General features: G+C 40.3%; 1 protein-coding gene across 11 annotated transcripts; it reads right to left on the bottom strand.

The window, feature by feature from the left end:
* Positions 1 to 79,430: 79,430 nt before the first annotated feature.
* LOC124799256 (cap-specific mRNA (nucleoside-2'-O-)-methyltransferase 2) lies at positions 79,431 to 407,090 on the bottom strand. 11 transcript variants are annotated; one of them, XM_047262805.1, is made up of 16 exons: positions 406,672 to 407,090; positions 399,457 to 399,560; positions 372,063 to 372,209; positions 331,885 to 332,182; positions 289,673 to 289,834; positions 281,541 to 281,696; positions 269,271 to 269,465; positions 252,820 to 252,931; positions 240,540 to 240,746; positions 239,184 to 239,284; positions 218,832 to 218,990; positions 203,324 to 203,494; positions 179,005 to 179,112; positions 165,849 to 166,163; positions 116,701 to 116,875; positions 79,431 to 79,713 (listed from the first exon to the last, which is right to left on the bottom strand). In XM_047262805.1, exons 4-16 carry the CDS (start codon positions 332,176 to 332,178, stop codon positions 79,544 to 79,546), a joined length of 2,325 nt encoding a protein of 774 aa, XP_047118761.1. In that variant the 5' UTR covers positions 332,179 to 332,182; positions 372,063 to 372,209; positions 399,457 to 399,560; positions 406,672 to 407,090; the 3' UTR covers positions 79,431 to 79,543. The 11 variants fall into 11 exon arrangements, with proteins under 11 accessions (XP_047118761.1, XP_047118763.1, XP_047118759.1 ...); XM_047262807.1 differs by having other exon boundaries at positions 406,906 to 407,090; XM_047262803.1 differs by lacking the exon at positions 372,063 to 372,209.
* Positions 407,091 to 432,889: the final 25,799 nt, after the last annotated feature.

Here is a 432,889-nt window from a genome sequence, read left to right as displayed (position 1 = left end):
TTTCTGCGTTAGACACTGATAATTTTGATCTAATTTTTAATTGTTCTGCAGCACTAGGCATTTCTTATGTTTTTCACAGCACACTTTTGTGTACACCACTATATGCTGTTTGTTTTTGTACTTATAAGTATGTAATGTGGTTTCTTAGAAGTACAAAAACAAACAGAGGGGGTCGGGTTTATTTGGTGGAAGAGACCAAACAGCGAGGTCATCGGTCTCACTGGATTAGGGAAGAATGGAGAAGGACGTCGGTCGTGCCCTTCCAAAGGAACCACTGGCATTTACCAGAAGCGATTTAGGGAAAACAAGGAAAACCTAAATCAGGATGGCCGGACGCAGGATTGAACCGTCGTCCTCCCGAATGCGAGTCCAGTGTGCTAGAACTCAGGGATGCGATGAGCAGGGGAAGAGGAGGAGGTAGTGACACACAAGCACCCTCATGGCTACTGATTTTTTCTCAAACCATTCCGAAGGAATCCAGAAGTGGTACGCTCATGCATTTTCTTGTTAAGGTATATGTTAGTTGAAGTGTGCTACGTGAACAAAACGGATGTTGATGGTCACACATTAGGTTTCTGTGTCATTCATGGTGCGAGACAATAACAGATGTATCTGGGGCCCCATTTCGTCCCATGTAAATATCCCCACATGAGAATACCTCCACGACATTCCTGAACAGCGAGCCGTTGACAAGTGGGATACACCTACAGTCTCCAGTGGTGGTCTGTTACATGTGATGAACAGAGGCACAAATGTGGAGCAGAAGGTTCTTTGACCCATAGCGAGATTGTTTTGGATGGAATATCGTGACTTCAGCTTTTTGGTCCATCTATTTGCTGTTGCAAGCTGTGCTAGTAGATGATAACTCCTGTAAACAGCAGTGGACGGTACACTCCTGATAAGGTCGTAGGTGAAAAGCTCAGTGCCTGGCCTATTCAGTTTCAAATGTCACATAGACAGTCAGTACAATGTGTGAATATACAGCATAGAAGATACAGTATAGTATAGTAGGGACAGTATAGTAGAAAGACATTTAGTACACAGAACTGCCACCTCTTGTAGCAGCAGTGGTTCTAGAACAGCTGCGCATCGAATCAAACTGAACTTGCATGGTAGACTGGGTACATCCTGCCATGCTGCTTTAACTCAATGCTAGAGTTCAGCAATTGTAGTGTCTGACAAGTGGTGGTATGTCAGTTTTTCATTATATCGCCAGATGTCTTCAGTGGGTGAAAGCTCTGGCAAATAGGGCTCGCCAGGACAAAAGTAGAGCACACTGTTTCGAAGTAGGTCAGAAAACATGATGTCTTGCATAATGTTGTTGAAAGATAACATTATGGTGACCTTCAAGAAATATGTGCTGTCCAAGTTATGAGCTATGTGAACCAGAAGTGATCACATCGTGTACCTAGTGTCCATTATCACGCTGCATGCACAACTTGCACTCGACCAGAGAGCCGACGTAGAGCCCCTTCAGTGCTTCGCTGTCGTTGGACGTGCTACTACCGAGCTCCTCATTCCGATGCCACGTTAAAGGGAACCGTGTTCCAGATGTCTTTGCACTGGCCTTGTGAACACTTAGCTTGGTGCAACCAAGCCCATCACGCGACTGAAAGTACGTGACTTTGCTGTACAATCATGCAAGACATGAACCCATCTATTCCATATTCACGTAACAGTAATGGGATCCTGACCATTGGGCTCAGCAGTATATCAAAGCGATACATCGCATGTCTGATAGGCCACTAACCTCCTGCTGTGTAAATCCAACAAATGCTAGTACACGTTTCTCCTACTTACAAAAGGCATAACACTCTCTTATGCTATATATTCACACCTTGTACTGACTGTCTATGTGACATTTGAAACTGGTACTTTTTGCCGATGATACAAGTATAGCTATCACACCCGACAGACAAGAATTAACTGATGAAATTTTAAACGATGTTTTTCAGAAAATAATTAAGTGGTGCTCTGCAAATGGGCTCTCATTAAGCTTTGACAAAACACAGTATATACAGTTCCACACAGTAAATGGAATGACCCCATTAATAAATATAGACTTCGATCAGAAATCGGTAGCTAAGGTAGAATATTCAAAATTTCTAGGTGTGTGCATTGATGAGGGGTTGAACTGGAAAAAACACACTGAGGATCTGCTGAAACGTTTGAGTTCAGCTACTTATGCTATTAGGGTCATTGCAAATTTTGGCGATATATATCTGAGTAAATAAGCTTACCACGCCTACTTTCGTTCTCTGCTTTCGTATGGCATCATGTTCTGCGGTAACTCATCATTGAGTAAAAGAATGTCCATTGCACAAAAGCGTGTAATCAGAATAATTGCTGGAGCTCATCCAAGATCATCCTGCAGACACTTATTTAAAGAGCTAGAAATCTTCACTGTAGCCTCACAATATATATATTCACTTATGAAATTTGTTATTAACAATCCGAACGAATTCAAATGTAATAGCAGTGTACATGACTACAACATTAAGAGAAAGGATGATCTTCACTACTCAAGGTTAAATCTAACTTTGGCTCAGAAGCGTGTAAATTATGCTGCCACAAAAGTCTTTGGTCACTTACCAAATAGCATCAAAAGTCTGACAGATAGCCATATAGCATTTAAAACGAAATTAAAAGAATTTCTTAATGGCAATTCCTTCTACTCATTAGATGAATTTTTGGATATAGGAAGTGGGTAATTTCCCAACCTCCACAAAAAAAAAAAAATTTAGTGTCATGTAACGTTTTGTCTAATGTAATATCTTGTATAGACACCTTTTATTAACCTGACACGTTCCACATCATTACGAAGTGAAACGTTGTTGTGATGCCTCGTGTGAGGAGGAGAAATGCGTACCATCAAGTTTACGACTTTGATAAAGGTCAGATTATAGCCTATCGCCATTGCGGTTTATCGTATCGCGACATTGCTGCTCGCGTAGGTCGAGATCCAATGACTGTTAGCAGAATATGGAATCGGTGGGTTCAGGAGGGTAATACGGAACGGCCTCGTATCACTAGGAGTCGAGATGACAGCATCTTATCCGCATGGCTGTAACGGATCGTGCAGCCACATCTCGATCCCTGAGTCAACAGATGGGGACGTTTGCAAGACAACAACCATCTGCACGAACAGTTCGACGACGTATGCAGCAGCACGGACTATCAGCTCGGAGACCATGGCTGTGGTTACCCTTGACGCTGCATCACAGCCTGCGATGGTGTACTCAACGACGAACCTGGGTGCATTTTTTCGGACGAATCCAGGTTCTGTTTGCAGCATCATGATGGTCGCATGCGTGTTTGACGACATAGCGGTGAACGCACATTGGAAGCGTGTATTCGTCATCGCCATACTGGCGTATCATCCGGCGTGATGGTATGGGGTGGCATTGGTTACACGTCTCGGTCACCTCTTGTTCGCATTGACGGCACTTTGAACAGTGGGCGTTACATTTCAGATGTGTTACGACCTGTGGCTCTACGCTTCATTCGATCCCTGCGAAACCCTACATTTCAGCAGGATAATGCACGACCTGTACGGGCCTTTCTGGATACAGAAAATGTTCAACTGCTGCCCTGGCCAGCACATTCTCCAGATCTCTCACCAAATGAAAACGTCTGGTCAATGGTGGCCGATCAACTGGCACGTCACATACGCCAGACACTACTCTTGATGAACAGTGGTACCGTGTTGAAGCTGCATGGGCAGCTGTACCTGTACACGCCATCCTAGCTCTGTTTGACTCAATGCCCAGGCGTATCAACGCCGTTATTACGGCCAGAGGTGGTTGTTCTGGGTACTGATTTCTCAGGACCTATGCACCCAAATTGCGTGAAAATGTAATCACATGTCAGTTCTAGTATAATATATTTGTCCAATGAATACCCGTTTATCATCTACATTTCTTCTTGGTGTAGCAATTTTAATGGCCAGTAGTGTAAGATACACCGAAGAAAGGTAAATCTGCTTTCACAGCCTTTGCAGATTTAGAGAAAGCTTTTAACTACATTAACTAGAATACGCTCTTTGAAATTTGAATGTATCAGGATTGAAAAACTGAGAAGGAAATGTACACAATACTTGTACACAATACAGATTACAAAGAGGTGAAGGACATGAAAGCGAGGGAAGCGAGACATAGTTGTACACTATTCCACACGTTGTTCAGTATGTAGATCATCCAATTCCCCATGTTGTTAAATCAGTGCACTGAACAAGCAGTAAAGGAAACCAAGGAGAACTTTAGAAAGGAGATTGAAGTTCAAGGAGACGAAATAAATCTTCAAGGTTTGACAATGTACTTCTATCACAAATGGCAAACAACTTGGAAGATCAGTTAAACTAACAGACTGTGTCTTGAAAAGTTGTAACAGGAATGTCAACAAAAGTAAAACAAGGGTAATGGAATTTAATCGAATCAAGTCAGGTGATGCTGATCAAGCTACATTAAGAAACGAGACACTGAAAGTGGTAGACAAGGTTTGCTATTTCGATAGCAAGATAAGTGATGATGGCTGAAATAGAGAGGATACGGTACGCAGACTGGCAATAGCAAGAAAAGCATACATTAAACAGAGAATTTTTTTACATCAGATGCGAGATCTGTTCAAAAAATTCAGGAACATCCGTAATTTCGTGCCAGTAGTGTGTTGGAGTGTAACGCGATTGGCATCCCTGCACACTCCTATGCTTAATGTGTAACTGCCGGAAGCTTCATTGTTGTCTATCTGTTAGTTATTGTTCAGTACTGTATTGAGCAGAACGCTGAATTTTGAGATGGCAGAGGAGCAACGCATCTGCATTAAATTTTGCTTGAAACTCAAGAAAACCTTTACAGAGACAGGTTCTCCAAGACCAAAAAAAGCTCGCAAGTTAGGCCAAATGTCAAAGCCATGCTGATAGTTTTCTTTGACTTTGAAGGATTAGTTCATCACGAATTCATGACACAGGGACAAATTGTTAGTTGATGATACTATCGCGATGTGTTGCGACGCCTCGATAGCGTATTCGCACATGCATCCCTGTTGGTGCGTGACTATTGCACTGTGCTGTCTCATCCAGGCGTGGCCCTTGCGGATTTTTTTTTTTTAATTTTCAAAGTTGAAAACTCCATTGAAAGGACAAAGACTTACAACAACAGACGAGATAAAAGAAAATTCACAGCCGGCGCTTCCTGCGATCTAGCGAGAGGCGTACCAAGACTGCTTCCGAAAGAGGAAACGGTGTTGGGAGCGGTTTATTGATTACCGGTACTGAGGAGAGTATTTTCAAGGAGACCGTGCACAATAAGTTAAAGCTAAGTGTAGAAGTTCCGGAATTTTTTGAACAGACGTCGTGTAACAGCTAATATAAATTTATCTGTTAGGAAGTGTTCTGTGGAAGTACAGTTTGGATTGAAGCCTTAATGGAAGAGAAATGTTTGTGATGAGTAATGTAGGCAAGAAGATAATAGAAACTCTTGTAATGCAAGCACAATCCGTCTTTGAGACGTGCAAAGTTTCTTCACTGCATTTACAATTGCCATCACATATCTCCAAAGATAAAATGTAACATGGTTAACTTGGTGGCAGTCCACTGCACCTCAGCGACATACCCATCTCCAGTGAAATTGGATATCCAAGCATTCCCCCCCAAAATGTGCTGAGAGAAATTTGGAAATGCCCCATCTTCAGACAGTAACGACGACAGCTTATCTAAGTCTACCAACTGCAGAGAATGGTTGCTGTTAGTGTTGTCTGACTGGTGATGGGCCCAACCATGTGAGAACTCCACAGGCCGTGCAAAATCAACAGTTTCCATGCACCAGCTACCATTGACGGATCCATAGAATGGGGGTTGACATCTGAACAGTATCTGTGATTCTGTTAATTGTCTCTCTGTCTATATAGAAATTTGCTTCCTCCATAAACAATGGCTCATTGGGGAAAAACAGTTTTCATCCAGGTTGCAAACAAACTGACGATCTAGATAATCTTCAGTGAAATGTTGTAACATTTGCAATCTGTAAGAGTGCCATTTATATGTGGCCAAAATTCTCATTATTGATGTATGGCTGACCATAGTATCCTGCCAGATGCAGAGTACTATGCTCTGGTCTCTTACCGAACGATGCCTGTATAGCAGTTGATGTTGCTTCATCTGTAGCCATTTTCGATCATCCAGCTTTCAGTTCGACTGGAACAGAACCAGTTTCACGTAATTTCATGAGACGTTTCATCACCACACAGTGGTTAATGGATGGTGCGTCTTGGCGTTGGTCGAAATCCTTTGCAATAACAAGAGTGCTCCTCTCCTCAGATCATGGCAACCTCCATGTGTTTGGTTCTGTTAACGCCATCAGCTTCCAAGTCAACAGTGAGGAAGAAAAATAAACTATAACTCGAGAATGAATAAAGATAAGCGCAAATGAAAGGCACTACAGGTTTTTTCGTGTAACTCCCTGTTTGCTTAATATGTCACATAACCTCTTTCGATTTGAAAATTAGGAGCTGCATCCAAGACAGTGGCTTTCAAAATGGCCATCATGTTGGTAAAATAACCTCACAGGTTTTCCCCATTCCCATCTCATGCTATTTTACTTTAAATATGTACCGCTACAAAAATTTAAATAAAAACGTGATATAGATTGTTTTGTCAATGTCACCACCACCTCCTGCGACATAATGCTGTCTTCCTACAAATACCGCTTTTCCATCTTCTCAACTTGACAGATGAATCATATGTTCACCATTATGGCAAAGAAAAAACGGAAGGGGAAAGCATCATAAATGTGCAGTGCCATCTTCTTCAAAGGAGGCAAAAACATACCCTTAGCCTAGAATAGTCACACCCAGTTCCTTTTATGTCCATCTGAGGGATATTTTAAGCATAACATCTGAGGTGTCCCACTACAATGGAAAATATATTTTTTTTCTCCCTTGTATCTAGCCGTGAACAATATTCATAGGAGGTGAGTGCATAGTGTGGTGAGGAAATGTGCAATGTGGAATGGTGTCATAGACATTGGTAATAGTTTATAGCTCCCAGCAGCTTACATCCTCTGTTCATTACGCAACAAAATGAGCTGACTGCCTCCATATGCACCTCGTACAAGCCCCCAGTGTTTCAGGAGTAAAATTTCAACCATGATTGTGGTGATGGGAGACTTTATGCTTATAAATCGACTGTTATTATTATTATTATTATTCAATTCTACCAAATTTTTATTCCAGAGAATGACTGGAATGGGAGTAAAGTTGTAATCTACAGACTGTTCGCCTGGCAGACCTGCAACCCCTCTCGTGGTATGCGAGCTGCCTAATCCAGAAGGGGTTACAACAGAAGATGACAGTACTTCAATCACGCATGCTTACTAAACCAGCAGGCGGTAGTGCGAGCACTGCTAGAGGTCACTGGCCCCACCGACCCGTTTGCTTCCATAGGCCATGTGACCACATATATTTCCTCTAATACCTCTATGCAGCCTGGGTATTTAGGGCATCGCAACACTGCTCCAAGCTAGTCTTCCGTCGAGTTCTAGTCATGCACTGACTGCACCCTCAGTTCTTCAGCAGAGTCTCGTTTGGAATCTTTGCTATGTATGATGCCATGCCATTTGCCGGCCACCGACAACTGAGAGGCAGAGCCACCAGTGTCTATCACCATCACCACTTGCACTTAGCCTCTGCATCGGCAACAAACAGGACAAGGGTATCAGCCGCTGATCTTGTCTTAATATAACGATCTTCTACCAAGTGAACATTAGACTTTACCTTTGCCTGCGACCAAATGAAAACTTTGTTGTTTCGTCATTAGGGCTTTCAAGTTAAGTTCAAACTTGTGTATACTCAGTGTTAAGCACAAACCTTCGGAAACTATTGTTCCTCCAAAGAGGAACTTTTGGTTGATGCATATATTAATAAAACTATTCTAAACTGTCTACCTGGGCTCTGTTTTCATTGCACCATGACTGGAGCAGGACATATCAATTGGCAATGATGATATTTTGGGCCCCACTGCCTCCGTCAGCTCCAGTGCCACCTCCAAATTTTGTTCCATAACATATCAACTGTGAGCGAGGATTTTCAGGCCCCAGCACCTCGATTGGCTTCAGTGTCCCCTCCAAGTTTCATTCCATATCAACTGGTGACAAGGATTTTTGGGATCCATGCACTTCCAGTGTCATGTTTCGTCCCATAGCAAGTGGCGACGAAATATTTTTCTGTGAACTTCAACTTTCACACATATTCTACGTCCCAGACTTCTATTTGTGAAGACTTTAACCGTGACTTTCTGCAGCAACGTATCTAGTTCCCAGTTGTTACCTTAACATAGAAGAGACACCTCAAGTCTTATCTTTGCTCACGAGCATACAGCAAGTGATTTATGATACAGCTCAGTGGCGTCTTCACAACAGAGGTACCAAACCACCCTCCCAAATGCTTCTCCAGCATCAACCACCTCCGGACATATACGCCACAGCCTCCCTGACACTTCTTCAGGGTCAGTTGCCACTGCAAAGCTCTGCAGCAGTTTTCTCATTTTACAGCACCTGAACCTGAATCCACATCTGCCCTCATGCTGTCCTTCCATCATCTCTTACCAGCACGTCTCTGTTGCTGTGATGATTTCCTCTCTCCTGGCCCATCCTGTACCTCATTCACTTCTGAAACGTCTGATGTAGTCTTTAGGGTCTAATCTCAGCACACGATTTTTTACTTTCCTGTCCAGGCACGACCGTAGCACCCATGTTCCTATTTTTCCAGTATCCTGCAACACTATTCCCTCTGGACACACTCCTGAGGGTTTCCACAACCATCTACACTCTTGAGACATAATACCCTTCAATTTCAAGTGCTCCCATACCCACCTCTGCCCTCCTGACACACTCTTCTGCTCTCCAGACACAAAATTTTACATACCAAGTACTAGTACACCCACTTCCACCCTCCCAACACTATGATATCATTTTCTATTTCCCATGTGTCTGCATTCATTTATTGCCTCCCAGTCCAACAGGTTAACTTTTCTCATGTTCCTGCACTCACTTCTGCCCTCTGGACACCACAGTTTTCCTTTACAAGTTCTCATGCCCTCGCATCTGCCCTCTGGGCACAATTTCTCCATGTACTGTTTGAAGTGCTTTTGCACCACTCACAGCCATCAACATTCCATGTGTCCACTGCTGTGTTTGGTCTCCTTACAGATGCACTCCAGACAGCTCACTCCTCAGCTGCAGTCATTCTTGCCAGCCATCTATCACCTCATGTTCACGCATGCCAGCCTCACTGTGGAGCCAGGATCCCAGCCTGGGGACATGGCCACTGGAAGTCATGAATCCCTCTGTTCCTCGACACTGCTAGCACTGGATGCCAGATGTGATCACCCTGCTTTTGGGTCTAGTGATTGGAGAAGTGCCAGATCCACATGCCTCCAACCAGGTCAACCTGATGTACCTCTGGCAAACGCTGATGCCTCCTTCAAGGGGATTTTCATGGGCTTTTGTTCCAGTATCGGACTTCCTCCCTGCCAATGCCAGGGAAAACATCAAACTACAACCGCCTCAATGGGATTTCCTCCATCTTCGTGTCAGGGAAAATGTCAAACTGTCACTGCCTCAAAGGGACTGTAGCCCCCCCAACCTCTAGTGATGTCAGCCTGTCTCTACCCCCAGCTTCCAAGACAATGGATGTCACCCTCAGTCTCCTGGGTCACCAGTTAGTTCCATGGGTGGGTGCATGCTTCCTGAATCTTCACGATGGTCCCCATTCTCTCATCTTTCAAAAGGGGGGGGGGGGAGGGGGGAGTGGAAAGATGTGGTGTATGAGCTGCTCGCCAAACACAAAATGTCTCACCCCTGTGATATGCGAGCAGTCTAGCCCAGAAAGGGTTACATCAGCAGATGACAGAACCTCAATCATGCATGCTGACTAGGTCAGCAGGTGGCAATGTGAGCAACACTAGAGATCACTGACCCTTCAGATCTGTTTGCTTCCACGAGCCACATGAAATGAAATGAAATGTTGTGTGGCTAGGGCCTCCTGTCAGGTAGACTGTTTGCCTGGTGCAAGTCTTTTGAGTTGACGTCACTTTGGTGACTTGCATGTCGATGAGGATGAGATGATGATGATTAGGACAACACAACACTCAGTCCCTAAGCGGAGAAAATCTCAGAACCAGCCGGGAATTGAACCCGTGCCCCTTGGTATGACATTCCGTCGCGCTGACCACTCAGCTATCGGGGCGGACACAAGCCACAAGGTCACAAATAGTTCCTCTAGTACCTCTACGTGTCCTGGGTATTTAGGATGGTGCAACTCTGCTCCAAGCCAGTCTTTGATCGAGCTCTGGGCCAGTCACTGACTGCACCCTCAGTTCTCCAGCCATAGTTTTTATCAGAATCTTTGCTTCATGTGATGCTGTGCCATTTGCCAATCACTGCCAACAAAGGGATCCACCAGGACTTGGCCTCTGCATTTGGAATGACCGGGACTTAGGTATCAGCTATTACACTTATCTTCATATATTGTTCTTCTAGCAAATGAACCTAGACAGTTATTTTGTTCTGTTACCAAGTGAATATCAGACCTTGAAAGTTTGATCATTAGGCCTTCAACCTAAGTTCAAATGAGTAAATATTCAGTGCCAATAACAAACCATCACAAAGAATTGTGGTCATTAACTTTTCTCCAAAGAAGAATTTTTGGTTGATGCATTTATCAGTAAAATTGTTCTACATTGTTTACCTGAGCTGTGTTCTCATCGCACCTCAATTGGCACAAGCAATATCAAAAGTAGTTAAGGTTTTAAACTTATATTGAGACTGAGGTAACAGATATGATGTACATGCTCCGACTGGACAAGGATAGGGAATCAAACCAGTGGTGTCCTTTTCAAGCAACCGTCCATAAATTAGTCTTGAGCATTTCAGAGAAACAACCGAAGACTAAATCTGGATGGATAGATGGACAGATGGGGGTATGAACACTTCTACTAGATGTGGATCCAGTATCGGTGCATCAATGACTGTACAACTTCATGCAGTAGTTGGGAGTGTATACATAGTTTGCTGTAGACGCATATTAATGTAGACTTTTGTGGTAGGTCAACAGACTGGTTTCATAACATGTTTGTAATATTACATCAACACAGCATAGTCAATAATTACCATATTTATTTTTATATACTTTCTGTCCTTCCTTAGTCCCTTCTTTTACACTACTGGCCATTAAAATTGCTACACCGCAAAGATAACATGCTTCAGACACGAAATTTAACTGACAGGAAGAAGATGCTGTGATATGCAAATGGTTAGCTTTTCAGAGCATTCACACGAGGTTGGCGCCGGTGGCGACACCTACAACGTGCTGACATAAGGAAAGTTTCCAAACGATTTCTCATACACAAACAGCAGTTGACCGGTGTTGCCTGGTAAAACATTGTTGTGATGCCATGTAAGGAGGAGAAATGCGTACCATCACTTTTCCGACTTTGATAAAGGTCGGATTGTAGCCTATCGCGATTGCGGTTTATCGTATCGCAACATTGCTGCTCGCGTTGGTCGAGATCCAATGACTGCTGGCAGAATATGGAATCGGTGGGTTCAGGAGTGTAATACACAACGCCGTGCTGGATCCCAATGGCCTCGTATCACTAGCAATCAATATGACAGGCATCTTATCCGCTTGGCTGTAACGGATCTGAATCAACAGATGGGGACGTTTGCAAGACAACAACCATCTGCGCAAACAGTTCGATGACGTTTGCAGCAGCATGGACTATCAGCTCGGAGACCATGGCTGTGGTTACCCTTGAGGCTGCATCACAGACATGAGCGCCTGCGATGATGTACTCAACAACGAACCTGGGTGCACGAATGACAAAATGTAATTTTTTTGCATGAATCCAGGTTCTGTTTACAGTGTCATGATGGTCGCATCCGTTCTGTCTTCATCCTGTCTAACTGAAAAAATGGTCTTCCATCATGAAATACATGGAAAGTATACAATGAAATGGCATCCTCACAATAGGGTATAATCACTACAGGTGACCACAGGTAGCGATGTTGGGTCTAGAAGCAGAAATAGTTCTCTCTGCTGGCAATGCAAGTTTTGTAACCTAATGCAGTATTGTCAACTCCTGAAAATGTAAATAATATAAGGGACAGTCAAATGAAAACAAGACAGAAGAAAAAAGTAAGTAAACTATTTCTTATTTCAAAAGTAATCACCATAACTGTTAATACATGTATCCCATTGTGAGACAAGATGGTCACTGTCTTCATGAAAAAATGTATGTGGTTGCCTGTACAACAATGATTGTACCCAGTTATGCATCTCTTTGCCTGAACCAAACCGATGGCCACAAATGTCTTTCTTCAGGGCTCCAAAAACATTGAAATAGCAAGGGGGTAGATCAGGACTGTATGGAGCATGTGTGAGAGCTTGTTTCTAGTATGTTGCAGAAGGTTTGCTGGGAGGCCCTCACACATCCTCCAAGCCCGGTGCACCAGACTCCTCAGGCACTCTAATTTTTATGGGACTTACGGATTCCCTCACTGTCAACTGTGTCTCTATCTTGTACTGTTTATTACATCATTCGGAAGTGAATTAAAAGTTGGTTTGGGGAACTCTTATTATTGTGTTTGGGCAATGTTACAATATTTCTGGCGACGAGTGTGGTATTCTGCTCAGTGTGTTTCATTTCCCAACTCACTATGACCAATGTGTCAGTAGAAGAAATTCTTCAAGCCCTTGTGGATCAGCAGTAGACTTTATCTGTTGCACTAAACAATCTAGTGGCATTGCTGACGTCCCAGAGTTCACCAATGTTGACACAAACCCCACTGTTTCCTCTATATGATGATACTGCAGAAGATTGGGATGCTTATGAAAAATGTCTTCAGCAACACTTCCAAACTTTTGGTGTCTCCAACCCAGGAATGTTTGAGGCTTTCTTTCTGTCTTGGATTTCTCCTCGTGTTTATCACCTTTTGTGTTAGCTTGCCCCTCTTCAGCATCCTGCCTGTCTCTCTTTTCATGAAATGTGCCAGTTGATCTCTAATTATCACAGCAAAAGTACTCATGTTATAGGTGCTTGTGTAGAGTTCTATCACTGTCAAAAATGGCCACAACAGTCATACAGAGTATGGGCAGCAGAACTTCATGGGCTTATCCATCATTGCTGGTTTGTTACTATTACAGGGACTCAAATGCTGATTCAGTGGTTCCAGATGTTATAATATTCTTGTCACTTGATAGAGTGAACATGTCTTACAATATAAAAGTAACCTCTCTCATAGAGATTTTGAACATTGTCCAGTCTTTTGAAGTAGTTAGGGAAGCAGGAAATCACACAGAAGCTTGGTGTGAAGTAGCTGGCGTTGTTTCTTCTTCGCATCTGCTGTTGGTTTGCTCCAAGGAGAAGGGGGGGAAGGGAGGGGGGATATTATGTCACAGCCTTGTAACAGTGGCCTCTGTGCCGCATGTGCCAGCACCATGATAAACAGCATTCAGTGTCACATTGGCGGCCGTGTGCACCTCTCCCATTCTGTCCTTATTGCTTTGTTCAACATGAGTGGGCCATGGGCAACTCTCAATCTCATTCATCAGATATGAACACGTACATGAACAGCTTTCCCAAGTGATGGAAGCCCAAAACAAACTTTATATTGAAATATGTGTTATTGGCAAAATGTTAAAAATGAAAGTGGACACACGTGCAGCAATGACTTCGTTAAATTCTCAGACCCATAGGGACCTTGGATCACCGACATTGCCCCTGTCTCTTATTGTTTGGTAAGCTACAAAAATCAACAAATACCCATATTGGGACAGTTCTCTACTCCCATAGTGTATAAAGCAGTTGTTTGACCTTTGATGTTTCTAGTGGTAGATGATGCCAACACTGAAAATTTATTTGGATGAGATGCCTTTAAAATTTTTGGGTTCTCTATTTGTGATTATGTGCATCTGGTATCGGAGTAAGTTCCATATCAACAATTGGACTTGCTCTGCTTGAAATTTTCCTCACTGTTCTTGGAAGGTTTATGGTGTGCTACCAATTTCAAGGCTCATATCGCAATGAAACCAACAACATGGCTCCATTTTTTTCATGCTCATCCAACCCCAATTGTGTTACGGGAGCAAGTCAAAGTTTGAACTCGATCAACTTACACCCTTGAGTCTTGTCATGCCTGTCTCCTCTAGTGAATGGTCTGCCCCATTTGTAATTGTTGCAAAAACCTAATGGCAACCTTAAAAAGCTATAAATTTGCAGTCTATTATTGATACCCATCATTTGCTCTGTCAGGATGAACTCTTAGCTTGACTTTCCAGGGGCCAATATTTTTCCAAAATAGACTTGTCTGAAGCCTACCAGGACAGTGATTCCAAATGTATCCTAGTAGTGAATATCCCCTTCAAGTTATACCAATACCAGTGCCTGCCATTCAACACAGCTAGTGTCCCTGTTATTTTTGAATGATTTTTGAAGCAAGTCATGGCTTCTGTGTCAGGCTGCATTAACTACCTAGATGATATTGTGGTCTCTGGTTACTCAAGAGAAGAACACTTGTGGAACCTTTGTGCCTTTTTCAAGGCACTACAGGTCGCCGGTTTGAAATGTAACTTGGACAAATCACAGATTTTCAGCTGTCTATTGTCTATCTCAGATTTGAAATCTCACATGCTGGTCTCAAGTCTTTACACCAGGATGTTGATACCATTACATCTCTGCTGCACCCTGCCAGTGTCAAGTAGTTGCAGATCTTTCTTGGAAAGATTACTTCCGGATGCGGCCACAGTGGTTCAGCCATTTCGTGCTCTCTTACGTAAAGGTGTTCTTTTTCACTGGTAGCCCACCTGTGATCATGCTTTTACCCCATTGAAGTTAAAATTGCACTTGGCACCTTGCCTGATTACCTTCCAACCAGGCCAACATCCCATTTTGGCCATGGATGCATCCCAGTATAGCATTGGGGCCATTCTTGCATGCAAATATGCAGTAGTTCTAAATGCCCTATTCCATATGCTGCCAAAGCTCTGAATCACATGCAACAGCACTACCCACAGGTAGTGAAAGAAGCACTGGCTGTTGCGCGTGCACTATAAAAATTTTATGTTTTCCTTTGCGGTTCTAAATTTCATTTGATTACAGATCGTAAACCACTGGTTTCTCTTTTCCCTCCTTCAGTATCTTTAACAGACTAAGTGGCCCATTTCCTGCAATACTGGGCTCTGTTTCTGTCGTGCTGTAATTACAAATTCATACCCAACCCATAGCTCAACATGCTAATGCAAAAGCTCTTTCTCAATTCCCATTTGGCCTCTATCCAGCATCTGATCAGGATGAACTGTTGAGTTTCCATTTAGATGTTGAAAACTGTTGGCTACTGAAGAGTCGGCCCCACAGTTTCAGAGGGACATCATGTGCCTTCTCAACGTGGACTGCTAGGGTGTTTCTCATACAAAATTGCTAGCCCGCTGCCATGTGTTTTGATTTGATATTGACAATGAGATCACATGTGTTGTTCTGCCTGCCCACAATGAGGCACTATGCCTCTCATAAAGCAGCACCACGTGGTCCACTCTCCTGTGCCCCTGGGAGTCTATTCATGCCGGTTTTGAAGGTCCTTAACTCCTTTTGGCTTGTGGTAGTAGGCGCTTTTTCAAAATTTCCTTATGTGGTTCATTGCCTGTCCACTTATACAGTAGCAATGGTCAAGACCCTCACAAAAATCTTTTTCTTGGAAGGATTACTATATATGCTTGTGATAGGCAATGGCCTACAATTTGTCACTCAAGATTTTGAAGATTTTTGTAAAAATAGTGGCATTTCATTCACAGTCAAATGGCAAAGTGGAGTGGCTGTTCTGTACTTTCAAAACTCTGATGAAACCTGGCAGAGCTGCTTAACGGCCACCAGCCCCCATACACTGCTTTATCTCCTCCGGCCAATGCCTCCCCACCTCCTGGTGCCCACCTTGCTATGGTTCCATCCGGGTTCTGCTGTCTTGGCCCGTAAGTTTGGCCAGTGCCCTAACTGGATACCTGCAATCGTCCATCACTGTCACGGCTGCCTGCTCTGTGTCATGCTCACATCAGATGGCTTGGTGTCACAACACTATGACCAGCTCCGTCCTTGCATGACTGATCAAGCACCAGAGACTCCACTACCCCTGTGGCTACTTCCGCTGCCCACACTGGCACCCAAGGTGCAGTCTGTACCCCTCTGGTCCGTGTGCTGTGAAGTGGTTAGTGCCAGGCCGCCTCCATTTCCACAGCCTTTGTCATCTCTGCTGTCTCTGTCGCTGGGTACCTGCCTGGAAGTGGACATGGATGGTGCTTCCATCACCAGTGCTCTGTTAAGGTCTCTCGCAGGGGAATGGGCGAACTGTGCCTGTGTACACCTGCACCATTTCTCCTGTGACAGCACGGTATCTTCTCCAGCATTTGTCTTCTTCTGATGACAAAATAGACATCTCCGTGGTGAACAATTTTCCCCAAGGGGGAAGAAATGACGTAACCTTGTACAGCATGCGCATCCACAGCTGGCCTAAAGAGGCTGTCTCACATTGGCACAGACCATGCAGCAAGCACTGCTGTGTGCAAAGCAGCTGTAAGTAAGGCAGCATGCTAGGCCCCTTAGCCACTCTATAATGTTTACGGGGCTTATGGATTATTTCACAGTCAGGCTGTGTCTTTATGTTGTATGCTTGGCTGCTTATTACATCATTCACTGTATCAAAATTTTCTTGTACGTGAAAGTGAATTAAAAGTGGATTGGTGGGAATTCCGTTACTGTATTTGTGCAAAGTTACAATATTACCCTAATCCTCTTCAAAGTACTCTCCTTGGTTTTGCTACATTCTGCTACTGCATCTGTGCAACATTACATTGTAAACATAATACTCTTCAAAGTAGCCTCCTTAGTTTTGCTACACTTATCACTTCGGAAATGCAGCTTTTGGAATGATGGTCAGCCAGGATGTCACATTCTGCATGATGTCTAGGGGCATTTTCAACTGGGGAAATACCCAGAAGTCATGCAGAGCTGCGATGAGGGAGTAGGGAGCCTGACTAACCAAGGGAATGTTGTGTTTGGTGAGAAAAGTCTGAATCAGAATGAGGAGGGTATATTATTATGAAGGAGCCACTAAGTTTTTGCTGCCCGATGTCTATTTGCTTGCACTGCACAGAATTATGAAGGAAATGAAGGATGTTCTGATAGCATTTCTTTGTGATGGTTTGGATTTATGATGTGTACAGATGACGCATCCCATGATAATCGAAGAAAAGAATCAATAGGAGCTTGACACTGCTGCAGACCTGTCATCCCTCTTATGGCCTTGGGGGTGTTGGACGTTTCCATTGTGATGACCACATCTCCATTTCAGCACTGTACTCATAAATGCATTCTCACTACTTATGATCATGGTTATCAGATAGTTGGGGGTACTGTCTGCATTGTCCAACATGTCCTGTGCGATTTTCAGATGGTGGTGCTTCTACTCTGTTGTCAGCAGCTTCCACATCCATTACACAAACATTTACCCCATGCTTAAATTGTCAGACAAAGTTTGATGCAGCAGTCCAATGCTCACACCCCACTTGGTTCACAAGTTCTCATGCTGTGATACAGCAGTTTTTCATGACCAAAGTCCACAACTGGTCAACGACATTGTCATTTTGGCTTGTTGAGAGAGTGCCTGACTGTTATTCACTGTTCACTATGTGAGACCATGTCTGAACTGGTTGTATCACTTCTTTATCCACGAGTTGCTCTCTGCTTCATTCCTGAAAGCCTGTTGAATCTTGAGTATCACTAAACTTTTGGAAAAATTTGATCCAATATCACTGTTCAATTTGTTCCATCATTTTACAACTTACTGAAATCCATAAAGCACTCACTACACACCTTTACAAACAGGCAAACTGCCAGTGACTGACATTTTCTGCAGATGGAACAAAATTCAGGACTGTACATGAATTTCCCCCACCACATCTCCTCTGAAGAAAGTCTCCCACACTTCACTGGTTTACATGAAAAAGAAGAGGGTTCAATACTTTTTCAACACATCTCATATAATTCTAGAAGGAGTAATGGTTTACAGTGTCTATTTCTCAGACTTAGAGTGGCCCAAAGGGAGAGAGGTATTCAGCCTTAGAAATCTTCGACCACCCACTAAAGATGTGAAGCATTTAATGGATACTAAAATTAATTTCCATTGTAAACTGGGATCGTACCTGTCTAACAAGCCCTCCTATTCAAGAGTTTCTGAAAATGCAGTAGTATGATTCACGTAGAGGGTATTGGCATATTTTGCAGAGAGAAGAAATAGTATAACTATAAAACTGACTCTTACATATCATAGTGAGAGGTCATAATTATGACACACAGAATATGCGAAGAACTAATAAGCTCTAAGGCTAAGGCCTGAGTACAGGACTGTGGGGAGCAGGCAGAACACTTGAGGAAATCAGCACATGAGCCAACACTACAGTGTCCTGGGTAGCAGTTCGTTGTTCAGTGGTGTGTTGTAGCAATCTGCACAGATCAAACACAACAATGGAGTTTGATGTGTTGCTATCCAGTTTAATACTGGAATGGAATACATTTCTAAAAGTAGATTTATTTAGTGGAAGCCATGGTTCAAGTACTCTAGTGAAACAGAGAGAATTGTTAGGGAAGTTTAATACGTTGAATGGGACCTTACCTGATCAGATAATGATAAAGTCCATGAATACACAAGAATGCCTGCGTCTACATTTGATTATATTTCAAAAAAGACTGATGTATGCCTGAGAGTACCCTACACCAATTTTTATTCAACTGTATCACCAGAGGAAAAACTTTTAGTTACCTTGAGGTAAGTAAACCTTAATTCAATAACTTTTTTAAAATTTTATTTTAAACACAAATAGTATAATGTTATTTAAACATTTAGATTTAACGTGTAATAACTTTAAAGTTGACACAACAAATGTAATTTGAATGTACATTACCAAGAATCATTTGATTGATATTGGTATTGTCCTGATAGAGAAGAATAATTAGCCTGATTCTCAGTTACAGCTTCAATCAAGCACTCACAGATTTTTCCCCAAAAACGTAATATCTGTATGGCAGGCAATTTCTTCATAGCAGGCAAAATACACATGAAAAATATGTTATCTTCATCTTATTTTAATTTCTCATTTGCTTCATTATCATCATATAGTTTCTCCACCAGCAAAAGTTTTTGTTTTTTCAATGCCCGCATGTCTATGGCTGTGGCTAAGCCATGTCTCCACAATATACTTTCTTCCAGGAGTGCTAATTCTGCAAGGTTCACAGAAGGGCTTCCGTGAAGTTTGGAAGGTAGGAGACGAGGTACTGGCAGAGTTAAGGCTGTGAGGACAGGTTGTGAGTTGTGCTTTGGTAGCTCAATTGATAGAGCATTTGCCTGTGAAAGGAAAAGGTCCCGAGTTCGAGTCTTGGGCCGGCAAACAGTTTTAATCTGCCAGGAAGTTTCATATCAGCTCACACTCCACTGCAGAGTGAAAATCTCATTCTGGAATGCTATCATCTTGGATCAGCATTCTTAAAAATTGTAAAATTGTTTTCTGTAAATCAGTTTAAATGTTTGCAGTACACCCTGCTCCATCAGCTGTAGGAGTGGTGTAACATTCGGTGGCAAAAAGTTCACCACAATTTCTCCATCACATAATTCCTCAGTGCTGGGATGAGATGGTGCATTATCAGTCAAAAGGATTGCATGGGGAGACAAATGATTTTCCTTTGAAAACCATCACACAGAGCGAACAAACTGGCCATGAAACCTTTCTGTGAACAGCTTACCATCCAACCATACTTTTTTCTGGTTGCGATAATATACAAGCAGGGACTACATGCTGCAGTTTTTAAAAGCTCTGTGTATGTGTGTCTACTACTGACAAAGGCCTTAATTGCTGAAAGCTATAATTGTGTGAATCTTTTTATTGTGCCTATCGCGACTCAGCATCTCTGCTATATGGTGAGTAGCAACTTTCCTTCTCTGGTATTGTTACATTCCATCCTGGATGTTCCATTATTTGATAAAAATTAATTGGTTTTTGTAAAATATCATGCTTAAATGTTTGTATGTACTCTGCAGCGAATAGGTACTGATAATTGTCACGGACACACACTGTGACTATGCACAATTCATTTTTCATTTGCCTTGTGACCTTTGTATAAATATCCTTATAACTAAATTGTTTGCTCGAGGTGCGGCCCGTTTCTTCATTTGGTACCTGCTACTCTCGATGTACTTCTCTTCTTCTGCGCCGTCACGAGGCACTGGTCGCTGAAATAAAAAAACTTAAAACTTACAAGTAATGGCATTATGTAGCTCGGTGGCCACTGATACATTTGGTCATTCCATACATTTGCAGATATTTCCATACATTGTGTAAATTCATATGTATTCGTTTATTCTGTTACTCATTCTGATCATTTACTCTACAAAGAAAATTATTTGACATTTCCCACGGTATTTTGTCATTAGCTTACATGTCTCGTATAGTTTTTCATAATGCTTCCTTTTGGTTGTAAATATGTTGAATATAGCTTAGTATTTAATTAAATCTCTGTGTACATATATCAATAGGTTCCTTAGTTCTTAGATAACAGGTGTATTTGCGAAGTATTTCTGTTTACTTTGTATTTAAGTTAGGTACATATTGCACTCCTATTTTGGTTGCACCTTCTGCCAGTCTGTCACACATGCACACATGTCAATGTCTCCTCTCCTGCTACTGAAGTCAGAGCATATTGTTGAGTCATATTGTTGAGTGCGCAATTGATTGATTGATTGAATGATTTCATTTAGTATTCCATAGGTCCAACTGTGTTGGGTTCACAAGGATGTGGAACATGTCAGTTTTTCACAAATACAATTTGATAATCTTATAACATATACAGACATTTGAGTACATAATTATATAAAAATTTGTACAGTAAATTCTTTGAGCAGCAATACAGAAAAAAAAGACTATACTTATTTTCTTAGAATTATTGAAGCACCATGGAAAAAAACAGATACAGAGCACAAACGGGTACAGAGCTCAAGCTAAATAACATTCTTACTGGCACCATTATTATTTTACAATTTACTTGCTCAAAAATTCATCTAGACTGTAAAAAGCAATTTCTAGCATAAAAAATTTTGTGCTTTCTTAAACTTACTCTTGTTATGAATCTATCTTTATTTCCGGAGGAAGAGCTTGAAGAGTTTTATTCCAGTGTAGTAGACACCCTTTTGCATCAATCCCAAATTCCTATGCATGCTGTGTATGTCATTCTTCCTCCGTGTATTATGCTCATGATAATTACTGTTTGCTTGAAATATCTCTATATTTTTACAGACGAAACACATTAGAGAAAAAAATATATTGGCATGTAGTTGTGGATATTTTAAGTTTTCGAAAGCTATTTCTACAAGAGTCTCTTGGGCGCAATTCACATATAACTCTTAAGGCTCGCTTCTGAGCAATAAACACTTTCCTTGCTAGTGGCTGGTTGCCCCAAAAAATAGTGCTGTATTCAATGAGTGAGTGAAAATAGCATACTATTCCACTTTTGCAGTGTTAGGTTCAACATATGTAGTGAAACCCGTAAAGCATACATAGCAGAGCTAAGCCTCTTGCAGAGATCTATAGTATGCGAAGACCAGTTCATTTTTCCTGTCAGTGTGCACTCCAAGAAATTTGTTGTTTCCATTCTTCCTATTGGCTGATTACCACATGTCACACTTATCTCTCTCTCTTTTTCTGTTTTTGTATGGAACTGAATAAACCTGGTCTTACTGGAATTTAATGAGAGACCATTCACCTTGAACCAATTAACCACATCTGAGAGTATGTGATTAGTGGATTCCTCAAGATTACTATCTGTTCTACTGCTCATAAAAATTGTGGTATCAGCAAAAGATGTGAATTTACATGACATGCTTGTACGCAATGGTAGATAATTTATAAAGATCAGGAATTGAGCCCTTAGGCACTCCACATGTAATGGAACTCCATTCAGAATGTGAGGAAACATCATATACTCCACCTGAGCTATTCAAGACAACTTTCTGTTTTCTGTCTTGGAGATATGACTGAGCCATATGCTAAATTCGTTTATAATTTCGCTTTGCATGAAGCGGTGTGTTACTTCTCATTGCTGTTAATTTTTATGCCTACATGTACAAATCAAAAGAATTACTTATACCTATACACATTAATTTATCCTAAAATAGACTCCACAAGAAAAATTACACTTAGAATTATGTACACTACGTAAAATTATCTAGCGACTAAAAAAAAAAAAAAAAAAAAAAAAATGAAATGTTACCATGCCTCGTCATTCTATAAAGGCTTTTATATCTTTGTCAGGGTGGAGACCCTTGTCTCTTCCCGTTTCCTCATAAACTAACCTGTATGTCCAGGATATCTTATTTTGGAAACTACATATGGTCCTGAATAGAGTAATTGCCACTTCTCATAAAGTTTGCCAAGTTTTTTCTATTTAGGGTGCGTCCATAAGAGGACTAGTTGCCCTTCATAAAATTGTGTAACATATTTCAGTTTCTTGTTATAAATTTTCATTCTATACTCAGTCCTGTTTTCTAATGTGGCTATAGCTTGTTTGATTTCATCTTGTAGTGTCATTTCTGTAGTGGGTACCTTTGGCATGGGTGACTCCCACTTATTCATTTGTTTTGTCTATAACATCAATTCATTAGGTGTGAAATCTGTTGACGAATGTGCAAGGTTATTGACCACTTGCATGAAAGGAGTTACGTACTCTACCCATCGGGTGTGTTTGTGAGGGGTATATGTCCTAATAAACTGGTTAAATTCTTTAAAGATCATTCTACTGGGCTTGCTTCTGGGTGAAAAAGGCTTACTAGTATGTGATGTTATAAATTGTTTCCACTTTGCCCAACAAAACATGAAGCATTGTCAGTTAGTAGTACCTTTGGTTTGCCTACTCTTCTCAAATAGTAATTCCTTTTCTGATATTTATGGCTGTTGCATTTTTCATGGCATACATTTTGATATGTTTTGAGAAAATATCATATAGTGATACTACATATCTTATTCCTCCTTTACTTCTTGGATATGGACCAGCAATGTCCAGGGATACTATATCTAGAGGGTTTTTTGTGAGTATTGGGTGTAGCTCAGTATATTTTGACTCACTGGACTGTTTGTATTTTTGACATTTTGCACAGTTGAAACTTCCTGGCAGATTAAAACTGTGTGCTGGACCGAGACTTGAACACGGGACCTTTGCCTTTCGCGGGCAAGTGCTCTACCAACTGAGCTACCCAAGCACGACTCACGCCCCATCCTCACAGCTTTACTTCTGCCAGTACCTCGTCTCCTATCTTCCAAACTTTACAGAAGCTTCCTGGAAGGTAGGAGACGAGGTACTGGCAGAAGTAAAGCTGTGAGGATGGGGTCCTTTGAGATGAGGCATCTGTGCATAGACAAAAATCCTTGGACATGTCATTGTGGCTAAGAATGTTTGCATTGAGTAATGTCTGCTTAATGTTATTAAAGTCCTCTTGACACTTATCATCCCACAACCAAAGCCGGCCGGAGTGGCCGTGCGGTTCTAGGCGCTACCGTCTGGAGCCGAGCAACCGCTACGGTCGCAGGTTCGAATCCTGCCTCGGGCATGGATGTGTGTGATGTCCTTAGGTTTAATTAGTTCTAAGTTCTAGGCGACTGATGACCTCAGAAGTTAAGTCGCATAGTGCTGAGAGCCATTTGAACCATAACCAAAGCCTATTTTTTGGTAACAAGTTGAACAATGCATCACTGTTCATCAGTTGTTGTGTACGAACTTATGAGAAAACGAAAGTAGTCCTAAAAAGGTCTTTAGTTGCTTTTTATTTCTTGGAGCTGGACAATTGCGTATGGCATCAAGTTTCTTCGGATCAGGTAATATACCTTGTTCTGACACAACATGTCCTAAAAGTTTGACTTGCTCCTTACCAAAACTGGACTTTTTAAATTGGCTGTTATTCCCTAATCTGCAAATCATTGAAGCACCTACTCAATGAGCCTGATATCTTGTAACCAAGTGGGTGTGGCTATTAGCACGTCGTCTACATAAACAGTGACTTTGCTGAACAATTATGGCTCTAAAACCTTGTCCAATGCAGATATAAACACTCCTGCGCTAATGTTCAGTTCAAAAGGTAGAACACGGAATTCATAACTTCTGCCACCACAAACAAATGCTGTATATTTTCGACTTCCTTTGTGGAGCTTTATTTGCCCGTAGGACATCTTGAGATTGAGTATACTGAAATATTTTATATTGTAAAATTTTAGAAGCTGTTTATCCAGGTTGTCTGGTCTTACGTGTACTGGTACTATAACCTTACTGATACCTCTAGCATCAAGAACTAATCCTACAGACCATCTGGTTTGCTTACTGGTAATATTGCACTACAATAGGGTGAAAATGAAGTTTGTGTAATTCCCCATTTAATCATATGATTGATCTCTTTCTTTACTGCCTCTTGTTTTGCCCATGGAATAGGATACGAAATTACACAAAATGTTTCATGTGTATAGACTTCAACTTTATATTCATAGTCTTAGATTACTCCTGGTTCCTTACTGAAAACACTTGCATACGTAAATAACAAATTAGAAAGTTCTTGTCATTGTATCTCACTTAGTACCTGTGATTCACTTAGTTTCTGTTCTACCATTTTGTAACTAACCTCAGTGTTTGCTCCTTGTTCAGTATCAAATTTGTTTGTGAAATATAAAACGGAAAAGGAATATTGTACCACAACATTTGACTCTGGTTTGTTTTTGTTACTTTCATCAGGTCTTCTGACTAAATTGATAGATAAGATCTGGTCCTTTACAAAAAAGGGGCATTTACAATTACCTATGTCAATCTGCGTTTTGTATGTTCTAAATGTGTCCACCTACCCCCATGAACCATGGACCTTGCCATTGGTGGGGAGGCTTGCATGCCTCAGCAATACAGATGGCCGTACCGTAGGTGTAACCACAACGGAGGGGTATCTGTTGAGAGGCCAGACAAACGTGTGGTTCCTGAAGAGGGGCAGCAGCCTTTTCAGTAGTTGCAGGGGCAACAGTCTGGATGATTGCCTGATCTGGCCTTGCAACACTAACCAAAACGACCTTGCTGTGCTGGTACTGCGAACGGCTGAAAGCAAGGGGAAACTACAGCCGTAATTTTTTCCGAGAGCATGCAGCTTTACTGTATGGTTAAATGATGATGGCGTCCTCTTGGGTAAAATATTCCGGAGGTAAAATAGTCCCCCAATCGGATCTCCGGGCGGGGACTACTCAAGAGGACGTCATTATCAGGAGAAAGAAAACTGGCGTTCTACGGATCGGAGTGTGGAATGTCAGATCCCTTAATCAGGCAGAAAGGTTAGAAAATTTAAAAAGGGAAATGGATAGGTTGAACTTAGATATAGTGGGAATTAGTGAAGTTCGGTGGCAGGAGGAACAAGACCTTTGGTCAGATGAATACAGGGTTATAAATACAAAAACAAATAGAGGTAATGCAGGAGTAGGTTTAATAATGAATAAAAAAAATAGGAGTGCGGGTAAGCTACTGCCAACAGCATAGTGAACGCATTATTGTGGCCAAGATAGACATGAAGCCCATGCCTACTACAGTAGTACAAATTTATATGCCAACTAGCTCTGCAGATGATGAAGAAATTGATGAAATGTATAATGAGATAAAAGAAATTATTCAGGTAGTGAAGGGAGACGAAAATTTAATAGTCATGGGTGAGTGGAATTCGAGAGTAGGAAAAGGGAGAGAAGGAAACATAGTGGGTGAATATGGATTGGGGGAGAGAAATGAAAGAGGAAGCCGTCTGGTAGAATTTTGCACAGAGCATAACTTAATCATAGCTAACACTTGGTTCAAGAATCATAAAAGAAGGTTGTATACATGGAAGAATCCTGGAGATACTAGAAGGTATCAGATAGATTATATAATGGTAAGACAGAGAGTTAGGAACCAGGTTTTAAATTGTAAGACATTTCCAGGGGCAGATGTGGACTCTGACCACAATCTATTGGTTATGAACTGTAGATTAAAACTGAAGAAACCGCAAAAAGGTGGGAATTTAAGGAGATGGGACCTGGATAAACTGACTAAACCAGAGGTTGTACAAAGTTTGAGAGAGAGCACAAGGGAACAATTGACAGGAATGGGGGAAAGAAATACAGTAGGAGAAGAAAGAGTAGCTCTGTGGGATGAAGTAGTGAAGGCAGCAGAGGATCAAGTAGGTAAAAAGAGGGCTAGTAGAAATCCTTGGGTAACAGGAGAAGTATTGAACTTAATTGATGAAAGGAGAAAATATAAAAATGCAGTAAATGAAGCAGGCAAAAGGGAATACAAACGTCTCAAAAATGAGATCGACAGGAAGTGCAAAATGGCTAAACAGGTATGGCTAGAGGACAAATGTAAGGATGTAGAGGCTTATCTCATTAGGGGTAAGATAGATACTGCCTACAGGTAAATTAAAGAGACCTTTGGAGAAAAGAGAGCCACTTGTATGAATATCAAAAGCTCAGATGGAAACCCAGTTCCAAGCAGAGAAGGGAAAGCAGAAAGGTGGAAGGAGTATCTAGAGGGTCTATACAAGGGTGATGTACTTGAGGACAATATTATGGAAATGGAAGAGGATGTAGATGAAGATGAAATGGGAGATACGAAACTGCGTGAAGAGTTTGACAGAGCACTGCAAGACCTGGGTTGAAACAAGGCCCCGGGAGTAGACAACATTCCATTGGAATTACTGACGGTCTTGGGAGAGCCAGCCCTTACAAAACTCTACCATCTGGTGAGCAAGATGTATGAGATAGGTGAAATACCCTCAGACTTCAAGAAGAATATAATAATTCCAATCCCAAAGAAAGTAGGCGTTGACAGATGTGAAAATTACCAAACTATCAGTTTAATAAGTCACAGCTGCAAAATACTAACGCGAATTCTTTATCTACATCTACATCTACATTTATACTCCACAAGCCACCCAACGGTGTGTGGCGGACGGCACTTTACGAGCCACTGTCATTACCTCCCTTTCCTGTTCCGGTCGCGTATGGTTCGCGGGAAGAACGACTGTCTGAAAGCCTCCGTGCGCGCTCTAATCTCTCTAATTTTACATTCGTGATCTCCTCGGGAGGTATAAGTAGGGGGAAGCAATATATTCGATACCTCATCCAGAAACGCACCCTCTCGAAACCTGGCGAGCAAGCTACACCGCGGTGCAGAGCGCCTCTCTTGCAGAGTCTGCCACTTGAGTTTGCTAAACATCTCCGTAACGCTATCACGGTTACCAAATAACCCTGTGACGAAACGCGCCGCTCTTCTTTGGATCTTCTCTATCTCCTCCGTCAGACCGATCTGGTACGGATCCCACACTGATGAGCAATACTCAAGTATAGGTCGAACGAGTGTTTTGTAAGCCACCTCCTTTGTTGATGGACTACATTTTCTAAGCACTCTCCCAATGAATCTCAACCTGGTACCCGCCTTACCAACAATTAATTTTATATGATCATTCCACTTCAAATCGTTCCACACGCATACTCCCAGATATTTTACAGAAGTAACTGCTACCAGTGTTTGTTCCGCTATCATATAATCATACAATAAAGGATTATAAAGGCACATTTGCATGCCGAGCGTGAGTTTCCTCGGAAACGCGAGATATTAATTAAATAAATAATCAGTGACAAATAAATAAAGCCTATGGCACACAACTGTAGCGCTGTGTCGCTGATAAAACAAAAGCACAATTACGTTACTCGTATGTTTGATTAAGAAAGGGGAGCTCTGGTTGAAGTGGTGCGAGAAGCACGTATCTTAGTTTATTGTCTGGCACACCGCCATATTTCATGTTATAGAAAATTACTGCGAGTTGCAACCATACTAGGCACTCCATTCTGAAAAGAATTTATATTTATAAAAGTAAGTAGGATTATGAACTGTAGGCTTATTCATTGAATATATCTGATTTAACTAACTGTGTAACTTTTTTATGTTTAGTACACAATCACCTCTGTACGACGTTTTGGCATGGCTGGCAAATTATTGTAATATTGAGATTTAGTTTATGAGTCCGCACCTACCGCAGCAGTCTTTGGAAACGATTTAATTACGAAGTCCGATTATTTCAGTTTTATTTCACGGTCAACTACGAGTAACATTGCCTTTACGAAAAAGCCATTGTCAAGCGTCTGATACCGAATAATTAAAACCTGACGACTCATAGGAGAGACAATCATACAGATAAAATAATTAATATTTTATTTTATTTTATTTTATTTTATTTATTTTATAGGATCCTTCTATCTATGTATTCGCAATACATTACATTTGTCTATGTTAAGGGTCAGTTGCCACTCCCTGCACCAAGTGCCTATCCGCTGCAGATCTTCCTGCATTTCGCTACAATTTTCTAATGCTGCAACTTCTCTGTATACTACAGCATCATCCGCGAAAAGCCGCATGGAACTTCCGACACCATCTACTAGGTCATTTATATATATTGTGAAAAGCAATGGTCCCATAACACTCCCCTGTGGCACCCCAGAGGTTACTTTAACGTCTGTAGACGTCTCTCCATTGATAACAACATGCTGTGTTCTGTTTGCTAAAAACTCTTCAATCCAGCTACACAGCTGGTCTGATATTCCGTAGGCTCTTACTTTGTTTATCAGGCGACAGTGCGGAACTGTATCGAACGCCTTCCGGAAGTCAAGAAAAATAGCATCTACCTGGGAGCCTGTATCTAATATTTTCTGGGTCTCATGAACAAATAAAGCGAGTTGGGTCTCACACGATCGCTGTTTCCGGAATCCATGTTGATTCCTACATAGTAGATTCTGGGTTTCCAAAAACGACATGATACTCGAGCAAAAAACATGTTCTAAAATTCTACAACAGATCGACGTCAGAGATATAGGTCTATAGTTTTGCGCATCTGCTCGACGACCCTTCTTGAAGACTGGGACTATCTGTGCTCTTTTCCAATCATTTGGAACCCTCCGTTCCTCTAGAGACTTGCGGTGCACGGCTGTTAGAAGGGGGGTAAGTTCCTTCGCATACTCTGTGTAGAATCGAATTGGTATATCGTCAGGTCCAGTGGACTTTCCTCTATTGAGTGATTCCAGTTGCTTTTCTATTCCTTGGACACTTATTTCGATGTCAGCCATTTTTTCATTTGTGCGAGGATTTAGAGAAGGAACTGCAGTGCGGTCTTCCTCTGTGAAACAGCTTTGGAAAAAAGTGTTTAGTATTTCAGCTTTACGCGTGTCATCCTCTGTTTCAATGCCATCATCATCCCGTAGTGTCTGGATATGCTGTTTCGAGCCACTTACTGATTTAACGTAAGTCCAGAACTTCCTAGGATTTTCTGTCAAGTCGGTACATAGAATTTTACTTTCGAATTCACTGAACGCTTCAAGCATAGCCCTCCTTACGCTAACTTTGACATCTTTTACCTTCTGTTTGTCTGAGAGGTTTTGGCTGCGTTTAAACTTGGAGTGGAGCTCTCTTTGCTTTCGCAGTAGTTTCCTAACTTTGTTGTTGTACCACGGTGGGTTTTTCCCGTCCCTCACAGTTTTACTCGGCACATACCTGTCTAAAACGCATTTTACGATTGCCTTGAACTTTTTCCATAAACACTCAACATTGTCAGTGTTGGAACAGAAATTTTCGTTTTGATCTGTTAGGTAGTCTGAAATCTGCCTTCTATTACTCTTGCTAAACAGATAAACCTTCCTCCCTTTTTTTATATTCCTATTAACTTCCATATTCAGGGATGCTGCAACGGCCTTATGATCACTGATTCCCTGTTCTGTACATACAGAGTCGAAAAGTTCGGGTCTGTTTGTTATCAGTAGGTCCAAGATGTTATCTCCACGAGTCGGTTCTCTGTTTAATTGCTCGAGGTAATTTTCGGATAGTGCACTCAGTATAATGTCACTCGATGCTCTGCCCCTACCACCCGTCCTAAACATCTGAGTGTCCCAGTCTATATCTGGTAAATTGAAATCTCCACCTAAGACTATAACATGCTGAGAAAATTTATGTGAAATGTATTCCAAATTTTCTCTCAATTGTTCTGCCACTAATGCTGCTGAGTCGGGAGGTCGGTAAAAGGAGCCAATTATTAACCTAATTCGGTTGTTGAGTGTAACCTCCACCCATAATAATTCACAGGAACTATCCACTTCTACTTCACTACAGGATAAACTACTACTAACAGCGACGAACACTCCTCCACCGGTTGCATGCAATCTATCCTTTCTAAACACTGTCTGTACCTTTGTAAAAATTTCGGCAGAATTTATCTCTGGCTTAAGCCAGCTTTCTGTACCTATAACGATTTCAGCTTCGGTGCTTTCTATCAGCGCTTGAAGTTCTGGTACTTTACCAACGCAGCTTCGACAGTTGACAATTACAATACCGATTGCTGCTTGGTCCCCGCATGTCCTGACTTTGCCCCGCACCCGTTGAGGCTGTTGCCCTTTCTGTACTTGCCCAAGGCCATCTAACCTAAAAAACCGCCCAGCCCACGCCACACAAACCCTGCTACCCGTGTAGCCGCTTGTTGCGTGTAGTGGACTCCTGACCTATCCAGCGGAACCCGAAACCCCACCACCCTATGGCGCAAGTCGAAGAATCTGCAGCCCACACGGTCGCAGAACCGTCTCAGCCTCTGATTCAGACCCTCCACACGGCTCTGTACCAAAGGTCCGCAGTCAGTCCTGTCGACGATGCTGCAGATGGTGAGCTCTGCTTTCATCCCGCTAGTGAGACTGGCAGTCTTCACCAAATCAGATAGCCGCCGGAAGCCAGAGAGGATTTCCTCCGATCCATAGCGACACACATCATTGGTGCCGACATGAGCGACCACCTGCAGATGGGTGCACCCTGTACCCTTCATGGCATCCGGAAGGACCCTTTCCACATCTGGAATGACTCCCCCCGGTATGCACACGGAGTGCACATTGGTTTTCTTCCCCTCTCTTGCTGCCATTTTCCTAAGGGGCCCCATTACGCGCCTGACGTTGGAGCTCCCAACTACCAGTAAGCCCACCCTCTGCGACTGCCCGGATCTTGCAGACTGAGGGGCAACCTCTGGAACAGGACAAGCAGCCATGTCAGGCCGAAGATCAGTATCAGCCTGAGACAGAGCCTGAAACCGGTTCGTCAGACAAACTGTAGAGGCTTTCCGTTCAGCCCTCCGGAATGTCTTTCACCCCCTGCCACACCTTGAGATGACCTCCCACTCTACCACAGGTGAGGGATCAGCCTCAATGCGGGCAGTATCCCGGGCAACCACAGTCGTTGTCCGATCAGGGGATGCGTGGGACGAGCTGGCCGTCCCCGACAAACCCCCATCCGGACCCCCACAGTGATGCCCATTGGCAACAGCCTCAAGCTGTGTGACCGAAGCCAACACTGCCTGAAGCTGGGAGCGAAGGGATGCCAACTCAGCCTGCATCCAAACACAGCAGTTGCAGTCCCTATCCATGCTAAAAACTGTTTTGCAAAGAACGTCTGAACTAATCTACAGAGAGTGCAAACAAATCAACAAAATTTAAACGGTTATTAAAATACAAGATTGCCTAGTAAATGCAGTAATGCTGCTACTTGCGCACTGCTGACACTGCTCGGCGGCGGAAGGAGACTACGCGAATTTACACTATTCAGGTACTAAAACGCGATGCTACACTCTCAAATACTATAATACACCCAAAATTTATGAATTAAACAATGCAAGTACCAAAAACACGCAAAGAAATTAAGAATTAAACTATGTAACAAATGAGTGAGCTAGGAGTATACGACTTGCTGCTCAGCTGCTTATCCAACGGCGGCAGGGAGCACACTTTTTATAGACGAATGGAAAAACTGGTAGAAGCCGACCTCGGCGAAGATCAGTTTGGATTCTGTAGAAATGTTGGAACACGTGAGGCAATACTGACCCTACGACTTATCTTAGAAAATAGATTAAGGAAAGGCAAACCTACATGTCTAACATATGTAGACTTAGAGAAAGCTTTTGACAATGTTGACTGGAATACTCTCTTTCAAATTCTAAAGGTGGTAGGGTAAAATACAGGGAGCGAAAGGCTATTTACAATTTGTACAGAAACCAGATGGCAGTTATAAGAGTCGAGGGGCATGAAAGGGAAGCAGCGGTTGGGAAGGGAGTGAGACAGGGTTGTAGCCTGTCCCCAATGTTATTCAATCTGTATGTTGAGCAAGCAGAAAGGAAACAAAAGAAAAATCCGGAGTAGGTATTAAAGTCCATAGAGAAGAAATAAAAACATTGAGGTTCACCGATGAGATTGTAATTCTGTCATAGACAGCAAAGGACTTGGAAGAGCAGTTGAACGGAACGGACAGTGTCTTGACAGGAGGGTATAAGATGAACATCAACAAAAGCAAAAGGAGGATAATGGAATGTAGTCGAATTAAGTCGGGTGATGCTGAGGGAATTAGATTAGGAAATGAGATACTTAAAGTAGTAAAGGAGTTTTGCTATTTGGGGAGCAAAATAACTGATGATGGTCAAAGTAGAGAGGATATTAAATGTAGACTGGCAATGGCAAGGAAAGCATTTCTGAAGAAGAGAAATTTGTTAACATTGAGTATAGATTTAAGTGTCAGGAAGTCCTTTCTGAAAGTATTTGTATGGTGTGTAGCCATGTATGGAAGAGAAACATGGACGATAAACAGTTTGGACAAGAAGAGAGTAGAAGCTTTCGAAATGTGGTGCTACAGAAGAATGCTGAAGATTAGATGGGTAGATCACGTAACTAATGACGAAGTATTGAATAGAATTGGGGAGAAGAGGAGTTTGTGGCACAACTTGACAATAAGAAGGGACCGGTTGGTAGGACATGTTCTGAGGCATCAAGGGATCACAAATTTAGCATTGGAGGGCAGTGTGGAGGGTAAAAATCATAGAGAGAGACCAAGAGATGAATACACTAAGCAGATTCAGAAGGATGTAGGTTGCAGTAAGTACTGGGAGATGAAGAAGCTTGCACAGGATAGAGTAGCATGGAGAGCTGCATCAAGCCAGTCTCAGGACTGAAGACAACAACAACAACAACAAATGTGTCCATGCAAATAAGACAATTGACTATAAGTTTGTCGATTATAAGAAAGTTGCACTTCACCGTAAAATGTTCAATTTGTAACGGAATAAGTGCCTGATGTTTAACCATTTAGTCTTACTGCCTGTAGCAGTTTGCACCTTGCAACTTTGGCAGGAAATTTTGGGAACTTGCCTCTCTTCATAAATTCACAAAAAAATCATTTGACATTAGGTTAGTAGTTGAACCCGTATCTAAAATTAACTGTGCGTCAATGTTAAATATTTTCACCTTAATGCTTGCTTGTATTTGATCTTCCTTGACTTTATCTACTATATCTAGTTCATGCTGATACAAATCATCCTTAATGTCACCTTGTTTGTCGAACCTTATAAAACATGTTTGTAGTTCTGCCTTGCCCCCACTCCCTGAGAGGCCAATAGCCTGGGGCTTAACTATGACTGTTTGGTGTTTACCGATGGCATAGTGTGACTTAATTCGATACCTGGAGAAATTTCAGTTAGTTGCACTGTGTGGATACTTCGCCACTTTGTGTCATTAGCTGCTGTGCAGTTTTTGCTGCCCACAGCTTGGCATTGTTGCCGCACGTTGGCCACTGCTGTGGCTGACTGTTTCTATTCATGTTTGGCATTGAGCCTTGTGATGGTGAATTGTAATTCACTCATGCGTTGAAATTACCTGTGTTGTTTTGGAAATTTCTTTTAAATCTTTTTTTTTTCGCTCCCATTACTGTACTCATTATCTCTGGGTATGTAATTTTGCTGTTGTGTGTACCATCCTTGCTGTGTGCTCAGATCATGTTTTACTAACTGATTTACATAACTATGTTGTTGTTGGTGTGCCTGATTTTATGTTGCTCTATTGGGTACAGGTCTTTCCTCATAGATTAAGTAGATAGAATCAAGCACTGATAGAAAATATTCAGTGTCATGTTCTGGCGTTGTGACTAATTTTTCTCTAATGTGTGATGGTAAATGACTTTTCACAAATTTTAACACGTCTGTCTTGATATTGGATTCGTCCACTAGCGTGTCTTGTTCAGGTATTTTTCAAAGTATCCACGTAGACAACCCTATTTACTATTTAATGGTGCAGGGTTGAAAACCTCATGTCTGATCCTTTTTTGCACTGCCACAGACCAGTATTTGTAGAGGAAAGCTCGTTCACATTGGATATAAGAGCTCTAACGTTTGGCCACTTCAGTTTCCCGTAAAAGCACATCACCTCATGTATATCACACGACAAATCTGATTTTCTGTGCTTCCATCCAGTTGCGTGGAAATACATGATGCAAAGCACTGATGAATACTATTCGTTCTTTTACCTTTGGTAGTGAATGTAATGAAACTTGCGGTGGGGCAGGGTCGGTCGGTCATTCTTTCATCTCCTTACTCTCTCTTAAGTCACTTTCATCGAACAGTTCACCTACTTCTATATTTCTTTCTTCCGATGTCTCTTCACTCTAAAGTAGTAGATACACAATAGGCGTGTAAAGCAGCATTGATGAAACCACTACCTAATACCTACCAAGAGGCCGCTTAACTCAAGTTGCAAATCAGTTCCTGTAATTTCATTTTCACAAATTTCAGGTGGTAGGAGAATGCAGTTTAATTGCAATAAGCATTTGAAAATTCTATTAATATCTTTATATTCACAAGGAAGCACATGAAATGGCTATCAAGTCCGCATTTAATAATGCAAATGCTTTACCAGTCAAAGTTCACTGTTTATCCAACATATTTCACACATAAAATCAGCCAGAATTCCTGCAAGCCCGAACCCAATTAATTTTTGCGATCTAACGGTCACTGACCCACCATTATTAGCCAGTTGGACATTAAGTCATTTCAATGGTGTTCTATGTCCGAAGTGCTTGCCAAAGTATTCCATACAGAACACAGAATATGCCACGTGGAATTGTCACTATGGCTGAAAATTTTATACGCTCATAAAACTTCAATTAATTAATTCAGAAATATCACCATTTGATCAAAATGTTCGTAACTTAAGCCGTTACAGTCATGACACATTATAAACCCAATGAACTCCCTAGTTCTTCATTTTACATGCTATTTTCACTGGGACCTCTACCATGGTGTTACTCGGAAGCAGGTTAGCCAACGACTATCTCAATGCTCCTCTCCTCTCTGCCTATCTAACTATCTGCATGACGGAAGTGATTGGCTATTGATCTGAATGACCAATCAGAATGATCCTTCAAGATCATTCTCATGGCAAAACTTGCCTTATCCAACCACTAATCAGATAGTGCTTTACGTCATTACAATTTCAATTTCTAATATATTGTTTAATAAAATAGAACTAAATGCAAAATATTTTTTAAATTAATATAGAAACTTTTCTGCTCCAGGCTTTTATTCTGGTTGCTCTCTTACAAAAGCAAGCAATTGACACCTGTCATCAGCATCGTGGTTGCAACACAATTTTCCCAGGTTCAGGTTTATAAGGTTTTACCTAAAATGACATTAAGTTTTAACGTATGTCCCACGTGAACTCTCTCATTCATTCCCATGTATTCACACAACAAAATGATAAGCAAATAATAATTTTGAATGATTTTTATATTACATAATGTAGAGTAATTAGAGTTTTGAAAAGAAAATTCCAATTAAGTGATTTTATAAACTGTGAGCTTTGTTATGATTTCAGATGATAATAAAAGACATTTGGTTTCTGTTCCTAACTGAGTTTTTAAACGTAAGAGTCAGTTTTAGGACATTTAAGTAATTTTCTCAATCTCCGCAACTATAATAGATAAAAATCTGAAATTTTGACAGGATCCCTTCCTTAATAACAAAAGACTGCATACCAAATTTTAGCAAAACCATGTGATAGTTACTATGGTTTCTTTACATTCGTAGGGTTTATAAATTTGCATACCAACTGAATGTTACTTGAGACTGTTCTCATGGCTAGTAACGTCAGCTGCGCTGTGAGTCAAAGTGAAGAAAAACCGTAGCCATCCTGAAGCCACCGTGCTACACGGCTGCTTGCCTTACTGCATCGAATGTTATATCGTAATAACTTGCTATGTTACACACCCTCTAAGAACCTAAAATTACTCCTGAGTGCATTTGAGGTTCTTACAACAGCAATGTTATTACTGAACTCTTTAACTACACCAACACATTTAACTATGGGGCTTCTAATCAAAGTTGTTTCTACTTTAAAATTTTTTTTCAAATGAACACAATATCAAAAATACATTACAATTTTCTACACTGTTACATCCGATTTCAAAGGCTTGGACTTGATAGCGAATAACAAATTTAATTTACAAAATTTCCTTCTTTCTCTCAGAATTCATATCTTTTGTACAAAATTCCTCCTTTTAACATTTTAAAGAAATATTTATCAAACCATTTACATCAGCAAATATTCAAATTTTCTTTGAAATTAAATTTTCGTATGAAGAATTATTTTACACATTTCTAAATTGTTTCGAACAGAATCAAACATTTTACAAGTCGCTATGATAGCGTTTATAAAACATAATGTATTATTTTAATCGCTTTGGAGAGCCTCCTTTTAGTAGATGAGAACACAGAGGGTATGTCCTTTATATATAAAAAAACAAAACACTGACTTTTGGTAGCAGCACATATGGGGGATAACAATTTTCTTTTTCACACTTACACTTTGGTTGCTTTATAGGCACATCACTGAGATATAGCGTCCAGCCTTCAGTCCTAAATCGGACTTTTTCGAGTCTCATATCGGGTTTTTCAAATTTTCATACCTGCAAAATAGAGTATGTCTACGTCTCCTTTCTTAATATCTGCATCCTAACTTTACACATATATATTTATCATAGTCCATAATTTTTATTCTCAAATTCAAAGGCAAAACTTTACTAGGAACCTTCCAAATTTTTTTGTATTCAAAAATTATTGATTTTTTTTTTTTTTTTTTTTTTTTTACAAAACTTTTTCCCAAGACAACTCCATATTCATTGCAAGCCAACATCTTGTATACCATAGTCTCATGCAGTACTAATTATTATCAGAAAAAATGAATTAACCATTATTCAAAAACACCAACAGTACCCAAATTGGCACTACTACTTTACTCTTCTTCTTCTTCTTCTTTTTTTATCGACCAATGATTTTATGCCCTTCTTAGTGAGAGATTGCTTAAGCAAGTTCCTACTGAAAGTAATACTTATTCCACAAAATTTACAAACATTTCTTCTATTTACTATTTAAATTTCATGATTTTACAGAAAATAAACTACTACACAAAGAGAATGCAAAATTATTGAAAATACTGAAAATCACTTATGCCAATTTCTGTGGCTCTCAAACACACATTATGTATGCACGAGTGGGGACCCAAAAATAACCGGAATTTCTTTCCAGAAAGCATATACTTAATTGTTTTCAAATACAGCCTTAATCTCCTTCGAAGTACTCTCCATTAGCATTAATACACTTGTCCAAACGTTCATTCCAGTGTTCGAAGCACCTTTTAAATCCCTCCTCTTTGATACCCGCTAGCACTTTCATGACATTGCGTTTTACGTCTTCCACATCCGCAAAACGCTTCCCTCTCAAGTCTCTTCTCATCCCCGGGAATAGGAAGAAGTTCAAGGGTGCTAAATCCGGTGAATAGGGCGTGTGGGTCAAGGTAGTCGTCTTCATTGAGGCCAAAAACTGGCGAATGCTGAGAGCCATGTACGCGGGAGCATTGTCGTGATGCAGGAACCACATGCCAGAATCCCACAAAGCCGGACACTTTCGCAACAAACTTCTGCGAAGCCGTTTCATAACCTCCAAATAGAATTGTTGGTTTACTGTTTGGTTTTCAGGGACAAATTCAGAGTGTACAATCCCTCTGATGTCAAAAAAACAGGTCAACATCGTTTTCACATTCGATTTCACTTGTCGAGCTTTTTATGGTCGAGGTGAGCCAGGTGACTTCCATTGTGATGACTGTTGTCAAAAAAACAGGTCAACATCGTTTTCACATTCGATTTCACTTGTCGAGCTTTTTATGGTCGAGGTGAGCCAGGTGACTTCCATTGTGATGACTGTTGTTTACTTTCTCAATCGTACCCATAGCACCATGACTGATCACCTTTAATGATTTTGTTGAAAAAATGTGGATCATCTTTGAACGTGTCCTTCATTTCAAGACAGGCTTGAACGCGATGATCCCTTTGATCTCCGGTACGAAGCTTCGGCATGAATTTTGCTGCCACTCTTTGCATCCCAAAATTGATAGTCAAGATGTGTTGATTTGAGCTCCAGGACAACCTGGACGAGTTCTCGACTTGGTCGATTGTCCTGCGTCGATCTTCACTGATGAGATCACGGATTTTGTCAATGTTGTCTTCGCTTCGAGCAGTTGAAGGTCGACCGGAATGGGGCCGATCTTCAACCACCATTTCTCCCTTTTTAAACCAAGAAAACCATTCATACACGTGCGGTTTACTAAGAGCATGGTCTTTGTAGGCTGTCTGAATCATCACAACAGTTTCTGCTGCGTTCTTGCTGAGCAAGAAACAAAAATTCACTGCCGCACGTTGTTCGTAAGAACTAGCCACTTCCTCGTCTGCACTGTACGCACACTCAAAGAACTGCCAAAGAAACCACACTTCTCACTGATGGGTGACGCCACATGGCAGAATGACTCAGCAGAGCTCCTACTACAACCCTCTGGCGGCGCAACCTGCTACTACAAGTACACGATGTGCAGCATTATGATTCCGGTTACTTTTGGGTACCCCCTTGTATAAAATTTATTTACTTATTTCTAATAAGCACATACCTTATGCATTTACTACAAACATCTTCCAACAACATTTATATATGTTTCAAAAAATTGCTTAGTCATCACTTATTACATAGACACATTACTTTATTCCTTTCATTATTCCTTTTTTTCATTACTTTCTTTCCACATCCACACGTTAGTATTTTAGCCATCTACTTCCAAACCTGTCTTTTACTCAATCTCTTATTTTCTGATGGCCCTATTCTCTTTATCTACATTTTATCTCCATTGTTCACTATTATAGGGAAGAAGGAAAGAAGATAACAAAAGTTCTGAATGATGAAGAGTTATGTTGACAATATGAAACAAAAATGAAATAATATTGCCAACAACTCGGGACGCCTGGTGTTCGTAAAACACCTGATGCAAAGAACGCACACCCCTGAGGCTTGTTAGTTACTACTGCCCTCATCATCCTTCTATTTGTCTGTCAAATTCGATAATCCCTGTATTTTTTCGTCAGTTAGCCTCCTGGTATTGTCTATCTCAGAAGGATCTACTTCCTTCCTTTCACCATATTCATTACATCCCTCATTATACTCTTTCATTCTGCAATACTGTATAGGAATGTCATTTTGCTCGTTGGGTACATATAGTCATTTTCCAGAGAAAGGGATAACTATTGTTCTTCTATTTACTACAGTGACCACTTCACTATTTCCAATATCTACTTTTCCTTGGTATCTTTGTAAGAAATTTGCACCTACCAGCATTTCAACACCTAATCCATTTATTATTAAAAAGTTCTGTTCAAATTCTACCTCACCGATCCTGACAGATAGCATAATTTCATGTTTGACTACTTTTTTACTTTTCCCTGTGGCTACAATAATATTTAAGCCACTCACTGGCATTATAACCACGTCCTTACTAGCAGGGAGAGCATTTACAAAACACTGTGACACTGCACATACATTGGAAACATTACTCAATAAACAAGGAACTTTTCCATTAAAAATAGTAACTTCAATGATAGGCCCTTCTAACAAATCCTGTGTTACCTTCTAACAAATCCTGCACTAGATCATGTCTATTGAAACCTACACCTCCTGTGGAAATTACGCACATGCTCACGGGGGGCTTCTTCTTCTTCTTCTTCTTCTTTAGCTGTGACAGCTTTCATTAGTACGTCCACTATTAATAAATCAAAACACTTCTTTCAGTACTCCCCTTCCTTAATAATATCACCAGATTCCCTTCCTTAATAATATCACCAGATTCTGCAACCCTTCCCTTGGTGTTGTCAGAATTTTCAAAATTACCCCCTGCTTCCTCCTCTTCTGTTTCTTCTTCATCACTATCCGAAACTACTCCATTTGATCTATACAAAACTTCCTCTGCCCTATTATACTCTTCCTCCGGTACTTCCAATACCATCTCCCCTATTATTGCGCTAATTCCACAGTGTACAGTAAGCCCCTCATCTGTCTTGCAGTGCTCATTTACCTTCACATCCTGTTCTGAATAGTCACTTTCTACCAACTGTTCCTCATTAACCTGGTTTCTTGAATCACTGTTTTGATGTTTCCTCTCACAAAATTTGAATACATTTCCCCAAAAAACACAATTTCTTACAGTGGCCCTCTCCTCTGCAATAATTATCTCTACCACATCCCCCCTAAACTGTTCAGCTGGTGTTTTTCTTACAAAAGGTTTTGCTAGTGGGTTTAAATTATGCTGCTTGTCTGCAAATGCTAGTACCATTATAGACTGCCATTAGTTTTCCTCCTTTTCTATGCAGTCATTGCCCCTGACATTCCTTTTGACTGGCAGTCTGCACCACTCTGCCCTGTCAGCTGATTGCTGCTGTCTGTATTCGATGTTTTGGTCCCTGTCATTATATCTGTTTCCAACAGGACCCCGTCGCCCTCAGTACTTGCCTATGTAATTATTAGATCTTTGTACTCTAATTATAATTACTTTTACCTCGGCTCTGTTTTCAGTTTGCCTAACAGGAGGCCTATAATCCCTTCTAGCACTCTCCTCCTCTTTTAAAATATTCTCTACCCTTTCAAGATAAGGGATAAATTTGTCAATATCATCTCTAGGTGCTGATATTATTTTATTCCACCAGTATACGGGCAACTTATTCTCTATTCCCATAATAACCTGTTCTGAAACTTCCTGGGAGATTAAAACTGTGTGCCGGACCGAGACTCGAACTCTGGACCTTTGCCTTTCGCGGGCAAGTGCTTTGCCGATTGAAGTACCCAGGCACAACTCACACCCCATCCACACAGCTTTAATTCTGCCAGTACCTCGTCTCCTACCTTCATTCTGGAAACCTGTTCTGTTACCACTTTCGAGCTCAAATACAATCAAGTTGTTACCCATGTTTTCACAAATCCTTTAATACTCTCTTTCTTTGGATCATATTTTTCCCCTGACGAAAATTCGTTCAGAATTTCCATCTGCTTTCTCTTGCCCCAATATTCCTCAAAAAAGGCCTGCTTAAACTCCTCTAATTTGTCTTATTTATCTGATACCCCATTTCTCCAAATTCTAGCTTCCCCCATCAAATTTGATGTAATGAAACCAATTTTTTGTTTGTCATTCCAAGACTTGGGCAAGACGTCTTCAAAATCACTCCAAAATTCTTTTGGATGTGTATTTTTACTCGGATCGAATCGCAAAAACTGCCGGTGTTTCTGACGCTTCTCCACACAATTAGACATTACACAATCACTACTGTTAGTAACCCTTTGCTCTACTCTTTTTAGTCTGTCATCATAGTTATGCAGTTGATCATCTACTTCTGTACTAAACTGACTTATGTTAGCTTCTAGGTTAGTAATTTTAGTAGCTACTTGCACTCCAAATTTTGCACACACATTTTCCTTCCTTAATTTGATTTTTCCATTATAATGTGACTATCCTCACATTGTTTTCCCAACATTATTGACTTCTTCATGGATTTTATCTAACTCTATATTTACTTGTTCCTTTTACTGTTTGTTACCATCAGTAACTTGCTTAATCTGAGAAGTTAATTCAGTTTTTACTGTTACAACAGCATGATTACACTCTTGTTTTACCTTACTAATCTCATTTTTTACACTGTATCTAAACAGTCATATTTTTCAATGAATCTCTCAATTTAGAAATTTTATTTTCCATTCTGGATTCCGTTTCAACTGACAAGTTAGTAAACCCTGAATTAACTTCAGAATGTAATTTATTCACTTTAATGTCAATATCAGAACCCATTTCCTTCATATTGATATTCATATCACCCATATGTTTTAAAACATTTGCTAACACATCTGAAACACTATCCTTCTGCTCGCAAGCAACTGACATTGGTTTGTTCTTTATTTTTGTAACAGTAACAGATATAAACAGGACATCAGTTTCCACCATGTTTTGTTCAAGATCGGTCCCATAATTAACATACACTGAATCTGGCAAACCACTGTCATTTGCTTGAGACACATCAAAACTAAAATCACTAGTCACTGTATTATCTTCATATTTTACTCTACACCAATTCACCCCCACTTTCTCATCTACTATCTCATGGTTATTATTTTCCGCCATGTTGACAAGTTTCTTTGCACACACACACACACACACACACACACACACACACACACACACACACACACACACACACACACACACACACACACACACACACCCCAAACGAAGTAGAATACTACTTAGCTTTTCTCTACCATCGTCAGCATGGCTAGATATTCCAGTGGGTCTGTTTGCCAAGCTCTGCCCCCGCAGGTGTAGTGTCTGGGCCCACACTCCAGCCACTGCTGCCAACTGCCGCAGACTCCTGGCTGCTGTTTCTCGTTGCCTCACGTTGTTCAGCTGCTGCTGACACCATCAGCCGCTTTCTACACCAGTTGTTCTCGCCACTGTATCTCCACTTCGCTACTGCTATCCTATTAAAGTTCCTTTATACATTTGTGTGTCTTTCATTTATAGGGTTAGTTACACTGCTGCTTTTGAAGTTCGTATACACTCGAACTTATCATTTCCCGGATGCTAAATGCACCAATTGCGCCGAGACGGGGTTGGTTGGTCGTTCTTTCATCTCTTTACTCCCTCTTAGTCACTTTCATCGAACAGATCACCTACCTTTGTATTTCTTCCTTCCGATTTCTCTTCACTCTGCAGTAGTAGATATAAGCTAGGTGGCGTAAAGCGGCATTGATGAAACCACTACCTAATACCTACCACACAGAGGCTGTGTAACTCAAGTTGCAAATCACAAATTTCAGGCGGTAGGAGAATGCAGTTTAATTGCTACAAGCATTTGAAAATTCTATTAATGTCTTTTTATTCATAAGGAAGCACATGAAATGGTTATCAAGTCCGCATTCAATAATGCAAATGCTTTATCATTCCAAGTTCCCTGTTTATCCAACACATTTCACACGTAAAAGGAGCCAGAATTCCTGCAAGCCCATACCGATTAATTTTTTGTGATCAAACAGTCACTGAGCCACCACTATTAGCGAGTTGAACATTCCGTCATTTCAATGGTCTTCTATGTCAGAAGTGCTAGCCAAAGTATTCCATAAAGAACACGGAATATGCCATGTGGAATTGTCACTATGACCGAAAATTACACGTGCTCGTGAAACTTCGATTAATTAATTCAGAAATATCACACTTTCATCAAAATGTTCGTAACTTAAGCCATTATAGTCACGACACATCCTAAACACAACGAACTCTCTAGTTGTTAATTTTACATGCTATTTTCATGGAGACATCTACCATGATGTTACCCGGAAGCAGGTTAGCGAGTGACTATCTCAGTGCTCCTCTCCTCTCTGCCTATCTAACTATATGCATGCGGGAATCACTTAATTCTGATTGGCTATTGATCTGAATGACCAATCTGAATGACCAATCAGAATGATCCTTCCAGATCATTCTCGTGGCAAAACTTGCCTTAGCCAACCACTAATCAGATAGTCACTTACGTCATTACAATTTCAATTTCTAATATATTGTTTAATAAAGTAGAACTAAATGCAAAATATTCTTTAAATTAATATAGAAACTTTTTCCGCTTCACACTTTTATTCTCGCTGCTCTCTTACAAAAACAAGCACACATCGACACATGTCATCAGCATCATGGTTGCAACACAATTTTCCCAGGGTTCCATTTTATAACATTTTACATAAAATGACGTTAAGTTTTAACGTGTGTCCCACATGCACACTCTCATCCATTCCCATGTATTCACACAAGGCCAGCCGGGGTGGCCAAGCGGTTGTGGGTGCTACAGTCTGTTGGTCATTGCTCCTAATTGAGTTTTGAAACATAGGTGTCAGTTTTAGGACATTTAAGTAATTTTCTCAGTCTCCGTAACTATAATAGATAATCTGAAATTTTGGTAGGGTCCCTTCCTTAATAACAAAACATTGTGTACCAAAATCGGATGATAATTACTACGGTTCATTTAGATTCGTAGGGGGTATGAATTCGCGTACCGAAGGAATGTTACTTGAGACCGTTCTCATGGCTGGTAAACGTCAACTGTGCTGTGAGTCAGAGCGAAGAAAAAATGTAACCGTCCTGAAGCCACCGTGCTACACGGCTGCTTGCCTCACTGCATCGAATGTTATCTCGTAATAACTTGCTACGTTAAGAACTGACAATGTCTCAGCAAACCTTCGTTTGCAAAAATAGTTGATAGACACATGACATTTTCGGTCATATTTGGGTGGTTATTGTTAAAGTAAATAAATCAGAACTGTTTCTCCTCTCCTCTGCTACGGTGGTGCTTGGTTCTGTGTTGTGAATTTCTTTGCTCCTAAGAGTTTCTTTTGTTTTCCATGTTTTTACTCTTTGAAGTTTTTGTTGTTGCTGTGTCATCTTGTAGTAGAGGAAGAAGATCACTGTTCCTAAAAGTGTTGTGTTCTTGCTATAAAATTATATCCTAAGTTCATCCACAACAGGTTATGTGCACATGTTTGAATGGTCCAGGCTCTGAGAATTGTAGTATTCGCTCGTGAGACTATTTTTCCGTTTACTACTCCAAAATTTTTGGAATGGCAGACAGTGCATCAGTTGAGTGATGATATTAGTCGTACAAACATTCACAAACTGTTAAGTGAAGATCAGTGGGAAACATGGAAACGGCAGATTCAGCTTTGCGTAAAGGAACGTTCTCTTTATTCAATTGTAGATGGTACATGTCAGAGTCTGCCATTAGCAGAAGGATCTAAGAAAGAAGACTGACGCAAAAGAAATTTGGGATACCCTTATTTCAGTATATGAACAATCTTCATTGCAGCGACTATATATGTTGTTCAATTGTTTCTTTGAAAGTCAAAAACTGACGTTAAGTCTAGCTTATAACAAAACACACATCGCTACTTGCGAACATTTTCCAAGACTTATGCAGTAAACTGAACAAAATTAATCCAAATGCAGCTTTGTCCCTTTCGCTGCTCCACGACTGTATTTTCAAAACATTAGGACCTGAATATCAGTTTTACAGGTCGATCTGGTACTGTGTTCCTGAACCCGAGCAGACGACACTGCTTCTAATACAGAATTTGCATTCGATTGAGAATTCGCTAGCTACACAGGCAGCTGGTGCTTTCTACGCAAAATCGAATGGGAAAATCAAACACAGAAGAAATTTACAACAGAGGGGAGTTAGTCAAAGAAGAAGGAAAATTGTACGTGTCTGTATAGCAAGAAAGCTGGGCATATTATCACAAACCGTCGAAAGCACATGGCTGCAGAAGGAGCAAAAGCTGACAGCTAACAACAATAATAATTCGAGTTCCAGTTTAAAAGTGAGCAACAAACCAAATACATTTCTAGCCACTAGCTTGTTGCCTCATGTTAATTTTGATTTTGCAGATTCTTGGATTTCGGACTCTGGCACGACACATCATATTTCACCAAATAAATGGCATTTCGCTACAGTCAAAAAGTTTTCGATTCCACAATGTGTGCAGATAGCTGGCTGTATTCACACTTAAATATTCATAAAGAAATGGTGGTCACCTGCTTTGCTTGAAAATGTCTGATATGTACCTGATATCAGACACCAACTTTTCTCTGTCCGCCAAGGTACACAACGTGGATATAATGTGACTCATGATAACAAAGGTGTTATCATTCAGTAACGTAGTGAAATAGTTGCAACAGAAAGACTAGTTGGTTCAGTATACATTATGAACACGCGAGTTTGTCCTCTGGATTCACTAGTAATGGTTAACTTAGCAACTTCAGAAACACAACTACAATTTTGGCATGAGAGACTCGGTCATCAAGTTAAACGTCATGTATGAGACATCCTCTCTCGTTTCGGTATGTCAGTTAAGTGCCCTGATACCACATCGTTTTGTGACGGATGTGTTCTTGGCAAATCCCTCCGTAAACCATTTAGCCATTGCAGAGATTGTCCACAAACTGTTGGTGAATTGATCGATGCAGAAGTTAATGGACCCATGTCTATTGACTCTATAATTGATTTTCGCTACTATGTGATTTTCAAAGATGATTTTTCTCATTTCGTTCGGATATACAAAAATAAATCTGAAGCGGCTAACAATTTGAAAACCTTTTTGATGGAGTGTGATGCTATTGGTCATAAGCTAAAAGTATTTCAGTCTGATGGTGGAGGAGAGTTTAACTGTAACGTGATAGCTGCTGTTCTACAAGACCATGATACTGAGTTTCGTCTTACGTGTCCAGACACTCCTGAGCAAAATGGTGTTGCTGAACAAGCAAATAGACATATAGTTGAATTAGCTAGCTCAGTGTTAAACATCTAGCAAGTTACCTCATGTATGTGACATATCCGTTTTTCTACTCAATCGTACTTGGAAGTCAAGTGATGAACGTAAAACACCTTTCGAATTGTGGACTGGCAAAGTGTTTACCTGTTTTAATTATCTACGAATTTTTTGATCACAATGCTATGTTTATTTGCCAAAGAAATTTCGTTCTAAGTTCGATGAAAAGGCTATACTGGTCATTTCATTGGCTACGTGAATGAAAAGATGGTTACAAAGTGTGGATTCCATCACAACATTGTGTGATGAAACCATGCAGTGTTGATTTTTGACCAGAAAAGCTACACTACTGGTCATTAAAACTGCTACACCAAGACGAAATGCAGATGTTAAATGGGTATCCATTGGACAAATATATTATACTAGAACTGACATGTGATAACATTTTCACGCAGTTTGGGTCCATAGATCCTGAGAAAACAGTACCCAGAACAACCACCTCTCGCCATAATGACGGCCTTGATATGCCTGGGCATTGAGTCAAACAGAGCTTGGATGGCGTGTACAGGTACAGCTGCCCATGCAGCTTCAACGCGATACCACAATTCATCAAGAGTAGTGACTGACGTATTGTGATGAGCCAGTAGCTCGGCCACCATTGACCAGACATTTTCAACTGGTGAGAGATCTGGAGAATGTGTTGGCCAGGGCAGCAGTTAAACATTTTCTGTATCCAGAAAGGCCCGTACAGGACCTGCAACATGCGGTTGTGCATTATCCTGCTGAAATGCAGGATTTCGCAGGGATCGAATGAAGGGTAGAGCTACAGGTCGTAACACACTGAAATGTAACGTCCACTGTTCAAAGTGCCGTCAATGCGAACAAGAGGTGACCAAGACGTGTAACCAATGGCACCCCATACCATCACGCCGGGTGATACACCAGTATGGCAATGACGAATACACACTTCCAATGTGCGTTCACCGCGATGTCACCAAACACACATGCGACCATCATGATGCTGTAAACAGAACCTGGATTCATCCGAAAAAATGACGTTTTGACATTCGTGCACCCAGGTTCGTCATTGACTACACCAGGCTGTTCCAACTGAGCTCCAGGGAGCCGGAGCGCTCACTGAGGCAGCTCGGAGCCCGCGTGGAGGGGGAAAGCGAACTCACTGCCCCCTGCCTCATGCACCCACAACTGACGCAATAATCCGTGTTCAATGACAGCTATGACTAGCCGCAAGAGCCCTGTACTCTATTGGAGGATATCTTTCTATTCATTGAGAGGGATGGTGGTCCGCAGTGTCTTGTATGTCATAAAGTACACTCCTGGAAATTGAAATAAGAACACCGTGGATTCATTGTCCCAGGAAGGGGAAACTTTATTGACACATTCCTGGGGTCAGATACATCACATGATCACACTGACAGAACCACAGGCACATAGACACAGGCAACAGAGCATGCACAATGTCGGCACTAGTACAGTGTATATCCACCTTTCGCAGCAATGCAGGCTGCTATTCTCCCATGGAGACGATCGTAGAGATGCTGGATGTAGTCCTGTGGAACGGCTTGCCATGCCATTTCCACCTGGCGCCTCAGTTGGACCAGCGTTCGTGCTGGACGCGCAGACCGCGTGAGACGACGCTTCATCCAGTCCCAAACATGCTCAATGGGGGACAGATCCGGAGATCTTGCTGGCCAGGGTAGTTGACTTACACCTTCTAGAGCACGTTGGGTGGCACGGGATACATGCGGACGTGCATTGTCCTGTTGGAACAGCAAGTTCCCTTGCCGGTCTAGGAATGGTAGAACGATGGGTTCGATGACGGTTTGGATGTACCGTGCACTATTCAGTGTCCCCTCGACGATCACCAGTGGTGTACGGCCAGTGTAGGAGATCGCTCCCCACACCATGATGCCGGGTGTTGGCCCTGTGTGCCTCGGTCGTATGCAGTCCTGATTGTGGCGCTCACCTGCACGGCGCCAAACACGCATACGACCATCATTGGCACCAAGGAAGAAGCGACTCTCATCGCTGAAGACGACACGTCTCCATTCGTCCCTCCATTCACGCCTGTCGCGACACCACTGGAGGCGGGCTGCACGATGTTGGGGCGTGAGCGGAAGACGGCCTAACGGTGTGCGGGACCGTAGCCCAGCTTCATGGAGACGGTTGCGAATGGCCCTCGCCGATACCCCAGGAGCAACAGTGTCCCTAATTTGCTGGGAAGTGGCGGTGCGGTCCCCTACGGCACTGCGTAGGATCCTACGGTCTTGGCGTGCATCCGTGCGTCGCTGCGGTCCGGTCCCAGGTCGACGGGCACGTGCACCTTCCGCCGACCACTGGCGACAACATCGATGTACTGTGGAGACCTCACGCCCCACGTGTTGAGCAATTCGGCGGTACGTCCACCCGGCCTCCCGCATGCCCACTATACGCCCTCGCTCAAAGTCCGTCAACTGCACATACGGTTCACGTCCACGCTGTCGCGGCATGCTACCAGTGTTAAAGACTGCGATGGAGCTCCGTATGCCACGGCAAACTGGCTGACACTGACGGCGGCGGTGCACAAATGCTGCGCAGCTAGCGCCATTCGACGGCCAACGCCGCGGTTCCTGGTGTGTCCGCTGTGCCGTGCGTGTGATCATTGCTTGTACAGCCCTCTCGCAGTGTCCGGAGCAAGTGTGGTGGGTCTGACACACCGGTGTCAATGTGTTCTTTTTTCCATTTCCAGGAGTGTATTTAATTCTGCGAAGAGGTACAATACACAATGATATTATACACCTCTTCACGCAGAGCACTACGGTCAGGTAGAAGGCGTTGCACGCAGAGAACTGGTAGCCAGGCTTAAGAATGACATACCAGGAGACGTAAGTTTAAAAACTGTTTCGTAATACATAGGGTATCAAAACATGCAACATAGTTCGTATTCTGTAATGCGTTTATAATTTTCAAGTGGATGAGAGCGGAGAAAACAGTACTGAATCTGCAATTCGAGCAAGCTACATCATTGCGACGAGTGGCAAGCCGTTTTCGGTGGGACCACTCGTAAAATCATGCAGGGTAGCAGTTGCAGAATGTTTGTTTCCAAGGGAGGTGCAGGCAATTGAAGGGTTTGCCTGTCGAAGCAAACAATGTCTCGTCGAATCCTGGACATGGCAGCGGATTTAGAGACACAGCTCAGGAAAAAGGCGGAGAGCTTTGTTGCATTTTCGCTAGCGCTTGACAAAACCACCGACATATCAGACTGTGCTCAGCTTGCAGTCTTTGTGCGTGGTGTCGACATGGAGCTGCAAGTAATTGAAGAACTCTTGGATGTGGTACGACTCGATTACATCGCAACAGGACGTGTCATTTTTGAAGCTGTTTGTGAATCAGTGGACAATATGAATTTGCCGTGGGATAAGCTCCATTCTGTAGCGACAGACGGTGCACCACAAATGATGGGGTGTCACCAAGGTTTTGCTTCTCGTTTGAAAAATAAACTCAGGGACGAATTCGGGAAAGACTTTTTGACTCTTCTTTGTTTTATTCACCAAGAGGCACTGTGTGCTGAAACAGTAGAGCTAGGTGGCGTAATGAAAGATGTCGTGCGGCGTCACGGTATGAATCATCACCAATTCAAAGGTTTCCTGAAAGATATGGAAGCGGAATATGGGGATATACCTTACCACAGTACAGTTTGTTGGCTGAGTCGGGGAAAAGTTCTTGATGCTTTCTTTGCCATTCGTGAGGAAATATCCCTTTTTCTCGAAATGAAAGGGGAAGAAATGTGTTGTCTGACAGATATAAAATGGATATAAGACCTGGCGTTCTTAGCTGATATGACTATGCATCTGAATAATTTAAATCTGTCATTGCAGGGCAAAGGGCAGCTAATTGTTGAGAAGCACGACCAGATCAAAGTGTTCATGGAAAAGTTACGTTTATTTGAGAGGCCGATGAGTAATGGACATATAACGTTCTTCAGTCGTCTTGCTTCTTTAAAACTACCCGATGGTACGACTTTTGGCGATTACCAAGCAAAGTTAAAGCAGCTCATCACGTCGTTTGAAACACGAGTCCGAGACCCCACTAGTTTGGAAATGGAACTTAAGGTGTTCAGCACTCCTTTTTCAGTTTCCCCCGAATACTTGTCATCGCCACTTCAATTGGAGTTTATTGATTTGTAAAATTCAATTTTGTTGAAAGAGAGGTACTACAACACGTTGGATTTGTCACGATGGTATCGTTCATTACAGCAAAAAAGATTTCCCAAGCTTCACGACAATGTCGCTCAGATCATGTGCAGTTTGGATCTACGTATTTTTGTGAGCAGCATTTCTCAGCAATGAAAAGAGTAAAAAGTAAGGAACACTTGTTTCTTCAGGATGCAACAATGTAGGCCATCCTCCGCATTAACGCTGTGAACACTTTGACGCCTGATATTTCCGATCTTGTAAAGAAAAGAAAATGTCAAGCTACAGAGGCCCAACAAATTTAGTACGCAATTTCTTGTAAAAACAGTTGTTTCTTATTTATTTCCTGAACATCGTATTTTGTGGTGTAGCATGTCACCACGTCTTAGCAGCTAAGAGTATGAGGTTGTCGAACTTGTAAGACACAGCTGGCACATCAAAACGCTTGTCTTGCCGCCTAACACAGCCAGCCGTGCCACGCGCCGGTCCACTTGAATGGTCACAGCGAGCGACACGGCTCCCTGGAGCTTGGAGCGCTCCGCGGCACACAACGGAGCCGACGAGCTGGAACAGCCTGGACTAGACCATCGCAGGCGCTCCTGTCTGTGATGCAGCGTCAAGGGTAACTGCAGCCACGGTCTCTGAGCTGATAGTCCATGATGCTGCAAATGTCGTGTAACTGTTCGTGCAGATAGTTGTTGTCTTGCAAACGTACGCATCTGTTGACTCAGGGATCGAGACGTGGCTGCACGATCCGTTACAGCCATGCAGATAAGATGCCTGCCATCTCAACTGCTAGTGATACGAGGCTGCTGGGATCCAGCACAGCGTTCCATATTACCCTCCTGAACCCACCGATTCCATATTCTGCTAACAGTCATTGGATCTCGACCAACGCGAGCAGCAATGTAGCGATATGTTAAAGGGCTATCGCAATAGGCTACAATCTGACCTTTATCAAAGTCAGAAACATGATGGTACGCATTTCTCCTCCTTACACGAGGCATCACAACAATGTTTCACCAGGCAACACTGGTCAACTGCTGTTTGTGTATGAGAAATCGGTTGAAAACTTTCCTGATGTCAGCAAACTGTAGGCATCGCCACCGGCGCCAACCTTGTGTGAATGCTCTGAAAGGCTAATCATTTGCATATCACAGCATCTTCTCCCTGTCGGTTGAATTTCGCATCTGTAGCATGTCATCTTCGTGGTGTAGCAATTTTAATGGCCAGTAGTGTATGTACAACTGGAAATTCGATCGAATTGGTATTTAATTTCATACCTGAAGAAATGGGAGAAAAGTGAATCTATTGGTAATCAGATTGAAACTATTGATCAAGAATATTTGAATGAGTTACCAAATTGATGTCCAGTTCGTGAAATACGTCCCCCTCCCTCCCCAGTAAAATTTAGTGACTACGAATTAGGATACCAGCCTCACCACTCTCAAAAGCAATCCATGAAGAGCTTGCACCAACAAACTTAAACTTAGCTATGGAAAGAAGTAATTCCAATGAATGGTTTAATGCGATGAAAGAAGAAATGAAGGAATCTGAAGAAAGTGATACCTGGGACTTGGTAGAACTGCCTAAAGGAAAACGTGTTATCGATAATCAATGGGTGCTTTGTAATAAATATAAGCCTGATGGATCGATACTGTGCTTGCTTTGTTGTGTGCGGTATGTTTCAATGTGCCGGACTATATTATGGTGAAACGTTTAGTCCTGTTGCTCGTTATGATGCTATTCGTGCTGTAATAGCTCAGTTTGATAGAACTGCATTTTTATATGGTTACTTGGACACAGAAATATACCTAGCTCAACCAAAAGGTTTCGACGACAGGTCAGGTCATGTTTGTTGACTCAAGAAATCATTGTATGGACTTAAGTTATCACCTCATTGCTGTAATAACTCATTGCTGTAATAATGAGTTGAATTCATTCATGAGAAAAAATGGCTTTATTAGTTCAACAGCAGATCCTTGCATTTACATTAGACAAAGCAAAACAGAAAAATTGCTGATCGCTGTTTATGTCAATGATGGACTTATCGCAGGAACAACTGAAAGTGCGCTGAATTCATTTTTAGATATGTTAAAGTCTGGATTCAAAACAATAGTGGGATCCTTAGACTCATTTTTAGGTATGCAATAGAGAAACGAGAGTCTGGTTTGTTTATTTCACAGCGAGCATACACAGAGAAGATTCTGCATCGTTTTAAAATGGCTGTTTCAAAACCATTAAAAACTCCATGTGATAATGAACAATTAAACTGTGAATATAGCAATACTCTTGACAACAACATTCCTTATTGTTCGGCTGTGGGATCATTATTGTACCTGGAATGCTCTACTCGTCCAAATCTCGCTTATGCTGTTTCAGAAGTTGCTCGATCTATGGCTAAACCCACTTCTGATTGGTACGCTGTAAAACATATTCTCAGATAAGTACTTCAGACTTAGGTCTCTTCTATACTTCATCTGGCATTAAACTTGGTGCCTATGCTGATGCTGACTTTCTGGTAACACTGAAACAAGGAAATCAACAAATGGTTTTGTTTCAATGATTGGTGATACCACTGTAACGTGGACATCTCAACTGCAGGAGTCAAGGAGTTAGTATGACTCAACAGACTGCTGTCGGAGATCAGTGGAAAAAGAAACACGCCCGTATTGTTCATTGACAATGCAAGTGCCATTAAAAGTACAGAGTTCCACAAACTTTCTAAGCACATCGAAGTATGATTTCAATGTAGAATACGTATGTTCTGAAAATCAACTTGGTGACATGTTTACAAAATCTTTAAAATCAAACAAATTTAAAGCAACATGTACCAAGAGAGGACTTCGTAACTAATGTGGGGTCACCAGAAGCGTCCGATCCCACGCGTCGGCTTTGACCCGTTACGTAAGGGTGTTCTCATGTGTGACGTCATGACGGCGCGGAGTTTGGTTTGAGTGTGGCTGTCTCCAGTTCTGTTTTATCTTATTTTATTTACTTTTCTGATCTGTTCGTTCTATCTCGTGAGTTTTTTTTAAATTTATAAACACTTATTACTTATTTTAATTATCTGTTTCCTCGAATTTCTGTTTTAGTTTATTATATTTATCTTTCTGATCTGTTCGTTCTATCCCGTGAGATTTTTTCTTTTAAAAAGACAAAAAACACTAATCAGCTACTGAAGCATCTTTATCTTCTATGGGTTGCAGGGGTTACGACCCCTGGGGAGGTGGGTGCGTATTCATGCATGGCTGTCTTGCAGCTACGCAAGGCGTCTAAATTTGTTTATATTTAGTTTGCCCCCCACCCAAAACACCCCATTTCCCGCGCTTGTCCCGTTAGTGTCATTAGGCTTCTTGTGGAGGAGGATGCTAAGTTCACCCAACCTGGATATGATGTGACGTCATTATGACGTGTATACGCTTTATTCGATTAACACACCTATCGACTTTTACGAACGTTCGAGATACTAAACTGTCGTCTGCTAGCGTTCTGAAAACAGCTCAGTGTGGCAGCGTATATGTATTTCGCCAAAATAAAAGAGCTGGATATTAGTAGAAATATTCATGAACGTGGCCTTGAAAACACCACGGACAACACGTTTCGTAAAAAAGTGAAGTCTTCTTATGTCCCGACCAGATTAGATTGTGTGATTGTTGTATTGAATGCTTACGCCGAAAATAATATTTATTTACTATCTACATTTTAGTGTGGTTTCATACAATTGGTCTTGTCAGTACATATTAGATTGTAGCAGCATACTCTTGCTGACTTTTTTTCTTAATTTATATTGCTGAAAGAGAACTCGTGCACGTTTGTTACCTAAGTAATTTAGATGTCCATCCCAAGATAGTCTTTTATCAACCATAATTCCAAGTAATTTTACACTCGGACCGCTGAGACAGGTACCTTAGCGTCCAGTAATGACTGGTGTGTAGAATGATGAATTTCGAACTTAAAAAGAAAAATATGAGGCATTGTTGAAGAAAAATCGTCGACCGGAGATGAAATACGAGGGGAAGTGGATTTCTCAATGTAATCTTAACCAAAGGTTAGTGTCTAGTACTGATTGACGTATGAAATAATTGAATGCAGTGTCAAAGCATTCCACGGTGGTATGATAAACCAGACGTACTGTTTATTATGTCATGTATACAACCACAATAGTTTTAGCATGTACCTGGCCATGTCAGTGTGGTTTATGTCAGCAGTATAATTTGCTAAGACAAGATTATGCAAAATACGAATTGCATCACAACATGAGCGGATACCTTGAACTATGCAGAAGTCTCGTTACTTTTGCTGGATGCAGCTTGCAGAAGATGGCAGCAGTAAAGGTCTCTTACTCGGAGAAGCAATGTGTTAGGTCGTCATATACTCAGTTCAGCTTTAGAGTCTACTGTTCACAAACGAATGGCGCAGAGCACAGCGCTACCCTGTCACAACCTCTCGAAAGTTCAGAAAAGTCGAATAGTTGATATACGGTTTCTATCGTTTTCGATGTAGCGTGTATACGTCATAATGACGTCACATCGTATCCAAGTCCGGTGAACTTAGCATCCTCCTCTTGTGGAAAGTGTGTGTGTTTGTTTTTGTTTCCGCCATATTTGTGACGTCATGGGTCAAAGCAGACGGGTGGGATCGGACGCTTCCGTATTTCCCTAATGTGTTTTGACCTCTTATTTTTTATTTAAAAGTTGTTCAGTGCACCACAGTTTGATTTGGGGAAAGTGTTAAAGTAAATAAATCAGAACTGTGTCTCCTCTCCTCTGCTACAGGGGTGTTTGGTTCTGTGTTATGAATTTCTTTGCTCCTAAGAGTTTCTTTTGTTTTCCATGTTTTTACTCTTTGAAGTTTTTGTTGTTGCTTTGAGTCATCTTTTAGATAGTAAAAGAAGAAGATTGCAATTCTTAAAGTGTTGTGTTCTTGCTATAAAATTATATTCTAAGTTCATCATTGTAGTTATCTGTAATTCTGGCTGGTAATTGTTCAGGTATTGGAGTTGTGGGTATGTTTACACTTTGCAATCTACAGCTGTCACTGGTATCTGCTGTGGGACTCGCGCCAATTAGTGGATTAATACCAACAGGTTTTGATTTGCTCACTGTAGCCTGTGCATTATTTACATGCATATTTCGAGATCCGGTAATATTTTCTTCTAAAAGATTGTGGACCCTATTTTCCGCGGATAGTGGATTAATGTTTACCTTGTTCACTATTTCATAATGTTTTCCTTGTTCATTATTTCATTTTCTTTTTTCTGAATAGCTTTTTGTACTACATCTGTGTACAACTTACAGTCTGTTACTAACTTCTCTGCAATGGTATTACCATTACCTAACTTACCTGCTTCAGCTTGACTAATGATATAACTCAAATTTTCATTGTTCTTCTCTCTCCTCCTTAGGGCATGCTGTTACCCTTAAAGTAAGCTCTTCTACAGCTAAAGGTACTCCTTCGTTGTCTTTATTTACTTTGTTAACGACATTGGTTACCTTTTTTACTGTCAAACACAACTCGTTTTGTGTGGCTTCAATGTTTGTGTTTGTGTCTGTGATTTTATCTATTGTTCTACTAGATCACTATGGTTGTTAAAAAAATCTACCTTCTGTTTTAACTCTGTAATGTTACTGTTAAATCACAGAGCGCTTCATGCTTTACCTGTGTTTTCATTGCGAAAATTTTTGGCTAAGTCATTGAATTTTTGTGAGACCATGTCTTGCAAATCTTTGAATACTTGTTTTTGTTCTTGCTTAATTGTATTTAGATCTTGTGTGATAATGTTCACATTGTATGTCAAACTATCAATTTTGGTATTCACATCTTGTTTCATATCACTGAAATTGGTGTTCATATTGTGTTTATATCATCAAATTTCATGTTTATGTTAGATAATAACTGCCATAGTAGTGCTTCAGTTGTACCACTGTGGTCGCTATCAGCTGTACTTTCCAAGTTAATGTTTGTGTTGTGACGAGGTGCTGTTTGTAACATGTTGTCAAAATTCATATTGTAATCACTCTCCAATGTTTCATTCATGTGCAGTATGTCACTCTGGGAGATGCGTGACATTGTCTTGTCAGCTGTAAACATTGTGTCATCAAGGTTATTCCGCTGTGGAGCGTTGCCGTCATTTGTCACTCCTGCGACACTCATCTCTGATCTACTTAAACTTTCTGCAGTAGGCATACATGGCGCCTGAACTTAAGTTGTTCGATCTCGCAATTCTCTGCCATCTTGGCTAATTGCGTTTTCGCTATTGTTATCTACAATGGGCATATATTTTTCGGGCATGTTGTATCAATAAGCAAAAAATAAAATTCTCACGAAAATGTTAAAAATTTCGTATGCTAACCAATACACTTGACAAATGCATTCATGTGATGTCAAAGCCTGTTTTATGTCTATTATGATGCACAAATTTCTGTAAATTTTTCGCAAGTAAAATTCAAGGAAGGGAAAAAGAGGTGCTCCCAAGCATAACCATGAAAGCAACTTCCGTAGCTGTCCTACCTTTGCTGCGCCGAACCAAACAGCTTACTAATGAAAATATTTACGTAACCTGCGTCCAATTCTTATTCATTTCCAAAATTTCTCCTCAATTTTTGAATTTCTGTTTTACTTGCTCCCTGTCATGATACATGAAAACAGAAAATAAAGGCAATTAGTTTTTATGATTCATAACCATGTCATAGAAATTTCCAACTATAACAATAGTTAACAAAAACTACTCACAACTGGCGCCCTACAGTCCTGGCAAACAGGTCGACAGTTGTAATAAAGGAAAGGATAAATAAATTAATAAAAATTACTAAATGTTATTGAATATGCGTATGAAAACACACTTTAGTAGGATATAATACGATTGCGTTATAGTTCTGTGCTTATTTGCATCTTTTGGCCCTCGGACTTCGCTCATTGTAGCTGCATGCGGCGGACTCCAGGAAAACTGGCGCTTGTCGTTATCAAGAAAATCCTCTTTATATGTTTTTTCACTTACTTCAATAAATAAAAAAAGAGTTGTTACTGTTCAATATATTATTATTCACGTGCACATATGATACATAGAACATGCAATACTTCATATCTAACATCGCACATCTTCATCGTCCTTCTACATACGAGAGAGTGTGTAAAAAAAAAATAAAAAAAAAAGTTGAGTTGAATGTTTTTCTTCCTTCATTTGTCTGCACTTCACCGCGCATTCATAATTAATGTCTTTGCCAAGTCTCTAGTCGCTCAGTGTTTAATTTTTGTATTTTAATAAATCTTAATTTTACGGCATCCTGGAGGCCTTTCATCATGCACCTACACAAATCTTGTCATCTATAACAATCTAACACCACTTACTTAGTCTCATTTGCTTGAAAAATGACAAAACGACGTCTATGGCATTTTCATCAACAGATAACAATATACGTAAAAGTTGTTTTCTGGAAAATCATTTTAATGTTTCAGTTACACTTTGATCCATTGGTTGTAGCAAGGATGTCACATTAGGAGGCAAAATTTTTACTGTAAACATTCTATTTTCTTTTTTCAGGAAAATATCATACCAGTCCATGAGTATTTTGGTGTTCATCAATGTGCTTTTTTGGATCTTATAATTTAAGAGAATCCTGATATTTTTAGGCATCTGAGGTTTTTCGAATTTCTGAGGAGGCACAGTGGCATTTTATGAGTGTAAAAAAAAAAAGGTTCAATTGACTCTGAGCACTATGGCACTTAACATCTGAGGTCATCAGTCCTCTAGAAGTCAGAACTACTTAAACCTAGTTAATCTAAGGACATCCATGCCCGAGGCAGGATTCGAACCTGCGACCGTAACAGCTGCGTGTTTCCGGACTGAAGCGCCTAGAAACGCTCTGACACCGCAGTTGGCTTATGAGTGTCAGCAGCATATGCACAAACTAATATTGTTACTTACTCTTTACTAGTTTTATATCCTGGAGCTGAAACATTTTTTCAAATAGTGAAACTGAAGCGCACGACAGCGAAAATTCCTTTGATTACTTGCTCACGACATCGTGAATGCAAGAACAGGAAACAGTTTGTAAAGAATGTAAATACTAGTGAGACAATTTGATACAACTCATGCAACAAATAACACAACAGATTACAAAACAACAGGCAACAGGAATTTCTGGAAAGTGTAACACAACATAAGGGTATAGGTTATAGGACAACAGTTTACACAGCAATATCAGGCGTTTAATGGTTTCAAGAGTAATATTAGCCAACAGTTCAGTGCGGTGAGCGAGAGTATATGCACTGAATTATCTGACGAACTATCCGGGAAGGTAACAGAGCTAGGTAAACAACTAAAACAAGAAATAATTACTCACATATACTGCAATATAAATAAGTTAATGGAAAGAGTATCATCTGTAGACAATAAGCAGGAACAATTAGCAGGTGAGTTACAAAACCTCAGCGAGGCATATTCCCAAATTCAGGAGAAGCAATCCCAAGTGGATGCGTCGGTAAAAAATGTGACGAACGCAGTCAGCAAGCTGCAAGATGTGTGCAAAAACTTCCCTACAGAAATACAAAAGTTAAGTCAAAGAGTAGACACGGTAAGTTTAGAGTCAAACTTTCCCAAAGGGGTCATTTCATGTAAATGAAGAATCATTATTAAAAAAATAATTGTACTGTGGGTATATTTTCCCCTGTTACTCATGTAGGTTGGGCATTGAATTTTGTTGGAAAGATTGATTTTTCCCTCCAAAACCTACTGTTTACTTGTGGGAGCCATTGTTTTGTTTTGAAGATTATATTGTTGAGTTTGTTCATGCAAAAGATTTGATCAATTTCTTGGTAAGGAAAAAATCATGAAATTTATAATAATTCTTTATGGTTTATACATCACTTTAAAGCTCATAACTTCTTCTTTTTTGGTATATTTTTAGAAGCAAAAAATTTAAGCATGATAAGTAGAAAAATATTTATATAACCTAACTCAAAATGTGTAACATGAGTTACCAAATGCCAATTTTTTTAAGATTTTTCACAAAATACATTAAAGTACACACTTTTATGCCATGCTGTTCTTCACATAAGTGTACCTGATAATTTGGTGTCTCAAATAAATTTCCTCCTGGAAGCCTTCTCCTGGTATAGGATATTTAATTCATGTAATGTGAGTTACCTTTATTTATGTAATGTGAGTTACCATAATTTTTGTAGGATTAGTTATAATTTTGAGCAGTCACATTGCTTCTGAATTACATACAACACAACTAACGATATATTTCAACAAATTTAATGTATATTTATCTCCATATGCCACATATAATCCCGTAGGGCATAGCTATTCCTACTTTACAACAATTTGCAATTTTTGCAGAATGCCTTTAAGTGCAGCTGAAAAGATGAGAAAAAGAAGGCAGAAATTGTAAGATGAAGGCAGATTTGAAGAGTGTAAAATCAAACACAAGGAAACTATGAAAAAATTCAGAAAAAAGAAGCAGGAACAGGAAAAATGTTTGAGTAAAAGAGAACAAGAAAGGATTGGTGTACAGGAAGTGGCTAAAGGAAGCATCTTCAGCTACACCAAGTAGTTCTGCCTCTCCACCATACACAAATAGGTCTTCATTGGGAAAAGCCATATCAAAAATGAAACGCACACTTCCAGCATCACCCATAAAACAAAAATGTGTTATTAGAAAGTTGTATCATACATATGTTGAATCTGTAGAAGTAGAAACAGTTTCTAAACAAAAAATAACTGATGAAATAATAAATGTAGTGAGCAAATTCTATGAAAGGGATGACATTAGCAGACAGGCCCCTGGACACAAAGATGTTGTGACTGTAAAAGATAAAGGTAAGAGTAAGTTGCAAGTACGACACTTGATGTTTTCTTTGAAAGAAGCCCATGCAATATTTTGTGAAGAAATTGGCTAAGTGATTGGTAAAAGCAAATTTGCAGAATTAAGACCCAAACATGTCATGCTTGCCAATAAACTTCCACACAACGTGTGTCTCTGCAGATACCATGAGAATTTCATCTGTGCTATTAACACTCTTCATAACATAGTACCTCAGATATCTAAGTACACCAGTAACTGGTCAGAATTTTTTCTATGTGCAGAGCCTACAACCAATTGTTGGTTGCAAAAGTGCATGAAATGTAAAGATTTATTGGCAGTTAAACTTCTTGATTTATGTACTGGTGTACAAGAGTATGGCGTGAAATGGTATGTGTGGCAGGAGAGTGATGGCAGAATTTTGAAAGCAGAAGAAGAAGGTACATCACAGAATCTTATTGATCATATTCTTACCATAGGACCTAAATTTTTAGAGCACTTCTACTTTAAGAGAGAACAATTACAGAACTATCAGAGTGATAAAGAATCACTATCTTCTGTGATGCCAACTGCCATGATGCAAATCGATTTTTCTGAAAATTTTACATGTGTAAGTCAAGATGAAATTCAAAGTGCAGATTGGCAGCAGAATCAAATTATTATTTTTACTGCCGTGATTTGGCATTCAGGTACTTCTCAACGCTACATGTTGGTATCTGATAATCTGGACCACACAAAAAACACTGTCGTTCCCTATGTTGATTGACTTCTTGAAGAACTACCAAAAAACATTGGAGAAGTTACAATCTGGTCAGATGGTCCTGCTTCTCAGTTTAAAAACAGATATACTGCAGAGGCTATAAAAGTTCTAAGTAAGAGTCATGCTAAAAGAATTACATGGAAGTACTTTGGAACATTTCATGGGAAGGGGCCAGTGGATGGAATTGGTGGGGCTGTCAAACTCCAAGTTTGGTCTCTTGTGAAAAGCCGGAAATGTGTTGTAAACACTCTCGGCCTTAGAACTGCAAGCCTTTCTTGAACATTTCTAAAATTCATCACTTGGAACTCTATAATAATGAAGTTGTGGGACACATCACTTCATCAGCTGCAGAGGAAAACACCAACAGAACAGAAAAATCACTAGATATACAAGTATATGACTTGGTAGTGGTAAAAAATGACAATTCATATTTTCCTGGTAATGTTACAAAAATTGAAACTGGCGAATTTAAAGTTGATGTTATGATGAAAGATGGGAAGTTTTGGAAGTGAAATTAAAAATGAGATATACTACATTAAAGACAAGCTTGTCAGAAAAGTGAACCCTCCATGTGTTGTAAATTCCCGTGGTTATTTCAAGTTTGACTGTGATCTGTGACAATGTAACGTGAGTTACCGTATGTTGTAACGTGAGTTACTTGTTCATTATGTTTTAATATTTTTTTTGGGGAGATTAAATGTTTGGAACTTTGTTAAAATACTTATTAGATCTTTTGGTATCGTGTGTAAAACTTATAAGAAATGTTCACAAAAAACAGAGCAGATTTTTGCATTTTCTTTATCATATGCAAAAGCCATTTCTTGGAAATGTAATGTGAGTTACCAAGAATAATTATAAGATTTGGTTTTATAAATATAGTAATGTAACAATTATTGTGAAACAGCATTCTATATAAGCTATGTTTCGAGGTATAAAAAAATATTTAATAGAAACATTTCCTTCTGTTAATTGCCTGAACTTATAATATAAACATCACTTTGTAACGTGAGTTACCATGGAATGACCCAAAGACAGAGGCATATGCCAAATAACGCACACAAGCAAAGAGAGTTTCAGTCAAGAGCCTCACAGGATACTAATTGGGGTAATCAAACACCAACAATCCATATAGGATAATTTACACGTAACCCACGGACCGATGCCATCGGAAAACTTGAACCAGTCACGATAGGGCCCCATTCTGTGACCTGGGAGGAAAGTGGGGGCACGAGCTTGATTGACACTTGCTTTGTCAGATATGATCACAAGGTTGTTGTTGTTGTTGTTGTTGTGGTCTTCAGTCCAGAGACGAAGTTTGATGCAGCTCTCCGTGCTACTCTATCCTGTGCAAGCTTCTTCATCTTCGAGTAACTACTGCAACCTACATCCTTCTGAATCTGCTTAGTGTATTCATCTCTTGGTTTCCCTCTATGATTTTTATCCTCCACGCTTCCCTCCAACACTAAATTTATGATCCCTTGATCACTCAAAACATGTCCTATCAACCGATCCCTTCTTCTAGTCAAGTTGTGTCACGAATTCCTCTTCTCCCCCATTCAATTCAGTACCTCCTCTTTAGTTACATGGTCTACCAATCTAATATTCAGCATTCTTCTGTAGCACCACATTTCGAAAGCTTCTATTCTCTTCTTGTCTATACTATTTATTGTCCATGTTTCACTTCCATGCATGGCTACATTCCATACAAATGCTTTCATTAAAGACTTCGTGACACCTAAATCTATACACAAAGTTAACAAGTTTCTCTTCTTCAGCTTTCATTGCCATAGCCAGTCTACATTTTATATCCTCTCTACTGGTCTACATTTTATATCCTCTGTACTTTGATCATCATCAGTTATTTTTCTCCCCAAATAGCAAAAACTCGTCTACTACTATAAGCGTCTCATTTCCTAATATAATTCTCTCAGCAACACATGATTTAATTCGACATCCCATTATCCTTGTTTTGCTTTTGTAGGATGTTCATCTTATATTCTTCTTTCAAGACACGTTCATTCCACTCAGCTGCTCTTCCATGTCCTTTGCTGTCTCTAACAGAATTACAATGTCATCGTCAAACCTCAAAGTTTTTGTTTCTTCTCCATGGATTTTAATTCCTACTCCAAATTTTTCGTTTGTTTCCTTTACTGCTTGCTCAATATACAGACTGAATAACATTGGGGATAGGCTACAACCCTGTCTTACTCACTTCCCAACCACTGCTTCCCTTTCATGCCCTTTGACTCTTAGAACTGCCATTTGGTTTCTGTAGAAATTGTAAATAGTCTTACGCTCCCTGTATTTTACCCCTGCCACTTTCAGAATTTTAAAGAGAGCACTCCAATCAACATTGTCAAAAGCTTTTTCTAATTCTACAAGTGCTAGAAAAGTAGGTTTGCCTTTCCTTACTCTATCTTCGAAGATAAGTCGTAGGGTCAGTATTGCCTCGCATGTTCCAGCATTTCTACGGAATCCAAACTGATCTTCCCTAAGGTCGGCTTCTATCAGTTTTTCCATTCGCCAGTAAACAATTTGTGTTAATATTTTGCAACTGTGACTTATTAAACTGATAGATCAGTAATTTTCACACCTGTCAACACCTGCTTTCTTTGGGATTGGAATTATTATATTCTTCTTGAAGTCTGAGGGTATTTCGCCTTCCTATACATCTTGCTCACCAGATAGAAGAGTTTTGTCAGGGCTGGCTCTCCCAAGGCTATCAGCAGTTCTAATGGTATGTTGTCTGCTCCCGGAGCCATTTTTTAACTTACGTCTTTCCGGTGCTCTGTTAAATTCTTCACGCAGTATCATATCTCCCATTCCATCTTCATCTACGTCCTTTTTCAGTACCATAATGTTGCCTGCAAGTACATCGCTCTTGTGTAGACCCTCTATATACTCCTTCCACTTTTCCGCTGTCTCTTCTTTGCTTAGGACTGGTTTTCCATCTGAGCTCTTGACATTCATACAGGTGGTTCTCGCTTTAATTTTCCTGTAGGCAGTATCTATCTTACCCCTAGTGATATATCCCTCTAAATCCTTACATTTGTCCTCTAGCCATCCCTGCTTAGCCATTTTGCACTTCCTGTCGATCTCATTTTGGAGACATTTGTATTCCTTTTCACCTGCTTCATTAACTGCATTTTTATATTTTCTCTTTTCATCAATTAAAATTCAATATCTCTTCTGTTCCCTAAGGATTTCTGCTAGCCCCTGTCTTTTTACCTACTTGATCCTCTGCTGCCGTCACTATTCCATCCTCAAAGCTACCCATTCTTCTTCTACTGTATTTCTTTCCCCTGTATTCATCAGTAGTTCCCCAATTCTCTCTCTGAAACTCTCTACAACCTCTGGTTCTTTCATTTTATCCAGGTCCCATCTTCTTAAATCTCTACCTTTTCGCAGTTTTAATCTACAGTTCATAACCAATGAATTGTGGTCAGAGTCCACATCTGTCCCTGGAAATGTCTTACAATTTAAAACCTGGTTCCTAAATCTCCGTCTTACCATTATATAATCTATCTGAATTCTTCCGGTCTCTTCCACGTATACAACCTCCTTTCATTATTCATAAACCAACTGTTACCAATGATTAAGTTATGCTCTGCACAAAACTCTACCAGATGGCTTCCTCTTTTATTTCTTACCCCCAGTCCATATTAACCCACTACTTTTCCATCTTTTCCGTCTTACCATTATATAATCTATCTGAATTCTTCCGGTCTCTTCCACGTATACAACCTCCTTTCATTATTCATAAACCAACTGTTACCAATGATTAAGTTATGCTCTGCACAAAACTCTACCAGATGGCTTCCTCTTTTATTTCTTACCCCCAGTCCATATTAACCCACTACTTTTCCATCTTTTCGTTTCCCAACTATCAATCCCCCCCCAATGAATATTAAATTTTCATCTCCATTAACTATCTGAATAATTTCTTTTATCGCATCATACATTTCTTCAATCTCTTCATCACATGCAGAGCTAGTTGGCATATAAACTTGTACTACTGTTAGTGTCTGTGAGCTTTGTGTGTGTCTTGGCTACAATAATGTGATCACTATGGTGTTCGTAGTGGCTTATTTGCACTCCTATTTTTTATTCATTATTAAACCAACTCCGGCATTACCTCTATTTGATTTTGTATTTATAGCCCTGTATTCACCTGACCGGAAGTCTTGTACCTCTTGGCACCGAACTTCACTAATTCCCACTATATCTAACTTTAATCTATCCATTTTCGTTTTTAAATTTTCTATCTACCCACCCAATTAAGGGATCTGACATTCCATGCTCTGATCCGTAGAATGCCAGTTTTGTTTGTCTTGATAATGACGTCCTCCTGAGCAGTCCCCACCTGGAGATCCACTTGGTGGACTATTTTACCACCAGAATATTTTACCTGAGAGAAAAGCTGCATGTCCTCGGGAAGAATTATGGTTGTAGTTTCCCCTTCCTTTCAGCCATTCACAGTGCCAGCACAGCAAGGCTGTTTTGGTTAATGTTACAAGGCCATATCAGTCAGTTATCCAGAGTATTGCCCCTGCAACTACTGAAAAGGCTGCTGCCCCTCTTCAGGAAGCACACATTTGTCTGGTCTCTCAACAGATACCCCTCTGTTGCAGTTGCACCGATGGTACGGCTATCTGTATTGCTGAGGCATGCGAGCCTCCCCATCAATCATCAAGGTAGTGATGTGAAAGATGATCTGTATCAAAGTAACAAGGGTACAGAGGAAAACTTGAAAGAGGGGAAGGTACAAGCTACTATTAAAGCCAAAATATTTGACCTTGATGTACCCACTGTGTTTGACACTGGTGCTAAGACTAATCTGATGTCACAGGGATTCTTTCAAGAACTGAAGAAACATAGGCGTATATCCATACTGCAGTGCAGAATTGCAAGGTACAAACTGCTACTGGCCAAAAATCGAAAGGAGTCAAAATACAAGCCTTAATTCCTGTCCAGTTAGGACAGTTTTCGGTACGCTGCAATTCTGATAGTAGAGAAATTAATAGTTTATTGTTTAATCAATACGGAAACATTTGGGACATACCAAGTCCAAATTGATATAGGCAAGGGCCAAATCATTTCACCGTAAATAACCAATTATTTGCAACAGACCTAATGAGGGGAAGTACTGACAGATGTAAAGCTTAAGTTACTCATGACTCTGAGGTTCAGTTGGTAAATCCCATAGTCACATTCGTCAATAAATACAACAACGAACAGTGAATCAAAGTGCTTGTCTCAAGAACAGCAAGTGGAACTCAGGGAACTGATACCTGCTTATATACAAGCATTTGATGGTGGTGGTGATAAGTTCCTATGGGACCAAACTGCTGAGGTCATCGGTCCCTAGGCTTCCACACTACTTAATCTAACTAACTTACGCTAAGGACAATACGCATACCCATGCCCAAAAGAGGACTCGGGAACCTCCAACAGTGGGAGTCGCTACAAGTATTTGAAAAAGACCAGGTATTGTTAAGGATTTTGTGTACAAAATGGAAGTATATTCTCATGAAACTTTTTGTTCTACTTCATATCCTGTATCATGGACAAACAGGAAAGCACTAAGAAGAGAGACTAGCAGGATGCTTGAATGGGGCACAATACAACCGTCATTTTCCCCTTATTGTAGTCCTATTTTGTCCTTGAGTAAGCCAGATAGCGGTGCGCTTGGTCCTCGACGCAAGTAACATTAATAAGATTATTGTACCAGTTCACACATGTCCAGACAATTTAGAGGAACAGCTTATGAAATTCCACGATGCTAAATTTCTTACTATAATCGATTTCCAGTCCTCAAATTGTCAAATAAAACTACATGAAGAAAGTCAGAAGTGTACTGTCTTCATATGTGCAGGTAGAAGCTTCGAATTTAAATTATTACTGTATGGCTTGAATGTAAATGGAGGTATAATTATCTCTGCTCTGGACAAAGTGCTAGGGCCCGAACTTTTGAGTAAGATAACACTATAAATGGATGACCTTTTAGTGGCCACACCCATTTAGGTAGAACACTTAAGATCAAATGAGCAACTAAAGAACTGCTTTTCCAAATTGGAGCAACAACAAATATCAATAAATCTAATTTCGGACACGAAAAGGTAAAATTTTTAGAACACATAATCTCTTCAGAAGGCATACTGGCAGATCCTAAAAAACTTGATGCCATTAAGAACTGCTCTGTTCCTCAGAACAAGGGACAATTAAAGGCATACTTAGGCCTAGTCTCGTTTTTCAGGAAATTCATCCCTAACCAACTTAAGAAAAGTGATGCTTCACGCAATCTTCTCTGGAAAAACAGGCCTTGGTTAAGGGACAAGCAATGCCAAACTGATTCTGAGATCATCAAGCAAGCCTTATTAAATGCTAATATTTTATCTCAACCAGACATGAAAAATACGATACTGCAGTGCCAGTGTTATTCTGATGACAATGCAATGCAGTGACCGCAGCTGTTATAAAACACATCAGATGAATTTGCAATTGCGAATAACGACTACCATCAGCTGTAGAATGGAATGATGACAAGGAAAATTTGTGCCGGACTGGGTCACGAACCAGGATTTCGTGCGTATCATGACCTGTCGCCTCACCATTTGGCTATCCATACATGACTCGGGGCCAGACCCAAACTTCCATATCTCGTCAACCATACGTCTACTATCTGTATTTGCACATCTAGTATGTGTATTCCCGTACAGATCAGACACTGTACTTGAAAGTCGCATGCCTGGTATTGGCACCAGTTGTAACAGCTGTGGTCGCGTAGTCATTATTCGCAATTGCAAATTCATCTGATGGGTTTTATAACAGCTGTGGTCGCCGCATTGCATTGTCATCAGAATAACACAGATACTGCAATATCGTAATTATCTGACGATACCAGGCATGCGACTTTCAAGCACAACACCTGATCTGTACAGGAATACACATAATGGATGTGTGAGTACAGATTGTAGATGTATGGTTGACAACATATGGAAGTTTGGGTCTGGCTGTGAGTCATGGACAGATAGCCAAATGGTAAGGTGACCCCTCACGATAAGCAGGAAATCCAGGTTCGAGTCCCAGTCTAGCACAAGCATTCATTCTCGTCATTCCATTCTACAGCTGATGGTAGTCATTATTCACTATTGCAAATTCATCTGATGTGTTTCATAATAGCTGCGGTCGCTGCAGTGCATTTTCATCAGAATAACACCAGCAATGCAATATCGAATATATCTGCCGACATAGGGCATGTGACTTTCGAGCGTAACGTCTGACTTGTACAGGAATACACATAGCGGATTTGAGAGTACAGATCGTAGACGTATGGTTGACAACATAAGGAAGTTTGGGTCTGGCTGTGAGTCATGCATGGATAGCCAACTGGTAAGGCGACCACTCACGATACGCGGGTTCGTGTCCCGGTCCGGCACAAATATTCATTGTCGTCATTTCATGCTACAGCTGATGGTAGTCATTATTCACAATTGCAAATCATCTGATGTGAGACATGAAGAAAGATTTTTGTTTATGCACCAAATGTCTTCTCAAGGTCTGGGTGCACGCCTTTTTCAAATGGTAGAAGAGGGAAAACTGATCCCTAAAGTAATTAACTTCACTAGCTGCATCTTATCTGAAGCTGAATGTTCATAATCAGTTACGGAGTTGGAGGGTTTGGCTGTAATTTGGTCCTTTAAAAAGTTTGAATATTTCCTTTGGGGTAAACACGCAAAACTATAGTCTGACCATCAGTCCCTATCGTTTTCAGTAGGTTTTAAATTGTTATACCGACAGATAGCGAGGTGGTGTATGTTATCTTCAAGAATTCGATTTTGAAATAGGGTACATAAAAGGAAACCAGGACATAGTAGCGGATACTCTTTCTATATTACTATAAGGCTTAGAGGAATTTAACGATATTTTAGAGCAGGAAGATGAAATAAGAGCTATGTTGATGGAAGACAAAACACTCCGACCATACTATGTCCACATATGTAAACACATGGAGCAATTACAGCAGGAAGACAAACTCTGGAGTAAGGTACGAGTGAAACTTAACGCAAAACAATGATGAAAAGTTAAAAAAGAATTTTACTATTCACAAAGGTGTTCTATTACAAAGAAACCATCCTGAACAAGAACAATGGCACGTGTGTTTGCCAGAGGAATCTGTGGATGATTTTATCTTATACACACACTATACTTGGGGTCTTATGGCACTGCAAAATGCACTGACAAAATAGGTAAATATTGTTACTTTCCCAATCTCAGACAAAGAATACTACAGGGGGTAAGAAAGTGTATTACCTGCAAGAAAACAAAACATTCTAACATCTCCAAAAAGATCGCACTGCATCCTGCATCCCACTGTGGCTAAAAAACCTCTAGAAAAGATATCGTTGGATGTGGCTGGGCCCTGCCCCAGAGGTAATGGGGGAGTAAAGAATATAGTAGGTCTGTATGATATTTTCACCAAATACTTAAAGCTGTATGCTGTACCAAACATTACAGCCAGTTTAATTATAAGACGAATCAAAGAGGATTATTTTGCAAGAGTAAGAAAACCAGAAGTCATGTTAACAGATAATGCCTCATATTTTGTTGGGTGTAAATGGAAACAGTTTGTAGATTCCAACCAAATCAAACACATTTTAGTATCCAAATTTTATCCCGAAGCATCCCCCACAGAAAAGGTGTTTAAGGAATTCTACAGGTTTGTGAGGACCTATATACCTAGTAAACATACGAAGCAGATTGAATATGTCACTCCCTTCTTACAAGTTGTTGACAACCTTCCCCTTACAGCAACTGGATTAACACCAAATGAGCTGATTTTCAATTGCAAACGAGTAGACAAGTGGGAGAAACCTCTGCCTAAGATACCGAAACAGGAATTATCACAGGATGATAAAGTACAACAAGCAGCAATCAACCTTGAATCCTGAGCTGAATACAAGAAAGGAATTTATGACAGAAGGCTGAAATGTACAACACAATTTTATATAGGAAGAAAGGTGTTACTTATAAAAACATCCCAAATTCACAAAAATTGGAAAGCTGAACCATAAGTGGCAACTGCTATACAAAGGACCATACATATTTACTAAAATCCCCTATACAGAAGTATACAGATTAGTACACATGAACATGGGTAAAGACATGGGCTTTTACCCACACAAAGACTTGAGAATGTTTATATATTGAAGAAGGGCTGTATACCTCTAAGTTGTATATATTTATAATAATATTAGATTTGGGATGCTGGAAAGTCACATTCCAGAATTTAAGTTGTTAATTGTTAAGGAAAATTTTTGTTTGTGTTTCTTTCTTATATGTTTAGAGATGCCGATACTCTAAATACAATTCTTCGCCTTACTCATAGTCCAGTTATAAACAAATAAATAAACTTGTGAAATGCATGTTAGCGCGCATTACAATACACAACTCACCTCGACACAAGTGGTATCACAGTGACGCAGCACATGTGCATTTGGGAGCAAGCTTGTAACAAACCACAAGCGTGTGTGTGCCAGACAGGCACAGCTGGAGGTATTGGAGCACCCAAAATGAACAAACCTGGTGAGCTACAGCCCACACTAACATTTGTAAAGCCTACTGAATAAACAGGGACATAGAAAATTAAGCTAGAGTCTATACTACAACTACGACTATTTAAACAATAAACACACACAAAGATAAGTTAGGGGATTACATACACAAGAAAGGGACGCTAAACTACGAGATATTTACATAAGCTATGCTGCTATATACTTTATATCTATATATGCACAATAAGTATTGAAGTGGCATGCACTAATTATACTTGATGGACAAGAAAAGGCTTGTTGCATGTAAGAAGCAAGTACAGTACAAAAGGCAAACAGAATAAGAGGTCACACCACGCCTTTAAAACACTTTATCCTTCTGATTTATAAGGTAAGTAGAGACGAACACATGACATTAAATAAGTTTTGTGATAGCACGACTGCGCACTTAAGTGAATGAATGCATGGTTGAATATATGAAAAAAGTATTAGTAGCCTTCGACCACTATACACTTATCTATGAAGATTTAGTTTTAAGTTAGTATTAAGTTTTTTCTTCCAGGGAACTATGCTTCAACACATCCTTAAGTAAAGAAAGATAAATGCTTGTAGAGTGTTAAGTACCATACAAGCATAAGAAAGGAATGCACCACAAGTAAATATAGTTGTAAGTTTATGACGCATATGAATGTGATAGAGATAGTGTGAAAGTATGTGAAGAAGGAAACAGTGAGTGTCGACTACCCATGAAAGCGTCAAACACCTGAATTACATTGAAATTTTTATGCACATTTGTTACTGTATGTAACATATTGTATTGATGATACAACTCTGTAAAGCTCAGCACATGAAATGGTTGTCCTTTATACAATGAACATAACAAGTAAATATTGAGCTGCACTTTTGAACACTGGTAAGTATTTGATACGATTGGTATCATCAGATTTGAGTTGAGCTTGTAAACAATGAACTATTTTGTTCTTGGGATCACAGTTAAATCTATAAATGCGACATAACTGAGCACATAAATGCCTTTCCGTGGAATTTCTTCAACCCTGTAGTGTGTAGATCCTTCCTGGAGAATGCTAAAGAGGTGAGGCCATGCATAATTACCTGAGCGGCACGTAGTATCTATTGTACTGACTATTGTTTACTGCTTTGATTCTTTTGAATTGATAAATATGCTCCCACAAGAAATCATTGTGAACTGAAATGAAACGTATATCAATTTATGCCATAAAAGAAAACAGAATATGTTACTGTATGAATGTTAATCAAAAAAATGAGAGTAAAATGTGTACTCATATAATTGGAATCGAATAATGTAACAAAAATAAAAACAAAATGACAAGCAATGACACTATGTATAAAAAGGGGAGAGAATATGTGCAGACTATAATGTATATAAGTAACGATAATGGCATGTCAGCAAATGAATAGGTTAAGTGTATTTTGTAATTTTATTTGTATTTTATTATGTTATGTGTACAGTATGTGGAAAGGACACTACACTACAGAAGCTTTATATAATGCAATTGTAAGAAAGACGCTCAAAAACAAAGGGCAAAAATATATGAAACCTGGCTGCCAAGAATTAAGTGTACGTGTTAAAAGAATAAGCGAGTGCCCCCATGGTAAACAAAAATCGCAAAAGCAGCAAGAAACTTACCTCGTCCACAGCTGTCAGATGTACAGCCAGTTTCACCACTGAATAAGTGAGGGTGCCGAGGTGAAAAAGTTCCTCGGGCCGCCGATATGGAAACCAGTTGTTACCGCATCAAAGATTTCACAAAGGATCACACTGCTGAACACAAGCTGCATGAATTAGTGCAGTGAAAGCTACTGTAACTGCATGACACAGACACTCTGGCCTCGTACTGAACATGTAAGTGTGAACCGGGACAATAACGGATGTTGCACTGCGTGCACATGCTTCGCAAGCTAAACACTACAGATGCTGACTGACAACAATGGGACTATGCAGTTACAGCAAGCTCCTTGTTAAGAGAAAAACAAAGATGATGTGACTTATCAAACGAAAGTGCTGGCAGGTCGATAGACACACAAACAAACACAAACATACACACAAAATTCAAGCTTTCGCAACCAACGGTTGCTTCGTCAGGAAAGAGGGAAGGAGAGGGAAAGACGAAAGGATGTGGGTTTTAAGGGAGAGGGTAAGGAGTCATTCCAATCCCGGGAGCAGAAAGACTTACCTTAGGGGGAAAAAAGGACAGGTATACACTCGCACACACACACACATATCCATCCACACATACACAGACACGAGCAGACATTTGTAAAGGCAAAGAGTTTGGGCATAGATGTCAGTCGAGGCGGAAGTACAGAGGCAAAGATGTTGTTGAAAGACAGGTGAGGTATGAGTGGCGGCAAATTGAAATTAGAAATTAGTGGAGATTGAGGCCTGGCAGATAACTAGAAGAGAGGATATGCTGAAGGGCAAGTTCCCATCTCCGGAGTTCTGACAGGTTGATGTTAGTGGGAAGTCTCCAGATAACCCGGACGGTGTAACACTGTGCCAAGATGTGCTGGCCGTGCACCAAGGCATGTTTAGCCACTGGGTGATCCTCATTACCAACAAACACTTTCTGCCTGTGTCCATTCATGCGTATGGACAGTTTGTTGCTGGTCATTCCCACATAGAAAGCTTCACACTGTAGGCAGGTCAGTTGGTAAATCACGTGGGTGCCTTTGATCGTGTACACCTTCCGGGTTACAGGACTGGAGTAGGTGGTGGGTGGGAGGGTGCATGGGACAGGTTTTACACCGGGGGTGGTTACAAGGGTAGGAGCCAGAGGGTAGGGAAGGAGGTTTGGGGATTTCATAGGGATGAACTAAGAGGGTACGAAGGTTAGGTGGACGGCGGAAAGACACTCTTAGTGGAGTGGGGAGGATTTCATGGAGGATGGATCTCATTTCAAGGCAGGATTTGAGGAAGTTGTATCCCTACTGGAGAGCCACATTCAGAGTCTGATCCAGTCCCGGAAAGTATCCTGTCACAAGTGGGGCACTTTTGGGGGTCTTGTGTGGGAAGTTCTGGGTTTGAGGAGATGAGGAAGTGGCTCTGGTTATTTGCTTCTGTACCAGGTCGGGAGGGTAGTTGCGGGATGCGAAAGCTGTTTTCAGATTGTTAGTGTAATGGTTCAGGGATTCTGGAGTGGAGCAGATTCGTTTGCCACGAAGACCTAGGCTGTAGGGAAGGGACCGTTTGATGTGGAATGGGTGGCAGCTGTCATAATGGAGATACAGTTGCTTGTTGGTGGGTTTGATGTGGACGGACGTGTGAAACTGGCCATTGGACACGTGGAGGTCAACGTCAAGGTAAGTGGCATGGGATTTGGAGTAGGACCAGGTGAATCTGATGGAACCAAAGGAGTTGAGGTTGGAGAGGAAATTCTGGAGTTCTGTGAGTCCAGATCACGAAAATGTCATCAATAAATCTGTACCAAACTTTGGGTTGGCAGGTCTGGGTAACCTTGAAGGCTTCCTCTACCCATGAATAGGTTGGCGTACGAGGGGGCCATCCTGGTACCCATGGCTGTTCCCTTTAATTGTTGGTATGTCTGTCCTTCGAAAGTGAAGAAGTTGTGGGTCAGGATGAAACTGGCTAAGGTAATGAGGAAAGAGGTTTTAGGTAGGGTGGCAGGTGATCGGCGTGAAAGGAAGTGCTCCATCGCAGCGAGGCCCTGGACGTGCGGAATATTTGTGTATAAGGAAGTGGCATCAATGGTTACAAGGATGGTTTCTGGGGGTAACAGACTGGGTAAGGATTCCAGGCATTCGAGAAAGTGGTTGGTGTCTTTGATGAAGGATGGGAGACTGCATGTAATGGGTTGAAGGTGTTGATCGACATAGGCAGAGATGCGTTCTGTGGGGGCTTGGCAACCAGCTACAATGGGACGGCCGGGATGATTGGGTTTGTGAATTTTAGGACGAAGGTAGAAGGTAGGGGTGCGGGGTGTCGGTGGGGTCAGGAGGTTGATGGAGTCAGGTGAAAGGTTTTGTAGGGCGCCTAAGGTTCTGAGGATTCCTTGAAGCTCTGCCTGGACATCAGGAATGGGATTACCTTGGCAAACTTTGTATCTGGTGTTGTTTGAAAGCTGATGCAGTCCCTCAGCCACATACTCCTGACGATCAAGTACCATGGTCGTGGAACCCTTGTTCGCTGGAACAATGATTATGGATCGGTCAGCCTTCAGATCACGGATAGCCTGGGCTTCAGCAGTGGTGATGTTGGGAGTAGGATTAAGGTTTTTTAAGAAGGATTGAGAGGCAAGGCTGGAAGTCAGAAATTCCTGGAAAGATTGGAGAGGGTGATTTTGAGGAAGAGGAGGTGGGTCCCGCTGTGACGGAGGACGGAACTGTTCCAGACAGGGTTCAATTTGGATAGTGTATTGGGGAGTTGGATCATTAGGAGTAGGATTAGGATAATTTTTCTTCGTGGCAAAGTGATATTTCCAGCAGAGAGTACGGGTGTAGGACAGTAAATCTTTGACAAGGGCTGTTTGGTTAAATCTGGGAGTGGGGCTGAAGGTGAGGCCTTTGGATAGGACAGAGGTTTCGGATTGGGAGAGAGGTTTGTCTTTCACTTTCGAAGGACAGACATACCAGCAATTAAAGGGAACAGCCATGGGTACCAGGATGGCCCCCTCGTATGCCAACCTATTCATGGGTCGCTTAGAGGAAGCCTTCTTGGTTACCCAGGCCTGCCAACCCAAAGTTTGGTACAGATTTATTGATGATATTTTCATGATCTGGACTCACATTGAAGAAGAACTCCAGAATTTCCTCTCCAACCTCAACTCCTTTGGTTCCATCAGATTCACCTGGTCCTACTCCAAATCCCATGCCACTTTCCTTGACGTTGACCTCCACCTGTCCAATGGCCAGCTTCACACGTCCGTCCACATCAAGCCCACCAACAAGCAACAGTACCTCCATTATGTCAGCTGCCACCCATTCCACATCAAACGGTCCCTTCCCTACAGCCTAGGTCTTTGTGGCAAATGAATCTGCTCCAGTCCGGAATCCCTGAACCATTACACCAACAACCTGAAAACAGCTTTCGCATCCCGCAACTACCCTTTCGACCTGGTACAGAAGCAAATAACCAGAGCCACTTCCTCATCTTCTCAAACCCACAACCTCCCACAGCAGAACCCCAAAAATGCCCCACTTGTGACAGGATACTTTCCAGGACTGGATCAGACTCTGAATGTGGCTCTCCAGCAGGGATACGACTTCCTCAAATCCTGCCCTGAAATGAGAACCATCCTTCATGAAATCCTCCCCACTCCACCAAGAGTGTCTTTCCACCGTCCACCTAACCTTTGTAACCTCTTAGTTCATCCCTATGAAATCACCAAACCACCTTCCCTACCCTCTGGCTCCTACCCTTGTAACCACCCCCGGTGTAAAACCTGTCCCATGCACCCTCCCACCACCACCTACTTCAGTCCTGTAACCCGGAAGGTGTACACGATCAAAGGCAGAGCCACGTGTGAAAGCACCCACGTGATTTACCAACTGACCTGCCTACACTGTGAAGCTTTCTATGTGGGAATGACCAGCAACAAACGGTCCATTCTCATGAATGGACACAGGCAGAAAGTGTTTGTTGGTAATGAGGATCACCCAGTGGCTAAACATGCCTTGGTGCACGGCCAGCACATCTTGGCACAGTGTTACACCGTCTGGGTTATCTGGATACTTCCCACTAACACAAACCTGTCAGAACTCCGGAGATGGGAACTTGCCCTTCAGCATATCCTCTCTTCTCATTAGCCGCCAGGCCTCAATCTCCGCTAATTTCTAATTTCAATTTGCCGCCGCTCATACCTCCCCTGTCTTTCAACAACATCTTTGCCTCTGTACTTTCGCCTCGACTGACATCTCTGCCCAAACTCTTTGCCTTTACAAATGTCTGCTGGTGTCTGTGTATGTGCAGATGGATATGTGTGTGTGTGTGAGTGTATACCTGTCTTTTTTTCCCGCAAAGGTAAGTCTTTCTGCTCCCGGGATTGGAATGACTCCTTACCCTCTCCCTTAAAACCCACATCCTTTCGTCTTTCCCTCTCCTTCGCTCTTTCCTGACGAAGCAACCGTTGGTTGCGAAAGCTTGAATTTTGTGTGTATGTTTGTGTTTGTTTGTGTGTCTATCGACCTGCCAGCACTTTCGTTTGGTAAGTCACATCATCTTTGTTTTTAGATATATTTTTACCACGTGGAATGTTTCCCGTGTGTGTGTGTGTGTGTGTGTGTGTGTGTGTTAAAAGAAGCTGACATTGCCATATAAATTGATAACCATTCAGGATAATTCCAGTGGGAAAATAAAAAGGCTATGCCAATACTGGCCAGGATTATCAACTCTCAAAAAGGGAAATAAGCTCAGATACTATGCACCTCTTTGTAATGTCAGTGCACAGTGGTGGGCAATTGTGTTGAATCACAGTATTTTTTTCGTTCTTTTCTTGTATGTAAGATTATGTAATCTGAATGGGTTACAAACACAAACAATAAATTTATGAGTTGTTTTGTGGCAGGCATAATGTTTTGATACACCTGCATGAAACAAAATAAGAAATATGCTCTTCAATTTATTAATTCCTGTATCTTCATCCTTAAAAAAAAAGTGGTAACATGCAGACATATGCTTGGATCCATTGTACCAGCATTGTTAAAAAATGTGTATTTCAGCCATACATTAAAAGTGTTATAACAAATTATTATAAAGGCAAAGTTTATTCAAACATTTAAGATGTCCATCCCTGTCTGTTCATCATTTTATCCACTGCTGAGAACCTGCATCAAGAGGTTCGGAGCAGACAAGATGAATTTAAGTGAACAACGGGGGAGTGATCCTCCATCGACACTGACATAATCAAGACTACACATAATGGTATTTGACGTGAAGCAGTACATAATGTGAATTATGAATATTGACCTTGAATGTATTGATATTGAAGGTCTTTTGATATTGGTATCAATTAAAGTTCACCCAGGATTGTGTACAGATTCATAAATTACCTTCCAATTTCTTTCAACTTTCTTTCCAATCAATTTTTCGAATTATTCAAGCAATTGTAGTCTCCAATTTCCATTATTTCCCCACACACATATACCTATTCCAAATCTGCCCCGAGTGGATGACCGAACTCCACAGCCTCCTCCCACACCTTCAAGATCATCTGCTCTTCCCACTTCTGGTTCTCTTTCCTCATATGATATTATGCCTTGCTCACCCTACTCCTTTCTCATTTCCAGTCCTCTGCCAGTTCATCAGCGCTCAGTTGTTGAACAGCCATACACAGCAGACAGAGGCGGCACCGCAAGGAAGTAGGTGCCTCTTTACCCAGGCCCATCTACCTGCGTCAATGCCACCTGTGGCCAGTCTCCCACCTCCAGCAATGACATCACTCTCTGGGTAACTTTTGTCCTATTCTGTAGTGTAGCCCAACAGGGAGCTGTGTGTGGCACAGGGGCCATCTACCAGTGGCACCATAGAAGACATGGATGTTGCCTTCCCAGGTGCTGAGCACCATCCCATGCACTGAGGGAGGGAAGCTGGTTTGGTACTGACTTTCAGGTGCCCTGACAAAAGGAGAAGACTATGGTAGTCTGTGGTTACCACCTCAGTTGTACCGGCAACTCATGTCTGTTGAAATTCATCAGGGAGTGAGGTGCCAGCTTGTCACAGGTTATTCAATCAGTCTACGCTGGAGCATGGCAGCACTTTCGGACAACAATGACAGCCATGCATGAAGAGTGACACGTGCAGCCACCATCCAGTGTCGCCACATGGAAACATCTAATATTTTTCTACTTAACCCCAGAGCAGCGAGACCAGAATCTCATTGTGTTTGATTTCATGCACTAGCCAACTTTACTCTGCTCACAGATCTGTTGTCCAACTGGCAGCGATCGGGCAACATAAAGGACAAGGTACTGATCATCTAAATGATTTCGCCATTCACTTTCTTAGGTGGGTGTGTTGCACAAGGGTACCAGCAGTGTGGCTTGCCAGCTGCTAGGGGTACCAGCAGACACTAAGCTGGACCGGCAGTAGAAGATGACTGTGTCAAGCTGTGCCTCAGTGCATCCACACATCGGTCGCTAAGGCTACCATTACTTCACATTCTGTAGACATAATCCCAAATAAATGTTTGAAAATATTTCAATTATTCAAGTTTTTTGATCATTCATGCATCTCGTTCCAGAGTACACTGGACTTCTCTTACCTGAGCATGAAATACAGCACTAACTTCTTTAAATTTTTTAATGTGCATTTTTATTAAGTTCCTGATTGGTGTGGAATGTTCTCAGAAAATAAATTCCAAATGAAACAGTTTTTTTTTTTTCATCTCATACAAATGTGAAAAATTGTGGTGATAATTACAAAAATGTCTTACTTCATTCATACTGATAGTTTCTTCTTTACTTAATTATTTACAAGAACTATTTACATCAGTCCCTATTCAGTAAAAGATAAATGTCTTGGCAGCAATAAATCAAGACACTATCATCACAATACCGCATTGACAACATGTATAATGCGTTCCTTGACACACAGATTATTTATGTGTGTTACACATCTATGAAAATCTATGTCGACATTTATTTTTTCTTTATTCTGATCTTCCTGTCTCGCATCGCTTCCAGGTTGTGTTTCATCAATTTCTTCCTGTTCATATCCTAGAAACAGAAAATCAAGAGTGCTGTTTAACTATCAAAAATAAAATTACATACATGGAGCATTTCTCAGATATATGCATTTTCCCTCACACATATACAACACAACAGGCAACATGAATCTGAGATGTTACAAAAACCACACTGGTTTTTAATTTGGCGGTAATGGAGAGAACCATTTTTAGTCTTGCAGCATTTTGTCAGTCACACATGTTAACAGGTACAAAGTAATAATAATAATGAGCGTATGGCATTGGTGGCCGGGAGACCCCTCGCGGGGCAGTTCGGCTGCCGCTCCACAAGTTCTTTAACGCCACTACGGTAACTTGCGAGAGAATGAGGATGAAATGATGATGAAAGACACACAACACCCAGTCATCTCGAAGCAGAGAAAATCCCTGACCCCGCCGTGAATCGAACCCGGGACCCCGTGCACAGGAAGCGAGAACGCTACCGCAAGACCACGAGCTGCGGACATGCTAAAGGTAAAGATGATATTGTAGATACAGAATTTCACTACTGTCTACAAAAATTTGTTTCACACTCACAGTGATGCTTACACTATTAACTTCTGAGAATTATTTTTTCGGTATGGTGGTAAACAATTAGTCAAAATTTGTGAATGAAAGCAGGGAATATGCTTAATTTAAAAGGATCAACATAAAGTGTTCACTTAACCATTCACTGTATTGAAACTGCCAATACAACATTCTGCATAGCTTATGAACAGAAAAAAATGATGAATATCTCTTGAACATATGGTAGCATATTAAGTTTTTCATAGTTGTCTCTGTCTTGATGAAATGAATCTGGAGAATATCTGCTCCACCCCAGCACAATTCCACAGGAAACGTCTACTACTGTGCCCATATACCCACTGTTCAAACTGATAAAAACAACAAAACAAAAACTGCTCAACCACAGACTCCCATCATTACACTTTAGTCTACAAATCATGCAGAATTACTGAAAAATACACCCCGCCTTTACAACTTCTCCATCAGATGTAAAAGTTCAATTTGCATGCTGACCTCATCCCCAGTACCACATTCCACAATAATACTTCCCCTGGATGCAATATTTCTGCACGGAATATTCCCTCTCTTAGAACCTGCAGCAAACTGTTGATCTCATTCATCACAATTAACTAATTTATTTTCACCAAGCACTTGTAATGTAGCACATCTAGCCATTCAGCAGCATAACACTATTGCCCATGAATATTCCTAAGGCTGAAAGTATAGTTATGTTAAGGCTACAACAGAGATTATGCAGTATATCTGGCATATGTGTCACAACATAAAATGACATAATGTTACCAACAAAAGAGAAACCATGCTATTATCTACTTTCCTTTTAAAACTGCTAGTTTGGGATTCCAGCCTACAATAAATCCTTTGCTATAACATGGTTACTGTCAAATGTACACATGCTTCTGATTACATCGAGCTTCTTGTGAGGGCAGTAGCCTCTAGTGGGTTTTAGAATAGCCCATCCTCGAGTTGGAGGTCTTAAAGCATAGATCTGTATTGAAGCAAACTGTGTGTGTAATTATGAGAAAAATGTTGGTGAATGAAACTGCTAAACTGCTTGCAATTTCACAAATCAAAAAACAAGCATAAGGAAACATATAACAAATTAGATAATAGGTAAGGTTTGCGCACTGAAAACAGCTATAAATAATAATAATAATAATAATCTGCGGAAATTCAAAGTAAAATTTCCTTTGCTACATGAGGTAAAAACAAAAAAAGAATGAGTTATAAAACTGAACAATCCAGCTTGTTATCTAATTTGAATAATAATTTGCCTATTGGTTTGTGTGTGTGTGTTCCTCCATGCATATGCATGTTTTGTGTTGACTATGAACTAATCATTTTGTGTTTTATATACAGTGCTTAGCTACCACTTCTGATGCAAAAAGTATGCAATTTTTAATGGTCTTTGACAATGACAAGCAAGCAATCATACACTGAGAATTGTGATAACTGATATTTCAATGAAAATGCCCATTCAGCTCTGATATTTGGCTGAACTTCAACTATGGAATCTGGATCAAGTTGAGCGAAGCACGTATTTTAAATATTGAAATTTTACGTAATACTGTTCATGGTGTGGGTTCCTGTAGTCATGTCCTAGTTCATGAACCACAGGCAACGTATGAGTGGCCAAGTAAATGGTCCCGACAGTCGGGATACCAGTTACTTTGGAATAAGGCTGGGCATCTCGGACATATTCTGAGTCGTGGTCACCTTTGTACTCATACGGCAAAGACTACCAAATCCACCGGTTAGTCCCTCAGCCGTTAGGGGTAAAACCCAATGGGACTCGGGGCAAGTAAGGCTAGCAACCTGCTTCCCTGGTACTTTAAATATGATGCTGGCAACAATCAGAGCAAAATGCCTCGGACCTTTGGAGGTGATGGAGTCCCACCTCTAACTGACAAATAGGGACTCCTAAGATACGACTTGGCAAACAAATGGTAATGAGATGGGGAGCTATTAATATCAATGGGGGCTACTCTTGGAAGAAGGTAGAGCTGGCAGAGGCTGCAAGTAAGATGGGGCTGGACGTTTTAGCTGTTAGTGACATTCGGGTAAGGGGTGAGGAAGAAGAGGTAGTGAGGGAATACAAGGTCTACTTGTCAGGAGTCAAAGCAGGAATAGCACAATGGGGTGTAGGGCTTTACATCAGGGAAGAAATGGAACCCAGCGTAGTTGCAATAAGGTATGTAAACGAACGACTGATGTGGATAGATTTGACAGTGTCTAGCAAGAAAATTAGGATTGTGTCAGTATATTCGCATTGTGAAGGGACTGATCAAGATAAGATGGATAGTTTTTATGAGGCACTCAGTGATGTAGTTGTTAGAGTAAAGGACAAGGACAGTGTTCTGCTCATAGGTGATTTTAACGCCAGGATTGGAAATCGAACAGAAAGGGTATGAAAAGGTTATGGGTAAATTTGGAGAGGATATGGAGGCCAACAGGAACGGGCAGCAACTCTTGGATTTCTGTGCCAGTATGGGCTTAGTAATCACAAACTCCTTTTTTAAACATAAGAACATTCACCGGTATACTTGGGAAAGCAGGGGACCAGATCTGTCATTGACTATATAATAACAGATCAGGAATTCAGGAAGGCTGTGAGGGACACACGTGTATTCAGGGGATTCTTTGATGACACTGATCATTATTTAATCTGCAGTGAAATTGGGATTGCAAGGCCGAAAGTGCAGGAGGTCAGGTCCATATGTAGGAGGATAAGAGTGGAGAAACTTCAGGATAAGGAAATCAGGCACAAGTACATAACAGCGATCTCAGAAAGGTACCAGTTAGTTGAATGTAGTCAATTACAGTCATTGGAAAAGGAATGGACAAGGTACAGGGACACAGTACTAGAAGTGGCTAAAGAATGTCTTGGAACAGTAGTGTGTAAAAGTAGGAGGAAGCAAACAGCTTGGTGGAATGACAAGCCTGCAAAATGAAAAAGAAGGCATATCAAAAATGCCTACATACTAGAATTCAGGTAGACAGAGAAAGTTATGTTGAAGAAAGAAACAGAGCCAAACAGATAATTGCAGCATCCAAGAAGAAATCTTGGGAAGACTTTGGAAACGGGTTGGAGACATTGGGTCAAGCTGCTGGAAAACCATTCTGGAGTGTAATTAGCAGTCTTCGAAAGGGAGGTAAGAAGGAAATGACAAGTATTTTGGACAGGTCAGGAAAACTGCTGGTGAATCCTGTGGATGCCTTGGGCAGATGGAGGGAATTTTGTGAAGAGTTGCTCAATGTAGGTGAAAATACGATCAGTAATGTTTCAGATTTCGAGGTAGAATGGGATAGGAATGATGATGGAAATAGGATCACGTTTGAGGAAGTGGAGAAAATGGTCAATAGATTGCAGTGCAATAAAGCAGCTGGGTGGATGAAATGAAGTCGGAACTCATCAAGTACAGTGGAATGTCAGGTCTTAAATGGCTACACAGGATAAAATCTTCTCAGGTATTGTTGAAAGGAAAGTGCGAGTATTAGTTGAGGAGCAATTGAATGAAAATCAGTGTGGGTTTAGGCCTCTTAGAGGTTGTCAGGACCAGATCTTTAGCTTACGACAAATAATGGAGAAGTGTTATGAGTGGAACAGGGAATTGTATCTATGCTTTATAGATCTAGAAAAGGCATATGACCAAGGTCCTAGGAGGAAGTTATTGTCTGTTCTACGAGATTATGGAATAGGAGGCAAACTTTTGCAAGCAATTAAAGGTCTTTACATGGATAGTCAGGCAGCAGTTAGAGTTGACGGTAAACTGAGTTCATGGTTCAGAGTAGTTTCAGGGGTAAGACAAGGCTGCAACCTGTCTCCACTGTTGTTCATATTATTTATGGATCATATGTTGAAAACAATAGACTGGCTGGGTGAGATTAAGATATGTGAACACAAAATAAGCAGTCTTGCATATGCGGATGACTTAGTTGTGATGGCAGATTCGATTGAAAGTTTGCAGAGTAATATTTCAGAGCTAGATCAGAAATGTAAGGACTATGGTATGAAGATTAGCATCTCCAAAACGAAAGTAATGTCAGTGGGAAAGAAATATAAACGGATTGAGTGCCAAATAGGAGGAACAAAGTTAGAACTGGTGGACGGTTTCAAGTACTTAGGATGCGTATTCTCACAGGATGGCAACATAGTGAAAGAACTGGAAGCGAGGTGTAGCAAGGCTAATGCAGTGAGCGCTCAGCTACGATCTACTCTCTTCTGCAAGAAGGAAGTCAGTACCAAGACTAAGTTATCTGTGCACCGTTCAATCTTTCGACCAACTTTGTTGTATGGGAGCGAAAGCTGGGTGGATTCAGATTACCTTATCAATAAGGTTGAGGTTACGGATATGAAAGTAGCTAGGATGATTGCAGGTACTGGTAGAGGGGAACAATGGCAGGAGGGTGTCCACAATGAGGAAATCAAAGAAAAACTGGGAATGAACTCTATAGATGTAGCAGTCAGAGCGAACAGGCTTAGATGGTGGGGTCAGGTTACACGCATGGGAGAAGCAAGGTTACCCAAGAGACTCATGGGTTCAGCAGTAGAGGGTAGGAGGAGTCGGGGCAGACCAAGGAGAAGGTACCTGGATTCGGTTAAGAATGATTTTGAAGTAATAGGTTTAACATCAGAAGAGGCACCAATGTTAGCACTGAATAGGGGATCATGGAGGAATTTTATAAGGGGGGCTATGCTCCAGACTGAACGCTGAAAGGCATAATCAGTCTTAAATGATGATGATGATGATGATGATGATGATGATGAAACAATACCACATAAGTAGCAAAACATGAAATTTGCATTGTTGCACTACAGTGATGTTCTGGATCATAAAAAAATTGAAACAAAGAAAATACTCTTTCAGAAAGCTTAATTACTGCAGATATGTGGAATTATCTCAGTATTTACGGATGAGGAATGTTATTTACGCACTATTTGTCTATCTCCTGTGTGACCTACTACTTTTACGTTGTTGTTGGTACTGAATAAAGTAATAAAATCGCTTTGGAAAGATTTTATTGAATGGCTTCACAAAGACAACTTCAGATATATACACAGTTCACACGGATCTGATTATATACGTTGGTTTTTTCAAGAAAAACTGCCGAACAAAGAACTGCACCACAGTGTCGCTCTTAAAACAATAAAGACCAAGATGATAATTTTTAAGGAATATTGTCATAATAGTAAATGACAATCCTTAGGAACAATGGTCTTAAGTTGTAAATGATACCATTTGGCTTTCTTGACACTCAGTCTTTCTTTATACAGTTTCTGGAAGAAACCTTCTCCAGAAATTTTTCTCTGGCATCCTGGTTTCTTCTTGCCACACTTCGTTGAAAGTGCACCTGTAGTAAATAATACTGTTTGGCTAGTACTGTATCACCCTCAGGTCCATATTGTTGGCTCATTCTTTGCAGCTCTTCCAGGCCTAATTGAATCATACAGCCATACACTTTTCTCTGCATAGTTAGTGAAAAAGGCGTAACCTGGGTAGTAGACTTTTTAAGGTCATGGCTTTCTTCTCCCCTCTGGATATCAAGGCTAGGAAGTCTTCACGTCTTTTGAGCTTGCACTTGATGGAACTGTGAACTGAGTCACACTCCATCTGAGTATAACTTTTCCCCACGAACTTTTGCGTAATAAATACTCCTGAACAAAATCTTAACCAAACACTTGATAATATCACATTTCTATTCTGATATGTGCACCCATCAGAACACAAAATGACAGGGACAGGATTATCCTTAATTGTTTTGGATAGTGTGTCCATGATACAAGAGGCAAAACTTGCAATCAAATTGCCTTGCATTTCACTGAACCAGTAACACACTGCATCATGACTTTGCAAATTATACACTGTAAAGTTATGGACAGCCAACTTTGTTTTATAATAAACTGCACTTGCCTCTAAAAGTGGTGCCACTTTCATGGCCTGTTAAGTCCATGGTGTGTAGACTGTGCAGAGCTTCCACTGGATGTCTTCACTCAAGTTTACGAGCCTGTAACTATAACACAAGTCGCACTGGTCTTTCTTGGGAGGAAAATAAACTACAGTTACCCTCTTCGAAAATGAAGTTAAAGGGGGCCCAATTTAATGGTGAAATCTGTTCCTTACTTTATTTTTCAGTGTAGAGTTCATACAGCTGTTGTTTGCTTTGTACAATATGCTCAAGATACAGCTTGGAGGGGGATTTCCTGCAGTAATGTGATGGCAGTTTCGAAAGACAGCCCAGGAATTCTTTTACGAAGTTTTTGTTAGCTTTTTTTTCATTTACTTTATTCAGGAATGCAATGATTCATAATCAGGGCTCATCTCATGTGTAATTAACTCACTGTCCATTCATTTATGTCAACAAGTATTGACAAACACTTTTTTGTGTTCTTGATGTTTTCCCATGTTATTTCTCAGATAATAAAGCAGCATGCCTTTTCTCCTTGGTTCACCAGTGTTCTTTCCTGGATGTTTGGTTGAAATTATGTTCACAAGATTGATTACATAAATCTCCATCTGATTCCATGGCACTGTTTCCCAGAAAGTGTTAAAAATTGCCTGCCTGTCACCAGTAGAAATTTGATGACACTTCTTTTGAACAGAGTTCACACACATCTTTGAAGTACACGTTGGACCTAATATTCATGCCTCTCTTGGACTATTACGAGTATTTTTTTCCATTTTGACTTCCCTTATATCCAATATACACTTGTCTGTGCAGTCTCAGAATTTTGTTCACTAGCCGTCCGTTGTGGCCAAGAAGTTCTAGGCACTTCAGTCCAGAACCACGTAGCTGCTACAGTCGCAGGTTCGAATCCTGCCTCGGGCATGGATGTATGTGATGTCCTTAGGTTAATTACATTTAAGTAGTTCTAAGTCGAGGGGACTGATGACCTCATACGTTAAGTCCCATAGCGCTTAGAGCCATTTGAACCATTTTTGTTGTTTTTTTTTCCAGTCTTCTGGGCAGGTCTTAGATTTCTTTTTCCTGTCACTACTTAAGGTACCACAAAATTCTTAGCCCCCACTTTCAGCTTCCTTGCTTCCGTCAACTTCTGACAAATTATCCATTGCATGGATACATGTAAACAGTTCAGCTCGCTGAGCTTGTTTTGAGTCTGTAAGAGCTTTCTGAGTCATTAGAGCCTCTGATGAAGTCTCCAGTGGCAGAAGATGAAACATTAAGCAGAAACTTATGCCTTGGAATATGGCCTTATGCCCATGAATAAAATATCAGGATTATCGCAAATACCAGCCATGAAAGACTACACTGTATGATTTGAACACAATGTTTGTTTTCAAAACATTACTTGCACCTTAATCATGTGAATCATCATGAAGCAATTTAATAGAGCTGTTACCAATAGCTCACAGTTATAAATTTCATATATTTAGCTGCAAGAGGTCTTCTGCACTCAGTTGCCTGACTACATGGTTCTTTCTGTGAGAGCTGGCTTATACAGGGTGCAGTGTGTGAACTACCTTATTTGAAACATGCACTATAAAGCCACCGTTACTCACTGCTGCATGGGGTTGAGCACTTTTGAAAGGACAGAACCTAATTATTATCATTTTTTATTAAGGCTAGTTTAATAGTGACCATGCAGTAGTTGAAAGAGGAGTGCTGGTTTATTGTGACAACACAGTGTTCCAATGGCCATTTGGTCATTGCAAACCAGTGTGCATTTAGTGAACAGTTTATTATCATCTTCCTGCAGGTGTGTTCCTGATTAAAAATCGATTGTTGTGTGGGTGGACACCTTTCTGGATACTGGTAGTGCGCAGAAAAAGAAACTAGGACCTTCAAGGACCACTGGGACACCAGAAAACATCAAGAAAGTAAAGCTGGTACTTATGAATTTCCCCAAGCAATCTGCACATGACCATGCAGATGCTCTTGCAAACTCCAATCACACAGTGATACAAATTTTTCTGAAGACCTGAAATTTCATCCATACAAACTGGCAGCAGTGCACACACTTAATCCAAGTGATTTTGTTTCATGGAACAATGCATGTGAAGCCTTGAGAAATTCACAACATCCTTGTGTTCTTCACCTATGAGACACATTTTCATTTGTCTGGATGTGTGAATGACCAGCCTCTTCCTACAGAACTGTGACTGGAGTGCACTATTTAAAATTGGCATTATTGGCCCATGGTTTGTCGATGATAACAATTGGGCAGTTATGGTCACTTCTGATCATCATGTCTACATGACTGAGGAGTTTTTCTTCTTGAAATTGAATAAATGGATGTGGGGGATGTCTTGTTCCAACAATACCATACTATGGCTCACACAGAATGAACATAAATGACAATCTTGTCTGAACAGTTCCCTGACCATCTCATCTCTCTGAGAGGCAATATTCAGTGGCCTGCATGCTCGCCAGATTTGGCCCCTTTTTGGTGCTATCTTAAATCCTTGGTGTATACCAATTGTCCACAGACCCTGGGTGAGCTGTGGAACAGTATTTGTGCTGCTATTGCCAACATAGATGGAGACTTGCTGGACAAAGTCAACCAAAACTTGTGATTTTGATTCTCCACGTGTATTGGCCAGAATGGAGCCAATCTTAAAGATATAATTTCAAAACCTAATCACTTAGGTACCTCTACGTAAAAAAAAGAGAATTAAATTGATATCTCCACTACTCCAAGTTATATTATTATTTTTATAATTATTATTAAACAAGGGGGGTTCCTGTATGGAATGAGAGATTCAGTCTTTAAACTTTAACTATTATAGTACAGTTATCTTACTTTATATACTAGACAAAGTCTTCCAAGGTCATGTATGAAATAAATCCAACTTATTACTACACTCATCTCCTGTACAAAACAAATTAGGAAATTATAACTCAGATGTGCTTGACTAAAATTCTTACATTACATCTTATTTCTGCAGTATATATTTTCAGAATGATTTGCTTACTTGGCACTCTGCATGTACAGGAAGCAGTTGAAAGAATCAATCTGGAGCCAAATTCATTGTGACGAAGCAATTTTTACCCTTGATAACACTTTTGTAATGTGTGAAATGACATCCTGCACAATGAATCAACAACTACATTTACATTCAACTGGATGTGATCTCCAATTAGCAATGAATGTAAACACTTGTGTGTGTCTGCTGTTGCAAAAGTTCAAATAGTGGTTTAAAGCTGCTGTTGCAGTTTATGAACTTTATTGTGTTAGTAAAGTCACAAGAGTCACTGTTGTCTAATTCGTTTTAGCATAGAGAGTACAGCTCCTGTCTAACTGAGATAAAAATGGCAACTTCTTTGACAAGGCAAGCTCCTTAAACAGTTTCAGTGCAGCACTACAGTCATTTGCCAACACCAAAGCTACCAATGTGCATGGAAATGGGCTCACTATGAAACTTCCACAATTGAATCTTCCCAACAAACACCAGCTGCTTTAGCAAAACAGTAATCATCTGTTTCTAATAATGTGGCCTCACTTGAAATAGCTGTCATCATCGGCAATGTTCCCAATATCATAATAGATGACTATGTGAAATTGGTAACTGACATAATTTCTGGCATCAATATTATGCACTGCTCTCATATCGGGAGGCAACATTTGTATTTTTAAAAGAAATGTTGAAAATACAGATTGATAAGTAGAAGAGAATAATTTGTGTGTTATAGAGATAATGACACCAGTGAAGCATTTTAAAAGTACCAGCACACGAGTTATCTTTTCTAACGTATTTCCATTTATTAGTAATGCTGTAATAGTTAAAAAATGTCTAAATGGGACATATACTACCAGCTTATCAGAGATATTCCAACCTGCTCCAGGGTTCAGGGAAGCTCTTGAATGAAATCATTTTGTTGCACTGCTCAATGCATATTTGACGATTTAAGCAAAGTACCATTCATGATACAGATCCCCTATCAAGGAAATTATTTCTATGTGTAAATTACCATGGACCACGTTGTGTGTCATCATTGCAAGACATTGATTTGATTTTGATATTAATAAAGATACTGTCTACAGTTCAGTCATCACTAATAACAATATTTTTTCCAATGAACACCAGATTTAAAAAATCTGTCAAACGAAACTGTCAATGTGTTTCCTATGGAAACTAAAGACTTATGTGAATTTAGCATGACTGACAAACCTAATTCTACAGCTCATATAGTGTGAAGTGCAGCACCTACTACTGACGCACTACCTGCATCTGGCACTACACAACAAAATGATGACATGATGGATACAGATTCTGAATGTGGTTCATCAGTATCATATTCCCCAATGAGAGGTGCACCACTGGTGGAAAATATCCATAAAGATTACCTCCTGTCTTCAAAAGAATTCAAAAGATTACCTCATGTCTTCAAAAGAATTCCAAACCTTTTTGAAAACATCAGAAAATAATATATAAGTCACGTGCATACAGATAAATCTACAGCACTCCATAGAAACATCTTACCTAATGCAGTTTAATGTGAAATATCAGACTGATATTGCTTTCATACAAGAACTGTATCATTATCAACAAAATGTAGACGGAATCACTAGAGCCTACAAGATATTTAGTGCAAATGACAAGAGAAAGGGCAGCCATACTGATAACCAATAAAAATATTGATTACGTAATAATCAGATGCAGTATTTGTAGCAATAGTACACTGAAGTGCCAAAAAAAACTGGCATAGGCATGCATATTCAAATACAAAAATATGTAAACAGGCAGAATATGGCGCTGCGGTCGGAAACGCCTGAGTAGGACAACAAGTGTCTGGTGCAGCTGTTAGATCAATTATTGCTGCTATAATGGCAGATTGTGAAGATGACAGGGACTTTGAGCTTGGTGTTATAGTCGGTGCACGAGCGATGGAACACAGCATCTCTGAGGCAGCGATGAAGTGGGTATTTTCCCATAAGACCATTTCATGAGTGTACCATGACTATTAGGAATACGGTAAAACATCAAATCTCTGACATCGCTGCGGCCGTACCATGATCTGGCAAGAACGGGACCAACAACGACTGAAGAGAATCATTCAACGTGACAGAAGTGCAACCCTTCTGCAAACTGCTGTAGATTTCAATGCTGGGCCATCAAAAAGCATCAAAGTGTGAACCATTCAATGAAACATCATCAATATGGGCTTTCGGAGTTGATGGTCCAGTCATTTACCCTTGATGACTGCATGACACAAAGCTTTATGCCTTGCCTGGGCCCGTCAACACTGACATTGGTCTGCTGATGACTGGAAACATGTTGCCTGGTCAGACAAGTCTCATTTCAAATTGTATCCAGCAGGTATGTAGACAACCTCATGAATCCATGGAATGTGCATGTCAGTAGGAGACCGTTCAAGCTGGTGGAGGCTCCGCAATGGTGTGGGGCATGTGCCACTGGTGTGACATGGGACCCCTGATACATCTAGATACAACTCTGACAGGTGACATGTACATAAGCATCCTGTCTGATCACATTCATCTATTCGTCTCTATTGTGCATTCCAACGGACTTAGGCAATTCCAGCAGTGCAATGCAACACCCCACACATCCGTAACTGCTACAGAGTGGCCCCAGGAACATTCTTCTGAATTTAAACACTTCTGCTGGCTGCCAAACCCCCCAGACATGAACATTATTGAGCATATCTGGGATGCCTTGCAACGTGCTGTTCAGAAGAGATCTCCACCCCTTGTACTCTTACAGATTAATGGATAGCCCTGCAGGATTCATGGTGTCAATTCCCTCCAGCACTACTTCAGACATTAGTTGAGTCCATGCTACGTCATGTTGCGGCACTTCTGCATGCTTGCGGAGGCCCTACACGGGCCCTACTCAATATAAGGTAGGTGTACAAGTTTCTTTGGTTCTTCAGTGTAAAAGCAAATATATGATTTTTCATGTCTAGCATGTACTTAGATATCACAAAACACAATGAAGATGACCTGAGAAAAATTGATGACACAATAACCTACAATAAAGGAGATGGTTTAGTAACTTATATGGATAGCACTGTGAGATCTAGCATGTGGCATGATACAGCCACGAACTCCAGAGGAAAAGACATGGAAGAATTTCTGGCTTCCACTAATCTATACCTACTGAATGGGGGGAATCTTGGACTAATTAGTAAAGGACAGAGCAATACTGATTTAACTATGGTCATCTCTGATCTACTGCCGACACTAAGCCAATGGAAGCGTGGTGAAGAAGATAGTTGCTCCGACTGTAACTTTATTACTTTTAGCTTAGTATCATGCCCAACGGCACATGCTGGTAGCATAATTCAAACTGAAGTATTTACTGTCAAACCTGAGAGACCTTGATGGGTACTTGTTGGAAGAACTTACAAATATTTACCAAACACAGACTTACACAACTTAAAAGAAATAGACCAGAATTAGGCAGCAAAAGCTCAAGCGGAAACAAATGCTGAAACTGTAATCACAGAATTTGAAGAAGTTCTAGATGCCTCATGAAGTAAAGCATTCAAGATACAAAATCAGTTGAATCACAGAACTTGGAGCAAATCTGTCCCCTGGTGGACATTTGAATTAACTGCAATGCGAAGGGGGGAAAACATGTGAAGGTGAATTTATGAAAGGACAAAGGATAGCAAACATATGAGGCAGCTACAAAGGCAACAATATCATAAAGAGAAGAAGGATACAGCACAGCTACACAAAGAAAACCAGTTCTGAAAGCAATACTGCATTTGACCACAAAAAATTACCCTTGGAATGCAGTCTATCGAATCATATCAGGAAAAAGCAGAAATAATACTCCAATGACAACACCCATGAAAAGTGATAACATAACAGCAATGGATTTGACCAAAACTGCCACCTATATGCTCGAATATTTTGTGTCTGGGGACGATCAAACTCAAGACACGGAACACCATAAACTAATAAGATCTCAAACACTACGACCCAACAGAATGGTACATGATGTAGGTTTCACACACAGAAATAGAGGAAATATAACAAACTTGCCTCAAAACAACACTTCTCGTGAAAATGGTGTTACTAATAAGATCCTTCATCGACTGTATAGCTTTTTTCCCAACTATCTTACTGCTTTATATAACAGTTGACTAATGAACAGATGCTTTCTGAGACTGTGGATAAGAGCTAAAATAGAACACAATCTCAAAATTTGTAAAGAAAACAGCATGAAAGTGTCCAAATTATGTCCCATCAGCCTTCTGTATACAGAGAGAAAAATATTGGAAAAGCTATTCATTAACAGAATTATGCACCATGTCTTTTCTAAGGATCTCCTAAGCAACAATTAGTATGGATTTACTCCACACAAAGGGACAGTTGATGCATTTTTGGCTGTTAAGAACTTCATAGAGTAGAGCATATCACAAGGACAGTATATAAAATGGTCAGTTTTGATGTTCAGGAAGCTTTTGCTGCAGCTTAGTGGCCCATCACCATTCAAGCACTACTAAAATTTGAATGTTCTAGGAACTTGCGTAACCTAGCAAAAAACTATTTCAGTGATAGAACAGCAGTGTTGGCGTTTAACAGCATCAAACTACGAAAGAAGGCAACAATAGGGTGACTGCAGAGGTCTCTCGCTGTGGCCCTGGTTTTTTGAATACACAGTATAATTCTCTGCTTAATTTGGATTACAAAGCAAATACAAAAACAACAGCATCTGCAGATGACTTAATTATGTTGACCAAAGCAGATACCGTCATTACAGCTGAGAAGCTCCGCAATAAAGTAATGGAAAAAAAATCACAGTTTGGACCCTAAACAACAAAATCCATTTTAATGAGCAAAAATCGAAAGTAATGCTAATAACAAGGAGAAGGCATAAAGATAAAGTACCAGTTAGTATCGTTCTAAGCAATGATGTTTTGCAACAAGTTAAACAATTGAAATACTTGCGTGTAAATACCGAGTCTAAATTTATGCTTAATGAACATATACAGTACATGACTGAAAATTGCACGAAACTTATACATTTTTTGTCTAAATGAGAAAGGCTCACCTGGGGGTTTGGTTCAGGAGCAATGAAAATAATTTACAAAGGCACTATACTATCAATACTGGCATATGCAGCTCCTGTTTGGATTCACGCACTAAGAAGAAAATATAACTGTGTGAATATTCATAGATTCTAGTGCCCGATCAACATATATATACAGAAAAAATAGTAGACTATGTCAAGATGTGACAGTCTTTGGGCAATATAATATTCAAGTAAGCTTATCAGAATGAAGTGTATAGCACAGGATGGCACATACTTACATAAACTAGAGACAGTAACTTTTGGCAATATGTTCATTGCTGTTTTTAATATTACTCAGCAAGAGTGCGTGCATATGCGCGCGCGCGCGCGCACACACACACACACACACACACACACACACACACACACACACACACAAAGGGAGGGAGAGGGAGCGCCACATATGGTCTTAGAGGTTGTGTTGGGTAGGGTGGATAGAGGGAGAAAGGAGTGGGAAGTAGAAGGGGGGTTGGGGAATGGTAACTGACAGCTCTGAGAGAGGCAGTAAGTGTGTGGGATAGAAATATGGGAGACGCAGCAGGTGTCCAGGATAGGAATGTGACACATGGATACAGGAGGCACAGAGTTCGTGCCGTTCATGAAGATGTGGAGTGGATTGATTGAGAAATGGTGACATGACAGAGGAAGGGGAGACTGTCAGGCAGTGGGTATAAGTGCATTCTGTTAGTGGAAATTGAGGCTAGGAGGATTACACAACCAAAGGATATGTGGCAAGGATAACTCCCTTCTGCACAGTTCAGAAAAGCCGATGCTGCAGGAAGGATCCAGATGGCATATGTTCACCTCAAGCGCACTGTGTCTGCTCAGCATTGTGTTCTGCCATTGGGTAACCAATTCTGCTCTTGGCCATAGTTTGGTGGTGGGCATTCATTCTGTTGGACAACTGGTTGGTGGTAATGACCACATAAAATTATGTGCAGAAATTACAAAAGCACTGATATATGACATGGCTGCTTTTACAGGTAGCTGTGCCTCTGTCAATGACTCAATGGCTCTAATACAGTGTGCGGCAGCATTCATAGCATAATTTGACTTGTGTAGAACAATGACATACTGCAGGAATGCGCACCAGCTCGTGCTGCATTGGTATACTAATAAGCTGCCATTTCGAGTGTGACAGTGATATGGAGCAGTGGAGTGCACAGCACCATGCCTTTGCTGTTGAAAGTTATTTCAAGAATAATGACTCTGTTATTGCTACCCAGTGTTTATTTTGGCAACACTTCAACTTGGGACATCATGGGAAAGTTCCAGATGGACGGACCATTCTGAGGTGGATACACGCATTTCTGTTTGCAATGGCAAACTGGGAAGAAGTGAAAGAACTGTGCGGACACCACAAGCCATGGAAAATATTCATGCTGCACTATTGTGTAGCCCAAAAAGATCTGATTGTCTTCATTCACAAACTGTGCATATGTCCGATCACTCATTCAGGAGAATATTGCACAAAGATCTCCATTTTCACTTATATAAAATGCATATTGTTCAGGAAACTACCGTATTTACTCGAATCTAAGCCGCACTTTTTTTCCGGTTGTTGTAATCCAAAAAACCGCCTGCGGCTTAGAATCGAGTGCAAAGTAAGTGGAAGTTCTGAAAAATGTTGGTAGGTGCCGCCACACCTAACTACTGTCGTCGAATATATGTAGCGCTACGCAGTCATGCTTCGCAGGCACAAAGACAAATACTGGCACCTCTGCGTCAGTAAATAAATAAAAAAAAAGGTGGAAGACGAACTTTTTTTCTCCGCCCCCAGTTTCGACCACTGCATTTTCATACATTATCCAACGAAGTAAATACAAATTCCGTATTGTTCCTCTTCGAACGTAGCAGCATTTCAATGTACTACGAAAATCCGACTGGCACGACTGTTTGGGATATTTGTCAATATGGCCAACTCTGCTTTCTGAATTTTTTCCTAACTGTGAGAAGAAATGGTTGCTAATAGGAACTTTTATGAATTGTGAATCACATACAGTATTCTCTTCACCATAAGAATAATACGAATATAAACATTTTGCCATGTATTCTTTCGTGTTTGCTGCTATCTCATTTAAATCCTGTCCGCCTAATAAACTACGAAACTAGTGAGACAACAGCAGACGCGGAAGAATATACATACCATGTCTTGTTTATATTCGTATTATTCTTATGCCTAATAGTGATACAGTCAGAAATGAAGCACGGCAATTGACTAGATTTTTAAATCTAAGATGACTCTAATTTCTGTGCATAATGTAATGTACTAAAGAGGCGTCTGCAAAGATTTTCAAACAGAAAAAATTTTCGCTAAATTCTCGTTCAGAACATCTTCTATCATACGCAGTCTATTATTTGGTTCTTGTTGATCATTATCAAAGAAAGCAGCAGTGTAAGTAGCAACGAACAGCAGTTTCTTGCCATTGTTTCGCTAATGAGACAATTCCTCTCTTTGTTTTTTTTTTTTAAATTGTAAGCGGCGGTAGCGTACGGCGACAGACCGTAAACCCTCATTTTCAGAATGCGACAAACAATGCATGACACAGTACAGTAATGCATTTTCAGCTTTGAGTGACGGAAACACCTATAACAAAGAGAACTGCACTTGTCAGATCAAAGAAAAATAAGCAATCAATTCAAACCAGACGAAGCACGTGAAAAAGGAAGGGTACCCGAATAAATACGGACGGAACGCCTGACGCATAACAACGGCTACCTGGTAAAGCTTAACTGCTAAGCTTACGACTCGAACCAAAACACTACAGCTGTATCGTCATTCATTCAACCTAAATTGTGTCTCATATTACAATGGACCAACTTTGTTTCGATCTGGAAGTGCGGCCTAAAACTTTTCTCTCCCCTTGAATTTCGAGTCTTAGATTTCAGGTGCGGCTTAGATTCGGGAAAATTTTTTTTCCTCGATTTCGAGTGTCATTTTTCAGGTGCGGCTTAGATTCGAGTGCGGCTTAAATTCGAGTAAATACGGTAAGCCTCGCGATTGCATTTCACGTGAAACACTCTGTTTAACCATGGGATTTCCTTCGCCAAAATCCACAAATGTTGCACAAAATCCTGATGTCAGATGAAGCTCATTTCAGTGAGTCAACAGAATAAGCATTATTGGAGTGATGTAAACCCACACGAACTGCAAATCAAGCTCTTGCACAGTTCTCGTGTAACAGTGTGGTGTGGAGTTGCTTCCCTTGGGATTATTGGCCCTTACTTCTTTGAGGATGACAGTGGTGTGGCTGTAACTGTCACCAGTGAACGCCACCTAAAGATGCTGCAAGACTTCATTCTTTTCCAATTAGGTAGAGTCGATGTGGATGTGGAACAATTATGGTTTCTACAAGGCGGGGCAATCTCGCATACAGCCACAATTTTCATGGATTTCTTGTGACAGACATTTCCCAGTAGAGTAATTTCCCGTTTTGGAGACATTTCCTGGCTGCCTCGCTCACCTGGCTTTTCATGTGCAGACTTTTTCCTTTGGGGCTACCTGAAGCAAGAAGTGCTCTGAACACATTGTGCCACCATTCCTGGGTTGAAGGATTGCTTCAGAAGTGTCTTCACCAATGTTCCAGAGAATATGTTACGCCGAGTTGTGGAAAGCATCCAACGCTGCCTAGATGAATGTGTTGTGCAGAGGAGGCATCAGTTGACAGGAGTCATATTCAAAAACTAATCCATGCAATGGACAATGACTTACACATTAGTAAATGGGATACCTTTAACTATTAATTGACATAAGAGGTAATAAATAAATTACAGTTACTGCCTGTTTTGTTTTTAATATCTTACTATGAATGCTGCCGCACCCTGAATTTGGTGAGTTGGCTCCTAATCTTGTTAAAGGATCTGAAAGCTAGCAAAATTTTTACTCTTTTTTGTTGCCTGTCAATGTCTAAATGCTTATACTTTTTGGTGAGTTGTTTCCTCTACTTCAAAATTATTTACAGTACACCAGAATTTTGTGAAAATATGTTAGATACAAAGTAAGAGCCACCTGTCCGGCTTTGAATGAAAAACTTGTATTTGAAAGCTGTTGTATAGATTAAGAGTAAACTGTTGTAATTAACTCTATACATACACGATTCCAGTTGCTGAAATAATCAAATTACTTTTAGCCAAACTGCAATGACTTTCTGAGAAAAATAAAAAAAAGAGAAAAGCAACTTCCTTTGCTGCTGATTTCAACACAGATAAAGCCACAGACTCAAACACATCAACATGGTTTACTGATCCAATTCGAGAACCTGGCTTCAGCCTGCATTTTCAGTGAAAGGGCAAATAGAACATTAACAATGCATGTAGACTACGAATTCTATATTTCACAATACCACTGAAAAATTCTGCTTGAACCCATGTACTTCAGAACACACTGCTCTACTGACTGAACTGCCAAAAATAAATGAACAAAATATTAGGAAAGTCTTCATCGGAGAAAAATTCCTGAAGAAAAGATAAATTTGTTCTATTGTAGATTAAATAGTCCATCTCTGTAGCTGAGTGGTCAGTTAATCTGCCTTTCATGCAGAGGACCTGTGTTCAATCCGTGGTCATCCCATGGATTTTTTCTTGGTAGGAGAACTGAAACAGGGCGCAGTCTAGCCTTTTGATGCCCACTGTGGAGCCACTTGAGTGAGAATTAGCAACACTAAAGACTGAAAATGACAATTGCTAGGAGAGTGGTGTGCTGACACCAACAATCCTTGTCCACACAGAGCATATCTCTAGGAACTGTCTGGGAACTGTCTAGGAACTGTCTGTGGCCAACAAGATCCCCATACCTTCCCCCAACAGAACATGTGTAGGGTCACCTTTGAAGTTAACTCTGCCCCAGGATATCAAGTATCTGTTACAACAGTTTTGGGCCAGCCTGCCCTAGGCAAGGATATAAGGGCTTTATGATCCCCTCCACAATAGAATCAGTGCATGCATCCAGGTCAAAGGGGGTGTAACGTCATATGATAAGTGGGCTCATATAGCTAAGTTCTTTGTAAACTTGACTTTATTTTATAACCACTGAAATAACAACATATACCCTCTCAATCTGTGAATTTTAATTTCTTTTGCTCCTGTTCCTCTGGGAGCTTTAGTTTTTTTGTCAGATGGTGTAAAATATGATGTCAATGTGCATCATTATCTAGAAAATAAACAGTTATGTGAGAATTTTTTTACAAAATTTGATAAACTGACAGAGGTGGCAAAAACAATATTGCACTTTTAAATATAAAGCTTTCAGGGAGGGGATGGTTCTCAAAGCAGATTCCAATATAGCACATGCCAATTTATCCATGATAAAAAATCTATCACTTGAAGAGGGATATTTTACAGATATGCTGATATATGCTAAATCAAATGCTTATTAAAAAAAAATAAAAAAAAAGACTACAATAAAAACATGGAAAATTACCTTCCTACCTCTCTTCTTTGAAAGTTTTCTAAAATATCTGAAAAGCTTGTTGCTGCACAGGTAGGAAACATGATTAAACAATGCTGACTCAGAAACTTTATTTGGTTTCCAAAAGGGCAAAAGTGCAATTGATACTATTAATGATTTTGTAGAAAGAACTGGTTCATGTGCAGACACATCTCAGAAAACTGAAGAAGTTTTCTGTGACTTAATATAGAAACCAAAGGATTGTCATTACATCAGGCAACACAATATATTCCTCAGAATGGAAAACTATTTTTAATGGAATTCCTCATGGCTCTGCATAAGGCCCAATCTTATTCCGTTTTAATGTAAATGATCTAACATTCAACACAAATTCCCATTAAGTACTACAGGGGTTGGACTAAAATATGGAAACAACACGAGAAATGCATGCTTGAACACACACGCAGATGCTAGCCAACCTGCACTTGCACTGTTGTATTTGACCATAAATGGCGACCAGCCAGGTTAGCCTAGAGCGCTAATGCGCTGCTACCTGGACTTGGGTAGGCGCGCCAGCCCTGGATCAAATCCGCCCGGCGGATTAACGATGAGGGCTGGTGTGCCGATCAGCCTGGATGTGGTTTTTAGGCAGTTTTCCACATCCCACTAGGTGAATACCGGACTGGTCCCCACATCCCGCCTTAGTTACATGACTCACAGATATTTGATACATGCACTATTTCATGATTTACAACAGAGACAGACAGCTGGGGTAAACTGATTCCATCCCAGGGAGTACGGGGTGGTGGCAGGAAGGGCGTCTGGTCACCCCTTCAGATTAAGCATGCCAGATCTGATTGTAACAATGCCAACACTGCGGAAACTGCAGGACAAAGGCACAAGCGAATGAACGATTTGATCATAAATGATACATGTGCAATGTCCTCAATACATTGCAAGTGTTCGCCATTGACAGAACAGTTTTTTGTGTAGTTGTGAGTGCTAAATAAATTTGAATGTTGACACACTGTTGGTGCTCATATGATGGGTGCTTCCATAACCAAGGCAGCCAAAGTGTTTGGTGTTTCAAGAGACACCATACCAAAGATTTATATCACATACAGCGAAAGCAGAAACTTAAGTCATAACATGGTTGAAAGTGTACGTTAAGTAATCATGACATGTAGTCATTGAAGAGGATTGTGACGAAAGTTGGAGGAGGACAGCTACAAAAGTCAATGCAGAACTCAGTGTTGCAGTTGCAAACCTAGTCAGCACCAAAACAACACGAAGAGAGCTCCAGAAGCAGGGCATTGCAGTGTGAGCTGGAATATCAGAAACACTCATCAGCAATGCAACTGTGAGTAACAGGATAATGTGAAGCAAAAGCCATAAAACCTGGATTATGGAACAATGAAAGAATGTCATTTGGTCAGATGAGTCTTGTTTCACGCCGTTTCTAACTTCTGGCAGAGTTCACATCCCAAGAGTGTATAACATGGCAGGATTTCGATGATTATTTGGGCAGCCATACTGTGGAGTACCACGGAATCTATGGTTACTCTACAAGGTGGCATTACTGCCAACGATTATGTGACAATTTTTGCCAGTCAGGTACATCCCATGGTACAATGTCTGTTTCTCCAATGGTGATGCTGTGTTTCAAGACAACAGAGCCCATGTTCACACAGCTTGCATCATCTAGAACTGTTTTTGCAACCGCTAGTATGAATCGTTGTATCTTCCCAGGCCACCAAATTCATCAGGTCTTAACATTATTGAGCTTTCGTGATCTACTTCAGAGAGACGGGTGTGTGATCGCTGTCCACTTCCATCATTGTCACCAGAAGCCACCACTGCGGAAACAATGGTATAAGATTCCCTTGAAAACCATGCAGAACCTGTATTTATCCTTCTTGAGATGACTGGAAGCTGTTTTGAATAAAGAAGATTTTCCTACACATTAGTAATGGTAATGTGGTTATGCTAGTGGTGTTTCCATATTTTTGTCCACCCTCTGTATTTGCAGATGATGCATCACGCTGACTGAATGTAGTAATGCAGATAAAATTTCAAAAAACCCTGCCGTGAACTGTGTAGCATGCACAGTGGCGTAGCAGTTAGTGTCGCTGGCTGGCACGCACGAGTCCCCAGTTCAAATCCACCTCTCAGCAGTTATTTGTTCCTTAGTTTAATCATTTCATGAAGTTTCTCAAACTTTCTTACATTTTTGAGTTTGTATATTCTGGAATATTTAATACACATATACTTAGCAGCCTTCTCTGTCTAGAAGTTCAGTTCTGTTCAGGTTGTACTGTGGTGTTAGAAATTGCCATGCTTTTAGTGGTAAGTATTGTACTTTCATTAAGAGCCTTGGTTTTGGATTTGGACTGGAGTGTGTCTAACAATGAGACATTGTTTGGTAGAGGCAATAGGTACTTCAAAGCATCTACATTACAATGCCTCCAATTAGGCAATGTAAAAGCAATTGCCTAGACAGACAGGAACCATAATAGAAGAAGTACATTATTACAAGGTCCATGACCATTCAGGATATCAACGGATTCCAGAACAGCACCAAGTCAGCTGCATATTAGGCATCCAAAGACGCTAGTCACGATGTGTCAAAATGGTCGAAAGGATTTGATTGATTTGCCAAATATGGTAGGTGAGATGATGTGATGTGTTTAGCAACTGTGAATTTTTACAGATGGCACAACCCAGCAGTGGTTTGAGAACTATGAATAGAAGCCCGATAGCTGGGACAAAGTCCTGCCTGACCTGGGCAGATGAAAAAAGTAACAATCAACAGCAAATTCACTTAGGAGAACAACAATTGAGGAACAGGGCCCAACATCCTGGGAAATGATGCAGCCTTACATACAGAATGTACTGACCCTATGCCGCATTGTGAATTCGAATGCAATAGAAGTTGACAAAAGCTCATACTTGATGAAGGGTGTCACAGAAGACATGTACCAAACAACGGAAAATCCAGGGTGGAATAATGAAATTATTATGAAATGGATAGATTGCTGCTCACCATATAGTGGAGTTGTCGAGTCGCAGACGGGCACAACAAAAAGAGTACCAAACAAGGAAGAATCTGGCCAAAAGGCCTTCTCCTTAATTAGAAAACACACACACACACACACACACACACACACAGTCTCTGGCTGTTCTGTTTCAGCTTCTTTAACAAGATGTGTCCCTTGTCAAATGTTCCTGGAAAATGTGCAAGAAAGATCTTCCTTTGAGCTTAAGGAGGTGCTAGCCTCTTCTCCATTTCTAGCACTGTATGATGGGAACGGGGAGACAGAACTTTACACATATACAATGTGGTTATAAGACAGGTGCAGTTCTAGTGCAAATAAAGGAAGGCACTGAAAAAGTAACAGCTTATGCTTCCAGAGTACCCTCCATGACTAAAATAAACTACTTTACAGTGAGAAAGGGTGCCTTGTGGTGGTCTGGGCCATCGATAAGTTTGTGTCCAATTTATTTGGAAAACCAGTCACCATCGTGACGGACCACCATTCTCTATGCTAGGTGACTAGCCTGAAGTATCTGTAGGGGTTGAGTGGCAAGACATGCACAGAGGCTTCAGGAGTATGATGTCTCAGTGGTATACAAAAGTGGATGCAAACACAGGGACATTGACTGCCATTCAAGGAGTCTTTTGGCACAAAACAGCAGTGTGGATGAAATCTCACTCATCATTGCACTAAAATGATTTTGCTGCTGAACACAAGGAAGATCGAGCAGTGCAGAAAACTACAGAAGCCTTGAGAAAGGACGACTCAGCCAAAGGAGAATTTCAATTATTAAACAGAACATTGTATAACAGGAAATACGATCCAATGCTCGAAAATCATGAAGCTTTGATGGGAGGGGCTATCTCTAATGCTTATCACAGCGAAGAGGGTATGATAATATGACTAGAATGTGAGTATGCAAGTATTGTGGCATAATGGTTAGTGTTGCTGGCTGGCACGCTGTGGGTCACCAGTTAAAACACAACCACCAGCAGTTACTTGTTATTTAGTATTTATTATTCCCGGAAAGTTCCTGAATTTTCTTATGCTTGCATATTCTAGAATATTCTATGTATGTATAAATAGCAGCCTCTCTTTTCATGAGTTAAGTTATGTTCCAGATGTGTGCTGGTGTTTGTAATAAAGAAGTTTTCAGTGCTAAGTGTTATATTTCATTAACAAGCTTGCTTTCAGATTTGTCTGAGACATGACATTGTCATACGTGGCATAGAAAAATTAGATACCTGGTTCTACCTACAGTGATCAAATTTAAATAATTTAAATATTTAAAAAGCCCAACTGATGTAATTTAAAACCAAACAATTAAAAAATAATTCAGATATTCCACAACGATCAGAAACTATAGGAAGTAGACTGTAAAATTCTTGGGAGTGTATCTGGATGGAAACCTGTCAAGGTTACCACATATTGCACACTTGGCAAATAAATTAAACAGCCTGGCATTTGCTATGGCAATCTTAGTCAACACAACTAATGTGCGCACAAGAAAATGGTATATCGGTGGTGAGTTACGGCTTTATCTTTCCAGTAAACACAGGATACATTAATAGCGTACTGATCTTGGGGAAAAAATTCAGCAATAAGTGCAAAGAAAGATCAAGAGTGCCTTGTTATCCACTATTAAGTGATCTAAACACATTAAGTGTCGTGTTCCTTTACATATATAAACTAGTTCTTTTCACACACAACAATCCTGATCTACTTTTATTAAATAACTTCTGGAATATATTCAATACTGGGAATAAAGAGAAACTCGTGCTTTGTATCGACAGCCTACAGATCACTGGAATGACAATTTGTAACAAATTAAAAGCTAAAAATATAAGTGAAGATCAAAAATAATGTGTCAAAGAGAAAACTGTACAGCGAGCTATTCCAAAACTGCTATTTCTCAGTAGAGGAATTCAGAATGATATTATGATTATTTGAACAAGAGACAATAAAACTCACTGGAAAACATAAACCTATAAAGAATTTTTTTTACAATGATCAGTACTCATGTAGCGTCCAATATTAAATGAGACCAAAATACCCTAAAACTAGAATTTAGTTAAGTATAATTTTGGCAAGTCTCCCATATAATAAATCACTCATTTACTTCATATGTTGGCAGACAATAAGCATCTGAACCAGATTCTTTCTCGAGGAGGGAAAAGTCGGGGAAAGTTTAAAAGAAAGGACAGATCGCTCAGGTTCCAGGATGAGAGGGAGAAAGACAAAGACTTACCATCCGATTCGATTTATCAGGTTCCATTGACCCTACCAAGAATGAGACTTTCAGAGTTATGGACTAAGTTAATATATGGATAAACAATAAGACAAGAAAATCACAGAAACATAATCTGTACACTGCAGTAACAACAACCTGTCACTACATTGTTTAATAAAATAAAAACTAGTAAATTAGAAAAAAAATTGCTGGATTCTCAGTTTTAACAAACAGCTGTTGTTTATGTCTTACTGGCAACTTAAAATTACATGGGCAAATGCCTATTTACAGTGCTGCGCTACTTGTCATGCATCTCTACAATGAACACTTCAACTTGATAAAAGAAAAACTGTGGCCGAAATAAACCTCAAGTCTATGATAGCTTTGTTACAGGAAACTGAAAATAAAGTCTGACAGTAACATCACAGAGGCATGCACTCTAAGAAATCTTGGCAGGCTTATAAACTGTAATGCAACACTGAAGTCACATTTTAGATGGTATAGAAAAATCTATAGAAAGGTTATACATAAAGCAAAAGAGCTGAATAATGACTTAATTATCAGAAAAGGCAGCAATAAAACTAAATCCATTTGGAATGTCATAAACTAAAACATAGGTAAATACAAAGTGACAAACAAAAGTCCCATTATAAAAAAGGAATGAAAAGTTGTTGAAGACCCTCAAGATGTTGTTAATATCCTTAATGACTACTATATTAACATTGCTCAAAATCTTACCAAGAGCTTGGGAAACTCAAAGTAACAAACATAAAAGTTCCCGTAGATGAAAGAACAATCTTTTTGTACCTAGTTACACATTCAGAAGTAAGAAATGCAATTAATAAGCTGAAAAATAAAATGGCTTGTGGATGTGATGGTATTCCTGATAGGGTCATAAAACATAGTTCAGACAAAATAATAACTGAACTAACTGATATTAATAATATATCATTTAAAACTGGTGAATTCTCTTCTGCACTTAAAAAATCAACAATAAAGCCACTTTGTAAAAAAGATGTACATATAACATACAAAATTACAGACCACTGTCACAACTATCAGGTTTTGCTAAAGTTATTGAGAGGACAATGTATGAGACACTGTTGAGTTTCCTGAACAAATGTGAAATTCTTACTAATGCACAGAATGGTTTAAGGAAAAACCGGTCTACTGATACAACTGTGTATCACTTTGTAGAACAGGTTTTAATTGCAGCAGATAATGATGAATTAAACTGCGGAATATTTTTAGATCTATCCACGGCATTTGACCTCATTAACCATGACCTACTGCTAGAGAAGCTGTATTGTTATGGAGTCTGTGGGAAAGCATACAATTGGTTTAAATCACATCTATCTGACAAATATAAATGTGTTGAAATAACTCAAAATGGAAGAAAGTATTACTCAACATACAAGTAAGTTAACTGTGGTGTACCTCAAGGTTCTGTTTTAAGCCCCCTGCTGGCTTTTATTAATGATTTTCCAAACTTCTAACAAGAGCTGAATCAGTACTTTTTGCAGATGATACAACCCTGTTTATCAAAGGACGGAGTGAAGCTGACACTCCAGAAAAAATAGCTGCGAATACAAGTGAGGCAGCAGAATGGTTCAGGGACAACTGTTTAATTACAAACAACAAAAACCAAATGGATGTATTTTACGCACATAAGAAACAAAGTAAAAAATAAGATACAAGTAAAGATAGGAAATTGTATAATAGAATAAGCATCTTCCACAAAATTTTTGGGTCTATGATTGCACGACAATTTAAGTTGGGGAAAACTTGTTGAATTATTGAATAAAAAACTTAGTACTTGCTGTTGTACATTAAGAAAACTTAAAAGATACTGCAATTTTGAAACAGTATTATGTGCCTACTACTCTTTTATACATAGCTTTATGTGGTAAGATAGATACTGCCTACAGGAAAATTAAAGAGACCTTTGGAGATAAGAGAACGACTTGTATGAATATCAAGAGCTCAGATGGAAACCCAGAAGCAAAGAAGGGAAAGCAGAAAGGTGGAAGGAGTATATAGAGGGTCTATACAAGGGCAATGTACTTGAGGACAATATTATGGAAATGGAAGAGGATGTAGATGAAGATGAAATGGGAGATATGATACTGCGTGAAGAGTTTGACAGAGCACTGAAAGACCTGAGTCGAAACAAGGCCCCCGGAGTAGACAACATTCCATTGAAACTACTGACGGCCTTGGGAGAGCCAGTCCTGACAAAACTCTACCATCTGGTGAGCAAGATGTATGAAACAGGCGAAATACCCTCAGACTTCAAGAAGAATATAATAATTCCAATCCCAAAGAAAGCAGGTGTTGACGGATGTGAGAATTAACGAACTATCAGTTTAATAAGTCACAGCTGCAAAATACTAACACGAATTCTTTACAGACGAATGGAAAAACAAGTAGAAGCCAACCTCGGGGAAGATCAGTTTGGATTCCGTAGAAACACTGGAACACGTGAGGCAATACTGACCTTACGTCTTATCTTAGAAGAAAGATTAAGGAAAGGCAAACCTACGTTTCTAGCATTTGTAGACTTAGAGAAAGCTTTTGACAATGTTGACTGGAATACTCTCTTTCAAATTCTGAAGGTGGCAGGGGTAAAATACAGGGAGCGAAAGGCTATTTACAATTTGTACAGAAACCAGATGGCAGTTATAAGAGTCGAGGGACATGAAAGGGAAGCAGTCGTTGGGAAGGGAGTAAGACAGGGTTGTAGCCTCTCCCCGATGTTGTTCAATCTGTATATTGAGCAAGCAATAAAGGAAACAAAAGAAAAATTCGGAGTAGGTATTAAAATTCATGGAGAAGAAATAAAAACTTTGAGGTTCGCCGATGACATTGTAATTCTGTCAGAGACAGCAAAGGACTTGGAAGAGCAGTTGAATGGCATGGACAGTGTCTTGAAAGGAGGATATAAGATGAACATCAACAAAAGCAAAACAAGGATAATGGAATATAGTCTAATTAAGTCGGGTGATGCTGAGGGAATTAGATTAGGAAATGAGACACTTAAAGTAGTAAAGGAGTTTTGCTATTTGGGGAGCAAAATAACTGATGATGGTCGAAGAAGAGAGGATATAAAATGTAGACTGGCAATGGCAAGGAAAGCGTTTCTGAAGAAGAGAAATTTGTTAACATCGAGTATAGATTTAAGTGTCAGGAAGTCCTTTCTGAAAGTATTTGTATGGAGTGTAGCCATGTATGGAAGTGAAACGTGGACGATAAATAGTTTGGACAAGAAGAGAATAGAAGCTTTCGAAATGTGGTGCTACAGAAGAATGCTGAAGATTAGATGGGTAGATCACATAACTAATGAGGAAGTATTGAATAGGATTGGGGAGAAGAGAAGTTTGTGGCACAACTTGACCAGAAGAAGGGATCGGTTGGTAGGACATGTTCTGAGGCATCAAGGGATCACCAATTTAGTATTGGAGGACAGCGTGGAGGGTAAAAATCGTAGAGGGAGACCAAGAGATGAATACACTAAGCAGATTCAGAAGGATGTAGGTTGCAGCAGGTACTGGGAGATGAAAAAGCTTGCACAGGATAGAGTAGCATGGAGAGCTGCATCAAACCAGTCTCAGGACTGAAGACCACAACAACAACAACATATGGTATGGTATTCTATTCTGGGAGAATAAGGCATTTACAAAACACTATTTCAGGCTCCAAAAGAGAGTGTTGCACACAGAGAGATATGTAGAGAACTATTTAAGGAATTAAAAATTTTCACCCTCACTGGTTTACTCACTTATGAATCTATTTATTCTTTTTAAGTCACTTCAAGAATCCTCTACTCCAAACAGTGAAGTACATACATATGAAACCAGAAACAGGCAGACATTCATTCAAAATCCCTGTATCAAAATAGCGTTATGTATCTTATAAAAAGTTCAATGCCTTGCATATACAAATTAAAAAACTACAAAGCTTACATAAATTTAAGAAAAGAATTAAATAAACCATTATTAAGCAAAAGTTACTAGAGTGTTGATGAATTTCTTTGACATCAAAAGAGAGAGGCCTTATCATTTGATTTATTCCTATGAACTATTGCTATTCAATCTATATGCATAAGGAAGACACCAAATTTGAGTAATCGGAAACAAAAAAAAAAAGGTTATTTCCTTTAATTGTTAGAAATATAAACTGCTCTCTCATATATATATAAAGTGCTGGCAGGTCGATAGACACACAAACAAACATGAACATACACACAAAATTCTAGCTTTCGCAACCAACGGTTGCTTCGTCAGGAAAGAGGGAAGGAGAGGGAAAGACGAAAGGATGTGGGTTTTAAGGGAGAGGGTAAGGAGTCATCCCAATCCCGGGAGCGGAAAGACTTACCTTAGGGGGAAAAAAGGACGGGTATACACTCACGCACACACACCCATATCCAACCGCACATACACAGACACAAGCAGACATTTGTAAAGGCAAAGAGTTTCGGCAGAGATGTCAGTCGAGGCAGAAGTACAAAGGCAAAGGGTGATCCTCATTACCAACAAACACTGTCTGCCTGTGTCCATTCATGCGAATGGACAGTTTGTTGCTGGTCATTCCCACATAGAAAGCTTCACAGTGTAGGCAGGTCAGTTGGTAAATCATGTGGGTGCTTTCACACGTGGCTCTGCCTTTGATCGTGTACACCTTACAGGTTACAGGACTGGAGTAGGTGGTGATGGGAGGGTGCAAGGGACAGGTTTTACACAGGGAGCAGTTACAAGGGTAGGAGCCAGAGGGTAGGGAAGGTGGTTTGGGGATTTCATAGGGATGAACTAAGAGGTTACGAAGGTTAGGTGGACGGCGGAAAGACACTCTTGGTGGAGTGGGGAGGATTTCATGAAGGATGGATCTCATTTCAGGGCAGGATTTGAGGAAGTCGTATCCCTGCTGGAGAGCCACATTCAGAGTCTGATCCAGTCCCGGAAAGTATCCTGTCACAAGTGGGGCACTTTTGTGGTTCTTCTGTGGGAGGTTCTGGGTTTGAGGGGATGAGGAAGTGGCTATGGTTATTTGCTTCTGTACCAGGTCAGGAGGGTAGTTGCGGGATGTGAAAGCTGTTTTCAGATTGTTGGTGTAATGGTTCGAGGATTCCAGACTGGAGCAAATTTGTTTGCCACAAAGACCTAGGCTGTAGGGAAGGGACCGTTTGATGTGGAATGGGTGGCAGCTGTCATAATGGAGGTACTTTTGCTTGTTGGTGGGTTTGATGTGGACGGACGTGTGAAGCTGGCCATTGGACAATTGGAGGTCAACGTCAAGGAAAGTGGCATGGGATCTGGAGTAGGACCAGGTGAATCTGATGGAACCAAAGGAGTTGAGGTTGGAGAGGAAATTCTGGAGTTCTTCTTCACTGTGAGTCCAGATCATGAAGATGTCGTCAATAAATCTGTACAAAACTTTAGGTTGGCAGGCCTGGGTAACCAAGAAGGCTTCCTCTAAGCGACCCATGAATAGGTTGGCGTACGAGGGGGCCATCCTGGTACCCATGGCTGTTCCCTTTAACTGTTGGTATGTTTGGACTTCCAAAGTGGTGAAGTCGTGGGTCAGGATGAAGCTGGCTAAGGTAATGAGGAAGAGGTTTTAGGTAGGGTGGCAGGTGATTGGCGTGAAAGGAAGTGCTCCATCGCAGCGAGGCCCTGGACTTGCACAATATTTGTGTATAAGGAAGTGGCATCAATGGTTACAAGGATGGTTTCCAGAGGTAACAGATTGGGTAAGGATTCCAGGCGTTCGAGAAAGTGGTTGGTGTCTTTGATGAAGGATGGGGGACTGCATGTAATGGGTTGAAGGTGTTGATCTACGTAGGCAGAGATACATTCTGTGGCGGCTTGGTAACCAGCAACAATGGGATGGCCAGGATGATTGGGTTTTTGAATTTTAGGAAGGTAGAAGGTAGGGGTGCGGGGTGTAGGTGGGGTCAGGAGGTTGATGAAGTCAGGTGAAAGGTTTTGTAGGGGGCCTAAGGTTCTGAGGATTCCTTGAAGCTCCGGATGGACATCAGGAATGGGATTACCTTGGCAAACTTTGTATGTGGTGTTGTCTGAAAGCTGACGCAGTCCCTCAGCCACATACTCCCGATGATCAAGTACCATGGTCGTGGAACCCTTGTCCGCCGGAAGAATGACGATGGATCGGTCAGCCTTCAGATCACGGATAGCCTGGGCTTCAGCAGTGGTGATGTTGGGAGTAGGATTAAGGTTTTTTAAGAAGGATTGAGCGGCAAGGCTGGAAGTCAGAAATTCCTGGAAGGTTTGGAGAGGGTGATTTTGAGGAAGAGGAGGTGGGTCCCGCTGTGATGGAGGACGGAACTGTTCCAAGCAAGGTTCAATTTGGATAGTGTCTTGGGGATTTGGATCATCAGGACTAGGATTAGGATCATTTTTCTTCGTGCCAAAGTTTTTTTTCCAGCAGAGAGTACGAGTGTAGGACAGTAAATCTTTGACAAGGGGTGTTTGGTTGAATCTGGGAGTGGGGCTGAAGGTGAGGCCTTTGGATAGGACAGAGGTTAAGATTGGAAGAGAGGTTTGGAGGAAAGGTTAACTACTGAATTAGGGTGTTGTGGTTCCAGATTGTGTTGATTCGAATTTTGAGGTTTTGGTCGGAGTGGAGCTGGAAGTGGGAGATTGAGTAAATGGGAGAGACTGGGTCTGTGTGCAATGAGAGGAGGTTGAGGTTTGCTGGAAAGGTTGTGAAGGGTGAGTGAGCTGCCTTTCCGGAGGTGGGAAACCAGGAAATTGGATAGTTTTTTGAGGTGGAAGGTGGCATGCTGTTCTAATTTGCGGTTGGCCTGTAGGAGGATGCTCTGAACGTCCGGTGTGGATGTGGGAGAGGAAAGACTGAGGACTTTTATTAAGGATAGGAGTTGACGGGTGTGTTCATTGGCTGAGTTGATGTGTAGGTCAAGGATTAGGTGGGTAAGGGCAATGGATTGTTCAGTTTGGAACTGGTATAGGGACTGATGGAAAGAAGGGTTGCAGCCAGAGATGGGAACTGTAAGTGTGAGGCCTTTGAGGGTAATGACAAATGTCAGACAAGCCTGAGAAAATAGAATATGGGAGCGTAATCCGGCTAGGGCGAAGGCATGTTTGCGGAGGGAATGTAAATAAAACTTAATGGGGTCGTTGTGGGGGTGTTGTGAGGGTGACATGGTATTAGAAGGTGGAAAGTGTAACATGAGGTGAAATGAAAATGAAAATATATGGGGAGAGATAAAGGTGAACTGGAAAGCAACTGGAGATCTGGTGTGAAAAAAGGCGAAAAAGTGTTGGTTAAAGCTGGGCTACGTTGATGCTGTGGTGAACTTGGGTTGGTAGACAACGATGTGCACAAAGTTTAGGTGGTTGTGTTGCCGCCAAAACACGTTAAAGGGTGGAGAAATTTGGGAAAATTTCGAAAAAACTGCGTGTAAATGTATAAAAGGAGTGGTTTTGTGGTGGCAGATTATGAAAATGAGGCTAACAATTGTCTGACGAGGAAATAATAACGTTAAAATCTGTGGGAAGCGGCTAAAAATGATCAGCATGGGGGAAAAACGGAAATAGAAATAAAGCAAAAGTTATTAGAACTAGCCGAAATGGTTGTTTAATAGCTGAAAGGAACTGTTTGTGAACTGGAAACGGTGGATTTTATTGCAGCAGTAGTGTTGAAGGGGGGAAAAAATATTTTTTGGTTATGGTTTGGAAGTGGGTTACGTATTATTGAGTATCTATAGGCGGGATAATATTGTATAGTAGATTACGGTAAAAAGGAGAAGGTGAATACAAAGTGAAACTAGTGGCAAAAACAGAGAGAGAAAATAAGCCGACAGAAGACTTCGAAATGCAACAGTGACAATAACAAACGTAATTGTTGGGTTCAAATTAATGATATGGATATAATAGAGGGAAACATTCCACATGGGAAAAATATATCTAAAAACAAAGATGATGTGACTTATCAATCGAAAGTGCTGGCAGGTCGATAGACACACAAACAAACACAAACATACACACAAAATTCAAGCTTTCGCAACCAACGGTTGCTTCATCAGGAAAGAGGGAAGGAGAGAGGAAGACGAAAGGATGTGGGTTTTAAGGGAGAGGGTAGGGAGTCATTCCAATCCTGGGAGTGGAAAGACTTACCTTAGGCGGAAAAAAGGACAGGTATACACTCGCACACACACGCATATCCAAGCACACATACAAAGACACAAGCAGACATTTGTAACGGCAAAGAGTTTCGGCAGAGATGTCAGTCGAGGCAGAAGTACAGAGGCAAAGATGTTGAAAGACAGGTGAGGTATGAGCGGCAGCAACTTGAAATTAGCGGAGGTTGAGGCCTGGCGGATAACGAGAAGAGAGGACATACTGAAGGGCAAGTTTCCATCTCCGGAGTTCTGACAGGTTGGTGTTAGTGGGAAGTATCCAGATAACCCGGACGATGTAACACTGTGCCAAGATGTTCCCATCTCTGGCTGCAACCCTTCTTTCCATCAGTCCCTATACCAATTCCAAACTGAACAATCCATTGCCCTCACCCACCTAATCCTTCACCTACACATCAACTCTGCCAATGAACACACCCGTCAACTCCTATCCTTAATAAAAGTCCTCAGTCTTTCCTCTCCCACATCCAACCCGGCTGTTCAGAGCATCATCCTACAGGCCAACCACAAATTAGAACAGCGTAGCCACCCTCCACCTCAAAAAACTATCCAATCTCCTGGTTTCCCACCTCCGGAAAGGCAACTCACTCACCCTTCACAAGCTTTCCAACAAACCTCAACCTCCTCTCATTGCACACAAACCCAGTCTCTCCCATCTACTCAATCTCTCACTTCCAGCTCCACTCCCTCCAAAACCTCAAAATTCCAATCAACACAATCAGGAACCACAACACCCTAATTCAGTAGTTAACCTTTCCTCCAAACCTCTCTCCCAATCCGAAACCTCCGTCCTATCCAAAGGCCTCACCTTCAGCCCCACTCCCAGATTCAACCAAACACCCCTTGTCAAAGATTTACTGTCCTACACTCGTACTCTCTGCTGGAAATATCACTTTGCCACGAAGAAAAATGACCCTAATCCTACTCCTAATGATCCAAATCCCCAAGACACTAACCAAACTGAATCCTGCCTGGAACAGTTCCGTCCTCCGTCACAGCGGGACCCACCTCCTCTTCCTCAAAATCACCCTCTCCAAACCTTCCAGGAATTTCTGACTTCCAGCCTTGCCTCTCAATCCTTCTTAAAAAACCTTAATCCTACTCCCAACATCACCACTGCTGAAGCCCAGGCTATCCGTGATCTGAAGGCTGACCGATCCATCATCATTCTTGCGGCGGACAAGGGTTCCACGACTGTGGTACTTGATCGTCGGGAGTATGTGGCTGAGGGACTGCATCAGCTTTCAGACAACACCACATACAAAGTTTGCCAAGATAATCCCATTCCTAATGTCCAGGCGGAGCTTCAAGGAATCCTCAGAACCTTAGGCCCCCTACAAAACCTTTCACCTGACTCCATCAACCTCCTGACCCCACCGACACCCCGCACCACTACCTTCTACCTTCTTCCTAAAATTCACAAACCCAACCATCCCGGCCGCACCATTGTAGCTGGTTACCAAGCCCCCACAGAACGTATCTCTGCCTACGTAGATCAACACCTTCAACCCATTACATGCAGTCCCCCATCCTTCATCAAAGACACCAACCACCTTCTCGAACGCCTGGAATCCTTACCCAATCCGTTACCCCCGGAAACATCCTTGTAATCATTGATGCCACTTCCTTATACACAAATATTCCGCACGTCCAGGGCCTCGCTGCGATGGAGCACTTCCTTTCACGCCAATCACCTGCCACCCTACCTAAAACCTCTTTCCTCATTACCTTAGCCAGCTTCATCCTGACCCACAACTTCTTCACTTTTGAAGGCCAGACATACCAACAATTAAAGGGAACAGCCATGGGTACCAGAATGGCCCCCTCGTACGCCAACCTATTCATGGGTTGCTTAGAGGAAGCCTTCTTGGTTACCCAGGCCTGCCAACCCAAAGCTTGGTACAGATTTATTGATGACATCTTCATGATCTGGACTCACAGTGAAGAAGAACCCCAGAATTTCCTCTCCAACCTCAACTCCTTTGGTTCCATCAGATTCACCTGGTCCTACTCCATATCCCATGCCACTTTCCTCGACGTTGACCTCCATCTGTCCAATGGCCAGCTTCACACATCCGTCCACATCAAACCCACCAACAAACAACAGTACCTCCATTATGACAGCTGCCACCCATTCCACATCAAACAGTCCCTTCCCTACAGCCTAGGTCTTTGTGGCAAACTAATCTGCTCCAGTCCGCAATCCCTGAACCATTACACCAACAATCTGAAAACAGCTTTCACATCCCGCAACTACCCTCCCGACCTGGTACAGAAGCAAATAACCAGAGCCACTTCCTCATCCCCTCAAACCCAGAACCTCCCACTTGTGAAAGGATACTTTCCGCGACTGGATGAGACTCTGAATGTGGCTCTCCAGCAGGGATACAACTTCCTCAAATCCTGCCCTGAAATGAGATCCATCCTTCATGAAATCCTCCCCACTCCACCAACAGTGTCTTTCCGCCGTCCACCTAACCTTCGTAACCTCTTAGTTCATCCCTATGAAATCCCCAAACCACCTTCACTACCCTCTGGCTCCTACCCTTGTAACCGCCCCCAGTGTAAAACCTGTCCCATGCACCCTCCCACCACCACCTACTCCAGTCCTGTAACCCGGAACGTGTACATGATCAAAGGCAGAGCCACGTATGAAAGCACCCACATGATTTACCAACTGATCTGCCTACACTGTGAAGCTTTCTATGTGGGAATGACCAGCAACAAACTGTCCATTTGCATGAATGGACACAGGCAGACAGTGTTTGTTGGTAATGAGGATCACCCGGTGGCTAAACATGTCTTGGTGCACGGCCAGCACATCTTGGCACAGTGTTACACTGTCCGGGTTATCTGGATACTTCCCACTAACACCAACCTGTCAGAACTCCGGAGATGGGAACTTGCCCTTCCGTATATCCTCTCTTCTCATTATCCGCCAGGCCTCAACCTCCACTAATTTCTAGTTGCCGCCGCTCATACCTCACCTGTCTTTCAGCAACATCTTTGCCTCTGTACTTCTGCCTCGACTGACTTCTCTGCTGAAACTCTTTGCCTTTACAAATGTCTGCTTGTGTCTGTGTATGTGCGGTTGGATATGGGTGTGCGCGCGCGAGTGTATACCTGTCCTTTTTTCCCCCTAAGGTAAGTCTTTCCGCTCCCGGGATTGGAATGACTCCTTACCCCCTCCCTTGAAACCCACATCCTTTCGTCTTTCCCTCTCCTTCCCTCTTTCCTGATGAAGCAACCGTTGGTTGCGAAAGCTTGAATTTTGTGTGTACGTTTGCGTGTCTATCGACCTGCCAGGGCTTTCGGTTGGTAAGTCCCACGTTGATAAAATGGTTGATAATAAATTTAACGTAATTGAATTGAATAGAGGAACAAACTACTTCTGACCCCATTCTATCACAATTTACACAGACATTCTCTAACATGAGACATTTCATAGAGACATGAATCAGGACTTATGTTGTGCATTTCTCTAACATGAGACATTTCATAGAGACATGAATCAGGAATTATGTTGTGCACTTTACATGTATAAATGTATCAATACATTTATCTCAAAACGTATCAACAACATAGTATCACCATAAATAGTTCACATACAGTTATACTTACCACAAAGAACACTAATAGGTACAAGGGCAAGAACAGCTTGCTTTAAACCTTCTTTATCTAAGCGACCCATTTCATTTGCAATGTCTTCAATACAGGAAACCAGAGTGTGACTGCCAGAGCGATAGCCACAAAATATAACTGCACAATCCTGTTTGTGAGGTTTAATAAATCCAACCTGAAAAAAGGGAAAAATTAAAATTTCATATCAAGCACTTCCTTGGTGTATGGATTACAAAAATATCAGTCATAAATAAATAGTGACTGAAATTCCATATTTCCACTTAAATATGAAACAAACATTTATTCACATAAACCTAGAATTAAATATTAAACTGCCAATGAGTACATATGATGTCTATAATCGAAGTATTTAATTGCTCACAGTTTGGTCACAAACAGACAAAAATGACACTGCACTCCAGTCTATAACATATCAATATATATGCCCTGTTTCAAGATAGGAGTCTACCAAAAAGATAATATCTTTCATGAAAGAAATATGCTCTGTATAAAATAGAAAACTACCAAATAGATAACATCTTTCATGAAAGAAATGTTCACTTACACATGAATCAAAAGTAAAAGAATAACTGAAAAACTAGTACTTCAGAACATACCGGAAACAAATTGATGCGATTCTCAGAAAAAAACATGGGGCTATATAAAAAGTGAAAAACAATGACTGTCAGAATACTTTAATTTCCTCCTGGCAGACAGCACTTGTTCAAGTTAGTAGTTGGAGAGTGGTGTAGTAGTGTTCGCAGCTATGTACATTTCCATCTCCATTAACTGAGAAGTTCATCTCATCTGCATACTGGGCATTTAACAGACAATCAGTAACATTTTACATTAATAATAGCCAACAAATCTATTTAAATATCTATGATTAACAATTTCACAACTACTTCAGTGGCAAAAGTCGGTGTAAAATGTTGCTATTGTGACAAACTTAAACTTATATTGAAATAGTTGCAAAAATTTGAGGAATTTAAATCTCATTACTGGAAATAAATTCCAAAATACTGACTTCCCACTCTCTCTTTTTATCTTGGATCACCCAATACTCATCAGCTGTATGAGACAGCGAGCAATTAAGACAGTTAATACAATGATCTGGCATGAAACACCAACTGCAAAAGAAAAAATCCTCCCCCCCCCCCCCCCCCCCCCAACACAATAGATCTGAAATGTTTTAACTCAAAGATGAAACAATGCATAATCCACACTGTTTTGTCTTCAGGGCCTAATAAAAGACTTACTTAAAGTAATCATAGGTGGTGAGCTATTTTCCCCCTGTGAGCAAGTGGCCTTTTTAAGCCATCCTGTAGCTAGATAAACTTCTTTATGGGGGAAGATCCAATGACACCCATTTTACTACGTTTCTGAATTTTAAAGATGGATGATGAGAAAATCTGCAAAAACCTAGCAGTGAATATAAGTGAAGGATCAGCAGTAGATGTTACCTGCAACAACACTATTACCAATGCTTTTGTGAAGATACTTAACTACAGAGTACTTTCATCAGCAAAATGTAGGAATGTAGAGTAAATAAAACATAACAAGTGGCAAATTTTAACTACAACATTACTAAAAGGATAAATTGCTACTCACTACATGGAGGAGGCATTACGTCACAGGCAACCACAATGGAAAGATTGCTAAGAATTTAACCATTCAGACAAGAAACTCTTTTGGACATAGCTGGGGCACAGCGGCAGGAGGTAGTGGCTAATGTGTGCTTTTTTTGTCCACCTCTATGTGGTGAGTAGCAAACTATTCTTTTCATAATACTGCTGTTATTCCATTCTGGACCTTATGCTGTTTGAAGCCACATTTTTAGCTAAGGTTCAATTTATGTAGTGATGTCAAAAGGTTGTCTGATGAATTGAAGATCAGCATACCGACGCATCCAAATAATTTCAGGTTGCTGGTCACTGCATATCTTTTTTTGCTGCCGACTATCTTCTTAAGACTTAGTGTTAGCATCTATTATAAGTACTGAGATGTACAAGATGGTGCCCACTGAAAAATGCTGTGACACGATGCTTGTAAACAGGCAAAAGTAAATAGTTCATCATGTAAAAACTGTCAGAAATGGGTTCTAAATAGAGTTCTATATGTGAAGTGCAAATTTTGGCTTCATGAAACGTGTGAGAAAATTTGCTTAAAATTTATTAGCGACAATATTCACTGGTCATGGTTTGAAAGTCTGCAGGACAAAAACACAAAACTAGCTTCCACAGTGAGTTGGGAGGAAAAAATTATTAAAGTGCTTTGTAGTGACATTGAACTTTTAAAAGCAGAATTAACAGTGCATAAGCAAGGCATGAAACATGGCAAAAGTGTTTTTCCAAAACAGCTGAGGCGATAGACATAAATAACAGCAAAAATGGACGGAATGATACAGTCATTATGTCAAACAATGAGGCTGGTGCATCTTTGGAAGAAACTCATGTGAAAGTCTCAATACCTAAAAATGTGGACAAGTGTAATGTACAGTAAAAAGAATTCGAAATGTCTCAGTAATGAAAAACAGAGCAAAAAAATGAATTCCTTGTCATAGGTGACCTCTGTTGAAAAATGTGGTAGCGCAGGAATTAAGACCACCAGTTGAAGAAACACTTTAGCAACATATATAGCTCACAGGATAGTTAAGCAAAAGCATCTCAGAAGAATTACAAAGGAGGCGTCTTCATCTACATAGGTACAAATTTTCTTAGAAGTAATACTGAAGAAGAAATTACAAGTGAAATAAGAAATTTAATTTGATCTGCCAGTAACCTGTACAAAAGTCTAGAATCGTGGTGAGCAGTATTAACTACAAAAGATCAGTCAGTGACCAATATATAGACAGAATATATCATGATCTACATGAAAACTGTAATGGTCTAAGAGTTGTGCTTACAAATCCGAAAATGGTTTTAAGTGATAAATGTTCTTCATTTAAATAGGTTAGTAAAACGTTCACTGATACACAAAAAATTCTGAAAAACAGGAAGAACTTATAGGAAACTATGTGGATAAGAAACATATTTGGTAACAAAAATGGCAAGATTGAAACTGTACCTAAGAAAGAGTATGCTTGGACCATAAATGGACGAATTACAAATTATTGTAACTGAACATAGAAATACCAAAGATATATGCCTCAAAGAATGTAGGCTTAAATTCTTAGTAAAATTGAAAATTTCGAATAAGTCAACAGCTTTTGTAGATTTGAGAAATCACATGGAGGCTCTTGAATACTTGCTCATTCTGATATAAAATATCAAATAAGAAATGATTTTATTCATTTGAATGAAGAGAGTATATCTGAAAGCTAGTGTTATCAAGTTGAGGACCCTAACTGTCACAGAAGTTTCAATTTATAGAGAACCAGAAAAAGCTACAATTGAAGCTTTTCTGGTGAAATTTCACTGCCTGCTTGAAAACAAACCTCAGTAAAGAAAAAGGAAAAAAAAAAAAAAAATGATAGCAATAACTGCCGACTTCAATATTAATATCATAGTTGCAAGCAATGACATGTAAAAATTCACTGACTTAATGAAAAACTTTGGCTCCAAAGTAAACTTCATTTAAAACACTAGAGTAAATGCACAGTCATAGACCTGTACTGATAATATTCCAACTAATTATATATTGAAGATGTTTAAATTTCATAGATCTCTGACCACTGTGCATTATTCATTGAACTACCAAAAATTAATAAAGAAATTTCATGTAACAAAAGGCATATAGAAAGGAACTTCAATGAAAAATTTCTGTTATATTTAGAAATATGTTCAGATAGGCTGAATTGCCTTACAACAGCTGTAGTTCGAGTAATAGTAACTTTAACATGTTTTTAAATAACCGCCCTGAAATGTTTAATGAAACTTTTCCACTTAGTACAACATGTGACAAAGTAACTAATAAACTTAAATGGTAAACTCAGTGTATAAAACTTTCTAGCGCCAGGAAGAGGAAACTCCACAATGAACTGAAATATAATTAAAACAGACTTTTACTGAGTAAGTTCATCTTTATAAAGCCACATTTAAAAATACTGTGAAAGCAGCCAAACAAATGGCAAACAATAAGTTGATTGTGCAACATAAAAGTAAGATAAAACCAGTGTGGTCTGTTGTCAAATCAGGGTTAGGTGTTAAAGTTAGCAGTAATGAAGTATTTAGGATTAAAGTAGATGATAGCTTTATGTTACACCAGCTCAAATATCAGAGTGTTTAAATGAATTTTTCATAAATGTGGCAACATTATAAAAAGTAAAGTTGCTACTCACAATATAGCTGAGATGCTGAGTCACAGACAGGCACAACAGAAAGACTGGGACAGGCTTTTTGTTGTGCCTATCAGTGACTCAGCATCTCCGCTATATGGCGAGTGGCAATTTTCCTTTTGATAATATTGTTACATTCCATCCTGGATTTTCCATTGTTTGACTTCATAAATGTGGCACATTCCATCCTGGATTTTCCATTGTTTGACTTCATAAATGTGGCAAAGTCAGATGTTGATGCAGCAGAGTATCAGAGCAAAGTTAATCCCTTTAGACTGCACCAAAAAGCTGACTATCTTAAGAATTTTAAAAAGTCACAATAAAAGATGTAGAAAATGTTATACTATCACTCAAAAATAAAAACTATACCCACTAAAGTGATTAAAACAGTGTGTAACACAACAGCACCTCCCCTAACTCAAATATTCAACCAAACTTCTCACAGGGATGTTTTCCTGATGTTTCGAAGTAGGCCAAAGTCAGACCTCCGTTCAAGAAAGAGTGAAGGGAAGACATGGGAAACTATCATCCTACATCTAGTCAAAAGTGTTAGAAAAAGTAACTGCAAACTAGATCAAAAATTTTATTGTAAAAAATGATATTATTAAAAGTAACCAATTTGGATTTTCTTCTTCTTCTGTAGTGGTCAATCCAAGGATTGGTTTGCAACACCTAGAATGGCAGCTTGTCTCCATTCTGTGCGTCTTTCAGCTTTTCTCTTCATTTCTTTATAAGTGTTACATCCCACGTCTTTCACAATTTGATCCATGTACCTCAGCTGTGGTCTTCCTCTTGGTCTTTTTCCCTCAACATATCCCTCTATGATTGTGTTCAGAAGTCCTTTATGTCTTAATAGATGGCCTGTAAATTGCACTCTTCTTTTAACAATGAAACTCCAGAAGCTTCTCTTCTCACCTGCTCTTTCCAGAACCACTTCGTTTGTGACCTTGTCGATACATTTGATTTTGAGCATGCGTCTATAGCACTACATTTCAAAAGAATTTAGCTTCTGGTCTTCCTCTGTCTCGAGGGTCCATGTTTCACACCCATAGCATGCCACACTCCACACATATGATTTCAAAAATCTTTTCCTGATTTCAAGGCTGATGCTCTCAGATGTTAACATATTTTTCTTCTTGTTAAAAGCAGCCTTTGCTTGAGCAATTCTACTTCTCACTTCTGCCTTGCTCCTTCCATCCCTGGTAATATTACTGCCCAGATAAGTAAATTTATCAACTTGTTCAAGAAGTTCATTGCCTACATGAACTTGGACTTTCACTTGATTTTTTTTTGTTGCATGCCATTACTTTTGTTTTATTAATTCTCATACTATATTCTTCCCCCATAACTTTATCCATTCTATTCAGTAGGACTACAAGATCTTCTTCACCTTCAGCTAGGACAGCTATTTGGATTTTAACCAGGAAATGAATTCTCTGGATGCAGTGAATAACTTTATTGAAAAGATACACAAATCATTGGATCAGAGCAGTAAAGTTGCAGGTATCTTTTGTGACCTCATAAAAGCATTTGACTCTGTGAACCATGGCTTGCTTATCTACAAATTAGGCACATACATGTTACGGACATTGCTCTGAACTGGCTCACATCATACAAACACAACAGAAAACAAATGGTAACTATCATTTCTGATGCAGTGAATTATTACTCTAAATGGAGTACAGTGTCACAAGACATGCATTAAGGCTCTATTTTGGGGCCAATCCTGTTCCTATTCTATGTAAATGACTTACCCATAAATATAAATTCCCCATCAGTTCTGTTTGCAGACAATACTTCTGTTTTAATTGAAGATGGTAACACAGAAAAAATTCTAAGCTCCATCATAAGCAAATTGGATACCTTAGTAAACTGGTTCCAGTTGAATGGATTGAAGCTGAACATTGCGAAAACCCATATGGTACATTTCAAAATTAAACATTCCAAATGTGTGGAAGTTAAAATACAACTTAACAATTAACTTAAAAAAGAAGTTGACACAGGTGAATTCCTAGGACTAAATGTGGACAAGAACTTAAACTGGAATATCATATTGACTTCCTATCAAATAAACTATGCAGTTTTACATTTGCAATGCAAATACCAGCAAATTCCACTGACTTGAGTGCATGAAAAATTGCTTATCATAATTATTTTTAATCTGTTATTAGATATGGTATACTTTTCTGGGGAAGTTCAAGTAGTGTATCTCAAATACTGAAACTTCCAAAGAAAACTGTCAAATACATGTGTACTGCACAGCAAACGGAATCTTGCTGCCCATTATTTTGGAAACTACTAATCCTAACTGTTCCCTCGTCTACGAAATTATAATCTTTTTACACAGCAAACAAAAGTTATTTGAGGAGATTCATTTTAACCATACATATAACATGAGAAATAAAAATAATTTTATGCTAACTATATACCAGCTGAAATTATAAGCATGGAATCTACCGTATATGGGGATGACAATACATAACAAATTAATAGGCAAAAACATATTTAATATGAAGACACAAATTTTAAAAGCAAGGCTACAACAGATTCTGTGAGAGGTCTGCTACTATTCAATAGAAGAATTCATAGAAGTTGAAAAGATAATTTGAGCAAGGGGTAATTAAGTGTTAGATTTTATTTCATATATATATATATATATATATATATATATATATATATATATATATATATATATATATATATATATATATATATATATATATATATATATATATATATATATATAAGGAAACATTCCACGTGGGAAAAATTATATATAAAAACAAAGATGAGGTGACTTACCGAACGAAAGCGCTGGCAGGTCGATAGACACACAAACAAACACAAACATACACACAAAATTCAAGCTTTCGCAACAAACTGTTGCCTCATCAGGAAAGAGGGAAGGAGAGGGGAAGACGAAAGGAAGTGGGTTTTAAGGGAGAGGGTAAGGAGTCATTCCAATCCCGGGAGCGGAAAGACTTACCTTAGGGGGAAAAAAGGACAGGTATACACTCGCACACACGCACATATCCATCCACACATACAGACACAAGCAGACATATTTAAAGACAAAGAGTTTGGGCAGAGATGTCAGTCGAGGCAGAAGTGTAGAGGCAAAGAAGTTGTTGAAAGACAGGTGAGGTATGAGTGGCGGCAACTTGAAATTAGCGGAGATTGAGGCCTGGCGGATGACGAGAAGAGAGGATATACTGAAGGGCAAGTTCCCATCTCCGGAGTTCGGATAGGTTGGTGTTGGTGGGAAGTATCCAGATAACCCGGACGGTGTAACACTGTGCCAAGATGTGCTGGCTGTGCACCAAGGCATGTTTAGCCACAGGGTGATCCTCATTACCAACAAACACTGTCTGCCTGTGTCCATTCATGCGAATGGACAGTTTGTTGCTGGTCATTCCCACATAGAATGCATCACAGTGTAGGCAGGTCAGTTGGTAAATCACGTGGGTGCTTTCACACGTGGCTCTGCCTTTGATCGTGTACACCTTCCGGCTTACAGGACTGGAGTAGGTGGTGGTGGGAGGGTGCATGGGACAGGTTTTGCATCGGGGGCAGTTACAAGGAAAGGAGCCAGAGGGTAGGGAAGGTGGTTTGGGGATTTCATAGGGATGAACTAACAGGTTACGAAGGTTAGGTGGACGGCGGAAAGACACTGTTGGCGGAGTGAGGAGGATTTCATGAAGGATGGATCTCATTTCAGGGCAGGATTTCAGGAAGTCGTATCCCTGCTGGAGAGCCACATTCAGAGTCTGGTCCAGTCCCGGAAAGTATCCTGTCACAAGTGGGGCACTTTTGTGGTTCTCCTGTGGGGGATTCTGGGTTTGAGGGGACGAGGAAGTGGCTCTGGTTATTTGCTTCTGTACCAGGTCAGGAGGGTAGTTGTGGGATGCGAAAGCTGTTTTCAGGTTGTTGGTGTAATGATTCAGGGATTCTGGACTGGAGCAGATTCGTTTGCCACGAAGACCTACGCTGTAGGGAATGGACCGTTTGATGTGGAATGGGTGGCAGCTGTCATAATGGAGGTACTGTTGCTTGTTGGTGGGTTTGATGTGGACGGACGTGTGAAGTTGGCCATTGGACAGGTGGAGGTCAACGTCAAGGAAAGTGGCATGGGATTTGGAGTAGGTCCAGGTGAATCTGATGGAACCAAAGGAGTTGAGGTTGGAGAGGAAATTCTGGAGTTCTTCATAATGTAGGTACTGCTGCTTGTTGGTGGGTTTGATGTGGACTCATAATGGAGGTACTGTTACGCAGTTTTTTCGAAATTTTCCCGAATTTCTCCGTCCTTTAACGTGTTTTGGCGGCAACACAACCACCTAACCTTTATGCACATCGTTGTCTACCAACCCAAGTCCAACATAGCCCAGCTGTAACCACACCTTTTCGCCTTTTTTCATTCCAGATCTCCAGTTACTTTCCGGTTCACCTTTATTTCTCCCCATATATTTTTATCCTGGATAGCCACATTCAGAGTCTGATCCAGTCCCAGAAAGTATCCTGTCATAAGTGGAGCACTTTTGGAGTTCTTCTGTGGGAGGTTCTGGGTTTGAGGGGATGAGGAAGTGGCTCTGGTTATTTGCTTCTGTACCAGGTCAGGAGGGTAGTTGCGGGATGCGAAAGCTGTTTTCAGGTTGTTGGTGTAATGGTTCAGGGATTCCGGACTGGAGCAGATTCGTTTGCCACAAAGACCTAGGCTGTAGGGAAGGGACCGTTTGATGTGGAATGGGTAGCAGCTGTCATAATGGAGGTACTGTTGCTTGTTGGTGGGTTTGATGTGGACGGACGTGTGAAGCTGGCCATTGGACAGATGGAGGTCAACGTCAAGGAAAGTGGCATTGGATTTGGAGTAGGACCAGGTGAATCTGATGGAACCAAAGGAGTTGAGGTTGGAGAGGAAATTCTGGAGTTCTTCTTCACTGTGAGTCTAGATCATGAAGATGTCATCAATAAATCTGTAATAAAAACTTTGGGTTGGCAGGCCTGGGTAATCAAGAAGGCTTCCTCTAAGTGACCCATAAATAGGTTGGCGTACGAGGGGGCCATCCTGGTACCCATGAGTGTTCCCTTTAATTGTTGGTATGTCTGGCCATCAAAAGTGAAGAAGTTGTGGGTCAGGATGAAGCTGGCTAAGGTAATGAGGTAAGAGGTTTTAGGTAGGGTGGCAGGTGATCGGCGTGAAAGGAAGTGCTCCATCGCAGCGAGGCCCTGGACGTGCGGAATATTTGTGTATTAGGAAGTGGCATCAACGGCTGCAAGGATGGTTTCCGGGGGTAACAGATTGGGTAAGGATTCCAGGCATTCCAGAAAGTGGTTGGTGTCTTTGATGAAGGATGGGAGACTGCATGTAATGGGTTGAAGGTGTTGATCTACGTAGGCAGAGATACGTACTGTGGGGGCTTCGTAACCAGCTACAATGGGGCGGCCGGGATGTTTGGGTTTGTGAATTTTAGGAAGAAGGAAGAAGGTAGGGGTGCCACGTGTGAAAGCACCCACGTGATTTACCAACTGACCTGCCTACACTGTGAAGCTTTCTATGTGGGAATGACCAGCAACAAACTGTCCATTTGCATGAATGGACACAAGCAGACAGTGTTTGTTGGTAATGAGGATCACCCTGTGGCTAAACATGCCTTGGTGCAGCACGGCCAGCACATCTTGGCACAGTGTTACACCGTTCGGGTTATCTGGATACTTCCCACTAACACCAACCTGTCAGAACTCCGGAGATGGGAACTTGCCCTTCAGTATATCTTCTCTTCTTGTTACCTGCCAGGCCTCAATCTCCACTATTTTCAATTTTCCGCCGCTCATACCTCACCTGTCTTTCAACAACATCTTTGCCTCTGTACTTCAACCTCGACTGACATCTCTGCCGAAACTCTTTGCCTTTACAAATGTCTGCTTGTGTCTGTGTACATGCGGATGGGTATCTGTGTGTGTGCGAGTGTATACCTGTCCTTTTTCCCCCTAAGGTAAGTCTTTCCGCTCCCGGGATTGGAATGACTCTTTACCCTCTCCCTTAAAACCCATATCCTTTTGTCTTTCCTTCTCCTTCCCTCTTTCCTGACGAGGCAACCATTGGTTGCGAAAGCTAGAATTTTGTGTGTATGTTTGTGTTTGTTTGTGTGTCTATCGACCTGCCAGCGCTTTTGTTTGGTAAGTTTCATCATCTTTCTTTTTAGATATATTTTTCCCACGTGGAATGTTTCCCTCTATTATATTCATATCATTAATTTGAAGCCAACAATCACGTTTGTTATTGTTATCGTTATTGTTATTGTCACTGTTACATTTCGAAGTCTTTTCTGTCGTCTTATTTCCTCCTTCTGTTTTTGCCATCACTTTCTATTCACCTTCTCCTTTTTTACCGTAATCCAGTATACAATTTTATCCCGTCGATATACACTCAATAATACGTAATAATACGTAAATCACTTCCAAACCATAACCAAAAAAATTTTTTTTTCCGCTTTGCTGCTATAAAATCCACCGTTTCCAGTCCACAAACAGTTCCTTTCAGCTATTAAACAACCCTTTCGGCAGTTTTAATAACTTTTGCTTTATTTCCATTTCCGTTTTTCTCACATCACCGATCATTTTTAGCCGCTTCCCACAGGTTTTAACGTCATTATTTCTTCATCAAACAATTGTTAGCTTCATTTCCATAATCTGTCACCACCAAACCACTCCTTTTAATACATCCTCACGTAGTTTTTTCGAAATTTTCCCGAATTTCCCCACCCTTTAACGTGTTTTGGCGGCAACACAACCACCTAACCTTTATGCACATCATTGTCTACCTACACAAGTTCACCACAGGATCAACATAGCCCAGCCCTAACCAACCCTTTTTCGCCTTTTTTCACACCAGATCTCCATTTGCTTTCTAATTTTACCTTTATCTCTCCCCATATATTTTTTCATATTTATTCTCATTTTCATTTCAGCCTCGTGTTCCACTTTCCACCTTCTAGTACCATGTCACCCTCACAACACCTTCACAACGACCCCATTAAGTTTTATTTACATTCCCTCCGGAAAATGTCTGCTTGTGTCTGTGTATGTGTGGATGGATATGTGTGTGTGTGTGCGAGTGTATACCTGTCCTTTTTTCCCCCTAAGGTAAGTCTTTCCGCTCCCGGGATTGGAATGACTCCTTACCCTCTCCCTTAAAACCCATATCCTTTTGTCTTTCCTTCTCCTTCCCTCTTTCCTGACGAGGCAACCATTGGTTGCGAAAGCTAGAATTTTGTGTGTACGTTTGTGTGTCTATCGACCTGCCAGCGCTTTTGTTTGGTAAGTTTCATCATCTTTCTTTTTAGATATATTTTTCCCACGTGGAATGTTTCCCTCTATTATATTCATATCATATATATATATATATCTTTTTTTTTTTTTTTTTTTTTTTAAAAGTTTGCAAAGTAATATTTCAGAGCTAGATCACAAATGTAAGGACTATGGTATGAAGATTAGCATCTCCAAAACGAAAGTAATGTCAGTGGGAAAGAAATATAAACGGATTGAGTGCCAAATAGGAGGAACAAAGTTAGAACAGGTGGACGGTTTCAAGTACTTAGGATGCATATTCTCACAGGATGGCAACATAATGAAGGAACTGGAAGCGAGGTGTAGCAAAGCTAATGCAGTGAGCGCTCAGCTACGATCTCCTCTCTTCTGCAAGAAGGAAGTCAGTACCAAGACTAAGTTATCTGTGCACCGTTCAATCTTTCGACCAACTTTGTTGTATGGGAGCGAAAGCTGGGTGGATTCAGGTTACCTTATCAACAAGGTTGAGGTTACGGATATGAAAGTAGCTAGGATGATTGCAGGTACTAGTAGATGGGAACAATGGCAGGAGGGTGTCCACAATAAGGAAACCAAAGAAAAACTGGGAATGAACTCTATAGGTGTAGCAGTCAGGGCGAACAGGCTTAGATGGTGGGGTCATGTTACACGCATGGGAGAAGCAAGGTTACCCAAGAGACTCATGGATTCAGCAGTAGAGGGTAAGAGGAGTCGGGGCAGACCGAGGAGAAGGTACCTGGATTCGGTTAAGAATGATTATGAAGTAATAGGTTTAACATCAGAAGAGACACCAATGTTAGCACTGAATAGGGGATCATAGAAGAACTGTATAAGGGGGCTATGCTCCAGACTGAACGCTGAAAGGCATAATCAGTCTTCAATGATGATATATATATATATAATATGGTCTATCGACCTGCCAGCACTTTCGTTCGGTAAGTCACATCATCTGAGTTTTTAGATATATTTTTCCCACGTGGAATGTTTCCCTCTATATATATACAGAGGGAAACATTCCACGTAGGAAAAATATATCTAAAAACAAAGATGATGTGACTTACCAAATGAAAGTGCTGGCAGGTCGACAGACACACAAACAAACACAAACATACACACAAAATTCAAGCTTTCGCAACAAACTGTTGCCTCATCAGGAAAGAGGGAAGGAGAGGGAAAGACGAAAGGATGTGGGTTTTAAGGGAGAGGGAAAGGAGTCATTCCAATCCCGGGAGCGGAAAGACTTACCTTAGGGGGAAAAAAGGACGGGTATACACTCGCACACACACACATATCCATCCACACATATACAGACACAAGCAGACATATATTTGTTTGTGTGTCTGTCGACCTGCCAGCACTTTCATTTGGTAAGTCACATCATCATCATCTTTGTTTTTATATATATATATATAGAAGTAAACATTCCACGTGGGGTCTGTGTATGTGCGGATGGATGTGTGTGTGTGCGCGAGTGTATACCCCTTTTTTCCCCCAAGGTAAGTCTTTCCGCTCCCGGGATTGGAATGACTCCTTACCCTCTCCCTTAAAACCCACATCCTTTCGTCTTTCCCTCTCCTTCTGTCTTTCCTGATGAGGCAACAGTTTGTTGCGAAAGCTTGAATTTCATGAGTATGTTTGTGTTTGTTTGTGTGCCTATAGACCTGCCAGCACTTTTGTTCGGTAAGTCACATCATATATATATTTTGTATTATTATTACGATAGAGGTTGTATTATTATTACGATGCCGTATATTATTATTACGATGCCGTTTGTTAATGTTAGCTGTTCTATGTTTATGGTGAAATTTTGCCGCAATTTGGATGTGTCTCCCATACCTGAATCAGATGATTTAGATTATGTATGTTATGAGACAAATAAACCACAATTCACAATATTTTCATTAGTTTTGCACATTCTAATGGTCTTTTACAAGCCAGCATAAAACACTTTCAGTGCCTATTGCAGGTGTGCTGTGTCAGCTGACATCACCCATATTACAATTGCCTTGTAGCAAACGAACTTGCATTAGCAGTAGCAACACAAACTGTAACCAAAGTCGCTGAACAATGGTGATTAAAACCAACAGATATATTGTAATCCAACGTCATTTATTCAATACACGCTACCAGTTTCGAAGTCAAAAAGTATCATCTTCAGGTTCCAACTGCAATATGGCATAGAAACTGGTAGTATGTTTTGAGTAAAAGATGTTGGATTACAATATAGCTGCTAGTTTTACCCATCATTATTCAAGTACCATATTTACCAGATTATAAGATGAGGTTTTTTCCCAATTTGCCATCTGAAAAATATAGTGTTATCTTGTATTTGTGGCTTAAAACTATGGCTGCTAAGATTACAATTTTTATATTGTTTAGTAGAGTCTGTAGGGATTGTCTTACATTCACATGTGAAACTTTGGCTATTGAGGTCACATGCAGATTTATTTTGAAGAATTCAAAAGAGCAGGTCTGAGCAAATGAACTCAATTTTGAACAGGCTCAAGATTTTTCAATACACTGAAGGGTTCAATAAAGCATTGATGTTGCTCAAACAATTACATGACATTTGATTCATATGGCGGTAGTGCAAGGCATACATGAGAAATTATAAATTTGTAAATACAACAATCCACTGCTCTGCTTAAAATTTGACAATTTTGTGACAGAAAGAAAATAGCATCAAATTCTAACATCTCACAAACTCTTGTTATATTTGAATAGGTTTGCAATAAAAGTTCTTATAGATGTATCAATACCGTGTAAAAACATAATGCAGCTTTTTAAGTTAAGGTAACATTTAAAAACGGTATGTTGTCCTTCAAAAACCATTACTTACTGCTGAATTCAGATTAATATTTTATTTGATTATGAGAGTCTGTAATGATTTACTAAGTGGGTTGTAAATGAGAAATTCAGTCACTGTTTTCATATTAGAATACCACGTAAAAACACTGCCAGCTTTTAGTCAGTTTTAGAATATGATGCTGACATTCAGATGTAACAAGAAGGAAAATTTATCGAGGACAGGTCTAACAAATGAAATAAATCATACAAAACTAACTGTAATTATTGATGCGAGAATAAATTACAGTGTCCTGTAATGGAGGTAGTACCAACAGATGTCAGTAGATAGCAGGACGAGCACAAGTTCGAAAACTGGATTGAATGGTGATTCGATGTTTTATTTATGATTAGTTGCTGTTGTTAATATGTGTTTTGTGCTGCAGTGTTGTCAATACTTATTGTAACACACGATGAAAGTAAGATGGGAGTAAAAGGGAGTGTGTCAGCTGCTGGTTCTATGCAGCCAATTAGAGATGTATTCAGACAAAAAATGCTGTTTTCTCAGGTCCCGCAGTAATCACAACCTCAGAAATCATAGGAGAAACAACCTAATATTAGTGACAATGAAGATATAAATCTCACAACTGTGCTGTGAGAATAATGATGATTAAAAATAATGATACTACAGATGACGAAATAGTAAGTGAAAAATGTAGAAAAGAAAATGGTCTGCAAATTAATGCAAACCATTTGTTTTCATTTATTTTATTTTCCCTTTTATAATCAAAATGCAGACAATCAATAAGTGGCATAAATTTAGAATAGATAGAATGGTAACTTCTTGGGCTGATACTTTATGTCAATAAAACAGCTTGTAATTTTGATTAGTCAGAATACGTTAAAAACAAATTTTTCTCAAGAAGCCTCTTGGAAAAGAAGGGGTCATCTTAATAATCGAGGTTGTCTTGTACTCCGGTAAATTTGGCACTTCTTGTACAGATGCTGTCCCACTGTCCTCGATGGATTACAAGAGAGCTGTAACCAAGGTGCTATTCATATGAGCCCAACCAACCAAGGACACAGAGCCAGCAGCCACTGTAATCAGATGAATGTTGTACTATCCGTGGAACTGATTTCTTGGTTCGGCAGCAGCTATGATATTGTACTTCACATGGATTTTATGAATAAACATCACTCTAAAGTTAGTCTGACATGGTGTGTGGTAGAGATGGACCGTACATCATTCTGTTTAGGTACCACTGCCACAAGGCACACTTCTGGGCGAGTGAACACCATCTAAAGTGTTCTTAGAAATGACTTACGAGATACAATATTACAAGAAACAGGAAAAAAATAGTCTGGTTTTACATAAGAGCAGATTTGCCAGTCAGTAGTCTGTAAGTAGTGTAATCAATAAGGGAGACTGCGGAACTGGATAAGGCACAATGGCTGTTGCAGGGTTCAAGTTTTTCTTCCTTCAGTAGGTCAGAAGGTCCAACTCATGATCAGTGAATCACTGAATTACAAGGTTTAACTAGACACTGCAAATTTTTGTGTTGTTGTGGACAACCATACAGTGATGTCATGTTGCGTGACACTACATCTCAAAATACTTGCGACGATAGAATTCATGTAACTATTTTAAAACAACCTGATCGTCCTTCAGATACAGTGTTACAGTTGACTGAGGATCACGACACTTAAGATGTAATTGAGTGTGAGATGCAAATGTCAAACATTAAAGAACTGCACAGTAACAGTGTTAGTAATGCTGTAGGAGGTAAGGAATCCTGTGCTCATCCAGCCCGTGTGACACAGAGTGTGACATCAAGTACAGATATAAACAGTGCCATGCCACACTGGCAGAATGCTGCTAGACAGAACAACACAGCAAAGTGTTGCCCAAAGTGCTTTAGTTGCCATAACCGTGCTCAGTGCCTAAGTCACAACACTATTTGTTATTTTTGCAACAAAAAAGGACAAGTTCAGCCAGTATGAATGAAAAAGCTACTTGGACAGAAAATTCCCAAGCAACATGCCACTAAAACAGTTCACAGCATTATTGTTGTCACGACACAGCCATCTACAGAACAGTGCGACCCAGCGGCTGTAGTAAGTGCTGTGAAAGTTCGCTAAGAAAGATGTAAAATTCCAACTGTACACTGGTGCCTCAGCTACACTTGTGAACAAACTCACTTATTAATTATTAGGTTCACCAATACTGAGTCAAACTAGTTTTCAAGGTGTAACAATGACAGTTGTATTCAAAGTGCTTTCCACCAAATCTTCGCAGAATATTTTTGGCTTAGATTCTTTTGACATTTCTGGATTGTCAACACACAAGTCAGCGCTGCAAATTTCAACAGATGCGTCTATAGACAAGTTTCAAGCAATGTGTGACAAATTTAGGGAACTTTTCAGCAACAGTCTCAGTTGTGCAAACAGTGACATCTACATCTACAACTGCACTCTGCAAACCACCGTGAGGTGCACAGCAGAGCATATGTCCTATTGTATCAATTATTAGGGTCTCTTCCCATTCCATTCATGTATGGAGTGCAGGAAGAATTATTGTTTGAATGCCTCTGTGAGTGCAATAATTATTCTGATCTCAGCCTCATAATCCCAATATGGGCCATACATAGGGGATTGTGGTATATTTTTAACATCCATCTTCAAAGAGTCTTTCAGTTCAGTTCCTTCAGTATTTCTGCGACGCTCTCCCATGGGTAATACCTGTGATCATTTGTGCTATCCTTCCATGTATACATTCAATGTCCCCTGTCAGTCCTATCTAGTACTGGTCCCAGACACTTGAGCAATAATCTAGAACCAGTCGCATGAGTGATTTGTAAGCAATCTTCTTTGTAGATTGATAGCACTTCCCCAGTATTCTACCAATAAACCAGAGTCTACCGCCTGCTTTACCCATGGCTCAACCTATGTGATCATTCCATTTCATATGCCTAGAAAGTGTTACACCCAGGTATTTGTATAAGTTGGCCATTCCAACAGTGACTCATTGATATTATAGTCACAGGACACTACAAGTTTTTCATTTCGTAAAGTGCAAAATCCCCCCCACGAACCATGGATCTTGCCGTTGGTGTTGAGGCTTACGTGCCTCAACAATACAGATAGCCGTACTGTAGGTGCAACCACAATGGAGGGGTATCTGTTGAGAGGCCAGACAAACGTGTGGTTCCTGAAGAGGGGCAGCAGCCTTTTCAATAGTTGCAGGGGCAACAGTCTGGATGACTGACTGATCTGGCCTTGTAACGCTAACCAAAACGGCCTTTCTGTTGTGGTACTGCGAACGGCTGAAAGCAAGGGGAAACTACAGCCGTAATTTTTCCCGAGGGCATGCAGCTGTACTGTATGATTAAATGATGATGGTATCCTCTTGGGTAAAATATTCCGGAGGTAAAATAGTCCCACATTCGGATCTCCGGGCAGGGATTACTCAAGAGGATGTCGTTATCAAGAGAAAGAAAACTGGCATTCTACGGATTGGAGTGTGGAATGTCAGATCCCTTAATCGGGCAGGTAGGTTAGAGGATTTAAAAAGGGAAATGGATAGGTTAAGGTTAGATATAATGGGAATTAGTGAAGTACAGTGGTAGGAGGAACAAGACTTTTGGTCAGGTGAATACAGGGTTATAAATACAAAATCAAATAGGGGTAATGCAGGAGTTGGTTTAATAATAAATAAAAAATAGGAGTGCAAATAAGCTACTACGAACAGCATAGTGAATGCATTATTGTAGCCAAGACAGACACAAAGTTTATATGCCAACTAGCTCTGCAGATGATGAAGAAATTGATGAAATCTATGAGATAAAAGAAATTATTCAGGTAGTGAAGGGAGACAAAAATTTAATAGTCATAAGGAAAAGGAAGAGAAGGAAACATAGTAGGTGAATATGGATTAGGGCTAAGAAATGAAAGAGGAAGCCGCCTGGTAGAATTTTACTAGAAGGTTTCAGATAGATTATATAATGGTAAGACAGAGATTTAGGAACCAGGTTTTAAACTGTAAGACATTTCCAGGGGCAGATGTGGACTCTGACCACAATCTATTGGTTATGAACTGTAGATTAAAACTGAAGAAACAGCAAAAAAGGTGGGAATTTAAGAAGATGGGACCCAGATAAACTGAAAGAACCAGACATTGTATAGAGTTTCAGGGAGAGCATAAGGGAACAACTGCCAGGAATGGGGGAAAGAAGTACAGTAGAAGAAGAATGGGTAGCTTTGAGGGATGAAGTAGTGAAGGCAGCAGACGATCAAGTAGGTAAAAAGACGAGGGCTAGTAGAAATCCTTGGGAAACAGAAGAGATACTGAATTTAATTGATGAAAGGAGAAAATACAAAAATGCAGTAAATCAAGCAGGCAAAAAGGAATACAACGTCTCAAAAATGAGTTCGACAGGAAGTGCAAAATAACTAAGCAGGGATGGCTAGAGGACAAATGTAAAGATGTAGAGGCTTATCTCACGAGGGGTAAGACAGATACTGCCTACAGGAAAATTACAGAGACCTTTGGAGAAAAGAGAACCACTTGCATGAATATAAAGAGCTCAGATGGAAACTCAGTTCTAAGTAAAGAAGGTAAAGCAGAAAGGTGGAAGGAGTATATAGAGGGTCTATACAGGGGCGATGTTCTTGAGAACAATATTATGGAAATGGAAGAGGATGTACATGAAGATGAAATGGGAAATATGATACTGAAGAGTTTGACAGAGCACTGAAAGACTTAAGTCGAAACAAGGCCCCTGGAGTAGACAACATTCCATTAGAACTACTTACAGCCTTGGGAGAGCCAGTCCTGACAAAACTCTACCATCTGGTGAGCAAGATGTATGAGACAGGCGAAATTCCCTCAGACTTCAAGAAGAATATAATAAGTCCAATCCCAAAGAAAGCAGGTGTTGACAAATGTGAAAATTATTGAACTATCAGTTTAATACATCACAGCTGCAAAATACTAATGCGAATTCTTTACAGACGAATGGAAAAAATGGTAGAAGCTGACCTCGGGGAAGATCAGTTTGGATTCCGTAGAAATGTTGGAACACGTGAGGCGATACTGACCCTACGGCTTATCTTAGAAGAAAGACTAAGGAAAGGCAAACCTATGTTTCTAGCATTTGTAGACTTAAAGAAAGCTTTTCACAATGTTGACTGGAATACTCTCTTTCAAATTCTGAAGGTGGCAGGGGTAAAATGCAGGGAGCGAAAGGCTATTTACAATTTGTACAGAAACCAGATGGCAGTTATAAGAGTCGAGGGGCATGAAAGGGAAGTAGTGGTTGGGAAGGGAGTGAGACAGGGTTGTAGCCTCTCCCAGATGTTATTCAATCTGTATATTGAGCAAGCAGTAAAGGAAACAAAAGAAAAATTCGGATTAGGTATTAAAATCCATGGAGAAGAAATAAAAAATTTGAGGTTCGCCGATGACATTGTAATTCTATCAGAGACAGCAAAGGACTTGGAAGAGCAGTTGAATGGAATGGACAGTGTCTTGAAAGGGGGGTATAAGATGAACATCAACAAAAGCAAAATGAGGATAATGGAATATAGTCTAATTAAGTCGGGTGATGCTGAGGGAATTAGATTAGGAAATGAGATTCTTAAAGTAGTAAAGGAGTTTTGCTATTTGGGGAGCAAAATAACTGATGATGGTTGAAGTAGAGAGTATATAAAATGTAGACCTACAATGGCAAGGAAAGTGTTTCTGAGGAAGAGTAATTTGTTAACATCGAGTATTGATTTAAGTGTCAGGAAGTGGTTTCTGAAAGTATTTGTATGGAGTGTAACCTTGTACAGAAGTGAAACATGGACGATAGATAGTTTAGACAAGAAGAGAATATAAGCTTTCGAAATGTGGTGTTACAGAAGAATGAAGAAGATTAGATGTGTAGATCACATCACTAATGAGGAGGTATTGAACAGAATTGGGGAGAAGAGGAATTTGTGGCACAACTTGACTAGAAGAAGGGATCGGTTGCTTGGACAGGTTCTGAGGCAACAAGGGATCATCAATTTAGTACTGGGGGGCAGTGTGGAGGGTACAAATTGTAGAGGGAGACCAAGAGATGAATACACTAAGCAGATTTAGAAAGATTTAGGGTGCAGTAGGTACTGGGAGATGAAGAAGCTTGCACAGGATAGGGTAGCATGGAGAGCTGCATCAAACCAGCCTCAGGACTGGAAGACAACAACAACAACAACAACAACAACAACAACAACAAAGTGCAAAATTTTACATTTCTGAACCTTTAGAGGAAGTTGTCTATCTCTGCACAACTGATGTTTTGTTGAGCTACGCAACTGCCCATGGCCATTAGGAACAGGTCACTGAACAACTACGACAACGGCAATCTGATGGGGTCATCAAGTCAATCAGTGTTAAGTCAGTGGTCCTCCCCATTAGTCATCCTTCGCAAACCTTTGGATGTCTTCAACTGCATGTAGTCAACTGTGAACTCCCAGATAGTGATAGATAAATACCTTTTGCCCTGTCCCAAGGAACAGATGGGCAGATTAGGCGAGCGTCATTATTTTTCCAAGATAAACTTGGTGGCTGCTTACTATAAATGCCTTTGGATGATTATTCAAATAAATTTTTTGCTAGCAATACTCAACTCGGGTTATTTAAATTTCAATGCCTGCCCTTTGGTAGTGCCTCAGCACCAACAATCTTTCAACACTTTTCCGAACAAGTTGCAGAACATTTAGCCAATCTAGAGTGCCTTTTTCAAGTACTGTTATCAGCAGGCCTCAAGTGTTGCAAAAAGACAAGTGCTCTTTTTTCCAGACAGGAATTGAATATTTGGGATGTGTCGTTAATGTGCAGGTTATTCACCCCACCCAGACCCATTTGCAAGCCATCAAAGATTTGCCAGCTCCCAAAATTCTAAAGGAACTGCAACAGTGTTAGGCAAACTGAACTACTACTTCAAATTCATTCCTAACACCTCCTGGATTGCAGCTCCACTTCTCAAGTTATGGCATACAGATGATCCTTTTCCATGGACCAAGGAGTGTCACTTCGCTTTTGATCAACTGAAATGGCGCGCTACATAGTCACATGTGCCTCATACATTTTGATCTGGGTAAATCAGTGGTGTTAGCAGTTGATGCTTCTTCTCTTGGCCTAGGTGCTGTTTTGTCACATCATGTCAGATCAATGGATTGTCCAATAGCATCTGCCTCCAAATTTCTGACTAAGGCTCAGGCAAATTCCAGTCAGACTGAAAAAGAAGCACTGGCTATTATTTATGGTGTAACCAAGTTTCATCATTACGTCTATGGAAGGAAGTTCTACTTGGTCATGGATCACTAGCCACTCACTTCACTCTTCCACCCAACCAAGCTTGTTCCGCAACACATGGCACACACATTGCAATGATGGGCTTTATTACTGTCAAACTACAACTATGAACTCTTGTACCACCAATGTGTTGCAAAGGTTACTGGTTGACCAGGATGATCAGTTCGATTCCTCTGACACATTGTGTTATCAGACTGATGCTCTGGACACTTCCACAGTTCACAATTTTCCCACAGACTTTCGTTGCTTAGCACAGGGGACAGCTGCAGATGCATATTTAACCATTGTGCTGAATTACATGTGCACAGGGTGGCTAAGGAGAGTGAAAGACATTCTTTGGCCAGAAGTACATCAACAATTCACTCGTCAAAAAGCCTTGTCAGTACAGCATCAAGTTTCACTGTTACACACTGAGAATGACCAGGCCCGGGTCATCATCCATGTACTTTTCAGCAATATGTTTTAAAGTTGTTGCATCAGGGACACTGGGGTACCGTGAGGACAAAGCTGCTTGCTTGAAGCCATTGTTCTTGGCCAGGGATGGATGCCTAAACTGAAGACATGACAACACGCTGCGCAACTTGCATAGAGCAACAGGCGGTTCCACCTCCAGTGCTTATCTGACTGGATATGCCCCAACAGTCCATGGAAATGCACCCACATTGATTTTTCTGGACTTTTCTGGAACACACAATGTGTTATTGTAGTGGATGCCTCCAGTCATTTCTTTCTTTGTAGTTCCGATGAACTCTATTGCATCGACCAGTACAATCAGAACACTTACTTAAATTTTTGCACCAAGGGCTTGCCACAAAGTGTTAGTGTCTGATAATGAACCACAGTTCACCTCAAACGAATTTGAACTATTTTGCAAGGCCAATGGTACTGAACACATGATCACAATGCCGTTCAACCAAAAATCAAATGGTGAAGCTGAATTTTTCATGTGAACATTCAAGGTGAAGGTGAGTAGAGTCTATGAAACACCCACGGGAGTAGGCATTGCAATTGTTCTTGTCCACCTACCGCGTAATGCCTCAAGATGGAACTTCCCCAGCTGCACTCCTGCACGGCCGCCAGCATCGCATCCTGCTTCATCTGCTACACCAACCAATGAGGAGTGCCAGTCAGTACAAGGATTCTCATTTTCAAACCCAAGACTTTCCAGTCCGAACAGTGATGGTAACAGGGGACCATTTTAAGTGTCCTTGGACATAACATGTTTTCGGTTACTTCACCTATAGGGTCGCTGCTCAAAAGACACCAGAACTAGATTTGTTCTCTATGATTCTGTGATCTTGCCAATGCATTTCATTTTTCAGAACACATCTAGGAGCCAGGGTCATGGCCGCCCACCACAGACCAGATGGTGCCTCAGCCCGAGGCGCTTCCCATGGAAGTGGAAGTGCCCTCACCCCTGATGCCATCATCATGGTAGCCCATGTCACCACAGCCAATGCTTAGGTGCCCTGCCATCTCCCTCTCCGAGGGGGGGTCCTCCAGTGTTCGAGACTCCAGTCCTGGATATAAGTGTGTGACCTCCCAGCACTCTGCCAGGTTTACCCATAGGGGCTCAGGTTGAATGCTGAGTCATGGACAGGAGCCTGTCACTGGCATCAGTCCCAGTTCCTGATCCATCTACTGTGCCTGCACTCAGACCTCCCCCTCGCTGCTGATTTGCACCGCAACCATATGCTACCATGGCCAGGAAATTTGGGGTGGGGAGGGCAGCGAAGAGGGGCAAGTGTTGTGTGCTATGCACAGCACGCACAACCAGGCAGCATAACAGTGTTGATAGGTCAAACAACACACACCAGAGACAGAGTATAGCCCAGCGATTGCAGCAACAAGAAGTCACAGCATTGGCGCCACCACAGAAGTGATATGCGCCAGTGCCACAGCAGAGTGGGCAGTTCCAAGTCAGCTCAATTACCAAGAAGACTGCCTTCTACTTGTGTACTTCACACCACATTGTCTACTTCTAGTGAGTCAATACCGCCTGTCTTCAGTGAACACTCTCGTGGAACAAGAACTCTTTACAATGCAGCCTTAGCTTCAGGAACAGTAGATGTATTTTAGGATCTGCTGCCTGAACCGATCTGTATAAAGTTGAGTATTCATCAATAAATCTGTGTATTCCTGTCACTAATCATTATTATTGTTTCAGTGTTCTCCTCTCATAGTGGTTTTCTCAGTACACTATAAACAGTCGAGGGTGATGCTGAGTAAAATCTCCTGTGGTTGTATCAACAGTACGATTCAACACAACTTACAGGTACTGGACAAGGAAGATTTGGAATAGGAAGTATTCTAAGCCAGTTGCCACAGAGGAAAGAAGCCATAAAGACTTCTGCATCACCTTCAACAGGTGATGGAAAACTTTATAACCATCAGTGCCATGATAAGATTACAGAAGTAAAACCGTGGGAAGTCTGGTACTGAGCGCCGCAGGTTTCTAATCTGTGCCAGACAGCATGGAACTTGATGACCCCTAGAGTTCTCTGCAGCAGTCACGCCGTAAGCCGTGGCTGCATGTGCTCCTGGCCCCATAGTCTAATGTAAGGGCGCCACTGTGGAGCACAAGGTCCCAGCGGCCAATAGCGTGTATTAGGTGGCAGCCTCTCACACAGCGAAGCAATCTGGTATTCGCGTTGAGTCGGTTGATATCTCGCTTACAGACATCATGTTTATGTTGCGTATGCTTACATCCTGTTTATGAGTGGACGTTGTTTTGCATGGAGGCTAAGATGGTCTGTCTTCTGGAACAACAGCAGCTGCTATGCATCAGCAGCAGCTCCAGTTAGACATCTTACAAAAGTCAATGCGGTTGTTAATGGCCAAAGCTGATGCCCGGGATGCATTACCACAAAAGCTTCCAAGTCATCAGGTGTCCGATGTTTTCCCACGTCCGCTGTCATTCCCACCATTTAATGACACTGAACAAGACTGGGAAACAAACTTACATTGGCTGAAACAACATTTCATGAATTTTCAAGTCATGGATGACCCCTTGCAGCGGTCGTTGTTTTTGTCTTGGGCCTCCCCAGACACATTCTTTCTTCTCCGCAAGTTGTCACCCTTGTCCGATCCTGTTGCTCTCTCTTTCCAGGAGATATGCTTTTCGCTGACAAACTATTATTCACAGCACTTCCATCAGTGCCATAAACAGCCTGGTCAATCCTATTGTTCCTGGGTCACGGCCTTGCAGGTTCTCAGCTGTCGATGCGATTTTACATGCACCAATCAGCAGTGTAAGGCTTCATTTACGGACTCCCTGATCCAGGATGTGGTGGTTCAGCTGGCTCCCGATCCTGAGGTCCGCACTGTGGCACTGAAACTCGATAATCCCTCACTGGAAGAGATTCTCCGCATTGCCCACTCATTTGGAATTGCTCAGGCGGCTAACGAGTGTCTCATCACGTGGCCACAAGTGGCAGCGATCGATTCGTCTCTGTGGGTTCCACCCTCACGACGTAGACGTAGCCCAGCCAACTGAGGCAAGCGCTGCTGGGACTCCTCTTTGTCCGACATCTCTATGGCTTCAGAGCCTCCGGTTGCCCCTCATGGCTGCTTGCACAGCCCGCTCCCATCTTGCCCACAGTGCTTTACCACACACTCTCGAGCTGAAAACGTGCACACTGTGTGAGGAGGAGGGCCACATCTGATCTGTCTGTTGTAGTTGCTTGACTAGCTCCCGTCCTGCCTCAGGATACAGTACATGCTCTGCAATCGGTCGTCCCGCTGGAGGACCCATCAGCATGGAAGCTATTTCTCACACTCCGCCTTTTTACTGAGGATGTCAGTTTTCAGGTGGACACTGGGGCCACGGTTTTCCTGATTAATATTGTGACATATACCCGCCTGGGCTCCCCTGTGTTGTCACCCCCCTCTCGGCATTTTGTTGCCTACGGTGACGGTTCCATTCCCCTTCGTGGGAATCATCATCCAGGCGACATACAAACATGTTCCCCGGCTCCTTACTGTATTTGTCATCGATCATCTGTCAGCTTTGAATATTTTGGGCCTGGATGCGCTTCAACTGTTTGGCTTTTCAATTTCCTGAAGCTAGGGTCATTTCCTTGGCTGTTCCTTTTCAGGACGTAGACGATCTGTGCTTGGCTTTTGCATCATTGTTTGCAGTGGATCACGGGTGTGCTTCACGTTTTCAGGTGCACATCTCACTTCGGCCGGATGCGCAGCCTCACTTTTTCTGGGCCAGACCCATTTGTGGCCTTATGGCCAGCAGTCAAACAGGAACTGGATTGGCTCCAGGCTGTTGGCGTCCTAGAGCCTGTGACATACAGTGCTTGGGCGACACCATTGGTGGTCATACAGAAACCCAATGGGTCCCTTCAACTGTGTGGGGACTTCGGCAGTACTGTCAATGCTCAGTCCTTAGTAGACACTTACCCCAACCCCCTACAGGAAGAACTTTTCACCAAGCTTGCGGGTGGTAAGTACTTTTCTAAGATCGACCTGGCTGAGGCACACCAGTGTAATGAGTGTCTCATGGCACGGCCGCAAGTGGCAGCAATCGATGCGTCACTGCGGGTTCCGCCCTTAGATGCTGATTTCCAGAACATCATGGTTATCACACACCTTTCTGATTATACAAGTGCCTTCCATTTGGCGTCTCTTAGGTGCCAGCAATTTTCCAGCGGTTCCTGGAGCAGCTTACGCAGCCTATCCCAGCCTGCATGAATTATCTGGATGACATCTTGGTCACTGGGTGTTCCTGCCAAGGACATTTGGACAACCTCAGCGCCTTATTTCACATCTTGGTCACTGGGTGTTCCTGCCAAGGACATTTGGACAACCTCAGCGCCTTATTTCACTCTGTGGAATCTGCATGTTTATGCTGTCGGCTGGACAAGTGTTGATTTTTTCAACCGGAAGTGGAATACTCAGGCCACTGGCTTATCAAAGATGGCATTCGACCTTCAGATCGCAATGTCGTGGCCATTGAGGCCCTTCCTCGACCAGGACTTATCTGAACTCGAGGTGTTTTTGGGCAAGGTTACTTATTACTTAAAGTTGTTAACCCAAGCTGCCTCCATTGCTCAACCCCTCAATCACCTGTGTCACAAAGGGGTGCCTTTTGATTGGACTCCTGTCTGTGACCAGGCTTTTCTCCGTTTAAAGATGATGCTAAAGTCTGCCCCTTGCCTTACTCCCTTCTCTCCGGACCGTCCCCGGGTTGTGGTGGCTGATGTGTCAGCATACGACATTGGGGCAGACCTCGCACATTGGAATACCGATGGCTCAGAACAGCCCATCGCTTATGCATCTAAAACGTTAACCCCAGCACAACGGAACTACTCCCAGATTGAAAAGAAGGCCCTGGCGATAGTGTTCGCTGTCCCAAAATTTCACATCTATCTCTTTCGGGCCAAGTTCACCCTCCTGACGGACCATAAACCCTTAGTAACAGTTTTCAGACCCCACTTTCACCTTCTGGAGTGGACTGCTCAATGCCTCCAGTACTGGGCGTTATTTTTATGGAATTACACTTACACCATCCGGTATAAGCCCACCACCCACCATGCTAACACAGACGCTTTGTCATGTTTCCCAGCAGGCCCCAATCCTGTGTTTGACCAACAGGAGGTCCTCTGCTTTCACATTGATTCCGCTCCTCGATATGCGCCAGACGGTCTACCTCTTGTGGTTGCTCACACTGTCACGGCTACACACCGAGACCCTCTCTTGCGGCAGGTTCTCTGCTATCTTTTCCACAGTTGGTCCTCCTATATCACTCGTCAGATGCAGTCCGACTTCAGCCCCTGGTGCCACCTGTCCCACAGGCTCTCTGTGGACGATGATGTCCTGTTGGCCACGGAGTCTGGATGCCCATCGGTTGGTCATCACTCCAGATTTTCGACATCACATGCTCAGTTTGTTACACCACGGGCACTGGGTATGTCCCGCATGAAAGTTCTGTCTGTCTTGCTGGCATGTGTATTGGCCCAGCATTGATGGCGATATTGACTGCCTGGTCTGCGGGTGCACTGTGTGTGCGCGTCACCAGGCAAGGCCCCCCCCCCCCCCCAGTCATTTGCACCCTGGCCTGTGCCTCCCCGGCCCTGGGATCGCATCCATCTTGATTCTGCAGGCCCGTTTTTGGGGTCCATGTGGTTACTTATTGTTGATGCCTACTCCAAATACTCATATGTCATCCGCACAGCATCCACCACCAACAGAGGCCACACTCATGGCCCTGGCCAAGGTTCTCACCATTGAGGACCTGCCTCACACATTGGTCTCCGATAATGGCCCCCAATTCATGGCATCCCCCTTCCATGACTTCTGTCAGGCCAACGGTATCAAACCTACCCGTAGCCGATAGCCCACCTTTCCACCCTTCCTCCAATGGCACAGTGGAGAGGCTTGTCTGCACATTTAAACAACAGCTGACAAAGGCAGTCGAAACATCTCCAACCACATCAGCCCTCACCCTGTTCTTGAGTGTATATCGCACCACGCCAATTGATGGACTTAGTCCGGTGGAGCTCCTCCGTGGGCGACAGCCGCGGACCCTGCTCCATTTGCTGATGCCGTCACCCTCCTATCCCCGCTCCCGGCCGTCTCAGTGTTACACCCCCCAGGGCACCTGTGTGGGCCTGCATGTACAGGAGCAAGGTGGGTTGCATGCCGCCCATGGTCGTTGCGGCCCATGGGCAGTGTGCGGCATCAGTGCAGATGTCGAAAGGGTTGGAGTGCCAATATCATAATCAGCTCACCCGCGTACCCCCACGGGTCTCCCGCTGCCACCTCCTCCTACACTACCTCCTTCGGGTACAGACGTGGTCCTCGAGTCGTCGCCGCCACTGCCCCCAGTTGCTGCCTCCCTGCGAGTCTGCCGCCGGCCCTCCCCGCCCCCAGGTGGATCGGAGGCTCCCTCCGACGCCCTGGCCTCTGGGTCGGTTGCCATGAACATCTCAGACGTCCCTTCCTCCCTGACAACAGCAGTTGCCGAGCCTGGGTCTTCTACCACTGCAGCACCATCCGGTCGATTTCACCCCTACGCGCAAGTTTCAGGGAGGATGGATCTGGTACCAAGCACTACAAGTTTCAAAACCGCACCAGACGACATGGAACTCTATGACCACTAGAGGTCTCTGCAGCAGCCACGCCATAAGCCATGGCTGCACGTGTTCCTGGCCCCGAGTCTAATGTGAGGGCGCCACCGTGGAGCATGTGGTCCCAGCAGCCAATAGCAACATACCCTGTCGTGTATTTAGGTGGCAGCCTCTCACTCGGCAAGGCGGTCTGGTATTCGTGTTCAGTTGGTTGATATCTCACTTACAGACGTCGTGTTTGTGTTGCGTGTGCTTACGTCCCGTTTACAAGTGGACAGTGTTTTGCTTTCGTGAGGTTATCTCTTGTGACCCTGTTGCTTAATACTTTGTTGTTGATCTTTGGGTCTTGCTCTGTTGTCTGTCGTCATGCTGCTTGTCCTTCCATTCTCATTTGCCCATCTTGTTTGTTCGCAGGCCGCTCCTGTTCGGTCACGCTGCGTTTTCGTTAGCAGCCACCCCATGACCATTCCTGTCGCGGTTACAACAGGAAGCACCAGCAGTAATTGTACCCAAGAAAAGTGCAGGCAGGAGAAAGGCACACTGTTTTTGTTGTGATCATATATTATTAACTTAGCACACAGTCATGGATGCTTACACAATGCCGAATGTTCCAGAAACTTTGGATAACCCAGGGTAATGTTAATATTTTAAACTATGAATTTGAGAAGCGGGTACCAGTAGTTGGAAATAGCAATGAAGGATTGTCCCAAGACCCTGTTTACAGTTCCTTCTTGTCATTAACAATACTGCCAAATGCCATTTGGAATGAAGAAAGCATCAGTGCATTCCAGCAATTGTTAGATATTTTCATGTTTTCCCAGGACATACAGCAGAATCTAATGTGGTCACAGGAAGTCTTTAGCTGAGTAAGAGCAGCACAGTTAACGCTGAGTTGGGAGATATGAAATTTCGTCCTTAAGGAAGTGCTTTATTTAGGTCACTGTTGTGACTCGCCGATCATTCAAAGTGCCGCCGCGCAATTACGCGCGTCCTCTACGTGCGGCACTGTCTACCAGCCATGCAGCAGCTGCGCCACCTAAGCGGCAGCTGAGCAGCGGCCGCTAGACTGGGACTCGGTGCTCATTCGAATGCTAACGTGTACACATGTCTTACTTGTCAACTTACTCTGTGACTTATATGTGTTGTTGTGTCGTTCCGAAATATATGTGTTAAACATGAAGTTCTAACAATTGGCGACGAGGTAGTGGATTTTTCCTTTTCACCGTTGACTCACAGGGTTCCATGGCTACTGTCGAGCAACTATTGCAACATCTCCTTGAACAGCAAACGCTTCTAACAGCGGCGATTCGCGATTTCGTCGCGGTGTCAAATGCGGGGCGTTTCTCATCATTGGCTATACCTCCTTTTCCTCCTTACGACGAGACGGCGGAAGACTGGTCTGATTATGAAAAACGTCTTTGACAGCACTTCTTGGCATTTCATGTCACGGACGAACAACCATGTAAGTCTCTGTTCCTTTCCTGGATTTCACCTCAAATGTATCGGTTGTTGTTGCAATTGGCTCCTTTGAAGGATCCTGCGTCTTTGTCCTTTGCTGAAATGTGCTATTTTCAAAAGCAAACGCATGTGGTAGCCTCTCGTGTTGCCTTTTATCGTTGTCAAAAACAACCAAATCAATCCTATCGCGCTTGGGCTGCTGAACTTCACGGCCTCAGTCGAAAGTGTCAAATTGTTACTGACGTCCACAAAGAATCCTATGCCGATTCCATGGTACGGGATGCTATTATCCGGTTGGCGCCCGACAAAGAAGTTCGGCAACGTGCCCTTCAGTTGGCGAATCCGACTTTAGATGAAGTTCTCTCCATTGCGCAGTCTTTTGAAATTTCTCGCGCCGCTGGGGCGCAAATAGAGGCGTGGGGTGATGTCAGGGAAATACAACCTCTGTGCGCTGTTGATGACGCGTGCGGCGCGTCCCCGCCGGCCGACGTGGGCGCAGTGCGCTCCCACGCGCAGCCTCGTCCTAGCTGTAAACAACCCGCTAAGAAACTGCAGCAAAACCCTCGGCAACTTCCTTCATGTCCGCGGTGTTCTACGAAACATTCACGCGAGGAATGTCCCCAACGTTGGGCTGTGTGTCACAATTGCAAAAAGAAAGGTCATGTGTCTTCCGTTTGCAAATCCGACTGCATACATGATGTTCATGAACATGACGCTGATTCTGATTCTGTGTTGTCTATCAATTGCACTTCTTCCCTTTCAGGGAAGTTATTCCTCACTGTCCAAATCGTTGGTCGAGATGTTCGCATGCAAGTGGATACTGGTTCTGCTGCCACTATAATTAATTCTCAGACGTATCTTCAGCTGGGTTCTCCACTCCTGTCCCATGTCACTTGGCAATTACGGACGTACAATAAACAGAAGATTTCTCTCTTGGGACAGTTTAATGCTGAGGTATCTTACAAATCCGTCGTCCACACTGTTCCCATATTTGTGGTCGACCAGAGCAACGCAGAAAATCTTTTTGGTTTTGTTGCCCTTCGCGTTTTTGGGTTCTCCATATATGACTCTGTCAATATTGTCTCTGATGCTATTCCTTACGCTCAACTGGATTCCTTGTCGACGACATTTTCGTCCCTTTTTTCTCCTGGGTTAGGCCATGCAAACGACTTTGAAGCTCATATCACGCTCAAACCCACTGCTCGGCCTAAGTTTTTTCGGACTCGGCCCATTCCTATGGCCCTTCGTGATCGGGTAACACGGGAGTTGGATTGTCTCACTGCTTCAGGGGTCTTGCTTCCTGTCACTTCCAGTGAGTGGTCCTCTCCTGTCGTCGTAGTTGCTAAGCCAAATGGTGATATTCGTCTCTGTGGCGATTTCAATCAGAAATCTCTATTTTTTCACGCATCTATCACGTACTTGGGGTTTCAACTCTCTCAGGATGGTATTTGTCCGCTTCAACAAACTGTCGCTGCTATCGATGCTCTTCCTCGCCCTACATCTGTTAAGGAACTGCAGGCCTTCTTGGGGAAAATAGCATACTATCACAAGCTTTTACCGTCTGCGGCTTCGGTGGCTCAGCCGTTGTATCGCCTGTTGCATAAAAACGTGCCTTTTCACTGGTTCGCGTCATGTGAAGCGGCTTTCCAGAAGTTGAAGACTATACTGAAACAGGCCCCGTGCCTGGCTACTTATCGACCTGGCCAACACCTTGTTCTTGCCACACACGCCTCTCAATACGGGGTCGATGCAGTCCTTGCACAACGTTTTTCTGACGGTTCGGAACAACCCATTGCTTATGCCTCCAAAACGCTCACGGATGCCCAACAAAAGTATTCTCAAATTCAGAAAGAAGCTTTGGCCATAATTTATACTCTTCATAAGTTCGGTGTTTTTCTCTATGGCTCAAAATTTCATCTTGTTACGGATCACAAACCACTTGTTTTCTTGTTTCATCCATCAATGTCACTTCCCGACAAGGCTGCACACCGCCTCCAGCGTTGGGCTCTTTACTTGTCCCATTTCAATTATGAGATTCATTTCCGGCCAACGGCTCAACATGCGAATGCTGATGCTCTGTCTCGCCTTCCCATGGGTTCTGATCAGGCATTCAATAGGGATGAACTTTTGTGCTTCCACCTGGATGTTGCCGAGCAGCGGGTTGTGGATGGGTTCCCCATCACTGGGGACAGGCTGGTGGCTGCTACGGGTTCTGACCCTACCCTCTCCTGGGTTTTACGCTGTATTCAGAAGGGTTGGCCAGATCACCCGTCCGCTAAGACTTCTGATCCGATGCGGAACTACTACACTTTGCGCTACTGCCTCACGGCTAGGGATGGTGTTATCCTCCTCTCCACTGACAATGCTTCGCCGCGTGTTGTGGTACCTGCGTCTTTGCGTGCTTCGGTCTTGCGCCTCCATCACCAAGGGCACTGGGATGCGTCTCGCACAAAATCTCTGGCGCGCCGTCATGTGTACTGGCCTGGCATCGACTCTGAAATAGCACACATGGTCGCTGCCTGCGGCCCTTGTGCGTCACAGGCCGCTGCCCCGAAGTCATCTTTGTCACCGTGGCCTTCGCCTGAGAAGCCCTGGGAATGCATTCATGCTGACTTCGCGGGACCCTTTTTAGGTACTTATTGGCTCCTCATAATTGACGCCTACTCTAACTTTCCTTTCATTGTCCGTTGCACGTCGCCTACCACCGCGGCAACCACCAGTGCTCTCGCCCTCATTTTTTCTTTGGAAGGCCTCCCCTCTACTCTTGTTACTGATAATGGTCCGCAATTTGCCTCTTCTGAATTTGCGGATTTTTGTGCTTGTCACGGCGTTACGCATGTCACAGCCCCGCCGTTCCATCCACAATCCAACGGTGAGGCTGAACGACTGGTCCGTACATTTAAGGCACCGATGCGAAAACTTCTGACTTCTTCTGCTGCTGCTAATGCGCTTCTCCAGTTTCTGGCGTCTTACCGTTTTACCCCCATGGGCGACCACAGCCTCGACGACCTCGTCTGGGTACGGGGATATGGCAGGCGGCCAAAATGGAGCCCGGGCCGCATCTTAAGACACCGTGGCAGACGCCTGTATGAAATCCAGACGGACACGGGTGTTGCAGTGCATCATTCGGACCAGCTTCGGCCTCGGGTGCCAGCAACACCTGTTCCGAATGCCGCCACACCACCTTTGGCTCTACCTGACGCTCAGGATCTTGGCATCTCTCAATACTCACAACGCAGCCCTCTCACCGTCATCGCGATGCCAGCACCAGAACGGACGCCACAAGGAGACGTGCCCATGCAGGAACCGGAGGACCATCCTCTGTCAGAGCAAATCTACTCGCCTCCTCCTCCAACGGACGCCGACACATCGCCCATGTCTCCTGTCATATCAACTGGACTTGCCGCAACGGGCAGATTGGTGCATGGGGCCCCAGCAGATTCGACCCCTATGTCTCCTGTCATCTCGACCCGTTATCATCGGGGACACTTCTGTCCGTACGGGACGCCTCCTCCTCAAGACTTTACGGCGAGTCAAACAACGCCTATGGACGTTAGCCATCTCCAGGACGCCTCCATCAAGACCAGTGCAACAATTTCAAAGGGGGGAAAAGTGTTGTGACTCGCCGATCATTCAAAGTGCCGCCGTGCAATTACGCGCGTCCTCTACGTGCGGCGCTGTCTGCCAGCCATGCAGCAGCTGCGCCATCTAAGTGGCCAGCCGAGCAGCGGCCGCTAGACTGGGACCCAGTGCTCATTCGAATGCTAACGTGTACACATGTCTTACTTGTCAACTTACTCTGTGACTTATATGTGTTGTTGTGTCGTTCCGAAATATATGTGTTAAACATGAAGTTCTAACAGTCACATTATTAGCCAGGATGGTGAATGAACAGATCTCTGTCCCATACAACTTGTGGAGTACACCTAATATGAAGAAGGGGCTGCAGTTCTTTTTAGGTTTGAGTAACTATTATCAAACATTTATGCCAAAATATTAAGACGTATCCACCTCCTCTGAAGAAGATTCACTGGGCATCGAATTGTGAAGAAGAGCCTTTGTGTGGTTGAAGGAATTATGGCCTACTGACCTCATCCTTGCTTTTCCAGAATACAACAATTCAGATTGTCATGCAAAGCTAGCAACCAAGCATTAGGGTGCATATTAAGTCAAGAAGTATTTGGAACAAAGCAGCTGTTAACCCATGCTTCTAGGCCATCAAACATGCCACAGAGAAACTATTACTACAGAAAAAAAGAGGTACTGAGCCTCATTTAAGGCATCACGTATTTCAGTTGCTACTTGTATGGCAGACTTTTCAAACTAGTGACTAAACACACAGCATTAAAATGGCTATGAGCCTGAAGCATCTGACTAGTCATCTGACTTCATGGGCATTGTCTTAGTGGATTTGTGTTTGAAGTTGTACAATGTCCCAGGAAAACTCACAATAATGGTGAGAGCCTGAGCCGTAAAAGTGTGTCCAATAGTGTGTGGTAGTATTTCTCAGATGAATGGCAAAAAGCACAGATGCTGACCCAGGCTGTCAGAAATTCACAAAGCCGATACAGTTCTTCACTGCCAACCAGTGGGTTTATGCACCGAAGTTCTGAGATAAACTCATGATTCTTAGCAGAACTTCGAGGATAGCAGGCTGTGGTATGGTTGAACACTGGACCTGAGAGTGAGATGTAGAGTACTACTTGCCAATCTGCGAATCTTGCATCCAAAGAAAAAAACTTAGTCATTAGTGAGTACCCTTGCATAACCTACCAGACACTAGTCAACCTTCCAAATGATTGACATGGGTATTCTGGACCCTTTGGGCAAAACCCAGTGGAAAATCATTGGCTTGACCATTATTGATAATTTTCTATCAATGATTGCTATCCTGGACCAGCGTGCCATAATAGTGGCACAAGTCACAGTTAACATTTGGGCATTAAAATTCAGGGCCCCAAGAGTATCTAGACATTAATTTCATGTCGGAACTAATGAAGCAGTTGTGCTACCTCCTGTGAATCTGGAAGTTAAGAAAAACTTTATTACATCCACCAGCCAATAGAAGAACAGAGTGGGTGCATTGAAAAATAATTGAGATGCCACATCATTATACCAACAGCCATCACAATGACTGAGATGCCTTGTTGCCAGTACTTGCATACAACTCCAAGATGCATGAAAGCATGTGGCTTTCGTCCTTTGAGGTCATATAAGTGCAAAAAATACCTTTGCTTATGAGTTAATCAAACCACATCCTGGGGACGATATGTCTGCTGTCAATTTATTCGCAAAGAGGTTAAAAGCTGTGTGGTGCTAGGTTCAGAAGGCAATCACTAAAGGACTAGAACATAAGAAAGGGTTGCTGCAAATAAAAGTCACAATAACAAATTTTCAAGTACACTATTTGATCTAAAGTATATGGACATCTATTACTGGACATTAATATGGGGCATGTCCACCCTTCACCTTTATCACAGCTTGAACTCTGCTGGGAACACTTTCAATGAGGTATCTGAAAGTCCATGGAAGAATGGTAGTCCATTCTTACTGAATAGCTGACACCAGAAAAGGTAATTATGTTGGACGCTGGGGTCTACAGCAAAGTCAACGTTCTAATTCATCCCAGAAGTGCTCCATTGGGTTCAGATTGGGACTCAGGCAAGTTCACTTCAAGAATGTTATTGTCCATAAACCATTGCCCCACAGCACGTGCTGCTTTACAATAAGGTGCATCGTCATGCTGGTACAAACAATCCTTTCACAGATTCACTACTGCAACACACTCATTTACAATCATCCATTATCTGGTAGCATTGCTCCTTACAGACCTTCAAGTGTCACACAGCACTGACGAGAAATTTTTGGATTCTGAGGAGCTGCTTGGTGATTGTACCTTGTGCTTTTTAACTCCCTGTGCACAGTAATTGTGCTAACTGTATTGTTGGCAGCACTCTGGAACTCTTGAGAGATTCCTTCCACTGATTTCGTGCAATTTTTTATAATCCCTCTTCACAATGCTCGACGATCCTCGTTTATCACTATATGAGGTATGTGTGGTCTTGGTTTAGATGCGGTTATTCCTTCATACTTCCAGTTCATGATCACATCACCAATAGTCAACACAGTTTTAGAAGGGCAGAAATGTCCATGATGGATTCATTACTCATGTGACATCCAATGATTAGTCCACATTCGAAGTCCTGAGCCATATACTGACTGACCCATCCTGCTGTTACAGCTTCTTTACTAACAACACAATACTGCCCACCTCCTTTTCTACTTGTCATTGCATCTCTCATGACATTTAGTAGTCAATTATGAATTAAATATGCATGTCTGGATACTTTTGATCAGATAGAATAGGTCATACACACCTAGAAGGGAAATTTCATGTGACATCTTGGTTTCTAGAAGTTACCGAAAGTGGTATTTCCGGTTAGTATAAAACCAGAGCTTTCACTTGGAACCAACCTGGTACATGTGGCATCTATTCAACCTCTTAGAGATGTCTTGGAAGCTCTGTTGTCACTCCCAGCAGCCGCAATGGAAGGGAGGAGTGCAGTGGAAAGAGAGGAAGAATGGCATGCCAAATTAAGCAGTCTCCCTGCAGCTACACATGCCCCTCCATATGCACTGAGTTCACAAGGCAGGCTACTATAGATGTGAGAAGATACTAACAGCAAATTTTGGCCATAATAGGGGACCATTACACTGAACATCACATACTCCCTACTCTAGCTGCCTGATCTTTCCTTTTAAATCTTGCCCACCAAAAACCTGACCTCTCTACCTGTAAATATCACCCTAGATTCTACTTTTCTTGTTTCCCTGGAACAATAAATTGTTTCTTAGAGTAACCAAACCAGCATGGAACAATTATTTCACCATATGCACCTATATTTCAAGAACTACTAGCACCAAAAAATCATGCTGGGAAGTTCTTTGTCAACTATCTCCTGAGACCTACTCATTGCAGGTGCAGCTTACTTCTGCCATAAACAGAAGTCATCTGTACCTCATTCTCACCCTCCTTTTGCTTACAGGGCTAAAGCAACATCAGCACTCATAAAAGTATCGGTACGAATGAATAAAGCAATGAGTGGACTATACAGGGTGATTTTTTCCACCGTGGTCAAACTCTAGGGATTGATGGATAGGAGGACACAGAACAAAAAAAGATCTAATGAACTTATGCCCGGAAATGCATGCTACACACAATTTATTCAATCATATATTGTTACAGAGACTGCAGTCTAATAAGTGCTGTACCACACAGCCACAGTTACAGTATGCATGGTTTCCACCTAGAGCATCACACTGTTCCTTATACGTCATGCCCTAGTGCCCTCTCCTGCCATAATAACTGGTAATGTTGTGTCCGATTCATTTGTCTTGCTGACTCACCTTGTAGTGGAAGTAATACAGTATTGTACACAATGGCTCCATATTTGAATTGAGAGCTTGCCAACATGGTATTCCTTATGGAAAGGCAAATGGCAACGAGTGGCAGGCAGCAACGTTGTATCAGGAGATCTAGCCCCATCAACAACAACTGCAGCATTGAATGTTTGCAATAATGTTTCGCTATTTGTCTGAGATAGGGTCATTTCACGAAACAGGAAATCAAGAAGAATGTACCTGAAATGTTCAGACATCAACACTTGGAGGAAAGTGTGATTAACACTGTGGAAGGTGACCACCGTGTCAGTACCAGGCAGTTGGCCCACCAGTACAAAGTAAGCGAGACAACTGTGTGGAACTTTCTCCATGACAGTTTTTGCTACCCTTGTCGCTTACAGTGTGTGCAGGGCTTACTAGTGACAGACTTTCCACATTGGAAGCAGTTTTGTCACTGGTTTCTTCACAAGTCAACCACGATTCTGGGACATGTTTCATCCAGCCTATTCATAGATGAGGCCCTCTTTATGCATAGTGGTTATCTTCAATTTCCACAACAGTTACCTATGGGATAGTATGCAGAACCCCTGTGTTAAGGTGACAGCGAATCATCAGCATCGGTGCAGCTGGAATGTGTGGCCTAGAATAATTAGCAACCATATTTTGGGACCAGTTTTTCTTCCATGTCACCTAACAGGCATAACTATCAGCGTTTCTTGTGGGTGATTTTGCCTCTCCTGCTGGAAGAAGTGCCATTGATGATTCGAAGGGTTATGTGGCTGCTACACAATGATGCTCCAGCCCACTTTGCCATTAATGTCTGCACAGGTCTCAATTGTGTCTTCCCTAGTTGATGGATTGGATGAGAGGGTCCAGTTGTATGGCCTTCTCTTTCATGAGATCTCAACTTGTGTGATTTCTGGTAATGGGGCCATCTCAAAAGTATCATGTCTGCAGAGCCCATTCCAAATGTGGAGACACTGGAGCTGCACATTCATGCTGCCTCAGACACTGTATGGATGCAGCCTGGCCAAAGTGAATGTGTGAGACAGAGCATGCTATGGCGCATACACGTGTGCGCTGAGGCACAGGGAAACCAGTTTCAACAAACACTGGAACTGTGGCTGCATGGTACAGGGCATATTAGATCACAGTCTCTGTAACAATGTATGATTGAATAAATGGTCTCTAGCATGGAAACCATGCATTTCCAGACATAAGTTCATTAGAACTTTTTGTTCCATATCCTCTCATTGATCAGTCCCTACAGTTTGTATACAGTGGAAAAAAACACCTTGTAAATCAATGTAAATATTCCATGTAAATAACTGCAATAGATATAAGATGTTTGGACAATAATAAAATCTGGCGCCAAAGTATATAAATGTAACAACTAACCTAGTCTCTGCTCACAGCACATGTAAACAGTCTTTGGGACAAGCCAGGATGCAGAGGATGGAGAGTTATGGCATGACACACTTTCAGTGCCAGTTATGGGTGTTTCTTCACAGCTAATGACATCACTAGAGCACTGGCCATTATCCGTATTATGATGGCCTTGAAACAACCCAATATGCAGGGCATCAAGCCAGCATTGTATAAACCTCGCTATGTGATGCTGCTGTCGGCAGCAGCCAAACAGTCACAGAGGTACTTTTTATATGAGCCCAATCAGGCACCACAGCATCATGCTGGCAAGCACTGTAACTAGACAGCCATTGTGCAGTCCACAGAAGCACTGACTGAGCCAGTGACTCTTGTAATTGGGCAGCCATTGTGTGGCCAAATCCTCAATTGATTTAGCATCAACTGGGCAGCCACAGTTCATTTCCAACCACAATAATAGGTTGAGTACTACTCAACTGTTAGCATCTTGCTGTTGGCTTCCTGTCCTCCATGACAGCTGTTCAGGGCCAGAGCACGTGTGTGAGATGCATCCACACCATCTTGATAACAGAACACCAACTCCATACCATTAAAGCAGCAGTCATTCAAAAACCAGTCTGTATTCTCATAATGCTATTATCTTTCAGTTCCATTCTCCTCATTTTTTGACCTCCTCTCTAACACCTACACAAATAAATAAGTTTTTCTACCGTTGTCTCAAATTTTTCATTTCTTTAGCCACATCCATAACTGAATTGTTTCTTTATTATTTTTCTGCTTATGAAATGTTCCATTACAACAGTGAACCATCAACATCTAGGTTTGGAAAATCAATTTTTTACATTTCAATACATCTCCTTAGATACTCTAAACACACACACACACACACACACACACACACACACACACACACACACACACAATTTATCAACTTGATTTAAACCTTAGAAAAAAAAAGCCTCTCATTCCTGTAAGTTGTTCTTTTCCCATTTTCCAAATTTATTCAGAAGATCCTGTCAGCAGCATCTCAGTAGCGATACCATTAGAGTCTTGATGACAATGACATCTTCCATGCGTTTATATCTTTGTTTTGGGTGTGTAATCAGCATTGTGATACACACATTTCTGCAATCCCAAATTTTTAAACAGCCCACCAGGTACCACAAACACTGAAGGAGGAAATTAAAGGGGAGTTTAAAGCTTTATGGATGATCAGACCCATCACTTCTAGCATTTGGGAGAGAGTAACATTAATAATCAATCACACATATGGGTCTCTGTGAAGATATAAAATCTATTCTCAACACATGATATATCATTGATCAATATCCTATTCAGAGGCCAAAAGTTGCTTGCAAAATTGAATGGACTTGGCCTTCTCCACAACTGACTTTGCAGCTTGGAGTTAACCACCCAATGAATTACGCTGGTGTCCAAAATTAAAGCAGCAAACTGCTATTTCTGCAGCCCATGTCTCAATCACAATACAATCATACAAATTGTCAATGGATATCATTATGATCGTGTTCTGCATGGAAGACAGCACTCCAATCAACGGACAACCATGCCAGCAATGGGTCAGGGCACCTATCAAGCAGGATTGTGTTTGCAGGGTAGCCCTCATCCACAACTGCTGTGTAGTACATAGTCACAGATGATGCAGTATGACACAGAGAAGATGCCTACCAACACTCTGCCGTGGAGAGCCATAGCAAGAATGGAAGCAGGAGAGTCACAAACTGATGTGGCCAGATGGCTTAATGTGAATTGTTATGTTGTTTCTTGGGTGAGGTGGCAGTTTATAGAGACCGAAACTATATCTCAGAGACCAGGACAGGGCCGACCACATCTTACATCAGAAAGAGTGGACTGTTATTTGGATGTAAGGACATGACACTACTGCCTTACTACTGCAATGCAACTGGCATCTGACCAGTGGCATCCACAGGATGTGTTATATTGGGGCAAACAGTGTACAGAAGGCTTCAGCGGAGTGGCGTTTATTGTTGGAGACCTGCTGTCTGTTTACCTCTGGCACATCTTCAGAAAAGGGAATGTCTAGAGTGGAGCTGTCAACATGCCACCTGGATGGTCGAACGGTGCGCCAACGCTCTTCTCACAGATGTATCTTGATTTGGTCTGGAGAGTGATTCTCGACAGATTCATATCTGGAGGGCATGAGGAACACGATTTTGAGACCAAAACATTGCGGAAAGAGACTGATATTGAGGAGGATCCCTAATGGTGTGGGCAGGGATTGTGTAGACAACTTGAACACCTCTTTATGAAACTGTACAGGTGAATCAGTAAGATTTAACTGCTGTCAGGTACTGTGAGATCTTGGGACCTCATGCACAGTTGTTGCCAGGTGATGTGGGCCAAAACATCGTATTGATGGACGATAATGCTCGACTTCATAGAGCATGGGTGGTTGATGCTTTCCTGGAAATGGAAGATATTGTAGCACGACATGGCCTGTTCACTCTCCTGATATGAATTCCCATAGACCATGTCTGGGATGCTGTAGGGAGATGGGTTGCATCATGTCAGCATCCACCAACCACTCTCCAAGACTTGAGAGCATTTGTCATGCCTGTATTGGTGCCAGATGTGGTCACACCCCATACTGAGCACATTAACCAGTTGTCAGAATGTGTGTGCAAATCTATCAAGTTGGAAAACAACAAAGAACATCTTTGTCTACTGTTACATGTGTTGCAGTTGATTATGTTCCGTTTTCTTTATACTGTTTCTATTTTATATCACCTGTTTATAATGTTTTGTGGCAAAATGAATGCAACCTTGCAAAATTTTCGTTTGCTGCTTTAATTTTGGAAACCAGTGTATATTATAAACATTATTTTTGGTTTGTGAGAAGTTCATGCAATAAGAACACCTACAAAATTTACATTCATTATTCCAGCATTTTCAAGATACAAATCTAAAGCATAATCTGCAGAAATGCACATTTTTTAAAGAAGTCATAGAGTACTTACCTTGCATTCTTAACTAAATGAACAAAACGGCCACTCAGTAGCATTCAACTGTAATCAGTAGTTTGCTGCACACAAAAAAATTGACGGAGTTTCAGTTGTTACTGGGCGAAGTTATTTCATTCCATAGAGCTAAAATAATGTTTCCCCTTAAATAACCCCTCACACTAAAACATACAACTGGTCTTCCAAGAGAAAGAAAGCTTTTCAGATCTACAAACAGAAATCCCATATCTCATTCGGAGATTAACTATGAAAATGACAGCAATAGCAGTGTCATAATGCCCACATATAAAGCTTTTTAAGAAGCCCGTTGTCCATAAATGGGCTACAGAACATGATCAAGAAATTTAAAGAAACAAGTGAATTAGCTGGGGCAGCAGGACAGGGAGGCAGCCCATTCCCATGGCAGTTGATAAAGTTGCTGTAGCTACAGTTGATCATGCAGCAGATGACTCAAATTCTGCAACCAGTGCTTGAGCTATGTCACAGGAGTTCTCTCCCTCCTAGTCAATAGTTCTAGATGTTTTATCATGCATTTTACACTGGTATTCCTATGAGATTCAAAATTTGCAACAAATGAAGCCCCAAGATTGGCTACAACACCATGACTTTGCCCGCTGCTTTTTGGCACATATGGAAACAGATGACATGTGACCAAGGCATATTCTCTGGACAGAAGAGGCACATTTTACTCGTTGCATATGTGATTCTACTCCACTACCTGTTGTGCAGGAACATCCACTGCACTCAGCCTATATGACTGTATAGTGTGGTTTCATAAGCTCCTTCATTCTCAGTCTGTTTTTCTCGAAGTAGATAACACCTCCTGTGCCTGTTTGGTGCACAGTGAAATTTGCATGTTACAAGGACCTCCCTGTGCAACATGTGATTCCAGTTTTGGAGGAACCCAACTGTGTCTACATCACTATTGTCATGCAAGATGGGGTGAAGCTACGTGTCGCTTGACAGGTGAAAGATTTGCTTCGAGAAACCTTCAGTAATGATCGCAACATCAATAGGCAATTTCAAGATGCATGGCCTTCCAAAACCTCCAGGCCTAAATCCATGTAACCTCTGGTTGTGGGGAAATTTGAAAGATTGTATCTATCAGGACTGTATCTAAACTCTTCCTGATCTGAAGAATAGCATACTATGACATATCACTCTTATTATGGCAGATATACTGCAAGCAACTGTAGACAATGCCATGTTGCAGATGCAGCAGGTTGCTGAGTCAGAGAGACCATACTGAATACATGGTCTAGCTCATAACCATACCCTAATAAAAATGCCAGATTGACCATTATTATATGTTTGATATTCCTTCCCTTTTCCTGCACCCACACCACATTCTGACACTGACAGCATCATATTTTCACCTGTTGACAGAAAGTGGAACTTCTTTTTTTACCAGTCAGCTCCATGAGCGCACTGAGTAATGAACATACCTAAGCTGTTTCACTGTCCTGTGATATATGCAGCCCACACGGCAACACTTGGAAGATCAACAGTTGAATTATAAACGCCCAGTACCCACCAGAAAAGTGCCACCTGCTTTCTACAAGTTGAATGACAACAACTGGCACATATTCCACAATGACTTTTTCTTGTACGGGGACATTTTGCCATACTACTATATTCATCTGCTATGTTCTGAAATGGACTTCCATTTACTGTTGTTGACAGTATTGTCTTATTTTTCCACAGGCCCCCTAATAAGACTAGTGAAGTAGTTGCAAACAGAGGCAGCAGTCTGATTTCCTGTGTAAATGATGCAACAACACACCTCCTGTTGGAAGCTGAAAGCCGAACGTTCATAGCAGTGCATACATGGCATATCAAGCCCTAGCTGGGAAATATTTTGAAATATAGTGGTTTGTCCAGCAGACAATAATTGCTTCAGCCAGACTTTTTAACATTTGCAAGACAGTAATTAAGACAGGTGTTGCTTGTTGTTTAGAAGGAGGGAGGGAGGGGGGAGGGGGAGGGAGGGGGGAGAGGGGGGGGGGGGGGAGAGAGAGAGAGAGAGAGAGAGAGAGAGAGAGAGAGAGATGGCGTGACAGCACTAGGCTTGGTGACTTTGACTAGAGTACTGCCTCAGATTGTATTTACTTGCCTTTGCCTTGCTGTTTGTCTCGTCTGCTGTTTGTTTGTTGCCAAGCCTGATTGTCAGAACGACTATTCGGGTATAGCTGAATGCAGCAGTAGGTATTTTAGGCTCTGACATTATGTAACAAATAGATTGTATGGAAAGGGTATCATACACAAATCTGTAACTGTGCCAATGTTTTATTATAGCTATGTAAATCATTTTAAATGGGAAGAATGTCTTCTGTAAAAATACACTGAAGTACCAAAGAAACTGGTATAGGCATGCATATTCAAATACAGAGATATGTAAACAGACAGAATACAGCGCTGTGGTTGTCAATGCCTGTATAAGACAATAAGTGTCTGGCACAATTGTTAGATCGGTTACTGCTGCTACAATGGCAGTTTATCAAGATTTAAGTGAGTCTGAACGTGGTGTTATAGTTGGTGCACAAGTGATGGGACACAGCATCTCTGAGGTAGTGATGAAGTCGGGATTTTCCCGTAAGACCATTTCACAAGTGTACCAGGAATATTAGGAATAAAGTAAAACATCAAATCTCTGACATCACTGCGGCCAGAAAAAGATCCTGCAAGAATGGGACCAACGATGACTGAAGAGAATCATTCAATGTGACAGAAGTGCAACCCTTCCGCAGATTGCTACAGATTTCAATGCTAGGCCATCAACAAGTATTAGCGTGTGAACCATTCAATGAAACATCACTGATATGGGCTTTCTGAGCCAAAAGCCCACTCATGTACCCTTGACGACTGGCCCACTCATGTACCCTTGACAACTACGTAACACAGAGCTTTATGCCTCACCTGGGCCCTTTGACACTGACATTGGACTGTTGATGACTGGAAACCTGTTGCCTGGTCGGACAAATCTCATTTAAAATTGTATTGAGTGAATGGTTATGTAAAGGTATGGAGATAACCTCATGATTCCATGGACCCTGCATGTCAGCAGGAGATTATTCAAGCTGGTGGAGGTTCTGTAATGGTGTGGAACATGTGCAGTAGGAGTGATATGGGATTCCTGATATGTCTAGATAAGACTCTGACAGGTGGCACACATCCTGTCTGATCACCTGCATCCATTAATGTCCATTGTGCATTCCGAAGGACTTGGGCAATTCCAGCAGGGCAATGTGACACCCCATACACCAGAATCGGTACAGAGTGCTTCAGGAACACTCATCTGAGTTTAAACACTTCCCCTGGCCACCAAACTCCTCAGACATGAACATTATTGAGCATATCTGGGATGCCTTGGAATGTGCTGTTGAGAAGAGATCTGCACCCTCCCATACTCTTACACATTTATGGACAGCCCTGCAGGATTGATGGTGTCATTTCTCTCCAGCACTACTTCAGACATTAGTCGAGTCCTTGCTATGTTGTGTTGTGGCAATTCTGCATGCTCGCGGGGGCCTACACAATATAAGGTAGAGGTACCAGTTTCTTTGGCTCTTCAGTGTAGATCCATACAGTGAACAATAATTCTCCAAATCACCCCTCTGAAACTATCAATAACTTCTGATTATTTAAACTTATCAAGATCCTGTATTCTTAATTTCCAACTTTTTATAATTTCTGCAGTTTTAATTTGCAGCTCACAATCACAGTGTCCACAGCTCTCAATCAGTGTCCAAATCTGCCCTCGTCAATGTTTTGCAGCTTAAAATCTGTCTTAACATTATATAATCTATTTGTAACATTACAATATTTCCAGGTCTCTTCCACATACAGAACTTCCTTTAATAGATTTTAAAAAGAGTGTTTGCAATGATTAAATTGTGCCCTGTGCGAAATTCTACCATGTGGGTTTCCCTTTCATTTCTTTCTCCCTGTCTATGTTCTCTTACTATTTTTGCTTCTCTTCCTTTTCCTACTATTGAATTCCAGTCCACCAACTACACACAAATTTTCATCTCCCTTAATGAAACAATTAGATTTCTTTTACCTTAAAATATTTCCCTTTAGTCTCTTCATTACTAGGGATATAAACTTGTACTATTGTGGTGGGTGTTGGCTTTGTTTCTGTGTTGGCTACAATAATGTGTGATCACTCTGCTGTTCTTAGCAGTTTGCCCACATTCCTATTTTCTTATTCATTATTAGATCTACTCCAGCATTACCCCTATTTGATTGTCTGTAGATAATCCTGTGCTCACCAGATCTGAAATCTTGTTCTTACTGCCACCACACTGCACTAAATCCTACTATATATCTAACTTCAATCTATCATTTATACTTCTAAATTCATTAACATATCTGTCCAAATAACAGATTGTTATTCAATGCTCTGACGTGTAGAATGCTAAATTCGTTTCTGTGATGACAATATCCTCCTCAGCAGTTCTCACCTGGACATCTGAATGGGAAGCCATCTTCTGTCAGGAATATTCAACCTAAGCAGGTGCCATAATCACTAACCATACAGTAGCGCTGTATGTTCCTGCAAAATATAGTGGCTGTAGTTACCCGTGATTTCAGCTGTTTGTAGTACCAACACAAAATGGACACATTGGCTAGTGTTACTAAACTGGATCAGCCAATCATTCAGACTGCTGCCCCTGCAACTACTGAAAAGAATGCTGCCCTTCTTCAGGAAGTACATAATTGTTTACCCTGTGATGTAATGCTCTACAGGAGGCCTGTGACCCTCACATAAACAACTGAACACACCTTTATCATCACTTTACATAGCTTATAACAGGAGTCTACTTGTTAAAAATTTTTATTTGTGTGTATTGGGCATGGCACGTCATCAGAACATCAGGGAATAACTTAGTACCAAGTATCATATCAAGTGGTATCTATGGTAACTTTGGAACAACAGCCACTTCATCATGCTGAATGAGGCCCCAAGGCATACATATTGTGTGCACAAGATGATCCTTCCTATACCTTGCTATTATTTCCCTAACTAACTCTGTCTGAAATGCCTCAGAAGGACCAACAGTACCGACCGATTGCCATGTCATTGCCAGCCAATAGGCATCATGGGATGCAGACATGGAGAGGCATGTGCTAGGCACACTGCTCCCATGCCCATTGTCAGTTTTTGTGATTGGAGCTGCCACTTCTGTACCAAACAGCTTTTCAATTGGCCTCACAAAGGCTGAGTGCATCCCGCTTGTCAACAGCGCTCAACAGACCCACACAGTGATCCATCCAACTGACAGCCAAGCCCGACAGTGCTTAACTTCAGTGAACTGAGGGGAACCTGAGTTACCACTGCAGCAGGGCCATTGACATCATTTCCCTTAGGGGCACCATTATTCATCATATATTTGAACCGCTGCCCATTAACAAGAACATTCATTCACAGAGGGCTGCATAATGGTGGTGCAATGTTTTTTTTTCTTTTCTGAAAAGTAAATAAGTAGGACCCAACTTTACATTAAGCCCAATTATTTTCTTTTTATTTCAAGATCTTTAATGCTATGAGGATGACAGGTCCTGTTCAAGAACTGAAATGCCCAGGAAAGAGGTAAGCGTTATTACAAGAGAAAAACCCTAGGATAAAATTTACTTACTTCCTGAAATAGTCTCAACTTTGTGTCCCATACTTTTGTTTTGTCAAGGTTATATTCACTAACACACTCTTGTAGCTTATTAAAAAATAGCAGAAGTGAACCACAAATGCAGAAAATATATACCGCATTTGAAACAGGACACCTACTAGAACTGATGTGACAGTTATTCATAGAACACAATCTTACACAGCTACACTGTACTTCATATGAGGCCTGTTTACATCGTGATTATAAACTATCGAACCCTTCCACAGAACAAATTGGTCAACATACAAAAAAAGAAAAGATGGAAGTGTTACAATAATTACATGAGGTAGCTACGCTGAAATTAAGCAGAAAATGATTTTTCAAACAAGACATCGCTGCCAAAGTTTACATAACAAAAATGTAATGTTCATAACCATCTATTTGTTACAAAAAATTTTATGGATGACGATCATAAGCTTCTAAAAATTCACAAAAATAAAACTCTAATTAGAGGGATAATGACTGTCCAAATGAAGATGACTGTCTAAATGCAGGTACTACTGACAAATTTTGTACAAAGCACAAATGTAGACAGCAACTGAGGTTATGGTACAGATATTGCACAACACTCACAGACATTGGAAAACACACAATGTATCACAATACTCAATAGTTTCAATCCAATCAATGAAAGATAATGAGGAAAAGACACAAACAGCACATTCAGTTTGTATGTAGAACATAAAAACTAGAATCCTGATGCAAATTTATCTGACACATTGTCTCATTTATACGCACATTATTCTATCCACCACCACCGCCCTCGAAACTGAATAACAGGAAACTATGATATGACAACTAGAGGAACTATATGATTCCAACCATTGATGGGGCCTCAAAATCCTTCATGAACTCCCACTGAACCAGTTTAAGTCCACGAATCCAGTAAGTCCTGGAGTCAAATATGGTAGGGTACGAGAAAGAATTTCAACAATGATGAAGCACTGCACCCAACACAAATCAATTTATCAATAAAATTTCACAGATTTCTCAGCTAAACTAAAGGGTTTTGAGAACTAGGCAGAACTGATGAAAAGGGCAGGTCGTTCCACATGCAAGGACTCAAACTATGAAAATGGACTTTGCAATTCTCTCACTTGGTAGAGATCATGAACTGACTGTGGAATATTTAATGAAAGAATGTCCACAACTGAAATGTTCTAGAATGTCTCATGATTTTATGGATGCTACACCTTTGCCACATAGCTAGAAATATTTTCTGGATGCAGGGATCCCACTGCAGCTTATTGTTATGCTACATGCATAATGCCCCCCCCCCCCCCTCTCTCTCTCTCTCTCTCTCTCTCTCCACCCCCCTCCCCTTCCCCCTCTAGGAGTTGTAATTGATATTGTAATAAATACAGAACATCCAGCAGAATTATCAAAAAGAACACAATTACTTGTTTGGTTTTTGAAGTAATATTTAACAAAACTCACCATATCAAAAATACGACTGAGAAGGTAAACTACTCCTACATTCAACTGAGTTAGCATAGGATAGCCTTGAAGAAGCAATGTATCTCCACGCCACAGCTCTTCTACAGTGTCTGCAATTTCATATAATGCATCTATGTTGGCCTCTGTGTTTTCTCCTCTTGCCATTGCTATCCACAGTCTTTGTCCAAAATTTATTATTTTATTATATTTCTTGGGTAATTCACGATATTTACTAAGAAGTTCACTTCTGACCTGTCCTCCATTCTTTTTTTCATCCATGGAGTAGCCGAACTTTTCAAAAGCAATATTCAATGCCTGTAAACACAACAAAACAAAATTTAATGCTAAGACGTGTCAGGTATCAGCATAATTACTAAAGCGGACATTTAATTGTCAAACTGCCATATTAACATCATCAAAAGACTAACTTATATTCTTTAATATGCTATAGTTGGGGTTATGAACAATAGAAGTTGTTTATAGGTTTGTTCAGTGCATCTACATCACGCATCCTCCAACAGCCAATGAGCATTCATAAGTGTTCTGAGCACTTCGCTGTGAATGCCATAGCTAATGCAAGCATTATGTTATAGCAAGTTACTGAATTTCTATTCTATTTGTTGTGAGTTGTCATCAGTGATGGAGGTGCTACTTGACACGTTCTGCATAAGCAAACTTGAGATATAATTCGCAGGATGTAAGATTTCTTTAAGCAGAAAGCACCGTGCACGTACCGTAACTATCACTTGGAATCATCAACAACACAATCCCTGTTCGTGCCTTGACATGCACAAACCGCAATCATTTGTGGAATGTTAACAGTAATATGTGTTCTTTAGCATGGGTGACAACAAATGCCTGCAATAGCATAAAATTTATTGTTATTCATACACACAAAAAGCAAAATAAAGTGAGACAGAGAGAACAGAAGGTATGCCACTTGGATGGTCTAAAGTGCGAGGAACTGCTCACAAGAAGCAGATTTACATCTTAAACTTGCACAAATTTTCAACTGTCTCTTCAGATACATAATTATTTACTGACCTCACATTTCCTATTTGAAGACAATGCATTCCAATTTAGCAACACACACTGAAAAATCATACTTAATGTACAAATCACAATGAAGGTAATAATAATATCAACAAGCAGAGATTGGCATTCAACACTTCAGAAACAAAGACACTTTTCCTTGGGTGTTAAGGGAAAGATGTATCAAGATTCTGAAAAATATTGTCCTACTTAAAGACACATAAATGTCAAAATTTAAATTATTTCAATGGAACACAACAAAGACTCATGATGGACACAGATGTATTTATGTGAAGCAAAACATGTGTTACAAATCATTACAGAACAGCGATGTGTAGTCCTACATCTGCCTAGCCAGCAAGAGATTCTTGTGAATTATAAAACAATGTAACATTGTAAAATATGTAAGAGAGCATGTTGTTTAGGCAACAGACATTTCATACTCCTTGTGTAGTACAAGGAAAGATGATCGTGACAGAGTATTAATAAGTAGGGAGTAAGTTGCGGAACATATACTGTTTGTGGGTGTTTGTTTTCATATGTGCAGGCATTAAATGGGAGGTGTGGGATATGAGAAAACGGCAATAGGTAGCGACAAATAAAGGCTTCCCTGCTGTGTGCAAGGCCTTTTACATTTTGGCATCATGGCTTTGCCGGTGGCTTGACCATCAAAGAACAACCACACTTCTCAAGAATGAAAACAAAAGACAATACGATTTTGCGACAAATGAAATATATAGTAATCTGGTTTGTCATGTTAAGCCTTCGAGGCATATGTAAAGTTGTGTTCTACTCAAATTCACAAGTCACACTGACTATCGGTATAGGAAATATATGTTTGTAAAAGTGCTGGATGTGTATTTTCGTGATATGAGTAGATGTTATCTTCTTTTGCTCCAACAACAGCTGCAGAACACAAAGAAGTCAAAGCCTTTTCTTTGCTATACATGGGATTTCAGAGGCGCTGATTAGCAGAACCTCTACTTCAAGAGAACAACTACGGTGACAAGAATTCATGAAGTGTTCTTACTCCATGAAGTGTTCTTACTCAGCTTCGACCACAAGGAGCACGCCAAAAACTACATAAAACATCTCAAGCACAACTTTTATGACTGCTTTTGGTATACAGGATGTCTATAATTTAAGTTATAGTTGAAAAATGCTATAGAAAGTGATCCACTGCACAGAACAATGTCAAATGTGAACAGCATATTATTGATACAGAGGAAACATCATGCAACAAACAAAAATTCAGAAATTTACCAAAGATGGCGCTGTAAGCATCTTACCATAAATGGCATCAGTTACAAACGACAGATGAATCGCAATGTGATGGCTATGACTTGAGTTGCACATTACACCGTCTGCACTGTTCACTGTGCATGACTGCTCAAGTTCCATAGTCAATAGTTGTGGCACTGTTAGTTAGGTAACCCCATTCATCACAGCAAGTTCATACCATACTGGATGGAAAAAATTGGATTTTAATTGCACTCAGGCCAAAAACCACATAAAAAGCAAAAGACATTACTTTTTAATTGTTCTGGGACCAAAAATTGCATAAAAAGCAAAATGACATCCGTTTTTAATTGTCCTAGGTCCAAAAACTACATAAAAAGCAACACTTGTTTCTAATTGTCATGAGACTAGCACAAGATATGTTCAATACGCTGCCCATCATTTTTTGCCACAAGCTCAAATCATGAAACAGCATTTTCCGCATTAGATCAGAGTGTCTCAGGTGCACTGAACACATCATCTTTCAGATGACCCCACTGTCAGAAGTCACACGGATTATGATCTGGTGATACGAATGGCATGGCCGATAATTCTAGAATTTCTGAAATGCCTCTGCAAGCAACCACTTCACTGGCTGCACAATGTGCAGAAGACAGTCATATTGCCTAAGAATGATCCCATACACACATCCATGCTGCTGAAGGGTTGGAATGATGGTGCGCAAATTACTCATAGTGATTATCAGGAACAGGTCTTACCACCCCCCCCTCTTTTTTTTTTTAAAAAAAAAAGAAAAACCTCCCTATGATAAACACTGCCTTCAACCTGCACTACAGTGTCGCCCTGGAAGATTGAAGTGGAACTAGTTGATGCGCACGTGAACATTCTTCCGCTCATATTCTCCAATTCTGCTTATTGACATGTCCTTGGCTATGAAAATGGGCTTTGTCTGCTCACAGAATTTTCCATGGCCATTAATTATCCACTTTGAGCAAGAGCTTCGAGTGAACATCTGACTTGCTGGCAGGTCAGCAGCAAGCAATTCCAGAACAAGGGAGATTTTTATTATTTGTCATATACAGCTGATGGTCTTGAGACATACTGAGTTTCACCTTTATCTGCGATAATACTGCAGAGTCTTGGTAATACTGATGCAAGTTTAGAAGAAGGACATTAATGGGCTCAAGCATGAGATGGACTTTGTATCAGAGAGACAAAAGTACTAGGGCATTTCATGCAGCTACGGTAGCCGCAGTGCCATTGTGGCATAACAGTTAGTATATCTGTCCAGTAAGCTGGAGACCTGGGTCGGAATTCTGGCACTGGTACATACTTTAATTCACTGCTTTGGTCTAAATCAGTACCACAGATAAAGATGATTTTGTATGGATAACAATGTAGGACGTTTTGTAGGATTTTGTGCAGTGTACTCACAGGCATGCCCAATTTTTGGGCAACTCCCCATGCACTGCATGTTTGCACAACATTCCTCAATCCCTCCTGAAATGCAGTCGCCTCATCTTCGGCAAATGACACACCAACTGCATTCCTTCCTCTGCCAAAATGCACTCAAAAGAACCTGTCGTATCAAATTTTGTAATCATTTTCTCCTACGAGCAGACATCAGGCCAATGCCTTTTTTCATGTCCTTGAGTGTCCAAAACTACCGCAGGGCTACTGGCACACAGTCACCATTTTTGTAAAAGAGCTTTTCTTGCAGTGTGCAGTGCACAATCCTTCATGAAGACAATCATGCTGGGTGATATGCTGCATGTCTGTTGGTGTACATCTCCTGATGCTCACTGTGACATCTGTTGGTCAAATTTTCATTAATTTTGTTTGTTTGTTCTATGACGGTTCCCCCTACATCAACAATATTTTTTTCAAATTTGATGTCATTCTCAGTAGTGGTTCTCTTTCTACAGTGTTCTGAAACTGGAACTTCAATGATGAACAATCTGCATATTTCCATGTGTCAAGTAATCTGGTGGAGCTATGCATGTTTTCAAAATGGTACGATGATTGCATTAACAAAGCAATTGGCAATAACTGCAGGGGAGTGTTTGCACATACTCCATGAATCACTGCCCCAGGTCGGAGAATCACATAGCTCCTGGGGCAAGAGCCACAACTAACAACAGGGAAAATTACTAAAGTCAACAAATGACTCTGAAATATGTAGTTGTTCTGCTGACGTATTTCAATCTGTGAACTTGACATTTACACTGAGATTGAAAACAAAGCAATTATTGTAAAGTTCCATGAAGAAAAATATTTAATATGAAGAGTCACTGTATTTGAGGGCAAGAATGCATGGCACATAGATCTGAGAAGTGTCGTATTTATTTATGCAATTGGTTCTTGTGCTAAATTCTTGGCTTCTCGGGTTTGCTACCAAATCTGAAAACAAAGTCCAAGTTTTATCCACAGCTGAGACTAAAGGTGAGCTAAAGTAATAATCAGCAATCACCACTCAAGAGAAATGCCAGACTTTTAGTATCAGGAACATTACACCATATAGTTACCTCAAATTAAATTTGAATGTTTTTAAGACTACAGCCATTATGAATATGATTGTAAACAAACACCCATCACACTCAATGATGAGAGGACAGCCAATCTTTCTTTCATCCTATATGTTTTTCACTGATTTGTCATGATATTAATGCATTGGTTTCTGGGATGCTACAGGGATTCTTCCTTTTTTTAAACTGAGTACCTTTCCAGACTGCAAAATTTTGTGACTACTGCTTTACTCACGAGAGAAACTCCCCATCGCATCCTCCCTCAGATTTAGTGGTAAGATGGCCCAGTGGATAGCCCGTCATAAACTGAACACGGATCAAGAATGAAAACTGGAAGATGGTGTACTGGACTGTGGGGGAAAAAAGCAAAATAGAAACAGTGAACAGTCCAAGAACAAAAATTGCAATAAATGGCAGCCTAAAACAGTAATGGTGTTATGGATAATGGTAATGGTATTGGCCTGTCAAGTGGGCAAACCGTGTTCTAAACTCCCTCGTGCCTTTCTGCCCCCACAACATTATGAACTGTCTGTCAGTTATTGAAATGTTTGTTCTCTTTCTGCAGTCTTGGCAGTTGTCATGTTATACTTTGGCTATAGAATATGTGTCATTTGGTAAGAATATGATACCGTCACAAGTAAATGGGTTGAATAGTGAGAGCAGGCGAGATACCACATAGACACCTCACAGAAATAAACAGGTGTGAACTACGTTACAACAAAAGAATTCAAGAGTCAAGACTTTCAAAAAAGAACGCAACTTCAAAACCATATGTTTTGACAGAGCACAGAGAATCTGTGTAATTGTGAAACTGTTGCATTCATTTGTTGCAGTTTAAGAGACAAACTACTATGTTTTCATCATTTCCTTGAGAGTCATCACATTCACCTTCATACGAACACCTATTTCGGGCAAGGTGGCGTATCTAACTCACTTACCGGTCATGCAAATTAGATATGTCAATAAGAGATTCCTATCATATGACACACGTACTGTCACTAGTGCTCTGTATGACACACCAGATGCATTTTCCTGTAGAGGATTATGTTGACTTGGCTTCTTGTCATCAAATGTTTGCGGTTCCCATTCGAAACTCACTTTCTTTTGGATGCTAATAGAGTAGTTGTGCAGAATCAACTGTCATTATAAGTCCCACTCTTACACCTCGCTGTTGCAAACAGACATTATACCACAACACAGACACAAATTTGAATAAAGCAAACAGCGAGGAAGAGGGAGGGGGGAGTGGATAGGGGGGAGAGGGGTGGTGATGGTGAAGAATTTGACACAACAGAAGTTCGCCCACTTGGCAGTCCAACATCATAACCACTTACATCATCTGTGGCAATATTTTGTAATAGCATTCAGTTGTCTAAAATAAAGAATTATGCTTCACTGTCTCAAGTTTCTGCATTGATATTATAAAATCAGAAATATTATAAAATCAGAACTACTTTACCGAGTATAACACAACCCCAAATATAAGAAGATCCCCTATTTTTAGTGAGGTTCTTTGAGAAAAGAGCCTGTGTGTTTCTATATACATGGAACAATGAAATTTATAATCTCAGTTGTCACAAATATTTTCCTACAATTTCTGACATTGTGGTTATTCTGGGACCTGAGAACACAGCTGCCCCTCCCCAATACATAGTGGATTTTGTATATACTGACACGAGAATGTGACTATACTTTTCTTTGTCTCTTGCTTCAAAACACTTTATCTACTCGTTACTCACTGACTGGCTATGTAGACCAGCAGCTGACACAACCCCTTTGGTTCTCACCATACCATCACTCCAAGTGTTGACAACACTGCTGCACAAAACACATAAGTATGACACTGGCCCCTATGTAGAATTTTACTATCTCCAGCAGAAATGCCTACTACTGTTGAGTAAATTTCCAATTTTAAAATCAATTCCATTACAACTGCGTATGAAAAGACAGCTAAATCAAAAAAATATTTACACTATCCACTCACATTATGTGACCAATTGTCAAAAGCCTGAATAGCAACCTTTTGCAGTGTGGACTGTTGGAAGTGTGTCAGTGAGGTTCTGGAAAGTACTGAAAGGGATGTGCAGCCACACCAACTCCAGCATCATTGCCAGCTGCACTCGGTTTCTTGCTTGAGGATCCATGGCGCAGGCAGCACAATCAAGATGGTGCCATGGATTCTCCATTTAGTTTAAATCCAGGGAGTTTCGTGGCCAAGACAGTATGGTAAATTCATCCTGGCATTCTTTGAACCATATGCGCGCACTGCTAGCTGGGTGACACATGGCATTGTCCTGCTGGTAGATGCCTTCGTGCCAACGAAAAACAGTGTGCGTGTAGGGGTGGACCTGGTACCCAAGGATAGATGCATACTTGTGTTGATTCACTGTGCCTTCTAGAATGACAAAGTCATCTAGGAAATGCATCCACCCTGGGCCCTTCCGATGAATGTTGCACAGTGTTTGCTTTCAGATGCTTAATGCCATACATGCCAATGGTTATCAATGGAGCATAAAATGTGATTCATCCCAAAAGGCCACCTGTCATCACTCAGTGGGTGTTCAGCTGTGGTACTGGCAATCAAATTCTAGCCTTCATTCCTAATCAACAGCAGTCAGTCAGTATGGGTGCATGAACCAGGAGCCTACTGCAGAGGCCCATACCCACTGAATAGTTGTTGAGAGGGCAGTGCTGGTAGCCACTTCGTTCATCTTGGTTGTCAGTTGCTCAATAGTCGCATGCCTACTCACCCATATACGTCTCTGCAACCACTGTTCACTCCTGTCATCAATGGCCCATGGTGCCTCACAGATGCTTTGGTGCTGGTTTTGAATAGCACAATATGCAATGCATGGTATACATCACACATGGCGGTATATTAACAGTTTCCAAATTTAGCGTTTTGGAAATGCTTCCACCCCTGGCCCAAAGCTAATGGTCATTCCCTTTTGGACATCAGATAAATCACACTGTTTCTGCATTAAGATGACTGCACTGTCGTCTGCATCCTCACGACCTGCTTTATATACCCTTCACTGGTAGTGCTGCCACCTGGCATCTGTGGGTGTCAATGCACGGTGACGTTGAACATAGGCAGTGGTCATATTAATGCGACTGGACCATGCAGTTTTGATTTAGTTTTCATTGCTACTACAAAAATAGTTAAGTCTTTTCTTTCACTGTAGTTGTTGTTGTGGTCTTCAGTCCTGAGACTGGTTTGATGCAGCTCTCCATGCTACTCTATCCTGTGCAAGCTTTTTCATCTCCCAGTACCTACTGCAACCTACATCCTTCTGAATCTGCTTAGTGTATTCATCTCTTGGTCTCCCTCTACGATTTTTACCCTCCACGCTGCCCTCCAATACTAAATTGGTGATCCCTTGATGCCTCAGAACATATCCTACCAACCGATCCCTTCTTCTGGTCAAGTTGTGCCACAAACTTCTCTTCTCCCCAATCCTATTCAATACTTCCTCATTAGTTATGTGATCTACCCATCTAATCTTCAGCATTCTTCTGTAGCACCACATTTCGAAAGCTTCTATTCTCTTCTTGTCCAAACTGGTTATCGTCCATGTTTCACTTCCATACATGGCTACACTCCATACGAATACTTTCAGAAATGACTTCCTGACACTTAAATCAATACTCGATGTTAACAAATTTCTCTTCTTCAGAAACGCTTTCCTTGCCATTGCCAGCCTACATTTTATATCCTCTCTACTTCGACCATCATCAGTTATTTTGCTCCCCAAATAGCAAAACTCCTTTACTACTTTAAGTGCCTCATTTCCTAATCTAATTCCCTCAGCATCACCCGACTTAAATAGACTACATTCCATTATCCTTGTTTTGCATTTGTTGATGTTCATCTTATATCCTCCTTTCAAGACACTGTCCATTCCATTCAACTGCTCTTCCAAGTCCTTTGCTGTCTCTGACAGAATTACAATGTCATCGGCGAACCTCAAAGTTTTTATTTCTTCTCCATGAATTTTAATACCTACTCTGAATTTTTCTTTTGTTTCCTTTACTGCTTGCTCAATATACAGATTGAACAACATCGGGGAGAGGCTACAACCCTGTCTTACTCCCTTCCCAACCACTGCTTCCCTTTCATGTCCCTCGACTCTTATAACTGCCATCTGGTTTCTGTACAAATTGTAAATAGCCTTTCGCTCCCTGTCTTTTACCCCTGCCACCTTTAGAATTTGAAAGAGAGTATTCCAGTCAACATTGTCAAAAGCTTTCTCTAAGTCTACAAATGCTAGAAACGTAGGTTTGCCTTTCCTTAATCTTTCTTCTAAGATAAGTCGTAAGGTCAGTATTGCCTCACGTGTTCCAGTGTTTCTACGGAATCCAAACTGATCTTCCCCGAGGTTGGCTTCTACTAGTTTTTCCATTCGTCTGTAAAGAATTCGTGTTAGTATTTTGCAGCTGTGACTTATTAAGCTGATAGTTCGGTAATTTTCACATCTGTCAACACCTGCTTTCTTTGGGATTGGAATTATTATATTCTTCTTGAAGTCTGAGGGTATTTCGCCTGTTTCATACATCTTGCTCACCAGATGGTAGAGTTTTGTCAGGACTGGCTCTCCCACGGCCGTCAGTAGTTCCAATGGAATATTGTCTACTCCGGGGGCCTTGTTTCGACTCAGGTCTTTCAGTGCTCTGTCAAACTCTTCACGCAGTATCATATCTCCCATTTCATCTTCATCTACATCCTCTTCCATTTCCATAATATTGTCCTCAAGTACATCGCCCTTGTATAGACCCTCTATATACTCCTTCCACCTTTCTGCTTTCCCTTCTTTGTTTAGAACTGGGTTTCCATCTGAGCTCTTGATATTCATACAAGTTGTTCTCTTATCTCCAAAGGTCTCTTTAATTTTCCTGTAGGCGGTATCTATCTTACCCCTAGTGAGATAGGCTTCTACATCCTTACATTTGTCCTCTAGCCATCCCTGCTTAGCCATTTTGCACTTCCTGTCGATCTCATTTTTGAGACATTTGTATTCCTTTTTGCCTGTTTCACTTACTGCATTTTTATATTTTCTCCTTTCATCAATTAAATTCAATATTTCTTCTGTTACCCAAGGATTTCTACTAGCCCTCGTCTTTTTACCTACTTGATCCTCTGCTGCCTTCACTACTTCATCCCTCAAAGCTACCCATTCTTCTTCTACTGTATTTATTTCCCCCATTCCTGTCAATTGCTCCCTTATGCTCTCCCTAAATCTCTGTACAATCTCTGGTTCTTTTAGTTTATCCAGGTCCCATCTCCTTAAATTCCCACCTTTTTGCAGTTTCTTCAGTTTTAATCTACAGGTCATAACCAATAGATTGTGGTCAGAGTCCACATCTGCCCCTGGAAATGTCTTACAATTTAAAACCTGGTTCCTAAATCTCTGTCTTACCATCATACAATCTATCTGATACCTTTTAGTATCACTAATGTATAATATATTTTGGTGAAATCAACGCTAACATTTTGCTCAACACAGCTAACGAACAAGTACAACTACCTTTCCGTTAACTTTCTCCAATAAATCCAGAAAATCAATTAACATTAACTTATTGTTAAAGAAGGAACAGGGTCTATGTGGTGCTATAAGGTTCTTGTCCTTGATATGGCATCATGGAACTCTCAACATATTTGGCATGCACAACACTGGCCAGCCTATGTTACGCGATCTGCTGGCCACTAATTTATCTCACATGAAGTAAGAGGGGTGCGGGCAAGATTAGTGGAAAAAAGAATTAAAAACTTTAAATAATAGTCCATTAAAACAAATTGCATTCTAATTAGATACTGCCATTGTTGCACCAGCAGCAAGCGTATGAACATTAGTGCCAGCAATTTTGTGACACTACCCAACCTTTCCCCCCATGAACCATGGACCCTGCCGTTGGTGAGGAGGCTTGCGTGCCTCAGCGATACAGATGGCCATACCGTAGGTGCAACCACAATGGAGGGGTATCTGTTGGCAGGCCAGACAAACATGTGGTTCCTGAAGAGGGGCAGCAGCCTTTTCAGTAGTTGCAGGGGCAACAGTCTGGATGATTGACTGATCTGGCCTTGTAACATTAACCAAAACGGCCTTGCTGTGCGGCCTTGCTGTGCTGGTACTGCGAATGGCTGAAAGCAAGGGGAAACTACAGCCGTAATTTTTCCCGAGGACATGCAGCTTTAATGTATGATTAAATGATGATGGCGTCCTCTTGGGTAAAATATTCCGGAGGTAAAATAGTCCCCCATTCAGATCTCTGGGCGGGGACTATTCAGGAGGACGTCGTTATCAGGAGAAAGAAAACTGGCGTTCTACGGATCGGAGCGTGGAATGTCAGATCCCTTAATTGGGCAGGTAGGTTAGAAAATTTAAAAAGGGAAATGGATAGGTTAAAGTTAGATATAGTGGGAATTAGTGAAGTTCGGTGGCAGGAGGAACAAGACTTTTGGTCTGGTGATTACAGGGTTATAAATACAAAATCAAATATGGGTAATGCAGGAGTAGGTTTAATAATGAATAAAAAAATAGGAGTGCGGGTTAGCTACTACAAACAGCATAGTGAACGCATCATTGTGGCAAAGATAGACACAAAGCCCATGCCTACTACAGTAGTACAAGTTTATATGCCAACTAGCTGTGCAGATGATGAAGAAATGGATGAAATGTATGACGAGATAAAAGAAATTATTCAGGTAGTGAAGGGAGACGAAAATTTAATAGTCATGGGTGACTGGAATTCGTCAGTAGGGAAAGGGAGAGAAGGAAACATAGTAGGTGAATATGGATTGGGGGGAAGAAATGAAAGAGGAAGCCACCTTGTAGAATTTTGTACAGAGCATAACTTAATCATAACTAACACTTGGTTCAAGAATCATAAAAGAAGGTTGTATACCTGGAAGAATCCTGGAGATACTAAAAGGTATCAGATAGATTATATAATGGTAAGACAGAGGTTTAGGAACCAGGTTTTAAATTGTAAGACATTTCCAGGGGCAGATGTGGATTCTGACCACAATCTATTGGTTATGAACTGCAGATTGAAACTGAAGAAACTGCAAAAATGTGGGAATTTAAGGAGATGGGACCTGGATAAACTGAAAGAACCAGAGGTTGTAGAGAGTTTCAGGGAGAGCATAAGGGAACAATTGACAGGAATGGTGGAAAGAAATACAGTAGAAGAAGAATGGGTAGCTCTGAGGGATGAAGTAGTGAAGGCAGCAGACGATCAAGTAGGTAAAAAGACGAGGGCTAATAGAAATCCTTGGGTAACAGAAGAAATATTGAATTTAATTGATGAAAGGAGAAAATATAAAAATGCAGTAAATGAAGCAGGCAAAAAGGAATACAAACATCTCAAAAATGAGATCGACAGGAAGTGCAAAATGGCTAAGCAGGGATGGCTAGAGGACAAATGTAAGGATGTAGAGGCTTGTCTCACTAGGGGTAAGATAGATACTGCCTACAGGAAAATTAGAGACCTTTGGAGAGAAGAGGACCACTTGTATGAATATCAAGAGCTCAGATGGCAACCCAGTTCTAAGCAAAGAAGGGAAGGCAGAAAGGTGGAAGGAGTATATAGAGTGTTTATACAAGGGCAATGTACTTGAGGACAATATTATGGAAATGGAAGAGGATGTAGATGAAGACGAAATGGGAGATACGATACTGCGTGAAGAGTTTGACAGAGCACTGAAAGACCTGAGTCGAAACAAGGCCCCGGGAGTAGACAACTACTGATGGCCTTGGGAGAGCCAGTCATGACAAAACTCTACCATCTGGTGAGCAAGATGTATGAGACAGGCGAAATACCCTCAGACTTCAAGAAGAATATAATAATTCCAATCCCAAAGAAAGCAGGTGTTGACAGATGTGAAAGTTACTGAACTATCAGTTTAATAAGTCACAGCTGCAAAATACTAACGCGAATGCTTTACAGATGAATGGAAAAACTGGTAGAAGCGGACCTCGGGGAAGATCAGTTTGGATTCCGTAGAAATGTTGGAACATGTGAGGCAATACTAACCTTACGACTTATCTTAGAAGAAAGATTAAGAAAAGGCAAACCTACGTTTCTGCATCAAACCAGTCTCAGGACTGAAGACCACAACAACAACAACCCAACCTTTCTTCAAATTAAATCTTCATGTATCTTCAGTTGCCAAAGCTTCTTCTGTAAATGTACGACAATCCCTATATTAATCTATTACACAATGTAAAAATGCTGGTCTCAGCAGTTCAATCTGCAAATGTAAGAAGACACTGTATTTTTCGAAGAACGAATCTGGGAAAAAACCTTATCTTATAATTGGGCAAATAAAATAAGAGAAGTTACTTAAATTTTATTATTACCTGGTTATGCATCCCTAATAATGGTCCCATGCAAAATTTTGAGCTTTCAACTGTGTGAATAGGTTTTCCTATTCGTATGGAAAACTTTTTGAGCAGCTTCTGTTGGAACTGTAACAATGTAAAACACTATAAAATCTACAGCCTATTTCAGAAAATTAGTTGAAAACTTCCATACAATACAACACTGTACTAAAAGATTATTTTAAAACATCCCATTGTGTCTAGCAAAGTGGTTTGCATCTAATTATCATGCTAAAAACTGAGCTATAAATGTAGCATCAGAACATTACCTTATTTAAAACTGTTTCCTGTATTGTCTGCAGGTAATGCTACAGCTTTATGTCACATTCAGAACGTTTGCAACTGCACATATAAATCTTGTATTGGAAATGGTTTAATGTTAAAACATCAGAGAGAGATAAAACTGCTAGAGGGGGAACCCCCCCCCCTCTCTCTCTCTCACTGTGTGTGTGTGTGTGTGTGTGTGTGTGTGTGTGTGTGTGTGTGTGTGTGTGTGTGTAGGGGGGGGGGGGTGTGGAGGGGCACATGCATGTGCAAGACTGTGCGTGCACAGTTGTGTTTGTGCATGGCACATGATATTGTTAGTCTGGGTTCAATGTCTTGCTTCTACAAGATGACCTGCCACTTTTTCAATTTTCTCGATATTCATAATCAGGCTTGAAGCACAAAGACAATGAGCTAACTGTAATTGTACTGACTGTCTCCTAGAACGAACTGCAACACTATTAACATAAACTCATTGTTTAAAATAACTGCAAATTGCAACTGTTTGCTTGCTGAAAATTCAACATATTCTCTCTCAAAGAGCAGCAAATTTTTTTTTTTTTTTTTTTTTTTTTTTTTTTTTTTTTTTTTTTTTTTTTTTTTTTTTTTTTTTTTTACATCCAGCTGCAACGAAGTACACAGCTGTAATACAAAAATGAGTGAAATACTATATTACTGTATGGGCCAGTACTTACCTCCAGGAGGTGAAATGTGTAGTACTGCTGATAAACATAAATTGAAAGCAACATAGTATCATAGGTTTCAGAACTAAAAGTACCTTCCTCATAGAGGAGAGATGGCTAGGTCCCGGAAGGTTAAAAAGGAAAGGCAGATCATTCAGACAACAAGATGAAAGAGATCCATCTGCAGTCAGACAAAGGACATGTGTAGAATATGATGAAGGAGAAGGTCTTGGACAGAGAATATCAGGAATTGTACACTGATAAGCGCTGAGCCAACTTTAGTCTAGAAATGATAAAATCAGAATGAGAAGTAACAACAAATTAGGACGAAGCAAAGTGAACAGTGCAATCATGAATTCAGGACAGCTAAGAAGAAAAGAAAATATCAACAAATTAATAAATTAATTATTCTGTTTGTGTGTGTGTGTGTGTGTGTGTGTGTGCGCGCGCGCGCGCGCGCGCGCGTGTGCGTGCATGCGTGTGCACATGCTTCATATCAGGACGTGTAGTTGAAAATAAAATAAATGTACAAAGTTTAAATTTTTCATGTTAATTTCATTTTCATATTAACACCATCAAATTATTATATTAGCTTCTACATCAGCAACCAAGACTGATTTCAATATAACACATTACGAGTTGCAGTAAACACTAACTCAGTATTAGAGAACTCATTAATAGAAATCATTTACGTAAAATCGGTAAGCGGGTTGAAGCCTTCCATCCAGTCACTCACTGATCAGTCTGGCCTGGCAACAGAAGACAGCAAAACAAAAGCTGAAATTTTAAATTTAGCTTTTGAAAAATCTTTCACGCAGGAGGATCGTACAAACATACCGCCGTTTGAGTCTCATATAGATTCCTGTAGGGAGGACATAGTGACAGACATCCCTGGGGTTGTGAAGCAGCTGAATGGGTTGAAAATAAATAAATCACCAGGTCCTGATGGGATTCCAATTCGGTTTTACAGAGAGTACTCTACTGCATTGGCTCCTTACTTAGCTTGCATTTATCGCGAATCTCTTGCCCAACGTAAAGTCCCGAGGGAATGGAAAAAAGCGCAGGTGACACCTGTATATAAGAAGGGTAGAACAACGGATCCTCAAAATTACAGACCAATATCCTTAACATCGGTTTGTTGCAGGATTCTCGAACATATTCTCAGTTAGAATATAATGAATTTCCTTGAGATGGAGAAGTTGCTCTCCATGCATCATCACGGCTTTAGAAAGCATCGGTCCTGCGAAACGCAACTCGCCCTTTTTTCACATGATATCTTGCGAATCTTGGATGAAGGGTATCAGACGGATGCCATATTCCTTGACTTCCGGAAGGTGTTTGACTCGGTGCCCCACAGCAGACTCCTAACTAAGGTACGAGCATATGGGATTGGTTCCCAAATATGTGACTTCTTAAGTAATAGAACCCAGTATGTTGTCCTCGATGGTGAGTGTTCATCGGAGGTGAGGGTATAATCTGGGGTGCCCCAGGGAAGTGTGGTAGGTCTGCTGTTGTTTTCTATCTACATAAATGATCTTTTGGATAGGGTGGATAGCAATGTGCAGCTGTTTGCTGATGATGCTGTGGTGTACGGGAAGGTGTCGTCGTTGAGTGACTGTAGGAGGATACAAAATGACTTAGACAGGATTTGTGATTGGTGTAAAGAATGGCAGATAACTCTAAATATAGATAAATGTAAATTAATGCAGATGAATGTTTGAATACTCCATTAGTAGCGTAGCGCTTGACACAGTCACGTCAATTAAATATTTGGGCATAAGTAATGGCAGTTGTGGGGAAGGTGGATAGTTGTCTTCGGTTCATTGGTAGAATTTTGGGAAGATGTGGTTCATCTGTAAAGGAGACTGCTTATAAAACACTAATACGACCTATTCTTGAGTACTGCTCGAGCGTTTGGGAGCCCTATCAGGTCGGATTGAGGGAGGACATAGAAGCATTTCAGAGGTGGGCTGCTAGATTTGTTACTGGTAGGTTTGATCATCACACGAGTGTTACGAAAATGCTTCAGGAACTTAGAGAACCAGCATTTGAGGCTGACTGCAGTACAATTTTACTGCCGCCAACTTATGTTTCGTGGAAAGACCACAAAGATAAGACAAGACAGATTAGGGTTCGTACACAGGCATATAGGCAATCATTTTTCCCTCGTTCTGTTTGGGAGTGGAACAGGGAGAGTAGATGCTAGTTGTGGTACGAGGTACCCTCCGCCACGCACCATATGGTGTATTGCAGAGTATGTATGTAGATGTAGATTTAGATGTAGCAGCTAACTACCAAAGTACTCACAGATACCACAAACCTCAGTAAAGAAACAAAGCAGGAAAGATGTTCCTAAACAGCAGTTTGGTAAAGTCAAACTTGCCACATACCCATTAACTGACAGGGCACAGTACTGTGTAAGACAATTTTGCTAATTTTTACACTCAGCAGATTGATCACTTTCTCACATTTCCTTTAACAAGAGACCAACATGGGACTGTCACTAACAACTTAATTTTCTCTGGATCAATTCCTGTGCCACACACTTTCAAACCTCTACAATCTAACACAAAACTAATAAAAATAAAAATGTGATTGATCTTGATTTAGCTATAACAAACTTTCCTCTTCACATAAACACAATCTTCCAGTAGGAGTAGCTGCTGATCATCAGCAACTGCTTACAAGGGAAAAGAAGGAGGAGGGATGCCTTCCATTCATGGATATTTTTGTTCGCCGCAAAGATGAAGTCACCTTGGGATATAGAGCATATTGGAAACTGATGGATACATGTTTATATTTATGTGCAGATAGCTGCCAACAGATGATAAGTTTCCTCAGACCTTCCATGCACAGAGCTCACATCATTGCTGATGAGAACAGTCTGCAGGACGGGCTCCTACACGTGCAGAGAGTTTCTGAAGCCAACGGGTATTCTACACAGCAGATACATAAGGTGCAATAAATGAAACTAAGGGTGGCAAAAAGCAATGCAGAAGAACACACAGATAAGGTTTAAACCCATGGCTTTCCTGCGATATGTGGGAAGCCTGTCATCAAAAACAGCATGGATCCTAAGCAAGCACACAGTAAAAGTGATTTTTTGTCCTCTACTTAAAACAGCAGCACTCTTGGGTTCTGTTAAAGATGATATCACGCTCTGGAAACCTGATGATCATAACACCCCCTGAGAATGTGGCCTCTCATACATTGGACACGAGTCATATCCATATTTTAAGGACTATAAGATGCACTTTTTCCTTCCAAAAATTGCCTCCAAAATTGTGGTGCTTCTTATATTTGAAATTAATATAAAAATGTCTAGTGTTTGATTTAAAGTTCCCACCAGTCTTAAAAACAGCCATATATTCGATACTGCGGGAAACCTATCTTTCTCTGGCAACATGGGAGCAGCAGTGCACCAATGCGATAAGTGTGAGTTGCGAGGATTCACAAGCTTACTAACACTGTCTCCCTCCTGTCCCACCATCGCAAATCCAGAACATTGTCTAACCTATGATGCATCATTGCAGTCTATGGTGGCTGTGAACTTGAACTGAAAGTGATTTGAGTCATCGGCAACAGTAAAATATTTTTGTTAGTAGCAAGTTTCATAAAAGAAAAAAAAGAAAAGATACTCATATGATGCGGGCTATAAATTGGAAAGAGAGCAGAGGAGAGGCATTTCGGCCCTTCCCCAACAGAAAAAACCATTAATGATTAATGGGCTGCTAAAGAAGAACTAAAAAAAATGAGAAAGACTAAATGTGCAAATAGAGGACTGAATGCAAACTGGCCAAAACTAGAAGATGGCATATTGAAATGAATTCAAGGCCACCATCAAAATGGCACTGGAATTAATACAAAAATGATTAAAATACACGCTCATAAGCTAGAGCTAAGGTGGAACTTAACAGACGTTAAGGGTGGAGTTGGCTGGTGCTAAAGATTTATCAAGCATCATCGACTTAGCATGTGAACCAAAAAAATCTCAGAAAATGCCAAAGAGAATGAAGAGAAAATACTATCTTTCCATCAATTCATTATTCAACATTGAAAGAAAACAAATGCGGAACTAAGCAAAATAGCAAATATGGACAAAACTCCTCTGACATTTGATGTGCCAAGGAATAGAACTGTTGCCATGAAAGGTGCTAAAACTGCAACTATAAAAACATGTGGACAAGAAAAAATGCACTACACTGTTGTCCTTTATTGCTGTTCTGGCAGTACTGAACATAATGATTATTTTCAAACGCAAAATAATGCCAAAACCTTCTGAAATACTGCCAGCTGTCACTGTTCAAGTACATGACAATGACTGGATGGACAAGGCTGGTATGAAATTACGGGTTAACAGAGTAAGGGAGGGAAGGAAAGGCACTTTATTGAAGAAGAGTTCTCTTTCTTGTGCTGATCTGTTTAGAAGTCATTTGAAAAATTATGCGAAAGAGAAATTGAGATAGGGAAATACAGAGTTTGCTGATATTTCAGGAGGACTTACTTCACAATTACAACATCGATATCTCGATCAATAAACCATTTAAAGAGTATATAAGGGAGGAACGGAAGAAATGGATGATGGATGAAACCTGACACGAATTCAGGTGAAGGGAGTTTTAAAATGACCTACAATCATACAGGAGGGGCAGGGGATAAAACAGCCTTAGTCTAGAGTGAAGACCGTCTTATATATGGAGAGGACAATGATGAAAGAGGAAGAGGAAGAAGAAGAAGAAGAAGAAGAAGAAGAAGAAGAAAATTTAGATGACTACTTTCTGGAATTTTAAAGGTTAGTACGGTTTCACAAGCAAAGAATTTTTTTTTTTAGTTTGGCCTTGCAACCTAATAATAAAAATGGTAAAAATGTTATTTAAAAAAAAGTGCTTAAAAATTACGGTGTGTCGTATAGTCATTAATGTGTCACAGTCCATAAAATATGGTAGTCCATGAAAGAACGGAACACCACAGGTATACCCGCATCTTACAGCCAAATAAATCAGCTGTGGCAGAACACTGTATTGATACTGCTCAGTCAATGATGTGGGAAAACGTCCAAATTTTAGGATCTACATCATTTTTCAGGCTCTCGGTGGTGAAAAAGGCAATTGAAATTTGCCTGGTGGCAATTTAATTAATAGAGATAGTGGCTTCAGCTTAGGTAAGTTACAGAATCTGATGCTTTTTGTAATAAACTTGCAAAATGGCATTCGCCATGTTACAGCCTCTCCATTTCATCCTCAGTCAAACAGGGAGGCAGAGCGGCTGGTCCGTACTTTAAAAACTCAAATGAAAAACCACATCACACAATCCTTTCCCAAGGAAGCCCTCAATAGGTTCTTTAGCTCTTATACGGTCACTCCTGCTGGTGACCGTAGCCCAGAAGAGTTGCTTCACAGTCGCCAGACACATATGCTACTTCCTGCTCCAGCCAATACCCAACTACCCACTGGTGTTTGCCTCTCAGTGGTTCCATGTTGGCTCAGCTGCCTGGGACTGTAGCTTTGGTTGGTGCCTTAGGTGGATACCAGTGGCCGTTCATCATTGCTGAAACTGCTGTCTCTGCATTGTGTGCATCTTCATCACTTGGTGTCTCGAAAATATGACCAGCACCATCAATGCGTGACCAGCAACGCACCAGAGACCTCGCTGCATCTGCAGCTGCCTCCACTGTACGTGCTGGCCCATATCCCCTCCAATTCCTGTGCCATCTTTGTTCTGGGCATTGCCGACAGCAGGTGGAGTAGTTAGTACCAGGCCATCTCCATCTCCTCAGCTCCTGCCACCTGGCCACCACCTGGATCTACTCTTCTGCCACTGTTGCCGAGAGCCTGTCTGAAGGTGGACATGGATATGGCATTTCCGTCACCAGTGCTCCATTATAGTCTTTCATGTGTTAGTGGAAACCGTGCCTGTTCAGACCATGTTCTCCTGTGATGGCACAACACCTGCTCCAACAGTGGTCCCTTTCCACAGAAGATTTGGACATCTCCACATTGAACACTTTTTCCCATGGGAGAAAGAGTATCGTAATCCTATAAAGTGTGTGCACATAATTAAATAGCATACACCTCCATGGCCAGCCTCAAGAGGCCATCTCACATCAGCACAGATGGCACAGCAAGTGTTGCAACATGTGCAAACAGCTATATATAAGCCAGTGCGCCAGGCCCTCAGCAATCTACTGTTTTTGAGACTACAGAACATTTAATGTTAGACTGTGCATTAATGAATCTTCTGATTTCATATGTTGTACTTATTTTTGTGACATTCAGTGTGTGTATTTTCCATTATATGGATATGAATTGAAAGTTGATTGGTGAGAAATTTAATATCATATTTATGCAATGTTACAACAGTATGGATTTGTTGGAGGATGTGAAGCTTTTCACCATTGAGCATCTTGTGGTGCAATGCTGCCCAATTAGCAGCTGGCCACAAAAGCCAGATGGATTCATCATGAATGACATATTTACAACTATCCACCTCCTACACACACATTTAAGTGGTTTATCTAATAGTTTACTATCTTTAACATCAGTCAGTACCATAACAATATGCACTCTTGTATTAATTCAAATGTGAGGACACCTTATCATGTAAAAGCTATTGAGCTGCTCAGCAATTAGCTGTCACTATGCTTACTAATCAGCTTTAGTTGAATTTTGTTCCATTATTTGTTAGACTGGAAATAATGAACTTTAAATCAAGATGCATTTGTTATCTGCCATTTATTTTAGTACTGGTAGTGATGCGAAATTATGGACTTTACAATAACTAAAAGGCTGACTAGTTCAAATAAGCACCACTAGGTGCCCAAATGGTGTGTCTATAATTGTGGTTTTAATATAATCCTCTTTTAACTGCTGTTGTTAAGTTCTATAGAAACCAATGGATGCATGATTCTTCTAGATACATTTATACACAACATTCTTCTTTGATAAAATATGAAGAGCAATTACATACATATCAATAGCCACCTACACAAAGTAGTTCATACTACTACCACTTTGATTAGAAAGAATTTGTACAGGTTTAATACCGCTCACCATCGTTGTCAATTTTATTGTATAGCAACAAAATATATTTCCTTCAAATGGCTATTATTGTAATAATACAAATAAACAAATACATACATACATGACACATGTATAGAGGGCACCATGGTCGTGTATGATGTACACTGAGGCCACATGCGAGATAACTGTAAACAGCAGCCTCAGTGCAGTTTGAATTCTTGATGTGTATAGTCCCAGAGGAAATATGCCAAATAACAGGATGTAACTTGTTAACTTTATCTGCTGGTATGTACCATCAACTTATAAAGTGAAATCTGCATAATTGCACTTTGGTCCCAACATGTACATGATTGTATCCACATGGGTTGCTGTATAACCTCTAGCATTGAAGATGGTCACTCAGTGATCAAAATTTAGATGGGTTACAAATAAACACAAACTGCGACTGTTTGGTGTTCCTTCTTCCACCAAACAAAATAAGTAGAGTCACTGAGCACTTCCAGGTTCCAGATTTTTTTAAAAAAGCGAAAGTTGCTCATGAATGTATCCTACTGGTGATGAGAAAATAGGTACCTTTCTTTAAACTGCGTGCACCTTATTATTAAACAAAATAAATTTTAAATAAAACAACAATCTTATGGGAAAGAAAGGTAGAGAGACTCATTTTACCACTGTTCCAGAAAGAATGGAATATACAGCTCACACCATAGCAAGGAGATGAAGACAATGATAGTTATGTTGTTTTAGCAGTAGCTATCTATAAATTTGATTTTGGTTTTATTTTTACTAATCCCCATAATCCTGTTGCATGCTGCTAGACATGGATATGGGACAAGTCACAATTACAGTTTGTATAAATATAATAAACTTGTAATAAGAAAAACAACAGTTCCATACACAGAATCAAACAAATCAGCTAAAGCTTATGGTATTTAAGAAAATATTTCATGAACACCTGCATCAAGGATTGGGCCTTTAGCTCTGTTCTTTCTCTTTCAAAATTGGTCAAGCCATCTCTTCATTGGTTTTCCTGAAGATCTTTTGCCTCTCGGTTTACACTGTTTTACGGCTTTGGTGATTCTTGCATCTGGCATACAGTCTGTGTGTTCTTCCCATCTTAAACGACGATGCTTTATTATGTCAATTACATTTCACTTATTCAGATAAGCTAAGGTGTCATCATTTCTCTTTTATCAGTCAAAGTATACGCAGCCATATATCTAAGGAAAACCATTCCATAAGCTTCTATTCTCTTTTCATCTCTCCTCTTAAGAGCCCAGTTTTCGCTTCTATAGAACAGTGCTGGTATAACTATATAGCTATTACTTTACAGAAGTAGAGTATTTCTGTGGACTTCCTTTTCTGATGTTCTGGGTAAAATTCCATAGAAACAATTAGAGAGGACTAACTTAGTTTGTATTTCAATGTTTGCCCTGTACGTAATAATGCATCATGAACATTTAAATGTATTAACTTGCTCTATAATCTGCTTGTCAATTTCAATCTTAGCTCACTTGGGCTGGTGTCCAAAAACTGTTACTGATTTTGTCTTTGTGATGGAGATATTCTCTGGATATTTTGCTTAATTTAAAGACAGCTTCTTGTAAGTCATTTTCATTCTAACAATTACTTTCTTGTCAGCAAAAATTAGTGTACTAACAGCCACATCATTAATTTTAAAAAAGAAAATATTTCACTTGGTTATTTTAGACTCATAATACACCTGTAAAATGAACTATATCAGCTATAAACTTATGGTATGTACGATATTAAATTCACTTATTTTAAACTGGCATTTTTCAATTAATCTACTGTATAGAAGCAGTTCTCCTGAAGTAACGTTTTTATTTTTACTCTGAATCCTTGTCTATTCAACTTCACTCTTTCAGGTAGATTGTTGTACAGAAGAATTCACATGTTCCTCACAATGCTGCACCCATTACATAGCCACTGACTAACTTTAAATACACCCCAGGAATTATGTGTTTAATGATGGTGAGTGTCTTATTTTTAGTAAAACATACTGTTTTGTTAATATTAATACAAGGCACTGGTAGGATATAGCACTCCAGAAATAGATGTTCAGTGTTGGAGGAGAAAGGCACTTTTCTCATAATCACTATTCTTCTGCATAATACCTATCTCTCTGTGCGAGACACCACGAAATACAATGCAGTGTGTGAGTACTGAGTGTACTTGTGCAAAGTTTGTTCATTTTAGTGTTCTAGTGTCACAGACTTTACTAAGGACATTAGATGAATCGTACAACCTGCCCAGTCTATTTACTAAGCTTTTTTAAATGTATGTCCCACCGCAGAGTGTGATCTATCCACATTCCGAGGAATTTGTTGGTTAACTCTTGGTTTATGGGCACATTTCAAAGATTACATGATCTACCTTTGATAAAACTATATGTGATGGGCAAAATTTTATGTATACAGTTTCGTCTATATTGAGTTAACAGCTTGTTTATATTTAATCAGTTAACCAGCTTGGAGCTTATATCACAAATCATGTTACAGAGTTCGTTAGCGCATTGATTTGGATATAGTACACTGGTGTCACCAGCAAATATTACTGGTAGACCTTTCTCAATTTCTGAGGCAATTGTTGATAAGTATAATAAACAGAAATGGACGAGGGGTGGAACCTTGAGGAATTGCTTTGTGTTACAACTTGCTCCTTTAATCGTATGCTTCCAAAATTTTTTGAGGCGATTACAAATGTTTGTATTCTGTTTCAATGATAGTATGATCTAAATCAATCATTGCACTTTCCCCTAATTCCATATTATTACAGCTTTTTCATGAGTAATTCATGGTTGGTGAGACTGAAGCACTTTGTGAAATCAAGGAATAATTCTGCTGCATACTTTCTGCAGTGAGAGTATTATAAATTTCATTTAGAAATGAATATAGGGCCCCTATTTATAGAGCTCCCTTTTTGAAAGTCAAACTGATGAGGACTTAATAAACAGTTCCTTCCTAGGAACTTAATGTTACCGTCATATACTGCTTTCTCCAGAATTTCATAGGATCGAGATGGATCTGTACTTATTAACATCGCTCTTTTCACTTTTTTTAAGGAGAGGCATCACTTTCACTACTTTGAAAATTTTAAGGAATTGGCCCAACAGCAATTAGCAGTTTATTATATCTGGCAAGGGATGAGACAGTAATCAGATATCCCATCAAAAACATATTGGTGTGAGTTTGCTTCCTGCATTACAATACTGCAGCTTCAACAAAGCCAAGACTACTAAAGAAACTGTATTTAGTGTTTTCCACGAGATCTCATAAATAAAAAGGACAAACTTGTTATATACATTAAGAAAAATGGAAGTATGGATGGAATTTCAGCAGAACTGTTGTGCATATCGGAGCATCACCTGGAGATAATTTAAGACTGTACCGAGTCATCTTCATAGGTGCAGTACTACTGTAGAACCATGAAGAAAAAGGGAGTAGCTACATGCAAAAAGAAGGAGTTAAGACCCCAGCCCTCATGATTAATGAATGCTGTGCCACTACGGTGTTATCAGGAAACACAAACTTTTAGTACTGACAGTTTACAAACCACTGGCAGGAGGCATCTTAACCTTCAGAAAACAGCTAGAAACAATGTTAGTAAAATTATGCAGACTTAAGTGGAGAACCACTGTGTGTGTGTGTGTGTGTGTGTGTGTGTGTGTGGAGGCTTTAATGTCAATTTACTGCCAGAATCTTACTGACTGAGGAGATCTAGAGCTGTTGATGTCAAGCTTTGGTTTGTTTTCCACACTACAATTCCCAATGATGATTGAATGACAAAGTGTACCATTTGAATAATTCACATGAAAGCATTGTAACTAACAAAAAAGACAATTTTACACATTAACAAAAGAAAATGCTTTGTGATTATCTATTTGGTCTTTCCTAAGGCAAGCAGTGTTTATGAGGTAAAATGCCATTCTGCATATTTTTTAACAGTTATTACACAATTACCCTTTGAAAAATAGCACTATTTTAATTTTCATGGACAAACAATGTTGTACCTGCACAGTTACAGTGTTATAGCTGTGCAGTTACAACACTGTACTGCTGAAACAAACTGTTTTTTTCTGTGTTGCTTATTACAGATATACAATGGTGCGCAAAACTTATGGCCAACAGTAAGTTTTACATGATGTGTCACTGCCAGGTAATATAGCTCAATGAAACTTGAACCATACATGGAAAGAACTTCTAGAGAAAGCAGCTGAAAGAAATGCATAATGAAACTAACAGAAATGACACTTTTATTCAAGGATAAATAAAGTTTCACAAAGCATTGAGCAGCAAGTGTATCATGTTGAAAGATTTGGATGTCAGTATGACCACGCAACATTGTGACTCCCCACACCATAACAGTTGGCCTGCCGAAACAACCAGGTTCGACAATGTTCTTGGGTGAATTACATGTTCCCACTACTCACCATGTAAGGCTAAGTCCAGCATTGTCAAACATGATCATTTTTGTAGTCCACTGACCTCCAAATCTTTGAACATGATGCATTCACCAGTCAACATTATTGTGACATTGTACTCTTTACCTGTTTATCTTTTCAGGTGAGCATTTTTATGGATGACAATGCACAACAGCACTAAACAGTGCAGATGGAAGAGCTTTCAGAATGAGTAGATGTTCGGTGAATGGACTATCCTGCCTGTTATCCCAACTCAATTTCTATCAAGCATTTGTGGGATGCGTTTGGAAGACGTATTCCTGGATGCCCACTTACACCAACGACTATCCAGCAGCAATCAATTGCACTGGTGAAGAAATGGAACAACCTACCACAAAAATTCCCTACCAACCTTGTGGCCTACATGGGAGCACATTGCAGAGCACTAACTACCATCTGTGGTGATCACACACCTCATTAAGAACGAAGTTCTGCCTTTTGTGATGTCCAGGGGACCAGCATAAATCACAGGGCTTAAGTGTAATTATTGTCTTTAAATAAAAGTATTTCATTCAATTACTTTCTGTATTATACTTCAGCAGTTATTTCTATATATAGTCCAAGTTTCAGTGAGCTACATTACTTTCCAGTGACACATCATGTCAGAGTTACTTTCTTCCTTATGTTCTGTTCACCAGTGCAGTAAGCTTATTTGAGAAAATACAGATATAAACACTTAATTTTTGCTGCAATACAAATCTGCACAAGCAGCAGCAGAAGAAAATGAAAAACTTAAAACTATTCCTGTTGTAGATACACTAAACATGTACATTCAGCATTACATCTTCAGTCCTCAAACAACAGGTTCTGGCAGACAGATGCACAAATCCAGTCGTCACTTGGTAGTTAATAACAGAAACTTTGTTTTTCAGCTGGAATATACTGACATAAGTCAATTATTTCTTTCTTCTTGTCACTGGTAAAAGTTTATCATACAAGATAGGAAAAACTGAAATGTTAGTTGGTGGTAGATCTCTTTCTCAGTACATCTCAAATTCTTTGAAATGCTTTGACAACCCCATGGTTGGAGGATGCTGTAACATTTTCTTCCCGTTAGTGTATCTGGATCACCAGATAAAATTCGTGGTTGCACATACTCAGTTATTTTAAATGAGTTTCTATGCAACCTGTGGTCCAGTGCAGTTAGGTCCCTGAAATACTCTGGTTCCATCTTGCAGACAAGGAATCCATTATCCTGGTCATTGGCAATGACTGAAACCCAATCATCTGGGTGATAAACATGAAAGAATATTTTATTCCCCTCTTTAAGTCCAAAATTCCTAACAGTGGGTGGGGAACACTGCCCTGTAATGAGGAAATTCTGGTCCACAGCAGTGAAATATTTACAAATTACCATATTTTGGAAACGGGAAATCATTCACAACCTGTTCTGTCCAATGGAACAAACAGACCACATTATGAGATGTGTTCAATAAATAATGCAAGAATTATTTCTTCATGGCCAATTTTGGTTTCAAAATTTGTAATTCTGTTTGCGATACTCTCAAATATTCTCATGTCATTTCATATGCTCCCAGTAATTCCCGATAGATTGCAGCACTATAAGCAGTTTCAAAAATGTGTCCTCCCTACCAAAAAGTCCTCAAATCTAGTCATAAATTTCACTTGATATCCCTTATGATCATACTTTTGACAATAAACATAGGAGTAGTACAGGGTCAAATGCTTCTTGGTAATCAAGAAATACTGCATCTACCTGACTTCCTTGATTCAAAGCTTTCAGTATGTCATGTGAGAGAAGTGTGAGTTGGGTTTCACATGATCGATGTTTCCGAAATCAATGGTGACTGGCATTGAGGAGGTCATTCTGTTCAAGATACCTCATTATGTTTAGCTTAGAATATGTTCTAAGATTCCACAGCACAACGATGTCAAGGATATTGGATGGTAGTATTGTGGATCACTTCTATTACCCTTCTTGTAGAAAGATGTGACCTATGCTTTTTTCCAAGAACTGGACACGGTCTAAGATAGATCATAGTTAGAAGCGGGGTTAATTCAGCCTCAAATTCATTACAGAATCTGATAGAGATTCCATCAGGCCTTTGAGCTCTCTTCAATTTTAATGATTTCAGATGTTTCTCAATCCCACTGAAACTAATATTTATTTCATTCATATTTTCAGAGGTACAAGGATTAAATTGGGGCAATTCTCCAGCATTTTCCTATGTAAATGAATATTTGATAATGGAGTTAAGCTTTTCAGCTTTTGCTTTGCTACCCTCAATTTCAGTTCCTGTCTCATTTGCTAGGACTGGACACTAACTTTGGTGCCACTAACATCTTTTACGTATCTAGACTTTCTTTAGATTTTGTGAAAGGTCATTTGACAATATTCTGCTACGGTAGTCACTGAAGGCTTCACACAGTGCTTTCTTGACAGACAAACACATTTCATTCAATATCTCTCTATCTATAGCCCTACATTTTGTATTATATCTGTTGTGCAGTAATCTCTGTTTCTTTAGAGTGACTGTATACGATGGACAGTCCCTCCCTTTTTGAACTGTTCTACTGGATACATTTCTATTCAGTACATGGTCAACTATTCTTTTAAAATTGAGCCGTAGTGGCTCTACACCCTCCTGCACTGTGCTGAAAGTTTCAAGTTCCTCATTGAGGTATGATACTATTGATTTTTATCTACTTTACTGAACATATATATCTTTCTTATTGTTTTAGTTGTCCTTTGTACTTTGGTAATCACTGTTGGCACAACTGTGTCATGTTCACTGATACTAGTTTCAATGTGGACATCCTCACAAATCCAATATATTTTCATAACAAGTGGAGTTCCTAACTACTTGTTCTACTTTGTTTGCAGAGAAGGCATTTAGTAATGTTTCACAGGATGTCAAACCCATTAAAGGATGGACTCTGTGGGAAGTGTGCCATCAATGATGGGAAAGTTATTGATGTAGCAAGAACTTGGTTGAGATGCAGATCAGTTGAGCGGTATTATGATGGCATGCAGTCTACATATTAAGGTGGCATAAAGACATGGAACTGGATGGAGATTATGTTCATAGCTAACACTTGAGGAACAATATGGTGTATTTAAATCTTGAATGAAACCATTCCACTTTGAGAAAAAAAATACGTTGCATTACTCATTGAATGACCCTCATATCAGGTTCCGAACATCACCGTCACTAAGTAGATAGAAATGTGTAAGAACATACTTTGGAATACGTAAAGATATCTCTGTTGTACTTCACCTGGCCACTGAATGCTACCTGCACTGACCAATCTGGAGCCCTGTTTGGCTTCTGTTATCACAGTCCACAATTCAGAAACTACACAGAATGCTAATTAACTCATGAGAAAAAAAAACAGCATGTCACATACCCATCATATGCTATGCAAATTTCCTCCAATGTTTATGAACAAACTATATAGCAAAAAAATTTGATTCTCCCACTCTCAAAGCCTGATCTGTCAGGTTCATCTTGAATTGCCTATCAGTTTTGATATTAAGTAACATAATGCAAAAAATTCAATTACGAATTTAGCACTGTAAAATAGCAGTCACTATGTTCGGTTGTTAAAAATTGGGTCACACTCTGCTGCATACAAAATGTAGGTGACATATGAAAAGATACAGAGAGAATGAAATATTAAAACAGCCAATGTATCACAAAAAAGTCTGAGATTGAGAGAGAGTAGGTATTTTGAAGTTTTAGTCTGGGAAGTCTTCATGAATACTTTCAGTGTAGATAAAATTCGCCGAGAAAGCCTGCATTCTCATATACTGTCAGTGTTGATTCTTAACATAAAACACGATATTGATTTTGTATATCAATATTTTATTTATGTAATGTGTGCTAGGTTATGATTCTGCTGGTATTTTACAATTTCTGTTTGGGGTATCCATTGGGTTTTGTGCACAACTGAGGGTGTAGCAACTGATTGTCTGATCAGCACAGGTGTAGCAGACAGACCTCAACATCGCATATGGCTCCAAAGGATATTTAGAGCAGAAGCCTTCCTTGGATCAACATTAACAATGATGTATAAAAAGAATATCAATTGGATAATAAAGATAGTCAGTCATTTGACACGCATTACTTTGGAAAGGTTTATTGTATCAATGCATGTTAATAAACCAAACCTGTCCCTTTCAAATCTAGACTTTCTCAATTATGCTTAAACAATATATGAGGGTAATCCCAAAAGTAAGGTCTCCTATTTTTTTTTTTTTATAAGTTCATAGACCTGTTTATTTCTACAATGGTTTAAATCAGTTTACAGCTTGAACATTTAGCTATTTTTCCACATAATCACCATTTCTGTCGATGCATTGTGTAGCAGTTTTTGTAAGCCCATGTCATACCAGCTCGCCGCCATGCTGTTCAGAAAGTTATGAACCTCTTCTTTCACCTTGTTGTCGGAGCTGAATCACTTTCCAGCCAAATGTTCTTTTAACCTAGGGAACAGGTGATAGTCACTGGTTGCCAAGTCAGGACAATAGGGTGTGTGTGTGATTATGTTCCACTGAAACTGTTGCAGGAGAGCAACCATTTGCCGAGTGATGTGCGGGCGAATGTTATCATGGAGAATGAGTACGCCCTTGCTCAACATTCCTCTTCTCCGGTTCTGAATTGCCCGTTTGAGTTTTTTCAGAGTCTCACAGTACCTGTCAGCGTTAATTGTGGTCCGAGCGATTCAGTTCCGACGATGAGTTGAAAGAAGAGGTTCATTACTTTCTGAACAGCATGGCGGCGAGCTAGTATGACATGGGCATACAAAAACTGCCACAGCGTCTACAAAAATGCATTGACAGAAATGGTGATTATGTCAAAAAATAGCTAAATGTTCAAGCTGTAAACTGATGTAAACCATTGTAAAAATAAACAGGTCTATGTACCTATAAAAAAATAGGATACCTTAATTTTGGAATTACCCTCATATGTATAGTGGTGTTCTGAAGAATGAGGAGGATTTGAGTCCTGCAGAGTTAACTAAATTTATCCTGTGGAACCCTTGCAATAGAAAAATGAGATTCTGACAAATGACAGCATGCAAAGAGGACAGTATTTTGCCTTATGGTTAATATGTTGAACTTCCTTATCTACCACGATATACAAATAACAACAGACTTTTTTTTTAATAATGTAATTTTTTAAATACAAATAATAGCATATGAGACAAGAATTGCTGGGAAGTTTGCAACAGCAAAAATGAAGAAATTACACTTATTTTTATATCCAGCAGGTGCTTTTTCGTAAACTACTGACCTGTCTTGCCTTCAGCTGTTTCAGGTGTCTTAATCCACCATGGGTCACAACATACTTATTTTAGAAGCTCACTTTCATGTCAGATGCGAAATGGGATTTCAAAGCATGAATGTGCCGGATTGTATTGCTCTAATTGAACCCTTAGGCTCAAGTACTCATCGCAGTGAAAGTGACATGCAAACACAGGTACATGTAGACAAATGTACGATGGAAACCAATAATCTTAATCAAGAGGTAAGTAAAGGAAAGCTTTTCCAAGTCCTTCTTAGTGCATGAAGTTAATTGAGTTGATGCTCACTTACAAAGTATCTGCTGTAGGCTCGTTCATCCAAGGCTGATGTCATTCAGTGAACTCCAAACTCTAGCAGGTTTGGCATTTGAGGGCCTCTATAAAGGGCATTTGGAGTTGTTTGCTTGTAGATGACACATGACTGCACCACTTTTCACTTTCAATTCTCAATCAGTGAGCGTGAAATCAGTGGTTTCCTGATTCATGTGACCCCTTAATGGACTGACAAAAGAAGCTTGCAATGTTAAGTCTCTACTTTTGTTACAAGGCTAAAATATGCCGTCTACGATTATGTTTTTTCTTCTTTTTTTTTCCTGGCAACCCTTCATGATTGTCATTACATCTCTCTTACATACATATATACATACATAAATATATGACTTTTTTCCTTTTTACATTTAACCGTATATACACAGATTCTACCACTGATACAATAAATACATCCCTTTGACAGAAGTATCTTCATCTGCCATATGTGCATCCAGTGACTTTGGGGATGCACTTCTTGTGAGATTTTTTCATGAGCTAGGTCACCATTCATATGCAAATGGTTGTAACATTTCTCTTCTTTCCACATTCTACATTGCATACTGCATTTGAGACGTAAGCACCACTCCTCTGGTTATGAGGGTCATGGCTGTCAGCAACATAAACGGAAATGCGTGTTTTCCAATTGGATCTTGTTTCCACTGCTCTTTTATGTAATCCTAACTTATTTTCCATTTCATGCACATGCTACCCATCTGTCCTGTTTGCTACTGTTGCCAAGGTTAGGCTAATAAAGGCAAAGTGACCAGGGAGTCGGCCTGTCTCCGAGGACCAATCACAGTGTCACCCTCAGCTATACCTTTAGAATTCCTATACATATATCCCTCTTTAATCAATTTTAAGGTAGAGTTTAACCTATACTTCCTCCTTTATATTTCAGATCAAACAAATCTGATTTTACCACAACCTCACATCCAAAGTTAAATTAACTGCTTTAATCTCTTTGCATGTACTCTTATGAACTTATTATTCATTAACTGGAGTACTACATTTGATCCACGAGTCCTTACAACATGAAAAGCTCCTCTTCATGGGCTTGATAACTTCTTTGACTGCTTTCTTCTCACTTTCATTATGTAATAATCCCTAGTCTCCTGCTTTGAATTCCTTGGGGCTTTGAGTGTGATCATAATATTCCCTATTCTTCTCCGTACATTCCTTATTAAAACTCTTGGCATCTGATGCATCTACAGCATCCTTTCCATTATTTCTTTCATGTAATTCTCGTAGTTGTATTGTACTTTAGCTGGATACTGCAGTTGGTTCCCGTGAATGCTGCACATTCGGGTTGCTGCATATTTGGTAATTTTATAGTTTAAGGTCGCTGCACGACTTGGGAACCACATGGAGCCCACCATTCATAAGTCAGAAAGCTGTCTGATTCATATCTGATAAAAAAAAAAAAAAAAAAAAAAAAAAAAAAAAAAAAAAAAAAAAAAAAAAAAAAAAATCATTAACGCGAAATGTCATTTATAAATATCTGAGGTGGTTATGCAGCACATTCTTGAGGGAGAGGGAGAATTAAGATTTCTTTGATTTAGAAAAATCACTGAAGGTAAATCCTACATAGTTTCTTTGAAAGAGCATGGATAAATTCCTTCCCTTCTCTGAGCTTGTGTTCCATCTCACAAAAACTCATCATTGATCACTGATGGTATGTAAAACCCTAAAAGCCTCCTCTTCCTTTGATCCCCCCCTCCTCGCCACCATTTGTGAAGACTTTCAACCCTCTCCCTCTTTCTTTGTAAGCTAGAAGCATTAACAACAGTGGCGTGTTGCAGGGCGAGTCTTCCTTGTCTCAATAATCTTAATTTATCCAGACACAATATTCCATTGCAATATGGGGATCATTTCAGTGATAATGCTTTCTTTTGCCTTTTGGTTTATCTTGAGCTAAGAAGTGAATAGCAATTGGGAGTTATGATGAAAGTATTGTTGGTTTCCTTACAGAAACATCAAACTCCATATGTTCTGTTGACAGAGTATAATCTTAAATATCAGAGCCAAGTCAACATAGTCTGAAGGTTTCAGCCCAGTTTTCCTGGTCCTACATTGGTAGCTAAGCTGCCTGAGATCTAACTGTTTGTTTTCCTTACCTGACTGTGCAGAAAACATGGCAGTCTATCACTTATTGCTCCACTATGCATCTGCTAATGACCACTATTGACTTTACTGCAAATGTTACGTTGCAGGAGTACTGGCACATACAGGTGTTTGTTCTAGCTTCCTAAGAATAGGTCTGTGTTAAGATTACTTTAGTATCCATGATCTTTTTAGTCACACTGGTAAATTAAATTGCATGTACTGATAGTTTAATAACCTGTTAGGCGTTTTTGACACCAGCATAAGAATTCAGTATTTAATCATGTTTCCTAGACTTTCTTTCCTTTGGTGGATGTTGAGCATTTGCGATTCCAGACTGCAAAACTCCCACTGCAGTTTACATGTATAACAGAGATGAAGAAAACAGTGTTTCAAATTCATATGTGGCTTTGCCTTGAGTTACTTGACATTTCAAATTTATGGTAATTTGTGTCTAATATTGGCATTTAAAATACCTCATTGGGTAGGGTGCACAGAATCACACTTCAAACTGAGTTAAACCAATGTTAACATATTCTGTTATTACAGGTGTGTGAAGGTGAGTATAAATGGGGCTGTTCATTCATCTTTACCATTTACCATTACACTGAACTTCTTAGGACAGTAACACCTACTCCTTCCTATTAATTTTCTTAAGTCTTGGTTATCTACACCCATTAGGTCTGCATGAAAACATCCTCACAGAAATTCAGGATATTGTGGAATTATGTGTGTTCTGTATTCAACAAGATATGCTGCCATTTGTAACTGTGTTGTTTGCAGGCATGTAGATTTTTCTGTAAGAACTCTTCTGTTTCTAAGTCACTTTTCTATGAAGGTTGTTCAATAAACAATGGCCCAAACCTTTGTTCCTAAAAGTTAGAATTTGGTGACAATACCCATCACATCCTGTGGCATTACACCAGCACTGTTGGGACATTTATTGCCTGTTAGTTAAAGCTATTGTCCTGTGCCGGAAGGTATGTTTTCACTGTGTTAGTTAAGCTCTTATGACCTGTAAAGTGTGTCCCACACAGAGAATCTGTAAGTGACCCAAACAGATGGAAGTTCGAGGTCTGTACTATAGGTAGGATGAGGCAATGATGATGTCCAACACAATTTTGCGATGTGCTCCCAGGTTCTGAGATGTATGTGCAGGCATGCATTGCCGTGCTGGTGCAATATTTTTTTGCATTCTTGTTGGCAGACCAAACACATTGGAAATGGTTCTGAGTTTGTTCCGAGTCTTTAGACACACCATTGAAATAATAGTTGACTCATTTCACAACACATCCATGAGGATGACTCCATCACTATCCCAACAAAACTGTCACCATGAGCTTTCCAACAGAGGGAGCTGCCTTAAATTTCTTCTTTTTTTTGTGATGAGTGGTGTCATTCTAGTGACTGCAGTCCCCCCCCCCCCCCTCCAGCTCAAATAGACGCACCTAGGATTCGTCACCTGTAATGATCTATCACAGAGAAAGGACACACTACTGGCCTCACACTGTTCAGATGAAATGGATTTTCTTTGACTCACGAGGTCTGCTGTTAGTATTAGTGAAACTCATCTTCAGCACATCCTTGAATACCAAAGAGTCACTCAATCACTGCACACACATTTCCAATGCTCATCGATTGCTGTACAGCCAACTGTCGAGTTGTGAGGATTAGCACAAGTAATAGCATCTGTGTGATTCTCCATGTCGGGACCAGTGGTTGTGACAGGACGTCCAGAACATTACCGGTCACTGAGATCAGTTTCTGCACTTCTGATGTTATAACTCTCTTTACCTGTTGCTCAAAAGTACTCCTACCACACCATACAGTGCACACGAAAGTATATGGATATTCACCTGAATTTCTTTTTCTGCAACCATGAATCCAACTGCAGAATGTTGCTAGTAATGAGCGTCTTGCATAGGTGCCATTTAGACTGTTGACTATAGCTCTGTCGAAAATTTTGCACACTTGCAGAAGAAACAGCAAAACTGAAGCACTTGAAAGGACGTTTCCCTACTTATATTAATGGCTGTAAAAAAATTTGAAGCACATTATTCACTGAATCACCTCCATATCGTTTCTGTGTCATGGTGGCAAACACCATGGTAGGTGGAAACAAGATGGACACTTAAGTTGATTGCGATAAACACCATAAAGTCCATGACTGTGAGTAACGTGAGCTCGAAACAGTACTAGTTCCAAATCAAAGTAGATCCAGAAAAACAAGGGAACCACTGTATTCATGAATTAATGTAACAAAAGTTTCAAAGAAGCGATACAGCTGCCAATCAACACACCAGTTTATTTGCTGTAGTAGACCAATAATGATCCCCAAGGGATGCGTTTGACATGCCCTCCTGTATCACAGCAGCTAAAAGCAGAACCATTTGCCACACAAATAATAGTGACGCCACTCTCGAAGTTTGTCTCACCATCACTGGTGTGGCACGATTTTAGAGGTTCCTGCTACACAGCAAGAATATTAAATATAAAAAGGATCCTTTACAATGTTAAAATACAAGAAAAAAATTCTGGAACACTGTATAGGCTCAGTTTCAATTAACTAATTTTGTTACCACTTTCATTCTTGGAATGTTAGTTTGTGAGATAAGAACCATTGAAATATAACATGCAGCTAAGGGTGGCAGCAGAAATACTGGTGGACTAAGCCAGTCCCATATACTTCAGCAAGCCATTAAAACTGAGATGTGACAGAAGCCTAGAGATTCCCTCTAATGATTGGTTTGCCTTAACATCTGTGCCAATTCTCTGTAATATACAATGTTCCACCATGCTGCACATAGTGGTCATTGAAGCATGCACAACGCTTAAAGTTACAGAAAGCTGACAGGGTTCACTCAGCAGAGCATTGGGTTCGTCTAGAAGGTTCACAACCAAAACTGGAGTTGCTTGCCAATTCACGAGCCAAATGTGGTTTATTAGATGTAATAAACATGACAACCATTAAAATCAACTGACGTCAACTAACAGTCCTCAACCCCCCCACCCCTGGCCTATTAGATTGGATTGGATCTTGCAGAATACAAAATTGGTACGAATGCAACTGTAATGTTTGCAAGCATGTTACACAAGTAGTTACTTGTGGGATTCATTAATCTGACTCGCCATCCTCCAATTATTCACAATCTGATTATGCTTATAGCAGATCTCACACTTTTCTCGTTTTTTATTCCCTCATCACTCATTACTTTCTCTGTACCTATGAGTCTTTTATCACTGTCATGAAAATTTAGTATTTTCACTGATTTTGCAAAATGGAAACGTTACTTAAGTCCAATGGATTTTGCCTCTATATAATTTTGTATTTTATACTTGATTTGCAAAGGTTATCTTGAGGCAATCAAGTAAATGTGTAAGTGTGGCGTTACAAGTTCTCCATATGTAACTACTCTTACATTAATCAAACTGAATATAAAAAAAATTGTCATGAAGTCAAAACAGTTGATGTTTCAGAAGTTATTCCTACACAATGTGGAATAATTAATCTACCACTTGAACAGTCTATTTCTTCTTTTTCTTCTTCTTCTTCTTGAAAAGAGGATAATTTATGACACATACAAAATTAGGCATTTTTTACTTCCATATAGTAGAAAAACTTTATCTTTCATTGTACTATTGAATTACACTTACCTTTTGAACTCGAACCCTACTACAGCGTGTGAGTGTGAGTTATGTATGTGTGTGTGTGTGTGTGTGTGTGTGTGTGAGAGAGAGAGAGAGAGAGAGAGAGAGAGAGAGAGAGAGAGAGAGAGAGATGGACAGGGAGGGAGGGCAGGGGGGGAGAGGGCGCACTACATTCTCCTGAAGCAATAAATTACTTCACTGGCCTGTCTCAATGTTGTGATCATGTAAAGCTTGCACTCTCTCTGTCTTATTCTTTTCTTCTACCTATCTGTTGTATTCATCTGCATGTTGAGTGCTTCCTCTTACTCATACTACTCCTAAAATTCCACTCAATATTTTCTATTATTGTAATAAAGGATGAAATCAGTGTAATGGTAGTTCTCTTACACTTATCCATTGTTTATAATGGTATGCAAGCACATTTTTAATCACAAAGCTTGAAATGTTAAACTATGACTTCAAATAAATGAAGTAGTAACATGTAAAGTTGCTACTACAATGATAAGATTGGAAGAAATACTTACTGTAAGCCATTTTATATCTTCATCCTCAAAAGGCCACTTAATCTCTAGGTTCGTAACCTCATCTTGTAGCACCCTAAGCTGTTCAGAAGGGTCCAACTTTCGCTTTTTACATCGGTCATTAAATGATCCTTCTTCATTTTTTGGTCCAACATTCAGTGCTACTGTTTCCATCTGTGATAAAATGGAAAAGGAATATTACATTACATTTATCCAGAATTTCTTTACTTTCAAATATTAATAAATTGAGATAACATTATTACTTGCAACGTAGTTACCTGCATTCTTTGACCTGGTCCCCAGCATACACTTCTTCCCAAGCAAATAAAATCATTTGAAATGAAATATGTCTCTTACATGTTACACATACAAAGTAATTAGTATTTGTCTCTTGCGAAAAGCCTCCTTGCTTTTCTACACTGACTGACATGAATTAATACAATTTTGTACATTTGTCAAATATTTTAAAACATTATCTTTTGTTACAGTGAACAAAATAAGACTCCATTCACTGCAAGTTGCCCTGTATTATCCTCTGGGTTATAACTAAACATTTCTCGCAAATTAAAAATGTAAACTAAAATAGCTTTTAAGTTTTCAGAAAGAATGATAGACACTGAATGAATCTGTCACTCTAGAGCTAAATGGACAGTGTATTCAAGCTTCCTGGCATTGTATAATGTTGTACTATGCTGGGACTCAAATTTGGACCCTTGTCTTTCACAAGTAATGTAGGTTTGTGTATCACTCTGGCAAGCAGTTTTAATCAATCAGAAGTTTCAGTGGTACAGACAGCCCAACAAAAAGCACTAGAGCTCAATCTCTACCAGGATAATGAGTATGCCTAGGTCACAATGCAGGCATGTAATCTGATAAGGAAGTTATATATGAGACGCAGCTGATGCATGCAAACCAGTAGTTCACTTTCATCTGCAGAGAGGATGGGGATTCAGATGCCCACAATGTATCAAATAATGTAGGTGTCTGAGCTTACCAGTTTTGTGAAGAAAAGTGTATAAAAACATATTGAGTGTAACAGAGTTCAATAACAATGCCTAGAAAGGAAGAAGTGTTCTGAAGCATACTGAAAGAAATGAGAATGTCAGCAGATAACGTGCCTACATCCACATCAATATGACATCACTATCATACAATAATGTAACATATTTATTATTATTATTACTATTATTATTATTATTTATTTCTTTTCTTTTCTTTTCTCCCTTCTTCTTTTCTTTATGTATCTTCAAGAACTCCACTTTGAAGTAGTATACGTAAAAGGAAATCAAAACATAATAGCTGATGCTCTTTCCCAACTACTGCAAGGTTTAGAGGAATTCAATGGTCTTTTAGAGCAGGAAGGTGAAATAATAGCTATGTTGATGGAGGAAAAAACACTCTGACCATACTATGTCCACAGGTGTAAACATTTGGATCAATTACAGCAGGAAGACACACGCTGGAGTAAGGTAAGAACAAAACTTACACTTAACGGCAGTAAAAAATTAAAAAGGCTTTTTACTATTCACAAAGGTGTTCCGTTCCACACAAACTCTCCCGATCTAGAACAATGGTGCATGTGTTTGCCACAGGAATATGTGGATGATTTTATCTTATACACACCCACTACTTGGGGGCCATTATGGCACTGCAAAATGCACTAACAATATAGTTGAATATTGTTATTTCCCCAACCTTAGACAAAGAGTACTACAGGTGGTAAGAAAGTGTATTGTTTGCCAGAAAGCAAAACATTCTAACATCTCCAAACAGATAGAACTACATCCCATTGTAGCTAAGAAACCTCTAGAAAAGGTAACATTAGATATGGCTGAACCATATCCCAGAGGTAAAGGGGGAGTAAAATATTTAGTAGGTCTGTACGATATTTTCATTAAATACAAAAAACTATATGCTATACAGAAAGTTACAGTCAGTTCAATAATAAGACGAGTTAAAGAGGATTATTTTGCAAGAGAAGGGAAACAGTTTGTAGATTCCAAACGAATCAAACACATTTTAGTATCCAAATTTCATCCCGAAGCATTCCCCTTAGAAAGGGTGTTTAAGGAATTAAACAGGTTTGTGAGAACCTATATACCTCGTAAACATACTAAGTAGATTGAATATGTCACTCCTTTCCTACAAGTTGTTAACAACCTTCCCCATACATCAAATGCAGATGTTCAATTGCAAACAGATAGATGAATGGGAAAAACCTTAACCCAAGAAACCAATAACGGAATTATCACTGGATGATAAAATACGACAAGCAGTGATCAACCTTGAAACCTGGGCTAAATATACGAAAGGAATTTATGACAGAAAGCTGAAACGTACAACACAGATTTACATAGGACAAAAGGTGTTACTTAGAACACATCCCAAATCCCCAAAAAACTGGAAAACTGAACCGTAAGTGGCAATTACTATACACTGGACCACACATAATGTATGCTCCCTACCTGGAAGCATACTGATTGGCATACGCAAACCTGGGTAAAGACAAGGGCCTTTACCCTCACAAAGACTTGAGAACGTTTACATATTGAAGAAGAGGGTATGCAGCCATTTATACACCTCTACGTTGTATATATGTATAGTAATATTAAATTTAGGATGCTGGAAACTCAAGATTCCTGAATTTATGTTGTTAGTTGATAAGGAAAATTTTTGTTCAGGTTTTTTCTTATATGACAAATTTGTAAATTATAAGGTGAGTGTATGTAACAAGGAAGAATTTTTCTTTTATGTGTCTACAGGTGACGATACTTTGCACACAATGCTTCACCTTCCACATAGCCCCATGGTAAATGAATAAACAAACTTATGAAACACATGGTAGCGCGCATTACAATACACAACTCGCCGCGACGTTAGTAGTAACAGATAAATGCAGCGCATGCGCACTTGGGAGAAAGTTAATCAACAAACCGCAAGCACTTGCGTACCAGACAGATGCAGCTGAAAGTATTGGAGCACCCAAAACAAACAAACCCTATGACCTACGTCCTGCACTAGCACTTCTAGAGCCTATTGCATAAACTGGGACAAAGAAAATTAATGGAGAGTCTATACTACAACTACCACTATCTATTCAACACACACAAAAAAGGTTATGCTAAGGGATTATATACACGGAAAGGGAACCAGTTATGTTACTATTACATTGCATCTATATAGTTACAAATTGAAGTATTGAAAGTACACGCACTAATTACAATTAAGGGACCAAAAAGCCTTTGCTGCAGGTAAATAAGACAGTACAATATGAGTGGCAAACTGAATAAGAGGTCACATCATGTGTATGATACACTTTACCTTTCAGATTTACAAGGTAAGTAGAGGCGCACACATGATGTGAAATGAGTTTGTAATAGCACTACTGCACACTGAAATAAATTAATACACAATGGAATATATGAAAGAGCTGTTAGTGAACACTGAGCCACTGTACACTTGTCTATGAAGATTTAGTTTTAAGTTAGTATTAAGTTTTTCTTCCAGGGAACGATGTATCGACACACCCTAAAAGGTGAAGAAAGATAAATACTTGTCACGTTAGGTACCATATAAACATAAGAAAGGGCCGCACCACAAGTAAATATAGTTTGAAGTTTATGATATGTATGAATGTGATAGTGTGAAAATATGTGTAGAATAATACTGTTGCAGTACGTCGCATAACACGAGGCTGAACTAAGGTGGAGCACTACCAAATAATCAAGGAATGACATTACAATGACATGCAGACCTTTAGCTGATTACAGGCATTGATAAATATCAACGGGGACAGTTGAAAATGTATGCCCCAACTGGGACTCAAACCCAGGATCTCCTGTTTACATGGCAGATGCACTATCTGTCTGAGCCACCGAGGACACAGAGCTTAGTGTGACCGCAGGGACTAACCTCTGGCACACTCCCCGTAAGACCCACATTACCAACTTACTGTCCTGTACACACTCTACATTTGTAGTGCCCCTGCCCACTATACTCATTACTCGCGGCAGTCAATCTACTGAGTCCTGTAAGAGTTTGGGCATGAGTGCATCCACAATGAAGAAGATCATTGGCCAGTAGGCCATATCTATATGAAGATTGTATCTGTTCTTTTGGACGTGTCCAAAAGAACAGATACCATTGGTGATCTTGCAGCTCTTGAAGAAAGAAAGTACAATGAAATCCAGACCTTTAGTTGGGAATGTGGGTCTTACGGGGAGTGTGCCAGAGATCAGTCCCTAAAGTCGCACTATCGTCTGTGTCCTCGGTGGCTCAGACGGATAGTGCGTCTGCCGTGTAAGCAGGAGATCCTGGGTTTGAGTCCCAGTTGGGGCACACATTTTCAACTGTCCCCGTTGATATTTATCAAAGCGTGTAAGCAGCTACAGGTATGGATTTCATAGTAATTTCATTCTTCAAGAGCTGTAAGATCACCAATGGCATCTGTTCTTTCAGACGTGTCCGAAAGAACAGATACAATCTTCATATAAATAATCAAGGGGTCAAAACCTAATGCTGAACTTTTTTTGCATGTTTGTTACTTATATAAACACTATTTTACGCTCATTGTACATGACATATAGTACTGATGATGCAACTCTGTATACTCAACATATGAAATGGTTATCCTTTATACGATGAACATAACAAATAACTACTGAGAGCACTTTAAACACTGAATAAGTATTCAATATGATTGGTATCGTCAGGTTTGTATTGTGTTTATAAATAACAAACTATTTTGTTCTTGTGAACACAGTTAAGACCAGCAATGAGACATAACTCAGCACATAAATGCCTTTCTGTGAAATTTCCTCAACTCTGTAGTGTGTAGATCCTTCCTTGAGAATGCTAGAGAGGCGAGGCCACACGTAGTTATTTAAGCAGCATGTAGAATCTGTTGTAATGACTATTGCTTACTTCTTTAATTCTGTGAACTTGATAAATATGCTCCAACAAGAAGTCACAGTAAAATGAAATGAAATGTATGTCAGTTTATGCCATAAAGGAAAAACAAATCTATTGTTGTATGAATGTAATGTAATGAACATAGAATCAAAAGAGAGTAAAAAGTGTACTCATATAATTGGAATTGAACAATGTAATGAAATTATAATTTAACAAAATTTACTAAACAAAGTGACAATCAGACTGTAGGCAACGATAATGACACATCAGTAAATGAATAGGATAAGTTTATTTTTGTAGTTGTACTTTTTTTTGTTATGTGTATGCGGAAAGGACACTATAAAAACTTTGTGTAATGCAACAGTATGAGAGACGCTCAAAAACATATGAAACCTGCCTGCAAAGCGTTAAATGTGCGTGTGAGATATGTGGGTGTGCACTAGACGAACTAAAAAAATGACAATACTTTGTGTAACATGAATTTCCTGTAGTCAACAATGTCGTAAAAACATGAATTTTCTGTGCTCGACAACATAGTAAAAACATGAATTTTCAGTGCTCGACAACGTCATAGAAGCAGCAAGAAACTTACCTTGTCGGTGGATGTCAGATGTACAACTGGTATCCCCACTGAATAAGTATGTGCAACGAGGTGAAATACTTTCCTCGGGCCACTGATATGGGAACCAGTCATCGCCACATTGAAGATTTCACAAAACATCATGCCGCTGAACATGAGCTTCACGAATTTGTGCAGTGAAGACTATGTGGACACACAACACGAGCACTCTGACTTTGTATTAAACATGTGAAACTGAGCTAGAACGGTAATGGATGTCAAGCTGTACGCGCATGCTTCACAAGCTAAACACTGGGCAGGTACTGACTGACACCGAGCAGGAACGGTAATGGACATCGAGCTGTGCGCACATGCTTCGCAAGCTAAACACAGGGCAAATATTGAATGACAATAATGGTACTATGCGCTTACAGCAAGCACTTTGTTGGGAAGGAGAACTTATGTATGTATGTGTTAAGGGAGCTGACATGCCTATATGTACTGGTAACCATAGAGGACAACTCCAATGGTGGAAAAATAAAGGCTATGCCCATATGGCCAGGATTATCAACCCAGAAGAAGAGAAATAAACTCAGACATTGTGCACCTCTATACGACATCAGTGTACAATGAGGGGCAATTATAATGTAACATATTATTATTATTCTTATTATTATTATTTCTTTTCTTTTCTCCCTCATTCTTTTCTATCTATATATAGATAACACTGACATACAAAACAAAAGAGGTAAAGAGATGCTCTTCAATTTTTTTATTGCTTTAGATTCATCTGTCTGTGTCCATACGTGATAGCGGGTGGATGTATTATGTGCTCAGCCGAGTTAATATTGTTAAAAAGTCTGGTCATCTCAGTAAGTGATAGCGGGCAGACGTATGCGAGTTCTGCCAAGTTGATATTGTTAAAAAATATGTATTCCAATTGTACATTAAAAAGTGTTATCAAGATAGCACAGTTTATTCATATTTTCACGGCGATGATACCCGTCTGTTCATCTCTCCGCGACGCGCCGAGAATCCTGCATCAAGAGGATCGAAGCTAACAAGAAGAATTCGCGTGAGCACAGGAGGGGCAATTCGGAACCAGTATTGTTGTACCAATCTCCATGCACAATAGTGGTAACAAGAAAAGGATGTACCTTATAACCAAATGCAGATCATTCATCCTATGTTCTACCTCCATTTTTATTTTCTCCATCACATAGTGTACTTCACAAATTGTCAGTTCATTTTTCTCTGAGTTGAGTGCACCCTTCGAAAAAATGTCAGTTAAGTTCAAGGAAAACTGTAGATATAATTCCACTAAAATAAGTTGTTTTCCTGAACCAGACACATCTATCAAGTTGTTTTAATGAAGCTGGGGAAATCATCTACACTAGAAAAGTATTATATATCTGCAGGAAGATTTTTCAACAATCTTTTATGGCAGGCTTTAGGATTAACCACCTTTTAGGTGGTCTCAACAAAGACTCACATTCTACACCAACAAATTGAGAGAAATCTTTCAATTAAGATACCCTTTTAGCTTAATATGAGAAATAGTTGGAAAGTCTTAATAACTAACATTTCAATATCTATTGACATAGCATTCATACCAGATTTACAGCAATTACAGACTACATGTGCACAGCAATTTGATTTCACTATACCACGATTTTCCTTTTTTAAGTGAACGTAAACAGTTTTTCTCCTCATAGTATACATTTGTACTGTCTGCAGTAAAACTTGAAACCTGGGACAAATTCAACTCTGTGCTTTGAAATCCTTTTCAAGATCTGCTCAGACATTGCAGATGCAGATTCACCAGAGTCCAGAGTCCCCATAGAAATCTAGAATTCTGTGGGACATGCCTGGCCTGCCAGCACAGCAAATGAACTTACACAAATAGGATAACACTTTTGATTACCTTTGTTGGAAGTGTCAAACCACAGACCAAAAAACTTCTTATCCATCAACTTCTGAGTTAAATTATTGACACTATTTAGTCCAAAAACACCAGTAATTAATGCCTCACATTTTGTTTTACCACACATGATTTTATCTGCAATTGTAGAATCAGGGAATACCTGAGAAGATATTTTAACATTGCAGTAGAAGATATTTTTACAATGCAGTCAGTGCTGGCACAACTCAGATGATGTTTAACTGTGTGAAACACGAATGTAAGCTCAGATGTTATTATCTGAAAATGAATAAAGAAGCACTAATAATAGCATCTTTTTTAAACAGGTCTATTATTACCTTGAAAATTAGAAATGTTGAAATTAGCAAGCACCTACTACATTCCTTGTCTGCTTCAACAGAGTCCACTTTGTAGAGACTTTTCATCAGTGTGATTTGTACCAATGTTAAGCATCTGCATTTGTAGTTGACACTGTTAAAATGATGCCTAACATTAGTTACACCGTCTGTGAAATTGAAAATCATTCTCCAGCTTTTCCAACACATAACGTACACCTTGTTTTTTATACATTTCCTGGAATTGGCTGCAATTCTGGAAATTCTTTCTCCCAAACCGAACGATACACTTGCAGTCTTCTGTTCTGGTGTGTGCTGGTTTGAATATCTAATTTTATTTTCATGGGATTTGTCACAGTCCCAACAATTTTGAACACACTACTTCCACAAAGAAAAAAGTTCTAAAATGTAAAACATACGATGGCTTGTGATACAGTGTTGAACCTGCTCCTGAAATGAACAAAACAATGTGCCTTGTTGAATGGAGTGGAAGTACAGCCTGTTCACAAAAAGAAGAAAATTCTGAGGGGGTGGTGTGTTGGAAGAACAAGCCGCACTTCCGTCATGCAGTGCTAGTACTACACTTGCACTTACATACTGGTGTCAATTTATGCCCAAGAAGGGCTCCAATCAGAATTCATAGTTTCATACTGAATGAAGGTACTTTCTTGCTCCTAATGCCATATCGTGGACAATTTGAAGCTGAAAAGAGCCAGTAATAAAACTTACATTTTTGCAATAAAAAGAACACACCACAACAATCACTTCACAATGGCTGCAACGCAACATTGTGTGTTGGATCGCTGAGGTTTGCAGCGGTCAACACAACACACGAGCAGGCTGAAGTCGATCGACTTTTGCTGAGCCAGAACTAGGCAGGCCTCGTTCATCTCTTTGTGAACAGACTTCACACAATGCAGTTCTGCTTCTGACGTCATATCCGTCTCACCCTCATTCTCAACTGCCATCACATGCATGTCTTAGCATGAGAAATGTAATCTGCATCATACAATTTGGTACTGGAAGGTTAAAAAATATAAGTCATGTTAAAATTGGAACATTTGGCATATGGTTAAAGGTCTGCACCACACCCGGAACAAAACAGGAAAATTCCTTGTTGTTCTGGCTAAAATTGTACGTCTGACAACTCTACCTCCATGCCACCAGGAGGTCAGTTCATAGGTCCACCCAATGATAACAAGATTGCTCACTAAAGTATTGTCTCCTTAGGACACCTAGAAATAGCAGTTCAGACATGAACTGTTCCCACTGCCTAGGAAATCAACAAATGGAGGATATCAGAAGGGTCTTCTAGCAACTGAGAAATTTGATCACAATTCAGCAATTATTTTACCACAATTTCTGAGTATGCCTATTAGTTCCAAGTTGAAGAGACTCTCTTCACAAAGATCAGGAACACATCTTTTACACTGAAAGTAGTTCATTTATCCTGCATTCTCCCAAAAGTACACGATTTTAAACTGTGTATCATTAATTAAAATATCCCTCTTCTTATTGTTAGCTTCCACAGTACAAGTGTACAAACAATTCTCCAAGGGCAACTTTCCCCAATAAAATTAATTAAAGTACCAATTTTGTGAGTTAATATATCCCTCACCCTCAGTAAACTACAAAATAATGAGGAAACAGATATTATAATTTGGGTACGCTACTAGTTCTATTATTCAATATAATCGCAAAGGAGGCATAGGTTACTCAACACTGAGATAAAAGAAGATTGTACTGACACTGCACCATAAGGAAAATATTAAACTCAAAAAAATTATGCTAACAATTTGCAGAATTTTGCATTGCCTGTTATAACATTTTTTATCAATTTCCTAAAAGAATCATTCATCACCCATTATGATTCCTTCTGATTTTTTAAATGAAAAGCAAAATGCATTTACTCATCCCATTCTGTACACAAATACTACAAAGAATGTCAGCTCATGTGAGGTTTTTCAAATGTAAAGTTATTAGTGGTCTTCATATTTGGCATAATTTTATACTGTTGTAGTCATTCTGAATGACTGAAATACATTAACAAGTGAGACGCCATAATCTTCTCACTATCACAAGTCAAAATGTACTGAGCTACTATGACTTCACTACCAGAACTATGTCACTTCCACAATTTTTTGCCAAGAATACTTCTGGTTAGTTACTGTATGCAGTCTCCACAGCTGTATTTTTCTAAGTGTGTTATCCTCTAGGTTACGTTGAAAGGGATGAGTGTAGGTTAGGAAAGCATAAGCTCAAGGTCTTTCAACTATCTTTTATGGTGTTGTGCCACCACCACAGTGGAAGTGTGTCATTACTAGTGGTCACGTATTGGGGTTATTAGGCAGGTGATAAGGGCATAAAAGAGAAGTTGGACATTATTTAGTTATGACAGGTTTTTCTTCATTGTATGCACATTGCAACCAGATTTGAAAGATGGGTAGAACTTCAAAATCTGAGCTACAATGTTCACCTATTTTATGCACCTATCAGCAGCCCATTGTCTCACTAAGTGGCTTGTTCCATCCAACGCACTACACATATTCCACATAGGATTTTTCACTGCTGTTTCATGTTGTCCCCCCCCTGAATTGGCCTTCTTAATTAGTCCCTGTGAAATTGTGTTTCCTTCACATGTTTCTTCACTTTTGGCACATGAAGAAACCTCTAGTTCTGAAAACTTGTGAATTGTTGCTCATCTATGGTTGCTGTCACTTTGTAAGAATAAAATTTTTCGAAATCTGTGATGCAATGTCATATTAATGTTGAAGGCGTTTCCGATATACACATAACAAACTGTTTCTTCTCCTATTTGCTCCCATCTCTACAGTGAAGATGACTTGAATACAACTGAGATAAAACAGAAAGAATAATTAGAATGAATTTAATGTTTACAACAGTTTATTGCCTTTTCTTCTTTTTTTCTTCCTTTCAGTTGTATCTTGATACAAAGACAGATCTCATCCATATTTTTATCTAATTTCCTATAACACCTCAAAGCTACTCGCACACCACCTAGGGCACTACCTGTGCAACCATGTTGACAAAAATTCAAAGAATCATTAGAAAGGTTAGAATTCTACAAATATAGATCTTACTCATGCTCCATTAACCTTCCTGATTTAAAGAATTTTGTGAGACATGTAAATAGTGCTTAATTGTGCCAGATTATCCTGACAGCAAGCTAAACCTATGCCTGAATGCTTCTCAGTCTCAGAGCCTGGGATCAACACAAATAGTATTTGCCCTTTTATTTTCTACCAATACGCAATTTTCTTATATATTATTTATTCATCTCACTATATACAATTTTCAAACAATGGAAAATCCAGGGTGGAATAACAACAATATTGTGAAAGGGATAGTTGCTACACACCATAAAAGAGGAGATGCTGAGTTGCACATAGGCACAACAAAACGACTGTCAAACAAAGCTTTCAGCCAAACAGGTCTTCATCAGAACACACACACACACACACACACACACACACACAAAAGAACTCACACACACGATAACAGCCTCTGGCAGCCAAGGCCAACCCACGAATGGCAGCGCATGATGGGACAAGCAAATAGTTGGTGGAGGTAAGGAGAAGGCTGGAGTGGGAAGGGGGAGGGACAGCAGAGTAGGTGTGGGAGACGGTAAAGTGCTGCTTATGGGAGCAGACAGGGGCAAGGTGGGAAGACGATATGGCAGCTAGATGCAGTCAGGGGATTAGATGGAGAGTGGGGTTGGGAGGGGGAGGTGCAACAGAAAAGGGTAGAAGCAAAAAGACTGTGGGTGCATGGGTAGAAGAGAGAGCTGTGTAGTTCTGGATTGAGAAAAGGGAAGGAGACAGGCAGGTAGCAACAATGACTAATGAAGGTTGATGGCACGAGGGTTACGGGAACAACCGATATATCCAGAATGAGATTTTCACTCTGCAGAGGAGTGTGCACTGATATGAAACTTCCTGGCAGATTAAAACTGTGTGCCGGGCCGAGACTCGAACTCGGGACCTTTGCCTTTTGCAGGCAAGTGCTGTACCAACTGAGCTACCCAAGCACGACTCACGCCCTGTCCTCACAGCTTTACTTCTGCCAGTACCTTGTCTCCTACCTTCCAAACTGGAAACATCCCCAAGGCTGTGGCTAAGCCATGTCTCCGCAATATCCTTTCTTTCAGGAGTGCTAGTTCTGCATGGTTTGCAGGAGAGCTTCTGTAAAGTTTGGAAGGCAGGAGACAAGGTACTGGCAGAAGTAAAGCTGTGAGGTCGGGGTGTGAATCGTGCTTGGGTAGCTCAGTTGGTAGAGCACTTGTCCGCGAAAGGCAAAGGTCCCAAGTTTGAGTCTTGGCCCTGCACACAGTTTTAATCTGCCAGGAAGTTTCAACCGATATATTGTAGGGAGAGTTCCCATCTGCTCAGTTCAGAGAACTTGGATGTTGGTGGGAAGGATCCATATGGCACAGGCTATCAAACAGTCACTCCAAAACGTCATGTTGGGCAGTGAGGTTAGCAACTGGGTAGTCCAGCTGTTTCCCAGACACAGTTTGTCTGTGGCCCTTCATGCAAATAGAAAATTTGTTGGTTGTCATGACCACGTAGAATGTGGCACAGTGGTCACAGCTTAGCTTGTAGTTCACGTGACTGGTTTCAGAGGTAGCCCTACTTCTGATGGGATAGGTGATGCTTGTGACTGGACTGGAGCAGATTTTGGTGAGAGGGTATATGGGATAGGTTTTGAATCTAGGTCTATCACAGGCATGTGAGTCATGAGGCAAGGAGTTGGGAGCATGGGTTGAGTAGGGAAGTACAAGAATATTGTGTAGGTTCAGTGGGTGCCAAAATATCACTGTGAGAGGGGGAGGGGAGAGGATAGTGGGTAGGACATTCCTCATCTCAGAACATGACAAAAGGTAGTCAAAACCCTGGTGGAGAATGAGATTCAATTGCTCCTGTCCTGGGTGGTACTCAGTCACAAGGGGAATGCTCCTCTGTGGCCAGGTAGTGACACTTTGGGAGGTGGTGGGTGACTAGAGAGATAAGGCACGAGAGATCAGTGTTGTACAAGGTTGGGAGGATAATTATGATCTGTGAAGGCCTCAGTGAGACCCTTGATGCATTTTGAGAGGGACTGCTCATCACTACTGATGCAACGGCCACAGGTGGATAGGCTGTATGGAAGGGACTTTTTAGTACGGAATGGGTGGCAGCTGCCAAAGTGCAGGTATTCGACAGCTGCCACCCAATCCACATCAAGAAGTCCCTTCCATATAACACAGCCAAACTGTGGCTCTCACATCTATAATGACAAATAGTCCCTATCGAAATACATCAAGGGTCTCACTAAGGCCTTCATAGGCCATAATTATCCTCCCAACCTTGTACAAAAACAGATCTCACTTGCCTATCTCTCTTGTCACCTACTACCTTCCAAAGTCCCAACATCTGGTCACAGAGTAGCATTCCCCTCATGACTCAGTACTACCCAGGACTGGAGCAACTGAATCCCATTCTCCACCAGGGTTTCGACTACCTCTCATCGTGACTTAAGATGAGGAGTGTCCTAACCACTATCCTTCCCACTCCTCCCACAGTAGTATTCTGCCGCCCACCGAATCTACACACTATCCTTGTATGCCTCTACACAAGACCTACTCCAACCTCTTGCCTCAGGGCTCTCATATCCCTGCAGTAGACCTAGATGCAAGGCCTGCCCCATACATCCTCCCACTGCCTCCAGTCCAGTCATAGGCATCAACTCTCCCATCAAAGGCAGTCATGAGATCTACAAGCTAAGTCGCAACCACCGTCCCACATTCTATGTGGGCATGCAACCAATAAGCCATCTGTCCACATGAATGATCAGGGATTAACTTGTGGCCAAGAAATAGCTGGACTATCCAGTTGCTGAGCATGCTGCCCAACATGATGTTCCTCATTTCAATGTGTGCTTCACAGACTGTGCCATCTGGATCCATCCCACCAATGTCAGCTTTTCTGAATTGTGCCGAAGGGAACTCTCCCTGCAATATATTCTATGTTCCTGTAACCCTCCTGGCCTCAGTCTTTGTCACTCATTGTCCTTACACACCCGTCCCCTTCCCTGTTCCCATTCCTGCACTACACATATCTCTATTCCACCAACACACTCATAGTCTTTTTACTTCTCTCCTTTTCCACAGCTGCCCCCCTCCCCTCGCCCTCTGTCTAATCTCCCATCTGCACCTAGCTGCCATAGCCTCTCCCCACCTTGTCCTAGTATGCTCCCACGAGCAGCACTTTACTGTCCCCCACCCCTACCCTGCTATCCTTCCCCCCTCCCCACTCCAGCCTCTTCCTTACTCCCACCCACTTAGTTGCTTCTCCCATCATGCACTGCTGCTCACAGTCTGGCCTTGGCAGCCAGAGACTGTGTGTGTGTGTGTGTGTGTGTGTGTGTGTGTTCTGATGAACACCTGTTTGGCCGTAAGCTTTGTTTGACAGTCTATTTTGTGCCTACCTGCAACTCAGCATATCCACCATAAGGTGAGTAGCAACTATCCTTTTCCTAATATTGTTATTTGATTTGGTTTGTTGCAGAGTGATTACATCAAGATTTACAACAACAACTTTTTTAAAGAGAAATACAAAAAGTTTTACATTACTTTTATGTACATTACTACGATACACCTATAAAATGCTCACTTTTTCTATAAACTCTCTTGTTCAAACTGTGAAACAATAACCCACAAATTCTTCAATAGAATAGTAGCACTTTCCCCACTAGAAGAGCGAACAGCAATCTTGTCAATGAATAAAGCTCCTCATTTTATGTAAATTTTTAACATCCATTACTCCGGTATTTGAACATTTAGAGTTTTATTTTAAACAGTTTATTGTATGTTTGAAATTTATTCTGCGGCAAGTCCTGTAGTTCTGCTGGAAAAAAATTCATGTGTACGTTGCTTTTTATATAAGAAAATCAAAACCTCACATATGTACAGCAAAGGAATGGATAGGATTTTTAAATTTTTTAAGAGTGGATGACAAGACCACCTTTGTTTGGTGATACGCATATTCCAAACTATTTTCTTTCGAAATGCTAGGAGCCTTGTGACATTTGTTGGTTTCGTACTTGCATAACATATGTTTAATACATATTCATGCCTGTCTGAATCAATTTTTCAGTTTTCTACTTAATTGTCCCTCAGATTATCATCTGTAATCCACACCAATTTCAATTCTAATCGCTCCTGCAACCCCAAACAACGGTCAACAGGTGAGTCATTGCTATTCTATACAACAAAACTATCAATGGAGGGGGAAAATGATAAACAAAAAAAATTAAAAAGTAATTATCAATTAGCCATTTTGTGTTCTCTGATCATAAACTGACTGAAAACTGGTACATCAATAATGTGGTGACACAAACCAGTCTTCCATAAAGGTTCTGTTGTATCACATACTAACTTTAAGCTTCTTCATATTTGTGCATGCCTCATGAACTGCATTGCAGTTGCAATGTCATAATCTCCCACCTAATGCAAGAGTCCTAGGTCAAGTTAACAGTCCTGCACAGAGTTTTAATTTGTCAGAGCTTAATACTAGTGCACAATCTGCTGCAGACTGGGAAATTCATTCTGGACATGATCCTTAGATTGAAAATTATGGTTGCGCTTCAAGTTCCAGTCCAGGAAATTGTGTTAATCCAATATCAAATTTCATATCAGTGCACTTTTTCTGCAGCAGAGTGAAAGACTGGTTGTGAAAATGAATTTTTGACACCATTAACAGTAGTAAATAAAAGATATGATCTTACCAACTTATGCTTTCCAACAATATAGTCATCATCCTTTAATTTGGTCAACTTGCAGTGCTCAATATAGTGCTCTGTTACCATATCTCGTAGTTTCCAATTGAATTCAAAGGGCTGATCAATGCCTTCAAACACGGCTATGTTCCTTTCAATAACTGCCACCTAAAACATTTATCATTTGTAAACAATAAAAGAAATTATGTGACTGAATCACTGAAACAAGAAACCATCACACCAGCACAAAATAGAGGTGAGTTAGGAATAATCTTACATACGCACTTTTACTGGAGTATCTGTGCTAAATACATAACCTTAACCCATTGACTTATCAATACTTTTCCCCATAGTCAACCCTATAATTATTACTTAAATTTATGAAAATCAGAATATGTTTTCTGTTACACTTTCTCAAAATTATAATTTTTTTTGATAGGAATTCTTTATAAATCTACCCTTACTATTTGTTGAAGTGATGAGGAGTGAAGATAACACTGTTTAAGAAGGTTTTGTTGGTGTGGTATACCTGAAAAAATATAGGCATATGCAATGCTACTAAACATTTTTCAGTTTTCTTCCTTCTTGTTTAACACACTATTCAATTTCTGGAGGGTGTTTTCGTGATGGGACTGAGGGGATATATTTAACACAATATGAAAATGATTGCTTGTACCTCGCAAAAGCAGTCGAGTGTGTGGTATGCCACTAAATCGAACAGTTGCTCAGCTTCCCAACTGTATGTAAAATGTCATGCTATTTACTAACAGAGAAGAAGAAACACTAAGAATAAGCTATAGCTCCTCAGTCTGTCTCACAGCCGCCAATGTAATAATGGACTTGAAACTTGTAACTGACTGTGAGCCAGCTGTATATGCCAATGTATTAATTACTGCAAATGTTACTTTTCTTAATACATTCCAAGAATCTATGTATCTCCTACACTGATTACCACATACAATGATAACATATGAAACCAACATCACTGAACGGAAGAGAGCATACAACTTCTGTATATTTCTGACTCTACCACTGACAAACCCATTGGGGAGCAATATTTTTGAATCATTAACACTAAAATCTTCATGCTCTTATAAAAATCAAACAATGGAAAATCGAGAATTGAATGTAACAATAATATGAAAAGGAAAGTTGCTATTCACCATATAGTGGAGATGTTGAGTCACAGATAGGCCCAACAAAAAGACTTTCACAAATAAAGCTTTCAGCCATTAAGGCCTTTATCAACAATGGATGACAACCCCCCCCCCCCCCCCCAACAAACACACACAAACGCAACTCACACACATCTGCAGTCTCAGGCAACTGAAACCACACTCAGTGTAATTTCAGTTGCCTAAGACTGCAGTTTCCATTTCATAATATTGCTCTTACAAAATAAAAAGCATCTTAATTGGAGTCACACAGATACTACAATACAAAAAGATACCACAGAAAATAACAAATAGCATTATGCAACATCCTGTAGCTTTTACCAGCATATCCCAACATTCAGCTTCATTCTGACAGTGAAATGTGAAATTAAAAATAAATATACCATCATGCAGTAGAGAGTTTCTTTTAATAAAAAAAATGATGGCCTGAAACTTGGTCTTAAGTATATGCTTAATAAGCATGAGAAGCAAGCAAATTAAGGAAGTAAAATAATGATGGAAAGGAAGAATGAAACTATAAACAGGGAATTAGTAGTGCCATGTAAGATAAAAAACCTGAACTGAAAGCTGATAGGAAAAAACTAATGATAATGGGTAGGTAATAGCAACAATCAAACATAAATTTGTAAATAAATATGAGGAATGACAACAACCTATCTATCACTGATGAGTGTGTAGAACCTAGAAACATGGTAACAGCCAGAGATTTAACTAACTTTAGGGCTTCAACTCTCTTTCCAGTGTCAGAACACACATTTTTAAACTCAACCACACAGACATCTACATACACACCGACAACCACAGTGATACTGTCTGTTTATGAATGGTTTGTCACACTGACACAAACAGGGGGATGAGGGGGTGTGGGGGAGGGACACAAATTGATAACTAGAAATAGATAAGATGTACAGTGTGGCTAGAAAATGAGCAGTAGCTAAGATGTTAGTTACAAGTGTATTCTCCACACATACGCCAGCTACAGGTGAATATATAACATAGTGATACCCAATATTGACACATTTGTTGCAGTAACAGTAGTGCCATCAGCTGGCAGCTCTTGTACCTTCCATCTTGTTCATAGTATTTAACTGTAAAACATCCTAAGAGATATTCCATCATGTTTCAGGAATGCATCCAGGACAGAATTATTATTTCAAACTGACAGGAAAACTAAATAAACACACAATAAGAAACATAAATACTGTGTAATGCCTAGTCATTCAAATTGTTGGTTACTAAATCAGGCACTAAACTGAGTGGTAAGTCTAAACTTTGCTAAACACGGTGGTTCAGTCAAATTGTCAGGTAGGCATTCACACTGAAAAAATTGATTGAATACTCAAAGTGAGTTGGTCACAAAACACCACATAATACAATCTTCTTCTATATTTGAAATTGAAAGGATGTGTATAGCATGATGGACAGGGGTTAGTGGTGAAAAATTAAAGTTTTTCAAGAACCTGATGAGTAATATTGGAGTAATCACAAAGAACAGTGCAGATTACATGAGCATGGTTTTGCTCAAGAAAAAATAGGAGGGACGCCAACTTAAGGCTGCATCATCGTGTAAGGCAAAACATCAATTTCTACGGCGACCTAGCTCAGAGCTGTAAAAGCCTTACCAATTGAGTAAATGTACTTCAAAATTTTCTGTAAGAACATATGCATAGAACAAAACATTCCCAGTTTTCAATATAATCAGCTGCAATAAAATTCTCAAAATTTCAACGTTCACCACCATCATCCTCTGGAGGTATGACTGTCCAGATAGGCAACATGTTTACTGTATATACCATAATGTTGCTGGGCTCAATTACCATACAAGCAGGAAGTACAAAGTACAATTAAAATAAGCTGAAGTATAATATGTCCAGTAAATTAGATAAAGAGGCAGTAGCGTTGTATCTCAGTACAGAAATCAGAACTTTTAGCTCTGGAGAAGAGCATGTGCACGAACTGTGGCTCAGGGTTAAAGGAACAGTTGACCATGCACTTGATAGATACGTACTAAGTAGAACAGTTCATGATGGGAATGACCCTTCACAGTATACAACTTGTGTAAAGAATTTTCTAAAGAAACAGAGATTGCTGCATAGTAAAAAAATGCAGGGCTATAAACAGTGATGCTGAATGAAGCACATTTGGCTGTCAACCAGGCAATGCATGAGCTTTCGATGACTACCACAGCAAAGTATTACTAAAAGATCTCTCACAAAACTCAGACAAATTCTAGCTGTTTATACAGGCTGTAAGTAGTACCGAAGTTAGAGTCCATAACCTCACAGGAACAGAAACTGAGGTTAGCAAAGCAAAAACTGGAATGATGAGCTTCATTTTCAAATGTTTCTTTACAAATTATTGTCAAACCATTGCAAAGATGAGTGAAATAGATGTTAGTGTAAGTGGTGTTGAGAAATAGCATAAATCACTAAAACTGAATAAAGTCCAGGTTCTAATGATATCAACATCAGAATTCATACCAACTTTGTGGCTGAATTAGCGCATCTTAACAATAATATAACATAGATCTCTTGAACACAAAACTGTGCACAGTGGTTAGAAGAGAGCACAGATCACATCCGTCTACAAAAAGGGTAACAGAAGTGATCCACAAAACTACTATCTATTTGTTGCACAATCTTAGAGCACAATCTGAGCTCATATGTAATGAAGAATCTCAGACAACAGGGCCTTTTCCATGCCAATCAGCATGGACTCCTGAAAATGTCAATGATATGAAACTCAATGTGCACTTTTCTCACATGATATCGTGAAAGTTGTGGATCGAGGCACAGTCAGGTCAGTGCAGTATTTCCTGATATCCAAAAACATTTGGTGCACTACCACAGCTAAGCTCATTATCCAAAATATGATAATATGGGATATCAAGCAACTTGAAAAAGATTTGATGATTTCTTAGTAGGTAGGATAGAGCATTTCATCTTGGATGGAGAGTCATCAGCACATGTATAATTAATTTCAGGTGTGTGCTACGAAAATGTGTTGACACTTGCAGTTCACGTTGTATTTTAATGATCTTCGAAGTTCATGTTGTACTTTAATGATCTTGCAGACAATATTAACAGTAACCAGATTTTTCACAGATTATGCAATTATCTCCAACGAAATACTGTCTGAAAGAAACTACACAAATATTCAGTCAGACCTGGATAAGATTTCTAAGTGATGCAAAAATTGCTGAGTTTCCTCCTTAAATACTGAGAAATCTAAAAGTATGCGCGTCATGTGGACGCGCACCCGCCTCTCACATGCACAGGCTCACACACATACTGTATCCTACGACTTCAATATCAATGAGTCACAACTGTACGACTTCAATATCAGTGAGTCACAATTCGAATTGTTCAACTCATACAGATATTTTGGTGCAACAGTTTACTGAGATATGAAATGGAACCATCAAATCGGCTCAGTCATGCATGAAGCAGGTGACAAGACTTCAGTTAATTGGTACAATACTAGGAAAATGCAGTCAGTCTACAATGGAGGTTGCTTGCAAAAACACATGGCACCCAACACAGAATATTGCTCTAGTATGTGGGGCCCATACCGAATGGGTCTAACAGGGCTTATTGAACATATACAAATTGGGGCAGGTTCATTTGAGATGTGGAGAGTGTCATGGAGATGCTGAAGAAACTGAACTGGCTTATACTTGAAGAATAGGTGGAAGCTATTCTGAGAAATTCTACACCTAACTGGTGGCAGCCCACTTTGACAACAGTTTCAATATTAGCCACTTCATTGCCGAGGCATCCTAGCCTATTCATTAGTACTCTCTACATAGCATAGACTTTTGTTTGTCTATTCTGAAGAAGACTGATTATTTTGAATATCACCCTTTGCTTGTGACACTTCTATCAAAGTTAAGTATTGTAACTGTATTTTTGGAATAAAACTCATTAGTACGAGTTGTTTGATTGCTTCTCTAGCGAACTGAGTATGCAGGATTCCTAGACACAACATACGCTCTGTCATGCACTTCACAATGGTTTGCAGAGTGTGAATGCAGATGCAGTTGTAGATGTAAAAGGTGAACTAAGCAGCCTTCCACAGCATCTGTCCATCATGGGTGTAACAATGCAGCAGGCACAATGGGTTGGTCCCATATTCGCAAGTGCCAATCCTGCCGACTTGTTACGGACAAATGTTTTTGCCTACCTATTTGGTGTCCAAGGCCAACCTCCATGTACTACTAACAGTGTATCCCCATCCTTTACCGAAGATTTAAATCACGTTAACTGAGATAAACCAAGGCGGCTTCAAACAAGGAACATTTCATCACGTTATGCCCCTCCGAAAGACACAGAGTAACTTTCTTCTACAGGGAGGACATAATATGCAGTGTGCAGCAGACAGAGAAACTGTGCAACAAGCATTAACAGCTGCCGATTTCTTTTATATTTTTACAATGCTGCCAGGACTGCTCTGATACAGTCAAGTGCCATATTTAAACTGTTGCAGTCAAGCACTATAGTTAAACTGTTGCAGTCAAGCACCATATTTAAACTGTTGCAGTGAATAGAAGTTTAATGAAGGCTAGTCACATTATCACAAAATAGAGCATGTGGAAAACATAGTATGAACTTGATGCAACTGCAAAATGCCCGATATTTTTATCTTCAAGCTAATCATTTGACTGGGAATAGGAAGGTGCTGCAACAGAACACCAGTAAGCACAGGGTGAGTTTCAAATGCTGATAAGGCTCACAGAACCATGGCTAATATTTTACTAAGGAGCTTGATGACAGCTCTGTTTCACAACTGTCCAAAGGACTCAACTTCCATCCTTATCCGTGGCAGCTGCTGATATTACATATCATTAGTGAAAAAGAACAGCCTACAAGGCATCACTTCTATGGTAAGGCAAAGAAGGGAAGTCAGTTGTTAGCCACAGTCTAAAAAAAAGAAAAGTTAAATGATTAATGGAAAATCTCATATAAAGATGTGAAACAAATACTAACAAAGAGATAGAGGGGCTGGCCAGTACTTACCTCAGCTCAGTACAGCCGATAGATACACATAAAACAGAACTGAAAATTTACGTTCCTAGCTTTCGGAACAAATGTTCCTTCATTGGGGAGGAGAGAGGGGAAAGAAAGGGAAGAAGGGAAAGGAGATTCAGTTACTCACAACCCAGGTTATGAAGCAACAGGAAAAGGAAAATAGGGAGGGTAGCAAGGATGGAGGCATGGTTGTCAGAGGGAAGCCAAAGATATTCTACTGTAAGTACTGTGCCAGCTTCAAACCAAAGAGGATGCATACAGAAGTAAAGAGGTATATAGTATAAAGATAAACACAACTATGTAGGATGAAAAGATGTGTCAATGGCTAAAGAGGAAAGGGAAAGAGGAGAAGACTGAAGAGTGAATGGGAGTGAGGTTGTTTAACGTAGGTTCAGTCCAGGGGGAAGGCGGGATGAAAGGATGTGTTGGAGTGCAAGTTTCCATCTCCGCAGTTCAGAGGGACTGGTGTTGGGTGGGAGAAGCCAAATGGCACATACGGTGTAGCAGGTTCCTAGGTCCCTAGAATTATGCTGGCGGGCATGCTCCACTACTGGGTATTGGGCATCTCCTAGGCGGACAGTTCGTCTGTGTCGGTTCATGCGCTCAGCCAGTTTAGTTGTTGTCATGCCGATGTAAAAGGCTGTGCAGTGCAGGCATGTCAGTTGATAAATGACATGTGTAGTTTCACACGTAGCCCTGCCTTGAATTGTGTATGTTTTACCAGTAGCGGGGCTGGAGTAGGTGGTTGTGGGGGGGTGCATGGGACAGGTTTTGCAGCGGGGTCGGTTACAGGGGTAGGAACCGCTGGGTAGAGAAGGTAGTCTGGCAATATTGTAGGGTTTAAAAAGGATGTTACGGAGGTTAGGGGGGTGATGAAAGGCAACTCTGGGTGGTGTGGGGAGAATTTTGTCAAGGGATGATCTCATTTCAGGGGTTGACTTGAGAAAGTCATATCCCTGGTGGAGTAATTTGTTGATGTTTTTGAGGCCAGGATAATATTGGGTGACAAGGGGGATGCTTCTGTGTGGTCTGGGGGTAGGAACATTGTTGTTGGATGGGGAGGAATGTATTGCTCGGGAAATCTGTTTGTGGACAAGGTCTGCAGGATAGTTGCGAGAGAGGAAAGCACTGGTTAGGTTATTGGTGTAATTGTTGAGGGATTCGTCTCTGGAGCAGATACGTTTGCCACGAATACCTAGGCTGTAGGGAAGGGAGCGTTTGATGTGGAAAGGATGGCAGCTATCAAAGTGAAGGTACTGTTGTTTGTTTGTGGGTTTGATATGGACAGAGGTGTGGATGTGAGCTTCAACAAGATGAAGGTCAACATCCAGGAAGGTGGCTTGGGTTTTGGAGAAGGACCAGGTGAAATTCAGATTTGAAAAGGAGTTGAGGTTATGGAGGAAATTAAGGAGTGTTTCTTCACCATGAGTCCAGACCACAAAGATGTCATCTATAAAGCTATACCAGGCCAGGGGAAGCAGCTGTTGGGTCTTCAGGAAAGCCTCCTCCATGCGGCCCATGAAGAGGTTGGCATAGGACGGAGCCATCCTGGTTCCCATGGCCGTTCCCCTGATTTGTTTGTACATCTGGCCTTCAAAAGTGAAGTAATTGTGGGTGAGGATGAAGTTAGTAAGTGTGATAAGGAACAAGGTTTTTGGAAGATCTTCGGGTGGGCGTTAGGAGAAGTAGTGCTCAAGGGCAGAGAGACCATGGGTATGTGGGATGTTTGTGTAAAGGGATGTAGCATGTATGGTGACAAGAAAGGTTTCAGGTGGGAGAGGAGTGGGAATGGATTTGAGGCGTTCTAGGAAGTGGTTTGTGTCTTTGATGTAGGATGGGAGTCTGCGGGTGATAGGTTGTAGGTGCTGGTATACCAGAGCTGAGATACGTTCGATTGGGGCTTTGAAGCCTGCTACAATGGGGCAGCCAGGATGGTTCTCTTTGTGTATTTTGGGTAATAGGTAGAAGGTAGGGGTACGTGGCTCAGGTGGAGTGAGTAAGTCTATGGAAGCCGTTGTGAGGCCTTGTGAGGAACCTTGGATGTTTAGGATTTTTTGCAGCTCAGTCTGGATGGAGGGAATGGGGTCCTGGGTAACAGCTTTGTAGGTTGAGGTGTCAGAGAGTTGACGCAGTCCTTCTGCAACATACTCCAAACGGTCAAGTACGACAGTTGTGGAGCCTTTATCCGCCGGGAGGATGACAATAGAGCGGTCTATTTTAAGCTCCTTAATGGCACGGGATTCAGCTGGGGTGATGTTGGGGGTTGTCAGGATGTTCTTCAAGAAGGACTGGGAGGCAACACTGGATGTGAGGAATTCCTGAAATGTCTGCTAGGGATGGTTTTGGGGGAGGGGAGGAGGATCCCTTTGAGAAGGCAGTCGGAAGTGTTCTAGACAGGGTTCAACACTGGGTCTAGTATTTGGGGGCTGTGTTTGGGTAGTGACGTGATATTTCCAGTTGAGGTTCCGGGTGAATGAGAGGAGATCTTTAACCAGGGCAGTGTGGTTGAATTTAGGTGTGGGGCTAAAGGTTAAGCCTTTTGATAGAACAGATGTCTCTGGAGGAGAGAGGGATCTGGATGAGAGGTTTAGGACTGAATTGGGACTGGTGATATGTGGCATTTGACTGTGGTTATAGTTGAGATTTGGTCAGTGTGGGGTATGTGCTGGGATGGGGAGATTGAGTAGGGTGGCTAGGATAGGTTTGTTGGCTATGAGGGGGGTTTGTTGAAGGTTCTGTTGTGGTTGGTGTTTGCGAGGGACAGGGAGAGGGACCCCACTTCTTAGGTGTTGCACTAGCACTGTGGATAGTTTTTTCAGGTGGTGTGTGGCATGGAACTCAAGTTTGCAGCTGGCTTCTAGGATGATGTTCCTGAGTGTGTTCTCCAAGCAAGGGTTTGAGAGGTGGAGGACTTTGAAGAGAGATAGGAGCTGTTGGGAGTGGTTGTTACATGAAGTAGTGTAGAGATTCAGGACAAGTTGGGTAAGGGCTAAGGATTGAAGGTTCTGGAAGTCCAGGAGAGACTGGTGGAAGGAGGAATTGCACCCGGAGATGGGAACTTTTAAGGTGAGCCCTTTAGGGGTAATTCCAAAGGTTAAGCAGGACCGGAGGAAAAGTATGTTGGATTGCAGTTTGGCTACGGTGAATGCATGTTTCTGGAATGAATGTAAATAATGTGGTATAGGATTAGGGTACATAGTGGGTAACTGGTGGGTAGGGAAATTAAATAACTAAAGTTGAAATAGTAATCATAATAAGGAATAAAACACGGAGGGAAAGACGAGAAGGAAACAAATTGCGTTGGTAATGTTCAATACCAAAGGAAGACCACTAAATAAGAAAAATACGGAAAAAGTTGACCAGATCAAGCAAGTATGTCCAGATCAGGGGGAAAGAACACACGTTTCTCAAAAACAGAGATAGCGAGTGGCGAAAAAGGATCGCGCGTGCCGCAAAAGCGATCGCGCGTGCCGCAAAAAAGATCGCGCGTGCCGCAAAAAAGATCGCGCGTGCCGCAAAAAGATCGCGGGTGGCGCAGTAATGTCCCAAAAAAATTTTCTTGTGGCAGAGAAAGATAGCCAATGGCACAAAAATGTCGCCAGCAACAAGAAATCGACGGAAATGGATGATACTGGTAGGTGTGAAAGAGATTGTTGGCAGTGATTGTTGGCTGGGAAACAGCGAATAACGAACGTTAAAACTATGGAATGTTGAATAAATAAATCAATAAATAAAAAAGAGAAGAGGACTATAAACGGAACAAGATAATAGAAGGCAGATGAAACTAGCACAGTTGCTGACGAAAATATTTATTTATGTATATATAAAACACTGAACAAGAGAAAGTGTTAAGATGACAGATGTAAGTGATAGCTAACAAAAGGGACAAAACAATGAAGGATGTGGACCATATAGGTGATCTAAATGATTAATGGAAAATCTCATATAAAGATGTGAAACAAATACTAACAAAGAGATAGAGCGGCTGGCCTGTACTTACCTCAGCTCAGTACAGCTGATAGATACACATAAAACAGAACTGAAAATTTACGTTCCTAGCTTTCGGAACAAAAGTTCCTTCATTGGGGAGGAGAGAGGGGAAAGAAAGGGAAGAAGGGAAAGGAGATTCAGTTACTCACAACCCAGGTTATGAAGCAACAGGGAAAGGAAAATAGGGAGGGTAGCAAGGATGGAGGCATGGTTGTCAGAGGGAAGCCAAAGATATTCTACTGTAAGTACTGTGCCAGCTTCAAATCAAAGAGGATGCATACAGAAGTAAAGAGGTATATAGTATAAAGATAAACACAACTATGTAGGATGAAAAGATGCGTCAATGGCTAAAGAGGAAAGGGAAAGAGGAGAAGACTGAAGAGTGAATGGGAGTGAGGTTGTTTAACGTAGGTTCAGTCCAGGGGGAAGGCGGGATGAAAGGATGTGTTGGAGTCCAAGTTCCCATCTCCGCAGTTCAGAGGGACTGGTGTTGGGTGGGAGAAGCCAAATGGCACATACGGTGTAGCAGGTTCCTAGGTCCCTAGAATTATGCTGGAGGGCATGCTCCGCTACTGGGTATTGGGCATCTCCTAGGCGGACAGTTCGTCTGTGTCCGTTCATGCGATCAGCCACTTTAGTTGTTGTCACGCCGATGTAAAAGGCTGTGCAGTGCACGCATGTCAGTTGATAAATGACATGTGTAGTTTCACACGTAGCCCTGCCTTGAATTGTGTATGTTTTACCAGTAGCGGGGCTGGAGTAGGTGGTTGTGGGGGGATGCATGGGGCAGGTTTTGCAGCGGGGTCGGTTACAGGGGTAGGAACCGCTGGGTAGAGAAGGTAGTCTGGCAATATTGTAGGGTTTAACAAGAATGTTACGGAGGTTAGGGGGGCGACGAAAGGCAACTCTGGGTGGTGTGGGGAGAATTTTGTCAAGGGATGATCTCATTTCAGGGGTTGACTTGAGAAAGTCATATCCCTGGTGGAGTAATTTGTTGATGTTTTCGAGGCCAGGATAATATTGGGTGACAAGGGGGATGCTTCTGTGTGGTCTGGGGGTAGGAACATTGTTGTTGGACGGGGAGGAATGTATTGCTCGGGAAATCTGTTTGTGGACAAGGTCTGCAGGATAGTTGCGGGAGAGGAAAGCACTGGTCAGGTTATTGGTGTAATTGTTGAGGGATTCGTCACTGGAGGAGATACGTTTGCCACGAATACCTAGGCTGTAGGGAAGGGAGCGTTTGATGTGGAAAGGATGGCAGCTATCAAAGTGAAGGTACTGTTGTTTGTTTGTGGGTTTGATATGGACAGAGGTGTGGATGTGAGCTTCAACAAGATGAAGGTCAACATCCAGGAAGGTGGCTTGGGTTTTGGAGAAGGACCAGGTGAAATTCAGATTCGAAAAGGAGTTGAGGTTATGGAGGAAATTAAGGAGTGTTTCTTCACCATGAGTCCAGACCACAAAGATGTCATCTATAAAGATATACCAGGCCAGGGGAAGCAGCTGTTGGGTCTTCAGGAAAGCCTCCTCCATGCGGCCCATGAAGAGGTTGGCATAGGACGGAGCCATCCTGGTTCCCATGGCCGTTCCCCTGATTTGTTTGTACATCTGGCCTTCAAAAGTGAAGTAATTGTGGGTGAGGATGAAGTTAGTAAGTGTGATAAGGAACAAGGTTTTTGGAAGATCTTCGGGTGGGCGTTGGGAGAAGTAGTGCTCAAGGGCAGAGAGACCATGGGTATGTGGGATGTTTGTGTAAAGGGATGTAGCATCTATGGTGACAAGAAAGGTTTCAGGTGGGAGAGGAGTGGGAATGGATTTGAGGCGTTCTAGGAAGTGGTTTGTGTCTTTGATGTAGGATGGGAGTCTGCGGGTGATAGGTTGTAGGTGCTGGTATACCAGAGCTGAGATACGTTCGGTTGGGGCTTTGAAGCCTGCTACAATGGGACGGCCAGGATGGTTCTCTTTGTGGATTTTGGGTAATAGGTAGAAGGTAGGGGTACGTGGCTCAGGTGGAGTGAGTAAGTCTATGGAAGCCGTTGTGAGGCCTTGTGAGGGACCTTGGATGTTTAGGATTTTTTGCAGCTCAGTCTGGATGGAGGGAATGGGGTCCTGGGTAACAGCTTTGTAGGTTGAGGTGTCAGAGTTGACGCAGTCCTTCTGCCACATACTCCACACGGTCAAGTACGACAGTTGTGGAGCCTTTATCCGCCGGGAGGATGACAATAGAGCGGTCTATTTTAAGCTCCTTAATGGCACGGGATTCAGCTGGGGTGATGTTGGGGGTTGTCGGGATGTTCTTCAAGAAGGACTGGGAGGCAACACTGGATGTGAGGAATTCCTGAAATGTCTGCTAGGGATGGTTTTGGGGGAGGGGAGGAGGATCCCTTTGAGAAGGCAGTCGGAAGTGTTCTAGACAGGGTTCAACACTGGGTCTAGTATTTGGGGGCTGTGTTTGGGTAGTGACGTGATATTTCCAGTTGAGGTTCCGGGTGAATGAGAGGAGATCTTTAACCAGGGCAGTGTGGTTGAATTTAGGTGTAGGGCTAAAGGTTAAGCCTTTTGATAGAACAGATGTCTCTGGAGGAGAGAGGGATCTGGATGAGAGGTTTAGGACTGAATTGGGACTGGTGATATGTGGCATTTGACTGTGGTTATAGTTGAGATTTGGTCAGTGTGGGGTATGTGCTGGGATGGGGAGATTGAGTAGGGTGGCTAGGCTAGGTTTGTTGGCTATGAGGGGGGTTTGTTGAAGGTTCTGTTGTGGTTGGTGTTTGTGAGGGATAGGGAGAGGGACCCCACTTCTTAGGCGTTGCACTAGCACTGTGGATAGTTTTTTCAAGTGGTGTGTGGCATGGAACTCAAGTTTGCAGCTGGCTTCTAGGATGATGTTCCTGAGTGTGTTCTCCAAGCAAGGGTTTGAGAGGTGGAGAACTTTGAAGAGAGATAGGAGCTGTTGGGAGTGGTGGTTACATGAAGTAGTGTAGAGATTCAGGACAAGTTGGGTAAGGGCTAAGGATTGAAGGTTCTGGAAGTCCAGGAGAGACTGGTGGAAGGAGGAATTGCACCCGGAGATGGGAACTTTTAAGGTAAGCCCTTTAGGGGTAATTCCAAAGGTTAAGCAGGACCGGAGGAAAAGTATCTGGGATTGCAGTTTGGCTACGGTGAATGCATGTTTCCGGAATCAATGTAAATAATGTGGTATAGGATTAGACCACACAGAAGCATCCCCCTTGTCACCCAATATTATCCTGGCCTCGAAAACATCAACGAATTACTCCGCCAGGGATATGACTTTCTCAAGTCAACCCCTGAAATGAGATCATCCCTTGACAAAATTCTCCCCACACCACCCAGAGTTGCCTTTCGTCGCCCCCCTAACCTCCGTAACATCCTTGTTAAACCCTACAATATTGCCAGACTATCTTCTCTACCCAGCGGTTCCTACCCCTGTAACTGACCCCGCTGCAAAACCTGCCCCATGCATCCCCCCACAACCACCTACTCCAGCCCCGCTACTGGTAAAACATACACAATTCAAGGCATGGCTACGTGTGAAACTACACATGTCATTTATCAACTGACATGCCTGCACTGCACAGCCTTTTACATCGGTGTGACAACAACTAAACTGGCTGATCGCATGAACGGACACAGACGAACTGTCCGCCTAGAAGATGCCCAATACCCAGTAGCGGAGCATGCCCTCCAGCATAATTCTAGGGACCTAGGAACCTGCTACACCGTATGTGCCATTTGGCTTCTCCCACCCAACACCAGTCCCTCTGAACTGCGGAGATGGGAACTTGCACTCCAACACATCCTTTCATCCCGCCTTCCCCCTGGACTGAACCTACGTTAAACAACCTCACTCCCATTCACTCTTCAGTCTTCTCCTCTTTCCCTTTCCTCTTTAGCCATTGACGCATCTTTTCATCCTACATAGTTGTGTTTATCTTTATACTATATACCTCTTTACTTCTGTATGCATCCTCTTTGGTTTGAAGCTGGCACAGTACTTACAGTAGAATATCTTTGGCTTCCCTCTGACAACCATGCCTCCATCCTTGCTACCCTCCCTATTTTCCTTTCCCTGTTGCTTCATAACCTGGGTTGTGAGTAACTGAATCTCCTTTCCCTTCTTCCCTTTCTTTCCCCTCTCTCCTCCCCGATGAAGGAACTTTTGTTCCGAAAGCTAGGAACGTAAATTTTCAGTTCTGTTTTATGTGTATCTATCAGCTGTACTGAGCTGAGGTAAGTACTGGCCAGCCCCTCTATCTCTTTGTTAAAAAGAAAAGTTAAACTACCAAAATCTAACATTAGATTAGACAAACTATAGTGTCTGTGCTTATTGCGTGAGGATGAGGACTTGGTTGTCTTGAAACCCAATGAAGGAAATGCTATTGTTGTACTTAATGTTGAAGATTAGCAATATAAACTGTCACTACTATCGGGTTATATGATGTGCTAAAAACTATATTATGATCATACTCAGAATATCATCAGAAAGACGGGGAGTCTGTATATGAAAGATGAAGTGATTAAGAAATTAATACCATGTGGCAGCCAACTTCCCAGCACAGGCTGTAATAATGAAAAGTGTGAGGTCATCCACATGAGTGCTAAAAGGAATCCGTTGAACCTCAGTTACACGGTAAATCAGTCTAATCCAAGGCCGTATATGCAACTAAATACCAAGGAATTACAATTATGAACAATGTAAATTGGAAATAAGACATAGAAAATGTTATGGGGAAGCCAAACAAAAGATTGCACTTTCTTGGCAGAACACTTAGAAAATGTAACAGATCTACTAAAGAGGCTGCCAAAACTACACTTGTCCGTCCTCTTTTAGAATACGGCTGTGTGGTGTGGGATCCTTACCAGATAGGATTGATGGAGTACATCGAAAAAGTTCAAAGAAGGGTACCATCTTTTGTATCACAGCGAAATATGGGAGAGAGTGTCACTGAAATGTTACAAGCTTTTGGGGGGGGATATCATTAAAACAAAGGTGTTTATCATTGCAGCAGGATCTTCTCACAAAGTTTCAACCAGCAACTTTCTCCACCGAATGCAAAAATATTTTGTTGACACCGAACTACATAAGGAGAAATGATCACTATGATCAAATAAGAGAAATCAAAGCTCGTACAGAAAGATATATGTGTTTGTTTTTTCCATTGTGCCAAATTCTTTATTTGTGGGGCCATAATGCCTGTGGCTGCTTTATAATTCCTTTCGACGCTATACGAGATTGGAATAATAGAGAATTGTGAAGGTGGTTCCATAAACCCTCTACCAGGCACTTAAATGTGATTTACAGAGTATTGATGTAGATGTAGATGCAACTTACGGTAAAAGTATACTATTTACAAGTACAAAAAGAAACAGAAAACAGTGATGTGTGAAAAACTGTGCTGTGTAAAACATGAGAAATGTGTAATTCTGCAAGAGCAACTAAAAATTAAACTATAAGCATCAGCGTCTAACAAAGAAAAACTCCAACGATGTGCTAGCCAACAACATTTCCTGATGTAGGTGGGAAACCAAGAGGAAATTACCATAAGTAAAAAAAGCAACATATTGTTAATGAATTTTTCGATCTTAAAAAAAATCAGATTATAAATCTGTAATTACAGACCACTGATGATGCTTTACTTTAATAAAGTGAAATGTGTCTAGTGCAAAAAACACACATTTTCTTGTAGCAACAATGACAGAACGAAAATACACTCAGAAATTGTTAAGTAGCCACGGGGCCACACAAATGAAGAATTTGTCACAAATGGATGACAGATTTCAAGAAAAATACGAAATGAATTATATTATTCTTGAATATGATCTAGGGGGATGCAAAAACAATACAGGTGGTATACAATACAGAAGTTGGACAACAATGGGAGTAATTGTAGAGCCAAGTGTGTCAACAGATAACCTGTGCCCACATCTTTTCGTGCCTTGAAAATAAAATGGAATCAGGGCAAAAGGAATAGTAAAACCGTCAAACAAAAATTGGGGTAAAATTTTAGAAAAATAACTAGGAAAAAATTGTAGTAGTAGTTGTTGTTGTTGTGGTCTTCAGTCCAGAGAATGGTTTGATGCAGCTCTCCATGCTACTCTATCCTGTGCAAGCTTCTTCATTTCCAAGTAACTACTGTACCCTACATCCTCCTGAATCTGCTTGATGTATTCATCTCTTGGTCTCCCTCTACAATTTTTACCCTCCACGCTGCCCTCCAATACTAAATTGGTGATCCCTTGATGCCTCAGAACATGTCCTACCAACCGGTCTCTTCTTCTTGTCAAGTTGTGCCACAAACTCCTCTTCTCCCCAATTCTGTTCAATACCTCCTCATTAGTTATGTGATCTACTCATCTAATCTTCAGCATTCTTCTGTAGCACCTAATTTCAAAAGCTTCTATTCTCTTCTTGTCCAAACTACTTATCATCCATGTTTCACATCCATACATGACTACACTCTATACGAATACTTTCAGATAAGACTTCCTGACACATAAATCTATACTTGATGTTAACAAATATCTCTTCTTCAGAAACGCTTTCCTTGCCATTGCCAGTCTACATTTTATATCCTCTCTACTTTGGCCATCATCTGTTATTTTGCTTCCCAAATAGCAAAACTCCTTTACTACTTTAAGAATCTCATTTCCTAATCTAATTCCCTCAGCATCACCCGACTTAATTCGACTATATTCCATTATCCTCGTTTTGCTTTTGTTGATGTTCATCTTATAGCCTCCTTTCAAGACACTGTCCATTCCATTCCTCTTCCAGGTCCTTTGCTGTCTCTGACAGAATTACAATATCATCGGCATACCTCAAAGTTTTTATTTCTTCTCCATGGATTTTAATTCCTACTCTGAATTTTTCTTTTTGTTTCCTTTACTGCTTGAATATACAGATTGAATAACATCAGGGATAGGCTACAACCCTGTCTCACTCCCTTCCCAACCACTGCTTCCTTCTCATGCCCTCGATTCATATAACTGCCATCACGTTTCTGTTCAAATTGCAAATAGCCTTTCGTGCCCTGCATTTGACCCTTGTCACCTTAAGAATTTGAAGTACAGTATTCCAGTCAACATTGTCAAAAGCTCTCTCTAAGTCTACAAATGCTAGAAATGTAGGATTTCCTTTCCTTAATCTATCTTCTAAGATTAGTCGTAGGGTAAGTATTGCGTCACATGCTCCAACATTTCTACAGAATCCAAACTGATCTTCCCCAAGGTCGGATTCAATCAGTTTTTCGATTTGTCTGTAAAGAATTTGTGTCACAATATGATAGAAGGAAAGTTGCTACTCACCATACAGGGAGATGCTGAGTCGCGATAGGCACAATAAAAAGATTCACACAATCATAGCTTTCGGCCATTAAGGCCTTTGTCAGCAGTAGACACACACACACACACACACACACACACACACACACACACACACACACACATATATTCAAGCACAAACTTGCACACGTGTGCAGTCTCAGAAGGCTGAAACTACACTCTGAGACTGCAGATGTGTGTGCAAGTTGCACTTGCTTGTGTGTGTGTGTGTGTGTGTGTGTGTGTGTGTGTGTGTGTGTGTGAGCGTGTGTGTGAGCGTGTGCGTGTGCGTGTGTGTTTGTGTGTCTACTGTTGACAAAGGCCTTAATGGCTGAAAGCTACGATTGTGTGAATCTTTTTATTGTGCCTATCGCGACTCAGCATCTCCGTTATATGGTGAGTAGCAAATTTCCTTCTATCGTATTAGTTACATTCCAGTTTGGATTTTCCATTGTTTGAAGAATTTGTGTCAGTATTTTTCAGCCATGACTTATTAAATTGATAGTTTGGTAATTTTCACACCTGTCAACATCAGCTTTCTTTGAGATTGGAATTATTATATTCTTCTTGAAATCTGAGGGTATTACGCCTGTCTCATACATCTTGCTCACCAGATGGTCGAGTTTTGTCAGGGCTGGCTCTCCCAAGGCTCTCCTGTTCTTGTCAATCATTCCCTAATGCTCTCTCTGAAACTCTCTACAACCTCTGGTTCTTTCAGTTTATCCATATATGTATAAATATTTCAAAAATAATAGGTGGGGTAAAATACACTTTGAAATAGTTCAACAAGTTAATATGAAAATATTCAAGACTTTAGCGTAAGCAGTTTGGGCTAAAAGCAGCAGTGAATTAAAAATTAGAAAGCTTGGATAACATTATCAAAACCCAAGAATATGCACTCCAGAAAGGAAAAGACGAATTGAACAGTACTGTGTCATCTACTCCTTGAGCACACAAATAATCTACATTTACATCTACACTCTGCATATCACTGTGAATGCATGGCAGAAGTTACATCAAGAACAACTGTTTGAATGCCTCTGTGCATACCATAATTACTCTGATCTTATCCTCACAATCCGTATGTGAGCAATACGATGGGGGCTGTAGTGTATTCCTAAAAGTCATCATTTAAAGCCAGTTCTCGAAACTTTGTTAATATACTTTCTCAGGATAGGTTACGTCTATCTTCAAGCATCTTCCAGATCAGTTCCTTCAGTATCTCTGTAACAATAGATCAAACAAACCTGTGGCCACTCGTGCTGCCCTTCTCTGTATACATTCAATATCCTCTCTCAGTCCTATTTGGTACAGGTCTTACACACTTCAGCAATATGTTAGAACTGGTCACATGATGATTTGTAAGAAATCTTCATTGAAACTGGTTGCACTTCCCCAGTATTCTACCAATAAACTGATGTACAACCTGCTTTACCCACAGCTGAACCTATGTGATCATTATATTTCATATCCCTACAAAGTGTCACACCCAGGTATTTGTATGGGTGACTCATTGATGTTACAATCATAGGATACTATGATTTTTTCATTTTGTGGAGTGCAGAATTTTACATTTCTGAACATTTAGAGCAAGTTGCCAGTCTCTGCACCATCTTGAAATCTTATCAAGATCTGACTGAATATTATGCAGCTTCTTTCAGATAGTATTTCATTATATATAATTGCATCATCTGCAAAAAGCCTGAGGTTATCATAATATTGTCTGCATGACAGACAACACAAACAGCAAGAGCCCCAAGACACTTCTCTAGGACACACCCGAAGTTACTTCTACATCTGACAATGTCTCTCTATCCAAGATAATATGCTGTGTCCCCCTACCAAAAAACCCTCAATTCGATGACAATCTTTACCTGATACCTCATATGATTGTGCTTTAAACAGTAAGCATTGACAGGGTCATGGAATTATACTGGAAAAATGTGAAAGAATACTCTTCTGAAGTAGTGACACATGCAGATAGTTTGGGAAAAAAGGTGCAGTCAAATGGAACAGTAACAAGACCACAAAAAATAGCCAGAACAGACGGTAACTTTACTAACTTTGGATCTGATCCAAAATGCATCAGATGTACAGCATCTTTCACATTTAGTCTGAGACATAGGTTTATGGAGGAATGACGTGAAAATGACACAACATTTTTGTTAAAGGAAGATATTCTGCAATGGGTTCCTGATGTAGCTAGGAATTATGAGAGCCCCCAAGGTACAAGAAAGGGATATTTCGTGAAGTATTAGTCACAAAGAAGGCAAAAGATGTGAGAAAGTCATTTATGTGGGTACCTTGTTACATTACCTGATGAGGAAAGCATTTCAAAAATATTAAAACAATAGATACCTTAACAGATTACAAAAACAAACAAGATCAATCCAGAGGGAATATTGAAAGAGAGAAACCTATAATTCATGCAATAGTTGAACACTGTATCAAATGGCAGGCTTCAAGTGATAACCGGCAAGTAGCAGTGACAAAGCGCATACTGAAGTGCAGAGCTCCACCAGTGAGTACAAACTGTGTACATATGTCATAAACACTGGACAACTAATAAGTTTCATGACAAAGGTAATGAGAAGGGACTGCACTTAAATCAAATACACAAAGAGAGATTAAGAAAGAAACATAACAAAACAATGTGTAAGACACAAACACTATAAAGACAGCCATCACCAAATTTTGCTTCCAGATGTCAGTTACACAAGACTATGACAAAACAACGAGTACAATAAATAATAACAATCACAATAATCCATTATAGTCACAATAATTTTAAACTTCTGCAAAAACTTCAGAATTATTTTGGAACAAACCTGCAAATTTTTAAACTTTTCTGCACATTCAAAGACTCGCTGAATGAAGGAGTCTGGAATTAATTGGCGTGGGAACATTGCTTTCTGTTGCTTCTCTTCACCTGGAACACATTTAAAATGTTGGCATTTCATATTATAGTTACACAAAGCAATTATTTCTAAGGACTCTACTAACTGTCAAATCAACAATGAGATTATATGTAATTCCTTTCATCTCTGGCAATGATTTGCACAATGAAAATATGCCAGGTTGCACAATGATAGATTCCACAATAAACTGCACATCACAGTACAATAGGTTGGCAAACCAGTTTGAAGGTCAAAGGAAAGCAAGAATACACTGAATCCATTACAAACACGTGTAGTGACCTACTGTGGTGTTCAAACTAATCATTAGGCAGTAGACAGCTGACCTCTTTCTGGAAACAAAAAAAAATTTATTCAATTATATTTCTTTGTTAAAAAGGGCATGGCTACAGCCTTCCATCACAATTGTTTGCCTACTACCCGATATGAAATGTAATTTAGCATTGTGAAGCAGCACTCACAGAATTTTAAATGCTTTGGGGCTGCTAAATAATTCATTTCTTTATTGCTAACTTGGGTATAAAAGCTTAAAATAAACACTTTGAAGAATTTCTTTACGTACATAGATAGCACCTCTGCATTTAGATTTTACCATGAGACTGATACACAAAGAATTTACTGAGCCTATAGGCAGTGGTCCGACAGGTGTGCATCTCATTTGTGACATTTTGACAGGATCTGAACCTACCATCTTCAAAGGTCTGGTGATCCTCCAAAGCCAGTTGATATTTGGCATCACTACAAAGGCACCTTTCTATCTCACAGTCACAGTTCATTCCTGACTGTTTAGGGCTCCCCTGTCATCCTCCAACTGTACCTCAATTTAAGTTAGGTTGTAATTTACATAAAACATACACAAGATGCAGACCTATTTGACCATGCCCTACTAACTTAAGTGAACTCTTAATATTTCTTTGACAATAGCAGAGAAAGCCTTCACACAAATAAAGTAATGTGATTGCTACAAAGATATGGATATGTTGGCAAGAACTTAGGAAAATGTTAAATATCCGCTTCATAGTCCATTATCACAAGTAGTTTGCTTTCAGGCATCAACCAAGGAGAACTGACTGCAAATTTGGATGATTTTTCAATTTTTTTGGTTTCTTTTTATTATTTAACAGTGATTCCTTAATCAAAGAAAACAGCAGAGCTTATTTAAACAAAAGAAAACTTAATTTAATAGTTGTCATATGGATAAATCAACTTTTTTTTCCAAAAGATAAACTAATTAGATAAAACTTCTTTGTAGCCCTGTAATGAACTCACCATAATGTTGCCGCAATATTTTCAACCATGGTTCCATCAATTCACTACCAATGTACTCAAGGCACACAACATACACCTCTGAATTGCCTTCCTTGCTTGTTGCAGGTTTATATATATTCACATGTTTGAAAGCACAACACAGGAGGTATAATAGACAGATAGTGTCATGTTCATATATTGTAAATATCTTCAGTAAGAAACTTCCACCTATCAACAAAACACATTTTAAGCAAATAATTTACATATACATATAAATACTTGGTCTGTAACCTTAGTAAGAAGTAACATCTTCAAGAGTATGTTATGAATCATTACACAGTGCTGACACATGAAGCTAACATGAAGTCAAGAAGGGCTATCAAAATGGGTGAAAAGTGGAATGGAAGAAATAAATATGCCGCATCTCTCTCTCTCTCTCTCTCTCTCTCTCTCTCTGTGTGTGTGTGTGTGTGTGTGTGTGTGTGTGTGTGTGATCATTCAAATATGTCCCATCAAGTCTGTAAATCTACATCTACATCTGCATCTACACCCATCTCTCTTAAATATACTGCAAGCCACATATGGTGCACAGTGGAGGGTACCTTGTACCACTGCTCGTCATTTCCTTTGGTGTTCCACTTCCAAATGGAGGGAGAGAAAAAAAGGGTGCCTATATGGATCCATATGAGCTCTAATTTCTCTTATCTTGTACTTGAAACGTACCATGGCGACAGTAAAATTGTTCTGCAGTCAGCTTCAACTGCTGGTTCTCTAAATTTTCTCAATAGCGTTTCACAAAAATAACACCTTCTTCCACCCAAGGATTCCCATTTGAGCTCACGAAGCATCTCCATAATACATGCATGTAGATCGAACCTACCAACAACAAATCTAGCAGACCACCTCTGAATTGCTTCAATGTCTTCTTTCAATTTGACCTGGCCGAGATCCCAAACACTCAAACAGTACTTTAAAATGGATTGCACTATTCAGTATGTGGGCTCCTTTACAGACAAACGACACTTTCCTAAAACTCTCTCAGTAAACTGAAGTCAACTGTTCGCCTTTCCCACTCAAGTCCTTACATGCTCATTTCATTTCATATTTCTTTGTAGCGTTATGCCTGGATCCTCCCCCCATGAAACATGGACCTTGCTGTTGGTGGGGAAGCTTACGTGCCTCAGCGATACAGATGGCCGTACCATAGGTGCAACCACAATGGAGGGGTATCTGTTGAGAGGCCAGACAAACGTGTGGTTCCTGAAGAGGGGCAGCAGCCTTTTCAGTAGTTGCAGGGGCAACAGTCTGGATGATTGACTGATCTGGCCTTGTAACACTAACCAAAACAGCTTTGCTGTGCTGGTACTGTGAACGGCTGAAAGCAAGGAGAAACTACAGCCGTAACTTTTCCCAAGGGCATGCAGCTTTACTGTATGATTAAATGATGATGGCATCCTCTTGGGTAAAATATTCCGGAGGTAAAATAGTCCCCCATTCAGATCTCTGGGCGGGGACTACTCAAGAGGACGTTGTTATCAGGAGAAAGAAAACTGGCGTTCTACGGATCGGAGCGTGGAAGGTCAGATCCCTTAATCGGGCAAGTAAGTTAGAAAATTTAAAAAGGGAAAGGGAAATGGATAGGTTAAAGTTAGATATAGTGGGAATAAGTGAAGTTCGGTGGCAGCAGGAACAAGACTTTTGGTCAAGTGAATACAGAGTTATAAATACAAAATCAAATAGGGGTAATGCAGGAGTAGGTTTAATAATGAATAAAAAAAATAGGAGTACAGGTAAGCTACTACAAACAGCATAGTGAACGCATTATTGTGGCCAAGATAGACATGAAGCCCACGCCTACTACAGTAGTACAAGGTTATATGCCAACTAGCTCTGCAGATGATGAAGAAATTGATGAAATGTATGATGAGATAAAAGAAATTATTCAGGTAGTGAAGGGAGATGAAAATTTAATAGTCATGAGTGACTGGAATTCGAGAGTAGGAAAAGGGAGAGAAGGAAACATAGTGGGTGAATGTGGATTGGGGGAGAGAAATGAAAGAGGAAGCCGCCTGGTAGAATTTTGCACAAGGCATAACTTAATCATGGCTAACACTGGGTTCAAGAATCATGAAAGAAGGTTGTATACATGGAAGAATCCTGGAGATACTAGAAGGTATCAGATAGATTATATAATGGTAAGACAGAGGTTTTAAATTGTAAAATATTTCCAGGGGCAGATGTGAACTCTGACCACGATCTATTGGTTATGACCTGTAGATTAAAACTGAAGAAACTGCACAAAAGGTGGGAATTTAAGGAGATGGGAACTGGATAAACTGACTAAACCAGAGGTTGTGCAGAGTTTCAGGGAGAGCATAAGGGAACAATTGACAGGAATGGGGGAAAGAAATACGGTAGAAGAAGAATGGGTAGCTCTGAGGGATGAAGTAGTGAAGGCAGCAGAGGATCAAGTAGGTAAAAAGACGAGGGATAGTAGAAATCCTTGGGTAACAGAAGAAATATTGAATTTCATTGATGAAAGGAGAAAATACAAAAAGGCAGAAAATGAAGCAGGTAAAAAGGAATACAAAAGTCTCAAAAATAAGATCGACAGGAAGTGCAAAATGGCTAAGCAGGGATGGCTAGAGGAGAAATGTAAGGATGTACAGGCTTATCTCACTAGGGGTAAGATAAATATTGCCTACAGGAAAATTAAAGAGACCTTAGGAGAAAAGAGCACCACTTGTATGAATATCAAGAGCTCAGATGGAAACCCAGTTCTAAGCAAAGAAGGGAAAGAAGAAAGGTGGAAGGAGTATATAGAGGGTCTATACAAGGGTAATGTACTTGAGGACAATATTATGGAAATGGAAGAGAATGTAGATGAAGATGAAAGGGGAGATACAATACTGCGTGAAGAGTTTGACAGCACTGAAAGACCTTAGTCGAAGCAAGGCCCCGGGAGTAGACAACATTCCATTAGAACTACTGATGGCCTTGGGAGAGCCAGTCCTGACAAAACTCTACCATCTGGTGAGCAAGATGATGAGGTAGGCGAAATACCCTCAGACTTCAAGAAGAATATAATAATTCCAATTCCAAAGAAAGCAGGTGTTGACAGATGTGAAAATCACCTAACTATCTGGTGGGCAAGATGATGAGACAGGTGAAATACCCTCAGACTTCAAGATAAGTATAATAATTCCAATTCCAAAGAAAGCAGGTGTTGACAGATGTCAAAATTACCGAACTATCAGTTTAATAAGTCACAGCTGCAAAATACTAACACGAAATATTTACAGACGAATGGAAAAACTGGTAGAAGCCAACCTTGGGGAAGATCTGTTTGGATTCCATAGAAATACTGGAACACGTGAGGCAATACTGACCTTACGACTTATCTTAGAAGAAAGATTAAGGAAAGGCAAACCTACGTTTCTAGCATTCGTAGACTTAGAGAAAGCTTTTGACAATGTTGACTGGAATACTCTCTTTCAAATTCTAAAGGTGGCAGGGGTAAAATACAGGGAGCGAAAGGCTATTTACAATTTGTACACAAACCAGATGGCAGTTATAAGAGTCGAGGGGCATGAAAGGGAAGCAGTGGTTGGGAAGGGAGTGAGACAGGGTTGTAGCCTCTCCCTGATGTTATTCAATCTGTATATCGAGCAAGCAGTAAAGGAAACAAAAGAAAAATTTGGAGTAGGTATTAAAATCCACGGAGAAGAAATAAAAACTTTGAGGTTCGTCGATGACGTAATTCTGTCAGAGACAGCAAAGGACTTGGAACAGCAGTTAAAACTGAATGGACAGTGTCTTGAAAGGAGGATATAAGATGAACACCAACAAAAGCAATATGAGGATAACGGAATGTAGTCGAATTAAGTCGGGTGATGCTGAGGGAATTAGATTAGGAAGTGAGACACTTAAAGTAGTAAAGGAGTTTTGCTATTTGGGGAGCAAAATAACTGATGATGGTCGAAGTAGAGAAGATATAAAATGTAGACTGGCAATGGCAAGGAAAGCTTTTCTGAAGAAGAGAAATTTGTTAACATCGAGTATAGATTTAAGTGTCAGGAAGTTGTTTCTAAAAGTATTTGTATGGAGTGTAGCCATGTATGGAAGTGAAACGTGGATGATAAATAGTTTGGACAAGAAGAGAATAGAAGCGTTTGAAATGAGGTGCTACAGAAGAACGCTGAAGATTAGATGGGTAGATCACATAACTAATGAGGTATTGAACAGAGTTGGGGAGAAGAGGAGTTTGTGGCACAACTTGACAAGATGAAGGAACCGGTTGGTAGGACATGTTCTGAAGCATCAAGGGATCGCAAATTTAGCATTGGAGGGCAGCGTGGAGGGTAAAAATCATAGAGGGAGACCAAGAGATGAATACACTAAGGAGATTCAGAAGGATGTAGGTTGCAGTAAGTACTGGGAGATGAAGAAGCTTGCACAGGGTAGAATAGCATGGAGAGCTGCATCAAACCAGTCTCAGGACTGAAGACCACAACAACAACAACAACACGCCTAGATATTTAATCGACTTGATTATCTGTTTTAGAATATTATGGGATTATTTTACCTACTCACCTGCATTAACTTATGTTTTTCTACATTTACAGCATGCTGCCATTCATCACACCAACTAGAAATTCTGTCTAAATCACCTTTTGTCCTCCAACAGTTACACAATGACAACAGCTTCCCGTACACCACACATCATCAGTAAATGGCCGCAGATTGCTGCTCACCCTTTCAGTCAGATGATTTATACACTGAGAAGAAAAGCAGTCCTATCACATTTTCTTGGGGTATTCCTGATGATACCTTTGTCTCTGATGAACACTCACTATCAAGGATGACATATTGTTTACTGTTACATAAGAAGTCTTCAAGCCACTCAAATACCTGGGAACCTAAACTGTATGTTCAGACTTTCGTAAACAGTTTATATTTGGAACACCGTGTCAAATGCTTTCCAGAAACCTAGGAATATGGAAACAATCTGTTGTCCTTTACCCATGGTTCACAAGATATCAAGCAAGGAAAGGACAAAAGTTTGGCACAATCATTGTTTCCTAAATCCATTCTGATTTGTCGACATAAGCATTTCTGTCTCAAGGAAATGCATTACGAGGTCTGTTCAAAAAATTACTCAACATTCATAATTTCATGCCAATGGTGTGTTGCAGAGAAATGTCTTTGGCATCCCTACACACACCTGTGTTTAATGTGTAAATGCACAGATTCATTACTGTATGTCTGTTAGTTACTGTTCATTGCTGCATTGAGAAGAATGTTGTGCCACACAGTTTGCGAATTTTCAGATGGTAGAGTTAGAGGAGTACTGCATCTGCATTAAATCTTGCATGAAACTAAAAGCCATACTCAGTGTTAGGAATGGTTCACTTGGTTTAAAAATGGCCACACAGACATTAAAGATGACCCTCATTCAGGTTGCCCATCGACATCTACCGACAATGCTTATGTAAGGAACGTCAACAAAATTGTGGGTGCTAATTGAAGACTCGATGACAGAGTTTGCAGAAGACTGTAACATTTCAGATGGATCATGTCATGAAATCCTGACACAGCATCTAGGAATATACCGTGCTGCCGCCAAGTTTGTCCCACGGCTCACGAGTCAAGACCAGAAAGACCTTCACCTCACAATCTGAAAAGAGCTTTTGGATCACGCAAATGAGAATGAGATGTTCCTTAAGAGAATCATAACAGCTGATGAGACGTGGGTCTGCAATTATGATGTTGAGATCAAGGTTCAATCTTCACAATGGGTCAGAAAACATTCTCCAAGATCAAAAGAAGCTTGTCAGGTCAGGTCAAATGTCAAAGTCATGCTGATACTTTTCTTTCACTTTGAAGGACTAGTTCATCATGAATTCATGCCACAGAGACAAACTGTTAATCAATGATACTATCGCGACATGTTACGAAGCTTCAGGAAAATGTAAGAAGGTAATGGCCTGAAATGTGGCGAGGCAATTCATGGCTTTTCATCATGATAATGCACCTGCAAATTCATCCCTGTTGGTGTGTGACTATCAGACAAGAAATGAAAACATTGGGCTGCCTCATCCTCCATATTCTGCAGACCTGGCAACAATAGATTTGCAACAATAGAGGAGATAAACGAAAATTCACAGACAAAGCTTCGCGTGATCCAGCAAGATGCGTACCAACACTGCTTCTGAAAGTGGAAACAGTGTTGGGAGTGGTGTATCAATTGTGGAAGAGATTATTTGGAAGGAGACAACGCATAATAAGTAAAATGTAAGGGCAGAAAAACTTTGTGTATGAAGTTCTGGAATTTTTTTGAACAGACCCCATACATTCAATCTCAGAATATGTTGAAGAATTCTACAGAAAAATGATGTTAAGGGTATTGGCCTGTAATTTTGAGGGTATATTTGTATTCCCTTCTTATATATAAGAGTCATCCTCACTTTTTTCATTTCGCTTGGGTCTTTATGATGGATGAGAAATTTGTGATAAATGCAAGATAACTAAGGGGCCAATGCCACAGTGTACTCTCTGTAAAATTGAACTGGGATTCCATCTGGACCTGGCAACTTACTTGTATTCATCTCTTTCAATTGCTTCACTATGATAAAGGTAGTCGTCAATGGGCAATTCAGGATGCAATAACGTAGAGTGTGAAGGAAGGAATCATTAAAGTGCCTGATTCATTGAGACAAAAAGCACCAGCTATTATGAGCAAAATGTATCATAACCACACCCATGTTTCTGTGAGAATGCTGCAGCTGAAGAATCTGTTGCTAGTTGTTTACGATGACAGTTTGACTAGTTGCTTGTGACCACAGATAGCAAATCTGTGCAACAAAGGACACAAAAATTGGCCTCTTGTTACAAAAGGGTATCAATAATAGACAAAACAGTACTGAAAAGATGTGAGTGATACATTCCTTGATGTAGAGTATTATTGATGATTGTGTTTTTCTCTTTTTATAATAGCTTAATTTACTCTCTAAATGACTACATCTGTAAGTCAAGAAGCAGAGACTGCGCATACTGTCCATTACAAGTACCTCTATCACAATTCCAATATATTATCAATGTTCCAAAGACAAAGTAAAATCTTTATACATAGATAGATGCTACTCTATCCTGTGCAAGCCTCTTCAGCTCTGAATAACTACCACAACCTACATCCTTCTGAATTTGCTTAGTGTATTAATCTCTTGATCTTCCTCCACAATTTTTACCTTCCACACTTCCCTCCTATACTAAATTGGCAATCCTTGATGTCTCAGAATGTGTCCTATCAACCGATCCCTTCTTTCAGTCAAACTGTGCCACAAATTTCTTGTCTCCTCAATTGTATTCAGTACCATCTCATCAGTTATGTGCTCAACCAATCTAATCTGCATCATTCTTCTGTAGCAACTCATTTCAAAAGCTTCTATTCTCTTCTTGTGTAAACTGTTTATTGTCCATGTTTTACTTCCATACATGGCTGCACTCCATACAAATACTTTCCGAAAAGACTTTGTGCCTCTTAAGTCTATATTCAATGTTAACAAATTTCTCTTCTTCAGGAATACTTTTCTTGCCATCGCCAGTCTACTTTTTACATCCTTTCTACTGTGGCTATCATCAGTTATATTGGTGCCCAAATAACAAAACCTATCTACTACTTTAAGTGTTTCTTTTCCTAATCTAATTCCCTCAGAATCACCTGATTTAATTTGACTACATTCTGTTATCCTTGTGTTGCTTTTGTTGATGTTCATCTTGATTTGAAATGATACGGAATTCTTAAATTTCTATCACAGATACACAAAGGTCTATAGGAAGATGCTGATTGCTGCAAAAAAGGCATTTAATGACAAAATAATATATAATACAGAGAATAAAAAAGGAAACGGGGAGAGGCAAACAACGCAGAATAACATACTGCTAAAGGAGGGGGATAAGGTAATAAATGATTGACAACACTTAGCAAGCTATGTAAATGAGCATTTTTCAAGTATTGCAGAGAAGTTACAGCAAAAATTCCGCAAAACAAATATAACACCTGTAAATAATATTGCACTAAATACAATGATGTTACTTCCAACCACAATGAATGAAGTCAATAAAACTGTTCAAAAACTAAAAAATAAAAAGTCAGTAGGCTTAGATGAAGTACCAATGTGTGTACTGAAACAATGCATAGGGATTACACAAGGCCCCTTAACAAATATAATAACTGAATCCTTCACATCAAGGACATTTCCAGAGCAGTTAAAACAGGCAAGAGTTGTACCTTTGCTTAAGAAAAGTAATGCAAAAGCCATAGAAAATTTGAAAAAATACAATCTTTTAAGTGAATCACAGTTTGGTTTCTGAATACGGAGTCAGCCAAAGTAGAATTCACAAAAGTTGTACTAGATGCTCTTAATAAAGATGAGTGTGTTACAGGCATATTTTTAGATCTTTCTAAGGCATTTGATACAGCCGACCACAAGATTCTATTAAATAAATTAGAAGCATTAGGAATAAGAGGGGTAGCTAATGACTGGTTTCGATCATCCCTAACAGATAGGGTACAAAGAGTAGAGATAACAAATACTTCAAATAGATCTAAACATTTAGTAAAACATTTTAACATTTAGTAAAATAAATTAAAATAGGGGTTCCACATGGTAGCATATTAGGACCAATACTATTCCTGATATACACCAAACACTTTCCCATTAGTGTTCCTCACAGCGAAAAAATTCTCTTCGCTGATGACAGTAATATAATAGTCACTGAGAAAACAAGAGAACTCCTTGCTGAGAAAGCAAATGAAACTATCAAGGAAGTTTATGATTGGTCAATAAGCAATAAAGTGACATTGAACATAAAGAAAACTAATGCCATTAGTTTCAGTTTGAAGAGGAAAAATGACAATGTTAAATTAAATGTATGTGGCACCTATATAGACTGTGTAACAAATGCAAAATTTCTAGGAATAAATATTGATTCTCAGTTGAAGTGGTGTGAACACATAAAGGTACTTGCAAATAGAATGTCATCAACATGTTATGCCCTTAGAATCTTGTCATCACTGTGTAACATGCAGTGTCTTTTAGTTACATATTATTCATATGTACATTCAGTTCTTAGCTACGGCATTCTTTTTTTGGGGAAAAAACGCACAAAATATGAACACATTTTTCAAACTCCAGAAAAGAGCCATAAGAATAATAACCAAAAATACTAGTTGAGCTCATTGTAAAGATCTGTTGAAAGCACTGGGAATTTTAACTGCTCCATGTGAATACATTAACCAGTCAGTTACACACATCAAAAATAACATTGGTAATTACTGCACAAACAGCTCTGTCCATGACCATGAAACAGGAGATAGATTCAACTTATATTTACCAAGAAAAAATAAACATAAAACTCAAAACAACATTTTCTAGCAAGGAATAAAACTGTACACTAAATTACCAACAGAGATTAAAGAAATTGCAAAAATACACTTATTTAAAAAGGCAGCTAAAAAGTACCTGTTATGCAATACATTTTATACACTGAAGGATTACTTATATAAAACAGAGTAAGGGGTTTGATAAAAAATGTTGTACAGATAAATAATAATAATAATAATAATGATTATCAAATATCCAACATTCCATATAACACCTTCACCTTATTTTTTTCCTTCTTTTTTTTCCTTTCTAGAAATACTTACTCCTATGCTATGCATAGCACAATACTAACACCTCTTCCTGTTTCTGAGCTCAACATCTCACACATTATGGAGGGATGCTGACTCAGTCTTTTAGGATAGCAAATGGGAAGTTGTGGTACAGAAAATGGCCCAGAGATCACCTGTGTGTGTGTGTGTGTGTGTGTGTGTGTGTGTGTGTGTGTGTGTGTGTGTGTAGTGAGTGAGGTGTTATGAAACAATGTGTGTATAGTGTGCGCAGTGACTGATAGTGAGACATGAGTGAATGGTGTGGCATTACATTATTTAATAAGTTATTTGTAAAAAAAAGTGTTGTATACCAGGAGTAAATGATTGTGTCTAACTAGAAGTCTGTAAATGTACACTACTGGCCATTAAAATTGCTACACCACGAAGATGACGTGCTACAGATGCGAAATTTAACTGACAGGAAGAAGATGCTGTGATACGCAGATGATTAGCTTTTCAGAGCATTCACACAAGGTTGGTGCCGGTGGCGACACCTACAATGTGCTGACATGACAAAAGTTTCCAACCGATTTCTCATACACAAACAGTAGTTTACTGGCGTTGCCTGGTGAAACGTAGTTGTGATGCCTCATGTAAGGAGGAGAAATGCATACCATCATGTTTTCAACTTTGATAAAGGTCAGATTGTAGCCTATCACAATTGCGGTTTATCATATCGTGACATTGCTGCTTGTGTTGGTCAAGATCCAATGACTGTTAGCAGAATATGGAATCGGTGGGTTCAGGAAGGTAATAAGGAACACCGTGCTGGATCCCAATGGCCTCGTATCACTAGCAGTCGAGATGACAGGCATCTTATCCGCATGGCTGTAACGGATCGTGCAGCTACGTTTCCTGTACTTTAACCCTGCTACCTTCAGAACTTTGAAGAGAGTATTCCAGCCAACACTGTCAAAAGCTTTCTCTAAGTCTACAAATGCTATTAACATAGGTTTGCCTTTCCTTAACTTATCTTCTAAGATAAGTCGTAGAGGTAATATTGCTTTGGGTATTCCTACATTTCTCCAAAAATCCTTAATGATCTTCCCCAAGTTTGCTCCCACCAGTTTTTCTATTCTTCTGTATAGAACCAGTTTTTCTATTCTTCTGTATAGAATTCATGTTAGTATTTTGCAACCATGACTTATTAAACTGATAATTCAATAATTTTCACACCTGTCAGTAACTGCTTTCTTTGGAATTGGAATTATTACATTATTCTTGAGGTCTGAGGGTATTTCACCTTCTTTGCTTAGTACTGGTTTGCCATTTGTGCTCTTGATATTCATGTAGCTACTTCTCTTTTTTCCAGAAGTCTCTGATTTTCCTGTAGGTGGTACCTATTTTTCCCCTGCTGAAATATGCTTCTAAACCCTTACACTTGTCTTCTCGGCATTTCTGCTTAGCCATTTTGCACTTCCTGTCAATCTAATTTTTTAGACATGTTTTCCCATTTGCTTACTTTCTAATTCATTTGCTGCATTTTTATACTTTGTCCTTTCAGCATTTAAATTCAGTATCTCCTGTGTTATCCAAGGATTTCTACTAAGCTTTCTCTTTTTACCTATTTGATCCTCTGCTGCCTTCTCTATTTCATATCTTAAAGCTACACATTTGTCTTCTACTGCATTCTTTTCCCCTGTTCTAGTCAGCCATTGTTTAATGCTGTCTGAAACTCTCTTCAACCCCTGATTCTTTCAACTTATCTAGGTCCCATCGCCTTAATTTCCTACGTTTTTGCAATTTCTTCGGTTTTATAACATAAATAAAATAAAATTGAGTATGGATAGTGTGAGTCAGTGGCATGACCTCATATAGTGCAAGGAGTAATTAGTCTGGGTAGTGATTGTGAGAGCCGGTTACGCATGAGAAGAAGGAAATGCACTGGGAGACATTACAGCCTGAACTGCCATTGATGTAATGGTTTCCTCTACACTTTACAGTGACTTGACAAACTCTGTACATCAGTTAGGCCCTTGTCTAATAATTACAGTAAACACAGTTCTTCCAATTGGGTGACAGTTGATAAACTGAACAAAGAATCAGCAATTGCAAAAACGATTTTTTCAGGAACTTCCTGTAGTCAGCTACAAAATTTGAGTGTCAGAAAATTGACAAAGTTATTACATTTACGGTAAGAAACATTTCATTTTCTCAACATTGTAATTAAACTGGTATTGCACTAATGAATTTTGCTTAATGCAATTTCCAAACTAAGATCTGTTGATGCAAGATATGGCAACATATTAAATGATCATTTGTAAGTATTTTCCGTGGCCCTCATTTTGGTCATAAGTATAGGAAAAAGAATTAAATACACAATTCTATAACACTTTAATCTATAAGGTAAATCACACAATCATTTATTTGTTCCACACTTAGCTCCAAAGATATTGATGCTGATGTCTATGCAGCAAATGTAAAGTTTCTAACTCAATTTGATCCAGTGTACAAAAAATGAATCACAACAGTTCTCTAGACATGGCTGTAGATGCAGTCTATAGTCTATTGGCTTCAGTTAATCTGATACACGTGAAAGAAGAACTACATAAAATATGTTAACATAGTAGTTTTGTAAACTTTAACCTGCTGCAAGTGCATGAAGTGCTGTAACTGCCTCACAATAATGAAGTGCTGACACAATGTACTCTTGTTCACCAGGATTCTCTTGACAGTCAATGCTTCCATCAGCTGTTACCTGTCAACACATCATGTCTTTAATTATATGGAGCACTCACTGCGGGTCAGTAATATCTGGAGTGACAATTAACTTATGGCAACACAATGAATTAATCTATCAAAAAAAATACCAATTCTGTTATAACAAGCATGTGGAAATCTGATGAAACATTGACAGAAATAAATTTTACAACTGAAGTTTTGAGTTTAACATCACATCAAATCAGACATGGCAAACATTCATAATGGGTTAGGATGTAGGTCGAAATCAGCTGCAATCTCTTTTACATACTCATCTAACACTCACCTCAAGTGATTTATCGAAATTAAAGTACGCTTTTAATCTCACTCCTCTCAAACACAATTAGTGTCTGAACCACTATGTTATGCCTTTTGTTGAAAGATACACTCTGTTCTATGTTAACAGTGAACACTGTTTAGATGCAATGAAAGATAATCCCACAAGGTAGTGTGAGGCAGCAGGCATTTAGAATCTGAATCAAAATACTGCCATCAATGTAGCAAGATATGTGCACTTATTAGTACAAAACTACACTTACATAAAGCAAACTGCAAATGACAGTGCTGTTATTCTACTGGCTGAGGAAAGCCCAAGAAAAAGTGAGACCTGTTTTTCTAGGTAAAATATATAATTTGTTTCATTATAATAACCATGAAGAATTGCCATAGTTGCGTAGATAATGGTGTGAATGTTTAAACAAAACATTGCATATCACAGCTGTAAACTTGTCTGATCACTGAAAATAATTAGACATAATGAGCCGCACATCAAGCAATTAACATAATGAACAATAATAAGTTTCTCACCGAAGTGCAACTGCTTGCTGGAATAGGACAGGGAGCTGTATAGAGATCTCTTGAATAGGCATGTGGACAAGAAAAATATTGTTACAAATAGATATATCAATGTTAAGCAGAGATTTTTTTAAACATACTTCCATCGAGTTGAGCTGCAGAAGCTAAGTGGAATAAATAACACTGTTTCAGTGCACAAACTGATAAGTCTGAAATTCTCTCCACTTATTTCTCACTTGCATTCTCTCTTCCCCAACCGTCTTCATCTACTTACTAACTTACTTCGCCCTAACTTTCGTCTGAAAAAACTATTCCCATGTGAATTTAGCTCAAATCCCCTGATTTGTAATACCATATTTTCATTGATATTCTCCTTTTTTTCTTCCTTATTCATGTCCATTTTTTTTACTTCTTTGTCTTTTGTGATCCCCCTGCTCCCCTTTCTCACCTGTACTTGACATCGTACTTACGTCCTTTCTTCACCTGCATCAGAATATTATAGTATCTGAAAGCATTCCCTGTTATTTCTCCTTGTGATACTAGGTCTCCTCAACTCCATGGCATTAATAATCATTTCTTCTGTTTAGCTAATATTAAAATACAGAATCTACCAGAATACAGAGTAGTACCACAAAGGAACAAAATTATGTATTGTTGTGATTTGCGCGGCAGTGTAGTCCACTGTTTTCTCAACAGATCTCAGTGCTCATTTTCCAGCAGATGACAGTGCAGCAATGAATGAAGTAAGACTGTCGTCTGAGTAATTCAAGGCCATATTGAAATGGTACTGAAAGTACGAAAACATGATGGAGGTACAACAGCAATGGCATAATGTGTTTGGGAGTCACCCACCAACTAGTACAACAATTCATCATAATCAGGATAAATCTGAAGCCAACAGTATCATTGGATAAATCTGAAGCCAACAGTATCATTCAGGATGTGCAGAAGGAAGGTCTGGCTGACCAAAAACATCAACAAGTCCAGCTTCTCCAGTGCTGCTGCGTTGCAACATTATACTAGGTCATCTCAAAAATAAGTGAAGCAGGGTGCAAGTGAAAGCCAGGTACACCAATCAAGTGTTCAATACATTCTGAAGGCTGCAAAGTGGAAAGTGTACATGTCACGATCATTACACACTATGAGCAAGAAAGACTCAGATCGATGGAGTGAGTACTCAAGTAGTTTGAAGGCATGCTTTGCAAGGATGAACAGTTTGCAGGGATGGTTATCTGGTCTGCTAAGATGCAATTCAAACTGAACAGTGCTGTTAACTGCCACAACTGCATGTACTGGGCTCCTAAAAATCCTCACATTCACGTGGACACACATGTTAATCTACTGGGTGTTTATGTGCGGTGTGGTCTGTCATAACATGGTTTAATTGGCCCATTCTTCTTTGAAGGTACCGTAATTGGTGAGGTGATCTTTATATGCTACAAACATTGATTTTAGCTGTCATTTCGGAGTTGTTTGGATATGAAAGCTTTTACCTACATCAAGATGGCACTCCGCCTCACTACCACAAAGATGTCAAAGCCTACTTGGATAAAAATCTACCTGGATGATGGGTAGGTAGAAGAGCAGCTGCTGAGTGCCCACCACAGACTCCAGACGTTACACCACTTGCCTTACACCTATTGGGGACCTTGAAAAATGAAGTTTATCAACAGAAGCCAGCTACACTAAACAAGCTACAAGAAACAATCGAGGCATCCTCTGCAGCTATTGCACTGGCAACACTGGTTTGGTGCCATTTCTCTGTCAGTAGATAATCTCTTATCCTTCCAATTAATATCCTTTATGGAAAGTGCATTTCTAAAGAAAAGATGAAAATTTGTATAAGTCATCAAATTCTATAAGACTGTGTCAGATAATAATCAGGTTTATTAGGGTGTACAGAGGTAGATCTACTTTAATTGAAACATACCGATACTGACAAAACAGGAATTTCGGGAAAGTATAACAACTTAAGGAAAATGTAGGACAACAGTTTACAAGGCAAAATCAGGCATTTAACAATTTTAAGAGTAGTATTAGTCAATAGTTCAGTGAGGTGAGCAAAACTATATTCACTGAATTACCTGACAAATTAACCGGGAAGTTGACAGAGCTAGATAAACAACTAAAACAAGAACTAAGTGCCGACATGTCCCACAATATAAATACGTTGATGGAAAAAGTATCATCCGTAGATGATAAACAGGAACAACTTGCAGGTGAGTTACAAAACCTTAGTGAAGCATATTCTCAAATTCAGGAGACACAATACCAAGTGGATGCGTCGGTAAAAATTGTGGCAAATGCAGTCAGCGAGCTGCAAGACGTATGTAAAAATTTAACTACAGAAGTAAACACGTTAAATCTAAAAGTAGACCAGTGAAGTTTAAGAGTCAAAATTTGCCAAAGAACAGAAAGATGTAAAGGAAATAACTGAAAAAGTTGAAGCCAGGATGCTGGATAAGGGTAGCACCCTTGCTGAAAAGGTAGTGTCAGAGTGCAAAATTTATGTAGATACAGTAAAAGAAACTCTGAAAGACAAAGAAAGTCAACTTCTAGCCAAAATAGATTTAGATTTAAATGAAGCAGAGGAAAGGTTACAAGGCAGTATTGCTAAAACTACTGACATTCCAAAATAACATTTCACAGAAAACAAACCCATGCTTTTAGAGAAGTTAGATACTTTCACTGGTTACCCACAATACATGGCTAGCCCACTGAAGGAATATAGTGAAGGTTGCAGAATGCAACAACACTTGCCAGGAGCTGTACCCATCGAGCAAGCGCAGTTGCCATGCGCTACACCACAAACGAACAGAAACACACCTGTCGCTGACAGTGCGGCATGTTTATCAACATTACTTGCAGATAAGGGATTACTTAGGCAATGACAGTTTCCGGTATTTACCTCTGAAGGAGAAAGAACAAATGTCGTGATCTTTATCAGAACATTTTGAAATGTTTTACCTCGTACCTGGATCGAAGCCCAGAAAATTAGATTTGCTGTTAGATACACACAGGGTGACATTCTGCTATGGGCTACGGACATGGCGGAACGTTACCACTACTATGAATAGTTTGAGAGAGCCATTATGGATAAATATGGGTCTCACGCCATACAAGAGAGGCTCAGATGTGAAGTATTCAACCCAGCTCCGTTCAATAGCACACATGAAAGCTTAAGGGGGCTACTTTTAAAAACATTTGAATAAGGAACAAGATACCGAATACTTTCTATCTGTACTGGACTCAATAGATTTGGTATATGAAGAGAGACCAGTGCAACCCATGCCTGTTGATATGCAGATAATGCCACAGAGATTTACGGACCAACAAGTGAACAATGGATTCGTAGTACAACAAGGGTGGCAACCGTACCTTACACAGACCTATAGTAAAAGTAATGGTAATCACAACAGCAATGGAGAAAAAAGAAATGGGCAAAAGTTAAACAAAACCAACAATGGGCATGTAACATATGACCAGCTACTGGCAATAATCAGCCAATTGCTTGGCAAACACAAAACAGTACCATACAGCTGAATAATCCACAGACAGCAGAATTCAGTCAACAAAGTAATACACACATTTTGAATAATGCACAAAGGCAAAGAGAATTTCAGTCAGGAGCCTCACAGGATACTGACTGGCGTAATCAAACACCAACATTCCATATAGTGGAAGTTACGCCTAACGCAGAGACCAATGCCATCCATGACATCGGAAAACTTGATCCGGTCACGGTAGGCCCCCATTCTGTGAACTTGGAGGGGAGGGGTGGAGACGAGCTTGATCGACACTTGCTTTATCAGATACGATCACGGTAGTGATGTGAAAGATGATCTGTATCAAAGTAATGAGGGTACACAGAAAAATTTGACAGAGAGCAAGGTACAAGCAACTACTAATGCCTAAATATTTGACCTTGATGTATCCACTGTGCTTGACACAAGTGTTATGACTAATTTGATGTCACAGGGATTCTTTCAAGAACTGAAGAAACATGGGCGTATACCCACACTGCCAGTGCAAAACTGCGAGGTACAAACAGTTACTGGGCAGCAATGGAAAGGAGTCCAAATGCAAGCCTTAATTCCCATACAATTAGGACAATTTTGTGTATGATGCAATTTTTTGATAGTAGAGAAATTAAAAGTTGATTGTTTAATAGGTCCGGATACATTTAGGACATAGCAAGTACAAACTGATATAGGAAAGGTCAATGTCATTTCACTGTAAACAACAAATTATTTGTAATAGACCTAATCAGACGAAGTACTAATAGACATAAAACTGAAGTTACTCACGATTTTGAGGTTCAATTGTTATGTTTGTCAACACATACAATAATGAACAGTCAGCGGCAGAAGGGGTAAATAAACACAAACGTAAGTGAATCAAAGTGCTTGTCTCAAGAACAGCAAGCAAAACTTAAAGAACTGATACTTGCTTATATACATGTATTTGAAAAAAGACCAGGTATTATTAAGGATTTTGTGTACAAATTGGAAGTATGTCCTCATGACACTTTTTGTTCTACTTCATACCCTATACCATGGACAAACAGGGAAGCAGTAGAAAAGAGATTAACAGGATGCTTGAATGGGGTGTAATACAATCATCATTCTCCCCTTATTGTAGTCCTATTTTGGCTGTGAGTAAGCCAGATGGCAAGGTGTGCTTGGTCCTCGACGCACGTAACATTAATAAGATTATTGTACCAGCTTGAACACGTCAAGACAATTTAAAGGAACAGCTTATGAAATTCCATGATGCTAATTTTCTTACTATAATTGATCTCCAGCTTCATATTGGCAAATAAAACTACTTCGAATGTGGGGGCAGGAGCTTCAAATTTCAAGTATTACCATTTGGAGTGAACGTAAGTGTAGGTGTATTTATCTCTGCACTGGACAAAGTGGTAGGGTATGAACTTTTGAGTAAGGTAACAGTATAAGTGGACAACCTTTAAGTCGCTACATCCACTTGGGTCGAATACTTAAAATTAATTGAACAAGTATTGAGACACTTTTCCAAATATGGAATAACAGCAAATCTCAAGAAATCTAATTTTGGACAAGAAAAGATAAAATTTTTAGGACACATAATCTCTTCGGAAGGCATACTGCCAGATCCTAAAAAACTTGATGTCATTAGGAACTGCCCTGTTCGTCAAAACAAGAGGCAATTAAAGACTTGCTAAGGCCTAGTCTCATTTTTCAGGAAATTCATAAATAACCAAATTATGAACAGCAATACTTCACTCATTCTTCTACGGAAAAACAGAACTTGGTTATGGGATGAGCAATGTCAGTTTCAAGATCATCAAGAGGGCTTTCTTAAACACTAATATTTTATTCCAATCAGACACGAAGAAGGATTCTTGTTTATGCACTGACGCGTCTTCCCAAAGTCTGGGTGCATGCCTTTTTCAAATGGTAGAAGAAGAGGGAAATCTCATCCCTAAATTAATTAGGTTCGCCAGCTGCACCTTATCCAAAGCTGAACGTACATATTCAGTTATAAAGTTAGAGGGTTTGGCTCTAATTCGGTGCTTTCCTTTGGGGTAAACATACAAAAGTATACAGTGACAATCAAACCTATCATTATTGTTAATTTGTACACTGCTACACTGACGGATAGCGAGGCGATGTATGTATCGTCACGAATTCAATTTTGAAATAGCACACATAAAATGAAACCAAAACATAATAGCTGATGCTCTTTCTCGATTACCACAAGGCTTAGAGGGATTCAACAATCTTTTAGAGCAGGAAGGTGAAATAAGAGCTATGTTTATGGAAGACAAAACACCCTGACCATACTATGCCCACATGTGTAAACACATGGAGCAATTACAGCAGGAATACAAAAGCTGGAGTAAGGTAAAAGTGAAACTTACACAAAATGGTCATGAAAAGTTAAAAAGGTTTTCCACTATCCACAAATTTGTTCTGTTCCATAGGAACCATCCTGAACAAGAACAATGGCATTTGTGTTTGCCAGAGGAATAGGTAGATGATTTCTTCTTATACACACACAATACTTGGGGCCATTATAACACTGCAAAATGCACTGACGAAATAGGTAAATATTGTCATTTCCCCAACCTTATATGAAGAATACTACAGGTGGTACAAAAGCGTATTGTTTGCCAGAAAGCAAAACATTCTAACATCTCCAAGCAGATAGAACTACATCACACTGTGGCTAAAAAAAAAAAAAGTCTAAAAAGGTATTGTTAGATGTGGTTGGACCCTATCCTAGGAGTAAGGGGGGGAGTAAAATGTATAGTAGATCTGTATGATATTTTCACCAAATACATAAGACTGTATGTGGTACAGAACATTACAGCCAGATCAATTATAAGACGAATCAAATAAGATTTTTTGCAAGAGTAGGAAAACCAGAAGTCATGTTAACAGATAATGTCTCAAATTTTGTTGGATGTAAATGGAAACAGTTTGTAGATTCCAACCAAATCAAACACATTTTAGTGTCCAAATTTCATCCTGAAGCATCTCCCATATAAAGGGTTTTTAAGGAATTCAACAGGTTTTTGAGGACATTTATAACTCATAAACATACCAAGTGGATTGAATATGTCACTCCCTTCTTACAAGTTGTTAACAACTTTCCAAATACATCAACTTGATTTATATAAAATGAGCTGATATTCAATTGCAAACAAGCAGATGAGTGGGAGAAACCTCTGACCAAGATACCAATACAGAAATTATCACTGCATGATAAAGTACAGTAGGGAAGCAGCCTACTCACGCCATACAGAATTCATATGCTTTCCATTGTGTGCCAGCCTAGTCCGCTCTAACTATCTATGACATCACGAACATTGTGCAATACCTTAAAAGTAAAGTAAATGATCTGAAAAGTTAATAGCATGTCAGAAGTGATGCTAAAATAATAATGCGTTAAGTTTCAGTTTAGTAACTTTAACAGCTTTCGAAAGTTGGACGTTTTACGTAAAATTCATCGGCGCAACAGGAAGGAGCTAAAACTTCAAAATTTATATTCGGATTCCTTTTTCATTGTAATTTAATGAAAACAGCATGCTGGATCTCACAAAGTAATATTTTGGTTGAAATTCATGATTTTCTGTTTTTGTGTCCTAAAAGTACGGAAGCAAGGTAGATTAAGAAGTGATTAGATAAAGCTAGGATGTTTAGATTTAGGTAGAATGGAGACACACTATAACAACAAAGATGTGAGTAGTTTCCAAAAGGTGGCTATAAAACTATAGCTGTAGCGTCTCTCCAAAGGGCAAGTTCAGAGCTCTTCTATTACATGCAGTGCAACTAAAATAACTCTCTCGGCAAATGTATTTAACCTAGCCACATCAGAATTTTATTACAGATACTTACCTGTATGCTGACAGCACAATTAAATTGAGAGCTTCATTGGCCTTCAAAAAATGAAGCAATTAATTATTTAGTAACTTAAAGTGGTGTTCTGATAGCCCCAGTGGTTAGCCAGGAAGGCAAATGTTGTCGGCTGCGCCTTCGGTGGTCCCCACTGCGGCTATATAAATAAGAGCGCTGCGAGCTAGAGTCAGGCCCCAGTTCTCTTCTAGATTCGTATTTGCGCACACTCCGTGTTAGAATCCGCATTGCGTCTATGTAGTTGCAAGGAACAGCCTTGGATGCCATATTATATAACTCGGTATGCATGTAACAATGAGTTGACTGACTATGTGCAGTACAATGAGTTCACATTGTGGTAAAGTGTTAATTGCGGAACGACTTCAGTGATTTATTCTCAGTTTGCGTATGTCGTATTTTCACGTGTCGCCACAGGACAGACCTTCTACCATTACTGGTGTGGCATTTGATGAGTATTAACATCAAATTTTGGTGAGCATTCATTTTGAACATTTACATCGAAAACAGTTATTGATCAGTTTCGTTACCTAGGGATAATAGGATCCACGCAACAGACTCTGAAGAGCTCTGATAGTACAATAGCTGATAGTAGCATTGCTTGGCTAAACATTTGTCTAGAACTTTGCGCTTTATCGTTTTCAGAGTATAGTGAAAACCGTTATAGTAAACTGCATTTTCTATGAATTCCAAACATCATCCTAAATCCTCAGCGTAATGAACTTCAATGATCAATAACTTTATTTCTCCATCAGAGTGGGCACAGTGAACTTTAATTACAGGCATCATGTTTTTGCTAATCACTTTCTGGATGTCAACATTGAAGTTAGAGAGCCTGTGTTGAGAACGGCAATCAACCTTAAAACCTGGGCTGAATATAGGAAAGGAATTTATGACAGAAAGATGAAACGTACAACACATTTTTTTATGTAGGATAAAAGGTATTACTTAGAAAACATCCCAAATCCACAAAAATTGGAAAACTGAACTGTAAGTGGCAAATGCTATACAATGGTCCATAGATAATTACTAAAATCCCCTATACAGGAGCATACAGATTAGTACACACAAATACGGGTAAAGACAAAGGCCTTTACCCACACAAAGAGTTCAGAATGTTTATATATTGAAGAAGGGCTGTATACCCTCTAAGTTGTATATAAGCATAATAATATTAGATTTAGGATGCTGTAAACTCACATTCCAGAATTTATGTTGTTAGTTGATAAGGAAAATTTTTGTTTGTATTTTTTTCTTCTATGTCAAACTTGTAAACGATGAGTTGTTGCAACAAGGTAGAATTTTACTTTTATGTGTCTAGAGATCATGATACTCTAAATACAATGCTCCACCTTGCATGTAGCCCAGTTGTAAACAAATATATGAAATTGTGAAATGCGCAGTAGCATGCAATGCAATACGTAACTCACAACGAGTTAAGTGGTACCAAAGCGGCGCAGCACATGCACATTAGGGAGCAATCTAGTCAACACAACGCAGGCGTGTGCACACCAGACAGGCACAAACCCAATGAGTTACAGCCTGCACTAGCATTTGTAAAACCTACTGCATAAACAGGGACATAGAAGATTAAGGGAGGGTCTGTGAACAACGATGACTATCTACATAATTGTGAGCATACAAGCTGTGGAGAGAGATTAGAGTGGCAGCTTTCCACCACAGATCATGTGGCTGGCGGTTGCTACAGGGCTGTGGCGAGCGACTAGCGATTATGCGGCCTTGGAAAAACCTGAGCAGAATCTTGGCAGGGGAGCATATGGCCGTGTTTGCACTTGGAGGGATTTATATGCCAGAGAAAAATTGATAAAAACAGAACTAAGAGTGATACGGAAGTGAGATTTGGCACTCATGGACAGAAAAATATGTGCAGCTAAATAATCTAGATGTGCCACAAAAATATATAATAGTTTAAAAGTTATTGTTGTCATAAAAATTGTAAATTTATGAAAGTTCAAGAGCTATCACCTCAGCAATGCTTAGGGTGATTAACATGAACAAAATATGTACAGATGTGCCTAGTAGAGCTGCATCGAGCAATCATAGCCGATTTAGCGTGATATGTACCATTTTTGAATGAGAGGTCAGAATATGGGATCTGACTGAGAGAAACTGTGTTTTTGGTAATAAATAAGTTTAAAGAGGCGAAACTAGCAGCAGCGTTCTAAAGTTTAAAGACATACGTGAGTAATTACGTATGAATTTTTATTTGTTTATTTGTGTTTAGTTTCAAAAAACCGGGAAAACCAAAACCACGCCACAAGAACGTTATTTTAAAAAAAAACTGGACTTTACATTGTTATTGCCCAGAAAATTTCCATATTTTTCAATGTATCACATGTGTTTTTGTGTTTAGTTTTAGAATATTCATAATTTTTTTGTCACACATTGTTTTGAGTGACGCAATTGTTTCAAGGGTGTATAGGGTGGCCATCTTTAGGCAGTGGAGTTGGAGCGACGCTAAGAGTCGGACGTGCTACCCATCCGTGAGTAGTATTGGGTTGGTATCTACGATCGGAGACAGGTGTGTATATAGCGACGTTCGAAAATGGTCAAGTTCAGTGCAATACAGTGGTTTAGGACAGCAGACAACAGTGTAGTTTGTGAACTGTGAACAGACTGTCGAGCATCATGATCGTGACATATGAATTTTATAGGTAAATGTTGTAGCATCAGTTATTAACGGCCGTGCTTACGTAAAAGCCTCTCAGACTGCATTTTAGGTGTTTAATCAATATACTGAAGACTATTCATGGAAACATATAAATAAACTACTTCAAATTGTAAACCAACGTGAGTGACTCAATATTTTAAATTTCACCGCAATACCTGCCTTCATTGCCTTTTTTTTTATACTTTATTTCAGCTTGAAAACTAAGTTTACAACACGTGTGAGCTGACATCCTATGACGAAAAATGTAGCCAAATACTGAGACCAGCCACATCTCTGGGGCCACTCAATTAAGCCGAGTGTAGAATGTAAGAAATATATGTATTTTCGTGCCATAGCACATGGGGTCTCGAGCTAACTATTCAATCTAAACTTTTTTATCAAAAATTGGCGAACAGCAACAATACCAACTATATAAATATATTCATCATTTTCAGCAAATTTTAACAGTGTGTGGTGCCCAGTGCCATCGTACAATACACACATATAAAGATAAGCTAAGGGATTATATACACAGGCAAGGAATGCTAAACTACGAGATATTTACTTACACTGTGTTACAATATAAATTATATCTATATATTTACCAATTTAAGTACTGAAGTTGCACGCACTAATTATACTTAATGGATGAGAAAAGTCTTGCTGCAGGTAAACAAGAGAGTAAGTGGTCACACCACACCTATAATACACTTTATCTTTCAGAACTATAAGCTAAGTAGAGACACATACGTGACATTAAATAAGTTTTGTGAGAGCACAACTGCACTCTGAAGTGAATGAATATGTGGTTAAATATATGAAAATCATATTAGTAGCCATTGAGCCACTCTACATTTTCTATGAAGGTTTAGTTTTAAGTTAGTATTAAGTCTTTTGCTTCCAGGGAATGATGCATAAACATGTCCTAAAGTGAAGAAAGATAAATGCTTGTAGTGTGTTAGGTACCATATAAACATAAGCATGGACTGCACCACAAGATAAATATAGTTATATGTTTATGATACGTACGAATGTGGTTGTGTGAAAGTATGTGAAGAAGAAAACAGTTGCAGTATGTCACATATCACAATGCTGCACTAAGGGTGAGCACTACCAAATAATCAAGGGGTTGAAACCTAACTACTGTGAGGGTTGACTACACATGAAAGAGTCAAACACTTGGTTTACATTGAAATTTTTATGCACATTTGTTACTTATGTGAACACCATTTTGCATAACATATTATATTGATGACACAACTCTGTATACCCCAGCATACAAAATGGTTATCCTTTATACAATGAATATAACAAGTAAACATTGAGCTGCACTTTTAAACACTGAATAAGTATTTGATGCGATTGGTATCATTGGATCTGAGTTGAGTTTATAAAGAACAACCTATTTTGCTCTTCAGATCACAGTTAAGTCTAATAAAGAGGCATAACTGAGCATATAAATGCCTTTCCATGAAATTTACTAAACCCTGTAGTCTGGGTGCCATTATAATGGATCATATTATTTTTTTTCTTTCTTCATTCTTTTTTTTTATACATGTAAGCTATATACACACAAAGCCAAAGGTAAAGTAACAAGTTGTTCTGTAGCAGAGATAATGTTTTGATACAAAAAAGAGAAGAGATACACTCTTTAATTGATTAATTTCTGTATCCTCACATGTTTCATACCATAAGTGGTAGCGGGCGTACGTATGACAAGATCCATCATACCAGCATTGTTTAAAAATGTGAATTTCAAGTGTTCATTGGAAATATTAGAAAAAGTTATTAGGAGGGTAAAGTTTTATTCATATATCCACATCGAACACACCTGCCTGTTCACCATTTTGCCTGCACCGAGAATCCTGCATCCAGTGCAGAGGAATTTGTGCAAGCAGTGGAGGAGCAATCCTACATTGGCATTGTAATAATCAGGACTACGCACAATGGAATTAATGTGAAGAAGTACGTAACTTAAACAATGAATATTGATATTAAATGTATTTACATTGAAGGTCTGTTGATATTGGTACCAGTTAAAGTTCACCCAGGATATGTGTACCTTCCAATTTCTTTCAATTATTCTTTTTAGTTAATTTTTTCCTTTAATCATTCAAGCAGAAATTATTAATCAGTTTCCATTAATTGTCCACCCATCTATTCTGCCACTATTCATGTTTTGATGCAACTCTCCACACTAGTCTATTTTGTACATGCATAACTATTACATCCTACATCCATTTGAAGCTACCAATCAAGCCTTGGTGTCCCAAAAAATTTATCACCCACACTTTCCTCCAAATCCAAATTAACTGTTTCTTGAGGCCTCAAGATGTGTTCTGTCAACCAATCCCTTCTTTCAGTCACATTGAGGGGACAGAATTAATTTTCCCCACTTCAATTTAGTGCCTCCTTATTAATTATCTGATATACCCACCTAACACTCAGAATTCTCTAATAGCATACTTCCGGTTGAATTCTGTGGAGCTCTTGTACCCATTTTATGCACAATTGTGTTAAAAATGGAAATAACAATAACTTGGTGGAACGTCCATAAGTCTATCGTAATCAACCATGCCAAGAAAATCTGAGAGTTCAGAATTCATTTTTTGCACCATATTTCAAAAGCTTTCTTTGCTCTTTTAATCCAGTTTACTCCCCTCCTCCCCCCCCCCCCCCCCAGCCCCCACCCCCATTTACCAGCCGTACACTAATACACACCAGACAAATACCATCCAAAAACACTTCCTAGCATGTAAATTTATGTTGTGTGTTAACATATTTGTCTTTTTTTTTTTTTTTGTTCTATTATCATTCTGAATTCCATATCTTCTTTACTTCTACCACTGTCAGTTATTTTGCTAATCAAATAGCATATTTTGCCAACTAATTTTAGTGCCTCACTTCCTAATTCGATTCTTTAACATCACCTGGTTTAATTTGATACACGCCATTTACTCTTGTTTTATTTTCATTGTTGTTCACCATACAACATCTCTTCATGACACTATTTAATACACAAAGAATATTCTGTCAGCGACAAAAATCTTCTCATGATTCTACCCACAATTCCACACTCTTTCTGTCAAATTGTCCTCAGCCATTTCAATAAGTATTGTCAAAATGTGTGGCAATAGCAACAATAGTAACTGTTAAATATGATGATAATGATGGCAGTGATAATGATTACTGCTGTAATTAACATGCCACAATAAAGATCTTGCAATTTCCCAAATTAGCATTACTAAATACAATAAATATTGTTTTGAAGACAGAACACACATGATTTACAATTGCTTTACCACACTATCTCAATATTTTATCAGTCTTCTTACTGCTCCTTGTAATTATTTTCCTCATAGATTTAAATGCTTCTGAATATGTATATACCAGGTCTAAGTGTTAGTCGTCATTGACTAACTATTTATCTCACTTTAGTATCTGGTCTTCACCAACTAATTTTCCTCATAGTTTTTAATTGTATCATTCACTTCATTTCTGTTTCTCTTAATCCATCTTTAGTTTTCACTCTGCCCTATCATCTATAGAATTTTATCACCTGAAGGTAACTATTGGTCAGACATTCTGTCTAATAATAATGAGGGAAATGAAAAAAGTAAGTTACACATTGTTATGGCAACCCAGTAAATTTCATCGAATGCTATACTACACTTCAAAGTAACCTAAACACATGAAACTTATTTCAACATAGTCACAAAGTTTATAGAAACAATGGTCAGAATGTACTACCAATCATTCAATTTCTCAAAGATAAAAATACACTGCTTGGTCAGGAAGCCACTCGATAACCACTGTGTGAATGTCCTCATTGTCAGAAGACATGCAGTTTCTGTGAGTCAGTTCCTCAATTACCTAGACAATGTCATCTGTAGTCAATGACAATGGCCCCCTCCTCATTGAGTATAACCCATTTCTGTACAGCCTCAGTCTAATTATTGTACCACTTCGCAATGGCTGGATGTGACACTGAATTTGGGCAATATATTGCCAGAATTTCTCAGTGAATCTGTGTTCAATTTAGATGTTTTGCCCAAAAGAATCATACTGTGCTCCATACTTCGACTTTGGATTACATTCCCAGTTGCATTTCACTTCCATGCTGGGATGCACTTGTCAACTGTCCACAGCAGAACTGTGTCTGCAGGGCATCGAGAACATGTACTCTCCTCTGACAATGCACCGCTCTTGTTGCACAATGGTATTAGCGTGGGACAACACATGTGGCTTACTTTCTGAAGCCACCTCACAATAGTTTTTGAAAGTGATGTTCCCTTTTGATTTAACAATTCTGATTACTTACATGAAACTGCTTTCAATATGTGTAGAATGCCAGAAACAAAGACAAATAGCAGTGTCCTTCGAACAGATTACAACCCCATTCCAGACTCCACAGAACACAGCATGAATATTTGTAGTAACTTAAAAACGGAAAGATTTTTACAATTTGAAACTAGGTTTGCTGAAAAGAAAATTACGTGCCACCATCGTGCAAAGGTGCTATTATCTATTTGTAGAATTTGGACAGTTCATGAAATACAGATCACCACATCCCTTGCAAAACCAGTAATAAATGGCATGTTGCACACATTCACCATTAAAGAAAAGTTTCAGAACATCAGTTTCATACAGAAGCATCAAGGTAAGCATTTTATTACATTAAAAGGGACCACATTGCATTGAACGTTTGTCTCCAGGCCATGACACAGGGATTGTTCTGGTCCTTTGAGTAAAAGTTATGTTGCATCTGCTATACAACCCAGATATTGCACCAAATGACGTACTCTTGTCTCAAAAGTAGAAGAAAAACACAGCAGATAATGACAACGGCATGCAACAGCTGATGACAGCTTGAAAGAGAAGGCATAATATTTCCACTGAGTACAAATAAAAAAACACCTCTTAAGTAGACTCAAATAATTATGGGTATTTGTGGTGATTATATAGAAAAGAACTGAAAAAAATTCTCTACACACACATATATACACACAATCATCAACTTAAATTGTGAATGTGATGCTTCAGGAATACTGTGTATCTCACACCTTTATCATCTGAATAATTCTCATATTTTGTTACAGGAGAATGAACTACAGAACAGAAGTAATAAATTGCAAATATAAAGCCCCAGTTCTTCAGCATTTCATAAGTTTTATATTATCTTATCCTGAAGCACAAAAGTTGTGTGTATCTTGTCATTCTACTGATTAACTGTGTCCAAGAACTGTTACCCACACTTTCTAAGTGTGAGCTGCCATGAACTACGCTGTATAAATGAACATAATACAGTTAATATGAGAACACTTTACAGAAGAACATATTGTTTCAGTTGTGCTATTATTCCTAAGTGCAGCACTGACAACATTAATAAAAAGTGGTACATCTACATAACAATTACATGTAGCATATAAGAATGTTCTTCGGTACAATTAATTGGACAAAATTTACACACTTACCAGTAAGACATCTCCCATTTTCTGACTTTCTTCTAATATGTGCTTGAAGTTTGATGTATCCATAAGATTACCAGTAAAATCAGCGCCAAATGTCCAGTTTTCTAATGTATGAAGAATGAACCTATCATCATTGATCATGCATGAGAGAGGGTTGCCTTCATAATACGGGTTGAGAGTTGTTGACAGCCATTTCCACTAATAATAAGAGTAATATATGTAGTATGCAAAAAAGAAGGCAATCCTTAATGTAATACATTGAAATTAATGCTTGAGACTAATCTGTAACAATAAAAAGCATTACAAGATACCTAACAATTTCCTCTGTGTGTCAAATAGTCTACTTGTTATTTATGATTTAAAAACTCACAAGGTGTTTTCTTCTCCTCAAGACACTTGTCATGCAGTATTAAAGATTGGACAATTATCTTATGTTGGGTTTTAGGAAAATTATACATAAAAAGTGTGCGCACATGTGCATGCACACTTATGTGCATAAAGTCTTCCAGTGCTCAGTACGTAGTTTAGAGCATAGGCAAGCATTCCTCAGAACCATAACTTGATTAAAGGTTAGCTCCCCAGTAGATCACTTATTAAAAGTGTGTGGAAAGGAAGCAGAATGAGCCCACTACACAACCCCATGCCCAGTATTTTACAAGAAAACGTCATCTTGTAGAAATAAAGAGCTACTATTCTAGTAGTAATAAAAAAGTAGGCTGTGCAATCACTTTATGTGACAATATCAGTAATGTAATACTGCGCTCTGTCAGGTTGAGCATGTAATGTTGAAAGTATAATGAACAAAAGTATGTGTCCTTACTTTAAATGATATTGCAGATTCTACCATCTCTCTGTGCCAGGTCACCCAAAAAACCCAATATGTCGCATTTCCCACCTCCCTGTCTACAGACGGTGTATACGAATACTTATCTGTTTATGATCTGCTTGGTCTTCAGTTGCTTGTTTCATAACTTGCAGAGCCATAAAACTAAAAGGAGACAGAACGGATGACTAGTACTTATCTTCACAAAGTGTAGTTCTATTACTATCTACAGACATGTATAAAAGTGCAAGAAAATATCCTAAGTTTCAAAATTATTAGTTCTTTCCAGAATGAATTTTCACTCTGCTGCAAAGTGTGCACCAATTTGAAACTTCCCAGCAGATTGAAACTGGGTGCCGGATTGGAACTCGAACCTGGGACCTTTGCCTTTCACAGGGATGTGCTCGACTGACTGATCAGTGTGAGTATGACTCACAACCCACTCTCAGTACTGGCAGAAGTAAAGCTGCAAGAGCGGGTTATGAGATGTGCTTGGATAGTTCTGTCAGTAGAGCACTTGCCCATTTTCGTGGCACGCAATCTTAATCTGCCAGGAGGTTTCATATTAGTTCCTTCTTCTGGGAGGTAGAAAGGAGAGTAGGTCACTGAGACTCCAGGATGAGAGCGACACCCTTGTTGTGAAGACACGGGAAGACAAAGATGAAGAGGTAGATATTAGAAATAGTTGTACGTAAAAGATAATACACTGATGAGCATGTAACATTGTACTATCTATGATTTTCAACTTTCTCTGATACATCTCCCTTCATCTTTGTCTCCTCTTATCCTCACAACAAATGAGTCCCTCTCATCCTGGATTCTCAGTGACCTGCCCCTCCTTTATAACTGTCCCCAACCCACCTCCTTTTCTCCCTGAGGAAGGAAATAATTGCTCTGAAAGCTATGATAGTTTTTCACACTTCTATTTGTCTATCTGCAATACTGGAATTTCATCTCCTGAAAGTAAATACCAGCTAGCTATTCTCTCTCCTTGCAATTTTATAGTTTTCCCAAGAGAACTACCCTTTTGACACAATTCGCTGGATACATATTACCATATGTTAACAAGCACAATGTGCAATGTTCAATTACACCAAATGCACTTAGCTCCCTGTTTCTGAAAATATAATCAGTAACAAGTTTAGGAAAAATCCTACATTTGCACTAGTGTGAAAGTTCTCTTTTTTTTTAATAATATCAACAACTGCATTTCCAAATAGTGTAGCACTGCTGCACCTTCTCTTCTTCATACACTGATAAATGATGGTAGATGAAATAACCCAGGCAGTTATAAAGATGATCATTAACTATCTCAAGTGCACATAAGACAAAGAATCTGCTGTGGTAAAATGAGAATGCACGAAAGAATTAAAGTGGTAATCAATCTTCTTTTGCAGCATCCTCCTCAAATGAAATGGATTGAGGGAAGGAGATACGTAATACTAGTATCGTGTATCCTTCTCTTTTCATGATACTGTTGTTGGTGAAGTATGAACATAGACATTAGTAATTGGCTTACATCCAGCAATGCTATTCTAACATTCACCATCTATTATGAACAACAGTACAAACCACCCAGCACAGCTGTGAACGAAGGAAGTGGATGTAAGAACACCTGGTATGGCAGATGGATCAATGGAGTCAGTTTCTCTTCATAGACAAGTGCAGGATTGGTACGATGACAGATGATCATTATAGAAGAGTATGAAGATGCACCAGTACCAATGGCCATCTGGTAGAATGCAGTCCCACAGGTTCATCAGTGAGGTGCATCACATTTCCAGCTAACAGGTGTAAGACATGGTTGTATTTAAATGTATTTCATAATTCTACTTCTTTGAGTGACAACAATGAAAAGTGTGTGTGGTTACATTGTTATCTTGTACATCTCACTGTTGCAAAAATAAAGAAAGTGTTTGAAATTTAATCAAATCCCAGTTCACAAATCTGTTGCAGTTTAGTCTCTCTCTCTCTCTCTCTCTCTCTCTCACACACACACACACACACACACACACACACACACACACACACACATACGTTTACTTAATTCAATTTTGATTAATGCCACCAGAATTCCTTCAATTAGGTTAGAAATATTGTCTGCCCTCATTTCTCTAAAAGCTGGATTATTGTTCTTCGCCATATATGTACAAACCCATGGAATCAACTTTATAAATGAGATAGCCCAGTTGTCTCAGATTTCAGAAGCAATTAACTTTAGAAGTTTTATACTGGTCAATTCATAATTTTCAGTGTTTTCCCAGCAGTACAGAATGGCAGTATATTGTGTGTGATTAATGAGTGTAAAAGGAACAGCAAGTGGCGTGGAGTGTCTTCAGGACGATGTCTGTGAAGCAGAAGGAAGTTACTGAAAATGACAATGGATTGTGCAATATTTTAAGAGGCCTTAAATGATGTCATCATTTATTGTTGATATTGAATTTTATTTGTTCTTTTAATATACATTGCCAATTGTTAATGAAGGCTTCTATAAATGAAATATGAAGTAGGTGAAAATAGTATAAAGAGGAAATATCCCAACTTCCTTTTCTGTTTCATGTTCCTTGATCATCTGCACCAACGGCCAAGAAAATTATCCTCATTACTCCGCAGCCTCAACATCATCTTTACCATGTTCTTCACCCGGTCCTCCTCAGCTCAGCATGTCACTTTCCTACTCCTTGACCTTCAGCTCCCTCATAGTTCCATCTCAACCTCCGTCACGCCCATTAACAATCAAGAGTACTTTCACTTCGTTAGCTGCTGCACTTTCCATGCTAAAAACTCTCTCCTGTATAGTCGGCCTACTTAAATGGGGCGCATCTGCAGCGTTGAGCAATAGCATGACCAGTATGCTGAACATTTTATGAAGGGCTTCACAGACTGGCATCATCCTTACACCACACTTACTCCCGATACCTTGCCACACGGCATCGTACACCTGTGGGAGATCTAGCAACAAGACTTGCCAAGACACCCTTCCAGAACATCCCATTCCAGTCATATCACTGGCTTATCCTATTCTAACAGTAGCAAGGTCACTTGTGAAAATGGTCGTATCATATATCAGCTCTGCTGTAATTGCTGCAGATCATATTATGCATGCACGACCACCAACCGGCTGTCCAACTGAATGAGCAGTCATCATCAAATTGTGTTCAACACACTACTAAGCACAACATGCTTGATTTCACCGAGTGTTTCATACCACAAGCCATCTGGATCCTTCACAACACTAGATTATCTGAATCATGTAGATAGGAGTTACTCTTGCGATGTATATTTTGGTCCCATAATTCTCCTGACCTCAATATCCATTAGCACCTGCCCCACACCCACCTTCCACCCCTCTCCCAAGACCTAACTTCATTCACCCTTCACTCACTACCTACTCTTTGCAGTCTCCCTGTCCCTCTTTTCTGTCTCTAATATGTACCATGTTATCAGAATGACAACATAGTTGGCGAGGGGCGCACGCATGCCTGCGCGCGTGTGTGTGTGTGTGTGTGTGTGTGTGTGTGTCCACTATTCAGTGATTTGTTACCTTGGCTCCTTAAATATCTATACAGGAATAGTGATGTCAAGTACTAGCATGTATTGGTATATGATAGACTGAAACATAAGTGATGAACAAGAACTGAATGTACATCAGATGTTCAGTACATGGTTGTAAAATAACCTGGGTATAAGAGAGGAGTCAAAAATACATATTATACCATTAACATTACTGGAAAGTGTTGATCCCATGAGAGGTCTAAGGATTTACCTGCTGATGAGAGATTAAATGCTAACAAAACCGACATAATTAAATAGGAAAAACTTCCTATGTTCTGCAAAATTTTATTTAATTTGTCACAAACCAGCTTTCAGCTTCTTAGGCCATTGCCAGGTGACAACTGAATGTCACAAAGGTCGATAAAATGATGTGTGACTTAAACAGACATTATTTATGCAGAAGATACAAAAGACATAAAAATGAAGACATGTAGAGAGTAGTATGTAGAACAGTATCACCTTTTTTTTTAATGTCACACAGAAATAATTACATTAAGTAAAAAAATGAAACAAAGTCTTTATTGTGGAGATGAACTGTTTCTCATTTAATCATTGATGCTTCTTCCTCAATTTTGTCTTTGACCTGTACTCTATGGAGAATAATTTCGTAGCCAAAAAACACTGTCCAACAAACAAAACACATACTGTATGGTGTATATCTCCCTGCATCTCTCAGGTTGACTCTGCTCCCACAGCATAATCTGAGAAGTCTACTCAGTATTAAAAGCATCCTTTTGCTGAGGTGAGACTTTTGATGGTCTTGTGGCCCCCAGTAAGGAAAAGTGTGATCCATTTCAAAGCCAATCATCTGCCTTGGTGCTACCCACTATGACCAGGGGCTCTTCCCTCAGTGATGGCTGCCTGGGGTGGAAATTACTGCAAAGGATCCATGTGTTCCATACATTATGGGCATGCCTAGTGAGTTCTCAGCTCAGGCACTGACAATGTAATCCCAGCATAGTTAGTGGGCTGCCACAATTCTCACTACAACAAATGGATATGCTGCAATCTAGATGTATTACGTGAACCATTCTGCATATGGTTCTCATTCAAAATGGTCAAAAAATCAATTATTTTAACTGCATTTTTTGAAAGGTATATGTGTCTAGAATGTTGGGACGAAAAGGGTTTTTTAATCTGTGCATTACAAAAGTTTCTACAGCCCACTGTTCAAAGTCAGTGTCACAGTCACTGTGGGACTCACTCAGCCACAGACACCTGGCTCGGGTATAAAACTTGTTGTGCCATGATGCACGTTCACAAATTGTTTTATACTGCAGTATGCACGCAAACATATTCGCCAAAAAAGCTGAGAAATAATGTATGCAGGCTGATGAACACAGTGTATTCAGCTCAGCCAGACTAGATTACCTAGTCAAGAAGGAGGGATTTCTCTCGAGGAACAATTCCAGTTAGAGGAAGGGTTCATATATGTTCTTGAAACTGCAGAATAAACGTAAGTAATGAAAACAATTTTTTTGGGCAAAACATAACTTTTGGTTCGTCATATTGGATTAGCCATTTTGAATTTTGAAAATGTAACTTTAAGATTTGTGTTCAGTGACATCAAAAATATATAACAATAAGTAATTTTTCTTGCAAATCGAACTAATAAAACATATAAAAGTTTTTCATAAGCTTTAAAGATGTTCTTCTCAAGAAACAATTTGTCAAAACTGCCTGCAGCATAAAGTAAAAACAGTTTAACCTATTAACTTCTGCCTTTGCCCCCTGAAAAGTAAACACTTTTCTTGGGAGCTTATACCTATAATATATGAAATCCGTTAATACTATTTTTTTTTTTTGTAAAACCATAAATAGTTAATAAAACCCCCAAAAATCAAGCCCAAAGTTCTAGTTGGCACTGTATCATTAAATTTAATGTTATTTCATTGTGTTTAGGTATAAGTTCCCATAAATTTAATGTAGTATTGACTGATATACATTTTTGATTTCAGATAACTCCTGAGGTGCTACACTGCATGCAGTATGTGAACTTCAAACTCACAGGCCCTTGATCAAACTACAATTACAGGTGCCATTTTTTTCCCACTGAAAATCTAAAATAAAGCTCAATATGCGATCAATCATAATCCTCAAACAGATCCTTTGTACGTCTTTTCATTGTCTAAAAAATAAACACCTATTTTTGCTCATTTGAATGAGAACAGGTCTTAAGCTGGAAACCCACAGTAAGTGGGATGCACACCATGTTGGAGAAAGAAGGATCAAATAGTTGCAAAATTAGGCAGTAAAAAAAAGGAGTAGCAAAACCTAAACAAGAGCCACATCAGTATTGAGGAGACCATCCAATAAACCTGAAGTATGAAAGAAAGAAGTAGTGAGAGAATGAGACTGCCGCACAGGGACAGGTGAAATGGTTCATTGCACATGGTTCCTACGGTCAGACATATTTAACAGACATTCTCATAAAACTACTTATTTCAAAGGATGAATATATGAAAACAATGAACTGAATGCACCAAAGGTATCAGCTGATTTTGTTGCTTATGTCATCGAATATCAACATTATTCGGCAAACTGCTTCACAATGATTAGTAGCAACTTATACATAGTTTCCTATTCTGGTAACTGGTATGAACACAGGGCATAATTTCAGTCACCAGGATACATAATACATTCATTGATATGAATAACTTGTGGATCCAATTAACTATCATGACTGTAAACATAGAGGAGAAATAATTTCTTGTTGTTTCTCAGAATTTAACATCATCTTCAAATGATAGTGTGGCTTCATTTTAACCTAAAAAAAGAATTAGCTGGTTTTCACTCAAGTAATGTGCCTACAAAGTACCACCCATCAATACTGTTTATAAACTAGTGCAGCAATAATTAAATACATTTGAGAAAACATGTGAAGTCCTTATTAGAACTAAAATATTGAGTGAAAATGGATATCAATGAAAGGATCGAAACAACTTTCAAGTGGTATGAACATCTTAAACGTAAGTGTTGGGAATTTATTAACAATGAGCTTTGGTCTCAATTTTCACTTAGCTGAACAATGTTTAAGTGTAGTCAGATAAATTGCACAACTGACAGATGGATTTTCAATTTTACTAAATCACACAATATAATTAAAAAAAGACTTACTCAGGTAATGAAACAACGGTTAACAGAATCCTTGACATACTAAATGAGAACATATTGAGACTAGTGTAGTTAAATGTTTTGAACTATCACACACTTCCCACCACCAAGAAATTTTCATAAACAAAAATAACATTCCTGGAAGATTAGATGAACAAAACAAAATAATGTGGATTTTACTTTATCCACATGGTGAGAGGAAGTTAATAATGACCCATATGATTATTAATAATGACTCATATGATTATGGTTGTGTACAGCCAAGAAGGCAGGTGATGGGGCGAAGTGCAGTGGCACAGCAGTGTACTACTTGTTGCTCCACTCAATACCGTCATTCGATCATTTCAGTCTGTTTCACATGTTGCCGAGTTTACTTTGAATATTTAGTGGGGATTTCTTCTCCAATGTATGTATTTTGCCAGTTATATTGTTGGCAAACTGCTTGTTATGGCTGACGGATCAGAAAAGTGCCAATGCTACAAAAAGAAAAGCAAGACCTATAGCATTCCAAGTGTTTAAATTTTTCAAAAGAAAGGCTGAAGATGATGACTCGTTGCCACATGGCTCTCATCCCAATGTTGCAAACAGCAGGTAAGAACAGCTAAGGCAAGTGGTATGGTACTGACAACTGTGCAGCATATCTCTAGCGAAGTGAACGCTTTTATCAAAGCCAATGGGTAGGAATCTTATAAATCACCAGGAAAGCGACACAATCATAAGGAAATAGTAGGCATCTGGATGATTTTTCTAAGATCATTTTACATCATACAATATTCAATGTGTGTTTGAGAGGTGAATAGCCAACTGCAGACAATTTAGGTGCACGTACAAAAGAGAAGTTGGATGTTAACAACTGTTGATGAACAATGCTAAGAATATTAAACAAAAAAGGCTTTTGATATTGTTAGATGAATGATAGAAGAAAATTCCTTATAGCTCACAATATCTGACTGAAGTGTGAAATTAAAGTTTGTTGTTGTTGTAGTTGTTGTTGTTGTGGTCTTCAGTCCTGAGACTGGTTTGATGCAGCTCTCCATGCTACTCTATCCTGTGCAAGCTTCTTCATCTCCCAGTACTTACTGCAAGCTACATCCTTCTGAATCTGCTTGGTATGTTCATCTCTTGGTCTACCTCTACGATTTTTACCCTCCATGCTGCCCTCCAATACTAAATTGGTGATCCCTTGATGCCTCAGAACATGTCCTACCAACCAGTCCTTCCTTCTAGTCAAGTTGTACCACAAACTTCTCTTCTCCCCAATCCTATTCAATACCTCCTCATTAGTTATGTGATCTACCCATCTAATCTTCAGCATTCTTTTGTAGCACCACATTTCGAAAGCTTCTATTCTCTCCTTGTCCAAACTATTTATCGTCCATGTTTCATTTCCATACACGGCTACACTCCATACAAATTCTTTCAGAAACAACTTCCTGACACTTAAATCAATACTCAATGTTAACAAATTTCTCTCCTTCAGAAACGCTTTCCTTGCCATTGCCAGTCTACATTTTATATCTTCTCTACTTCGGCCATCATCAGTTATTTTGCTCCCCAAATAACAAATCTCCTTTACTACTTTAAGTGTCTCACTTCCTAATCTAATTCCCTCAGCATCACCCGACTTAATTCGACTACACTCCGTTACCCTTGTTTTGCTTTTGTTGATGTTCATCTCATATGCTCCCTTCAAGACACTATCCATTCCGTTCAACTGCTCTTCCAAGTCCTTTGCTGTCTCCGACAGAATTACAATGTCATTGGCGAACCTCAAAGTTTTTATTTCTTCTCCATGGATTTTAATTCCTACTCCGAATTTCTCTTTTGTTTCCTTCACTGCTTGCTCAATATACAGATTGAATAACATCGGGGAGAGGCTACAACCCTGTCTCACTCCCTTCCCAACCACTGCTTCCCTTTCATGTCCCTTGACTCTTATAACTGCCATCTGGTTTCTGTACAAATTGTAAACAGCCTTTCACTCCCTGTATTTTACCCCTGCCACCTTCAGAATTTGAAAGAGAGTATTCCAGTCAACATTGTCAAAAGCTTTCTCTAAGTCTACAAATTCTAGAAACGCTGGTTTGCCTTTCCTTAACCTAGCTTCTAAGATAAGTCGTAGGGTCAGTATTGCCTCACATGTTCCAACATTTTTATGGAATCCAAACTGATCTTCCCCGAGGTCGGCTTCTGCTAGTTTTTCCATTCGTCTGCAAAGAATTTGCGTTAGTATTTTGCAGCTGTGACTTATTAAACTGATAGTTCGGTAATTTTCACATCTGTCAACACCTGCTTTCTTTGGGATTGGAATTATACATTCTTCTTGAAGTCTGAGGGAATTTTACCTGTCTCATATATCTTGCTCACCAGATGGCAGAGTTTTGTCAGGACTGGCTCTCCCAAGGCTGTCAGTAGTTCTAAGGGAATGCTGTCTACTCCCGGGGCCTTGTTTCGACTCAGGTCTTTCAGTGCTCTGTCAGTCTTCACGCAGAATCATATCCCCCATTTCATCTTCATCTACATCCTCTTCCATTTCCATAATATTGTCCTCAAGTACATTACCCTTGTATAGACCCTCTATATACTCCTTCCACCTTTCTGCTTTCCCTTCTTTGCTTAGAACTGGGTTTCCATCTGAGCTCTTGATATTCATACAAGTGGTTCTCTTTTCTCCAAAGGTCTCTTTAATTTTCCTGTAGGCAGTATCTATCTTACCCCTAGTGAGATAAGCCTCTACATCCTTACATTTGTCCTCTCGCCATCCCTGCTTAGCTATTTTGCACTTCCTGTCGATCTCATTTTTGAGACGTTTGTATTCCTTTTTGCCTGCTTCATTTACTGCATTTTTATATTTTCTCCTTTCATCAATTAAATTCAATATTTCTTCTGTTACCCAAGGATTTCTACTAGCCCTCATCTTTTTACCTACTTGATCCTCTGCTGCCTTCACTATTTCATCCCTCAAAGCTACCCATTCTTCTTCTACTGTATTTCTTTCCCCCATTCCTGTCAATTGTTCCCTTATGCTCTACCTGAAACTCTCTACAACCTCTGGTTTAGTCAGTTTATCCAGGTCCCATCTTCTTAAATTCCCACCTTTTTGCAGTTTCTTCAGTTTCAATCTGCAGTTCATAACCAATAGATTGTGGTCAGAATCCACATCTGCCCCTGGAAATGTCTTACAATTTAAAACCTGTTTCCTAAATCTCTGTCTTACCATTATATAATCTATCTGAAACCTGTCAGTATCTCCAAGATTCTTCCATGTATACAACCTTCTTTTATGATTCTTGAACCAAGTGTTAGCTATGATTAAGTTATGCTCTGTGCAAAATTCTACCAGGCGGCTTCCTCTTTCATTTCTTACCCCCAATCCATAGTCACCTACTGCGTTTCCTTCTCTCCCTTTTCCTACTACCAAATTCCAGTCACCCATGACTAGTAAATTTTCATCTCCCTTCACTATCTGAATAATTTATTTTATTTCATCATACATTTCTTCAATTTCTTTGTCATCGGCAGAGCTAGTTGGCATATAAACTTGTACTACTGTAGTAGGTAAGGGCTTCGTGTCTATCTTGGCCACAATAATGCGCTCACTATGCTGTTTGTAGTAGCTTACCCACACTCCTATTTTTTTATTCATTATTAAACCAACTCCTGCATTACCCCTATTTGATTTTGTATTTATAACCCTGTATTTACCTGACCAAAAGTCTTGTTCCTCCCGCCACCGAACTTCACTAATTCCCACTATATCTAACTTTAACCTATCCATTTCCCTTTTTAAATTTTCTAACCTACCTGCCCGATTAAGGGATCTGACATTCCATGCTCCGATCCGTAGAACGCCAGTTTTCTTTCTCTTGATAACGACGTCCTCTAGAGTAGTCCCCGCCCGGAGATCCGGATGGGGGACTATTTTACCTCTGGAATATTTTCCTCAAGAGGACGCCATCATCATTTAAGCATACAGTAAAGCTACATGCCCTCGAGAAAAATTACGGCTGTAGTTTCCCCTTGCTTTCACCCGTTCGCAGTAGCAGCACAGCAAGGCCGTTCTGGTAAGTGTTACAAGGCCAGATCAGTCAATCATCCAGACTGTTGCCACTGCAACTACTGAAAAGGCTGCTGCCCCTCTTCAGGAACCACATGTTTGTCTGGCCTCTCAACAGGTACCCATCCGTTGTGGTTGCACCTATGGTACAGCTATCTGTATCGCCGAGGCACGCAAGCCTCCCCACCAACGGCAAGGTCCACGGTTCATGGGGGGAAGGAAATTAACACAGATAACCCTGACATCCTTCTGGAAGGACGGCATCACTCACTGTTGAAATTATTTATTTTTGCGAATAACGCATTTTTGCAACGGACTGTGACGCAGTGTTATATGAAGTACGCAGAGTCAGATGGAAGACAAAAAACAATGATTTTGTGAACAGTAAGAAAGTACTGGAAAGAAATGTGTCATGCTACTGTATAATGGTAACATTTGAAAAAACTCTGTTTTAGTTTCTTGCTTTCTCTATCAAAATTATCTACTACTGTTAGTTGTTGGTTGTACACAAACAACCAGACAATGTTTTTTTCCTAAGTGTAATTATCTTTTTTCATCAAATTGTAAATGCATTTTAAAATTGTTACTTATATCATTATCAATTTCAATATTGTGTGAGAAGTGTTGTATCTACTGGTTACTCACTAAATATTAATCTCTAAAACCTAGTAACATGCACCAATACACCGACTCTTTTTACACAGAAATGATGTATTATACTTACATTGAGATCTTTGTTCAGCTTCAGATAGTGGTTCAATGCTGCTATAAAAGCACCAGGGGCTTCACAAAGGTGCAAGGAGTTAAAAAAGCCATCAGTGTTGGCTGACTCGGGAACCAAATCATAAGTAGCCACAATTTCATAAAATTTGCACCATGCCTACAAGAAATTAACAAATAACTTATGAACATGTTCAGTCTCTTTCAAATGCAATTAAATCTGTTCATTTCATTATTTTGAACGATTTATATTTGAAACTATGGTCCTTAAAAATTTCTTCACATTTTGTACCATTTACCTGCTTTCTTCAGCAATAAATTAAATTGAGAATTATAGAGTAAAAAGTCAGATCACCTATTTCCATGGGAGAAAAACTGGGAATTCACACCTAAGAACAAGAACTGTACTGACAGATGATGTCCAGTCTTCATATGCAGGGAGTGATGTGCAACAACAATACAAACATAGTGAAATATTCATCTACACACACATACAATAGTATTTTGTAATTTCCGTACATTTCAGAACTGACATACAATGCCATGTAATAAATGAATACATGAACAACTGGAAGCCACTCATCAAGAGTTTAAACAAAGGCTGTGAAAGCCACTACAGCATGGTGTTCATCCTGGATAATCCAATAGTCATGCACTGAAAATGTGGTTTAGTCCTTCCAATTTAAGTCTTAGATCTGTTAATGTAATAATCTGTCTGGTAGCAGTGTTGGTATGAAAACATACACTTGGTGGTTCATAAATGTCACCAAATGGCTCTTATTTTGAAACATGTGCTATACAAATGGGAGGTGATATTTTTCCGTATTGTACAGTGACAGTTGAAAGAACAAAGACTAGGGTTAATATCCTTGGCAACAAAATCATTTGACACAGAGCACAAAGTTATACAGGATATGGATGGAGGAAGAAATCACCCATATTCTTTACAAAATAGCATGGAATTCACATTAATTGATTTAAGGAAAGTGCAGATGCACATTAGTTGAAATACGATCAAAAGAGGATGAATTGTAAAGCAAGCAATAGAGCATGCAATGCAGTAGATACACTATATACAGCTACCCTCTCACAATTACCAAACTATTCCAACACCAGGAAAATTTATTTTCACAGTATTCTTTGACTCACAAAGTCAATTAACCTTTTCGTTGGCAAAAATATTGAGCAATTATTTTTAATTAAAGAAGCATATAGTAGTTAATAAATATCAATATAATGGAAGGAAACATTCCACGTGGGAAAAATTATATATAAAAACAAAGATGAGGTGACTTACCGAACAAAAGCGCTGGCAGGTCGATAGATACACAAACAAACACAAACATACACACAAAATTCAAGCTTTCGCAACAAACTGTTGCCTCATCAGGAAAGAGGGAAGGAGAGTGGAACCCACTTCCTTTCGTCTTCCACTCTCCTTCCCTCTTTCCTGATGAGGCAACAGATTGTTGCGAAAGCTTGAATTTTGTGTGTATGTTTGTGTTTGTTTGTGTATCTATCGACCTGCCAGCGCTTTTGTTCGGTAAGTCACCTCATCTTTGTTTTTATATGTAGTTAATAAATACATATATTAATCATACAGAATGTCAAATTTTCTGCAACTGTAAAAGGGAGGCCATACAATGAGATGCAAAATATTATTCCCTTCTGCCATAATTACGAGTTAAATGATAAAAGCAACATTTTCAATACATTTTAAATTTATTGGACAAATTTGCTTGTTTTGTTACAGTCATTTATTCACACTTACTTGCTGTGAAATTTTCTAGAACATGAGTCTATGTAAAGTAGTATTCGACAGCATATACAAATACAAGTGTGCTTTTCTGCTGCTTCGGTACTACAATTTGCCACCTCCTGTACATTTCACCTAAAATAGGTTTGTGTTCCCCTACAGCCATTAGACTAACATCTTCAGCTACTCTACCCCTTTTGCCAGAAAAACAGATTTCTGGCTCATCTTTCCCTTGGTGGGATGATAGCAATTAGTTGCCTGGCTAGACAAATTCTGTACATGAGCTGATCATGCTGTCCACTTCCTTTTCGCTTATTTTTCATAGTATAGAGTTGTTTCTATGGTAACATCCACCAGGAAATAAAATATTTAGTGGCACCCTTAAACAGTGTGTCTCCCACGAGCATATATTTTCGTAGTTGTCCAAATTTATTGATTCCATCCATTATTTTGCTATCCTGGCACACCATCAGGACAGGAAATCCCTGTACTAGTACAATCTTTCCATTCTTGTACTTCCTCTTCAGCAATGAAGTTTCTCTTAGGCCATTTTTAGAGAACACAGAAGTGACTGGACAGTTTCCCTCCACTCTGCAGCTCCTTTCATCTGAAACTGGGGTTTGCCTCTTGTCAGTATGACATTTCTCTCCATAATTGAGAGTAAACCTTTCCTAATGATCTTGACAGTTCCACACATACACACACCCTTCTTCAAAAGTGTTGACATTAATTTCACAGAGGTAAGCAAATCAATCAAATATTTATTGTGTATTTTCTTCATTAGTTGCACCACAACCACTTTACACACTGTCATGTCGCTATTTGTTTTACACCTGTCGATGAAAGCAACAAGGTTCTTTACATATTGATTGAGTGCACTGACAATCACCAGACTTTGTAGCCTCATTTTAATAGCTTTATTAGCACATATCATTTCTTTGATGATCTTCTTTTGACAGGAATCATCAATTCATCTACTTACATAGATGATGAGGGAACACAGCTGTTCTTATAGTTCTGCAAAAGCTTTTCAATCTATGGCCGCAGTTTATGCAATTTGTCATATTCTTCATGATTTCTACAGTTCGCAGTTACATTGATATTGCATGAATATTCTCTACAAACTTTTTAAACCTTTGCCTTGTCATTGAATCAGCAACTCATCTATAAGTGTGGTTTGGTAAGTACGAGAAAAAATAAGAAAAATGTTTATTTTGTAAACGACTCATCAAACTCGGCAAAATACTCGTTCACTGCAATTACCACTTTCTCACCTGATGAAAATTTCTTTCCAGCAAGCCAAAGTTCCAAGTTAGGGAACAGGAAGTCTAGTGAGTAGGGTATATGAAAACAAAATCAAAGCCCAATTCATGCACTTTCACCACTGTTATTGCTGATTTGTGGGACAGTGGATTATCCTAATGAAAGACCACATTTTTGTGGGCCGATCGTGGTCTTTCTTCAACCAATGTTACATTCAAACAATCCAACAATGAAATCAAATAGAGCCCAGTTGTGGTTCTACCTTTCTCCAATTAATCCATGAGAACTGTTCCTTGGGAACACCAAAAAACAATGGCCATCACCTTACCAGCCAACAAAATGGTCTCTGCCTTCTTCGGTGCACTTTCGCCAGCCTTTGTCCATTGTTTTCACTGCTGGTTTGACTGGTGTGTAATGATGGATCCAGGTTTCATGATTAGTCACAAATCAGTACAAAAGATCTCGCACATCACAATTAAACATTGCCAGACACTGTGTTGAAAACTTGTACCGGATGCATTTTTGGTCAACTGTGAGCAGTCGTGACACCCATCTTGCACACAGCTTCTTCATAACCAGTTCTACATGCAGGATATTATGCACTCACTTTGTCAATGGTTTCCTTTGTGGTGACCTCAATTGGATGGCCAGAGCGCACTTCGCCTTTGGTGCTTGTCCGAACACATTTAAATTCATTAACTCACAAGTAAATGGACTTCAATGATTGTATGAAAATGTTTAACAACAGCATGTAAACTTAGTTTTCTCCATTTTCACTCGCAGTCCACACACTGACCAATCCAGATGGCTGTTGACAATTAACTGTATGCTGTATATTGTTGAAATTCTTTATATGATTCTTGGAATAATCATGCTCACCAACTACGATGGTCCAAAAAATGTTTCATTCTTTCATTCAAATTTACAAACATCAAACCATCCTCATACTCTCAAAACCTAAAAAAAATAAAGCAAGCAGGAAGTTGTTGATTGCCCATTACAGTGAAGAATTCTATAAAAATTTTAATAAATAGTTGTGTTCACCATGGTTTTTGGTCGGCTTCTGCTACTGTGATTGTGTTTTATACACAAGTTTCTTTATTTACAAATTTGATATATCTTTCCTTCTTGCTTGTAAATATTCTTCAAATTATCAAAGTAAGAACAGTCTATGTTCCATTCTTCTTCATTTTCATTTACCAATGTATCGCTACTCGCAGTTGTAAGAAGCACAAATGATTCAGTGTCATGTTCTCACCAGGTGTCTTGCTCCAGAAAAATAGAATTTGAATCACCAGTGAATGCGTAATCTTAAACATTCAGTTCATTGATGGCAGCTTCATCTCCTGTTTCTGAATCACTTTAATGCAATGAAACAAATAGACTATAAATTTCTTCAACATGTTTAGGATTGTAGAGATCTAGAGAATGAGCCAAGGAATGCAAAAGATAAAGAATGGACGATAAATTCAAGGTAAGCAAGGTTTAGTTTGGTACAATAAATGTGAAATTATTTAATAATATATTGATCTGTGTATTATTTCTGAAATCTATCGAGTTAAATATCTCAAATAAATGTACCAAAATAGATAAACATTCGTTCTAGAGATGTGAAAAAAAATATGTTACCAAAAAGGTAGTGGGATGGATACTCCCCGCCATAAAAATTAAGTACTGAAAATAAAACACATTTTACAAGAGGGGACACCAAATAATAAAATACCACAAAAAAATTCAAAACAACCTTAGACTAAAGAGCTGAGAAGAAACACACAAAATGTCATGATAATGGCACTCAGAAGCTCCTCTACAGACCAACACTTGGTGAAACAATGCTTCTATGATATCATACAGCTAAAATAGTGGGATCTTAAGACTGGAAATGGTACCCTGTACTGTTCATAAGGTGGTAGCACCATAAATAGGTTGGAACAACATATGCCGCAGTGCCTGCCCCAACTTTCTTGAAGTGAAAAGCATGTTTCCCACAGCCCACGAAAGGATTAATGGGACACATCTTGACAATGAGAAAAGGGCAAACCTTTGTTCCATAACCAAAACTTCTTCATACTGATTATTTACAGAGGATAGGCAAAATAATGTGAACAGTGGTAGTAATGGGATGGTTATGTTTGGCGGTCAACAACGCAAGTAAGGCACGTGTCGCACTGGACAGTACGTGTTCAGTACAACTAGGCATCAGTGTAGGTTGTTCACGAGGAATGCATACTGCATATTTGCATTTAGAGGCCAAGTTCAACGTACAATGTAAGATCTAACAGAGTTCCAAAGAGGGCAGATTGTGGGGGCCCGATCAGCTGGAGCATCAGTAACCAATACAGCCAACTTATTCAATGTTTCACAAGCAACTGTTGTTTCAACAATCATGACAGGCTACACAAAACGTGGAAAGATGTCATCGTGTAAATGTAACAGTGGGCACAAATCAAAACTAAATGACAGAGACTGTCATATGCTAATACAAATTGTGTCAAAACAACACAAAACTATGGTGGCTAAAGTGACTGCATAGCTCATTATGGACGAGCTGCTATTCCAAAACCATCTGAGATGACAACCAATGCAAAGAAGCATAAAACATGGTGTCATCAGAATAAATCCTGGATGGCTGATCAGTGGAAACATGTCATATGGTCCGGGGAGTCAACATTTTGTTACTTCAAACATCAGGCCAGGTTTACATCTCGAGAATGGCAAAAGAAGCCTACAATCCTGTTCGCTTCATTTCAACGGTTAAGCATGTAGGTGGAAGTGTGATGGTATGGGCAGCCATATCATGGTTTTCTGCTGGTCCCATCATTATCCTCAAAGGCTGTGTTACAGCCAGTGATTATGTAAACATTTTAGGTGATCAGGTGCACCCCATGATTCAAATATTGTTCCCAACAATGATGTCATATTTCAGGATGATAAAGCCCCCATTCACACAGCCAGGACAGTACAATCACGGTATGAGGAGCATGCAACTGAACTGCAGGGTCTGCCGTGGCCAGCACAGTCCCCGCACTTGAACATTATCGAACCCTTGTGGTGCTCGCGTCGACTCTGGAGCAGATTTCCGCCTCCCTTGTCGCTACAGGAGTTAGAAGAGGTTCTGATCGAAGAGTGGCATATCATTCCACTGAAGACTTTATAATCATTATACGCTAGTATTCCATGAATAATTGCAGCTGTAGTACACGCAAATAGGTGAAAAAACCCCTTATTAATAAACCATTCCCAAGTACATACAGGTGTTCACGCTATTTTGTCAATCTCCTGTATGTGCTATATTAGAAAAAGTGATCAGAACATATGTCGAAAACTGCTAATATTTCTCCACCTCATTAATTCCATGTGCACTGAAGAATGATCTGCAAATTATTGGTTTATGGCACTGATGAAAGATGAGGCTGTGATTGAGGCAGCCAAGCAATGGCTGCATCCAATAGGCAAAATAATTATGAACCAGATACAAAAATATGGTACATAAACATGCAAGTTAGGTTTATAAACTCTGAAGCTGATTATATAAAAATATGTAATTCCTCTGTCATAAACAAATCTTTAAGAAAAACTACACAGAAAGCCTGACAGAGCACAAAATTAATAGATAAGACTGGCTCCCCAGGGCAATTTACCATTACTCAGCATATTAACAAAGGACAGCTGTGGGAAACATTATTATCACAGAGTGTTTGACATATCAACTAAGGTCTCCAATGAGTAGCCATGTTCAGGTAATTAGGAAGGCAAACATGAGTAAAATATCTCCCTTTGACAGTGGCAAAGAACAAATCTCATTAGAGCAAGAAATTTTATATAAGATACATTTGAGTTCTTGTGTCTTACTTTGGACATACAATAGCACTCTTAAACAGCTTTAGTCCTTACTATTCAAAATAAGATAACAATCTTTGTTGCAAGTACTCCAAAGAAATACATAACAACTCTCCTGTAACAACTCTACATTTCCTACTTTTTATCATGGCTTATTAAATGTTCATAAAAGAAATTGCAACACTCAGACTTGCATACTATATAGGTGGTAATGTAGGATGGTGAGCTGGAAACTAATGCCTCCAAATTTTTTATGTGAAAACTCTTAGAGCTTTTTAAATGAAACAAACTTTATTCACATTCTGCACCTTTACTCTCCATATCTACATATTTATTTCTCAACATAGTCTGCCTGGCAACGGGCACATTTTCCAGTCGAGAGACCAGCTAGCTGTTACCGTCACTGTAGAATGTTTCACTCTGTTGCCATAGCCACAACCTCACCTCTGCTTGCACTGCTTCATGCTTCATGCTTCATCACTATCAAAGTGCAGTCCTTGAATGTGTTCTTCAAGTTTGGAAACAGATGAGAATTAAATGGGGCAAAGTCAGGATTACATGGAGGATGACTGATGACAGTGAACCCAACGTGTCGGAATGTTGAAGACGAACCCAACGTGTCGGAATGTTGAAGACGTCGCAACGATTACTCCACATGTGAACGAATTCTTCAAACGCGGAACTCAATTACAGCATGCTGTTTCTCAGGCACATATACAGTTATGTTACATACTGCCATGTTACACACAACAATTCAGAGTCCTCCAACAGCAGAGGGTCACAAGTATGCAGACATGAACAATAAAAATTTAGAATGTTAATAACATTAATTTCATTCAAAAAGCTTTAAGAGTTTTCACACAAAAATTCGAAGGTATTACTTTTCTGCACGGCCTCACAGATGGGTAAAAATAGTAATAGTTGTGTTTGAAAGACACTATAGAAGGAATTCACGAAGTACTCCTTTACTTTTATAAACTCGTCACGGTTTCTAATCAAAAACATGTAAACAGGTAAAACACTGAGAGGCAAATGACACAAACCCCATTAGGTCATCAACAAACTTTTCTTAAATTACTACTATTCAAAATTTTATATTTGTTTGGCTTGGTACCAAACAGTAAACTATACACTAATTCTGTACAGCACCAAAATTAAAACTGTCACAGAAGTCCCCAAAATACTTAAATCATTACATTGCATTTAACTAGCAAATGTGATGATGGACATCTAAATTTCTTGTGCAAACAAACAGCTATAATAAGAAAGCAATATACCTGTGTAACAAATTCTGCCTGGCATCGATTCTTAACAGCTTTAAGAATATATGCTGCCATGTTCATAGCCCTAGTGTGCTTGTGCCAGTCCCCCAGATTGTAATCATTCAACTTGCTTTTCACAGCATTCAGTGCTTCTTTCATGTGCTGCAGACGGTCTTCCTTTAAATAAATGATAGATCACATTGGTAACAAACATAAACATGAATGTACTGTTTGAGTTACAATAACGGGTATGAAACTGTCAACTCAGTTTTGAACACAAAGCCTGTGTAGATCTGCTGTAAAAGGCAGAAGCCAACATAATACAACTGCAAAGACATGAAGTCACCCCAGTTTAATTTACAAGTAATGGGCTAAGGTTCAAGGACGTTTTCTACACAACAATGTAAGTAATCTGAAGTTTGCAGTCTGAAGCATAAACTCTGCTGTTATGATACAAATAAAATAACATAAATACAGATAAAAATCCATAACACTTTGGTTGACAGATCAATGATGAAATAAAGATGAGACAACTACCTTAGAAACACATTAATATCTGCTGGAAATTTACATAAGTCAAATCTTGGTAGCAGCTATAGCTTGGTTAAAGTAAAATTCACATTCAACCTTTGACATGAATAGTCTAATTGGGATTATGTGCATATACACATGGTTTTAATGTTTTAACTTACTTTTACTGCACTGAAGAGGTCCACACAGCGATCAAAATTGGATTTGCAATAGACATTATTTGTCACTGATTGCTGTAGCCTTTACTACATTAAATAAACACAGTTGCTTGGTACATCTGCTTCCACATGGAACCAGTCAACCTGATAATCACAGGGCCATAGACACCAACATCACTGATCTTCAGGAAAGAGTGACACCAACATCACTGATCTTCAGGAAAGAGTGTGATCAAGTATTCAACACTTAAATGCCTGAAGCATGTGTATAGCTCTCAGGCTATAAGTGCTTAAACGTAAAATCAGAAAATTCTTTCTGTCTCTTTTACTCTAGTGTTAGAAGCATGGCAAACTTCAAAGATAAAATACAACTTTTAAAAAATCACATTTTTGACAATCTGGAATCCACATACGGCAGGGGAGGGTTCTAAACTTAAAGAGTTTTTAATATATAGAGCAAAATACTTTAATATTCACTTTCGAAATCCAAAATTAATCGCATTCCTCTAAAAGAAGATGGTTGCCCAAGGTCCTCTCAAAACTTTGTTGAGGGATAAAGGGGCATGCAGGCAAAGGTAAATATGATTACATTTTATGTGCTATCTTACAATGAGGAGCTGCCATCAGTGAGTCTTAGCCTAAAAGCTGGCCAAATGCCAAATTTTACAGTTTAATAATCTAAGTGGTGGATTGCCTCTTTTACATTTTAAGTGTGGTATGGGCGTAAGTGACCATTTATGTCTTCCGTCAGCTTCTATTTTGTGCCTCCACTATCAATCCAGATTTCAAATTTAGCCTTCCCATGTGTTTTGGAAGTTGCTTTTTGACACTGTACTCAGTATCTCTCTTCTACTGCCATAAGGTCATCTTATAAGCGATACAAATGGTAACCTGTTTTCTGGCTTCCTAACTACTGGATCAGCCCAACATAACTGTTTCTTTTTCATTGCCTCCACAATACTGTGGTATTCATGCAGCATCTGAAATTCTTTGTTCTTTCTCATTCTTCATTCCTGTGATCACTCTCCCACAAAGAGGACACATTTCTTTTTATGCAGTTTTCTTTCAATGACCAGAAGTTTTTTTTTTATTTTTTTATCTTTCTTTCTGAACTTTAGGATCTCACACCAGTGTATCAAAGTTGGAACAATGACTGACCAGTAGAGGTAAATTTTGAAGTGTGAAAAGAATGCGACAGACCTATACGCTATACATCCATAATTGTACTAGGAGTGCGCAAACGTCCCAAACAACTGCGGCAGACAAATTATGTCCATTTCACAAGCACTGTGGCTCGCACATTACTAAATGTTTTGACATGCTTTGCACTCAGCTCACCCAGCTGTGACAGCCAGATAACCTTCAAAAACAATGCTGAGAAGCATCACCAGTTCTTTAAAAGTTTACATGCTGTCTCTCACTTTCAATTCCAGCAGATTAAAAACAGTATGTGAGCTGTTAAAAAAGGCATTTACCATTATTCCCAGCAGGAAATTGAAAACTGGTCCTTTCTACCCACTCCTGCTGACCCCACGCTGTTAACTGTGACTGAACATATAGTTGCTGGGAAGTTTAAAGAGGAGCATACACTTTTAACAAGATACTATATGTTGCAGCTTATTTTATAAGGACCTGTAGACCTTTCACTACCTGAGATAGTACCGAATCCAGCTACCACATTGAGAAAATTAAGTTTTTGACTTCATCATTTGTCTCAAATGTTGATCTCAGTAATTGCTCAAATGTAGTTGGAACCTGGTGTGTGGGAGCAGTGCTTCAAGCGAATTGCTCTGGTGTTGTTTGCATAATGTCTCCTTTTGGAGACTTAGAGACTCCCGTTCCTCACCATACCTTTAGCAGACCACCTTGTATCCTTCCAAGATCTCCCCCCAACCCCGACCACTTGGTTTCCTGTGCAACCAAAGGTTGATTGGAATCATTTACAACTTAATAAATATCTGAAATGGTATTTTCTTGCTTGCAAAGCAGCATAACAAAAGGCTGATGGTAGAGGAAAACCTTAAAAGAGTTCTGGAGCTACATCACATGTTCAGTATACAAACATTCTCTGAGGGGAGGGAGGGGGGGAATGCAAAAAAAATTATAATGCAGAGTCCAGTGGTAAAGGGACCCATAGCATACGGTGTCTATCAAAATCTCCATGACGATGTTTGTTTAGAGCAATATTTTGAAGCATGTGCCATTGAGTATTCTGTAATTCTATCCTCTTAATTGTAGCAGTATATAGGGCACCCTCAGGCAATCTTGACCTCTTTTTGAAGCAGTTTGACTCGCTCTCGCTTCATCTATGTCATAGTACTTGGAGATTTCAATATCAACGTCCTAACACACAGTAGTGGGAACTCAGATCTGGAAAATTTTATGTACAGCTACAACCTTGTCCCAGTGGTCAACTTTTCCATCAGAGTTAACTTCTAATTCAAGCATCCTAATAGACAACATATTTGCAGACCAAGGAAATCCGGGCAGTATCACCATTAATAAAATACTGGAATGAGATTTTCACTCTGCAGCGGAGAGTGTGCTGATATGAAACTTCCTGGCAAATTAAACCTGTGTGCCGGACCGAGACTCAAACTTGGGACCTTTGCCGAAAAGATATGTCAACTATTGAAGTAATATTTTCATTCACAGCCGACATATTGAAATGCCTTCATAAAAAAATGAAGCCAGTCAGGATCTCTCTAAGGCTTTCGGTTGTGTGGATCACAAAATACTGGTCGACAAAGCAAGCCACTATGGTATTAGAGAGGCAGTGGGAAACTGGCTACGTAGCCAGTTTCCTACTGCCCCTTTGATGCCATAGTGACCTGTCAACCGCCGGCCGAAGTGGCCGTGCGGTTAAAGGCGCTGCAGTCTGGAACCGCAAGACCGCTGCGGTCGCAGGTTCGAATCCTGCCTCGGGCATGGATGTTTGTGATGTCCTTAGGTTAGTTAGGTTTAACTAGTTCTAAGTTCTAGGGGACTAATGACCTCAGCAGTTGAGTCCCATAGTGCTCAGAGCCATTTGAACCATTTGACCTGTCAACCAATATTTTGTGATCAACACAATTAAAAGCCTTAGAGAGATCCTGACTGGCTTCACTTTTTATGAAGGCATTTCAATAGTGAGCTGCGAATGAAAATATTACTTCAGTAGTTGACATATCTTTTTGGAAAGCCAACTATCACTGATGATGTTAAAATTTTCAAAGTGCCTCACAATTCTGGAATGCAGTAATTTTTCACAAACTTTTGCAAAAATGGCCAAAAGAGAGGTGGGACAGTAGACAGTGACTTTTTGTGTCTCCATTCTTATGGAGTGGCTTCAATATGGCAAATGTCATTCCATCCTATCTGAATGATAGGAAGGAAAAGTTAGTTCCTGATAAGAGCAGCACATCGGGGCAGAAGGTGGAGTCTAACTGGGGCACTGTATTCCATGAAGTCCCTCAGGGATCAGCCCTCAGTTCACTACTGTTTCTGATTTATATAAATGACCTACCTTTGTCATACACAACATGCAAGTTTATTATGTTTGCCGATGTTACTAGCATTGTGATACCCGATAAACAGTTCACTGACATAGAAGCTGAAGCCAATCAATTACTTTCAGAACTCTTAATTTGGTTCAGAGTAAAGCCACTAAACACTTCATCTTTGCTCATGAAGTCCCACAAGAGAGTCCTGTTTTACATACAGTCAGCAAATACAAAGAGTACATTGTACCAAATTCGCAGGTCTCCTCGTAGACAGTAGGGTCAGCAGGGTACATCATATTCCCGAAACCATAAAATGTTTGTCCTCCACTACTTTTGCCATTAGGACAATCTCACAAATCTGAGATGTCAGTGTCACAAAATCTATTTATTTTGGGTACTTCCACTCAGTCATGTGCTATGGAATTATTTTCTTGGGAAATTCACCTTCATAAAAAAAAAAAAATAAATAAATAAAAAAAAATATCTTGGAACAGAAAAAGGTGGTCTGAATAATGTGCACACCCAAGAACCTCCTGCCGTAATCTGTTCAAGAAGCTTGGTGTACTTATTATTACATCCCAATATATTTGTTTATGAGTTTCATGATTGGCAACCAATCCCACTATCAAATCAATTAAATGTTCCATGATCACAACATGAAGAGGAAGACTGACCTCCAGTGTGAGATAAAAAATCTAACTCGGGTGCAGAAAGGTGTACAGTACTCCAGTGATTAAATTTTTAATTTACTGCCAAACTCCATCAAATTCCCATGTAGTTACAAAGCATTATTTAAAAATAAACTGAAGATACATTTACTTGAAAAAGCCTTTTATTCATTAGATGAATTTTTTGATTAAGAAGCATAAAATTTGGATACATATATTCAGTGCACGTTTGACATGTTTTAAACAACATGTGTTAATCCTTGTTACTTTGCTTATTTCTTCTGTTGTAGTTTTAAATTATGTATGTTCCCCACTACTGTTTTTGTAAAATAACTTATTTTTTCTGATGTAATATTATATTACGTACTTATGTCCAATGTCTGCTTTTGTAAAGTGACTATTATGTTCTATGCAAGAACATTTGTATGTTCTTTAAGTTGTTAAACACCCTAGCGTTTGACGCGCATTAAAGGATCTAAGGAATATGTATAAATAAATAGAAAAGAACTGGGAGGGTGTGATGAGATTAGTGGGGGTCTCTTGGTCAATTTATTCATGAGGGGGCACAGTCAGTTATATTATGATTCACTTACGTTATTACAGTGCTTTGTATGATGAGGGGGAGAGAAGAGGACAGGTTTGTATATCTACAAAGATGGCTACTCCCCTGAAAGCCATCTTCCCATTGAAGTCATACTTTCTGTCAAGAGGGTAACATAGCAGTAAAAGAGCATGAAGTGATTTGAAATGTTGTGCTACCACATACAAACACAATCGTTTAAGTCGTATTATCAGTTTTACTCCCGACATTAATCCCGAACTCATTTATAGTCTGCTTTAATATATGAAACACCTTACAAGCATTTTCTTCTACGCCCACCATACTTTCTTACTTTTTCACTAAAGTGAAATAAGAGTGCTTATCAGGGGGCTTACCATTTCTCTCATGTAAACTTTACTGTCCTTATTATTAAGCATATACCTCCCTTTGGCTTCACCATCCATGACCAATGAAAAGTGGTCAGATAGTCTTTTACTCATTCTTTTCAAGTCTGGTTGTTCCTCATAATTCTTCTTCTGGGGATGTGGTTGGGACTTGACATGCAATACATAATGTATTTGCTGATTGATTGCCTGGAGTGAGGCACAAGCGGCTTTTGACAAACTTTTACTTCTGACAATTCCTCATGGCATGGGGCAGACAGTTAATTTTGTCACTGGTCTGTCATTGTGTTGTTACTAGTGATTTTATTAGGATGGGCTGCACAACTGGTAAAACAATGATGTATAATCCATTTTTAATGTTGTTTTGACCACTGCAGCAAATGATGCGATTCAAAATTTTTAAGACATATATACTTTGTGTTTCTTTAATATATTTTGTTCAAAAGTTGACAATTTCCAATTTTTCTCTTTTTCCCAATTTATACCTGAAGTCTAGTGTCCCAAATAGTATGACTGCCTGAACAGATCTCCCAAAATAATGGGTGGAACAAAATTCTATTTTCACAGACACACTTTCTGCAGAATGCATATGCCTTGTTTGCAATAGTTGTGTGTTTTTATATTAGATTTACTTTCATTCCAATTGATCTGTAATGAGGTGGTCTTCCAGGATGTAGAATATGTCAGAAAAACAATAATACATGACAAATATTTACAACTCAAACAAATAAGGTAATGTACCATTCCACAGAACTACTATAATACTTATTTACAATGAACACATTACTGCACTGAAATGGTGCAGAAAACACACACACACACACACACACACACACACACACAAAAAATCAGTTGGTTCTACTGAGAAACTCATCAATAGAGCAGAAGGAGTTGGCCACTAATAAATCCTTTAGGCTTCTCTTAAACTGAATTTCATTGGTTGTTAAGCTTTTTATGCCTGCTGGCAAGTTATTGAAAACGTGTGTTCCTGAATAATGCACACCTTTTTGTACAAGAGTAAGTGACTTTAAATCCTTGTGAACATTATTCTTATTTCTAATATTGATTCCATTTCATACTGGTGACACTTGAAACAACGCATTAAACCTGGAACATTTTATGCTGATGAGCTCTGCCATTGTATGCTCTGGAAACACTGCATAATTGAATGTCAGAGCAAACATAACTGTACTCTCTAATTCATCATTCTCTCTATTTATAATGTTTTATTACCTCTGTATTGCCATACTTTCTCAGTCCTCCTCCAGTGTCTCTACATCTTTCTGAATGAGACAATAACCTTAGTAAAATTAATGTTGTATTGTAATTCAACTACAATGGGTAATTAGCTATAGAGGCAGCATGACTCAATATTTCTACAGGGGACTTTCAATGACTACTTGTTGAGTCCACACCACATCCAGTTGCAGCACTATGCGAAGCAAAAGGTGGTCTGACATGATATTGGAAGCATCACATGACTTTTGCACCTCTGTGTAGTTATTCCTCAGTAGGGGACACTGTTAGATGCAAGATAGCATCCAATGTACCTCTCAAAAGGGAGATAGTATGAGGTTCATGCAAATGAAACCTGGTCAGTGCATCTATCTTTGCCTTACACATATGGTGGCACCATCTATCGGTAGAGAGACTGATGCATGCACACCATCTGATATTGCATAGCGCCAGTGTGGTTTCACAGCAAAGAGAAGGTGATCACACAAGTTATCGTCCACTACCAAACATGCAAGTGAGTAAGCAGGAACAACGAGAAGTGATTCGATTTTTGATGGCAGAGGGAGCTGGAGGCCATGAAATATATCCATGGATGAAGACTGTGTACGGTGAGTACAGTCTGAGTTGTTCAAGTGTTGTGGAATGGCACAAACAATTCCTTGAGGGGCACGAGTCATTGGAAGACGATGCTCATCCTGGTCAGGCTCGTCATGTCATCACCCTGGAAATGGTAGCGGAAGTTAAAGCTTTAGTCCTGGACAACCGCAAAACCACCGTGGACGAGATCCATCGGTTATTGGGTATTAGCATGGGCACCACCCACACCATAATGCACCAACACTTGAACTTTCGAAAAATCTGTGTACAGTGGGTTCCCCACCAACTGACCACCAAGCAGCGCAATACTCGAATGGTGCTGTCTTTGAGTCACCTGCAACATTATCATGAGGAGGAATACGGCTTTCTGTCACGTATAGTCACAGGTGATGAAACACCGTGTCACCATTTTGAACTCGAAAGCAAGCGTCAGAGCAAGCAATGGAAACATGCGACTTCACCATCTCTGAAGGAATCAAAGGCCGTGCACACCAGTTCTGGTAAGATCATTGTCCTGCTTTTTCGACCACAAGGGTCCCACTGCTTGTTGAGTTCCTGGAACTGGGAACCACCATCAATGCCCACAATTATCAAGCCACTTTAAAGAACCTTAGACAAGCCACTGATTCGAAACAATGAGGTACTTTGTCCAATGGCATTATACTCCTGCACGATAATGCCCACCCACATATGGTCAATGTGGTGAAGATGACATTGCAGAAGTTTCAGTGGGAAGTGCTGGAACATCCACCGTACAGTCCCGCCCTTTCATCGTGTGACTTTCATGTGTTTGGACCTCTACAACAAACTATTCACAGACATTGATTCGCAACAGGTGATGAAGTGTGTGAAAGGGTCCAGGCCTGGATCCGACAGCAGCCTACTAGCTTCTTGAAGGATGGAATCGACCGGATAGTGTAGCAATGGGATAAATGTGCCAACAGTTTTGGCAATTATTTTTGAGAATGTGTATTGTGTATAATTACATTTAAAAAAAATCGTTACCGTTACTATACATTAGTGACCGGGTTTCTCTGAATGCCCCTTGTAGACAGTGAATGTACTTCCTTACTATGGCCATACCCACCTGTCAAAATATCCAGTATTCTTCAATTTTAAGGGATGCCACATTTAAAAAAAAAAAAAAGTGCCAAGACGTCCTCATCCTGACACAGTTGAAGGGAGTATAATCCACTGAGAAATTTTGCCTTCCCAGTGCACTTTTTCTGTAGTTGTTTGAACTACTAAGCATCTTATCCACAGAGTTGCCACATGTACAAATGTAGATTTTCGTAGCTTGTTCTGCTGATCGAAAATTGTCAGATTGCCATAAGGATGTCCGTGTTGAAATATCAACATGTTTTGTTTAATGTCATACTCATCGTTTTTTGGCAAGGTGTCAACATACTGCCATGAAATAAGTTCCCTTCAGAGGATCGCACCTATTCAATAAGGACCCAACAATTACAATTGGGGGGTGGAGGGGGGGGGGGGGGGCGCTCTACAACTAACACAGTAACAACTTAACCAATTTCACGATAATGCCAGAGAGAATGTAACTACAATGGGACAATCTGCAAGGTTCAGTTTAACATCACTCTTCAAAAAAAGTGTCTTCCAAGACTCTTTGGCATTCCTGACTCATCACTTCGACCCACAAACAGTTAAATTTTGGACATGGATTCTCAATTCATGAGCCATCCGTCCAAGCTATACCACCTGAAAAAGAGTTCTCTCAAAATGATCAAACTTAGATTGGAAATGCTTTCACAGAAAGAAACAGCACATATAACTACGAAGACAAGTAAAGAAAAGAGAATCACTGTTCTGTCCTTTATGATGCCACTGGCTTTTAAGATCGTGAGGCTGCATGGAAATTGCAATATCAACTACAGTGGCTTCCAAAATTAAAGCAACAAACCATTATTTCCCCATCCTGTGTCTAATTCACGATATAATCATACAAACAGTCAACCAGATGTCCATATATTGTGCTTTGCTTGAAAAATGGCCTTCTGGTCAATGGGCAACCATGCCAACAATGACGTCTGGGTACCTATGAAACAAGATAGTGTTTGCCAGGTAGCCCAACATCCACAATCGCTGCGTTCAGTCACAGACAGTGCAGTATGGCCCAGAGAAGATGCCTACGAGACACTCTGTGGTGGAGGGCAATGGAAATGAAGCAGGAAAGTCGCAAACTGATGTGGACCGGTAGCTTAATGTGAATCACTCTGTTGTTTCTCAGACGTGGCGACAGTTTATAGAGACCAAAACTGTAACCCGAAGACCAGGGCAGGGCTGACCACGTGTGACTTTAGAAGAGAGGGCCATTATTTGGCTGTAAGGACACAACAGCACCGTCTTAGTACTGCACGGCAATTGGCATGTAAGCTTGCAGCATCCACTGGGCATGTTTTATTGATGCAAACAGCGCGCGCAAGGCTTCAGCAGAGTGGCCTTTATTGTTAGAGACCTGCTGTAAGTCTTCACAGAAGGGAATGTCTAGAATGGAGTCATCAACATGCCATCCCAATTTAGTCTGAAGGATGATTCTCAATGGATTCGCATCTGGGGGGAATGTGAAACACAATTTCAGGACACAAACACTGTGGAAAGAGACCGGTATCGAGAAGGATCCTTAATGTTGTGGAAAGGGATTATATTAACCACTCGAGCCCCTCTTCATAAAATTGTACAGGTGAATCGGTAAGGTATTGTGGTGAGGTCTTGGGACTTCATTTGACGTTGCTGTGAGCTCACACTGCATACTGATGGACAATAATGCTAGACCTCATAGAGCATGGGTGGTTGATGTTTTCTTGGAAATGGAACATACTGCACACATGGCGTGGCCTACTTGCTCTCCCGATTTGAATCCCATAGAGCATGTCTGGGATGCACTAGGGAGAAGGCCTGCATCACTTCAGTACCCACCAACCACTCTCCAAGACTGCGAGCAGCTCTGCAAGAAGAATGGGTGTTACTGCCTCAACATGAGACTGATGACATCATTCACAGCATGACCTGTCATTGTCAGGCCTGTATTACTGCCCAGGTGGTCACATCCCATACTGCGAACAATAACCAGTTGTTGGAATGTGTGAGCAAATCCGTTAAGCTGGAAAACACAAAGAACAGTTTCGTCTAGCGTTATGCATGTTGCGGTTGTTTACATTCTGTGTTCTTTAAATTTCTTCTGCTTTGCTATCACCTGTTTATACTGTTTTGCAGCAAAATAAATGCAACCTTGCAAAATTTCCATTTGTTGCTTTAATGTTGGACACCTTTGTATGCTTTTCAAAATCACCAATGATGAAAGATATTCTAGACTCAGCAAAGGACCCACAGAAACTTTACATACCAAGAGTATATAGGATCTACGTGAATAAAGCCATTCGTACAAAAGACAAATGCAGGACTGTATGTCTAAGTGCTGTTAGGAAGACATTAGATGTGTACAAATGGGACACACAGAAATCGGCACTTTTTGAGTTCAACCTACATGAAGAACATGCATTTGAATTTAAGGAAATCAAGCAGCTGTGCTGAGCCAATGGCTACTTGGAGAGCATAATAAAAGAATCTAGAAAAATAAGCATCCATAACTATCTCATTAATAGGAACCACGGCTATGAATTCATCCCTGTCAGACAATATTAATACAAGAAGCAGTCAAATGAAAACTAGACAGACAGGAAAAAAGTAAACTCTTTACTATTTCAAAAGTACTTGCCATAACTACAAATCTTTTATCCCACTGTGAGAGAATATGGTCAATGCCTTCATAGAAAATTGTTTGCGGTTCCCTACGGAACCACATGACTGCACCTCTTCATGCATGCACCTCTTCATCCAAAGTAAACTGATGGCCATGAATGTCTCTCTTTAGGGCTCCAAAAATATGAAAATCACATGGGGAGAGATTGGGAGTGTATGGAGAATGTGTAGGGGATTCCCAGTGAAATTTCTGGGACTGTATGGAGAATGTGTAGGGGATTCCCAGCGAAACTTCTGGGACTGTATGGAGAATGTGTAGGGGATTCCCAGCGAAACTTCTACAATGTACTCAAAACAACCTTGGCAACACATTGTCACGTCTAAGGATGTTGCTGCAGAACTTTCATTAGTAAGACTTTGCTATTTTAAGAAAGACATTCGTGGTTATTGATCCGCTTCTGACGAAGAGATGCACCCTGTGTAAAATAATAGTTCTGTAGCCAATCAAACATTTTTCCATAAAGGCTTTGGCAATCTTGTTTCACACTGTGATAAATGTATTAACAGTAATGGAGATTAATTTTGAAATAAAAATCACTTTATTCACTTTTTTCTATTTTTCAATTGACTGTCCCTTACAGAATACATAACTTTCTCAAAAAATTTTGAAAACAATATCAGTAGTGAAATGTATTAGTAGTTATTGACATCTCCACTATCACATTTCTTATAGAAGAGTTTAACAATGACCTACTTTGTTCTCTCTGGAAAATTGCCCTAACTCAGTGATGCATTACAAATTCCAGAAAAGATAGGGCTTATTAAAGGGAATCAATATTTAGTACCATGTTGGAAACACCATCAAATCAAGATGAACTTAACTTTACTTTAAAGAGACCATATAATTTTAATTTCAAAAGGAGAAGCTGGTGCTACAGCCATATGGCTGAATTTTATGATGTTGACTTTTCAACATATGCTGTGATTTCAGAAAAGATTATTAAACATATCTGCTCCCTCTGACATTTATAGCCCTTCCATTTAATTTAGTGATGCTGCCCTATTCCATGCCCCATTGTCCTATCTCTAGTTACATTACATTCCGTGTAGACTTAACTTTGTTGTCAGATTAACTGATTTCTGGCAAAACGTGCATTTTCCTTGATTTTTCAATAACTATTCTTAGTAATTTTCAGCAGCTTTCATAATGTGTCACAACTGCAAGATCTTTACTTGTTCTTGGCAACAGATAAAATTTCCCTTTTCCTATGACAACATACTTTGATTCCTCTAGTAATCTATGATTTTTTTCATGGTTGCTTAATGTCTTCTCTGGATAGCTTGTGTGGAAAGCTAATGATATGAACTTCTCAAGGAACAGATTAGCTGGTCCTCTTGTTAACTGTTCTTAAAAACATGTTCAGTGGTCATTAATTATTCCAACTGATTTCTTACTGAGGAGTAGCTGTAATTTAAGGCACTATTTACATTTATGATAATTAAATATCCTGCTATATTTTAAGCAGTTTACAATCATCAAATCTCTTAGGTTCATTCTAATAATTTCTGGACTACAATATCTAATGCTACGCTTACACACCATAGCTGATTGCACTGTTTTTAATTGACTTCCACGAGTGATGATAATCTTTTTGCTTGCCACCTTTACAGACAGTCAGAACGTTATTTAGCACATTATAGTTGCTCACAAATAAATTACAGGTGCATTGTTATTTCCCTAACAGTCAGCACTCTAAAAACCTCCAAGTGCAGATTTTCCTAATTGTTAATTCGCAATTGTTAATTTGTTATTTACAGGCCATTGATGGCTTGAAGTCAGTTGCTCGCTCTTTTAGTACTTCGGAGAGCCACTAGATGGATGTTTCTGCTTCCACAAAGTGCTACATGACTTGAAAAACGTATTACAGGCATGATCAGCTCCCACATATTCGTCATTGCAGTGTGCTTCTGTAGTTGTCTTAATCGCAGAAGTCTGTCATGAAATGAAAGACAGTTTATGAAGAAATACTGGGGCTGCTCAGAGAATCTTGTTCTGGAAATGACAATCATGTTTTTGAAATTGATGACAGTATTTTTGAAGCAGATGGTAACCTGATTTTCTCCATCTTATAAGCAGGAGCCACACAAAGAAGTCGAAAAAGTTTACGACCTCTGGGGGACTGCAGCAGTAACTGTTGCCCGACAGCAATGTGTTAACATACCCATAAAATCTAAATTTTTGTTATATTCATTGTGTTTTTTTTTATACCTCACATACTCTTTGTCAATTTATTTATTCACTTTGCAGCATTTTCCATGAAATCAGTGTCATCAGATTTCATTTACGACTATTATTACCGTTACTGTCCACACCTGGTAGGCAGCGATATTGTTATCATAGCAGCAATGTAAACCACTGTGCCGATCAATCTGATGAGGTTCCCAGCTGTGTACACGTGGCAAAAACTACAACATTTTGTTTTACTTCTGACTTGAGCATAGCTGCTCAAAATTCTGACTATTGCTTTTCAGCAATGTAATTTTATGATTTAGATACTGTTCATTTTGACAAGGACACCCCAGGTAGGTGTGGAAACCTATGTCAATGTACCTAACATTTATGTGCAACCAGTTGGCTCTTTAATCTTATGCTGGAACTAACATATCGTTGCTGAATAACAACCATGTTCAAAATTGTAAAATTACATGTAAACTTTATGTTGACACATTGGACTCTACCAATTACTTAATATATTTAAACTAATTGAGTAAAAAAGTTACAGTAATAGACTTCAGACATTACATGTAAATTACATACTGATTTGTTTGTCACTGTATTATTTAACTCTCCATTTTATTATTTTGAATAATTTATCTTAAAAGAAGATCTATTAAACTGTCATGAAATTTTAAAAATTTGCAGTATTCATTACTTTTGGCCAATTTTCTGTTCTTATATTTGCATTTATTCATTTATGCTGTTTGGGCATTTTGTGGGAGTTTTCTACCAAACATGATGCCATGATGTTAACAAGTGTGGTGGATCTACGATAGTCCTGTGTAGTAGTAGGAGAAGGAGTAGGAGTAGGAGGAGGAGTATATTCATCCAGAGACCATTTGCACTGCATGGATTTCAACTGTAAATACATACAATAAAAAAGATGATAATGATGATAATAATAATAATAATAATAATAATAATAATAATAATAATAATAATATAGGTTCACAGCAGCCTCCACAATATAAGATGGTATAGTACCCTACACATCATCACTTTAAAAACTGCACATACTACTTTGATGAGCTACATAAATGCATGGAAAGGATATTTTACATGGAATACATAGCTGACATTTATATACACTCCTGGAAATTGAAATAAGAACACCGTGAATTCATTGTCCCAGGAAGGGGAAACTTTATTGACACATTCCTGGGGTCAGATACATCACATGATCACACTGACAGAACCACAGGCACATAGACACAGGCAACAGAGCATGCACAATGTCGGCACTAGTACAGTGTATATCCACCTTTCGCAGCAATGCAGGCTGCTATTCTCCCATGGAGACGATCGTAGAGATGCTGGATGTAGTCCTGTGGAACGGCTTGCCATGCCATTTCCACCTGGCGCCTCAGTTGGACCAGCGTTCGTGCTGGACGTGCAGACCGCGTGAGACGACGCTTCATCCAGTCCCAAACATGCTCAATGGGGGACAGATCCGGAGATCTTGCTGGCCAGGGTAGTTGACTTACACCTTCTAGAGCACGTTGGGTGGCACGGGATACATGCGGACGTGCATTGTCCTGTTGGAACAGCAAGTTCCCTTGCCGGTCTAGGAATGGTAGAACGATGGGTTCGATGACGGTTTGGACGTACCGTGCACTATTCAGTGTCCCCTCGACGATCACCAGTGGTGTACGGCCAGTGTAGGAGATCGCTCCCCACACCATGATGCCGGGTGTTGGCCCTGTGTGCCTCGGTCGTATGCAGTCCTGATTGTGGCGCTCACCTGCACGGCGCCAAACACGCATACGACCATCATTGGCACCAAGGAAGAAGCGACTCTCATCGCTGAAGACGACACGTCTCCATTCGTCCCTCCATTCACGCCTGTCGCGACACCACTGGAGGCGGGCTGCACGATGTTGGGGCGTGAGCGGAAGACGGCCTAACGGTGTGCGGGACCGTAGCCCAGCTTCATGGAGACGGTTGCGAATGGTCCTCGCCGATACCCCAGGAGCAACAGTGTCCCTAATTTGCTGGGAAGTGGCGGTGCGGTCCCCTACGGCACTGCGTAGGATCCTACGGTCTTGGCGTGCATCCGTGCGTCGCTGCGGTCCGGTCCCAGGTCGACGGGCACGTGCACCTTCCGCCGACCACTGGCGACAACATCGATGTACTGTGGAGACCTCACGCCCCACGTGTTGAGCAATTCGGCGGTACGTCCACCCGGCCTCCCGCATGCCCACTATACGCCCTCGCTCAAAGTCCGTCAACTGCACATACGGTTCACGTCCACGCTGTCGCGGCATGCTACCAGTGTTAAAGACTGCGATGGAGCTCCGTATGCCAAGGCAAACTGGCTGACACTGACGGCGGCGGTGCACAAATGCTGCGCAGCTAGCGCCATTCAACGGCCAACACCGCGGTTCCTGGTGTGTCCGCTGTGCCGTGCGTCTGATCATTGCTTGTACAGCCCTCTCGCAGTGTCCGGAGCAAGTATGGTGGGTCTGACACACCGGTGTCAATGTGTTCTTTTTTCCATTTCCAGGAGTGTACAAGCACAGTTTTAACATTTTTGTACAAAATATTCATTCAAATAATGAAAAGCACTTGATTAAAAATACTATTGACACATAGTACATGACAATAATTATTTACTGCAAGATTAATGCAGGTATTCTTCTACACTAGAATAGCAGTTGGTCACTGATAAATTTTCCTTAACTGAATACAATTTTTCTTATTTCTTTTATATGTGCCAAAAGTTTTTTGCACAATCTAGTACCCTGAATGTATGTTTGTTTGCTTTTGTGATAAAGCTTCATTTATCCTTTTTATATGGATGTCATTGCATATTTTTGTATTGGAAGAATGAAGATCTTGAGTTAGTTTCAGAATTGTCACTGTACCTTTCCACGTTAATTACACTTTTTTGTATACAGGGGCATGTTAAAGGTACACTATTTAAAAACTACCTGTACAGGCCACGAAGGCCCAACGGTATCGACTGGCCACTGTGTCATCCTCAGCCCACAGACATCACTGATTTGGATATGGAGGGGCATGTGATCAGCACACCGCTCTCCCGGCCTTACGTCAGTTTACCAGACTGGAGCTACTACTTCTCAGTCACATAGTTCCTCAGCTCGCCTCACAAGGGCTGAGCGCACCCCACCTGCCAACAGCACTCAGCAAACTGGATGGTCAGCCATCCAATTGCTAGCCCAGCCTGACAGCGGTCAACTTCAGTGATCTGACGGGAACCAGTGTTACCACTGTGGCAATGCCGTTGGTGAGGTAGACTATTTAGATGGTGAAATAAGTGCTGGGAGGGTGTTAGCCTTGAACTGCAGGTAATTACTCTAATAGCTCATTTTCGTTGACTGAAGCTGGTTTTCATGTTTGTCTTATGATCCCAGAAGATGAGGCCATACTGTAGTGATTCGAAAATTCTAGAACCACTCAGCCTTCTACAATCTTGACCACACGATATTCTAGATATGAGTGTGGGATGGTAGAATCCTACCTTCTGCGTGTCACATGATTGTGTGTGTAGGTTTAAAATCAGTCACGGGAAGAAAGTAGACGCGGCAGTCGAACGGCACCGACAAGTACTTGTCGGGCAATCCATAGAGGTTTTAGTGCGTGTGTAAGGAAGAACCTGGAGTTTTTATGCCGCTATGTGCTTATTGTGTCATTGAATATTATGTGAAACAAGAACAGCTGAAAAAGTACTCATATATGGACTCTTGACTCCGCCTTGGTAGAGGCAAGACGTGTTTTCTGATTCATTTTAAGAAAGTCATGGTAGTCAAGCCAACTTTCTTTTAACTGTAACTCATTTTGTTTCTAATGTTCGACGGTACGAGGTACTTACAGAAAGTTGCAAATGTATGTTGAAAGTGTGAATTATGTTGTGCATGAAAGTCAAATACATCGTTAACTGATGAAAAGGAAAGTTTGTATGTATACTCATTTTATAAGTAGAAAGAGGTTTAAAAGTTCCTGTATCTAGCTTTATTCGATGGAGAAGAAGTCAGATTTTCCAGCAGCCGACTATCCCATAAAGAAAAAGAGCTGCAAAATTCCAAGTAAGTCATTTGTAAAGAAGTGGATTGTGCTTTGGGGAAATAAACCAGTATAACTCTCTCTCTCTCTCTCTCTCTCTCTCTCTCTCTCTCTCACACACACACACACACACACACACTCTTTACGTGGTCAGAACGTTAGAATAAGTAATAGCAGAATGGATGTAAGGAATGTACACAATTCTACTACACTCCATACTAATTACACATAATGCAAGCCAATAAAGGTAACTTGTCAGTGAGATGGACAATGTGAGCACTCGAGTCTAAATTTTTGTCTACATGCACACCCAACTATTCTGTTAACAGCTATCCTCTCAACTTATTTTTTATCAGAGAACCAGATCATAATGTGACTACTTTCCTGTAATGAATATAATTAGTTTTTGAAATATTTAAGGTTAACATGATTTCAAACCAATTTTGTAAATATTCCAAAACTGTGGTTGCTGATGTTGGCAAAATCTGGCTTACAAAAACAATTTTGTCACCAGTAAACAGTGTTATACATGTGCGATTGATCGGAATCTTGTTATCATTTAGTACAGTCTAAATACAAGATCTGTACACAACGCTTCGTTTTTTAGTGTTTTCTGAGGTGATTTCTACTACCTGTTGCGTATTATGGAAACAGACTGAAGCCTTTTTTTGCCACACCTCGTATATCAATATTTTCTAATTTGTCTAGCAAGATACCACATTGCACAATATTGAATGTCTTCGATAAGTCTAAGTTTATTCCCATTGTCCTGATGTTTCTGTCTAGTCCCATTATGATATTTTCAATTAATTGGGTAACAGCTGATTCTCTACACATGCCTTTGTGAGAACCATGTTGGTTTACAGACAAGAGATTGAATTTTTCAAGGTAATCTGTAATTCTGTGTTCCAAGACTGCCTCAATAGATCATTAGCTTTGTTATCTGTATTTTCAAAAGTGATAGTTTCCCACTTCATATTCATTGCTATTTTTATACAATGGTTTTATTTTTAAATTTTTAATCTTTGTGGACATACTCCTCCTGATTATGTGTTTACGATATGTGAGAGGGGTTCTGAAACGACACTAGCACATTTAATTATGACTTGCGTACGTCGTCAGTCCCTGAAGACATTTTATTCTTCATTTTTTTTTATTATTCTAGGTGGTTCTGATTTGTTTGTGGGATATAGCGCTATTGAATTAACACTTTGTTCTCTTAAAACTGGGGTTCTAATATTCCTATAGAAATTTTTTTTCAGGCTGGCTGGAGCATTTATGAAGTAGTCACTTATATGATTTACTAAAGTGAGATTTTTGAGTAACACTCAGTGATCACCTTTTAGAACAATGTTATCTCAACTTTTAACTTTTTGTTATTTCTTTTTTTACTACATTCCATATTGCTTTTGATTTGTTTGCTGTTACTGTAGTTACTTTGTCATTGCACACCATCTTAGCTTTTGTAACCACTTTTGTACAAATTTTATTATGAGTCATAAGACTCTCTTAGTCTGTGAAATGCGCTCTCTCTCTCTCTCTTTTTGCTGAGTTGTTTTAATGTTTGACTAGATATTCTGAGTAGGTGATACCCTCTGGCTGTTGTTCCTTGGCACGACACTGATTTTTGTGAGGTTTTTGGACAACACTTCTCAAACAGAGAAACGCACGTAATAGAAAACGCATTGAATGATTCATTGGTTGTTGGTTTTTCAAATACACTTTCCCAGATTTCTTACGGCAACATCTGAATAAAAATACTCGCTTTTTCTATGTTGAAGCATCTTTATATTCCCATTTATGTTTTACTGCTTTGGGTACAGAATAAGTTATTCATGTTACTCGTGTTTTGTGATCCAAAACACCTAAGTTTACATTTGCAGCCTCAGTGACACCAGTTTCAATATTTGTGAAGATATTATCTAATAGGGATGGTGACAACTCTGTTATTCTAGTGGGGACTTTAAACAGTGGTTTAATGTCAAAGCTGCTTAGGTTACTCAAAAGCTGTATTTTTCTTTACTTTCAATTATCAGATGATGTTAAAATATTCACATAACAACAATTTCACTTCATTATTATAAGAAATGCTTAACACGGCCTCCATTTAAAAAAAATATTTTTATCACCCAGTAGTTATCTGTATTTTGAAATGATGATTTTTTTTCTCTTCTCCACAGATTTTATCTTAATGGCGCATGCTTCAAAATGTGTTTTTATTCTTTAGGTGGTCGCTTCCATGGCAATAAAGTGATGTTAGTTTAAAACTGCTTATACATATAAGACTTAATTCATTAAACTAGCACCAGTGTTGTTCAGATAAATAAATACAACAAACATTGGCATAAATACCCAACACAATTTCCAAATCTAACATTTTGTTCTTGAAGGAGTGAAAATTCTGACATTATTCTGAACATTTTGTAAGTATTTTTACTTTTTTCATTACCTGGTGATGTGCTGCTTTTCCCTGATAGTTGTTATGCATCTGCAAGTTTCAGGCTGGTTTGTCACATCTTATTCTTTTCTTTGTTTGAAGTGATAAAAAAATTCTCTTTAAGTGGAGCAGATGTATCTTGCCTTTGGCACAGCCTCAAGCAGAGATATGCTGCTGTAACTGTTGTTGGTGGTTCTGTTGTTATCATCGTTGCTCCTGTTGCTGCTCTGATTCATTGTACAGAAGCTGTCTTAACTTCTTTTATTGGCACTGTTGCCAATGGTTCTCTTTATGTTGGGTCTGATGATGTTGCTGATGTTGGTTTTGCTGCCACCATTGCTGCTGGTGGTGGTGGTGGTGGTGGTGGTGGTGGTGGTGGTGGTGCTGCTGCTGCTGCTGCTGCTGTACTGTACTGCTGCTTATGTTGTACTCGCTACTACTGATTTTTGTTCTGTTAATGATACTGCTGTTTATGCTGCAGATGTGTGCTGCTGCTTCTAGAGTTCGTGCAGTAACTTTCGTGTCACAATTTGTTTCCCTAGGCCATTCAAGTGATGTCAATGAGAACATCCAACACCACAAATACCAACAATGCAAACGTTTTTGAATTGCTTGCATATACTTGACAAATGCTCATTAGAAGCACTAATCTCCTTGTTTACTCAAGACCGAGACGGCAAATTGTAGCGGTATGGAATGTCCACAAAGAGATTGTTTGTGTGCGACATTTATGAGCCAGGCGTTTTGTTAAGTCTGAGCAAGTTGTGATTTTTTTCACTGTGGCTGTTTTGTTTTTGTACATATCGTTCAGAGTCACCGAACAGAGCTACACAGCTGTCTGGACAACTTGATAATTTCTTCAGAGTGGGCATTCTTAATTACCTCCAAGAGGGATGCTTCAGGCATAACAAGTTATATCCACAGAACAGTGAACAACACAACTTGCACTCAGCACCCTGTTGACATTAGGCTTATCAGCTGTATGTGCATTTCCTGTGTCAAGCTGATGTGCTGTTTTTCTAATATTTAACTGATTTATATTTTTCTTAGTATAGATCAGGCAACTTTAAACTTGGTACTGTCATAGAATTAAGTTCCTTAAAATAATTTCTACAAGAATCCTGGGGTACAAGTTCTACAAAACATATAAATGTCTTTTCCAGCCAACTAAATATTATTTTTGGATCACAAGAATTTCCCAATAATAGAATCCCAAAGCTCAAATATGAATGGAAGATGGCAAAGTATGAATAGTTTTGCTGATACTACCTCTTGATTTGTTTGACAGCATATTAACCAAGAGTGTGTTGCAGAATTTGATAGTATGAGTATCCCGAGCAAGTATTAGTGTTTCAGAACTAACTGTCTTACTCTCAAAGTAGTTATACACTTTAAAACAAATAGTTGCCGCACTCAATCTTTTTACCTTGATGGGAGTTTCTTGGTGCACTAAGGAATGAACTTTTTCTACCTTCTCTTTCTCGTCTCTCTGCACCCTGTTTCCCAACAATTTATTCTTTTTCTGTCCATGCCTTCTGTTTTTCGTAAGTGGTAGTTCCTTGATTAGTTAACTCAATGCACGAAGCTCCGGTGTATTACGTAATGTACCATAATAAGAAATATAATGATGAATTAGAACTGATCTGTTCTACCCCTGTAAGTTAATAAGAGGAGATAGATGACTTCCAGCTGTTATCCCCCAGAGGGCGGAAAAATTTGTTGATATGAAGATATGTAATGTGTTGTTTTATTGAGGTTATTTGTGAGCAGGCACGAGGTCCTGTGGCTATGTGGCTGAAGATAATTACATACAGGCAAGAGGTCCTGTGTGTGTTGTTTTAAGTGATGTTAAGTGGTCTGTTTTATGCTGCCACCCCAGATGTCAAAGCAGAACCGTTAACCATGATTCACTTTACCATGCTACTATAAGCAGAGACCGCATGGTGCAAACACGTGGACTGGCACAGCTGTAGCCTTTCAATAAGCCAGTCACGCCCCCATGTGCTAAAACTTCTCTCCCTCTTCTTTGTCTGGTCCGTCATAAATTAAGTCTAATTTTCTTTTCATTTATAAGTTATTCATTGCATATATTTTGAGTGACAGTCTACTGAGAGTATTATATGAAGTATAAATACTAAGTGGTTTTAAGTAACTGTTCAAAGTTTTAGGAGAAAGATGGCCCAAGTCCATACCTCTTTGTATTATGTGAAAAGTTCAGATATTTCTGAAGATTTTGATGTGTTTAAAGGTACCCTCTCCCAACTACTGTATAAGTATTTGTCATTTGATGATATTAAGCTATTTCCATTATTCAGCTTTTTTGCAAAATTTTTGTATTGTACTGTATTTCCCTTTAAGATTTCCCTTTTTGACAATAATTTTGTTTTCCCTTGTGAGAGACTGCATCAAGTTTACCCTACTAAAGTTTTTCTACAATGCTACTTTTTACAAGCGTACAGCGTTGAATGTTTCGTTTTGTTGTCAAACCTAGAATGTGGAGCCCCTCCTTGCGGTGTCTATTCTATTTGTCCTTTATTGTTCAATAGATTGTGATACTTCGGATTTTCATCTAACTTACGTAACTAATGTTCCACTGCTTTGCAGATGAGCTAAGTCTACTCTCATTTTAGAAGCATTTATTTCCCCGTTTTCTTTCAAGCTGCCTAAGATTAAACAATGACTGCGAGTTTTTCATTCTCATCCCGCTGACCAGACTATAACTCTAAGGGGAGTTTGGAAGCAAGCAACCTTCAGCTGATGGAATGCAAAGCGGAAAAACATTGCAATAACAAAGTGCGCCATCATGGGGTGTCTTCCCGTGCACCGCCATTTAGTTTGGTGGCAGTCTGCATTTTCGAGCCTCCTCCTAAGTATAGTACCACCATACCACCTTCTGTCTAGTCTGACGCATCGTAAGAACTGACTACCTGCTCCTTTTCCAAATTCTTAAATGGTTTCACCATTACGTCCCCCCCCCCCCCCCCCCATAGCCCTGGATTCTACATATGTTGCACTATAGTAACACTCCCATTACGTAACATTCACCTTCAGTCGTGATACACGATTTTGTGAGTTAGCGATTCCGGAATCCCATTATGTGCCATGTTCGTGCCCAGTGCTGGACTGGTATGTTTGAAAGAAAGTGAAGCACCCGACTTATCTAGGATATTCAATAGAGAAGAGCCGACTGCACCCCTGAAGTTGAGAAGAAGTGCGCTACCCTCTTGCTGCAGAGCAATAAGCAAAATAGATTTTGTGATAGGATAAAACCAACAAAGTTTCACACAAGTAAGTGAAGAATTGTAGTTCGCAGTTCGCACCCATGTGCATTTTGCACATTTAAGAGTTCACCCAGACAAACACAAGCTTCGTTATTGTTCACCATACTTCTTATGAAGTAATTTAGTGATGAAGTGAAGATGTTACGAGTGAGCACAGAAATCAGCACTGCTACCATTTGCATACAGTGCTCCACCATGTGTTTAGAAAGCGAGAGACACCCATTTATTTATTCAAACAAATACACCCAAGATGTAATAAGATAGAAGCACCCACTGAAATAAGCACTAGATTGTTTATGATTAGTACCCGTGACATGATGTCATCTCCCAAGCGCAGTACTATGTTATCTTGTTGGAAATATAGTTAGCAAGAGTCTTCCACCCTAATGAATAAAGGTTTTATTGTACAATGTCGCAGTAGTTCACGCCCCCACGAGAACTACACAGCCTGTTACTTCAGGATTTTGGGAATTTTGTAGCAGTTACCCCCTACGAGACATAATCAACCCTATGGAGACAGAGCACTGTACCTCCCTCGCCCATGCATGGCACCTGGGTTACTACCATTTCTCTCATTCGCTCCTCTATTCGTTCCAACCTCAACCATTGCTTTGTCCCTCCCTCAGCGGCCGAAGTGGCCGTGCGGTTCTAGGCGCTGCAGTCTGGAGCCGTGCGACCGCTACGGTGGCAGGTTCGAATCCTGCCTCGGGCATGGATGTGTGTGATGTCCTTAGGTTAGTTAGGTTTAACTAGTTCTGCCGGCTGGTGTGGCCGTGCAGTTCTAGGCGCTTCAGTCTGGAACCGCGAGACCACTACAGTCGCAGGTTCGAATCCTGCCTCGGGCATGGATGTGTGTGATGTCCTTAGGTTAGTTAGGTTTAAGTAGTTCTAAGTTCTAGGGGACTGATGACCACAGATGTTAAGTCCCATAGTGCTCAGAGCCATTTGAACTATTTTTTAACTAGTTCTAAGTTCTAGGGGACTAATGACCTCAGAAGTTGAGTCCCATAGTGCTCAGAGCCATTAGAACCATTTTTTTTGTCCCTCCCTCCTCCAGGGCCGTGTGCCTTACATGGTGCAGTTAGCACCCGTAGAATGCCCAGCTGATCGGTTTATCCTTTCAGTTTTCGCTTTCATAAATTGATCACATACCTATCTCTTTCATCTATGCATCATTGACATATCATGATGAGGCTCGCCTTCGTCTGCACCCTGGTTGGTAGCCACTGCTACTCAGACATATTGCCTCCCCTCCCCCCTCTCGCCATTACTCATCCCTTGCGCATACTTCTCCACTCTGTCCCCTTCCGGAAGACGTGCGTTACGCCACAGATAATACCCCCTCCATTAACCTGCAAGAGAGAATGGCCATTTAAGTTTGTCAACATCACACGTGTATCTCTCCTTCCTCACCGGACAAGCCATGTGTTCTTGTCCTGTCAGTCAAAAGCCTGTTCAGAAACAATGCGTGCACTTCTGTCGCCCAGAACCACATTCTAGATGTGAATCTTTTTGTATTTAATGAACTGATTATAAACTCACTGCATTCTTTCCTTTTTTTTATGTGAAGTTTTATGAACAGGATGAGGATAATGTTAGCTGTTTTGTCACCATGGACATGCATTATAATTATCTTTTTTTGAGTTTTGCCTGTGTGTTTCTCCATGCCTACAACTTTGTTTTACAAGCTTATTTTATGTCATATGACAGTACCCTGATAATCTCAAAAACTGTAAATTCTAAGAACAGTTGACGGGACATATGTTTTTCTTGAACTTTGTCATTTTATAGGAAAAAATATGGCTCTAATGTCAATTGATAGTCCAAAGATTGTTGTTTTGGTCCTGTCCTTCAGAATTTCTTGTTGTAATTTTAGTTATAGAGAACAGTTTGTTCATAATTATTGTAACATGTTTGCAGAACATTGTGGTTGAGTGATACTATTGGGGAAAACATTAAATTCGTGTGGTCCATGTTGAGCACTAACTTTTGAGAAATATTGATTATAGCTTCCCATTAAGAGACCTATAGTACCTGTTGTGCAAACCAGAAACCATTTGGACCACAACGTGGTCACATTTCAACTTTGTCAATTTTTATTTTACTTACTTTTAAGTAATTCATTTACATGTAAAGCTAAGTGATGTACGTGAGCAGTATAATCCCATGAGGTAATTTAAAATGGTTTTTAAATGAATGGGTATGTCTTATCTTTTGTTTTTCTGAGATTTGGCTGTACTGGCCATATTGAATGATGTATCCAAGTTGAGGTAGTGACAGCACATCAGATGCTCTGACTACTTTATGTTACAATTTCTACAGTTGGAACTACTGAGTAATTTTGACCTAGGTGTAATATTTCACTATCTTCTTCTCTTACTGTGTGTTCGTTTATATTCCAGTATGCCATTTTTTGAAGGATGATTGCTCTATGAAGTAATTTAAAGTACTTTAAAATGAGAAGGTAGCATTTTGGTATTAGATATTCATGGATTTTGATGTGTAGTCTTTGTTATCCCCTGAATTCATCCAGAATTCCATTATTATACAAGAAAACTTTTGTAAGCCTTGTATTTTCACACAAGATTTTCATGTGATGTATGGAACCTCATCTCTTCAGTTTGCTAACTGAAGCCTCCATTCTACTGAAATGTGTTAATATTTTGTAGCTTGTGAAACTTTGTGCAACTATTACCCATAACTAATATGTGTAGGATACAGCACAATTTTATATTTGTTATCACTCTTTTTAAATGTAATTTGATAAACTTAACTGCATGTAAGTCCCCTCCCACTTACAGATTCTTCCCATAGTATTAAGGCCCCTACTAGGGCAAACTGACTGGCGCCGTTTTGTAAACAATGTTTGTCACCACTTCTTTGGAAGGGGGAAGGAATGTACATGGTGGCAGGCAGTCAAGGAATATTTTTGGGAATCGGTTTAAAAAATTTATTTCAAAGGCCCAATGAAATCTTTACAAGTTTTCTCCCACAGTACCTACGTGGCAAGTCGCCTGTCTTGCAAAACCGAGCCAGTTCTGTACAGTTAAAGCCGCTGACAAGAGACACCCTGAGACCTCTGCTGAAACTGCTAGCGAATTCACGCCATTGTTTTTAGCCAATAACATGCGTGGGATACAGGTCACGTGTGTGGATGCTGGAGTGTTCTGCGGTGTGGAACACAGCATCCTCGCTCTCTTGTACTCCAGATCTCGAGCAGAACAGATGTCTTCTTGGATGGCAGAGCCTCTGGCTCTGCTTTTGATGACCAGCCACCAACGTAAGTTAACATGAACCACTTCCCCTTCCGTTGCACATTTCAAATAATTGCTTGGCCTCCTAGACTGGCCTAAACCTGGTAACTTCCGACCCTAGGCGCGCACCTCTACACTGTTCACTGAAATATATCCTCTTTATTGTACCTAATTTCCTGTTTTGTCTTTTAACGGCAGCCCTGGATGAACACTTTCAAATATTGACCACTCGACCTCCTGCACACTGTCATTACGAAACATATGTAACAACCTTCTCCCCCTTTCCCTGCCCTTATACATTAACATTTAGGAGGTATTTACTATCAAATACAGTTCAAGATATTGTGGAAATTGGAAATCACCATGTTTATGCTGCAAAAGGTTTCTTGTGCACAGGAGACTTGGTCATTTGAATGGACAAAGTATGGCCTTATTGCTGAATATGGAAACTGGGCTGGAAAATTGTGGAAAGAATAATGCACGTGAGGTCTGTTTCCAGGGGAAGCATGCCAAACCAAAATATAAATCAAGTTAAAGTAGATCTGCGAAGTCTTACAACTCATCCATACATATCTCTGTGGAACTATGGGGAATAAATCCTTAGGAGGTAACTAACATTTCCTAACATTCACAGATGAATTTGCTAGATACCTTCATGTTTATTTTATCAGTTCCACAAGGATTAAGTGAATCATGAATTGGCTGTTTATAGCAAAATGGTCTAAAGACAAATGGGCAAGCAAATTAAAATTACTAGATCAGTCAATGGATCAATATATGTAAACAGACACTTTAAGGAACAGTTGAATGAAATGGGTATCAGGCATCAGGCTACCATTCACAGTAGTCCCTCTCAGGATGGAGTTGCATATGAGTATCTATTAATAGTGCCTGTCTGCAACTTTTCCCATGGTAAGGTCTTTTAACTTCATCAAGTGGGATCACATGTATTTCCTCTTCTAACTTTCCATTTAGATATGCTATTTTCATGTCCAACTGATGAATTAATAGTTGTTCCTTACTGCAAGAGCTAAAAGGTATCTAAAAGATGAATATTTCTCTATTGGTGAGAGTCTCATTATAATGTATTCCTTCTTTCTGGCAGTATCTGTTAACTACCAATCTGGTCTTGTGTTTTGATATTGCACTCTTAGGATTTTAATATTTAATACCCATCTTGTTCTTAGTGGCTTTTTATTTTCAGGCATGTCAACCATTCATTAATTATCTAAAAATAATTGTAATCTTCATGACCTGGGTCCAGGTCATGAAGATATCATTAATGAACCTGAACCAGACTAGGGGTTTGGTGTTTTTGGGAGGCTAGGAAGGTCTCTTCTATATAGCCCATAAAAAGGTTGGCATAGGAGGGTGCCATCAGGTGCCCATGGGCCACAGATTAGTTTATATACCTTAGTCACAAATGAGAAGTACAGGGCCATTACAAATGGTTGAAGCGATTTCATAAATTCACTGTAGCTCCAGTCATTGACATATGGTCACGACACACTACAGATACGTAGAAAAACTCATAAAGTTTTGTTCCGCTGAAGCCACACTTCAGGTTTCTGCCGCCAGAGCGCTCGAGAGCGAAGTGAGACAAAATGGCGACAGGAGCCGAGAAAGCGTATGTCGTGCTTGAAATGCACTCACATCAGTCCGTCATAACAGTGCAACGACACTTCAGGACGAAGTTCAACAAAGATCCACCAACTGCTAACTCCATTCGGCGATGGTATGTGCAGTTTAAAGCTTCTGGATGCCTCTGTAAGGGGAAATCAACGGGTCGGCCTGCAGTGAGCGAAGAAACGGTTGAAAGCGTGCGGGCAAGTTTCACGCGTAGCCCGCGGAAGCCGACGAATAAAGCAAGCAGGGAGCTAAACATACCACAGCCGACGGTTTGGAAAATCTTACGGAAAAGGCTAAAGCAGAAGCCTTACCGTTTACAATTGCTACAAGCCCTGACACCCGATGACAAAGTCAAACGCTTTGAATTTTCCGTGCGGTTGCAACAGCTCATGGAAGATGATGCATTCAGTGCGAAACTTGTTTTCAGTGATGAAGCAACATTTTTTCTTAATGGTGAAGTGAACAGACACAATGTGCGAATCTGGGCGGTAGAGAATCCTCACGCATTCGTGCAGCAAATTCGCAATTCACCAAAAGTTAACGTGTTTTGTGCAATCTCACAGTTTAAAGTTTGCGGCCCCTTTTTCTTCTGCGAAAAAAACGTTACAGGACACGTGTATCTGGACATGCTGGAAAATTGGCTGATGCCACAACTGGAGACCGACAGCGCCGACTTCATCTTTCAACAGGATGGTGCTCCACCGCACTTCCATCATGATGTTCGGCATTTCTTAAACAGGAGATTGGAAAACCGATGGATCGGTCGTGGTGGAGATCAAGATCAGCAATTCATGTCATGGCCTCCACGCTCTCCTGACTTAACCCCATGCGATTTCTTTCTGTGGGGTTATGTGAAAGATTCAGTGTTTAAACCTCCTCTATCAAGAAACGTGCCAGAACTGCGAGCTCGCATCAACGATGCTTTCGAACTCATTGATGGGGACATGCTGCGCCGAATGTGGGAGGAACTTGATTATCGGCTTGATGTCTGCCGAATCATTAAAGGGGCACATATCGAACATTTGTGAATGCCTAAAAAAACTTTTTGAGATTTTGTATGTGTGTGCAAAGCATTGTGAAAATATCTCAAATAATAAAGTTATTGTAGAGCTGTGAAATCGCTTCAATCATTTGTAATAACCCTGTACTTGTGGATTAGGATAGAGTCAGTAAGGTGTATGAGGAATGAGATAGTAAGTTTGGAGTCTGAAGGACACTGGTAAAGGTAGTGTTCAATAGTGAACTGTGATGAGTAGGGATCCAGGAAGTAAAGGGGCAGGGATGGTGGAGTCGGAGAAGGAAGTGGCTGGTGACTTTGATGTGGGAGGCTACATTATGGGCAATTAGTTGGAGGTGTTGGTTAATGAATACCGAAATTCTTTCAGTGAGGGCACAATAAACAGCCAGAATAGGGTGTCCAGGATTGTTAGGTCTGTGGATTTTGGGGAGCATGTAGAAGGTCGGTGTGTGGGGTGTCCTAGGGGTGAGGAGGGAAATGGATTCAGAGGAGATGTTCTGGAAAGGGCCTAGGGCTTTAAGCAGCGATTGGAGTTTGTGCTGGACTTCTGGGATGGGGTCATTCTGGCAAAGTTTATAGGTGGAGGAGTCAGACAATTGGCAGAGGACTTCTGCCATGTATTCACTGTGATTCATAACAACAATGGTGGAAAATTTGTCTGCAGGTAGGATGATTAGGTCAGGATTTGTTTTGAGGTTATGTATGGCTGTTCGTTCTTCTACTGAAAGGTTGGTGTTCTGAGGCAGGGATCAGGGAAAGGATGGCGAAGCTAAGCTGGAGGTAAAGAATTCTTGGAAGGTAACCAGCGAGTGGTTAGGTGGGAGGGGTGGGGAATCACAGTTGGATGGTGGTACGAACTGGAAGAGGCTGGGTTTAATGTTGGAATTAGGATGGTTTTGGTTGGAGTGATTAGCAGCAAAGAAGTGCTTCCACTGCAGGGATAGGAAGAAGGAAAGTAGGTCTTTGACAAGTCCAACATTGTTAAATTTGGTTGTAGGGTAAAAGTGAGGACTTTGGATAGGACTGGAACTTCTCTGGAGCTGAGAGTGTTGGTGGAGCATTTAAAAACAGTGTTATGGAAATGTTTTGGCTCTGGATTTGATGGAAGGTTGGTTGGGGCCACTCTTCAATCCCTACTCCATGGCACCCTCCTATGTCAAACTTTTTATGGGCCATCTAGTGAAGAGCTTTCTAGCTTCCCAAAACACCAAACCCCTAGTCTGGTTCAGGTTCATTGATGATATCTTCGTGATCTGGACCCATGGCCAAGACACCCTATCTTCATTCCTTCACAATCTCAACACCTTCTTCACGTGATCCTCCTCAACCCAGTATACCACCTTCCTAGATGTTGACCTCCTCCTCTCTGATAGCTCCATCTGCACCTCTGTCCATATTAAACCCACCAACAATACCTGCATTTTGGATCTCATCCAGGCCCTCACAGACTGGCACTACAGCAAACAGATCTCCTATGCCATTTCCCCTCACAACCCCAATCCTCCAACCACCCCCAAAAACAGCGACAGGGGAGTGTACCCTTCATCATCCAGTACCACCCTGGAATGTAACAACTGAATCACATCCTTCACTAGAGCTTTGATCACCCATCATCATGCCCTGAAATGAGGGACATCCTTCCCAAGATACTTCCCACCCCTCCTAAAGTGGTATTCCACTGCCCACCCAACTACTACAACATCCTAGTCCATCCCTATGCCATTCTCAATTTAACCCAATGCTGCAAGGTTCATATCCCTGTGGAAGACTCAGGTGCAAAACCTGGCCAATCCACTCACCCAGCACTTCCTGTAACAGTCCTGTCACAAGTTTATCTTACCCCATCAGTGGCCGGGCCACCTGTTAAAGTAGCCATGTCATATACCAGCTCTACTGCAATCATTGCACAGCTTTTTATATTGTTAAGCTGCCAACCAGCTGTCCACCAGGATGAACAGCCACCACCAAACTGTAGACAAGAGCAGAGTAGACCACCCTGTGCTACAACATGCAGCTGAATATAACTCACTCTAGTTCAATGTCTGCTTCACTACCCGAGCCAACTGGATCCTTCCGTCCACTACCATCTTTTCTGAAATGCACAGATGGGAGTTATCCTTACAAAACATTCCCTGCTCCCGTAATTATCCCGGCCTCAACTAATGGTAACATACTGTCTCCACACCCTCTACCCAACAGTTTTCAACCCCTCGGGCCCGTCATCTCCTCCCCATTCTCATCTGCCACCCGGTTTATTCGCAGCCCTCTGCCAACACATCCACCAGTCTTTCTACCCTCCTCTCCCTTTCTATTCCCCCTACCCCCTGCCTGACTACCTCCTGACGCTCCGCCTTTTGGCAGTCCGCTTCTACTTCCACTTCTCCAGTGTGCGCGAGCGCATGTAGTCGAAAGCTATATGTGAGTGTCTTTTAAACGTACCTGTTTACAACTTGACGTATCTTCTCTACGGTAAGTAGCAATCTATCTTTTCCTACATTGTTGATATTCCTACATGGCGTTTCCATTACTTGATTACCAATGGAAAAGGAAGATTTGCCATTTGAAGAAACATATGTATGGATTAAAGACGAGTGGCCACTGCTGGAATAAATGTTTACACAAAATTTTGATAAAACTGGACATGTCACACTCAAAAGCAGATACAAGTATATATTGTAAAAGAAGCAGGGGAAAAGATACAGTCATGGATAGATGATTTTTTTTTTTTCATTTTGATCAATAGTGAAATTAAAATGGAACTTTTTAAAAAAAAAACAGGTACAGTCAGAATTTAATATACATGACTTAGGGGACGTTAATCAATACTTAGGCATGAAGATTCTAAGAAGTACCAATAGAAAAGAACTATGGATTGATCAGTCTCTGTAAACAAGAACTATCTTAGAAAAGTTCAGTGTGGAAAATTGTAAGCCTATTTCTACCCCAATGGAAAATAATGCTGAACTGTCAAACTGATGAGGAAAAGAAATGTAAAGAGAGATAACCCTACTTGGAAGCTGTAAAAAGTCTACTGTATTTAGCACAGATTTCCAAACCAAGCACTGAATTTGCCAAAACTGCTGGAAGCAAGTTTTTCAATGCTCCAAGAGAAAAACAATGGATAGCTATCACAAAAATATTCAGATATTTAAAGAGAACTACTGATTATAAGCTGAAGTATTCTATAAAGAAAAATGTAAATTTAGAAGGGTGCAGTGATGCAGACTGGGGAAGTGAGCTGGAAAGCAGACAGTCCATCACTGGATGTTGCTTTAAACTAATGGTAAGATTGATATCCTGGTCATGTAAGAGACAGAGGACAGTTGCTTTGAGCACCATGGAAGCTGAATATATGGCCTTATTCTCCACTATCCAAGAAGTTCTACAGATTAGAACACTGATGGGTGAAATAGAATCTCTTACAAAAATAAAACCAACAGTGATATTTTGTGATAATATGGGAGCTATTAAACTTACCAACAATAATGTCACCAGTGTGAGATCCAAACATATTGACATAAAGCATCACTTTATAAGAGATAATCTGGAGCAGGGAAATATAACCGTCAATTATCTATGCACAGAAGACATGTTATCAGATCTCCTGACCAAGCTTCTCAATAAGGACAAGTTTCAGAAGTTGGTGGCATATTACTGTCTAGCCTGTGAAGTATAGTGTTCAGTAACTGAAAAATATTTGTTCAAGTGGGAGTGTTGGGAGATATATGAATAAATTATTTATCCAGTGTTTATAGCTGTGCATAGTTTACACTGTGCCGAGTGCATTACCTTTCTGAAATGGTGTTACATGATTATTGAGCATCAATGAAATCCTTGATGCTCCACCAAACTAAAGAATCAAATAGTATGACAGTGCACCAAAGTACGAAGGATGGGAGTGCTTGGAAAAATGGAATGTTCCAACCTCTTTAGTCACAAAAATTCAGATAGAGAATGATAAAGGCGAGAACAACGTACAAAGAGGAGAGTGGAGATCAAAGTGATTTAGAACAAAGGAAAGTATGTTAACTGGGTAGTTTCTCTTCCCCAGTACTTGTCAGGACATACCATAATGAAGGGCATCAAGAAAGTGTGAAAAGAGAACCCATATGCTCTTATATCTGAAGATGATCTCACCATCTGGAGTGAAACAAACAAGGGAGCACAGAGTAAACTGGATATGTGAAACAACAAGTTCAGAGAGTTCGGTTTAACTTTGAGCGAAAACATAAGAGCGGCAATGTGAATGAGCAGAACAATATCTTGACGTAATCCATTTTTGGAGGGAAAGAAGATTAAGAATGTGAATTGGTAGTGATGTAGGAAGTGATAGGAATGCAAATCTTTGGGTTCTGAACACGGTAACCACAGGATTTAAATTATTCACTCTAGTACAAAGATTTTTCTAGGTGTAAGGATGTTCCTAAGAGTTAAACAGAGCATGTTCAAAACTTTCCTTCTGTGCACTATATCCTACAGAGTGGAGAGCTATATTGCAGCTAAAAGACATGTAAGACATTTACAAACTTTTGAAACAAAAATCCTTAGATCTGCTCTACAAAACACGAGGGGGGAGAGGATCAAAAATGAGTGCATATGGAAAGACCTGCAAGTTTTAAGTGACCATGCAAGACAGGCTTAGTGCGATGAAACTGAAGCAGTTTTCTCGTGTAAAACAGGTGCAGCCTAATGCTAGGCACAAATTTAAGAAGCGTATACTGTGTGGCTCGATACAGCACAAAGAGTGTTTTTGTAACTTAACAGGTTCAAGTGGGACCACGCAGATTGGGATGCAACACAATGGGGTCACAACATGCACCCGCACCAGGTCATGTGGCTTTGTGGTTGTGGCATAGAATCTCGTGCCGTGAGCCACACGAGCACTGTGAGACGGGTGAGGCAGGGAGCGGGAATGCAGTCCTCCCATATCGTCCCTTTGGCACCGCACGTATGGGCAGTGGTAGTATTGACCATCCGAAAATCATAACCTTACTATATAGTAATTTTATTATCACTGCATAGTGTTTCATTTTTTGCCATATTCTATCTTTCTTCACTAACACACTATGTGTTTCAGTTATTTATATCTACATAGTTTTATTGTTTCATTTCATTATTGTTTTTCTTTTGTCAATAGCAATGCATAGTTCAGTGACTGTTGAGCTATTAGCCACTGGAATTATATTTTTGGCCTCCACAATGTTTCAGATCACACGAAGGGACACACAGTTCATCATGAGATTAGTGAAAAAGGAAGTAACAAAGTAAATAAAATCATATCATTAAGAAGCAAGGCAGGAAATTTTAAATATTATGCTGTGAAACAAGGTTGCTTACATCTTGCCTATTATGCTGGTGTGTATGTACTGTGTGTTAGAAAAATTCGAAAAGTAGGAATTTCCATAGATGTAAGCTGTTGAAAAACCCCCATGAACGAAAATGTTTTAATTAGCGCATAGTGATGAGAAAAAGCATTTCAGTGGCTGCATACGCAGCATTGATAAACTAATTACACAACAGGCAGCACAAATGAAGAATGTGGTCTATATTATTCCGCAAGTGTGAGTAACCTGAAAGAGTCTGGTGACACGACATATTTAATTCACTGAAATATATTGCTGACAAAGGTAGATCCACATTCATGACAAGTTTTTTCTAGCGACAGGAACTCTTCCCATCACGAGGCACACCTGGTTAGCTTCCGCATTTTTGTTGGGTGAATTATTCCCAGACAGTACTCTGACTATTGTCTTGTGCACTGGATCAATCATTTACTTTTCTTAATAATAACTATTTCATTTGTGAATCACACATTGCCAGTTTAGCATGCCATAGGTGGGTAACCAGCCTCTGGCATGTGCACGTCACTTATCTGATGAGCGCACTAGTCATCATTTTCATATTGCTCAGGTGACAAACAGGAAGAAAATCTTTTGGTATGCTTCCATCCCAGTTGTCCAGTGTTAAAAATATGATGGGTCATGGAGATTCTATAAAATTGAAACAAAACTGGTGATTTGTTTTTGTGTGAATTGTTAATCATTTTTCATTCGAAGAAGCATCGTCACTTGTGAGTAACTGCTACATTCTTCTTGTTGACGGTTTTAATTGTGCTACTTTTGCCAAAACACAGTACAATTTGCACAAACTCATCTTCCAGCAGCAGCTGTAGAGCGTCTCATCAAACCACCAATTAACAGCCAGAGAGGCCAACAGCTTACAGAAAAATCTCATTGTGTCCATATTCAGTAACATAATAAATTTCATGTTTATTTTCATACTGGGAATTTCTCTTCTCACCAGCTGTCGATGACCCTTAAAATACAGTACTGGTTTGGAAAAAATAAAAAAAAACTATACCTTCTGCTATATAACCACATATAAGAAAGTTTAGTGTGTTAACGATTTGGCAAAATACTCTCTTCCTTGAGTGCTATCACGTGCCAAAATCTCATTTTGACATCTCTACCAGTTAAGGAGATACGAGGGATGTTATGAATATTTCATTCTCGCATGCATTTGATCGGGAGTGAACATGCTACATATGAACCACTTTCTGAAGATCAAAGACAGATGGAATCTCCTCCTGAACCTAAAGAAAAATTCAATATGTTAGCTAAATTTCATACACAGCAACACACGGTCTAAAATGCACCAAATGAAAAATCATAGCAACCACTATTTTTTGTTGCAAAATTTTCGAATTTTGCACAGTGTCTTACTTAAATAGGTATTTCAGAATAAGTATGACTATTAGCAAGATGATGACAACTTCGCCATGAAGCTGACATATAACTCTACAAGTAACGCAAAAATCAAATATTTTTATTCAATAGTTCCTGTGAAATCATTTGAGGAAGATTACAGGGTGGACGCGCTTTGATTCGTCAGTGCTGTGTGCCGCCAAGTGGTGCTGTAGTGTCGTGTCACATTACACATGCTATGTGTGTCTCAATTTGCGCTTAGCCTAACACAATTCCCCATCACTACTTGTAATGGAAGGTGCCAGGATGAATATCAGCTGGATGCAAGAAAGAGAGTGGACAAGAGTAAAGAAGACCTTGCACGGAAAGGACAGATGTGGGATTCTGTGGTGAGGGGGAATTTACCAGACAGAAATATACGTAGGACAATTGTTTGAAAACATCCTATTCAGCTTGTGTGAAGGGCTCCTTTATGAAAAAGTTAACAGGACGTATTGAACATATACAAAGAAGGACACCCTCAAATGATCACAGCTGTGTCTGACCCATGGAAGTCAGAAATGCTTAAACAGCTGAATTGGCAGCAACCTGAATGTTGTTGTTGTTGTTGTTGTTTACCCTGTGCAAGCTGCTTAATCTCCCAGTACCTACTGCAACCTACATCCTTCTGAATCTGTTTAATGTATTCATCTCTTGGTCTCCCTCTACAATTTTTAGCCTCCACGCTGCCCTCCAATGCTAAACTGGTGATCCATTGATGCCTCAGAATATGTCCTACCAACCGATCCCTTCAATTATCCAGTAAACATCAATTTCCAAATATTCAGGAACTGGTACCAAGCAAAGAACCTAAGAATATACTACAGTCCTATGTGTAATTCCTTGAGGGACCACGAAGACAAGATTATTCTAATTACAGTGCACAGAGGCATTCAAGAAGTTGTTCCTGTGCTAAGAAGTCCTGCCTGTGCTCCTCATGTGAATGGAATGGGAAGAAATGTTAAGTTGTGGTACAATGGAAGCCACCCTCTGCTATGTACACTAGTAGCCATTAAAATTGCTACACTACGAAGATGATGCGCTACAGACGCGAAATTTAACCGACAGGAAGAAGATGCTATGATATGCAAATGATTAGCTTTTCAGAGCATTCACATAAGTTTGGCACCGGTGATGACACCTACAATGTGCTGACATGACGAAAGTTTCCAAGCAATTTCTCATACACAAACAGCAGTTGATCGGCTTTGCCCAGTGAAACGTCGTTGTGATGCCTCGTGTAAGGAGGAGAAATGTGTACCATCACGTTTCCGACTTTGATAAAGGTTGGATCGTAGCCTATCGCGATTGCGGTTTATCGTATCGCGAGATTGCTGCTCGCGCTGGTTGTGAGCCAATGACTATTAGCAGAATATGGAATCGGTGGGTTCAGGAGGGTAATATGGAATGCCATGCTGGATCCCAACAGCCTCGTATCACTAGCAGTTGAGATGACAGGCATCTTATCCGCATGGCTGTAACAGATCATGCAGCCACGTCTCGATCCCTGAGTCAACAGATGGGGATGTTTGCAAGACAACAACCATTAGCCTGAACAGTTCGACAACATTTGCAGCAGCATGGACTATCAGCTCATAAACCATGGCTGCGGTTACCCTTGACGCTGCATCACAGACAGGAGCACCTGCGATGGTGTACTCAACGACAAACCATCATTTTTTCGGACGAATCCAGGTTCTGTTTACAGAATCATGATGGTCTCATCCGTGTTTGGCGACATCGCCGTGAACGCACACTGGAAGCGTGTATTCGTCGTCGCCATACTGGCGTATCACCCGGCGTGATGGTATGGGGTGCCATTGGTTACATGTCTCGGTCACTTCTTCTTCCCATTGACGGCACTTTGAACAGTGGACGTTACATTTCAGATGTGTCCCGACCTGTGGCTCTACCCTTCATTCGATCCCTGCGAAACAGTACATTTCAGCAGGATAATGCACGACCGCATGTTGCACGTCCTGTACGGGCCTTTCTGGATACAGAAAATGTTCGACTGCTGCCCTGGACAGCACATTCTCCAGATCTCTCACCAATTGAAAATGTCTGGTCAATGGTGGTCGAGCAACAGGTCATCACAATACGCCAGTCACTACTCTTGATGAACTGTGGTATCGTGTTGAAGCTGGATGGGCAGCTGTACCTGTGCACAGCCATCCAAGCTCTGTTTGACTCAATGCTCAGGTGTATCAAGGCTGTTATTACGGCCAGAGGTGGTTGTTCTGCGTACTGATTTCTCAGGATGTATGCAACCAAATTGCATGAAAATGTAATCACATGTCAGTTCTAGTACAATATATATTTGTTCAATGAATACCCATTTATCATCTGCATTTCTTCTTGATGTAGCAATTTTAATGGCCAGTAGTGTACTTCATAGTCATTTGCATAGTATGGGTGTAGATGCACTATATGGGTAGCATTTGTTGGTGTGCACTTTTTTATGCTTGAAACTATTCATATACTAATAATGTACGAGAAGATTCAGTATCTACTTTCTATCAAACTTCATTAATTTTATGACTGGTTATTCAATACTGCAGTTACTTTGCATCCCGAGACCATGAAGGCCTTAAAGTTTTGTTACTACACCTTATGAGTCAAACAATGGCAACTGCTCTCAGGAATCTCCAGCAATGAACCCACAAATCATCTGTGAAGCTGCAAATATATCCAATGAAGTTCCATTCACATATTGACTGAACTCTATCAGCTGTGAATGAATGTGTTTACCATATGCTACTTTACCAGAGGCTGCAATTAAAAAGGCTCTCCAATAAAACACAAATTGAAGGATATCACTGCCTGGAAAAAAATGGGGGAAAAAAGGAGTACACCTGGAAAGATGATATCGATTTTAATCCTATGCCACTTGGGGGGGGGGGGGGGGGGGGGGATGGTAGATGTACTGATACCTGTTTTAACATCATCTGCCAACAGATAGCACAGTGGCATAGCTACCACAGCACCATCTGTGTCTATCCTTTAATAGAGATAGCCCACAGCCAGAAGGCTCAGTGTGTTGCAAATGTGTTAAGCAAGCAGACAACTATCACACACACACACACACACACACACACACACACACACACACACACACACACACACACACACCCTTCCGAGTGGGAGGATGATCCTTTCGGAGACTTGCAGCACAAATCTGATGTGCTGTGTCAGGTGTGCAACAGTGCTGGTATCTGTGGTCCATGAGCATTCACACATTTGTAGACGAGGTTCCTGAAGTCCATACTAGAAAGACACCTGCCAGGATCATGGTATTTTAAGGACCGCAGTGGAAGATTGTACAGGTACCACAGCACAGATAAGAGGGCTTGTGAGCCCAGAAGTGTCAACACAAACCATTGTGAACCAGTTATCAGTAATGGGGCTATGGGCACACACACCCTAGGCTATCTTCCACTCACACCACTGAATCGACATGCACAGCTTGATTGGTGTCATCAGAGGATCACTTGGAAAATGGTTTGTGGGATTAAAGGGACCAGACTGCAACGGTCATTGGTCCACTTGGAAAATGGAATGGCATGTTGTTGTCTTCAGCAATGAAAGCAGATTCTGCTTTGATGGTCATTTGCATGAACAATGTAGACTTGGTGAGTGCTGTCTTATAGAATGCATTCGTCCAAGACACACTGGCCTTATGGTCTGGGGTACGATAAGATACAACTCTCATTCACCTTTGGTGTTTCTGGAGGGGATACTAACCAGCACTCGGTATGTGGAGAATGTTGTTACACCTGTTCTTTTGCCACTCTTGCAACAGGAAGGTGACGCATTGTTCCAACACGATAATGGTCACCCACATACTATCTGTGAAATTCAACATGCTCCGCAAAATGCGCAGCAATTTCCGTGACCGGAACCATCTCCGGACTTCTTTCCAAACTCTTAAAAACCTATGTGAATAGTTCAAGCAGATATGGTATAACATACGCCAGGATAGTATTCATCTTCTGTATGATCGACTGGATCCCAGAGTCAGCATCTTCATCGTCACCCGTGGAGGCAATGCCACATACTAATATGGGTGTTTCAGCATGGATTGATACCTGTTACCTCTGAACTGTTTGTGCTACCGATCTGTACAAGTAACTGTTTCATGTACTCCATATGCACTGTTGCAAGAATAAGTCTTGAGTGATTTGGAAACCACTGAAAGGGTGTACTATTTTTTTTTTTTCATGGTAGTATATTTACCCCATCATGGAACCAATATATCGTCCTACATCCTAAATAAAAATTACGTTAGCTTCCTAAAGTGAGTGCACAATACAATTTTTAGTTTTACACATTCTCCATGTACAACATGACAGCTTAAGATAAGTTACATGAATATTAATAAACATCTAAATGGAAATTTTGATGTTACACTAATAATGTAGTAGTATAAGACTGGCTCATTTTGTTTTATTGGTTTGAAGCCACGTTTAGTTCAACTCGTCACTGAATTTTTTTGTTTTGCTCAGAGGATGAAAGTTCTGTCAAAATTTCTGCAGCACTCTCAAATCAATGAAGGTCTATCAAGGAAATCCTATTATAGATATAACTAAGTACTTTTTGAAGATACTTTGCACTTTCATAAATAACACAAAAAAAAAAATTAACTTATTCAGACTGAGCTACCTAAATACAGGGTGTATGTTAAGTCCGGGAACAATTTCAATTATTTATTGCACAAGAACCAAACATTGTGCAGATATCATACATATGTCATTTTGAACAGAAACCCTGAAAGCTTTTTTTTTTTTTCCTTCTTCGTGTAAACCGCCACAGCGTCATTTGGTAATATGCCAATAGTCAGCAATAGTCGCAGACATGGTGAGTTCAGGTGCAGAGTGAGCTTTCTGTGTGTTAAGAGTTAAAAATGGCCTCTCCGATCACCAGATCTCACTCCATTTGACTTTTTTCTGTGGGGACACATTAAAAATCTGGTGTATGTACTGCCTCTACCATGTGATGTAGCAGAGCTCCGGGAGAGAATACGGGAAGTGACTGCCACAGTCAACGATGGCATGCTGGGACGAGTATGGCAAAAATTCGATTACTGTATTGATGTCTGTCACTCATGGTTCACATATTGGCATATTGAATGTTTGTAAAAAAAAATCAGAGTTTCTCTTCAAAATGCAATATATATGGCTTCTGTACTATGTTTAGTTCTTGTGCAATAAATAATTGAAAGTGTTCCTGGACTTTATGTACACCCTGTATTTGTATCAAGGTTGCAGCATGGTTCCAACTAAATTATGAATGTTATTACAAAACAATACGAGGAGTTCTATTAACTTTTTGTTGGTGCCATTAAGAGTGTGGCAAATCTCTGATATTCATTATAGCAATTTTCACATCAACAACCAAAGCTGTTGAAGGCTTTTGAATTCTGGCAGCTAGTCATAAAAATTGCAAACTAGTTAAAATTTACATTTGAAAGTGGGACAACATAGTCTTACAAAAGGACTTGTTGCTTGCCAGGTAAAATAAATGCATAAATAAATAAATAAACTACTATTTCTGTAATAACATTTGTTTAAATTAAATATACCCTAAATAATTTTCATAGACATTAGACACATTTCTCATTCAGTTTTATGCATGTCACACCTCAACAATTCACTCATCACTGTGATGGTTTGCACAAAATGTGAAATTTGTGAAGCTACCTAAGATTTCATTCATCATTCATAAACACGATTTGGATATTACAATCAGAAATGAAAATACTTAAAACATAGCAATACACAACTAGAGTCACACTGAAAAATAAAGTGGACAATTGCTACACTAGAGAAGATGATGGCAAGCAGAGTGCCCTAGTAACTATTTCACGACTTAGTTTGCTGTAATACTCATGTACACAGGGTCATCAATTTAACAGATTTCTGCTGCCAGTAATGAAATTATTACTCAGCTGACTTAAATGCAAGTTTCTATTAGAAAGGAATACTGTTAAAATTAAAAGATCTTATCACCTGAAACAAACCACAAAGTGTCTTCTTTTTTCATTCCTGCATTTATTTTACAAAACAATCACAACAACACAAAAAATGATAATGTTAATACTTCTGAAAGTGAACAAAACAAGACAATAAATAGTTGTTATACTGAATGTTCTGTACCCAACCCTACACTACAGTTATTGGGGATAATAGTAATAATATTTTATCCAAAGTCATTTATGAAACACATACTTGCCAGTCATCAGTTGTGAACATTTCATCTGGTTCTGGTAACTGCCATGTATGCAGTGATGGATCAAATGAGAATTTCTTTCCAAAATGTTGCAAAACTCTTTCATGTATCTCCCTGTACGTCTCTCGTGTAAGTTTTGATTTCTTGAAATCACGTTGTGGACCAAAGGAATGTGGTAATCTCTCATTTTTATTGACCAAGTTGCTGCTGCTGCTAATGTGTGTTGCATCCCATGAATTATTTCGATGATGAAAATCTCTCTTCCAATTACTGTTATGGCCTATTCCTTCCATTGTTCTACGAAACACACAAAAATTAAAAGCTGTGTATAAGCAAATTTCAAAAGAACAAAAATTTTACAATTAACAAAATTGGGCCAAACAACATTTCATTTTTTGTTAAACTGTAATGGCAACACACACAAAATACTCTCAAAAAGTTGTTGAAAACACCAAATGTGAGTATTGTACCATAAAAATTGTGTCAAGGCAATTTTTAATACATAGAAAATGATGATCAATGGTCAATATCACCAGTGCCTTATTAAGTGTAACTGAAAACAAAATAATGAATGTTGTCAAATCACAAGAAACTTCTTGTTATCTTCAGGAGTTCCCAATGACCAGTTGTTTTCTGCACACTCTGGACAACAGTACCTAGCTCAATACCAGAGAAATATTAAAATTTTTCATACACCAGGAAAACCTAAAATCACACGGTACACTCGCTGATGATGATGCTCGGTTTGTGGGGCGCTCAGCTGTGTAGTTAACAGCGCCCATATAAATTTCCAAATTTTCTCAATCCAAGCTCGCCACTTTCGCGAATGATGATAAAATGATGAGAACAACACAAACACCCAGTCACCTCGATGCAGGTGAAAATACCTGGCCCCGCCGGTACACTCGACACAGACACAGTAAGAGCTCAAGAGAACTCTTTATACCCCATCTGTAGTTGGCATCAACTGTCTTCCATGACTTGTGGGATTGATTACATATGGTTAGCTTGTCTGAAGCCAATGGGGCACAGCAGTCAGCCACTTACTGACAAGCTACTAAACATGAACCTTGTGGCTGGCTGAATTTCACACTTACATTGATGACCCTACCAACAGTGGAGTCTATCAGGGTGGCGGAACTGGTTGCTCTTGTACTTTCATGGGATGCTGCAGAGGAAATATGACATGAAACATGCCGTACACTTACTAGAGCTGTTCCTCCAATGCCCAACACATTCAAGGAAGAGAGGAAAGCATTCAGGCGGCTACAAGAAGATTCTGAAACAGCCGTCTTCCAGCACAGAAAAACAATTGTAATGTCCTACTAGCCTTTCAAGTTCACAGCAAAACATGTATGCGCTATTAGAGGACGATGCCTACAGGAGAACTTAAAGACAATGCTACCACCCAAATACAGAGGGAGACCATCATGCTTCTCCAACACACTTTCCCTGACAAGAAGACTGTGGAAATACTTCATACATGAGCATTCATGCCACCTAGACTTTACAGAATACCTGAAGTCCTCAAGGAAGGAATGGCACTCCACCAAATTGTTAGGGACATTAGCACACCAATATATGAATTAGTAAAGCACCTGACAGCAAAGCTCGGCCCCTTTGTGAGTAAATGCTAACAGTACTTATGAAATTTGGCGCATTTCATCCTGCAGCTATAGAACTTCCAACTGGGGCAAGAAGACTTTGAGTGAGCTTTGGAGTGGTATCTCTCTTTACAAGGATACCTCTAAAAGCCTTCCTAAGCCTCACCAGTGGAAAGTTTGGGCCAGTGCTAACAAATTAACTGAATTCATGCTTATGTCAACCTCCTTTCTATTCAATGGAAATTACTACGAACAAACAATGGAGTAGCGATGTGCTGCCCACTATTACCAGTAAAGGCCAATATGTTTCCATGATGCATTTGAAGAACTATCCCTGGAGTCGACAGTCTACACACCCTTGCGCTATCTTCAATACGTACATGATGCATTAGTGATGTGGCACATGGGCATCTCACCAACAACAATCCTTAAAAACCTGTATTCGTTAGACAAGAAACACCAAATTCATAACAGGGATAGAAAAAAAATAATTAACTTCCATTTCTGGATGTGCTTGTCAAGTGAAGATCAGATGATACATAAGAACTCATCGTCTACTGTAAACTGACAAAGATTCATACTTGCATGCCTCCAGCTACCATACCCTTCACAATGAGAAGGCGCCGTAAGCACACTAGTGCTTATGAAATCTCAGACCAAGGCAGTCTAGCAGCCGATCTGCAGCACTTATAGGCTACGTTACACATGAACAGTTACAGCAACCACCACATAATATGTGCCTTACGGCTTCAAAGCTGAAGACACCGAGACCACAGCTGCTGAGGGCAAAGAGAAACCTGTTGCGATGGAGATTATGACATATATCAACAACAATCTCAAGGATACTCTACAGACATAATCTGAAGTGTGTGTTCTGTCCACCAGCCAAGATGAAAGCCTTTAGAGATTGGTCAAGGATGACCTAGGACTTCAAAAACAGGACGTCTAATGCAATCCTTGCAGGAAAATGTATATAGGGCAGACTATCAGTACAGCAAAGGAGAGATACACTAAGCGTAAACATCACGCCACACAGACAGCAAATAGCAGACAAAGTCCCCTGTAGCAGAGAACTGCATCTCCCATAAACATGGCATGAATTATGAAGCACCACGTTGTTGCACCAATCAAACACCTACTAATACTGTATCCTAAAAGACACTGTAGAGATCTAACTACATGACAAATTAATAAATGAACACAGTTTTTAAGCGAGGCCTGGAGCCAGCCCAACATACATCAGTTTCGATCACTGTAGGTAGTAAACATTTCTACAGAGAGTAATAAAAGCAATATATTTGGGCTTACAACATACTTAAATAACACATGGAGTAAATCAAGTAACATGTGGGATGATTCTGCTTTACTCAGATTCCTCATTCATTAGAGACAAACCACTAAATCTGCATATTCAGTCACATTCCCATCAAAGGCAGTACTTGCCAACTATGTGGGAAATTGGCAAACCGGTCAACTTTTTAAGAGATGTTTTTATTTTGTCCATCATGATTATAAAGCTAACAGATTTACACCAAAAACACAGTCCCATTTATCAGACAGGAAAATGTATTGAAACTGATATTATATGACAACAGAAAACTTCCAACATCCTGGTGTAGTTAATATTATCATAAAATTTAAAATCCATGTTAGATGGTTAGAATTTTACATTCCACTGGCATTAAGATCATTACTGACTATTAGCTTTATATATGTGGTAGTTATTTAATCACATGTTCCACGGATAATTTACACAGTTAATTGTAATGAAGTGGAATGAGTCATGTTACATTCACATTACACATTCATATGTAAACACAGCTTCATGCTGACTATTCACAGATGCAAGTTAATAAATTCTAACCACTACCTTTTACATATTACGAAATAGGAATTATTCTACGGAACATGAGTTGTCAAGGATAAACTTTTCCAGTTTAACTTCACTGAATGTCAGGCATTTTATATCACCAGGTAAGTGATCAAAAAATTTGACAGCAGTACTGTGCACAAGTTTTTGTGCTAAAGACAATCTTGATGTGGAGTTATGACTGTCACTTTTTTTTTTCTTGTGGCATTTTAAGTTTCATGGCCTGGGGTTCCGCTGGTGTAGGAATGGAGCCTTCAAGAAAACAGAATGACAATTATGGGAACACACGTAGATCTATATTATGGAAGTATACTTAACTCAGTGACAAAACAACAAGATGTGTGAATATGCTAGCCTGGGTGATAAAGCTCATAACCACATTCAAGTCCAAGACCAGGTGATTGTTGTGCACTAGGAATACAGAAATTGAAATGGTGCACAAACTCAAGGAAACTTGTTCAAGGGCTAAGATAAGATCGAGTCCAGAGTCTTGGTACTGTACATAAATAGCAGTATGGAGCCGTCACTGCATGTGCTTCCTGGAGGCGTTGAAATCTCCTTGGCTTCCATTGGAAGCTGGTGTGCACTGATTGGCTGTCTTCTGGTGACCTGCACAGACACTTGCTAGTGCCAACTAATGAAACTCAGCATGGGATGCTTGGCATAGTATGTGTAACAGTGGATGACATCAAAGTAATTATTTACATCATTGTTTATTTTAAATGCAGATGATTATTTACAACAAACTTCATGAGAGAATAAATATTTTGTGAAGCAGTGATCAAAATGTGTAACTCCTTAAACAGATGTCTACAAGATGACTATGGGTTAGCATCACATATTATCCTTGCATAACTTTTTTGAGAAATGAATATTTTCTTTTCACTATTACATATGACATTATTGAATGAAAATACTCAAAATGTGTCAACTTACAGATCTGCAATGATATGAACTGCAAATATGGCTAAACTAAGTTGTTTTAGGAGTTCAATTCTTTTTAGACCATTCCCAGACAACCACTCCATAATACAGGGTGTTTCAAAATGAATGTATGGGTTTAACACTTTGTAGCATTACTACATTCAGCTTACAATTATAAATAAGACACCAAATGAAAGAGCAACTCAAACAGTTTTGTTTGTGCATCTGTACACAAAGGGAATAAAATGGAATGAACCTAGAGTGACTGAAGAACGTGTTGAACGAGCGAGAGCCTCAAGCATAGCTCCAAGATATCAGTTCAGAAAGCTAGTCCTGAATTAGCAATTCAAGTGACGCCTAAGTAGAGACTTTTAAGGAGACAACTATATCCTTATTTTTTGCAGTTGTTACAAGCTCTATGGCCTACACTCTAATGTTTACATGCCAACTTTGCAAACGAAAATAATGTTGGTGTATGATGAAGACTTTCTGGATGGTGTAGAGTTCAGTGATGAATCGACATTTCATCTAAGTGGAAATGTGAACAAAATAATGTGCATATCTGAGGATCCCCACAAGGAAGTACAATTGCAACTCGATTCTCCTAAACTGAATGTTTACTGTGCCATATCCCAGCGGAAAGTTTGTGGGCATTTCTTTTACAGTGAAGCAACTGAAAATGAAGTTTCTTTCTTGTTGCACTAGAACAATGTATCTTTCCTCAATTGGAGGAAGCTTAACCACATAACTTTATATGGCACCACCTTACTGACACAAATCAGTACACGACTGGTTAAACGAATTTTTGCATCCACTGGATTGGCAGCAAAGGGCTGGATGACAGAACTTTTTTTGCACGACCTTCATGTTCAAACATGATCTGACACCATGCTATTTTTACCTTTGGGGGCTCAAAGTATCGTGTGTATGGTTGCGTTACCAGCTGATCTACTCAACTTCAGAAGCAGCTATGTTGGAACAATTACTCACACACTGATCAAGGTTTGAGAAGAGTTTGCCTATCAACCCGATGTGTGACGAATGATGCTCATATTTAACACTTTTAAGAAAAAACTCTTTGAATTGCTATTCCATTTGATGTATTCTTTATAACTGTAAGATGAATGTAATAAATGCTACTAAGCCTTAAAATTCGTATATTCATTTTAAAACACCCTATGCTTTATAAGAACATTATTTATCATTTCTTCTGTTGCAGTGTGTATGTTTGGATTTATTACAATGCTGGTGTCATCTATCACAAGAATTAATTCTGCGTGTTGTATACTACACAGAAGATTGTTTAAATACATGAGAAACAATCGTGGACTTAGTTTGAGCCTCATGGAATCCCCTAACTATTTTCCTCCTGCCACAAGAATGTTATTAAATACAACTTTCTTCGTTCTTATGGTCAGATGTCCTATTATCCATTGGTTGGCTATACTACCAACTGCTTAAAACCTCAGTTTGTCTAGAAGAATATTGTGAATCACATAGTCAAACCTCTTAGACCACAGAAACTATTAACTAGTACCATTTTATTACTTACTGCCTGCAAAATTTAGTGAGTGAATGTGTAAATGACATTCTCAATTGAGCAACTCTTTGGATATCCAAACTGTGATTTATTGTGGATATTATTATTGCTCAGCTACAATACTATTATAGAATACAATGCCTTCAGTAGTGCAACAGACTGGTAGTTACTAACATCTCAATCACTTTTCTCATAGAACGATTTAACAACAGCAAACTTCAAAATCTTTGGTGAAATGCCCTAAATTAGAGATGCATTACATACGTCAGAAAAAGACAGCATTATTATATGGGAAAATGTCTTTTGTATTGTATTGGAGACACCATCAAATCCAGATGATCTTTATTTGTCAGAATATATATAATTTTCTTAATGTCAGATGGAGAAATTTGAGAGAAATCGGTATGACTGAATTTTATATAAGTTGCTTTTTCAATATACAGTGTGATTTTTCTCTTTAACCATTTGTCCCTATATTTTTTCCTACACATAAGAAATGATTATTAAACATATCATCTATCCTTCCATTTAAGTCAATAGTGATGTTGTACAGTTCTTTGGCTTGTTGTCCTGTCTCTTATTTCACTACATTCCCTGTAGACGTAAGTCTTTGTCAGAATTAGCGATTTCTGACAATATACAATTTCGCTGACCTTTTAATAACTTTTGTTAGCAATTCTGAATAGCTTTTATAGTGTGGAACTACTGCAGCAGCTTTACTTGTTCTTGCCAACACATGTAGCCCCCTTTTCCTTTCACATGATACTTCAATTCCTCTAGTGATACATGATTTTTTACTTGGCTGTTTAATGTCATCCTATGTCATCTCTTGTAAACTACTCTTAAAAACATTTGCCCTCGAATCATTAACTATTCTAACTGATTTCCAGAGTGGGTTTATCTATGCTGTAAGACACTATCATAATTATCCTATTTATGTATGTATCATGATCAGGGAGAACATTTGTTACTGAACTACAGTTATTTTCTTGTTTTGAGCTCCATCAAAGAACATATTATTAGAGTCAGGCCACCTTTATTGATCCATATTGGAAATTTAATTACTGAGAGCAAATTGTAGAATCAAATAAGATTCTCACATCATTTTTCCCTCTGAATAACCACAGGCTATCAACTGCTTGCTGCTGTCTGACACATAGCACAGTAAGGAATCCAAATGCTACATAAACAATTCAGATTTTCCTAGTGGAGATCTATGTATCATTAAAATTATTAGCAAACTTCTACGTGATAATTATTACAAAATCCAATTGTTTCAATGATTTTATGCTTGTGTTCTGTCTTTAACATATGGCTGACATTTTTGCATTACAGACTCTCCACAATCAGGAAGACCTTCAAGGGTTGATGGAGATTGTTTAAACACATTAATCCCAATGGTCCACATCAGTGTACTCAAGAACTGGCAAATGTGATAAACTTTGATCATTCCACCATCATCTAACATTTGCATGCAATGGGGAAGGTTCAAAAATTGGTTGCATGGGTACTGCATATGCTAAATGAAAATATCAAAGATCAGCGGGTGGTCATATGTGCATCTCTGCCTGCTCATCATCAACTGGCTCACGAATAACACCGACCATTCCAGTCTCATATTGTTGCTGGTGATGAGAAATGGCGTCTTTATGCTAACGTAAGGGAAAGAAAGGAATGGTTTGAGTCAAAACAAAGCAGTAACAACCCGTACAGAGACTTGTGTTCATCAAGAGAAGGTAACATTATGCATCTAGTGGAACAGCAAAGGAGTGGTGTCCTAAGAACTGCTTCCCCAAGGTGTAAGCACCACTGCTGATAGCTATTGTCAAAAACTGAGACATCTTGCAGATGCTGTCCAACAACAATGACCAGGAAGACTGCAAGAAGTGATGTTACTCCATGATAATGCCCACCCGCTTTCTGATTGACTCACAGAAAACACTATACAGGAGTTGGAGTGGGAAGTCATTCCACACCCACCTTATTCAACTGATCTTGTGTCCTCAGATTTTTACCTTTTCCACTGACTATCAAACAACCTCCAAGGAACTTCCTTTCTGGATGAAAATGCGCTCCAAATATGGCTCAACGAGTTCTTCACCTCGAAACCAAGTAATTCCCATAGTCATGGAATCAAAACGTTATGCCAGCACTGGCAGTTTGTTGTAAATAGTGAAGGAGAATATATTATTGATGACTGCAGTCTCTTGTGTATATCTGTTGTGTGTATTAAACTTTTAGAACAATTCTATGAACTTATGTACCAGCCCAATATATGGAAAGTAGTAGTCCTTGCAACACATTCTTCATTCCCATTATCCTCCTGGCCTTAATCTCTGCTAACCCTGCCCCAAACCTACCTCCGCCTTCCTCCAGAACCCTAAATTACTCATTCTGCACCCACACCCTCTTCCCCTCAGTCTCCTCTTGCTCTGTTCTGTCAACCCTTCCCAGTCCACTCCTCTCACTCAAACTCACCTGTGTCTGTGCCCTTATGTCGCATTCCTGTCCCATGCATCTGCTGCCTCTCCCTTTCACATTCCTACCCTGTACAATGGTTGCTTCTCTCAGAGCCACCATGTATCCTTCCCCAACTCTTCCTACCACTCCTCCCTCCATTCCCCTCCCCTTTGCCCACTCAGTTCAACACCACCCCTCAATCCCTGTCAACCTGCAGAATGGGAGACATAGCATTATGCATTTAACCAGCAAAACATAGCTGTACAGAGAGAGAGAGAGAGAGAGTGTGAGTATGTGTGTGTTTTATTCCTATCAATGATTCAATGCCACTCCTATTCATATTAACAGAATCTTCCGTCAGTTCCTCGTAGAACAACATTATAATAATAAATGAAAAGCACAGTTTGCTCTTGTTCTACAATATTACTTTTATTGCTAACCGGTTTTCGGCTTGCAAGGCCATCTTCAGACATTTACTGAGTATTATCACCAAAGAAGTTAAATGTTAGCAGACAACATTGGACGAGAAGTAACACATCTAGAGTGAAGTAGAAACATACGGTAAGTAACATCTTTGCAATGAAATAGTAAAAACTGAACAGTACATAAATAACAATGGAGTTGACAGGAAAACCTTTAGCACAAAATACGAATTGCATGCCTACATAACAGTTTCTATTAATAAACAAAACTAATAAAATAAGATAAAATTAGTACTAGACAAGGCTGCATCAAGAGGTATGAAACATGGAGAGTGATACACAACCAATTAAAAAAGAAGACACAGTTGTCAATGTAAATACAGAAGACATAAGGAACTTAAGCAATATCAATAAGATAAACAGAAATTAATAAATGCAGGAAAATGGATGTGTTTGAGGGAACCTATAGTTTGAGAGTGTGGTGGTACTGCATTTTAACATTAACATTACAATAAAAGCAGTGGCTGTGTACCAGTTTTCATTAAATAAATAAGCAAAGTAAAATATGAACAGTATTTGATGAGACAACTACAAGGGGAGTTAAACATGGACAGTAATACAAGTACAAGTTAAAATGAAACCCTTAACCATTGAAACTACAGCCTATGTAGAATACAAAGACAACTGCAACAAATAAAACAACTTAATGAATAAAGGAAAATGGGAATATGTAGGAAGAGAGAGTGTGGGAAGTAATGAACAACAAACATGATTATATGAAGTTTACGAGAGGGGAAGTGTTCAGTTGTGTCTCGGCATTTAGGATGAGATCTGGACTGTGAGCAAGATGTTTGTTAATTTCCAGGGCTTCCAGCAGGTTGAGTTTATGGCCTTTGTTTGCTAAGTGAAGTACTTGGGACACTGGCTGGTAGTTGTGACCGTCACTCAGCACATGCTCAGCAAATGCAGAGTCTGAATTCAGCAACCTCCAGCTGCGTTCATGTTCAGCCAGCCTAGTTAATATGTCTCTGCCTGACTGACCAATGTAAAATTTGTCACAATCAGAACAGGTGATTTTGTATACCCCACTGTTGGCTAATAACTGGATCTTGTCTTTGCTATTAAAAACACACTGGGCTGAAACCCTATACTTGCAGGATTTCAGTGCTTTGGCTACAGTCTGTGATACCTGACCTAGAAATGGTAGTATACACCATTTCTTGCAGACAGTGGATGGGGAAGCAGGTGAGGCATAGAGGAGGGGTATAATTTTCAGTTTTTGTTTCCTGTGCAAGATGTGGTCAATAAGAACTGGATTGTAGCCATTGGCTGTGGCAATAAATTTTATTGTATCTAACTCTGCTTCAAAATCATCTCTGGACATGGGGATAGATATGAGACGGTGTACCATTGAGTGTAAAGCTGCATGTTTGTGAGCTATGGGGTGTTGTGAGCAAGAAGGTATTACTGTGTCTGTAGTTGTTTTTCTGTAAATTTTGAAACAATGTGTGTGTGTACTGGTGTCATTGGTGAGATCTAAGAAGTTTATGGATTTGTTGCCAATTTCCATAGTGAACTGGATATTTTTATGTTGACTGTTTAGGTTTTTCAAGAATGTGTTGCGTTCTCTTGTAGTACCAGTCCACATACACAGGACATCATCTACATATCTAAACCCAGTATTTGATGTTTGCACCCAAAGGTTCTGTTTTTAGAAAATTTTGTTCAAAATGGTCCATAAATATTTCAGCCAAGAGCGGACTACGAGGGGAACCCATAGCTAATTGTTTATAAAGAGTGCCTTGGAACTGGAAATAGGGTCATTCCATGTCAAGTCACCCAGGCCTTGACACCAACCATGTCAGATTTTGATGAAACTTGATACAATTACTTTTTTATCATCCTGAAAGCACTTGTAAAATTCTTTTGCTCTATCTCTTATAGTTTTTTTTAAATAAATTTTTAAAGTTTTTAGATTTGGCGTTGTTTCAGCGGTCGGAAATCTTAACTTAAACGTGTCCTCGCAACTAAAAAAATTTGTATATTAAAGAATACTCAAGATATCAGTATGAAATTTTGGAATAAGTTTGTGTATTATATCTAAATGTTAAAAAAATTACCATAAAGATATATTAAAATCTTCCAAATGAAAAAAAAAATTTACAAGTTTTTTATTTATTGTTTTAGCTAACGGATGTTTAGTTTTACAAAAACTGCAATATCTAGAGTCTCAGACCTGATTGAAAGCTCAAATTTGTTTTAAAACGCTCTTAATTGTATAGGCTATTAGATAAAAGAAAAATTATGTTGGCTTTTTAACCTGTTTAATAGTTATCTAATTTTTAAAATAATATTAATTATATTTTAAAAATAAAAAGTACCAAGTCACTTAGACACTGAAAATAAGTTTCTGCCTTCTTGGAATAACAATGTACGCTTGGATTTTCGTTTTGTTACTCCTGTGTTTTGAAGTAAAAATTTTTTACAATGTTAAATAGTGCTTGGATAGCATTTTATGAAGTTTATTCGAACTTTCAGTAAGTACTGTCACTTAGTTTACAGAGATTCTTTTCCAATATCCTATAAAAGTAACCAGAACAGTAATCAGACCAAAAGTGAAATCAGTATGTCAGATATTCAAACCTGTAGCGTAGGGTTATTTAAAAAATCTAACTATTTCCAAACAACCTACACACCTTCAAAAAAAGTTACATCCGGTATCTGAATTGAGTGAGGAAGAAAAAGATTTGATCCACTTACTATCTGGAATTAATCTGTGTGAATTTAAGAATATATGTTCATACCACAGCTACTACTTTTTAAATGTTTTTGAAAAGTATCAAACAATATGTGTAGACCCACTAAAAAAACAGCAAAAGCCCATCAAAAAATCGTTGAGAAGTGTAGGCTTGGATCTTTCTAAACAATTACTGACAAAAAATATTAGCATAAAACCTAGACAAAAGCTTTGCTCAACATGCTGTAACTTTTGTGAGGAAAAATTAAGAGTTGAAGTCAATGAAAGTGAAACAGATGATGAAGTCATGGTTGAATTAGAATCATTGGAATCCAGAAATGAATCCCTCGTACAAACAAACATTGCTCTTGATAATTTAGGTTTAACAGCGATAAAGCTTCATGACTTGTCAGAACAAAGTAAAGGGTCTTATTTTAAAAAGAAGGTTAGCAGTATTGAAAAGACTGCAAAAAAGGCATTAAAATATGATGCACCAAGTTCTGATGATGACGAAGAGGATACAAGTGTGGTTGAGAAAGCAAAGGATTTTGATGTAATGATTTCTCTTATGAAAGAGAAGATTTCATCTGTTGGGAGGTCTAGAAAAATCCAGATTCTGACCTTGGCTCCAGATGCATGGAGTCAAAATAAAGTGATGAAAGAATTTAATGTAAGTGAGTACATGGTGCGACAAGCTAGAAAGCTAAAATCTGAAAAGGGTATTCTGGAAACTCCTGGTCCAAAATAAGATAAAACTCTTTCTGAAAATACAGTAAGACTTGTAACAGATTTTTATGAAAAGGATGAAAGTTCCAGGGTGCTACCTGGAACAAAAGACAAAGTAAGTGTTCAAAAAAATGTGTACATGCAAAAAAGACTCATTTTGTGTAACTTGAGAGAACACTATTATTCTTTCAAATGGGAGAATCCCGAGGTGGAAGTAGGCTTTTCAAAATTTTGTTTCTTGAGACCTAAATGGCGTATCCTTGCTGGTGCTGCAGGCACACACACTGTATGTGTATGCAGTATCCACCAGAATGTTAAACTATTACTGGATGCTGTGAAAATTGAAGAATCTTATAAAGACCTAATTAAGATGCTTGTGTGCAACACGGAAAACCGAAACTGCATGCTACATCATTGCGGCAGCTGTCCTGCAAATACTGCACTAACTGAGTACTTAACTGAAAAACTAAGTAAATATTATGATTTAGAAGAAGAAATTGTAATCAGTCAGTGGGTTAACACAGACTGTTTGATCATTTCTGCCCTGTCTATCAGTGTTGAAGACTACATTTCTTTATTGGTTAGGTCATTGGAAAAGCTCACCCCACACTCGTTTATAGCAAAATCCCAATCAGCAGCCTTTAAAAGATTGAAAGAAGACCCACCACCCAAAACAGCAATTATTGTGATGGATTTCAGTGAAAATTATTCCTTTGTTATACAAAATGAGATCCAAAGTTACCACTGGAATAGAGGTGGTTGTACTCTACACCCAGTTGGAGTTTTTCTAAGAAATGAGGAAAACAATGTTTTTGTTTCCAACCACTGTTTTATTAATGATGACCAAGAACATGACACTGGTTTTGTTAACTTTGTACAAAAATAAATTACAAAGTGGCTGTCATTACGTCATACTGACAGTGACTCAGTTCACTACTTTACAGATGGTTGTGCTGGGCAGTACAAAAATAGAAACAGTTTTAAAAATTTCACTGAACACTTGAGAAACTTTAATTTGAAGGCCCAACACTCATGGGAAGTCAATTTGTGATGGCCTAGGAGGAACTATTAAAAGAATTTTAAGGAAAGCCAGTCTACAGATTTCAGATGAAGAACAAATAATGACAGCAATCGATGTGTACAAGTTTTGTGAAAAAAATATTGAAAACATTCATTTTAACTCTATTGACAAAAAATAAGCTTATTTGCTACGGTTAAAAGTAGAAAAACGTTTTTCCGCAACCTGAACCATTCCTGGAACAAGAAGTTTTCATAACTTCAAACCACTTCCAACAACCAACCTTGAAATTAGAAGGACTACAGATAGTGTAAAACCCTCCTTAGTATTTTCTTTTCATTCTTCTTCTGATAGGGTTCGTGTTGAACCATCCATAAATAGCTATGTGGCTGCAAATTATGATGGTAACTGGTACTTTGGACTGGTAAAAACAATATTCAATGATGAAGAAGATGCAGAAATTCTATTTCTACATCGTTCAGGACCCGCTGCATCATTTTATTGGCCTGAAAGAGAAGATTCCTGCATAGTGCCTATGGAGCACATAGTCTGTGTAGTAGACGCACCTCAATCAAGCGACACTGGGAGAATGTATTACTTCAAAAAAGACTGTATCAGAAGAACTGAAAGCTCTTGGATGAAGTGGAAAAACAGTTTGAATCAGCATTAATGTTTATTAAAAAGACAAAATTACTCAAAAAATTCGATGTTTCAAGCAATCAGTTGGGTTATACATAAGTGTCGTAAGTACACTATCTTTGTACATAATTCTAATGTAATCTACTATAATTAATAAACATGTTAAAAAGCCATAATTATTTTTGTTTTATCAAGTAGCCTATATGTTTAAGAGTAAATTATAAAACAAAACATCTGTTAAAAAAAAGAAAAAATACATATATATTTTTTATAGAAAATATTAATATATTTTAGTAGTATCATTTTTATCTTCAAATATGTATAATAAATAAACTTGCTGCAAAAATTCTTGATGTTATCTAAAAGAGTTTTTAAGATAAGCAATTTTAAAGTTTTGAATACAAATTAAATTTACCATTTCCGGAGGTTCGGAAAACGCAAAATGTAAAAACTTTAAAAATTTATAAAAAAAAACTATAAGAGATACAGCAAAAAAAATTTGCCGGTGTTGTCAGGATGGTATTAGAACCATTTGAGCCAAATTTCATGAAAAATCTAAGGAGGTGGGTGTAAAATTTATTTTTTATTGGGTGATTTGATATGGAATGACCCAATAGTTATGTGCAAGGCATGTCTGTGTGGCCAGTCTCAAGTCATTCAATTCCACAGGATTGCCATTAGACTTGTGCATCAGCTCTGTCAGAATATCAATGCATTCTACTACTGGTATGTTAGAAAACAAACTGCTGACATCAAAGGATACTAATTCATCACTGTGTGAGACAGATATACCTTTTAACTTGTTTACTAGGTCCACAGAGTTTCAAATACCATGCTTTGGTTTGAATTTAGTCTTGCTCTTAATTAGGACATCAAGTTTACTGGCTAGTTTGAAAGATGGAGCAGTGAATGATGATACAACTGGACGAATAGGAACATCTTGTTTATGCAGTTTAGGAAGTGTGAGTTGTTACCTTTCTTCCTAAATTATTTACATTCTGTCTATTAGCTTTGTTGGACATAGATATAGTAGGAAATTGGCCATGGTCCTGCTGAAGGGAGGATCCCAGCCATTGCCAGAAGTTACTTAAGCCAGCATGGAAAACCTTTATCAGGATGACAAGGTCATCTGCATCGCTATCTTCAAGAATGTAAGTTCAGAGTACAAACAAATGCACCATGCATAGTGTGGAGATCACAGCCAAACACTGTGAGTGTTTCCAAAACGCTCAAGTAACATGTAGGAGGACTAAAATAGTTATTGACTAGGACTGTTTTCTTTTTTGAATAATTCCATGCTGCTTACAACAGTTAAGTTTTACTTTACTTTTGTACTGTTGCATAATTTTGGCCATAGGTGAGTGTGAAGTAACTTGTTAAAGAGTTGAAAAGAACATTTAGTTACATTACTGCAGTATAAGCAGTGAAACTGACATATGCACCCAGCTCATCCACAACGTAGAGAAATAAGATGAATTCTTCCCTTATTAATAAAAGTTCTAATGCAAGCTGCCCTGAAAACAGCCCCATGAGGCACAGGCACCCTCAAGCAACAGTCACCTCACCTTCATGTTTGTGCAGGCTATACACCAGACACACCTACTGTACGCGTTTGCACAAACCACTTGGCAACCCTAGACACACCTACTGCACGCAGTTGCACAAACCACTTTGCCAACCCTGGTTGTGGGCGCTAGGCCAAGGCAGTGCATTTGTGTAGGCTTCAGCCTAGCTGCAGAGAGAGAGAGAGAGAGAGAGAGAGAGAGAGAGAGAGGGGGGGGGGGGGGCAAGGAGGGAGGTGGGGTGGTGGGAGGGAGTGAGGGGTGCAGGACATCAAAGATTCTTGTACTTGTTCACACATACTTCTCATACAGGTGATTTCATTTACATTTCCTCCGGTTTTTTTTTTTATTCTCACAATCGTTTTTTTACACGCAATTAAGATGAAAAATCGCAGTTAAGGTATCATTCACACTTTTATGGAAACCACGCATTAAAATAAATAGTAAAGCGTTGGTATATTGATAGACACACAAACACACACAGAAAATTCAAGCTTCCGGGGCAACCCACGGTTGCTTCATCAGGAAAGAGGGAAGGAGAGAGAAAGACTAAAGGATGTGGGTTTTAAGGGAGAGGGTAAGGAGTCATTCCAATCCCGGGAGCGGAAAGACTTACCTTATGGGGAAAAAAGGACGGGTATACACTCGCGCGCACACACACACACACACACACACACACACACACACACACACACACACACACACAAGCAGACATATTTAAAGACAAAGAGTTTGGGCAGAGATGTCAGTCAAGGCAAAGATGATGTTGAATGACAGGTGAGGTATGAGTGGCAGCAACTTGAAATTAGCGGAGATTGAGGCCTGGTGGATAACGGGAAGAGAGGATATATTGAAGGGCAAGTTCCCATCTCCAGAATTCTGAAAGGTTGGTGTTAGTAGGAAGTATCCAGATAACCTGGATGGTGTAACATGTGCTGGTCGTGCACCAAGGCATGTTTAGCCACAGGGTGATCCTCATTACCAACAAACACTGTCTGCCTGTGTCCATTCATGCGAATGGACAGTTTGTTGCTGGTCATTCCCACATAGAAAGCATCACAGTGTAGGCAGGTCAGTTGGTAAATCACGTGGGTACTTCCACACGTGGCTCTGCCTTTGATCGTGTGCAGCTTCCGAGTTACAGGACTGGAGTAGGTGGTGGTGGGAGGGTGCATGGGACAGGTTTTACACCGGGGGCGGTTACAAGGATAGGAGCCAGAGGGTAGGAAAGGTGGTTTGGGGATTTCATAGGGATGAACTAAGAGGTTACGAAGGTTAGGTGGACGGCGGAAAGACACTCTTGGTGGAGTGGGGAGGATTTCATGAGGGATGGGCCTCATTTCAGGGCAGGATTTGAGGAAGTCGTATCCCTGCTGGAGAGCCACATTCAGAGTCTGATCCAGTCCCGGAAAGTATCCTGTCACAAGTGGGGCACTTTTGTGGTTCTTCTGTGGGAGGTTCTGGGTTTGAGGGGATGAGGAAGTGGCTCTGGTTATTTGCTTCTGTACCAGGTCGGGAGGGTAGTTGCGGGATGCGAAAGCTGTTTTCAGGTTGTTGGTGTAATGGTTCAGGGATTCCGGACTGCAGCAGATTCGTTTGCCACGAAGACCTAGGCTGTATGGAAGGGACCGTTTGATGTGGAATGGGTGGCAGCTGTCATAATGGAGGTACTGTTGCTTGTTGGTGGGTTTTATGTGAACGGACGTGTGAAGCTGGCCATTGGACAGATGGAGGTCAACGTCAAGGAAAGTGGCATGGGATTTGGAGTAGGACCAGGTGAATCTGATGGAACCAAAGGAGTTGAGGTTGGAGAGGAAATTTTGGAGTTGTTCTTCACTGTGAGTCCAGATCATGAAGATGTCATCAATAAATCTGTACCAAACTTTGGGTTGGCAGGCCTGGGTGACCAAGAAGGCTTCCTCTAGGGGACCCATGAATAGGTTGGCGTACGAGGGGGCTATTCTGGTACCCATGGCTGTTCCCTTTAATTGTTGGTATGTCTGGCCTTCAAAAGTGAAGAAGTTGTGGGTCAGGATGAAGCTGGCTAAGGTAATGAGGAAAGAGGTTTTAGGTAGGGTGGCAGGTGATGGGCGTGAAGGGAAGTGCTCCATCGCAGCGAGGCCCTGGACGTGCGGAATATTTGTGTATAAAGAAGTGGCATCAATGGTTACAAGGATGGTTTCCGGGGCTAACAGACTGGCTAAGGATTCCAGGCGTTCGAGAAAGTGGTAGGTGTCTTTGATGAAGGATGGGAGACTGCATGTAATGGGTTGAAGGTGTTGATCTACGTAGGCAGAAATATGTTCTGTGGGGGCTTGGTAACCAGCTACAATGGGACGGCCGGGATGATTGGGTTTGTGAATTTTAGGAAGAAGGTAGAAGGTAGGGGTGCGGGGTGTCGGTGGGGTCAGGAGGTTGATGGAGTCAGGTGGAAGGTTTTGTAAGAGGCCTAAGGTTCTGAGGATTCCTTGAAGCTCTGCCTGGACATCAGGAATGGGATTACCTTGGCAAACTTTGTATGTGGTGTTGTCTGAAAGCTGACACAGTCCCTCAGCCACATACTTCCGACGATCAAGTACCACGGTCGTGGAACCCTTGTCCGCCGGAATAATGACGATGGAACGGTCAGCCTTCAGATCACGGGTGGCTTGGGCTTCAGCAGTGGTGATGTTGGGAGTAGGATTAAGGTTTTTTAAGAAGGATTGAGAGGCAAGGCTGGAAGTCAGAAATTACTGGAAGGTTTGGAGAGGGTGATTTTGAGAAGAGGAGGTGGGTCCCACTGTGATGGAGGACGGAACTGTTCCAGGCAGGGTTCAATTTGGATAGTGTCTTGGGGAGTTGGATCATTAGGAGTCGGATTAGGATCACTTTTCTTCGGGGCAAAGTGATATTTCCAGCAGAGAGTAAGAGTGTAGGACAGTAAATCTTTGACGAGGGCTGTTTGGTTGAATCTGGGAGTGGGGATGAAGGTGAGGGCTTTGGATAGGACAGAGGTTTCGAATTGGGAGAGTGGTTTGGAGGAAAGGTTAACTACTGAATTGGGGTGTTATGGTTCCAGATTGTGTTGATTGGAATTTTGAGGTTTTGGAGGGAGTGGAGCTGGAAGTGGGAGATTGAGTAGATGGGAGAGACTGGGTCTGTGTGCAATGAGAGGAGGTTGAGGTTTGCTGGAAAGGTAGTGAAGGGTGAGTGAGTTGCCTTTCCGGAGGTGGGAAACCAGGAGATTGGATAGTTTTTTTAAGGTGGAGGATGGCATGCTGTTCTAATTTGCGGTTGGCCTGTAGGAGGATGCTCTGAACAGCCGGTGTGGATGTGGGAGAGGAAAGATTGAGGACTTTTATTAAGGATAGGAGTTGACGGGTGCGTTCATTGGCTGAGTTGATGTGTGGGTGAAGGATTTGGTGGGTGAGGGCAATAGATTGTTCTGTTTGGAACTGGTATAGGGACTGATGGAAAGAAGGGTTGCAGCCAGAGATGGGAACTTTAAGTGTGAGGCCTTTGGGGGTAATGCCAAATGTCAGACAAGCCTGGGAAAATAAAATATGGGAGTGTAATCTGGGTAGGGCGAAGGCCTGTTTGCGGAGGGAATGTAAATAAAACTTAATGGGGTCGTTGTGGGGGTGTTGTGAGGGTGACATGGTATTACAAGGTGGAAAGTGTAACATGAGGCTGAAATGAAAATAAAAATATATGGGGAGAGATAAAGGTGAACTAGAAAGCAACTGGAGATCTGGTGTGAAAAAAGGCGAAAAAGTATTGGTTAAAGCCGGGCTATGTTGATCCTGTGGTGAACTTGGGTTGGTAGACGACGACGTGCATAAAGGTTAGGTGGTTGTGTTGCAGCCGAAACACGTTAAAGGGTGGAGAAATTCGAGAAAATTTCGAAAAAACTACGTGAAAATGTATTAAAAGGAGTGCTTTGTGGTGGCAGATTATGAAAATGAGGTTAACAATTGTCTGACGAAGAAATAATGACGTTAAATTCTGTGGGAAGCGGCTAAAATGATCAGTGATGTGAGAAAAACGAAAATGGAAATACAGCAAAAGTTATTAGAACTAGCCGAAATGGTTGTTTAATAGGTGAAAGGAACTGTTTGTGAACTAGAAACGGTGGATTTTATAGCAGCGGTAGTGTTGAAAGCGGAAAAAAATTTTTTTGGTTATGGTTTGGAAGTGGGTTACGTATTGAGTATATATCGGCGGGATAAAATTGTATAGCAGATTACGGTAAAAAGGAGAAGGTGAATACAAAGTGAAACTACTGGCAAAAACAGAAAGAGAAAATAAGACGACAGGAAAGATTTAGATATGCAACAGTGACAATAACAAACGTAATTGTTGGGTTCAAATTAATGATATGAATATAATAGATGGAAACATTCCACGTGGGAAAAATTAATCTAAAAACAAAGATGATGAGACTTACCAAACAAAAGCGCTGGCAGGTCGATAGACACACAAACAAACACAAACATACACACAAAATTCTAGCTTTCGCAACCAATGGTTGCTTCGTTAGGAAAGAGGGAAGGAGAGGGAAAGACGAAAGGATGTGGGTTTTAAGGGAGAGGGTAAGGACTCATTTCAATCCCGGGAGCGAAAAGACTTACCTTATGGGGAAAAAACGACGGGTATACACTCGCGCGCGCGCGCGCACACACACACGTATCCATCCGCACATACACAGACACAAGCAGACATTTGTAAAGGCAAAGAGTTTGCGCAGAGGTGTCAGTCGAGGCGGAAGTAAAGAGGCAAAGATGTTGTTGAAAGACAGGTGAGGTGTGAGCCAGGGGGGTGAAACTCCTATAGGGATTTCCGGTAACACGACGTTGGTTTGGTTCCAGGCCACTTGGAGCGCTGCAAGTTTAGCAATTTATAGTCTCGTGTTCCTATTGGATGACGTAGTCTTCCATAATTGTTTTGGTATCGTAGCAAGGTGATCGTGATTTCTCGTTTAAATTGCAGTGTAAGTATAATTTTGGGAGTTTGGCAAGATGGCGCCGATAGAGGAAGTACGTGTAGGCTCGGCTCCCAGTTATGAAGATAAAAGTAATAGTAATTGTAAATTGTGTATCAGAAAAGTTCGTAAAGGAATTCAGTGTAGAACCTGCAAGTACTGGTTTCATGAAAATTGCTGCAAGATCAACTTAAAACTCGTAACTGATGACTATTTGTGGACCTGTGGGCCGTACATAGCAGCCGCGTGTGAAAGTAAATTTTCAAACATTATCAAAAATAAGGACGAAATAATCAGAATGCTACAAACCGATATTGAAGTGCTAGAAGTGAAATACGCTGTCCTCCAAGACCGATATACAGCTCTACAAAACAGTAGTGCTTCGACAGTGTGTGTAGATCGGTGTTATGTACGTCGTGAAAACGTAACCGTCGACGACGCCACATTTATATACAAGAAAGGAAACCCACAAGTGAATAAAGAAGCCTCAACAGTGGACAAAGTTCAGTGCTTGATAAACAGTGATAATTCAAACAACAAAAACAGTGCATCTAAAATTGTAGTAGACGGCAACACGTGTACACAAAACACGCGTGGTTGAGTAAGAAAAAGTTCCGATCGCCTACGTAAACAAACACAACGGAAAAATAACGTAAAAATATTTGGAGACAGTCATGCTCGCAATATTTCGACATGCATGTCGAACTCTGCTCAAGATGGTTCGTGTATATCAGCAATTGTTGAACCAGGAGCAAAATTCGTGAATGTGGTAGAAGACATACACACAATGTGCTAAATTCACGGAAAAAGACTGTATTGCGATAATCGCAGGAGCAAACGATGTTTATTGCAACGAGGCCAGCACTTTCATTAAAAAGCTACTCGTATTGCTGCAGTTATTACAGCATACAAACATAATACTAACAACTGTGCCCGCGAGATGTGACCTGGCAGACTGGTCTTGTGTGAACAGAGAAATTCGTCTAACGAATAGTAAACTGAAACACTTTTGCACTAAGTTTACGAATGTGACACTACTGGATACAGACAGGTATGAGAGACACTGCTTCACAAAGCATGGACTACATCTAAATCAGTTTGGCAAAAATAAACTAGCAGCAGACATTGGAAAAGCTTTTCATGAAATAATAGGCCTAAACAATAACGATCATGAAAGCAGACCAGTCATAGCCCTAACTAAAGAGGGAAACTAGTGAGCTGGGCCAACTCTAGCAGGATTTGGTCCAGTAACAAAAATCTGCAACAAGTAATTAATACACAAACGAAAGTTCACTCAAACAGCAATACAATTAAAGACAAAAGTTAACAGTGTTTCATCAGAACATAAGAGGCCTATACTGCAAGCTGGATCAGTTCACAGCAAATATAGAAGACAAAAGGTATAAACAGTGCCCACATTCTGTGTCTAACAGGGCACCACATCACTGCTGGTATTGAAGTGGTCCCTATTCCCAACTATGTTTTGGCAACGTCTTATTGCAGGAACTATATGGACAAAGGAGGAGTAGCTGTATATGTAAAAAACAATGTCTTGTTCACGGCAATAGATGTACAAAGATTCTGCTTTGAGCTACATTTTGAAGTATGTGCTATAGAGGTGCCAGACACTGTCTCCAGATTAACAGTTGTGGCAGTTTACAGGGCACCATCTGGTAATTTTAAAGTGTTTGTTAAACAATTAGATACTCTTTTGTTGTACCTAAGTAGAAAAAATAGGGACATGGTAGTTGTTGGGGATTTTAACATAGATTTCTTGGTTAATTCTCCCTGCAAGGTGGAGTTTGAAAATCTCATGGGCACGTACAACCTTGTTCCCGTGGTTAGCTCGCCCACCAGAACCACAACCTCTTCCAGTACTCTCATTGATAACGTTTTTGTTGATCAGAGTAAAGTCAACCATATTAACATTGAAATGGTTATAAATGGTCTGTCTGACCATGACGGACAACGAGTTACTTTCAACAGCTTGGGAATTCCTCTGAGTGACACCTCACTTAGATGGAAAACAGTAAGGAAAATAAGTGAGGAAGCTATTCAAACGTTCAGATCATGTCTTCAGCATACTGACTGGACACCTGTTTATCTAGCAGAAACTGCTAATTTTAAATACAATTTATTCACAAATGAGATAGCAGGTACCTTTGAAAGTGTATTTCCAAAAAAGTCATACAGAGTCCAACCTGCCAGGTCTGCAAAAAACCATGGCTCACTAAGGGCATCATAGCTTCCTGTCAGAGAAAAAGACAACTCTACATAGCATCAAAGACCTCTAACAACCCTGCTCAGCTAAAACATTATAAACTCTACTGTAAAATTCTTGCCAAAGTAATTAAAAACTCTAAAAGTATGTGTATAGCATCTGAAATTACTAATTCTGAAAATAAAATTAAAACAATCTGGAATGTGATAAAGAGAGAAACAGGGACTGTAAACTACAACAAAGACAAAAATATTGTTTTAACTGTTGATAACTCAGAGATAACTAATAGTGGGGTCATTCCATATCAAATCACCCAATAAAAAATAAATTTTACACCCACCTCCTTAGATTTTCATGAAATTTGGCTCAAATGGTTCTAATACCATCCTGACAAAACCTGCAATTTTTTTTTTGCTGTATCTCTTACAGTTTTTTTTATAAATTTTTAAAGTTTTTATGTTTTGCGTTTTCTGAACCTTCGGAAATGGTCAGTTTAATTTGTATTCAAAACTTTAAATTTGCTTATCTTAAAAACTCTCTTAGATAACATCATGAATTTTTGCAGCAAGTTTATTTATTATACATATTTGAAGATAAAAATTATGCTATTAAAATATATTAATATTTTCTATGAAAAAAATATATATGTATTTTTTTTCTTTTTTTTTAACGGATGTTTTCTTTTATAAGAATTGCAATATCTCGAGTCTCAGACCTGATAGAATGCTCAAATTTGTTTTAATTTACTCTTAAACATATAGGCTACTTGATAAAACAAAAATAATGATGGCTTTTTAACATTTTTATTAATTATAGTAGATTACATTAGAATTATGTACAAAGATAGTTTACTTACGACACTTATGTATAACCCAACTGATTGCTTGAAACATTGAATTTTTTGAGTAATTTTGTCTTTTTAATAAACATTAATGCTGATTCAAACTGTTTTTCCACTTCATCCAAGAGCTTTCAGTTCTTTTGATACAGTCTTTTTTGAAGTAATACATTCTCCCAGTGCCGCTTGATTGAGGTGCGTCTACTACACAGACTATGTGCTCCATAGGCACTATGCAGGAATCTTCTCTTTCAGGCCAATAAAATGATGCAGCGGGTCCTGAACGATGTAGAAATAGAATTTCTGCATCTTCTTCATCATTGAATATTGTTTTTACCAGTCCAAAGTACCAGTTACCATCATAATTTGCAGCCACATAGCTATTTATGGATGGTTCAACACGAACCCTATCAGAAGAAGAATGGAAAGAAAATACTAAGGAGGGTTTTACACTATCTGTAGTCCTTCTAATTTCAAGGTTGGTTGTTGGAAGTGGTTTGAAGTTATGAAAACTTCTTGTTCCAGGAATGGTTCAGGTTGCGGAAAAACGTTTTTCTACTTTTAACCGTAGCAAATAAGCTTATTTTTTGTCAATAGAGTTAAAATGAATGTTTTCAATATTTTTTTCACAAAACTTGTACACATCAATTGCTGTCATTATTTGTTCTTCATCTGAAATCTGTAGACTGGCTTTCCTTAAAATTCTTTTAATAGTTCCTCCTAGGCCATCACAAATTGACTTCCCATGAGTGTTGGGCCTTCAAATTAAAGTTTCTCAAGTGTTCAGTGAAATTTTTAAAACTGTTTCTATTTTTGTACTGCCCAGCACAACCATCTGTAAAGTAGTGAACTGAGTCACTGTCAGTATGACGTAATGACAGCCACTTTGTAATTTATTTTTGTACAAAGTTAACAAAACCAGTGTCATGTTCTTGGTCATCATTAATAAAACAGTGGTTGGAAACAAAAACATTGTTTTCCTCATTTCTTAGAAAAACTCCAACTGGGTGTAGAGTACAACCACCTCTATTCCAGTGGTAACTTTGGATCTCATTTTGTATAACAAAGGAATAATTTTCACTGAAATCCATCACAATAATTGCTGTTTTGGGTGGTGGGTCTTCTTTCAATCTTTTAAAGGCTGCTGATTGGGATTTTGCTATAAATGAGTGTGGGGTGAGCTTTTCCAATGACCTAACCAATAAAGAAATGTAATCTTCAACACTGATAGACAGGGCAGAAATGATCAAACAGTCTGTGTTAACCCACTGACTGATTACAATTTCTTCTTCTAAATCATAATATTTACTTAGTTTTTCAGTTAAGTACTCAGTTAGTGCAGTATTTGCAGGACAGCTGCCGCAATGATGTAGCATGCAGTTTCGGTTTTCCGTGTTGCACACAAGCATCTTAATTAGGTCTTTATAAGATTCTTCAATTTTCACAGCATCCAGTAATAGTTTAACATTCAGGTGGATACTGCATACACATACAGTGTGTGTGTGCCTGCAGCACCAGCAAGGATACACCATTATAGGTCTCAAGAAACAAAATTTTGAAAATCCTACTTCTACCTTGGGATTCTCCCTTTTGAAAGAATAATAGAGTTCTCTCAAGTTACACAAAATGAAACTTTTTTGCATGTACACATTTTTTGAACACTTACTTTGTCTTTTGTTCCAGGTAGCACCCTGGAACTTTCATCCTTTTCATAAAAATCTGTTACAAGTCTTACTGTATTTTCAGAAAGAGTTTTACCTTTTTTTGGACCAGGAGTTTCCAAAATACCCTTTTCAGATTTTAGCTTTCTAGCTTGTCGCACCATGTACTCACTTACATTAAATTCTTCCATCACTTTACTTAGAGTCCAAGAATCTGGAGCCAAGGTCAGAATCTGGATTTTTCTAGACCTCCCAACAGATGAAATCTTCTCTTTCATAAGAGAAATCATTACATCAAAATCCTTTGCTTTCTCAACCACACTTTTATCTTCTTCGTCATCATCAGAACTTGGTGCATCATTTTAATGCTTTTGAAACCGCCTTTTTTGCAGTCTTTCCAACATTGCTAACCTTCCTTTTAAAATAAGACCCTTTACTTTGTTCTGACAAGCCATGAAGCTTTATCGGTGTTAAACCTAAATTATCAAGAGCAATGCTTGTTTGTACGAGGGATTCATTTCTGGATTCCAATGATTCTAATTCAACCATGACTTCATCATCTGTTTCACTTTCATTGACTTCAACTCTTAATTTTTCCTCACAAAAGTTACAGCATGTTGAGCAAAGCTTTTGTCCAGGTTTTATGCTAATATTTTTTGTCAGTAGTTGTTTAGAAAGATCCAAGCCTACACTTCTCAACGATTTTTTGATGGGCTTTTTGTGTTTTTAGTGGGTCTACACATGTTGTTTGATACTTTCAAAAACATTTAAAAAGTAGTAGCTGTGGTGTGAACATATATTCTTAAATTCACACAGATTAATTCCAGATCGTAAGTGGATCAAATCTTTTTCTTCCTCACTCAATTCTGATACCGGTTGTAACTTTTTTGAAGGTGTGTAGGTTGTTTGGAAACAGTCAGATTTTTTAAATAACCCTACGCTACAGGTTTGAATATCTGACATACTGATTTCACTTTTGGTCTGATTACTGTTCTGGTTACTTTTATAGGATATTGGAAAAGAATCTCTGTAAACTAAGTAACAGTACTTACTGAGAGTTCGAATAAACTTAATAAAATACTATCCAAGCACTATTTAACACTGTAACAATTTTTGTACCTCAAAACACAGGAGTAACAATACAAAATCCAAGTGTACAGTGTTACTCCAAGAAGACAAAAACTTATTTTCGGTGTCTAAGTCACTTGGCATTTTTTATTTTTAAAATATAATTAATATTATTTTAAAAATTAGATAACTGTTAAACAGGTTAAAAAGCCAACATAATTTTTCTTTTATCTAATAGCCTATACAATTAAGAGTATTTTAAAACAAATTTGAGCTTTCAATCAGGTCTGAGACTCTAGATATTGCAGTTTTTGTAAAACTGAACATCCGTTAGCTAAAAAAAATAAAAAACTTATAAATTTTTTTTCATTTGGAAGAATTTAATATATCTTTATGGTAATTTTTTTTAACATTTAGATATAATACACAAACTTATTCCAAAATTTCATACTGATATCTTGAGTATTCTTTAATATACAAATTTTTTTAGTTGTGAGGACACGTTTAAGTTACATTTCCGACTGCTGAAACAAAGCCAAATCTAAAAACTTTATAAATTTATTTAAAAAAAAAACTATAAGAGATAGAGCAAAAAATTTTACAAGTGCTTTCAGGATGATAAAAGAAGTAATTGTACCAAGTTTCATCAAAATCTGACATGGTTGGTGTCAAGGCCTGGGTGACTTGACATGGAATGACCCAGTGAGGAAATTGCTGAAATCTTTAACCAACATTTTTTAACTGTCCCAACACAGATAGGTTGCCATGGTTCTGTAGATAAAGCTGCCTGTATAATGAAAAATAATTTTCCAGAACCTTTCAGTCAAATAAGTGTGCTTCCCATTACTGCCAATGAAATCAAAAAAAATCATACAGTCTTTGAAAAATAAACATTCTGCTGGTATCGACAATATTTCAAGCAAGCTGTTGAAGGCTTGCTGTAGTGAAGTGGCCGAAGTTTTGTCTCACATCTGCAACACATCCATGCTACAAGGAGTGTTTCCAGACAGAATGAAATACTCTGTTGTCAGGCCCCTGTACAAAGCAGGGGATGCTACAAATGTGTCAAACTATCGCCCTATCTCTCTATTAACAACATTTTCAAAAGTCCTAGAAAAAGCTCTGTACAACAGGATTGTGGCACACCTTGGTGACCTGAACATCATTAACAGTCAGCAGTTTGGGTTTCAAAAGGGAGTTTCAATAGATAACGCAATTTTCTCATTCACAAATGATGTTCTACAGTCTATAAACAGCAAGAGGCTGCCAATTGGTGTCTTATGCGACCTATCAAAGGCGTTCGACTGTGTAGATCACCAGATACTCTTCAAGAAGGCCTGTCATTATGGAATTACAAGACCTGTAGGGAACTGGTTAAAATCGTACTTCGAAAATAGGAAGAAGAAGATTATTCTAGATGTTTCAGATAGTGTATCACAATATATAGTGGACTGAGTGGGGAATTGCGCAGCATGGAGTGCCACAGGGATCAGTGCTTGGGCCCTTGCTGTTCCTCATATATGTTAATGACCTGCCTTTATCCATCAATAAGCAGTGTAAATTTACAATGTTCGCTGATGATACGAGCATTGTGGTGGATAATGTGTCAACTACTGACTTAGAATCCGAGGTCAATGATATCCTTAAAGAAGTTCTGGGTTGGTTTAGTATTAACTCCCTTTCAATAAATCTGAAAAAAAACAATTTTATCCAGTTCCAGACAACCCACAAAAACCCAAAAGAAATAGTTATCACACAGAATGATCAGATGATAAAGCAAGTGTACTTATCAAACTTCCTAGGCATATACGTGGACAGTAGGCTGAACTGGGAACATCACGTTCTACAAACACTAAAACGGCTGACGTCAGCAACATTTGCTTTACAAATTTTGTCACGCTTCAATGACATTACCATCTCAAAGTCAGCTTACTTTGGCTATTTTCATTCAGTCATGTGTTATGGCATCATCTTCTGGGGCAATACACCTGCCGCAAAGAAAATCCTCACCGCACAAAAAAGAGCAATAAGAATCATTTGTGGTGTACCCCCACGAACCTCATGTCGAAATCTTTTTAAACGACTTGAAATACTGACAGCAACATCTCAGTACATATATTCACTGATGTGCTTCGTAATAAATAACCCCACTCTGTATGAAACGAATTGCCTACATCATGAACATAACACCAGAAGAAAAGAGGGTTTCCACTGTGAGTTAAAGAACTTGACACTTATTCAGAAGGGGGTAAAGTACGCTGGAACGAAAATTTTCAATTCCCTACCCAACAGCATCAAAAGTATAAGGAGTAGTACATCAGTATTTAAACGTGGCTTGAAAAATTATTTACTTGAGACCTCACTTTATTCACTGGAGGAATTCTTTCAGAGAAATAAGTAAAACCCAGATTGGAAAGATGTTTTTAAATTTTTTGACACTGTTTACTGTTAAACTAATGTAATAATGCCCTAATGTAAAAATTCCTGTTTTTTTCATTTCCATTTTTGGGTCACTTTTAAACCCAAAGTGGGAAGTTTTGATTACTGTTCAAGGTTAAAATAAATGCAATAATGCCCTAAATATGAAACTGCTATCTTCACATTTATGTTGACTAGTTTTTAAGCTAATAAGCATGACTTTTGTGCACTGTTGTTAATACTATAACAATGTCTTTATTCTATGTATTTTATTATGTATATTGACACATTCCACATCTGAGTGACTTGCTCACATGTACAGATCTATGGAACAAGTATATAAATAAATAAATATGTTGCTATTATTCTGCTTAATTTTTGGATGCATTCGTAATATTTGATGGTGTGATGATTCAGTATTTACTTTTTTACTTTTGTTTCATATAAAACACGAGGTTGTATCATCACATTACGTTCTGTGGACTCTTGTATATTTGTTCCTGCAAAGAAATACAATTTCCGTTGCTCAGTTTACTTAAAGGGTAAGTATATTTCATATTTCTGTTAATATTTCCTTTTATTTCATAGAGAATCCCATGCTAGCAGCTTTTGACATAGTTTGTATTCAACTTTCTGAATCCTGTAATGGAATATAATTCTGGCTTTGATTCATCTTCCTTTTTGCCACGAAGTACTCTTAGTGACATAATAAGTATCATTTATTGTGCCGTTTACTACATACCAAATATTGGACGTGTTACAATTGATTCGTAATGCCTTGAGTGTGTTCTATTTCCCGTTTTCGACAGTAAATATTCTGTACAGTACATAACACTCTATCCAGGTAAAAAGTGTTTGTTGCTGTTGTATCGACAAAGGTTGTGTTCTCACATAATAAGACATTTGTTTCGAAGACACACAAAGCAGGTCCTTCAAGCAGTTGAACATTTACACGTATTATTGTGGCAATATCCAATGCAGTAGAAATCTTCTCGCACTTTAATGCTCAACACAATGTAATACAGATTTACAGCTGTAACTGTTACTGATAATGTACAGTTGAATTTGATATCTACCATGGTATCTAGATGCTGAAATATACTGAAATGGTACAATAAGCAGTGTTTCTACCGCCTGACAGCACTGTTTAACAAAGTAGTGTTGTATATAGAATATATTGCAACTACGCTCACGCAGTTATATATAGGTAGTAAAAATGAGAATTTGTTTCGTTTTTTCACTATTTTGTAGCAATAACACATCAGATTAAAAGCCATGATAGCAGTTGTCAATACTTCAGTACAGGATAGATAGCTGCATTTAGACATAAGCTAATATGATTTTTGATAGTGAAATCAATTTCACATTGAGTTTTCTTTAACATTAATCAACGTAAACCATACCTGATCTTTTTTCTCGTTCCTAATTTTTGGTTTGAATAACATTTCAGACATATGAGGATGGATCATACAGGAAGAGAAGAATCCAGTTTGAGATTGAAATTGAAATACTCGTGCAAGTTTCCTGGATGCAGGAGTAGTTATTATGTAAAAATAAATTCCAAACACAAGAATAAACATTTCTATAAATTTCCAGCTGCATCAAAAAGTGAGACTTTAAAGAAGTGGAAATTGATCTGTAATATAGATGAAGGTGTCAACTGTAGTTATTATTATGTGTGTGAGGATCATTTTTATGAAGCATATTTTGTGAACTTTACTAGATACAGGCTAAATCCTGGTGTTATACCAAAGCACATGGAATTGGTGTTGTATCATCCTCCCCCCACCCATCTTTGTTACACTGGTGGTGGTGGTGGTGGTGGCGGTTTCACCACATCGGGTGCAAATATAAGTGTGCAAGAGACAGGTCACAATGCAAAATCTACAGTAATACAACGAAGCAGTCCCCCTTTACAGAGCACAGATGATGGTGAGTGCAGCTTTTTATCCTCACCTGTTTATGATGTTGAAAGTAGTGCAGGTGTAATGGGATCTGGCGTTTCTAAACGTGATTTCACTCCAAGAAAACACAAAATGTATAAATTGCATAGAATTACAGTTTCCAGAGTGTGTAAATTAAAAAAAACAGCTACAGAATGAGACGAATAAATTGAAAATTCTAAAAGAGTTGTATGATGACAGGAAATTTCAGTCAATTGAAGAAGAGTTGAATGATGTGACTAAAACTTTTATTAATAGTCAGTTAAGAAATGCCAATATGCAGCCCACAGCAGTACGGTGGTCTATACAAGATAAGGCATTTGCTTTATCTATTTATAAGCGTAGTCCCCGGTTGTACAGATATTTGGCCACATACTTCTCCCTTCCATCTGTCAGGCTGCTCAAGGGAGTGCTTTCCCACATACCATTTGATACAGGACTTAATCCAGCTTTATTAAACTTTTTAGCAAGGGAAGTAAGTAATATGCATGAAAATGACAAGTATTGTGCTCTACTTTTTGATGAAATGTCTCTGGATGATGGTATGTACTATGATGCACACAAACAGCTATAATCTACGGGTATCAGGACTTAGGGCGTTCACCTGTAGCTGCTAGTCAAGCATTGGTTTTTATGCTGAAAGGCATTCACAGAACTTGGAAACAAGTTCTAGCATATTACTTTACTGTAACCACTTTCCACTACACCCATTTGAAATCACTCATTGTTCACATCATAAGTGAACTACAGAATATTGGGTTCAAAGTGGTTTGTACTGTATGTGACCAGAATGCAACAAACCAAAAGGCCCTTAAGCAACTGTGTGAAGCAAATTTGTTGAAGCCCAGTATATTTCATTTTGTCGTCAATAATCAACCAATTGTTACCATTTATGATGTACCACATCTGCTCAAAAACACTAGAAATGCTTTGATAGATAATAAAATTCAATTTGAACCTCACAAAGCAGCAAAGTTTGAGTACATCAGTACAGTGTTCTTTTTGGATAAAAAACGGCTCAAAACTCTGCCCAAATTAAAAGCACAACACTTTAACTTTTCTGATTCCCATGTCAAAATGAAGGTAAAAGTTGCAGCTGCAATTGAAACATATGTTTCTACTCACACATTACCATCAGAAGCTATACACACAGCTGAGTTTGTGGAAAAGGTAGATAATCTCTTTGATTCACTCAACAATAATGAGCAATATCCCAGGGATGGAAAACAATTTAGGTGTGCTTTATCAGAAAATTCGCCACATTTAGAAATGTGGTATAGCATATTGAGGGAAATAGGCAGCTGGCAAATAATAGACTTAAAAACAGGAAGAAACAAGGCTAATATGTTTAGCTTCATAAAAGGTTGGCAGATTACATTACAGTCTATTATTTTCTTGTGGAAGACCTTGAAAGTGGTTGGCTTTAAGTACTTAAATTTAAAGGCGTTCAATCAAGATGCTTTAGAAAATTTCTTTTGTTGTATAAGACAACATGGTATTGCTAATACAAACCCAACTTGTTTTCAGTTTGTACAAGCTCTGAAGACTTGTGTTGTCAATCATATGATTTTGCCTTTCAAAGCCATGAGTGTAAGTAACTGTGAAAATGATGATTACACTCCCTTGAGCAGTTTGTGTCACTTTTTGGCAGCTAGTGGTAGGAGTGAACATTTAAGTGAATGTGAGATGAAAGACATTGATACACCTGAGCAAATTTATTCTTACTCAGATGGTATCATCGAGTCTGTAGAAGATCAACAATCCTTAGCCTATGTAGCAGGCTATGTACTAAAAGCCATAGATGTACCAGATGATTGTGAAACAAGTAATACCAGTCTCTACTCCTCTGTTGTGACTGAAAATCATTTGTTTACCTCATTTAAAGAGAATAGTGAGGAGCATTCTCATTTGAAATATGCAAGTGAAAGAGTCATGATTTTCCTAAGGGCACTCCATGATCAGCTGTATGAGTATCTAAATAGTCAGGGTCACACAACAAAACTACATGATAATTTAAAAAAAAAAAATTGTTCTGTCTCATACAACAATTTGTAATAAACATGACATTGAAGAGAGACTGAGACTTCTGAAGACAAGTATTCCATTTATAATATACAAGTATTTGAAAGAAAAGAAATTTACAAACAAGAGGAAATTGTGTATGCAACAACTTAAAAAGAAGTTCAAATCATGTTAAAAGACTTTGTATTTGTTTATTATGTGTACAATGAGAGTAAGCTCCCTATACATATACAAATGTTCTTGTATCAAAATCATGCCTTTGACTTGTTATGACAAAATCTGGTAATTCAGCAGGCACATAACTGAACACTTTCTAGACGTGATGATTGGATTCTAAAAGTACAATGAATAAAGTGCTGTCAAGGGGAATTTGTGTAATTTTCAGTAGTGTTCCAAACAGTGTTTTCAAAGAGGAAGTAAATAAATAAAAATGTTAAAAATAAATGTTGTCCCAGTGTCTTCTTTCATTATTTAAACATGATGGGTGTTGCCAAAATAACAGCCAAGTTGGGGAAAAAAAGAAAAAAAATGTTGTGTTGCAGTTCATTTTCTTTGTATGTCTCATTGGCAAAAACATTTTGGCTACATTCATGGAGTGTCTAACTGCTCCGCTCCCAATTTGTTTTTCAGTTTTGTAAAATAGTATTTTGTGTGTTTCATAAATTTATTTGAACTGTGCAGAAGTTCAATTTCAGATGACTGAATATCCATAAATAACAATCAACAGAAAAAATAATAAATCAGATTTTGTAGACTTTACAGAACATCCTTGGTTTGTAGCACAGATTTTTTTGTAAGTGACCTCTTGGTTATCCATTAGCTGTGTAGTTACTTATTTGTGTAACCTACTATTCCACTTTCGATCATGCGAGTGGACATAATGTGCTTTAGGATATGTGGAAACGTAAAAATCATTTATATATGCATGCAATGTCAGATGATTTTTGTCTGCCATGTGCTAAAGCTCGTTTATTTCCATATGATAATGGCCAAAATCGCAATATTGAGTTTTACAAAAAAATTTCACAGCCAAAAGGTGACGTAATTTACGAAAATTTTCACAATGTAAACTGCAGCTACGACTAGTTAATGTTTGTTTTTGATTGAGATTTCTTTTATATATTACTTTGCAAGATCTCAAAAACCTTTATTACTGCACTATGCGGCCCACATTCAAAGATTAAATGAAAAATATTGTCCTCTAATTCGCGTATTTAGAAATAAACATAAGAGATTTTCGCGCCATATTTTTTCGTATTGAAATTCACAGCCAGGCCAAAAGTAGCGCTGGTGTCTTTCTGTGTTTCCGTATAATAATGTGGTCTTTGCACTTCTACTATATTGGTGTTCTGTGGTGTGAGCGGCGGCAACTTGAAATTAGCGGAGGTTGAGGCCTGGCGGATAACGAGAAGAGAGGATATACTGAAGGGCAAGTTCCCATCTCCGGAGTTCTGACAGGTTGGTGTTAGTGCGAAGTATCAAGATAACCCGGACGGTGTAACACTGTGCCAAGATGTGCTGGCCGTGCACCAAGGCATGCTTAGCCAGAGGGTGATCCTCATTACCAACAAACACTGTCTGCCTCTGTCCATTCATGTGAATGGACAGTTTGTTGCTGGTCATTCCCACATAGAAAGCATCACAGTGTAGGCAGGTCAGTTGGTAAATCACGTGGGTGCTTTCACACTTGGCTCTGCCTTTGATAGTGTACACCTTCCAGGTTACAGGACTGGAGTAGGTGGTGGTGGGAGGGTGCATGGGACAGGTTTTACACCGGGGGCGGTTACAAGGGTAGGAGCCAGAGGGTAGGGAAGGTGGTTTGGGGATTTCATAGGGATGAACTAAGAGGTTACGAAGGTTAGGTGGACGGCGGAAAGACACTCTTGGTGGAGTGGGGAGGATTTCATGAAGGATGGTTCTCATTTCAGGGCAGGATTTGAGGAAGTCGTATCCCTGCTGGAGAGCCACATTCAGAGTCTGATCCAGTCCCGGAAAGTATCCTGTCACAAGTGGGGCACTTTTGTGGTTCTTCTGTGGGAGGTTATGGGTTTGAGGGGATGAGGAAGTGGCTCTGGTTATTTGCTTCTGTACCAGGTCGGGAGGGTAGTTGCGGGATGCGAAAGCTGTTTTCAGGTTGTTGGTGTAATGGTTCAGGGATTCCGGACTGCAGCAGATTCGTTTGCCACGAAGACCTAGGCTGTAGGGAAGGGACCGTTTGATGTGGAATGGGTGGCAGCTGTCATAATGGAGGTACTGTTGCTTGTTGGTGGGTTTGATGTGGACGGACGTGTGAAGCTGGCCATTGGACAGATGGAGGTCAACGTCAAGGAAAGTGGCATGGGATTTGGAGTAGGACCAGGTGAATCTGATGGAACCAAAGGAGTTGAGGTTGGAGAGGAAATTCTGGAGTTGTTCTTCACTGTGAGTCCAGATCATGAAGATGTCATCGATAAATCTGTACCAAACTTTGGGTTGGCAGGCCTGGGTGACCAAGAAGGCTTCCTCTAGGGGACCCATGAATAGGTTGGCGTATGAGGGGGCCATCCTGGTACCCATGGCTGTTCCCTTTAATTGTTGGTATGTCTGGCCTTCAAAAGTGAAGAAGTTGTGGGTCAGGATGAAGCTGGCTAAGGTAATGAGGAAAGAGGTTTTAGGTAGGGTGGCAGGTGATGGGCGTGAAAGGAAGTGCTCCATCGCAGCGAGGCCCTGGACGTGCGGAATATTTGTGTGTAAAGAAGTGGCATCAATGGTTACAAGGATGGTTTCCGGGGGTAACAGACTGGCTAAGGATTCCAGGCGTTCGAAAAAAAGTGGTTGGTGTCTCTGATGAAGGATGGGAGACTGCATGTAATGGGTTGAAGGTGTTGATCTACGTAGGCAGAAATACGTTCTGTGGGGGCTTGGTAACCAGCTACAATGGGACGGCCGGGATGATTGGGTTTGTGAATTTTAGGAAGAAGGTAGAAGGTAGGGGTGCGGGGTGTCGGTGGGGTCAGGAGGTTGATGGAGTCAGGTGAAAGGTTTTGTAGGGGGCCTAAGGTTCTGAGGATTCCTAGAAGCTCTGCCTGGACATCAGGAATGGGATTACCTTGGCAAACTTTGTATGTAGTTTTGTCTGAAAGCTGACACAGTCCCTCAGTCACATACTCCCAACGATCAAGTACAACGGTCGTGGAACCCTTGTCCGCCGGAAGAATGAAGATGGATCGGTCAGCCTTCAGATCACGGATAGCCTGGGCTTCAGCAGTGGTGATGTTGGGAGTAGGATTAAGGTTTTTCAAGGATTGAGAGGCAAGGCTGGAAGTGAGAATTTCCTGGAAGGTTTGGAGAGGGTGATTTTGAGGAAGAGTAGGTGGGTGCCGCTGTGACGGAGGCCGGAACTGTTCCAGGCAGGGTTCAATTTGGATAGTGTCTTGGGGAGTTGGATCATTAGGAGTCAGATTAGGATCATTTTTCTTCGTGGCAAAGTGATATTTCCAGCAGAGAGTACGAGTGTAGGACAGTAAATCTTTGACGGGGCTGTTTGGTTGAATCTGGGAGTGGGGCTGAAGGTGAGGCCTTTGGATAGGACAGAGGTTTCGGATTGGGGGAGAGGTTTGGAGGAAAGGTTAACAACTGAATTAGGGTGTTGTGGTTCCAGATTGTGTTGATTGGAATTTTGAGGTTTATATTTACACGTAGTTTTTTCGAAATTTTCCCTAATTTCTCCACTCTTTAACGTGTTTTGGCGGCAACACAACCACCTAACCTTCATGCACGTCGTCGTCTACCAACCCAAGTTCACCAGAGGATCAACATAGCCCGGCTTTAACCAATACTTTTTCACCTTTTTTCACACCAGATCTCCAGTTGCTTTCTAGTTCACCTTTATCTCTCCCCATATATTTTTATTTTCATTTCAGCCTCATGTTACACTTTCCACCTTCTAATACCATGTCACCCTCACAACACCCCCACAACAACCCCATTAAGTTTTATTTACATTCCCTCCGCAAACATGCCTTCGCGCTACCCAGATTACACTCCCATATTTTATTTTCCCAGGCTTGTCTGACATTTGGCATTACCCCCAAAGGCCTCACACTTAAAGTTCCCATCTCTGGCTGCAACCCTTCTTTCCATCAGTCCCTATACCAGTTCCAAACAGAACAATCCATTGCCCTCACCCACCAAATCCTTCACCCACACATCAACTCAGCCAATGAACGCACCCGTCAACTCCTATCCTTAATAAAAGTCCTCAATCTTTCCTCTCCCACATCCACACCGGCTGTTCAGAGCATCCTCCTACAGGCCAACCGCAAATTAGAACAGCATGCCATCCTCCACCTTAAAAAAACTATCCAATCTCCTGGTTTCCCACCTCCGGAAAGGCAACTCACTCACCCTTCACTACCTTTCCAGCAAACCTCAACCTCCTCTCATTGCACACAGACCCAGTCTCTCCCATCTACTCAATCTCCCACTTCAAGCTCCACTCCCTCCAAAACCTCAAAATTCCGATCAACACAATCTGGAACCATAACACCCCAATCCAGTAGTTAACCTTTCCTCCAAACCTCTCTCCCAATTCGAAACCTCTGTCCTATCCAAAGGCCTCACCTTCAGCCCCACTCCCAGATTCAACCAAACAGCCCTCGTCAAAGATTTACTGTCCTACACTCGTACTCTCTGCTGGAAATATCACTTTGCCACGAAGAAAAATGATCCTAATCTGACTCCTAATGATCCAACTCCCCAAGACACTATCCAAATTGAACCCTGCCTGGAACAGTTCCGGCCTCCGTCACAGCGGGACCCACCTACTCTTCCTCAAAATCACCCTCTCCAAACCTTCCAGGAAATTCTCACTTCCAGCCTTGCCTCTCAATCCTTGAAAAACCTTAATCCTACTCCCAACATCACCACTGCTGAAGCCCAGGCTATCCGTGATCTGAAGGCTGACCGATCCATCTTCATTCTTCCGGCGGACAAGGGTTCCACGACCGTCGTACTTGATCGTTGGGAGTATGTGACTGAGGGACTGTGTCAGCTTTCAGACAACACTACATACAAAGTTTGCCAAGGTAATCCCATTCCTGATGTCCAGGCAGAGCTTCTAGGAATCCTCAGAACCTTAGGCCCCCTACAAAACCTTTCACCTGACTCCATCAACCTCCTGACCCCACCGACACCCCGCACCCCTACCTTCTACCTTCTTCCTAAAATTCACAAACCCAATCATCCCGGCCGTCCCATTGTAGCTGGTTACCAAGCCCCCACAGAACGTATTTCTGCCTACGTAGATCAACACCTTCAACCTATTGCATGCAGTCTCCCATCCTTCATCAAAGACACCTACCACTTTCTCGAATGCCTGGAATCCTTAGCCAGTCTGTTAGCCCCGGAAACCATCCTTGTAACCATTGATGCCACTTCTTTATACACAAATATTCCGCACGTCCAGGGCCTCGCTGCGATGGAGCACTTCCTTTCACGTCCATCACCTGCCACCCTACCTAAAACCTCTTTCCTCATTACCTTAGCCAGCTTCATCCTGACCCACCACAACTTCTTCACTTTTGAAGGCCAGACATACCAACAATTAAAGGGAACAGCCATGGGTACCAGGATGGCCCCCTCGTACGCCAACCTATTCATGGGTCCCCTAGAGGAAGCCTTCTTGGTCACCCAGGCCTGCCAACCCAAAGTTTGGTACAGATTTATTGATGACATCTTCATGATCTGGACTCACAGTGAAGAACAACTCCAAAATTTCCTCTCCAACCTCAACTCCTTTGGTTCCATCAGATTCACCTGGTCCTACTCCAAATCCCATGCCACTTTCCTTGACGTTGACCTCCATCTGTCCAATGGCCAGCTTCACACGTCCGTCCACATCAAACCCACCAACAAGCAACAGTACCTCCATTATGACAGCTGCCACCCATTCCACATCAAACGGTCCCTTCCCTACAGCCTAGTTCTTCGTGGCAAACGAATCTGCTCCAGTCCAGAATCCCTGAACCATTACACCAACAATCTGAAAACAGCTTTCGCATCCCGCAACTACCCTCCCGACCTGGTACAGAAGCAAATAACCAGAGCCACTTCCTCATCCCCTCAAACCCAGAACCTCCCGCAGGAGAACCACAAAAGTGCCCCACTTGTGACAGGATACTTTCCGGGACTGGATCAGACTCTGAATGTGGCTCTCCAGCAGGGATACGACTTCCTCAAATCCTGCCCTGAAATGAGAACCATCCTTCATGAAATCCTCCCCACTCCACCAAGAGTGTCTTTCCGCCGTCCACCTAACCTTCGTAACCTCTTAGTTCATCCCTATGAAATCCCCGAACCACCTTTCCTACCCTCTGGCTCCTATCCTTGTAACTGCCCCCCGGTGTAAAACCTGTCCCATGCACCCTCCCACCACCACCTACTCCATTCCTGTAACCCGGAAGGTGTACACAATCAAAGGCAGAGCCACGTGTGAAAGCACCCACGTGATTTACCAACTGACCTGCCTACACTGTGAAGCTTTCTATGTGGGAATGACCAGCAACAAACTGTCCATTCGCATGAATGGACACAGGCAGACAGTGTTTGTTGGTAATGAGGATCACCCTGTGGCTAAACATGCCTTGGTGCACGGCCAGCACATCTTGGCACAGTGTTACACCGTCCGGGTTATCTGGATACTTCCCACTAACACCAACCTGTCAGAACTCCGGAGATGGGAACTTGCCCTTCAGTATATCCTCTCTTCTCGTTATCCGCCAGGCCTCAACCTCCGCTCATTTCAAGTTGCCGCCGCTCATACCTCACCTGTCTTTCAGCAACATCTTTGCCTCTGTACTTCCGCCTCAACTGACATCTCTGCCCAAACTCTTTGCATTTACAAATGTCTGCTTGTGTCTGTGTATGTGCGGATGGATATGGGTGTGTGTACGAGTGTATACCTGTCCTTTTTTCCCCCTAAGCTAAGTCTTTCCGCTCCCGGGATTAGAATGACTCCTTAGCCTCTCCCTTAAAACCCACACATCCTTTCGTCTTTCCCTCTCCTTCCCTCTTTCCTGATGAAGCAACCATTGGTTGCGAAAGCTAGAATTTTGTGTGTATGTTTGTGTGTCTATCGACCTGCCAGCACTTTCGTTTGGTAAGTCACATCATCTTTGTTTTTAGATATATTTTTCCCAAGTGGAATGTTTCCCTCTATTATATATATATGAGAGAGAGAGAGAGAGAGAGAGAGAGAGAGAGAGAGAGAGAGAGAGAGAGTATAAAGGTTTTTAATCACAGAATTATTGCACCTAAAGAATTATCTTTGTTTTTACAAGAAATACTCTTGCAAAGTTAACTGAATTAAAATACCATATCACCCCTAAAACCAAGCACCTATTTCAGAAACGGATCAGACACATTCATAATGACAGTAAGAAAAACATTTATGCTGTTTCAAAACTTAAATCAGGCATACAATAAATGGTTAATTTCTGAGAAATTTCATCAATGAATGTTACTATCTTTCGAATGAAAATAAAGACACTGTAATTGTTACCCACCTATGTAAATAATGACAATATGTTCAGTGAGTCACAGTTGACCTTTATGATCGTTTTTCAGCCAGCCTTATCTTGTACAAGCTGTCAATCCATAGCATTAATTTACTCATCTCAAGATTTTTTGTTTTTTCACATTGACATCAGACTCTGGAAACCACATTATGTGAGAATAATTTAGCGTTTTTTGCAACTTTCAACAGTTTATACATGACTACATAAATACATAAGGTTGTATGTAACAGCACATGGAACTAAAAACAGATATAACTAAGTGCAACATGGTGTTAGATTCACTACAAGAATTTATACATGAATATTAACAATGAAGGCAAATACTGTCCATGTTATAAAAAATGAGAACTCTGCAAATTGTTTTTCCTGTAACAGTGGGGATTCCACAGTAATCTTGGTTACACACTTCACAGAGCAGAATTTGCATGCATAAGCAGTCGAAATTATACTGGAAATTTTAAAAATCAAGTGCGTATTTTCAGTAGGAAAATGAAAATTCTAGCTGTCTTGTGTTAACCTTTCCCAATCTTGCTATGCACACTCAGCAACACCAACATCTGCAACAACCTTGGCCACTTCAGTATCGTCACAATTAGCATCATGTCCCAATCCATTTACTGGGCACCATACACAGTGTGGTCATCACTGATTACTGTCATTGTATATGTATTCTTACTGCAATTCATGTAACTTTGGCCTCTTCAATCTGCTACTGACTTTCAAAGTATTGTATTACAATTACAAATCTTGGGTGCAATTTCCACTGTGAATACATGTTTCAATCTTGTGTGACTTTTAATTTCTGGCAATGCTTTGTGTATCTGAAAAATCGATGTGCAATGTATAGAATGGTTCCAATTTCACATTAAACTCAATTTTTCTGTACAGGTAGCTGGATGAGCCAACTGTCACAATGGAAGAAGGAAAAGTTATACAATGTGCAATAGTTGACAATGAAATGTCAACATGGGTACACCAACAGCAAGGTCTTTAACACCCTCACTAAAACTTTACGAAATGAAGTGTGGATAAATATCGCAAAATTATTAAAACATGAACTGCAAAGAAAAACACAAAGAAATCCCTAAAACATATGCACTGCCCCCCCCCTTACACACACACACACACACACACACAGAGAGAGAGAGAGAGAGATAATGAAAATCACATTGTCAGAACTAAAACTTAAGGAAAAACTGTGGAAACAGTTATAATACCAGTGTCGTTTCAAATCCCTACACAGTTTGCATGCACAAGCATTACAGTGGCATGACCAAGTTGAAATTCGTGTCAGTTGTGAATGATACTTAAGGCATGATGGCTATATATGTTTGCTGGTTCGCATGGCTCTGTTGTGATTAATTCAGTTATAAAATGAAAGCCGAAATTGGGTCGGGTCTAGTAACATGTAGTGACCAGTGTACCTACATCAAAATCAAAACCCTATGTGGAAAGTAAGCAACACTTTGAGGGAGGTATGTGGAATTAGTGCAGTGGATCGTAGTACAAGATCATGGTGGTCTTCTCGTTTCTGTGAAGTTCAGTTAAGCACTGATGACAACCCAAGACATGGACAGCAATAAACTGCAATAGACTACACCTCTCAGTTTGTTAATGAAATTTTGAGAGGGGGTCAGCAAAAAACATGAGGAATAGGCAAATAGGGTCATACGCACCTATGTCAGATCTTTAGAACACGAAGACACAAAAGGAGTTAATGATTAAGTTACACGCTATCGACTGAAGGAAAGAGAGCTAAAAACAGGGACTTGGAGAAAGGACCATAAAGAATGCAATAGAGAAACAGTGGTCCTGAACTAAAGATTAATGTTCTTCGTCATATTGCTATGACAAAAAAAAAGTAAAATGTGGTCGACAGCCCATGCATCGTTAGCTAAAACGGCCAATAACGCAGACGGCAAACATAAATTAAGAATGCAAGTGGTTAAAAAAGGGCATTCCATTAGGAAATGGCAAACCATCAGAGGTTGGGGACAATGGGCCCAAAGCGGTGGTAGATAACCACTTAACAAATGGCGATGGCTAGAAGGACAGTGCCCAATACGCAACCTAGCTAAAATGATTACTCATGGCGAGAGGGGCACAGGGAGAGGTTTAATTCCCTGGAGCTTGTTCCCACGAAGGGAGGACCAGTGGTGATGCGAAAGTGACACCACCTGCTGACAGACGGCAACAAAGAGATCACTGGACAGAGGTACGAGGACTGCAGCCTTGGCAGCAGCTTCAGCGGCCTCGTTTCTTGTCAGACCGCTTTCACGGACCTGTTGCAGCAAGGGACAGATGCTGTGCAGCACAAAGAGGCTCTGAAGGGTACAGAGAGTCAGAGCAGATGACACAATCGAAAAGCCTGTTTTTCCAGATGTACTGCATGGCCTGATACAGGGTGAAGAGCTCTGTTGTAAATACTGAGCAGTGTTCCTGAAGCCGATACAGAAAAATATCTGTGCCAATGACAGAGGCACATCTGACACCACAGTCAGTACCATCAGTGTACACATAGATACTATCGCGAAGGTCAAGAAAATTATGCCGATAGAGCGAGGCTGGAGTAGTGTCCATACGAAGCGAATGAAGGCCAAGGCAAACACAGGCCACTGCACGAAGCCAAGGTGGTGAAGGGTTCACAACTCCTGGAAAAATGGCACATAGCGTGAAGTTAAGCAGCCAGAGCAATAGCTGAAAGTGAACACCAGGAGGCAACAGAGAAGGGGGACGCGCCCCATACTAGCGATCACAGGAGTCATCAAAAAAAAGGAGACACAGGATGAGTGGCCAGACATGGCAGACAAACAGCATGTGCATCTGCTCAGAACGTTACGGCGATATAACAGTGGCAGTTCAGCAGCTTCTGCATACAAACACTCTAACAGAGTAGTATAAAAGGCACCAGCAGATAAACATATGCCACGATGGTGGATGGTATTGAAACAGTGTAATAGGGACAGACGTGCAGATCCATAAACAAAACACACCGTCTAGTTTCGAACAGACAAGGGGCTGGTAAAAATGGAGGTGTGTGGTCCGATCCGCTCCCCAGAAGTATCGCAGAGACACGTAGGACAATGAGGGACCACATAGAGTGGGCAGCCAGGTAAGACACGTGGGAGCACCTATCAAGTTTCCTATTGAGCATGAGCCTGAGGAATTTCGTAGTTTCAACAAATAGAAGAGCAAGAGACCCAAGATGTAAAGACAGTGGAAGACACCAACTGCGTTGCCAGAAAATCACTCAAATGGTTTTGTCACTGGAAATCCAAAATCCACGAGTGAAAAACATCGAGAAATCAATGAAGACGCCACTCAGTGACGCAGGTTTGTGGAGAACTGCAATAGATGGCAAAATCATCAACAAAAAGGGAGCGAGATATGCCCACTGGGAGACAGGCTGTAATACGAATAATGTCAATAGCAAAGAGGACTATGCTCAGGACAGAATCCTGAGGCAAATCGTTTTCCTGGATAAAGGTGTCCAGCAAGGCAGAACCCACACATACCCTGAAAACTCGTATTTTATAAATTCCTGAAGGAAATGGGGCAATGTGGCTATGGAAGCCCCATGTGTAGAGAGTACGAAGGATACCAGTCCTCAAGCAGGTGGTGTAGGTTTTCTCTAAATCAAAAAAAACTTTTCTCAAAAAAAAAACATGGCCACATTCTGCAGAAAACCATTTGTGACATGAGCTGACTATGTGACGAGATGGTCAACTGAGGAACGGCACACTCGAAATCCGCACTGTGCAGTGGTTAGTAAATTCAGAGACTCTAACCATCATACCAGCTGGGCATGAATCATAAGTTCCATCACCTTGTAAACACAGCTGTTGAAGGAAATGGGGTGATAAATAGAAGAAAGTTGTTTTTCCTTACCGGGCTTACGTATGGGTATGACAGTGGCTTCACAACAGTGTCTGGGAAACGTGCCCTCGGCCCAGATGCGATTGTACGTATGGAGAAAATGTTTGCGTGCAAGAGAAAGGTTCTGTGACATCTGAGTGTCTAGCCCTGGGGCAGAAGTTCGAAATGAAGTGAGAGCATTATTGAGATCCCCCACAGTCAAGGCAGCATTATAGCACTCAAGATTCTGAGAAGAGAAGGGTATTGCCCAAGCCTCCTCCACTCGTGTGTGATGGAGGAATACAGGGTTACGGTGGGTGGAGCTCGAAATCTCTGCAAAATAGCTGCCCAAGATGTTAGAGATAGCAATAGGGTCCACATCACATCATCTTCTACGGTCAGGCCGGAAACTGGGGAACGGATCTTGGTCCAGGAGCGCCGTTGTAGGTTGGCCCACATGAGGGATGAGGGAGTGGAACTATTAAAAGAACTAGTACATAAAATCCAGCTAGCTTTTTTGCTATACCGAAGAATGCAACGACACTGTGCATGCAACTGTTTATAACGATTGCAGTTGGCCATCATAGGAGGATGGTTAAAATCCACCAAAGAGGAATTGCAAGGAATGACTGCGACAGTAAGGATAATGTTTCTACCTGGTCATCACAAGTGGGAAAATGTTTGTTGAAGGTCGCCAGGGAGGTCTAAAGCCTCCAGGCGGCCTTAGAAAGCTGTTGTTTGGGTGTGTACACAGGTGGGATAGGAGTCAGCAAACGGCTAGCACACGGGAAATGGTTGCTCGAATATGTGTCAGAGAGAATGAACCACTCGAGACAATGGGCAAGCTGGGCAGTGCAGAAGGAAAGGTTCAAATGGGAATAAGTGTGTGTGGAGTCTCAAAGGAATGTGGGTGCTTTCTTATTAAGGCAGATAAGGTTAAGTTTATTGAGAAGATCAGCCAAGAGGGCACATCTCTGACAGGATCTCTGAGAACACCAAAGGAGATGGTGCGCAATTAAAGTCACCGAGCAGGAGAAAGGGGTGAGAGAGTTGCCCAAAAAGCTGGAGGAAGTCTGCTCTGGTAACACCAAATGACGGAGGGACATAAACAGTAAAAAGGGAAAAGACGAGTGAGGAAAGAAAATGTGGGCTGCAACAGCTTAAAGTCAGGTAGTCAGGGAGATGGTGTAACTATGAACGTTGTCCTGGATGAGCAACATGACTCCCCTATGAGATGGAATGCCATCCTTTGTGGGGGTAGGGGGCCATAAAGAAATTTGAGAACTCAAAGTGGTCTTGAGGACACAATTTTGTTTCCTGGGGGCAGAGAACACGTGGATGCTGTGATCCCAAGAGCAGCCTTAAGTCCTCTTTGTTGGATCTAATGTTGCAAACATTCCACTGGAGGGGTGCCAGGTGATTGTTCACACCTCAGGTCAAACCTCCCAAATACCTGACAGAGAGACAAATCAGCTATTTGGGAAGGTACAGCTCAGGCAATCACCCCACCCTGTGCCTGGCTTGTAAGAGGGATACATGCGAACCCTGCCCGTTGACCTGTGGCTGGGAATTACATTTTACACAGTCACCTGTTATGCATCAGACATGTGGGCCAGCCTTCAGAAGCGCACAGGGAGGAAGAAGTAAAAGAGGAAACTCAAACACTGAAGCAGAGAAAGGGTAGGAGAAGGGGAACGAAGAAAGAAAAAAAGGAACGAAACACATGTTCTGATATCGGCTACTGAAAATGCAGAACACATTTCTGAAAACATCCCACATATGTTCCCCAAGGAAGGGGGAAAAAAGAATAGCAGGAGTACAGACATGCAGCACGGAAGGGAAAAGATGTTGCAAAGTTTGGGGCTCCGTGGTAGCCAAGTACAAACCCACCAACAGCAGCTAGCCCCCCTGGGGAGTCACAATGTATGTCACTTCAGTTTCCAGAATCATAACTGAAAAGTTAAACATGAGAAAAGTTGTAGCCAGATGGGTTCTGCATGATCTGAGAGAAGAGCAGAAAGCAAGTTGCACAAGAATTGTGGAAGAATTGCTTCAGTGCTACCGAACAGAACGACAGTTTCTGAAAAGGACTGTTGCACTTTATGATATCTGGGTGTGAAGTTTTGAGCTAGAACTGAAGTCTCAGTCGCACAATGGAAAAGTTTTAACTCTCCATGCCCGAAAAAATTCCAACACCATCCAAGGTGAAAATGAAGATGATCTTTGCATATGACATGAATGGAATTATAGCTACAAATAGAGTGCCCCAGGGGATGTCTGTAACAGAAGCATACAACAAGCTGTTTCTGCAAAATGTTCTGCACTTGACGTGCTTGCAGCTCGTGTCCTCATTTTGCACCTCACATTGCCTTACCAGTGAGAGAAATGCTCAACAAATATAGATGGGAAATACATCCCTAACCACCATACGGTATTGATATGAGCCCATTAGCCTTTGAATTGTTTCCTAAATTGAAGGAACAACTCCAACAAAAACATTTACAAACAATTTTTACACTTCAAGAGAGGTGACCCGAGTAATCAGACAGCTCAGCTCAACAATACATTTTCCCTATCTGTAACACAGAAATTGTCAAAAGAAGAGAGATAATATTAAGGGCCTGTAAAGGCATTTTGGAAAATAAATTATTTTCTTCGATTCTATCTTACAGTGTGTAGAACTTTTGAATGAATACAGCAGATAACTTTGGTTGGCTCATCTCAGGAACAAAGGGGGTGAGCCAGACATTCTGCAACACACTAAAATCTCCAGCCTAAAAGCTTACACCACAGTCCAGACACTTCGCAAAATTTGAAAACCTTTATCAGTCACCTCGTCATCAGCTAAAAACAGTAGCAGTTTCCTACCTAAACATGTTTCTTCCCATTTATCACCATATAAAATGCAATCAGTTAAAATGTTGCTTATAATGCTTTACACAGCACAGGCATCACAGACTTGGGAGAGGGGAAGGAGGTTTCTATTACTAGAGTAAGAAGCCATGTGTTAATGGACAGTGCCCAATCCAGAGACAGGTAAGGACCACTTCATCCTGCCACAGTGACTGGCAAGAGGAATTACACAGCTGGATAGCTAGCTTCACCAAGCACAGCTTATTGTCTGTCACTGCCGACCACTCCTCCTCTCCCGATTGCATCAATCTCCAACCCACCAGCAAAATGACAGCTTGCTGGCGAGCAGCACATCCTGTCGTGTCTCACTCCCTGCATGTCTACTTGGCTGCTTGGTCTGTCTGTTAATTTTTCTGAATTTCCACATGGCCCGGTACCCAGCTGAATGACACCTGTTGCTTCCCCACTGTCGAAGAAAGCACAGTTGGTCATGTGTCAGCTGGGCCACATTCTGTTCCGGGTAGATGTGCTGCAATGATTGTAGGGCACTAAAGGAATCAGACAGATGAGAAACAGTTTGCCTTTAAAACACCTAATCTGTTCCAGTGCTATGACAATCACATGGAACCCTGCATTAATTACAGCATATTAATGGAGAAGATGAATCCTGAAAATATGGTCAGGGAACACTACTGAACAGCCAAGACAATACTCCACTCCTGTTTGGAACCATCAGTTGCACAAAACTATAGAATTGTAATTTCTAGTTAAAATATGAAAAAAAAAACAGAGCTTGAAACATAAAGTCTGGAACATAGACTTGCTTTTTAATGGACCAAATCTAAAATAACTCTGGGCCTCTGTAACAGCCACAGTAGAGATCTGCTCAGAGCTTGGTGTAAAACTTTAAAACCAGTCACACCCATCTCTAAAAGGAAACCCTTCAAGTTAATTCCACTGGGCCTCGCTGCTCATTGTCAATTACAAAAAATCCATTCCACAGGTTGTGAAACAATGATACTGTACGCATGGACAGTGTGTATAGGCCTGTTGTACCACGAGTTGTCACTTGATGTGAAGCAAGAGCTCAATAGTCTCACTGTGAAGGCTTGATATGGGGCTGGTTCTGAAGACTCCAGTGGTCAGCTGAATTACTTATTGGTGAACCAAGCCCAAAATTTTGAAATAAGAGGGCCATGCAGACCCATACACCGTGCACCTATAATCAGACTGAGATCACACAAAGGCCCAGTAAAATTGGAGCAGACGAGTTTGGTATGCTCCCCATATGAAATGCAATCACATTAATGTCATGTTATAATCAGTCCAGTCTTTACTTCCTGTCAGCTTTACTTAACCTACAGATTCGTTCAATATTAGATGCGAACAACCTACATGGTAATGGAATGTCGTTGATGGAACAAAAATAATTTAATGACTACACGCACGCACACACACACACACACACACACACACACACACACACACACACACACACACACACGCACGCACGCACACACACACACACACACACACACACACACACACACACACACACACACACACACACACACACACACACACACACGCGCAGGAACAACGCACTGGTAAGCTTGTTATGGCCACAGGTTCCATCCAAGCCCAGTAACCATCAACAGCACCTGTACTCCGACAGCTGTCACCCCTTCCATACCAAAATGTCCCTCACATATAGTTTCCCCAACTGTAGACAGCACATCTGCACTAAAAGCAAACCCTTTCTCATTACATGGATGTCTTACTAAGGTCTTCACAAGCAGACGCTATTCCCTAAATCTAGTTCACTGACAGAGTTCCCATGCCATATCCACACACACTGCACTTGCCCACTGAAGCAAGAATTTAGGAAATCTCAACAAAGTGCTTAACACTGTAAAATGATGCAAGATGTAGAATATGTACAAGAACTAAGAGGGAACAATAAGAATGGAACACCAAGAACAAAGTCCTCAAATTAAAAACGGTGTAAGATATGGACATAGTTCTTAGCCCCTTATGTTTAATGTGTACATACAAGAAGCATAGCTGGAAATTTTTTTTTTAAAAGGGCTAAAGAGTGAGAATGAAATTAAGGATGAAAGGACATCAATGATAAGATTCACTGATGGCAATGTGCCCTTGCTAGAAGTGAAGAAGAAATGCAGGATGTTTTGAATGGAATGAACATTCCAATAAGAACAGAATATGGCTTGAGAGTAAATCAAAGAACAAGGAAAGTAATCAGCAGTAACAGAAATGATATTACCAACAAACTTAAGATCAAGATTTGGACCACAAAGTAGACGAAGTTCAGGTAGTCCACTACTTGGAAAGTAAACACATGACAGATGAAGCAAGGAGGACATAAAAAGCAGACCTACACAGGCAAAAAGAGTGTTCCTGACCAAGAGAAGTCAAATATTATTAAACAAAGGTCATAATTTGAGGAAGAAATGTCTGAGAATGTACATCTGGAGCACAGCACAGTATGTTAGTGAATCATGAATTGTACGAAAACTGGAAAAGAAGAGAATTTAAGTGTTTGCTATAGCATAGGAGCAGGCAAGGTTTAGGCTCATGGGCCATGCGACCGAGTGCCAAAGCACTCGGTTTCACTGCACATTTCCCCCACCACCAAGCCATGCTGTCTGAGCACGAGGAGAGGGAAGGGGGGATACTGGGAACTCGTCGCATTTAAATGGCAGTGCAGTCACACTGCATATGACTTTGTTTTATACTTCACATTTCTCAATAAGATAGATCACAAACAAAACAAATTTTCTGTATTATTTATTTATTTTTGATGCACTGAACACATTATATATAATTTTCATATGGTACAAACTGTCAGCATACAGAAGACACAGGCAATTTCACAGTGTTTTGCACACAAGTTGCCAAGTACTCTTGACTTATTTGGTTTCATAAAGAAAGAAAGGTCTTTCACACAAATATGTTGATGGAAATATTGTAGCACTTTTGCAACCTCATTATGGAGACTTGGATACTCTAACTCAGGAAAGCTATATAGATGTCCTGGATTGTTTTAACAAAAAAAGATCAATAAATCTCTAATTACCTTGCGAGTCAATCAGCCACATCTGCATACGCAGAAGCACTTTCAACCGAAACACAAATGTTTTAAAAATAGATGCAAAATTGACAGTGCCCTCAAAACCTTTATAGAAATATCTTTTTAGTTCTTTCAGTGCCACAGTGAATTCTTCAAACCTCCCATTTCCTTGAGCCAATGAACTTAAGGAAATGGACTCTCTTTGTCAGAATGTGTTTCTTCTACAATGGGATTTTCTTTTTAAATGCAACCCCATCAAAACAGAAGGACGTCATCTTGCAATGTCTTACTGTGGGTAGTGTGCAGTTATGTCCACTTGAAATTTTAAGTCTGCAATTCATTCCAGATGTTCTAATTTTCATTCTTGCACTCCTTTTTCCTTTATAAATTAAAGAATAGTGAGTTTTAGATCAAAAAATTGTTTCAGGCATGCCCCTTCACTTTACCAATGTATTTTTGCAGTAATATATGAATTCTTCACAGTCTTCATTCAGTTCCATTGAAAACTGTTGCAAATGACAATGGAATAATGTGTGCAAACTCAGAAATTGTACTATTCATGCCATCAATTTCTTCCAGTGCTCCATACCTGCAAATTTAGCACAAAGTGCTTCTTGATGTACACAAAAATGAATCCTGTCTGTCGATCACTGTCATTTTTTGCTCTTTCATTGTCAACTAGATCTTTAAATTCGTTCTGCACAGTATTGTAATACTTCACAGCAAGTAGGCAGTACCTGTCACTTACGCGAATTGAGAATTCTCGTCACTCTCTTGTGTCATTCTCATTAATTTTTAAAAAATTGTGATGATAGATTGCTAGACTCTCTTTTTGGAAAAATAGCCACTGGACCTGTGAACATCCTTCATATCAAACAAAAATAAGTAAGGGTAAATAGCACTCACACAACAATTATGCCGAACTAAAGAGTTTTGACAACCGAAACCTGCCGCACCGTAATTCTAAACGAAATGTTGCGTTATGCCGGGTACTTCCAAGAAAGACCGAGCAAAGTTGAGTGACAGGCTGGGCGTTGGCTTTGTACACACTGCATGTGTGAAGTTTAGTATGCTGTGGCCAGCCCTGCCACAGTAAGATGTTGAAAATTGTGTGTACTGAGAAGGTAGAAAATGAGGAGGTTCATTGCAAAATTGGTTAAGACAGGAACATACGGAAAAAACAGACAGGAAGAAGGGAGAGATCGATAGGACATGGTCAAGAAATCAGGGGATACCTTCCATGGTGCTAGAGGGAGCTACAAAGGGTAAGAAACATATTGCAAGAGAGAGACTGGAATACATCCAATAAATAATTGAGGACCTAGGGTGCAAGTGCTAATCTGATGTGAGGAATAACACATACAGAACACTCCAGTCAAAGGCTAGAGGAAAATGGCAAACCAGAGGTAAAAGGAATGTCAGGGCAACAGGTAGAGGAAAGAATGGGGGGGGGGGGGGGATAGTAAGAACAGGAGCACTCCAGAAACGATACGTGAATTGGGGCACCAGCACTGATACTGACCCTTCCTGACCCCACACCGTACCATGACCACCACACAACAGAGACAACACAAGGGAAAGACACAAGATGGCAAGGCCAAGACCTCCATAACCAGCACCAACCCCAACCAAAGGACTCCAATTCCAGAGGAAAATTCAAGAACTTAAACCTGGGAGGACAAACCCCTTTCGCAAAGAAAACTGAGGACTGATGTAACCATGTGAGGATCGCCTGTTCGCACTCGGGACAAGGAAGGTGGGAGGGTGTACTTAGTGCGAACGGTCAAAAGTTGTGGGCACTTCAGCAAACTGATCACCATGAGGGGGGCCCCACAACTACAAAGGGCGAATGGCTCATTGCGGAGCAAAAGACCACGAGTGAACCTAGTATGGCCCATATGAAGATTCCCACCGGTAGAGGCAGAGGGAAGAATGCCACATGGTGGGACTGTCCTTGATTGTATGAATTTTATTGGATAGGATGTAGGCCTCCAAGAGTCTAAAAATGATTGGGTTGAGCACAAAGTGATTTGATGTAAAGCCACAAATCTGCCCCAGAGGGGTCATCAAGAATGGGGGTTAGGTGATCAATCCCCCCCCCCCCCCCAAAGCCAGATAATCAGCAAGTTCATTACCTGGAGTACCCACATGGCCAGGAACCTGAAGGAAGTCAACCGAACCGAATGAACAGCATCACCAAGATCGGCAAGAAGACCATGGATGGCAGACACCACTGGGATGGCATGAAAAACACCAAGCGATAGCCTGAAGGCCACTCATTGAGCTTGTACATAACAAAACACAGGTGAGAGAGGACTATTTAATAAAGGAGAGGGCCCAATAGATGTCCATCAATTCTGAAGTAAACACTCCACACATGGCATGAAAGGGATGGTGTTATGTGCCAACAGAAGACGTGGAGGGGTTTTCAGATGATCTGTGGATGTAGAGCCACCAGTGTAAAAAAACAATGGCATCCTGAAACTCCTGTAAGAGTGGTTGGAACAGACAATGGAACACCATTAGAGCAATGGAGGCTTTCGGGAGATAATGTGGGGAAGAGGACAAGGAGGGGAGATGGAAATCGCGGCAGATAAAAGTGAGGCGGAGCCCAACAGGTAAAATCACTTGAGGGTGGGCAGCAAGTGGGTGACGTCCCAAGGGCACAAAAAGAATAGAAGCTGTCATTCAGCAGAGGCCACAGACTAGGAGCTAGCCCAAATATAGAAATCATCCACATACAGAGCAAGATTTACCAATGGTCCAGCAGGGGCCACAAGTCCTTTAATAGCTATGAAAAAAAGAACACTTGACAAGGAGCCCTATGGAAAGCCAGTTTCCGTGGTTTACAAAGAGCTGAGAACAGTGCCAATCTGAACTCTGAATGACAAGTGAGACAGGAATTTGTGAATAAAAATCAGGAGGTGACCCTGAAGACCCCTCTCAAGGAGCCCAAGTATGATGTGATGGTGCCAAGCTGTTGTAGACATTATGTGACAAGATGGTGGCACTCAGAAAAGGCCTGCAGATGACGGAGATCGTCCCTCCCAAAAGCTGCACTGTTAGGGAGAAACAAAGTTCCAAGATTTGAGGACTGAAATGAGCCAACACTCCAACATCCATTCAAGTTAACTTGCAGGAGACACAGGTCATACATTGTCACTGTGGAGGACTGAGGTGTTGAAGCAGCTGGTTATGGATGGAATCATGGGAAGGCACTGAGGGCTGGTTGGTTGGTTTAAAAGAGAGGGCATGGGGCCAAACTACGAAGTCATCAGTCCCTTGTTCCTAATAAAACAATGCCACAAGTGTAAGAATGAAATGGACAAGACAGACAACACAAAACAGAAAGAAAGGAAAAACCACAAGAATGAAGGGAAGGCAATGAACCCTAAATGGAACAAAAGAGGACAAGAAAACAACAGAGATGCTAGAAACAGAAGAGAGTAAAACAGGAAAGCAGATTACAGTGGCTGGCTGACCGCGATAATAAACAGGGAAAGCCAGCCACTCTGCAACACATTAAAACTTCCACATCAAAAGCAATAGGGTAGAGGACACAGAGGGACAAAGGATATGTGCTAAAACCTACATAGAAGTATAAAACCCACTCTCACAGATAAAACGTAAAACTAAAGCTGCTGCTGAGGCATCGGCACCCAACACCGAAGGTAAGGAGCTGGGAAAGTTAAAAGTCCGCTGAAGAGCAGCTACAAGTGGGCAGTCCAGCAAGAGGTGGACAACTGTCATTTGGGAGCCACAGCGACACACAGGTGGGTCCTCGTGACGGAGTAGGTAACCATGCTTTAGCCATGTATGCCCAATGCGGAGCCGGAGAGGACAACTGATTCCCTGTGAGAGGACCGCATGGAAGACTTCCACACATTCGTCGTCTCCTTAATGACATGCAGCTTCTTATGCATACTGCTATGCCGTTCCATCTCCCAAAGCCTGAAAACCCTGTGATATAAGGCAGAACATAGATCAGCTTTGAAGATGCCCATCTCCAGAAGCAGTTTCCGCGTCACCTGTTTGCTGAGGGCCAGAAGAGGTTCCCAACCAGTAAAATGTTCATTATACGATTCCATCTGACAAGGGGTAAAACTTACGTGGGAAGCTTCCACCCACTGTTCCTGGACAAAAAAGGTGTCTAGATAGGAAGCTGATGCCAGTTCAGTCGCAAAATGGGTTGCAAGGTGTGCCACAAGAACTGATGGATTCGTACAATGGCCACCTGGAAGGGCAAGGCCTGGAAGGACAAAGCCTGCAATGGAAGACTGCCATTGACAGCTGTGCAGGGTGTGTAGTGTAGCCCACAACAATGACAAAGGGGCAGAAGAACCTAGAAAGGAGACACTACTTTCCCAACCCACTTGCTTGCTCTGTTTTATTAAGTAAAGGGCTTTCGCACAAAGACGTTTAAAAGTAATAAGACCGAAAGAGGACTGGTGCCACTGAAGATGTTGCAAGGGCCGACAATGAGTATATATGGTAGTGACAATGGCCATGACAACCACGGAACTGGCTGTTTATGAATGGGGCTCATCGAGCATGGAACAGCAATGCCGGCAGCATACGTTATCTTATCAGACAGATCACGAACACCTGCATCAATACAACCTGGCAAAGAAGGCGCAATCACGACCTGGGAGACATATTGAGGACAATCAGCATGATGGAAAGCCCAGCAGCATAACATGGCTAGTGGGAGTGGGAAGATAATGAGAGAATCAATGGGAAGTGGGCACTATCACAGAGGTCAAACCATCAATTGCAGAGAAAGTGCCATATGTGGCACTAAAATAAGTATGGGAACTGGTAATTAAAAAGCACAGGTCATTGTCTGCAAAAAATTTGTCACTTAGGAATGCAAAGAGTATGTGATATGCAAATGGAACAGCTATTTCACAGGATCAGATTAAAACCATATGGTCAGTTGTTAAGGAAGTGTCTGGTCAGCAGCACAAGGTCAATGATATAACATCAATTCATAGTAAAAATATTTCTGTTACTGATAAGTCAGATATACATACAGTATTTAACAATGACTTTCTGAGAATTGCTGGTGAATTAAATAAAAACTTAGTTTCTACAGGGACTCACATAATTCTCTTGCAAAAGGCCTTTCCGAGACTGATGTCTGAAATACTCCTCTGTGATACTGACAAGGGGGAGATTGGGACAATAATTAAATCACTAAAGACTACAGACTCTCATGGATATGATGGAGTACCTAGCAGAATATTTAAGTACTGTGCTGCACATTTTAACACTGTACTTAGCCATATTTGTAATATTTGGTTTAAGAATGGACAGTTTCCTGAATGATTAAAGTACTCAGTAGTAAAGCCACTTCCCTAAATCACTCCAGGCAAATGCCAGGATGGTTCCTCTGAAAGGGCACGGCCGACTTCCTTCCCCATCCTTCCCTAATCCAATGAGACCGATGACCTCACTGTCTGGTCTCCTTCCCCAAACAACCCAACCCAAGTAAAGCCACTGCTCGCCGGTGTTGCCAAGCGGTTCTAGGCGCTTCAGTCTGGAACCGCGCGATTGCTATGGTCGCAGGTTCGAATCCTGCCTCGGGCATTGATGTGTGTGATGTGCTTAGGTTGGTTAGGTTTAAGTAGTTCTAAGTTCTAGGGGACTGATGATCTCAGATGTTAAGTCCCATAGTGCTCAGAGCCAGTAAAGCCACTTTATAAAAAAGGGAGAAAGGGAAAAATGTAGATAATTTCAGACCTATTTCTTTACTATCAGCGTTTGCTCAAGTTATCAAAAATGCTTTGTATGTCAGGATAATTGATCATTCTATTTCACATAATTTGCTATCAAATGTACAGTTCGGTTTAAGAAGTGGTTTAACAACTGAAATTGCTATATTCTCTTTTCTTTGTCAGGTACTGGATGGATTACACAAAAGGTTTCGAACATTACGCGTCTTTTTTGATTTAACTATGTCATTTGATTGTGTTGATCACAAAATATTACTTCACAAGTTGGACCATTACAGAATACAGGGAGTAGCTCACAATTGGTCCACTTCTTACTTTAACAACAGACAGCAAAAGGCCATTATCCACAGTGTTGAGAATGGCTATGATAGGGGGTCTGAGTGGGGCAGGGTCAAATTGGGGGGGGGGGGGGGGAGGATGTACACCAGGGATCAGTACTGGGGCCACTCCTGTTCCTTTTTCATATAAATGGCATGCGCCCTAGTGTAACGTGTGATTCTAAAATATTTCCGTTTGTTGATGACACTAGCTTGGAAGTAAAGGACGTCGTTTGCAACATCAGCACTTTTTCAAATAGTGTAGTTCATGAGACTAGTTCATGGCTTGTAGAAAATAAATTAACACTAAATCACAGTAAGATTCACTTTTTACATTTTCTAACACACAATTCAACAAAACCCAACATTTTAATTTCACAGAATGGGCATATGATTAGCGAAACTGAACAGTTCAAATTTCTTGGTATTTAGATAGATAGTAAACTGCCATGGAAAGCCCATGTTCATGATCTTGTTTGAAGACTTAATGCTCCCATTTTTACTATTTGAACAGTATCTGAAATAAGTGATAGTTTGGCACAAAAAGTGGTCTACTTTGCTTATTTTCATTCATTTACGACATGCAGTATTATATTTAGGAACAGTGTGCGAACACCACCAGAAACCCTCAATTGACTCACCTGGTTCTGAAAGAAAGCATGGGACCCATGCAGGGTTGTGAGTGAGCATCAGTAAAATGAGATTCCTGGATAATGACAAGCTACCAAGTAACAAGAAATAAGTGATTGTAACTCCAGGAGGTGACAGTTCCATTAAGTAAGCATGGAAAAGGGATCCAAATCTGAAGCGAACAGGTGGAGCCAATCATGCTGTCTGGTCCATCCATCACCAACAAGGACTCAATGACATCCATAAATAAGAGGTGGCACCCAGGTTGCAAGGAGGGAGATGGCACCTCCAGGGTCACCAGGGGGGGGGGGGGCAGTCTTGTCCTGAGACCTCTATAGGGTATGGAGGGAGAGATCTGGAACTGAAAGAGAGTAGGCGATCTTGAGGTGCACAGACTGTGGGTCCCTCAGTCGAGTTGTGACACCAGGCCTCCATTCTCGGTGATGCTAGGGTGAGGTGTCCAGACACCCATCACTGGCAGGCACTGCAGAAAAGAAACACTTCTCCGGATGTGGAAAGGGAGTGGTACCCACAGGGGAGGGCATGGAAACAACAGGGGAGGGGGAAAGAGAGTGGGCGAGACTGGGAAAAGAGGAAGGAGGGGGAATGTTAGATCTTATCGACACAGGGTGAAGTCGGTCAAATTTCTGACGAGCCTCAGTTTAGGATAAACAATGAAGGGACTTTTTCTCCTTATAAACCAGGCAATCTGAAGAGTGTAGAGGTTGATGGTTGTAACAATTAGCACACACAGGCAGCGGAACACAGGGGCTTGTCTCATGAAGTGGGTGTCCATATTCACTGCATAGTGGGTTCGCCATACAGCAGGAAGAAATGTGCCCGAAATGCAAGCATCAAAAACACCTTACGGGTGTGAGATGTACAGCTTCAGCCACACCAGTAATATATAACCTCGACATTCTCCAGGAGGGTATCTCTCTCAAATGCAAAAATAAAGGCACCTGTTTCAGTGTGAGCGTCCTTACGACCTATCTGAACACGCTGAACAAAACGAATGTCCCGTCATTCCAAATTGGGCTAGAGTTCCTCATCAATTTGAAGGATAAGGTCCTTATGAAAACTAACTCCCTGACCCATACTCAAAGACTGGCGAGGCGTAATGGACACCAGGATGTTGCTAAGGTGGTCACAAGCATGAAGGGCTCCAGACTGGGTGGCAGAAGAAGTTCTGATCAACAGCAGACCCGATTGCAGCTTAATGAGACTCCATTTTGCCAAACTTGTCTTTTGATGTTTTCCACAAAAAATAATGGCTTGGTGGCAGGGTGTGTGTCCCCATCAGTCCTAGTGCACACCAGGTAGTGGGGAAAGTGAAAGTGTTTCACCTCAAGCTGGTGATCCTGGCCCTCCTGCCAGGGTGTAGCCAGGGAAGGGAATGCCACAGTATCGTAAGAAGCAGCAGTAAATGATCCATTACCAAGTGAAGAGACAGTTGTAGAAGAGCGGACAGTTTTTTTGAGCTTAATATGTTTCATCTGCAAAGCAACCATCCTGATACCACACACTCCAATCAGGTGCTCTCCCCAAGGCCACCACAGCAAGGGCCATCTAGTGCAGCTATCATTGCCCAGAGTTGCAATGTTCCAGAATGACAAGCACCCACTCCTAGACATACATGGGGAGGCAACAGCTCAAGTAACAGAAGTGTTATCCTTGTGTTGTCAGGGGGCTCAACCAAACGGATGCATAACAACCCAACGACAAGGACTGGCTGCACAAGCTGGTGACCTACTGGGGAGGGAGGGGTTGGGAGGCGGGGGGGGGGGTCTATGGCAGGGAAGGAGAGGGGTGAGGGGCAGGGGGATTGGGGGCTCCGGCAGTGAAGGAAGAGGGGAAGTAGTAGGGGGGAAGAGGACTCCACACACTGTAGAGATGCTACGGAGTGAGTTCTTCCCCAAATGGTTAAAACTAGAGAGAGAAAATTCAGAAGTGGAGTTCAAACCCAAAAAGGGGACCAAAAATTCTACAAACACAGGATGAAAAGGAAAAGGTAAGGGAAAAAAACTGGAAGGAACACAAAAAAGTCAGGTGGGTAGCCAGGTTGACATAAGGAACAACATCAAGATGGGGGAAGGATGCGAAGAGGGAAAGGAATGAGGATAGGGAGGAAGGAGCACGAGGAAGGAAATGTAGCCTGGGACGTATGCCATGCATGAACGCACAAAAAAACTGTGAGCCCCTTAGGGAGAAGTGGTACTCTGAGGTGAAGAGCTTGGCACTAGAGAGGAATTTGTGGCATCTACATTGAATCAGTCAATTACTTGTCACCATGCCTGGGAATGGGGAACATCCAACCCACAATCCTTCCCACTCCTTAAGTGGCATTTCATTGCTCACTCAATCCAAACACCATCCTAGTCCATCCTTACATCACAGCTACTCCCAGCCTCTTGCCACATGGGTCATACCACAGTGGAAACCCCACCACAAACAACCCCAGTCACATCCTATTAGAGGCTGGGTCATATGTGAAAGAAGTTGTGACATATATCAACTCTGATGTAATTACTGAACAGCATTCTACATGGGTATGATCACCAACCAACCATCAATCTGAATGAATGGCCACTGCCAAACTGTGGTCAGAGGTGGCCACCCAGAGGCACAACCTGTTGCCGCATGTAACATCATTAAGATCAATGGCATCATATCATTAAGTGATAAGATTTTTAAATATGATTTTATTGTTTCATTCCTTATTTTATCCCTTTTATCACAGACTCTTATATATCTCATTTACTTCATCTCTTCTGCTTGTATACGTGGTTTTTTCTTTTTTTGTCCATTATTCGGAACGATATACAAGAGTAGGTACAGCCGTAACTTTGTGGAATCTCATTTGCGTTTCTTTCTTGTTTCTCTTCACCAAGTTCTTTCAGCTGTTACAGTTAGCTTGATATTTATTAACCTTCTTCTCAATGTCTCTGTCATAGTTAAAACCAATATCACTTCCAAGATACCGTAACTGAAGTGGGATACTTGTTCTAAAACTTTCTCATTTATTACTATTTTCGATCTGATTGGATTCTTTCCTTTGAAGTCATTCTCTGTCTTATTTGCAGATATAGTTACATTGTAATATATTGTATTTTGGCTCAATCTAAATACTGCTCTTTGTTCATTATATTCTGTTTTCTGTATAATTACCTGCTCATCAGAATAGAACAGGGTATTGGATGGTAAGTAAGATCCAATTTTAATTCCTAAGTGTATTTCATCTTTCCACTTCATAACTAGGTCATCACTATATGAATTAAATAAAGTGGGTGATAGAATGCACCCTTGTTGAACACCTTGATTTACTAAAATTTCATCTGACATTTCCAAACCTGAACTTATAACTACTTCTTTATTTTTGTGTAAACTCTTTATGGTATTAATAAGATGTTTGGAAAACCTTTTATTTCCAATATTTTCCACAAAAGGGGTCTTTTTACCTTATCAAAGGCGTTTTCATAATCAACAAATGTTAAATTCATTTCTAAGCCAAATTCCCAACATTTTCCAATAATTTGTCTTATTATAAATATATTGTCATTACATGACCATTCTCCTTTCTAAGCCCTGATTGTTCTGCTGAGATCATTGCATCAGAGAGAGACTGTGGCCTTTGTTTAAGAATTTTCCCAAAAATTTTATATCCTGCATTTAGTAAACTTGTTCCTCTATAATTTCCTGTGTCTTTCCTATTGTCTTTTTTAAATATAGAAATAACTTTAGCTGTGTTCCATTCTTCAGGTACAGAACAGTTCTCCAAACACACATTTAAAAAAATGGAGGAAGCAGAAGTCTAGAATCATTCTTCCATATCTGATTAATTTGGGATTAATGCCTTCTAGGCCAGTAGCTTTTCTATTTTTTGTTACATTTAAGGCTGCTTTTGATTCTTTTATGTCTATTTTATCTACAGAGTTGCTATCAGTTTTTATAGAATAACTTCCTTCACTATCTTCATCATACCACATATTTCTGTGATGGTGTATCCACTGATATTCTGTCATTATATTAATGGTTTCTCTGTTTTACTCATATGCTTCATAAGTTTAAAGGCTATATTCTGTCTTCCATGAACATCATGTTCAACATTAGCTATGAATCTTTCCCAGTATTCTCTATGGTATCTTTTTATTAAATTCTTTGTTTTATTTCTTTTCTGTTTATATATTTCCCAGGTTTCATTTGTTCTTGTTTGTAAACAGGTATTTTAAACATTTTGTTTTTCTTTTATATTGTTAGCTATTTCTATGTTGAATATTTTCAGGCCCCTTTCCCAGTTTGATACTTTACTTTTCCCTTGTGCCTCATTAGCTATTTTCAGCATTACTGTGTAAGTCTTTGTTGATACAAGTTCCTTATGCCTTCTTCCTGCGCAAGATGAACTTTATATTTCAAGTTTTGGCTTTGCATTTTCTTTACATTTGTTTGTTACCTCCATCTTGCCCACATTTCAATCTTTAAAGTAACTAGAAAGTGATAAAAGCCTATATTATTTCCGCAAAACACACAATGTAGTAAAATCTCTTAATGTCTTGCATTTTCATTTAAAGTTATTTCATAAAATGTGCCTACTGTATCTACTATTAGTACTTTTGCAATTCTTGCATGTAAGTCTCCCAATATTTAAAATTATTAGTTTTATTATATTTATTTACTTGCTTTTGCAGCTCTTCATAAAATATTTCAGAATCTTCGTGCTTTCCTTCTTCGGGTGCATATACTCCTACAACATACAAATGTCCTCTATCAATTCTGAATCTAAAAATTACTATCCTTTCATATATGTAGTCATAAAAATTTATTTTTCTTTTCCAGTTTTCATCTGTAAGAATGCCTACTGCACTCATTGCTTGTTTTGTTTGTTCAATTTCACTGTATATTAATGTATAATTATTTAGCACTACTCATGATGTATCAAGGACGGTGAGTCACATATAGGCAAAACAGAAAGACTGTTAGGCAAGTCAGCTTTCATCCAAAAGGCCTTCTTCCAAATTACGTAAGATACACACATAAACACAACACACATACAAGACCACTGTCTCTGGTTGTCGTGTGTGTGTGTGTGTGTGTGTGTGTGTGTGTGTGTGTAAGAGTAGCTCTCCATCCTTTTCATAATACTGTCATTACTCCACCCTGGATTTTGTATAATTATTTAAATCCTTTGTTCCTCTCTGTTTCTTCTTTGTTTCTGTTATTACAGCAATGTTTAAATTTCTTTGTTTGAAGTTTTCTGTAAGCTCTGTATTAAAACCTGTCATATTCCAAGTACCTAACACAAAGTCATTTTTGTTTATCACAGCCTTGTCATTGACTTTGAGAACTATCCATCTTATTCCTTGGAGACATGAGTTAAGTTTATATATATGGATGGGTAACCAGCCCACCACACAACACCTACCCTGTGGGACTGTTTTAAATCAAGAGTACCTTCTCCTAGATAGAATACTAACCAGGGCTTAAGAGATCTACCTCCCCTTTTCCTCTCTGTTAATTAAACCCCAACAGAGATGGTTGCTGCCCCTGCTCTTCAAGTCATTATACAGAGTACCTCATTGACCATTGCAGTCATTGGCCTAACCCTGGCAAGAATCAATACAATCAAGAGAAAGAAGCAAGCAGAAGTGTGAGAGGGGTAAGAGGGTGAATGTGGGTGAAATTCTCAAGTTAATAAAATCTTTGGAAAGAGAACAATGATGACAACACAGTAAACCAATGACAAATATAAAAGAGTAAGAATAATTAAAAAGATGGGATGGGCAGGAGCCAAGTTGGACCACCGAGCAAGCATAGCCATGAGCCCCCTGGGTCACAGCACGCTTCCCTATAATCTCTCAAGCAGCCACTGTGAGCAACGTGCCCTACCTCACATAAAGGAGTAGAAACCACACTCACAGGTAAAACACAAAACCAAGTCAAACAGTTGGCATCATCTGCTAGCACCAGAGGCAGTGTATCAGCAAGTTTAAGGTTTCGCTTAAGGTGGCCAAATTGGGGCAGTCTGGTGTGATGTGAGCCACCATCAGACAGGCACCACACAAACAGTGGGGTGGATCTTCATGCTGTAAGACACGGCCAACATCAGCCGAGTCTGGTCAATGCGAAGGTAACAGAATTTTAGGTTCCCTGCGAGAAGCATGAGGGGAAGATTGCTGCATGGTCGTGGTCCCCTTTACTGCTCACACTTTGTTTGGGAAGAAGATGGCACACCAACCTATGATCCAAGCCTCCAACAACTGACAAAATAGAGTTGACTGAAAGTTTGGTTCCAGTAGCCCCATCTCCAAAATGGCATCCTGATAGCCAACTTGGCCAAATGTCACCAGGTTTGTTCCTTGGGATCTCAATGTGACCTAGGGTCAAGACAAATAAGACTGACTGTCCACCTCGATGGAGATAAGAAAGGAGATCCTGGACAGTGTAACAAATGGATGTCAAGAGTAGCACTGATCGACAGCCTGAAGACTAATCATGGAGTCATTGTTGATTAAGAATGTCTCACCAGTGCAAGAACAAAAATGTTTGAGAGCTCGAGCAATGGCCACTAATTCTGCAGTGAAGACACTGTATCCATTCAGCAGGTAGAGTTGTTCTTGTACCTTGGAAGTGTGTAAGCAAAACTAGTTTGTCTGTCATCTGTAGAGCTGTCGGTAAGTCAGTATACACAAGTTCTGAACCTAGAACTGCATTAAGAATGGTCTGGAACAGGTGGAGAAAAACCAAGAGGTCAATAGTCTTTCAGTCCAAAGAATAAAATAGATCTGAGGATGGGATGCACTCCCTGGGGGCGGACACAATTGCTACCTAACAAGAGGTGACAGTGGAGGAAGCTGGAGTTCACAGCAGACGCTGCATGTTAACTGTAATCTTGATTCCATTCCTGGGTTGTTGATGTGGGTGGTGGGTCTCCCAACTAGGGAAAAAGAAATGTTATTTTAGCTGCTCGAGGAGTAATGAATGTGTATCAAACAGTTGAACAGTAATTATCAGCACCTGATCTGCAGTGGACGGACCCAAGCCTCTGCGAGTTGGCTGTTCAGATCACCAGTCCATAAACAGCACCTGTGGCAACTTAATTCCCGCAATGGTGTATCAGGTCCAGCATCCACTATGCTGAAGGCAATGTCGAGACATATGCCAGATTCTCCTAACCAAAATGGGACAGGATAAGAGCATTGTTAAGCTGCGAAAGTGTAGAGTGGTCTGCACTTTAGCTGCTGTTTACTGAGGCAGCGAAGAGTGCTGAGGTGTGACCAGTAAGTTCACTTAAGTTGATGAAGATGTGGAAGTCGCATCAACCAAGCATCAACGAGCAGTCTACCAAAGCAATAGGACCCCACCACATCACGCAATTGGTCATCGAGATAGTGTTTCAGTTGAGTATGATGGCAACAGTAGTGGACATTTCTTGGCGACTGAAAACCAGAAGTTATGGGTGAGGGCCAAGGGCTGCACCTTCTGTATGGCACCCTGCAGTTTACATTCAGCAACACTCTCAGTGGAGGAGCAATAGTAAACTCAGTGGTCTTCAGCATACAAGGAGGGTGACACTGAAGACTCCACAAGAACAGTTACACCATTAATAGCCACTAGAAAAATGGGCACACACAACACAGAGTTCCAGGGGGTACTATGGGAAGCACCTACTTAAACACACGAAGTACAGTGTGACGATAAGTTCTGGACAATAACTGGAGGGCCAGCACTGGAGACCCCACACACGTAGGGTAATGATAATGCGATGACACCATGTGGTGTCATAAGCCTATTGCAAGTGGAAGAAGACAGTGACAAGGTGTTGAGGCGAGGCAAAAGCTGATGGATGGCAGACCAAATTGTCAGCAGAAGAATGGCCTTGGCATAAACTGTCCTACAATGGAGCCAAAAGACCCCAATACAGGTACTGGCTCATCATATGTTTGAGCAACTCGTAGAGAACATTACTGAGAATAATTGGGACACAGTTCTCATCTCAAGGGCTGTTTACCTGGTTTCAGTACCAGAACAATCACTCTTTCTCACCACAGAATAGGAACTCATCCTCACTCCAGATACAGCTGAAAATGGCAAGGACGTGACATTGGCAATCCACTGATAGGTGTTTGAGCATTTGGCTGTGGATGCAGTCTGGCCCCGGTGCCGTGTCTCGGCGAAGGGCTAGAGCACTTAGAAATTCCCACGTGCTAAACAGAGCATTATATGATGACAGGTGAAGTGTAACGAAAGGTAAGTGAACTAGTTCCATCCACTGCTTGAGGATGTTAAATGCAGGCTGACAATTCTCAGACACAGAGGCCCGAGCATGACACAAAGCAAAATGTACAGCGACAATATCTGGGTCAACATAGACAACAGCATTCATTGTGAGGAACAGGTGTCCACAGACATGACAAAACTTTGCCCGAACCTATGAAGGAGGGGTATGCAGTCAAATGGTAGTAACACACAATTTCCAGCAGTCTTCTTCCTGTCATTTTATTTGGTGGTGACCCAAGCACAGAGCTGTTTAAAAGCAATGAGGTTCTCCATTGCTGGATGTCACTTATGGCATTGAAGAGTCCTCTGCAATCTCTACTGGCCACAGCAGTTTCAGAAATCCAGCAACATACATTATTCTGATGGGAGTTCCCTAGGAATAGAAGATCCCTAGGTCTATTGCCGATAGAATGACTGCTCACAAGAACAGCCACAGTCTTATCGAGTGACACATGCCTACAGCATACAGAGTCAATAATGTTTGTGGAAACTCCACTCAACACTCTGTCACAGTTCAAATAGCTCTGATAGCCATGGAAGGGGTGGGGTGGGGGAGGGGCGGGTTGGAGTTTGCAATACTGAGAAGTAGGAATGTCTGTACTCTGGACACATGCATCAATACGCCTGTGTGGCAGGATGCTAAGGATGATGTCAGAGGCAAAGGCAAGTGACTGTTACTGAGAGAAGGACACGATGATCAGAAAGTGATCACTGTCATATGGAAAATGATCACTGTCACACAGATCATCGTGGGGGTGGAGGTGAGAAGACCAGGGCTGAAAACGAAAGATCAATGGCAAATAATATCCATATGTCACATTGAAGTGTATTGGGGCACCAGTATTCAAGCAAAGTTTTGATAGCTTTTCTGCGGCCAGTGGTCATGGTTCCCCCTCCCAAGGGGTTGTGGGCACTGAATGCACCCAAAATGAGGAAGAGTGGTAGGGGTGGAGGACTGATAAATTAGTGCAGACAAGGAGGTATGTGATACTTCACCATCAGGAGGGAGATACACGTTACTGACTGTAAAATCCAGAGACGTGCTCACAAGAACAGCCACAGTCTTATCAAGTGACATGTCTGCAGCAGATAGAGTCACTCCACTCGATACTCTGTCACAGTTCAAATAACTCTGATAGCCATGGAAGGGGTGGGGTGGGGTGGGGGAGCGGCAGGTTGGAGTTTGCAATACTGAGAAGTAGGAAAACGAATAACAGATGTCATAACTTGTCCAGGTGGTAGAAAAAACCACTGCAGTTCCACTGGAGGATCACACCATTTGTATCCCATGTGGGCGTAAAGGGACCGACAAGGAAGGTCTTACCCCGGGTTGCCTGCTGCCACTGCTTATGAGGATACAGCATCAATACATATCAGTTCCAATGCATGTTGTGCATGAGTGGGGGGGGGGGAGGGGGGGAGCCTCTGGTGCCCCATGGCTGCCTTCGATATAGGATTGGAATTTGTAGTGTCTGGTGGGCTGGGGACTGCCGGAACCTCCTTTGTCTTTGAAGTAAACTCCTGTGACCAGCAACCTGTGGCTCCTACAGTCATTGGCTGGTACCCAGTTGCAGATCAGCAGAATCCTGGGAAAGAAGCATCCCGAGGGACTTGTTCCTGGTGAGAGAGATGCGGGAGAAGGGCGCTGCTTCTCAAGCTGGGCATTAGAGACCAGCGGGCCTCGTGGATGGGAAGTCAACACTCCTAAAGTGGGTGTGGGGGGAAAGTAGGGGGAGGACCCCAACAACCATGGGAGGAGGTGTAGTTGAGGGGACAGAAAGGTCTAACATGAACGGCATTTCTCCTGTACATGAAGCACCACATGGGAGAGGGAACATATGGTTTCACATCACACTGATACTTTATCTCTTTGATCTTTTCACGAAACAAGCAACCTTCAAAGGCCAAGATGAAGGCTCTAGTATCAACCCTATTTCAGTTTGGTCCTACAGGACACTGAGGAAAAAATGTACACCCCATTGCTGCAAATTGGCATGTAACTTGTTATCAATTTGAAAAATGAGGTCACAGTGGGAGATGACTTCCTGTACCATACTGAGACTGTTATTTGGAGTGATAATTACAAGAATGTCACCAAGGTTTTTACAGGCAAGCAGCACCCACAACTGAGCATTTGATGTCCTTTTAATCAGAATTGAATCACTTTTCATTTCCGAAATCACTGCTACTTTCCCAAATCAGCCCTCAAGGTTCTTAACAATGAATAATGGCTATGTTGCTGAAAAGGAATCCACATTGGTCCTAGAGAAAACTAAGTATTGTGGAAAGCATCGCCCCCGCCCCAGTCTCTTAATCTTATGTTCCTCCTATGGCATAGCCACCAGGGAAGGAAACACTGTGGGGTCATCTCTCTCTGCATTTTAATAATCATTTCCTTCAGAAGATACCGCTGGGATTACATGGCCTCACCAGCACATCCCATCCATTGTCCACACTTCAAAACTCCTGTCTCCCAGTGCTCACTAATCCAGCACAACTCCTCACCACAATCGATCCGCAATTCCCGTACTTAAATCAGTTCAGTGAGTTGTTATCTTTATTATTTAAATTATGTAAATTACTTGTTTATTTTAATCATGGAGTGTTGTTAGCAGATATTCACCAACCTTTGGTTCATTTATCACAGCTTATATGCAATCACTTTACCTCCATTCTTTCAGACTGTTTGCTGTAGACTCCATCATGATGGAGAGTGTTAAAACTTGTCATTCTGTAAACGACAAGAGCAACTGTTAGTTGAAATAAACTGTGATTAACTTGTTAATTGTTCTAACAAAAATTTGATGTAATGTGCCATGCCATGCAGCACTTATAACGGTCTGCAATTATTTAGAATAAATCTAAGCCATGACCTCTGCTCTAAAACCACTCATAGACAAAGCACTATATTCATATTAAATGCTGCATGCGCCCAGCACGGACACTGAAGTTCATCTACAAGGTAATTAAAACCTCATTGAAGAGAGCAAGTGGCGACTAAGAAATAAATATCAACCATGATGACAGTGCCTTATTACTAAAAATGTCACACTTGCTTGATTAATATGTTATAAAACAGCCATGTTATCCTGGGCTGTAATTCATCCCTTGAAAGTAACAACAGTAACCTACTCATTTCAGTCACACCTAAACGTTTAATTAAGAAAGCAAATAGTCATACACCTCAGCTCCCTTAATAAACATGATCCGCTGAAAACAAAGATGGTCCATCAGACCTATGTTTCTCAAATCACCTGCTCATACCACCAGGACTCTGCACTGTCGCAACTGCCACTAATATTCTTTTTGTAGTGAGCAAAGATTTGGGTACTGCCCCAAATGCAGTAGTTCAGTCTGTACTGCTTGCATCAGACGATGTCTGGGGAGAAAAGTTATTCAATCACAGATTTAGTTTTGGTTTCATTTTTGTTCTACTGCTTCTACAGTATACTGCCAATCATATTCACTTCGGACTGGCTAATCTTCAACAGTATACTTTCATGAATGTGTCTCAGTGTAAGCACTAAATTTCAAAACAGAGGGAATGTGCTATTTTAATGCCCTATTCACAACAAATCCCTTAGATAATAACATATTGATTTGGGCCCCCTACAGCCAGGCTTTTGGCACCTGTACTAAAGGTATGTTGCGAGTACTGTTGAAAGTGGTAAAACAATAAAACATTTAACAAGAACTAAAAGATAACAATCCATTAATAACCATGTGCATGAACACACTAGAATTTGCTTCTGCCTTTTCATCCAAACAGAAAATGCACTAAGTTAAAATGTGGCATCCAGTGATTCTTACACCGCAGGCTTCACAGACTTGGTTGAGGGAGTCTTCTGCTGGAGTGTGAGTGTTAACAATCAGAGGCGGGTCAGAATGACTTCATCCCATCAGAATGACAGGTATGAGGAATGTCATGGCAGGATAGTTGATTACACAAACTGAAGCTTACTTCCTACTGCCACCCACATCTCCACCCTAAGTTGCATAGTTCTCTGACTCGATAGTGAAATAACACCCCATAGGCCCTATGGCAATGTCACATTGTTTTTCTGTAGACCTGTTTACCTGCTTTGTCTTTTTCCTGTATCTCAACACGTCCTGGTACACAACAGAGTGATACATACTTCTCCTGCTATAAAAGTAGGCATTTTGTATGCTGGGTTCATCTGCTGCAACATTTGTACATCACTAAGGGAATATGAGCAGGTAAGAAACTTTTTCCTTCGTATGACACTTCAACTGTCCGTTGCTTTTAGGATCACATGTAGTTCTGCACTAAATTCAGTGTAAGACATGGTTGGAAAGATGACTGAATAGCCAAGGGAGTCCTCTCATTTTTGATCCGTAGGTGTATACTACATTAATATTTTGCTACATATCAGATTTACTGAAAGCATCTACCTTGTGCCATGTATTAATATTTTCAAATATTGCATTAGCTACCTTTTCAGCAAGAATGACAAAACTTTCACTTTCTGATAAGGCTAGTGGAAAAATCATTCTCCCCCCCCTCCCCCCCCAGAAAACACTGAGGTCACAGACTAGGACCCTATAGTGTCTGGTTCCAAATGCCTAAGGCTATTTGGTCCACACTGCTTTCTTCCATGCTGGTAATGTAGAAACCATGAACTTTTTGTATCTGCTGTTCCATAATGTTGTTAACTTTTGGACAAGCACATCAAGATTCACCAACAAATCCTTAGCTAAGTCACAAAATATTCCCAATAGGAATAATTTCTTATTTATTGGTATCAGCATATCATTTGTCAACGCAAATGTAGCATGTTCAACTGACTATCCTTTTTGCAATATAAACTGTTTGCCACTGGGTATTTTGCTGTATAATAAGTGTCTATAAAAGCGTGTTCTACATGATCTTTCAAATATACTGGCAATTACGAGACATGTCAGTAAATTTATAATATTGTTTTTATCAGCTTTTTGTGAAGTTGCTTGACAGCAAAATATTTAAGGCTAGCTGGAGAAATACCACTATGAAAAGATTTATTACATAAGTAAGTTAATGTAGTGTGAAGTTCACCGAAACATCATTTGATTATTTTACTACCGGTACCGTAACTGAACTTTTCGTCACCAGTTCTTGACTTCGGTTAAAGAGTGTGGATGTACACATGTATATACAAATGCAAATGCATGCAATAATTATTCCAAAGCACCATGTGATACTACTATAAGACTTTTCCTTCAACAAGTCTCATCACACAGTCCCAAACATGAAGTAAGTTGTTAGGGATTGGAAATGAAAGCACATTTCAAATAACTTGAGAAATTTTCATTCTTTTCTCACAAAGTATAATTGATGAGTCTCCTGAGTACATAATCACAGTTCTCGTGAGTGGTACGCTGAAAGTGACTCATTACCCAACGTGGCCACATGGTATAATCACGAACAGAAGTTTTGGTGTCATAAAATACACGAGGAATAAATCGCATCCTTTTGCTGGAAAAAGAAGGATAACTAAGGTTTGATGTACTGTTGGCAGCAAGGTCATTAGAGAAGGAACACCAGCTCAGATTGCAAAGGAAAAGTCATGTCCTCTTCAAAGGAACTACACCAACATTTGCCTTAAGTGATTCAGGGAAACAATGAAAAACGTAAATTGATGTGGGTGTCTGGAGGGAGGGAGGGATGGGGCGGTAGGGAGGGAGGGGGGGGGGGCAGGGACTTTAAATGCTGCCATTATGTGAGTCCAGTGTCATACCACTGTGCTACCTCACTCATTTTGTTACTGTCTAGTGCTTCAACTTATCTGAATGGAAAGGTTTGTACAGCTGTGAGACTGCAAAGACCATACAGTTCAGTGTCACTCATCATTGAAGCAGAAGTCCAAGACTCAATCGCTGGTAATTATGTTGAATTTTTCTGCCTTGGGAAACTAGAATGGGATCCAATAAATGTTTTAAGCTAAATGAAAAGTGTTACAAAAATAAGGCCATAAATCAAAAGGCTTCTCCTGACCATGTCATACATAATTTGTTTTCTAACACCAATTTTAGTCCCCACTGATAGCTACCAAGAGGAAGCCATGGATGGAGCCCTTGAGTACATCCCATGAAGTTAACTGCAATGCTGTAGTGAACTTAATTATTCTTTAATATACAGAAAAACTTTAGAAAGTAAATAAACTTTACATGAGCTATGTTTCTAGTGCAAAGTACATACTGTTTATCTACTTACTGACAAAGCAGTTATAAGTGTGAACACAAGGTAAAGAATAAAGGGAAGTTGCAACATCAGATAATTCTACAGGACAGCAACTTATGCCTTTACATACTGAAAAGAATCTATTACTATTAAAAATTATCCAAACTGGGAATGGTCAGACCCCACTCCCTTATTTAGATAAGGGAACTGTTCATTTTCTGAACATACTAGGATAGTGTAACTAAATATGAGGTCATTTGAAGCAACCCAAACCCCTACAGAACATTTCCAAGACAACCTGAAGTTGTAATTTGCATATCTGCTTGAAACAGTGCAGCACTATTCACTTTCTCTTGAAGTGTGTTGTTATATTCCTCAGAATCTGTCAACTTTTCTTTCAGGCTCTTAAGTGAGGGTAGTGTGAAATAAAAGAGCAGCCAAGTAGAACTGAAAAACATCAATGCCTGAACACTTTAAACTCGTGGCTTTTGGTAAATTTACAATGATTTTGCACAGGTTAATAACACAGATAATTTCACTGATTAATAACAAGATCAGTATGTAACAGCTGGTCTCTGGTAACGTATTCCTCGAGTTGGGCAGTGTCTCTGAAGGTTCCATATGACAGGATCTACAGAGCAACTTTTCATCCCCCAAAGTAGTGTATTCTCTACCACAATGAGTGATATATTTCTAACTTCAAAGGAGGCAGAACTGAGCTCTTTGGTGGTGCCGCCTTGGTTTATTACCCACCTGGAAAGCTATGAATTTCATGTCCCCACTTCTACCTCTCACAGATTTAAGTATTTTGGTTTCTTTGGAATTTCATACCTGTTTGCTATTTGCCAGTTGTAAGCCTGTCCAATTATTCCCCAGCCTGTGACTCGTACAGATGTGTTTGGAGTCTTCATCAGTGTACTAATGTAATCAGCATAAATCATGTATGGATTGTGTAACAGTACATTTCTGCTAATAATGTAAAAAATAGCATTCACAGCAAAAGAGACATCCACTCATAATATACGTAGAATCTTCAGTCCCTGAAGCAGCAAAAAAAATTTGAAGTTTCTTGGTGATTATTACAACCAAAGAAAATTTTAACTGTGTACATTAACTATCAATTTACACTGTTCATTAACTATCAATTTGCAATGTTCATTTACCCATTTACTGTTTACACAAATTTAATACAATATTTGTAAAGTTACAAAAAGCTCTATTTCTGTGCCTCCGAATTGATGAAATGGATTGAGGTATCTTGCGAGTATAATCTACTGTTTCTTTCTATAAATTATTTGAACTTTTCCTCTGGCACAATTGTATAGTACTTGACCATATTTTTCTGCATAAATTCAGCTTATAATTTACTGAAAAAAGACCGTTCCTGTTTGTTTAGGATTAATTACTAGTTTGTATATGTGATCTTTCTCATCTTATTACATTAAATTGTTATATTAACAATGTCATGAAAAGAATAGATTGCTATTCACCCAAATGATTACACACTGCGTCGCAGACAGGAACATTGACAAGACTGTTACACCTTTAGCTTTTGGCCAAATCCTTCTTCAGAAACGAAAACACACACACACACACACACACACACACACACACACACACACACACACACACACACACACACCCCTCATGCACACATGATCGCTATCTCCGGCTGCTCAGGACAATTAACTAACTTGCAAGTTCTGAAATGTTTATGCTAACTTCACACAGAAGGAACTGTGCAAAGATAGTAGAGTTCTTAGATGTAGGCTGATATGAACTCTGTGAGCAAAACAGTCTCCAAAATGCATAGGCATGGAAGATTAAAAAAGGAAGAAGGAGATCTGTTTAGAAGTCCCAATGAATTCAGAACACTGCATAATTGTGACCACTATTTCTGATAATTTTAAGTGGGAGATTTCATCCTCTTTAAAAAAAAGTGGGAGGAAGAGAGAAAGAAAAAAAGGTTTATTTTCATCATAAAAGTTCTATCAGTTTAGTGTCCTGGACATAAAACATTTGAACTAGGCCTACCGAAGACGAGAAAGTTCATCAACCTTTTAAAGTAATGACATGAATATCAAAAATTTTCAGACAGCAATGATTCCACTTTTTTCCACAAAAAGAATGAAATAGTTAATTAGCAACTAAATGAAGAAAACTCTCTTCTTGCTCCAACTATGTGGAGGACTATTACTAAGATTTCAAAAAGTTGCAGAAATATTTTAAAGTGCCCTATAGTCAAAACTCTCACAGATACAATACATAGTAACTTGCATTCCTATCATTAACAAACTAAAGTTGGTAATTTGCTATCAGGATTACATTACAGAAATGAGACATTTGAAAAAGAAATGCATGCCACTTTGGAAGAAGCAAATTACATAGAAATTCCTTGACTACTAAATATGGATTCAACCTTGGTGTGAGCATATCAATTTAGAAGTGGGACTTGGAATAGGTTGAACACAAACATTAGAGTCAACAGCATCACATCTGTTAACTAAGGTAGCATACATAGAGAAAATATACAAGAAGAACAGAGATGTGTAAAAGCTGTACAAGTAAGAGCAAAATTTTCCCACTGCTCCTCTGTTCAAAACATTCATACAATGTCAGATTAATGCTCCTCGCAGATAATAATGCCAATCATAAGCCAGTTTCTAACATTTTGCAACTGCTTCAGAAATACATTTATACATCAGAGAAATTACATGGTTATACTGAACTCAACTTATTGATTATCTTTTTATTTAGTTGAATTCTCCAGTTGTGGGACTTTCACCATATGTTGTGTATATCTACTGCCCCTACTCCCCCCCCCCCCCCCCCAAACATGCACACACAATAAGAAAGAAAGAAATTAATATTTAATATCACACAAGCAGACTATTACTATAACCTAATCAACAGACAGAAGTTTCAAAATTAATTATTTCATTCATTTTGCATCCCTCCACAGCATACCTATACTGCTACCAACATTCATGATGCATTTCCCACATGTTATAATTTGATTGGCAGATGCTAAAGAACATGGTATCCCACTTGATTGTGAATATATGCCTGTATACACACAATTTTCACAAGCAGCAAAACTCTCATATGAAATGTAATCTACTCATATACGATACAAACCAAACAACATACCTGTACTTAGCATCTACTAGGGTAAAAAACTACTTTCTCTCCATCCAGCTATAACTAATAGTTCTGTGAAAAATAATGAGCTGATAAATTTTGAAGCAACTCTGCACCTGAATAATAATGTAAACAAGCAGTTTTAAATGCAAGGCCTGATCAGTAATCAGAATCAATATGGATAACGTATACGCCAGTTCAGCATACAACTACACATCTAAACGGAAAAAAAAATCTATAAAACAGGACATTATTGGACGTTTTCCCAGTTCCTGTTCAGAAAGAATCCAAACAGCATAGACACTTGTTTGTTTTATTTACTACAAATAAGTTATCTAATTATCTTATATTACGTCATGAGATTAAACCACCATCTCAACAGCACAGAACTATCTCTATAATATGAACTGTATACATCACACTGGTGTATCCTCACCTGTCTTCATCGGCACAAGATAATTATGATAAAACTGAATAACACAAACCTCTTCAGTGCTGCAATAAGAGTTCCAGTAATACTTACACTAAGCCACTAATTTGACCGCAAACGTATGTTGATCACAACTCGACGCATAAAACCAAAGGAAAGCACCATTTGTCTGTGTTGTTTTGTGATTATTGAGTACGTATGAATTATATACTTCTTGCAGGGAAAGAAATATCCGCAGCATCAAAACCGACATTACATATTATACGCATAAATTTTCTTGTGAAGTTAGCCCCTCCCCATTCGATAGTAATGTAAACTGCCGGTTACCTGTCATATCTTGTTCTTGCCGATTTCACTGTAAATATCTGTAGTTATCGCACGAGGGAATACTACAAAAATCTACTACATGTAAAAATCGAACTGTCACTAAAATAAGCTACTGTTTTACGAACAAAATTCCTGGTATCATATGTTCACGGTGACACTTGAAATAGGGGAAAAACATACCAAAGATAACTTTGTACACACGTCAAACAACGCTGAAAAACAACGATGCACATTTTGAATAAAAGAATCACTCTTACTGTTAGAAGCATATAAGACACTTCTCTAACATTGCGTTGGTGTTATTCTACAGAACATCTGTAAAGACTTTTTATATTTTTACTATTCTTTCCCAAGTAGGAACCGAAATAAAGCTAAGTCACCAGTATGTGACTAGCCAATCAGAATCAAACAACGATTCTGAAACTGTAATGCCAACAGCCAATGATGTCTACCAACTGTAAACGTGATTAAAGTTGAGTGTAAGCCGTTTCCATGTAGGACTATTTGATAATTTATGTGTTAAAAATGAGACAATTGGAAAGAACATACATTCATAGAGTTTAGGAAGAACCACAGAAAACTCTGCAAAAACTACGTCGAAATATCTTGGCAACTATAAAAATGCGTACACACACGTAACAAAAGTGTTGCCACAATTATTAGCATACTGCTGATGAATACGTGAAGTCACAGTTTCAGTGGAGCAACTCAAAAGACGCAACTTCAGTTATACCACAAAAAGTTGAAATTGGTTGCGCCTGTACTTTGTTACGCCATTTTCCTAGCAGAGATGAAGTATTGTACTGATTTAACCATGGATTTAACAGCAAAGTCGAATGTTAAGAAACAAAAGAATGCAGGACAGAGAAAACAGATATTAGACATATAGCGAGTATATTCATATTTCGAACATAACGTTAACTATATCACTTCTTTGAGACCTAGTTTCTATTCTTCTGTTGACCTATATAGGTCAACTGAAGTGTGGGAGACAAATTTTATGTATGTCCTCTTTTTCACCTTCACGTAGCTCAACTGAGGTCAGGATAGAAACATTACGTACGTCGAATTTTTCGTTTTCCTAGCATTAGTATCATATTCTGAAGTATGGGATACAAATTGTATGTATGCATGCATTTCCGCCTTCGCTATTTCTAGTACCAACATCAGAACAGAATGCTATTAGTACTGGAGACGAAAAAAGCAACACCTCTAAAATCTGCTGTACTACATTCGATTTCAGCATGTTTTGATTTTATTACCGAAAAATGTAAAAACAGTGGTCGGTTGGCACACTTTGGCAGTTTCTAGAACTACAAGAAAAACAACCTATATTTTATTTATTCGTCAGTGTGTGTATGTATGTGTGTGTGTGTGTGTGTGTGTGTGTGTGTGTGTGAGAGAGAGAGAGAGAGAGAGCGCTCACACACGATGTTTGTAAGCCAATGATGTATCCCACAACCTTGAAAGATTTTTGTGTGAATAAACAAATAAAATTAATATGTAACCAAAAAAGCATTTGATATAAAGTTCATGATTTGTGAGACCAAGCACTTGCAGCGGCCGAGCTCCAATTTTTCTCACAGGGTAATGTAGTGCAATGTCGAGATGTGTCGTGTACACGCCAGTGATCTCGGTGCACGCGAATGGTTAAGTATCATTACGGCTTAGTTGTCAATCGGCTTACTGTGTCAGGCGCCAGGGGCGCTTTTGTCGATGGTGAATTATTCCGCGCCGTTAGAGAGTTTTATGATTTTTGTATGTGTTATTGTGTTGTTCTTGTCTTAGCGACAAAAATAGTTTTTTAATTCAAATACATTTTATCTGATTGTGTATCGTCAAACCATGAGCATGCCATTTCTTTGTAGAGAGATATGATTCCATCAGTTTCACGACTTCTAGTGCACTTGCTCCCATTCTGGCCGACAACCCGGCACTACAGTCCGCACTAGTGGAAGCCAGTTTCCTCTATGCCGATATTACGGCAGACTCCACTAAATTCGCTGGCGAACCATTACTCCGCTTAAGTGGAACATATGATCACTGCACTGTCCCAAGCCAATGTGTGTGAGAAGGTAAAATCGGAATTTACAGAACGTGTTTCTGCATGACAAGAAGAAGGCTTCTGGCAAGTGTTAAACCAAGAGGATTAGGGAACCGAAAACCTTCCCAATATTTACAGCATTTGCGCTGCAAGGTGGACACTGGAACTGCGCTGAACAATCTCCTGTGCACATTGTGTAGCAGCTGCTACCACCACAGGCGAAAGCCGTAATAGCATCGCAGACAGAGACACCTTTGGAAGCAGGTGGCTGGCTTTGCCAGCAGGATAGGGGACACAATAATTCCTGCCCCAATTGGTGCATCAGCCACTATGTGCAACAGCATGCTGACAGAATCAAGTGATCCAGTACCATTAACGATGTTCTCTGCCCTGATTGGTGCACCAGCTTAGTGTCAACAATGGTCAAAAATGATTTGTATGGCTCTAAGCACTATGGAACTTAACATCTGAGGTCATCAGTCCCCTAGACTTAGAACTGCTTAAACCCAACTAACGTAAGGACATCACACACATCCACACCTGAGGCAGGATTCGAACCTGCAACCGTAGCAGCAGCGCAGTTCCAGACTGAAGAGCCTAGAACCGCTCGGCTACAGCGCATAATGGTCACACAAGCACAATATAACAACCTGACAGCTAAGGTTAAGGCCCTTATCAATAGAATCATCAAGTTGCTATCCTGGCTTGACAGCAACAGCAACAGAAACGAGTACTGAAGGAGGCTTAGAATCATTGCTCCCCCACCTGTTAACACCAGGACAAGAACAGCATTCAGTCTGCTGGTATGACTGAAGATTTGGGGACCAGACACACAAGTGCTCGTCACCATGTATGTACTCAAATGCCATCTCCAGTCGGAGGCAGGTGCTACCTCCGACCGCTAAAGCCGACGGCACACGGTATGTGGCAGCTAACACCGACGTGCACGCAGACGGGATATCCCACATAACTGACTCAGCGCCGTCAACACGGCAGGAGTTGGTTGACGTGATTTTCGCTCTCAGCGCTCTCCATCTGCTGTTTTCGGAGTTATATGGCTCGCGAACCATGCAGTTTGTTCACAAAAATGGATTTGCATAGAATTCCTTCCTTAGCTCTAGTAAAACGAACATTTCCTTTCCTGGCCATATCCTAGTCATGTTGTTCTCTCTGTGGTATACATAAATAATAAATTTAATATTCGTTAACGTGTAATAAGACAAGAATGGAAGATACATGTCCACTCAGGAAAGACATCAGCTTATAAAAATACACCAAAGCAAATATTCGCTTCTGACAGGGGTTGTACTCATATTTATATAACATCAAATATATATTTCACATGAAACTCCCACAACCTTTTGGAAAACGCGAAGGTGAAAAAAAAAAGAAATTTGATATAGCAGGGCGAAAACCCGTGTCCAATATGTTGGGGGTTCTCTGCTACAGTGTCTCAACCAACTATGCTAAGCTGACATGCGCCTCCTGTATTTCCTTTTTTTGTATTTTATTCCCCGAAATGTTATTGATGCTTTATTATATAACAAATCGTAATAAGAACGACGAGTTCTCATGAATCTTAAATGGGTCGTTACTTTAAAACAGCTTATTATCATTAGACGCGAACTACAACGGGCAAAGAATTCAATGCCAAAATTCCTTAACCGCCAATATGATTTTTCCAGTCATTTTATTGAAACAACTCATATCAATAAAGATTCATCGAGACATTCAACGTGCTGGTGCTTGGAAACAGCATATATTCATAGGGCGTAATGAATAACATAAAACCCATCGAATATGGGCTTTTGCTGAACACAGCAAGTACAGTATGGCACCTTGCTTTCTGCCTGTGATGTAGGGAGCTTTTTTGTTTTCTATTGTTTCTACTTTATGCGGGACGTTACCAAAATATAGCTCAACTTATTTTATGTTTAACGTGACGAAACGGTTTCTCAACGAGAAATAGCAAAAAATGATGTCACTAAACTCTTACAGTGCCACGTAGCTAACTCGTCCCATGTGCAGACGGCGTAAGCATCATCCCAGTACCTTTATATCAATGACCAGATATCGGGCTACAAGTATCTAGAGGATACCAGATCAGATTTGTGTATTTTTCCCTGGAGACTGCTATATTGTCATAGACCAGCAAACTTATTCCACATGTTCGCTGCAAATAACTCTTTAGAACCAGCCTACAGCACCCAACATATGGAATTAAACCAAGGGATGTGCCGAGTGTTCATGTGGGATGTTACGATTTTGGATGTCACTGAGCCCGTCATTGATGCTGGTCTGTTAGCATACTATCACCTGCTAACAGATATGATGAACATGCAATTGGTGGATAGCATAAATGGCCTGGAGATTTTGGGCTATGCAGTGCCACACTAAGCCAAAGTTATTCACTCACATGCTTAGGAGTACACGTGCATACTACAGTGGTTCCCAGCCTCGATGCGAACCACAGTAGCACCTAAAGAGGTATGTCATGATGCTGCACATCATATCAAGTCCATGGACAGTTCACCAGTATCCTGTCGACCGCGACGTCTGGCGCCAGATCACTTAGTGATCACCAAGACAGACTTTAACACCAGGTAGAGACAGGGCATTACACAACCATCCATTAGTCATGAGCCTCTCCCTTACACCTGGTGCCAAAGAAAGATGGTGCACGACGTCCATGCAGGGATTAATACGCCGTCAATGTCTGGATGGTGCCAGATCAGTATCCTACTCCTCTACTACGGGATTACAGCTACCACTATATGGCGCGATAATTTTTAGTGTACTAGTGTTCATGTATACAATCCCACTTCTGATCACCAATGGTAACGGTAACGTATATGGTCAGGGAAGGGGGGAGAAGGTTGTTACATATGCCTCGTGACGGCAGTGTGCAGGAGGTCGAGTGGTCAGGATTCGAGGGTGGGCATCCAGGGCTGCCGTTAAATGACAAAACAGGAAATTAGGTACAATAAAGAGGATATATTTCAATGTACGGTGCACAAGGGGCGCGCCTAGGATCGGAAGTTACCAGGTTTAGGCCAGTCTAGGAAGTCGAACAATTAATTGAAATGGGCAACGGAAGGGGAAGTGGTTCGTGTTAACTTACGTTGGTGGCCGGGCGTGAAAAGCAGAGCCAGAGGCTCTGCCTTCCAAAAAGAAGTCTATTCTGCTCGAGGTCTGGATTACAAGAGAGCGAGGCAGCTTTGTTCCACACCGTAGAACACTCCAGCGTCGACGTTGGAACGAATAGACGAGAGACTCAGAGCAGTGATAGTAACCCAGTGCAATGCACGGGCGAGGGAGGAACTATGCTCTGTCTCCATAGGGACGATTATGTCTCGTGAGGGTTAACTACTACAAAATTCGCAAAATCCCTGAAGTAACAGGGTGAGCAGTTCTCGTGGGGACGCAAACTACTGCGACATTGTACAGTAAAACTTTTATTCATTAGAGTGGAAGTCTCTTTCTGACTATATTTCTAACACGATAACACAGTACTGCGCTTTGGAGATGACGTCACGTCATGGGTGCTAATCATCAACAATATAGTGCTTATATCAGCGGGTGCTTCTAATTATTACGTCATGGGTGTATTTGTTTGAAGAAACAAACAGGTGTCTCTCACTTCCTAAACTGACGGCGGAGCACTGTATGCAAATGGTAGCAGTGCCGATTTCCGTGCTCGCTCGTAACATCTTTACTTCCTCACTAAATTACTTCGTAAGAGGTAGGATGAACGATAACGAAACTTGTATTCGTCTGGGTGAACTCTTAAATGTGCAAAACGCACATGGGGTGCGAACTACAATTCTTCACTTACTTGGATGACACTTCTTTGGTTTTATCCTACCACACAATCTATTTCGCTTACCGCTCTGCAGCGAGAGGGTAGCGCACTTCTTCTCAACTTCAGGGGCGCGTCCGACTCTTCTCTATTGAGCATCTTATATAACTCGGGTGCTTCACTTTCTTCTAAACATACCAATCCTGCTCTGGGCACGAAAATGGCGCGCATAATAGGATTCCGGACTCGCTAACTCACAAAATCGTGTATCACGACTAAAGGGGAATCTTACGTAATGGGAGTGTTGCTGTAGTGTAACATATCTAGAATCCAGGGCTATTTGGGGGGGGGGGGGGGAGGGGTACGTAATGGTGAAACCATTTAAGAATTTGGAAGAGGAGCAGGTAGTCGCTTCTTACGATGCGACAGACTAGACAGAAGGTGGTGTGGTAGTACTATACTTCGGAGGAAGCTCGGAAATGCCTCAAACTAAATGGCGGTGGATGGGAAGACACCCCATAACGGCCGGCTTTGTTATTGTGATGCTTTTCCGCTTCACGTTCCATCAGCTGGAGGTAACTTGTTTCCAAACACCCCTCGGAGTTATAGTCTGATCAGTGGCATGAGAATGAAAAACTCACAATCATTTTTTAATCTTAGGCAACTTGAAAGAAAACAGGGAAATAAATGATTCTAAAACGACAGTAGACTTAGCTCATCTGCAAAGCAGTGGAACATTAGTTCCGTAAGTTAGATGAAAATCCGAAGTATCACAATCTATTGAACAATAAAGGACAAATAGAATAGACACCGCAAGGAGGGGCTCCACATTCTAGGTTTGACAACAAAACGAAACATTCAACGCTGTACGCTTGTAAAAAGTAGCATTGTAGAAAAACTTTAGTAGGGTAAACTTGAAGCAGTCTCTCACAAGGGAAAACAAAATTATTGTCAATAAGGGAGATCTTAAAGGGAAATACAGTACAATACAAAAATTTTGCAAAAAAGCTGAATAATGGAAATAGCTTAATATCATCAAATGACAAATACTTATACAGTAGTTGGGAGAGGGTACCTTTAAACACATCAAAATCTTCAGAAATATCTGAACTTTTCACATAATACAAAGAGGTATGGACTGGGGCCATATTTCTCCTAAAACTATGAACGGTTACATACAACCACTTAATATTTATACTCCATATAATACTCTCAGTAGACTGTCACTCAAAAAATATGCAATGAATGACTTAATAAATAAAATGAAAATTAGACTTAATTTATGACAGACCAGACAAAGAAGAGAGAGAGAAGTTTTAGTGTGTGGGGGCGTGACTGGCTTATTGCAAGGCTACAGCTGTGCCAGTCCATGTGTTTGCGCCATGCGGGTCTCAACTATAAACTCGCTGCATGGTAAAGTGAATCATGGTTAACGGTTCTGCTTTGACCTCTGGGATGGCAGCATAAAACAGACCATTTAACATCACTTGCAACACACACAGGACCTCGTGCCTGCTCACAAATAACCTCAATAAAACGACGTATTACATATCTTCAGGTGTGGCCGAGCGGTTCTAGGCGCTACAGTCTGGAACCGCGCGACCGCTACGGTCGCAGGTTCGAATCCTGCCTCGGGCATGGATGTGTGTGATGTCCTTAGGTTAGTCAGGTTTAAGTAGTTCTAAGTTCTAGGGGACTGATGATCTCAGAAGTTAAGTCCCATAGTGCTCAGAGCCATTTGAATCATTTTGAACATATCTTCATATCAACAAAACTTCACTGCCCTCTGGGGGGGGGGGGGGGGGGGGGTAACAGCCTCTCTTATCAACTTACAGGTGTAAAATAGATGAATTCTCTTTCATCATTATAACTCTTATTACGGCACACCACGTAATACATCATATCTTCGTGCATTGAGTTAACCAATCAAGGAACTACCACTTACGAAAAACGGAAGGCATGGACAGAAAAAGAATAAATGGTCGGGAAAGAGGATGCAGAGAGACGAGAAAGAGAAGGTAGAAAAAATTCATTCCTTTTGTTCCGCAATACGGCACCTCACACAACGTCCGATCTGTTTCGGCAACACAAGTGCTAATGGTGTAATTACGACTGTGTATGCGCTTGGGGCATAAAGTCGCCTAGTACCAGTAGTAAACAATGGACATCACCAGGACCGTCGGAATCCAATGGTTTGTCGCTATTCTTACAAGGCCTAAACGCTGGTTTCGCGTCTGTGCATGGTCTTGCAATAAAAACAAACTCCCATCAAGACAAAAAGATTGAGTGCGCCAACTATTTCGGAAACCTTGCAGACAGAGTATGACAGAGCCCTTAAAGCCCTCACATCTGTGGAGCAAGGAGAAGGTACCTACTTTCATCATAGGGCGGAGGAATGATGCTTATAGGAAAGATGAAATAAAAAAGAGTTGATCATGACACGAAAACGAAACAGAAGAAAATGCCATGAAGGGCTGGGAGACACTGTGGTGGCCACATTGTGCAAGCTGTACATCCGGATAAATGGCTGCAAGGCCTCAGCGCATATCAACACTCATAGTGCAGAAGAGACGGTGGAAGCGACCGTGCGGCGCCTGAGGGCCGTTCACATGCCGTACCTGAATAGCAGCGGCGTGGGCGGCGGGGCGGCTGTCTGCACGGCGCTGAAAGTACGCGCCCCGGGCATTGATGCCAGCACCCAAACGCAGATGGCAGCGGGGAGCTGACTGGCGGGGAAAGTTGGGCGGCAGGTGGGCGGCGGCAAGTGGGCGGCGGCAGCGGCTGGGAAGCCGTACTGACCGTGAACAGCGCACCCGTGCGCTCAGCGAGTCACGGCACCGGCTAGGACGCATCGCGCGTTTTCCTATCGCGCCTCGGTGCCCGGTTTAGAGGTAGCGAGAGGCGACCGAGAAGACGGGATGACTGCGACCATCAAATGGGGACGGAGCCCACACTGTGCACACGTATGCTGTGGAGCACATCTCAGTGGACTCAGCGAGCACATGTAGGAGTAGCGCGCTGCAAGAGGCAGGCAGTAGACTTTGCCCCGGGCGCCGGTACGTGCTGACGCAGCGTCTGATGCGGTATCGCAGCCGGCGCACTGCAGCACCTAGGCTCGCCTCGTGGCAGAATAACAGCGGCGAATATTGGCCGACCATACAACGTCAAACATGAACCAAAAGTAAACTGCCACCCTATGGACCGAACAGTGGGAACGAACCCCAGATCTAACACCAATGTTGATGTATACGGGCAGGATGGGGCGGGGGGGGAGAAGGTTGTTACATATGCCTCATGACGACAGTGTGCAGGAGGTCAAGTTGTCAGGATCTGAGAGTGGGCATTCAGGGCTGCCGTTAAATGACAAAATAGGAAATTACGTACAATAAAGAGGATATATTTCAATGTACGGTGTACAAGGAACGCGCCTAGGGTCGGAAGTTACCAGGTTTAGGCCAGTCTGTAACTTACGTTGGTGGCCGGGCATAAAAAGCAGAGCCTGCCTTCCAAAAAGACGTCTATTCTGCTCGAGGTCTGTATTACAAGACAGCGAGGCAACTGTGTTCTGCACCGCAGAACACTCCAGCGTCCACACGCGTGACCTGTATCCCACGTACGCCATTGGCTAACAACAATGGCGTGAATTCGCCAGCAGTTTCAGCAGAGGTCTCAGGGTGTCTCTTGTCAGCAGCTTTAAGTGGACAGAACTGGCTCAGATTTGACAGACAGGCAATGTGTGTCACGGAGGCACAGTGTAAGTTACTCTGGGAGAAAACTTGTAAAGATTTCACTGGGCCTTTGAAAAAAGATTTTTAATGAATTCCCTAAAATGTTCCTTGACTGGCTGCCACCATGTACATTCCTTCCCCCTTCCAGCCTGAAAATCTAGAGGAGCTCCAATGGACTGACGCCATGAGTTCAGCGTTTGAAGTAGCAAAACATAGCATAGCAGATGCAGCGCTCCTCGCTCATCCACAACTAGCAGCACCCCTCCCACTGGTAGTTGACGTGAGTCAAAGACGACCAGAGCCGCTCTACAACAGTTCATTGAGGGTGAGTTGCAACCTTTGGCCGTCTACTCCCATAAGCTGTCATCATCTCAGCAGAAGTGGGCCTCTTATGATCAGGAACTCCTAGCTTATATGAGCAAATAAAATGCTTCTGCCCACACCTGGAAGCAAGGGACTTTTACAAACCTCGAGCTACTGACATATGCATTTCGGCAGAACAACTGCCTACCTCTCCAGCACAACCAACACGATTTCACAGTGCAATTCAGCACATACATCAGGCACATATTGAGTATCGGCCGAATGCTGGTTGATTGACTGTCTCACGTCTACGGCGTTCAAACAGCTCAAGTACTATGGATTTAGCACAACTTTCTGAGCACAGAAATCTGATCAAGAGCTTCAAAACTACCTCAACAATCCATCGTCAGCGTTGGAACTGAGGTTAGTCGATTTTCCCAGCGCTGAAGCCAAAATATACTGTGACCTCCCGACTGGTAAACCAAAGTCATTCTTGCTGTTAGTGTTTTGTGAATCTGCTTTCGACAACCCACACAACTTAAATCATCCTGACGCCAGATCAATAGTTTCCATAGTCTCCCACTTTGTGTGGCCAAGAATACGAAAAGACGTTTGTGAATGGACCTGCACATGTGTCAGATGCCATCCAATCAATGTCAGCCATCACATACGTGCAATGGTTGGGAACTTTCCGATAACTAACGCGCGATCTGCAAACGTCCACTTTGATATCATGAGTCCACTACCTTCTTCCAATGGACTATGATATATTCTTACCATGAACGATCGTCTTACACGCTGGCCTGAAGCAACTCCAGTGGATAACATTTCTGCAGAAAAATTCGTGTCTCCCTTCACATCAAGTTGGATTTCTCACTTTGATTACCCACTGCACTGAATGATAGATCGCAGCCGTCATTTCTAGTCGGACCTGTTCTGATAAGTAACAAATTTCTGTGACACAGTGCACCATAGGGCCACCAGTTGCCATTCAGTCAGTAATGCTACGATTGAGGACTGGCATAGCTAGGTCAAAGTGGCAATTTCACCTGTCTCGAGATGACTGGGCGTTTGTGTTGTCCTCATCTTTTCATCATCATTTATGAAAGTGGCAAGATTGGACTGAAAAAAATTGGGAAGTTGTACAGGCACTGATAACCATGCAGTTGAGTGCCCCACAAACCACACACAGTCATCATCATCACCAAAGTGGGAATCATGAGCCAAGATTCCTATTGGACGACAGCATTACCAATGATAATACTGAGACTCTTGACGACATACAAACTCGATTTAGACACATCTCCAGCAGAACTTCTTCACGGCAAAACCCTGGGCCTACCTAGAGAGTTTGTAGAAGTGTAACTGCGGCAATTATCTGGTCCTGGTCATAGCGACATCGTAGTTTGACTGAGGGCATGTTGCCCAACTTCGCACAAACCAAGCTTCAAGACATAGCAGCCTTGTTAGCTATGTACATTGGAACCTACTGATGTGCACCCCTGTCATGCTTCACATGGACAGCGCCAGACCTTTGCTGCAACCGCCACACACTGGCCCACACAAGGTGTTGCAACAAGGGGAACACACCTTCAAGGTATTGGTAAACGACAAGCCTGCTACAGACTCCATACACAACATAAAGCCAGTGAACGTTCCAAGCGACAGTCGACTCCCCACTGGCCAACGCCACACCTGCCAGCGTAGGCACCAGCACCAGTATCAACATCGCCACCCAAAACAGAGCTGCCGTTGACATGCACAATGAAATCTGGACTGTGCGGACACTTTCCACGGCACTATGTGAATGGGGTTCCATTTACCCTGAGGGGCCTGATGTAGCAGCTGAGCTTCAGTTTCTTTCACAGTGTAGTGCCAGGCAGTGTCAAATTGTGTCATGTGCATGCATATTTAAGTAATATTACAGTGCAGCTGTCAATTGGCTTTCCATGTCAGTCACCAGTGGCGTTGATATTTATGGTAAATTATTCTGAGCCATCAGAGAGTTTAATGATTTTTATGTATGTTCTTGTATTATTATTGTCTTAGCATCAATAAATAAAAGCTCACTATTTCTTTGTAGATGATTCAATTTCTTGCATTATTCCATAAATAATTAACAAAATTGCTTGCTGATACTGGTCCTCCAGTTTCTTTCATTCGTGAGGAAACCTATTTTCAGACTGGTTATCCACCTCTTCAGTCGACATCGCAAAGGTTGCAGCCCTCCACCAAGCATTGCATAGTTTTGCATTGTAAATGTACAGTACCAGCACTCTACAAGTAAGTCAGCCATTCAATTACTTTCTTAGTAATCCCATCATCTCGAGCACAAAACATTTTTGAGGTCGATACTTTTCATCTTCTTCTCCTCATGTGGGGTTCCTATAGTTGTCGCCACTTTTCATATACATGTTGCCATCTGTTTCAGTCTTTCCACACTTCCTTGTCTTCTTCAATTTCTATTTTTCTCATAGTCTCCTTTATCCCTTCCAATCAGGCAACTTTAGGTGTTCCTTTTCCCCCCTTCCCTGAGGATGGTACATTAAGACATTCTCTGGCCATGAGTCACTCACATTGTATGTCTACATTAGGTGAGCGCCGTTCTTCCGAAGGATGTAAAAAAAAGTATGGCCAGGCATTCAGGAAACATTCCTCCCGTATACAGTAAGAAAATATGTTACATGGACGTGGGTCCAAAAACGTTTTACTTACATGCTAGAGCTCAGTTTTTACAACTCTTCAACACATTACTCAACTACTTTTAAACGAAGCCTCTTCCATGGATGGAACATTTGCACTAAAGTCAGGGTTGTCATATTATTCAATGAACCATTTTCCATTTGCAGAAATGTATCTGTGCAGGAAAAGCAGCTTCCTATTGTGCCTGCACAAGCTGTACACGGTACATATACAGCAGGTTCTCATGTACCACTCTCCAGACAGTCATATAGCCAGTATTATTTGTTACAGCTATCTTACAATTATATTGCTGCAGTCGTCAACTGCAGCTCCAGCTGAGGTATCTTTGTCCTTCTATGCATCCCCCAGTCACGAGCAATAAGCTTAATCGTTTCATGATCCATAAGAGACGATCAGTTGTTTCAAACCTCCTCCTGTTACGGAAATCCTTCCCAACACAATCGGTGAGCGTTACAGCTAATACCATCAGCTACTCCTTACAGCAACTGGGTGTTGCCAACCCCGCATCTAAGTAGTAGTAGTAGTAGTAGTAGTAGTAGTAGCAGTAGTAGCTTTATTCATCTGTAGATCTCTTTTTAAAGGATATAGGACATGTCAAAGTATTTACTAGTTTAGATCTATTTAAAATAATCTAATTCGTATACACCTACACTTACAGACTTCTAGTTAGAGACAATCATTAGATTTACTTCGGATATGCAATACTTTTTTTACAAATAACTTATTACATAATGTAATACCACACTGTTCACCCACATCTCACTACCAGTCACTGCACACGCTATACACACATTGTTTCATAACACTTCACTCACTACACACACACACACACACACACACACACACACACGCGCACACACACACACACACATACACACACACACACACACACACACACACACTGGTGATCTCTGGGCCATTTTCTGCGCTGCAGCTTCCCATTTGCTATCCTGAAAAACTGAGTCAGCATCCCTCTATAATGAGTGAGATGTTGAGCTCAGAAAGAGGAAAAGGTGTTAGCATTGTGCTATGCATAGATTGAAGTAAAGTTTTTTCTAGAAAAGGAAAAAAAGAAGGAAAAAACATAGTGGAAGGTGTTATGTGGAATGTTGGATGTTTTATAATCATTATTATTATTTATTTGTATAACTTTTTTTAAAAAAAGACCCCTACTCTGCTTTGTGTAAGTAATCCTTCAATGTAAAATACATATTGCATAACAGGTACTATTTAGCTGCCTTTTTAAATAAGTGTATTTTTGCAATTTCTTAAATCTCCTTTGGTAATTTATTGTACAGTTTTAATCCATGGTAGAAAACGCTGTTTTGAGTATTATGTTTATTTTTTCTTGGTAAATGTAAGTTGAGTCTAGCTCTTGTTCAATGGTCATAGACAGAGTTGTTTGTGCAGTAATTATAAGTGTTATTTTTGGTGTGTATAACTGACTGGTAAATGTATACACTTGGAGCAGTTAAAATGTGCAGTGTTTTTAACAGATCTTTACAATGAGCTCGACTAGTATTTTAGATTATTATACTTATGGCTCTTTTCTGGAGTTTGAAAATTGTGTTCAAATTTTGTGCATTTTTTCCCCAAAAAAGACTGCAATAGCTAAGAATTGAGTGTACATATGAATAGTATGTAACGAAAAGACACTGCATGTTACACACTGATGATAGGATTCGACATGCATAACATGCTGATGACATTCTGTTTGCAACTACCTTTGTCTGTTCATACCACTTCAGCTGGGAATAAACATTCTTTCCTAGAAATTTAGCATTTGTTACACAGTCTATAGAGATACCATCTATATTTAATTTAACATTGTCATTTTCCCTCTTCAAACTGAAATTCATGGCATTAGTTTTCTTTATGTTCAATGTCACTTTAGTGCTTATTGACCAATTGTAAACTTCTCTGAGAGTTTCATTTGATTTCTTTGCAGGGAGTTCTCTTGTTTTCTCAGTGACTATAATATTGCTGTCATCAGCAAAGAGAATTTTTTCATCATGAGTAACACTAGTGGGAAAGTGTTTGATGTATATCAGGAATAGAATTGGTCCTAATATGCTACTTTGTGGGACCCCTATATTAATGTATTTTTGTTCTGATAATTGCTAAATAATTACTAAATGTTTAGATCTATTTGAAGTATGTGTTATCTCTACTCTTTGTGCCCTATCTGCTAGGTATGATCGAAACCAGTCATTAGCTACCCCTCTTATTCCTAATTTATTTAATAGAATTTGTGGTTGACTGTAACAAAGGCCTTAGAGAGATCCAAAAATATGCCTGTAACACACTCATCTTTGTCAAGAGCATCAAGTACAACTTTTGCAAATTTTTTGCCACTTTGGATACCAAACTGTGATTCACTTAAAATATTGTATTTATTCAGGTAGTTCATTAATCTGTCTTTCATAATTGCTCCTATTATTTTTGAAAATGGTGACAGCAGGGAAATGGGCTGGTAATTTTCTATGTCTTCTGCATTACCTTTCTTAAGAAAAGGTACAACTCTTGCCTGTTTTAACTGCTCTGGAAACGTCCCTGATGTGAGGGATTCATTTATTATATTTGTTAAGGGGCCTTGTATGAGCTCTATGCATTGTTTCAGTACTCACATTGGTACTTCATCTAATCCTACTGACTTTTTATTTTTTAGTTGTTGAACAGTTTTATTGACTTCATTCTCTGTGGTTGGAAGTAACATCATTATATTTACTGCAACATTATTTACAGATGTTATATTTGTTTTGGGGAATTTTTGCTGTAACTTGAATAATGCTCGTTTACATAGTTTCCTAAGTGTTGTGGATCATTTATTACATTATCCCCCTCCATTAGCAGTATGTTATTCTGTGTTTGTTTGCCTCTCCCCATTTCCTTTTTTATAACATCCCAGACTGCTTTGTTTATATTCTCTGCATTGTATATTATTTTGTCATTAAATCACTTTTGCAGCAATCAGCCCCTTCCTATAAATCTTTTTGTATCTATCACAGAAATTTAAGAATTCTGGATCATTGCGACTCTTTTTCATTTAACTGAGGTATTTAAGTGTTTGGGAGGACTTCTTAATATCTGCTGTTATCCATCTGTTTTGTGAGATGTTGATACAGACATACATACTTTTGGAAATGTCTTTTCATAGTTCAATTTCAATAATGTGGAGAATTTAGAGAATTTCATATTCACATTGGTTTCCTTATACATTTCATCCCAGCTTTATTTTGCTAGTCCTTTTGATAAATCTTTTATTTTGTAGGCTTGTAGTTTAGGGAATGATTTGATGTCTGATTTTACTGTTGTTATTTGACAGAGATGGTCTGATAGTCCGAGATCTTTTGCGGCTACACCACATTTTTTCCCTTCAATATTTGTGGCCACGTGGTCAATTACTGATGCAGTCACTGTAGTAATCCTTGTTGCACTATTGACCAATAGGGACATTCCAAAACTTTGAAGGATATTTATGAGGCTGCTACTGGATTCATTTATGATATTAGTGTTGATGTTAATTTCCCGACATGTTGACCTTTGTATTTGAGACTTTATCTAGAACTCCCGTTAATTTATTGAAAAAAGTATCCATACCGCCACTGAGAGATCTATACACACACAAAATGATTAATTTCTTGGATGATATCAAACCTTGTTAATTCAATAACTGATATTTCAATGTGTTTGTCTTCACTTACTGTAGTGAGATCATGTCTTGATTTGAACTGTGTTCCTTTTCTGATATAAATACACGATCCTCCACCCCTTGAAGCAGTTCTGCAGCAATAGTTTGCCCTTTCATACGATGGTAATACTACATGTTGAATTTCTGTGTCTCTACATCAGTCCTCAGCAACATGAACTACGATGCAGTTCAAATATTGTAGCTCAGTTTCGAATAGTTGTATTTTATTTTTTATTGATTGCCTGTTTTGATGGAGGATTGTTAAGTCTGTGAAATGCCCAATGTTACCCTTTCCAGTTGTTTGTTTTTCTTTGTGACATCTGGTATTTGCGATATTTGGAGTGTTAAAATCTGTCTTGAGAGTGATTGTTTTAGTATTTTATATACTGCTGGAGATACTCTTTAGGCAGGGGAACCTGTTGTATGGATTTATCCTAAAAAGGACTTACTTTCCTACCAATGACAACAGGTATTTTATCATGTGTGGCCCTAGACCCACCCCCACTTTCATGAATCAGCTGTACCAATCTTCCTTCCCAGTCCTTTATGGGTGTAGGTCATGCCTAGTGAAACCCCATCTGTTGATAGTCCTGATGGGCACCAGAGAAATATGAGCAAAGTTGGCTATCCTCAGAGCCATCCCTATCCCCACACTGATTCGCCTCACGGGTCCATCAAGATGTGGTCGATCATGAATCCAGAACAGCTCAACAAAGTGTACATCGGTGCCATGAGTCAGGGAAGCTATCTTGTCCAGGTCATCTGTCATATCCCTGTCCAAACTGTTTCCTGCCCCACCCACTATGACTACATGGTCCTCTTTTGTAAAGTCCTTACATAAAGACTCTATCACATGACTTAGTCCTGCATTTGGCTTGAAGATACTAGTGGCCTGATACGCTGCCCCTAAGTTTTCCTGTAACTGAGGGCTGCCTACACCTTGCCCATGGCTACTACCTAGCAGCATCACTTTCTTCTTCCTAACACTTTGTTCATTCCTAGGTTTCTTGGCCTCGGTTGAGGTATGCTGCGCGTCTCCTGCCACTCGTTCTACCTGAGGCTCTTCTCCACTTAACTCTGGCAGTGCTAGATACCTGTCTTTGGTATTGATGATAAAAGGGTCAGATCGCATTGTCTTTCTTCTTATGCTCCTACCAGCTGCCAGTTCCCAACCTCCCTCCTCCCCCCTATCTCCGTTCATCCTTATCAGTTCCTTCCTTGCCTCCTCCAACTGTGCCTGAAGGGCACTGTGCTGTAGTGGAAAACAAGTCCGTGTTGGACATTAGACGGTTGATCCTACTTTCTTGACGCTAGTAGAACAATGAAGTTAGTCACATATCAATAGTTAAGTGAGTCACACGTCATCATTACCTCCGTTCAGTTGGAACAGCAAACACTGGCAGCGGACCTAAGAATTACAATTTACTGTACATTCTAAGCGAATGTAAAAAAAACGTATTTTGAACATTTCATGTAAGAAAACGTTTCATGAAGTGTTGATACATTATGCTTCCGTTGGTTTCCCACGATAAATTGGATTATGAAGAAAAATAGAAAACGAATTATAACATGGAAATAAAGGTTTTCCAGGCCTATGTTCATTTAACACGTTTTATTCCTCTATACATGAGGAACATTGCCGAAAGTTTGGCAATACCTTTTTATTACTACCTGTGTTCTATCTGTGATGCTTTCTTGAGTCTGGATCACTTCCCTACTCGTGTATTACTTATGTGGTTTTGCCAATATATGCTACACACTCTTTTGAGATAGTCAATTTCAACAAATCCTATTTTTTTTCAGTAAGCTCCTAGCCTTCGTGTCCATAAATTATATAGACTCTACAATACTTCAATGCTTTCCAACTTGACCATAACAGAGAGGTTACTTCTGGATTGCTGCTTTCCCATGCCCTGTTCGTTGCTGTATTTTTCATCACTTGTTCCCGCTTCTGATAGAATGCTACCCAAATATTTAAATTTTTTTATTACCTAGTTGTACTATCGATCTACTGTTTAGTTTCTACACTTTTGCTTCCCTACGCTTTTCATCTTTGCGTGATTCAGAGTTATGTAAATTTTGAAATTTGTATTTGTAGCCCTGGGCTCACGGCATCTCGGTATTTAGTTAACATGGATACATGAAGTGGTGCGGAATATGCTTGTGTCCTCAAAGATTTTTATAAAAACAATGACTTTGTGGAGAGTACACATAGAGAACGTCACCATCATTTCAATTTAAGACACCATGAGCGCGCTCCATCAGCCTAGGCAGTTAATACATGAATACTTAACTTTCACAAAACATGTTCAGGAGTTAGAAAGATATCTCCAGGCATTGTGCAAACCGTTCGTACACCAAACAATATTAAAGCTTTTGAGTTGCTACCATAAGAAGTCAATGTCAATCACTTTGTCATTATGCATTCTGTTTGCAGTTACATAGTTCAAGTGACGGGTGAGTATAGATTGGCAGTAAGAAAAAAGAGATGGAAAAATAGTAGGAGAACATGAACTGGGGAAAAGGAATGAAAGAGGAAGCTGTTGGGCAGAATTTTGCACTGGTTTAAGAATTATGAAAGGAAATTATATGTACGGAAGACACTTGAGGTCACTGATATTATTGAAAGAAAAGACGAAGTAGATGAGGATGAGATAGAAGATGCAAGACTGTGGGAAGTATTTGACAGACCACTGAAAGGGACCCAACTGGGAAAACGAGCCCTGGAATAGTCGACATTCCCTCAGATTTACTGGGTCCCTGGGAGAGTCAGGGATGATAAAACTGTTCCACCTGGTGTGCAAGATATATGAGACAGGGGAAATACTTTCTGAACCTAAGAAGAATGTAATAATTCCAATTCCAAGGAAGACAAGTGTAGACAAGTGTGATCATTCTCAAATCACGAGTCTAATAAATCTCGGTTGAAAAATAATGACAGGAATTATTTACAGAAGAATGAGAAAACTGGTAAAAGCGAACCTCATGGACAGTCAGTTTCCATTCTGGAGAAATGTAGGGCCATACTTTGTTTAGCATCTTGTGGCACCTTACTGATGGAACATGTTTCACATGTCTGCACCATAGTCCTAATACCTGTATCCATTCCTTTCCAAGTCAACTCTTCTCTGCCATTTGCATACATCTTTTACACCATCAGGTGGCCACCCACTGGCGACTGATGGCAAAAGCCAAATAACATGGGAAACAGTCCTGCCAAACCATTGTTCTAGACTGGTGTCTGCTTCTATCCATAGAATATATTACACCATTCTTGAGAATGTAGGTTGCACCACCACTGCTTTGGCCAGCTTACGACTTATGGAAGACAAGAAATCATCCTCTTGCTGATGCTTCACAGTACCCTGAAATAACGCAATAAAATCTCTTAATATAGGATTAACAATGAGAGCCGTGTCTTCTTGTCTTCCTAACATCACGGTTCGATCCTCCAAAAGATCTTCTTGAACATTCTACTCAATCCGTCCACAATAACATTATCCACACCCCTTACATGCTTTACTTCAAATTGAAATGCTAATGTCTATGGCTCCCATTGGCTTATTTTCTCTGTGTCTTGGTCTATCTAGCACCCAGCTCAGAACCTACTTGTTGGTCTTGAGTTGAAACGGACTATCTCCTATGTAGAACAGGTACTTCACTTGTGGAAATAATACAGGCAGCGCTTCCAGCTCATAAACAGAATTTTTTTCTCTAATGGCGATAATCCCCTATATGCATATGATACCATCTACCACCTTCTAGACATTCCTGTAGAAGCACAATGGCCACCCCAAACAGGAAGGCATCTGCCTAAACAGCGAGAGATTTCTCAAAATCAGGAATTGCCAATAAGGGAGCTTATGCTAGGTGATTCTTCAACACTTCAAATGCCACTTGTTGCAAATCCTTCCACTCGAACTTGCGCCCTTTTTGTGTAGTTCAGTCGCCAGTCTGGCCAGCTGACCAAAGTTAGCAATACCTTTCCTGAGGAAATTCACCATCACAACAAATCTGGCCACTTCCTTAGAATTCCAAGGCATGCGACCCGATCTACTCGCATTTTCCCTGGACAGACTATATGCATGGTAACCACTTCCCTCAAATCCTGAACATGGCCTTCCCAATTCTTGCACCAAATCATCAGATCATCAGATAATACTCCATGAGCTTCAATTTTATATCAAGAAACAACATGTCCAAAAACTGAGGTAATACTGCAGCAACCATGACAAGACCAAGTGGGATGTGGTTAAAATCAAAAAGGTTCCAGTCATGGTCGAATTCTGCGGTATGTATCGACTTGTCATCCAATGGAATCCGATAGTACACCTGACTAGGGTACAAGGTAGAAAATATCTGGACACCAGCGAACCAGCCAAAGGTTCTCAAATCCAGCACTGGTGCTGCACAGTAGAATAGGTTGCAGGTATAAAATTTTGTTAGCAAACGACTGAGACGTCACTAAGAGGCACGCGTCTGCCAGCCATGCAACAGAGTCGTAATCAAAAGTCTATATTGGGACCTCAAAGTACAAAGAAGGTGGGAGCTCGTTTCATCAGACTATGTGAGAGGGAATCCAAGAACAACTGATTCAGCGCTTTGACAACATTGCAGAGCAGACAGTGCTGTACTGTAATGAAGTTAAATGTAGTAACTTCACCTTGAGATGTTATTAGAACGCCTTTCAGGATCCAAACTCGGCATAAAAGAATGTCCTGAAGTGTAACACTAGAGCAGCTGAGAGCACTCACAGGCTCAGAAAACGAGAGCACATTCAGTAAGCAGTATGGGTGGGATCACATCAACGTCTGCTGTAAAGCCTCCTCCCTTCCCATCTCCTTCTCAGAGTAAGGTCATTCGATCTCCATAATGGATACCGATGGAAGACCAGCTCTATGGAAATGGAAATGAGCGACTGGCATCATTGGACGGGAGGCCCCTTATGGGGCAGGTCCGGCCGCCTTGGTGCGGGTCTTATTACATTCGACGCCACATTGGGTAACCTGCGCGCCGGATGGGGATGAAATGATGTTGAAAACAACACGACACCCAGTCCCTGAACGGAGAAAATCCCCAACCCAGCCAGGAAACGTACCTGGGCCCGTAGGACGACAATTCGTCACACTGACCACTCAGCTATCGGGGCAGTAACCAGCTCTATTAAGTTGCAGGGCACTCTTATCAATTCAGACAGTGTCTACAAGCTGCCGTCAAGTTGGAGTCCGCTGCTGAAAGTCCACAACCATCTGGCACTAGAGAGGACTTATGATTTGCAAGCTGCAGTCCTGCCAGTCGCAACGGTGACTGACTGAGGCTGGGGGCTGGGATGACAACCATACAAGAAGAACTGATATGTCCATATGTAAACTATTCATCTTGGGCATTGGGCGGCTGCGTTGCCACTACTGGGGCAGTAAAGGTTCCGCCTTACTGCTGTTTTGGCGGGACCACCACTCAGGCTGTCCTTCATGCTGCGGTTGAGTCTTCTCCCTTCACACCATCATTGACAATTTACTAGTGAATTTAAGTGCAGCTTCACTCACAGAGACCACTGAGCCTCCAGCAGAATTAAATGGCCACGCTCGGCTGCAGGGACACGTCGCCTCCAAGCCCTCCGATTGTCCATGGCTCTGACCACAGATAATGCCAGGACCTGTAATCATCAAGTTCCTCACCAGGCACAGAGCGCAGTCATTGCTAGGTAGTGTCAGAAAGAAGGCCGAGTGATTGCAAAACTCTCACCAATATGTGATGGTAACTGAACGATGTTTCACTAGCGCCCTGGGCTCCACAGCATCACAACAACTCTTTGCTTAAACTATCGATAACAACACGACCCTGGCCGCCTTGGAAGGTAACATTGGTGTCAAGAAGTGGAGCTAACACATAACATTAGTGTCAGCAGCAGTTCTGGCACGATACATTCACGTCAGAAAGAGGTTCTGACATGCTGTGTGGTACTGGGAGAACCTGCAGTCCTACATGTTGGGCGCCTGAGGCGCTGGCTTTGGCTGTCGCCGGCGCCGCAGCCATCAGCATCTGTCATCATGTAGTGTGGTGTGATTCACTAGTTTCTGTTTCTTTTGTTTCCGGGCGATTTGAGTCGGAAGGATCTGCATAGTAACTTGAAAGTGACATTGCATAGGCCACAAGAGCCTGCACACCTATCACAGTTCAGAGGCAAGTGTAGGGAAGTATATTTATTCCCGACTATGTGCCAGTTGTGTAATTTATCAGGACACGAATTATCGAGTACTAAGGCAACACGAGTAACATGTGAAACTTATAGATGATTTGGCCATGAAGCACGGCAGTGCAGTGAGTCTCGTTGGCTATGATATGGAGAAAAGATTAGTATAGTAACAGATTGACAAATGTGTTTTCCCTTATCATGTTAAATACTTCGGATGTGGACAATGGGAATGTGAAAAGACAATGTCGCCAGTCAAACTGCTTTGAATGTGGCGAGGTCGACCATAAGATGTATGACTCCAGAAATAGTAAGCAAGAGAAGCATAATATGAAGAAGCGTTTCTTAAATGTAAATAGGAGTACCTTGACCATCAAAGGCCATTACATATAAAACAGTGCATTGCAAGGACAAGACAGCCTGCTGCTTGATTGGCGCAATAGGGAATGTGGAGCATAAATTCTTGGTAAACTCAAGTGTACATGTATCAGTTGTTAGGCTGGGCCTGCGAGGTACTAAGAGACTTCAGTCTCCACGGTATAGGCTTTGTGTAGTGGTAGCAATGAAGTAAAATCATTGGTAACAACAATGTTCATGTCTATCATTGAGGCTGAAAAGTTTAAATAGCATATTGAGGTGTTGTTACATGTTGGCGTGACGTACTGTGAACTTCCTGGACTCGATTTTCTGAATAAACATTGCGGAATAATTTCTTTCGCAGCATCTGATCGAAGTTGGTGGAATTTTGTTTCCGTTAGGGGGGAAAGTTGCTAATGAAACAATGTTACAAGGCCTGTCTATCATAAAGGTCATACCAGCTAAACAGTTTGCATGTACACTAAAAGTTATTTTGCAGGATAACGTACCAGAAGGTACAGGAAAATTGATCTGGGTTAATGTATGTATGGACTTACCAAGGGAATTGCTGTGCATAGGAGAACCATTGGCATCCAATGAAGAGTTAGAAATGTCGCATTGTAAGGTGCACAGGAGCATAGTATGCTTTATGGACATACTGTAGATGGAGAATTTATGGATACCATGCGTTTAGACAATTTTAGCATGGACGAGGTGAGTCTGCCAAAGGGCCTAATGGTTGCCAGTTTGAATCTGTTGGAAGAAGGCGATGCTGACAGGCTGGGTGATGATTGCATCCACAAGCATACTGATAACGATTCTGCACTACGTTATAAAGTGAAACACCTGGAAAGAAGAGAAGGGAAGATCAGGAAGCTTCATTGATTAGAGTGACAGATTTGTCCAATCCAGTGGGTCAGTTACCAGTGACACATAGGATACCAACAGGAACCAAAGCTCCAGTTTATAAGAAACCATACAGGGTCTCAATGCAATTGCAACCCCTAATGGAGGAATTCACTGAACAGCAGTTGACAGATGGAATGAGTTAGGATAGTGATAGTCCCTGGAGTGCAAACGTTGTCATTGTGCTTAAAAAAATCATTCGATTGTACCAAAAGCTATAGGTTCTCTTGCAGTTATCACTTCTTGAATATAGAAACTGTCACTGCTACATATCCCATCCTGAATATTGCGGAGGCACTTGACAATCGGGCTCAATTTAAATACTTTTGGATTATGAATTTAAAGAGTGGCTACCACGGCATTAAGTAGTTCTGGAAGACCGACCAATGACAACATGGGGATATTATCAGTATTGTAGAACACTGTTTGGAATAAAACTTACACAAGCTACATTTTAGAGACTCTTAGATGGTGTGCTTCATGGACTGAAACTCATGAAATCCATGGTGTATCTTAATGACATAATCGTATTTTCAAAGGATATGGAAGAACACGTGAAAAGACTGCTAGAACTCTTTTAATGACTATGGACAGCACACTTAACACTCAGTCCCAGTAAGAGCTATTTCAAACAAACAGGAGTAAACTGTCTACGACACATAATTAACCAGGAAGAAGTAAAGACTGTCCACATTTAATATCAGCAGTTCGTGATTTTCTTCCACCACAGACTGCATAATAATTACAAAGGTTCTTAGTCCTCGCAAATTATTATATGAAATCTGTGCAAGTTGCCAAGCCCTTGAATCGTCTATTAAGAAAAGATCTAAAATTCAAGCGAGTTGTAGAGCGCCAAGCTGTATTTGAGAAGCATATTACAATTCAGTCCCATGTTGGTATTTTCTAACTCCGTGTCGGTATTTTCTAATCCTGTGATACAATCATTATATCAGTTGGTCGAGTTTTGAGTCATATCATGGATAATAAGGAACATGCAAGGCTTATGCGTGGAGACAGTTGATTAAAGCAGAAAGCAATTATTCGACAACAGAAATGACATGTTAGCTCTTATTTAAGGTGTTACCTACTTTCAGTACCATTTCTAGAGACAGACATTTAGGGTGACTGACCATGCTTCCCTTAAGTGCTAATAGAACTAAAAGACTCTCCAGGTAGATTAACTAGGTGGGCATTCAAATTATGTGGGTTTAATTATGAGGCAGTGTATAAACCTGAGAAAGCACACACTAATGGAGACACAGTAGGCAGAAAATTGGAGAGCTTCAAGCACTAGGCAGAAGTTTGTCAGAAAGACAGAAAGCACAAACAACAGACATAGATTGTCATGATTTAAGTTACAGCCACAGTTTGTGACACATGACGGATTGCTATGCAGTAGTACAAACTACAGACCATGTGTGGCGGTACATGAATCATTAGAAAGGAAGTGTTGCAAGTAGTAAGACAAGGGCGATGCGGCCTCACTCTGCATTGTTGCCAAATTTATTCAAGATGGCGGATCCAAGAAGATGGAGGTAGATATGACAATTCCACAATGACGTCATAGCGTGAAGTTCAAATTTTTGCAGGAAAATAGGTTAATTGGGCTATCTCCAGTAACCTAACCTCCTCCCTCCCCTCCCCCAGAAAATGGCGGAAATGCAAAGTTTGGCAGAAAAAAGGTCACTTGGGCTACCTCCACTAACCTAAGTGATCCGACTGCCACCTCTTCCTTGGAATTGGCGGGAAAAGGACTCAGCATGTGCTGGGCGGCTGGATAGGATGGACGAAAGTCTTTATTTAAACAGTCTTTATTTAAACAATTTGAGGCAATAGCTCCATCCAGTGTGTTCTCCATAGGGCCCGGAGTCCAACTGACCTACTACACAGGACTGCCACCAGAGGGTGCTGTCGTACCATGGTGGTCTGTGGGAAAAATGGCACGAAAAGGACTCAGCCTGCTCTGGGCTGCTATAGAGAGGAATGAGTATACTTTATTTATTTTGGAACAATTTATTTAGGGACGGATTTCAAGTAGTTTATTTATTACACTGATACAAAACACTCGCCCTGGCATGCTTGGGGTCACACTACATAGCCTACAGACCTACAAACTACTCGTAAATCACCGAAATAATGCAGTACACTCATATAAATTGTGAAAATAATGCATGTTTAATGCTCTGAAAACACGCTCACGCTCACTAATTATAAACTGTCGAAATAATACAGTTCACAGCATACAGAGCTGCGAACTACT

This window comes from Schistocerca piceifrons, chromosome 5 (genome assembly GCF_021461385.2).
Source record: "Schistocerca piceifrons isolate TAMUIC-IGC-003096 chromosome 5, iqSchPice1.1, whole genome shotgun sequence".
NCBI lineage: Eukaryota > Metazoa > Arthropoda > Insecta > Orthoptera > Acrididae > Schistocerca > Schistocerca piceifrons.
This window is presented reverse-complemented; position numbering and strand designations above follow the sequence as displayed.

What these genes read in the sequence shown, in the direction of transcription:
- LOC124799256 (XM_047262803.1), bottom strand. An exon ending in TCACAACTGATGACTGGCAA is followed by an intron (nt 289,835 to 331,884) that starts GTATGTGTTTCA and finishes ATTTATTTAAAG; the next exon opens with GAAGACCGTCTGCAGCACAT. An exon ending in TATTAGGGATGCATAACCAG is followed by an intron (nt 166,164 to 179,004) that starts GTAATAATAAAA and finishes TTGTGTTTACAG; the next exon opens with GCATTGAATATTGCTTTTGA.